Here is a 576716-nt window from a genome sequence, read left to right as displayed (position 1 = left end):
TTACACTTACATGTTCAGTAAACAATGCTAAGAATAGGGCAGAATAGATCATTTATGTGTATAAATATATATATATATATATATATATATATATATATAAATTTATATATATATATATATATATATATATATATAAATATATACACACACACACACACATGTATATATATATATTAGTGTGGCTCATGGGCAGAGCTTTTTCTATCTATAAGTAGTTGAAATGTTTAATTGCACATAGAATTTAAACCTTAGATTTTTTTTCCTGATTAAAAGTAACGTGGTATTATATATTTTTCTTCTTTCATATAAAGTTATATGATTAGTGGGGAGGGGTTGGGGAGAGTAGTCAGATGTGGATAACCGTTCCCCAAAGTTCAGAAACGTCTTGCCCACTGGACAACATTTAAAAGTCTATTGTGAAGACTTGCAGTTACAGTCTGGGGCCACTGCATGGCGCACTTCACCACACGTCGCCGGCAGTATGAAACCCTGTTGTCCCATGAGAAAAATTATAACGTGGCATGAGGTACTGCTGTCATGCTGAGTGGGGAAAAGCATGCAGTATTCATGAGGAGCTGCTTACCATCTTTTTTTTTCAATTATTACCAAACAACAAATTACATAATTGAAAGTGAACGAACATTGGTTTCAAAACATGGATGTCTTTAATATTGTAAACCTTTGAACTGAACTAGTCCCTCTCCAGAACACTCCTAAATGAAAAGTCCAGTGTTTTTCCTCTTTGTTTCAGTTTTCAGTGTATGAAATGTATGAAAGGCACAGCACAAAAAAACATTGCCTGCTGAAGGCTCCCACTGGGCATGGAATGAGACAGCAAAATAGCTTTTAAATACTTTAATAGAGCACTAATACAGTAACACAAAGATGTTCTTTATCTTGTGAGAGCTGCCGGCAGGTCCAGACTTTCACTCCTCACTCCTATAACGTAAGAATAACCCTTTGAATATAAAGAACAGAAGGTATGTATTGTAGTGTCGGCATAAAGGAAGATGTGGAAAGCATGCGGGCGAAGGCCCTTTTATTTTGAACAGGCAGAAGGAAATGCCTGGCCCAGCACTACCCGACCTGAAACCAGGAAAGGGGGTAACGCAGAAAGACATTACACACATGGAGAGTGGACAACTCACACATAAAGCCCACCCTCCACGGACACAGTTTAACAAACAACAACTGTTTGACAAGTAGCAGCTACTACAATACTCTGTTTTTAGCCGGGAGCGTGGTGCCTCCCAGGAGCCACTTTGCATGGCCACTCTCCCTAAACTCCTCACACAGTGCGGGGCCTGTGGTGGACGGCACAGTATTAACTCGACTGGGACTGTTTTACTGCTTCATGCTTGTTTGAATGTTGTGGATTGTGATGCGTTTTTAAGTAACATGGACACTTCCATAAAGACAGTAATGTTCCATCTCAAACATTAATAACTAAAAGTAATTTTAACATCCTTTGCCATGATCAAATGTGTATCTGTTTCTACATTACCACTACACCAATTTAATATAAAAATATTAACAGTAAGAAAAAATAATTATTTATCACTTATTTTTAAACATATTTTGCTATATAAATAAGATCACATGAAGTGACTTGATTAAGAGTAAATGACGGCATTGAAACTTTCAGAAGAGCCAAGTTCAATAGGTGGTAAGTTTTCAAATTCAACTTTAATTTGTTGTTTTCTTCATCCTTGACAGGGTCTGTCAAGCATAGCGTTTACCCCATCACACAAATTGGATAGAGAAAACAGCGTTTTTAAATGTTTTTTTCAGTATTTACAGAAACGTCATGCTGCTGAAAAACTGACATTAGGTCAATCCTTGATAACAAGGGAGCACAGCAGCCTGTTTTGCATGGAATATTCCACCCCATCACAAATCACTCTGTCAAGTTCAGTGTGACTATTTCTCAAGGTTTTTTGACACAAATTATGACTGAGTTACTGAGGTGGGAAAATCTGTTTTTTTTTTTTTAAATAAGAGCCATCTGTAATTGAAACTACAGGGGGGTTCTTGACATTCAGCATGACCATTCAGCACCAATCGTGGAATGACTCTTTTGTGCCTGTGGTTGTACACAAATATTTCGAACACGGTTGCAGTTTTACCACCAATGTAAGCCAATGGAAGGTAACATTTTGCACTGTAACTTACCTTTGATGCACACATTTCACAGAAAGAAAATACCAAAAGCATTTGAAAGCTGGTCAGAAAGTGTTTTCATGAAAAACGCTGGATTGTTCCAGTAAAGAGTTGAAAAAAAAAGAAGCTATGCAGCCGAAACAAAAAGGACACTTCAAAGCAGAGTCCTCAGGGTGGTTTTTGAGAGTCGTTCATGGGTAGTGAAGTCTTCAGCGCCTCTATATATCCTTTATATCCTTTGATCAGGCCCAGCTGAGGCCTTGAGACGAAGCCTTCCATTTCAAGTCATGAATTATTGCGTACATACCGACATTTTGCCTCATAGCCTTGCTGAATGCAGATTGCAATGCTTTGCTTCAGAATGCATCATCATTTTGCCCCTGGACTTATAGCTACTGCCAGGTAGGAGACCCCAGGCGTTTGGCATAAAGGTTTATGAAAGTGCTATTTTAGCTCATCATGTCACTCCCTGTTTACATCTCTCTCTCCCTCTCTCCTTCTCTCTATCTGTCTTTCTCTGTCTCTCTCTCTTTCCTCCTCTCTCACCATCTCTCCTGGTCTCCCCCTTACCTACCTATCATGAGCGATGCGCACCCCATCCATCTGAGTTTATTATAGCCGGCCCTCAATATGCACGGCTCATCTCAAATGAGACCCATCTATCTTGTGTCATTCGGTCCTCCCTCCTCTCAGAGTGAGGAAATAGAGATCAGTGAGACTCTGAATATTATATGAAATCTTCTATTATGCTTTGCCATGAACTTTTTTTTAGTGCACTGTATCAACTCTTTCTCGCCTGTGTAACTAGGACTTTATGGGCCCCAGTACGAAAACATTAATGCCCCGCCCCCATACGAAAATTACTTTCAATGAGTAAAGAAAGACAATGTGATTTGCATGTTAATTGAAGCGTTATTATATTATATGGCAAATATGCCTTCTCTGAAAGTTTTAACTTGCTTTTAAAGAGAGTAAGATATAGTATGTAAACATGAAATGTACTTTTAACTTCCCAATCCACACAGTCAATATTTAGAAACAAAACTGCAAAAACTGTTATTCACTGTTTACATATATCTACATATATTCAGCCTACAGCAGTTTAGCCCTACATATTAATACTGAAGTTATAAGGAGTGTTTCAGCCTAGACTGCTTTCTGAATGGGGAACAATACAGCACAGCCAATCAGAACAGAGGTCAGTTACATGTATCAGTCTTAAAGGCATAGTAAGAAGCAGCATGTTTTATTTTACAGGATAAAGAGAGGTTGGAAAATGTATTAAAAAAAAACATGTAAAGAAAAAGGCTCACACCATGAACAAATGAAAAAATTAAATAAAAAAAGTTTGATGTAGTATGTAGACATTGTTAAAGTTTCAAAAAATACCATAAACCAGCCAGTCCATACAGTCCAAGTGTGGAAACTATGCTGTCAAAACAGCCCATTTTGAATGAATTTACTTGTGATTGTGTATTTACATATATCCAGCTATTTAACTTACAGCTGTTGAGCCTCACCCATTTAAGTTGAAGTTTTAAGAGGTGTTTCAAACTGGACTTTGGTCAAGGGACATTATCAGAACAGATTATGTTCGGATTTCACTTGACAGCATGAAAAGCCACGTGTAAACACTTCCCGGATGCATTGTGAGCAGATTACAATCGGATCACTCAAACCACATCTGGAGATGGTCAGAGATGGATCTTGACTGTATTTAACACAGTATAAATGGAATGCCTTTTTTGTTATCCAGTCATATACAGTTATGTGAACGGAAATGCGTTTGCTGACTAGCAGGTGAGAGAATAAACAGTGAAACGAAGATGAAGGATACACAAGGCTGAAGTTAGCCCCAAATCCAAGGGCCTTTATGCACTTTAGGCTAATGAAAGCATCCATGCCAAGTTTGCCCACTTGGGGAAAAAGTCAAAACACAAACAATGTATGTGTTGAGGTGTTTTTTATGCAGGAAAAGTACACACTGGGGACGCATTTTTGTGAAAAGTGTAAGCGGAATCTGGCCAAAGTTGATCCAGATATGATCCGGACATAAAACACATGTTAATGCAAGGTGTATATGGGCTCAAAAAGTCATAATTAAACCTGAGGAAACTTGAAATACAAGAAAAATGTAGGATGTGGGAAAGTTAATCGTAGCTACCTATGAATCATGGATGTAAAGTTGCATAAGCAGCAATATGAAGGGTATAGTAATGATGTTTGAGGGCTGGGCTGCCACTGACCCCCTCTGCGCTATGCTCCGCCTTCACTGTGGGAAGTTTGCCATGCTTCCTCTGAAATATGTCATAAGAAATGCAGCTATTTACTGTGAGTCTACACTATTAAATATTCTACTACATGGGCTACGCCCAATATAACCCAACCAGAAGTCCCACAGAAAAGTCTGGGTCATTTCATTTAATTTTATTTGAATATACTTGTTTGCGCAAATCCTTCCATCCTTAAAATAAACTTCGTCTTGATCCTAAATCTAGAAGTTAAAGACCTACTCCTAATAAAGTCCTCCTTTTAGTGTGTACTGAGGGTTTGTTTTGCATAAAGAGCTGCTGTATTCCCCTGAATGCCTTGTGCTGACATGGTATTAAGTTCAGCAGACCATGCTAAAAAACCATTACCTTGCCCCTCATTGCTACCAGTGGGCCGCATAAATAGTAGCTGCTATAAAGTTTGAATACGTCGCAACAAACTCTCCAGAGAATGATTTGTGAGCCATGTGCATGGCATTAGCTCCAACATCCTAAAACAGTGTATTTTTAGTGTAGAGAACAGTTGGTCATAAGCCAGGCCTTGGTAGAACGGACCGCGCTGGGCCTCTTTTTCCACCCTTTGATGCGATGCCCTGTGACTGGTGAGGTGAAAAAAGCTCTTGGCACTGAGCTTGTAGGCATTAGTGCATGTGTTTCCCACAGACAGCCAGCGATGAATATTTCAACCAGCAGGAAGTCAGCACCCCGGCCACCGACTTTTTACTCTTTATTGGCTGTTTTGGTAAATGAAATCTCACCAAACTTTTGTCAGTAAACCACAGTAAGATAAGAATCTGTTCCAGATTTTGTTCCAGGAAAGAAATAACAGAAACTTTTAGTCTAAGCTAACACTGTAACGTCAATTTACTATCAAAAATCCTTTTTAGTCAAGGATTAAAATTAATCTGCATCCAAGAAACTGGCACAATCCATATAAATATGTAGATATAAACTTACACCTGCATTATAGCCCTATTGGCAGCTGCAGGTATAAGTCATTACTTTATATTGACATATGCATATTAAGCCTCATTCTCCAATATCTTCCTAAGTATTTTCTTAAATTTGTTTTTGAGAAAGGTCTTAAGAAAAAGCCAACATCACATGCATAATGTGTTCCTAAACCGCAGATTTGTTCCCACCTCTTGAGTGTGTGTAGATTCTGTTGATACCTTAGAACAAATCCCAATTTGAAAACAGTGGTGAATTAAAGAATCTTTGTAAAAACCACATAAGGGCCACATAAGGGAACGGTTAATATGGTTAAGAATGGTTAATGAATGAAGCCCAATATCATCAACTTTTTCAGAAAGTTTCTTTCCTTCTAGAAATAATGACTTCTTGTATCGCTGTCAGTACCTTAAAGATCAAATTTTAAATTAATATAAAATAATATACACCTCACTCACTTCTCCTGTGGTAGTTTTATTGCCATACAGATGTGAAAGTTTTCTCCAAAAAGTTCCTCTGATAAACTAATCCAATCTGAACAGAGTATACTGTTGTTGTCGGAAGAAAACCTTGTATCTCCTTGTATCTCCAACTTTACAGGAGAAGGAAAAAACATACCTTACTTTTAATGTAAGTCAATGGAACCAGACTTTTTTCCAAGTCATTTTGGGTCATTTCTTTTAGTCCATTCATCATGAAATGTAGATACAACGTAAGGGATAACAGGCATTTTCAAATTCTGTCAAAAACTGAAAACGTCAAAATTGGAAATACCAAGGTTTTCTTCCAACAACAGCGATATGTAAGTTTTGGAGACCTCTCTGGTGGAAATGTGTAATTGCACGCAATGTGCAGAAAAACATTTTGTAACATGGAATGTTTTTATGATGAATCTGACGATTACAAGCGCGTTGAAGGAGAATTCAAAGAGAACTCAGTCTAAGCTTGGTGAAGGAAGTGTCTTCTGAGAATGTAAATGTATTATCTACTATTGTCATCATATCTTCATTAGTATATTGTTGATTTTGCATCTGAGATCTAAACATCGAGCCAGACCTTCGTTTTGAGTCTCTGCCTGTGTTGTTACTATGTAAAAACATTTGACGTGGTCCTTCAAACCCAAGCGAAATCTGATCCCACCCCTCTGATTTTAAAATGATTATTTCAGTTTTTACAGGGCAACTCGCAGCAGTGCCATCACACCATATGTTAGCATGTACCTCACTCAGTACTTCTCTCATCTTGCTGCTTTAACAAACACCTGGCTGTAGCTAAACCTACAGCGGTTATCTGAGCAGTAAGTGTTAATCTGTGTAAACATTAAAGTAACATAATTAAACAAATAAACAATACACAGTGATTTTCAGGGTTGGAATAGCTACTGAAAAATTTGTAGTTAGCTACTTTGTAGCTACTTTCCCGAAATTTGTAGCTAGCTACTTTTCCAGAAAAAGTAGTCGCTACATTTTAGTTGCTTTTTGAAAAGTAGTGCACTACTTTTTAGCTACTTTCAAAGCGTGATTGTCAGAATGTTTGTGAATCTCCACCTGACACACCAAACAAGCCCAACTGACAGTGTGAACAAGACACTGCATTTAATCATGTGCCAGAAAGAAACATTCAAATGAAAAAAGCTGCAAATGTACAAAAAGATCACCAACAATCAAACTTACACAACGAAAGGTTTGATATCCAACAAAAATTTAGACTAAAGGCAAAGTCAATCATTCCAGGTTTTTCCTAACAAAAATCAACAAAAATAAATGAATACAAACCACACAACTTTGTGCAAAGCATTGTTAACTGTTGACATAAAACTGCTCCAATTCAAACATTTCAGCAAGATACAGACATGACAGAATCCTTCAATAAACTTCAGCAACACTTCAGCCTCGAAATTCTCATCAGTGACCCTGACTCTGTTCGGGGTGAGAATCAGGCCTGAATAATCTCTCCACTGCTGCAGAGCTGTTGTGGCTCCACAGCAGAACTAGATTTTAGGTAAAATACCATAATCCTCCTTTGCTGTAAAATCGTTATAACACACAGTTCTAACACAGTTTTCACAATAAATGGTCTTAAACCCTGAAGTTCATGTAGGACTGCTAATTCACCAACCTTTAATGCTGAAGACTGACGCGCAGACTGCTGGACACACAGCAATGCCGACAACGAAATGAAAGATTTAAGACGAACATCGATGATTTGGAGGTGAATGGACTTAATTGCATTTATAAGCACTCGGCTGGTTTCCTGATACGTTTAATCTGCAACAACTCGCAAAGCTGAAGTTGCTTCTTGTTCTCCTGTTTCTCTTTCGAATTCTCCCGTTCCACCTTAAATGGCGCAGCAGTACAAACTTGTAGGAGAGGCACCAGTCAAGGTGGAACGGGACAATTCGAACGAGAAGCAGGAGAACGAGAAGTGACTTCAGCCTCGTAAAAAGCCGAACATTGAGAGACATTTTACAAGAAACTCGTGGAAAAGTTTCCTGAGATACGAGAAAAGTGGCTACAGTTGAGCTAAAGCTTACAGCAGAGCAAAGCAAGTCTGAGTTTGTGTATATATTATATTTTTAGCCTGAAATAGCACATAAGCACATACAGCCATGATGGTAAAACGGATATAAAATGTGGCTCCCAAGCTGGTCTCGTTTTTGTTGAAAGGACAAAATGGCTCTTCTTAACATTTCGGTTGTGACCCTTGCGCTAAGCCTACTAGAAGGGGTGATCAGCGCGTGGGGCCAGCACGTGCCCATTTGCTTGAACTGTCCGCAGCTCAGTCATTACTGCACAGTCGCCACCAGCCCAGTTAATGACCTGTTCTGTGTTCTGTGGTTCACATTTCGTTCAAGTTTAGTTTCAAGTTTCAAGTTTATTTGTCATTTGCACAACATGTCAGGACATTTATGCATTGAAATGATGAGGCTCAGGTAATCACTCTACAGAGTGATTTTTTACTAAGTAAAAAAAAACAAAAAAAAAAAACAAACTGAAATATATTAAATATACACAAAATATAGACAAGATATACACAAAATATAGAGACAATATACATTTTAAAGTGACTTTGTTTTATTATTATTTAAAGTGAATTTTGTGCGGATCGCCTGAAGCCTGTAGCGAAAATGATTGCTATAGCTACACGAAAATTTGTAGGCGCTACAGCTATTAGCTACATTTCATAAAACTGTAGAGGCTACAGCTATAAGCTACAAAAATTTGTGGTTAACTACAAAAAGTAACACGCTACTTAGCTACTCTTAGATATCTATCTATCTATCTATCTATATATATAAACATGTATATATATATATATATATATATATAGAGAGAGAGAGAGAGAGAGAGAGAGAGATAGACAGATGATAGTGTGCTACATATTATACTTAAAGTTGATGATCACCTTCTTGGTTTCCAGACTAAGTAATGTACGTACAGTAGCAGGAAAAAGCCTGTATGATTTTGCATTATTTGACACCGGGTACTGGCTTAATTTATTCATTAGACAGCCTGATGCAGCAGGGCAATCTGAGACTGTGTTAATTGTCATTCATGGATAATGATCATGAGAAAAGGTCTGGCTTTACTGACCTTACTGTGTTTCTGTATAGATTTGTTGGTTCCATTACTTTCCCACTGTAATACTGCTATATTATGAGACTTATTGTTTTAATACTGTTTTATATTGTTTAATATTACAATATCTACGTTTTATGTTATGTAACTTAACAATAATTGGATTCATTGCACTCATTTAGACATTCACTTCAGTTGAAAACAGCTTACAGTAACTCTAAACTGCATCATCAGTGGCTACTGGCCTTCTTCAATGCTGTTGGTGTAAACTGGCCTTATTGTCCTATGGGCATTATGGGTCAGGTTGGTTGCTATGGAATCCAGGAAACGTGTTTTCCCACTCTTCTGCTTGTGATTGAATTGGTTGGGGTGTCATAGATGGGCGTGGCTTATGTGATTGAGAACCCCCTTAAGACTTGGTTGGTTATTGGAGATCATCAAGGTTCAGTGACGTTCACTGATGAAACTCTCTTCATCTCAGGAAATAAGAAACACAACCATTTCTATAACAGAGAACATTTGCTTTTACAAGTACACTCACGCTATATTACGCTTGACAAAGAACTGGAATCAGGCAAATGTTTGCTGATTGCAGCACAAAACCTCGTGATCTAAACCGTGATGTCTAGACAATGATTATTTGAGCAGGCCCTAAAAACAGAAAAATCAATAGAGATTCCAGGGACTCGTAATGGACCAATTACTGCTTGTAGATTTGTCAATGCTGTGTCTCAGAGGACAGATGCTAAAGGCCGCTTGCACGCATCTGTTGGTGCTCTTTTCATACTGATTCTCATGTTTGTCATGAACAGTAGAGCTTTAATCAGGCCTGAATTTTTTTTCTGAACCTGAATACAGTTTAAGCCCAAATACAGCCAAGAATGTTCTGTTCAAGCCCAAATACGGGCTGGGAATTTTCTGTCCAAGGTTAAATACACCCTGAAAATTTTCTGTCCGAACACGAACAGCCAGAGAATTTTCTGTCTGAGCCTAAATACAGTCCAAAAAATTTTTCTGTCCAAACCCAAATACAGCCCGAAGATTTTCTGTCTGAACACAAAGAACCTGAGAATTTTCTGTCCAAAATCCCAAATACAGCCCAAGAATTTTCTGTCCAATACCAATACAGCCTGAAAATTTACTGTCCAAACCCGAATACAGCCCAAGAATTTTCTGTCCAATCCCAAATACAGACCGAAAATTTTACATCCAAACTAAAATACAGCCCAAATGCAGGATAAAATCTATTAAAAGTGGGAGGTGGGCTGTTAGAAGCTAAATGAGTAATTTGAACCCGATCAGAGCCTGACACATATTTGACAAATTTGGCAAAAAAGAAAAAAGATGTTCAAACTGCACATAAGCAGTCAAAATTCTTGGACAAATATTTCAAGGTCTAATGGACAGTAACCTTGTGCTGCATTCAACCAGTGCTCAATTTTATATTCTTCTTTTTTGGAGTTATGGCAGCCCACTCCACGGAGCTTTACCACCACCTGAATGTCGGGAACATGTTCTCAACTCATTGAGTTCAGCATTATACGTCATATTAACATTGCTGCTCTCACTGTCAACAGCAACAAAGTGCCACTTCTCTACTTTTGCCTTCAGCACCTTGCATATACCTCTTTACCATGAATGAATTTTTAAAAATGTTTTATCTCAAAACTAACATAAAACAATGTCTCAGGTATCAGTCAGCATAGTTGTAACCATTTCATGCAATAACATTCTGTGATTTAGCTTTAAGTGGCATTAAACTCTTTAGACATCTGGTTCCACCACGACCCTAGCTGGACTAAGCGGTTAACGACGATGATGATGATGAAGATGACATCTGGTTCCTATCACCACCACTGTGAACAATTCTGATTGGAAAGTTTCTCTAGAACAGAACATTTCACACCAAACCACTCTGAATGAATCTGTTGCATCTTAACCATTTAATTATGCAGAAATTCAAGCATAATAATCAAGCATAACACAATCAACATGACCACCTCCTTGTTTCTATGCTCATTGTCCATTTTATCAGCTCCACTTACTATATAGGTGCACTTTGTAGTTCTACAATTACAGACTGTAGTCCATCTGTTTCTCTGCATACTTTGTTAGCCCCCTTTTACCCTGTTCTTCAGTGGTCAGGACCCCCATGGACCCTGACAGAGCAGGTACTATTTGGGTGGTGGATCATTCTCAGCACTGCAGTAACACTAATGTGGTGGTGGTGGTGGTGTGTTAGTGTGTGTTGCACTGGTCTGAGTGGATCAGACACAGCAGTGCTGCTGGAGTTTTTAAACACCTCAGTGTCACTGCTGGACTGAGAATAGTCCACCAACCAAAAATATCCAGCCAACAGCGTCCTGTGGGCAGTGTCCTGTGACCACTGATGAAGGACAATATGTTTATACTTTCCACCTGGGAAAAAACTTATTTAAAGCACACCATTGGGCTTTAAAACCACTGTCGTACCTTTGAGGACACATTTACATTGTTTGTACCTTGATGAACGAAAAATGTACCTGCACAGAACCTTTGTTTCTAGCAGTGATGATCAGTCATCTACAAACTTCTGGACATAATGTATGGTTAAAAAAATATTTGTTATTGACAATTTCTCAAAAGGAATCATCAGTGTAGGAAACCAATCAGCCCACACGTCTCAAACTACAGCAGTGTTGTTTTTCAACAAAAGCGTTCAGGAAACACAGCTTGTACAAACGTACATAGAACTCAGAGGAGCAGGTGAAGTCCCAACTTTATTAGGGGACGTTATGGAACATGTGAAAGTCAATGTAATATTCATTCTACAATGTCTGAATTAATGCCATTTGAATTCTTAGCAACTTCATTAGTCATTTGTGGCGAGGCGTTTCTCCATATTAGAGCCTTGATTACCTCCCATCCTTCATGAGCTTTGCTTTCCATCCTGGCTCAGGGATGAAAAATGTGTTAATATTGAAAGGCATAAATCAAAGCTCATTGGGCAGGTGCCCACCTCCAATCAGAAAAAAACCTGCAGCAGGTTCACTGGAGTGCAGAGAGAGATGCGCTGCAGTGGAAGACAGATGGACAGTTCGACAGGCAACTAGCTTCCTACCTGCATGCACTGTAAGAAATATGTTCTCAGTTCAACCTAAAACATTTACTGTTGGTTAATTACAGATTATATGTAATGTTTTGTGATATAATTACAAACAACACTTGTAATCAGAGAGCAATACCTAATATATTGCTGTTGTCGGAAGAAAACCTTGTATCTCCATTTTTGACGTTTTTCAGTTTTTGACATAATTTGAACATACCTGTTACCCTTTACATTGTATGTAAATTTCATGATGAATGGACTAAAAGAAATGACCCAAAATGACTTGGAAAAAAGTCTGGTTCCATTGACTTACATTAAAAGTATAGTATGTTTTTTCCTTCTTCTGTAAAGCTGACAACAGCGATATATATATAGCCACTTTATCAACTCCACTTACCATATAGGTGCACTTTGTAGTTCTACAATTACAGACTGTATAGTTCATCTGTTTCTCTGCATACTTTGTTAGCCCCCTTATATCTTTTTCTTAAATGGTCAGGACCCCCGTAGGACCGGAGCAGTTATTATTTGGGTGGTAGATCATTCTCAGCAATGCATTGACACTGACATGGTGGTGGTTTGATAGCGTGTGTTGTGCAGGTATGAGTGAATCAGACACAGCAATGCTGTAGCCCAGTGGTCACCAACCCTCTTCCTGGAGATGTACTTTCCTACAGGTTTCACGTCCAACCCAAATCTTACACACTTCCTTCAGCTAATCAAGGACTTCTGAAGGCAATAATCAGATGGATCAGGGTTGGGGCTAAAATCTGCAGGAAGGTATGTCTTCAGGAGCAAGGCTGATGCTCCTGTTGCTGTAGTTTATCAACCCTCCCATCTATCAGAGGAAATGGACCACCACACAACCACATATTATTTGTGGGATGTTTCATTTTCAGTGTCACACTTTAACTTTAGCAGCCGTTTTTATTGATAAAGCATTATTACCTGCCGCTAAAGAGATTCAGTGGTCGACTGCTTTTGCCTGCAAGACACATGTTGTTATTTTGAAAATGTGATGTGAAAATGTGAACTGAATGCTTTTCAGATGTCAGCATTGTCATCATTAGTTCTATTTTCCTTTAATATTGCTCTTTGACAAAGCTTAAAATTCAATTTCAGTTCAGAATTCAAACTCAGATGGCATGACACAGTTTTAAAATAATAATAACAATGTTCAAACTCAGATTTTTGCACACAAATTCAAATTTCTAATGGCATCTAACTATTTTCCATCAATCTGAATCTCACAAACCCTGCTCCATTTTGTACAGTGTATGTTTATGCAACAGTATTGTACATCTTTAGAGAAAAGACCAGAATAAATCTGAAGATCTTTTCCTCATAAAATCTCTTTGAAATATATTAAGATTTTGTTTTTTATGATCTCAGTACTTCTTTTTGCATTCATTTATGCACAGAGAAATCACCAGTGCTGGATGAACTGCTGCCGAGGTGCTCTGACTTTCTGACCCTGTATGAGGCTGAAGAATTTTATGCTTTTCTACAGTGAATATAAAAAGTCTCCACACCCTTATTGAAGTTGCAGGTTCTTGTAAAGCCAGAAATTAAGACAAATTGTGTCAGACATTTGTAATGTAATCTTCCAGCCAACACAATTCAAAAGAAGAACAAATAGACAAGTATTACGAAATTATTAGGAAAAATAATACCTGTTATGCATCATCAGATTAGTTATTTTTGAGGAGTACTGTAATTTTATTCAGGTGACATCGATAAATTAGTTTATTATTTCTAATTTACTGTTTTTAATTTAATGTGCATGTAAAATGCATAAGAAACCCACTATAGTGTCACTATGACACTATGACTGTGAGTCAACCTCTCATATCAGCTCCTTTGCAACTACAGGTCCACAGTAGAGAGCATCCTGACCAGCTGTGTCTGATACCGCAGCTCCACTGCTGCAGACTGGAAGGCCCTGCAAAAGGTGGTGAAAAAGCCCATCACATCGCTGCAGCTGCCCTCCCACCCGTACAGGACCTTTAAAATAAAAGATGTCTGAGGAAAGCCAGCAGTATCAGCTCAGACCCCACACACACCCCAGCCACTTCCTGTTCCACCTGCTGCCATCTGGGAGGAGATGTTAGAACATTCGAGCCAGAACCACCAGGTTCAAGAACAGGTTCTACCTTTGAGCTGTTAAACTGGTCACACCAACAGCGCCCACCAGATCATGAAAACAAACACAACTTATTACAGCAGTAAATCAATATAAAACACCTGCACTTAACAATTTTGTCCCTCTCTTCCTTGTGAAAAAAGTTCAAACTCCTTTAAATTGCCAGGTAGTCTCCTGTGCACAGTTGTATTTAGGTCATTCAGCAGTTTTCTATGGGACTGAAAACTATTATACTGTTGGAAAGTGAAATTTCTTTTGTCATCAGCTTTCTGACAGAGGCCAGCTGGTTTTGTGCCAAATTATTTTGATATTTCAAGTTAATTATAATAATGTCTATCTTCAGTAGAGCCCCTGCCCTAAAGCATGAAACTCCCACCACCATGCTTCACAGCAGCTATCGTGTTCTTAAGTTGATGAGCTGTGTCATTGTTGCAGCAGACATATCTTTACAATTTAGGCCAAAATCCTCAAACTTTGTCTGATCAGACAGGTAGGGGGGCTTAATGTTTTTTTGTATAGCGTACATGGACTTGGGTGGCCTTTTTTGTAAAAAAATGACTATGATTGTTCTGTTATACACCATAGCTCAGACATTTAGAATAAGGGGGGTTGTTGTGCAATGCAATGAGTGAGTAACTGCCAGAAATTCCTTCAGCCTCTTGTTAGCCTCCCTGATAAGTTTTCTTTTTTTGTCCTGTCATCAACTTTTTAGGATTTTCCTGGCCTTTGTCCCTGTGATTATGTTATTTTTCTGTGACTTTTTTTGTCCACCTATTAATGACAATTTTCCCAGTGCTCTACGGTACATCTAATGCTACTGATATTGACATTCATTTATCCCATTTTCCTGTCAATACCTTTTAACAACAAGATCCTCATTTTTTCTTTTTGTTTTTCTCTTGAGTTGTGTTGGTTAAAAGGTCACATTTAAGATGGAGAAATGTCTGACATGATTTATATCAATTTCTGGCTTTACATTCCAAAACCTTACCATTTCATGAAGACTTTTTTATATCCACTCCAATCCAGTTTCGATTTAGCCTTTGCGCTGCATTTATACACACTTGCCTTATGTTATGACTACTGCCATTGAATCACTGACTAAGTGTAATAAATTCACAGAATTAAACCAGTTACAAATTTACAAAAAAGGTCTGCGAAACTAGAGCACCTTTCTGAAGACTCTCCCAAGAGTGGGGCACATTGAGCTTAGCGCAGTCTCAGGGCAAGGGGTACCATGACCTGCAATGAGAAACAAATTTAATAAGCAAGCTTTAAGAGTCTTCCCTTTAAGGCCATTATTCAAAGGCGGGGGTACTATCAGCAGGGTTGATTACAGCACTGCAGGGTGTTCTCCAGAGGCCCCACACTCTTCTTCACTCATATTCCCCCTTTAAACATCCCATTCATCAATTACGGCCCGGTGTGGGAGCGGCTCCTGTTCTCAGTATGCAGCAACTGAGCAGCAGTTTCACTCTGCATAGATAAAACCTGGGATTCCGGCCTAGGATTTAGGTCACCAAGTGCTGAAAGATGGCTTGAAATGCTAATGAACCCATGCGTTCAGAGTATGCTGAAATAATATCAAATTAGTTAAGTAAATTAATTACAAACTTAATATAACTGACTATAATGGAACCGAGTGGATTCCTTTCCTCGCAAATAGGCCTAAAATATTATTACATGAAAATACACATAAAAGTACAAATTCATCGTTCATTCGTTCATAGTTGCACTTAAGTACATGGAACTGGGTAACCAGATCTGTTCATGAAGCAAACTGAACACAGTCACACAATGAGGAGAGAGAGAGAGAGAGAGAGAGAGAGAGAAAGAGAGAGAGAGAGAGAGAGCTGGTCATTGTCCTACGTCTTCATTAGTATGCTGGGTGCTTTGTCGCTATGATGGGTGGGTGACTTGGTTGGATGCACTTCTCTCTCCAATCCTGTCTCTGGTAAATGAGTGTAATTATTTTCAGAGCTGCGGGCGACTCATGCATGTTTTATCCCCCATCTGGACGGAGTGCACAGCACACGAACAGTGATAAAAGATGTTTCACGTCTCTACGTCACTGTGGATGTGTGGGAATGTGGATGTGGACAATGTTGTTTTTTTCCCACCCTTCAAGGACAGGATTGGCTATCAGCACCCCTCGTCCTGTGCTAGGATTGGCTGATAGTTCATACTTACTAGCAGTTGACCGGACAAATCCTACTGCAAGACAGCAAGATACTACCAGAGAATCTGTAATGAGGAGAGCTGACACTACAGTTACGTAGTCCAGGTTGGTCATACACTAGTGGGCTCTCCCTCAAGAATCCAAAATGAATGGAGACCCATGTAGCTTTTGTGCAAAACTGTAATTTGTAATTCCTTTTCCTGCAGACAAACTTTTTTTCTTTTTAACTCCAGCAATAGGACTGTTGTGTTTAGGTGCTCATCGGAATGTCATATATATTAGATGGTTAATTAGTAAATACTTCACCCTGTTCAGATGCTTGTTGAAAGAAACACCCACCACACAGAAAAAGAAAGCAATGAAGTCTGGGGAGTACATGTCCTGCTTCTTATTTGTTATATTAAAAAGCACAGGGAGTTTTGTTTTCATTTTGTCAACATTTTCACCAACTTTATCATTTTTTACTGGCAGAAAAGGTGAAAGTATGCGCTATACAGCACATCTGGTAAACTCATATAGAGGAGTACCCAAAGTGCAGCCTGGCGGCCAAAGTTGGTCCTTGAAGATATTTTTTTGTTTAGTTGTCATATTACATTTTGGCCCTGCAAGACAAAAAGTTTCAGCCCCCCTGTTCGTGTATAATCTAGAATTCAGAGTTTTCCACTTGTAAATGTGACTTTACTCAACCAATAGTGGGTTTTCCATCCACCAATTTTTAGCAAGCCTCATTTATTTAGAACTCACGCGGGTGTCTTTTTTAGCATTTTACTGTCATGTTTCTGGTGCAGTAGGAGGAATAGAAAGTAGCCAGGCTCTCCTACAAGCCAATCATAGCACAGTATGCAAATAAAGTGTGGACTACTAGCCAATAGACCTCTGAAATGGTGTTGTCATGCCCATATTAGGAGCTCTGGGTCTAAGCTAGTTTTCTTTATGGGAAAAATGGGAACGTTCTCTTTCACTATCGAAAGACTTACATTCATGCAATGTCATTTTAAATGCACAGCAGTGTTTGCTTACTAGTAGCATGTACGTAGCAATATTCATATTTTGACTGCTTAAGGACCTCGTAAGTCAGAGCATCCAATGAGAAATTTTGTAAAAGTCATTCATTTTCCAAATAAAGACAAAATGCTTTGGACTGGAGTTCCTAATATGGGCATAACATGAACTACAGAATGATAATGCAACTTAAACATTAAATGCATTAAACATTAGTAGAATTACACTTGCTAATGCTCCATCAAAGAGAGATTTATTTTAATATAATAATTTACCTATGAACTTAATCAATGAACTCTGAAGCTTTTATACCCTGACAGAGAGAGAAATGGAGAGTGATTTCTTTGTCTTGCTCGACTTAAACCTTGGATTTGGCTGTTGTTTTCCTCCATAGCAAGGGAGAAGCTTTTGTAACGAGCATGTGGCACTTTTTCCCTCATGGGCTCCATTTACCGCCACAAAAAGGCATTATACAGATGGCACAAACATGGCATGTTTGCATACCAAAAGTCTTTAAATGTCATCTGGGAGATATGGTGTCATATGTTGGCCCACATCTCGCCTGGCCAACAACGGAATATGCTGACTTGAAGGCGGACTCGATGTGCATACTAACTGACTGTGGAGGAAAGAAGAAGAGTATATGGGCATATATAACAACCAGGCTTTAATTGTGTGAATCAGTTTTCCTTTTTAATTGAGGGTTTCAGCACCATATGGTCTTTAGTGTCTTCTAGCTGTACAAGATCGTAGTTTTTACTAGTCAGGAGTAATTTGCTGTGTCTAAATGCGACCTTGCTAAAAATCATAGAAACCATGAAATGTTTTTTTTTGGCTCCTGTTGGTGTCCAATAGTTTTTAATTTTATTCTGTGTTTTCCTGATGAGTTGATATTGCAGTGTGAAGGACTGTAATGGTTAAATAGGTGTGGATACCAGATGCATTTGATAGTTTCCTAATGGGGTCTAAAGATGTCCTATGTCCTAAGGACTGATTCCAGATACATTTCCCAATGGGATCTAAAGGTGTCCTACCATGGTCTCTAATGGTATTAAGCCGATTCCCATAAGTAAGCAAAACCATCAGGTTTTAATCTTAATTGTTCTAATAGTCTCTTTTCAGCAGGGACGTATATTATATTATTATAAGATATTACATTATATTACACACTTGAGCCCTATTTGAGCTGGATTAGTTTTACCTGGTGAGGTGCTGTAATTTGAGTCATTGCCAAGGACCTGTAATGTCTGTTATTTTTACAAGTTTGCTAAGTAATACTTACACAATTCCAATTGCCTTTCATAGTTCACAGAACCTGGAGCTCCCTCGGTAACAGAAGTCCTGTTCAAATCGACATCACAAAAATGTAATAACAAAACCAGGTAATAGAAAATGACACCTACATTTTTTCTTTTTGTGTTACCTAAAGACAAAGCTAAATGCTAAAACCAAGCTCGACACAAATCTTTAATCCTCACGTTTAGGGCGTCACCCCACATTGAAATTACATATAAAGTCTCCTTTCTCATCCAGTGTCATGTTTTAGAGTTATTTTTGGCACCAAATTTTGTCCTCGTCAAATAAGTTGGCATACATATCACATATATGTCCATATATAACAAATTTTAGCTACTTGTATAGGGAAATCCATGTTTGCCAATATACATAATATATTTGAAATCCATATATTGCCATTTATTAAATTTCCATATGGAGAAATGCATCAGGTTGCAGTGATCTCTGGTTCTGCTACTGAAGTGAACACTTATGTCGATCCCACGCCCTTTTAAGTACTTATCTAGAAGATTTCATTTGAAGAAGCAAAGAAAAAGAATGGCCTTTAAAATGACGTTGGGGATTGTCTAAAGTGGAAAGGCAAGGCCAGAATGACAAGGGTTCGTTAAAAACAGTCTGATATATGTAAATGAGTTCTGTTCCGATTGGCTGCCTTGTATTGTGCCTTATTTAACAAGCAGTCCAGGCTGAAACACTCCTTATGACTTCATGAATGGGTGGGGCCAAATTGCTGTGAGCTGAATAGGTGGATATTTGTATTTATATATTTGTTTTTGTAAATGCATTGGTCTTCATGACAAGACATGACAAAAGCTAAAATTTCAAATTGGGCCAAATTTCTGGCTTAAATTCTATATATGGATTCTATATATGGAGCTGTACTGGGGAGTGAACTGGAACATTAACACTGTTAACATGCAACATTGAACTCTTTTATTCCAAAAAAGTGAGGAAAATTCCGTTTTCCATGATATGGGCTAGTGACCTTATTGAGGAAAGCAAAACCATTTGACTGAAGATGCAGCATTGTTCCATCCTACTAAACTACCATCCCTGCTCTCAGTTCAAATAGAGTATATGCAGGTTGGTCATGTTGCATACTGATCTGATGCAATATGCACTTTATCCTAAACCCCTACTAGTGTTTTTCATGCTTGACAAGAGAAAGTCAAACTCAAGTGTTATTGCTCTGAGACCAAATGCAAAATTGAATTATAAATTTGTTTTGGGGGGAGGACTGCATATGCCATGCATTATTCCAACACATTGGGAGTGTTCTCAGCCCAAAGTATGTCCGTCAAGCAGAGCCAGCTTTGAGCCTGTGGAATCTCCGATCAAGCATGGGGCGTTTAGATATGCGCCTTGTGTACAGAGAGCGTGTCGGCGGCTATATTTGCCTGATGTGAAATTAGAATACATTATATGTCATATCCCTCATTGCCTCTGTAAATTGGATTCTGGTGAATGGTGGCGTGGGGCTGCTGCCTCAGCCTCCCTTCTCCTCCATTTCTCTCCTTCTCCCTCACTCTCTTTCTCTCTCTCTCTCTCTTTGCAGCCATTTGCACGAGATGAAAGCGATCTGCAGCAAATTTGTGTATAATATATTATAATGACATGGCTTGAGGTGCTTCCATGACTTCCAGTGGCGGTCCCTGGAAATAAGCTAATACGGAATTCTGCTTGCCTGCGTAAAATAAAAGAGCTCAGAATGCGCCTGGAGTCGGTACAGTAAAGACACAGAATGGGAACCCGTATAGTGTGAGCACAAAGCAAGGTCATTCAGATTTACAGTGTGGGGCGAACACTGAGAAAAGCCCAGCTGTTCCGAACAATGACGCGCAGCTATTGTCAGCTTGTGCCTTTGAAATTGTCTCTTCATGAGAGCAGGGGAAAGACATTCTGATCTTTAATGCATGTTAATGTAACAAGATTTTATAAAACAAATAAGACCGTCTTTATTTGTTCATTTGTCATGAAATGTTCAAAAGGTTCTTTTGAGTGGTGCTACACAAGAACCATTTTTGCTTACAAAAAGAACCATGTTTGAAAAGAGATTTGTGAGTTTGAGGAGCTTTTTAATGGTACATGATGTAAGGGTACATGATGGGTTTTTCTAAAGATCCTTACATAAATCATTGCAACCCAAAGTAGTCCTTTTATAGCGCTGCACAAAGAACCCTTTTTGGAAGCTTTATTTTGAAGAAAAGCAGCACTATGTAACATTTGGGGATTTGAAGACCCCTCTGGTGGAAATGTGTAATTGCACACAATGTGCAGTGTCAGTTGTGCTTCGGACTCCCACAAGCAAATAATTCAGATAATTGTGAGTGTGTTGAAAGTGTATTCAAAGAGAATTCGGTCAAAACCTGCAAGTTTTTTTCTGAGGATGTAAATAAATTATCTACTTCTGTCATCATATCTTCATCAGTATTATGATGATTTTGAATTTGAGACCTAAACATCGAGCCGGGCCTTCTTTTTGATCCTGTGTGTGTGATGTGGTTTGAAAAACTCCTTTGAAATCCCTCCCGACACTTCTGACTTTTAAATTATTATATCAGGCTTTACAATTCGAATTGTAGCAGCGCACATACACACATATTTTAACATATTTTAACAGCGCAGGAACACCATATTTTATTTTTTTGCCTGATTCAGTAACGCTACTTTTCTTTCAGTTTGACAAAAAAAAAAACACAATGCTGCTTTAATAAAGCAAGTTCAAGGGTTCTTTAGTAAAGGCAATGGTTGTACAGGGTGATTCAAAAAGATACATCCAAATGATTTGTTTCACTTGTAAATCATTACAGAACAATGCAGTAAATTGTAAATGGTTTAAGTGAGCATAAAGTTCATTATGTAATTTTACAAGTGCTCAATGTGAACCTCCTCCAGCTGTACAGACAACATCAATGCGATGTTCATCCCATATTCGATTGAGCATGTTGGGTGTCACTGTACTCACGGCTCTTTCAATGTGATTTCGGAGATCATCCAGTGTTGTGGAACCAACAGCGAATGCTCTGAGCTGTTGGATGTTAACTGCCGATGAAAATCACGTTGCACAGTTGTGATGGATTTACTCTTATTGAAGTGGAGAATGCAAAACGCTTTCTGCTCAGGGGTCACCATCTCCTCGCAGACTGAAGGGAGCCATCTTCCAGTGACAGACAGAAACTCTCTGACTCCCTCTTTCAATTGGTATGTGATTGTTTCCTAGGCGCCTCACAGTTGTAAAAATATGGTGCTTTGAAATCGGATAAATCTTTTTGAATCACCCTGTATATAGAACAAAGACAACTCATAGAACCGTTTAAATGCTTACAAGGTTCTTTGTGTGTTTAAATGGTTCTTCTCTATGAACCTCTTGTTTATGGTTTTTTAAAGAACCTTTTAAAAATGGTTCTATATTGTACCAAATTAGGGTTCCAGTGAGTTATGAGGCACCAAAATAGTATTTTTATTTTTTGGTTTTTACTAGGGGTGTGATGGTACATGTCTTCGTCCCGAACCGTCACGGTACAGGTGTTATGGTTTAGCGCACGCATTTATACAGAGAATATACGGTATGTGTGAAGATGAACATAATGCATATCCAAATTTGAGATGCGTTACACATCTAGATTTTACTATTTTTTTTTTAAATATTGAGAGAGATTGATAAGTTCCTTTATGCAAGCAACCTACACGTCTTTGCTACAAATGAAAATGTAAACTTTGCTCCCAGCACCTACCATTTATGAACAATTCAGCCGAAAGCAACATGAGTGCAAATGTTACAACTTACCCCATAGGAGGGGTTAAATGTAATAGACTGATGGGCCAATTGTAACAGTTGGTAAAAGTAGATGCAAACACAATTAAGTCAACACAACTCTATGTTGTTTGGACCAGATGAACTTTCCACCTAAATATTGCTGTTGTCGGACCAAAACCTTGTATCTCCAAAATGATAACTTTACAGGAAAAGGAAAAAAAATACTTTACCAGACTTTTTTCCAAGTCATTTTGGGCTGTTTCTTTTGGCCCATTCATCATGAAATTTACCCAAAACGTAAGGGCAACAGACATTTTCAACTTATGTCAAAAACTGAAAAACAACAAAAATGGAGATGCAAGGTTTTCTTCCGACAGCAACGATATGTAAAAATACTGGTATTCAGGGGTCCCATGTTGCCTTGCTAATCCAGCATTGGCTATTTGCTCACTCACCATAGAAGCACTGATGCTAGTTTCAATGGCAAAGAAATGTTTGGTTGAACAGTTCTTCTACTAGAAATACAGCATATTGTAAAGTTTTTCAGAGGTATCCGAGGCTTAGTTGCTGGGCTATGAAGGACGAACTGGGTGAACCAGTTTGTTGCAGTGCCACCATGAGGCAGATCAGTGCATCTATAGTTAGTTAAAAATACCAAGGACATAAGGTGAAGCAGCTAAACATTCACAGCATAATGCAAAGACAAAGTGTATTTCGCACTTTGTCTTTAACCAAAAGCTCCACTCATAGTGTTAACGAGAGTCAGGAGTATTCCCAGTAGGCTAGTCGCATTTTGGTTGGTTACTGTGAGTTAACCACTTCAATGACCCACCGGCAGGCCCAAAATTTTATTACACACTTCTATAACCAAAGAATATCTCAACTAGTTTGCATTGAAGCCCCTGTAGTTACTGAATAATAAGCCATAGTATGTAATACGGCTGGGATTTTAAGAGGTTAATATATAAATCTCTTAAATATATAAATATATATCCACCTTAAATGATGAAGGTTACACTCAGACGACTCTGTAGGCACTAGTGTGTAACTGCTGCACTATTTAAGGTGGGATGGAAATTTGAGTAAGAAGCTAACATCAGCCTCGAGAGATTAGCGTATCTGATTCACAATGAAGATGTGAATGAAAAAGCTATTTAAGAAGGATGAGGACATATCCGAGCAGGTGGGAAGTGAAAAAATGCTGGCTTTGCTTACTTATCTAGCATTAGTTTGTAGCATGTTGACTGTCATGATTATACATTTAAGATAAAATTTTCACCAGTTTTCATTTTATTACTAGCTGGCCACCTCAGTTATCTCAGTGCAGTTCATGAATAATAGACAAGAGTAAGAAATAAAGAAGATAAAAATGTGTGTGTGGCTGGAGAAATACAGTTAGATTTTAAGGAGGGCTGGTCTGCATCATGTAACTCCCGGTCTGAAAAGAAGTCCCACTGCACAAAAGCCACCCCACTGTCACCCACCACTTTAGTTATACAATTTTTGGCTACAGGTCAGTGTGATAAAATTATGCTCACTTTAGAGTTTTTACTGTTTATGGTAGGTGAGTTAGCCAGCTTGCTAACTGCAATGTCAGCTCCCTGGCTAACCACAAGTCACCCCGCTGTCGCCAACAGTTTATTTATCTACATTTTTTGCTACAGAGCAGCATTTTACTATTGTGAGGATATCATTTTATTCACTTTTGCGTGGTCACTGTTTATGGTTAACGAGTTACCTAGCTTGCTAACTGCACCAGTGTGATTATTTTCATTGCTAATCTTCATTGCAAACTGTAAAATGCAGCTGGATATACATGCTTCAAACAGTGCTGTATTACTGGCACCAAGAGGGTGAATAAAATAATACAGTTGTGAATTCTGTGACTTATTCACGCTACTTTTATACTTGTTTGCAAAAGTTTCGGCACTCTGGGCAATTTACAAGCATTATTGGCTTTCTAAGTGAAAGTAAGTTAGCACAGAGAAAAGTCTTCTGCACATTTACATGCACAATTACTGCTTATTTGCTGACTTTAACATATTTGGAAAAAAATAAAACATAAAATGTGGCCTGATCAAGAGTTATGACAGGTATAAACTCAGCAAATCAATACAAATTAGAGAGCATGTGTTAACTTCACTTAGAAAATCAACAACATATGTCATTTGACTGGGGTTCTTCAAACCTTTGCATTCGACTGTATGGTACATACGGTGCGAGTCTTGAGAATCTGTCCATCTGTTGTCAAAATTCACAGGTGATGTTGCTATGGGAATATGAGAAGAAGTCCAGAAGCATGCTATGCAGTTTAACAACTTAAAATGTCCATGTTACATTTTACCTTACATTATGTTATCCCATGTAGATCAGATTTTGCCCTCTCCTACACATAAGTTAAATTTCTCATACAAAGCTTTTTAATTCAGGTTACCAGTGTCAATGTTTTGGTCAAAATGCATTATATCCATACAGTAAATCGCAATGCACCAGTGTTATGAAGGTCTTTCTCTTTGCCTGTCCATTCAGGTATTGTGGCCTGTTCGGCCTATTCACCAGCCACCACTCTTCTTTGTGCCATTTGAATAGAGCCTACAGTGATGTATTTCTCCCTTGGAGTGAACACGCTCTTGTTTTTGTAATGATAACCATCTCAACCATTTGTACCGCCCCGCTGAAAGTGACAGATTATTTGTGGCTCCTCTGGCAGGAGCCCAGCTCCTGCTTAATTGGCACCCGAGCTCCACTCCAGCACAAAGAGGCAGTGAGTGTATGGGGGTAACTGCAGCACTCCTGCTCACTGCCGACTGCCGACTGCTTACGGATTCAGGATCAGAGTCGGGTTTCATCACACATACACACACATGCGCACATAGACACACATCCACACACACACTGACACCGGCGGTTTCGCTGTCAGTCTGTTGGAAATGTGGCGTGTATGCAGTCTGCTTCATTGAGCTTATTTGGCAAGAGAGAAACACACACACAAGCACACACACACACACACACTTTATCAGCATTTGTGCCTGGGTCTCCATGGCAACTGTATAATGGATTTGCCCTAATTCAATCCCAGAAGCAATGCTTAAGCGTAAATGAAAAAAGGCAAAAAAAAAAACAAAAAAACTTGCGACTGAATTCTTTTCGAGTCACATGTCAGAAGGCGAGGTAATGCTACGATAGCAGAAAGAACACACACGGCCTGACAATACAAAAAAAATAAATAAAGAGAAGTGTGCCATCACTCTCTTCTGCCTGCTGTCTCTGGCACCTCTCTCTCTTTCTCTCTATCTCTCTCTCTCTCTCTCTCTTTCTCTCTCACTCTCCCCACCACCCCATTCCTTCACTTGCTCTTTCTCTCCACCTCTCTCTCTCCTCTCCACCCCTCCCCCTTTCTGTTTGTTCTCTCTCTCTCTTTCTCTCTGACATTCACAATGTGGGACCCCATTGGATTTCATTCCAACCTTTAGATTTGTGCTTTATTACGAACCCCCTCCTTGAAATAGAATGGGGATTATAGGCAGGGTCAGAAGCGTTTCAAAGTAATAAAGTCTGGAAAGAGAGAAGGCGCACAGAGAGAGAGAGAGAGGCAGAGGCTTGCGAGAGAGAGAGAGAGAGAGAGAGAGAGAGAGAGAGAGAGAAGACAAACAGAGACAGAGAGAGGGAGAGGACAGAGAGAAAGAAGAAAAAGGGAGAGGAGAGAAGGAGGGGGAAAGACAAAGAGGAGAGAGAGAAAAGAAAGAAAGATACAAAAGAGCAGAAAGGAAGAGAGAGAGGAAAAAGACAGGAATAGATGGAAGACAAGAGAGAGAGGAGGAGAAAGAAGAGTAAATAAATAACAAAAAGGAGAGAAAGAAAAAAGAGAGGATAGTGAAATGGAAAAGTGAAAAAAGATAGAGAGCACAATCTAAGAAAGAAAGAAAAAAGAATAGAGCAAAACAGGAGAAAGCTAGAGAGAAAAAGAGAAAGAAAAGGGAAACGAAGGAGAGATGAAGAAAGAGTGAGAAGAGAGAGCAGACAAAGAGACAGAGAGGGACAGGAAAGAGGTGGGGAAATGAAAGAGACAAAAGAGAAAGAAAAATGAAGAGAAGAAAGAAAGAAAGAGAAGGTGAGGAAAGGACAGAGAGGGAAAAGAAAAAAGAAAGGAAAGCAAAAAAGAGGAAAGAGAAAAGGAAAAAGCTGGAGGACAGGAAAGAAAGAAAGAAAGAAAGAAAGAAAGAAAGAAAGAAAGAAAGAAAGAAAGAAAGAAAAAGAGCAAAAAAACAAGAAAGAAAAAGAGAGAAAAAAGAAAGAAAGGCCAGGAGATAGAGAAAGAAATTAAAAGAAAGAAAGAAAGAAAGAAAGACAAAGGTAGAGATGAGAGGGAAAGAGAGAGAGAGAAAAAAAGGGAGAAGAGAAAGATAAAGAGTGGAAGGATAAGAGAAAGAAAGACAATTATAAAAGTATAAAAGGGAGGAAAAAGAAAGTCAGAAAGAGGAGAGGAGAGTGAGACGAGGAGAGAGAAAGCATAAAAAGCAAATTAAGAAAAAGAAAAATAAAAAAGATAGAAATGTGACAAAGAGAAGAAATAGAAGAAAAGAAGAGAGAAATAGAAGAGAGTGAAGAGGAAGAAGGATAAAAAAGCAAAATAAGAGAGAAAGACAAAGAGAAAAAGAAAAGAGAGAAAGAGATAAAAGGAAAAAGATATGAGAAAGAGAGAGAATCCTACATGAGATGAATTCTCCAGCAGAAGAATGTTGTCGGTGCAGCTTTAGTGAGACACAGTCGGTCAGTGGTCAGTGACAGAGGGACAGAGAGATGACGAGTACAGGCTTCTGACAAGCTCTTCTCTTCATTTAGTCTGCCTTAGTACTGACCTTCTACTGCAATCACTGTTCTTCACTGCTCAATGAGAGAAACACTGGTTTTTCAATGAACATAACGGCTCCACACTGTGGTGCTGTGCGCTGGCTTTAATGCGAGTAGATCCAAAGAAGAACGGGCTTTTATACTGTTATACATTTTTTTTGTCTTATGTCTTAAATATAAAAGCCTTATCTGGAAATGGAAAGCCAGGGGCCTCATTGCTTGACCTACAGTCCTGCATATCATTTTTGCAATAAAATCTCAGAAATGGTAACTTTATAGGAGAAGCAAGAAACGTTCTTATTTTACCATCTGTTAACGTAACAGAGAACATTAAAAGGTGTCCTTTTCAAAATTTCCATTGGGCCATTTGCCTTGAATTGTTCACACAATGTAATGGACAGCTGCTATTTACATAAAAACTGTAGAAATCTACTACAATTTGCCACAAGTCAGTTTGTGAAATTTCTGCCATGCTAGATCTGCCCCAGTCAACTGTAAGTGCTATTACTGTGAAATGAAAATGTCTAGGAGGTAGAAGCAGGTAGACGCAATCTCACTTACTGTCACATATAGCGCATTAAAATCTCCTATTCTCTGTTTCATAGCTCACCAAATATTTCCAAACTGCCTCTGGAAGCGACATTAGCACAAGATCTGCACCAGGGGCTTCATAAAATGGTTTTCCATGGCAAAACAGCTGCAAACAAACCTAAGATCACCATGCACAATGCCAAGTGTCTGGCTCTGGACAATTCAAGACTGGACCCTGAAGCAGTGGAAATGTGCTCTCGAGAGTGATGAATCACGCTTCACTATCTGGCAGTCTGATGGACGAATCTTGGTTTGGTGGATGCCAGGAGAACACTACGTATCGGAATACTCAGTGTCAACAAAAAAGGTTTGGTGGAGGAGGGATAATAGCCTGGGGCTGTTGTTCAGGTTTGGATTAGGCACGTCAGTTGCAGTGAAGGGTAATGGTAATGCTACAGTATACAAACTTTGTGGGAACAGTTTGGGGAAGGCCCTTTCCTGTTCCAGCATGACTGTGCTCCTGTGCACAAAGCAAGGTCCAGAAAGGCATGGTTGGGTGAGTTTGGTGTGGAGCCCTGACTTCAACCCCACTGATCACCTTTGAGATAAATGGGCATGTTGATTGTGATCCAGGCCTTCCCATCCAACATCAGTGTCTACCCTCACAATTGCTCTTTTGACTGGGCACAAATCCCCACAGACACACTCCAAACTTTTGTGGAAAGTCTTCTCAGAATAGAGGGGGCTGTTATAGCTCCAAAAATGTGGCAACTCCATATTAATGCCCATGGTTTGGGAAAGGGATGTCCAACAAGCTTATACACGTACGAAGGTCAAGTGTCCACATACTTGGCCATATAGTGTTCTTTTTTTGAAATCTGTAGGGCTGCATCTAGCGAATATTTTCATTTTTGAATAGTCTGTTGAATATTAGCTTGACTTTTCAAAATATTCTATTAGGCTGAGTAAAAGGCTGAAACCAGATTGTTAATTATTGTTAACTTGCTTTTATATCCCACCGACATAAATTCTGTTAATCTACTTTGCTTTTTTTATGCTCGTGTTGTTTAATAAAAGCTATTTACAATTCTACAAGCTAAAAAAATGAACCAAATCTGATAAGCAAATATTTGAATAGAGAGGCATGTTAAATGCTAATTCTGGCCAATCAGGTGACACTCAACAAGCTGCTGTCTGAAAAAGAGTATGTCCAAAAACTGCCTACTTTGACAGGTAAGAACAAACAATTGTCAAAACAGTGCTACACCAAAAACAGACCCATGCGAAATAAAGTGTTATGACCTTGCCACTACCTGCTTCAAACTAAACTGGGCCTAGTTTCCCAAAAGCATCTTAGCATTAAGATCATCTTAACTGGTGGAGAGAGCGCTCAGTGTGATGCTCGCTGTACCATTTAAGAATCTTCTTTGGACTAAGATGCTTTTGGGAAAGCCAGCCCTGATGGATAACCTTGGAAAACCTTTTTCAGTCTAGTATCTACCTCTTTCTGTAAGACTTATTGTGTCACAGAGTGCACAACAGGAAACTGCTTGCTCTGGTAACTAGCTAGAATTTATCTTGATAAACAAAATATTTTTATGTTATTCTGATAAAAACAGTTGTCAGGGAAATGAACAGCCAGTGAAAATATTACTGACAAAATTGACCACTTGTAAAATTATGATTGACACACCTCTTAGCCCCTAAACGTCCTTCCTCCCTCAAGCATAGGAAAAACTTACAGTTAAAACTGACAGATCTCCTCAAAACAACAATTCTTTGCTGCAAACAGATTTCCTAGTTGGTCTATCAAAAGTCAGAATGCTGTCGAGGGAAAACAAATGTACCATGCTCTTTTATAAATCATATTTATATTGAGCAGAGTGACTGGTTTGACTATTTATCCATTGGGATTTTCTTGCTGCTCTACCCCGCGACGCAAACACCGTATGTATGAAAGGCCAGAGCATGTGAGCTGTGTCAGTTATACTGCGACGTCACATTGCTCTGACAAAGTCCAGTGTTAGCTTTATCATTAGCTTATCTGAAGGGGTAGCTTCCTTCACTAAAACCTCCTCCTTATTAGACATGAAAACCTGTGGAGTGACTAAATGATTTCCATGGTTTGATTACTGTAAACATGTTTTCCAGAACCCTTTTAATGTTCTAGAATCCAATTTCCAGGTTTTCCAGAATCTATAAAATTCTGTTAGTTCAAGTGTTATGGAATCTACCATGTAGCCTCTACTGAAAGTTTGGCGAATGTAGCTATAACAACTATGCAGGGCATTCTCAAAATTCTGCAAAAGATCAGTGATAGTTGTGGTCAGACTGCCAGGGACCTAACAGAACAACTTAAATTTAATTTTTCAATGTTTCTTAGATAGGTTCTATACAAGTCTTTGGGTCATACATTGCTGCCACATGACTTGAGAGATGCGCAACTTTCACAAAGAATACTATCTTTAATGCATAGTATACACTATTTTCAATCTTCAATTCATTGGCGTGACAATTCTACCACATAGAACACTATTGCTCAGGAGAGACTTCAGCACGTGGGGTAATAAAACTAGAAATTTTCATAAGAAAGCCTCTCTTGATGGCACACGGAAGAGCTCATGGAAGACTGCATTGTGATATGTGGCAGCACGTTAAATTAAAGCAGTTTCGCTGTATCTGTTAATATCTCTGCAGCAGGACTTGAGCTTTTCAACATGGCGGCGCCAGGCACGGATACGCAGATGAAGGCAGCTGTCGTAGCGCAGAGCTTGAAGCCTGACATATTCCCACATCTGGTCCCTATGGACTGCCTGTGATCTGCCTGCATCTCACCCTCCCCCCAGGGCAAAACCGCTCTCACTCGAGACCATCTCATCACCCTCCTCCATGCCTGTCTCTCTCTCTCTCTCTCTCTCTCTCTTTCTCCCTGTCTCTCTCCTGCACTATTACCATCCTCCTGTCTTCCGACAAGACTTCACACCCCCACAAACGGCTTCATCTATTCACCTTTAGAGCTGAAATCCGACATGGAGAGGGGGAGAATGGTGTCATATTCTTGCAAGCACAACGTCACCTCAGCCAGAGGAATCTACTGCAGGATGAAAAGATCCCCCAGCACCTTCTTTAGCATGCCTTTTATCCTGCTAGCTTACATATGGCACTGAACTAAAGGAACCAAAAGATAGCTAGCATGGCTAACAATGGATTAAAGCTAACACTGCCTCATAGCATGATGTTATTCTAACTGCCAAGCCAGGCTCTCATTATTAGCCATATTTGCCCTTGTTAAATACAAGAAATAAATCGTAAAGATCTATGGGTGCAGATTTACTCTTCTTTTTGATTTGAGTGAAATTTTTACACAAAGTCAATGCAACAGAGATTCCTACTTCTTTTGACACTTTTGGAAGACAGCACTTTTAGCCACAGTAGCATTCTTTTACACTGTCTCTCATTAGGTCACATTATTAGCCACATTAGCTAGCAAGCTTTGGTTTCACTATGAAAACTCATCACCCATTCAAAGGTGCAGTGTGTAAGATTTAGTGGCATCTAGCAGTGAGGTTGCAGATTGCAACCAACTGAATGCCCTCCCTCTCCCCAACCATGTAGTAGTACCTACGGTGGCCATCAGGTCTTCTGCTGTCGTCTATCCTCATTTCTTCATGTTTTCACTTCTTTGATAATTAGGATTCACCCTCCCTTGCTTTTTCTTGAGCTAAATTAGAAGTATGATCCCCCATTTGGCAAGATTTGGGTTCTCAAATTTCTCAACACAAAATAGTTAGCCCGCATCAGCAGCAACTACTGATTCTTCTTCTTTCTACATCTTCCCACCAGTGCTATAGTGCCACCAAATTCAAACTGCTGCTTGAACGTAAAAATGTGAAAGGCACTTTCAAGAGCCAATGTTTGGTTAGTCCATTCTGGGCCTCTTTAGAAATGCACAACATGGCGGCCTCTGCTGGAGGAGGAGCCGCTCCCTATGCGGACATGAAGGACTCATTCAAAGCTAATGAAAACACAATGATTCAAAGTTATTAGTGATGATACACTAATGAAAACATGGTTTTTCATACTATATTTCATTTCTGCTAATAGATCCCCCTAAATCTTACATGCTACATGTACCTTAAAAGGCATGTTTAAACCTAAATAAAGAACATAACCATTGCTACAACTGCTCTAGTTGTGTCTGCAGAGGTGCTGCAGTAGTCTCTAGAGCAAGATTTTCTGGTTTAAAGACTAGGAAAACTCCCTATTGATGTATCTCAAAGGTGGGAGAGACGTCTGAAAAACTGCTTTGGAGTGGATTTTTGAAGAAGGGCATTTTGCAATGGGAAAAAGGCTGTTTTTTTGCTAGCTGGCAATTGTAGAAGGAAACCATAGCTAAGCCAAATGTCTTATTACAACTGTATAATTGTGGTAACTGCCTTCAAATAACTAGAATGGAGAGAATGGATTTCTCAAACAACAGAAATGACTTGTCAGATGAAGTGGGCAACAACCTACAAGCTAATTCTAGACATCTTACCTCAGTTTGGCTTCTTTTCTCTCTTCAAGGGTAAAAAATTTGGCTTCCATTTTGTGCTGTATGGGATACAATAAATGACCAAGGTTAAAGTTACACTAACACTTGTTTGGATGTATTTATCAGTGTATAGATCAGTGGCTAGGCTAGCAGTCAGGACACAGGGAATGGTTATATGACATAAATGCAAAATGCATGCTGGGTATTGTCGTGAGAGAACATTGATGAATGAAAACATGAAAAAGATACAGAATCTGGTATTCTGTCAAAACAGTGAGACCACAAATGACATATTAAACTCTAATTTTAGGCCAGAATTCCCCTTAACTTTAGACATTTCCTGGAAGCGAATGAAGGCGAGCTTGTCAACAAACAAGAGCAAGGAGTGATATGGTGCTAGAGAGAGAGCAAGGGAGCGAGTGCAGGAGTCTGCAGAGTGGAACAATGGTCCATTATGCAGCGGCAGCAAATGATCACCTCTGAGCGTGGACGAGGGGGCACCTGTCAGGCCGCCTGCTGACGGCTCCATCAGAGCCGCTGGGACCTGCTGGGGCTCCTCGGCTCGCCTCGGCCTCCTCCTCTGCATGTGTATGTGTGTGTGTGACAGCCCCACCGCTGGGGCCTGCCTTCCTGCTTATTATCAGGGATGATGGCTTGAGAAGAAGCCTGCTCCTTCTCCCTCCCCCACCGCCATCCATCTCCATGCTCCTCCAAACTAATGCTGGGATCCGTTCTTATTTCGCAATTCTTAGCCTATCAGCAGGACATGTTGTTTGTCTGTTTGCGCTGAGCTCAGTTTGCTGCCGCTTGAGAAGGAACTGCACATAGGACTGGCAGCACTGTGGCCACAATGGACGCGGAGAATAGCGGCTAAGAAATGATAGACATTTGAGGCAGAAAGCCATGACAACTGGTAGACTTTGCTGGCTAGGCCTTGCCCACATGACACCAAAGAAAACAGACAACTGACAGCAGAGCTTGGAGGAGGGAAGTAAAAACCATCAGGTGTACTAAAGCATACAGAAAGAGGAGGCCACTCATTACAGTATGTGAGGTACATATAGTGCTGACAAAGCACAGAGTGGTTTTAGAGGTGATTAGCATCAGTTAGAACAAGCTGCAGAAACCACACTAGCAAGCTAGCTTGGGCGAGCTAGTGCAATCTCTGAAAATAACATTCTGCACATTCAAAACGCTATATTGATTTGTTCCTTTTAAAGCCAAATGTTCAGACTTTTTCATTTTTCTGGTGGCTTGCTTTTGAATATAAGCGTCTGGCGTTTTTCCAGTTACTCATTTTCAGCAAACATTCACCAGCTGTTGGCTTGTCTAAGCTACACTTCCTTAAAAATTGTAATGAAAGTGACATTTGATTTGAGCATTACAGCCTGCTGTCTAAATGTAGCCAAAATAGCTTATTTCACATGAGCTTGCTCCCATTGCTTATTAGCAAAGCATTCGCTGATATTGTGCACAAAAGGGTCATTCCATGGAAAGAGTGCCATTTGAGTCAACAACATTCAATGCCTTGTATTAGAGACAGAAATCTGGTAGTAGGTGTTTGTCAAGCTTAACAATATAAATACATTAGGCCATGATTAGCTTAGAGTAATAGTGTAATCTTTTACTTGCAACTGGAAAAAGCATGTTTTTCTTTTTTAAAAATATGTTTAGGAATGCAGGCATTTTACTTGACCATATAGACAGTCACTGAAGTTCAACCTCAAATATTACAAAATAAAAGTTGTATTAACATCCACCATTTTCTATCTTGCTCAGGTGTATATCTGGTTCCACATTAACACCACATATATATTTAACATAAAAACACAAATTGTAAGTATTAAAACATTAAGTGACATGACTAGAACATACATCATTGAAGTCTTTAAAGGGGCTGATTTTAAAAGCTGGTCAATTTTGGTGAATTTTGTCCATCCTCCAAAGGTCTATCAAACAAAATGTCCAGACCATCATCCATAATAGACGGCGAAAAACATTTTTTAAAATTAAGTGTTTTATTTATAGAATATATTTACAAAAAATTTATGTAGGTAACTATTGAAAATCTGATGGTAGAATGTCTATGCTTGATAACAAGCAGCAAGTAGCCAGTTTAACCAGTTAATATTTCAACAGTTCTCATTGTTATTTTGTAAATAAATATATGTAAATCAACTAAGGTGGGAGAATCTGTTTTTGGGTAAGATGCATAATTGAAACTAAGAAAAACATATTTCTTGATATGAAAAAAAATCTAATTAACATGTCCATTTGACACTGATCTCATAGAATGGCTCATGCTAAAAGCTAACAAAAGCATAATCTGATATATGGCAATATATAGATTTTAAATATATAACATAGACATATGTGACATATTGTCTATTTTCAAATAGGAACATATGGGACATATATTTCAGCCATTTTTCAAACATACAAACACACGTGCAACACATTTAAAAAACATATCATAGCCCTCTCCCATCTGGACAAAAAGAGCACATGTGAGAATGCTGTTTGTGGATTACAGCTCAGCATTCAATACCATCGCCCCCTTAAGGCTCAACATTAAGCTTCGGGATCTGGGTCTGAACAGTTCTCTGTGCAGCTGGATCCTGAACTTCCTGACGGGCCGACACCTGGTGGTAAGGATGGGCAACATCACCTCCTCCTCACTGGCCCATAACACCAGAGCTCCTCAGGGCTGTGTGCTCAGCCCTCTTTTGTACTCTCTGTACACCCACGACTGTTCAGCCAGACACAGCTCCAAAGTCATCATCAAATTTGCAGATGATGCACCACGATTATGGGCCTGATCTCCAATGACAACGAGGAGGCCTACAGAGAGGAGGTCAGCTTCCTGACACACTGGTGCCAGGAGGACAACCTCTCTCTCAATGTTGACAAGACCAAGGAGCTCATAGTGGACTTCAGAAAGCAAGAGAAAGTGCACACGCCCATCACCATCAACTGTAGAGAGGGTCAGCAGCTTCAAGTTCCTCGGTGTTCACATCTCAGAGGAGCTGAAAAGCCAGTAGTGCTGGTGTATCGGTCTATAGGCCTGTCAGTACAACTTAGTCATCATCATGATGATCTCCATGGACAATCTACACCTCATCTCAACAGACTTACTCTGATCTTACTGCTCCTTTAATCCAGCAAATCTATACTTACACATATAGATTGACATGTACATCTTTCACCTATATCTTGTATAATCTGGAAGATTTCTATATCTATATTCTATTCCCTGTGTACCCTGCATCTCATTTATTTATCTACCCCAGACTCACTAACTGCACATATGGAAATGTGCACTACAGTACACATTATAGTTTTATTTCATTTAATAAGTTTTATTTCATAACTTATTACTGTACAACTGTACATTGGAAATAGTGTAATAGTAGAGTATATTGTGTATATATTTAGAGTGGGTGTTTATATATTTTTTTTCTTCTTATATATATTTTCTTGTATTTAAATTCTACAAGCGGGCTACACACCCAAGATTTTCCCTCACCTTGCACCTGTGTAAATGTGATGTGACAATAAATGTGATTTGATTTGATAGAATACATTATTCATACATGGATGGCATATATTACTCATATATATATATATATATATACTAGTTTCATTTTATATAATACATTTTTTAAGTTGAGTGTGTGCTTCTGGTGTATATTTTTTACTTTGTATTGGACATATATGTATGATCTATGCATCAGACATATGTATGGGACAGTATATGCATGATCCATATATTATGCATGTGTTCACCTGCCTATCAGACATATACCATGTCCAATATTTGGTACGTACACACAAATATATATACTACATATATGTACATATATTTTGAAATATATGCCTGACACTTTATGATACATGTGCATGTATGGCCGAGTTTTGTGTGGATACACTGTGCAGGTTTGTTGTGCTTGTTGTGCTTGTCGTGCTGCGTTCAGGTTGTGGGCAAAACCCTCCATCTTTTATTTAAATCTCAGGGTATTCCGAGCCCATGAACAGATGTTCTGCTAATTTGCAGCAATTAGCCTACTTCTCTTAATGTCTGCGTAGTGTTTTTCACAGTGTAAGCAGGCTTTCTCAGCAAGACTCTGCTAGGCTGGATGTGAGCTTTATATAGACAGTTGGAGGCTAATAGCTCACCTAACATGAAGGGTCATGCTGTAAAATCCCAATGAAAAAAAAACATCAAGCTGCAGAGCAGTGCTATCAATAAGAGATGTTTTAATCTTATAGTGCTAAGTGGCTAAATGCTAACCGTGTACTATTCTTTCTCACATAAAACAGGCCTGTCATGTGAATAGAATGGATTGCCATTGTGTCAGCCTAGTTTGTAGAGATAAATTGAGATGTGTGTGTGTGTGTGTGTGTGTGTGTATGTGTGTGTTTGTGTGTGCGTGTGTGGGCATACGCGCATGTGTGCTACGGTAAACATGCAGAGCTTGTCCCTAGATGACAGCACGCTAGCTGGCTGGCACACATACATACACATACACCTGCCCAGCTGCCTGTCACCGAACAGGTGGAGTGGAACAGAAGGCGTACATGCTTTCTGAAGCATTCCTTTCCTCACACCTCACCTATGCTTGGCAAGGAGATTCCGAGCAGGAAAAGCATTTGCAAAATAAGCAGCTGAGGAAAAAAAGAAACGCTCGAAAACGAGCTAAGAGGAGGTAACAGGGCTGACTCTGTTGTTTACAGTAATGATGGTGTAATAGCTGTTGCAGGCTGCGTAGCTGAGGTGATTTGGGGTGGGAGGCTGTTGTGAACAGCAGGAACGAAATGGCTTCCTGTTAGATGGAGGTGTTTTGATGTGTTCAGCTGCGTAAGTCTGAGGCAGGAGGCCTGTGCTGTGTTTTGGGTGGCTGTGAGGGTTTCTGGTGGATAAATGGTGTTTTCATTCTGTCTCTGTTGTGTCTGTTTTGTTTCTGCTGTCTGGGCTTCTTTAGAGTAGAACATATGTGTGCTGCGCTCACACCTGTTCGGCTCAGACTCATTGTGCATTGTCTGATTTTAAAAAGCATAAATGCAAAATACTAATCAGCTGCTCTAAATTAGGGCCTGACTGATACAAACATTTTATGATCAATTTTTAAGTGCTAAACTTCCAGATGAATGATGATATCAGTAGAATGGTTTAATTTTAATTAAACAGTGCTTTACTCACTGATATGACTGTCACTGTCACTGAATGGTCAAATATGATTGTCAGTTCTCAGTTGTCACATTTCACATTAAATAGCAGAAACATTCTTTTGTTTTTGACCTTTTGTTGTTTTTTTATGAATAGACTTTATGAAAGTATTGTTGTCATTTTGTAGTCGGTAAGTTGCTCCAATCAGGAATTACTAGTCTAAGCTAGTTGTTACTTTGGGAAAATGAACAACGTTTTCAAAAATCGCTGCTCTCGCACCCTGTGGTGAACAAAAATGTCCCAAGCCAGTGTTTTTCCTGTGTACATTTTTCCTCCAAATATCACTGGATCTTATGAACTATGCGGCCTTTAAGGAGTTGAAACACAGCTATTGCTTAATGCCAGCTAAATTGACATGAAACTGGCAACTTCACCAAAATACAGAGAAGAACTCTTAGTGCCTTCTAGGCCTGATGATTTCTGGGAACTTTATAATACATGTCTATAATTCTTAGTTCATTTTTATTCAAAAGAATCAGGCTTGTTTTTAAACGCAGCACGTATTACAGTACTACTCGTGTTTCATTGTTAAGTTTTGGATGGAAACACAAAGATTAAATTCTTGAAACATCCAGTGGTGTCATGCATCGCTCTAGCCATGACTTTCAGGACTCCAGTTCCCAGAACCCTCTGGGTAAATACGTGATGTCAAGGTCACCTGGTTACACCATCAGAGATCAGCCTCTCCTGACTATTGATGTTCTTCACCTGTTTTATCTATCATGTGACTAGATTCAGTTAGTTTATAAAGCTGGGATTTAGGCTAGGTTAGTTGTGAGGTATTGCTTCTTTCGTAGAGCTACTGAGCTCTTGTCTGTGTTCTGATCTACTTTTGTGTATCTGACCCATCGTTTATATTTTCGACTCTTCCTTTTGCCTGTGCCCTTTTTGGAATTTAGTTGCCTGGATTTATCATTGTCATGTTTGTACATTGTTAAATCATTTTGGTTTTGACCTTTGCCTTTTTTTCGACCTCGATTGTGGATTTTAGATAAACTAGTAAAGCATCTTTTTCAGATTTTAACCACACGCATCTGACTAAGTCTGACTTGTTACAAGTGGAATATTGACCAATCAGGAGTTGTTTTCCTCTGTGGAATCTAGGTATCTAGCTAAGGGAGATCTCCTTTAGGGACTTCAGGAGTTGAAGGGGACCAATTTTCTGAGAAAAACATTCACTCTAGGCCTTCTGGAAGTCACAGATACATCACTGACTGTGAAAACAAGTGGCAGCATCATCAATATGTTGTTAGAAATGGAAAACAGTGGTGGCAGCTCTATACTCTTTACTAAGTCACTGGGAACCTGCTACAAAGTAAAACATATGCAAATATATCTGTCTTTGCTGCTAGCTTAGCACTAACAAGCTACTAGAGTACCATAGGGAAGCTAGCAGAAGTTAACATTAATTTGAGTTCTTTCTTCATGTTTTGACCAAGTTTTTACATTTATATTCCAAATTCGAAGGCCTAGCTCTAACAGTCATGGTTTGCCACTGCCAAAATAACCCATACAGGCCAGCAAGCTTCGTCAGGGGGCTTTAGTAGTTTTAGGTTACAATTTGAGTTGCAGGTGTTGTTATGGAACAGAGTTTAATAGTAGATTTACTTTCATACAGGGTCCTTTCAGTGTCTTTTAGATTCCTTGTAGCATGGTTGTAGCAGTATTTGTATTTCAACTCCTTAGCGAGCTCATAATTCAAAGTATCCAGTGATATTTGGGAGGAGAATGTATGTAGGACAAATGTTTTAGCTTTGGAACATCTTGTTTACCACAGGGAGCAAGAGCAGTGATTTTGAAACACAGCATTTATTTTTCCCTTAGAGGAAAAGACCCAGAGCTAGACCTGGAGTTCCTCATTTGGACACAATATTATGCACTTCAGTGGTATATTAGCTCTTATTTATCTTATTTTTCATTCTTTCCCTTCATTAAAAAAGGTTTATAGAAGGTACATAGAGGATTTTTAGAAGGTTTCAACAGTTGGTGACTTGTTTAGCGGTCTCTATGTAGTGTACAATGTCTGTTCAACTTCTGTATGGGCTGGGTTATAGTCTGAGTTAATTCAGTGGTTTTAACTGATTACCAATGGCTGTAATTCTATGAATACCCTTTAACACACTTACTTTTGTGCCTGCTGTGTCCTATCATTTACAGTTTTCAGTGTCATTTAGAGAAGTGATTCAAAGGAAACATTGAACAATTGAGCATAACGTAAGACTACAGTATCACTCATGTCCATAATTACTTCCTCTGTCAAGGTATTTCGGTAATTTGGAGGTCAAGCGCATTAATTATATCTCCTTTAAATACAATAAAAAGTAATGGGAGCCCTCTGGTAAAATGCTGCTGAATTCATGATGCCTAAATGAAGTTATCACTTTTATTAATGTTCATCTATTCTTCTTCATCTATTATAAATCTTACAAGAGATCTATTTTACTGAGTGGTCAGGTTTCAGAGAATGGTCCGGCGTTATCGAGGGCAATTTTAAAATTAAATTGAAAGTCCCTCTCTTTGCGTTTTAATGAGCGCGGTGGACTGATACCTTAATCAGAGTTGTCGTGAGGAGCCCGGCCTTGTTAGGTAACTTAATAGATGGAGCCCATTCATCACTGAAGACTGTGGCAGAGGAGAAGAACGGCCCAGGCCTCAGCTCCGACGGTATTAATTACTATTTAATTATAAAACCTTGGCCCATAAATAAAAATAAAAGGGGGTATTCATGAGGCATTTATGGAAATCCACCAGGGATGGGAGAGAAGGGCATTTTCGTGAGATAGATAAATCACATGGTGTTGGACCAGTCTCTGTGGACTTAGCGAGGCTGGGAGTTTAGAGCATTTAAAGCAGCAAAAAATGGCTAGGCGAGCAAGAAGAGAAACACAATAGATCAGAAGATGAAGCAGGAAAAGACCAAACCATCCCAAATTGTGAAAAGCTTGCAGAACACATAATTAGCCTTGACAAAGTGGAAATAACAGTAGAATGCATATTCCAAACAATGATTTCTACTTGATACTTTCTCAAATACGTTCACTGATATCATTACAATTGCCTTTTACACATTTTACAAAGAGATTCTAAAATCAGTGTCTGTCAGTTAACATAAAATGCCTATTTTCACTCTGAAGACCTTTATAACCCTTTTTTTGTCTTGTATTTGAATTAGCTTATCTGTTACCGCTATCATCTTAATGTGACTTATTCTTGCAATTATCATATACTGCACTCACCAGCCACTTTATCAGGAATACATATTTTGTAGTTGCGCCTTGCTGGTGTAAAGTTAAGGTGCTTTTTCAAGAGGCAGTACCAACAACGGTAAAGGTGGTCAAAATCTTCTCCATTCAATGCTAGTTTCCATGCAAATGTTAATTTGTAAATCACAATGCATTTTCCTTACATACAGTGATGTATTTTTGAGTAAAACATGGTATCAGGCAGAGTCGCTGAGGAAGCTGAACATTTTGCACGATGTTTGGGGGTACGTGGGAGGGGGAGAGCATGATTTTGTTGGTTAATATTATTTTTCCCCTGCCCTCTAGTGCACAGTGATGTAATCAAAAATAGAGGATGTTTTAGAGGTGACTAGGCTTTGACCAAAGACGGCAGGAAAACAAGAATCCTGCTTATTATACAACAGTTAGTTCCGGCCACGCAAGCTGATTGGTTGAGAAGCATTCTACACGTGCTGTTATTTCGCTATAACATCACGGGTTTTTCACAAACACTGTATCACTCCGCTGAGACGCCGTTGCTAAGCAACGAGTTTGACAGCGGTAGGAGACGCTCAAACCATTTGAACGTTTTTACTTCTTACTTTGCCACAAACAGAAAATGGATACTTTTAAGATCACATTTGACCGACAGCCGATTTGGTCAGACTCTGAAGATGAGACGACACTAAATTCTCAAACTGTCATCACCAATGAGCAGCTTTTCAGTTGGCAGCTGTGACCGAAGAAACCTACACAACCTGGAATTAGCCAGAAATTAACCGAATACCATTCGCCAAACGTGTAGTCTGATCTTCAGAGTCTGACCAAATCGGACTGAGCCATAAAACCGCCGCAATAAAAACCAAAAAAGCTGCTCAGTGGTGATGACAGTTTCGGAATTTAGTGTAAGGAGCTGGAGAACGAACTGCCGGCTGTGCAGCGAGTGAGCGGAGCTCGTTACTGTGACGCAGCAACAAGCTGCTTGTCAGGGAACTATAATTTGGCGGAAGGAACTGCTAACATTAAAACATATTAAATGACACGTTCACGACCCAGTTTATTTATTTCTTACTTTATTTATTTAACTGTTGTATAAAAGCAATAGAACACTCGAGGTGGTGTGTTATCGCGTATAACGTCACAGCTGTGATGACCAAATCACAGCCATGATGTTATTTCACGATAACACACCACCTCGAGTGTTCTATTGCTCATATATGACCAGGAGCATCTGCTAATAAGGTTGACTGAAGATTTCAGGTTGCCTTTAACAGTAAACCTACACAACAGCAGCAACAATGGAGGAGCATTCTGATTTATTTTTCACTCTGCATTTGGTTTTATCATAGACAGTGATTCTGGCTAGCTAGGGTTTTTAGAAATGGGAGTTGTCTGACTTCAGTAATGCCATATAAAGATTTTGTCACTATTGGGTTTGACCAATCAGTGGTCTGCACTGTTTCTAACTCCACCCATACATCTTGGTTAGGTATGCTTAGTACCCCAGTAAGGCTGCATTCAGACGATGGAGCATTTTCCGTAAAACATTTGCGTCTGAACCGTAAGGAATTCGCCAGTTTTCAAAGCAGAAAAGGAGCAGAGTGGATCTTTATGGTCAGTATCATGGGCAGGAAGTTCAACAATGAATGGATAGACTAAAGAAACTACAACTTATTGCGTCTCCACCAGGCTTAATTCTTCCTAATGAGCACATGAAAACAATAGCAAACATTAGCAAGTGGCTTGAACACCACAGCTGGCTAAGAGAAACAGTATATTTCTACATTAAAATAAACTATTTACCAAGCTATGCTGGCGATGGTACTTATTGTACATTTCTTAAGGTTTTTTGGCAAATTTGGTGATAACAGTGTACAGGATGGTGCTAGTGAACTTATCTTTATGCTCAAGCTGAGTATTTTTGAAATCACAAACACAGGAACAACTGTCCTATTTTTCATAAGGCAGTACCGACCCTCTTTTTTGATTGGTTACCTCATGAAAAGTGACACATGATGAGCAAAACTTTTCCGCTGAATCAAATATTTTTAACTGGATCTGCAATCATCCACAGCGGATATAATGTTGTTTGGGATGGAATACATTTCGCCATCTAAATGCAGCCTAATAACGGTAACCAAATTCAGCCCAGCTACTCAGGTATGGCACCAGTCACTTGGCAGTGGAAATGAGGACAAAATGCATGATGACATATTTGTAACCGCACTACACTGCCCTGTGGTGCCAAAAGAGACCCATCTATTGATGTACAATTTGTGTTAACTACTTATTAGTCCTAGGTTCTTTCTGGGCCACAGCTTTGTGGACAGTATTTTCCCTTGTCAAATTGAAGACATGAAGGCCTTGCTAATTACCTGAGTTAAATCAGGCATGTTTAATGAGGCAGAATGCTAAACTCTGTGGAGCTGTGGCCCGGAAGTTTGACACCCCTGCTCTAGCCTTTCATCACTGGTCATTTTTTAACTACAGACTGCTCCTAACTGGATCATTTTGGTGGACCACTCTCAACCTAGCAATGACACTAGTGTGTGTACTATTATTATTAAGTGCATTCAAGTCCATTCCAACTTCTGGCAACCATAATGTTTCTCTGAAGTATCCTGTCTTCTGTTTGGATCTTGGCTTCTGTTGTTCGACTGTATCCATCCATCTTGTAACTGGTCGTCCTCTTCCTCTTTTACCTTCAATCTTAATACTCTTTTCCAAGAGTATGTCCTAAAAGACAGCTTTAGTTTGGTTATTTAGACTTTGTTGTCATTTGTTTGTCTTCTTTGCCAACAAATGTACTCTCAAAAATCATCACCAGCACCAAAGTTCAGTATCACTGTGCTGAGAATAGTCTTTAACCCAAATAATATCTGTTCAAGCGCAGTCTTATGATCAGAAACTCATCAGTCGTGCATGATACAGAAGAGCTACACTCTGCAATTGTACACTTTCAGTGCCCTCCACAAATGTTGGCACCCCTGGTAAATATTAGCAAAACATGCTGTAAAAAACATTTGTGCTTATCCTTTTGATCTTCAATTCAAAATATTATTGAATAAAATCTTATCAGGAAATAAAGATTTTTTTCTCAAATCTGTGTTTACCACAATGCTTGACACCCCTTCATTTAATACTCTGTGTAGCCTCCCTTTCCAAAGATAACAGCTCTGAGTTTTCTCCAATAATGCTTAATGAGACTAGAGAACACATGGCAAAGGATCTGAGACCATTACTCCATACAGAACCTCTTGTTGGTCCTTGAAAGCAGAGGCTTTCATATGGCAATCCCCCAAAACAACTTGTGGTTATACAGATGGTGTTTGATTGTAGTTTGGGAGATGTTCCGACCCCAAGACCTAACTAATGTCTCTGATTCCCCATCTGTGATCCTTGGAGATTCTTTTTCCACTTAAACCATCCTTCTCACTGAGCATGGGGTCAGTGTAGACATACACCCTTTCCTGGCAGATTCTTCACATCTCCAGTTGTTTTAAACTTCTGAATTATTGCCCTAATAATGGAAAAGGACAGTTTCAACTGTTTAGCTATTTTCTTGTAGCCATTTCCTGATTTGTGCCGCTCAGCAACCTTTTGTTGTACATCACTGTTGTTTTCTCTGGTCTTTCTCATAATGATAGATGACTGATGGAATTTGGCTTGTGTTTCATCTTATATATATGTTCCCCAGTGAAACAGGAAGTCATGACTGACCACTGAAGTGATTCTAATCACTCAAAACATAACTTAAACTTAAAAACATAAAATATGAATGGGAATATACTTCAGTCACATTATTTGTTATTTGTGGAGGGCGCTGTATATAGTGGACCTATAAGGTAGGTGGACCTCATTGGCTGGATGATCTCATGAAAAATACTGAGTAAAGAAATTAATCGTCCATGTTTAGTAATGACATTTATGAAAACTTTATTTGTCCCATGTGGCATTTTGAATCTCCTTTAAAGTCCAAATATGTGTGTTAGTCAGGGCGACCAGAGACTCTGAAAAGGCCTGACAGTCACTTCAAATCTTGGGAGCCCTGTTACTTCACATGAAAGACTGAGTGGGGCCTTTCATCTATAGGGAAAAGGTCATGAATGCCCTTGTGCACTGTATCAGATGCTGATAGATATTTTAGATGTAAGATAGACTTGCAAAGACCTTGTTTGAATCCCCAGGTTAACTGCCCATCTGTGGCCGCTTCATCTTTGAAGCTTGATGAAATTTACAAAGGGCCGAAATACCACTAGGCATACATTTAAAAAACAGTTTGTTCATTTCTCATGAGGGATTCGGGCCGTTGGTTCTTTATCGGGGCGGGGGAGAACAGAGATACACTCTTTTGGAAGAAGATTTGCCAACTGCTGTGAAATCCCTCTCGAGGAACTTGAGGAGGCTGACATTTTGCGATTGCAGGGTCAATGGGTAAGTTAATGAACTCAAAGGGCACCTGAGATTTATTTTCACAGATATGGATCCGCAGGAAGGTCGCGTTCACCATAAAACATTGGATTTGACTGTCCATTTCCTGATTCGATCATTCTCACCTGTTTTGTTTTCAATGTGTCCTCCATTTGTGGTGCTAAAACGTTTGTTTTTGTCAGTAAAAAAATTGTGTAACGTTGCACATGCTTGCTTATCATCTTTGGTGTGCGCGTCTGCGTGTACCCTAAGCGTGAATACATCAAATCCTTAATGCACACTTCGGCCTGTGCGACCAGCTTGATGCAGTAATTCATTCTGTAGTCCAGGCTCTGGGGAGGGGATGGGGATTATAGAGCCATATCTCTCAAGGACACTCTCTCAGGTGAGCTGCGCTCCGTCACTGCCTCCGCTGTCCAAGCCGTACAGTAAGCTCCAGAATGCTCCATTTAATCCCATGAAGCGTGGTGGAGCCCCCGCACGTCCTACGCCCCGCGAAAATCCTCAACACGGTATGCTTATATTAGTGCTTTGGCACACACATCCCAACTATTATTATTAGGCTCTCTGTTTTTGCTGACATCAGTTGAGCCGTTTCACAAAAGAACAAAAACATGAGTTTACATGTAAGAATCGTGGTCTAACAATAAAACCCAAAAAACTGCAAATGCATATGTGGTCGATGCAAATGACTTGTAAAAGGTGAAAAAAAAATTTATATGAAAAAAAAAACTCTGATACCTTATTGTTTGGTAGATTTTCTCGGATGTGCTTTTATTATGTTTACTGTGTTTCGGTGGGTGAGTGGGGGGCTTTGTTGAGCCAAGCAGTGAATCGAATCATCTAAAGAGGCGTGACAAGCGTGGTGTGTTGTGCCAATGGGATTTTGCATATGACTACATCGCTCGCAGCAAATCCATGCTTTTCATGAGTAAAAACCCTAGTTACAGGCTGTAGTGCTATGAATTCCAGATGACTGCCAGAAGGAGTGGATGCTACTTCTGCACCTGCGAGATCTTATACCAACAAAGTTACATAGTAACTTCACTGCAGCAAGACAAATATCCAGCTCACATGGGAGACATCCAGGATATTTCTTGTATGCTTTGAGTGACAGGTAACTCTGTAGGTGTTCAAAAGACCCAGTAGTAATGGAACATTGATGCTGATTTGTTAATGATGTGAAAATTATTTTATTTTGTTTCTCCTTACAATACATTATCCAGTTTACCTCTGTGTCATTGGCTGAAGATACTTGCAGGAGTGTTGCCCTCACAGTATAACTGCGTTTGTGTTAAAACCAAAGCCTGTGCATTATTAATAAAAATACCACTGATTGATGACACAGACCTGATCTCACATACTTACATATATAATATTGGGCCACCTGCTCTCTACTTCACAATTATGCAACATCAGTGTCTAATGTACTCAGCAATTAAACTTATTGAACTCACTGAGGCCTCAAATCATCCATGCTATGTGCGCTAATGCACCCCTTTACCATCATAGATGCTGGCTTTTGAACTGTGCATTGATAACAAGCCAAATGGTCCCTCTCCTCCTTAGCCTGGAGGACGTCATATTCATGTTTTCTAAAAAGAATTTCAGATTATGATTTGTTGGACCAGAGGACACTTCAGTTCATTTTAAAGGAGCTTGAGCCCAGAGAAGGCAGTGGCGTTTCTGGATCCTGTTTATATATGGTTTCCTCTTTGTGTTTAAGAGTTTTAATTAGTATTTGTATATGCAGCAATGAACTGTGTTCACAGACAGTGTTTTTCAGAAGTGTTATTGAGCTCATGCAGTGATTACTACTACAGAATCGTGTCTGTTTTTAAAGCAGTGCTGCCTCAGGGCCCAAAGATCACTGCCAGCCAACGGTTTTCATCCTTGTCCCTTATATACAAAGATTTCACTGGATTATCTGAATCTTTTCATGATATTATGTGCCGTAAATGATGAAATTGCATTCTGATACGTTTTGTCCTACATATGTTTATTCTCTGATTGTTGCTGGATCCTCTGAATTATGGGGTTGTTGATCAGTCGTAAATGTTGTGAGGTTGTTTCAACAACCTCACCACTTTTATTTCTATCTAGAATTGCATTAATTTTGGGGGCAAGATCTTGTATTGATGACTGGAGAGTCGAACCACTCTGTAAAGTCTTCTCCAGCACATCCCAAAGACTTTCAGTGGAGTTCAGGTCAGGACTCTGTGGTGACCAACTCATATGTGAATAATTTCTCTTGCTCCCTGAATCACTTTACAATTTGAGCTGACAAATCTTGGCATTGTTGTCCTTGAATATGCCTGTGCCATCAGGGAAGAAAAAATCCACTGATGGGATAACCTGGTCATTTGGTACATTCAGGTAGTCAACTGACTTCATTTTTTGCCACATGAGCCTAGACTTGACCCAGCAACCACAGATCATAACATTGCCTCCAGTGGCTTGTACAGTGGGGACTATGCGTGATGGGGGCATCGCTTCCCATCTTCCCCTGATGTGCCTGTTGCTCTGGAATAGGGTAAATCTGGACTCATTGTACCATATGACCTTTGTCTTTTGTTCCAGAGTCCAATGTTTATGCTCCCTAGCAAACTGAAGCCTTTTTCTGATTAACTAACAAGGGGAATCTTATGGCCACACAGCTGTTTAGGCCCAATTCATTGAGTTCTCGTTGCATTGTGTGTGTGTGGAAATGCTCTTGTTTTCACTATTAAACACAGCTGTGAGTTCTACTGTTGATTTTTTACGATTCAGCTTCGCCAAGCATTTAAGTGATTCACAATCACAGTCATTCAGATTTTTTTCTGACCATGTCTTCCATGAAGTTGACAGTTCACCACTATCCATTCAGGTTTTAATAATGCGGTGGACAGTTCTTAATCCAATTACAGTAGATCAGCAAAAGTTGTTTTCTTTGCTTGATGCAGGCCAATAATTTGACCCTTCTGAAACAGAGTAACATCCTTTCCAAAACCACAAGATGAGTCTTACAATATGCTTGTTTAAGGAATGAGAAGCTACTTACTGCATCAGTTAGGGTTAAAAGAATTTTTGCCAGCTGAAGCATATTAATCACTGCAGTAATGATCCAATCAGAGGTTCTTAAGTATTTGCTTATTTAAATCCAACTGACCACTTTTTTTCGGCCAGGCATTGCACAAATGTCACATACACTGTATTAAAGCTACAAACAAGCTAACACTGCTGAAAACTGAAATAAAAGTACATCTGATATTTAGCTTCAATACCATAATACAAAAACTCCAGCTACTCTGAGTACTGCCAAAGCAGCTAAACAACCACATTTTACACATGCTGGTTTACGTGGGGTATTTTGGTGAGGCTGCCAGTCTTATGATGTCAGTATGTTAGCTTGCATGTAGTGATACTCACATTTCAATATTTCTTTAATGACATTGTAATTCAGAGGATTTAGTGTCAGTTGGGGAAAATATACATACAGCAAAATATACTGATCTGGAACATTTTTGTTTTGCACAGAGAAATGATTTCCAGATAAGAATTTATTTTTCACTTAAAATCGTCTTAAAGCAGTTCCTTAACACAGACTGCAAAAAGACAGCATAACTTCTGAAGTCTTTTACTTTATAACAAGCATTTTATTTTGCTCCTCCTGACCACTGGAGGCAGTGCAAAGCATGGTGGATGAAAACCAGTAACAAAGTTATTTGGAATGGCTTTCAATTGGACTCTCTGTATGAGGAAAGGCCACATGGACTCAGTAGAATCTGGACAATGTGTAAAGCTGTGTGTAACTGCTGCACAGACAACAACCAATGTCAGCAATGTGTGCAGAGTGACAAGACCCCAATCTCAGTAGCGATTACAGGCTGCAGAAATGACCTAAATGACCCAGTGAGAAAGACTGTTTTGACAGAGGAGTCCTTATAATCCTACTGATGAAGCGAACAAATAATTGGTAATGCCTCACAGCCTGGACTGGGCATAACAGGAAAGCAGTTAGGATCTCAGTGTGACTAACTAGGTGAATGTCCCTCATGTGCCCTGAGATACCCCAATATCACAGGGCTTAGCCATGGTCTCATCTGTGTGTCTGCGCTCCATGCTCATACAATACAGGTTGCAGTTCTACCATGTGGGGAAACACCAGAGAGGCCATGAAGGGTATGGTCTTCAGGCTGTAACAACCCAGTTCTGCTATGGAACTGGGTTAACTCTTTAAAGACCTTGTAATTCACTGGATGAAATGTCCAAAATATGGCAAAATATGTTGGGTTTGCCACAGGGTGCTACAGCAGCAATTTCTGAAAACGCCATTTATTTTCCGCATACAGAAATCAGCTTAAACCTGGGGTTCCTAATATGGGCATGATGCCAACTACAGAATGACGGTACAACTCTGTTTGACACAACATCTGTTGTAGGCCTCTAATGAACATGAAACATTAGCTGACAATTACTTGTTTTATAAAATTTGCGATTGTACATCTTATTGTTAAGTACAAGTCTAAAGCTGCTAAACTGGCTAATTAGCTACCTTGCTCTTTTTTGCAGCTAACAAGAAATGAAACACTGCACTGTAGCAAGTGTCAGTTACACCAACCAAAGCTTTGTTTTTTTCTTGAGACTGTGAAAATGTGAGCAAAAAAACTTTTTCTCCAAGCTTACTTGTTTAAATTAACAAACATTCCCCCTAAATGTGTTATAGCACAGTTAAAAGTTAGAACTAGAAAAGTTAGAAAAAAAAGAATTTCTTTTATTTGCATTTATTTTGCTCAAGGTAACTACTTAAAAATGCATCCAGCTCACACTACGCTTATTGCAATACAATATGATTGAGAGAATCAGATGACTGTGGAAAATTATTGCAGTCAGATTGATTAATTGTGATAATCTCAAAGAATTGCGATCAGGCAATTATGTTATAGTTGCGACAGGCCTAGTCTGTTGTATTGTATTGTTGTATCATGACTATCATTACCTTTTAGCAAGTGTGCTACATTGGAGTTGACATATTGTCTTGTGGCTAGAGAGTTAGATGAGGACAACATAAAAACTTCTTTTGCTTCAAATATTGTACATTTACATTGCTGAGTGCTTCAATAATCTGAAATCGAACACATTTTCATCTTAATTTTTCATATTGTAAAACATATAGAGCAGCACAGAGTGAAGTAGGTAGCACTGTCTCCTCACAGCAAAAAGGGCCTGGGTTCAATTCCCTGGCCGGATGACCAGGGTCCTTTCTGTGTGGAGTTTGCATGTTCTCCCTATGTTTGTGTGGGTTTCCTCCCATAGTCGAAAGACATGCAGTCAGGCCAATTGGAGACACTAAATTGCCACTAGGTGTGTGTGTATCTGTGTGTTTGCCCTTTGATGGACTAGTGACATGTCAAGGGTTGACCTATCCCAGCCTGAGACCCAGTGACCCAGAAGGATCAGTGGCTTAGAAGATGAATGCATGAAAACTGTATCAAATTAAGACATCATTGTATCATATATGATTTATCAATTTTGTGTACCTTTACCGTTGTACCTCCCTGTTAGCTTCTTTGCTTAGGTGCAAAAGCTATGGGGAACCTAAGCTGTAGCTTCACTCAGTGTGGTTAGACATTGTAGTGGAGACATAGCTAGCGTAAGCTAAGTGGTTAGCTTCTGAGTTAGGGTACAGGAGCTAGTCAATACTGGTCATAGCTTCACAACAAATGGGTAGCTGTTGCGTTGCTCCATGAAGTTTGTTCTAAGTACAAGGTGGTGGCAAGTAGCCTCGATGAGACTCTAGTTTGGAAGAGTATCTAAAAGAGAGTCTAGTGTTGACATAGATAGAGCATCAGTTTTGGGGAAGTGGGGCCAAAGTTTTACCTAGTAACTTAGAAGTCCTTTGGTTTGCTGCTCCCCTGGATATATCTGAGGAAGATTCTGAGGCAATCAAATACACAGAGGCATGTAGTCTTCACAAGACCCTACAATGAAGGAGTGTCTAAGGGAGTTTCATCCTGCTGAGGTGGCACTTTAGGGGAGCAGAGCTGGGAAACCAGCTACACTGATTAGCTTCTGTGCTCAAGCACAATGGTGCCTTGAAGCAATGGATCTGTAGCTCCATGAAGCATAATTATATGTCTTAACTACCACTAGGGTGGAGAGGTGGTGGTTATCTAAGGTGTGGGAGTTGGTGGAAAACTAGCCTCAGACCTGTGAGATGTAGACAGATGTCACAGCCACATAGAACTATGACCATAGGAATTAGCTTCTGTATTAAGGGGGGCAGGGAGCAGGTGGGGTTTGCAAGGTGAATGTAGGTGTTGCAGCCTACTGCTATAGTAGCAGCTTCTAGGGATGTAACAATACAGAGTACTGTAATGTGTCAAATTACATCACAGCATATCATATAGACCTTTGAAGTTGTGCGTTGTTGTGTAGTCAGTTGAAGTAGATTTCTCTATGGAAGAAATGAATGCTGTTGTCGAAAGTCACTACTACTGCGCCCTATTATAAACAAAATTGATCCAAACCAGATGCATTTTGTAGTACATACATTTTTCACCAGATCATCACTGGATTTTCTGAATTATGAGGTTGTTTAGGAGTCAAAATAGGAATAATGCTACATGAAATTACACTCTTGTGCATTGAAATGACGTTACACAAAAGTAAGTAATATTAGTAAGTAATATTTGTATTTCGACTCCTTAAAGACCCCGTAATTCAGAGGATGCAGTGATCTTTGGAGGAAAAATGTCCAAAATATGGCCAGATATATTGGGTTGGCTGTAGGAGACAATAGCAGTGATTTTTGAGAACATTATTCAATTTCCACATTAGAGAAATCAGCTTAGACATGAAGTTCATAATATGGACATGATGCCAACTTTAGAACGGTGCCCAACTTCAGAGGTCAACAGCAAAAACAGGAGACAGCTTTTGTTTAAAATTTTGTACTTTTATAATGCTGAGTGCTTTAATAAACTAAAAGTGGACAGACTAAAAGTGTGGAACTGGATTGTATGCGCGTCTCTGTTTGGAAGCTGTTAGAAAGGGTAAGGCTACACCAGGGAGGTGATCCAACTTCTGGAACATCAACGTCATGCTAAAATCCATGCATAGTTAGGTGAGGGCCTACCTTAGATGATCCACACTGCACTTGTGGTTGCCATAGAGCTCTAATAACGATAGGCACAGCTGCAGTGGTGCGATAAACTTGGTGAAGCATAGAGAAGCTAAGTCTAGTTCTGCTAGGTGTAGTGAGTTGTTCTAGCTAACAGTAGCCAAAAGGTAGTTGTTAGCTTCTGAGCTAGAGCACTGAAGCTTCAAGAGGCCAACTATTCCTTACTAAAGCCCACTGTGATGTAGCAGCCACCACTATAACTGAGGCGTAGCGGTTAGCTCTGTGCTAATGACAAGGGGAACCAGTAGGTAAAAGCTCAACTAAAGTAGAAACTTTAGTAAAATTGTTTCCTCAAATACACACCTAGCTTTTGCTTGAGCTAATGGAGCTATTCCAAGAAGAAGCTGGTACCAGTGGTAGCTTTCCAAGCTGGTAGTGGATGGAGAGGGACACTAATCTGGTGAAAACAGTCTTCGCTTCTCAAGATTAACTGCCACTAGAATAATTTCAGAAGATAAAATGACTTAAAACAAGTAAAACTGTCTATGATTTTCTCAAAAACAGTTTCAAAATTAGACATATTACATGTTGACTGGACTTTATGATAAATTTGCAGTGTGGTGAGTGCAAACCTAGTTGAGCCACCACTCTTACAACCTGTGCAGGACAGGGTAGCATCTGAAGCTTCAACAGTGTTGCCAGGCTGTACAGGAATGGCTGTGTTTAATTTAATGATGTTATAAGCCTCAGTCTGTGCAGTAGAAGCATCCACTGTAGGGGTCTGGAGCAATGAAATAATACTATAAGGAGGTACTAAAAAAACAAACATTATTTTTACCATTAGTGCAATTATGTGGTCCTAGATTGGATACATATCTGATCTGTGGACAGGCAACATCAACATTTTTGATTAGGATGTATGCATGCGGGTCATTTCAGGACACAACTTCATTCATATTAATGACAGATTTGAGCTACCTACATAAATGTGAACCATCGAAGAGTCATGATTGAGCAATGAGGCTTGTAATGTGAATACTGCTTTAGTGCGACAAGGCACCGTTGTGTCTGTTTCCCCTGTTAAGTGTGCAATAGCAGTAGCTCAGTGATAAGATTCTGTCGCTGGGCTTTGCCTCTAACAGTCCAAGCATGACTTAACGGAGTGATTAGGTTTAAGGCCCGTAGATGGTGCAAGAAATAGATTACCGAGGAAGGACATTGATTTGCACAGGGGCTCAGGAAATGCTAAACCATGCATAATTAAAAAGGCAGATCAGAAAATCTAGAGAAAATGTGAGAGTTCACAAGGTTGCCTTGTAAGCCCTCCTATTGAAATGCTTTATTCAAAAAGAGCAAACAGTGACCACATGGTAAAATGTGAAGCTTATTGATCAGTCTGTTCTTACGTGGATGCCAAATTTAGCAATATGGCATTTTAGGGATCATTTTTCATGACCAACGTTCTGCGGTAATTTCAATTTTAAAATGCTGACCTATCCACAATGTTTCTCCCAGTTCTGTTATTGACTGTGAGCAGTGCATAACAAATGGAGCCAGGCCAATAGGTTTTGTGCTGTAGCGAGGTGTACCACATAAAGACTTCTATAATGCAGATACACTGTATGTCCAGTGTTTCTTCTTGAATCAAGGGTATTAACTGAGAATTGTCCCCACCTTTGCTGCAGTAACAACCCCTACTCTACTGGGAAGGCTTTATACTAGATATTGGAACATAGCTGTGTGGATTTGCCTGAATTCAACCACAAGAGCTTAGTGAGGTACTGATGTTGGACGATTAGTTTTGGATCACAAACGCCACTCCAACCCATCCCAAAGGTACTGAATGGAGATCCATCACTCCACATTCCAGTGCTGGGGGGTTTTATACCCTTCTATCTGATGCTTGGCATTGGGCTCATGTGCTGCTGCTCCAGAGCATCCCCCATGGAGATCACACAAGCTATGCATGTGCAATTGAACACTTGTGTCAGCAATGGGTGCACCTTAAAGTAGCTAAATTCACTAATTAGAAGGGGTGTCTACAAACCTTCAGCATTAAGCTAGAAAGGAGAACAGCAAAGCTCCCTCCCGCAGCCTCTAAGCAGCTTTAAAAAGGCTACTTAATTAATGATTACAGAAATTAATACCTCCATTAGCCCACCCCCTCTTGATTTTTTTTCATATTGCCTGTTAATCCCAATTTCAGCCCTGGCCTGAGCTTCCTGGTGGAAAAAAAAAATGTCCCAAGGCAAAAGCCACAAGTTTCTGTTGCCACTGGCTTAATTTTCGAAATGTTATGCCTAGACCTTACTCGAGGCATTTCGCTCAAACCAGATGTTTCCTCTCATCTTTGGTCGCTTTGGCAAAGCGAAATCTGGAACAAGCCCAGCCAACTAAGAGAAGCCCAGACGCTATAAAACCAGAGCTTTGGGTCACAGAATTTACTATGTGGCTCGGGGTGCCAGAGACTTGATCTAAAACCAAAAATGTGTGTCACTATAGAGGATAATATTTTTTCGATAGGCTCAGAGCTATTTAAAGGGCTTTGTGGCGTGAATACCAGCGCTGTGGGTTGTGGTGTACCTAACTGCAGTGGCTTCAGTTGCTCTTTGTTACGGCTCCTGTTTCTCCTATTAAACCTGAGAGAGGGCCCGTCCTGGGCCTGCAGTAATTGCAGGGCACTGGGGGCCTGGATGTCTCGTGATAAAAGATCAAAGTTCACCGGTGCCATGCACTAAAGGTCTGCACTAGCAGCACTTGTCAACAGGCAACTTTTACAACCTGAATTTCCTGCACTAGAGGAAGCACATAGTGCAGGGTCTGTTATGCCAAAGCAGATAGCATATCTTCTGTGGCCAGTGTAAACACTGGCCACTCCGGGACAGGGAAAGAGGCAGTTTTACCAACAGGGCAGGGTGGAAGCAGTGGAAGAGGAAGACATTGCATGGTACCAAAACCTTGCAAACTTTCTTCCGTTGTACTTTTCAATACCATTTTAAAATAACTCGTTAAATAGCTCTCCTTTAGAAAGTGTTTGCTTTATTTATTTATGCTTCAATAGAAATGGTCCAAACGTTTGTTCTTCTCAAGTCTCAACAAGTAAATATCAAAATTTCCAATATTTAGTGTGTCCACTGTTCACTTTACTACAGCTCACGTTCTTATCGGGAGACATACTTTCAGTTTTTCAAATAAATCTACAAATTTTCCACACTCCTCCAAAGTTCAGTCTTAGAAGTTGGTTGCATTTTCAGCTTCTCACAATCCAAATAATTCTAAACACAATCAGTGTTCAGGTCTGGACTCTGGGTTGGTCAGTCCATTGTTCTGAGAACACCAGCAGAAAAAAGTTTTTCATAATCATTATAGGTATAGAATGTTGGATACTGTTGAGCAGAGACCACTCTGCATTGTCCATAACCTTAATAAACACTATATATTAAAGTGAGAGAGGCTAAGTAGCTTATAGTTCACTCCAAATTCATGACAGGCAATGTCTCCTGCTGTACCATATCTGACTCAAGCTCTAAAGCACTACATATTCTAGCTGTAATGTAGAAATGTGTAATGTCTGTGTGCCCCTTTTCTTGTTTCGTGTTCAAGGCTTTGCAGAAGATTCAATTAAATGCTCAAACGCAAGCTTAAAAAAAGAGAAATTTCTCACTGTCACACTCGAGCGCTTGGCGATCTCTCCTCAAACCCCAGGCCTCCTGCTCTGCTGTTCTTTGGCAGGAGTAGACCTCACAGGCCTCGGCTGCTTTATGGGTATTATGGCTGAGGCTATTACAGTTTGTTCTTCCAAAAGTACTGAGGGACTGCTGGTCTGGGCAGAGTGCTCCATGTTGGATTGACTGTGACTCCGCGCTCTCAGGAGCAGGAGAGAAATTGTGGTTAGCGAGTGCCCATCTGTCCATTTCACTGACGAGGAGCACGAAAACTAACAAGAAAACACAGTAGGAACTGTTTCTGAGCAGTTTTTCATCAGGTTATTCTCCTATCATCACTGTCACGGGAAAACTTTGAGTCTCTGAAATGGCAACTTTAAGAATGTTTCTCCTTCTATAATGTTAATGTGAGTTCATGGAATGTTTTAGGCAATTTTGGACCATTTTTATTGGTCCATTCATAATGAAAAGACCTCTCAATGTAATCGCAGCTGCTGTTTTCATTGCTTTAATATGTGAAATTAGATCTAATCATGCCAAGACTCTTAAGTGCATGGTTATTTAACTGTGAGTGCATTTATATGCCCTACAATACTTCAATTACTGGAAAAAAAAAAAAGGTTATGGTAATAATTCAACTTAAGCATTTACACAAACAGTAATAACACACTTCATTTACATGGGATCTGTGCAAAAGTTGCAGATTTCTTGTGGGTTTTTTCTCCATAAACTACTTTTATTAGTGATGTACTCTGGTCATGACAAGTGCACAAAAAACTAAAAATGCAAGATTAATTGAACCATTAGGCAGAAATTTGTTTCCTTTGAAGCATTTAACAACCTTTACGCAACATATTCTTCCATGTTTGATGACTCTTGTGGTTTTGTTTATGTTTAGACTGTTGTGCCACTTGAAAGTCCCCTGAAATCTAGGTGTGTTAATCAAGTTTGGCTTGTCATAATTAAAATCTTACCCTGATTAATGAAACCGTATTGTGTTTTCATGATTTTTCAAATAGTCCTAATGTTATTGGACTATTAGTGTGGATGTAAACACACTGCGCCTCATTCACCAACCGTTCTTACGAAGAAATTTCTTATTAAAACCCACTTACGCAGTTTTGATGAAGATCCTGACATTAACCAATTTGTTATTTGGGATTTGTTTTTAGGTAAGACCAGAATCTACACACACTCTGCAGTTTAAGAACATGTCATGAATCTGACGAAGACTTTTTCTTAGGACCTTTCTTTTAAGAAAAAACTTAAGATGTTGGTGAATGAGGCCCACTGAGTTTAAACTCAGATTAAGCTCAATGATAAAACCCAGTAATAAATCAGAACACTATGCAGGTTCTTATCAGTGTGAGAACATGAAAATGAGGGTAAATTCCCACTTCTTCCTACAGTGTTTAACAGTCACCCAAGTTTCCTCTCTTGACACCTCAATAGAGTTTAAACCCTTGGCTTGTTAATGCCTGGAAGTTGGCCATCAAAAGAAACGTTGACCACAAGAGGTTCTTTTGGACAGGCTCAGCCTTTTTAAGTGCAGCCAAGCTTATCTTTACACTCCAAACATAAGGGGGCGGTGGGGGTGTCAATCTTCCACTGCAGCCATTTTTCCCCACTTCCTGTTTAGTTAGTTAAGGGTAGATGGGTGATTGTTGTCTAGCTTTGGCCGGTGGGGCCTCTGGGCTTCAACAGGCTTGTTAAATCTCCCATCAGACACTCAGCAGAGCTGCTGCAGTGCTGACCGTTCTCAGCCTGACCACCCCAGCCCTGCCAGTGTATGCTTTCTCTGCTGTAATGTGGAAGAGGAGGAGTTCAGTTGCTGATGAGAAGAATCATGTGTGCTAGATAAGGGAGAACACCAAAAATGTTCAGACTAGAGTCCAGAGGAACGAGATTAAGAAGACAGATAGGCAAAAAAAACAAGGAAAAATAGAAAAAGAAGGCATTAAAAAGGAAGAAAGAAAAAGAATGAAAAAAGGAAATTAGAGTAAAACAAAAGGGAGGAAAGAAAGGAAGAAAGAAAAAGACGCAATGAAGAAATAAAAGGGAAGTGATTGAAAAAGAAGGGATGAAAAAGGAAGAAAGAATGAAGAAAAAAGAGAAAGAAAAACAAAGAAAGAAGGAAAGGAGGATGAGCGAAAGGAAGAAAGCAAAAAGAAACAAATAAGAAATAAAAGGGGAAGTGAAAGAAAGAAAGAAACAAAGAAAGAAAAAGACAAACAGAAAAGGAAAAAGATGAGCAAAAGGAAGAAAGAAAAAAGAAGCAAAGAAGAAATCAATCAAATGGGAAGTGAAGGAAAAGGAAGGGATGAAAGAAAAACAGAAAGAAAGAACGGAAGATGAACAGATCAGAAATAAAAGGAAGGGATGCAAGAAAGGAAGAAAGCATGAAGGACAGAGAAATAAAAAGGAAGGAAAGTAAAGGAAAAAGGAGGGATGAACAAAGGGAGAAAGAAAAAGAAGCAAGGAAAAATGAAAAGGGAAGTGAAGGGAAAAGAAGAAAATGAAAATTAAGGAAATAAAAAAGGAAAAAGAAAGAAGGAGAAAAGAAAAAAATGGACAAAAGGGCAAATATATCTGGTATTTCTGCAATTTTTTTCACATTACTTGAGTTCTGTTTTCTAATGAGTGACTTTTTATGTGGCACATGTTTTTAAAAGATTACTTTGATGTAAATTTCACACACTCATTTTCTGTTCCACACTCTCTCAGTCTCTCTCTCTGCGCTATATAAAATCGGTATAGCTCTGGAGTTTGAGCAGTGGGTGAACACGCACCTGAAGAAAACCGTGGATGAAGTTTAACAGTATATCAGTCGCATTCACACCATGGATGGTGAACAGATCTTTCCCCTTGAGTGTGTTAAGCTCATCTGATGTGTGTGAGGCATTTCTGCAGTAGCAGCAGTAGCGAGAAGAACTTTAGCACAGCTGATCAGATGGTGACGCTGTTCTCTGCTATGTACCATCAGCAAATCGGGCTTCAATTTCTCGCCCGTGTAGGACCTCTGACTCTGTCTGGACTCTAGACTTTGTTTTAAATAGGAAAATAAAATTTATTGTTATAATTATGCAACTGTGCCCTGGAAGAGTGAATGCAGTGTACCTTTAAACCTCAGTGAAGGTAAACAACCAGACCTTAAGGACCATATGGTATCTTTGAGGGTTTTACATTTACATTGTAATGTGGGGGACATTTTTCTGACAGCATAAATGTTTTTCAAATGGTTATGGAAACAAACACCCTCAGAGCAAATGTTCCTCTCAAAAAACTAATTTTAATTAAAACAAAAAAAAATGTTGAATCATTAACAAGTTTATAAAACAGTGATTTAGTTACATAAATAAATTGATATCGGTGTATCAAATCTTAAATTCAACTTCATGAGCATGTTGACACGGGTGATGAAGTACAATCGTTTACCTTTTATAATAAATAAAATGGAGAACATGGTATTTCTGTTTCTAAACAAACAAACAAAAAAAGAGCTACAGACATACCTCTAAGGAAGGGAACAGGAGACACTCGACAACGCTTTGCACCAAAAAACATAGGAAAACTGCTTTTTAAAGCACAAGGTACAGAACCATCAGCTAGAAATAAAAAAAAAGACACTAAAAGTTGTAACCAAAGTTGGTTGGCTTTCATTTTAATGAACAAGGTTTGGTAAGTTAGAACTCCAGTTTGGTTATTTTAAAGCGTTAAGACAAGGCAAGAAAGAAGGCTGTTCTTGTTTGAGGAATTCTAGAGGAACGAAATCAAAATAATAATTAAAAAAAAAAAACGTAAAAAAAGGAAAGCGTTAAAAAAATGTCGAACAGTCAGACCTACACAGCAACTTTCTGTCCTGCACAAAGTCAAGATGTCAGCAGAATAGGCGTGTGTTATTGTGCATAAAAAACAAATACAAATGGAGCTTCTTCGTGACTCAATCGTCGTGGAAAGAGACGTGAATGTGGTCAGGCCGATATTACTGCGCACGCGAGTGTGTGTGTTTGCTCGGAACGTTAATTTACTAAAAGTTTCGGTTTCTGCTTGAATCTACATTTCTAGGCGCTTTTGAGGCACACGGGCCTGCGATTTGTTGCATTCCCCTATCTCTTAATGCTAAGGCTTGCTGCTCTGGTTTTTCGGAGTGACATCTAGCTGCTGCCCTGCAGACGAAGCCCCTGGCTGGGCAAATGCTCGGCTTGGGTAGAAATTAGCCCATTAGCTAGCGAGCTACTCAAGGTAGCTAGCAAGGTGAAGTGCTGGCAAACATTTGTTAATGCTAATAAACTGTTTCAGAGAAGGTACTCCGTAGTAAGCTAGCCACTTTCTATGGCTAGCTTGCTAACATGGTTGGGAGAGTGTGGCTACCCTTATCTTTTATCCTAAACCTTTCATTTTGAGGGAACAATTTACAGCAGCTAAGTGAAGGAAGTAACTAACCATAGCCATAACAGTACCTATTTTACTGTGTTAATGTGAATTACCTCACCATCACTTTAATCAACCCCAGAGTTAGCTAGCTAGCTGAAGTGCTGGTGAGGTAGTTCACAACACAGTTAGGTAAAAGTATGTTGGCACTAAAAACTATTTCAGAGGAGGTTTGCTCCAGGAACACAGTTACATAAAGCTGAATAACTTAAAATCACTCTTTCTGTGTTAGCTAGCTAGCTAGTGTGGTTGGGAGAGTGTCGCTAACCTTAGCTTTTCATCCTAAACCTTTCATTTTGAGGAAAGAATTTACAGTAGCTAACCTGGTTAGGGAAGTAACTAACCATAGCCCTAATCTTATCCATTTTACTCAGCATTAATGTGAATTACCTCACCAACACTTTAATCAACACCAGAGTTAGCTACCTAGCTAAAGTGCTGGTGAGGTAGTTCACAACACTGTTAGGTAAAAGTATGTTAGCACTAATAGAGTATTTCAGATTAGGTTTGCTCCAGGAACACAGTTATAAAGTTGAATAACTTAAAATCACCCTTTCTCTGTGTTAGCTAGCTAGCTAACGTGGTGGGGAGAGTGTCGCTAACCTTAGCCTTTCATTTTGTAGCTAACATAGTTGGGTAAGTAACTAACCATAGCCCTAACCTTATCCATTTTACCCAATGTTAATGAGATACCTCACCAACACTTTAGTTAAATAGCTAATTGGCTAAAATTCACACCAGCTGGGTCTTTTTCTGGCCAAACTGAGGCTTTGCTAGCCGATGGTTTGGTCTGTAGGGCGGCAACTGGATACTACTGTTTTTTCCGCTGCTCTATATTCACTGGTGCCCTGTACAGTTGGGTGTACACTGGATACATACATTTTGTATATACGTACAAAACACAAACCCCCGTTCGTGTATTTTTTTTTTTTTACCCCAATATAGCAGTTGGATCATGCAGTCGGATAAGGTGACTCTGCATAGGTACCCAGCGTACAAAAGTCCACTGTCCAATTCCAGCCCCCTGAAGCAAGGCGCACTTTTAGTCCCTCTGATATGTTTTTTTTTTTAAACCAAGGTACTGCAGCTTCAAGTATTTTGCATTACATAGAATATTCTTTTATAAATTAGTTAACGTATACATTTTTTTCAATATTCAGACATATACTATCATATATACAGTACAATAAAATGCTCTCATTCTTTTTTTCATGATCATTTTCTTTTTTTTTTTTCCTTTTTTTTCTTGAGAAATCCCTGAGAATGTATGTCGACAGTCGCTAAAGTTTCCACAAGCGCAAGCACAACGGGTTTTTTTTTTCTAGGTGTATCTGTGAGCATCTGTGTAATATGTGACATGCTTCTGGATGAACAGCACTGCAAAGCCACGTGATTAGCCTGGTACAAACAGAAGAGAAAGGAAAAAGAAAAAAAAATTACTACATGTCCCAAACTGGTTTTTAGTTGTTTTTCTTCGTATCCAACACTTCTTTAGTACACTGATAATGTGTGAATGGATTAGGAAGGAGTAAAGCTGGAGCCATACGAGGTACTTGTCACTTAGGATGGAGGTGCTCTGTTTGGTTTAAAGCCATTTTTCTTCTCTTTGAGGCTGTGAATGTTGACAGAGATATCTGGAGTGCTATGTGGGCTTTTGCCACTGGACAACATATACTCAGTGTAAACCAAAAAAAAATAATTTTTTTTTCTTTTTTCCCCTCTTATCGCTCTCACGCACTTCCATACAAATAAAGGGAAACACATAAAACTTCCACGACATGACAATTTTTTTTTCCTTTTTCGCGAACTAAATAAGTCTATACACATAATACCGGTGTGGCTCTTACTGTTTTTTTTGTTGTTTCATTTTCTGTTTTTTTCCCCTATTTTTTTTCCTCGTTGCTTTAATTTAGAAAGGATACAAAGGCAGACTCAAGTAAAAGGAGAAAAGAAGGAGATTTACGGCTTAACCGAACCTCTCTCGCACAAGCATCATCAGTTTCTTTTTGCCTTTGTATATCTGTTTTAGGTTGTCTATGAACTGTGTGAATTGGATGTGTCCGTCGTGCGCCATGAGGAACGTCTCTCGGGCTTTGCTCAGAAACTCGATGAACTCGCTGTAGTGGCGCGGGCTGATGTGAGTTAGCCGTGAGTGTGTGGTGTTGATGTACGCCCCAATTGTGGCATCCAGGAGCTGTCTTAGCGGGGCTTTGTCCAATGACATCAACTTCCCAGAGTTTCTGCGGCTGTGGAGTGCCACCATGCCAGGCGTGGTCAGCGTGCACCGCCGCAAAATGTCCGACAGCACGGTGGCACACTTCACGCTTTTGACCACTAGGGGGATGATGGCGGCCAGCTCGTTCTTGCCCAGCGAGTGGCTGAGCGCGCACGCCCAAAGCACGTCGTTGATAGCTGGGTGCGTGTCCTGGTTGTAGCTGAGGTTGAGGTGGGCCATGGCCAGGGTGGCCAGTTTGTAGGCCCGCATGGGGTAGCCACGGTGCTCCATGTAGCGTGCGATGGTGAACAGCTGCGTGTAGCTCATGCCCGTGGTGGCGGCATCCAGCACGATCTGGTAGGCCGTCTCGAAGGCGATGTGGTCCTTCTCGCAGAGTGTGAGGGCTGACAGGGCGCAGTTCTGTGGGTCCTTCATTGCACACTGCAGCGCCAATGTCCGCGCACTGTTGGCCAGGTTCTCCTGCTGGTGGCAGTCCAGGTGCAGCCGGACGATGGTGCTGTTTGACATGACTGTGGTAGCCACGATGCTGGTGGCCTCTGTGGGTGTGAAGAGGGTAAACCAGCTCTGCATGATGCTGTCCAGTGCGTAGACTCCTACAAAGAACCAGAATAGGAATTAGCCACCATGTCCAGACCAAGAGCAACAAACTGAAATTAGCAGTCGTCCAATCAAAAACTAGCTTTTAAAAGAATATTTCAGTAAAAAAACAAGCCAAGAATTGTTTGGTGTCCAAAGTATGCTTCTTTTGTTTTGCACAGGAGCTACAAGGCTAATGTAGCTAACCAGTAATAGAAGCTTACACCCCAATCACTGCTAAATCATCACACATTTCCCTCATACTGTATTGACCTGTTAAAATGAACGAAGTGTAGACAAAATTCAGGCTTCAGGAATTCTGCTAGTTCTGTTTTTAGCTATCTGTCCAGAGCTAACAGGACTGACACTAAGAAATGACACTAAGACGCTCTAACTTACCCACTTCTGTGGCACAAGTGACTAACCATCGTACCATCTCTCGTCTTCGCCAGTTCAGTGTTGAAAGCGTCATTCGCATAACCTTTTGGAGAAAGAGAGTGCGATATGATGGCAGTGACAAATGCAGGGGGAAAAACACCACAGAAAGAAAGGCATGGCATGACTAAGCAGAGGAGCCTTCGGTTGAGATTAGTGAGAGAGAGTGTTTACCTGAAGGCCCAGCTCCAGGGACACTTTCAGCAGAGTGATGTCAGGCAGGCTGTCCATGAGTGTGGCTATTTTAAAGGCATCCTGCGCTAGTTTAAAGATATGAGAGGACGAGTGTATGTTCTTCTGGATGGACTCTAATACTGTTTCCAACTTTCGAGCATCACCTAAAAGCAAAAGGGGACATAAATAAAATGTTTACCTCTCCAGGATGCTAATAAGGACTGAAAGGGTTGGGAAGGATTACAACGTGTTGTGGCAGGAGGACCAAACGATAGCATTTTCCAACAGAGAGTATCCATTACTGCAAATATTGTAGGTAGGCCTGTTCCAGTAACAGAATGTTCTTATTCAGATAACTGTGTGGAAACTGATCACAGATAAACTGTTCAGTTTTCCATGGCTTTGCTTTTTATTTGACAAAGATTAAGCTTCATCTCACATGCTATCCACTTCAGTGAGGGACACTCTCGAAATTACTGGGAAAAAAGTGTTGCTATAATTATTATTCTTATTAATTTTGTAAGCACATCTGCTGATTCTTCCTGAGGTGTTCAGAAGCATGAGCAAATGTACTTAGAGATATGACTACTACCTGTACTACAACTACTAATAGAAATCAAAGAAATGTAAGTATTTGTAAATGTAAGTAAAGAAAGACCAAAGAAATGTAAGTATTTTCTCAGTTAAAAAATCTGATAACCATTGTGTTATCTTAGCTTTAATGTTGTTTCAATATACAGGGTGATTCAAAAAAGATTCATCCAATTTCAAAGCGCCATATTTTTATAACCATGAGGCGCTAGGAACCAATCATATACCAATTAAAAGAGGGGTCACAGAGTTTCTGACAGTGAACCTCCAACAGCTCAGAGCATTCGTCAGTGGTACCAACAGTTCCTAGAAAAAGGTCAACAGCATCACCAGATTTCACGCTGAAATCAAAGTTGCTGAACTTTACCCTCCTCTGCTGTCACTGCAGACTGGCAGGGCTGCCTACAGAGCTCGACTAGTGGCCTGTTAATAAAGTAATGTTCTTTTTTATTTGAGGGTTGTCCCATTTCGTAGGAGAAGACTACCCCTTGTAACTCAGTTCCAAGAGGCAAAGTGACCCTCATAAAAAAAAGGGCAGGGGTAAAAGTAAGAAATGTGATTGGGCATTACTGTAGTAGTAGTAGTTTGTCATCATTACTTTTGCCATGAAAGTGTAACTTGTCAGTAAAAAAATTAACTCTGAATATTATTATCTGTAGTCACTTAGCTTAGCCTGACTGAAAGCTGAGAGAAAAAGTTTTTTCTGAGTCTCAAATCTGTTTTGCCTGATGTCTGTACCCTGACGCTGTGGTCTGAGGATGTCCTTGCACAGAGCGTCAAAATAGCACAGCTCAACAACTGTGTTTCTAGCCTTTCATCTATGTTAAGAATAAATGTGGTATTAATGTAGGACATCACCCAACATGTTTAAAAGCTCCACTGTGTTCCACCAGGGGGGGAATACTACCGTCTTGCATTGGTTTGCATGAAATCAATAATTAAATAAAGTGTTTTTTTATTTTTTATTTTTTAAATCAGCAATGAATCAGTTGTTGCCATCATGAGGGGCTGTCACAGGGTTGCTACCTCAGTTCTGTAAAATTCCTGGACACTCAATCAGTGGCTTGATCTTCTACATTCAGCAGACAGGTAGCTATGATCACAATGCAGTCCAAGATACATGTCAGTTCAGCTACACAACCTAATCTTCTCAGCTACTGCACGTGCTGCCTATCGCATAAACATTTCACCAACAGTGCACCTTTCCCAAACAACTGTTCCGAACTGAGGTTAATCTGAACTAATCAAACAAGAATCTCAAAAATAGCAACTTTGCAGGAGAAGGTAAGAACATACCTCTTACATTACTTTTCATGTAAGTACTTTTCATACATTACTTTTCATGTAAGTTAATGTAAATAGATTTTATTCCAAGCAATTCTGGAGCACGTGTATTGATCTATTCATCATGAAATATTCACACAATGTAAAGAGCAGATGCTGTGCTCAAATGATGTAGAAATATAATGCAGACGCTTTTTTCTAAACAGCGACGATATGAAAATGCTTGGATTCCAGAACATTTTGCCTCCAAGAAGATCTATTCACAGTGGAATTCAAACAGGCCCTGGCTATTTGAATTCCACTCTGATTTTAATTTCAAATCACTTGTCATTTCATCCTGTATGTAAGCAATGACCACTGACCATGTCCACTTTTCTTTCACTTTCTTTGACGTTTGAGGCGCCTCCTGCTGTTCAGATAGCAAGACACTAGACACACACACGCCTCTGCATAATCACCCAGTGAGTCAGCACTAGTGTCAAGCTACGGCAGCTGGTTTGATTATTCAGTGTGTACACACTGACACACACAAGAGTTAGGTCAAAGACACTGGGGTGATTTTAATCAGTGAGGGGTCAAGGTCTGCAGGAGATTTCAGGTTTATAGCTTTCAAAATAATTTCAAAAGTTACAATTACACCACCTTTCAAATTCTCATTTGCAATGACTGGGAAGCAAATTGCACTGTTTGTCATCTGGATTTGTAACTCAGTTTCGGAGGTAGCCAGAGACGGAAATTCAGTGGGGAAACCTGCGATTAAGAAAAGTGTCGTCTTCTGACAGTAATTGCAACTTAGGCTTGATTGATGGGTGTGCTGGCCAATGAGTTGTGTTCAGACAGTGTGGGAGGCATCTAACCTTTGGCTGCAGTGAGCATGGTGGAGGCCAGCTCACACTGTTGGGACTCGATGTGGCTGAGGGTGAACCATCGTGGGTAGCGGTTAGGAACAACGGATACTATATGGTGAGGCCGGGACATGTCACCGGAAGGAGCGGTGGATTCCAACACTGGTAATCTAAAGCAAAAAAACAAAACAAAATCAACAAAAACATCAAGTTACTCGCACAGAGGTGGCTTAAATTATCAGACACAAAATTTAGCTCCTCACACAAAGCTCCTCATACTAGGTTTTGAACAAAGAAAGGTCTAGAAGGTTATAATTCTCAGCATCAGTAATGATTTAGGGACTGTCCTAGGTCAACAGTACAAACCTCTAAGGGATATCTTTGCTTGTTCATACCAAGCTCATAATGCAGTGACTGTACACAAGCATGGTGATGCAGTGGTCTCATCAACTTTGTAGCCAGGGAGGATATCAGAACTCATCTCCCCAAGCTGGCTCGCTGGCTGATTAGACTTAATAAGCCCATCCTCTTTCCCTGTAAACACACTGGACTTCTTTAGGTATGAGGCCCTGAAGGCCAGGGTGGGGGAACAGCCTCTTCAGAACTGGTTTAATGAGCTCAAGTCTGAAATACATTTGAGTAAATCTTTGATTTCCTCTGTTACTTTTCAGTTTAGTTTTAAGATGAAGTCATTTGCAGCTATTTACATTATAGCTATAACGCTCTAAAATGCTCTCCCCCCCCCCACACAGCTAAGTGTTCTCAAACTTTTAGGCAATGTAGAAGACCGAAGACAGAATTATGATATTGACCAGTGGTAAACTTACCATCACTTTATACAAATGAAGTAAATTATGCATTTGTATATGTTGAATATTATTACTCACATACATGTATGTTTTTGTGGATCAAATAAGCAGATATGCTTTTGTCTATAAAATAGCCAAAACCAAGGCAGTAAAAGAACCAATCAGGTTCAAGTGCCCATATTGGGAGAGTTCCACACTTGGCTCTTGTCACCGTCTGAGGAAAATGCTGAACTTTTCACCTGCTCCAGAAAAATAGTGGCCCAGGCCCCTCGGCCCTGAAAGACCACGCTGTCCTTCTCCACGGTTATTACTGCGGATTTAAAACCCCGGCAAAACACGAGCCTGGAGGTGGCCTAGGGCACGGCTCTCGCACAAAGGGCCTGTCTCTTTAAGGAACCACTGCAGGGAGGCCGTTTGTTCGGACGCTCGCTGCATTTATCAAATATCGCTACAAGGGCAATAGGCGTAATTTGTTCTTGATCCACATCCAACTGGATATGTTCTGTTGCTTTAGGACCATGGTTAAGAGGATGTGTGGAGAACTCTCAAGTCCAAAATGAGAGTATGTTTTTCAGAGGCTTTTTTTATGCATGGATGTTTACATTTGACTGAAGCAGCCCAGATAGTGCCCTCTCCTTGGTAAATTGGCCATTAGTCGCAGGCTACTGCGCAGCTCCATATAAAAAACCTAGTTCTGAGACTCAAAAGGGTAAGGCTTTAAATACACTGGTCCCACGGGCTAAGAGGTTACAGTATGAAAATATAGCAAGGCCTGTACATTGTGCTATAAATCCTAATAAATTTGATTATGCTGTATATTTGGAACAGAGACAGACACAGGATTATCTGCATTGCACCCACAGAAGCACAGATGTATCACACCAAATGGTAAAGTATGCTGCTAATTTCCATCCAGGCTGCAAAAGGAAACATGGTATCTGGAGATCAGCACAGGTCTAAGCCAATTCAACAGAAAGCTGTTATTTGGACAGCAAGTTCTTTTTATAGAGCGAGTCGATACTGAGCCTAGGGCCGCAACCGTACCTAAATTTAGGTGGATCTTTGTTTGATTCAATTCACTTTGCACACTCATCCCCCGCTGCAAATCTGTGGTAAATATAATCCAATCACAATACAATATTGTTGGGGTTTGGTATTGGAGGTGTATTTGAGAGAGAAAACATCGAGTGACTGAATAACATCCACGGGGAATGAGGAAGCCGAGGAAAAGCAGCAAGCAGCCATTTTAGTTCGCACTTTATGATAATACCAGGATGGTGTTGATTGTTTCTTTTCATGTCTCTTCGACCCCTCGTAACTGTTGACAAATTTGCAGTAACAACTGAGCTGATGCTGAAAGGGGAATTTTATGTATCATTATTTTTTTTTTTAATTCCACATCATTACTTTATTGAGATGTAAAGTTAGTCAGAGGGGCTTGATGTGAAATGGTGCAGTGTAGACAAATTTACTGACTTACAAAGTATACATTTTGGGAACTGTTTTGCCTTACAACGCCCTGCATGTACATCTTAGATCAAAACATTATATCAAAACTACCGTAAAACAATGTCTAAGGCATCAGGCAGTAGATTCATAACCATTTCATGTAATAACAGGCATTAAACTTTTCAGACATCTGGTTCTTATCACAATCACTATGTACAATGCTGACTGGGTAGGTTTCTCCAGAATGGAGCACTTCACATCAAACCATTCTGAATGATTTTGCTTAAATCTAAATTATTTAAATTTTGGCTGATTCAGTGGTTTGTCTGGCAAATACTCCACTAATCACCAGCTTGTACTGTTGCTAGGACAGAAGGAACCAGACAAAAACTTCAGCAAACATCCACATAAACATGATTATGCACTATAAAACTTCACATATTTATTAGCAGTATTAATAAGAAGTATCGTTTCACTGCATATGAACATCAGGATGATGTAATCAGTCCATGTAGTGTTGCTGCATTTTCACACACCAACACGTACTAACACACTTCCAAACGGGAGTGTAAAATGAGACAGCGCCCAAATTAGACTTGACCCCACATAGTTATTCCCACTTTTTCTAAAACTAATTTTCAGTAGCAATGAATTATTTAGCAAGTTTTTTTTTTAGAAGGTGCTGTTTGATTAAACAATGTGACAGATCACTGCACCCACACGCAGACACTTCATGGTGGGGACAGAGTGAAAATAAGAGGTAGACAAAAGTTTGAGAGTGCATGCCGTTTTCTGTAAGTGTTGTGGACGTAAGGTTTTAGAAGTAGACCATAACTGATCAATCCCTTAAAAACCTGATTAAAATGCAGCTTCTTTGTGAATCAGCAGTGATCAAGCAGCAAAATGCATTACAATAAGATACATGGTTTGTTATTGTTATGTCCATTTCATTGTTTGGTTTGTCCTTTTTAAAAATTTCTCAATTGTCAAAATCAGTAGATTACTTCAGTAGGGAATCAGAAGGCCTAATGGGTTCTGTGAAATATTTGGTTCTTTTTCATTTAATATAAAATCATCAAATACATTACTGTAGTAATATTCTTATTCATTGTTATGTTTTGGTTGGAAACAAAGGGTTAAGTTCTTGAAATGCCCGATTGAGAATTATCAATCTTTTTTTTTCCTTCATGCTAGGCAAGTACATAAAGCAAAGCAAGCTCTCGTTTGTTAAGATTTTAGTAGCCAGCCTAAGGGGTCAGATTAAACACCAACGCATTTAGGAATTAACAGTGGAATCAATATTTTGATTTCAAATGGGTGGAACTTCACTCTATAATATTCATGTGAACTGCTTTTAGAATAGAACGACCTACAAGAAGCACCTTCCATAGAGGTGCTAGCAGAAATTAGCATTATCTAAGACCTATGTTTCAAACACAAGGCTCGTGGGCCAGATCAGGCCCGCGACACAGTCCTATCCGGCCCACAACATTTTCATTTTCTATTAATATTAACTTGTTTCACAATGCAATGCACTACAGTCCCCAGCATGCACTGCAACGTAATGTGCTCTAACTCTCCTACCCCAACAACAGTCTATGGGACACCGGTTACACCTCAGTTCTAACACAGTTACAGCACAAAGTCAATTAAAAATTTTATAAAAACATTTTTTTTCTCTGGCCCACAGATTTGTTGAGATTTTCTAACATGGCCCTTTCACTCGTTGAGTTTGACACCCCTGATTTAAGAGGTGTTCTTCCCCTTTGTTTTTTGACATTTATGGCCCACACTGAAAGCCCAGCTCCTAGCCATGGTTTGCCACTGGACTACCTTACTAATTTATTCGACAGGGACGGCCCTATTTAAGAGGAACAGTACTGTGCGTGTGTTTAGTGAAGGCACTCACCGCATTGCTCTCAGTGCAATTTTATATGCCAGTTCGGCATCATGAGGTAGGAGGGAGGTGAAGAGATACTTGGCAAACGTGTGCATTGGAACACTCTCTCTGTAGATGATTTCCCCCAAACCACTGTAGGGCCCACCTGTAGGGGGACAAAACAAACACACACAAAGACGCATTGAGTTGAGTATACACACACCCACTTACATACATACACAGTGTCTTTTTATAGTCCACTGAAGTATAGAAGCTGTCATCTGCATTTAATTACTACACACATTCAGTGTGCATTAAACAGTCACAGATTTGTGGGTTGAGTGTATTACGGACAAAATACTTATATTGCGATTCTATTGTATTCATATTGTAAAGTCTCATGTTTTGTTTTTCCTGTAGTCACACGGTCGTGAATGCAAGTCTCATGGGTTGTCATATTCCAAAAAATGTTGTGCAGTATTGTCACAGTAACAGCCAATACTGGGGTCTGCAACTGATTTAGACTGCACCACCCAGTGTTATTGGCCAATACAGCTCCCTACAATTAAAGACCAGATGACTGATATTGCATGCTGACATTAAAAAGGCTACCAAAACTAATTACGGTTTCAGAATCGTTACACCCCTACTTGACTGAAAAGAAATCGACCATAAAAATTTGTGATCTGTGCATCCCTAGTGTCAGAAGGTGCGTGTGAGAGAAAATTTGGGTCTGGTCTCCTGTTCTACCTCCAGACGAACTTGCACACCTCACTGGTATAACATGTGCAAGACATCAACATTACCTCCTCATTAAGGAAAAAAAAGAACCACACAGCCAACAACATCACTGCCTTTTCCCCCAAATCTGATTCAGACAGGCAGCAAAAAAAAAAAAAAGTCAACAAAAATTTGTTTTGGGAGAGAAAACGCATTCCCAGTTGTTCCATTTGGAGCAGAAACATGAAGCTGCCCTAAATGGACCGTACCGTTTCTGGGGTTGGTGTAGCATTGACGCTACTCTGCTTATGGCCCGCTTTACAGGCCCCCACTTCTCATCCTCAAACCAGATGCAACCACACGTCCACTTTCAAGTGCACCAGGGCCCTTTTTTCACACTTGCCTACAAAATAAACTGCCATGCCAGAAGCCTTATGTGAGGGCTTTGCTTGCTCTGTCATTAGATTATTTTCGACTGAGAGGGCTCAAACCACAGGCCACATCACACACGCACACACATCTGAACGCACCCATACACACACACACACACAGGCACTCACACTATAGGACATAATGGCTGCACATATAACGCCCCGATACACATAAACGCTGTATGGAAAATACAAAAGAGAAACAGTGTATGACATACCAGACACAAGCAACCAAGCTGAGACACAAATACTCTACTAAAAATACAAGCATGCACACAGCTGAGCATGGTAAGTGCATTACAGCGTGTCCTGGGCCCTGGCTCTCTGGGCCTCTCCCTCACTCATGCGTGTTTTCCTGTTTGCCTGTGCCCATGTGATGGCTCCTGGCGTGGGCCAAGAGGAGGGAGGGACGCAGCGGCCTCTTTATCAGTTTCCGTCATTCTTTCATAACAAGCCAGCGGTGCTCTGAGCCAGCCGGCCTGCAGTAGCCATTTTGCATTCTTTCCACGCCCGCTAGCAGCTCAGCAAACAGCCCTGCACGCTTTCGACTCTAGCAATGCTTTAGAACAGCTCAAAGAACAAGTGCATCATTGAGAACTGAGATGAAAAAAAACAATTCCTTAATAAACAAACAGTGTCATTTCTGTGGAATGAATTGGCAATATCGTGTAGCCTTGTCGGACTTGGAAATATGAAAGGTATTTGAATGATGAAGGAGGAGGGTGCTTTTACCCGTTCAGAAAAAGCTCCAGAGCCCCCGAGGCCTCGCAGGATTCCATCCTCTCACCCGCAGTTTTACAAAACAAAGCACTCAATCATGCCATGTTAAAGGAATGCTAACATTCCTATTGGAACTACAATACTGAGCAAATAAGGCTAGCTAAGGATTTTCTTGTGGACCAAAAAGCTTGGCCACGTAACCCTTTACCTCCTTAAAATGATAGTTCAGCAAAAAATCAAATTTGCACAATTTTCCTCTTCATCCCAAAGACAGATGATCAGCAAGGACAATGGTTTGCTTTTTAGTTTTGATACTTGAGCGACGGAGCTAATTAGCTAACAAGTAACGGAAGCATATACCCCAATTAGCAAGCAAACTGCACAGCGAAATCATCACACACTTGCCTTTTACAGATTCTGTAAAATGAGGGGAAATGTGTGAATGTTAACTGAACTGTTGCTTTAAATGGAAGCTTTCATTTTGCTAACCGTTACAAAACCTTTTTTGAGCTTTTCTCTCCATGTAATTTGACTAGCCAGCTAGCTCTCCCCATGACATGCTGTGAGGGTGAAGGCTAGCGCATGCTTCCTCCAAGACACGTGAAGCGCCACCACATCAGAGACAGAGGCCAATTATGCTCTCTTGGACTCCTGGCCACACATTGCTGTGGCATTACTGGGGATTAAACATGTGAAATATCCACTAATGTTTTTTTCAGTGTTGCATCTACCTTGTTCTTCAAAACTCATGAACAGTATGTTAAATGTATGTAAAATGAAAAAACAGAATGATGACTACCCTTCAGGTAAATCTCCCTTGCACTACACATGTTCTCGTTCAACACTAAGCAAACCTCTAGTGGCAACATCAAACTCACCCTCTAGCAGGAAGACAGCTTGCTTGCGGAAGATTTTGATGAGCGAGTCGTCCAGCTCCACCTCCTGCAGCTTGGCGATGAGGTGCTCCTCGTTGCGGCAGACCTTCTCCTGGGCGTACAGGCCGTCAGGCATGATCCTCTGCTGACCCAACCCCATCAGAGCCGTCTCCACCGCCAGGGCCAGGTAGGACTCGCCCTCCTCCAGAAAGCGCCGCGCCGAGGGAAACAGGTGCAGATCCGCATGCTTACTGGAGCTCATCGTGCCTGAGGGGGGGAGAAGTCAGGATGTTAATATAAGCATTAACTGGAGTAAAAGCGCTGACCTCATACTGCAAACTGATCGATGCTATTTATGGTAAACAGTGCAAAAGTTATCAACAATGTCTGAATTTAAAATGCACATTTTTCCTATCAGTATTTTCTATCAGAAACTATACTTGAACACTAAATTTTCAAAGCCAAAATAAATATTGTCCACTGATATTTTTAAAGCAAATGAATAACTGAAATATGTATAAGCATCTATAGCTGACATTTAACTACTAGAGAGACTGCTGATTGTGCCTTCAAACCTGTTTTTTAGCATATTATTCCACAAGAAGAATAGCCACTGGAAAATTGTGTGCAAGGACTGGTGGGCAATATGGCTAAAACATAATATTTAAAGAAAATTTCACATTACACAATATGTCACAATATTTATTTTCTCTGATATGTATAAAAGGCAAAAAAGAGCCAGTAGTGTCCCCTTAAAAATACTATCAAAAACTTTAAATAATAAAAAAGTACTGTGGAGCACTGATTGTAACCATGCAATTGGTCAGTGCTCTCAAAGTACTGATATTCATGATATGCTCAAAAAAAGCACAATGTGACAAATTAAGATGTAATTCATCATGATAACAATAAATATTGTCATATTGCACACACTGTGTGCAAGTATCATTTGTATAATCCAGAAAACTATCAAGAGGGATGAATAGTTTCAAAGGCACTGTATACAAACAGATCAAACCAAGACTTCCAGGAGACCAAGTCTGTTATGTCTGGCATAAACTAAATATAGCACTTTACAACAAGGACACATCATAATTCAAGCATATAGGTGGGAGAAGAAACTGGAATGTTTTCAGTTTGCCCCATCAGGACCTAAACTCCATTGAGATGATGTGGCAGGACCTGAAACAAGCAAACTTCAAAGCACTCACAGAGGCCTACTGCAGAGTTCAAACAGCTCTGTATGAAGAAGTGGGTCAGAAATCCACCATAGAGCTGGGAAACTGATCAATCACTACAGGAAGACACTAATAAAGTTAAAGACGGCAGTTACTTTGCTTTATGAGTAAGTATAACATTTTCTGTATTACGTTTAAGAGTCAGATTAATGGTCTAATAATATTCAATGTCAATTATGTAATGTATGTTGGTTCATTGCATGTGTTTTAGAAAGACTGGCTTAAACAGCTGAGCATCACTGGTTGCAAACAGCTACCTAACAAAAGCATAAGCCACAGTTTCTTATGATGCTCACTTTTTGGAGGTGCAACTTCAGTAATTAACAGTTGTTCTACAATCATTCGTAAAATGTGAGTGTTCCATCACCAGTTCACCTCCATGCTGAAACCTGCCTCGCAGGAGCTGGTGCCCGGCGTGGACGCATGGTAATGAGGCACTGGAGAGGATGGAGCTTTCCCTAATGAAGCAGCTCTCCTCTCTGCCAGGCCACTGGGCAAGGCACGCTCAATTACCCCTCTGAGCGAAAGGAAGCAATCCACTGGACTTGCAAATACACTGGAGCCGGGCAGGCTGGGCAGCGCACAGGTTACAAAATAACAAGAACAGCTGGAGAAAAGTATCTGAAATGCTGGGAGGGTGTTTTAAATGGGCTCATGGGGGGAGACAGGTAGAGAGAGAGAGAGAGAGAGAGAGAGAGAGAGAGAGAGAGAGAGAGAGAGAGAATGAGCAGAGACAGAGAAAGAGGAAGAGAACAAGCAAGCAGGAGAGAAGTAAGAAAAGAAAGTGAAAGAAACAAGAAGAGAAAGAGAGTGAGAGGAGAAAGAGTGTGAGAACACAAGACAGCATGAGAGAGTGCGAGAGACAGCAAATAGGATGAAGGAAAAGAAAGTAAGAGAAAGAGACAAAAAGAAAGCAAGCAGAAAGAAAGTGAGAGTAAGCAGGAGAGAGGCAGTGAAAGAAAGCAAGACAGAAAGAGGAAAAAGGAGAGGGAGAAAAGAGAAAAATGAGTAAGGTTGGTAGGTGAGAGAGATTAAAGAGAGAGATGAAAGAGACAGAGCAAGACAGCAAGCAGGAGGGTGATAGGAAAAGAAAGTAAGAACGTAAAAGAAAGAAAAAAGAAGAGAGAGAGGGAATGAAGAGATAAAGAGCAAGTAAGCCAAAAAGAGGCAAGAAAGGAAGAGGAGAGTGAGAAAGCAAGAGACCCAGAAGGTGAGTGACAGAGAGAAAGAAAAAAGAGAAAGGGGGAGAAGGGAAAAAAAAGTAAAAGACAAAAAAGGAGAGAGAGCCAAAAAAAGAAGACAGAAAGCGAGAATGTGCAAAAGGTAAGAGAGAGTAAGAGAGAAAGAGAGAAAGATGCTAAGCTGCAGCTCTTCACCCTCCACTGCTCTTCAGCTACATGGCCGTCAACTCCAGCGTTACCCTGAGCCTCTCTCAGAACGTCTTTGCCAGTTCAGCACCAAATCCACTCTTTTAATTGGCTGTGAAAGGCCGGCCTCGCGGGCTCCATGGAGACTCCGCCACTTCACTACTGTCATGACTGGCAAATGAGAGCAGAGGCTTCAGGCTGGCACTGAAATTAGGCATGAATCACCTGAGAGCCCTCCGCTAGGATCAGCTCCGCAGCAGAAGAGCAGGATGAGAGAGCAAATCCTTCTTAAACTACCCCACATTCACCCAGTACCAAACACACACATCATCAGATCAGCATGGGCTCCTCTCACAGCTCTGAGCTCCAGCGGGCATGATTACAACACTTTACGTACAGTTTATCCAGACTAAAAACTTTGGAGAGAGTTGTTTGAAGATGTAAACTGATGAATAAATCTGTTAACATGGAAAATTAATTTTGTACAGCTAAAAAATTGCTTTTATTTTATTTAATTTTATTATGAACTGACAACTGTTGCTATAAGTAAAGAAGTGAATCTGATTTCATAATGCATTTTCCCTCTGTAAAGTAAGTGAAACGTGGAATTAGTGGAGTGTTTTTTGCTTGATGACAGGTGGGGGTGGTGGGAGGTAGAGGAGAGACATATTATTGGATGATGTTTTAGAGATGAGCAGAAGTTATTACATTTTGATAATAAGTGATCAAAAATTGTACAAAAAATTCAAGAGTTATGGTGGGTGATAATTAAAATGTGTGTAATAGACACCTGAAGTGATGTAACAGAAAGACATTAATCCAAAGGGGATGGATCACTTGTGGGCTTCAGATGTAAGGTTTTATTTTCTCCTCTCACTCTCAAAGATAAATGCTTTCAGTACTGTTTATCTAATGGTGCCAGTTTTGGGGGTCTACCAGGCACAGTTGTTAGGAGTCCCGTTTTCTCTGTATCTTTAAATAATTTTTTTGCACTCAAGTTTTGAAAACTCCTGTTTTATTTCTCCACTTATTTTCCTTTGACTTTCCCCCTCATTATGCAAGTGGATTATCTAATATCTAATCTCCTCAGAAATGTCTCCAGATAAATGAACAGCTTGTACTTCATGATTGTTTAAGAAAAAAAAAACTGATTTCAAGTTTACTTTAATATTGCCGCTGACATGACTGAGCAGCTTGTATTAGGAACATTGTGTTGTTCAGGGTTCAAAATTTGGTGCAGCTGATCAGGTCAGGTCCAACTTGGGCAGATCTCGAGCTAAATTTGGTTTGGACCAACATTTTAAGCCTGTTCCTGTTCGTCCGGATCCTGTGGTCATATTACCGTTATCTTTACTGCGAGAATAAAGCGCTCTCAGACACAAGGTTCTAGATTATTCATTACCACCAATGCCAACTCATTTGGGGATAATTGCAAGCAGGATCATAATGTTTTAATGATGCCTCTTTGGACTCGGGCGGCTGACCCCGGGAGGGTTTAACATGCTAATCACGAACAAGGCACCCAGGCGTCACACACACACACATACACACACACACACACACACACCTTTAACACTTCCTCCCCCCTCCATACAACTAATAAACCAAGCTTCCACTTCAAAGCCAGGCGCAAAAAGACAGAACATTAACCAAACAATGCCTCAGGCTGAACAGCTAGATAAAGTGTAGAACAGTCTGGCTGTAAAGCCTTTACTAGTCCAGCAGACACACAGAGATGGGGTGGTATACAAGCTTTCCACTATGGAGGTGTGTGGTTATTATACATAGATATCTCTGTACATGTTTACTGTATTAGGTATTCTGATGATGCATCTGTAGTTTGTACAGTCACCAACTGTGAAGAAACTGACCAACTCCGATCTCTTTACAGAGGTGCTGATAGGAACCAGGAGCTGCAATATCTACAACACAAATGTACTCATTTTATTTACTAACTTACATGAGTCTTCTGAGTTTTAATATGGAACAATAATAATGGTAAAAATGGGGGGAAATTTACATGCTCCAAGTCACCTGGACAATCAGGTATAGCTAACATTTTATGCTTTTTGAATAGTATTCCTATTATCCAAATGCTAAAGCCAGTTAACATGCCCATCTCTACTTTTCACCAAACCCAGATTTACTTCAGAGGCCATGGAAACCCAGTAAAGCTTGACAGCCTTGTGCTCCATCCCATCTTGATCTGGGGCCTAGTGAGGACAGGAAGGGAGTGCTTGCACCCGTTGGACAATGCCAGCCAAGAAGTCGGCGAGGCCGAAGGCAGCAATAATGCGTAATTATGGTCCTGGGCACACGCTGATTGTGATACAGTCATCTCGCCAATCAAAGCTCATGAATAAGAGATGCAGAACAAAAAACATTAAAATTAAAAGGCATTAAAAATGTAGGAGGGAAGAATACAGTCACCAACTTCTATGCATGGATTAAAAGAGCCTCTTCAGTGTGGGTCACTCACACGCAGCAGTGTCTGAATGTGCACTGAACTGAAATACATGAGGGTTAATTGGAGGGGTGTCACTGACTGAGAGCGCAGACTACAGTCCTCCACTATAAAACCCTTATAAATAAATACTACAGTGGAATGACTCAGAAGTATGGGAGTTAAGCATGAATCTGTTATTATAACTTCTACAGGTTTAAGCCAGGACCAAGGTTTGTGATAAAGTAGCTGACAATCTTGACTGTCATTCAAAAGTTTAGATCACATTAGAATTATCAGAGTTATTGGATAATTAATAGAGAATATTAATTATTAGAGTCTCATGTCTCAGCAATCAAATAGGTTTCACAATGTGTGAACACTTGTGAACGTGTGTTTGTGTATCAGCTGTTCCTGAGAGAGTGTGTGTACCTGAGAAGTCCAGAAAGCCCCCCTGTGAGCTCTCCTCATCGCTCCGCCCCGTCTCCATCAGGGTGCTGAAGAGGGTCCCAATGGGGTCCAATGGGTGACCCACCCACCCCTCCAGATTAGTGATGGAGGTCATCCCTTTATGAAGCAGGTCTAAGAGAGAGAGAGAGAGAGAAAGAGAGAAAGAGAGAGAGAGAGAGAGAGAGAGAGAGAGAGAGAGAGAGAGAAAGAAAGAGGACAGAAGAGAGATAGAGAAATAGAGAGAGAAGAAAAAAAGAGAAAGAGCATGAGCAAAATTGAGAGAGAGGGAGAAAAGAGAGTGAGAGAGATATTGTTAACAGAGAGTACTACAGGGTCAGGAGTTCTTTCATTGTGCAGCATACAGACTCATGTGCTTTCAGGTCCAGTGCTGTCTGTACTCTTCTGATGTTACATGTCAAAGCTTCATTAAAGAATGTGCGCGTGTGAAAACGCAAGTCATAACTTAAGCTCTTCACTCTGGATGGGCAGCTGGAGAGAATTTTTCATATCTAGCACATGTGACCTTCTGCCAGACTTCTCTTTTGTACGAGAGGAGAATTGCAGACACCTGAGAGGCGCGAACGTGTGCGTTTCTGCAGCTCCTGTGTAAATCACTGCAACGGCACTTTACATTCAGGCCCAGGGCTGGCCACCGAGCCGCTTCATTTGAATGTGAATCGTGCTCGGGCACTAGTCCCACAACAGGTAGTCATTTACATTTAAATGCAGTTGACCCCAGCCATACTGGGCATGAGTGGACATTTAGCTTCAGAACAGAGTGAAGGGCTAAGTCTGCAATGGTGTTCTGCAAATAGGCACATTCACTCAAACACATACTTGTTTATATGTATCTACACACACAATCAAAAAGAATGACTGCTAACCCATTGCTGAGATCAGAGGGTATTTCTCAGCACATGTCTGCTGAGATCATGATATTACCAAGCTGTAAGTCTATCACTTGCTTCCTTGGAGTCATTACATCTTTTCAAACTGCTCATGTGAGTAGTCAGCTCAACACGCTTGGAGGAGAACACTTAACACTGCCAATTCTGTTACATCAGCTAACAGACGCCCACACTGGCTAGGCTAGCATCGTGCTGAGTGATGGGAGAGAAGGAGGGCCAGCCTACCCATCCACAGAGAGCGAGGCCAAATATGCTCTCATGGACACCCGGCTATGGACAGCTGTGGGATCTGCAGGGATCAAATTCGCGATCTCCTGATGACAGGGCCAATGCTAAGACCAGTGTTCACCTACTTTTATGTTAGTGGTTTTCTATTCCAGGTCTGCCCTGCGCAGTTTAGCGTAGAGGTCTTCAAAACTGGACCCTTAATCAAGTCTTGGATTTTGTAATCGCAAGTAGTTACCTGGACTGTTGATGCAACAGACTGGCCACCCAGTGTCACCCATCAGTGGTTTAAAAAAGGTCTAAAAAACTGGATTCAAGGTTCAGATTTGAAAACCTCTGGCTTTGTTGAATCAAATGTGTGTGACAAGAGTACAAACAAAATTCAAGCATCAAGCTGGCTGCTACTACTGTTTTTAGCTGTTGCCAATTTTTATAGAAACAGTATGTCACCGTGTCAGAAAGCACATAAGCAAGTGTACTAAACAAGAAGCAACAGAGACAAGCAAGTGATGATTTAGGTGTACAGTTTGCTCAATTCATATAGGCTTCCATCACTTATGAGCCTAGTAATTCTGAAGGAGTAATCCTTAGATGCCAAACATACCTGGCTGACTGCCTACATTTGGGGTATTTGGGGGAAAATCACTGAAATGAAACTACTGCTGTAAGCAATGCTAGCGATGAATCGATGAATCACAGCACGTGTCGACTCACCTTTCTTGTGGTTCCGGAAGAGCTCCAGCTGCTTCTGCTGCTGCCGGCGCAGGGTGTTAACAATGGCGATGGCCAGTCGCAGTGCCTCCCGCGGGTAACCGTGGGACCTCAGTGCATCCACCCTGGCGCAGGCTGTTGGGACGTGCTCTGTACAGGCACAAAAGCAAAACTTTCAACAAACTTCAATTAAAATGTTCCACATCCTCAAATACAACCAGAAAGCACAACCTTCATTGCTCAGAAAAGTCATCTGCGTTGGTGAGGGATTAATAAATAAATTTTCTTTTTTGTTCCTTTTCTGCTTTTTGTCTTACAGGGCCTGAAAAACACAATTCACTTCTCCTATTTTACCTTAACTTGTCCTCTTTTTTTGTTGATGCTATAGAAAACAGCAGACAAAGGAGCAAGTCAGCACAGATGTCTTTTTTTCCCTACTCGAGCCACTTACCGTGCCACAAGGGCCAACCGCGGGAGTCAAAGAGCGAATTTTCAGTGTTGTCATGGTAACAGTAGTTGGTATAGAGGTCGTCGCTGATAATGTGCTGCAAGTGGCTGTCCTGCCAGTGGAGATCGCACGCCTCGATGGCCCGCGTGAACACTGTCCGGTGTGGCCGGGTGCCTGAATCTGAGAAAGGGGGAGAAGGGAGGAGAGCAGAGGGATGAGTGTAAATGGAATGCCATGGTTGTTCTCAATAGGGCTAATCAGCCAACAAAAGCCTGTCTATGGAAAAAAGCAAAATGTGCTGATTGCGTAAAAGCAAAAGTGCTCTAGAATGCTCAGTAATGTTCATATAACCTGACAGATTGCAGTACACTACAAGAAGCAATGGGGGCAGTATGACTTCTATTGTTTTGCACCATAAAAGAAGAAAATGTTTATCGAACAGACAGATTTTGGAGTGATTAGGACCGGGAAAAGTGAGACGAAAACAGCAAAAAAGCAGTACAGTCTGATTAATCAATTAATTAATGAGCAATATGGTTTTATAAATCAAATAAATGGTAATGATATACTACTGTTTAAAAGTTTGAAATCATGTTTAAGATTAATAATTCATTATTTTATATACCATAACAACTACAGATACAATACAGACTGAAATACTCTATTATATACAATAGCAACTTTTACAGACATTTATCTGCCATCGTACTAGTTTTACATAAGTTATACAAATATATAAATGACAATACTGGCTCCCACAATGCTGATACTGCAGAAGGCTGAACGCAAACGAGCCTATAACCAATCACATTTTTTTTTTACTATGGTCTGTCAAGATCTTGACTAACCACAGTTCGAGATGAGTGTTTCTGTCGGTGTTCTGATGAATCAAGTTTTTCATGTAATGTAAAAAAAATGATTATTTTGGTCAAAATAATACAAACCACTAACCACAGCTGGTTGACAAAAATATCCTAAACAGAGTAACAGCGCCCTGTAATACCATTCATGTCACTATATCTATACCCCCGGCATAGGAACCATTCAAAAAACCCTTTAGAAAAGCACTGCCGTCGAAACATCATTTGTCTGTAATTACAGCACAGTAGCACTGAATATTTATAGCAAAATACCCAATAAAAAATTCTCAGCCCATATAGAAGCACCAGCTGATCAAATACTTTCAACAGAGCCTCTTCCATCAATTCTGCCCAGAGTTATGATTTGCAAAGTAAGGACGAAGGCCGGAGAGGAGAAGGGTCGTGAGTGGAGATGTCATTAGGTCCATTCCATTAGTTGCACAAAGCCCAATAAAAAGGGGAGCTGGGAGGCTGCAGGGTGGCACAGTTGATTAAAAGAGCGACTCCCCCCTCCACCACCCCAAACACATTCAGACTCACCTTGGTTGCCGTGTGCACCCTGAGGCAAAGCGTTGGTTAAATTGGGCAGCTCGTTGCCGTGGTTACCGTCCTCCCAGGGGCACACGTCCACGCCGTTCCACTTCTTGAGCTGCCGGAGCCAGGCAGCCTTCTGCTCGGCCTTGCAGTGAGGATTCAGCACGATGCACATCCACAAGGCACCTGGGGAACGGAGCAGAGGAGAGGCGTGGTTAAACACACTGGTATGATGAGAGAGAGAGAGAGAGAAACAGAGAGAGGGAGGAGTGGTGGTGGAGAACTTTCTCCACCCCACACTATGGTCTTCCCACAGTGCAGTTAGCATAATGCTAACACAACAGAATATTATATATGTTAGCTTCACACTTAATTGTATATCATTCAACTATGTAAGCAAGTATAATTGTCAACTTGACGTGGTTTGAGGCAAGTATGTGATGATTTTGCATAGGGCTAATTGTTGTACATTACCTTTCACTACTTATTAGCCTTGTAGCTCCAGCGCAAAACTAAAGAAGCAAACTCTGAAGACACCAAACATGTCTCAGCTGATCAGCTACATTTGAAGTAAGAGGAAAATCATGTAGGTTCTAATCATGCGCAGGCAAGAGAACCTCTTCCTTCAGAACTGTTCTTCCTGCAATAAACGACCCTCAAATGCATCAGTAATACTGTGTAATTGTCCAGATCACATTGCAATACAAGGTCTTCTTCGTCTTTGCACATTCATACGTTTTATACCTCTAATAATTATATCTACCATATCTACATTACCCTTGGAAAATTTGGAATAAATGTTTTCAATAATATAAAACTAATTGTGTTATGGATACATTCATAAGAGGATTCTATTAGGATATGTGTATATATTAGCCTTACAAGGAAATGCATGATATGGTCATGAGAATGTCTGGGGACAACAGTGCAAAATTTTAAGCTAAAAGTGGGTGAGACCATAGACTTATTAGGGTGGGATTTGCCACCAGTATGAAAAGTGTTCTATAAATAAAGATTAGTATTATTATTATTATTATTATTATTATTATTATTGTTAGTTGGGGTGATAGTGTGCTCTTCAACACTGACAAGCCTGTTGTTAACCCACGGATATAAAGTCAGTTAACATGGCTGAAATCCCCCCCCAAAAACCACCAGTTAAGCAAAAAAAAAAAAATAAAAGAAACGTGTTTTCTTGTTATGAGAACACTTCTGGACCCGTGGGACTAATATTCCATAGGTTTAAACACAAAAGGTAGGAAGAAATTTTTTGATGATGAATAGAGCTGTAGATGATTCCATAATGATTGAGAAAGCTGTAGAGCAGAGGTGGGCAATCCTTGTCCTGAAGATCTACCACGCTGCAGAATCTAGCTTCAACCCTAATCTAACACATCTGATCCAGATAATGAAGGCAATCTAGGAGTGTCTGGATATTAGAACTAGGCATTTAACTCTCCACAGTGTTATATCTCCAGGACCAGGATTGGAAACCCCTGCTGTAGAGAATTAAAACCGAATTTACAATTAAATTTATATAATTTTTAAAAAGTAGTGACTAAATCACAATGATCAAATAGCTACTCATAGTAACTTGAATGTGACAAGAAACAACCATGAACAGATGAAGTGTCTTATTTATTAACAATATTTTCTTCCATAGCAACAACTTGTTCTAATAAAACAGCAGTTTACATTTGAATGTCTACCTTAGAATGTCAATCTACACTGCAAAAGCTACCACTGAATAATAATGTTTCATATTGAACCTCAGTTAATACTCTTGCACATATGTGACACACATGCACTCAAGAAAAAATTCCCTGTACGTTTAACAAACCTAGCATAATAGAGCTTATCAGAAGCTTTATCAGGCCACCGACCTCCACGCTAAGAAACAATGAAAATGTGCTGCATTTCCATATGCTTACTCTAAATCATAACTGATGTTCCATTCTCGATCTGATTGTTGGAAGAAAAAAAAGCAAGCCTCATACGATGCCCAAGCACGAGGCTAGACAAGTCCTGTTAAGGCTCCCAGACGAGAAGCTGCAAACACCCCGTCCAAAGCTTCATTACTTTAGACAGACAAACAAAGAAATAGGTCAGCTGACTGCTCGAATAAGTCTGGTCACCTTTCACAGGGACAAATGGCCTAGGAGGGGCACGTACCTTTATACAGCTAATGCTAAAGCTGAAGCTAAAGCATTAAAGCTAAATACCCCTTGCCGTTCCCGGTTTGTTCCGATGCTAAACATGCAAATCTATGCTGTGCTAATTTCCCGTCCTGGCATAATTGGCGCCAGTCTTTTGTGTGTATTCTCTGAAGGGTCCCGAGGCCTGACAAACAGTGATTGATTCTTTTAAAAGGGGTCAATTAGAGACAATGGTGGTAGGAGTCTGCGTTCTGCTGAAGCACAGCCAAAATGAACAACGCCTTTGAAAATTCATATGGACTTCATGCATTAATGTACTGTCACAGTTATATCAAAACCTCCCCCCCCTCCGTTTTATGTTTACAGCATTTGAAAATGGCAGCTGCCCTTTACATTTCGCGGACATTTTATGATGACTGGACCAATAAAAACAGCCAAAAATCATTTACTATAAAATCTAGTTACATTAACTTACATTAAAAGAGGCCATATCGTAGATAAGTCAGGTATTTTTCAGGTATTTTTTAAACTTATGTTTGTGGTTTTATGTAGCAAAAAGTCACAATTCTATTGACATGACCATTTATAACCTCCCTTTATTGCTTCGAATTAAACACGCTGTTGAATTAACAGCTTTAACATCGCAGAAACAATGAATTCACACCAGGTTGTTTTTGCAGCTTAGTTTAGACTGTATGGACTGGGATGGGGGGACGGGGTTTAACAGTGTTTCTATACGTCAAAAAAATTTCAAGAAATGGAGGAAAATTCTGTTTCCCATGATATGGGCACTTTAAATGCAGTATTATCGTTCTCCCGTGAATACACTGTTTCAGAGAAATACGGTTTTGTTACATTTGGCTATTTTGTCCCTTCTTAGTCCAGACGGCCTACTGCAATTCAACACTTTTACTAGCGCTTCCCAAAAACTCTCTTGTGGAACTCTGAAGGTACATCCTACTGACACATACAAACCAAAAATGACAGAAAGCTCTCAGCGAACACTAGATCGATAATGCCTTTCTCTCTCTCAGGGCAAAAACTGCTACCGTCTCCCTGGCTGGCAGTATCAGGCCTTCATGTGAGCTCTAAGTCATCCCGCTGGCTGCATTAGGCTGTGATGTATGGGCTCCGGTGAGAGGCCCGTGCCATACGGCTGGTGTATGATGGTTTAATCACTCCCTGAGCGAACCACAATAACATATTGAGAATACCTGCAGTGTACAGACAGAAGTGGGGGGGTGGGGGGTGTGGTGGAGAGAAATATATGATGGCAGAGGAACAATTAGAGAGAGCAAAAAAAATGAGCAAAGGCAGACAAAGGATGAAAGAGCGAGAAAAGGAAGAAAAGAGGCGAGAGATTGAAGGCGAGAGGCAGAGAGTGAAGTGAGGAAATGTGGAAGAAAGGATGAGATGAGAAGAGAGGGGGAGGGGAAAGGAACACGAGGAGAGAAGCTGGGAGAGCCTTTGTTTGGGCATCAATGACAACAGAAGGAAGTGCGTGAAGAGAGGGTACAAATCTGCATGACGAAAGCCCGGAAGATGGCTGACCAATTTAAAACTGATCTCTGGCCATGCCTTCAGCCACGCCCAGGCCAGGTTAATGCCAAATTTTCACCGATAAGCATGGGTGTCATGTCTATAGACATCAAGTGAAGGGACAATTACAATGTTGAATGTAGATTTCTTGGCAAAAAAATGGCAAAATATTAGGCTTAACAACAAATCATAAAGTAACTTAATATAGGATAGCTTTTTGCCTTTATTTCTATAAATGTTGAAGTTTTGCGTGTAAATTTGCAGACAACCTTTTAAAGAAGGAGGAGTCGGTACTTTTCCCACTCAGCATTGACGACTTCAAACAGTTGAAAAACACTGCTGAGCTAGTTTGTGTTTAATGTAAGACCAATATACAGTTTCTTTAAATCTGGAGTCTGACCAGTTCAAAATCATCAATAAAAACCATTATATTTTGGGCTTGGCCCTTATTTTTGCCCAGGAGTGTATTCAAAATGCATACAAACATGCAGCAGAAGATCATCAGCACAGAACAGGCCTACAACTCCTCAAGTGCTTTTAGGCCGCATTTAAAAGACATGTTGGTATGCCTCAAAAAACAGTGGAACAGCGGACAGTGGGCAGAGATTGACGTAACTACGATAACACTATGGCTTTTTGCTGCTTTTTTCATAAAATGAAAAGAAAAGACAAAAAACCACATGAGATTTATCCAAACCAATCTCTTCCATACTATAACTTTAGCTCTGGATGTAAGGTAAGGTCTCCTTCACTCCATTTAACATCAACATGACTAACTGAAGCCTTAAACAACATGTCTGCTATTGGCTGACACATGGGTACGCTCCATCACCAACCTGTTTTCAAGCATAAATTTCACACACCGTCATGCCTTGGTGTGGTCGACAGTCAAATGACTTCAAAATTTTATTCACTGCAATCAATAGCCAGATTTATGTTTTTGACAGATGCCAAGAAGTCCTTGTGAACGCAGCCTCACACTGGCCATCCAAACTTACACTTGCCTTTTTTGTATTTTACCAACATGTCCTGAAGGCAGCCAACAGCTAGTGGAGAAAGCGATATGATTTGCTGTACTTGCCAGAACACTGCCTATTTCCTAGCTATTGCTGACCTGCACACAGAGACATTGCCCTGTTCTATGACATTTCAGACACCACGTTTAGTGAGCGAGGTATAGCCATGAATTGTGATTGGTTGGCACATATGTAATTTTAATAGTATTGAAGAACATCTACCATTTTTTAACAGATACCACATTTGTAGTTATGGCTGAAGCAGATTCAATAAACTGAAATGAAAACTTACTGAGTAGAGATACAACTTCTTAGAGTTTTCTTTGGCCCCCTTCAGGGGCCCCCAGTTCGCAAACCACTGCGATAAGGAGAGTACGAGGAGAGCATGTCCAGGAAAACTCAGATAAATGCCAGCTAATGTGTTCACAAGCCCTAGTAATGCGATGAGACATTCATTTATTACTGAGGCTTTTACAAATGCACCCAACTCCTACCACTGTACTGTAGTTATGTATTCTCTGTGAATGTCATTATAGTGATTATTGGTGATTTCTTTTTTCCTCTTGTTTATCACCACATATATCGTCATCAAGGTGTTTGACTAAAGTATTTATCGCAACCCCAGCTCTAGAAAACGTCGGCAAAGCACAACAAGCCGCTTGAGCAGAAGCTATTTTTCTGCTAGACCGCTAGACGTGGCTCGGTTGCTGGTAAACCCTCAATAATCAGAGGATCCTATTGTTCCACTGTTCGCCATTCACGAAACGCTGAGGCGAGGGAGCGCAGGCAGCCACAGCAGCTGTAATTCATTATGACAAAGATCAAGATAAGCCTGCATGCTGGGGGAAGGTAGCGAGGAGAATACTAAACATGGTGCCGTATCCTAATGGAGCATCTACTGTGCCTTTACCTTCCCATTGTCTTGCTGTACGACGTGTTCGGCTGTGGGGCGGATAATGTAAAGGATTAGAGCCTGCTGGTGTAATTATGTCAGTAGAGAGAAGTCATGGCCTAATTTTTTTTTCGCCCCCTCCTTCGCCTTTTTCCCTCAGACGCAAACTAGATGAAAAGGAGTCGATTTCACCACAAAGGCCCCCATGCCCAGATTAATTAAAACAATATTGGGCTTCACTGTATAAATTAATCCACACATGCGCAAAACACATGTAGGCATGCACACCCATACACACACATACACACTTACGCACACTTCCTCTGCCCCATAGCTGCTCTTTTCACAGGCCTGATCTGAGCCTTCACTTCCCATCTCATCATTTCCATCAACCTGCTCATTCAGCACAAAGACTCTCTTTCAATCTCCATGTCTCTCATAATAGGGGGTGAACAATATATCCTTTGGTTAATAACATTGTCCAATACTGAAGTTCCACTGACTGCTTTGGCCAAAAAGATGCCTTTTGCTTCGAAACAATGTAGAATTTAAAAGGTTAGCTAAATTAACCGACCATATAAAACTACACTGGTTGATATTCAATTTTTTAGCTCCTTAAAATAGCTATTGTATCTGTGAGTGTTTTCATATAATTTGGGCTCTAACACACGTACAGCAAGCCCAAAACCCACAGCATCCTTCGCTGTGCCCACCGAGCCCTGTCTGAGGCAAAGATGCCTTTGTTCCCCTCAACAAAAGGGGCCCTCTCACGGCAGAGAGAGAGCAAGAGAGAAGAGGCTGTATGACTGCATAAATCTATGCTGTAACCTCACCTCCCCCTCCTCCTCTTTCTCCTCCAGCTCCTCATCCCCCCCGTAGTTCCTACCTGACCGCTGGTGTCACATTAAGTGTCCGGGATTTAATGAAACGGTCTTAGCATTATCGCTCCTGTCAGGAGCTGGAGGAGGTGGAGGGAAGGGCTGAGGGACGGAAGGAGACAGAGACAGAGAGAGGGGCAGCCTTCATAACGAAGGCCTCTCCAATTACGGACCTGACAGGCCTAGTGATTCATCAGAGAGAGCCAGATAGAGGAAAGAGAGAGAGAAAAAGAGGTTGTGGTTGAGATGTGGCCCGCCTCACTCTTTTCTTGCTCTTTAATGGGGTAGAGCCGCTCTTTTACTGAGAGAAAGAACGCTCCTCCATACAAAATGGCTGCCACAGAGACACACCTGAGTTGAAGAGAGAAGCCTCCACTGCAAGGGTCTCAGAATACCGGCCCTCAGTACAGGCTGCTTCAAAAGGCCCATCATGTACTTACCATTCCTTAAATCCAGCTCACAAATAATTTCTCTCATTTTTCTGAGGCTAAATGTTGACATCAGATGGGTAAATGTGCTTCACCCATCACACACAGTGGCTGCTCACCCAACATAAGCTATTTAAAATCAGCTTTAACTGATGCTGACTGTGTTAAATGCAAAAATAGAGTGCTGCATGCAAGAGGAAGCATTCAAACAAAAAGCTGACTGTTACGTAGATGAAACTAAATTATTATTGTAATGTAAATATGACTCTGGATTCATTCATGACAGCATTATTAAGAAGTGAATGGAATTATTTAAAGAACCCACTGAAAATGCAGATAGCTTGTTTTGCCAACACTTTGCTTGCAACAACTTTACTTGCATTCAGCAGGAATGATGCTCTAATAATAAAAGTCTCATATAATACTACTGTTAAATAAAAGGCAAACACTAAAATGTTTACAGAACACTATGCATAGACGACTACTACTACTGAATAATAAACATTATTAACAACAACAACAACAACAACAACAACAACATTACTACTGCTGCTGTTACTACAGTAGTGGTTGTGGTAGGTATGGTTTGTGGTGACAGAATTGCTAATAAACACTTTATGAGTTTATGCATAACTGAAGGGTTAACATGTTAGTCATGCAGCATGGTTTGATATGACAAGTTAGAATTATTCACAGCGGTGGTGATAGGAACTAGACATCTGAAGAGTTTCATGCATAGAAGCTCACTCACATGAAGTTATTAACCACAAAATAGCAATGAATATGTTGTCTGATGACTGAGACAATGTTTTAAGACACTTTTGAGACATGATTTTGGCCTAAAAAGTATTTTTGAAATGCATTCATGGCACAGAGGTACCTGCAGGGTATTGTAAGGCAAAATAATACACTGGTCATTTTGGATAGCACATAAAATGGCTATGTTTGCACTGTAGACACTGCAACCCCTGGATCCCATCATCAGCACTTTTCAGATTCATTATGATTTGAATTGGATGAAAAGCTACTGTTGTGCACAAAATCTTGTGTTAACCAAACAGAAGTTAACTATGTTGGATATGCTTATTTTCCATGATCTTCAATGCTTTAAGGGCAGATGTTAATTCGAGTGCCTTCCTTAGTGCATATCCCATGTAGAGGCCACTTAAACAGCCCACTTCCCTTGTGACTGAGGGGCCTCTCTTCCCCTTCTTGTTAGCGGCCCCCTGACAAACACAATCAAACGTGGAAGTGCCTGCTACACTCAGACTCCCCAAACTCCCCCGGTCTCCACTACCTTGCAAAAATTCACATAGCGCGTTCAAAAGGACAAAGGGTAGTGTCCAGCTTCAGGCTTCAGTTCAACCCAGCATTACTTAATGCAATAGTTCAGAGAAGAATCTAATTTACACAATCTTCCCTTCATAACTAACATAGTCGAATAACCAAGACATATTGGGTGTTTGAAGCTATGAGACTAATGTAGCTAACAAGTAATATACTGTACAAGACACTGATAAATACAGTATAGAGAAAATTCAGGCTTCAACATGACTGCTACTGCAACTTTAGCTGTATAATGCACTTCTGTCTACTTTTATAGATAACAGCTTGTCATAAAGGTGTCAAACCACATGAGCGTGTCTATTTCAGATAACTTGACAACCTGCAACCTGACATGGTGTATGATGAATTAGCATAGCGCTTGTGCAATACTACTTGTGCTCATAAGCTTACTTGTTAGCTACATTAGCCTCATAACTCCAGCAGAAAACTGGAAACAAACACATTTTGGCTGACTGACTATGCTTGGATAAGGGGACAATTGTGTAAATTTGATTTTGCACCGAACTATGGCTTTAAGCTTTCCTGGAGTTGTTTCATTCTCAGGCCAGCCCCGAATCTCTCTCCTTGCACCCAGGGACCTAGACCCGCTCTATTGTGCCGGCCGGCCTGGGTGCCAAGGCAAAATTGACGAAACATCACAGGGCTTTGAGCATTGGCAGGCTCGAAGCCGTGGCAAGCCAGTCACAATTAAAATGATTACACAGCCATCCAATTTGCACTGCTTTCGTTCCAATAACGCAGCTTCAAACACACTGGGCATTTTTTTCCTTGCACAATTCGGCCAGTGAACCATAACGATATAATACCCCCAAAAATCATTCACTGACCCGCCCTTAAAGTTTGTCCTGCGGTACTGGTCTGGAACAACAAGGATCAGCGTTTCACAGGCTTCTACAAAAGGGTGTTGTACTAGACTGCAACTCCAGCTTTTGAACTTACATCACAATATTTTAGCCAGAAAGCCCTTGGGGGGCCTTAAGTGGGAAAAGAATATGCAATATTGATCAAGAGCAAATGCTGCAAATGTGCAAACTGGCAGCGGAAGAGTCTTCTAAATGGCGGTCCTTGGAGATGCAGGTGGGCTTAGCATGAGGCTCACACATTCTGAATGCAGTGCAATTTGAATAGACTCTACACAAGCTCACCCAGCCTACATAACCGAAATGAGGCCTACTGTTTAGTTACGCAAACCACTTCACAAACTAGTTGAAATGATGCGTACTGCTAGCAAAAGGAGGATATTAGGTATAAATACGATGATCATACAACTAGCAAAGCTGCATCTAGCTTGTAACTGACCTGCTAACCACAGTTAGCCATTTACATAACTAGCAATCCATAATGAAGTTAGATGGAGAAAATAGTATTCCTTTTTTAGCAGCCTTTCCGGCAGCCATATAGGCCATTTACTGTTGCATTCCGTGTTGTTGTAAAGAGGCTATATGCCTTACGCAAATACATACTGACATCCTTCAATCCGATCATTGATACATACTGTTAGTATTCATTGTAAGTTAACTGTATCGTTAAACAAACATTACTAACACATTTGTTTCTAGTGTCATCCCAAAGAGAACGCAGTCCCTTTTCAAGCCTGGATGCTCTCTTGACTCTGTTTCTCATTACTAGAGACATTTTCCTTGCCACTGTTGTCCTTGGCTTGCATATTATGGGCTTGAATCTGTTTGGGAATTTACCCAACAGTTGAAATATCAGCCCAGTACACTGTGCAGAGAGAGGATGCTGTACTCACCCAGTTCGTCCCAGAGCTGACGGTATTTGTCTGTCATGGTGGTGCCCTGCTGCCTCCACAGAGCAAGCCGCGGGTCAGCCATGAACTGCTCTGTGATCAATGTCAGCATGCGTGCCCCATTCGAGTCCCGCATCTTTAGCATCTCCCGAACCTGCAGAATGCGCACACAGAGACACATACAAAGTAGGAGAAATTAGCACATAGGCCTGGGAAAGGACTAACAGCAGCTGTGACTTTACAATATTCACTAACATCCAAACATTTGGAATCGCTTATGTTTAGGGATGCACTGAAATTTCAGTGCATCCCTAAACAAATAGTCAAAAAAGAGAAGAGGAGAAAAACAGGGCAGAAATTTGCAGAAGATAAAAACAGACATGCAATGAAGCGTCAACATCTATGACTTTACAATTTTAAACGGTTATGAAAATGAAAAATAGAAATAAATGACACTGTTTGTACTCTTCATTCTCCTGCACTGGTTAACACAGACACAGTCAGACAATTTGAGCAGCAGCAGATTAACAGTGAAAATATCTGCCAATTTGAACCATTTCGCAGTTTCTACAAGGTTCATTAGACAACAATACATAATCTCTGTTCACGTAAAGTATCAAGAAAACCCAACAACTTTTCCATTATAGGTTTGATCCCACTTGAAAACATGACATTCTGCTTTATACACAGAATAATATAACAAAAGAGAAGCCAAAAGGAACATTTCTGCTAGCACTAGCAATTTTTAAAATGATTAAAAAATTAATAAAATAACTAAAAATAAAAATCAATTTTTGCCTTGGAAGACAAAACAGTTCTCTGATGATTCTGTGGCAAATACAGTAGTCTACATACTGTAATAAGTTTACTATGTTTATTTTATCTAAACTGTGAGCTTTTTCCAGTTTCGGCTTTTTTTTTTCGGCCAAGTGCGTTCTGAATCTCATTTTTGACTCCATTTCAGTGCATCACTACTTATGATCAATTTTATTATTCGGCTCAATAACAACTTAAACAAATGACTTTTTTTAATCTTACTCAAAAGTTACTTACAGAGCTAAATTATCATGGAATAGAGCTAATTTGTGATTATTCATCACAAATTATTTGAGACCAGTATGATATCAGAATCATTTAGCATATGTATCTGGAATAATACTGATTATGTTATTAAAAAATACTGGTGTAACTAGGATCATATTGGCCCAGTAAAGACTCTTATTGTAGCCATCCAACCTTGGAGAAAAGGAGGTTGAGCTGCTTCCCCGAGCCGTGGTAGCCCCCCTGGGACAGAAAGAGTTTGACCTGCTCCTGGACCTGCTCCTCGTCCAGATGCCAGCAGTTCTCATCGTCCACGCTGGCCCCTGCCGTGGGGTCTGGTGCCCCTAATACACACAACAAATACAATCAGTCAAATGCCTTAAAGTACACAAAGGAAGTGCAGCACAAACCAGTTAAAGTGATGAAGCACATGTTCTTAGGCATGAAAGCATTATGGTGATGCATAAAAGAGGATAAAAGCTGGTGTACCAACACAAGGCCCAGATAAGCGAAACCAGAGAAAAGCAAATGGCCAACATATTTTGTCAGCATGTTGCCAAATAATACAATCAGTACTAATCCAGTCCAGACAGCATATGAGGCTCTTAGATCGGGGAGGTCTGTTTGGGTTTGAAAAGAGCAAAAAGAGCCCAATGCTTTGCATGTGTGTGGACGAGGAGGAAGCCCCCAACCCCAAACAAAAGAAAGGTCTGATGATTTAAACGCTTACAGTCAAGTTATAAAGATTTACGAAGCACCACATCAAATCAACTTCCTGCATTCCAGCCGTGAACCCGCACAGCCCTGCCTTGATGAAAGCACTTCCTTTTTTTTCACTCCAAAATGTGCCAGTTAACCGGCTCTTTTTTTTCCATAATTGGAACATCCGCTTTAGATTTCCCCTTTCCCGACAAAAGTGAAATATAATACGGCCATTGTGCCTCATGCAGACACGACAAGAGAAGCAAGAGTCCCCCACCCCCCCACCCCCACTCTGAGCTTTATGTCAAGCTTGCCAGGGATGAACCAATCCACTATAAGGGGGGACCCTGCTGGAAATGGGGCTATAAAGCTGAGGATGCCATTGGAGTGAGGGAATAAAAACCTCTAGTGAAAAGATTTTAGCCAATGTGTTTATAGGAAAGTGGGTTTGGAGTAAATGAATAAATAAAGGCTCTTTTGGAGTGGACAAACATGTGGAACACTCTGATGAATACGGGCATCTTTGGCAAGGACAATTATGTAGTTTCAGAGTTTTGAAGCTTGGGTGATTTTTCAGTTTATTTTTTTCCCCAGTTATTTATGAATAGCAGGACAGCTCTGGTAGTCTCCAAGGATGATCTGATGATCTGAGAGCACGTATGAATGTACTGAATTAGGGCTCAGCTGTATGGGTGGTCACCTTATCGTTATTGTGATTAATGCAAAATACTTTTCTGAGCATATTGTAAATGTTAGTAGGCAAAGAGCACTGATCAAATGCATGTTTTCACTACAAAGAGAGCATAATTAGGTCAATTTAGTCCAGCACAGTATGTGAATACAAATCATTGCATTCATATTGTTTAATTGTATTTTTTTTTGTCTGTTCCAAACCGTAGAAAAACAAAATATTGTGATGCAGATAATGTATTGTGAATATGTATTCAAGTATTAAAATGTCATAATTTTTGCCATATTGCCCACCCTTACTTAACTGATATAAAATAATTGTCATAATGGTGATTTTAAGAACCTAAAAATAATGGATAACAGATAACCCAACATTAGAGACGAAGTATTAGTACAGACGAGTATTGGTATCAGGCCGACATCAGCAGAAAATACTGGATTAGATATCAGGAGAAAAAAATAAATCTGATCCAATTTTGTAACAAATCTATCCTGAAATAGCACTCACTCACACTTAAAATAAAAATAGCTCATTTTAAAGTGTAGTTTTTTAAAGAAAAAAAATAGCGAATCAGATGAGTATCAGCAAGGTTTCGATATCAGGAAAGAAAGAGTGATATCATCCCATCTCTACCCGATGTAAACTTTATATGGCAAATTAGAAACTTCTCAGAACCTTAATAATCAGCCATTTTTAATCATTCGAACCACGTATGAGCCCCTGTTTTGCATTTGTCTTCCCTCACCATGTACTTGGTTGATCTCGGAGTTCTGTGACAGGATTTCGTCAGCCAGTTTCTGGGCTGTTGGCAGCACCTCTGTGTGGTGGACGGTGATGAGGTACTGTACGAACTTCTGCAGCTGGTCGCGGTTCATTTGGAAGAGTGTCTCTGATATGGGCAGGTGCAGTTTGACCTGTTCGGGCCGCCGTACACGGTACAAAGAGAGTGCCACCACATGGGCACAGTAGAAGATGTCCTTGTTGCCACAGCCGCACGTCACCGAAGTGATCTTGCAGCGGTCGAAGCTGATGGCCACACTACACACCACCTCTGGCTCAGATGGCGTGGCCGGTTCTGTTACTGTCCCGCTGAGATGAAAGCCTGAGAAAGAGAGAGAGAGAGAAAGTGAGAGAGTTAAAATGAGGAAGAACACATACCATGTGCCTCAACTTGGGCAACACCTGGACTGCAGAACGGGGCGGCCAGGGCTCGACCTATTTTTTTTTTTTAAGGATCAACAACTTTCACTAGCCAATCACTGTATTATATCAAGAGTTATATCGAACACATATTCTTGGTATGATTGAGAGACAGTTTGATGAATCATGCTAAATGAAATACTTGTTATATCAGTATTCATTCTTCTATTAATATTTGGCAGTCTAGTGGGTAAGCCTGCAACCTTAAGGTTGCGGGTTCAAACCCCAGGTCTGACTGGGTAAACCTGGTTGTGCCTTTGGGCAAGGCACTTTACCTCCACAGCCTCAGGCAGTGCTGCTCTGCTGGTAATGCTGTGCTGAACCGCACTAACAAGGATTTGATGCCTGTAAAATGATGTTCTGGCCAGCCCTACCAATTTTTAAATTAAAAATAGTCAGTTTTTACTCTTTGTTTGCAATATTGTAACATTGCTGTTTTGCTTGGTGAGTTGGCCTTTCTGAGAGTTTAAAACTGAGGTGGTCTCTTAGTACAAATGGTAGTTTGTTGCGGTTCTAGTACATCAGCTGACTTTTTACAGTACCCTACATCCCGTTTCATTTCCCGGAACGAACACGCTACTCACGCTAAAAGCGGCGAGCGCAGTACGCAAGTATTCTATTTGAGACACAGCGACAAACTCCATAACAAGAATCCAGACAGCTTGAGAAAGAGAGGAAGAGGAAGTGGAGGCTTCAATCCCCTGTTGGCTAAGAGATGTATGTGACTGCGTGTGTGTGTGCATGAGTGAAACAGGAGTGAGACTCAACAGGGGGAAGGGAAGGGGTGGAGGCAGGGCTGCCGTGTGACTGGCGTGTGCCACTACAAAGGCAGAGTTGAATAATGCAGCTGCTCATTTAAATAGTGTTTGATGTGCCCATGCTTGCGGGCCAAGAGAGGCGGAGAAATCATACGTTGATTAGGAAGTAAAGTAGACACTAATGAGTCACTCCCAGCCAGCCACTCGGAGGGGGCGAGCGAGCAAGAGCAAGAGAGAGAATATAAGTAAGAGAGCGAGAGCGAGAATGAGAGCGAGAGAGAGAGAGAGAGAGGAGAGAGAGAGAGAGAGAGAGAGAGAGAGAGACACATAGACAGCGTGTGACTCCGCATATCCCGCTTTATTTACAAACCCAGCTGCTCTGACAGAAGTCAGTGTACGTGCCAAACGAAAAAAAAAAGCCAAACACTAGCGTGAGGTGAATACTGTTATATGATAGTGTGATCAACATAGTCGTATAGAGTTGGGCAGAACACATTGTCCTAAATCTTCTGTATTGTATTCAGTTACAATACACAAGTAACTTATTCAGCATACAATTAGAATGCAGCTAGAACACAAGGAGGCCGATTTGCAGCAGGTTTTCTTCTTCTGTTTCTGGCAGAAACAGAACACACACACACACACACACACACACACACACACGTAAGAGTTAAATAAAGCTAAGGCGGAGACAATAAGTATGTATATACAGCACATTTGAAAACAAGAAATACTACATAAAATCAAAAGTAATAATTTACTACATGCGTTTGAAGCCCAACTGCTTATACATTTTTAATGTCAATGTACTTCAAACATAACAGGTCTGAATAATTTTGGACTATTTCTGTTTCTCCAATACATACAAAATATCCACACAATGTGAAGAGCAGCACTTTCAGTGGTATTAAAAAAAATAACGGAACAAAATGAAAAGTTATGAGATATTGACATGACAGTGAGGCTGCAACCATCAGGTAGAAACCTAGGTAAGAAACACGGTGAGTGATAATACAGCAGCCAGTGTTTCTTTGTGTCCTTTTTCTCTCATATCTTCAAGATCGGTCAAGATCCCTCAGGGACGGGTCAGCAAAATACTGCTCCCTGGAGTCCTATGGTGTGGTCACCTGAGGGCTACTGCCACTGTAGCACAACAAACCAGCCACACACACCCACACCAATCCACACTGACCTTATATCTATTTCACAGGTGCTTTGCCTTTCGCTCGTCTCCTTTTCTCCTCCATTTTGTTCTTGCCTTTAAGGCACAAAGGCCTTCTCACCTTTTAATTCTCCTCAGCTCTCGCAGCAGCAGCAGCACTGGAACTCCGGTAGGTAAAGGGCTGCATATTTCACTTTTTCATTTCTCTCCCCCCTCTCTATGTGCTGACCTTGCACTAGCCACCTATATCCACTGCAAGACCAAAAATATTTGATCGCTCAAGAAAAGCCTGTGCTTGTAGGCAGGCAGGGGAGAAAAAGAGCCAGAGGCTGTTTTGTATACAGAAAAGAAAAGGAGTGTGAAGCTGTCTCCACACACCACAGCAGAACAGTCACACAGCGCTTTCATCCACATGTATGGATTCGGCAGAAACATTTAACATTAAACAGTGTTTGTACAGGCCATATGAGGAGACATGGAGCTTCGCGCTCATTTGTGTGAACTATGAACAAGAAATCTAACAGGACTAAGCTAGCCTAGCTTAAGACTGTGGTGCCTGGATGCTGAAAATAACCTCAGAGAGTAAACGAAGAGCTCAAATCATCATACAAGTCTAACTGTGAGGCAGCCAGCATTGTGCGTAGCGTATAAACAGGATATTTGTGGCTGTTGAATCATTTGAACCTATTCTGGCGCTGGTGAGGCAAAGTTGCACTGCACTTGAATGCTAATCACAGCTAGCTAAAGCTAATAAATAAAGCTAACAAGGAGGCACCTACTGATTTTTTCAAACCGAACTAAACTCACTAAAGGTTTGACAAGCTAGCCTAAGGAATAGAGATAAAACACTGATTTAGTGAAGTATTCATCCACTTTCTCCTGTAAAAGTCAGTTATGTCGAGTCAGATTTATACGCTTGTCTAAAAATCTACTTTGATGATTTCTTGAGATCTAATTTATTCTGTTCAGACTGAATTTCAACTGGTTTAATCTTATCACTTCACAAATTTGAAAAAACAAATCAGAATTGTCTGCAACGTGAACACAGCCACTGACTATTCTTGGGCTTGGCTTGCTCGTGGTTTATACGCCTGTGGTACGCATTAGTAGACTTGCCCATAGACAAGCTACTTGGTGTTATGCTTGGCTCATCAAGTGGACCACGCTCAACACCACGGTTATAGTCAGGCTCCCGGATCCGTCTAGACCGCAGTGAGTGGGAATCCTTAACGCAGGCTAGCATCCACCCTTCTGCAATCCGCCCCTATTCATTCATGAAGGAAAACAAAGGAAGCAATTCGGCACGTATCACTCAGCAAATCAACTAATTATGCAGCCGGTCTCAAGGTGCCCACTTAACGATTCCGTTCAAATCGCCAGATAGGCCTACACAAAACATTTTAACTCCGAGCCAAAGTACTGAGCAGCGAGCTTCGTAATCAAAATTATTTTGCGCTGAAACGCTCCCCGAGGAGGGAGAAGGTAATAATGAAAGTAAAGTGTAGATTTAAAGGCCAATATAAATAAACGCTGGAGAGAATTCACTATTCATCAAAGCCCTAAATGAGTCAACACCAGCTCACGGTTCCAACGTCGCAAGCACGCGAGGAAGCCTACACGAAGCTTGTGCTCACATACATATACTATCAGTCACACTCATATGCACATTCACACATACGGACTCACACTCACATACACACACGCACACACACACACACACACACACACACACGGTAAATGATTTTCCTTGGCATGACGAGCCACGCGAGGAGCTCTGGGAGACTGGGAGCTGTTTAATGAGCAGGCTGCTGGGGGAGCGCGAGTATTCTCCCGAGTGTTTGCATCTCACACGGAGCGGCGGCTCCCGGACAGTTCATCAGCCCCGAGCCATCTGCTAGCTCGGGTTAAAGACGGTGCTTCCCTCCCTGCTACTCTCCGACAGACTAGTAAATAATTAGCCTAGCTGCACCTCCACCCGGCTCTGCTCTCTGTGAAAGACTGCACACCTACTGCTGTGCTTGGAAGAATTATTTGCATGCACCTCACTTCGTTCAACGCCCCCCCCCACCCCAGATTACACCAATAAAAGAAGTCTATCCAGACATCTAGGCTCTTTTCTCAGCCCAAAAGGGTCTATTTTGTACTGAATAAAGATAGAACTGCTGTTTTCTTTACAATTTTGTTTTGAAGTAAGAATTACACTAATGCTAGCTTGGTTGTATTTATTAGCCTAAAGACTGGTGGTTGACACTACAGGAATTCCCAGTGGTGCGATGCATGCTGCACCGCTACGCTATAGAATTTGCATAACACGACAAATAACATACTAAACTATGTATTCTTGACCCAACAAAGCTAACACAACAGGGTAAAGGGCAGCTACATCATCCCCGTTAGTGGGCATGGATCCTCTGAGATTGTTAAGTAGTCAAAATACAAATATTGCTACATACAAGCTATAACCAAGCTAACAGTCCTGTGCATTCATACGACTTTTCATAAAGTTCCAGCTCCTACTACTGCCAAAACAACTTAACCAACACAAGTTTGCTGGTCTGGAGGACTTTGGTGAGGCTGCCAGCCCTAAAACGTCAGTTAAATGTGCAGCAGTATTAGCTTTCATGTAGCAACATTAATATTTTGACTCTTAATGACCTCATAAAATGGACATATCCATTTTTGGAGCTTTGGAACATTTACGACAGGGTGTGATAACGGTGATTTCTGAAAATGACATTCATTTTTTCCCCCCATAGAGAAAAAAACCATCTTAGATCTGGAGTTCCTAATATGGGCACGACACGGTCTACAGAAATTCAACACAAATTCAGAGGTCTATAGTCAAAGACCGCAGCCATTATAATTTGCTACAGCTATCTGGGCCTCCATTTCAAAATGCCGTCCCCTTACGTTTCAGGAGCAGAAAGATTATAGTTGCAGACATTTATCACTTTATATGACTTATAATTATCGTATATCATGACTTCATAAGCTGCGGACGGCAGATAATAATGCACAGGCCGATGGATCTCTCCATGACGTAAGAGTCCTAAGCTAGCATCCGCGTCACTTCCTAAGGGGGGAATGTACTGTCTAGCTAAAGCTAACTTGCAGTTAATGGAATGGCTGGGGCAACGAGACAATTAGTATGACTTTAATTAACACGTTTTCTTGATGGTCAGTTTTATTAAAGCACTTAGGTAATGCCCAGCGGAGCTCATAGGCTTCATATGGGCGTAGCAAGCCAATCTGCAGTTAATATTCATTGTGGGCTTTCATCACACCAGGCAAAGATGTAATAACATGCTAGCGATGTGGTGATTGTAGATGTTACACTGAGATTAGATGGGGGTATTTCTCCTCAGCTGTTTGAGAAGGTATTCTTCACCCAACAAAGATAACATTGGGTAAAGCAGGTCAAATAAGCTAATAACACGCTAGTCATGTGGTGATGGTAGATAGTAGTTACTGTACACTGAGATTAGACAGGGTAGCTCTCCTCGGCTGTTTAAAGGGACACTACAAACAACATGAAAAATTGGTGCAGCAGTAGTCTCTACAGTGAGATTTTCCAGTTAAATGACTACGAAAACTGCCTTCAGATATTGTATCTTGAAGGTGGGAGGAACTTTTGAAAAACTACAGCTGCTCTAGGGTGGACTTTTGGGAGCAGGATGCTGTTTGTTTTGTTGGATGGTGAATGCAGAACAAAAGGAGATATCTAACGTTACTGCCAGTGACTTATTTCAGCTGCGACTGTGGTAACCGCCTTCAAATAGTCATTACAATAAAGAAACTGGATTATCCCAATAGCAGAAATGACTCTCCGATGAGCAGGACAACAAAATACTAAAAGCTAAAGTTAGCAAGGTAGCTACCTGGCTATCTAGACTGGCTCTTTTTCTCAGCCAAAAGGATCTATTTTGTACTAAAATAAAAAAAATGTAGAAAATGCTGTTTTCTTTACAATATTGTTCTACAGGTGAAGTAAGAATTACACTAATGCTAGCTTGGTTGTATTTATTAGCCTAAAGGTTGGTGGTTGACACTACAGGGACTCCCAGTGTTATGATGTATGCTGAGGGATGCATTGCTGCGCTATAGAATTTGGCATAACATGACAAATAACATACTAGACTAGGTATTCTTGACCCAACAAAGCGAAACACCAGGGTAAAGGGCAGCTAAAAGTACTATTTAAACTTACAATCACATACTGGTATAGCACGCCAAAAAAGCTCATAATGATGTTGTGACAGTAAATGTTACTTATAATGAGATTAGACATCTTTACCCAAAAATGCTAACATTGTTAATAATGAATGAAACTGTGTTGAGAGCAGTTAGGATAAAGCAAATGATTTAATGTTAACTCGTTACTAGCTATCAGAGTTCGTGAGGTAAAGTATTCCTAACCAGCCAAGTTCCACACCAAGGTTGGGATACAAACCTGTGATGAGGTGTGGAAGGGAAGGACTGGCTACGGTTTAAGCTTAGTCCCTGCTTTTACAGCAAGAAGCCAGGGGTGCCGAGTTGAGGAGATTGATAACACCTCATTTCCTGGCTGACAGCAGAGCGTGTCATTCTCACACACGCTGACAAAGAAAATGAAGAAGAATGACCGCGGGAGCCTTTTTCTGCTGATAAAAACTGGCCCCGAAAAAACACGCAGACAGGCTCGTGTTCTGAGAGATGGACAACTCCGAGTGCTTTCCAAAATGCCTGCCATAAATCCTCCCCTGTTGAACACCGAAGTCAGCCCCCTCTTTTCCCACCTCAGTCATCAGAAGACAGACCTGTAACCTTTCTCACTCACAACTGCCCTTTTCAAAACATTACCATTTCAAAAATGTCCAATTAGCTCTGACCTACGCATTGACCCAAAAGACAGATCTGCAGCAGGGGGGCTTTGTAAATGGCAACGAGGCTACAAAACAATGCTGCATGACTGCATGCAAAGAAATGATGCAGGTTCTGACTGCGACCTACTGTTAAGTATTTTATTAAAATATTAAAGAAATGAAATAAATAGGGTCTCATATTTCCACAAGTATGTAGGCCTCATACAAAGCCAGCCAGAGTCATTCCCAGTGAAGAATCAACCTGCAAGTTTTTTTAAAATGGATCACACAAGTCCAAAAATCTGATTGGAAAAAAGTGTGTACTTCGGAAAATGTGACCAATTTATAATCAAACCATCTCGGCAGTAGCTTATCCAAGACTCCTTGCTTACAGTGTGATACAGCCCAACATTCAATATGTATGTATAGCAGAAAGTTTGCTACTTACAAATGTTTGTTGCTTTTTTCCTCCTGGCAATCATATTTATATGTGAATTAATCAATTATATGAAATTTTAAGCCTGTAAAAAGTGTGCCGTACACATTTCTTTTTAGTTAGACCTACAGCTGCAATGGGAGGGAAGCAAGCAGCAAAAACAGATAGAAGAGAGAGGATAGACAGTGTGAAGTTGAGACCCAGAACTACTACAATTATGTTAAATGGGCCACTAGTGAACTATTGATGGAATGAACACATTTGGACCATTTCGACTGGTCCATTCATCATGAAATGTAAAGGGCAGATGGTGTAAAAAGAAAAATTATCCATCTGTCCATATATCTAACTATCTACCCATCTAATCCATCTATCTTGAAGTACAGAGACAGTTTATTTATTATTTTGTGCTAGACTGATCCGAGTTTAAATAGAGATGCCGGGGGAGGGTAGGGGTCTGCAGCCATTTCGTGCTGCCAGTTCTCATAGGAATACCCACAATGCATTGCACGATATTGCTAATATAAACAAGCAAGTGGCCTCCATTATGCCAGGAGCTAGATATCAGGGAGAGGGAGTGTTTGCTTTGGGGACGATGTCAGTGATTTGAAGCCCAGGGCCCACAGAGCTTAATGATGCGAGACATGTTGTGGTGTTTACCTTTTTGGACCAGAGCAGAACATAAAACACCGCCGTCCCCTTTTCCACACTGCCACCAAGCCAGTTACTGAAAGTAATTTTAATGCACTAAAAAAAATCCCTGCGGATTTTACTAGTGACAATTTGCGAATGTTATCCAGCTTCCAATGATCTTTGTTTACCAGACTTTGCTCTGGCGTCTCATGGCATTAAAAAGTGAAAATAGCAAGTTTTTTGTTGCTCATCCACGCTTGAAACTGCAGAAGAAAGGGAAATATTTTGCCATTTTGCCTGCCCCCACCTTGCATGCTACCCATGATTAGAGGACACCAGTGTTTGACCTTCAGGATCTCATGTGCAAGTTATTAAACGATGACATTTCATCCTGTCCAAGGCTTTAAGGTTATTCTCCTGAGTGTTTCCAAAGAGGCTGGAGCAGTTTGAAAAAGCAACCAATTTTAGCACAGGCCCTCAGTTTGTGTTGTCCTAGAAATCAAGCGGCCCGTACTAAAACTCACGCTCGGCTGACGCTGGTTCTACATAAACCGGTTTGTTTTCTTCTTAAGACCACCCAAACACAAGGGAGCAGATCAAAAGCATTTTTCAGCCACAGCAGTTCTCCCCTCGAAAATGGACGACGGAATGATTACTAGCATGCTCCTTGGGGCTCACCGCTTTAGCCAAGAAACAAAACGCTCAAAATGTCAACATGAAAGCAAATACCAGTAACCAAATATAGATAGTCGCCCACAATACAATAACAGACAAACTGAAAGGGAAAAATGTTTGGGTTTTTTCCCCCCTTCTTCTTTTCTCCTATCTACACATAATTAGCCACATAAGTTCTCAAATCAAATGGTTCATCACAAGCATTTGAAAGATTAAATGACGGATGAATTTGCTATCCCTGGGCTCACTGCTAAATGCGTTCTGCATAACGTGATTACTTTCATATGCGTTTCTTCATAAAGGTATCTCAAACTGAGATACTTTAGTAAATTCAATTCCCCATACCCAAATACTTGTCTAATCAAGTTAGGAAATTCCTAGCAAACAGCGTATAATTGACTTGTTTTGAACAGGCTTTGGAACAAACCCAAGTCAAAAACATGCTCTCGGTTTTGTCAAGTCCTGCCATCGTCTCCTCATTTCAAGGAGAACTAAACCTCAATGTCAGGTACATGTTCAAGTCTTCATGTTTGCAGCCCTTTAACTTCAGACAAAGGCATCATGCAGATTTCATTTTTGCATGCGGGCCACTCGCATACCTCTATATGAAACACAAAGCTAGCTACCCCAAACAGCTGATAAAGCAGGCCATTGCATGATCTGCGTAATACCATGCCACACACCAGTCAAAATGCATAATAGGCTGCCCCTCTAACTTAGCTCCGTGCTGTGGATTAGGCTAAGTGTGTGGTGCCTCTGAAAGGCAGCAGAGCAGCGGATAGGCCCTGATAATACCCAGAGAATGGCTCTGGCTCTTCAGGCTGGAATTACATCTGACTGTGCTCTCAGCCAATGAAAGAAAACACTGCAAGGGGAGCGCCACTGCCAACAGGCGCTGTGTTTAGGCCCGTTTAATAGCAGCCATTTCGTTAAACTCGATATGGCTCCAATCAAGCTCAGTCGGATTGGGCACACCAGCACGCACATACTTGATCTTAAGCTACATTGTGTGTTTCATCCAACCCTTTCGATACATAAGCTATTACAGATAAGCCTTATAGCATCAATCCCTCTTTGATGGGACAGTTACTTATGGCTTTTTTCTCTGCCAGTATGTCAATAGATCAGATAGAGTCTAGATTCAGTCCAAAGTATGTGTGTGGTCCCATCAGCAAACAGCGTGCCACAGGGCTGGCGCTCAGTAGGCCTAGAAAAGCACAGCTGTGGCCCAGGCGTGTTTTCCCAACAGTCAGCCGCTGCGTTGGACGCTGCCGACCAAACAGCCAGAGTCCCCTCCTCCACCTCTACTTCCACCTCTGGCCTCCAAAGTCGTTTTCCTTGCCGGATCACTTTCCCATAACAAATGAGGGGAAGAGGAGGAGCAAAGGAAGAGGCCATCACAGCCACTACTCCAGAGCGTAGGAGCACTTGGGCCCCTGGCTAACCCCTCCCACGTAGGCACACACGTGCACATACACACTCAGAAAAAAACAGACGTACACCTGTTTCCTGGGGTGGTCTCTGAGGTCACACAATACGAGGCTCAGTGTGGGCGGGTTGCATTTGGGCCTTGATTCACGTTACCGGACGAAACAGGAAACCTTAAGAACACATGAGCGAGAAAGCTCGAGCCGGGTTTTTACGGCCGGTCCACGCCTGCAGCCCATAGGCTTCTGGGAGCCTCTTCAGGCTGAGGCTTACTGTATGAGTGTGTGGAATGGTTTCAATCCCACATGCAATTGTATGGGGAACAGGATGAGGACAGCCACTTCCTGCCTAAAGCAGCAGTGTTTCTCCATGCCGGATCTTAACAAGGCTCTGAACAAAAGGCCAAGTGCAACTAACTCTTTGAATCTTAGGCTTATCATTTGGTTATTAATTTTAAGTAAGGACAAAGTGCTGAAAAAACAGCTGAAAGTTTTGACCAAAAAAACAAAAGTTGAAATAGGCCTACAATGAACTAGCAAATTCTAAGACTTTTCCAATGGTATGAAAGGTAATGAAGATGAGAAGTAGTGATTAAAACGCTCCCTTTCTCCCTTTTACTATGTGCTGGACAGCACAGACGTGTTCAAACAGTTTGAGCAGCAGCAGATGAACACAAACACACTGGCGTTGTGGAACTACTTCACAGTTTCTATGAGGGATGTTGGACAAACAATTCAAAATCTCTATTTATGCCAAGTATCAGGAGGGGATACAACACCCAGGAACCTGTACACCACAGGCTGGACAACACTTCAAAACAACACCCGCTCCATGCACAGAATACAGCTAAACAAAAGAAGCAGAAAGGAAGGAGTTTCAGTTTCGATTTTCAATTTTTGATTTTGACCAAAAAATTTCCTGAATGGCCAACTAAACAAACCTTTTATGCTAGCCACAGCACTAAACATATCCTACACGTCTTTAGCCAGAACCCTGGCCCACTTCATCAGGGTGGGAAAGAAAAAAAAAAAAACACAGCACTGACATTTCAGACTGTGGCGTAGGGAGGCGGAAAAGTACTATCTGGGACACACTTCGAGCCCAGACGGCTGCCTTTTTGGGTTCTCCATGAGTGATAGTCATGCTGTTGCTAATGTTAGCGTTAGCTACGGGTCACAGAGAGAGCCAAAACTGCTGCCGGGAGATATGCTAGAGCGCTACAGGACAGACCTGCTTTTTTAGAGGATGTATGTGGGGGGGACATAGCTTTCATGAGTTATGTATACACACCCCTGTATGTTGGTTGAGGCTAGCACTGCACTTTTGGGGAAGAACGAAGGCTCTCAAGCCGAAAGCTCTGTGGAGAGACCGCCGTTCCTCAGCCTCCAGCCAGTCAGTCCACGTCCCAGGAGAAGAGGGGTGCGGTGGAGAGAAAGAGAGAGAGAGAGAAGCCTGGGTTGGGTGGGCCGGGGTGGATGTGGTTCTTTGCTTGGGACCCCTCCCTGCACACCGAGAGCCCTGACTGTAAGGGGGAAAATGGCGTTTAAAAATAGGAAGCAGCCACAGTTCGAGCTGTAGTATGCCCGCCAAAAGCTTCGACTTCAAAAGGGAGATGCAACATGAGGTCAGGGGAGGTAAGCCTGTGATTTGTAGGGAAATTAATGTACTGGTTCGCTGGATCAGCCTTTTCTCTTGAACTCACTGACTTGGTCTCACACGAGAGGGCAGTATGTCAGAGGTCTAGTAAATATCCAGTATAGCTCAATTTCAAAAAGATCCAGATTTAGACACACAGCCAGCCCAATCCTGCACTGTAATGAACCATTTTGGTTTCATGTGCAGTTACTCACATAAGCACGTGATGGTCAGGGTTAAGGGGTGGAGCTGGGGCAGAAGTCAGAAAAACGCAATGTACTGCATTTAGTGATTTACTCTTTCCTTATAAAATGCCGCTTCTAGCTGCACCGTATCCCTGTTGCTGGAACAAGAATTGCATCTGAACTGTCAATCAGATTTACTAGTTAGCTACTGTTTCAATATAAACAGGTAGAAAGCTCTGGCACTTCCCCTTTTAAAAAGTTAATTAGAAAGTGTGGTGCTTCTAGCTCAAAACAACAACAAAAAATAGCTTTCTGTTTAGGTTTTGATCATTCTGATCTATATAATCATACAGTTCAATGTGCTCCGCAACCATCACCGAAGCCCTCTCTTCCTTTAGATCTGACTGATCAGCACAGAAAAATAACTAAAATAATAAAAACACTTATAAGGTAACCTACTTTACTGCTTCAACTCAGGTCACCTGGAGCGCTCTGCACAAAACAGAGCCACGGAGGGTGAGTAAAACGAGAGGCACCCAGCCCAAACCATGTGCAAACGATATCTCTCCCATTTAAAACAACAGAAAAAGTGCCTCAGCCCACAAAGCACGCATCCTGCCTGAACCCTCATTAGGCCTATTTTAAAGAAGCTATTTCAGACCACCTGAGAACATACGTCTGCATATTTTGATGCACAATTATTGTTCATTTGCTGAATTTAACATATTGGGAAAACAAATCAAATCATAAAAGTGGCCTGGGCAAAAATCTGGCTTTTTTTTTTTTTAATTTTATGTTTTATTGTTATGTTAAACATTTAAGTTGTGCATTAAACTTTGCAGATGTCATAGTTAAATTCTGTTCCCTGTTATTTTCACTTGGAAAAGCATGTAATTGGACCGGGGATGTATACGACCACACGTACAATATGTGCCATCGCTGTTTATGTACCATCAGCACGGAAAACAGCAGCGCAATATACAGCATTATGCATACACACTACTTTCACTTCTTCTTTAGACGGCTTGCTCAGTTAATATGCCTGGAATTCACACCCAGACTAACTGACTGGAAAACCTGACTAATAACGCACAAAGGAGGAACGGAGAAATAGAGAGAGAGAGAGAGAGCGAGAGAGACACAGAGACACACACAGAGAGAGAGAGAGAGAGAGAGAGAGAGAGAGAGAGAGCGAGAGCGCGCGCGCGCGAGAGAGAGAGAGAGAGCGCGAGAGAGCTCCTCCCTTCCCCCTTATGCTCTGTAGTCAGCTGACGCTGTGGCCACAAGGGAAGCGTTCCACACACTGGCAGCTATCCACTGCCGCTTGCAGAGACACAGAAAAACACACACACACACACACTGCCTCCTCCCCCTCAGCTGCCTGAATCGTGCACACATCAACAAATATCAACAAATGCCGTTCCCCTGTATGGCCCAACCCCGACTGTGCATGGCCCTGGGCTGAACTGCTCAGCTGACGTCATGGCAACAGAAGGGGAGGGAAGGGGAGAAGCAGACTGGGGCGGGACAAGGAGAGAGGGGGCGGGGTGGTGTGGAGAGAGAGAGAGAGAGAGAGAGGAGAGAGAGAGAGAGAGAGAGAGAGAGAGAGAGAGAGAGAGAGAGAGAGAGAGAGAGAGAGAGAGAGAGAGAGAGAGAGAGAATTCCTAAACAGTAGACAAACCCACTGGTGGGAAGCTTAGAAAGCCCTCAGCTGTGGAGAAGAAAAAGCAAAGGCTTGGCCGCACGCCAGACGTCTGAGCTCAGCATTTTGTAATGCACTTCCTTTTTTGCTTAACAGCTTGCATAATACAGCCGGCCGCCGCAGCCATCAACCTTTAACTCTTCACGTCCCAGCCAATTTTTATGTGCACAGTGGGAGGAATGCCCATAACGCGGGAAGGAAAATGAATAAAGGCCAACATAGCAACTGCTGTATCTGAACAGTAGGATTAAAACAAAAATCAAAAAGAAATCAGGACTGACCTCTTCCGAAAGTTTCTTCGCTATCAAGATCATGAGCAGAGGTCGCTTTGAGATACAAACAAAGGCACACGAGCAAGTTGTTGCCCAGCCCAGTTCTACGACAATCCCTGATAGACATCAGTACTTCAAAACCGATACTTCTAGAGCAGCCCATGAGGAAAAATGGCTTTGTCAGTCTAACGCCTGCAGACAGGGCCTTTGATGGTGTGGGCCCTCACGTGTAATCTCAGTTGACACAACTCTAGCATCCCACACCGTTTCGGAATTAGTGTCAAAACCCTCCATCACCCAGCTGCATCTCTGCAGTGGCAGACACACTCATCCCCATCAAACCTGTTTACACCAACATCAAACAGAAATGCGACCAGACAAGACACTTTCACCAAACGAGAACAGGAGGAGATTTCAATGTCGTTCAAAGCCAAAGGGTTTAAGTAATTTGGTTAAAGAACCACCTCGACCAACCATGCTAATGTGTTGGACAACAAATAGACAGCAGATAGGACACTGAGCATGATGTCTGCATATTTATCATCATTCATTGTTAAGCGGTGTTAGCATTTTTGACTGTACTACTATTTTAATTCAGAGGGTACAATAAGTAACCCTCCAAATGTCAAGGCATTTCACCATTTTTTTGTTCATTTGTGTAGCAAAACATGGTCACATGGTCATTTAGCCCTGAAAGACTGCATAATCTGCTTCTCAAGGGCGAGAAAAGGATGGTGAGCAACACATTTGAAAAGGTGAACCATCACTGCCTATCCAGCAAATAAGATTTAAATGCCACCCCAAAGGAAGAATGATCCCAAGCCAGTAAATTACACTAGGCTGCCCTATTTTCCTGATAGTGGAGTTTTCTTACATGAAAATCTACATGTATCTCTATTTCTATAGAGACAAGGGAATGAGACTGCAGTGTAGGCTGTTGAATACCATATTTATGTGAAGATGGAAAGTCTATAGATGCTCTTGTTTAAGAATCACTTCACAGTGGTACAAGAATAAAACATGTGGCAAGCAGTGGTCACATTGTGCCACAACAATTGTGTTTGAAGATGGTTCCAACGTAAGAAAGTTTTGCATGATTATACTAACCAAAAGCGTTCCCGTATCCCGGTGGCTGAACTGAAGGATGCTTTCGCTGCATCTACATAAGCCCAAGAGAGTAAACCTGCAAAGCCTCCAAGGCGCCATATGGAGCTTCGCCTTAAGACCCATTCACGCCAGCAGAAGCGGATGATTCTGAAACCGCTGTACCCAGACCTGGCATTTATTGCAAGCCTTTGAACAATAGCACCCCCTCTATACTGCCATCTCACCCCCAAGCCAATTCTGGCTCCCCTCCCAGCCCTGTTATTGTGCTACACTGAATGTACAGGGTTAGGTGTGCACTGTAAGGTGGGTGTAAGCTTGGCCTCACAATGGAGAACCCAATCACTTCTTTAGACACACAAGCAAGCCCCTGGAGCAAACTGGAGAAGGGAAGGGAAGGCAAGAGAAGGAGGGGGGTACACAGAAGGTAATTATGAATGGTAGAGGGACTCTCAAGTAAAGATGTGACAACAATAGGCACCTCCAGCTCCTCTCTCCAGGCAGGAACCAACAAAGAAATGCTCTGAGCCTCCATAGCTGTCTAGCCAATAACAGTGGAGAGGAGAAACTCTCTGCAGATGACAACAATGAGAGGAGGAGCGGCTCGGGGGGAGGGAGGAACCACCAGGCAAGCAAGCGCACACATTGCAAATTAGGTCAATGAGGATTTCCCCCCCCAAACTAGGTCAATTGAAGCCCATCGCAAGTTACCTCCAACTGCACAGCAAAGTGAGAGGAGATGAAAAAAAGGGAAGGGGGTTGTACACATCTTGCACTTTTCAAGGCACTAATTAACCATCTTCCCTTGCGTGTATAATACAGTGAGGAGACTCTCCGAACGTGCAGATGGAGCAGTGTGTGGCGACAGACAGAGCGAAGCAATCCTCAGAACAATCAAAGCCGTTTTACTGCCCAGTTTCTCCAAGCACGCAAAGAGACCTCCGGTGACACTATGAGTCTAATTGTCACCATTATGGCTCTTCTAAGCCCTGCCAAGAATGATCTGAGGCCTGTGGCCAGCTCCTCAATACAGAGATACATTTAAAAAAATAAATTAATTAAAAAAAATAAAACCGCTCCATCTGTCCATGGAAATAACTGTCCTTTTGGCATTTCGGAAGAGCAGGCCCTTGGCCTGAGTCAAAGAAGGGGGACAATCTCCTTGCTGTTGGCCAGTTAACTGCTTTGCTGTTTTGTTGGCCTGATGTGTCAGGTGACAGTCCAAAGCTTAAACTTTATGTGACACTGCACAGCCAAGGGCTCCAGGAGAGTGCCCCAAACTTCAAACTTAATAGAGGGAGAAGGTCAAAGAGGCTTGCTCGTTAAAAACAATGAAATAAGTGCACGACTAGCTGATTTGTAATTTTGTTTTTGTGTTTTGTTCTGTGTTTTAATCTCTCCAACTGGGACCTGCATCTGACATGGCATTACAAATAATATGAGAAATTATATAGAAAATGTAACACCTGTCTTATGCCAAACTACATGTGAAAATATATCTAGCATATGATCCAAACTACAGGTCAAGAAGCATGTAGCAATGATGTAACTACTGTGCAATCAGTGATGCCCATTGCACAAAAGGGTCTGCAACCCATTACTCACAGCCAGACGTAATTTTTTTTTTACACCTCAATGGTTAGCTTCAACACTCAACAGCACTGATGAATATTTGCCTCCCTGTTATTCATAAGGACTCTTCAAAACCTGCAACATAAATCCATTCTTATATGAATGCATCATAAAAGACCAAAATTATTCCCTTCAAATTATATATTAAAATATTTATTTTATCAACATATATATTTTGCAAAGCAAGGATTCCCAGGAATCTACGTAACCCACTAGTTTGGCCCACAGAGTCTCAGTCAGCTGTATGATACATAATTACTGCACTCTAAATAGGTAGCTGAACATAAACATTAAGGTTAACTTTAGAAGGTAGTGGGTGGACTGGTATGCCATAAAAGCATCAACATGTTTAAGACATGACTATAGTGAGTAAACAAGCAAATGACACTGTCACTTTAAATTAAAGTAATTTTCATATGGCGGTTGCATTCATTTTCCTTGCATTGGGGCCCATAAGATTCTAGTCACAGCAGTGGTAGGCACATAGAGCGATTAGTTTACATGAGTGTAATGGCCTTTAGGGGAGTGCCGCTCGGCCACTTTTGACCAGCTGTATGACGTTACCGATTAACAACCTCTCTTTATAGCAAGTAATTCCACCCGCAACCAAGTATCACTGTAATTGGGTATCTACCTCAACCATGGCCAGAAATGTATGAGTCTTAACATCTGATCTTGGTTAAGAAGTGGAGTGCATTTCATCTGATGGGTATCCAGAGATCAGAACCGTGACTGTAAAAGTCTGGGGGACCTGAGACTTTCTCGGAAAAGAAAAGGATTAGCTGACTAGGTCTCCATTCCGGTAAGTGCGGCCATATATGAGGGCTGGATTCTCTCACACACACACACACACACACACACACACACACACACACACACACACACACGACCACAAGCAGGACATGACATCACCCAGTCATTCAAAATCAAGCCATTCATTACAGTCAAAACTTCATTTTTCAACAGAGATGCCCTTTAACAGATCTTCTAGAAAAGGATGTTTCAGCTGTTTCCAAGAGCGAAAAAAACCCACTTTTACCCTTACATTGACAACTCAGAGAAGATTATGACTGAACACAACCCCCTACACGCCCTAGAAGAGTTTTTCTTTTTTACGAACTGTTACTACTCCAAACACTGGATGCAGTTCGCATTTCCACTTCAAAACGAGCCATCTCAATTTTGATGTGACTGAAACATCATGGGAGGTGCAGTCATCCTTGCGCTTCTGCCTTTAATGCCACTTTTCTCTAGCAAAGCGCTCTGAATAATGGATTACAGTTTGTGGCTGTTACCCAGTCGCTTTTAATAAACGGCTGAGCACGACAGATTTTTAACCTTTTGTGATGACGGCTCACTTTATTCTCTTTAAACACTGCTGACAGAAAATGATTCCAAGGCCTCAAAGGAACCTGCCTTGTGGAACTTGTGCACATCCCCCTCCTCCGTCTAAACAACCCTGCAGAAAAAGGGTTGCACTCAAAACAAAGTTCCATAAATTATCTACACAGTATGATCATTTTTTCCCCTTCCTTTTTTGCCGGATATTGGTTTTAGCCACTATGAAACTTCTCCATTGTCCTGTGCCCATCCGACAGCGACAGCTAAAGGGGCTAAAAGGCACCAGCCATTCATCAGCCAGGGGACAGCTGGCTAGTTCACAGTCATGATGCCTTGGACACAAGGCTCAGGCACAATCCAAACACGCCGAACACAGTCAGCCTTTTCAGCGCCCTCACCTTTAAATTCCCAGAATTCTTCCCGAGAGAAGAGGCCACAATGGGAACACGGAGTGACCCTCCCTGCACTATGGCAACATGCATTCATTTCCGGCTCCCAAAAAGGGAGGAGACACCCAAGCATGTCAATAACTAGAAGCATCTGAACATGGTGAGCTTAGTGGTGACCAATTTCAAAATGTTACAGCTGATAATATTGTACAGTATGGTGTGTACTCTTTTATATTTGAAAACTGAAATACTGATTTTATTGAAATATTAAAGTCCCTGAAAATAAACGTGTTGAGTAAATCGTTTCTCTAAGAATCAAAATCACATGTTGTGAGGCCAGAGGTTTGTACCCCTGAAACTTGCCTGGGGATCATGTGAAATGGCCAAAGCAGGGGAGAGTACAGGGAGAGAGAAGCTTTATACTGATGCATCAGCAGATCTAGGCAGAGGCCAAGGCTCAGACAGTGATCTATATACGGGAACAGCGCACTGGGCCAGGCCTTCTCTCCTGATGCAGTCATATTTAGCCTCTCTCCTGACGATAGAGAAGCAAAAAAAGGGCCAAAACTGTGCTTCCTACCTCCCCCTTCTGGCCTGGTAGTGGAGGGTTGGGGGGGGTGGGGGCGATGGAGTCAGCAGTTGGCCCGGGACCTCGTTCCATTCTGTTATCAGGAGAGCGGGCTGCTGGTGCCGGCGCTATCACTGCTCCCAAATCTGCTGACGTACCGCAGAGTTTATCAGAGGTACAAGTGGTCATCTTACAGTTAAAGGCGAATCTGATTGGGTGCAGCCATACGATACCAGGCACACACACATACACACACAGAAGCATGTCAACAAACAGGGAGCCCGGCTCCAAGTTCTCACCAAGGCCCCGGACAATGCCTCCAAAGAACTGGGGGGGAGAAACAGACACTCAACCCCTGAATTTCAAAAGGCTCTTTTCCTCTCTGTTAGATTCTCAAGGACACAAGCTTAGAGGGGAGACTTGACAAGTAGTACTTGAGTTTTTTGGACCAAGCTGAGACAGACAACTGAAAGAGAGGAAGGGGATTGGTGGAAGGAGCAGAGGAGCACACGATGCATTAGAGCCATTCCATTGAATGTGAAAGAACACCTAACAGGCTTTAGAAAACACAATTCACACAAGCGCACAACAATCTGTAACCCTAATATGTCTCGTTCGATTTTGCACGCAAGTCCACAAATTAATATGAGCAAAGCAAAAGCCATCTCAAACGGCTGATCCACGGAAAAGCTGATTTTGCCAAACAGATTTACAGTGTGTCAGGAAGGTAAAGGCACTTAGGGTGGGGGGGCATTAAAGAAATAAGCAAGAAGACAATCTCATTCAAGCGACTGGCTGGGGGTGGGAGGGTAATTAAAAATAGGCTCAAGCAAGGAAGCCACATAACATGCTGCAAGCAGCCATCGATCAACCTCAAGGCATATGGCTTTCAGCTTTGTGCGGCTTAAAAGAAACCCGAGTGCCAATGTCTGTCTTTCAAAAAGGAAAACATACTCAACCGAGCGGGACTGGTCGGCCATTTTTTTCTTCTAGGCGGCTGAAAGGCTCGTGAAGCCAGTGAGCCACACTTGAGGCTTGGCAGGGCTCTATGTTTGAGCGCTGGAGTTTTCTTGCCCCCTCCCCTTTCCACCATCATCTTTCCCAACCTCCGCAATCCAAGCCGTTTGGTTCAGCAGCCCAGAGCTGCAGGGCCAAAACGTACACAAATAAAAATGAGCAAACAGCAAAGGCAAAGCCCGCTAGTTCCCACCACCGTGATTAAGAAGAGAAATGGCACTCACACAAAAGATCCATTCTATCGTCTTTGCTGCACTGAGACAATAACCAGTGTCACCACTAAATCCAAAAAAGAGGGCAGGGAGGAATGTACGCTCAGGTTTTTGTCTTGAATATCTGGCAGAGGCAGAATGAGTCTAAGAAGAATCCATGATAAACATGGGAAAAGCACTTGAAGAAAAAAAAATATATATTAAAGGTGTTAAAAAGGGTTTTTTGTAAAGATGCCATAGAAGAACCAAGGCTGGTTCCCTACAGAATCTTTTGAAAGATAGTTAAAGAACCACTGTAAAAGTTCTCCATGTAATGTAAAGGTTTTTATAGTCTTTCATTGAACAGTATATCCAAGCCAAAAACCACTTAGGAGCCTCTAATCGGAAGACTGAGCGTTCTCAGCAAAAGAGACAAAGAGAGAGAGCAGAGTTCTCTCCCACCATCCTCAACAGGCAGTTTTCCATCAGAACTCAGCACTGGGACGTTTTAGGCGCTCCCAGAGTGCTTTGGTTTGTGGGGAGAAAAAAGCCTCGTTGTGCATGTGAACGCTGTGTGCTTCCAGCTGTTCCTGCCTTCCGAACTGCAGAAACAGAGGCTGTGGCCAAGGCCCCCCAGTCGTCCCTAATGACTGACAGGGCAAGGCTTCTCACAGGCCTCCCGGGCTCAGGTTTTGTCAGCTGTTCTCATGGCCAGCTGCAGGGGCAAACCACGGAGAGCGCCGAGAAACACAGGAACATAAGGACACGAGAGGAGCTGACTTTTAGCCTGTGCTAAGCAGACTTTTTTTGCTCTTCTTAACTCTTGTCCTTATCACACACTCCTCCATTTCTTCGTTTTGGTCCTCTCTGGCCAAATGGTGGGTAACATTGACCCAAAAAAGGAGTTGTTAGGTTTTGTATTGATACAAAATCAATAACCACTGTCACATGACATGGCAAAATTTATTGCCGTCAGTCAAGCCCTTTTCCTCTCCATGGTGCCCAATGAACCGAGTCAAGGCTTTGGATCCTTTGCTGACTTTTATGTCTTCATCTTTACATTGCACAGCTAGTGAGAAACATAGCTTGATTAAGCTCCACTCAATTCCACTTAAAAACTCTACCAGATGTAGAATTCACTATGGAGAACACAGCATGAGCAGCTCTAGTAGGCTGAATACACTGGACAGGCAGAAAGACCTTCCGAGAAGGACTGAGCATGTCTTGCACCGCTTATAGGCTTTGCACAGTGCAAGATTACAAAGACAAACACTTAACGGGTTAATCAATGCAGGGAATGGGGGTTGGTAGTGCTCTAAGGAACTGTGCGATCGGAGAGCATGAAAGAAGTAAGAGAAAAGCGTGCAAAATGTATGCATCCTTATCTGCAGCCAAGTCCATGCTCTGAATTTTAAAGTGGAATGTCAAAAAGGATGGGCCGAGAGGCGAGAGACCGGGCAAGTGCAAGAGACCAAGCGAGAGAGGTTTTGATCAGAGAAAGAGCGAGTAAGCTCATTATCACGATCTCATTACTCATGCACTCAGCAACAGGCAAACATCAGCAGCAGCAGAAGTCCCTTAAATTTTCCAGAAGAGCTCGGGTGATAAAGGGGTTAAGATCGTCTGGAAGGTCGAGTCAGAGCCCTCGGAGGGTTTTCAGAGCAGATCCTCCAGTGAGAGAACGGAGGCAAGCCCTCTGCCCTCGGCCCCTGCTGATCAGAGATCAGAGGGAAAGGGCCTCCCGACTCCCGCACTCTGGGATTAAGAGGCAGAACTAAGACCATATGAATATTAATATACTCGCACTAGCCAGGCACTAGCATTGGGAAATTTGAGAAGGGGAGGGCTGCTGGCTTCCCATGGACCACTGCCCGAGCTCTTCAGACACATTCGTATGCTCACAATAACAGAAGTGAAACACACACACACACACACACACACACACACTCACACACACACTCACACACACACTCACACAGAAACCCACCCAGATTACACAACGGTGGAGAGAGGAGGCCACGCGTGTAATGTACTTTGATTCTAATGAAGCACCAGTGCATGAACATAACAGGCAGAAATCGTAGCCTACCCCTCGCAATCCTCTGTACCCTGCAAACCAATGTAAACATACAAAAAAAACGGCATAAAAATGAAAAAACATATCTAAAATTGTATTACAAATACATTAATACTTTATAAAAGGTTCTGTAATGCAATGGGATTTATATGGGGTAAGATATGTGAAAGTCCTAATGATGCATGAGGACAATGGAATCATATCAGTATGGGCAGATATTTGCCTAATCAAGTTAGTTTCTATCAGGCACGTTTATTTGTCTGATATTTCAAAACTAACATTTAGTTATGTATTTACAGTACTCTGGGAAAACAATGTATAGACGAAGCTAGGCTACTGTGTTAAAATTTCTATTTTATTCCTTTTACTGTTATAACTGTACAAATAAGTAGCAATTTCAGGGTCCCAATTTAAACATTTTATAAATGCTTGTATTAACATCGGCAGATGAAAAATATCAGATACAGACACTGGCCCTCAATTTCCTTGTCGGTATATCCTCATTAACGCAAGACTCCACCGATTTTTCAAATTCTGCATAATTCTGTCATTGAGATGTATACAAAGTCATTCACAGTGGTTTGATGTGAAGTGGTGCTTTGTAGAGAAACCTGCCAGTCAGAATTCGCTACTATGGAAGTAACAGAAACCAGGCTGACCCTACGATGCAAATATAGCCATTCTGTTCACTATTTAAAATGACCAGTGAACCTATAAGTTTTATATGTAAATGTTGATAATGGTAAAATATAGGTAAATCTGAAAGAATAAGTTTTCTTAGGGGACTATTTTTCCTTACAATGCCCTGCATGTACCTCTCTGCCATGAGTGAATATATTTTAAGCTAAAAGCTTATCTGAAAATGATTGTACAACAATGTCTCAGGCATCAAGCAGCACATTTGCCAAAGATATCATATTATAACTTTCAGTATTGTAGATTATGGAACCATTAAATGCTTTGGAAGTCTGGTTCCTATCACCACAGATGTTAACAATTTGGTATGTGAACATTTTTTAATAAGGAATGAGCATTTGACATCTTTTTGAATTACACTGTTTACATCTTAGTTATTTTATTATGCAGACATTGTGAAATGCAAATTACCACAGGTAACCTGCTGTATATATAATGCGGCACTCATAGCAGTGGAAAACGCAAGAAAGCTATAAAATGCATACAGCAGCCAAAAACAGGCACTGTTGACTAATACTAGATTTTGGTTATTATTTTACAATGAAGTAACAAAACAGGGCAGCTTTGTGTTTAGCTAAGAAGGAATTTTGCTACAAAATTATTGCTGTCAGACGTATGAAAACAATAGACAGTACAGATTTGTACTGGATTATAATCACAGATTTTGACAGCAATCACTTAAATTACTGTACCTCTTCACATAGAACTTATCCAACTCAAACAGGGCTGAAGAAGGTCAGTGCAGAGGAGTGAAGGTGCTAGCTGCTATTGTAAAGCTGTTGAAGGGGCTGGTCAGCAGTCATACCAGGGATTGTAAAGTCATTAGCTTCATCAGCTCCACCTGCAGCGACAAACACTTGCTAGAGGGTGGACCGACAGCCTTGGCCAGGGCAGGGGCCATGAAAGCCTGGCAATGTTTTCACGGGAGACATGAGCTCGACCCCCGACCTCTGAACTCCCAACAGGTGCACCCAGACTGCATAAACAGGCCAAGAAAAAAAGATCAATCCCCAGTGAATAGAAGGAAGTTACACTCCATCACCTGGAGGCCTCTGGAGAATTCCCCCAAGAAAGCCACGTCAAACAAGCCCTGCTCACAGAGGACACTGAGTGCTATAGCAGAGGCTACCATCAACCCAGCTGCAGTTCCTGCCAAAGGAAATAGATCTATCTAAGTGGTTCTACACAGACTGAAGAATTATTACTCTGTCTACATCAGTGATTGGCTACATATGCTGCATCCACATCAGGCTAGGGATGAAGGCAAGAAATAATAAGCAATATACCACCCTTATGTTGTGCATGAGAGGCCCATGGTGCACATATGCTCTCACTTGGGCTAATCAAAGCAGGCCATTTCTGAGCTGCTTGGAGAGGTTAATGACCAAAGGCTGAGCACGACTGCAAGGCCCAGAGCAGTGAAGATGCATTTCTGTCTGAGGGAAGTGGCTGGTGGCTTTGTTCCATTTGGAATGGCCCCTTTTGCATAGCGGGACTGGGCCCAACATGCAGCTGGAGCCATTGGTGGGAATGGCATGAGACACACAGCTCCGCCAAGCCCTCATTGTGCCTGCTGAAACATGGCGCGATGGCATCGGGACGGCGCAGAGAGGCCGCAGCCTGCCAGGCTCCAGGGCTGCTCCTTTTAGAGCTGTGGCGGAGCGCATGAAATGCTGCTCACCTCCTCGGTTTACGATCAAAAATACCGTCTAACGTGAAACTCGAGACAACAGCCGGCCCCTGCAACCGCGACACAAAGGGGAGGGGGGGGAATGGTGCCAAGTCCCGCCTCACTTGCACCCCCCACACCCCCCACCCATTCAGCCAGAGTAAGCGAGCCAGCCAGCCATGTGCACGTCAGACCTGATTCCCAGTGCGGAGTCACACGTGGTCGCTTCCCAAACCTCCAGAGGAAGACAAAGAAGAGCTGCTCTCAGACAGGCTGGGCACGGTCACAGGGGCCCTAGCACCATAATCGATATCAGCTGTATAGGAGTACCGAGAAATATTGAGAGACGTGTTACTAAATATGCATTCAAGAGTAAGAAACGTCTATAAAAAACAGCTTCCTTGCATACAGAGCCTAGGGCATCAATTGGAGCGCAAACACAAACAAATCCATCATTCCCCGCGACGTGCCAGAGAGACAGCTAGAGCCTGGCAAGATCCTCCAGGGCCTCGGCCCCCTCTATGCCGAACACCCCTCCCTTGCACCTCCATCTCTCTCCTGCCTGTGGCCCTGCATATAGAGCATACACCAGATGGGGCACAAGAGCTGTTGACTGGTCATCCTCCTTATACGCACATTGTAATTTCAAGCAACATGGGTCGAGAGGAATTCATAGAGGACAAAGGGATTTGGATGAGGATTTCACAGATCAGATTTTAGCAAATAGAGTTGGGAGAAGAGTGATTTCAAAGAGAGGCCAAAAATCAAGTTCACACAACTTTCCACTACATCCCAAAAGTAGTTGATCAGCCAAGACATGTTTGGTGCCAAATTTTGCTACGAGGCTAAAACTGCTAACAACCATTAAAGTCAATGGTCACCCAAATCTCCCCTATAACGCTTAACCAAATTTTTTCAGTCTGCTTAAACTGCATCCAGGTTTTCATTAGGGTCGCACAGATTTGTCAATGTGGTTTAGAGTACAGTATGACTTACTGATAACTATAAAAATAAACAAAAGCTGTTGTTCCAAATTGTGAATTCCCTTCAGCATCCAATTCCCCTTCACTTTGACGCATGTTATGCAGACTTTTGGATGCTAGATTATATTTGTTTGTCTTCTAAAAAGGTCAAAAGTTTTTTATAATAAGAAACAACAGAAATCAGGAACTTAATCAATAGTGTCCTTGGGCCAGCGTGACATGCATGCACATGAATTCAGCACAACACCTGTTGTCTAAAATAGCTGCCTGCTGTGTTTAGCTACAAAACGAAGCTTTGAAAAATGTGTACATCAGATTTTCTATGGTCTGTTTTAGGGTTAGTTTCTTTACATGTATCTAATATTCTAAGATACTATTCTAAGATGATAAGCAGTCTATCGTGATATCATTAACATGTATCATCATGTTGTCAAAAGCACAGATGGTAGCTACTACATTTTTTTCCTCATATGCTTGGGTATCCCCTTTCCCCATCCATGATTTGGTTAAATCCTCACCGCAGTCAACATGTCATAATCCAGTATCATTTTATACTCTGGTCTCATCATACACAAGGAGGTGCTGATCCTTCAGCAATGTGAACGCCACCTACACCTCCTGGCAGCTATCCATGCATGTGTGCAAGTAAGGCCACGGCTGGCACAGCTGTGGCCCACTGAAGAACTTTTTAAAAGCCTGTCAAAGTCACAGTACACTTACTGCGCTAGGCTGCCATGCCAGTGTGGCTGCACGAGGCTTGACCGCAGACCAATTTTCTCCTAACCCAAAACATATTACTTCTGTGTCTGAGCGCAAAGGAGAGCTGCTTATTGGCCTGCTCCAAAAGAGCTCTTCCTGTGTGCCCTTTAAAGGAAACGTGGAACTGGGTGATATTTTTTTTCCGGCTCCTTCCATTCTTATCCAGACAAACTTGTTTTAGGGGCCACTCGAAACTGCCTTCTGAGTACACAGCTGACTCAGCAGCTGATTTCTGTAGGAAGCTGTTAGTGGTTACGCTCAGAACACGTGAGCACAAAAAGCATATTCTGTTACGTGACTAATTCAGAGACAAAAAGCAGAGCCATAACTGATTTCAGGGTGTGGCTCACACAATCACTCTGTTTACCGTCAAAGTTGTAACGGAACATACCTCCACCTGCCATTCAGTAATCAGGAAAATATGTAGACTGCTCATCATTAATGCCATTTATTTGTCCTTTTAAATCACAAGCTATACTGAGGCAAAGGAAAAAAATAATAAAATCTGGCTTTCCTTTTATTTTCTCCCTGCATTTAATTTACAAACTGCAAACCCTTCATTTTGTCGCAGGCGATTTGTCATGCTGCATTGCATATCCAATTCCTATTCATTTCTTGCAGTGTAAGTGTCTATGCTGGGAGACTTTTTTCCCCCTCCACAGCTTACAGATAGAATTATGATCACTATTATAGCTCACTGTTAGCGCCCTTCCCTCGTTCCTTGGCGATGTCGATACCGCTGCTCTCTGCACACTAAATTAATCACCGCGACCCATTCTCACAGCGCTAAATATGTCATTTATGGCATATTCTTCCTTTGGATGGGGCTCTGTGGAGGAAGGCAGGGCCATCCATTTGTCTTGCTTATGCCTCCATAAATCTTGATCAGTTTTGGGCTTCGCTGGCGAATTGACAAGCTCAGCCTCTTCCGCTCTCCCGTTCCAAGCAAATAAAAATGATAAAGGCCTGTCAATAGTTTACATACTCTGTCTCCGCAAGCAAATCAAAACCGCTGCAGCACCGCAGGACATCACCCCCTCCTCAATTTGCCTGGCCCACACCCCAATTTAAAACCCAACAGAAAAAATATAAACACAATATGTGGTTACCATCTGCAACCTACTGTTCTTATGCTCAAAGACAGGAACCTTAAAAACACAAATATAAAAAGGCTGATGATGGTAAAATAGTGGTTAACATGAAAAAAAGTTATAAGCAGAAATTAGAGCATTACAACCCCTGTATGTACCGCTCCATCATGAACAAACTTCGTAACACAAGTTACTTGGTTACATGTTACAATTAAAAAGGAACTCCAACAATTTCTCAAAACTTCTGCATACTTTTACAGTTCAGATGTACACAAAGTCATTCAGAGTGGACTGATGTGAAATGCTCCATTCTATGGAAACCAGACGTCTAAAGAGGAAGTTTGAAACATCAGTGGAATGAATAGTCATGAGGCTATAGGTTTTGGTAAATGTGTTCAATACTCCAAATAAGAATTACGTACAAGGCTGTAAACAAAGATGTTTACTATGATTCACTGTTAATGAATGCCCACATAAAGGTGTGTGTGCACATGTGTGCATGTTTGAGTAAAGGAGGGGGGGCAGGATTAATGCTATGTGCCCTCGCTCCCTATCCGTTGCCATCAATAGCCCAGCTCAGCACTTCCTGCCACTACCAAACATTCATTCAGGGTAGATCGCACACATTCATCTGTGCGTTTAGAGCCGTGGCCTCTGTGCCTTATTATCCTCTTTGAACCTGTTTCTCTTCAGGCTCTTCTGGTTCTCGTGCTGCCCTGCGATTCATTTTTCATCCGGGCGGTTTCGAAGGGCGAGACTGAGGCTGGAGGCAGACAGAACAATGCAGTGGCAGGGAATGAGGGAAGGTGCGACGAGAGCGCGGGCCTGTGTGAGCATGTGGCGGCCCTGGAGGGGGGGAGCGCGCCTTTGTTTATTTTAACCCTTAGAAGTGGCATTCGTTGCTTGTGTTACCAAAAGCAGTCACTTTTTTATATTAATTTTCTTATTGAAACAATCTTTCAATCAATACAATATTTTTATTTATTAGTAGAATAGAAGTTTTCATTATAATTTTAATTTGTTGTGCCTAGTCCTATTCTGCATAAAGAAATAAAACATAATACAGAAGATATAAACTGAATGTAACCAATTCACTGTATAACTAAAAAGAATCAACTTGTATGTTTATTAATGAGTTAATTAAATACATATTACAATTAAAATGAAATGTCACTAATTTTCACTACTTCTGCATGACACAGTCATTCAGAGTGGTTTGATGTGAAATGCTCCATTCTAGAAACATACGCAGTCATTAAATGAGATGGTTATGAAAACTGCCTCACGTCTGAAGCACTGTTTTGTGATAGTTTAGTGACAAAGTTTTGCCCTAAAATGTATTATAATCAGTTTTTTTAATCCATTCATGGTGGAGAGATACATACCTAAGGCCAAATATCTATATTTTTATATATATATTTTTTTGAATTTACCACTAGTTAATTCAATGTGTAACTTGAAAGAATGATTAACTTATACTACAGAACTATTAAGATGTTAATCAAACATATAGCAAATTACAATAGCTCTCAACCTCTCAGGTCGAAAGCAGGCTGTTCCAAAGAGTCAGTCTTACAAAGGTTGAAGCGATATTTGAGTCAAAGTTCACAGGCCCAGGTCCTTCATAGCTCATTAGTGCTGAGATAGAGGAAGTAAATGGAACACACGGGTGGGCGGGCGGCTGTGGACCTTGTGAAACACTATCCGGCACGTGAGTCCCAGAAGGGGGAGCTAGAGCAGGAAGTGGCGGATAAGCGGTGACCCGGGTTTGCTTTTGAAAAGCCATCGTCAGGAGTCAGAGAGAAGCACAGCTGCTGCCGCTGCTGCGTGGCCTGGTGAACTGCGCTCAAAAACGACAGAAGGAAAAAAATAAATAAAGAAATAAAAAAATTAAAAAAAGAGAAAAAGGAAATAACCCCCCTCGAGTCTGCTTTCAACAACTAGCAAGCAGCATCAAACATGCACGCACTCATACAATCTCCTCCTTTTCCTCATTCAGAGCTGGCTGTTCCGACACTGGTGGACCACATGGGGATGTTTTGGGGCCTCTCCATGTAATGACTATTTGCCCCATAAAGGCCTTCGATGCAAGTCAGAACCTGATGCGCACCGCACACCCAGCAATGCAGGGGCCTCCGAGAATGAGATTTGAAGAACTTCAGCCATGTGCAAATCGTCTGCTACGGCGAACGCAACCACTCGAGATAACGCAACCACTCGAGATGCTTTCCCTTCTCTGCTAGTTTCACAACCTCTTCAAAGAAACAGAGACATCAGAGAAGTGCAGCGCACCAATCAAACTGAGGCCTAATCCGAAGATCCTCGTGAGCAATACTTAGCCATTAATGTGAACTTAAAGGTCTCATTCATCACCACACAGTTTCCAGGTCTCTGCTGCGGTCCAGATAATGAAGACGGATCGGGGTCTTAGCGTACCAGGGACGGAATAAATAACCTGGCCGCCGCTCCTCCTTAAAGCGATAGTTTGGCCCAAAATAAAATGTACACTATTTTATGCTGACAAGTAAGCAGATTTAGTCCATTTTTACAGATAACCTTTAATATGTTGTTGTTTATAAAATGTGGATACAGATTTCGTGAATGTTTATTAGGGTTGCAACCAGTCCATGATTGTCCTAGATCGTCCTGGATTTTGGTTGTCTGTCCAGGAAAAAAAAATTATTCCATTTCTGGACACAGCATGTCCCAGAATCCAAGCATTTTCATGTGTTAGCATTTCTAATTTAAGTCTATACTGCTTCTTTTCCTCAAACCAGCTGTAAGCAAAGAATAGGTTTGAGCAGAAGATATTACTCTAAACATAGGGACAGCTGTTTCAGAAAGTCTTCACACAATCAATGAATGATAAATATGTAAAAAAACAAATAAGCAAACAAAGTTAAACTCACTGCTCAAGTGTCCAAGAATTTTAGAGGGCTGAGGTAGCAATTTCATACTTAAACAAGTCTTCTTGAGAATACTACACAACTTGATGCAGTTTAAGGCATTATTTAGACCTGCAGTTTGCAGGATCCTAACTGGTGGCTATAAGCTTTCATTACTTATTTGCTACATTAGTTGCATTTACATAAACTTTACAATGCACTACATTTGGGGCGATTGGAAATTGTATAAATTCCATTTTTTTGGCCAAAGCATTGCTTTACATCTTGTTGTTCTCAACATACGGACCAGGAAGGGGTATGACGAAGTTTCTGCGTTCTGCCACACTGATTTAGGGCCTGTTCCCCTGTCGGACGGGATGGCGTTGTGCGTCACCACGCGTCAGGGTGTCCACCCAAAACACGGCGGCACTGCCAGCATCTTGCTGTAGTCTGGATTAGGGACAAGGCTGGCAATATGGCCTTTAAGGTAATTCCCTGCCTTTGGGACCGCAGCTTCGGGCCCAGGATAACAGGGCTGCCTCGTTCCAGCCTTTTTATAGGGTCCGGTACCGTATGGACCTGCCGAGAGGCCTGATGTTCGCCGCTTAGCCAGGCCAGGATAACAGGGAGGCGGTTAAAGTGTGTAATGGAAAAATAAGAGCAGTGTGTCCTCACTGAGGAAAGGTAAGCCTGCTTTTCCCTGCCCACCCCCTTTCCCCACAAGCTCCCCCTCCACACCCCCCTTACCCTCGATGAAGGTTAATGGCACAGGGAGACAAGGCTGAATACCGATCAGGGGAAGATGGATGAAGAGCTGGAGGAAAACAATCCCGCAGGTCCGGAGTCTAGAGATTAACTAAATATTAACTAACAAAAAAAACCCATACAGCTGCTGCCCCTTAAAGCAATTACAGGCGCTCCCATCCCTCCCTTCATCAAATATCTCCCCATGAAACAAAAAAGAAAACCCCCTAATAATATCTGAGTTGCCCCCTCCTCCTGTTTAATAGCAAATGAATGTAAGGGAAGAAGAACAACCCCCTTCCCTTTAAAGAGGGACTGCACAGTATTTTAAAACTAGAACAGCCAGAGCCAGAAAATACAAATTTGTCTCCTGAGTGGAAGCAGACCGAAGTTGCATGCCTTGGAGAGACAGACAATGACCTGGAAAATACCTAAGCAGGACTCTGAGATTTCCAAAAGCATCAGTCTGAGAGAAAAATCATGTTAACTTGTTTCCTACAAACCAAAAATCACTTGCTTACCAAACCATTAAATGCAAAAATGAAGTTTAACACTTTCCTCTCGAGCCTCAGTCAGAAAGCTTACCATTTTTGAAAAATTGAAACTCATATTTAAATCAAACTACTTCCAAAATGAACAACTATTTCCCTGCTCTCAAGAGTCAAGCAGCCTGGTCTTAGGCTGAAGCAAAACATGGATTATACACTTCTTAGGTTTGCCGCAGCTTCACGGCTCACAACAGCTCCAATAAAAATTGATTACGTGAGACAGATATACATTGAATTTCCATTTGCATTTCAAATACTGCTGATAAAAAAGACGAGGATCAGAGAAATGGAAAGGGGGGGGGGGCTAAGCATCAAACATTTCTTCCAGTAAGCAACATGCTCTGCTTGCTGCCCTGGATCTCTGCAATTCTCGAACTCACTGATCCAGAGAGAAATCTAACGCAAACCTATGATGTGGTTACATTTTTGTACAGCCAAGCATGAACCCAATCGGAACCAGCGTTCTGGCTGCTCAACATCTCCGTCCACAGGTCCAAAAAAACAGAAGTCTCAAAAAGGCAACAGCCTTGCCTGGTGCCTTTCAGCAAAGAAAAACGTCTTTGTTTTACAACCAGAGACTCACCCAGTGCCGACAATGTGAAAGATGTAGGTGTTCCACGTCTAGACTTACACTGAGATGCATTCTTTAACATGCAAGATAAAAGACTTGCGTAACCTCTCCATATGTAAAATTATTCATCACTTTACGCAAGGTTCCAAGGCGTTCTTGGGAAGTGAAGGCATACCATTATATCTGACACCACCATATGGACAGACGGAAAGCATTACGAGTGGATTCCATATGCATCTTCAACCTAAGAACAAAGGAGTTTACTGACTTGCCTGAGCTAAAGCCTGTTTATGGCGCATGTAGAAACCAAAGAGCCAAAATCTAACCCTCACATGCTGCATGACCTCTCAAAAGAAAGCATTTTTTTTCCTTCTTTCTATCAAATTCTGGATCCTTTTGAGAAGTACTTGAGAGCCATCAACCATTAGAGTTTGACAGAGCTGGATCTAAATCTACGTGAGACCTGTTTTAGGCCAAGATGGCCCAAAGCTATCCCATCAAAGGCAGGCATGCCACTCTCCTAGCTCGTCAGGGTACTGGATGCCTCTCAAGTATTTGGACGTCAGGAGGCTGATTGTGTTCCAGTCAATCAGTGCGCTCATCTAATCTTCCATTTCAGCTATACAAATGCAGTGCTGCCTGTAACATAACACTCGCCTCAACTCATGCGCGGATCAGCTCCTGGGTCACGTCCAAGACAAATAAATGAATAAATAAAATAAGGAAATAAACAGAAGTGGATGTCTATTAAAGAACAACACTAGATCTGATCGCCATTACAGAATCGTGCAGAAAGGAGCCACTCAAAAAGAAAATACGCACCGGCCTCTAGACTTACTTGACACGAGGTCAAAGTCCTCGAACTGAAGCACTGGTGGAAATTACCATACTGCTGAATATTACTGTTCTGGAGAGAAAGGGCAAGCAGAAGTTGCTCCTGTACGCCACGAGGCATATCCATGGTTTAATGAACTGCTGGTTTATGGCTGTACCAAAGAGTGCCGTTAGTTAAATCCAGTGGGTTATACTGGCGAAATCACAATAGCAGCATTTCAAGGCAAAGCTGGTTCACTGCAAAGAGGAAAATGTGGTTCTCTTGATCACAGAGCCCTCCTCTGCATTTCAGATCTTTTAATCTAAGGCTATATCCATCATTCATTAATCAGCCAAGAGAGATTTCAGCATTTCTTAAACAACTTGCAAACTCTTGCTAATATTTACTGAATCAACGCAATGATGCCTGGTTTCTGGGTTGTTCCTCTAGAGACTAAAGAGAGATAGATCACAAGGCACATTAATCAGTAGTTTACAATATTTTTTTCTTTTAAAGACGCAAAAACTCTTAAGGGAAACGGGGTAAAGTGATGATATTAAAAGGAATGGTTCTCTTAGTAATGCATATGTCACTAACAATGGATGAAAGCAAATGGGCACCAATTAGCATTCTGATTATAATATGGTGGCTAGTGGCTCAAGCTGAATGAGCATGTACAGTTGAAGTTTCCTGAGGACCCTTATCATAATAAAAGAGTCTGATGTAGAATAGTACCATTGTTACTTTCAGAACTTCCCAGTGAATACAATCCATTCATGGAAACTAAGCTCCAAAAACAGCCTGATTTCAATTTATTAATGTTTTGTGATATCGTGAAAAACAAATTTTACATATATCTGCCTACCCAGTATACATCAGAAGAGTTTCACAAAACAGAGCAGCTATACATACTTCACTGTAATGGTTAAAGAGAGGTTGGAAAATGGTCATGTAAAAAATGAATGTTTTGGTACATACAACCAAATAAACGTTGTCAATAAAATACAAGCAGTATGCAGGATGGGGGACCTTAAAGAAAAGAAAAAAAAACTTAACCTAAACTATTATCTCAAACATATTTGCATCACCATCCAGTGGCAATTTATAGAAATAGGCTACAATTCTAAGTCCTTAGTAGTTATAAGTGAGGTAACAAACGCAAAAACATTGCTGGACTATTTTCCCCAAATCCTTACCATCCATTTAGACTAAAACCCAGAAAATGATATGGAAGAGTGAGGAGTCCCTCAGTCCAGTTAATACTTATGCCTCTACTGCAGGGAAAATACAGAGATCCACTGAGCAATTTAGAACCAACATTCCAAGGCATGGTGTAACTCTGGCGTCTTACTGTCAACCTGACTGCTGCTCCAAAATTCAAACTTTTCCCCTCTAACTATTAGACATAATGCAAAACATGATGCCAATGATCATTAAAAAGTCACCTAAATCCTAGGGTTTTTTATTTTTTGTCCAAAACATCAAACTTCATGTGACCTTGCTAGATTTCACAAGCCAAAAACAGACTCAGAAACAAAACAAAAAGCCATATACTGTCTATCCAAGTACCTCCAAAGTGACTTCCAAGTGAAAAGCCTTCATACCAGCTGGGCCTCAGCAGTGCTTCTTTCCAAACAGCAGCATCTTCATGCAAGATTTAAGTTCCACATCTTAAATTCTGCACTTCCACGTACAAAATGCTAGAAATGTCAATTGCCAGCCAGCACCCCCACCCGCTCAAACACAAACACACTTTGTACGTGGAAAGCTTCATCGCTCTGTGAAATGTGTACATGCCCATGTGCTCACGCATACAATCACCCAACCTCATCCTTGAATAGGTCAAACATGTCTGGCTGACTTCCTCACCTTATACTAAATTAATTAAAAAGTCATCTTACATTGTATGAAAGGATTTATGTGGTGAATTTTCAATCAGAACTAAAATAAAACAATGTATGAATTATTTTGACATTTAACTTTCAAACTAATATTCATTTCTGGCTTACAGCATTAATGTTGGTTAAATTTATTTAAAATCTCTTTAAAATTCCTAAAATTTTCAATCCATAGCATAACTCATACATGCAACTACATGATTAGGGTGCCATGTGACAGCTAGTTTTAAACATACAAGCATAGGTAAAGGACATTTTAAATAAAGGTAAAAATGTACTACAACCTGTGTATATTTCAGACAACAAAAAATCAAACATGAATGAAACTCCTCGACAGCAGGTAGAAAACAGCATTTTTACCAGTCCCAGCTCATTTGTCTACTACCCATTTTACCTGATATCCAAATTATAGACAAAGTAAATTATTTATTAAAAAATACGTTACGTAAACCAACAAAATGACCTTAATATCATCATGCCATTAACATGGATGCTAGTCAATCACCCTGTATTTTCTATCCATTTGCAAACCAGTTACTCATTTAAGACAACAGCAAAGGTGCAGTGTAAAAAATTGGATATTGTTCCTAAGATAGGCTGACATTTTTTGTTCATGTATGTTAGGTTAAATGCTGAAAAATAATTAAAAATAAAAGGTGAAATTTTTAAGTTACGAGCTTAAATGGAACCCCAACTGCGCAATCTTAATCACCATTATTGTATATAGATCATTAATTACAATTTCGATATCTCTGCTTCTTTATGCAATGGGATTTTGTTATCAATTCATGTAGAAGTCTTTTTTCACAATTCGTTCTAAGAACACAGTATAAATTATTTAATAATATAATCTTAACCAGACTGAAAACATTCCCAGCAAAAAGGCAAGTTACTTAATCGGATAAGCATTGCATGTCTTTTGCCTTCATAAACGAGTAACAGATGGAAAGATACAATACATTGGGTGATAGTGGGACGGCGCTGGAAAAGCCAGCTGAACTTGACCTCGGTGACCTTTGGGCTAGAGTGTGACCGTCTGTCTGCATGATCAATATGCTGACGTAAACAATAACAGGCAGAAATGTGCACCAATGTCAAAGGCACCCTCCTTGCTGCTTTGAATACAGCAACTGCAATCAGGGGGGAAACTGTGGCCTGGAGCCTGCATCACATTATTCTTTTGTTTGTGTCGCTGACTGACTCTACATGTTCCGTGGCCTCCTGATTCTTTGCTGTTTTTACACAGCAAACCTTTTTGAGCACTAGGCTACAGGTCCACTACAGTACCGATCCCTGAAAGAGCGATATTCAACACATTCATGCGCACAAAGATCTTCCACACTTTTCATCAAAACTAACCATTCTGCGTCCTTGCGACAGGCCCGTCTGCCACACCTGCGAGATTAAAAATGTGCTGTGAGCACCAGAGGTGGAGGAGGAGGGGGGGTTCTCCTGTGCCCTTGGGATGTAAATATAAACCATCATGGCCACCTGCCAGAGCAATAGCGAAGCCATGCTATTTACAGAGGAATATACATATGGCTTTTCCAGCCCCGGCCTACGCCGTTTTCTTCCTCCTCCTGCTTTCAAACGACAAAAACCAATAGATTCCTGTCCCGCGTTCGGCCTCCTGCACCATGCTCTGGGTCTGCTAGGAGCGGCCCCTCGGCCCAGCCCGTGTCGGAAGAAAGATTGCATCTTTTATTTATCACTCCTTGGCTTTATTTTTTGCAGCACATTCCAGACCGAGATGCAATCAGCCAAGAAACCCTCCCTGTGTGTGCACTCTTGCCATTTCCCATCGCTAGAATGCAGAATGAGGAGTGTGCGTGCATGTACACACACACACACATATAAAAGGGATAAGTTCTCCTCACTGGCATCAAAAGCAGAGAAAATCTACATGTAGTCTGATGGAAAACAGGACAGCGCTTGATCTTCAAGATAGCAATCCTGTTCAAGAGCGTCCGGGCAGCTTCCACAGGGGAGGAGGCCGCTGCTAAAAGACACATGGGCTCAAACTCACGCGTTATTGTGAGCAGACACCCATTTTGGCTCAGGACTAAGGGCACAAAGCCCAGATGAGGCGCCGCCAATCCAGCAGCCTATGGAGGAGGAGGGTGGGGGTGGTGGGGTGGAATGGTCATGCAGAAAATTGCGTTTGCAGACCGCATTACAATTCAAATTAACCATACAGGGTAACGAGATTAACATCTTGAAATGCTTCCAAAAAGGTGGACCTTCGACGAGAAGGCGCTAGAAGCTGGTGCCACCAATTCTGAACAAAGATGAAGTTTGAATGCACCAGGTAGACCAAAATATAGATGCAGAAGGCTTTTCTGCCCTGCTATCCTCCAAACAAGTCCACCATCCCTTCACATTCACAGCACCAAGCAGCAGCCAGAGTCAATCAGCTGGAAACTGGTGCAAGCCAAGGTCCATTTAAAACAAACACGAGGAGAGAAAAAAAGAGAAAAAGGAGAAGAAAATGAGGCACTGCAGCTTTAAATCGCCATTCCTCCCACCCCTTTCCAAATCTCTTCTATTTAACTAGCAGTGAAAAGAAATAAAAAGGCGCTTTTGTTTGCCTTCCTTTTTTCGGTGGGTGACAGAAAGCTGAAAAGACACAAATGAACATGAAAATGGGAACAAAGTGCCAATTTCAATGGGGGGGATGCCTGACGGCTATTTGATATGCGCCCTGGCCAAACACAAACCAAAAGGGAGCTTCTCGAACAAAAAAGCCCAAAAAAACGGCGAAGCCAGTTCTGGTTTCGTACGAAAAACGTTTCTCCCACCGAATATTAGACACCGTACACCTCGACGACGTTAGAGGAAAAACGGGCATGGAAACACAGGCTTGACATTTCGCTGACATTAGCCCGTCCTCGAAGCAGTTCGAGCACACTTAGCTAGCTCGACTTGGTTCGCCAGCAGCCTCCCCCCATCGCCTTTCACTTGGAAAAAATAAACACAGCAGACGAGCCTCGTCGCCTCGTCGTTCAAACTATCAGAGGGGAAAATAAAACCACGGAGTTTCTCTGTTGAGGCTGAGCAAACGACACCGTTTCGACAAAGCACTAAAAATGTCGACAGAAATGTTTTCTTTTCGACGCCGAATAGCGAGGCTGGGGTAAAACGGGTAGCTATCTCCACTTCCGTGGTGGTTTTTTTTGGTGAGTAGGAGCAAAAATATGCAGTCGGCATAGCTAAAAAGAGCTTAACGTAGCGACCGTTTTCTCAAAAAAGAGGACAGAATGTATTTATGTCTGCTCCCACAAGCTGGACAAGACAGTGACTGTCCGACTGGACTAAACGCGAACAAAACGGCGAGTTGCAGCGCGGTGTTGCGTTAAAGCCTGAGGGAGATTTAAAGCCCGTCGAGCCCCTTTTAGCCGTTGTCATTCCTTTCTTTGTTCGTTGTAAACTCGCTCGGTTTACTTCGTTTCTCTCCCCGTGTCTGCTCTTAAACTTCGACCGGGAGTTGAATATAGCTCGCTGGAGAGGAGTCGGACGATGAATAAACGTTATTACTGATTTTTGTCTCTCCGTTCCACTCACCGACTTGCAGCACGTTGTCCACGCAGCCGCTCTCCAGCAGCGCTATGCCCCGTCGGAAGGGCAGCCGGGTCTCGTCGCTGCCCTCGGCGGCGGTGGCCGCGCTCTCCTCCGCGCCCGTATTGAACGATGAATACATGCAGATCTCGCGCTCGCTCCGCGGAAACGACCAGTACACGATCCGCCGCTGCACGGGCTCCGGGATGCGCTCGAAGCGCTCCTCCACCCGCTGGAACGGCCACTTCTCGGCCACTCGTCTCGCCGCAATGTCCAACAGTGACTCCGGACTGTGCGTCCTGCTCGGTCCCCCTTGGCCGGAGCCCGAGGCTCCACCGGCGCCCCCGCCGCATACTGTCCCGCCGGGCCGCTGCCCCTGCCTGCACGCCGTGCCGTACCCGGGTCGGCAGCAGAGCCGTTTAGCTGGGGGCTGCTGAACGCGCTCCGCCATGATCGCACCGCTTTAACGGCGAGAGCGGAAGTCGCCGTGCCATATAAACGCTAGCGATGTCCGACTCGCGAACGAATCGTTCTTTGGAACCGGTTCTTTTTCGAACCGATTCACAAGTCAAAACTGGATTGAACTTTTTGTATCATCATCTCCTCTGAGTTTATATCCGCCTTGGGATATAAACACTGAGGAGGTTCAAGAACTCTAATAACATTCATTATGTTCATTATGTTCATCATTAACACTATGAAAAACATCCGTTTGAATTACATTTGAATTACACTCTCTGTAGGCTGTAGCTGGCGTCCTCTTTCTTTTTGCAATTAACAGTATAAACTGTATGTGTTTTTTGTATATTGCTTGGACAATTACGTTACGTGTAGTTTTGTACATTTTGTACATGTATGCTGTGTGTCGTTTTGTACATTTTGTATGTGTATGTATAGTTTTGCACGTTACCTCCATGAACGAAAATAAAATGTTTGAATTGCATGTTCGATTCATTTAAACGGACAGTTCAAAGGAATCGGTTCAGTAACTTGAATCGAACTTCCCATCGCTGGAGGGAATAAGGGAAGGGAAAATGCGTTACGCTCGCGCTGATTGTTCGCCGTGTATGGGCATCTCGGCCTTATTTGGTCAAAGAGGCGGAGCCTCTGAGCGGCGTCGAGCGTTCGGAGTGGAGGAATAAAGGGAAGGGGCGGGGCTTTGAGCTCCGCAGCCACGCAAAAAGGAGTGAAGGGCGGAATTCTCAGACGCTTCCAAAACATGCTAGTTTCAACACAAAGTCAGACCGCTTACTTTTCCTTTGCAGACGATATTTGAATGAATGGGCGGTCACAGACCTCTAAGGACGGTGTCTCAGCGGAACTGTACACAATAACACAGTAACGTCAGAAACATGTGCTGCGTCCCAAATCTACGCTATGTAGGCTAGTACGCTAAAACAGAATCTGTATCAGTAACAGCAGAACAATGCTGTAAAATATCTTTTTAAAATCCAACCTGTGGACACTATTTCACCCCATAATTCACGTGTTCTGAAGGGTACGGCTTTCTCAGGTGGTCAGTAAAAGTGCAAAATGTACTTAAATACCAAAACTAAAATTTAAATTATTACTTTCAATTATTATTGCTTTTGTATAATATTATTTTGATGAACAAGCTCTATTAAGAAGACTTGTATGCCTGCAGACATGAAAAACTTGTTCCCTAAAAGAACTTGTTCTTCAAAATAATACTACTCCTAAAATAATAGTACGGTCGCTCATGGTTTATTACTTTTATAAAATTGGCAGCCAACATAAAATATGACAAAATACACAATTTTCCGAAAATAATTTAAGTTGTTATTAATAATAATCAACATAAACAAGTATTCTGCCAAGAAATGTAGTTCTTTTAGAGTACGGTATTGTTGCCAAGCAACCACAGACTGCTGAATGAGGAGAAGGTTCGGTCGCACATCGCTGTACACTGCGGTCATTTCATGAATTTTTAAAGTAATTTTGTCAAATTACCACCACGAGTCTTATTTAGCATCAGTCCAGCGGCGCGCCACTTCTCGTGCTGGGGCTGAATCTCAAATGTCTCCCTGCCGCCATATATAAAGTTAGGCATTTAAACAGTGGATCCTACATCCAATATCCAAAATATAGCTAAGAAACAGTCATTTGGGACTCAGCCACATCCATACTCGATAAATGATGCACTATTTGGCTGTAGATTTAGCGTATAAAGTTTCATAGATAGCACACTATTTAGGGAGTACGGAGCCGTTTGGGATTCAGCCTGGTGTTGACGCTACTTTTGACGGAAACATGGTCATTTGAAGCGTGTAAGCCGTTCAGGTGATATGTTTAGACTTTCATACAGTTGTACAGTTAATTATATCGTAAGTACTGTAATTCAAGTCTGTGATATTAATGATGGAGTTGTTTAGGCTGTTGGCTATCTTTTAGCCTGTTAGCTAGCGGACCAGACGTTCTAGTTAATAACATAAGTCACCAGCCCCTCAGTTTAAACAAAAAACGGGTTCTTACTTCATCAGTATACTCCGTGGTCCATGCGAGCGTGGTCCTAACAGCACAAGGGCTTTTCCGTGCCGTGGCGCAGTAATACACAGTTCAGTTGTTGTGAAGCGGTCATAAGTGCGCATATATCGTGGGTTTTACAACGGCTTCGAACGCGGCTCAGCCAATCAGATTTTAGGACCGGAACTATCCGTTTGATGAAACACATTTTAACGTTCATCCTTTGTGACTGTTACTGAGATGCAGGGCTTTACCAATGCAGAAAAAACTTCAAATACTTTTGACCCCTCTGTTGCCTTTCCATCTGGACAAAATGGACACACACCTTTATCTGTGAATTGTAAGTTCTGGTTGTGGGTGACACTATTATAAAGATATGCCACAAGGCTATCCTGGATTTGCTTATCTTATAGGCTACATGGCTTACATTACTGCAAATACTCTGTATCTTTTATTTGTTCTGTGTTCTATCTGTTCTGTTTCAGAGAATGTTCTCAGTCGGAAAAGGCCTGAGTGTATGACAAGCAATAAGTCATCATTTCTCATGATTTCTTTCTGCTGTATGTCATCTCATGATTTCTTTCTTGCTGTAAGTCAACACAATACTTACAAAATGGATAGTTAGGTCCAAAATCTGATTGTCCGAGCTGTTGTAAAATGCTCGGTATACAGACACCTATGAGGCCTCACAACAAAGTCACTACAAACCATTGTGCTGTGAATGGACAGTTATTGGGCCACTGATAGATGAAGTAAGTCTAGTTTAAACTGAGGAGCTAACAACTACTGGGCTAAAATATAGCAGACTAAACAGGCTAAATGATAGCTAACAGGCTAAACCACCTCTCCATTAATATTCAGTGCTAGGGTTTGAACTTAAGTATTTACTTAATGATTCTTTGTAAAACTGCAATATAAAAAGCAAATAGTGTGTTTGAATGTCATACATGCCTCAGATGTCTGTGTTTTTGGAAGATCTGCTTTAAGTAGTATTAAACTGAGTGTGATGTTTATAAAGAAACTGCAATATATAAAGATGACAAAGTTCTTCTCCTCCTTGTTGCTCTACACAAACTACATTTCTTGGCGGAAGAATTATTCATTGTGATTATCAGTAATTATAACTTAAATTATTTATTGAAAACTTTTGTGTTTTATCATAAATTATGTTGTCGATTTTACCACAAGTAAGGGGGCTTAGGCACACTGCTTAGCATCGTACCTAAGAAGTCCCCTTACCTGTGATAAAGTAACAGTAATGCATGGTTTCCAATGGCTTACTGCATTATTTTACTGTCTTACCTTTAAACATGCAAGGAATGGAGCTAAAAAAAAAGTCCTGTTGTAACTGTGTCTGCAGTGTAAGGGTTCTCCCAGCAGATCTAACAGCCCCCAGAGCCCAACGTCTCAATGCCAAACATCAGCTAGAGGGGTATAAAGCCCCCCAGCATTGGGCTTTGGAGCAGTGATGCTGTGTTCTCAGGTGAGATGGAGCTCCGTTCAACCTTTGGGATAAGTTGGAGTGATCCAGAACTAATCATCCAACAACAGTGGCTGACCTCACTTATGCTCTTGTGGCTGAATGCAATCAAATCCTCACAGTGATGTTCCAACAACTGCAGCAAAAGGAGAACAAACCCCTTAATGATACCCTTGATTTCAGAAGAAACATTGGATGATCAGGCATTTACAGCCTTTATACAGACATATATGGTTGAGTCCTGGACTACAATGTATAATCTTCCTTCAGCGTGCTGTGTATATATATGATACACAGTACATAATATGTAATAATGCAGATTTGTTGATTGATTAGCTCAAAGAACACTCCTTTATTGAGCTATTGTAACCACTCCTTATCTTTCATCAGTGAACTGATTCACAGCATGGTATTTACAGTAAAGAACAGGTATAATATTGTAATACTGAAACCACATAATGAGGCCACACCTTCTCAGAATGATTACGCTTTCAGAGCACTGACGAGCCAGATAATCTCTGCCTTTTGATTCCTGATTAGAATTCTTCTACTTCATCCACCAAAGAAGGAGACATTAAGATATCTGCAAGACAAAAGCAGGAAAGTGAATGCATTACCTACTGTAAACCACCTAAAGACAGAACGCTAATTTCACATGAAGTTTCGCTGGTGATAAAAAGGATGTGTAGCCTCAGGGTAAACTACATTGATTGAGAAATGTGATGTAACTAATTGTAACTCATTTGCAGGGGTGCTGTAATCTCTGAGTGATCATCATCATCATCCGCTTATAAACCGCTTATCCTTCTGGGTCGCGGTGGGGTGCTGGAGCCTATCCCAGCTGTCATTGGGCAGAAGGCAGGATACACCCTGGACAGGTCGCCAGTCCATCGCAGGGCAGACAGACAGACATACACAGTCACACACTCACTCACACCTAGGGGCAATTTAGCACGTCCAATTGGCCTGACTGCATGTTTTTGGACTGTGGGAGGAAACTGGAGTACCCGGAGGAAACCCACGCAGACACGGGGAGAACATGCAAACTCCACACAGAAACGACCCTGGTCACCCGGCCGGGAATCGAACCCAGGCCCTTCTTGCTGTGAGGCGACAGCGCTGCCCACTGTGCCACCGTGCCGCCATTCTGAGTGATCAATGAAATGAAATACAGATCAGTATTCATGCCCCTTTCTGCAGATACACTTTTTAAAAAATGGAATGTAAAATTATGTCAGGTGTTTCCATGCAACTCAGTACTGCTCGCCCGTCCATGGCCAACAGTCAGTAGCTACTTTTAATGTAGACCTTGTCAAACTCGCTGTCTGAAAATAAAATGTGTACGCATGGGCATGCATATAGCCAATCAGAAAGCAACTGAGAGGGGAGTCCAGAAACCCCTAATTAACCTCTTAGACCCCCTGAATTTTTCACCTCTGACAGTATAACGCTTGTAGCTAATGCTCAGGTATACTGCACATTGTGATCCGCATATCAGGTGTGCATATATTAAAAGAATTAACATGGAATTCATACAGTAAATATATCAGGAGCTAAGAATCCTATCTGCACTTTGGTCTTAGACATGTACAAATGTGGAGGGTTTTGTGGAGTTTGAGTAGCATTGTTATAGAGTGAGTAATAACACGTGTAAAATTCAACCCTGGATGGCGCCCCCTCTCTAATTAGAATGATTTATGAAAGAATCCTTACAGGCTCGGCCAAAACAAATCTGTTTGATCTGACAACATTTTGGCACCACGTTAATGACAGCTGGCAAAACAGGGAGTCAGGAGGGTTACTCTCGCCCCAGTCTACTCTCTCTCTTTGCTCTAATCTGCTCCACACACACACGCATGTACACACAGGTGTTCTGTTTGGGGACTGCATGTAACTCTCCTGATTCAGAGTTTTGATTGGCTGATTCTTCACTTGTTTTGATGGGACAGGATGAGAAAAGAGACACATTCTCACCCCTCCCCTGAGAACCAATAATTATTAGAAGGAATACAATAGAACCTTTTTGAAAAGGGTTCTTATGTAGCATCAAAGAGTTCTTCTATTGTGACAACACTCTCAAAAAAAGGTGTTTTGTTTAGTAAAGAAAATGGTTCTGTATAGAGAAAGAACCCTTTGCATGATTAAAGGTTCTTTGCATCATGAAATTGTTCTTCAGATTGACAGAGAATGTGCCATAAATGGTTCTATATAGACCCTTTTTGAAAAGGGTTCTATATAGCACCAAAAAGGGTTCTTCTATTCTTCTATATGATGTCAAGCCTGTAACAACAGAAGAATCCTCACCCTTTAATAATTCAAAGGGTTCTTTGAGTGTTCATGGTTCCATATAGAACCAATTTCTTTATTAAAGAACACTTGAGGAACCATCTTTTTTATGTGTGAAGCTTAACATCGTAAAAATAGAAGAACGCTTTTTGGTGCTAGATAAAATCCTTTTCTATATAGAACCTTTTTCAAAAAGACCAATAGAACAGCCAATAGAATAGCTTAGAGTACACTGTGTATGTCTTGTCTGCTAGAGACTCGTCTAGTGTTACGGACTACATTTCCCAGGATAACTTGGGGGATCATGTGACGGCAGACTTCCCTATTGAATCGGAGTCTCTTATGGACTCCGATTCCAGGACATGTACATGGATGGCGCCCCCTCCGATTTATTACTACCCAGCAGCCAAGTGGAAATCATGTGATCAGTGATGATCTGCCTCGCACCTATCAGCGCTCACAGTCACCCGAATTCTGAATGCTTTCACCTGTGTTTGTATCATGTGACTAATTTAGTGTAGTATATTAGCCCGGGCTTTAGCTTAGGATCTTTGCGAGGTATTGTTTTTTCCCCTGAACTTACTGAGTGTTTTCTCTGTTTTGCCATACTCTGTTTTGACCCCAATCTTGTTATTTTTTGACTACGTTTTTGCCTGTACCTTTTGTACCTTTGCTTGTTTCTTGGATTTGTGATTTTGACCTTTTTGCCTGCCTTTTTGACCTGTTTGCCTGTGGTGATGATCACCTTAATGATCATCAATCGTCTTTTGGTTTTGACCCACGCTAGTATTTCGACTACGACTCTGCCTAGTGTTAATAAAGCCTGTGTTTTCACTTTTATCCGTATGTGTCTGAATTTCGCTGGCTGGTTACAGAATACCTCAACTATCATGCAGATGGTGGATTCTGAAGCTTTTCAGAAAGCTTTATCGGAACAAGGGCAGCTACTGGGCAGACACCAGCGCATGTTATCCAGAGTAACACAATCTCTGGAATCCCTTGCACAACAACAAGCTGAACAGCGGGCTCAGTTAGCCCAACTGGTGGCTAGCGTGAAGGGACTGACCGGGCAGCTCCAAGCTTTGAACTTCATGGAAGCCACCACTGCCACCGATTTCCAAACTGCTGCAGAGGACAGTACTCGAAACATTTATCTGGTTAGTAAACCCGATAAGTTCTCCAGGGGCCCTGAGAAATTCAGGGTTTTTTTTGTTACAATGTTCAGTGTATTTTGACAACTCGCCTGCCTGCACAGATCAAGCCGAAATATCATTCATAGTATCACGATTAGCTGATAAAGCTTTAGAATGGGCTGCTGCTAGCTGGGGTCACATACACCGTCTTTCTTATGCACAATTTGTGAAAGGATTTAAGACAGTGTTCAATCAGCCTTATGAGGGTAAAATTAATGGGGAACTTTTATCCAAGTTATGTCAAGGCAATCGCTCAGTGGTAGATTACTCTTTAGAATTCCGGACATTAGCGGCTAGTAGTGGATGGAACAAGGCCGCTCTTTTGGTGATTTTCAGACAAGGACTTAATCCAGAAATATTGACTGAATTAGCCAGCAAGGCGCCGACCCCTGGAAAGCACGTGGAGTATTCTCCATGTGCTAATGTGGTGAGTGTTCCGACAAAGAGGTTGGTTTCAAAATCAGTTTTGTTGCCTGTCACTATTTACTGTCATCCACACTCTCTTGTGATTTCAGCCCTGATCGATTCTGGAGCCGAAGAGAACTTCATCCATGCCAACCTGGTGGAACAACTACAGATCCCTGTTCAGAAGCTCCCGACAGTATTGAAAGTGTTATTCCTCCTGAGTACATCGACTTGAAAGAGGTGTTTAATAAACAAAAGGCCACTGAACTGCCCCCACATAGAGACTATGATTGTTCCATTGAACTAGCTGAAGACCCAGTTTTTCCCAAGGCCCGTGTCTATCCCTTAACCCAAGAAGAACAAGAAGCCCTAGATATTTACATTAAAGAAGCCCTACAGCAGGGGTTCATACGACCTTCCACTTCCCCGATCGCTTCCAGTTTCTTCTTTATTAAAAAGGATGGTGGTCTATGCCCTTGCATAGACTATAGAGCCCTTAACCAGATCTTGAAACCTTACCCTTATCCACTTCCGTTAGTCCCTGTAGCCTTAGAGAACTTACAAGGCGCTAAGTATTTCACTAAATTAGACTTGCGTAGTGTTTATAACCTCATTAGAATTAAACAAGAAGATGAGTGGAAGATGGCTTTTGTGACCACCAGGGGGTACTATGAGTATCAGGTAATGCCCTTTGGGCTCTCTATCGCCCCCTCAGTCTTCCAAGTTTTCATAAATGACATCTTGAGAGATATGCTTGGACAATATGTGATCGCATACCTAAACAATATTTTGGTATACTCTCCCAATCTAGACCTCCACGTTAAACATGTCAGATCCGTACTCCAGTGTTTACTTGACCACAACCTGTTCCTAAAAGGAGAGAAGTGAGTTCCATCTTCAGACAGTAGCCTTCCTAGGTTACATCATAAGCCCACAAGGTGTTACCATGGATGACCACAAGGTGGAAGCAGTAGTGCAATGGCCTCAGCCCATGTCAGTAAAAGAACTACACAGATTTCTAGGGTTTGCTAATTTCTATCATCGCTTCATAAGGAACTTTAGTGGTATTGCAGCTCCCCTGACTTCTCTGCTCAAGGGCTCCCCCAAGAGAATCACATGGTCCATGCAAGCAGAGGCAGCCTTTCAGCAACTCAAAGAGGCCTTCACCACAGCCCCATCTTACACCATCCTGATCCTAACCAGCCATTTGTAGTCGAAGTTGACGCCTCCGAATCTCGAGTCGGGGCCGTCCTATCCCAGAGAACCGGAACCCCCCAAAAACTCTATCCCATTGTGTTTTACTCCCACAAACTGTCCCCTGCAGAAAGAAATTATGGGATAGGAGATTGAGATTATTAGCAGTAAAGCTAGCTTTGGAGGAGTGGAGGCATTGGCTAGAAGGGGCCAAATTTCCATTCACGGTTTTGACCGATCATAAAAACCTGGAGTATCTGCGCACAGCTAAGAGACTTAACTCACATCAAGCCCGATGGTCGCTGTTCTTTTCATGCTTTCGTTTCAGCATCACTTATAGGTCCGGATCCCGGAACACTAAGGCAGATGCGCTCTCTAGGGTTTTTCGAGACGAGATCAACCCCAATGAATCTACAACCCCAGAACACATTCTGCCCCCTGAAGTGAACATCTCCTCCATATGTTGGGAGGTGGACGAATAAATTGAAAGGGCCTTACAGACCATCCCAATACCTATCCAATGTCCTCTGCAGAAACTGTATGTCCCCATGCCTTTCTGTACTCAGTTAGTCACTTGGGCTCATTCCTCATTAGCATCAGGCCACCCTGGTGAAACTAGGACTCATAAACAGGCCCTAGTCCCATATTGCTGTAGACTTTGTAACAGATTTGCCCCTATCACAGGACTTTAATACAATACTCACAGTAGTGGACAGGTTTTCTTGGGGGCGTATGATTTGTGCCCTTCGCATCCGTTCCCTGTGCCTTCCAGACAGCACAAGCTCTGTTCCAGCATGTCTTTCGGGTATTTGGAATACCTGAGGATATAGTGTCAGCTTTCTTTGAACACTTAGGAGTTTCTATCAGCTTGACATCAGGTTATCACCCTCAGTCTAACGGACAGTGTGAATGAGTCAACCAAAACTAGGAAAGTTTTTAAGGATATTCTGTCATGAGAACCCGTCTGACTGGGCTAAGTATCTGGTCTGGGCTGAATTGGCCCAAAATTCCCTGACGAGCTCTACCACTGGAATGACCCTTTTCCAGTGCATCCTTGGATATCAGCCACCTCTAGCACCTTGGACAGGTGTACAGACAGATGTTCCTGCGGTGGACGAGTGGATGAACAGAAGCGAACAGGTGTGGGAAGAGACACACCGACGGATCAAAACTGCTCTCCAGCGCCACAAGGACCAGGCTGATCATCATAGGGGTCCAACACCCATCTATCAACCTGGGGATCGGGTGTGGCTAGCCACGAGGGATTTCCGCAACACAGAGGGAAGTTGTCATAAACTCCAGCCCAAATATACTGGGCCTTTCAAAGTGATTAAGAGAATTAATGATGTTACATATAGACTAGACTTACCCCCACGTTTCCGGGTATCTCGCTCTTTTCCTGTCTCACTTCTCAAACCTGTCATTTCAGGACCTTTGGACGAGGTTATGCCGGACGTCACCCAGCCTCCACCGGAGGAGATAGATGGGGCTCCGGTCTACGCTGTTCGTTGGTTGCTGGACTCCAGAAGACGCTGCGGGCTTCTGCAATATCTGGTGGACTGGGAGGGGTATGGCCCAGAGGAGCAATGTTGGGTGTCGGCGAAGAATGTGCTGGATCCGGCACTCATAGCGGATTTCCATAGCCAACACCTGGAGAAGCTGGCTCCTCACACTAGGGGCTGCCCCCGTGGCCGGTTGACCAGTTCCCTTCCGGCCCGCCTGCGACATTCTCAGGAAATGGATTCCTCGGTCCAGCGCCTCGGCAGTTCGGGTGCAGCCCCTGTTCGCGGATCTGGTGATGGGCGTAGGGGTCGTTCCGGTCGCCTCGTTCTGAGGTCCGCCCGGACTCTTTGGGGGGGGTACTGTCATGCCTGCTAGAGACTTGTCTAGTGTTACGGACTACATTTCCCAGGATAACTTGGGAGATCATTTGACGGCAGACTTCCCTATTGAATCGGAGTCCCTTATGGACTCCACTACCCAGCAGCCAAGTGGAAATCATGTGATCAGTGATGATCTGCCTCGCACCTATCAGCGCTCACGGTCACCCGAATTCTGAATGCTTTCACCTGTGTTTGTATCATGTGACTAATTTAGTGTAGCATATGAGCCCGGGCTTTAGCTTAGGATCTTTGCGAAGTATTATTTCTTTCCTGAACTTGAGCGTTTTCTCTGTTTTGCCATACTGTTTTGACCCCGATCTTGTTATTTTTTGACTACGTTTTTGCCTGCTCCTTTTGTACCTTTGCTTGTTTCTTGGATTTGTGATCTTGTGATCTTGACCTTTTTGCCTCCTTTTTGACTCTGCCTTTTGTCTTGCCCTCTGGACTTGTTTGCCTGTACCTTAGTGATCATCAATCGTTTTTTGGTTTTGACCCACGCTAGTATTTCGACTACGACTCTGCCTAGTGTTAATAATATCTGCAAGCATCTGAAATTCGCTGGCTGGTTACAGTAGCCACGTTTACATGCATCCTAATAATCCGATAATAATCCGACTAATAGCTCAATCGGAATAGAATACGTCCATGTAAACACCTCAGTCGGAATAGTCTAGTCCGATTGAGGACATTTGGAATACAATTTCTATCCGATTGAACGAGGTGGGTAAACCTCTAAATAATCCGTTAAATAGAAGAATAATAGCCATGTAAACGCATGAATCCGATTACATTCCAATCGGAACGTGTAAGTACGTTCTGCACATGTGCGCCGCGTCAAAGTTTATACCGTTCAACATGGCGGAGCAGAAACTGGTCTGCAGAAGAGACGAAGTTTAAAGACGGTGGTGTGACGGACGTCCGGTTTATGTGTCTCAGAACATGACGTCTTCCTCTCGCCGCTTCCTTTATAAGCACATGTGAAGCACCTTTTTTTGAGTCTGACATCATTTTAAAGCAATTAAAAACACAAGCACACCAACTGGAAACTCATCTCACATGGACTGGACCTCACGTGATGTTCGCTGTCATGGTAACGTTTACTCTAAGCGCTACTCCACGCATGCGCGTCATTTTGCATCGGATTACTTGTAGTGCGTATGTAAACGAAGATTTTCCATCAAATTGTTGAATAGAGTGTTCATATAAACACCTCAGTCTGAATCTGTAATCGGATTGTATTCAATCGGATTGGCAAAAATCTTTGCATGTAAACATAGCCAGTGTAGCTTAGAGTAGCCCTGTGTTGAGAACAAAGGAACTGTGTCAAGTTGTGTTTCATTTCTGCAGTATACACCAGCTGCTGAAAAAGGCATTGAGCAGATTTTGCTCTTACATGACTGTGAGGATTCAAACAGGATTACTTATGCTGGGACAGCCAAATATAGTTATTCAGTCCAGAATTATTAATGTCATGATGAGTTTACATTATGATTGTAGATTAACAATGACAAACTGAGTATTCCATATTTTTCAGTGGAGCAGTGGTAGAAAATGGCATCGTATTGCAGTCAGCCAAATGTTCCTTTAAGTATTACATTTTTCCAACATTTGCCAACAGCCAGAGTGGTATAACAGTTGCTGAAGGCTGGTAGATGACGGTCAGCCGTACCTGTTCACATACAGCAAAACTCAAACCTCAGTGAATATTAACCCGAGCATGTGTTTAGGATAAAATAGAGGCAAACACTATCGCAACGCACACATTCAGGAAGGCCACTGATGTTCCAGTAATGCTGTCACCATGGCAACGTTAACATGGCTGCATGCTGCTGTTGGTTGTGTACCATTGCTGTTTACAGCAATTCAGGTGTGTAGCAAGGAACAGTGTTTTTTTTTTAATGATAACATGGAAATGCAGCATCATATTTGCAAAAAGTAGACATTGCTGCTTCACATTGGATTAAGCAAAGATCTTATTCAGTACCTCTGCAGGTAAATATAAACCAGCTCTATCAGGGCCTTTACTTTCAGTTTCCTTTTTTTGTTCGACCACATTGACATTAAAAACAAAGCATTTATTTAACCTAGACATGGTGTAAAGGAATTCCTCTTAAATAGTGCTTCAGTCTGAGTGTGCTTAAAGACAGTAGCTCAGTGTAACTACAATTCCCACGGTATTCTCACACAAACACACAACAGTGATTTTACCACCGGCTGAGCCTGCGTGATACAGCACAAGCCGACTGACATCACCATCGTCCTGTCCTGCTGGGCTGGGCACACACAGGGCCTATTTGAAACTCTGTGTTATTGTTTCATTTTGCCCCGCAGACAGAAATATGGTGAGTCTGTAATGACAGAATCTATTCTCTCTGCATTAGTGCCACTGCGCAGGAGAGGACACACACATACACAGCTTTGTACATACATATATATACAGTTGTATGCATTTCACGCCTGTTCAAATCACATGTCTTGTTGATTTTCTAAGTGAAAATAAGTCAACACACTATACAGAGAGCACATTTTGGTGGACAATATCTGTTTTTTTGCTGCATTTAATATATTTTTTTCATTTCGCAAAAAATGTGAGAGAATGTTTTAAATCAATATCAGCTATTTGGCCAGGGGCTCCCAAACGTTTGCATGTGACTGTGTATACACACATGCAATCAGGTTTGTATGTAACGGATTATGTATGTAATATGGGAATTCAGAATACAAAAGATTTTGTATATATCTAAGCTACTTTTTAAAAAGGAAGCACAGAATACAGTTACTTTTTATGTTTTAGGAGAATACTTTCATAATACTTACCCACTGAATTAAAAAAATATATATGTCATCTTTAAAAGAAACGCCATCAATGCTTGTTTTATTAACTATTTTAAAATCAGCACATGGCATGTAGCAAACACGCTCATGAGATGAACTCTAAAAAGGAGCTCAGTTAAGGGCTACTTTACACACGCTGAAGTTCCCACTTAAGTCTGAGTAGACTGATAAACCAATGTGATGAGTCAGTTATTAATCTCAATGTTAATAAACTCCTTTGAGAGATGATCAAACTGATAATCTCCTCATTAGTGGTTAGGTTAAGCATCAGTGTTATACTGGACTCCTGCTTGGGAGATTGTGGACTGAAGCTGGTGATGACAGAGAAAGGAACAAAGTTCATTTCAGAACTTAATTTAAATGATAAGCCAATTTTCCATGAAACATTAAGAGAAAAATGACATGAAGTTGTCGGGACAAAACAATATATCTCCAAAACGGCAACTTTACAGGAGAAAGAAAAAACATACTCTACTTTTAATGTAAGTTAATGAAACCAAACTTCTTTCCATGTCATTTTGGGTCATTTCTCTTGGTCCATTCCAGGACAATGGCTACCTTTAAATTATGTCAAAAACTGAAAAACGATATGTGTTTTTCTTCCACCAGGAGTGATAAGATAATTCACTTGCATGAGGAAGGGGAAAGTCAAAAGAAGAAAAGTGAAAACACGTTTTCTCCAAAAACTGGAGTTCAAAAAATTATTAAAAGAAATAGAGAAAATGGGACTCCTAACAACCATCTGTCAGCCCTGTAGACCACCAAGTACTTAGAGCTGTGAAAGAGAGAAGAAAATCAATCTCACTCTTGCTTCAGATCTAAAAAATGCACAGGAGTTTCTGTCCATCCTTCCACTGCGAGTCTGAACAGATGTGTCACTGTCAAGAAGACCTGAGAAAAGGAAATAGACAAAAAAATCAAACAAAGAAGCTGCTGGTTTTCTCAAAACACTGGACTGACCACCCCAGAGTCCAGACCTCAGCATCACTAAACGAGTGATTACTTTGATCATGAGAAGCAGAAAATGTGACCAACTTCTGAGACTGAACTTTGGAGGTGAGTAAAAAAGTCCCTGCAGGTTTCTTTGACAAAACTGAAAGAAAGTCTCCTGAAAAGAACAGAAGCTGTAATGAAGGCAAAGTGTGGACACAGTAAATACTGAAAAGTTGGATATTATACTTATAAATAACCAACTTGTACTTATTGGCTGCTTTGACTAGAAATAAAATAAATGAAGGGTGGGTGGTCTCCAACATTTGCACAACTGTACACACATGAAGACACAAACACCCCAATGCACCCCACAAACACATGCACATGCGCACACTGACGCACTTCTCCTCTTTGCCTTTTCCCAAAGCAATACATATTTAATGAGAAATTAATGTTTGCTACATTTGAACAGACACATGTTCTTGATCATACATACATCTATGTAGAGCACACTTAATTAGCACATGCATTAGCATAATGATGATGTGAAAATAATCATATAGTCCTTATTAGTTCGTTTGAAACATCACATTACTGTAAAAGCAGCAAAACATTCTTGCCAACTTTGCATCCCTATTCATTCCTCAGGCCTTTTTTCTGCCTTTTTCCCCATAACAGCAGCATCATTTCTAATATTTCACCCACATTTCAGTGGCAAACTGAAACTGTCTGCATATTTAAATTCCCCAACACCTGGCCTGCTCCAGTTCTGCAGGGGAAGCTCTTTCTACCTGCCCCATTGTCCTAATTGCTGCACAGGCTTGAATAGCTTCTTTATCAGGCTCTCTGCCGTTTCCTACACTGCTTTCTCCCCACACCCGCGCTGAAAAATCTATTTAGCCCCAGTCATTTCTTTCTTTCTTATCCCCCCCTCTTTCTTTCCGCTTGCTGGAGACAGCCACGGCGAGAGATAACTAACGACACTTCTGCTCGCACCTAGGGATCCTTTTTTTTTTATACCGGCCTCATTTGCATTCCGATTAGTATGCATGAAAATTTTCTCACTGAACTTTAATACCCTAACTGCTGCATAATACACTTTAATGAGCATAAAAGTGAGCCTGACAATTAAAACTCACATTAATCACTAAACGCTACAGTCAAGGCGGGCAGAAAGAGATAGAGGGAGGGGGGAGAGTAAGAGGGGGAGGGATGTGTTAGAGGCTGTTGGGGGGAGGGATGGGACGGGACAGGGCGAGAATGAAAAGGAAAACGAAAGGGGGTGTAATGCTTCAGCACTGTGGCACCTGAACAGCAGCAATCTGGGCTGCTTCCCTGGGCAGACAGGGATGACTAATCGAGACTGGCCAGCCAGAGAGCTGCTCCATCAGCCTGAATGGTCAGGTGACCATCAGAAAATGAACATCCACAGGGGCCTCAGCCGGAGGACTGCACTGATACATAAATATTTATCCGCCTCGCCTCGATTATGCAGAGGCAGGGCTGGATGGGCCCTCATTTCATCCCACCTCTTATCTCAGTTTTTCCCTCTTCTTGCCCTACTCCTGTTTTTTTTCTCTGCCTTACATGAATGTAATAAAGGTGTGCAAGTAGCCTACATGCATGCAGGTATTATGGTGGTCCTTCAAGGGTTCTTTTGTAAAGGGAATGGTTCTGTTTAGAACCATGAGTTCTGAATAGAATCCTTTCATGCATAAATGGTGCTTTGCTTGGTGAAATGGTTGCTCTGATTGGTGGAGAGTGTGTTGTATATGGTACACCGAACCTTTTTGACAATGGTTACAAGCTTGACTTGTTATGTAGTACTGCTGATGGAAAAGTCATCAGAAGGAAACCTTTCCAAAAGTCAACATATTAAGTATAGAAAACAACATTTAGATAAGCCATGGATATTTTGAAGACAAGTGCTGTGGACCAATGAAGTAAAAAATTAACCCTTTTGCCAGAATCACCAAAGGCATGTTTGGAGAAAAAGAGCAACAGTTTTTAATGAAAGAAACATCTTACGAACTGTTAGGAAAGGGGGGGTTGACATCCAGTAGCACAGGAAACATTGCACAGGTAGATGAACTGACAAGAACGGGTTCCATTAAATACTAGCAAATTCTGAAAGCGAACATGCCAACCTAAAGATGAAAAGATGCTGGCTTTTACAACAGATCAGTTATCAAAAACATACCTCAAAATCCCCCAACACTTCAGAAACACATGATGAAACTTTTGGAATGGCCCCCACAGTCCCCTGATTTGAACATCATTGAACATCTGTGGGAAGATCTTAGACATGTTGTGCATGCAAGACAACCCAAGAATATCATAGAACTAGAAGCAAGGAAGAGTGGGTGAAAATTCTAGAGAGACTCCTAGCTGGCTACAAAAAATGTTTGCAAGCTGTGTGCCTGTGAATCCTTTGCTATTTATTTATTTCTAAGTTAATCAAGGATATAATAACAGTGCATTAACATTTGAAGAAAATTTGCAATTGTCATTTGCAGCAGAGGTTGTATTTACTTTATTTCACTTCAACAAAATACATAATTTGGCCAAGTGTACTCAAACTTTTGCATACAACTATATGAACAGTGCTAGCTAAAACAACACATTCTACAGTGTCTGAAAACACCTGATAAATTCTCATGGCAGGCCACTTCATTGAAACTGAAAAATAACAAATTACAAGCTATTAAAGATGATGTCATGGACCAGGACCTGACTTCTCAAACAGAGTTAGTATGTTGATCTGGGATCACTTTATGTCTTTTACATATCTGCTTAAACTCATGTGTTCTTACCCCAAGATGCTGGCTTGTAACCCACTCACTCATGTTTAGTAGGTTAAAGATTTGGCACAGTGAGGAGTTATTAGAGTTCAAGCAACTTTTGTGCACATCATTGAAAGGGAAAAAACTGGCATTGATTTACTCAAGCCCTGTGTTCTGATTCCAGAAATGAAAGGCCCCCTTTAATCCCTTGATGATATTAGCTAATGTTAGCTTACCCTAATACTAGAGCATACTGCTAACAGCAGCTTGGCTTTTAGTTAAAGCCAACATGAATTTATATCATAGCCCATTTTCCTTCCATACCATGCTGGGTTTATGAGTGAAACACAATATAAGGAAGGGTCTCCAAGCAAGCTGAGCATTTTCATCATAAGACATTTTTGAAGCAAGCAAAAATCATTATATTTTGATGGAAGATTACACGAAGACAAGAACTTTGATGTTTAAATGATACAATGAATCATGTTCAATATGCCCAGCGACTATGGATGTGCATTCTGACTCATTTTGATATTCAAATATCCATAAGTGTTCATGAACAGATATCTGCTTAACTGCAGGGAAGGAAAAACAACGGCAATAGCCAATAACAATGTAGGGCTGCAGTGTAGGCCTACCTTTTTTGGCGACAGCACTGGTGTTGCACACAACGTTTTATTTTTCAAAACAGCCGAGGGACATCGGTAGGTTTTTGTGTTCTACACAAGGTATTTTCTCCTCAGTGGACAATCATGTTCTCTGTAAGAGAAATATATTTTCTTTGCTTCTGGAATTAGCTAACATCAGCTACAATAGCTAGCCTAGTTAGTGACACAGCTGCGCTATCTCTGCCTTCTCAGCCACGTTCCTAACAACATGTTCTTGACAACATGTCCTTGGCAATGTACTCATGTTCAGTCACTCATGTTGGAGTAGCAAAGCATAACATAAAATATTTGCTTGCAAATACATCCAAAACCGTTACTTTCACTGAATTGTAAGCCTATATATTTTCTGTCCTCCCACAATGAAATGTAACAGATACCCGATTAGTGATTTCAGCATTCAAATACCAACACCTTTAATGATTAAACGAGTACAGAAGTATCTTGTGCAAATTTTGATTTCAGGTTCACTTTAAACTGCTATTGCAACAATCTATTTTTTTTAACTTACCGCACTTCACGCTTCCTTCAGCAAGTGAGCACTTACAACTTTCCACTTTGGGGGGGAGGTCCTTCAGTGCCATGGCCCCCAAACTCTGGAATTCTCTTCCTCAATCCCTCCAGGACTGCTCTTCTTTCTCCTCCTTCAAATCTGACTTAAGGACTTTTCTCTTTAATGAGCATTTTTCTTCCTTCTCCACTGCTTAGTTTTTTTGTTTTTGTTTTTTTTGTTTGTTTGTTTGCCCATGCTATGTGAAGCGACCTTGGGTTTGTGAAAGGCACTATATAAATGTAACTTATAAATGTAACTTATTATTATTATTATTATTATTATTATTATTACGCTGCATGTGTTTGATGTAGATGCAAAGTTCAGGAGGATGGGTTGGAGGTCAACAAGACATAGAAATGGAATTTGGACGGCACAGTCTCACAAAAGCATGTATGTCTGCAGTTACAAATCAAATGTGAAGTAAAAGGTCTGTAGTGTACCATTCGCAGGGTATATTCAATGCCACAACTGTTTACTGATATGGAAATGTTCACTCGATCCAAGTAATGATACTTCAGCTAGGATGTGGAGATGACCACGGGCAAAAAAGCAGCAGGGCTGCTATGTAAGAGTGGTTCTTTGCACCAGTGACACCATGTGTCCTTGTTCTCTTTGTTGTGCGAAGACGTCCTAGAGTGAGCTTTTCCTTTCGGCCTGTTACAGCGGGGAGGCAGAATTCATCTCACATTCCGATGAATGAATTGTTAATTCGAAGAGACAAAGGCATATCTTCACACACTTGCGTTTTTCACACCCCTCTGCTTTCATTTCAGACACTCAAATTTGTTGCACTTGAGTCGAGCGTGCCCATTTGCACCTGCAGACTGTGTGCTCGGTGCATTCAGGCGTGTGGTTGTACATGTATGCACGTACACACACACACACACACACAGGTTCATTCGCATATGCACTTATGCATGCAGGCAGAGGAGGAGGGAAGGCCCCTACCACATTTTTCCAGAATAAATCCACAAACCAGTGAGCTCCTCTCTCTCTTTCTCATACCCTATAAAACCTGCTCCTTTGCCTCTTGCCCTCCTCCCTCCTCTGCTCAACGTACTGTATGCGGACACTGTACGCAGACACACTCTGTTCGCGCTAGGGCCGCTGGGGTTGCTGTGCGTCTGAGCCAATGTTTGTGTGCACGCGAGGCGAGGCTGAAATGTTTAAAACATAAAGTCCATGCACAATTTATAATGATGCGCCGCTGCTTTGACAGCGCATGGCTTATTAGCCTCTGGACCCTCAGGCCTTGCTCTCAGGATGCTCAGCTGTAATGGACAAATCTGCTGCACAGATTTATGTATGTAAATGCAGAGGCTGACGGGGCGGGGTGGGGGCGGAGGTGGGTCACCTCCCGTCCCAACGGCTCATGCAAATCCTAGGATAAAGAAGGACAAAGGAGGGTCAAATATCTGAAGAAATGCTTGAGTCATCCGGCACGGGCTACGGCAATTGAAACAGAAGCTTCGCCATAGACTGTGGGCGAAGTGGCGGACAAAGACCAGCCATGTTTTTTTTTTTTTTTAAGCACTGCCTTCATTTTGCCTGAATTTCCACTAATGCTTTTACTGACAATCACGGATCCAGCTAATTGTGGACAATCAGAGTGCACTGAACTGTCACCTCCGATTCCCAGTGCTCGCGTTAAAAGCCAGCAATTGAGCAAATGACAAACGTTCCGATCCCCAGCCATGAAAGGTAAGGCTCGAGATCATTATCTTGAATTAATTAACGAATCGAAATGTTCAGTGAGCATGAACGCCTTTCATTATCTGTCATGAGGATTCGCCTCTCCAATGGTTACGAAGATTGAAAAGCGGTAGGGCCACAAAAGCTCTATTTTTAAGGAGAGCTCAAAATATAGCTCAGCTGAAATAATCTACAGATGTCCAAATAAAAGAACACCTCCGCTCCAGTAAACATTGGTTTCCTCCTTGCTGTGGAAAAAAGCTCCACAGAAGGATCCGGCAGCATGCATGTGTAAGAAGAAGAAGGCAGGTGGAATCTCCTTTTATGGCAAATATAATGAATATGGTTATTCTGACAGCCTGTTCACACCCAGCCTCCCACAAACCATGGCAAATTCACACCCCACGCCCTCAACCTCAGCCCTACCATTGCTCCGACATCATAACCAACCAGCACCTAAAAGATCGATCCTATAATGGAATAAAGGACGGGGGTTGGGTAACAGAGAAACCTATGGAAAATGGCCAACGGCTGCCTTGCCCCACCCATGAACGGCTGCGTTACAGTAGAATTGATGATGTGGCCACAAACTGGAAGGGACGTGCAGCATGAAGGACAATGGTAGAGTTGGGAGGAGGGGGGGAAAGACTGGAGGTGTGTGGAGAGTTAGCGTAGGCCTGTCTGGTTGGGTGAATGGTAATGAAATCCTACCAGGAGATGGAGCAGGCTTAGAGAGGACAGTGCTTCTCCAGCTTATGAGCAATGCCCTTCAGCTTTCTACAGAGGATAAAGCAGGACAAGGCTGTGGTGACTGGAAGAGGAGCTTTGCTTTGGACTGTGGATAAAATCATGGACAAAGACTGCTAGCACTACCTGAAAGGTCAACCACTGCTCATAAGATCGGTCTTCCCTTTATGCGCAATGTCCTTCAGCCATCTTCTAGTGTTGTTGAACACAGGGACCCAGTTACATTGACCTGAATAAACACACAGACAGTAGTTACCAAATTTTTCCATTGCAGTTTTTAAACTGTACTCGTCTTCGAAACAGACGTATCATGTTTCTTCTAAAAACGACAAATTTGAATCTTACTTATTTACTCACCATTTGTTGTCATGCTTGGCTGGACTGCTGAGACTGAAATAAGAGCTTTGCTTTGGGCAGTTGACAAAATTATAGACGAAGATGGCTAGCACTACATTCGTTTTTGCCTGAAAGGCCAAGGAGTTCTTCATCTTGGGCAACATCCTTCAGCCATGTTCTAGTGCTGTAGTCTCGTAGGACCAGATGTAATCTAGTAATAAGAACATCTGAGGACAACCATGAGAAATTTGGATGGGAATGTAGACTTATAAGGGTGGGACCAACTTGAGTTTGAAATTTGCAATACCTTGAGAATGTAGAGCGCAAAGTAGGTGGCGATGGTTGGCTTGCCAACATTGTCCAATGGACAGCAAGCCTTTGTTAGCTTGTGGATGTAACATAAGCTAGCATGGCTGTGAAGTCCTAAGAGAACTCCAGTGAGGAATGTAAATGCATGGTGCATGTTCAGAGAACACATCACACATTGGTTACCATGTTTTGCTTGTGTTAACGATTGTACTCCATATTTTAGGGCATGGACTAGAGGAATTTGGCAGCAGTTTATTAGACATTATGTTAAGTTGTTAGAGGCAGATTTTGCCACAATCCAGCACCAAAAGTACAACAAATTGTCTCCAGACATGTGTTCTCATTATAAGATCATGTCTAGCCCCATGAGACTACTGGAGTTGTCGAAAATAAAGGCTCAGTTACATCAGCCACAATACACACCAATGAGACCACATGTTCCAGTTTTTTTTTACATAGTTGATCCTAAACTGCATTCTTCCCTGAACAGTCTTAATTTCGAATGCTACGTTCACCATTTGCTGTCATGTTTCTTTTTATTCTTCTGCCCCAAGACAATGAAGATACTTAAGTTCAGCATTTGAACAGGAGCTTTGCTGTGGACAAAATTATAGATGAAGATGGCTTAAACTACTTTCATTTTGCTTGAACAGCCAACCAGTTCTTTTCTCTTTCTTGAGCATCATACTTCAGCCATCTTCTAGTGCTGTTGACAGTAGGCTTATATCGGCCTGAATACACCCCAACGAGGCCTACCAAAGTCTTCCATTGCAGCTTTTATATAATTGATAATAAACTGTACTCTTTGAAGCTTTTACTACACAGATAAACTACACACTTTTCCTGAACAGTCCTCAGTTTGAATGGAACGTCAATAAAGTCTTACTTCTTGGTTCTCCATCTCCTAAAAAAAGTTAATGAACGGTCCTAATTCTAATGTCAAATTAATTGCAAGTAAAATCATACTGCATTTTCCTTTCATACTGTGACATATGTTCAAGTGAAACATGGTATCACTAGCTAGTGTTGAGGGAGGGTTTTTGCTTGATGACATGTGGGGGTGGTGAGAGAAGGAGGTAATACATGATATAATTGGTTAATAATAGTTTTCACCACCTGCAGAACCACAGTGATGTAATCAAAAATCAGAACTCTTTTTACTGGTTGGCAGTGGTCATTACATTTTGATGGAAGATTACAGGAAAGCATGAATTTTATCTTTTAAATGAAATGATATAGTGAACCACACTTAATATAACCAGGTACATGAAATAACAAAGTAAGAAAGGTACATTTTTATTTCAGGTCAACACTGAATATTTTGAAGAAATACTTGAGTCATTCATCAAGGGATAACTATAGACAAAGATGACTGGGTTTTCAAGCACTTTGTTTATTCGGCTGAAAGGCCATCCAGTGCTTCTCCAAGATATGAGCAAAGCTCTTCAGCCTTCTTCTAGTGCTGTTGAGTGTGAAGGTTCAGGGACCCAGTTACATTGACCTGCTATACTGGCTGGCGCTGGCCTCTAAATGCTCGTGAGGCGTGGCCATGCTGATGCCCATGCTAGGAGGCTTGTAGGAGGGGCTTAAATGTTGTTTATGTTGTTGTTCATCAGGTAAAGGTATGTGGTATGTGTTTTTTTGTGTTTTTTGTGTTATTTTGTGAGTCTTTTGTGTTGGGGGTTGGTCACCGTGAGGGCAAATCCTGTGACTAGTGGTGACCCCCCCCCCACAAGTTCAGTGCTTTGCCTTTCTGCCGCAGTGTTTAATAAAGAGTGCTTCTTGTGGTGGAATCATGGCCTCCCTTGTGTCTTACTCTACACTGATGCTACAATGTTAAACTTGACTTTTCTCCTGAACAGTCCACAATTTCAATGGAACATCAATTAAGTGTTACTTCTTAGTTCTTCTAAAAAAACAGGCAATTTTGATTTTTTCTCCAGTCATCTTATTGGGATCTGGCTCATCTGGAGCACCCACACTCATAGCCTTTTTTGGATTTGTCTTAATTGACAGCTTTATAAAGACAGACTAAGTCTGTGTGCGCACCATCTCTAATAAGATTGAGGGGGATACAGATGCAGGCACCTGCGCTTTCCTCCCAATTTTCTTAGTGATAAGTGTTATGGGAAGGTGGTTGTCATGGTGACGACCGCTCTATCTTTAGGCAGATAACATTTAGGAACGATTACCTCCATGGTGCTTGAAATCCACATTGAAGAATAACTTCATCCAGAGAGAGTGATAGAAAAGAGTCTTAGGATGAGGTCATCGTATTGCTTTATCCATATGAGGTTAAGCAGACGGTACAGTGCGTGATATCCTTAGCAACAGAACTGAGTGAGAACATGTCATGGGCCTTCTACTGCGATGCCAGAAATGCAGTCACCTGTAATTTTAAAAATGGCCTATATGGATATTAGGGCAAATAATTCAAATAATTAATTGTAATTAATGAACGCAAAGAGCTTCACCATTCAAATATTTTTATTGGGTGAAATCAGATGATTTACAAAGGTTCAACACAGTTTCCAATTTTCTTCACGGATGTCCAGTAAGAGCAGCTTATTCCTTTATTGCTGCTTTTGTTAGTTTGTTGCTGGTTCTTTTATTTATAGGTCTTCAGGAGCATTCTCCAGTGTAGTTGGCCAAATTACTGATATTTACTGATATACTTCAGACTCAGGGTACTTCAGTAATAAATAAATTCACATATGTACTAGCTGGAAATTACTTTAATCAAAAGAGTGCTCAATCCCCATAGTTAGTCGTATCCAATTCCACCTGCTAGCTAAGTCTGCTCAGCGCTAGAAGAGCCACCACATTTTTTACAAACTGCCACAAACACAACATTATTGGACTGCTCAACGCACTTGGAGGAGAATGTTAACTGCCAATTCTGTTGCTGAGTGATGGGGAGGAGGGCCATCCTACCCACCCAGAAAGCGAGGCTAATTGTGCTCCTAGCCATGAACAGCAACCTGCCAATTAGGGCTGCCCCGAATACGAGTTTTTTGGGCTCTGGAGCTTCAGCAGTAATCAACAGCGAATATTTAAAGCTTTGCCTCCTGTGTTGAAAGCACATCCGCAGTTTCATTCCCTTTAAAATCTGAATCTCCAGGCTACCTGTTTTCCTCGCATAGTGCTGCAGCGCTCATAGCGTGTCTTTGCTCTGTCTCCCAGGCCCACTAGCCTCTCTTAGCAGTGGGCTAGGGGGTAATAGTACAGTGCATGCATTGTTTAAGCAGCGCTTCACGAAGGTGGTCTAACCTGAGTTAGTTCAGTTTTTCTACAGAGAAGAAATGTTTTTGTTTGGCGGCTTTAGGTTTATTCATACACGGACGTTTATGTCAAAGGGCCTGAATATGGCTGGAGTGGTGAGTAGAGCAAAGGCCTGTGTTTTTAGCTGTTAGTGCAGGAGAGGTTGTGTTTCTTCTTGCCATATTTGGTGCTGTTTTTAGCGAATTAAAAATAAAGCTGTCTTATGGACCAGAAACTCAAGGCACCTACGTTTTTGCGAAGAACCAGTAACATTATGATAACTTTGTAGGGGGCGTTGGCTTCATTTTTACTACCCAACGAACAAATCTCTGAACAGTCCAACATTCAGTTCCAGCTCTACTCCCTATGATAGGGCCAAAGCTGGATATTTGTAAGTGGTGGACTACTCTCAACCCAGCAGTGAAAACACTATTGTACCTAATACACTTATACTAGTACCACACACACTACCATGCCACTACCATGTCAGTATCAAGTGCAGATGCTTCCAAACAGGTGTGCTGCATGACGCAATTTAACAGTTAGCAGTCTACTATGAGCTGTGATATGTATAAAAATGCTGAGCAGGCCAAGTTGACCTTGATGTTGAATCAAGATGGCAAAAGAAAAGATCTGAGACCCTGTCATGTGTCTTCAGTATCAGGATTATATCTGGATGAGGTCACATAAAAAAGGAAGTGTAAATGCACCCAAGACTCATTTAAAACAGATACAAATCTGATGGCCCAAAATCACTTCAGGAGTTGGTCTGAAATGCATTTTGGCCACATAGTATAGCACTGTAAACACATCAGTCTCACCAAGACACATTCAGCAACTTAAACCCCTTTCAGTATAACCGAAACCCCTCCCAGTACAAGCAAAACCCCTCCCAGTACAATCAAAACTTTTCCCGGTACAACCGAAACTCCTCCCCATGCAGAACGTCACTGGACACATGATCCATGAGGAAGATAATGACGGAGGACAAACATGGTTGGGGACTAGATGAAACGAAATGCTTAACAGCAATATGGACAGACACTACTTTGCCAAACAAACTGCAGACGAAGAGGCTGAACAGATAAACAACTGGTAATTATTTGCCGCATAACAAGCAGATTTGCATATTCTGTCCCACACAGCAATCGTACTTCAGTCTGACTAACCAGAGGCGCATTTGACTATCAAGTGTAAATGCAGATAGCTAAAATCTGATCAGGATACAATCCAGATATTAGTCATATAAAGTTACCAGGTGTAACTTTAACGGGGTCTAAGGCTATGTTCACACAGCAGGTTAAAGTGGCCCAAATCTGATTTTCTCACCAAGTCTGATTTTTTTGGTGGGCTGTTCACCATATGTTTTGAATGTAACCTGTATGTGACATTAGTCTGAACAGAGCACGTTCCTAAACTGACCCACATCCGCAAAAAAACAATGCTTAACGTAGCATGCTCACCCAGAGGTAAACAATCAAAACAGAGTCAACAGTAACAGCTGCTCCTGGTGGTTTCAGTTTCACCTTCGTCTGCATCATGGGAGCTAATAATAATTTCCAATGGCTGACAGCTGTGTTTATCGCTCAAAATGTGTTTGAGCTCGCTGGAAAAAGGGCACGTTATTCAGCCACAGACACTTCTTTGGTCCGCATCCTTCGTTTCTTTAAACTTAGCTTTTAGACTTGTAACTTTTTTTGACACTGCAGCCTCGCTGTCCTACGGCCCCGTTCAGCATTTCTTTCTAAATCTCTTCGAACACAGACTGGTTTGGATAAGTTTCTTCTAATTTTTGTACAGAAATATCATCCCAAATGTTTACAAGATCTCAACAGCACAAAATTATGACGAATGTAGAGAGGGATTGACATAAAAGTCGCATGAATTCCAATCTGGCTGTTCAGACTGAGTCTTTCAGTACCACATATGAAAGTGTCTCGAATTGGAATTGAAAATGTCAGATTTCATGCGCTTTTTGCTGTTCACACTGCAACACAGATAACACATCTGTGTCACATATGAAGAAAAACAATTGGGCCACTTTTAGCCGCTGCGTGAACGAAGCCAAGTGGGTGCATTATTGGAACATGGATGACAGGAACTTCAGCCACAAAGACCGCTAAACTGGCTAGTGTATCAAAAAGAAGAGTGACTCAAGTGACATCTGCATTTAGATCTGTGCCAAAGACATCAGTAAACATGGCCGGAAATTGTGGTTGAAAGCACACATGTGGCACTCGTGCATCAGCGTGACATGTAAGAAGAAACAGAGGAGCAGCTGAGAATGTCAGTGCAGGACATGATCAGACTATTAGCAACAACAGTCAGTTCACAACCACATTATAGATTATGAGAGTTCAGTGGTGCTAAACCATCAGCAGAGGTCTACACAGATGTGGGAAAAAGTGATATGGTCAGATGAATCATCATTTACCATATTCTCCAGGAGAACAGTACAGGCCTGAATGCTGGACTGTTACAGCGAGGGGTGCAGTGGCTCTGATATTCTATAGGGGGCATTTTTCTTACATGGTTTGGGTCCACTTGTCACCTTAGAGTGAATGGTCACTGCAAATCAATATAAACGTATTCTGACTGATTAGATTTATCCTATAATGAAACATTTACATCCTGTTGGAAGTGGCCTCTTCCAGTATGACAACACCTCTATCCACAGGGCACAAGGGGTCACTGAATGGTTTGATGACATTGAAGCTGATTCACAATCACCAGATGAACGCACATGGTAAATATTGGTCCAACGTGTCAGACAGCACTCACTAAGACCATCATCAAAACACCAATTTAGGGAATATCTTTGGGATAATGGTGTTTCATTCCTTCTGTACAGTTCCAAAGACATCCAGAATCAATGCTAATATGGGTAACACTTTATTTAGAGTGGTCCTTTGTAGATGATTAATAAATTAACAGATTATCAGTAACACATTGACAAAATTTCAGTGAAGTAGCAGTAATGCAGCATCTGAAAACACTGAAGTAAATATCTTGTAGATGTTCTGTTGACACATTACTGACATTAAGTAGATGTATTGTTAATATGTTACTTCCATTACACAAAACCTAACCTTTCGCAACCTTACCCAAACCCTAACCCTCACCCTGGCCCTAATCCTAACCCTCACCTTAACCTCAACCCAAAACCTAACCCTAACCCCAAATGTTTTTAACATGTTACTGAGAGTGTTTGTTTCATCTCAAAAGACCATTTAAAATAAAGTGACCCTAAAGTGTACTGAAGGTGTTCTGGTGGCTTATGATAGCTCAACGTCTTAGTAAGAATTCTTTTGTTGTTCTTGTATTTTACCTTCCGTCTCTATATATAGTGGGCCTATTGAGTTGTATGCAAGAGTTGCATTTGCCCTGGTCATATTACATAATTTGTCGATTTTCTAAATGAAAGCAAGTGCACATCTTTACAGAGAACACACCTTTAATGCACCGTTACTGTGTATTTGCTGAATTTAACATATTGGGGGAAAAGTAAGACATAAAATGTGGCCTGTGCAAAAGTTATGGCACAGTTTAAGTTATGTTCTCTCTCTTTTCAGTATGAGAGAAATTGTGCACATACATTTGCAAAACAGTGTCATATTAAGTGTGTTTCCTGTAGAGGATGTATACACTTATCAACACGACAGCTTGTGAAAGTACAAGGCTGGTGTTTCCGATAAAGAGACTATGCACCTCGATTAAGCATACGTCTAGACCAAATGGATTTTTAATGGCAAAAGGCAATTGCAGTATAGTCCAAGACTATGCTTAATCTGTGTCCATGTCCTGTTCTGACTCCTACACCATTAGAAATAAAGGTTCTGTGCAGGTGCGTTTTATTTTCATCAAGGTGCAAACAATGTAAATGTGCCTTAAAGGTACAACAGTGGATTTAAGTTCCAAAACCTTAAATACGGTTTTCCAGGTGAAAAGTACGTATTTGTACCTTTTCATAACTTAATGTTTTAAAACAGAACAATGAAATAAAATCCTGGAGACAAGATGGAGTGTCTGGAGTCAATACAATTTAGAAAATATAATTTAAATGGATTATGGTACAATTATGTTCCCAGACTAAAAGTGCTGAGATGTACCCTTGAGGGTACCACCCCAGTGACAAGAGGGGAACTGCCCCAGTAGCAGTTTAGTACCTTTTTTTCTCAAAGTGTAAGTATAGGCTGAAGTTTAGTATTGTCAGATGTATAACTGGGGTGGGCATGTTGTGGAAATCTGAAATAATACAACTGCACAGAAGAGAACAATACAGTGTAGAAGAAGCCAAAATTGTCTAAACAGCAAACAACTTTGGAAACATCTTTTAAGTGTCAGACACTGACAGCAACTAATCCAGAGAGAATTTGGACAGTGTGGCCTCATAGAACATGAGCAACACTGTGTTTCTCACTTTTTCTAAACTGCTAAAAAGCATATAAACACAATCCAAGCTTTCGAGCACGATCACTGTCAGACGAATAAGTGAATTTTCACTCGGAGAATGTTTTGAGACATGAATGTATAATGCTGTGGGCCTCCGTCCGCTTTGAATAATTGAAACGGTTGTATTGTGTTAGGGTGTATTAAAGCCGTGTTGCATTAAAAATGTTCTATTTCATTTAGGAGATTTTTTTTCTCTTATTAAAGTGTCGGGGAAATAATTGAAAGGATTGTGCGCTTATAAATATTTGATCTCCTCCTACTCACATCCACAATGGGAACCGAGGCATTTACACCCAAAAAAGTGTTACATTGTTATGTGTTTTTTTTTTTTTTCTCAGTCAGTTGAATAATTAAGACAGAAATGTTTGGGCCTGTAAAAAAAATTTCAGACAAACTAATTTAAAATGAAATAAAGGCTCAGGTCTATGAGGACATTAGATATTTATCGCCACTTATTCATTATTAACACACAATGCCCTCATGATAATTGATAGATAAAAAGAGCTTTTCAAGAGTCTATGCAGTACCAGATGTTCAGGGAGAAAAAAAAAGTATTTCTCTATTATTCCCCATTATGATTCCCACTTGAGATTCCTATTTTGTAACGTTCATACTGAACTCCTTACCTACTATTTTTTAAATTTCTAACATCCGGTTTATGTCTGACACATTCAGTAGTCCGCAAGGCCTTGGTCATTAGCTTACATCATGGATCTTTGCTCTGTCTGATCTGCAAAATAAATCTAAAAAAAAAAGAGTTGAGTTTGAGAATTGGGTTGAATTAAGGCACTCATGAGAGAAATAGCCAAATTTGAAACCACTTACACTGGTGCACAGTAGGGTACTGAAATGTAGTATTTTTATGGTACCGATTGAATGACTTCAAAACTACAGAGTACGGAAATATTCCGTCATTCAATAGCAAATTACAATATCTAAGTAGTCAGTTTTCTCAGCGTCCATCTGCCAATGAGTATGCTTGTTCTACAATCTACAGCAAGACCAGTTCTAGCATTTTGGGGGCTCTAAGCAGGATTCCAGGATTTTGCTTATTAGCTAAAGCTGGCTGTAATCTACATTCGGGACAGACTGTCAAAATTACATTACATATGTAATAACAATAATAGAAATTCATTTATAAGCACCATTTAAATGTCTGGTCATATGACCTTCAGGTCATATCTTGAAATCATTAACTAGAATGTGTGTGTGTGTGTGTGTGTGTGTATATATAAATATATATATATATATATATATATATATATATATATATATATATATGTATATATATACATATATATATATGTATATATATATATGTATATATATATATATATAAACCCAGAGTTTTGGGCCTGCAATGCTAAAAGCCCTACCTACAATAGTACGTAACCTGGAAAGTGGGACAGAAAGCAGGTGGATGGACCAGAGGACCAAATCAGAGGACCAGAGGGAGTGTGAAAGTGAACACATCTGAAGAAGAGCAGAAAGATAAGGCGGTGCCAGAATGTGCAGTCTTAAAAACCAAAGGAAGTATATGGAAGTGGACAGGGAGTCGGTGTAAACATTTGAGAGTGGACGTTTTATGTTCCCATTGTGCCATGTATAAGAACCCTAGCAGCTGAGCTCTGGACAGGCTGCAACTTCTTCAGACCATCTCAGCTACAGAGTGGAAAAGAGAACAACATAACCAGGCAGTGTTCTTAGATGAAAATATACTGTTTTAGTTACAAAATCTGAGAAAGCCAGGGTGGATTGTCAAATTGTGTATAGAGTGTATAGAGATGCAATTAGCATGGTATCGTTATTTAATTTTGAAAAATTCTTAGCCATCCATGTCAGCCAAACAACTGATCAAAGCAGCAGGTGGAAGTCTGTCAGAGGGTTTAGTGTATATATAGATTTGTGTATCATCTGCATAGAAACAGAACTGGAGACCATGCTGTCTAATGATCTTGTCAAGCTGAAGCATATATATAATAAAAAGTAAAGGGCCAAGAACTGAGCCCTGGGGAACACCATGAGAGAGATGGGTCAGACCGAAACCTGCCAATAGAGAAAAATTGCTGTCTGCAGTAAAAGATGATCTAAACCATATAAGTAATGTGTCAGCAATGCCAGTTAAGTTCTGAATATTGTGACACACCATGTTAAATGCAGCAGTAAGGTTCAAAAGAATAAGTATGTTCACTCATACCAGCTCAACGCACACTTTGTGCAATATTAAAAAAGTTTGAACACCACTGGTCAAATGGCGTTTTGTTGATTTTCTGAGTGAAAATAAGTTAACAACCCTCTACAGAGAACACACTTAACTATGGCATTTTTCTGCAAAATTTTGGTGCACAATTTATCTTTACATGCTGAGTTGAACACATTGAAAAAAAATAAAACGTAAAATATAAAATGTGCCATAACGTTTGCATGTTTCATTTTTTCCAATATATTAAATTCAGCAATAATTGTGCATTAAAATGTGCAGAATTGTGTTCTTTGTGGAGGATGTGTTACTTATTTTAACTTAGAAAATCAACAAGCAATCAACGAGCAAATGTCTCTGGAAAGACAACTGTTGTTGCTCTGGTTACTTGATGCCAGCGCAGTATGTGCAGAATTCAAATCAGCCTTTCCACTTTACCAAGCGCTCAGGAAATGACCGTGCGGTCAGTCCTGCACCCCATAAGGTGATATGGCACAAAGACAAACAGACCAGTGTGAGTAAAACGTGTGTTGAAGGCCTAAAGTCTCCTTCCCTTTCTCTTTCCTCTGTCAGTGCAGGAGGTGAGGGCAGGGTGATGTAGGGTGGAGGAGAAAGAGAGAAAAGGAGGTGCAGAGGGGCGGGTGGGACCTCAGCTCACTTTTTCTTCTTTTTCTTTTTTCTTCCCTCCCTCTGTCTGCCTGTCAGGCCGTCCTTCCCTGCAGGCGTCCACACTTGATGGCCTTTATGAAAATATCATAAATTCAATCAGGGCCTGCAAATTTCATGAGCCGTCCATCTTCCTCCTGAATTTCTTAACGGGGTGTCAAAACAATCTGCCCCGTGACGTCTGACAGTCCGCACAGCGAGGAGCCAAATGGCTGGAAATATTCGGGCCGTCTCTCTCTCACTCTCTCTCTCTGCCTAATCCATCCCCCTCCCTCCCGTCTCCCGCTCTTCCACTCAAAAATCTGAATTTCATATCACTGAAATATGAAGGTAGAGAGTCAGACAATATGAAGGCCCCACGACTCTGAAATACTGAAGATTCATTGCATATCAGGCAAAATTGCAAGCCACCACCCTATAAACGGTGCTGGACATCTCAGTTCTAATATCAGCATTTCTTTTTAAAATTCGACCTCACCTTTTTTACCTTGTTAGTTTATGTCACTGATCATATTAAGCACGATTCATCATATCATTTAATTTAAAAGACCACCAGTCTTTGTTTTCCCATAAACTCCGGCCAAAAAGGAATATCTTTTTCTCAGCTATAAGGCGTCTTCTGACTTTTGATTACATCACCGTGCACCTGCGGGCGGGGAAAATAATATTTACCAATAATATCATGTTTTATGTCCCCTTCCTATCACCCCCACCTATCATTGAGAATAAACGCTCAGCTAGCTCTGAGACCTTCCCAGTTTCACTCAGTTTTCTGAATGAAAACTGATGTTGGTAGATAAAACCACAAAAATGTTATAGGTGGAACACGGAAAAAATAAAGTACAAGACAGATGTAGGATACAGGCCCTTTAAGGCTATAACTAAGCTAGTTTAAACTAGGAGTGAAAGAAAGCAAAATTGCAATATTTTCAGTTTAAAATTGTACTAATACACAGAGGCTGAAGTTTTATTATTTAATTATAATTATTTTGAATGTGTATTAAGCCTACTGTTAGACTAACAGATTACCAAAATGCATCTCTGTCTCACTGGGCTAAAAAATCAAAAGAAACCCATCAGAGAGATAAAAATATTAGGTGTAGCTTAATCAACTATTTAGTACAGTCTTTAAAAGTCAAAGACAAATTTCCAGAAATGGATAATACATTTCCATTATATTATATTCTAAAAAACCACAGTGGATGACAGAAGAAGTCCCTGGTGAAGAAAAACTCCTTTACAATAGTCAGCCAGTTTAAGAACATCCTCCTGGAGTGTATTTGTGTCAAAGTCAACAATCAAAGAAAGACTCCACCAAAGTAAATAGAGATTGTATACCACTATATTGGTGTTTTTTGGTACCACTGGTATTTGCCAAAAAAACATCTAAAAAAAAAAAAGCCTGTGCAGAATGATGGGAAGAGAGAAGTATGGAAAAGCAAAAAACTATGCATGATCCAAAGCATACTACCTCATTACTGAAGCATGGTGGAGGTAGTGTTATATCATAGAAAACAAAAATGGGGGGCTATGCATGAAAACGGTTGCAATTTCTACATCATTTACCTGATTTGGATGAAAATAACCTCAAATTAAAGATGAAAGTCTTTTTCGGCATCCAAATACTTACAGACTTTACTGTCAGTAAATAAAAGGATAAAATTTTGTTGAATGTTGACTTGTCTACTTCGAAATTGTATTTTGCTTCAATAAAAGACTGAACTGAGATGAGACAAATGCAAACTTCATTCACCAAAAAGTTTTCTTTTGGAGGAATAATTTAAATAAATCGCAATATATCACAATAAATCACAATACTTAGCATATAATAGCCTATCAATTCTTTAACTATCATAATAGAATGTTGTTAATAGTATGTTGATAATATTGTATCATAGCCTGTAGCGATTTGCACCCTTTTAGCGACTGCTTTCTAGTTTTTCTCTTTTCTACTCTGTCATAGCAAACTTTGAAATTTATCTAAAATATCAACTGATAATTTGTTCATTTTCATAAAAACGAAATAACAGTTAATAAATTAATTTTTGATCAGATTCATGAGGTGCATGAGGAGTGTAAGCTGTAGACGCTAAATAACTGCATGCACATTCTTGCGGACCACTGCTCTACATGATGTCAGATTCTCATTGTGAAGATGCATCCATCATGTTAATGGTTCATCACAGCCTCTCAACCGCAGAGTCAAATGAGGAATATTTGACTTAGACGGTCTAAGTCAGAGTATTAATGCAATCAGAAATCACTTCACGCTCTTAGGCCTCTCTGGATGGGACAGAATCTCTTTTCATTCGTGCTCGCTCCACTGGCTGAGAGCGGGCCTGAGTGATTTGGGCAATATGTCTCGAGGGGAAAAGTCAGGAGGAGAGTCCTTTGTGACTAAATACATTTTTTCTGCTGCTCCCCCAAATGAACCCATTAATATTTTAGATTAATGCAAATAACCACAAATGAAGGATAATTGCCTAAAATCAAAATTCAATTAATGTTTAACACAGGCAAATCTCCCTCGTACAATGGGATCGGAAAGTTTGTGGCCTCGTGGGACAATTTTAATACTGCTGAACTGATGGAGTATCACAAGCCCCCAGTGAACTTATGAACTTTACAAAATCGTGCAGGCAGCAAGAGAACCAAAAAAGCTTGCAAAGGAAGGCCTGTAATTTAAAGGAAGGATGCGTATTAGAGGAACAAGATGATGACGACAAAGAAGATAAAGTCAAAGCAGCTTCCACTGCATATTTACTTTACTGGCCTACTGAGAGATCACCTACATGGTCAGTTTCATTGTGGACCCTGAACACAGACCTCTGAACTAATTCCCTATTCGGTTTAGTGCCCACATAAGGAACTCTGGGTCTAAGCTGGGAAAAACTGAATGGCGTTTTTGAAAAACTGCCACTATTGCAGCTTGTAGTAAGCAGTGTTCCAAAGCTGATACCTTTTGTCCTACATTTTCCCCAGAATGTCATTGGATTCTCTCTTAACTGAGGACATTTAGGAGCTGCAAGCCAAATAATGCTACATACATATTAATAGCAAGCTAACACTTGTGCACTGAAATAATGCATGATAAGTCTAGTCTGGTACTTCAACTTTATTCTGAAACAACACCAGCTACTCAAACTGAAGGCCACTACTGCCAAATTAACTTAGCCACTGCATGTGACAAAGCTAGCTGGTTTGTATGGGGTATTAGGCAGTTCAGTGTGCTGCAGTGTTAGCTTGCATGTAGAAATACTCACATTTAACAATCTTGTAATTCAGAGGATACCCTGACATTTGGGGTGTGATATCTGTTTGATGTAGTGTGAGTTCCTGGGGCGAGTTCCTAATATGGGCCGATTACAGAATGACGACAGAACTTCAGAGGTCTATAGTAAAAAAGAATAAAATGCATAATTTTCATAAGAGTCATGAAATTATTTAAATATAAATGTACAATTTTTAGAAATCACATAAGTTTTGCATCTTTTCCAAGAGTACCAGTAGTTCTGAAGGGCCTTGCACATCTTGCATCATTATACATCATCAGACAGGATGTTTGGTTGTCCTGATTTCAGGCCATGAGGCCTAACCAGTCAGCAGAGGTGATCTAAGATCAGGGACTACTTTTTAGCTGCAGAGACGCTCATTATTATCTAAAAATCAGCAATGAGCCACAAACATCAGGTGCAATGAGGGCTGTTCTTTATATGGAGCTCTATAAAAAGGGTCTGATTTTTTCCTGGTGATTTAGGTGAAATCCTAAAATTGCACATTTCTAAGCCATAAAGACACTATGTAATTATAAAAGTGTTGCAAATCCTGCATTCTGGTGTCATAATTAACTATCAAAAAATATATATATATTTAACCCCTTAAATGACCAGGGCCCACTGGCAGCCCTAAAGTTTTATTACACACTTCTGTAACCTATGAACAACTTAGCCAGTTTGCACTGAAGTCCCTGTTTACTGAATAATAAGCCCTAGTATGTAATAAGCCTAGATTTTAAGGAGTTAAAACCTCAGGGAGTGTTATAATGTGAATAGATTCATATTATTTGCCTTTGTTATGTGTTTACTTATATAGCAATTACATTAGAAATGAATAATATTAATACTTCTATTGTTATAGAAGTATTAATATTATATTATAGAAGTACAGCTCTGTGCGAGATGAGTAAACACCTGCATGTGGCTTAAGTAGTTTGAGAGTTTTGAAGATGTATTTACAGAAAAGATTTGGGTGACTACTGACTTCCAGTATTTATTAGCACTGTTAGTGCCATAGCTTCATCGCTAAACTAAAGAAGCAAAATTTGGACACCAGACATCATCTTGTCTTGGCTGATTGACTACATCTAAACTAAGTGGAGCACTGAGTAAATCTGATTTTTCATCAAATTATTCCTTTAACTACAAATCCAGCCACACTGAATGCAGTAAAAGTGTCATTTTGTATCACCCTTGACACCCAGTATGAAATGTAAGGCCTAACAGTAACTGTTGGTGACTCAAAGCTCATTTTGGTCAGAGCAAAAGGCCACTTTCATACTCTCAAATGTTCTTTCTTATAAACCACTGTATGACAAGGATGGGATAAACAATTTAATAAAAGCGGGATTGATTTAATGTCTATTGTCTGCCTTGGTTTTCTTACAATTATGGCTGTCCTGGCTCTCAGACAAACACTGAACTTCCCTAATTTTACCCCTGGGATAACTGGCGGCTGAGGAAGCACCAATCTGGACTCTGTTTTTCACCGATATTCCCTTTCAGATTTTAGGCTTGGACTTGAATGCAGTGACACTAAAGCCATCTGTTGTTGTGTTAAAAACAAACTGGTCGTCCTTTTCCCTGGCGCTTGACAATGAGAGGAGAGACAGAATGGAGAAAGAGAAAAAAAGACTTGAATAGATTCGAGTGAACAGCCAGACACACGTAGCCGAGTCTAATCATAATGTGCTGAAATCTGAATTTAATATTTATGTAGGTCTACAACAACCGCATTTCAGGCAGAACAAACTAAAATACTAAATATTGTGTGGAAAAAAATAATTAAAACATACTGAAAAAAGCACTTAGTCTTAAGAATCAGACGCGATCAATTTTTGCCAGCAGTCTGAATGTTTCCCATGTTTTCCTCGTATTTTTGTTCCCACCCGTTATCGGGAAACCTCAGCCCATTTCGCTTGTAGTTCCTCCTCACGAGCACTCTGTCGATTTGCATACGGACTGCTGGAGAGTGTGTGATACTAGCCAATCCTAGCGCGATATGCAAAGTGCGGGCCACTTATGTTTACTAACTACTAGCCAATCCTAGCGCGATATGCAAATCTGCGGCCTGTTTGTGGGTGTGAACCAGTAGCCAATCCTGGCACAGAAGGCGGGGTTTGTCGGAAAACGGGTAGCATTAAAAAATAACGCCAGTTTTCTGGGAAGCTGTGAATTAGACTTACCTTGTTCCTCTGAACAAAGATAAACAGCGCCCCTACTGGTGGAGTAGTTTTATAGGCAACTTCAGTGGGATCTTTTACTGATAACACTGGAGCAGGCATGTGGATTGGGGACTATAAACTGGCGTGTCTAAATATTATAAATGTATTACTTCAACCAGTATTTGCAATTGTGCAGTCAGAATGTGGAGTACTAGAAAAGTTGACCCCCCCTGTGTTCAGGATCTGACAAGCCCTGTAGAATTACAGGTAATATATATGAATGGGAATACATTTTGGATATGTGGATATATTATGTTCCTAAGAATTCATAGGGGCATCAATAATTCTTTTTTTTTTTAAGATTAGATTTCATTCACACTGCAGATAGGATGAAACAATCAACAAATTCAGTGATGGTCTACTGGCTTGACAGGTCTCACTTTGGCACTGCAAAAGACGCTTCTTCAAGGGTTCTTTAGTAAAAAATATCGGTTCCATATAGAACCATGAACACTCAAAAAACTCTTTGCAAGATTAAAGGGTTCTTTGCATCATGAAAGGGTTCCTCAGATTGATAGAGAATGTGCTGTAGATGGTTTTACATAGAACCTTTTCGAAAATGGTTCTATATAGCACCAAAAAGGGTTCCACTATTGTTACCAAAGAATACTTTTTTGATATTATATAGAACCTTTTTTGCTAAGAGTGTAGTTTAGGAATATCTGAGACATAATGCACGTGCTAAGGGACTGTCTAGACTCAATCCTGGTCCTGGAGATTCACCTTCCTGCAGAGTTTAGTTCCAACCTTTATCCAGTAAGCTGCCCTGCCCCTTACTTAACTCTACTACATCTGATCCAGCCAATCAGGGATGAGGTTGATTAGCTGGAGCAGGTGTGGCAGATTGTGGTGGAAACTGGACTCTGGAGTAAGGTAGTTCTCCAGGAGTTGGAGACCACTCATCTAGACATATGATTTTGAGGTCAGGTAATGGATGTAACTTCTACTCAAACCAAAGTCCAGCATGCTTTGAACTTTGCTCTTCTGTAACTAAACGATATGTTTGAATGTCACAACGAAATGTCCAAATGAAAGAGAAAGTCGTAAAACTTTGATCAGTTAGAATGACAACAGTTAAAATCAGCACTGGCTGCCACATCACAAACTCTCAATCAGGCAATGGTTACAACCTCCTCTTGATATTGTCCATCTTAGTCTAGTTCTTTCTATAGCTAGCGTGAATCAAGTAAAAGCTACTACAGATGTGGAGAGAGGCAATAATTGCTGTTAACCTAACCTATGTTCAAGTTTAATCTGATTCTGTGTACCTCAGCCAGTGTAAGAGAGAGAAAAGAGAGTGCAGGATGAAACAAGCCTTAGCTATTCTTGCATTGTACTGTAAAGCTGTTACAACCTATATGGAAAATTCACTTACCGGTAAATAACATTCTAATCCTGAGTAGGACCCCACTTTACTCTCAGAACAGCCTGAATTTTTCATGGCATGGATTCAACAAAGTGCTAGAAACATTCCTTAGAGAGTCTAGTTCATGTTGACATGATTACATCATTACATCATGTAATTGCTGCAGATTTGTTGGCTGCACATTCATGCTGCAAATTTCTCAGTCTACCACATCCCAGGTGCTCTGCTGGATTCATATTTGGTTTGAAACTAGTTTGAGATTACTTGTGACAAGGCGCATTATTATGCTTGACATAGCTATTAGAAGATGGTAAATTGTGGCCATAAAGGGATTCACATGGTCACCAACAATACTCGCAGGCTGTGACATTCAAATATTGCTTGATTGGTATTAGGGCAGGGGTTTCTAATCCCATTCCTTGGTGACACAAAATTCTGTACATTTTTGTGCTTTGTCTCACCCTGCACCTGATTCAATGAATTAACTAATTAACAAGCTTTAGAGCCATGAAAATACCAAAACGTGCCGAGCATAGAGTTGCCAGGACAGGGTTTGGGAACTCCTGCATTAGGGGGCCCAACACGTCCCACCTTCCCCACACCATTACTACACAACCACCGTCTTAAACTGTTGACACAAGGCAGTTGACCCAACCTGCCATTTGTCGATCATGGTTTCATGTTGTTTATACTGAATTCTGACCCTACCATCTGCAAGTTGCAACAGAAATCATGATTCATCACCCCATTATGTTTCAACTGTCCAGTTTTGGTGAGCCTCACCCACTTCAGATTCCTGTTCTCGGCTGACAGGAGTGAAACCCAATGTGGTCTTCTGCTGTTGTAGCCCATCCACCTTAAGGTGTGATGTGCATTCAGAGATGCTTTTCTTATCACTGAACTTGTAGACAGTGGTTATTTAAGTCACTGCAGCATTCTCCTCTGACCTCTGTGCAAACTCTAGAGACTGTTTTGCGTGACTGTTCCAGGAGATCAGCAGTTTGTGAATTACTTAAACCACCTTGTCTGGCACCCACAACTATGGTCAATTAGATCACATATAGATCACATTATTACCACACTTTGATGTTTGATCTGAACATTAACTGAAGTTATTGACCCATGTATGCATGATTTTATGATGTATATGATGTAATTGGATATCATTGATGATAAAAGAAACAGAGCTACATTGACTGAATGTTACCCTACACTAGCTAAGTTAGCTGTAGCCCTGAAAGTTTTACAAAGTTTTGATTCCTGTCTACAGCCAGGAAACAGGATCAGAAAAAGGCAACAAATAATATTAAATAATATGTACACATCATGTTTTATTGACTTTTACTATTAAAACAGTGGGCCTTTAATAGAAGCTCGGCTACAGTAGAGTAAATTCCTCACTGTCACACAGTGTGTGTATTTTCCATACAGGTTAAGTGTGTTGGTGGAAATTCTAATACTACATGGGTTTTTAAAGGCATCTATAGCTGAACTCCAGAGTAACTCAGCTGTAATGAGGGACAATGCCCAATTGTTAAATATGCAAAGCTCATGAGCACAGGTTTTGTAGGGGGGTGTGATTTAATCAATAATCGTGATTTTTTTTAACTAGAAAATATTGTGCTAATTATTTTAACATATGCTCAGGCCTACTATGCTGTATGATTGGCTGCTTGGAAAACTGCATTACTGAGCAAGTGTACAGTGTGCTAATAAAGTGGCAGATGGATTTAAAAACATTGAATTATACAAAAAAGAAACATTAATTCATTACCATGTTGTCAAACTTTGGACAGGACACACCAGACTCAAGGTCTCATCTTTTCTACCATTGAAATTACCTCCAAATTCCATTCACTTCTGTAATTTGCCACAAAGTAACCTGATTCTCAAACATGATTCATGTTCATGTACAAAACTAAATAAAACCTGAGGAAAATAATAGTAATGCTGTGAATGAACTGCATTCTGAAATTGCACTTCACCGCTGTAGCCCGTTCTCTACAGTGTACGCACTGCTCTCTTATTCTCTCCTTCTTTCTTTGTCCTCAGGACCTCGGTGTGATCTATCAGGATGTACTGCCCTGTCGATGAGGTCACCTCTTTACGTCTGCCGTCTCCTTCGACCATGAGACCTTCTGGCCTCCATCCCAGCCGAGGCACATTCAACTCTTTGTTGGCGAGAGAATCCATTCTCCAGCGCCCTTGAACGTCCTGTGTTTAGGGACATCACATTCTCATCGTGATAGAAAAATACTCCTTTTTCAACAGGAACACTCTTTAGATTTCTCTTCTTCAGTCACATCTTCAACACTGATGCCTATTTTGCTTGTCCTGTCGGGTAAACTGTTAAATTATTGACTATAAATGGAACGGAACGTTTCTGCTCCTTCACATAGCACAGCTGACTGCTATCTTACACATGTGAAAGCTCAGTGCCATGCTCAGTGTTCTTTAAGGACTTTCCATAAGATTTTGAAGTGCGTCTTTTATTTGTGCCCATTCAGACAAAAGAGCATTTGTGAGGTCGGGCAATGATGTTGGACAAGAAGGCCTGGCTGGCGATCAATGTTCCAATTAAGTGAGGTTGAGGTCAGGGCTCTGTGCAGGCCACAGGGTTTCCTCCACAACAAATTCGTCAAACCATGTCTTCATGGACCACAGGGGCACAGTCTTGATGAACCAGGAAAGAGCCTTTATCCAAATTGTTTCCACAAACCAGTATGCTATAGCATTAACATTACGTTTCACTAGAACGAGCCCAAACGTTTAAAACAGCCCCAGACCATTATCCCTCCTCCACCAAACTTTACATTTGGCACCATGCATTTTAGGTAGTGTTTTTCTGGCTACCGCCAAACCCAGATTCATGTATCAGACTGCCAGACAGTGAAGCGTCACAATATTCCAGCCAACACTTGGCACTGCGCAGAGTGACCTTAGGCTTGTGTGCAGCTGCTTGGCCATTTCATGCAGTGTGGTCTACCGCTTCATGGCTGAGCTGTTGTTGTTGATGGATGTTTTCATTTCACAACAATAGCACTTACAGTTCACTGGGGCAGATGTAGCAGGGCAAAAAAAAAGATGTGCTTGATTTTATACAACTGTTAGTAAGGGGCGTGGCTGAAACACCTGAACTCAGTAATTGGGAGGGTTGTCCACATACTTTTGGCCATAGAAAGTGAAATTGTCTAAGCATCTAGTTGGTCAGTGTATTTCTATAACCCAGGCATTATCCAGCATACCTTTGCTGTCGGGGCAAAATCTTGTATCTTCAAAATAGGAACTTTACAGGAGAAGGAAAAAGCGTTCCTCACTTTGAATGGGGGTTAAGTGAACAAGACCATTTTCCAAGCAATTTTAGACCATTTCTATTGGCCCGTTCTTCGTGATATTTTAATTCACTGAAAAGGGTGTCTGACATTTTCAAATTCTGTTATTGTAATATTATATTGAACTGTGCAAAGGTGTGTTCTCTGTGAAAGTTACGTACTTATTTTTCACTTAGAAAATCAACAAGCCTGGTCATTTGGCCAGGAGCACCCAAACATTTTCATACAACTGTACGAACTACGAACTACGAGACCTAGATAACTAATGCCATCATTCTACATAGCAACATAAAGAACAGTGCCATGTCCTATTCCTATAATTAGCATGTTTTAGTATACCAGACTGTGATAGGTTCATTTGTGAAGTGCAAAACTAAGCTTTTTCGCTTTTTTTTCGGATGTGCTGAGAAAGCCTTTGTTTTCACTGGAAAAATATCTTTAAAATCATTATCCTCACAACCGTTCATAAGAAGAAATATTTTCTTAAACCCACTTATGCTGTTTTCACGAAGATTCTGATATTCACCAATGTGTTCTTTTTTGGGATTTGTTCTTAGGTAAGAACAGAACCTACACACACTCTAGAGCAAAAAGGTGAGAACAGTTCTGCGCTTTAAGAACACATCATGAATCTGACGTAGACTATTTCTTAGCACCTTTCTCAAGAACAAATTTAAGAAAAAACTTGGTGAATGACATAGGTGAATGAGGCCCAGTGAGAATTTGACGATCAGAATGTTTTTTTTCTGTACTGTGACATATTTCTGAGTAAAATGTGATATCAGGGAGGCTCTCTGAGCTAGTTTAGTGTTTCACTTGATGATAGGTGGTGGGAGGGGGAGGAGAAGCCTATTATTGGTTCATATTATTTTTACCTATGTGACATTTTACAGATGACGAATTTGCTTAATATGACCAGGAACATGAAGTAACAAGGTAAAACAATATTTGATTTCAGGTTAACTTTAAAATTGGGTGGAAATCAACAAAAGTCTATGGCTTATTTACACATTTCACTGGTGGCTTCAGTAGTGCACTCTCTGTTGGTCCAGTATCTATATCTGCGGATGCAGCATGTTTCTTTAGAAGATTCTGCGATTGTACCCAGGGCCATTTTTAGCTATTAGCATTCGCTTAGGACCCCCAAGCCACTAGGCAGCTCAGTGAGATTTTTTTTAATGAAACTGCAATGAAACGGCCCCCAAATGTTCAGAAACAGCCCTGATTATACCAACTATAAAACCACCAGCAGAGTCATGGCTATATAGGATCACTGAGGCCGAGAATCTCTGGCCTTCCCAACTGTAATGTCCTAAACCCCCACAAGGGGGAAGCATTGCTCTGCCAGCACAAAAAAATCCCTTTGTCTGAGAGAACTCCACCCACTGGAAGCACTCTGAGGGTGGGGACCTGCAAGGTATAGTTAAGCTCACAATACAAATGACAAGTGAAAAATGCATGTTCAATAAAGACGCCTTTTGTGTGGCTTTAGAGGTGTGTGCTCATGAATAGGTTTCAGCCATTTTTAGAGTGCCTTCTTGAGGACTCACAGGAAAGATGATGATGAAAACATACCAAAACCAGCTTTGCTTTGATCACCCAAACCACTGCCTGAGATCAAAACTTGCTAAGTTAACTCCAAATCTGAGCAGTAAAACAGGTCATATACACTCCTGTACTCTAATCTTACTTCTATACTCATTGTCCATTTTATCAGCTCCACTTACCATATCATTCACTTTGTAGTTCTATAACTACAGACTGTAGTCCATCTGTTTCTGTGCGTAATTTGTTATCCCACCCTTTACCCATTTGCCAATTATCAAGGCCCCCACAGGACCACCACAGAGCACATATTAATTGGGTGGTGGATCATTCTCAGCACTGCTGTGACACTGATGTGGTGGTGCTGTGTTAGTGTGTGTTTTGCAGAGAAACAGATGGACTACAGTCTGTGATTGTAGAACTACGAAGTGCACCTATATAGTAAGTGGAGCTGATAAAATGGACAATGGGTGTAGAAACAAGGTAGATGTTCCTAATGAAGTGCTCAGTGAGTGTCAGTCACCTTTTTAGAGGCTGATTTTCTTTGTACTTTGTAGAGCATCAGGTTTCTTGCGTGAGAGAAGTGAGCTTGCCTCAGATTGTGATTGCAGTATTGAATTTCTGTTTTCCTCCAAAATAAATCCCCCATTCAGACCAGAGGCTTCTTAGGAAACTGGAAACTTTTTCTGATAGATTGTGTCAGGGCCGCTAAAATTTGTGAAATAAACTAAAGCGGAGGACTCACAGCAGCAGAGTCAGTAGGCACTAACTGAATGGTTTTCCTTATTTTTACTGTGTTCCACATTTTAGAATAATACTTAAGATATATACTATGAAATAACACAGTACTATGCAAAAGTTTAAGCACCCCTGGGAAAATGCCATATTTTGTTGATTTTTGAAGTGAAAAGATAGAAGCACAGCCTCTGCAAAAACTTTTTTTTTTTCCTGCAAATGTTAATTCACAGTTAGTTTATATTTTATTAATTTAAAAAACACATGAAAAAAAAATGCAAGAAATTCTAATAGGCCAGTAGTTGTTGACTCCCTGTGATGAAGCTAGAGGCTCCAGCTCATCACCAACATGACACACATGTGCAACGTATGTTCACATAAATGTACTTACCTCTTGATGTGGTCTGTTGAGACTCCTAGGGGAACTGCCATCATCCTCTTTTATCCAGGTTGTAAGGGCCCACGACCATACGGGGAGAGGGGGTGATCCCGTCGTCAGCAACCCTGAAAAGGAAGAACATTGTCCGTGTTAGCCATGTAAAAGTATACTTACCTGTAGAATGTGTACAGATCTGATGACATGTCAGTTTTAAACATGGTGGGGAGTAGTTACCTTAATATTGTTCTATGTGTACTGAGTACTTACCCTTCGTGTTAAAAGGTTTAACCCTGGGCAGGGTTAGAGGTATAAATACACAGGGAGGTCAGCCTAGCAGGGGAGTTTCATTATTTGAAACAAGAGTTTGGAAGGAAGTCTCTTCAGTTTCGTGACCTCAAGACAAAAAAAGTTCCTCTGCTGAGGTTGAGCCAGGGCAGAGCGTGTGGACCAAGCTAAGTACTTGTTCTATGAAAGAACTCGTTTACTTTTCGTTTTCATCCAGTTTTTCTTTTTTCTGTTTGTAATTCACTTAATAAACGTTGACGTATTTGCACTGACCTTTGGAGTCACAGTCCATAATTTTGGTAGACCCAGGACTCCTGACCGACCACTCAACCAGGCGTGAATCCGAGAATATCCCACGTCGCACTCCCCCTTTGGCATATCACAGCTTGCAGACACTTTTGTAGCCCGCTAGGAGTCTTTCTGTCCTTGTTTTAGGAACTGTATTTTGTTTTGAATACATTTTATTGTGTGTTATATACGGTTTATGGTAGTTTCCCTACTCAAACACACACACACACACTAAACCTGCCATTTAACAGAGAAGTTGACTCCGGTGTATTTGACCAATTACATCATAACTGTGCTGGACACTGACCCCCAGGACCGGCCTAATAGAGCTTTATAATATGGTGTAATATGGGAGGTTCCAAGCTTTACAGCACAGTAAGAAGATAGAGTGTGAGTGAGTGGGAGAGGTAGAGTGAGAAAGAGAAGTAAGTGAGTTAGAGAGAGACAAAAGAGAGAGAGGGGGGAGAGAGAGAGAGAGAGAGAGAGAGAGAGAGAGAGAGAGAGAGAGAGAGAAAAGGGTGCTTGTTTCCTGCATATCAAGGACGTGTTGTCTGTATCGGTTTGTAGTCATAGAGGCGGCACAGAGAGATCAGGACAACACACACAAACACACGCGCACACAGTGATGATGGTGTTCTGGGAGAGGAAGAAAGGATGCAGGGCAATTACACAAGTCAAGTGGGAATACATACTGGAAATAAATAAAAAAATAAAATGTGCTCTAACTTTTGCAAAGGCATTATTTTTCCCCCCAATATGTTACATTTAGCAAATACACAGTGATTGTGCATTAAAATGTTCTCTGTGGAGGATGTGCTAACTTTTACTTAATGTTACCTAAGGCACCCCCTGGCCATCCACACTTGTGCATACGACTGTACCTTTCTGACCTTCCTGAGTGTATTATGGACATGTGAGCATAATTAGGCCTGGTTCATTAGATTTAGTGCAGCTCAAACACTGAATAAAAATCACTGTAAAGTAATCCTGCTTAGCTGAAAACGTCCTCTTTTAAATGTTCAAAGCTTTACAAAAGTATTTACAGAAATGGACACTAATAACATGATAATATTATTATAATGATAAAATAGTAATACAATTACATAATATTCATAAAAGTTGCACAAATGTGCAAACTTTTACAATCACTTCAGAGTGATAGTACAATAAAAAGTCTGAATGGATGAAATGCTTATCATTAAAGCTGCAGTGTAAGCTGTATATTCAACCAGCTGAATGAAAACACAAACAACTATACAGGCACAGTACATTTCTCCTACATGTAGCTATGAAATATAATCATTTACTGGAGGTTGTTATGACCAAAATGAGTTCAAATACAATGTTATACAATGGTAATAGTTAGTAAATTCCCTGTTTAAATATATTGACGCTGCCCAAAGACAAACAATTATCTCTAAAATTGCAAGTTTACAAGATAATAATAATAATAATATTATTATTATTATTATTATTGACATTATATTTCATTTATACAGCACACTTTCATGACAGCATCAACTCAAGGCACTTTACAGAAAATAATACAAAATTTATTTATAAAAATACATCTAATAAAAAGGCTTAAGATTGTTAAGACAAAATGTTCTTTACTTTTAATTTAAGTTACTGTAAAAAGATTTTCTTCAAATCATTTTGGAGCATTTCTGTTGGTCCAATCATCATGACATTTTCACTTGACGTTAAGGGCAGCTGCTGTGTTCAAGTGGTGTAGAAAAATGCAAATCAGAAAAAATAGATAGTTGTTTTTTATTTTTTTTGGACAGTGACGATATACAGACATGCTAAGCTGATTAAATGGTTAAGAGTCGATGACCTGTCGCTTATCAAATTCATATAAATTCTTCAAAACAGCATAAAAACATCCATTTTGCCATAGTTTTAAAGTCTGTGTCAATTTAGTAAACCTTTTAAAAAATGCTGAGATTTTAGCAGCTTTACTACAACATATACTCAATATAAAGCACACTCATAAAAATGATGCAATAGGAAATGTCTTAGCATGCGAGGTATATCAGCCCTAAATCTTCTAAAAACACCCAATCACACATCACGCTTATATAAAAGCACTCATACATCATTCAACCCTCACTTGTGCGTTGAGACAAATAGCTTTTTAACTACAGAATAAGAAACATACAGACAGATAAACTGACTAAACATGTGCGCATGTTATCATCTGCTGAATGAAGATGTCTAATAAAGATGTGGATACTCCTGAGGGAATGAGTGGCTCTAGGGAGGCTGACTCCAGATGTGATGCCTTTGTATCTTTGTATCTTTCCCTGTCACATGTTTACATCTCAATACAAAGTTGTTTTTGTGTTTTTTGGAAAGAATGGACGATACATTGATGACTCACGTTAAGCAGCCTATATGTAAGAATGGACTGCATGCTATGGACAAAATACCATATTGCGGGTACATTACTATGTATTGCTTTTACAATTTGACCAGGAATATATTAAAATTACACTGAACCACTGATGTGATGTGGTTAAGGATTGGCTATTAATGGCTGATGATGTTTAACGTTTAAACAACGTTAAACAAGTGTTTCAGAAACATTCAGCTTTGCTGTTGTAATCATGATATACATAATGTATCTGCTTGTGTACACACTCGACTCCTCCAGGCGAATGTTTGAGAACTGTACTGAAGGTCTTGTGCAGGTCAGTTGCCGTGTCAGTCTGACCAGCATTTCAACTCTGGTTTGTTTTAGCACTGTTTAACCCCTTAAAGTTTGAATTACTTGTCAATTCCCACTGCAGGGATGTAGATTATCGCCCATAACCAAAATTGAATGTTTTTAATGTAGAATACTTTGTTTAAGAATATATTTCTCCTGTGAGGGTTGTGGTATGTTCCTTAAGAAGGACGGTGTGACATTAGATAAGGACTTGCTTATGCGCATCTCCAACCTTTCCTACCACACATGCTGGCAGCCTGCACTGTAAACTTAAATTAGTTGACTATGCTATGACACAAACAATAACATTTTGCAAAAATAATTATATATAAATAAATAAAAATAAGAGTTAATTAACAGAAACCAACAGTGCTGGGAAGCTTCTTGGGCACAAGACTCTGTAGGACCAATTAACTGATCTTAACTTTACATTAGTGACTTAAAATTATACAAGACATACTATGTATTACTAGACTTGTACTAGTAATTTTAACAAAGCAAACCAAATAATTAAGCAATTATTATGTTTTACAGTGTGTGGTGCAGGACTTGGAACTGGGTATTTCTATCAGCATATAACTGGTAAGGGACCGTTTGGGAACATTTAGAGTTTAAGCCTGCTTATGTTCTTTAGACTTTTGTCTTACTTAAGCCTTTGCGTGTGAGGTTATGTGTGTAAACGTGTGTAAATCTTTTGAGGTCATTTTCCTCAGTTTTTTATCCATTTTCTTAATTATGTTTCCTTTTTCATGTCCCTGTAATGATGAAAAACATTTTTCTTATAAAATGTTATTATCTATTTTACTTTTAAAACCTTTTTTCAGTTTTTAGAATATATCAGGGCTTATGTATGGGTTTTGGAATTGTGAATCAGAGTATGGAATCACCTCTTGGATTCCCATTAAGTGGAATCTGAATCAGAGTCAGTCCCAACATGTCTGGAATTGAACAGTCCTAGCAATATCGGGTAACAAATGATATACTGTCCAACTGTCATATAAGAGGGTCCATGCAAAGAGGCTTGAATCTGATGCCACGTCACTGTTGTTTCTGTAGGAGAAGAATAAATGACTCCAATGGGTTTCTAATATTCAGACTTTTGAACTGCTGTAATTGTCATATACTTCAATAGAGGCCTTTCAGGATTCGTCTCACAGATATATACGGCTACATGTGGTATCTCTCTAGACATCATTATAGACTGCAATAACATAGTGAATATACTAGGAGAGATAGCTGAAACCGGTCACAGTGGAGGCCCATGGCTGTCCAGCTGTCCTGCTATACTCATCTTAACCATGCAGCTACTGTACAGGCCTTCTAAGCTCTGTGGTGTTGTGGATGTATGAGAACCGTTCTTAGCTTGGTCATGGGAAACTCTGTCCTGCACATTAAATGTTGTATGTGACTGACCCTTCTGTATGTGCTGTGATGCTGTGGGATTATAGCAAAAAGAGTCCTTTTGACCATAACTGAACATCTGAGGATCAACCTGTTGATCTTCCCATGGCTGTGAAATGCTCGGGTCCACTGGATGTTGACTTTGTGACATGGGATTTTCTTTACTGCTTTGAAAAACATTTGATAAGCCAAAATCTGTGAATTGAGATCTCCGTGAAGAACGTAGATTCAAGGTATTTGTGGATTCAGGCTGAGGATGAAATGGAAGTTGGAAACTAACAGTGGCAGGACTAGAACCACAGCTGATGCCCTCACCCAGACTTCTTGAGTGCAGTGGATCCAGAAACCCATGAGAGTCATTCATGCTTCTCCTATTCAATGTACTTTGGTCTTCAAACCTGTAAGCACCTGGTTTTGAATTTGTGAACCTGCCTGAACATCTGAACGTTTGATGGACCTTCATGGGTTTTTCAGGCAACATACAGGTTTGATGCAGCTCCATAGGGTCACTTTGAGAAACACCTGAAGTTGCGTCTTTCCACTTTTCTGTTTCCTGATGTTTGGTCTGCTTATAGCCGTTCATATTGGTCTCTTTCAACAAAGCCTCTTCTACATACGAGAAAACATCATTAGCCAGAATGTCATTCAGTTGAGTAGGTTCATCTCCTTTTTCTAGATGTATCCCCAATAAGGCATCCTCCCATTCCTTCAGCTGCATCTGGTCCACCTCCAGCTTCTTCAGAGCTCCCTCTGCACTTTCCTTCCCCAGGATCTTTTCTAGGGACTTCAGCATGGAGTCCTGATTAAAGCTGGGCTCCAGAGAGTCCATCCTCCAGCCATCAGTAGGGACACTGAGAAGGGCATGACTGTCCATGAAGGCCTGGTCCAGAGGGCAGTGGATTTCCGGCTCTGGTGGATGGATGTAGACAGAATGGTCCTGTCTGAGTAAGGAACCCAGCAATGAGTCAGGGTCCAGGTCCTTCTGTTGCGCAGATCTCCTCCTCTTTGTGGATCTGGGTAAACTGTTCTGCATTTCTGGCACCTCCAAACTTTCATACAGGACGGCCTCTCCTGCAAAGCTGAAGGGAAGCTGCAGTCGTCTTTGACGTAGATGCTCCTCACCTTCTTCATTTCTGGACAGATGGGACAATTCATTAAAATATGCTTATGGCACTGATAATGGCACATGGATTCTTTCAAATTTTAATGACCACTCACGTTAAGGGTTTCTGCCGAGCTATTATGAACTCAGGCTTCTCTCCCTGGAACACCACTCTGGCATTGGCCTGAACCCAGACCCACACTCCGTTCTTAGTCAGGAGCCTGAAGACGGTGAATCCACTTTCTCCAGTCTTTATCACTAACAGAAAGAAACAGAATATCAGTTTCTTCAGTGCCCTGTACAACAGTAAGGAGGCATACATTGACTTGCAAACGAATGCGCACATTTTCATTTTTAAGTTATTATTAAAAAAGGCACTATACTTCTTAGGTGATTGTCTGCACAGTGCATCATATCAGCAGCGTGAATGAACTGGTAGCCAGACCTTCTCGTGCACAATTCCATTTCTGTATAGCCCAAAACCATCTTCCCCCTTAGAGCAGAAATACAGAAGACGATTAAAACATTGCAAAAAGCCTTTCTTAAAATGAAATACGACATGTTAAAAGTCAAAAATAAACTTTCACAAGCACAGGTATCATCACTGGGTTCCACCTGGTGGTGGAAGTTTAATCTTAGTCACGAGTTCTTAATCCGGGGGTCGCAAACACCTTAGGGGCTCTGGGGGGTAGCAAGAGTGGAGCCTTATATATATACTTTATAAAACACAGAGAAAAATAGAGACAAGTGGCTTGTGGCTGGCGAAAAAGCCAGAGAAGTGATCAAGTGGCATAGCTGTCACAGTGATCACAGGGATCAGATGTTAAAAGTGTAAACAGGGCTATGAACTTATTACACTTACTGTCTCGATTCAATACACTTACTGTTTTTTTGCAGTCAACATTCTTTTGCTCTCTACAATGAGGCAACGATAAAAAAACAAAGCAAACACATCTTGATAATCAACACAAAACACTCAAAAGTTCTTTCTTATGTTATACCTGGTGTCTATGCTCAGTGGTGCAAAGTCCAGCCTGTGTTTGGTCTGGAAGATGAGGGTCTTGGTCCTGATCTGTAGAATGCCTGGAGGCTGAACAGGGCTGGCGATTGCAAACAGAGCGAGTTGTGAATGAGCTGACGAGCTTCTCTCCACATTGTGGTCTTCTCCATGAAGATATTTCAGCCTCCCCTGAAAATTCAGGGCCTGCATACAAGAAAATGAGCTGAAATAGATAACTGGCTTATGGGGAAATCCTTCTGCAAAAGTCTTAGGCACCTAAGAAGAGTTTTTAAAAATCAAACAAACAATAATGCAGTAAAAAGCAAGATTTTCTTTTTTTCAGAGCTTAGGTTTGGGGCCAAATTTTCCCACAATATCCCCGGCCAAATCCAACACATTTAATTCAGCAAAGCACTGATCGGCTAAAACAGGTCCTGAATGATAACTACAAATAACACTGGGCTGCCACAAGTAGAGGTTTGGAGATGATTATGCAAATAAACACATAAAATCACTACTTATTGGAAAACTAACATGATGTTTGATGTAAATAAACATTGTTGAACTTTCAAAACGTACAGTCCACATTGTGTTCATTGTTTTTGTAATGTCACCAAAACCAGCACATTTACATATTTCCACCTATTTCGCCTACGGCGGTTTAGCCCTGCCTATTCATGCAAATCTAACTTTATCAGATATCTAAAACTTTTGAACAATATTTTGTTACTGTTTATATGATCGGTCAAGAAATGTTTTGGATGTTTTCTTCTATAGTTTTCTGCACTGGAATTATGAGTGTGCTGCATCACAATATCAAACACTTACCCCAAACAACATTGTTAAATAATCTCTTTCGTGGGTGTTTTGGACCATTCTGCAGAATTTGTGTAAACTGCAATCTCACAGTAAATTAAGCAAAAAAAAGTAAACAATTAAACATTCACTTAAGATTAACTGAGATATTAATAAACTAAATATATAGAAAATCATCACTTATGGGGTACTTTCTGTTGGGAGGTTGCCCAAACTCTAACCCTTAAATTTTAACTTAGATAATACTTAAATATAGATTTATAATTTTGAAAAAAAAATGCTGTCCTAAGTTTTCATGTCACTACCGAAACCATTTTATTCCATAGGTGGAGCCTTATTTTAGCCACACTCTCGCATTTTAGAGCAGGAAGTGAGACTGCATCCCTGTCCCTCATAGCCACATGGTCTGAAAATCAGTGTGTAACTTTAAGAATTGTCCCTACTCAACAATTTTTTTTGTGGTTTAATGAAAAATATTATGATTGTATGTGTACAACAAATCTGTGTTTTGCTAGTCATGTACTGGCTAGCATCTTTGAGTTCTGCTCAAAATAAACTAAAATTGTCATTACTAAAACAGTCACTACTGAGACATTTGGTAAACAATAGGCCAGTTGTGTCCAATCTTATCCAAAAAGGGCCAGCTTGGCTGCAGGTTTTCATTCCAAACAAGCACTTGATCAGCTGTTTGAAGACCAAGACCTACTGATTAAACAGTTGAAATCAGTTGTGCTCCTGCCTGTTTGGAATGAAAACCTTCAGCCACACCGGCCCTTTACAGATATGATTCGATACCACTGCGACAGGCCATTCACAAGTCACAAAACCACTGACGGTAAACAAATGCTTGTGTTTTAACGCAGTATGTATGTGCTTAATGGAACAGAGCAGCATCAGAGTGATCCTGGATCAAGAACGAATACAGACGCTCTGATCTTTCTGAACAGCCTCTCCTCGTCCCGGACACAATTGCACCACTCAGCTCCCCCTACACACCGCTTACCGCTCCAGTATGGGTCCCAAAGTGAGTGAGTGTCCCAAAGAGCTGATATAAGGCTAAATGTAAGCTCAACCGGACAACAAACAACCGATTCGACATTAGGTTTTACCAGGAAGCCTGAAGAGTTATCCAAAAGACACCGAAAGCGACAGCAGAAGTTCCTCTCCAGGAAAGCTGAGTTTTCTGGGGGAAGATGCTGAGGACTGTAACTCTGCACTGCAAAGAAAAAATCAGATTGTGTTTAACTGTTCAGTGCATTGCACAACATGACAGAAGGTGTCAATAGAGTCAAGTATGCTGTTGAAAGCATACTGTAGCTCCTACCATCTCCAGTACTCTTTGGGTTGAAGGCAAAGTGCAGCTGGCATCGGAACATAGCGCGGTCATCAATGTGGATCAGCTCATAAATGCTTTGTTGAACAAGGTCTGACTGTGTGAAGAGACCGAGAGGAGCTGGTCAGTCAGCAGGTTAAAGGTCTCATTTGCATACTGTGGCCTTCCGTATTGCAAAGACCAATATCGCAATAACAGTTAACAATAACACATTGTGAAGCCTTATTCTGCTTAAAAACCTACCTGGTGGAAACCCAAGCAGTCTTGTATAGTTGGAGAGGTGTAGAAGATGCAGCCCTCAGTGTTCACCACCAGCACAAAACCATTGAGAGCCTGTGAGGGAAAAGACACAACACAGCCATTTTGATCACTGAGAGCCAGGGCCGTCTGCGTGGACGGATCTCAAAATAGGATTTGTATTGTCTGTTCAAGGAGCGCTGGATGAAGGTCATCAGCTACCTGCAGCAAAAGATCCCCTTCGGAGAAGCTGACCCCATCTATTGAAGTTGCTGTCCTTCCATTGTTATCACAGAATAACGCTTTCCCATCACTGCTCCTCAAAGTTCCTAGTACAAACAAAATCACATCATCTTCAACAAAACATCTGGCTCATTGTTGCTCATTCACTTTAAAAAGAGAAAATGAAACAATGACTTTGAATCAATAAAACTCTATAATATGGACCCAAAGTAGCTCTAGACTGCACATTCATTTTGAAATTAATCGTGGACTAGTGCAGTATTCTGCAGCCCAGGTCTCCACAATAAGGACAGAATATCACGATGCGATTACTTCTATTGCTACTTAATGCAACTGATCATAACAGAGTGGTGAAACCCAAAGTTATTTGGGTCAGGTCCATCATTTTCCTATTAAACAATTCAATAAATACATGAAATATCACATTATACTACAAAACTTTGCAAAAACATTCTTCATATCCGCTGCATCAGAATAAAATTAAGTTATTTATGCCTAAAAACGTCAGGTGGTGTGACCGACCCAGCCATATACATACATAAAGTAAACCTTAAAAGAAATTGATCATAAAAAAAATCAAAACAAAATAGTATGATTACAAAACATTACAACACATTACATAGTAACCACATTGCGATCACAAAGCATTGAGTAATGAACATTACGATTCCGAAACACTTCACAGTTCTGGGTTAGCAGGGTTAGCACAATAAGTAATTTTGAAAAATTGTTAAACTGGGACCAAATCGTAGGTAAATATTGATATTTTCCTCATTTAAATACACAGGGTTTTTTTTACAGTAAGTCCAAAGCATTTTTCCCCCTTTTATACAATGGATCCATTTTTCTTCGTCTTTGTCTTCTTTGTGAGAGTGTTTGATAAAGAAAACATATCAGAGTGAAATTTTCAGTGCATTAAAAATATAATCTGCATTTTCATGCATTAAAATCAACTTGGTGTAAAAAGACCTCACTTGAAACTAACATTAGGATTGAAAACTACTGCCTCTGATGCTGATGCAGGGGGTTCTCACCCCTCTCCTTTCACCCCACATTGCTCACTAGCAGCTCAACAGAGTCACAACATTTTACACACAAAGAGCCAACAGTGTCACGGTTAATTTGAGGAAAATATTTTATTTGCTTATATTAATTAAAAACATCAAAGCTAATTTCCATTCTGCTGGTATAAAGGCCACTAGGGGGCCTGCAGAAAGAACAAAATAAAAAATTCATAATTTAACTGTGTTGTTAGGTATTCATTTCTTCTTGTAGGTCAGTAGAGAGTGCCTAAACAAGTGTTTTAAAAACAGCTTATTTTAAAGCTTGATACTTTTTTAAGAAAAAAAAAATAAAGGAATTGGTATCAACTGATACCCAAGGTTTCAGTATCCCTGTCAGTACTGGATAAAACGTTGTACTGTGCCATCTCTACAGCAACAACAGTTACTCTTCTGAGCTGACAGCATCCACTTCTGAGATACAGTTTAGCCTCATGAGTACCCGTGTTCAGCTCTGGCTTATGAAATACTGTCTAGACTTCTGTAGGCGAGGCTTCAGGGACAGAGAAATCTCAGCACATAACACTCCCTTTGGATGTCAGGTGACGTAGCTCTCCCTGATGAAAACAATGGGCCAGACATAAACAAGACCTGAAAATAACAGCCCAACAGACGACACAAAAAGAACTCCAAGGTGGCTGACCTGAACAAATTTCTGTCTGAAAGCTTCGCTAAAATATATAATTATTTTGCTCGATACCTGGACAGTGAGCTTCATACAGTAGCTGAAGAATTTACCACAAAGGCACCCTTACTGAAATTCAAATCTGAGCTGAAACTGATGTTAACACTTCAGTAGATGAGGTTAGCCTTGCTTAAAGACTGCTAACTGTGACCCTTACCAAAAAAAAAAAAGCTCAGTGTACCTTATAGAGCTTCATGGGTAATTACCATAAGATAACACTGTCTTTCACTTTTCATCGTGGGTAATGGAACAGGTTCTTGCTGGCTATGGAATAACACATTTGTACAGGTATGGAGAAACTATTCTTGAAGGGGATTTCCACTGAGTTTTCAAAATTTCTGCATATTTCAACTGTAAACCGTCATTCAGAATGTTCAGAATGTGGCCTGGCATTGTCATGCAGAAATAAGCAGCGGTGTCCCTGAAAAAGATGGCAATAATATGTTGCTTCAAAATGGGTTCAGTGTTAATGGTGCTTTCACAGAAATTCATGTTACACACTAAAACCCCACCACAACAAAACAGTATCTGGCTTTTGAACTTTATGCTGGTAACAATCTGGATGGCTCTTTTCCTCTTTGCCCCTGAGAACACGGCTTCCATTATTCCGATAAATAATCTGAAATGTTGCCCTGTCAGACCACAGTACCCATTTACACTGTGCACCAGCCCATTTCAGATGAGTTACAGCCTGAGAAGAATCTGAGGGGTTGAAGGTCATGAGCATTCAGTTGTGGTTTCTGGCCTTTTCCTTCACATGCAGAGATTTCTCTGGATTTCCTGAATGTTTTGATGTTGTTATGTGCTGTAGTGGGTGAAATACCTAAAATCCTTGTAATCGCACATTAAGGAATGTTATTTTTAAACTGCTGGATTTTTTGCTTATGCGTTTTTGGTAAAGTGGAGACCCTCAACACATCCTTGCTTCTAAAGGACCAGGCCTTTCATAGATGCTCCTTTTATATCCAAGCATGACTGCGTCACTCTCAGTTTGGACCTGGGCCTGTTGCACTACGTTTTTGGGAAACCCTACTGTTATTGAAGTCAACCTTCATTTTTATCCACTAGCATCTGACTAATTTGTGGAGTGTTACAGAATAGTAAATAGAAAATCATTCAGCAGTGTACAGAAAACATGGCCTAAAGGAACACCAATTATTAGGTATGAATGTTAATGTAATTATAGAATGTGTAGACTTTAAAAAAACTAAAAAGCTAAGAGAGATTCACATTGTCCATGTTTCATTTGTAGGTTCTGCATTCTTTCTGTGAGGTGATCTGCCAGCGAGGCCTAGGGTCTTCATTGTTGTCTAAAACTGGCTAAAGGTTGTGTGTTTACCTGTTGAAAATCATTGATCAATACACAGATAGACAAACAAACAAATAAAATCTCCTTCACACAAATTTTGGTAGACACAGACCTCCTTTACAGAAAAGGTCTGGGTTAAGCCCCTAATGTCATTAGATCGTAGCAATGCCCTTGGACAGGATACCTGCACACTCTCACATATTCGCATACTCAAACTTACCTCCCCATTCAAATCTTTTCTAGAGAAAAATAGGCTTCCTGAAAATAATGAGCAAATTAGCCAACCTGTCTGACAGGTTTTCCCTGAAGGAGAAGGAACTAGAGGCCCTATCCATTTCACACTGTTGGCTCTGCGCTAATGCTGAGCTCCATCAGTGAACTTCCGCCTTCACTATGCATTCCAGCACAGAGGGATTTACCCTCTGGAGACGCAGAGGAGCCAATAAACAAATAGCTTTTAAGATACAGCTTAAATTCAAGGCCTACAAGAGGAACGTGTTTCCTGGCATCAAAAACGTCCAGAGAGCTAAACCAGCAGCGGAACTTAAAGTTACATAATGACATGCAACTTTATGCAACTGGTTTGAAGGGCAGAACTTGTGATTCTATGTCAACTTTCTGATGGACTTAATAAGGTTGCTTACTACAAAAAATACATAATAAAAAATACAGAATAACAAGCAGAACAACAAGCAGCTTTCACATAAGTATCAAAAGAGCCAATTACTACAATGAGGTGATTACCAAAGAGCCAGTGACTTTCACCTGTCATTGGCAGTTACTCTCCAGTTCATCTCAATCGGTTAGCACAAAAAAGGAATGAAAAGTTTGATGTTGTCAAGAACAAGACACTTGGAGGACCATTTTTAAAAAATGTCTGCATAATTCAATCATTGAGATGTAAACAAAGTCATTTAGAACGGTTTAGTATGAAATTGTTAATACACATCTGATCTATCAGTGAGCTGCCTATACAGCAGAGTTGGCATAGTTTTCTCAGAATGTTTCCAACTTGTAAGGAACAGAGTAATGTATATGTAGCACCACTGATGGGATGAAATAGTGTGCTGTTTAAAAACCTACCAACTGTGATTTCTTTACAGTGGTGGTGTTAAGAATGTTTGCAACCCAAATATGGCCACGTTCTATCTAAAATGACCAGGTAACTTATACGTGTCAAATACATTTTTATATGTAATGTTGATAATAAAATAGAAGTTAATCTAATAAAAGTTTTCTTTCAGGACTATTTTGCTGCACAGCATCCTGCTTGTGCTTCTCCTCCATAAATGTAATGTAACTTTCTCAAAACTACTGTAAAATTTTGCAGGCATCAAGCAATGTATACTTAACCATTTCATGTGATAACTTTCTCTGAGGCAGCTTTTAAAGGCATTAAATGCTTGGGACGTCTGGTTCCTATCACCAGCACTGTGAACAATTCTGAATGTACGTTTTTTACAGAATGGAGCATTTCACACCAAATTTCTCTGAATGGCTTTGTTTACGTCTTAAACATTAAATTCTACAAAAAGTTTGAAAAGAAAAATGGTGGAATTTTCCTTTAAGGTTTGGGATAGAATTAGCAAAATCTATTACAATTTAAAGTTCAGTGGCATTTAATATATATTTAATAAAGGTTATTTAAAGACAAGGTGAGCATCTACATGCAGTGGGCACGAACAAGCAGAAACGTCATTGCTGCCTAACTAGAGCTTCTCATTTATCTGTCTTATAAAATTCGATGACAGAATGCTGCCTACTTAAACAGCTGCCTATGCAGTAGTGGCTACTAAGTGACCTCACTAGGTATTAAACTAGGTATAAACTAGGTATCAGGACACATTAATAGTATAACATCCATATTGGACTCTAAATTTTTTTTTATTTATTTAACTGTTTCATGTACTGCACAGCACTACATCAAATTGAAAAGAGATTCTCATGGATTCTTAACATCATCGAACTTAAAATCTCCCAACAACAAACCATTAGTATTATTTAGTTAGTATTATTCGGACAGGATTAGTCTTAAATGGTGTTATTTTCACTGGTGTTTCTCTGTGATTTAGGCCCATCCAAATCTGCCTTGTTAGTCATTTTTATGGACTGTATGCTCCCCTCATCAGTAAGGATACTGGATACCCGCTATAAAACAAACCGTAGAAATGACTCCAGGTAATATTAATCCCATGTGACTTATCATGTTGGTAAATATTCCGTAAGAAGTTTTGATTTATTTGTATTCTCTGTGGCCCAAATCATGGTGATATGCATTGTCCTCCTCAAGCGTATGACCTTAGATGTTTAAACATATAAAATGACAAAAAGAAGTTTGATTTTATGCAGTGAGCTAATGACACATTACGTTCACTTACGACAGCTAGGTAGACGGTTAAGGTGAACGTAATTATGAAATTAAATTAAACGTTTGGACGTGTTTCTACCTGTGAGCAGCCTAGCATATTGCACATAGAACATTTTTTGGTGTGACTGTGTAAATTGTGTAGCCTCTCCCACCTCTGTTATTTACAGTGCCACAAATATTGGCACCCCTGGTAAACGTGAGCAAAAGAAGGATGTAAAAAACATTCCTTTGAACTTTCATTTCATTGATTTTGTGGTGTGCTTTGGATCATTGTCCAGCTGAAAGATCCACCCGGTTTAAGCTTCCTGGCTGAGGCACTCAGGTCTTGATTTATTTCTGCTGGTACTTGATGCAGTCTGTGATACCATGTATCTGAATAAATTGTCCAGGGCCTTTGGAAGAAAAACAGCCCCACAGTATCACACATCCACCACCATACTACACAGAGGGGATGAGGTACTTTTCTGCATGGCTATCTTTGTGTCCACACCAAACTCGCCTCTGGTGTTTGCCAAAAACCTCTGTATTCACTCTGTATTTTAGTCTCATATGACCATAGAACACAGTCTCACTGAAAGTTCTAGTGATGTTTGACAAACTGTAGGTGCTTGAGTTTGCTGGGCCCGACAGCAAAGGTTTTCTTCTGGTAACCCCCTCATACAACTTGTGGTTATATAGGTGGTGTTTGGTTGTAGTTTGGGAAGACGTTCTGAGCCCAAGACCTAACTAATTTCTGCAGTTCCCCATCTGTGATCCTTGGAGATTCTTTGTCCACTCAAACCATCCTCCTCACTATGAGTTGGGGTCAGTGTAGACATACGTCCTCTTTCCGGCAGATTCTTAACATCTTTTTTTTTAAACTGAGAGTGGAAATGGGCATTTTCAACTGTTTTGGTATTTTCTAGTAACCATTTCCTGATTTGTGCACCTCAACAACCTTTTGTCATACATCATTGCTATTTTCTCTATAAACATATCGCAAATAGACTGGATATTGTACACCCTGGTACACATTTAGGCACTGCTTTCACTCTAAATGTTTTTTTTTCAGGTCAAGTGGGACAGAAATTTAAAACGAGCCAGCTTCTCCTGTTAAAGAGCAAATAATGTTATTTCTGTTGCAACTTTGGCTAATAGTAAGTAATGAAAATATGCTAGTGTGGTGCACCTCTAAATTTTTACACTTTTGATTCTTTATTCATTTAAAGCTGCACTATGTACGATTTGGGGATTTGGAGACCTCTCTGGTGTAAAAACGTAATTGCACACAACATGCAGAAGCATATTCAAAGAGAAACTTGGTGAAGGATGTGTTTTCCAATGATATAAATGAAATATCTATTACTGCCATCATATTTTCATTAGTATAATGTTAATTTGCATTTGAGGGCTAAACATCAAGCCAGACCTTCTTTTTAAGCCTGTGTGTGAGACGTTACTACGTAGAAACGTATGATGTGAAAAAACTCCTGTGAGATCTGAAAAAATCCCTCTGACTATTAAATGACTATTTCAGGCGTTACAAGGTGATGCATACTTTTTTCTTCTCCTGACTCAGTAATGAAACTTTGTTAAATTCTTCAAATATTTTGCATAGTGCAGCTTTAAAACTAAAATGATGTTGCCAGTGCCCACTGGCAGAATTAGCAGAAAGGTATAATCCATTTGTTTTAAACATGGTGTTGAATACTAGGCTATGCAGCATTTTCCCGTCTCACTTTCCAGTCAGGACACGTTAAACGAGGTCATATTTAAATAATATTTTTAGTCATTTGATTTATTTTGCATTTGAAGAGTTCTATATTGATAAAAAAAAATAAAAATTCAACAATAACAAAAAACACTGGGTGTTCAGACAATAAGAAGTGTTTAAATTTTTTTGCCTTCTATTGTTTTGGTATCGAGCACTGTGATACTACACTACTACATAATACTGGTATCAGTATTAAAGTCAAAATTCTGGTATTTGTTACAATCCTATTATACACATTGAGTTACTTAATTGATGCTTTTGACAAATCAGATAATTTCTCCACAGCAGAGCCTCTCCTCATGAGAAAGACAGCAGCCAGAGTGGCAAAAGTAGAACCAATGATATTATGAACTTCATTAAGCTCATGACTGCAGAGCGACCACCAACTAATACAACATTACTCCACAATTCTTTTCAACTTACCTTGGAGAAACTTCTTGACTTTAAGGTAACCCACACTGAGACGGAGGATGGACAGCTTGTCTAAGCGTCCTCTCACATCCTCGGAGAAGGGCAACAGTGCCGTCAGCTTGTCCAGCTCCCCATTTAGCCGATTCCGGTGGCGCTTAGAGGGGGTTGACTTTGCATCATCATGGTTCACAGCATTAAGTCTGCAACAAAAGGAATTGAACCAGAGGTCAACAATTACAGCCTTGGAAGGCCAAACACATTTTGATGATTTTCCTGCTCAAACTTCCCTGATTCAATATTTTAGGGCTCAGCTTCGCAAAAGCATTTAGCAGTAAGATCATCTCAAACGGCAGGAGGGAAAGTTCAATGTGATGCTCGCTCCACAACGTAAGATTCATCTTTGTCCTAGGATGCTTTCTGGAAACCCAACTCAGTTAATTAGCAGGTTTAGTAGGTTTGAGCAGAGAGATCATCAGAGATTTGACAATACCCCCTTTTTTTGATGGGTATCGGCTGATACTTATCTGATATTTTGTTCTTGAACTAGTAAGCCATAAAATGAACTAATGATTTTTAATTTAAGTACTTCACTTTAGATTAACATCCAATTACTCACTCTTATATCCTACAGAAAAGAGTACCTCGCTAACAACATAGCATCACATAATGTGACTGATTGGTATTGAGATTTTTCTGCTGATATCAACCCACTATCGAGACACTTTGATAAATGATCTACCATCTCTAGAAGTCACCAAACTGTGCAGGAGCTCAGCTTGCCAGGACCAGAACTCAATGCTTCTTAGTGACACTAATAGATCAGTGGCTTTCAGGTTAAATGTCTAAAAAAGCAATCTTGGTATGGCTTATGGCCTGTACAACACCTAGATTTTCCAAGGACAATAAGCTCATCAGTAAAGGACGAATACTAAGTGGATGGTCTTTCATCTGGTGAATTAAGAGGACTTATATTAGCTTAAAGCAATATTCCTAATATGACTTTTACCAGAAACTGTACTCACATATCACAGCCCATAGTCACATTTAAGCCGGGGTGGGCAACGTAATAATATTCTATCTTATTGTTACAAATTAAATATGTCAATAGTTTTTTCTAGGCCTATTGTGGATACTGTCAGTATTGAACACTGAACAACTGCAAGTTTCATTACAATAAGAGTCCCATGTAATTGTATGTGGTGCATTGCAGTACGTGATCTGTTACACATCAAATCTGGTAGTGTTTTTGTAGCACCACTGGCGCATTCTGTCAGTTTTTACTTATCAAACATCAGAAAAACTGAATATTGTGGTACTTTTCATAAGTAGTGAAACTGTCTTTAAGTATCTTGATATTGTATTTTGCTATATCTAAGCAATGTGTCTTATTGTTTGTGGTGAAAAGGGTCTTTATAAATGCGTTAAATTACAACCCAGACAGAATAACTTTTCTGAAGCAGGTTTGAACATGTCTCTGTAAAGGGGGGAGAGAGAGAGAGAGAGAGGGAGGGAGAAACAGAGAGACAGAGAGAGAGAGAGAGAGAGAGAGAGAGAGAGAGAGAGAGAGAGAGAGAGAGAGAGAGAGAGAGAGAGGGGAGAGAGAGAGAGAATTTCTTCTAGTCATTAAACATTTATATGACAGATTTACTGCTTAAAATGTCAAAAATGTAGCCCAACCTATCTGATGGAAATAGCCTATCATCTTTATGTTAGCTACACACTTAAATAGATGGTTCTTCAAGGGTTCTTTTGTAAAGGGAATGGTTCTATTTCATGCTGTTGTCTATATAGCACCAAAAATGGTTCTTCTATTGCTATGATGTTGAACTTGTAATGGTTCTAAATTTTATGTAACGTTGATAATGGCAAAATAGTGGCAACCCTTTTTACTGCTATCTTGAACCATTTTCAAAAAGGTTCTATTTATAACCATATGCAACACATTCTCCATCAATCTGAGGAACCATTTCACCATGCAAAGAACCATTCAAGCATGAGACGGTTCTATATAGACCTCAAGGTTCTAAACAGAGCCCTTCCCTTTCCTAAAGAACCCTTGTAGAACCATCTTTTTGAAGTGTGTGTTATTAGAGAGATATTTAACCATAATACTCTGCAGGCTGCTCTACTATCCACTTGCCACTTTCTCCTCATGCTGTATGATAGAAAAACACGAAAATGAATAGACACTTTAGCATTGGATATTTTAGCACATTGGATTTGTGTCAAAAACTGCAAAATTTCAAGGACATTAAGAAGGCGGTTTTCAGTTCTGGCAACTTTAGCTTGTCTACTAAACCACACATTAAATATCAGGTGTAAATGACATACATTTTTTGAACGGGTCTCTTTCTTTTCTTCACCGCATACACCCCTCCATTCCCCACCATGACTGACTGACTGACTGTTTCTCCTGCTGGGCTGTTTGAAAAGCGACGTCCACCGAAGCCGGTAAGTTAGGTCGTCCAAAACGTGTTAAGGCACATCCGAGTGTCCTTTGCAGGTCACGTTGGTTTTCATCGTTGGAACAAATCCTTTATCACAGGGACGTTTTCAAGTGCAGTCTTTTTCTGCGAAGCGCGCGCTGTTATTCTTCAGTCAGCGTCTTTGTAAGAGCTTTGTGAGCAGCACCTGATGAAGAAATTGCTAAACGCATCTGGATAGTCCAGGCGAAAGCGAGCATCATCGCTGAGTCGACATAATTGCAAAGATGAGAGCGTATAAGAAAATACGTGGAGTATTCTTATGTTCCTCGCCTGCCTGCGTAGCTTTATTATCGCAGTTGAAGGAAGTTTCACTGGAGCTGAAAGTTGAGTGAGCAGCGGCCTCTAGCGGACGAAATGCGCAGTTACAGTCCGTTATGTTTACCTGTTGCTAAAGTTACAGTTTTATCAGAGGGCGGATTAGCCTAAACCATACTCGCATAAAAGTACTATACAATTCAGTTAAATTAAGTATTACATTAAATAACGACACATGTACAAATAAAATACCTAAAAACAGCTCGAGTAAAAAAAAATACCAGGTCTAAGGACAAGTGAATTCCCTTTAGGACTGCAGTGGAACCTCTTTTAGTCAGTCTATGAGATGAGTGCCTTTGAGTCCACAGCATTCGATACAATGTTTAAAGGAGAAGTCCACCGACTTTTCAAAATTTTCTGCACAATCCAGTTGTTGAGATGTAAACAAAGTAATTCTGAATGGTTTGATATGAAATACTATTATAGAGAAACTTATTGACTCTAATTTCTTTACAGTGGTGATGACAGAAACCAGCGGCCACAATGTCTACAATACAAATTTAGCCATTTTTACTATCCATAATTACCACTGAACCTACACAGTTTTATATGTAATGCTGATGATGGTAAAATAGTGGCAAATCTGAAAAATAGGTTTTCTTTGGGGACTATTTTGCCTTTTAACTCCCTGCATGTGCTGCACTGCCATGAATGGCTTTTACAAATATGCTTTAGACCAAAAGCTTGTCTCTGGCATCTGGCAGCGTATTCATAAGCATTTTTGTGTAAGAACGTGTGAAGCTTTTAGAGGCATTAAATGCCTTAGACGTCTGGTTCTGATTTATTTATGAAGAGATTTTTAAAAATCATTGGAATTCCACTTCTTTTTGGGTTTTTAGCAATATGGGCATTTTTACACACCTGTAGAGACAGTCAGGGAGTTAAAGTTAAGTTCCATCTCAAATATTAATAAATAAAAATCGCTTTAACATCAGATCTTTGCCATGCTCAGATGTGTATCTGTTTCTACATTATGCAAAAGTTTGGACACTCCCTGTCAGATGACGTTTTGTTGATTTTCTAAGATGAAGATAAGTTAACACATCCTCTACAGGGAACAAACTTAAATATGACACTTCTCTTTAAATGTTAACACACAATTTGCTGAGTTTAACAAATTGAAAAAAAAAGAAAACATAGAATATAGTATGTGCCATAACTTTTGCACAGGCCACATTTTATATTTTTTCCCTGATATGTTAAATTCAGCAAATAAATTGTGCATTAAAATGTGCAGAAGATCTCTGTAGAGGATGTGTTAACTTACTTACACTTAGAAAGTCGTTTAACCAAGGGCGCCCTTTTGCATGCAACTGTTTTAAGACATTAAGAAATAATTGTTTGTATAAAATATTATACTATCACATTAAGTGACTTGATGCAGAGTAAGTGACATCATTTAAGCTTTAACAGAAGTCAAATTAAAGAACTGTTAAGTTCTTATAAATTGTTATTTTCTCTTTCCTTAACCGGGTGTGTCAAGCATAACATCTACCCCGTCGCACAAAAATTGGATAAAGAAACAGTTTTCTTATGAAATGTTTGCAATATTCACAGAAATGTCATGTAATTCACTGTTCAAAAACTGACATTAAAGTAACTGACATTAACTGACATTAATTTATTAAGGTATAACCTTAATAAAAAGGAGCATGGCAGCCATTTGAATGAAATATTTTACCCCAACATAAGCCCGTTCGTCACAAGTTCAGTATGACAGGGTATGACAAATAAACAATTGTTATTTGACAAGAATTAGAGCAGGGCAATACAACACTATTTATTGTTATTTTAGTTTTTGATGGTATTTTTAAAACCTGGGCTAACTTTTTTCTATTCTAACTTAACTAAAACTAAATAAAGATTAAAAATATTTTGACATATCGTGTATCATAGAAAACGTCTTGAAGTATCGTGATATGACATTTTGCCTCTTATATGAATAAAATGGTTACTGAGGTGGGAAAGTCTGATTTTTTTGGCACAGTATGTAATCAAAACTACAGAAGACTTGAAAACGCAGAGTAGCGTGAACATTTGGCACAGTTTGCTTAGAATGACTCAGGAATGGATTTTTGTTAAGCAGTTTTCTTCTCATTTTAGGATTTTTTTTTTTTTGGGACTTCAAAATCCTTCATAATCTTACTTAAGTACATGGACCTGAGTAATGGAACTAGTCACTGCACCTCTGGGCTTAATCCAGCAATCTGTTTCACAGTGGATTGTTGTTTATAGTGAAGGCCTAATGTACATTTACAGACTGTTTATAGCTCTGGGAAAACTTTCAATAAAACATATTCAAATGACAACATAGTCTACTTGAAAATTACTGATTTGGTAGCATGTCTAACGCCTCTAATTATAACTTGGTGATGTTGTTGTACAAGCCCATTATAAGAATGCCTGCTTTGCTTGGAATGTCCGTTCACTTGCAGAAATGTAGTCCAGCCAGCACTCTGTAACAAATTCAGAGGCCTCTGGCTTATAACCCGCATCCAAAATGTATGGAGAGAATCAACTAATTATACTGTTGTTTTTCTACAATGTGGTAATTATTTATTTTGTTTTGTTTATCTTTTTTATTTTTTTCCTTATTATCTGTTACTTTTAATGTTTCCTATGTTACTTTTCCACTTTTGTGTCTTTCCATGTTCATGATGCCTTCTGTTGTGTTGAAATATTGAAAATAAAATATTAAAAAAGAGAAAAGTTCAAATGTTAGTTCCATCACACTGCCCAGTTACTGAAACGGTATGGTGTATTTTGTGTGTGTATTTCACACTTATGTAATCTATGTGTGTTAAATCAGAGAGAATACACACCTACAGTACTGTGCAAGAGTCAGAGAACATCCTTCATTCATTCAGTCAAAACACCCATTAACCCATTAAGAAGCCTCAACAACAAAATATATCACTTTTTTCTGTTTTTACTGTGTCCACCTTTCACCTTGATTACAGCTTCTGTTATTTTCAGGAGTCTTGCTTTCAGTTTTTCAGAGAAATCTGCAGGGATTTTTCCACACCTCCAAAGCTCAGTCTTAGAAGTTGGTTGCATTTTCTGCTTATCAGAATCCAAGTAATCTCAAACACATTCAGTGAAATTGAGGTCTGGACTCTGGGGTGGTCTGTCCATTGTTCTTGTCTTTCTTTGTTTTTGTCTTTCCTTTTCTCAGTAAGGGCTTCTTGACAGCTACACATCCTTTCAGACTCATAGTGTTGAGTTGTGGAAGGTTGGACAGAAACGTGGACTTTTTTAGATCTGAAGCAAGAGTGGGGCTTGATTTTCTCCTGTTTATCTGATAGTGACAGATTTGGTGGTCTATCAGGTCTGCACTGTTGTTAGGAGTCCCATCTTCTGTGTATCTTATTCTGAACTCTGGTTTTAGAAACTCCTCAGTGGATTGCCTCAGATCTAACGTCCTCAGAAATATCTCCTGAAAAAGAAACAACTGGTGCTTAATGGCTGTGTTGACTGGAAATTAAATAACTGTAGGGCGGTCTCTGACTTTTGCACAGAACCATATGTATGTGAGTTTTGAGGGGGCAGGAGGCCGATAGTTCTGAAAAAATGTGTGTGTGCATGCATTCACTTGAGTACTGGTGTGGACAGGGCTGGTCTGGTTGTGCCTGCTGTACCGGTCTTCATACCTCACTCATATCTCACTCTCGGAGAGTCTCCACTCTGTGCTCTTTGGTTACTGCCACTCTTTGTACGTGTTGTAATGGCAACATGCAAACATCTAAGTAAACACAATGCCGTCTTTTCAAACTGAAATCAGGGCTCATCTTTGTCTTGATTACATCACCAGTCGGGCTTCATACATAACTAGGATTACCACTACCATTTTTAGGACACACAATGTAAATGGTACAACGTAGTCCTTAAGGTCCAGTTGTGCAGATTAAATGAGATTGTTCAAATAGAGATAAATTAAAAAATAGCCTGGAGTCAAGACTGGGTCTGTAGAATCAATATAACCTAAAAATATACCTGCAATGGAATCTGGTTCATTTCTTTTCCTTAAAGTGAAGAAACTGAAGACATACCATTAAGGTTACTGCCACAGTGAGTGTTTGTACCAGGAAATGTACAGTTCAGTATCTTTCATTTTCTGAGAGTGAGTGTCCAGAAAGCCACCCCCAAACTTCTCAGATTTGTCTAAATTTCTGCATAATTCAGTAGGTGAGATGTAAACAAAGTCATTTAGAATGGCTAGATGTGAAGCGGTTCATTGTAGAGAAACTTAGACTCTAAGTCTAAGTAGTCTTTATGGTGGTGGTGATAGGAACCAGGGGTCGCCATGTCTACAGCACAAACATAAACATTTTATTTACTATACAAAACCACCAGTGAACCTACACAGGTCTTATGAGTTTTAATATATACTGTTGATAATGGTGAAATAGTGCTAAATCTGGGACTATTTTGCCCTGCAGCATCCTGCATGTATCCCTCCACCATGGGTAGTTTTTTTAAAAATACATTTTAGTACAAAACCTTCTCAAAACTGTTGTAAAATAATGTCTCAGGCCCCAGACAGTGTTTTTGTAACCATTTCATGTAATTTCATTCCCCGAGGAAGCTTTTAAGGTGGACGTCTGATTCCTATCAGCACCACTGTGAACAATGCTGTCTTGGCAAATTTCTCTAGAAGAGATTATCTTATCTTGAAAAAGGAAACACATTTTTTAGATTTATCACTAGTTTACAATTATCAACATTATGTAAAACCTCAGAAGACACCTGTAGGTTCACTGGTGGCTTTGGATGGTAAATAAAATAACTGTGTTTGCGACATAGACATCGTGACCCCTGGTTCCTATCAATTTCAGCTGATAAGTTTCTTTACAATGCACCGTTTCACATCAGACAACTCTGAAAGAGTGTCTCGAAGATAAATTGCACAGAAATGTTGAGAAAAATGGTGGAATTCCCTTTTTAATGTTAACTGTTGCATTTAATTAAATGTCTTTAACAGACACCCATTTGTTTTGAAGAAATTGGTTATCATTTAATGACATTTCATTGTTTTGCTGTATAGTGCTCACTGCAAACATAATATTGCCATCAAAATGACAGTTAATCTAATTGCAGAGTGTCATAACTTGCAGAGAGTGGTTTAATTATCTAAAAATCGGCACAGCATTAAACCAATTAAGCAGAGGTGAAGTAATGTTCATTTTTGTTGTGCTGATCATGGTAAAGGTAGAGCCATAGGCCTATGAATTATGTTCAATTATATTATGTCTCTATTTTAATACTACAGAATGGGTAAAACAATGGCAGTAATTTAAAAAAATTGAAACCGCCTTTCCCCCCGTATCTGTGGTGCTCTGCAGTAGGCCACAGTAGATACCTTGCACTTTAGATGAAACTTAGACACCCCCACCACCACCATTAATGTGACCAACAACTCCACTCTGTATCATAATGCATCTTTGTACAAATGTTCATATCTATTTTATAATATACTGTAAATAACAGCTGATTTTATGTTTCCTCAGGCGCTTCGCATATGTACATATTCACATATTCATGTCTTGGATCTTTATATCTGTTTATTCTATTTTTTTATTTTATTTGATTGTAATTTATTTTCTCTTAGATATTGTTATTTTCTTTTGAATATTTGAAGGGTTTTGTTGCAAAACATGTTATAGGCAACTTTCAAAACTTTTTTTCAGGCTGTGTTGTTGAGAGTGGGCTTAAAACGTACAAGAAATATCATATAATAATATGATATCATAATATGCTGTATTATGATTAATCCCATATTTATTAAAGAAATACTTTTTTCCATTATTCATCAGCTGTTATTCTTTTCAAACTCATTATATACAAATTTGTTACAAATGCATATACAAATACATCACTCTGCATATAGTCTAGTCTGTTTAGTATTGTCATACATGTGTGCATGCACCAAGTCCTCGAAAGTGTGAAATAAGGTGATCCTGTTTCAAAAGGATCAGGATTTAATGCACTGATATGCTAGTGAAAGTGAAAATAATAGGTTAGGCCATTGCCCAGGTGGCCCCCTGACAGTTCATGATCCAGGGGGAGTTGAAACCAGTGCAAACAGTATACTGCAGTCACAGTAAAATACTTTTCTAGCTGAGATTGCTAACACTGCAAAATAGACCGCAAGCTTAATCACGAAGGTAACAGTAACTAGTCACATTTCCTCAATTTCACCTACATGAGTACAAAAATGATGACTTTGCTCTCTGCAGCTGTTAAGTGCACTGTATTTGCTATTCGAAAGTATAGAGGTAATACACACATTGGATGAAACATGTTAATTAACTTCAGTTTAGGTGTGAATGGAGTGAAACTCATTGGGTCAAATCAGAGTAGGAATTGGCTGTAATCCATGGATGGTTTCTCCATCATTCCACAGTCAAGAAGCACAATCACTATCCTCACAATCATTCAGTACCAACATTCTCTTGAATGGTCCAAAAATATGAGTTTTAACCTCAGATAATCCCTCAGCAGAAACCACACTTACAAGTAAAAGATCTATCACACTATGGGACACTTTAGGATTTATACAGTGCTGTATAATAATCAAAAAGTACAAGAACTTTCAAACAACACTATTATTATCATATGCTCCAAGTGGTAAAAGAAGAAGATTACACTGGAATATTCCAGTTCATACTTCCGCTCAGATACCTCTGTCTTTGTCATCACCCCAGACACAAAGTCGAATGGGGGCCAAACGTCACAGTGCAATGCAGGGAATCTGGCACCATCCTTACAGAACTAGATGGACCGGTTCCTTTGAGTACCTGGAACACCAACACCCAGCTTTCTACAAGTATGTGAGAATTCTTTGTCAGATAACAACAACAAAAAAGGAGAAAAGCTTGTCAAATGTTTCATTTAAGTACACGGAAATAAATAAATGCATTTAGTTACTTTCTACCTTTGTGTTTAGGCTACCAGTCTAACTTCACTATTAATAGAGCGGCACAGTGACCAATGAAATTCATACATTTATTAAGTAAAGCAGACATTGCTAAGTTGCTCATTCATGTAATTTGATAAACCTGTAAATCAACGTGTTGGATTTTCATTTGATTTTTGCTTAAATCCACCATGATATTATATATGAAGTATTTTATAGTATATTCTAATGCGAGCACTGTCAAAGATACTTTGTTTTACAAAGCAGGCTGATGGCTATCAAGAAATGTTCTACATTTTCAAAGCTATACCCGTGTCTACAGTTAGTTATTCAAACATGTTTACAGAAGGTCTGACCATAGATGGAATACTTTTCTGAGGATGTGTCCGGAATGTTACCGGAGTGTTAGTAATTGCCTATGCACATTGGTATCTTGCTGATCCGAGAAAAAGAAAAAAAAACAAAAAAACAACAACAGCGGAAGTGTTAGTCATTACAAAGGTATCTATGTGTAGATTCTCTGCTGTTTCAGTACAAGGAGTTCAGATGGCAAGAATGCCACCACGGATCATGTACTTGAACCTGGAGAGCTGCATAAGGCTTCATTAGAAAATGGAACAGACCATATTACATATTATTTCCCCTTCTAATTATTTCCAGAATTTAACATAAGATATTTAAGTCTGTAGTGATTGGTTTTTCCACTGGTACTGGGACCGATAAAGTTTTTGTTAACATCAGTATCACAAAAAAATGGCCTAAGGAAACATTTTACTGCTTTAACAGAACTGATTTAAATGCTTATCTTCCTAGCTCTAAACTTAAATGTCTCAAAACAGAGACACTGGAAACTAAAACAGTGCACTGTCAAATTTAATATCCATTTAGAATTTAGACTTATGTTACATAAACATGTTTATTTGAAACTGGGCCAAAGAACCCAAAGTCAAATGCAAACTGAATGAATATACCCTTCTGGGAATTATGCATTAGTCAGGCATTATTGTATTTTCTTTGGGGAAGTATCAGGCTAGTGCATGAAGATGGATTGAATAACTCAATGGCTGCACAGGTTGCACCTGAAACATGTTTATTAGCTTCAGTTTAGATGTAATTGGAGTGAAACCCATTAGGTGGGATCGGAGTGGAAATGGGGTCTAATCCATGGATCAGTTTCTCCATCATTCAACAGTCAAGATTTTAGTTTTACTGTCTTTCTTGGTTCACGGCCATTATCCCCACACCCATGAGTATCAATGTTTTCTAGAACGTTGTAAAACTGTGAGCTGTAACAGTAGCAAATCCCTCAGCAGAACCTACGCTTACAATAAAAGATGGTAAGAAGGTTCTGTGTATAATACTTCCATAATATCTATAATGCTTTCACCTTTGTGTAATATTCCTGTTGTTCTGTTTTGCAGTAATACATTGGTAGTACAGTTTGCTAAATATACTATTGTCACTGGCCATGTTTACTATATAATTCTTACAGAAATTTTTAGAAATTACTGTTGTATTACTATTAATCTGCTTTATAAGGTGGCCTCCTAAAGAACTGTGCCATACTTCAAAATGTATTTTAGTTCATTGTGTTAGGAAACAAAGTGTCAAACCAAGTGGCACTTTTCTTAAACAGACCATTTCAAGTCTGTAATTTCTTTTTGGCAAAGTATTCTTTAAAAAAGGCAGCTGGTGTGTTTCATGTTCATTTCTTTGAGCAGTTTCTTTGCAGACTTCTGCAGGTTTGCGTCCGGAATGCCTTCGTACACTTCTGAGCTCATGATCCCATCAATGAACACAAGCTCAACAAAACCACTGTAAGAAAACAGGCCCAGACTTTGACGTTTCCACCTTAGTACCCTTTGCACAGTCTGGTAGGAATTCTTCTCCAGGCCTTGTCCACACCAAGATTCAGCTATCAGCCTGAACATGTGCTAAAAGTGGTTTTCTGAAAAAATATTAAAAACCATTAAAAGTGTTGTTTCTGGTGGTGTCCAATAGCCAAAAATGGTATTTTGTGTTTTCCTGATGGGTTGATATCACAGTGTAAATGATTTTATTGGTTTACCAGATGTTCTGGGACCTATTCTATATGCATTTAATGCTTTCTTGATGGAATCTGAATGTGTCTTACAGGAAAGTAGTTGTGTCTAAAGCCAGTCCATTTAACTACATTATAAAGCAAAACCTTCAGGTTTCAACAAGGAAGGAATGTCATTAAAGTTTAGCAAAGGTTAAATGGTTAGGGCTCTCTCACTTTCAGTGAAGTTCTGCTTATTTTCTACACCTACAGCCTATGAAAATGAATGACAAATGTATTTTTACCTAAATATGTTATAACATCCAACGCTAGCTAAAGCAATAGCTACAAATTAGCCATTTTATTGCTACAAGAAATTTTCACCTCAAAACACAACACAACTATCAACCATTCTTCTTCTTCTTCTTACTGTTATTATATCGAGTTTAAGGCATATCATTCTACTGTTTAGTTTAATTTAAACCACTCGCAAATATGTTTTAATTCCGGCCTATAGTGCTACAGCACATCTTCACATAGCTGAGGGAGTTTCGGTTGAAGTTTCTTCAGCTACGCCCTTGTGAGGCTGTGGGTGGAGTCCTGCGCTCAGGTGCCAATAAGTAGACTGAGCAAATTTCAGCTCAGCAAGAAGGTGAAGAGAGTGCGAGTTCAGCAAGGCGGGCGCTGGTGAGCCGTCCAGGTTTGTTGGGTCTTGATCTTTAAAGCTGGTTTTTCCTCCTCATATTTTACGTTTATCGCATTCCTTTGCTGTTGAGAGGCTAATAGTGTTCATTACGCTAGCCTAACTCGGACAGACTGAGATTTGTGTTACTTCTTAGTAGAAAGACACTTGAAAATGAGGCTGAATTTGGGTTCTTATTCGCTAACGTTAGCTTCTTGTTCGAATTTTCCCGTTCCACCTTAAGTAGTGCAGCAGTTACATGTAAGTGAATGAAGCCTAGTAAGAAGGTGGCTTCAGCTTCGCTGCTTGGTAGGAATTCAAGCAGCGAGTTTGTCTAGGGTAAATTTATCCAGAAGTTTGGAGTTTTTGGGGTGTTATGTGATGTCCACAGACGTTTTTCCAGGTTTTAATAAATGAACTCTTCCTTCATTCAAGTCCTCTGTGGTGGCAGGTGTGACGGAACAGGTAGTTAGATAAGTCTTGTGTAAACTAGGTGTAGTTCTGTAATCTGTATCTGGGTGGATTTTCAAATACTTTCGCAACGTTGTTGTGCCGGTTGTATGTCTTCCGTGCTCCGTCGTTCTTTTAGTTGTAGGCTGTGTGTGGACAGACCTGTGGTTTGGGCACTTTTATGGAACTAAAGCCCTCGTTTTCAGTCATAGTTTTGCTTATAGGCTGTAATAATAACAGAATTTGTGAAATTTCTTGGATTTTGAGATGGTTCTTGGAAATTACAGTGTGGGCTTTGTGGTTTGGTGTCAAGTTTGCTTCTGTTGGGACTGGTCTGACGTGAAGTTGAATGTCCAGTTCTTTCACAGACCTTCTTTGTGTACTAAATTAAGTTTCTTCTGTTTTCAGGAGGAAATAAACACAGTTAGAAAATGGCCTTTAACACACTGACCTCAAGTGCTGCCTTGCTTTACGATGAGTGGATGAATAAAGCAGGTGAGTTAAATCATTTTTTATATTTTCGTGTAGGGATGGGTAACATGGGATGAGGGGGAGGATATAACATCATGATACCAAAAGACATTTTCATGATCTATAAGGATCACAATATTTAGTTTATCTGTTTTCAGTGGTGCCACATTAAACTATCAAACTATGAATACAGTGACTTGTATGGATTACATTGCATTAAATCTAATTAAACAGGACTAATTATACATAATAATTCATCATAATGATAAATATGGTAATATAATTGCCTACCCTTATTTTGGTGTCTGCTAAGGGCTTCTTCAATAAGAATGTGTTTCATGGTGACTTTTCTTTTTCTTCTTCCTTCCCCTTGTACATAGACCCACGAGTTGAGGACTGGCCCCTAATGTCCTCCCCGTTTCCTCAAACGGTGATCATCCTGTCCTACATCTACTTCGTCTCAACGCTGGGGCCCCGTCTAATGGAAAACCGCAAACCCTTTGACCTGAAGCGGCCCATGATCATCTACAACTTCAGCATAGTTGCGTTCTCTCTCTACATGATTTACGAGGTAAGGAACCTGTGTGTTTTGTTCTAAACTTATGATGTGCTAGATGTTCCAGGCTCTGATTTTTGGAACAACAATGTGGTGAATTTGTCACTGAGAGAAGGGGTTGGATGTGTGTTGCTCCTTTTAATTTACTTAATTAGAATTACAATGAAGACTAGAGTTACGTTGCTTGATATTTGATGGTCCTGGTCATGCCTCAGTGTACTACAGCCTTAGGGCCACCAACTCTTTTCTGCTCTCAGTTATGACCTAGGCCTGAAGTAGATGGTCATGACTGTAATCCTGTCTGACTGCAAGAATCAGTAGTCAATAATGTATGAAGTTGTAATTGCTTGCTTTTCATTGTGACCAAAACTATGTGGGTGGGGTAAGAACATGAGCTCTTGAGGCATCAAGACAGCAAAGGTGTGGAAGGGTGTGTACCATTAAGCTGATGTAAACCAAAATGGCTTTATTTTTTTCCTCTCCAGTTTCTCATGTCTGGCTGGGCCAATGGATACTCATACAGGTGTGATATTGTGGACTACTCCAGCTCTCCTCAGGCTATGAGGGTAAGACTATGACAGGATTCTGATAGTTATGGATATATTTATCTACTTGATTCCTTGTGTAACACCATTTATGGTTTCCATTATAGATGGCATGGACCTGCTGGCTGTACTACTTCTCCAAGTTCATTGAGATGTTGGATACTGTAAGTACTGGGTTTGTCTAGTGAGTGCTTGTTTCAGAAGCATTGTTTGCATTATAAGGGTGTGGTGGTCTTTCTTAACATGAGTCTCCCTTATCTTGATAGATTTTCTTTGTCTTGAGGAAAAAGAACAGCCAAGTGACTTTTCTCCATGTGTACCATCACTCCATTATGCCCTTCACCTGGTGGTTTGGGGTCAAGTTTGCTGCAGGTAAATTAATAAGAAACAGTATGTGTATATCTTATAATTACCTTTTACACTTTTTAGAGAATCTAACTGGAACATCCTGTCTTACCAGGTGGTCTAGGAACCTTCCATGCTCTGCTGAACTGCTGTGTCCATGTCGTCATGTACTCCTACTATGCCCTCTCTGCTATGGGACCAGCCTATCAGAAGTACCTCTGGTGGAAGAAGTACATGACCACCATTCAGCTGGTAAGCAGTGTTGCCCCCCCCTTTACTTTTGCATAGGCATGGCACATGTAGCATATCAAGATACTGACGGACATCTTTTGTTTTTTAGATTCAGTTCGTGATGGTAACCGTCCACATTGGTCAGTTCTTCTTCATGAAGGACTGTCCTTACCAGTTCCCTGTGTTCTTGTACATCATTGGCCTCTACGGACTGATCTTCCTGGTTCTCTTCCTTAACTTCTACTACCAGGCGTACACCAAGGGAAAGAGGCTGCCCAAAATCTTTCAGAATGGAATGTGCCATCAGAATGGCGTGCACAAGAAGACTGAGTAAGAACTCCGTGGTCACCTAAAAGTGAAGATCCTGCAGCTTTTAAGTTGGGCTATTTCTTTAATCATTTCAGAGAATTTCACCCACCATGTTTTATGTTAAAACTTTGTGGAATGCCACCTTATCACTGGATGTATATTGCCAAACTAGCACATTTGTGGTTTTTTCACTGACAATGGTCTGGTTTGTACGGTCTTCACTTGGGTTCTGAAATGTTTATGGGGTGTACAATATTTGTTCTAATATCCCCTGTCTTGTACATAGTTATTTAAATCCCAGCATTTGGATTTTGAACCTGCTGCTGGTTGAAATGAAAACATGGGTTGTGAGAGCAGAGGTATCAGAGGTTTTTAATGCTATTGGTCTCTGAAGGGGCAGTGAAGGTTGTTTTTAAATGTAGGCAGACAAAAAAGGCCTGAAGCCCTTTCCCCAAGAAGAGCATGACTGACTACCTGATTAGCTCGAGTCCTTGCGTTTGAGTGACAAAAGTGATAGCTGGGGTTCTTTTTGAGCCTTGTCTTATTTTTCAATGTTTAATGTAAGTTTATTATGTAATCTAAGTTTTTGTTTTCTTTCTTTTTAAACAAAAAATCTGACTGAGGCATGTTAAGTTCTTCAAAGAACCAAACTTGCCAATGAATTGAATGATGGTGGCCTCTGGGGTTGCATCTTCCCTAGTCATGTTACCTTTTGTACTATAAAGTGTTTTGCATTTGTATACATTGCTCTATTTATATGTATTTTTTGTGAAATGGAAAAACTGTACCTTTTTACTGAACAAAATAAATTGTCCACATTTCCCTGAGTTTATCGACGTTTTGCCACTGAATTTAGAGAGCTGTCCCGGAAGTTTCCAGCACCACATTTGGTTTGGTGGCGTAGCTTGATCATGTGACTTCATTGCCCAATCGCGTCGCTCCAAAGAAAGTGCCCACTTTCAAAACTAACCAGTTTGCTGTGAGAGTAAATGGCATCGGATAAGCAGCGACGTAACGAGCGAGGTTAGATATGTAAGCTAGCTGTATAAGGTGGTTGGAATTTAAAATGAACCCTTTCATTTCGATATGACAAGACTAGGCTGTTAAAACTGTTATAGGAGAAGAATGGATGGAAATATGATCGGCCCGGGTCCCTACAGGGCAACAAAGTTGGTAAGTTTGCCAAGTAGAGCTGGCTAACGACAACTAGCTCGCCACACCGAGAAAATATGTCAGAGCTTCAAGCTTGTTTGTGCCCAGCTAGCAGCGAAATTTCGTTTTGTTTTAGCAGAGTACTTGATTCAAGCAGTACTTTTTATATGATTTATTTTAAGCCACGATAAAGGTGGCTAACGCTAGCAGCGTTAATATTAGTTTAACAATGAGAATATTTAATAATAAGAATCATAAAGCTACTTCTGTGCTGTGCTAAAAACACACATTGAACCCTGCTGTTAACTGCTTGGTGAAATGCTAACAGTGACCGCTCATATATCGATACGAAACTAACTCATTGTGTGCATACCTTAATGTTTAAACGGTGACACATAACGCTAGTGTACGTAACTTTACAGCAAATGCACGCGCTAGTGACGACAGCAAGACTGATTTTGATCCTGATTTTGATCAGATAACTAACCTACGTTGTTCACTCTGGAGCATTAAAGAGGAATTCCATGTTCACTACTGCATATTTCAGTCGTTGAAGTAAACACTGGTTAGATGTAGAGAAACTTGGTGATTGAGGTTTTCTTTACAGTCTTGCTGAGGGGAACTGGGTGATGTCTATAACGCAAATATAGCGATTTTATTTGCTGTCCAAACAGACGAGTGAACCTACACGTTTTTCTGAGTCTTTATATATAGTGTTGAAAATGGTGAGATGGGAATCTAAAAATAAGTTTTCTTGGAGTATTATTCTGCCTTACGACGTATTAACTCTTGCTGTGTATTTTAAAAATGTTTTAGGCCGAAATGTTATCTCAAAATTAACGGGCCATCAGGCAGCGTATTCATTATCATTTCATGCGAGAGCATTCTGGGAAGTAGCTTTGAGTGGCATTGAATTCTTCACACGTCTGGTTCCTATCACCACCACTGTGAACAATTCTGACTCTGTAAGTTTCTCTAGAACGGAGCATTTCACATCAAACCACTCTGAATGACGTTGGTTTCATATTAACATGTGAACTTTGCAAAAATCAGTGGATTTTCCCTTTAACATCAATGAGAACACATGGACTCAAGCCTACTTTAGCTAGTGGTTAAAGGGGAACGCTGATTTTTCAACATTTCTGCATAACTAAATGGTTAACGTGTCAACAAAGTCATTCAGAGTAGTTTGGTGTGAAATGCTTCATTTTAGTCAAACTTACAGAGTCAGAATTATTCACAGTGGTGGTGATGCAAACCAGACGTCTGAAGAGTTCAACGCCTCTAAAAGCTCACAGAAAGTTACATGAAGTGGGTATAAATACACTGCCTGATGTCTGATATATTGTTTTACAATAGTTTTGTGATGAAGTTTTTTGGTCTAAAACATATTTTAATCCATTTACTTTAATCAATTAATGGTGGAAGGATACATGAAGGGTGTTCTAAGGCAAAATAGTCCCCAAAGAAAACTTTTTTCCCCCAGATTGACCACTGTTTTACCATCGTCAGCTTTGTATATAAATACTCAAAAGACACATGTAGGTTCACTGGTGGTTTTGGATAGTAAATAAAATGGCTATATTTGTGTTGTAGCCACCGTGACCTCTGGTTCCTATCAACACCACTGTAAAGAAATATGAGTCTGTAAGTTTCTCTATAATTAACAACTTCGAATCAAACCACTCTAGATTACTTTGTTTACATCTCAACCTCTAAATTGTGCGAATATTTAAAAAAATCTGCCGTTTTGTAAGGCCGGAGTAGACAGACATAAAAATTTGCAGTGTACACTCCATTGAGTCTTATGGCCACAAAAGTGGAAAAATGTGTATACACATTGTCTACTTTAATTGAAGTAGGTGACAAATCCTGCTTTGTGGCAGCATTCTCCTGGGTGTCAGTAGATAATTCTTCAAAAATTGAGCAACTTTTTGGAATGATTGCTATCAGTACTTTTTCTTCTTTTTTTTTCAGTGGAATGAAACGGTCAAGCTTTTTCGTGGAGGAATGCCGCTACGAAGACACTGGGCACATTTTCGGAGTTATGATAACAGTTTCACAGGATCTGAAGGCATTGATTATCTGCATGAACTACTAAAGCGGAACCAGAATTTTGGGCCCGAGGTGACCCGTTATCAGTCTCTCCAGTTGCTGAGGAAGTTTCTTAAGAACCATGTTATTGAAGATGTTAAAGGACGTTTTGGTAATGAGGACTTTGATGACAATGGACGTTTGTACAGGTGTGGTGATGTAATTTTAACTGCTTATTTATTAATGATGTATGTTCACTTCTGTAATGATTGAAGAGCTGTATAACGAACAAAATAATGTCCTTTTTTGTCTATTCAGATTTCCACCACAGTCACCTCTCAAGCCCCTTCCTCAGCGCGTGCCTATATCACAGAGAAATTTCATTCCCCCAATCCCACGGTGGGATGACTGTGAGGAGATGCAAGGGCCCAACAAGATACCCATGAAACCTCTTGTTTTGGTGAGGGATATAAAAATGCATGAAACTCAGATGTTATGTGAGAAAAATGTATTTTCTCTACAGGACGTTATGAGTTTTTGTTCTCGTTAGAATTCAGAGTCGTGGAACAAAAGGCATAGTATTGCTATAGGGGAAGTGCCAGAATGCAAACTGATTCGGAGAAAAGAGATCACACCAAAGCATGTGGACCAGATATGGAAGTCGATGACATTAACCCAGTAAGTGTTCGATCAGAACATGCCAGTACATGTATTTTATTGATATGTTCATAGTGTGTCTTATGTTTTTCTCGTGATTAACTTTGTTCTCGGTTAGCTTACAGAGTGTTTTGGGGCTCCAGTCTTTAGATGGGGTTCTCGATGCCAAACTCTTGAGCCCAAAACACGTTGTTCATAATGTATTCAGTGTCAACAAACAAGGCATTGTCATTCTGAAGAACAAGTCAGGTGAGTAAGCTGCTGACCCCATATTAATCTGAACTAGAATATGAATGTGTTCGTGGTATCCATAATGGTTTCATATTGGTGGCATCTCTTCTATTTTACAGAGGATTTACCCCACTGGGTATTATCTGCAATGAAATGCCTGGCAAACTGTGAGTCTGAAAATATCATATTTTTGCAATTACTAATGTGTGTATATATAATTTCTAGTTAAAATAACTATTGCTTATGCTCTTTCAGGGCCAAATGGAAATGACAGCAAGCAGCCCATGTATCCTGGATTTGAGCGAGATGTCTTTAGAACAGTTGCAGAACATTTTCAGAAATTAAAAGAGCCGCTGTTGACATTCCATCTGTATGAAATCTTTGTCAGCATCTTGGGTAAGAAACAGAATACAAGGAAGCTCTTACCAACAGTGATGGTAAAGGGAAGGGTTTGGATGTGCTGTAATTTTAGCCAACTTATTTGCACAGTACTTTAAAAATGGTAAAATTTACTTCATGAAGAAAACATAATACTGCAGTACTTCTGTTTATGTGAAGAGCTTGTGTCAGCATTTGCAAAATGACAAGATTAAGTATGAAATAAGGACATTGTATTGACAGGTGGGCCCTTAAGCTAAAGTGATGGACATTTTGTTCTAGTTATATAATATTAATGGACATTTTGTTCTAGTTATATAATATTAATGGACATTTTGTTCTAGTTATAATATTAATCACCAAATCATCATTCCCAAATAATGGAACCTATCAGGCAGTGGCCTACTTAAAGGCAAAAATTATATGGTTAATGTTAAGTTGTAGCAATAGTTTGGCAAAAAAAATCTAATTTTCATGATTTTTCCACTTACCTCAAATGCAATCGATCAGCCAAGACATGTGGTGTCCACATTTTGCTTGTTTAGTTTAGAGCTGGAGCTGGAACTGCTAGGCTAACATTGCTAACACACATTGGAACTCAATAGCCATGCCAACCATTTCCATAAACGCCAAAAATTTCCAAAACTTCTCTCAACTCCCCCAAACTGCATCCAGGGTTTTTTTCAGGTCACACTGACAAGTTGATGTGGTTTAGAATAATGTAAGACTTGTGTGAAGTTTAAAAAGAAAGAAAGAAACAAAAAAAAAACGATATGCAACTTAACTCTCTTGCAGTAAGCAAGCCTTAGGTATTACTGCCAACGCCATATACCTGCATAATGACATTTTGGGGTAACAGGAAAATCGTGTAAATTTGATTTTTTGCCAAATTGTTCTTTTAAATGGAACAGATGTCTGTGACTGTAGTCTAACGGCACTAATGCATGTATAAGTTCTATATTAGTTGTTATAAGTTCTGATGTAGGTGGCCTTCCAGTAAAAGTGTTACCAATATTTTTGTTTCAAAAATAAAATTTGACACGAATGTTATTATTTCTTAGTTTCTTAACCATACTTAAAGAAAACTGGGCTGTGTAGTGTTGCTGAACATGCACTATTTAACACTGGTTTGCAAACACATTTTTTCTTCAATCCTTCCCTCTCCTCAGGACTTCTTCCAAGAGAGCAGATTGCGGTCGAAGCGCTGCAGGTGTGCTGCCTCCTCCTGCCGCCAGCCAACCGTCGCAAGCTGCAGCTGCTAATGCGCCTGATGGCTAAAGCCTGCCATAACCATGCTCTCCCTCCACTCAATGATGCCATAGGAACTCGCACCCTTGTACCTCATTTTCGTATTTCTTTATAGTTAAAGTTGAAGTATTTGTGTATTGTCTGTTTATTTTCCAAATTCCGGAGGTACTTGTTGATTAATTTCGACTTATTTGCAGTTTTAATAGAACTGTTCCTTTTCATGCTCTTGTTTTTCTTTTCTTTTTTTCCGCTTTTTGGCAGATGGTCCAGACCTTCTCCCGCTGCATTTTATGTTCTGCAGATGAAGTGGATTTGGATGAGCTGTTGGCTACCAAGCTGGTCAACTTCATGTTGGACAACCATGAGAGTGTCCTGAAGGTCCCTGCTGAACTGCATAGATCTGTGGAAGAACATTTGTCCCATCTGCGAAGGGCTCAGGTTAGCCACATGCACAGGCACATGCGCACATATTAAGACTATTCTAAACTAGTGCATATTCTAAAGTATTGCGGCACCATTTAGATAAAATATTGTATTGTGATTCTGTTGCTGCATATTGCAATAGTGATATGCCCCAAAATATTTCAAAAACACAATTGTAAACCCTTTGATGTGGCAAAGCTTCACAATCTTTTATGAAAATTACGTTTCTTTGGATCATATGGATGCCTCGTTTCATCAAAAAAACCCACTAAACACTCAAGTAACATAGTGATTGGTTAAGATGCTCACAGCACACTATAACTGTGTCTGTGATTGCACACAGAGCTTGTTCACATATCTCACGCTGCAATATCAGTAGTGCACAAGGTAGTATAAGTTCATTAGTTCCTTATCCCTTCATAAGATCTAGACGGTCTATAATGCAGCTTCCCGTCTTCTCACTAAAACAGCTTTTACATGTTGGTATTAAAAACTCGTTGTTCCATGCTGGTACACACCCAATGGCAGCATGCCGCCATGCAAACGTTGGCATGGTGACAGCGTCACAGGCAGAATGGATGATTTATCAGAGGAGAGCTTTGGCAGTGTTGATTGTTTACTTAAAAAAGAAAAAGCAGGAGGATGCATTGGAGACATCTGATTCCACCACCGCAGACAATGGCAAAAGTTGGGAAAATTTAACTCCTGACAATGTTCCGCTGCCCTCTGCTGCTTTCGCTCTGTTAAAACAACTGATAATACTGCCGGCCATGTAAATTCAGCATAAAACCTGGTCCTGGCATCAGATTACACCTATTCCCCAAAACCTCCACTGGTTCCTTGTAAAGTATTGCATACACTTTAAAGTTGTTTTGCTCACATAAAAACCCTCGATAATCTTGCTCCTCCTTTGGCTGCATTCAGACGGCGGAGCATATTCTGCAAATATGCGCAGAATGTGCAACCTGTGAGAATTCTACCCGTGAGATGTTTTGCAAAGCAGTGAAGCAGATATTTATGGGCGGTGCTATGGGTGGAATGTTTAATATCACGTCACACGAAATAAAAAGCGTTGGCTGAAGCGATGAGCTGCATTTTTGTCTACTTGTACTTTTTGTAAGTGTACTTTTTCGCCATGTTTTGGTTTCGCACATGCATGGAAACAGTGTTTTAGGTCATTGTAAAGGAGCTTTTGGAAAATGCTCTCCATGCTGGAGACTTGCTGTTTTCTGTGTTTTCATGTGGATGGATGTTTCTGAAAACAGTGACATCACACGCATACTTCTATTTTACAGTTGGCAGACATTCTTTATGGCCCTGCATGTCTGACATGACTAATAACTGGGCTTCTTTTTCTTTTGCGACCATGCAAACTAATTAATTTGTCTTTGCCTTATCTTCAGAGGAAAAAATTATTTGAAAAACAATGCAAAGTTCTTGTAGAATCAAACCCTACATAACAGCATCTGGACTACAATGTAGGATTTGTTCATGCATTGTTCCATTATTGTTTCTGCCCCTCTAACACGGAGTAGTATTAGCGTTTCTGAGGGCATTGCAGAAAGCATCTTGTGACAATCTTGATAAAAGAAGATAGCGTAGATGTTTTATGTTTAAAAGAGGATTGTGCAAAAGGAGGAATAATCCTTGTGTGTTATTGGTAGACCACTGGCGGCACCTTTTTCTTTTCTTTTAGTTTATTTGAACTCTATTGATCGCATCAGCCTGCTCACATTGTCTTGTTTTTAACAGATAAAGTATGCAGGTGCAGACACAGACTCAGCAGTGGACTCCCCACTGCACGCTTACTGCAGGCAAATCAGCAGGGAGGAGTTTGAGGAGCAGAGGGTTACAGCCTCGCAGAGAGCTATTGTGGAACTACTGGAAGGCATTATTCAAGACAAGTTGATGTCAGCAAAGGACAAGAAGAAGAAGTTAAAACAGGTGAGATGGTGATTTGCAAGTGTGGCCTTTTGGAGCCTATGACATGCTGCACATGTGTTTCACTAAATTACATTATTATCATGATTATTTTAAATATTACATATTTAATACATATTATTAGAGTTATTAAATTACATTAATTAACTGTTGACATAAAACCAAATTTTAAAATCCAAAACATGATTGGATTTGAAGCGAAGCTTCATTTGCCACAGTGAAGAAGCTCAGATGATGATGATGATGATAATGATGATAATCATAATAAGAATAATAATAATACACACACACATATGTTTTCTAAGCCGCTTATCCGTCTGGGTCGCGGGGAGAGCTGGAGCTTATCCCAGCAGTCATTGGGCGGAAGGCAGGAAACACCCTGGACAGGTCGCCAGTCCAGCGCAGGGCAAACAGACAGACATATACATTCACACACACACTCACACCTAGGGGCAATTTAGCATGCCCAATTGGCCTGACTGAATGTCTTTGGACTGTGGGAGGAAACCCACACAGACACAGGGAGAACATGCAAACTCCACACAGAAAGGAACCTGGTCACCCGGCCAAGAATCAAACCCAGGCCCCTCTTGCTGTGAGGCGACAGTGCTACCCACTGCCCATAATAATAATAATAATTGAAGGTGTAAGGATAGAAACACACACACACACACATATACACATATCTTCTAAGCCGCTTATCCTTCCAAGTCACGGGGGGAGCCTAAGGATAGAAACATTAGCTATCTATTAATTATAAAAAACCTTGAGGATGAGGCTGCACCCATTACAAAATATCATTCAGGCCGCTGGTTTATGACTGTAATCAGAAATGTGGAATGTTTTTCCTGCACTAGTTTCTTATTTTGTCATTATGTTACATGATGTTAAACAAGAACCACTTTAATACTCTTGGTTTAGCTTGGCTATATTTTAATCTTCAATCTTTTTCTGCCTCAGTTCCAGAGATCCTATCCTGACATCTACCGTAAACGCTTTCCTACACCTGAGAGCGAAGCCGCAGTGCTTCCAGAGAGGCCTCAGCGGCTCAAACCCCAGCTGATGTTCCTAACACTAAAGAAGCCTCTGCAACCCTTCCAGAGGAGCTGGAGTTTTCGCGCTTGAAAATATGGTTGGTTCTTCATGAAGACGCCAAGTGTTGTAAGAAACTGTCTGCAGGCTTAAAAGAGCTGATATGATTTTCAGCCTGTTGTTTTTAAAATGTAATGGTTTGTTTCAGGCATGTGACATAAAAACCTGCTGCAGGTGTTGACCACCTACTTGCTGGTTTGTTTATTTGTCATCCCTTTTTTCCTGATAACCTTACTTTCAGTAAAATCCAGTAAGTGTTACAAGCTGGACATTAAGACAAAATTCAGTTGATTAGCATCTGAGTACTGAAGCTCCTGGCTAATACTGGCATGTTCCATTTTTGGAATAGACTTGGGGGGAAAAGGACACTGGATTTGAAATTCATTCATTTGACACAACGTAGTGTGATCATACTTTCTGTCTCAGTGAAAAGCCTTATATGTCTGTGTTTTTCAGACAACATAATATTAAACTTCAGTTCAAATACTTGAATCCTGCATAAAAGTATAAACTCACCAGCCTTTTTATTAGACACCCTTGCCTTGTAGCTCCACTTTGTACAGTTAGTAAATGTAGCCCATCTGTTAAAACAGTTTGTAAGTCATCCCCTAACCTTTCATTAGTGGTTAGTTTCTGACCACAGAGCCGCTCTTGGCTGGATATTTTTTGGGTGGTGGACCACTCTCAACCCTGTAGTTGATGTAGTCTGAGTTGTACATTTGGAAATTGGATCTTCAAGGTAGGTGGGCTTCAAAGTGGCCAGTGAACAAGGTTGGTGTTTCTAATAAAGGATAAAGTGAGTGGTGAGCGTATACTTACCTGTATACTAGTTAAGTTTTGGGGAAAACCCATCATTTCATTAGAAATTCTATTTATAAACACTAAAGCTGTATCAGTAAGAAATCATTTTATACTGCAAGGTCTGTTTATATTTACGACGTTATTATTTAGAAATTGATCCTTTGTTCTCAATTCATTGAGTTTTGGAGCATTTAAGAATCTTTTCGTGTTGATCTGGTTGTAGATTTTTTCAGATTAAATGGTACAGTGTTATTTTTTTGGTTACTCAAACAGTATCAGTAATGCTTTTTAGAATGATTTGTTTTTAGATGTTTGCCAGACAAAGAGGCTACAACATCATACTGCACTCAAAACATGTCAGTGACATCTGTAAGGTCTGTTAATGTCATAATACATAAAGCTTACAGGTTAAGGCTAGATAGGATTTATCTGCATATTGCAAACACGCCTACTTCATTTCAGGCGAAGATTTGATGTGAAATTGCATTGTAAACTAGGGGTGGGCAATATGACAATGTTTATCATTAATATGGTAAATTGTGTCATTACATCACTATGCTTTTTCTGAGGATATGGTGGATATCATCAGTACTTCAATAACAATGACTATTTTTTGCAGTGCAGTTCAATTAAAAATCACTGTGCTGAAGTTTGTAAATTTGGCTTTATTTGTTCGTTTTTTGTCTTCCAACTTATCCAACCTCAGAAAAACTAAATAACTTGTATTGTGACAATCTTGAAGTATTGAAATATTATATTTTGCCACATCACCCACCTCTATTCTATTCTATAATGAGGTAAAGAAAGATTTCAAATTGCCCTTAAAGTCAAGTTTAAGATTTTTAAATTTTGTTTATTTGAGGTGATAAATAACATGTCTCACTGTGTATATGTTTGTCTTCGTGATACATAGAAATGCTGGAGTTACTGTTACTGTCTAGAATGCTGCACGTGATCATTGCTGGAATTATGTGAAAATACATATTGAAAAGAATTTCGTATGAAAGTGTGTCATTTATTTTAACGGCAAAGTTTTTATTATTTTTCAAAACAAAAAAAGGATCTCTATTGAAACTATATTCTACTGTATCTATGAAACCATATTGAATTTTTTTTTATATTTAAACCTGGACATAAAGAGTTTTAAAATTTTAAAAAATGTTACTTATGGCAGTTAAAATAAAGACATGTTTAAAACTCTCCACTATTCCAGGATTTTGTACAAAAAGGTCACATAGTTGTGTTTTGTCTCATTCCTTCCTTTGAAATGTTCCTTCAGACTTTCAAAGATTATACCTTTTCACTTAGTTTGTTATGCTGTAAAACTTTGTATTAAATTGGACTGCAATTTAATGGAACGCAAATTAGAAGCATTTTCACCAGTGGTCTCAGACTTTTGGACCCCACTGTCTATAACAATACACTATGATCTGTGCTGGAATTACAGTATAATCAGTTCTCAGTTTAATCTGTCATAAATGTCAGATTTAATCTGTTAAATGTCAGCTATTAAATTGACCTAGTGATGTCCAGCATCCTGAATTATTCACACATAATCAAACTTTTCACACTGTGGATTGGAACAAAGATCACAGAATAGTTCACTATTTATCACCTAGATAATCATAATACTGTGATGCATTTGGGAAATGCAAGAGCAAATTTGTTTTCATGGTATTTCTAATTTTCAAGTGTTTTAAGCACAACTTTCCATCATAAATAGCACACACAGATCAGAGAAGATGCCTCAGCTGTTATCTTTAATGAGTAGCTTGACCTTTTCCAATCTAATATCTTGCAAGTTAACTGCTAACTGTGTTTGCTGCACTCGTACAAATAACTCCAGCATACTCCATGCCCTCCCACCACGAGTTCCTGTGAACCACCATGCTACTGACGTAAGAAACGTCATTACTGACTCCAGCAGGGGCCTTGTTCGTTATCCTTTGAAAGGTGGCAGGAACATTTTTCATCTGGAAAGGAGAACTGTGCCGTGATATAATGAATTATGAGTCATAAAGACTGAAATTTTCTTTTTTTTTGGTTTGACAGTGGCACCTGCAACAAGTTTAGGTCTGCATGTTTGGTCTGTGCAGTGTGACACCCTAGACTTCTGCTAGCATGCTATCTCCATATGCTCTGATAGCATTCTGGCAATGTTACTACTATGTTCAGTACTATGACAGTTCAAATCAAAGTGCGTCATTGTGAGAGACACTAGTGCTGTTTCGATTCTGGAAATTCTGGAGTCGACTTTCATTCCAGTTGATGGGAACTGATGTAGTTGATCCCAAGAGCAGTTTCCACAAAATAGTTTTCTTAATTTTTGATTCCGAAACCTGAATTTCCTGTGAAATTATGAGTAAGACTCATATGAACAAAGGCCAAAAATCACTAGGAGAATTTCAACATTTTGGTTATGGTTGGCAAATCCGAATGGCTCTGCGACAGTTTTGTATTACAGTGTTTTCAGGTTACTGCTTTAGACAAGCAGTCAAATCTGCCCCTTGTGCGTGTGTGGATGCTATTGCACACATTACAAAGCTGAATGTTTCTGTGAATCTTCTGTTTTTACCATAGATATACAAACATTTTGGTTATTATCCACTTTTTCAACCATATTTAATATATATACAATTTTTTGCTAGAACAGGCAAACTCGAATGTCACTATGTGAAATAGAATCAGAAGTTTGTAATTGACTCCCAGTCCTAATTGACATCTTCTGATTGCAATATAAAGGCAATACCCAGACTGCATAGGAAACATTAGTCTTTGTAGAACTTTGCTTTATGTGCGTTGTGTCAGTTACACTTACAGTATATGCACATCAAATCATTTGATTTAGCGTGAACATTTGGGGCATTTTTTTTTTTACCACAGGTAGATTGTTGCTGGTGCATCATGATGTGGCTGTTTTACATGCTGACATTTTGAAAAGTGACAAAGATGCTCCTCCAACTCCCTGTGCTGAATTTTTCAACTGGGCACAAATGAAATGAAGCCATTAGTGTTTTAGCAAGTTTATATGCTGCAACATGGCTGAGATGTGGAGGTTATTTGGACCGACTGCTAGTCATACACTATGGGCCAGTTTCCTGGACAGCCTAGTCATTGATTATATTTTCCTTTCAATGGAAAACCTCATAAATCCTGTGTAGTCCAAGCTTATATCTTAAGGCTTAAACCCTTCCTGGGAAACCGGGCCTACATATCTTAAAGTTTGTATATATCTGCTCATAATTTTTCTTCTAATTCGTTTTAATATTGAGTGTGTTTACGTACACTTACTAATCCAATGTCTCATGTCTGTCCAATGTCCAAAATCAGATTTTGTCAATAATTAGTTCAATGTGTTTACCTGCTTTTGGGTAATCAGATAATGGGAAGACTCAGGTCTACAGGAGTAAGGTAGTAATCAGATTTCTGCTTTGCAACCCGCCACTCATAGAATGAGACATGGCATGAATGCAACGTCAAATGTCATGCTGTGGGTTTTTTTATAAACATCAACACTTTAGTGGAAAATATTTATATACATCATCTAGAAGATGAAGAATATTCAAATCCTTCATGTTATCAAGCATGTAGTTGGTTTCAGCATCACTCCAAAAGTGTTTTGTTGCTATCTTGTGGTGTTGTGTTCAATGCTGTTTGCTGTTTCCAAACTGAGAAAAACAAAAGAAATCAGAGTAAGGGTATACATGTGCTGAAAATCTCAATTACTGAGCTAAAGCCTGGGAAGACTTTACATTAGATGTTGGAACATTGCTGTGAGAATTTGATTGCATTGCCATTAGAGCATTAGTGAGGTCAGGTATTGATGTTGGATGTTTAGTTCTACATCGCAAATGGTACTCCGGCTCATTCCAGTTCCGCTGCTCCACAGCCCAATGCTGGGGGACTTTATGCCCCTCTAGCCAGGACCTGACATTCAGTATAATGACCTTAGGCTTGTGCAGCTGTTACAGAGCGTCCTGTTCTATTGGTCAGTACTTTTCTATTGAACTTGATATGAGCTTTGTGAGCACCTGAAATGAGCTGAATTCTCTAATTAGAACTGTCTCTCCATCCTTCCATTTCCTTTACTACATGATTAAACAATATCCTGGCCTTTGTGCAGCCTGTACAGTTTAGCCTACATATTTTCATGCGTAATCTTGTGTTCATTTGCATGCTGTTAATGTGTAACTTGTTCATTTGCATGCAGACCTACTTTATAATTCTCTTTTGTTAAGCCCATTGTACAGTTCAGGGATAGACATTTAAATGATAAATAAATGAAGTGATGGACACCTATAATATTGCATGCATTTGCATGCATGACAGTCAACTTTGTCTCAATGTTCTACTACTTTAATGTTCCCAACTAGATGGCTGTCTAGGGGTGTTTTTCATGATGCAAAGCGACAATCGCCCATCATTGTATACCGTGGTCATTCCACAAACTTTTACATTTTTTGTCATATAATAATTTTTTTAAAAAAAAATATAATTTAGCAGTGTTTAATGCAAACATTCACCAAGAATTGTTCGGTCACCAAATTACCACCACAACACCACTGTGCATTTCTGCTAGCGTCTCAGTGTTGTTTCCTGCATTGTGTTAGCCTCAAGCTACTGGTGCCACATACATTCCCTTTCTGGGTTTAATACTAGATCTCACCAAAAACACAGGATTTGAAGCATGTAAGACATTCGAGTAACAAATTCTTTACTTTTTATTTTGTAGTTTTACAGTGAATTACTCAGTAAATACTGAATATTGATGGAGGAGCTGTTTAGCCTGCTATATTTCAGCCTAGTTGCTCAGATAATAAGCTGTCTGACCTTAAACTGGGTTCTTACTTCATCTAATACACTTGGTGGTCCATGCAAGCAGCATGACAGTCTATTTACAGCACGATGTATCCAAAAGTGTACCCAGACACCCTTCTAATTAGTGAATTTAGTTAAGGTGCACCCACTGTTGACACAGGCATTCAATTGCACACACACAGCTTGTAGAAAACAGTTAGAAAAGCATAATTAATAGAATGGGATGCTCTGGAGAAGCCACACATAATTCTAAGGTCCCCTTAGAGGAGTATAAAAGCACCCCTGCACCGGGCTGTGGAGCAATGGACCCAAGTTCTCTGGAGTTGATGGAGCACCATCCAATACCTCTGGGATGAGTTGGGGTGGTGTTTTTGATCCAGAACTAATCATCCAATGTCACTACCTGACCTCACTAATGCTCTTGTGCCTGAATGCAGTTAAATCCTCGGAGCAGTATTCCAACGTCAAGTTTAAAGCCTTCCCAGAAGAGTAGAAGCCGTTACTGCAGCAAAGTTTCAGAAATGTACATAAACTGCTACTTATGTAGACTAGACATTGAGACATAGCTGTTGATTTTTACTGATCTGTACAAAATGGCCTTCTGTCTAAAAGTGGTCAAAACCACTCAAGCTTGGCTATACCTCTGTGCATGCAGTTTGGCCACAATGACCTTCAGCTCTCATTCAGTAAAAGCTATAGACTCCTGATGCAAAACTTTTATACACAGAGGAATTATCTCCAACAGGACATTCAGGAAGGGCATTAACTCTGGCTGAAACGTTCATTGCCTCTGACATTTCAAGGGCCATAGCATGGATAGAGTTGCCATTTAAACACTTTCTGTTCTGAAGAGCGGGGCAGCAGGGCTTTTATATGTCTTGGCTCCTTAGAGTAATGGCAAAAGATCTCCCCTAGAAGCAAAAGTCCTCTAAACAGTCTCCCACATGGGGATGTATAGACAGGCAACTTCAAATCACCTTGCAAACTTACAAACCCAATTCCAAAAAAATCGGGTCAGTAGCTAAAATGCAAATAAAAACAGAAAACTATAATTTAGTAGTAATACTGACTTGTATTTGAACAAAAACAGTTACAAACACAAAATATTTAATGTTTAAGTTTTTTTTACGCTCGTTCTTTAATTGATGCCTGCAACACATTCCAAAAAGGTTTAGACGGGGCAAATTAGGACTAGGAATGCAGTAAAATGTTCATTAAACATCTTAATCAGCTAATGCAAGCATGCTTGGATATAAAAGGAGTATCCAGGAAAGGCAGAGTACTTGAGCAAGGATGGGTGAAGGCTTTCCACTTTGCCAAAAATTTATCAGTAAAAATCCATCAGTTTAAGAATGATGCTCATCAGTGAGCAATTGCAAGGATTTTAGGTATTTCACCTAATACAGTGCATAATAACATCAACAGATAAAACATAAAGGGCAAGGCTGAAAAGCACAACTGAATGCCCATGACTCCTCAGACAGCTCTACATTAAAAACAGGCATGCTTCTGTGATGGAAATCACCACATGACCTCAGGAATACTTTGATAAACAGTTGTCAATGAACACTATTCGTCGCTGCATCCACATATGCAAGTTAAGACTGTACTATGCGTAGTGAAAGTCATATGTCAACAATAACCAGAAACACCGCCGACTTCTGTGGGCGAAAGCTCATCTGAAATGGACCGATGCACGGTGGAAAGGTGTATTGTGGTCTGACGAGTGAACATTTCAAATTGTTTATTTAAATAATGGATGTCGTGTTCAAAAGCCAGAGTCTGTCACGGTATTGAGGGAAATTAGTGGGTAACTTGCACATCTTTGAAGGCACCATTAACACTGAACACATTTTGGGGCAGCATATGTTGCTTTCTAGACAGTGTCATTTTGAGGGACGCCCATGCTTGTTTCAACATGACAACACCAACCCATATTCTATCATTTTGTAATGAGCAATTTTTTTACAAGAACGGTGACGTTTATAAGGTAAAGCATAAAATATTGTGTTTTTGTACCATTATCAATTTAATACAGATAAAACTGAATTTAATAATCACTGCTTTCTGTTTTTATCAGGATTTCATCTACCTTTTTGGAATTGGGTTTGTATTTTACTAGTCTGTATGACTAGACTTTAAGACTTCTAAGCTGCTCTTTTCCATCTCTAATTGATCATTTCAAAGGAATCTACTTACTTGTGTGCACTCTTTCAATCTGCCCCAACTGCTGTTTATTATCTTCAGATCAACACAATAAACTGGCACTGGCTGTTTAGTAGCCTATACCTCATACATGCCTCTCCATTTTTAATTTATTGATACACCATTATCCTCTATCAATGCAGATGTAGCAAACTCTGTGTGTAACTAGAATCTTATTGGCCCCAGTACAGAAGCAATTAAAGGGGCATTCTGGCCTAAAACAAAAGATTAATATGTTATTGTCATGTTATGCTGCATTATGTATCACAGTGTTTCATCCCTTGGCCTCATTGGTTTAAAAGAATTCACAATTTTGTATTGCTTTTATGTGCATCAGTGTTCTCTCACTATTATACCCAGCATGCATTTTGCAAAAACATCATACAAGCATTGGGAACTTCTAGACTTCTTGTCTGGCCACTGATTTTTAGGATAGTAATAGAACCAAGATAGAATTAGTGCAAAACTCAGGAAAGGGGTTGAGATAGCCAGCTATTTCGGTAGTTACACCACTGATGGTATCTATCAGCAAAAATCTCAATATTATAGTCAATATGGCCCTTCTGTGTCATACATCTCCCGTTTCATTCAATGACATGACAGCAACTTTCTGAGCTCACTATGGTTTAGGACATTTACAGGCACGCAAGCTGTTGTCCAGCAGGTGTGTAAATGACCTCTCACCCACCAGAGGGCAGTGTGTAACCATTGTCAATTATTAACCTGGCTGGATACAAAGCCAGGCATGCAAACATTATTCAACTTGGCATAGTTTGTACACTGTAAGCCTACATTCGTGCACTGCTTCAGATCACACTGTGACATTGAAAAAAGGTGTACAGCTAACCAAATGATGGTTTTAACGTGCTCCAATGCCTTCTACTTCTGGTAAGTACACCAAGTCTATACTTTGTAATTTGCATGATTACAGCTTTCTCGGTACTAAATAATGTCAGGATTTTTGTTGAATGTGCTTCCTCTCTTCCTACTCTCTTGCATATGGTCACTATCTCTTATTACTATATCTTATGGTCAGTATCTCTTATTACTACTATTACTACTGTTTAATAGCCTACTACGACATGATGTTCCATGCCATTCATATATTCAAGCATTCAGGCCTGGCCGGTATAATGTAGAGAAGAGTTTGCCCTCTCCTCTCTTTGATTTGTATACAGCTATGTTGCAGATTAGATCAGCAGGATATGACCACCTCTAGCCCATTACGCATATTCAGACGCATGCATGCATGCAGGTCTGAAGAGTAATTACATCTCTTTTAGTGTGCTGGTTCGAGGAAATGAATAACCCTCAAAGCTGAAATTAGATTTTGAAAGTCACGTGGCTCTCCTGCTCAGCATGATGCAATTACATCTCCTCACAGACTTTTGTTGAACAGGTGGAGAATGTGTTAGACCTTCATCAGCTATTTAGCAAGGGGAAGGCCTCTAGCGCTCAAGAAATGACAGAAACTACAGGCCTCATCTGCTCCCTTTATGACTCCTGCTTCTTTCTTTCGCCAAAGAGACATGACCGCTAGGGATGAACTGATATTGAAGTAGCTACGTTGGATCCTGATGCTTCTCTTTTGAGGACCAATCCTTATATAAAAATATCGATACCAAATGGAAACCCTCAGGGCCGTTTAGGCCTTCAGAGAAGACCTACTTGTTTCTAGGAGCTAGAAAAATACACGTCTGTAGTTTTAAGCCATTTGTGTTAAATAGAGTAATCAAGCTTGCTGCGTTTAAACTCTAATCAGGTTTCAGCCAGCTGTTAGAAATTAATGTACACAAAAAAGACTTGCAAAAAATGCTAAATGCTACATGCATGGTAACATATGTCTCTTACAAAATTCAAATAAAATATGTAATGTGCTTTACAAGCTTCAGATGTCAATGTTTAATCTGGAAACGTCAAGAAACGTTCTCATGCACCAATGTTAGCTTAGCAGTGACTTACTGTTCGAAATCTCATGGGGTGTTAGCATAAATTAGCATTAGCTTAGAGGTGTTTTAATTCCATTTTTTTACCCAAACTAAATGCCTCTAATGGTAGCAGTTCACTATTGTTAACTAGTAAGAAAGTTCAGTTTATTTGCTGTAATTAAATTCCTTGTGTATTTGGTGCTGAAAACAGAGAAAGGGGCAAACTGAAGCAAATAAGTGTGTGGGATAGAAACACATTCATTATGCCAGTATACAGTGACAGGTCAACTATTATCTTGTTTTAATCATTTAACGGTTTAATACTTTCTTGAAATACCTGTTATTTCTTGAGGAGCACAATATTATGAGGTTGATGAACAGGCACATATAGGCTTACACTGGACCGTTAAGACTAATGCATGTCTTTAAAATATATGTTTACAGATGCTTGCATTCACCATTTTTTTACTAATGACACCCACTTAAAATGGGATTCCATTCATTTATATATATATATATATATATATATATATATATATATATACATATATATATATATATAAACCATGAATAAAATGGTTATATTCCACTGTAGATACTGCAGAAATCTGAGTTAGTAAGTTTCTCTACAATTTCACATCAAACCAAAAATGATTGGGTAGCTGTTACTTAATTGTTTGAGCATGCGAAGCTTAGGCTATTTAGTTCATTGGAACTGTTATACTCAGTTCTTTTGTATGGACTTTTATTGTGAAGGCCAGGGCTAGGAACTGCCAGAACTGTGTGTTGTTGTAGCAAGCTAGACAGCCTAGCCAGCTAACAGTAGAAGCCAAGAGCTAGCCTGTTTTTCCCCTTTCTGTTTTTTGAGTTAAGTCAAGTTCAAGTTAAGCTGAGTTATGGAAAACCTCAAGTCATCCAGCTTCTAATGAGAACCCACCATATCACAGTATCGAAAAAAAAAAAAACTGCAGTATCGCCCATCCTTAGTCACTCACCATCATGCTTAAGGGTTTTGACCTTTGAAAAAAAGGCATGCCTTCCCTCATTAGCCATGTAAGTAGCGTAATTATTAGGTTAGTGTTAAGTGGGGGAGCTGGACGTGAGCAGTGAATGACCGGAGGTGGGCAGCCCAGTGATGGGAGCTGCTTATACTGTGTATAAGAGTCTATTAATTGATAGACTATTTTTAAGCGGGCAGATGAGGAAAGAGGATGGAGGAAAGGCGTAGCAGACTTTGATTCCCAGACCTGCGGTGGTGGTTGTGATGTTTGTTTTTTTTCTTGTAAGTGAACTGCTGACGTCTTCAGCACTACCACTGTGTGTGGGCTATTTGGCCAGAGCCCGGTGGCCTATGGACACTGATGATGGCTGCAAGATTTGATGCATGAAGTTTGAACACTTTGCTGTGATGAAAATTCTTTTTATGCATGGTATAAAATCAGAGTGTGTATTAGTCACTATCCACTTGTGATGTTAAGTACCTCTTTGGTTGTGGGTAGAACTCTAGCCTGTGCCATTCTGAATTATAATTTTATTTAGAATCCCCACGCTTTTTGTTCGCTGAAATAAAACTGTATGGAAATGAAAGCGTAATAATAAACCCACTTTGCATTCCTGAATGCTACAGCTAAGAATGAGAGTAAACTGATTATACCATAATTAGGTAATTTAAGCCATTTCATCATTGACACATGCATTAATTTTCCATGCTCACTGCAAATTTATACCTAGCCAGTGAATTGCATGTCAATGAAAACAGGGAAGCCAAAGCAGATGGCTTGTGGAGCTAGGTGTTAGATTGTAACGAACCTCAGGCTCGCCATATTAGCATAGACAGCACTGACAGGGTAGCATCAGCTGCCACTACCTTTGTTTTAACTGTATATGGGCCATTGTTTGATGACTGACGAGAGGAAAGTTTAATTTTAGCCCAAGAATCAAACCCAGCAGGATTTAAGAGGCAATGACTAGTACAGCTGTTCCGCTATTGAACAGTCCCCACTCACTAGACACATTTACATTTTACTTTCTCACGTCATCATCCACGCTCAAGGCTATTTTAGTTGCGTGATTACACATTCACCACACACTGTGAATCTATAAGGGCTATCAGTCTATCCAGAAAAATCAGCCCTTCTGCTTCTACCCACGCTCTCTCACCCATACACCTTTCAAAATACAACATAAGGCAAGATACAAAAGGGAAATGAAAAAAAAATGAAAGAATATTCCCCTTATGTGAAGAATAGATTTCTTCCTTCGGGTCCAAAGAGCAGGCTCAGTCTAGTAGTGTGCTCATATAAAAATGACATCAACTACAGGAGACAGAGAACATACAGGTGGCATTCTGGGTCCACTTTTGTTATGGTCAAGGCCATATTAACCCAGTTGGATTAAAAGGCTGCAACACAGAGCCCCAGCCTAATGGAATTACAGTAAAAGGAATTGGAAAATATGCTTGGAGATAGAGGTGGACTTTTGTCAGACTCATTCAGAGTGGTTTGATGTGAAAGTGCATCGTAGAGAAACTTTACGGCTCGTATTTCTTTACAGTGGTGGTGATAGAAACCAGGGATGGTGATGTCAACGATGCAAATATAGCCATTTTATTTACTTTGCAAAACCACCAGTGTCTTCTCGTGCCTACACTGAGTGTTTACACACAATGTTGGTAGTAACAGAATATAGGTAAACCTGAAAATATTTTCTTAAGGGACTATTTGGGGACTACTTTCCTCACAACACCCTGCTTACACCTCTCCACCATAATTGGATTTTTAAAATAAAAAAAAAAACATAAACAATGTCTCAGGGAACATATTTGTAACAATTTAATGTGACAACTTTATGGGAGGTATTGACACCCTTTAAGCGTCTGGTTCCTTTCACCACTGCTGTAAACAATTCTGACTCCGCAAGTTTAAATATGCAGAAAAAAGGCCTGATAAACAATCAATATGCAGATGTATTTGGACATCTGTGCCATACTTAAGGTCATGCATTAAGGTCATATTGTTCGGAAGTGTCAAATCAAGCGACACTTATTTTAAACAGACCATTCCAAGAATGTAATTTTCTTTTGGGCAAAGTGTTCTTTCAAAATTTGGCTAGCCTTTGCACACTTCTGAGTTCATACTTTCATCAGTAAACACAAGCTCACCATCACCACTGTGGGAAAAAACAGCCCAGACTGATATTTTGACCTCTGTGTTTTGCAGAACCCTTATTGTGGTCTGCTTAGAATTCTCCAGGCTTTCTCCACACAAAGAGTCTACTGTCAACCCAATGTTGCACTAGAGGTGTTTTTGTTAAACATTATATGAAATAACCTAAAGAAATAAAGTTTTCCAATAATTAAATGGTTACAGTGTCCAAAAAAGTTTGGGGCCACTATACATCAATGTACGTCTTCTGGATGTCAGCATTTATGGCCCTGGTTATGACCATTATTCTGGCTCCACTTTTGTTACGTTTTGTTGGTACAGTAGCTACTGGTTGATCCACCAAAAATGTCAGCATTGTAAATTAAAAAAAAATAACTACCAGGAAACTAATTGTCACATTGCATGTGATGCCTGAATACTACTCATTTCTTTTACTTTGAGCAGAGCCTATTTTTCACAGCTCTTGACATATTCCTGCATTTCAGGAGAGGTAATTGGACAACTGGCCTCTTTCTTCTTCATTTCTATGCAAATGCCACACCTGGAGACAACTGTAGACCTTTTGTCAGCTTGCTTTGCATGAATTAATAATCCAACAACACACAGTTGGCCAGGAAACAACCAACAAGCCGATTATACAATTACTTGTGGTCCCCTGAAATTGAGCTGTGATTTCTGCGTAGTTCACTCAATTCAGAAGTATTAATCTCCAATAAAAGCTGACGTTCTGCAGTGTAACCTAGAAAATGTTAAAAAGTTAAGTCTGTTCTGCTGGAGTACAGAGACAAAACAACATCATGTTACTGCCCAGTTACTTATGGCTTGCACAGTATAGGCTATCCTTAACTCCTCCACATCACCATTCTAGCCAGCAGCATTTAAAATATTATTTTGTCATGTTATGTAGCATTTTGTGGAGTAGTATTGCATCCCTCAGCCTCACCAGTTAGACGCAATTCACTATTTTGTGTCCTTTTTGCATATTAGTCAATCAGTGTTCTCTCACTACAATACCCAGCATGCATTGCGCAAATACATCACATAATCATTGATAAGCCACCAATGGCAAAAAACAAATGTACTGATGTAGAGACAAATCAATACAGTCGTGATATTCTGCTTTCTAGCAGTAACATTAGCTATCTTAAAAACATTTCCAACAGCCTGCCCGTGTCCCAGAATGCATGTACTTTTTCAAAAGTTCCTCCCACCTTCAAGATACCTCATCAGTAGGAGGTCTTCTTAATCTTTAGACTGCAAAATCTCATTCTCGCAGCTATTGTTGCACTGCTGTACCCTCTCAGAAAAAAGGTACAGCAGTTCCCTCAAGCCTACATCTCAGTACCTTTAGTCAGGGAACATAAGTGTACCTTTATCCATCGAAATTACATTTTCTAAGCTGTATTGACTCCACACACCCTGCCTTGTCTACAGGCTTTTTATTTCATTGTTCTGTTTTAAAACATTAGGTTATGAAAAGATGCAAATATGTAATTTTCACCTGGAAAAACGTATTTAAGAGACACAACTGGACCTTACAACCACTGTTGTACTTTTGAGGGTACATTTACATTGTTTGTACCTTGATAAACAAAAATGTACCTGCACAGAACCTTTGTTTCTAACAATGTAGAAGATGGGTAGGCATGTTTACAACAAATGTAGCAATGGTTACATTTTTAATTTTGGTCAGCGCCCACTTCAGGTTGTCCAGATGGGTAGGCCTACCTAGTTACCACTTAGTCAGTTAGGCATGTTGTAGGCCTGTAATTGTTATATTTTTTGTAGGCTACACTGCAGAGTATTTTCTTTTTTTTAAAAAAAAAAAGAGAAAAAAAAGAGTCTCACTGCATGTCATCTGTAATTCTCAATGTGCAAAGTCGTACATGTCTAAATACTAAATACTCTTTTTTTCCCTTTGAGCAGAACCTGTTTTGATGCAAACCATGGTATGTTTATTCTTCATTTTTAAGCAAATGCCACACTGGAGTCAACTGTAGACCTTTTGTTAGTTCTCTTTGCATGAACTAATAATCCAACACCATGCAACTGGCCAAGAAACAACCAAGCAGCCAGTCCTCTAATTACGTGTGGTCCCCTGAAATGAAAGTGTGGTTTTATATAAGTCGCCCAATAAATAAAATGTATAAGCTGTGAGTAATAATCTTGAATTAAAACTGTTGTTCTGCACTTCAACCTCATAGTCAAAGTGTCAAGTCAGATCTAATGTGGTAGAGTACAGTGACATAACACCATGCTGCTGTCCAGTTACTTATGGCCTGCACTGTAAACCTTGCTGGTAAAAAGTGCTGTCATGCCAACTTGCCTATGATTTATATGGAGTTAGTTTTGTGCCAAAATGTTTGAGAGAAGATCCTGATGTTTGAGAGGAATGTTCCGGTTTGAGAGGACAGCGGCGCTCTGAGCGCGCAGCTAATGAACTTGAACGCACTTGTCAGCACGAAGTGCGCAGGTAAACGCCTTCGGATTTGCCCAACAAAACACACTGGTTTCATTCAAAACTGGAAAACCTGCTCAATCATGCTCTTCACCTTCAAAACTCCCACGTGCGCGCAAATCATTTCTGCTCTCAGCTCCGCAGCGCGCGCTCAACATCTGCTCGCTGTAAAATGTCTGAATGTTTGTGACAAACCTCCAGCCAATCAGAGCTGCCGAGGGGCGGTTCCTGTCAGCGCACCAATCATGGCACCTTTTCTTAAGCAGCTTTATGCCAATTGGTCAAGGTACGCTCGTGGCTGTGGTATTGAGGCGGCTAGTGTGCTTGTAGTCTCGACATTAGCTAGATGGTTTCTAGCTTTCTTGTAGCAAATGAATAGAAACGATTTATCAGTAATACTCATCATAAATAATAACGTATTAATCTAACTAACATTGGTAGCTCGGCCATTTGTTCCCTACCAGAGGCTTAACTTTAGCTAACTTAAAATAGCTTAACATTAGTCAACTAAGCTGACGTTAGCAAGGTTTCTTTGACTGTAGCTCAGTGTCTAACTGTGTTCTACTGAACTCTCCTATAGTGCTTGTCTTCATAGGCTCATCTTGTTAATCCTGTATCTTTATCTTCTGTAGTGGCGTCATCAAAATACAATACTGATGCCGTGCAGTTTTACATCCTGTGACCAGGATGTGTTTCATCTTAATTGTAAATCAAATTTCTCTACATTAGTAGTGACATTTACACACTTTCTGCACTTGAAGGCATTCTGGCCTAATACTAGCATTTAATATATTATTTGTTATGTAGCATTCTGTGGAGCAGCATTGCATCCCCCAGCCTCATCAGTTAGACACAGTTTACTATTTTGAACACTTTTGGTGTTTTTATCCATCACTGTTCTCCAAAATACCCAGCATGCATTGTGCAAATCCATCAAACAAACATTGGGCATCCACCCCCCCACCCCCACCCCTTTAATAAACACAGACATGATGTTTGGCTTCCTAGCAGTAACATTAGTATTAACATTGTCTGGCTTCCTTCTGAACATGTCAAAAACATTTCAAACAGCCTGGCCTCATGTTAGCGCCCCAAAGTTAACTTTTTGTTCACGTTTAGCTCCTAATTGTTGCTTTTTGCTTTTGATGTCAATCTACTCTGTTGGCTCAGTACCTGAACAGCTTTGTTGTTGTCCACACATCTCAATTTTTATGCTTTTAGCTTCTAGAACAAAAAGGATCCAAAAAGAGGAGTAGGTCGGTTCTATGCTAACAGACGCTGGATACTGAGTCAATATCTTAATAGGGTATTTTGATTGTATTTGTGTATAATAAAAGACTGTTATACCAGGGCACAGTCCAGAGTTTAACTCTGGGCTAACTGGGTTAGCTAGCTAGCTGGCTAAGTTAGCTAAACTTTAAGCAGCTTCGTAGGTACATGCAACGATTTTTCTCTTTTTTGTTGTCTTGACAGAAGCAAGGAAGCCAGTTAGCTACAACCAACAGGGTGGTGAGTAAAAGTGCAAATTAGCTTACCTAGATAAATGTTATATATTTTTTAACATCATTTTGCCACTTTGCTTGTGCATTGTAAGTGGTAAATCAGCGCAACATGTACGCTAGTTAGCTATCTAGTTATCTATCCATCAATCTATCTATCTAGCTACAGGGGCTAATGTTAGCTAACTGGTAGACTGAGTCAGTGGGGAATAGCTGAAACAGGTGAGTTAAATCCTTCAGCTTACTCTTTTTTGTCATTTGTTAAAGCTAACTAACGTCAATTAATTTAATTTACCTAACGTTACACGTTTTGAAACTATGCCAGGGCTAGACTTGCTATTCACTGCTATAGAGAACAGACGCCCCACCTCTGTGTAGATCTATGGAAGACTAAACAGAACACAAATATGGAATTTGTTTAGCAAAAACGGAAATAATGGTTAGACTTTTCTCCTCCATTATACCGTTGACTGAAGTTGCAGCTGGCATAAATATCTTTTTGAGGTACAGAAAATTGTGGCTCAGTTGTTGTTTGTGGCTTAAATGTGCCCAAAATGTTGTGTTTTTATGACATTAGACCAGACACACTTATATAACCATCAGTATTCCTGTTACAGCCACCAATTAGTAAATTGATGGCAAATATGTTTTTAGTGTTTGGAAATTCACTTACAAAACAATTCAGTACATTAGATTTAGTTAATCCATCATTCTCTACTGACTTTAACTAAAAATATAATCTCTAAAACAAATATATGAAACTTTGTTGGACTGTACTCAGCCTTCTCGTGTAACTAAATGGAAACAGCTTCTTGCTAGGTTAGCTAATAGTAAGAGACCCTCTTTCTCTAAAGGGTACATGGTATGGAGAATAGTATGTAAATTCTAAATCAGGGGTGTCAAACTCAACCACTAAAAAGGGCCATGTTAAAAAATGTCAACAAATCCGTGGGTCAGAGAACAGTTGTATTTTTATTTCATTTTTAAATAACATCTTGCTTTAAACTGAACTGGCCATTGTTTAATCAAAATATGGCAAAATGTCAACAGTAAAATAAAGGCACTTGTAGTAGACCTTGAAATATTACATTGCAAATGTAATATGCAGTATATAAATGCATACTGCAAATATTACAAAAAAAAATATCCCCAGGAAGTTGGTCGTTTAAACCTACTTGCTTACTTGAACTAGACACCTGGTATCATTTCTTTGCTGCAAGTTCATTCATTATGGTGTTTATATTGGTTGAACTACAGCTGAAATGCAGCTAATATGTTTGGTGATGACTAGTATGGTAGAATTTAGGTGTGACCGATGTCCCATTGAATGTTGCTGGGGGAGAGGGATGTTTCAGTGCATGCTGGGGATTGTAGTGCAAGGCATTGTGAAATGGGCTAATATTAATAGAGAAATAAAATATTTTTGTTGGCTGGATAGGATTGTGTGACGGGCCTTGTGTTTGACGCAGATGACACCTAGATGACACCTAGATGTTAAAGTTTTAAAAAAGTACATAAGAAGGTTCTTCATGGGTTCTTTACTAAAGGCAGTGGTTCTATATAGAACCATTTCATGCTTAAGTGTTCTTTGCATTGTGAAATTGTTCTACAGATTGATGGAGAATGTGTTGTATTTGGTTCTGTATGGAACCTTTATTAAAATGGTTCTATATAGGACCAAAGACGGTTCTTCTATTGTTACAAGCTTGACATCATCACAATAGCAGGAACCTTTTTGGTGCTATATAGAACCATATACATCACATCCTCCATCTATTTGTTTTACTATTTCACCATGCAAAGAACTTTATAAGCATGCAAATGGTTCTTTGAGTGTTCATGGTTCTATATAGAAGAGATTAAGCTACTTAAGTATGTAGTTGGTGTTAATAAGGAGTTTGTCCTCCCTTTGCTGCAGTAACAGCCTCTACCCTTCTGGGAAGGCTTTATACTAGACATTGGAAAATTGCTGTGAGGAATTGACTGCATTTAGGCACAAGATCATTAGTGAGGTCAGGTATGGTATTGGATGATTAGTTCTGGATCACAAACACTACTTCAGCTCATCCCAAAGGCAGGGATAGACATTGACTATTGCCCGGACCCCCCTGCCGACCTGGTCTGCCTGGTGTCATAAGTGCTGTTCCACTGGCTGAAATTTGCAAACAACATTCTATGACATAAAGTCTTAAATAAAATAAGATATTAAATAAGCTGGTGTTACACAGATAGGATATCACTGCAGATGCTAAACAGTACCCGATACCTACACATAACCTAGATCACTTGACAGCAGGGCAGACGAGATTATCAGTTCACTGCAATGACAGTGTCTTTATTAATAATTAAGGGTTTTCAAAGAAAAACTTTACAGTGTCTTTGGTATTGAAGCATGATGGGTAATAACTGTAAGTACAATGTATATCCAATAAACATTTTTCTATTTTTTGGCCACAAATTCTTAATTTTGGTTGGTTCTTATATCTGTCCACTCCTGCCAAAGGCTTTGCCTGGTGCCCCATCACTCCAGAGAAGGCAATTTCATGGCTCCACAGCCTAGTGCTAGGTGGGCTTTATACCCTCTAGCCGACGCTTGGTATTGGGCAAGGTGAACTTAGGCTCATGTGTGGCTGCTCCACCGCGTCCTATTCTATTGGCAGTGCTTTTCTATAGAAATGATACAAGCTGTGAATGGCTGTGTCAGCAATAAGTGTCTCTTAAAAGAGCAGAATCTGCTAATTAGAAGTGTGGATACTTTAAGATATATAACATATATGTTGCTTTGCATTAATGTGCCCTTTATGTAACAGTGCACATGAGAAAAGGTAAGGTGCAGAAAATACCCTACATTATGGGCATGGCTCTGTTTGCCTTTTCTGTGTGGGTGACAGTTTTGCCAGACCTGTTTAAAAGTCTGACAGATTGTTATAAGAGATTTATTCCTGCACACATAAAACACTTTAAGTGTATATGTTGCGAGGCTTTTTAAAGGCCTATATCCTACATTTTTCTGTTACCTATAGCACAACTATAGGTTTATGGACCAAAAACAGTCATAATTTTATTTTTACATGCACATTTTCCAACCTCTGTTTTTTCCTGATTCCTTATTGTGAGGTAAACCGTATGTTTTTGTTACTGTGCTTTTAACACTGATATGTGTAAATTCCTTTTGTTATGATTGGCTGTCCTGTATTGTGTTTCATTTAAAAAAGTGGTCTGGCCTAAAACACTCCTTATGACTTTACTGTAAATGGGTGGGGCTAAACTGCTGTGCATATCTGTAAATCACAGAAACAGTGAGTTCACAACAAGCTGTAGTATATTTTCCATAGTGTTCACATAGTACATTACATCACTTTCCTTTCAACAAAGCAAAGAAAATTGGATTTTATGTAAAATGGGCCATTTAAAGGGTCTGTATCTATTTTTCTTATATTTTAGTTTTTTCCCTTACAACATTTGTGTGTTTTACAATTATAATTTTCTACATGACCTCTTTTTACCCTTAGAATTAAACAGGCTGTTTTGGTTATTGCACCTTGAAGATTGAGATATGTAAACAAGCTGTTTTCTCATTGGCTGCCCTACATTAAAATTCCATAGTAACCTCAACTTGATTGAACAGGGCTGATCTAAAGACTGAATAAGCAGATGTATGTAAATGTGATGGTTTTAATGGCATCACAAAAACAGAATGAGCCATTTTGCAGCTTAGTGTTGGTTTATGGACTGTACAGACTGGGGAGTGAATGGTACATTTTGAAATTGTATTTACATACTACGTCAAACTCTTTCATTACAAAACAGTGAGGAAAATAAGGTGATATGAAGTGGGCCCTTTAAGACTCTGCAGATTGATTGGCATTGTGTTATTGTTAGTAATGTTTTTGCATGGAATTCAGTTTCGGTAATGCAGGAATTGTTATTGAATGTCTTTTGACAAAGTTATTTTGCTATGTGTTAGTCTGCTTTTCCTCTCTGCTGTTCTCAACTGGAGTTTTCACTGCTTTGGAAGATTTACATATCTTTGAATATATGGAGATAGATATTCAAACTTGCAGCACCACAAAGAGTTCATGCAAGTTGAGGCTCAGTAAAAAGAGATAGGTTGCCATACAGAGCTTAGTACTTTGGATAATGTCGTAAAGCTGATGGTGTAAAGTTACCCGAAAAGTAGTGCTTCCCTCTTTTATCTCTAACTGGCTCGTGCTTCACTTATAGTCTGAAAACAAACGCTAAGGCCGATCTTGAAGCCTGACAAGCCAAGTTAAAACCCGGTAAGGTGTGGTGCTGCTGTAATTACACAAACAATGGAGTGAATAAGCAGCGTGGGGGATTAGAGCTGATTAAAGCCTGAATGAGCTGTGTGGTGTACAGTGTTTGTGGTACACTGCACAGGCTCTGCTCCTGTAGTTAGTCAAAGCCAGCTCTGCTGGTTTGAAGCGGGGGTGGTGACACATTATTGGCTGGGCTGCTTGGAAGCTCAGCCTCATCTTTTTAAGTGAGTGTATAAGAGCGTACAGCTTTGAGTTACCAGGATTTTTGTGGGCATGTCCTCACCGTTGGAATAATAGGGCAGATTGTTTAGCCGCCTTTTGTTCACGAAAGGTTATGTATTTCTTCATTGTTCGTGGGAAGTTTGCAGTCGTAAGTCAGCTAAGGAAGACAGGTGAGTTTCTTTGGTCTCCATGTTTCAGTGAGTGTTTAGGTGACATGCTGTTGCTTTGTAGCATGTAAGGAGGTTTAGATGATAGTTGTTTAAGGATCATGTTTCTTTGTGGTCTCAGTGCACAGTAAGTTGTTTAGTATTCTTTTTGTGATGACACTTGTGGGAGTCTCTCAGACCAGAATACAGGTTAGATTACTTAGATATTTTCTTGTGAGCGTTTTTCCTTCAATGAAAACTTTCATTGACAAAATGCATATTTGGCTTTAAACTGCAGTCAAAGCTTAACTTTTAAGTTAAGGCTTTGTACTTATACTGTGCCTTGCAAGTATATCTGACCTTCTCGGCGAAAGACTCTTAGATTTGTGAGCATTATTTGGCTCCTTACATGTAGAGGAGGATGCAGTGGTAAGATGCAACATTACCGACAGCGCCATCCACAGATTTTTGTAGGGCTGTAGAAGATATTTCTAAAAAAAGGTACTGTAAAGTACATGAAAATGGCAAAATCGTATGCCATTTTGTGTCCTGATGAAAGCATCACCATGTGCTGATAAAAGATTTTGTGCTTCTCTAAATATTATTTCTCTAAAGATTATTTTTGCCCGGAAATTATTGTGTTGTGGGATGCACACTGATTACTTCTAACTGTGAAAGTGCAACTCTTTCTTTGAATTTGCATTAGCCATACATCGCTACTTTATGTTTTTACTGAAGAAAGTATTTTCAGGATTTGTCATTGAAATAGTTGTCTGTGAGAACAGAATTTTGGCTTGGAGGGGCCCTTTAACGGTACATTTAAAGCTGGACAATGTAGGACTAAACTATGGTGATAGTGCAGCGCTGCCTGAAAAAGTAATTTAAATGTCAGAGGTGTCAGGTCGGGCTTTGTAGGAGTTTTTCGGACCACGTTGTATGTCCTTACATTTTAATGTCACAAACACGTCCGGCTCGATGTTTAGGTCTCAGATGCAAAATCACTATTATACTGAAGATAAGATGACAAAATGTTCTTCCACACGTTGTGTGCAGATCTCCAAATCCTCAAGTCTTATATAGTGTAACTATTTTTAAATATCTAAAATAGTTTCCGATAAAATAAAAACCCATTTATTTTGATTGTATATCAGAAGTCATATTGTGATTCTCATGCCCATATTAGGAATTTGGATCTAAGCTTATTTCTGCAAGGGGCAACCTTCCCAAATTGCCTACACAAGACAGCAAGGTTTATCACATGTGAAAATTAAATCTATTTAGACTTGGAGTTTTTAATATGGGCATAACTGTGACTTCAGAATGGAATAAGAAACTTCAGAGGTCTATTGTGTTGCCACTTTAGGCAAAGCAAACAGTGTTAGGGAGCACAAGTTAGCATAATTAACTCTTTCAAAATGTCATTTGAGTACAGGTGGTTGCTTTAAGATTTAAAGTGCTTTAAGCACAGCTTCCACTAAAATTTCGTCATAATATAGCAGTGAAATGGTGAATTGTCTGTATTACACTGTTACTGTAATTCAGTATTTTTAGTCAATACACAATATGAAATATCTTCTCTTCACTGTACTCTGGTGCTGTTTGTTTATTTAATGTGAGCTTGCATCTGAAAGACAGTATAGTCTGCATAAATGTGTTTGTACAGTCCAGTGAAAGCATGTCCCATAGAAGCCGTCTGAAGCTGGGCTTCAAATCAAGCTAATGGCAGATTCAAATATACAGTGTTTTAGAGGAGCAAAGATCAACATTTACTGGAAACCGGGCTTTTACAATGTCATTTTGGGTCCCACCCGGATGTTTGCCATTACTGGGTGTCAGTAAGGATATTGTTAGTGCTTCTTTCAAATGAAAAAGTTCTCAGTGTTTATTGGCCTGAAGACTTTGACAAATCTAAATTTTGCCCCACCTAGAAGCTCGGCTTCTGTGTGTGATGATTGGTGGAGCTCTCAAAGAAGCTGGAACAGTATGGACACTGTAACGTGCATGACTGACATGGACTTGAACTTGAACTAGTCAGGCTCAGTGCTGTTACTGTATAAGAGTAATTTGAAAACATTTCTGGTTCGATATAACACACAGGTTTTATTCCAGGTCGTTTTCCATCGGCATTTGGAAAATACTATGAATAAAGTGTAAATGTAGAGTTCTGGTGGTTTTCTTCCATTTCCTAAGTCTACTTTTAACAGTAAAGCTTTGCACAACTACTTTTTGAAGCAGCAGAGCTGACACTGCTAACGTTGTCAACTTTATTTTAGAAGATAACTAGCTTTTCAATAAAATAAAATACATTTGTCTGAAGATAAATTTCTAAATTGATGTTAATATGCTAGTGCAGTGTGCCTCTACAGGTTTTAAATTATTAGAAATTGAGAATCTGCCAAAAAAACAAGAGGAAAACTGGTGTTAGATTTATCTAGACTGATGAACGAACAGAGCTATAGACTGATAAAGCTCTATAACATCAGGAATTAATTTATAAAATATTAATATCCCAAATGCCTTGTAATAGATACTTACTTTAAATTGTATCATAATTTCTTATTGTTTCTTATTTCTTATTCACAAAAATACTTGTATTGAGTGAAACATAAAAAAATACCTTTTGGTTCAGATGGAAGGCAACATTTTTGTGATATTTACATCTACATATACAAATCTGCTGGTTATTATTGCATGTAAAGTATCATTGACTTGATGTCAGTGATTCCAGAGTTTTAAATGGTAGTTTATGAGCACTCAGTTTTTTGCCTTTAGAATATCACCATCTGTGCTTCCTTTGTGTCAGAAAGCATCAGCCAGCACTGCGTTTAAAATACAAAAACAGAGGCCTTGAACTGACTAGTGAAAAAGCACCTGTACATCGTTTGATCAAATTGTATATCTTGTAAGATGAAGACAACAATTCTTACCTTCCTCTACTGTCTTTTTAATGAGAGCTAAGGATGGGTGAATACCTAATGCTCACTTTAATGAGAAGATTAAACTTACATATCTGTAAAAAAAGTCAAAATGAGGCATTGGGATGGAACTATTCCAATTTTTATGAGTGCAGGAAGTTGTTCCTGTATACCAATAGTAGAATGTTACATTGGCGTAGCAATCTCTTAAAATGGACCTAAATGCACCTTAATCAAACTCTGAAGGTTATGCTTCAGATGTTTGTCAGAATCTGGCCTGGACTGGCTCAAGTGTCTATTTCTCTTTGTTTATTGGAAGGCTTACAAAGCCTCTTCTGCATACTGGACAGACAGGGAGTAATTTCCAGGAGTAAGAGTTTACATTTTGAAGATGCAAGACCAGCTTGAATGGCTCGGATGGAAGGCAAAAAGAAAAAAAAGCGTAAAAAGAAAAATATGAAAAGAAAGATGTGTCAGTTCAGTCCAGAACCCTCAAAATTCAGTTCACAATAGGAAGGTCTCAAATGTGCTTTGCCATGGTCCAAAGAGTGTCAGTGGATTTACAGATTCAGATTTATGCCAGTTCATCCCCAGCCTTAAAACATACCAGAGTTGCGGTTGTTTTTTAAAGATGACATCATGTGTCTAAAAGATGAAGTCATGTTGGATTTTTGGTTTAATATTCATCATCATCACTTTGTTTAAGAAGGGTGTTTACCCTGTACCAGTAAGGCACTGCTCACATCTGGCATTAGAATATTTCCTTGATGATCCCAGTATAGTGTGAATTGGGTCCAGTGTGCCTTGGAGACACATAGTTCATAGTCAGTAAAGGGTGGAATGGTCAAAAATATGGTATAATTAAAATGTATGAATATGGAACACTAATTGTGTGGCAGCAGTACACTGCATCAAATCATGCAGATATGGCCCATCATTAGGTAATGTTTACATAAAGCATCCCAAGTATCTCCAAAATAGTAACTTTACAGGAGGAGGATACATATATATATATATATATATATTTTCACAGAAAATTAGCTTTTACACAGTTTTCCATTCCACCTTAAATGGATCAGCAGTTACATGCTGGACCTACTGCACCTGTGCGGTAACTGCTGCAACGTTTAAGGTGGAATGGGAAATGGGAATAAGAAGCCAACTTCAGCTTTGTTGAATTTCTCAAGTTATTTGTCCCATATGTGCATCTCATACACTTGTCTTGCTGACCGCCAGACAAAATATTAGAGAAATTCATGCTTCAATACCAGCTCGTGCTCATTTTTGTCATTCTGGTATATGGTTCTGACAAAACTCATACCTGAGGAAGAATTTCAACCGATACACCTGACTACTACTGCGTAGTGAGTGCCGAATCAACTGCATCATCACAGCTGAGACAACAGCAGCTGCTTTGCATAGCTTCTTTCTTTATCTCTTCTGCCTTTTGTCTATAAGTCCATGCAATATAAACATTTATAACAATCTTGTAGATGTGCAGCAAGGATATGTGGGATATTTATTATAAATGTACCCAATAATCTTTTCCCCAGTCACAAAGTCACAAGTGATTAACGGAGATGCGTTTGTGTAAATGCTGGGTTAATGCTGGGTGCAAATGGCTTTATGCCTCACTGTCCACTTATGATCAGATAACTTGAGACAGATGTTAACACCAGGTTTGAATAGAGCCTGATGGATGAGCAACTGGAATGCATAATAAGCCTTTGTGATTCGAAAGCTTTCCTTCTATCTTTGCATTGTGCTATCTCACTGTCACCTCTTTTGGAGTGTGCCATTTCATCTTTATGGTTTTCAGATTAGAGTGAGTTGAACTTCTTCATGAACGGTTAACGTCCTCTGCTGCTAGTCTACATCCTGAAATATTGAGTTAGATTGCAAGTGGATTTAAACAAATAAAATACAGGACAGTATTTAAGTCCTGAGGACCTCAAAAGGCCAGACAGGCCTTATGCCTCTAGAAGGAAAGGCTGTGGAAGCACAGATCTCTCAGCTTTTCATTGGAGATTGCGTAAAGGCTTACTAAATGCAAGAAGCAGAGAAGGTCAATGCATATGAATTATGTATCTGTGGTTTTTGCTTTCATTATGCTGGTTGTTTATATTTGCCAAACTCTTCTATTATGAACGTCATGCCAAATCTTAGAGCAGCGGTCTCAAACTCAAATTTCCTGGGGGCCTCTACCTTCTCCAAGAGGGGCCAGCTGAAAAAAGGTACAGGAAAAGAAAAGTTACTCTGTTAATTTTTCCTTATAACGCTCTGCATCTACCTGCATTTAAAAAAAATATTTCATAAAACAATATTTAGGACATCAGGCAGCGTATGTAAAACCATCTTATGTAATATCTTTCTGTGAGGTAGCTTTTAGAGGCATTAAACTCTTCAGATTTGTGGTTCCTATCACCACCACTGTGAACAATTCTGACTTGGTGAGTTTCTCTACTACACATATTCTGTGATGTGCTACTGTGCTACTGTACTTGTACTGATGAAATGTTAGTACAGTTTTGCTTAAGACCACGCTTATACCCTGGTAAAACAACCAGACCCTCTTAAGAGGATAGATTAGGACTGAATCTCTCATGCTAAATTATAGGTTTATTTTATCTGTCTGCACATATGGACACCTTACTGTACATATTGCACATCTGGACACTACACCTAGTCACTTTATTTCAGTACCAATATATTCACATATTTATTCAGTATTGTCATTATATTCTGTTATCTGTGCCTCCTTGTACATTCATTATGGCACTGCCTTTTTTATCTCAGGATAGATCAATTGCATATTTTTTGTATATTTTTAGTTGTATATATGCCTGTAGTTTTTTTGTATATATTCTTCTTTTCATATTGTATCACCCTTATTATTATAACTGTCCTGTGTTGTGCGAGTGCTACTGGCTGCTAATTTTCCTTTGGGATCAATAAAGTATCTATCTATCTACCTACCTACCTACCTACCTACCTACCAACCTACCAACCTACCTACCTTTATATTAGTTTCCCCAAAGTACACATCATTAAGAGCTGCACTGACAGAACAGATTAGACTACTTTGCTGGGATTGAATCCTGCTCTCCCACATGGGGGACAAGTATTTTAACCACTTGGCTAAGCCTTTAGTTAAAAACACAAACGTACACAGCGCAAAACTACTCAAAAACAAAAACTACTCTAAAACTAATCCTGAACTACAAGCCTGTAAAAATGCATCAAACATTAAGATTGTTCTCACACCCAGTATTGTGTTTTAAATGTGCGAGGCAGTAATGGCTACTGTCACAGTAAACAAAAAATAAATAAGTAAATAAAATTATTATAAAAAATATTTAAAATAAAATATTTATTTATTTGGTTTTGTAGCTTTTATAGAAAATGCTACTGAGGTAATGCTGGCTGTGTCTCAGCCTTTTAGTGCACAAAAAATGTACTTGCAGTTCTGATGTAAGCAGCTGTTATTCACAATTGCACAATACTGAACGGTGCTTTGTGATTTTTTTTTTATTTTGCTATTTACTTGAAGTACAGGTTAGTTAGATTTCGATTTACACATCAAAATAAAAGTTTGTACTTGCCTCATCCAATCAGAAGCACACTATTTTAATAGTAGCTTATCATGTCATCAACATGATATTCGACAGCTTTTTTGAACATTTTATGTCAATATCGTACAGCCCTACCTGTAATCTTGCCATTTCTCTTTATTTTTCAGTAGATATTCAAATACTTTTCCATTAGTCTTGGTCATTTTATTGTATACATTGACTTTGTGCTTTTTAAAAGTGTAAAGGACAGTAAAATTTTAATCTGTAATGATTTAATCTGTAGTATACATCGCACCAAATTGTGTGCAACGTTATAGTTAGCAGTCTTTCTTTCTCTCAGACGTGCCTACTCTCAAACACAGATAATCACTGCTAGCAGAGGAGGACATACATTCAGGAGAGTAGAAGGTGACCTACAGAGCAGTGACTTCACTAGTTTCCCCCACTCCCGTAGTCTCTGGAATTGCTTGTCAAAGGTGTTGGCTTTACACTGACTTTGGCTGTGGAATTTGTCTGGTTTGATACAGTCTCTAACCTCCAAGAGTACAACTGTGTTCAAGCTTATGCAGTAGATTTTAGATTCACAGTTTCCAAGAGAAAGTGTTGCTTCTCATATACAATACATCACTTTTTGCTCATTTGTTTTATTATTATTTTTAATTTAGTCTGTTAGACTGCTGATAAAGCCAGAGCACTGTGATCAAGAAGATAGGCAGGATTGTTGGTGCTGACAGCCTGCTCAAACCTCCACAGATCCTCTTAGAAAGTTTCATATATCAGCAATCTATGGGCAAATCTGCAGTTTATCTTTAAATGGCCAGCTAACCTGAACCTTGGTGTACACTTGGAAGTAAAGATATAATCCATTTATCCTGACTTTGTGGAAAGATAGCATTTGTTTTAGTTAAAAGTCCACTTCTAGTCCAGGATTCAGAAGCTGGCTGAGGTTATTACAGCCTGCTTTACTTTGAAAATGATTAATATGTTTACTGTTTTGTTTAAAAGAACTTGTATGGCTGTTTATCTCAAAGGGGCTGTATATTGTTTTATTTTTACTCCCAAAGTTCAGATGATGTTTTGTAGGTTTGTGGACCAAACCCTAGTTGTTATTGTTACTGTGCCTTTAATACTGATATATATAAATGAACTCTGTTCTGATTGGCTGACCTGTGTTGTGCCTCATGGAAAGCAGTCCAGGCTTATAACTTTATTGTGACTGGGCAGGGCTAAATTGATCTAGGCTCAGTAGGTGGAAATACCGTATGTAGTTGTGTTGGTTTTTGTGACACCAGAAAAACAATAAATTCAAAATGGGATGTTTTTGGAGCCTATTTTTTCCATAGGCGAACCTAGTTTCAGATTTTGGCTCATGAAGAGAAAATGTCCAATTGTGGTATGATTCCGATTCTGTTATATTCTGAATGTATTCACATGAATATAACATTTAACTTATCTTTTAGAGAGAGGAGAATCTCAAGCTCCACTCTTACTTCAGATGTGAATAAATCTACAAATGTTTCTTTCCATACTTCTGCTGTGAGAAGACAACTCAATGCTGTGAGTCTGTCAAGAAGCCCTTACTGAGAAAATAAAAAGAGACAAAAAAGAAGAAAATTTGCAAATAAAACAAAGATGCTCCTGGTGTTATCAGAGCCCATGCCAGAATTTAGACCTCCACAAAACTGATTGTGTTTGGGATTACCTGGATGATGAAAAGCAAAAAATGCAACCAACTTCTAAGACTGAACTTTAAAGGTATGGAAAAACATCCCTGCAGATTTCTTTGACAAAACTTAAAAAGCAAGTCTCCTGGAATTCTGTGAAATTTTTTGTTAAATATATGTTTTCTGCTTTTTTGTGACCCTGAAAAATGAATAACTTGTACTTCATGGACAGTTTGACTGGAAATTAAATAAATTAATCTATTATAGGTTCTGGGTGTACCTGGGAAGTGAAGGCTAGCTGCAGTTTTTTAGCTGAAATCATTATTCCTGCTGCAGCTGGATACTATGGCATACTGGAGTTTACTTCATGATTGTTAGAGCTGTTTTTGCCCCTAGCTTTTTGCAGATCTGACAGCTGTAACGATGTTGGCCTAGAATGGCCTTACACACTAGACCCATCTGCCTGGAAGCACGCTAAAGCTATAAAAGAGGTATGCTTGTAATGTGATAATGACAGAGGGTGTTGCTGCAGAACAAAGGAAAGAGGGATGGAGCAAGGAAGCATGATGGGGAGAAACTGTGATATGAAGCAGAGTGATCAGGGAAATGAAAAGGGATTTTTTTTTTTTAGAATGTGTTATGAAATGAGCAGATTTGTTTAAATTGATTCACTGGCTCCTGTTCCTGTTCGGTTTGCCATATTATCTTATGGGTTATTTTTTTCTAAAACATTTAGTGTTACAATTCAAAGACACACCAGTTTCCATATGAATAGCATGTATTATGGTTTTGAGCCACAGCAGTGTAGCTGCTTTGAACACAGCTTGGTGCTTCAAAGAGAGATAGACTGATGATAATTTGACTAGACTAATGAACACTGTCTAGTTTAATCAATTAGATTGAGCACACACTGCAAGCTCTTGACTGTGTAACATTTTTCCATGAGATCATTCTTCATGTCAGTCAGCTGTAGTGTCATACTGGATTCAAAGTAGAAACACTATTCTTATCATTTGTTGAATGACATGAAAAGCAATTAAAAGTACTATGGTGATATTTATGCACAGTGTTTACAATTTTTCCCCTCTGCCACGAGAAAGGAAAATTCCACTAATGTTTGAAAAAATTCTGCATAATTGTTAAGAGGTAAACATGGTCATTCAGAGTGGTTTGATGTGAAATGCAGCATTCTAGACAAACTTAGTGAATCAAAATTGTTTGCAACAGTGGTGATAGGAACCAGACGTCTGACATTTTTAATGCCTCTGAATGCTGCCTCACTGCTCAGGGTCATTATGAATATGCCAATGCCTAATGCATGAGACAATAGTTTTAAGATGAGGTTTTTGTCTAAAACCTATCTTTTAAGACACGTTCATGGAGGTGTAAAGCTAATTAGTCTCCAAAGAAAACTTTACAGATTTACCACTGTTTTATATTATCAACATTATATGTAAAACTACCCCTAATTTCTGTTACCACCACTGTAAAGAACTTTTCTCTGCAGCGTAAGATTTCTGGTCAAACCACTCTAAAAGACTTAGTTAACTTAGTTGAATCATACAGAAATTTTGCCTGTAAATATTTTTTTAGTCTCCGTTTAATGCTTCATCTTTTTGAACTCTGCAACATGTAGCACTGCTTAATAACTCGGTTTGAGGAATGCACCGTGTGCCCAATTTTCCCACGTGATCAAGCAGATGCTGCATTGGCTGGTGTATTTGGCTGGAAAAGAGATGGATCCTGGCATCCTTCCATCCCAATTAGAAAAGCACACTGCAATCTGTAGGAATCCCAGTGATGGAAGGCACTTGGCAAATGTTTGATTCATTCACATGAAAGCAGTTCTTTCCAAGTATTACCTAAACCCGTTAAACCCCAAGGGTCTGTATGCAGGCCCACAACTAAGTTTCTCACTCTCATAACTGCATAACTTTGGTATTTATTTCATAGTAGTTAGTGAATAATAAGCTTAGGGTTTAAGGGGTTGTCTCAGTGTTATTTTTATTTTGGTGGCCATAGGCATTTCGAAACAAGAAATGCTGTTAGATTTTACAAATAAATTGGGGGTCCTCAACCTTTGTTGGTTTATGACCCTTATCGCATATTTGCATCGCATTTGTAATCTAAATTTGTTTGTTTTACTTGAGTCATCGCAGTCGTGGGCCAAAGCACTGAAGCAGGAATCATTATTGCTTTGCCTTAAGGGTAATGGAACAAAATCCTATGTATGAGATCATAACTCTGCAAGCCCTGCAATGACATTCACTGTAATTTTATGACAATGCAGACTGCTCGCTCACTCTCTAGTGCACATTAAAGATACTTGTGGAAGGAATCTGGGCCATGGTTTGTTAGAATCTAGCCCCTCATTAGCCTGCTCCGGTTATATTTTACATTACCTACTTTTATTATTTTACTGCATGTGTCCAACCAGTCAGAATTAGACGCTGAAATTATTACCATATTCATGGTAAATCCTCTTTTCCAACCAAGGCAACTTTATTGGACCACTCATTGGACCACTTTGTACTAACATCTTATATTTACCTGTGTCTGTTTCACAGTTTCCTTTTTCTTGTGACAGCAGCCTGAAAGGCATTCATTATAGGCTTTACAAGGACAGGGCCATGTGCCTCAGTGATGAATGATGATGTCAGGCAGCACTTTCATGTAAGCCTGGCTGTGAGAAAACCCTGTTGCTTTGGCTTCCTCATATATCTTGACATTGCATTGTGAGCTCTAGCAGCTTCTGTTGTAATTTCAGCCTGCCGTTTCATTTTCAGCTTAATATTCCAGCCTGAAGCCACAGGTTTGAGTTATTGCACATTATTAGCATCAGCTCCCAGAATCATCAGTGGCCTTTCTGAAGAGATTTAGAGAGCCTTTTCTTAGCTTAGGGTCCCCTTTAAAGTGTGGGCTGCGTGAGCTTTCGAGAAGACGCTACTAGCTCATCACTTTAGAAAAGATCCATGGTGAGTCACAAATTGGTGTGGCGAACCTTCAATCTTAAGTATGTCATTATCGCCATTAACTGTGGCAGTCAGAAAAAAAACACTGGACTTGTCATCTTTGCAGATTTTTGACACTTTCCAACCCCGCCTACACGAATGTGAAGTTACATCATAAGCTCTGTTCCAATCCTAAACATCCGTCACTATGACTTAAGTGACATGTCATGACGTTAAACGAGTCGTTGTTTTCCACTTTGCTTTTCTCATCACACCCAAGGTTTTCTTGTCATGAAAGACTATTACAATAATTTTTCTTCTGTTGGAAACCTTTCGTAGTCTCATCCCATTGCAAATATTCAGTGTTGCTTGTGAATTTAACTTCATATAGGACTATATTTAGATTTGTGTACTTTGTGGGTGCGTGATCAGGATTGGGCAGGACATGGAATTGGCCAATATATGCTCAACACGTGAGTGGCACCCAAACATTAGATTATTATTTTGGCAGTTCTGTGTTATGATTTTATGATGTAAATAGTATGAACCAGATTTGTTTTGATTAAAACAAACCAATTGCTTTCTTACTGTGATTCATTAGAATAAGTGACTCCAGTGGCATAACTGGGATCTTAAGAGCCCCAGGTGCAAAAAAACAATAAGAAAATGGACAACATAACTTTTTTCTTTGCTCTGTCTTTGTTATGTCTCAAACAAATGCTCTAAAGGCATGCTGCTCCACACACTAGCATCTAACGTGAACCTTAATGTGCATATTAGACTAAATATTTAAAATTTTTAAATAATAAATAATGAATGTATTAGATTGCAGGTTGTGAATGAAACCATGAAATGTATTATGAATAATAGGGAAATAATTAGACACAAGGGCTGTCTGTGTAGTGTTGATGGAAGCTAACTGGTGAGGTATGTTGTAAAAAAAATTGTGTGTGCAATTCGAGGAGCAATTTGAGGGGCCCAGTAATGATTTTGAGTGGCCAATTGCCCCCCTGCTTCCCAATAAATTACTCCACTGCCTGGCGGGCACAAAGTAATCAAACTGAGATCCGTTAAGGAGGTCAGTCTCGGTCCACTTCCAAGCGGTCCACTTCCTGGTGCAGTTTGATAAGTAAGGTCCAAAGACCATATGGACTAAAAACAAAATCAACCATCATCTCCTCTCTGCACATGTACCACTGGATACAGCAATTGTATTTCGTATTAATGCAGATTTTCAGCGTTTTACAAAAGCAATATCCACTCAAGGCAGGGTGTTAGAGTGATTTTGTCCTGCTTCCTGTCATGGGAAAACCACAGTAACACATGATGTCTCATAGCTTATTGCTAGACATGACTAGACAGATAAAAGAAGACATTCAGAAAATGTAAGATGTGTGTAAAAGCTTAGTTAGGCCACAGAACAGTAGGTTTCAGAAAGCCTGTTGAATATTATCCCAGTTGTCGTTGCTAAATGTGTCATAAAACCTGCCTTTTTACCATGTGACATTCATTCACATATTTTGGTTTGATATCAAATATGTCAGTCTGAACAGTAACAAAACCAGAACTAAAACACAACAATCTATCATTTAAAGCCTGGGTCTGGACCAAGGGAACCAAACTGCAGATTCATATGTATCTGGTATTAAAACCAGTGTAACTATTAAAGGCCTATGTTGCCAAAAAGCAAATAGGAGTTTGCTAAGACACTGCTGAATCTCTCTTCTCATTGCAAGTTATAATTTGCCTGCGTGTGGCTGTCACAGGGCTTTGTGTCTCAATCTGGTGGAGAGAATGCCACAGGATAGGATTAGATTCTCAATAAGGAGCTGAGGATATGCAGCTTGGCAGGCCTAACTCAAGTATTCTCTACTGTCTGTTGGCCTTGGATCGTGTCTGCTGGAGTGAAAATCTTTTTGAGCTTTTTGTGGGCTTCTTCATTGAAAAAAATCACATAAGACATGCTGTTTTGGAGTGTTTGTGTGTTTGTTTGTGTGTGTGTGTGTGTGTGTGTGTGTGTGTGTGTACAGACTATTCTACCAAATTAGCTGTCCTACAGTAAAAACTATGTAAAAAAACAGTTAAGTATTCAGACTTTAGATGTTTATAAGGATTATGAGGACATGTTAATTAGTGCCTAATGCAGATTTTAACATCTTTAACAGGTCTCTGCTTTTTGATGTGCCACTCTTTTCTTTGTTTTTCAGCACATTAAACTTTTAAGACACTGCAATCTGGAACAGTCTTCATGATGAAAAAGAATGATTGCACTACGGAGGACAGACAAGAGAGCGTGAGTGAATTTCTTTATTTTTGTCTTGATTTATGTATAAAGCTAAGAGTTAAGAGTATTTTGTCTGTTACAAAAAAATGTCAGGACCCATATTACCTGGCACTCTTGTCCAACATATGTAGATTTTGAACACAGTCACCTCTCCTCTCCACTTGTCTGCCAAAAGTGAATAGCAGTTTGTTAGCAGACCTGACTTTGTATCTTTAAAGCTATATTGTATGATCATTGCATGGTTCATAGAAATGACCTTCACTGATGCACATTGTGCAAGAAAGCACTGAATGCTATCTGTTTCTTATGCTCTTGTACCAAGCCGACTGTTCACCGTTGATGAGTCGGCCATTGTTGAGTGTCTGTGACCAACCATCGTCTGTGGTATCCACAGCATGTCTTGCACTAAAGTTTGTAGTCAGTGCAACAGAATATTTTGTCTTTGCACCAAGTAATGCAGGTCTAGTCTAGCTGAAGACCGGCTAGACTAGACCATAACCTCCTAGTCAGCTGAGTTCTTTGAATTCTTTTTAAGTTCTCAACAGAAGATGTGATAATGAGGTGATGGAAGGTGGTCATCAGTTGGCCTTGGTTGACGCTAATTCTTTGGTGTGTCAAGATCTTGCTCACCTGGAGTCTAGGTTTTAAATAGAAAGTGGAAATTATCTCCAAATATACTGTTAGTCTGTTGCTTTATGTGCCCAGTTATTCATTTGCATTTAGGCCAAAATACAATTAAATAAACTATGAAAATGAATAAAAATCTTCTACAAAAAACTTTTATGACCACCATCAACTGAGTTGCTAGTTAAACATTTAGTGCTGCATGTTCATATGGGTCTGCCAGGCTTGAAACGGTTGCCAGATCACATTTTTAATTAAATTATTTTTTTTTATTTGATGGTGAATGCCTTTGGTTCAGCCCAACACCCAAAGAACACCTGGGATTCGTCAGGATGCTTACAGCACACAATTAAGCAATGAAACATACAATGATTGGTTACAGCCTCATTTGCATATTGCACATTTCTGCAATATTGGTAATGGTAAAGCCAACGTCACAGTAACAATTAAGCAATGTTATATTGTGCCGCCCTATAAAGAACTGTAATTAATGATAGTCAGTAAATATAGTATGACGGACTGTAGTCCTGACTTGACCAGAATTTTCATTGTTATTAATAAAACTGTTAGTATTTGTTTTAAGTGATAAGGGCATTTATAATAATTATGTTATAAATAATTTATAACCCTATTTGCTGACCTTAAAAAAATGGATCTTGTATGTTCATAAAACAAATCTTTATTTTATTGCCTTGGAATAGTTCTGTAAATGTCAAGGCCAAGAGTTCACTTAAAATGACCAGGAATTTATGTGATGCCTGTTTGTAGGAGAAGAATAAAAGAGGTAGCCACATTGTTCTAATAGCTGTACAAATGATTACGCAAATAGAAGCCGATAGAGCCAAAGGATAGAAGATCAAAGCATCAATATTCGCCCGTATAACCTTAATCCAGCCCAGTAAATTACACAAATGGAAGACCAAATGAAAATTAGGTACTGTGCCCTCCTGATATTTTGCCTTTAGTAAAGATAAAATGGTTTCTTTGTTATTTATTGGCTTGATCTTACACTGAAAAATGAAACATATCAGTGAGATAAACTTTGTTGTTTATAAAAACATTTTTTCAGAGTTTAATCTTAATGTTGATTAAAGATAAATTAGTAATCATCTTAGCAACCATTAGAGCCATTTGTAGCATTAGTATCTCATTTTCACTCTACATCCTTCCTATTTACACGTAGCAGCTAAACAGGTGTTGCTGTAGTTTTGAGACAAAAGGTCATTTTCTGCCTGACAAATATACAAATGCTTGCTGCTGATGCTTGTTTCACACAAACATACTCAATTTCTAGGAACCAATAGTTTAATAGAATTTTTCTTCTCTTCCCAATCCAAAAACCGGTTACTTTCCACTATGTATTTATGTTATTATGTCCATATATATACAACCCCAATTCCAAAAAAAGTTGGGACACTGTGTAAAATGTAAATAAATGTAAATAAAAACAGAATGCAATGAACCCATATTTTATTCACAGTAGAACATAGAACACATATCAGATATTGAAAGTAAGACATTTTGGCATTTCATAAAACATATTAACTCATTTAGAACTTGATGGCAGCAACGCATCTCAAAAAAGTTGGGACAGGGCCGTGTCTACCATTGTGTACCATCCCCTCTTCTATAAACAACAGTCTGTAAACGTCTGGGAAGTGAGGAGACCAATTGCTGAAGTTTTGGGAGAGGAATGTTGTCCCATTCTTGTCTGATGTAGGATTCTAGCTGCTCAACAGTCCTGGGTCTTTTGTTCCGGATTTTTCATTTCATGATGTGCCAAAGGTTTTCTGTAGGTGAAAGTTCTGGACTGCAGGCAGGCAAGTTCAGCACCCGGACTGTTCTTCTGCAAAGCCATGCTGTTGTGGTGGATGCAGTATGTGGTTTAGCGTTGTCTTGCTAAAATATGCCCTGAAATATATTCCCTGAAAGAGATGCTATCTGGATGGCAGAATATGTTGTTCTAAAACCTCTATATACTGTTCAGCATTGATAGTGCCTTCACAGATGTGCAAGAAACCCATACCATGTGCACTAATGCAACCCTATACCATTAGTTCCAAAAAGAATATAAAATTTTGATTCATCAGAACACAGGACACTTTTCCACTTCCCCTCAGTCCATTTTAAATGAGCTTTGGCCCAGAGAAGACACTGGCGTTTCTGGATCGTGTTGACATATGGCATCTTCTTTGCATGATACAGCTTTAACTTGCGTGTTTACAAACAATGATTTCTGAAAGTGTTCATTAGCCCATGCAGTGATATCCACTACAGAATCATATCTGTTTTTAATGCAGTGCCGCCTGAGGGCCCGAAGATCACAGCCAGACAATATTAGTTTTTGGCTTTGTCCCTTGCATGCAGGGATTTCTCCAGATTCTCTGAATCTTTTAATGATATTATGTGCAGTAGATGATGAAAAGCAAAAGTTATTTTTTATTTAACGTTGAGAAACATTATTCCTGAATTGTTGCACTATTTTATCGTACAGTCTCATACAAAGTGGTGAACCACTCCCCATCTTTACATCTGAAAGCCTCTCTGGGATGCTCTTTTTATACCCAATCATGTTACTGACCTGATGCCGATTAACCACCAGGTGTGTTTCTTAGCATTACACAACTCTTCCAGCCTTTGTTGCCCCGTCCCAACTTTTTTGAGATGCGTTGCTGCCATCAAGTTCTAAATGAGTTAATGTTTTTCATGAAATGGTAAAATGTCTCACTTTCAACATCTGATATGTGTTCTATGTTCTATTGTGAATAAAATATGGTTCTATAAGATTTGCAAATCATTACATTCAATTTTTATTTACATTTATTTACATTTTACACAGTGTCCCAACTTTTTTTAGAATTGGGGTTGTATACATATATGTACACACCACATACTCTGTTTTCCACATTTGGGATTTAGGATTAGAGTTATGATCAGGATGGCTAACAGCTCGATCTTATGTTGTCAGAGTGCAAAATTGCAAATAATGAAAATGTGATCAAACTGGTATCTCTTGGAGAGGGTGTAGTTTTAGTTTCATCATTAGGGGGTTACAGTGAAGAGGAAGACAGTGAAGAACAGAATATCCTCTCACAAAATGACACGTCTCCTTTATTCTTTTTCTGCTTAATAGCTCGCACAGTAAAAAAAACCAGATATTTGTAAGCATTATGTTATGATATACATCTAAATCAAATTCATTAATTGAGATAGTAATAAGGTAAATATATACAAAATTACAATTTATAGGGTAACTTATATAATATAATATAATATGAATATAATACTTACTTTCTGTTTTTTCAATGTTGTTTTTGTTGTTTTTTAAAAGATCAATTTTATTTCTTTTAAAATGAAGTTGAAAGATTTAATAAAGTGAAGATTCTCAATTTATTTATCTAAAAAAAAATATATAATCCAAAAATGCTGTCCCATGTTTTCATGTCACTGCCAAACCACAAATAGTTTTGGTCTATAAGCTTATTTTAGCCACACCCCTGCATTTTAGAGCAGAAAGTAAGACTGCATCCCTGCAATTAATTAACCTATGTTTTTTATATTTTAATAAAAAAATATTATGATTTTATGCATGTACAACTGTTCAAAGCCAGAACTGTCATTACTAAAACATTTGGCAAAGTTAGAGTATTTTTATGATTGTTCTGGTAGCGGCAAAATGGAATCTACAATCATTTGTTTTAAAAAAAAAAACATAATTGAGGTATTGGGTCACTTGAAGCAAAAAGATTTTAAAATAAAACAGTCAGGTAGAATTGTTCATATCTTTGCGGGTCTTGTTTCTTGTGACCTAGCATGACTTAGAGAGACAAAAACTGAATTGTGAAAAGTGGTAGGGAGAGGACTCCCACCCTCCCCAGTCTGAACTATTACTGTGTCTGGTCTTCTGTTTGTTTTGGTTTTATGATATTTAAGTGGAAAAAACGTAAAGTCTCATTCCAAACAAGGAGGATGTCACCTCATTCTCCTTGTTTAATCAGCTGGTTTTCAAACAGTTGATCATGCAATTAATGCGGCTATTATGTTGCATCTATATAATAGGTAATATTACTATCAGCTGGGATCACAAATGAAATTTCCCTTTGTTTGTTTGTCAAATATTCAAATCAGGGGCGCACCAAAAGAGGGGTTGGTGGGTCGCTCGACCCATACCTACCCCAAAAAACAAAAACCAAAACATGTCCCCCAAAAAATATATTTAAACCATGCTGTACCTTTCACATAAGTGCACAGGCAGAGTTATAATTATATAATTTTGTGGATGAAATAGCCTAACCCATTATAACTCTTATAACTCAATTAAATTTTTTAATAAAGGTAACTTTTGTCATCAAGATAGCAAAAGCGAATGAAGTTATTAATCACAGGATTCAGGCTGCATCCTTTGTAGCTGCAGTCTGCTGAGGAGACTTATTCTTGAACTAGCAGCAAATGATGTGGCCTATCAAGGATTTATAACTGCAGCAGCTGGTCATAATTGCTGGCTTGCATGCTGTGCAGTTTTACTTTAATTAATTTAATCTTTGTTTTGGGCTCAGCTACAGCTCCAATCACCCCCTTGTTATTCGTCATCTTTGCTCCAGTATTTACCTTTTACCTTACATACTTATAGCTGCACTATATAAGATTTGGGGATATGGAGACCTCTCTGGTGGAAATATGTAATTGCATGCAAAGTGCAGAAGTAAAGTTTGTAAGATTAGTTTTACTTCAGACAACACTTCTTTCAATTTTGACAAAAAGTCTTACACAGTGCACCTTTAAACTAATGCGAGCCAAACTGATATGCAGATAACCTTCAAAAGTAATGCTATAGCTGGTCGTCCATAACCTAATAATCGACTAAAGGAAACTTATTTCTAATATCCTACAATGAGACAGTCCTGTGAAAACACTGTATTGCAGAAGGCACTGCAATTTATCCAGTGTAATTCAGTGTGAAGTGTTTGTAGTCTAGCAATTTTGTTTTGTCTAGCAGGCTGGCTGCACCCCTGCAAACATATTTGGGATTTGAGAACCCTATTTTTCTAGATACATATAAAAGACGTTACATCCATAACCACAGTGAAAGTCAAGTAAATATCAAGCATCCCCAAAAGCTTAAAATGTCAGAAATCAGTGATGCTTAACCTGCAGGTTGCAAGAAAAGAAACGTACATGGGCCAATTCTGACATACTTATGAGAATGAGTCTTCCAGGGTCCCAAATAGAGCAGACTGTTAGCTGATGTAATACAATTGGCAGTGTTCTCTTCCAAGTGCGCTAAGCTCCCCAGGGAAGTTGTATTAGGAGTGGTTTAAAAAGACGTGGTTGCCAGCTTCAGGCATCTCGGAGGAAATGAATCTCCATAATGAAAAGTGTTGCTTTGTGATATCTTGATATCATGATATAGTGATGCATTATTACACCTTTAGCATTAGTGTTATTTATCTTGTAAAGTATACATATCACTTGTTTGCAAATATTCCCATACATTTTAAATTCCCATACATCATAACTGTATATATGTGATAACTCTTGGTCAGGAATGTACTGGGAGCCATAGTAGATAGCTTTTAACATTCAAACAGACGTTTTGTACATCTAAATGTGCATTTTTCCATTGTATTCAATGAATTTTATAATTTTGAATTCTAAAAAGACATGAACTCAAAAATAATCTACCAATTTTTCTACACTGTTAGAAAAAAGGTTCTGTGCAGGTATATTTTTTGTTCATTAAGGGACAAACAATGTAAATGTACTTTAAAGGTACAACAGTGGTTTTAAGGTCCAATTGTGTACCTTAAATTAGTTTTTTACCAGGTGAAAAGAACACATTTGTACCTTTCTATAACCTAATGTTTTAAAAGAGAACAATAAACTAAAAAGTCTGGAGACTAGATGTGGAGTCAGTACCACTTAGAAAATATAATTTCAGTGGATTATGGTACAATTATGTTCCCTGACTAAAGGTACTGAGATGTACCCTTGAGGGGTACTGCCCCAGTGACAGTTTCATACCGTTATTTCAGAGAGTTCAGGAATCTGCTTTTTGTCTATGCTGTTAAAAAAAACATAGACAAACAAGAGCATAAATAAATTGTTAAGCTGTTTGTTTAATTAAACTATGCTGTTTGTATTTTGAATGTATGTTTAGTGGGTCCATGCTCAGCGTACATAGCTGTAGAGCTGTAGAGCTCGATGTGACAGAGGGCGCAAGTTCAACACACACAGCTCACTCTTACCACGCTCGCTCACTGTGCACTCTCTGGTGACCTGTCAGACCACATTAGAATCTCTGATGTCCAGCAGTGTAGTTTCAAATCAATGTTTGTAATGCCAGTAAATGAGGGCACATAGCACCACCAGCAAAGGCTATGAATATATTAGCATAGGACCGCCTTGAAATGCTTTTGTAATCATGCGACTGAAATTTTACCATTTTGGGGAAAATGGGGGAAGAGCTTTCTGCAGCATGCTCAAGACGCTTTGTTTGTGACAGTGGTTTTTCAAGGGCAGAAAGTGGCGTAAGCAAAGAGCAGTTGTGACTCTTTAGCAGTCTTGATGTTTCTTTTGCATGCTTGATTGCACCATTTCTGCTAACTTTCTATATACAGCTCATTTTTCTAAAAGTATTCAGCATTAGAGCAGTGTGCCATTGCTTTTTCTAATCAGCTGTTTTCTCGCACGTCTCTGTTAAAAGGCCCAGTGCATTTCTGTTTAATTAAAAGGGCACTGCCTATTTTTGCAGGCAAAGTGTGACCGCTTTGATGGCGTAGGAGATAAGTTTTTGCATAATGATGAAGCTGTGTGATGATGATGTCAGTTTGATGCTTACGTGCTCATGTTCACACACTTGATAATGAGAAAACTCTTCGGAAATGCTTTGTTCTTTCAGCTTTTTGCAGCATTATTGTTGAATTTTGGCCCATTCCTCTTGGCAAACCGTCTTCAATTCCCCAGTGTTACGAAGGATCCTCCATAGATATCAATGGGATTCAAGTCAGGAGAAGGCTGGTCCTTGCAAACACTTCAGTTTTTAAACCAGTCTTTAGTTATTTTAGCTGTATTTTTGAGGTCATTTTTGTTGAAACATTCTTGGTCTAATTCTTCTGGCCGATGAGATTAAATTCTCCTCTAACGTATCCTGGTACATCGCTACATTCATGTTTCCTTTTGTTGACGTATATCATGATGCTCCCACCTCTGTACTTCACTGGGTGTCAGGTGTTCTTGAGATCAGTTCTTGGGAAGTGTTCTGTTTTTGTTTCGTCTAACCACAGTACGTTGTTCCAAAAGAGTTCTCATTTGTCAGAATGCTTATATGCAACTTTTAGACGTGCATCTCTATGCAAGCAGTTTCAACTTCTAATACTATTTTTCAGTTTAGAATGGATTTTGCAAAGAAATTCAATTTACACATGTGCAAATGACATTTTACTTGTGAAAATTCACTTCTTTCAAGTAAAATCTGAATTTTTCCTCATTGACATTTAATTATTATTAGTGCAGTTTCAGTTTTCACATGTGCAAATTGAAGTCCTAATATAAAGAAAAATAGCAAATAAAAGCTGAATCAGTAATTAGAATTTCAGCATGTCGATTTAAATTTAATTGTGTGGGGAAAAAATGACCACATTAAACTTGAATTCATGATAGTAAAAATTGTTACTGCAATTATAATAAACTGGGAAAAGGTTTGAGTTCTGACTAATGAAAAATGAAATATTACATGCTAAAAGATAATTCCTAGGATTAAAATTTTGATGTTGTGCCATAATTCAATTTTTATATGCATATACATCATTTTGTCTAGTATCAACAACTTTTTCTGATAAAGAAACATTGTTTTTTAAATAAAAGTTAACAGCATCTTAACCAAACAATTTATTTTCATTTGTCAGCACTTCATTCCTTAAAATATGTAGCTCTGTTTCTGATTTTGATTTTCTTTGTTTCTTTGTTTCGTTTCTTTCATTGTATCCGTTTTGGCAGCCAAGCGGAACTTCATTCGGCATGAGTCTTTAATATGTATGACTTTATTTACATGTTGATTTGGATTGGCTCTTGCCACAGGTGAAAATAACATAGCATTAAAAACACACTGGTGCACTAATCACTGCCATAGTGACTTTATGAATAAGTATCATATACCCTCACATTTTGCGTAGCCTATTGCCGTATATCTGTGTAAATAGAAAGTGGATATAAGCACATTTAAGTACATCTAATAACAAAAACAAAAGTTGTTGAATACTTGTTTCCCCTCACTTCCCCTCACTTATTTCCCCTCACTTTGTTTGCATTGACATTGTGACCCCTGGTTCCACCTCTGTAAATAAAAAATAAATCAGAGTCAGTAAATTTCACTGCAGTGCAACATTTCATATCAGATCACTCTGAATGACTTTGTTTACATCTTATTGGATCTTCTGAATTATACAGAAGTTTTGGAAAAATTCTTTTGAAGTTTAAAAGCATAGTTCTGATAAATAACCACCAGAGAATGTTGGAAAAGTATTTTTAAATATTTACAGTTCATCGATTCTGTTTTCTATGTAGATTTTACCTAAACATCAAAATGATTTTGTAATATTAAATTCATATTTAACCTATTCCATAGCTCGTTGGAGTGATTCCATTATGCTAGATTTCTTCTCTGTAGTCCTGACAGGACTAATCTTAATGCTGTCACTATTATTTTGACAGACTTATGCTCCCTTTGGCTGTCACAAGCATTGCTTTGTCACCGCTGTAGAGCATTAGGCTGCGGCTTTGACGGCTGCCTGGATGAGATGTTTTTTGGAGGCTACTGAGGCTACTGCAATAATGGGCTTATGCCGGCCAGTTGCAGCAGGCTTCTGCTGAAATGCCACACAGCTGCTTCGCCTTGTCAGAGAAGGGCAGGCTCAGCACAGTGGCTCTCACTATGTTTCCTTCATCCACTCCCAGCACCATCAGCATTAAACACTCACTTCCTCAATCCTTTTTTATGACCCTGTGCCTAATTGTGTTTAGTTTAGGAAAATACAGCATCTTAAATCGCTTTATATAATAAGTGATGGAAGTGGGCTAAGAATGAGTGATATGACCAGAGGACCGTTTTAGAGTTGCAATTTAGATTGTTTTTTTTTATTTACTTGATTAAAAGAAAACTGTTATTTGGTTATTTAGTGATTCATAGTAAGTTTTAATAATCGATAGATTATTCGACTATCAAATTAGTCGTTTGTTGCAGCCCTAATCTGAATGTTTAGCTCTTTGAAACACATACTGCTCTCAGTTGCAACATTTCCATATTTCTTTGGCCCCAATTAAAAACAAGCCTTTATAAGGATGTATGTTTCAGTTACTTGGAACAGGTTTTCTCATTTTAACAGACCAATACTCCTGCCTGCCCTCTCCCCAAGGATAAACAAAGCTCTGCTCGTACTGTTTCATAGCTGAGAGAGAAGATGAGCGTGACCTACTTAAGAGTGCCCATAAATTCAACTTAGCTGAGTCTGCCACTTAGAATGACCTAGCTCAAAGCAACAATAAACACCAACAGTGCAGCAGGTGCAGCAGTGCTTTCATTTCGCTCACTTCAATTATGGATCATCTCTTATTCATACGCTTGCGTAGAGGTTTGTAATTCAAAAGCAAATTACGTGTGTGAACGAGTACGTGAAAAGAATCTTGGCTAAAAATTGATTATAAAAAAAATGGACCTTAAGGAAATGCTGCCACATTTATCAGTTGACTCCGGGCGATCTTACTTGTCAGCTGTAGCTAACAAAGCCTCAAGAGATGGGCTTTAATATATAGCTACAGTAATATCTGTACAAAGCAGCACAGGCTGTCACCAGTACATGCTCTGACAGCAGGTATTGAGGTGTTTTGTAAAGGAAGCTGATTTATTTCACACTAACGCAGGAAAGAGATTTCTAAACCCAGTAATTGGTTTGCTAAATCGATACGCGAAGCTATTATGTCAGTGTGTTATGTCGCACAGAGCATTGTAAAACAAAGGTAGGCCGTCATATTTACCCAATGAACAGTGTGCATTACTAATCAATAGGGTTTTAAAGAACAAAAGGTAAATAAGGCTGTCAAACAATCAAAATAATTAATTACGTTTACTCAAATTTGACCCAATTTATTTGTTGAATTTAACATATTGGTGGAAAAAAACGATATATTAAAAATATATGAAAAAAATATGGCACATTTTATATTTTATGTATTTTGTAAGATGTATTTTATTTTTTTCAATATGTTACATTCAGCAGATAAAAAAGTTGAGCACTAACATTAATGTAAGTATGTTTTCTGTAGAGGATGTGTTCACTTATTTTCACTTAGAATCATCAACTCATGTAGTTTGACAGGTGATGTTCAAAGTCATTGACAAGACTTTTTGTGTCCAAGTCCATTATTTTCCCAAAACATAATTTAATAAATACATGACCTATCAAATTACTGAGCAGTACCTCTTTCATGTGAAACAATTTTTAGTGCATGTAAAATTCATTTTAGTTTCTTTTTGCCTCCAAAATTAAAAAATGTCAGGTGGTGCAACCATCCATCCATATATGTTGATTAAGAAAACTATAAAAAACATTAATTTACTTCATAAAATTCTAAATAAAATAGTTTGGCATGATTTTATGTTTGAGAACTTTACAATAAAAAACATGTTGCCAAATAAGGCCTCTTCTTTACTCAAGTACTCAACTCACTGAAGAACTTTTTTTCTGCAAGCTTCACAGCCAAAAATAAAAAAAAAAAACTTGTATTTTGACATGCTTTTATGAGAGTGTCTAGGTATTGCATCATAAAGAATATCCCAACTGACTTTCATGGTACAATGTCAAGGTCAGTAGCCCTTTTTTGAAAAATTGTAATTTTTGAGTCCTGGCTAGAATTGTTCAGTTTTCCAAGTCAGTTGGCAAACTTGCACTTGCTGAGGTACATAGAGCCCATCATGAAACAAAACAGAGGGAAAACAAACACACAGAGCACAACAAAACAAAACCCAAAGGAAGACAAATTAATCGACAGTGCAAGACAAAAGGACTGAGCAAACACAGGGATATAAATACATTGAGGGGAAACAAGAAACACCTGGTGCTAATGAGAGGTATACGTCTGCAGTCATTGGTTCCAATGCAATGTGATTGTGCAATGCTCTATGGACTACTATGGATTGTTGAAGAACCAAACTATGAAAGAACAATGTTAAGTGAATTGTTAAAATTAATAGTGTATCATATTATCATATCACACCTTACTAAAGCATTAACTTTGATAGCCCTACTAAAAGCAACAAAACACAGGATATAAGGATATGGTATGTTACTTTGCTTTGCTCAGATGGGTATAAGGGAGAAGGTTTTTTCAAGATGAGATGAACACACTTGTGGGAAACATAATTGTTGTGCGTTATGTTTCAATGGCATTTCTTATTTGAAAATGGACAAACATTTGTAAACATTCATGAAATTATATCTGCCTGGCACTGCATGTCTAAAATCTGGTTGTTAAGTAAAAAATATGTGGCCAAAGTCATCCAGTTATTGTTACATTCTTGCCCCCCCCCTTTTGTGTTATTTAAAAACTTTTGAAACGGTATAGTGTCTGCTAAACATAGTAATTTTACATATCTGTAGGTCAGTGTGAGAGTAACTGTCTAAAATGCTTATTGGTTTTAACAGCATTTTTAGTTTCTATCCGCTTTGTGTTCAGTCAAGATTATTTAAAAAGAGAAGACGTCACCAGATTAAATGCTGAGGGGATTTGACAAAAAAACATCTGAATAAGCCTGTAGAGTTCTGGAACAACGAGACAAAGATCATTTGGTACCAGAACGATGGGAAGAGAATAGAGAAGAACATACCACTTCACCTGTCAAGCATGGTAGAAGTAGTGTTATGGTGTGGACATGTATGGCTGCCAATGGAACTGGCTTCTTTCTATTTTTTGATGATGTGAATGCTGACAAAAGCAGCAGGATGGATTCTGAAGTGTAGGGCTTTATCATCTGCTCATAAAGCCAAATACTTCAAAGCTGACTGGGACAGTGCTTTTTTATGGTGCAAATGGACAATGACCCGAAGCATACTGTGATAGCGACCCAAGACTTTTTAAAGGCAAAGAGGTGGAATGTTCTGCAATGGCCAAGTCAGTCACTTGACCTCAATCTAATCGAGCATACATTTCACTTACTGAAGGCAGAGCATCACTATGGAAGAAACCTGGTATCTGGTAGTGTCTGTGGGCTTCAGACTTTAGGCAGTCATTGACTACAAGGGGTTTACAACAAAGTATTAAAAATGACAGTTTAATTTATGACTGTTGGTTTGTCCATTTACTTTTGAGTCCCTAAAAATGTGAGATGTGAATGCAGTTATGTAATGCACCTTCACTGACCACAGCAGAATATTAACCTACACAAGCTCAGTGGATTTTACTCCAGTCTCAAATGTAGTCTGCATCCTCACTAATGTTGTTTCCATGTGTGAGCTTTTACATGGAGTGTGAACCTTTAGTGGCTTTGTTTGAGATCCTCCAGTATTACACATCAGGCAGTGTGCATAAAGTGCATAAAGCTCTTTTTTCTCTTTTTTCATATTCCCATCCATCCTTTCTTACAACTGACAAGACATATTGCAGATAATATTGTAAATTTACAGTGCAATAATGCTTATAATAATACATTTTCTTTCTTCACGCTTGAACATTTATTACATCATTCATTACAACTCCCAGAGCTTAACTCCCAGAACAATATATCTCTTTTGCAGAAAAAAGCAGCTCTAAAATTCTGTTCGCTTGCAGCCTGAAAACAAACAAGAAGAGCAAATTGTGACACCTGAAGATATAGAGCCAAGTGTAATTTGACTGGATTTTAATGGAGCAACTTTTCAAGCAAGATGAGAAGCTGCAAAACCATGAGGCTTATGTATCCCTAATATAGTAATCGTCTAATGGCTTTAAACTAAGAAAAAAACAGTGCTGTTTACTTCCTTATGATACATAATGGTTGGAGTTTGTAGAAATGCGGTGTTATTGAGATCTCCCAGATGAACCTATGTTCTTTTAAGAAGTGTATCTGTTTTCCTGGCTTTGTTCATTTACTCCTCTAATTAGGTCATGATTTCGGAAATGCTGTACCAGTGCTTACTTCATGTAATTAAAATGTAAATTTGTTCTTTATGGCGCTACTTGAGGGCCACATTAAACTAATGGCTGCTTTTATATTCTTCTGATGTTAAAGTCATTTCAAATATTTCAAATATTCCACAGATTTAGGCTTAGTCATTGCCTTAAACATGTCTGTAACTGACACTGTTATGAAAGCACTTGTTAGTCATCCGTTGGGTACGAAATCTTTGCTATGTGTACCATCACTGCTGAACACACATGGTGAGTGAGCCTGACTCTATGAGCGTTTTTTTAATGAGTTTTGAGTCCCCATCCCAGGCCTGAATTAAGCTTCGTTGAATCATTTCATATGGGAAACACAGTGTCAGAGGAACATCAATGTCTTAAAAATTACTGAGAAAACTATTTATTTACTATTCATTTATTTTTCCTCAGTTTGCTCCCCATTTGTGTCACATCTAGTGCCCCCATCACATGTTACTACCAAGCTGGAAGTCTAGCATAGGCTTCTTCTGAGACTCTTGAAAGTAGTCACCACATCTTTTTGAACTGCTGCTAAAATAATGTCAGCTCAACACACTTAGAGAGAAACGCTAACTGCCAATTGTGTTATGTCTGCTCACAGTGGCTAGCATTGTGCTGAGTGGTTGGGGGTAGAGGCCGGACCATGCTACCCACCTAGAGAGAGCGAGGTGCTCTCTAGGACTTCCGGCCACGGTTGCTATGGATTCGCTGGGGATTGAACTCATGATCTTGCCATGACAGGGCAAATGTTAGAACAGAGAGTAACAGAGTAAATGTAAGTATAGTCGGACCTCAAAGATTACAAATAAGCCACATTTTATTTCTGGCACCTGGGGCCAGACAGGGACTCTGGAACAGGGTAATGCCATAGATGAAAACATATGACTTTATGTCTTTCTATATGCACTGTATGTCTAAAAGTATTCAGATGCACCTTCTAATTATTAAAATCTGTTTTAAGGTGAACCCATCGCTGATACAGATGTTCAACTGTGCACACACATCTTGTAAAATGTCCATAGAAAAGCATTGCCAATAGAACAGGAAGGTCTGGAGCTCTTGCACAGGATCCTAGCTAAGCGCCGGCTAGAAGGGTATAAAGTCGCCCAGCATTGGGCTGTGGAGCAGTGGAACTGTGTTCTCTGCAGTGATGGAGCTCCATCCAATAACTTTAGGATGAGTTGGAGTGGATCCAGTACTAATCATCCAACATCAGTACTTGACTTCACTAATACTCTTGTGGCTGAATGCAATCAAATCCTCACAGCAATGTTCCAACATCGTGTTTAATTTCATTACTTTACACAGAGTGCTATATTTTTCTGTTTCTTCTATTTGATGAAAATATGCAGATAAGCTAACAGCTACATTGGTCTACATACAGCACCAGCAGTAAGAACATCATGTGCGTAATACATCAGTCACTGCTCGGATAAACTAACAGATAAACTAACAGATAAACTAACAGATAAACTAACAGCTACATTGTGAGGTCTAAAAAGAGCACAATGTGGGTGGATGCATAGAAAACGGGGGAGATTTTGAAAACGCAGCTGATAGCGAAATACCTGAGAAAGTCATCGTGGTCGGTTTTGCATGGATTTTGTCCTCCTTATAGAATTTGCATTTGTATCTCAAAAGTCTGTTGATGAGGAGCTTCATTTAACAGTAGAAACAGTCAAAGCAACTACATGGAGGTATGAGCCCCAAAGACACGCCAAAAGATATTTACCATCAAAATAACATTATTTAAAATCTGAACATTAGATGTACGTATGTGAGACAGCACAGTATCATGATGTGGCTGCAATATGAGCTTGCAGTCCATGTCATTGTTCGTAAATTCAGTGTTTTATCAGGAGTAGATTCACATTCCTCTGTAATGTTTTGGATGGAAAAACTTTATTTATCAACATGGCAATCTCTTCATCATTAACCTTTCTTTGTCTCTTTTGTTGAGCTTGTTAATGGCTCCACTGTTTCACTGCACTATCCAAACCCTGCGCCTCACTGGAGTGCAGCTACTAGGTGTCCTGTGTGCAATTTGTCGTCCTCTGCATAGCCTTAGGCTGGCTTTACATGGTGAAACCTTCATGCAAATTAAAAACAATAAAAGTCACACGCAACACATTCAGGTTCATAACGTCTCAGTCTCTCATTCTGTAATAATTTTCAGATTTTGGATCACAAATTAATCTGAGCACTATGTGAAATGAGTGAAGCGAGAAGAAAATTATTAGCTAAGCCATGTAAATCATGAAAACAGTAGGCTAAAGAACAATAAACGCTGTCACAAGCAGCTGTTTAAACAGCTGTTACCATTAGTTGGCTAGTTAATGCAGATGGTTGAGAAACTCACACTTGTTACGACTCATGAAACTGACAAAATGAAAAACTACCAACCTTGAGTTATTGAGGGGAGGGATCTCCTTTTCAACGGTCCGATCTTCATCTTCAGTTTTGTTTTCTTGTCCAGCGATCTCGTGAAAGTTGTATGTTATGCCATTTTCATTGGTTGCTTCATGAAACTTCGTGTGTGTTTTTGTGAGTTTTGCAAATGAGTTGCAGGATGTGTTACAATGTGCAACTCAAATGCAATTTAGTTTTATGTAGGTTTTGACCAAGCCAAAGTTACATGAAAGTTTCACTGTGTGAAGCCAGCCTTAGTAAATCAAACAGTAATTTTTGCCACATGGTGAACACATATTGCGCCCGGATGAAGGCATGTTTTGCGCTGTACCTGCACTCGTACGTAGATCTAGCCCACAGTGTCTTCACCTAATCATAGAATAGCAGACTGTTTGTGCTTGCGTCACCTGTGCTGTCTGTGTCACTCTTGTTCTATTTCAAGAAACTGAGATCATTCACTGATTGAAACTTCTATTAATATCGTCTGTTTCATTGACATGACATAGTCATGCACATCATCACCTGTGGCACTCAGACGTGGTGAGCATCCTGTATCTGTGTCTTTGTGAATAAGGACAAGACTCTCTCTGCACATTCTGTTCTAGCCATCTGTTGTGCCCTTTATACAACAGGTTCATCCAGTTTCCTCTGAGTCTGAAATACCTTAAAGGGCCATTTGTATATTTGCATAAGTTGTTGCCAGTACCTTCTTGATGCACAACATTTGTATAGTTTCTTATTACATACCCTGCATTGATAGAGGCATTAATTCCTCACCAAATCAGGATTTCTTAGTGTCTCAGATGTCGTTGCCTATGTGTGAGTGCAGTTGCGAGTGTGATGGGATAATTGAACTGTATTAATATTGAGGTTGTTTACTCTGTGGACTGTGGAGTAATACATGGAACTGCAAATATTACATGGAACCCCTAGGCAGTTGTGTTTCTTATGCATCCAATTTTGTGTGCGAGGTGCGCTGAAATGACAGCCTGCTGAAAATACTTAAACAGACATGTGGCTACTACATATTAAGGTTTTGGTATTTCCTTAAAGTATGAAAAAAAGCTGTATTGAAAAATTAATGGTTAAAAGCAAGAATTTTGTCTTTTAAATGAGATGAGACCATGAATCATGTTTGGTATGACCAGACACATGAACTAACAAGGTAAAAAAATGTATGCTTTGATGTCAGATTGACTTTAAACACCTTTGAATGCTAAAGAGCAGAGATGAGCTTTGAGCTGAGATTTAAGAGCTGATGTGGAAGGGGTGAATTTAATGCTGTGCTCTTGGCACTGCAAAGGCTCCTCTGAGCTTTAACTGAGACAGCCTTGAACAGCCAAGAGCGATTGATTGGCAGTATTGAGTGATCTTGAGCCAGAGTTAAAGGAGAGTAGGTCAGCGATATAAGCAATGGCCAGGCCATCAAGAGGTTTGAAATCAATTAATAGAATGGATTTAAATGGATCTGGAATTAAGCGTATGAGGAGCCAGTGGAGAGAGGCTAGAACCAGGGTAATGTGTTCCATCTTTTTCGTCTACATCTGGGTTCTCAGTGTTGAGGGAACCTGCACAGTCATGTGTGTTTTTACATTCAGAGTAGTTTTATACTAAAAAGTTTTGGTGTCTTCAAAAGTTAAATAACTTAATTAATTGAGCTGCGCGGTGGGGCAGCAGGTAGCGCTCTTGCCTCACAGCAAAATGAAGTGGGGTTGATTTCCCTGCCGGGCGACCAGGGTCCTCTCTGTGTGCAGTTTGCATGTTCTCCCTGTGTCTGTGTGGGTTTTCTCCGAGTGTTCCGGTGTGTTTGTTATTTACTGTCCAGTGAATGCTGGGATAGGCTCCAGCACACCCCTTGACCCAGGAGGATAAGTGATAGATAGATAATCTGTGTGTGTGTATGTGTGTATGCAATAGAATAAGAATGCTGCATTGTAATTTTGTAAGAATTTAACTGTTACATGTCAGAGTCTTCTGTAAAGTAGCATTAAGAATGCTTTGAACACTCCACATGTCTGATGTTTGAACACCACCACTACAAACAATTCTGACTTTCTGCTTTTCAGACCACTCTGAAAAACCTTTTTACGCAGAAATTAGGAAAGATCATTGACATTTCCCATTAAAGCTGCCCAGCTAAAATGTATTCATGTAGATGGTGCTGTATCTCAGAGCCATTTAGTTGGAGGCTTTTTTTTATAAAATATCTAATAGTTCATTTTCTTTTCAGTAGGTCATTTTTAGGCCATTAACTGGAACATGATGACTGAAAATCAACATATTGTGCAGTCCTAATTTGTCAAATGTAGATGCTGAAATTAGTAATGTCCCCAGTATCAGGTCATTATGTTTGGGTAAAATGTTTGGTTTGTTTTGTTCTGCACAGAATGCACTGTAGAAAAAAAACTTTTACAGAAACCTGTTTCCAATATACAGCCCCCCATGTGGCTCTCGCTCTTGCCTAATCAAAGATTCCGTTCTGTCATGTTGTAAGTGTTTGTATAATACTGTACCGGTTCATTCAAGCCACAGCCAACCCACCGTGCTTCCTTCTCTAATTTCCTTTCCTGTGTATCCACATGGCCACATTTTATGTTCCCTGGGTCTGCGAGTGTGCTTTGACTATAAATGACCCCCTTAGTGCATTATGTCGGGGACTCTGCTTTCAGCATGTCCCCAAGCTTTCACAGGATGACTCAGGCTAATCATATAAATAATGAATTGTGCATTAGAGCCTCGTTGCAAAACGAAAAACAGCAAAAGTAAGAGATACAATAGCAAAATGATGGACATTTTTGGTGTGTTTATTTTGCATCTGTATACAATGAATGCAACACATAATGAGATATAACACAACGCATAATTACCCCATTAGGGAGCATGGGTGGTGGAATATTTTCTGTCTAAAATCATTTTTGTAGATATCGTCACTGGTGTAACTGACAGCTTTAGATTTTCAAATTAGCAGTGCCGTGATTTTCTGTTGCGTCATTAGTTTAGAGTTTATTTTGATTGACTGTTTACCAAAATGAAATAGCAGCTTGGGAGCTGCTTGGCGCAGCAGTTCAGTTCCTCTGCTTTTCCACGTGGCATTTCCACATCTCTCTGCAGCATTAAACCACCCCTGTGGGAAAAAGTCTAAGTGAAGTGCTTCACAAACATCAGTGTCCCTCATGGCACAAGTTCTAGAAGAGTAAACACACAGTAGGCCAAGTAAATCCACACATTAAGTTGGGGCCGTAGGCTTGAGGTTTTTCAAATATAAAAATGTATATCTCTGCACATACTCTATCTTCTCTACCACCTGAGTTTCACTTTGTCAGTAGATTGGACTCGATTGCAAAAAGAGACCACCCCTCATTTATTTAACTTCAATCAAAACAGCTTGGAAGGCGAAGATCAACGGAAAATAGGGAAAAAAATAGGAGAATTCCAAATCTGGAGTCTGAAGAGAGGATCAAAAGATACAGAGAAAACTGGACTTATGGAACTATGCAAGTTCTGGTGTACCACCAAACCTGTCACCAAATCTGAAAACATCCATAGGTGTTTCTGTCCATCCTTTCACTGTGTGAAGGCAACTCAACACTATGAGTCTGAAAGGATGTGTAGCTGTCAAGAAGCTGTTACTGAGAAAAGGAAACAGACAAAAAGAAAAAAAATGCAAATCAAGCAGAGAAGCTGCTGGTGTTCTCAGAGCAAGAGTCCAGACCTCAACATCACTGAATGTGTTTGGGATTACTTGGATTGTGAGAAGCATGGAAGCAACTTCTAAGACTGAACTTTGGAGGTGTGAAAAATATTCCTGTAGGTTTCTTCAAAAAACTGAAAGCAAGTCTTTTGAAAAAAAAATGGAAGCTGTAATAAAGACAAATGGTGGACATAATAAATACTGAAGAATTGGATTTAGTTGTGAAGGGTTCTGTGTTGTCTGTTAAATATGTTTTTTTTTCCCCTAACTTTTACACAGTACTGAATGTGGACTAGGGCTGTCACAATGACTCAATTAAAATTACTCAATTAAAAAAAATATAAATAAAATGTACCTTCTTGATGAAGACGTAGAGTAGTTGACAGTGATGATGCATATTTTAAATTCTCAGACTGGTCTCTTACAGTAAGAGCTTTGTGGACATACTTTTTTGCTACATAATGTGTGTAAAATGTATCTTAAGTAGTTAAGTCCATGACTATTGTTTGCCCTTTAAAAAGCAATCCCAGATTACTCTATTAGTCATCAGAATAGTTGCTGATAGTGACAGCTGTATTGTGGACTATTTGCAGCTGCACTGCCATTCAAATAGTTTGAATCAATGTTTTCAAAAATATAATACATTTAGTTGCAGGTATGTGTATGAAGAACTAATTACAGTGTATTGTTTATTATTGAATAACTTCTTGATGTTTAAAAGTTAAAATGAGAAACGCCTGCTTCAGTACCAAAAACACTACTTTCATTTTTTTCATTATACCAATCAAAACAGGCAGTGACACAAAGAGATCCTTGTTTTTTCCTGATATAGTCATTCTTGTAAGTCATCATTGCTATCCAATTCTTTGTTACTCTCAGCAGTGACACGGATTTTAAATCAATATTTTAACAACCCAGCCGTTGTGACAGGGTACGAAGAAAGGCTCAGAATTCTAGAAGGTCTAGAAGTTGTCACTTGCTGTCATGTTAACTTTCACAGTGGTAACGTTAACACTAGTTGGCGAGATGCAGTTAGCTCTGTGCCTGACCAAACAGGCTCTGGATCTCATGTGGGAGAATGAAAAGTAATGATTAATACTGAATATTTGTGAATGTGTGCATAATTACCTGACTGGTTTGTTAAATTAAAAAATGCAAAACAAATTCATGGCATATTGCCACTTAGGTCACAGACTCTGCTTTTGTAGTGGCCAAAATGTGAAATGCTGTGGCCGGTAATAGGCAGTGTCTACCTCTGGTGTACTCGCATGTTCCATACATAATGACAGTGAGCGCATTTACATGTACTCAATAATACAATCATAATCGGATTTCTGCAGTTCTCTGATTATTCAAATGGCCATGTAAACAGCATACTCCGATCTAGAAATCCGATTAAGAAATCCTACATGCTTGATGAAATGAGGGATTTAAATATTCTTTATTTTCTCGATGATCTATGTTCATGTTGTTAGGTAAAGTGGCGCAATGTTTTTTTTTTAAACAACCGTGGCATGAAGTTTGAGTTTGCGTTACGTCACGTCTTCTTCTGTGAGTTTATTGACTTGTTGCAAAGCAGAAATGCGAATACTGTCTGACTGTAGACACAAAGTATTCACATTATCAGGTTACTCAAGTGCAAATAAACACGTTGATCGGATTACTTACAAAATCTAATTTTCTGCAGTTATCAGATTATTAAGTGCATGCAAACACACTCAGTGTCTTAAAAATTACACAAGCATTTATTTGTAAGCATTGCTGGATCCCATATGTTTGTGGTGCGTCAGTAAAGCTACACTGTGTTGCTGTAGGCAGTGCAAGACTGCAGTGATAAGTTGATGCCAATTTGATAATGATAATTAGCTTTTCATTGCAGAGTAAAAATATAGTTTGAACATTTAAACATTTCTCTTTGTGAACGTGGTAATGGGACAGTTGGATTAGTACAATGAAATTAAAATCCTGCTTCTTGTCTCTTGAGTTTTTTTTCTGTCATAAAGGAAAATTATTGATTTAAACTGGGAATTGAGCCGAACCATCAAGCTTTTCCCTTTGATCATACTTTTATTATTAACTGTCAAACATGATGAGACTCATATCTCTTAGTCCATTATAAATTAATTACAGCCTACATGTAACCTGGATCCTGTTTAAGCACCCATAAATATGACCAGCATTTTTATCTCTCTTTGATTGACAGTAATTAAACCTTATTTTCAGCACTCTGTCATTGTTTGCCTGGTCAAACTCCACCTCCCTCTGTATCTTACACACTGTCGTCTGCCTTGTTTGTCTCTAGCTCCACTGCCGCTTTGTCTTCTCTTCACCCTGTCTCCTCCTTAGTTCTGCCTTCCCAATCAGTGTTCCCCAGTCATGTTTAGTTAGTCTTTGTATATATAGCCCTTGTGATTCCTTGTCTCTTGTCAGGGGTCTCTCCCATGAAACAGGGCTTTTTCTTAGCCAGCCAGCTAACCCTGGATTTTCTGTCTCAATGGTGGATCACTTTTTACCAGGCTATAACACTGTAGCAACTAACCCTAACCCTAACCCTAACTTTGTGACTTTTGGGTCGTAAACAGCTCTTAGACCAATCGGGGTGAGCTTTGGACCAATCAGGGACAGACTTGTAATGTAGATGGACCCCTCTGGTCCTATTTCATGACCTTTGTGGCATCAGTCATGTAAAAAAAAGTATCGCTTTTCAGCAGATAAAACAAATCATACTACATACGTCAAGAATGTAAAGCGTTTTATAGTCCGCTGGGGAATCATACAGCCCGTTATATTGTTGAACGATGAAAACTGCATTCACATGCTTTGACTGCCATAAAAACAGAGGAGAGACATCATGGTGAGGCGTGCACCAAACATTTTATGCAAGTAGCAAAGCAGTGGAACATTGAAAGTGGAACGTGAAAATATTTATTTAAGGGACATTTTTATTACATTTAAATTTCTATAAAGCATATTTTGTCCACTCTTCTTAATATATCCTCATTGCACTTCAAGTCCTTCATTGGAGTAAAATTTCAACACATCAAAAACTAAAATAAATTTGTGATTAATTTCGATTAACTACACAAAGTCATGTGATTAATTGCGATTGCATTTTTAAATCGCTTGACAGCCACACTTCCTATGTATTTAATCATGTGTTACTACAAACAGAGACCAGAATTGTACCAGGCTATTACCTCCTCTGTGGTTCTTTATGGATTTGAAAGCAGGACCAAAGAATATTGATGCCTTTGAACTGTGGTGCTGATGAAGAGAGAATCTTGGACAGCAAAGAAAACAAACAAATGGGTCCTTGACCCAAATCAAGCCTCACCGCTCACTTGAATCCAAGATTATCAAATGAAAGCTGTTTTATTTTGGACTTATTCTGAGAAGAACCTGTTTATAGGAAAAGACAGTTATGCTTGGAACAGTTGAAGGTAAAAGAGGGAAAGGAACCAGCAACAAGATGGGTGGATATGATCAGAGGAATCATTAACCAGCCATTCAGAAGCCCGTTCAGACCCAAACAGACAGGATATTCTGGAGAAACACTATCCGTATGGTAGTCGGAATTGACTTAACTGCACATAATAATAATAGTAACAATAATAATAATAATGATAATAATAATAATAATAATAATAATAATGGCTAATCTAAACCTGTTCTAACCAAAAAAGTTGTTAACCACAAATGTAACAAAGTTAACGGTGATTTCATTTATGAGTGTGTCAGTTACATACAAATAACAATAATATTAAGCCTTTTTATTTTCAGGTTTAATTTATGTCTTTATGTCTTCTTTGAGTGCAAGTGATGTATTTTTCCTGTACAGTAATCTAGACTGTCACGTAAATATATATAAAAACAGATGGTCTCAACTGCTGCCTGCATCGATTTTTACCTAGCCTCTTTGTTAATGCTGTATATCTATGATTTAGATATGTTTTTGTGGCTTTTTGCTCCGGTAGGTTGCACTACAGCCTACCAGACCGTTTTATCCGCTCTGTCAGGACAATATCAGGGAACTGAAGTGTGTTATGACTGACAGAGGAAATCATAATTGCTGGAAAAAAGGATTAAACACGTGAAAAACGAAGCAAGCTAGACTTGAATAACCTCTTTAAGATATAGCCATTTCTTCTGATTGTATTTCAATAAGGTTTAAGCTAGTTTAATGACCGTGAAGCACCTCTAACACTGTGAATTTGCACAGATCAGGGTACCTGAGCTACGAATCTTTTCTCCTTCAATAGTAAAAATATTTTTCAATACTCATCTGTTAAGTAAACGTTAAGTAAGAGAAGATATTCTAGCCAGGACACCTTTGCTACTTATGTGTAGCAAACTTTATGCTGCTTTTGCTGCTCGCTCTCCCACTGTCTCCTTTAATCTCTCTCACTCTTACTCTCCCCTTCCCCTGACCCAAGCTGTGTTCATGTAGCAGTCAAAATCAAAGCACATTCTTTTTACACTGTTTTTTCATTTTACATGCTGTGACACACTAAGTCATCCCAGACTCTGTGGTTGTCTGTGTTTTGTCAAAGGTGTCTGATGTTTCTCGAGAAACCCCAGAAGCGGAGGCCGGTCCTGCTTCTGGCACGGAGTCCATTCAGGTCCGTAGGCTGTCCTCCAGAAACCTACAGCTGCCCCCGCTGGCCTTCCGACAGGCCGATCAGAATGACTGGGATCGCAAAGAGACAGAGCAGATCCCCCGACCCACCACTCTGGCGCTCCGCATCCCACCACTCATCGCCATCACCTCAGCCGACACCAGCAGGTGAGCACAATGAATCACGTTACAGCTTGTAGATGCTTACTGTGAAGTTTGTCGTAGTAGACAGCTGGTGTGCTTGAGATATGATGGTGCTTAGTCTGTAAAATTATACCCCACAGATTAGTAATAAATCACTTAACTGAGATGTAAAACATTACAGTGGGATTGCAATGTATTACACATATTTTAAGCATAAAGGTTCAAACACTATAACAGCTATGCAGGCACGTGCATAAATGGGCTCAAGGGGGGCTTGAGCCCCTGCCCCTTTGCCCTCAGTGTCCTCTTGGTTGGTGTGTATGAGAAATGTATTTTATATTGCCTCCGGCATTCTTCAAGATCAGTTTCAGTGAGATGAGGCTCAGCCTCACCCTGGGAATAGAGCTGGTGTGTTGATTTAGGTTTTGTGAGATTTATCGCTCTTGGACACCCCTTCTGGTGCGGTAACAACTGCCTGTGGTTCTCCTCAGTAAGGCCCACCCGTTGCGCATCACAACAGCGTTGGAAAAACCCACCAATAAAATGCTGATAATGTCTGTAAGAAAGCATCCCATCCTATAATATGGTTATTTTGAATTGGCAATAAGGGGTGATCATAACTTGCTATACTACGTTTTCATTATAGTAAAAACACTGACTTTTACGAGACTCTGTGGAGCTTTTAAATAGAGTTGTGACTAAATACTACATAACGAGTGAATAATGCAATCTATAATGTCACGGCTTTAGTCGTTGATAACAGAGGTTCAGATCCACGCATAGATTCACATTAGTGCTTTTGGCTGCCTTTGGAAGAACTCTATGGTTGGTTTTATCTGAAACATGATTACACTGTCTATAAGAGTGACTACAGTGTACAGTAAATTAAATTTTAATGAATTAAGTTTAATTCATGTTCATATTGCCCTTTTTTCCTCATTGAGCTTCTGCCCCCAAAATGTCTGTGTGTGGGCCTGTAACCATAAAAGAAACAAGCATAAAAAAATACATACTGCTAGTGGTGTAACAATACGCACATTTTAAGATAGGACGTATTGCTGTATATGCATCGTAATTCTACAGTTTAGATACAGAATTAGAAAAGAAATGCTAAAATTATTTTATTATTTACTCATAAAGACAACAGTGCGTGTTAAAGAGATAACAGGCCAAAAGTCATTTTATTTTATTATATTTTTATTAGAAAACATAAAATAATTTAAAAAAAGTAAAAAGTATAAGATATATGTATAGTATATGTTCCACATGTGTGTTTGGCATGCACATATGCTATTATAGCTCTGAGCTATACAAGTTCATTTACAATCAGCTTTTACCTTTTGGCTGAAATGAGTATGAAAGGGAATTTTCTAATCTGGCTCAGTCGCTTACATAGTGCGGAATCCAGGACTCTCTACAGTTGAATACTGGTGCAAATTAGAAGCTATAAACATCCCTGTAGTTGTTTCGCCCATTCAGAATCAGCACTTGGCAGCTGCTTGTATCCTCACTGAAGTTAACTTCTTATTTGCCAGCTTCTTATACAAATTTTCCTTTGGCGCCGGAGTGTAACTGCTGTACTGTTTGTGGTGGAATGAAAAATTTTAAAAGAAAATAAGCTGACTTCAGCACCCAAGGTGGGCTAACTATATATATTTTTTTTTCAGTTTTGAGAGCTACTCAGCATATTTATATAACATGCAATTTATAGCATTAAATGCTATCTAACGATTCACAACATGAATCCCAAAAATGAATATTAACATAAATATCATGGCTCTCTTACATACGACCACATTTTTGTATGTGTAAATCTAAACATTTCAAGCTCATATGAATCTCAAGCTCATTTTTCATAGTGATTTAGGCTGAGAGGTAATGTAGCCAGTGGCTAAAGGTAAGTATAATGAATGCAGCAAAATGCATTCCATCATGTATTTACAAAGATTTTTCTAAAACAATACTAATTTCAACTGTTTGTTTGAAGGAAAAAAGTGATTCTCATACTTTTTCCAATTAACAGTATTACAATAACTGTGTACAATTACTTTCTTTTTAAAAAGTTGCGAGAGAAGTAATGATATAGTGATATACTGATATAGTCTCCCTCAAAGCACACACCAGGACAACTCATTTTACCTAGTTATAGTCTGAAAAGAAAACAGTAGTAGGGCTAGTGATCTTTTCATATTTATTTAAAGCAACACTGTCGGGTTGATGTTACACATCATACGTTTTTATTCACGGATTAACATCAAAAGAGGGTCCTTCTCACTGTTTAGGCCTCAAAACAGCAAAATCAGTATTCTACTGATGTGATGAAGATATAATGACAATAGTTCACATGTTTAAAAGAAACGTTCGTCAGCAAGTTTTGACTGAGTTTTCTTTAAATACTCTTTGAACGTGCTCACAGTCATCAGATTCATTCACTTGGGGAAGGGGACTGGCAGCAGGAGTTCAGTGTCCTTCAGAGACAGTGTGGAGGGCTGGGTGTACTGCAGATTCTACATCACCAACTGTAATAATTAATAGTAACAAATTATATTTTCAGTTTGTGAGCTAATGTAAACTTATTATCACTTTTATGAAGTTGTCTTCTTTTCAAATAGTATTAAGTGGAAATTGACCAAGTAAGCAATCAGGTAGATCACTATGTTTGTTGTTTTGTTGTTCAGTCTGTTGTCCTTGCTTTCCTTGTGTACCCCGAGCTGTGGAGCAGTTGAACAATTGAACAGAGTTTTTAAGGACACATGGTTCATGTGGTTAAATAATGCCCATCCTAATTGGAAGGGGGCAGATGAATAAGAATTTCTGCCTTTGCATGGGTTTTTAAAATTACATTTGCTTTTACATTGTAAAAAATGGCTCATCAGATCTACCTAAAAAATACTTCACGTGGTAACAAACAACTGAACTAGTTTTATTCATACATACATACATACATACATACATCATCTAAACCGCTTATCCTTCTGGGTCGCGGTGGGGTGCTGGAGCCTATCCCAGCTGTCATTGGGCGGAAGAGGATAGGATTGGGCAGGATACACCCTGGACAGGTCGCCAGTCCATTGCAGGGTAGTTTTATTCAACCTACATAAATACTTTGAATGACTTAACTCTTCAATCAGTGTAATTTTTTGAGTTGAATAAAACTAGTTCAATTGTTTGTTACCACATGGAGTAATTTTTTTAGGTAGATCTGACGAGCCATTTTTTACAGTGTATGTTTGCTCAGATTGTATATGTTTAATAATATATGAGGATTAATCACTTTAAATATTTCTTATGTGTGCAACGCTAGTGCATATCTTCTATTTTTCACAGTCAGCATGGCTATTATATCAATATTCCAATGTTGATAATGACGTGTCGACATTACAGAGTTCTAAACAGATGATAATATTTTGACTGGGGCTAAAAGCTCAAAATAATTTCTTTTAATTGTACTAAACCACGGTGCTATGTGTAATTAAAGTGAAAAGAAGAATGAAATCTTAATTCTGAGTTCTATTTATTTAAGAATTATATCTGTTTAAAGTATAGGACACCAGCTGTTTGGAATTTTGCCATAATAGCACACCATTGGAAGTGCAGAGACCACCTTTTCATTTAATAGATTTCCAGTCAAAATAGCCCTTATGTAGAAGTTATTCATTTTTCAGCATCAGGAAAACAAGCAGGGAACATATTTAACAGAAAATTACACATAAGCCTCCAACTGTATCAAATCTATCAGTATTTAGTGTTCCACTCTTTACCTTTGTGCACCTCCTGTCACTTTAACTCTTCCATTCTTCCAATCTTAAAACCAATCAGTTACAGCTGCCAATAAAAGCTGTTCTCAGAGATCTTACTGACATTATGGTCTCCTTTAAACAGACAGTAACATTCACACAAGCAACTACCCAAACACACCTTAGCTGCCTTCAAATTTCTATCTCTTGTGCGTATAAATTGCTAAAGGAGATGTTTCTGAAGAGATTAGATGCAAAATAGTCCACTTGCAAAAGGACGCAGAAAGTCCAAAAGTACAGTTTAAAAAAAGAGAAAATGGGACTCCTAAAGACCGTGCGAGCCTGGCAGACCACCAAAATTGTCATCATCAGACATACAATGTTTAAAGCCTTCATCTTTGAGAGATATGACAAAAATCAAGCTCCATTCTTGCTTCAGATCTGAAATCAGATTTCTGTCCAGCCTTCCACTGTGAGAAAACTCAGCACTATTGTTCTGAAAGGATGTGTAGCTGTCAAGAAGCTCATATGGAGATAAAGAAACAGATTTGCAAATCAAGCAAAGAAGCTGATGATGTTCTCAGAACAGTAAACTGACCACCCCAGAGTGCAGACCTCAACATCATTCAATGTGTTTTGTGTGGATTTTTTTTAATCCTTGAAGATTTCTTTGAAAAACTCAACACTATGGGTCTGAAGGGATGTGTAGCTGTCAAGAAGCCGTGACTGAGAAAAGGAAAGAAAATTGCACTAGAGCATGGAATTCAATAGACCTCAGTCAAGTATTTTCAAATATCTTATTGGCATGACCAATTTTCTAAAAACTACTTTGACATGTAGCTTATTTAGCACTACATCAAGAATATTATCAAATACCTTAGCACCTCCATTAAAGGCTGAAGTGTTCCCACTGAAGCTTGAAGCCTCACAGTAGTAACGACAGAAGTAATACCAAAACTGTCATCTTATTTAAACTGGATACAATGGAGCAAATCACTTTAATCAGGCTTTCTGTGGAGAATTCACTTTGAACACAATCTCTAACAGTTAAGATGATCATAATAGTATGATGCTTTTGGGAAACTGAGGCCTGATAGCTTGATTAAGCTTTAATTGCTTTGAAAAACTGAGAGCCATATTCCATCATTTTTTTTCCATTACTGCATCTTCATTGTAAAACATTACAATCCTGAACAAATACACATACAAGCATGAATACACACACACACTGTCTGTCTTTCTTTCTTTCTTGCTCTCGCCATTTTTCTCTTTTGTTGAATGTGCTCTTTTACACAGCAAAAATGAAAAAAATCGGAGGCTGCCTGCTGCTCACAATCAATGTCCTCCTGCAGCTATTCTCTGAAAAGCTGCTTTATACCCGCCCTAAAATGTATTTTTAGGCTGGTCTGCCATATTCTGTTTTAGCAGTCTAGCTCTAACAGCTGATTAGAGGGTTCAATCAAGCCATATTGGCTGACAGACTGCTGCCTTCCATTAAAGTTCAAATGTCCACCGAGGCTTTTTACTGTATTGAGCTGGTTTTTAACGAAGTATGAGATAATCAAGAAATGACTTTTGTTATTTTGAACCACAAATAGCAGTGTGTTTCTGGGTTATATACCAGCATACTCTGGATGTAGCTTTCATCACAATATGCTTGATAACATGAGGAGCTCTGTACTTAAAGGCACTCAGAATTGAAACACTGCTTTTGGATCAGTTCAGTTTTCTAGGCACTACCATGAGTAACTTACCAGAAACACTTGTCATGCAAGTATACTTTGTAAATGTACAATTACTGACTGTAGACCATCTGTTGCACAGTGGAAAGAGTATGTGTGTATATATATATATATATATATATATATATATATATATATATATATGTGTAAGATATTATTGAGGTGATATTATTATTATTATTGAGCATTCTCATCTCAGCAGTGACAAGTTTGAGTTAATCAACCTCTAGCCCTTCATCAGTGGATAGTTTCTGAATATCTGAATGTTTTTTTGTTACCAGACTGTTTTCTATCTCACTATATTAGTAATCATGCTTCTTTCAGCATATTTTTTGAAAGAAAAAAAATGATCTGCCAATAAAATGAGATAAATCCACTTGATAATATGACTTAAGGCAAGACACGTCAGCCAGAAATAGCAATTTTGGTCCTGTCAATCACTTTTCAGATGTTTGGGTAAATTACATTTATAACATCTCTCGTCTTAAGCTGTAATCATAAAAATGTCAAAACACAACAGCAGCATATTTATTTCAGCATGTTTAATGAGTTCAGTCCACTCATGCCCAACTTCAGTGCAGGCTTAGTTCTGCCCACAGCACAAACACATATCATGTATCGCTGAAAAGCTTGTTTCCGATCAAATCTAATTACAATAGACAAAAAATGTATATATCATTTTAATAAGGACAGCATTTACCCCAAATGCTCTGTGTTCAGTTCTGAGGCTCATTCTTAAATTCATCTAAAGACTTCTCTCAACATTCAAGATCTCAGCTTCTAGAATATCTGCTTTCATGAAATTTCACATGTTTATTCTCTCTAGGAGGGATTAGGCCAGAATGATATCTAAAAATAATTAGCACAATATTGTCTTATTAAAAAATTGATATTATCAGTAATGTGCCACCACCCAGCCCCCCCCAACCACCAAGCCTGCTGGCTCAAGCAAATACATGCAGTCCGTTGAAGCTTTGACCTACTTTCTATTCTATTTTTAGTGTATGTGCATTTTTTTAACATGAACTGTTTTAGTGTAAATCTTTAATAATACTGCATATTAAATAAATGTTACTGCAAACATGCATTTATGAGCTTCTTCTGGTGCAGGTTCATGGCAACGTCTTGTGATGGCGTGCTAATAGCGCTCCTTGTTGGAGAAATTGACTGCAAGTGATTTCCAAAGCCACATCCATGTGCATTCTACAGTAAAAACAAGACATTTACGGCAGAGTTTTCATAATTCAACTAACCACCGCGAAACTGTACATAAAGTACTGCAAATTTTACTTAGTAACTCACATGTAGCAGAGACAGTGGGGGATTTACTTTATTGTAGCTTTTTTAAAAGCCCCATTATAACTCAATGTTTTACTATTAAAAGTGAACAAAACTTGATGTGCACATATTGTTCAATATTATTTATTACCTTTTTTTAAGAAAACTAGAACTTTTTCCTCCAGGTTAGAGCTGGCTTGGTTGTTTTAGTGCAGCGACTCACTTTGAGGCAAACTGAAGTTCCAAAGCACAACTGCATTTGTTTTTGATTCCATTCACTCAATCTAAATCTAAATTTCCTAATGTATTGCTGTACTACAAAATGGCACATTGATGCTGCTAGATGCTCAAACTTTAGTCAGTCAAGCATGACACTCCCTCAGATGATTGTGCATGAGGAAGAAAAGCTAATTTTGCATTTTACCATGCACGTCCCATAAATTGCACATTTAGGCTTGTGTGCCGGTTTTGTACAAAACACACAGGCAGAATGCATTTGATACAGATCAAACTAAAAAGATAAATACCAAGTTGTAGATGATGTATCTTTTCTTAGGAAGTCCAGTAAGAAGAGCATTATAGCCATCAGGTCTACTTGTATTAAAAACATGAATATGTTTCTCTGCGTCACTCTGAGACAGATAAGGCCAAACTTTAAATGATAAAACCTACTTTACTGACTGTGTTTACATGCGGGATAAAACAGGGCTCAGAGTCTTAAGATTACACCCAGGTTTCATACTTCAGGTTTGGTATATGAAGCAGAAGAGCCTAGCTTCTCATGAAGCATTTTTCTCTATATTTTACTACCTGGGGTCAGTATTTCAATTTCTGAGAAATATCTGACACACAGCTTTTGTAAGCCTGTCAACACAGTCTTGATTTTTAGAGGGAATGGAAATGTGTAATTGTGTGTCATCAGCATAGCTATAAATATATAGCTGTGGGGGGCTGTCATAGGTTGGGCGGGGGCAATCATGGGCTGGAGGTTAGGTAACCAGCCTTGTGACGGGAAGGTTGCCGGCTTGATCCCCTGAGCCGACAGTATGTGACTGAAGTGCCCTTGGGCAAGGCACCCATCCCCCAACTGGCTCCGTGGATAGGTCTACCTACTGGTTTGGGCAAGTGTGCTCACTGCCCTCTAGTGTGTGTGCGTTCACTAAAGTATCTGTGTTGTTTCACTGCACGGTTGGGTCAAAATGCAGAGCTGAAATTTTTGGGACTCATAAGGGTCACTTATTATTTTTATTGATATCATGTTTTCTAGTGACATTACCTATAGGAGGCATGTACAAAGTGGAAGTGGCTGGTAGGTGTTTATGGTAAGTGTAGTTATGTAGTTAAAATGCCTAGTGAGTGTAGGTACAGTGTGGCTGTTCATGATAAACAGGCAACTCAGTGGAAAGGAAAAATCTGTTTTACCTTAGATTAGCACTGTGTATTTTGTCAGTAAGCCAAAAACAAAGTTGTATAACTGGTGTATAACATGAATAGATGGACAAGACTTTCAAAAAAAATAAAGTTGTTGATGCTTCTGTTCAACTTTAATAATGCCAAAAAAGGAATATTAAGGCAGGAACTTGTCAAAGCAAAGTGGATGGAGAACTTTTCCTCTGCTTCAGCCTCTTAGTACAGTGTATAACTTAGTCTTCTTGAATCTTTCTAAACTGAAGGCAAGATGAGATTAGTGATGCTTCCAGGGTGGTCTTCCAGCATACTTCATCTGGAATGCTTCTAAACTTGGCTTATTTATTGTTGGTTCAGAAGGGGAGCTTAACTCTTACTGAATACTTCAAGAGTGATGACACATTTATCTTGGGCTGACTTCGCTGACTTCATCAAAGCTGTGGCTAATTCTGGCCCACTGGTTCCCCGGCTGGTGAAAACTCTTGCCGGGGCTTTGGGCTGCTTTCAGTATCAATATTGCTGATCCCAGCCCTTCCATTTTGGCATAGCATTATATAATCAATCCAGTCAATCAGTGTCATTACAGCTGACCTTTAGTACCTGTCTTACCCCTTTACTTCAGCCCGGCATAACAAAATAACAATGATCAATACCCTGCTCTCCACTCATTATGCTAGATTATGTAGGGGAGGTAACTGTGGCTTCTCTCTTTATCTTTTAGCTCAGACTGTCCCCTCCTCCTGCACAGTGCCACAATCATAACACATCATTCTTACAAATGTGACAGTGTCTTGGGGGGTCTTGGAAAGATGGGCTATGTTGTAGGTGATGAGCTTGGTCTGGCTGGACAGTGAATTGAGGGGCTTGCTGACCAACAAGAGCTGAAAAATCAAAATGGCAATAGCTTCTTTTTGCTCTGTTATTCAATGCTCAGGACCACCACAGAGCAGCTATTTTTTGGATGGTGGATCATTCTCGGCACTGCAGTAACACAGACGTGGTGCTGGCATGTTAGTGTGTGTTGTGCTGGTACGAGTGGATCAGACACAGCAGTGCTGCTCTGTTTTTAAACACCTCATTGTCTCTGCTGGACTGAAAATAGTCCATTAACCAAAAATATCCAGCCCACAGCATCCTGTGGGCAATGTCCTGCGATCATTGATGAAGGACTAGATGATGACCAACCCAGACTGTGGAGCAACAGAAGAGCTACTGTCTCTGACTTTACATCTATAAGATGGGCGAACAAAATAGGTGTGTCTCCTAGAGTGGACAGTGAGTGACCACAGTGTTTAAAAATTCCAGCAGCATTTCTGTGTCCGATCCACTCGTACCAGCGCAACACACGCTAACACACCACCACCACATCAGTGTCACTGCACTGCTGAGAATGATCCATTATCCAAACAATACCTGCTCTGTGGTAGTCCTGACTATTGGAGAACAGGGTGAAAGGGCGGTAACAAGGTATGCAGAAAAACAGTCTGTAATTGCAGAGCTACAAAGTGCACCTGAATGTTTAGTGGCGCTGAGAAAATGGACAAAATGTGTAGATACAAGCTGGTGTAATTAATGAAGTGGCCAGTAAGTGCATGTACGCAGAGCAGTATTGCTGTCTCTGCATGGCTCTGCTTACAAGAAGGCCGGCGATTTGCATATTGCGCCAGGATTGGCTATTAGTTTACGTTTACAATCAGTCTGCTTATTTGCATGTTGCCCTGGGATTGGCTACATGTTCGTGCTTGCTGATTTGACGGACTGCTTGTGAGTAGGAACTCCTAGCCAGTTCTCGCGCGCGAGGTGAGCTACTAATGACCAATCGTAGAGCAGGAGGCGGAGTTTGTCCGAATACGGGTGGGAAACAAACAACGCGTCCTGCACTGGCGGCAGCTCCGGCCAAAATGCGAGCGCTCCTCAACGTTCACACAGCACCGGGAGCCGCCTCGCCCACTTGAGCACACCTACCGGCTCGGAGCGGAGAAGCACAACGAGTGAAAAAGCGAGCGGGGGCTGCTCTCCCACACAGAGAGACACCAGAAAGCCCAAAAAAGCGAGCCAAAATGGACCGAACCTACGCCGTGGATACAGGTCACCGACCTGGTCTCAAGAAATCGCGGATGTCTTGGCCGTCCTCTTTTCAGGGATTCAGACGGTAAGGGGACGGGTTATCGTTCACATCGAGAGGGATGGGGTGTGAGGGGCTTCGTCGAGTGCACTTTGTTTGGCGGTCGAAGGTGGGCTTACTGCTGCGTCTTTGACTATAAGGAACCATATCGTGAAGTTTAAAGTCTACTGCTGGCAGTTGTTGGAGTAACATATAATACTATTACTTTATAATCCGTCCTTTAGCTTTTAAGCTTGGGACATTTTAATAGGATGACAGGCTTTAATACGCAGTGCTCTGTACGTTATATCGTTTATAGATGAAGTACCGATGTTGAAGATGAGTAGAAGGATGAATAAGCGTCATTTCTCAGATAATGGGCATCCACAAGGACGTTTCCTCTGGTCAAGCTTAGAAAGTTAACGCTAGCTTTATTTCTGGAAGCTCAGAAGCGCAATTTCAGGTCCTTTTGCATTGAAGTTGCCCAGTGCGGAAGAGTAGGCTGTGTAGGTTTACTCTCCAGGCTTCTCATGAATGTTTCATCAGCGCATGCTAGTGTGTTCTTCTGTCTTCCAGAGCTGCTCGTTTTGAAAGGGAATATGGTGTTGGAGGGAAATGTGGGTGCATCCTCAGTGATCTTGTGCAGTCCGTGGCTTGTCGCAGTTCCATGGGATTTGGCAGGAGTGAACCGCGCGGTCACTGGTCAGAAGTAGATCAAGCAGAACTAATCTACTTTAAAGGTGCAAAAAGTAGCGCTTAGATCGCATGTCCTGTTATTGTCCGCTAGTCAGATGGATGTGTAGTGTGCCTTATCACTACATCAGAATATGATGTAAGCTCCCTTGTTGAACCTGTCACTGGAGAGGGATTGGAAAGCTGGCATTGTGTGGAGCGTCATGAGATTTCACTTAACTGTGGAACACTGCGTTCCTACTGCAGTGCTTTTGATTTTCAGAGGACATTATACATTGTTGTACCCAGGGGAATAAACTATGTATGTCTGTAGAATGGAACATACGAGATTGACATGAGCTCGTGAGCTGGTGGTTTGAGCAGTTTTATAGGAAAAACTGTTAGTCTTATCAACAAATGTGTATTTTATTTGTAAACAACGATGCAGGGCTGGGCAATATGACAATATTTATTGTAATTGTGATAAATTCCCTGACAATATGTTACGCTTTTCTGACCATATTGCAGATATCATCAGTACTTAAACAACACTCCCAGCTGCCTGTTTAACTACAAGGAGAGTCCTGATTAATTGAATTTAGTGTATAAAACGTTGAATATAAATTGTTGTTTTTATAGTTATTGACAGGTTTTTTAAATGTGGCACTGCTTTGTCAGTGGTAACTTATTGAATGTTGGGGCAAAAAAAAAAAACACCATAAATGTATTTTTAAAATATGTTTTAAGCTCAAAGATGTTTCATAAAACAATGTCTAAGGCACCAGCCAGCATATTTGTAACCATTTCATGTAATAACTTCCTTTAAGGAAGCTTTTACAGGCATTAAATTCTTCAGATGTCTGGTTCCTACCACCATCACTGTAAACAGTTCTGACTTGGTTAATTTCTCTAGAGTGGAGAATATCACTTTCTTTACATCTTAAAGTTTGTATTATGCAGAAATTTGGAAACATAGCAGGAATTCCTGATTGAAAACTTTTGTATTAATCATGCAAAGTGGCAAATTTTCTGTTGATCATAAATCAGGGCTTGTTTTTCCACCTTGAGTTGTCCTCAATGAGACAAAGCTTGCTGCTTGGACACATAATTAATGTGCCAGGGTGTCGCTGTCTCACTGATACTCGGCCTTCACTCATTTCAATGCATGGATGGCATTCTGGTGAAGTGTTTCTCCTGAGAATCTCTTGTTTATCTATATTAATGACTCCTGCATAGATCAATTACCAATTAGACCGAAGACAGTTACTGATTCCCATGTGTACTGTTAAAAAGACCCCAAATAAATCAAATAAAACAGAGCAGAGCCAAGCTATGGTCAGTCTCCCACTGATAACACACTGTCCAGTTTTCATGTTTCTGAGTAAGATGTCTTAGTTGCTGTAAATTACTCTAGGGGACAGACGGTTGTGACAGTGTTATGATTTATATTTTGAGTGGAGTCCTCAGAGGTGTTTTTGAGCTACAGATAGCTGCTTTCGTGCAGAGAATGATATTAAATTTTCTGCAAGTAGCCTGTCAGTGTGGTAGCTGGGCTGCAGAGATCTAACTTCTGCATGTAAAATAATTAGATTTCACTAAAATCTTGGCCATTCTGGCATCCTCCGCTACAAATCAAAAAAGGCTAGCTTTAGCCAAGAAGTCATACGCCCTTGATCTATTATTTTCAACTGCACACTAAAAAACACATGTTCTTAATCTGTTCATCACATGTCCAGATTAGTTATTGCTCACTGTAGCTATTCCTTTATTTATGTATCTGTAGTACCAGTCAAAAGTTTAGACACCTACTCATGAAGGGTTCCTCTTATTGCTTTTTTTCTGTTCTCCACATTTTGGAATAATACTGGATATATGAAATAACGTACGGAATTATGCAGTGACCAGTAAAGTGTTAAAAAATCCTATTTTAGATTCTTCAGAGTAGGCCCCCTTTGCCTTGATGCAGCTTTGCACTCTCTTGGAATTTTCTCAAGCAGCTTCAACTTATACATACCTTCATATTAATTTTAAAAATATATATTTTTAAAATTTGAAATTTGTTTTAATAGCGTTGAGTTGTCTTCTCACAGTGGATAGAGTTATCTTCTTAAAGTGGACAGAAATAACTGGATTTTTTCAGATATATAGCAAGAGTGAAGCGTTTTCTCTCTCAAAGATGAAAGCTTTAACTGTTTTTTATCTGATGGGGCAGTTTTGGTGGTCTACCAGGCCTTACACGGTTGTTGGGGTCCCATTTTCTCGATATCTTTTAAACATTTTTGAGCTCCAGTTTTGGTAACTCCTGTTTTTTCACTCATTTTCCTTTGAATTCCTTTGAACCTCGCAAGTGGATTATCCTTAAACACTTGTACTTATTGTCCATTTTGACTGGAAATTGAATAAATAAAGGACTTTTGCACAGTACTGTGTAATATTCTAAGAAGATTTTCAAGCATTTAAGCATGAGCCTGTAGATAAGTTTTATAATTATGAAAAACATCATATATATCCAGACTTTTTACTAGTACTGTATGCATGTCCAACCTGCACTGCCACATGACATGTCCAGTTACAGGAAAGTGATCTGTAGTATGGAAGTTATAATGAATTACATTTTTATTTGCTGTGATGGCTGTGGTTTCTCAAGCTCTATGCCATACACACACCTTCTTGGGTGTCTTCTGGAATGAAGCCAGTGAGTTTACATAAGATTTCCAGCAGTACCATCAGATCATGTCTGAGATCAATGATTCTCACAGACATGTGGAGCAAGAATAGTTTTGCACTAGCCAGAGTGCTAAGGTCAGGCATTTTATTGCTCCAAGGAGCATTTCAGTGAAGCATCATGCTTTACTGCTTAAAATAACAAATTACAGTTACACTACTGAATCCACATTTGCAAAACATAAACATTCCTTCTGACCTGTAAAAATGCTTGGTTATTCAGTGGGCAGTCAGCCAAAACTGGACAGAGTAATGGATAAAAAATGCACGTTAATAATAACGTGATAAATTTGAATTTAGTGGATAAATGAAAACTTTTTAGCTGCTGTCTTGTTGTATTATTGTATTATTTTATTATAGCATTATGTTAGCATTCTTGTGTAGTCTGTTGGTTGTGCTTGTAGCTTTCTTGTTACAAGTTATCTGTACAGGCAAAGCAATATTTCATAAGATTAAAATGTTTGTTTTGGAAATAAATTCAAAGATAGTCCTCCTATTTACCTGTTTTGTATTTGTCTTGTCAACTAACAACTAACTGATAGTTGTTCAGGTCAGGATGGCAGCTTATTACCTTGTACATTGCTTGATTTCAAGTAGGTTATCGCAACTATAAGATAGGAAAGTGCACATCAATACCATCAATAGAACTCATGATTTGACTGATGTGGAAAACACAGAACACGAAACTGAGACTTAACAGTGGATTTCAGATGCAAACCCAGAAATGCATGGCACTTGGAGATTTAAAGGAGATTGTTACTAGTATTACATTTCTACACATATTAAAGATTTGATGTAATTTGTTGTAATTTGTTTTTCTAGTTGAAGTTTTATTCTTCTGATTAAGTGAACGCTTCTCATTTCAGCAAACAGCTGTTGGCAGCAGCATTGTATGTACTCTGCATTTGTTACTTGTGTAGGAGATGTTTTAACATTAACTTCATGCTGTCCCAAACTGAAAAAGAAACTGACTAAAAAAATGCTAAATCCTGCTGGTGTGGGTTCATATAGTTTTTCAAGTATTGGAGTAGTTGAAGTGCTTCATTGTGGAGCACCATTATCATGCTAAACGTAAGCAAGAAGGGAGTGTGAGTTAAAAATTGACTGAACCAGTTTCAGTAAAAAGAATCCCAAGTGCCATTTCTCTATTGTTTGTGTTATTGTACTTTTTTAAACACACTTTCTTACAGTAAAAATTGGAATAAATCCAAATAAAGAAACAAATGGAGGAAAATAAAATATAATTTGGGGGGAAAATAGTGATTTATAGTGCACTCTATGAAAGTTCGTCACTTTCATTTCAACTGCTCTTCTTCTGGATGGATTGGATTTCTGACACCAGGAATGTATTTCTACTAAAGTAGTTCTGTAAATATGCATCGACCCTTTCCATACATTTTTAGTACTCGCTGATACAGATTCCGATACCATAATGAGCAACCTATTTAGAATTAAGTAGTTATAGTGTAAATGGGTGCAATGTAACTCAGCAGTTAAATCATTAAAGTCTAGCTGATTTTAAATGATGTGCATTTACTGACTATGCTTACATTAATCACTTTGAATTGAGTAGTGGAGAAAAGCAGGTTTTGTCCCATGTCAGAAAAGCGCTTCTTTAAGTAAAGTACGTTTCATAGTTTTGATACCATGCTCCTCATCTGTCTCTTTCAACAGCGGTCTCTGTAGCACAGTCTAGTAGGAATCACATCCAAGGCTAATGCATCTAAAGAGTTCACTTGTGGAGTTTAATGTCTTGTTGGAGTCTTTTGATTGGCTGGTTCAGCCGTAGTTGAATGTCCTCTTAAGCCAGACATACACTGTGCAGTTTTAGAAATCCTGTTCTTTGGTGACTCACACTGTACATTTGAATAGACCATCATTTATGGACAAAGGCCACGATTTATAGGCTTGCACAGAGAAAATGCTCAGTCTGATTGACATGCTAAATGAAATGCAGCCTCTAAAAGACAGCTCTGTCTGTGAACAGTTATCAACAAAGCTGTTTTATTAAAAAACACATGCTGCGCATCCAAGTATCAAGTTAAAACTGGGTAGCTTTGCTGACTTGTGCCGCACTGTGCACTGAAACTAAAGCGGACAGTGATGTACACAGAAAGACAGTTTGGTCTCTTACAGTCTGTTTTATAAAGACAATTTAAAAAAATCACAATATTAAAGGTTATGCTTCTCATTTTTATTCAGTCAAAAAAAGCAAAGGCAACATATACGGACAAATGTGCAGTTTTTCACCTCCGTTTTGCTAGCCTACTTGACTACACCTGTATTGGGAGAAGTGGTTGTAATTGAGTTTGTTTAAAAACGGGCTAAAATCGCAGTATATTCCTGACGGGAATATGCCAAGGCAGAATGTCTAAAGTGATGAATGACTTCACATCCAACTGCCACAGCCTCAGAAACACTTCTCTGTGTGAACAGACTCTTGTTCACTGCCAGCTTTGTTCATCAGCGTGGCAGCGTACACTAGGCTTACATCTCATGGTATCAGGTGGTGTGACATTCTGGTATTGGTGCCTTTTCATGAGAACGAGTATGAGTAAATGAGCACTGTATCGGGCTGACACCAGTGTATCCCTTCACTGCATCCCTACTTATAACTTTGTGCCACTGTGATGTCTGGATGAGCTACAGGTTCTTTACAGAGGGAGTGGAGGTAATTGGTTGGGAGAAGGAAGGATGTAAATCCTACATGTTAAAGAAAACTACTAACTTTCCATTTCTGAAATGAGAAAGCTAATTCCATGGCAGTACATCAGGCTATAATATTGACATATTTTGTTTCACATCTTTGGCATTTTGGAAGAACATTGATAAGGGTATCTGTGACAGTGTCAGCAGTAGAATTCTGCATTATGACCAGTATTATCAGTATTCCTTAGGGCTTTTAAAAAGTGTCTTTACAGTCACACCGCATTAGTTCAGGGAGTGATGTTACTTGATTCTGCCTCAGTGAGATGCCCAATTAAAAAGAGCAACAGCCAGCGTAGAAGATAGCTTTGTAGGCTTTATTGTCCTCATCCAGTTTGTGTAGGTCAGAGTCAATCACTCTGACAATGTTTGTAATGAGGAGCCCAAGTGAAGCTCAGAGAAAAAGGCACCTCCTGTTTAATCTCAGTGTGCTCTGAGTGTCTGTAGCAGGCTCATAATAGCATGCAGAAGCTTTTGTTCAAGTGGGAGTTACTTGATGCTTCACAGTATTAAAGCTTCTTCAGTTTGAGTGCTACACCCCTCTGAAGTGTTAATAGTAATCACGAGTGTGCTCGAATGAGACCCTCTCAGAATGCAAGTCATCAGGAACGTGCTGTTATTCTTCTGTGAAATCCCACTGCTCATGTGATTCCATTCAATTTAATTAAGTGATACCACATTTTGGGTGTTTTTACTAAGGAAACTTGACAAAATGCATACAAGTAAAATACAAATACTAATACAGACACATCCATATTTTGATATGCTCTTTGTTATAATTTTCACATAAAAAACTGAATGAATTTGAAAAAAATGCATTTTTCAACCGAGAGCTGCTACTTGCCTTCAAGAAGCATCACAACAAAACAACAATTCAATATGGTTTTACATCACTAATTTTTATGATCAACCTCAGCTGAACTGAGCCTTGAAGCTAGAAATAAGCATGCTTGTCATTTTCTTGTTGGGGCTTCACACACATAGTGTAGACGTTAGCCTTTGTATCACACACTACTAATAATTTATTTGTAAAAAAAATATTTTAATGCTTCAAATATTTTGTCATTGTGGGCTATGGAAATGGAAATCGTCAGTGAAATTTTTTTCTGTTCAACTGTAAAAATTGTTAAGCAATACCGGAAACATTTCAAAAACCTACAACCCAATTTCCAAAAAAGTTGGGATGCTGTTCAAAATGTTAATAAAAACAAAATGCAATGATGTGCAACTCATGTAAACCCTATATTTTATTGAAAATAGTACAAATACAACATATCAAATGTTGAAACTGAGAAACGTCATTGTTTTTTGAAAAATATTTGCCCATTTTGAATTTGATGCCAACAACATGTTCCAAAAAAGTTGGGACAGGGGCAACAAAAGGCTGCTAAAGTTGTGTAATGGTAAAAAAAACACCTGGTGGTTAATTGGCAACAGGTCAGTGACATGATTGGGTATAAAAAAGCATCCCAGAGAGGCTGAGTCTTTCAGAGGTAAAGATGAGGAGGGGTTCACCACTCTGTGAAAGACTGCGTGAGCCAATAGTGCAACAGTTCAAGAATAACGTTTCTCAACATAAAACAGCAAAGAACTTTTGCTTTTCATCATCTACAGTGCATAGTATCGTTAAAAGACTCAGAATCTGGAGAAATCTCTGTATGCAAGGGACAAGGCCAAAAACCAGTATTTGCTGGCCATGATCTTTGGGCCCTCAGGCGGCATTAGAAACAGACATGATTCTGTAGTGGAAATCACTGCATGAGCTCAGGAAGACTTCTGAAAACCACTGTCTATGAAAACAGTTCGTCGCTGCATCCAAAAAAGCAAGTTAAAACTCTAAAACGCAAAGAAGAAACCACATATAAACAGGATCCAGGAATGCTACCACCTACTCTGAGCTCATTTAAAATGGACTAAGGGGAAGTGGAAAAGTGTTCTGTGGTCCAACAAATCTCTGTTTGGAAATGATGGACACTGTCCTCTGGGATAAAGACCACTCAGCTTGTTATCAGTGCACAGTTCAAAAGCCAGTATTCTTGATGGTATAGAGGAGCATTAGTGCACATGGCATGGGTGACATGCACATCTGTGAAAGCGCCATTAATGCTGAATTACATATACATGTTTTGGCAACATATGCTGCCATCCAGATGACATCTTTTTCAGGGAAGGCCTTGATTATTTCAGCAAGACAATGTTAAACCACGTTCTGCATGTATTTCAACAGCATTGCTCCGTATTAGAAGAGTCCGGGTGTTAAACTTGCCTGTCTGCAGTCCAGACCTGTCACCACTGAAAACATTTGGCACATTATGAAATGAGAAATATGACAAATGAGCCCCAGAACTGTTGAGGAGGAAAACATTTCACTTTCAAAAACGCAGCAATTGGTCTCCTCAGTTCCCAAGCGCTTACGGAGTGTTGTTAAAAGAAGAGATGATGAAGCACAGTGGTGAACATGCCCCGGTCCCAACTTTTTTGGAAGGTATTGTTGGCATCAAAACAAAAAAAATTCTCAGTTTCAATTTTCCTTTAAAAATATGGTTTACATGATTTGCATATCATTGTATTCTATTTTTATTTACATTCTTCCCAACTTTTTTGGAAATGCGGGTTGTATATTGGAAATGTTTTTTTTGTTTGTTTTCAGGAAAAAATAACGCATTTAAGCATAAATTTAGTGTCGTGTCAGATCTTCTGTAGCTGGACTAAGGAGGAGATAAGAACATTTCTAAAAAGAATGCTGCCACTTTTCAGCACCTACAGAGAGAGATGTCCAGAAAAGCTATGGCCTTTCTATATAGAAGGTGTATCAAACTGCTCTAAAAAATCTAATAAAATAAGCTAAATATCCTTATTAGGAGGCCTTGATTAAGTCAGAGAAGCCAAAAGTGCATAAGTTAAATACCTGTAACTAGCATACATAAAATTAGAGCTGGAAACTCTTTTTTTCCAGTGACATCTTGCTCCTCATCACTATTTTATACACTTTTTCATTTTATTGCTTGCAGTTTGCATAGAAAGTTCATGAAAACATGTATTCAGTCATTAACAACCTTGGACTTGCATTGAACATACAGTGATCGTACCATGATAGTGTAAAACTATCTAAACATTTTACTGACAACAACAAAATAATTACAAATGTTTTAATTTTATTTTGATATAATAGACAAGAAAGATTTACTTGTGCCGTCATTTGTAAAACAGCTAATTTTAAATCTCACAAAGTAGCTAACTTACCTACCATGTTTACTAACGTTATCTTCATTCATTCATTCCAGAGCAGCAAACAAACTAAACCAAAAGCAGGCAGTTTATGAATGTATTATCTGGTTAAAACATTGAGGGGGAGCATAATTGTGCACTTCTGCACATGCACAATTACTTGAATTTGCTGAAAAATGTAATGGCACATTTTATGTACTATGTTTTATTTTCTTTTATGTGTTACAATTATTTTCACTAAAAATTCAGCAAAACATTTAATTTGTCCAGGGCTGTTCCAACATTGCAAACATCTGTACATGAACATTGGCCTGAAACTTGGATGTGACTTTGGTACCATTTTTTTCATGGTGCTTTGGTTCTAACGGCTACTAGCAAGATTTGAATGTAATCAGTACTGGTGTTACAGTTTAATACCCGATTCTTATTTAAAAAGAACTTAACATGATAACTGCATTATTATTTGATTAAAGTGTCTACGTAGACGATACACTTTAAAACTATGACACAGTCGAGCAGCACAGGCCTTGTGATTGACCAGCTGATTGTGACTGATGTACTGGCTGGTGTACAGAATTAATTTGAAGCTGTGAAAATGCGGAGCTGCATGTGGGTGTGGGAGGCTGTTGGGGTAAAGTGCTGTTGAAAGCAAACCTGAAGAGAGGTGTAGAGACTGAGTACTCCTTAATATCACACTGTTGATATCAGAATACAGGATTTGTTGAAGTAACATGTTGCACACTGTATTCTGACGCAACATTGGAAAACATATAATTGCTGAGTTACTGGAAAGGGTGATTATTTCATGTTTTTTTGTGTGTAAAAGTCCTATTAACAAAGATTCTTCTCACTTAATGTGTTAACTTATTTTAACTTAAAAAACATTACCTGTACATTATATGCTACATTATTTTATATGTAATGATTAACTTCATATTGTCTATTAAGTAAATCATATAATGCTAAACATCCCCATCTAATATGTTTGTGGTTTCAAGAAATTGATTAGGTAGTTCATTTTAAAATGAATAGTTACAGATTGTGGTATTATCCATGTACTAGAATATTTATTAACCATTAATGTGTTTTAATACAAATTATTATTGTATCCCCTTGAAACAACACAGACATTACTGTACAGAAATTTCAGCTCTCTATTTGCCATATGTTTTAAGAGAAACAGCTGTTATTGGATTAACTTTGCAGCCTCCAAACTGACAGATTATTAATGTTCTTTTTTAGTGGAACTTCTAATAGAGAGCCTGAAGCATTTGGCATGACTGTTTTTGGCACATTCTTGACATTTGTTTTTTTTCCCCAATAGAATGACTTCTATTCCCCCAGAAATGTCATTTCACATATTAATGTAATTAACTACGCAATTATGGACGTTTTGGGATGCCCCAGTTTTCCTTGGCATGCCTTCGCATGTGTAATTAGTTCAAATTTGCAATACTCCTGAAAGAGAAACCTCCTCACTTCCAGTTGGGGACATCTGGGTCTAAAGATTAGCTCTGTTGTCGCTGTCAATGATCCGATTCATTAGGGCACCTGTTCACTTAGTATTCGCTGTCTGTGCTCCCGCTTCAGGGCATGATATTAGTTGTCACCCCAGAAGAGCTTTTGGAAAAATCGTCATTTAGCATTGTTATAGTTGAGAATATAAAAGTAGATTGATAGATGGTTGAGCTGATTTGTGACCTGCAGCGCCGCTCTGTCTCTATACCCCAGCATGTGATTCCACCCAGGGCTCTGGGGAAACATGTTTTAGAGAGTTGTCAAGTTAGATTGAGTGCTCTGCCACTCCTAGAGCCTCGGAGCTCATCAAAGATTAAAGAGGCGCTCTGTCTGCTTCGATAGAGTGGAATGCGTAAAACAGGAGGTTGACCACGCTGTGGTAGTTCCTGCAATACATGTCGTCATGACTTCCTGGACTTGGTAGAATTTCTCTGTGGAATTAACTGAAGCGAGCCTGATTGGTTGTATGAACTGTGCAAATGAAGATGGTAGTAAATCATCTCATTCCTTCTCTGGGGTCTTTTGATTAGTTACAGGTCTCCTAATCACAAACTTATAACACTGTGTTAACTGTTTGGTAATTGAACCCACACATGAGATTAGTGCACTGGGAGACAGCAACGTGTTAGGTTCAAAATTGGTGTACAAACCTAAACGCTAGCTTATGCACCATGTAGATGAAAAAATCAAAAAGTGTTTCTGTTTCTCATATGTATGCATATCAAGTAGGATCGTATTCCATAAAGTTTCAATGGACAGTTTTGTGTGCATATAAAATGAAATTTTCAGTAGTTCCAAAGGCGTGATTTTGGAAACTTCCTTGAACAATGGCAGCAGTCTTAACAGTTATAGCAGGGGTCGGCGACATGTGGCTCTTTTACTGACCTGTTGCGGCTCCACAGCAGAATTCGATTTTTTGGTAAAAATAAAGTAATCCTTTTTACAGTAAAACAAAGTTCTACTGTTCGTTCTAACATTCTGTCATTCTTCAGTTTTAACAACAAATGGTCTTAAATGCTTGAGCTAATGTATAACTGCTAACCCTGAAGGTTGCCACGCAGACTGCTGGTCACATAGCAATGCAGACAACAATCTTGCCTAGCTAGTAGCTAACAAACGGCAAAGAGAAAGATCGAATATCGCTCATGGATCAAAATGAATTTGCATTCAAAAGCGCTCAGCTGGTTTCCTGATATGTTTAATCTGCAGTGAGACTGTCAAACACTAAGTCATGAGGCTGAAGTCAGCTTCTCATTCGCCAGCTTCTTGTTTGAATTTTCTCGTTCCACCTTAAATGGTGCAGCAGTTGCATTCTGGCACCTCAGGCGCCATTTAAGGTGGAACGGGAAAAAAAGAACAACAACCTGGTGAATGAGAAGCTGACTTCAGCTTCGTAAAAAGTCAAACATTGAAAGACATTTTACAAAAAACTATTCTACTTTTGTGGAAAAAATTCCTGCCGGAGATGTGAGAAAAGCGGCTATAGAGCAAAGTAAGTCTGCGTTTTCGTTAATATTATATTTTTTAGACTATACAAGGACATTAGCTAACACATATTACGACAATTTTTTTCAGCCAAGATGATAAAAAGTTTCAATAAAATGGACATAAAATGTTCTGGCTTCCAAGTTTGATTTTTGTTGAAAGGACAAAATGGCTCTTCTTAACATTTGGGTTGCCGACCATTGACTTAAAGGAAAGAGAAAGAATTTTTTCTAATCTACGGAATATCACTATTGCACTCAAATTCGATTATTTGAATTTTAATAAGTAATGCATGATTATTACCTAACTACACTGAAAGATTCATAAAACTATGCATGTTGCTTTGTTCACAGTGATTGAGCTGTGAAAGAACTGTCGAATGTTTGCAAAATTGTTTGGTTTAGTCAGTCAGCATGGTCATAATTTTTGTCTACCAGCACTGTGAAGTCTTCATCCCCTGCATGTAAAGAAATGTGAAGGCTGCTCTAGAACAGAGGTTTTCATCCAAAAATACTGCACAAATAAACTGTGTTCAATGTGTAAAAGCCTTTAGGCTTCATATGCCTGAGAATAGAAAATGTGGAACTACCACCCTTTTTAAAAACAGATTTGAAGAAAACAAATTATGCCGTCAAATGCAGGCTAAACAAATATGCATCTAAACCTATTGAACAGAGCCAGACCTCCTTTTACAACTTTCATTTGTACATCCTGTCATCCAGCAATTGGTAGCTGCCAAACTGTACCAGCTAACTCATTGTGAGTTAGAAAATGTTCGGTTACTTTTTAGTGTTTATTGTGTTGCATTATATTATAGAATCAAGCAAAACTGACAGACTGCATTGATTTTTATATCATATTTGATTGCATGTTAAATTATCTAGCTGGTTATATCCAGAGGGCCTCGGAAGCTTTTGTGGTCAGTTGTGTGGGCCGTGAGTTAGAAAAGGTTGGGAACCTCTGCTCTAGAGTGTTTCAGGGTGATTTGAGAGGGTGAAGTTCACAGCTAAAATAGCCTGACAACTCCTGCTGTAACTCGTAGACAAATGCAAATGCAAATGCATTTTAATCAGTATTTTGGAATGACTTCCACTGTTTCTGACACGCATTGTTGAAAGCCATATGTGCAAGGATTGCACGGGGCAAACATCATGTAACACTGTACACCTTATTAAATGAAGCGATCATCATCAGCCAGTGTAGTTCTGTCATATGAATAATGAGAGAAAGAAAACACATCAATCAAACATGTCATGAGTATTACAAAAACAGCAAGGTCTATTAATGGGTTCAATAGTACAGCAGTAAGTTTTGTATGTTGATGTTTATTTGAGCTCAGGCTGTGTCAGGGTGTGTCCCACCTATAACTGTTACTTAGCAAATAAAGTCACCAAAGTTGCCAAACTAACATAATATTTTTAATGTCAGTCGCTATTTTAGAATGATCGCTTCATAGAAAGTTCACCAATGTAACTCTGAAGCTATAATGCTAGCATTATGTGCATGCTAGCAGTTAGAAAATGATATCCTATTTTTACCCTTTTGAGAGAAAATCTAAAATTAGCTTGACTCTACCCAGACTTTTGGATAAATCTTGACATATTTGTGAGTGTGTGTGTGTGTGAGTAGGAATTGTTTAAGATTCTGAGTCTGTCATTATGTTAATATAGACCGAGCTACAGAGCTAGCTGAATCTGTCTTAATGGATTCATTCAAGACATACCAGTAGATACAGCATGTGAGGATTAAGAAACAAATTGCATCATCAAACAGATCCACCATGAAAGGTAAAGTTTTCCGCTCTCAGGATGCTGATTACATAGGATAGTGTAGTGGATAACTGCACCCTACTCAGGCTGGAACCCAACTGCTCTACTGTTTGAGTGTAACGTAACTTGATTTACTTCAACATTTAAACATCTTACGTACTTTTCTTCTTCTTAATCTTAGTGGTATTATACCTACTACTGCTATTCCTGCTAATACTGCTAATAATAGTAGTAATAATAATAACAACTTTATAATAATGACATATTGCCAATGGCAGTCCAGCAAAACTTGGCTTGCGTAGTCCGGCATTACGAATGCATTTTGTCTGCATTTTGAAAAACGAAATATGGTGAAGTGTTGTGATATTATATTTAATATATTGCCCACCACTAATGTATGTTGTGCCTTCTTGTGTTACAAAGTTTTCTGAAGCACAGGCTTTACATCCATCAACATAACAAAATGCCTCTTATCCTCACTTGTAATATGTGCAACAGAAATTAAGATGTGAGAAAAATAAGCGTGACCTGTAAAATAGGCCATGATTCTGGTCACATCTTTTATCCTTCTCTCATGCCCCACTGTTTGCCCTTCCAGACATTACAGTTATAATTTAATCTCACATCATTATCTTCCTAATGGCTTTGCCACTCATCATTGGAGGAGTGGAGCACATTTTGAATTCCCCTCCCTTTCTCCCCCCTCCTTTAATCAAATTAGAATGACACTTGAGATGGCATTAGAATCACTCAAATTATTTCTGGAATAAGAGTAATTGTAACACAATCATAAATCAAGGAACTGCTGTATTTCCGAGCGACAAACAAGGAGGGTATTGTAGAGCCAAAACAAGTTTAGGCACAAAAGTCTACCTCACAATCCTGTGACCTGCTCACTAGGATGGAACAATGTTGGGGAGGTTATACGAAGGCTCATTTATATTGATAGAAATAGAGTTGGCTTAATAGGCTGTAATAATAGTACAGCCAGAATGGTACCGCATGATGATGGCACATATTTCATTAGTAGTGTTTGTCTCCTTCAGACTCATTCCACCTCAAAGCTCTCCCACACAAGCATATGGCTGGCACAACTGTTCCTCTTTACCAGTACCTCATAGTAGAGGTTGCACCGGTCGTCAGTTTTTATGGCCTATTCCGATTTCTTCATAGCCAGATTGATTTTTTTTTGGGCCTATTTTTATTATCTTTTTTTTAAAACTCAGAGCTCACACTGTGTGTGCTAAGTGAACACATAAAACACACTAGTATCAGTATTTTTATTAGCCAAAGTTGCAACATTAATAACATTAGTTGCTCTTTAGCAGGCCAAACTGCCATTTTAAATTCTTAAATGAAACAGTGGTATATTTCAGTAACACAAATCAAATAAATAGCTACATCAAAAGTAAGAGACAACTGTCTATTAAGCACAATAAGTCATGTGTAAGGTGTAGAAGCTGCATTCAAAGACAGTATGAGTGCACTTGCTCGCAACACAGAGCGACCAAAATCAAAATAAGAAATAGTTTGATTGCTGATTCCTTTTTTTCTGGTAAAAATTGGCCAATTCTGATTTTGGCCACTTCTGGTTGGACTGTTCACTCTTAGCCAAAATGTTCTATATAGTACTGAAAAAGTGCTTTGACTCAAAACAATAGGTAAACCCTTTTTGGTGTTAAATAGGCTTATTTAAAGAACCAAATATAACTAGTATGCATTCAGTGGTTCTTAGAGAGTTCATGGTTCTATAAAACACCATTGCGTTTACTACAGAACCCTCGAGAAACCAATGATTTTGAAGAGTATGGCTGGAATAGCCTCTTACGTGATTAAAGGTGATGATGGTTGGGTTGTTTTTCAGCTTCTGTAATTGATGATTACATTTTGGTGGATTGGTTAGCGCAAGGAAATCTGAACTGCTTATGGCCAAAGCATCATCCTCTCCAGGGATCCTCCTAAGCACTCTTGTGTTGTAGCTGAACTGGAGACTGCAGAAAAATCTCCCCTATTAAAATCACTTTATCTGCAGTGACTTCAACTCAGCAGAGACCAAATTATGATTTTTTTTGTGTAAAATATGAGCTTTGTGCTGCAAGATATGCTGCTTCCACAGGGCGTAGAACAAAGCAGCGAAATTGCTCTTGGAAACCATTATACATTATACTGCTAATGCAGTGACATTATATTCTCTGACAGCTATTATTTCCATGTAATAGTCAGACCTGATAAAAACAGAATGCGTACAATCTTAGAAGTCGCCTGGGACTATTTTAGTGCTTCATGAATGTGAGCAATCAAGCTAATAGGTAAATAACTCTTTATGTTCTTACAGTGTGACCGAGAAAGTGATTTAGGCAAATTGTTTTTATGCTTGCAGTTGTACAAGACCATTCTCTGCCCTGTATTGCTCTGTATACGCTCTCTGGGAGGCAAAGTTTATGCTGTATCCTATTTGGAAGACATCCATTTCACAAGAAGTCAGCAAAATTGTTTTAAAAAACTGAAAAGTGGAAAACAATATGCCTATAACTAAGCACATAGAACATGTAACTTGTCATCTTTGTTATCTGTGAAATGATGATAGTAATTAGGCATTTTTTTTGTTTAAATAATATTTTTATAGTATACAGATACATCTTTTTTTACACCACTTTTTGACATTTTGTAAGCCCTGTCAGGGCGAGTGGCATGTGAGATTAGTTAATGCATAAAAGACACGCAGCGTTCCCATTTTTTCACATGGATGCTTTTAGAGTCTGGATCTCATGAGAGGTAGTGTTCGTGGCAAGTGCATGTTTACCAAATTCTTTTAAAAGATTCTTTTCTGTCTCGTTTGCCTCATTAAGAACATAATTACATTCCTTGGGATAAACACTGCTCTACTTGGCTCTGCGAATTCAGTTCCCAGCATATTCACCATTTTTGCAATTCAACATTATGACTTTTGGTTATGCCAAATGCACAGCAGTGCCTTTTGAATAATGTATTAGCAGGCACAATAAAACGTGAAGAGGATTGTGTATTTTCTTATTCTGTTGTGGATCCCCATAGTTGTCAGCATGTGGAATTCCCTCTGGAACTCTTAAACACCTTCTCCTAGATTCTTACAGTTAGTGATGAACACATATGACTAAGATGTGTTTTTCAAATGGTGCACAGTCTGACAAGTATATCAACTCTGTAGTATTTTTTTTCACAGCCCTTTTGTGATGAATTGTGTTGAAATTGGTGATTTTAATTTTGTTAAGTATAGTCTTTCAGGTAGTCTGATCAAACGAGAACCGCTCTAATTATGATTATGTTTATTTGTAGCAAACCCCCTTACCTAAAAGTAAGCATTAGGAATACACCCATCTGTTACACTTGTTAAATGGATCAGGTATTGGTTAATAGTAGACGGTATGGCAAAAAAGTTTTAGCACAGTATAATTAAGATCTTTGTTGGTTTCAGTATCACGACATAGTGTATTTCTGTATATTCTTGAGTAAACTTATTTTTGCAGGTCAACTGTGGCGTATTTTAACCCTTACCTTTATTAAGAACTATATTGAACAACTGAAGTAAATCCAAGATATTTTATTATACAAAATAGTAAAAACAGAACTGAACAATACAAAGACAAATGTCAGTATTGCCTTCTTACCCTAATGAGATAAAGGAACATGTTTTTAAACGTGTTAAGTGTTCAATCCGTCATGTGCATGCGCACTAGTAGATGGACTTTAACTAAAGTAAGCAACATATTGGTGGCTTGGGTTGACAAACAACAGCACAACTATGCATTGCAAAATCTGTAATGCCAGTATTTTGAGAGGAGGAAATGGTAGTGGGAACAGGTAGGCAATGTGGCAAAATATATTTTTATGGATAATTATGGATGCAATAGTACAGTGGGCCCATGGTTTGGTATCTATGTTGGTTTTTGGGCAATGGTTGCAGTATATTTTCAGTATCTTCATGTTTTAAAAAATAATAAAAACATTACCCTTTAAACAGTGAGCTCTTAATTTTGCCTACGCTCTCAGAAATAAAGGTATGAAACTGTCACTGCAGCAGTACCCCTCTTGTCACTGGGATGGGACCCTCAAGGGTATATCTCAGTACGTTTAGTCAAGGGAACATAATTGTACCATAATCCGTTGAAATGATATTTTCTAAGATGTCTTGACTCCACACATTAGGTTATGAAAAGGTACAAATACAAACCTCCTGGCAAAATGTATTTAAGGTACATAATTGGACCTTAAAACTACTGTTATACTTTTAAGGGAACATTTACATTGTTTTTCCCTTGATGAATGAAAAATGTACCTGTGCAGTACTTTTATTTCTAACAGTGTATAGACAATTAAAACATTCCATTCAGAAAAATAGCAGCATGGCTGACTAGGTCTGGTTTCTGTCTCTGCTATTCAAAATCAATGGGAGAAAAACATTGTATATATATAGAGAGAGATGTGTGTGTATGTATATGTATATATATATATAATATCAAATGCTTAAAAAGTGTAATAACCATCTATTGAGTAGTTAGCTGAGAGATACTTGTGGATGTGTCAGTATCAGAAGAGAAAAAGTGGTATCAGTGCATCCCTGTGTATCAGCCAGAAATGACACTTTAACTCACATCCCATATACTTTCTTAGTAATAGTCACTGCAAGATTGTTTTGTTCAGTGGCCTACTACATCATACACTTCATTTATTTCTTATGCATTTTCTTCTCTTTGTTAGTTCAGAAATGATGTGATGTGTATACCTTCATGCAGCCTTACACATAGAATTATTCCCAGCAGTTCGACACAGTGAGTTATAGAGATTTTAAATTGAAGAAGGAAATAAGAACACTAGCCTCAGATATGCACTCAGTATTGACTCAAAACACTTAAGCAGTTTTTGCTGTTATATGCACCAATAACAGTTGTTGTTCATTTTACATGATCATTTTTCAGGATTACAGGAGTTGTTTTTGTTAGTGTGCTTAAAAGACAGATACATGTAAATGAGCTCTGTTCTGAATGGCCTCTCACTGCTGTGTCTCATTCAAAAAGCAGTCTAGGCTAAAACACTTTTTATAACTTCAAACTGCTACAGGCTGAATAGGTGAATATACAACCCAATTTCCAAAAAAGTTGGGACGCTGTGAAAAATGTAAATAAAAAAAAAAAAAACAATGATATGCAAATAATTTAAACCCTATATTTCATTGAAAATGCTTCAAAGACAACATATCAAATGTTGAAACTGAGAAATTGTATTGGTTTTTGTCAAATATATGCCCATATTGAATTTGATGCCAGCAACACGTTCCAGAAAAGTTGGGTACCGGGGCAACAAAAGGCTGGTAAAGTTGTGCAATGCTTAAAAAAACACCTGGTGGTTAATTGGTCACAAGTCAGTAACATGATTGGGAATAAAATGAGGATCCCAGAGAGGCTGAGTCTTTCAGAAGTAAAGATGAGGAGGGGTCCACTCTGTGAAAGACTGCATGAGCAAATAACATTTTTCAACATAAAATAGCCGATAATAAAAGAACTTTTATAGCAAAACTTTTGCTTTTCATCATCTACAGTACATAATAACATTAAAAGATTCAGAGAATCTGGAGAAATCTCTGTATGCAAGGGACAAGGCCAAAAACCAGTATTTGCTATTGATCTTTGATCAAAAAACAGTATTTGCCATGATCTTTGGGCCCTCAGATGGCACTGCATTAAAAACAGACATGATTCTGTAGTGGAAATCACTGCATGGGCTCACAAACGCTTCTGAAAAACACTGTCTATGAAAACAGTTTGTCGCTGCATCCACAAATGCTAATTAAAACTCTTAAATGCAAAGAAGAAAGCATATATAAACAGGATCCAGGAATGCTACCACCTTCTCTGGGCCAGAGCTCATTTAAAATGGACTGAGGGGAAGTGGAAAAGTGTTCTGTGGTCCACCAAATCAACATTTGAAATTCTTTTTGGAAATCATGGAAACTGTGTCCTCCGGCCTAAAGACCACTCAGCTTGTTATCAGTGCACAGTTCAAAAGCCAGTATTCTTGATGGTATAGAGGTGCATTAGTGCACAAGGTGTGGGTGACATGCACATCTGTGAAGGCACCATTAATGCTGAACGATATATACATGTTTTGGCAACACATGCTGCCATCCAAATGATGACTTTCTCAGGGAAGGCCTTGATTACTTCAGCAAGACAATGTTAAACCACATTCTGCATGTATTACAGCAGCATTGCTCCATATTAGAAGAGCTCAGGCGCTAAACTTGCCTGCCTGCAGTCCAGACCTGTCACCACTGAAAACATTAGGCACATTATAAAATGAAAAATACAACAAAGGAGACCCTGCACTGTTGAGCAGCTGAAATCCTATGTTAGGCAAAAATGGGAAAACATTTCACTTTCAAAACTACAGCAATTGGTCTCCTCAGTTCCCAGATGCTTACAGAGTGTTATTGAAAGAAGAGGTGATGAAACACAGTAGTAAACATGCCCCCGTCCCAACTTTTTTGGAACATGTTGTTGGCATCAAACTCAAAATGGGCATATATAGTTTTTAAAAAACAATACAATTTCTCAGTTTCAACATTTGATATGTTGTCTTTGTAGTATTTTCCTTTAAAAAATATGGTTTACTGTAACCAGCATTCATAAAATTAGAGATGGAAACTTTTTTTTTTAGTTTTCCATGATATGGGCTTTTTAAATTGTAGGGGATGTAAATTTTGAGGCTTATGTTAGAGGGCTGGCACTGCAGGCATTGAAAAAATTTTATGTTTGAGAACTTTCATTTATTTAAATAATTAGCTCTGAAAAGTCAATACACATAAAATATTTAAAATAGCGTCAAATATTTAATCAAATCTTGACCATAGAATTAAAAAAATGTATAGAGTTTAAAATATGTGTATCATTACACCCCTTACCTTAAGCTTACATTACATTAGAGAAAATGTTTAAGGGGTTCAGTTCACCTTGTTATTTTACTCTGCTCAACACTGCTACACACTTGTATTGTTTTTCACTGGGTTTGGATATGTCCATGCTTGTGGCCTACATTTGCCTGCATAGTTTTTACCGCAGAATGCAACACTCCATGTATCACTCTTATGTAACACACCAGTCTTTTCTGCACTAACTTCACTCTGCTTAGACATAGACAGAAACAGTACCAGTGCCATGCTCCTGCAGGAAGACAAACATGGCATAGACCTTTAGCGTGTCCAATCAAACGATTGTGTAAATATGCAACATGGGCATCCCCCATCAAAGGATTACCTTTTTCGTTGCTGAAGCTTTGTCACGAGGGAAAAGGAACAGCAAATATGTGCTCTGCATGTTGGTTTGTGTCTAAAGCATTAACGTGCCTAAAATGTGTTGGTGGGGGTTATTAGAGATGATTGCTACTCTGACAGTCAAGCAGCTTGAAAGCTTAAATGTTTATTTACTGTCTAGCACTTAAGCTCTAACAATTCAGTGCATCATGAAATCTCAGATTTCTTCTTTCAAGCTATTTACACAGAAGAGGAATAATATATATATATATATATATATATATATATATATATATATATATATATAAGAATCCTAGGACATCATGGGTGTGATCAGTGAAAATGTCTGATAAGAGGTTTACTCTAGAGGCATTCAGGTTTCTGAATCTTTCAACAAATATATAGGTATAGTGATCCTAAAGGCTGATTTATACATGGGTAAAATGTGAGCTCTGCATCGTGTGAATCTGCAGAGCTGTGCGTTAAGCAAACGCTGATTAGCTATGTGGTAGTGTTGAGTGCGAGACACAAGCAGTATTCAGTCCAATTCAGAACTAGCACAATCAAATGAAGCAGTTCAAGGATTGGCTGGCAGAAAAGGTACGCTGGTCACGCCGCAAATAAGATACGAGCAGGATATCTATGAGAAGGTCTTTTGCTTCTCACAAAATGGGCAACCTGTTACATTGTGCAGGATGTTTTCCAGTTTGGAAAAGTGAAAGGAGAACAGAGAGTTTCTCTACCTCAGAAGATTAAATTTGAACTGTTCCACTCACAGTTTGGACCCCCGTAATCCAGTTTGAGCTGATTTTGGAGATGCTGCTCTACATGTGAAAAAAAGACAAAACAAACAGGCAGAATGGCTTGAAGTTCAAATAAGACCTCATTTGCTCCTTATAAAATGAGCAAATTGTGACATTGGGCTACTTTCCATTTTGGAAAAGTGAAAGTAGTATGAAGAGCTTTATTGTTTCGTTCAGCAACTGAAACTTTGAGTGCTTCCACACGGATTGTAACTCAGATGTTTGTGGCCCCATTTGAGTCCCGTTTGAGCTGCTTTTGGAGATTCTCATCCTATTAGTGTTTGTAAAAAAGTTCTCTTTGCTGGAACACAGCTGCTCCGTCATCTTGGTTGTCATTATGCCAGTGCTAGAAGCGACCATGATTGGTTGCTGAGTTCGTGTCATTGGCAGAAGATCACAAAAATGAGACAGAGGGCGAATAAAATAATGTTGCATTTTGCCAATCCAAAAAATTGCGTTTGGTTTGCAATATATCATCAGTTATACAGTTCAAATCTGAATAAATTGCATGAATATATCATGCTCAGAGTGTAAAGGCCTTAAGAGGTTGGTATATCTTGGAGGCATGACAACGTTAATGAATCATCTCAGATATGTAACTGTAGCAATGTTTATCCGAGTACCACTAGGCTCTGATGAGGGAGACACTAAAACCAGGGAGCACTGCTGGCGTTGGGGGTGAGTTCACTCTAGCCAGTGACCCTTTAGACCATGAACCGAGAGCCGCATTACGCAGAGTGGAAGCAATACGAGATACGAGTGTTCGAGCGCACGTTTGTAAACACAAGTTCGGATTTGAAGCCTATAAAATACTCTGCGTGCCAGCCCTAATCACCGCTATACACTTTTAATTAGGCCTGGGCGATAGGGCAATGTAACCCAATGACGATTGTAAAAGGTGATAATCACTGTGTAGGGAGGGAGGGAGAGAGAGAGAGAGAGGTTAAGAAGCTGCCTGTTAGTTCTCTCTGCTACTGTAATGCTAGCTTTACCTACAGCACAGCTCTGCACCCTATACATATTTTACTTTATGTTAAGTTTAGCTTGAGAGGCTGGAACCGAAAAAAAAATGCTGATGTGCTACATCCATTAAAACAACAGCTCTATTTTGCCATGATAACAAGTTACTTTCATTTGTTTTCTCAAGATCTCGAGTTATTTATATTATCATCGTGACGTAAATGTTGTTTACTCAAGATCTTAAGATATTTATTATCACAACATAACGGATGTTATCTTGATAAAACAATGCTTAGGTCGTGATAATAATATAAATAACTCGAGCGGTCAAGAAAACAACATTTGTTTTGCTGTGATAAAGTTATAAATATCATGAGATCTCGGTGATGGTTGAGTGAGCCAGTAATGGAGTAGGTTGTGTGTTTGGCGTGCTCTGCTAAAATTCGATAGAAAATTATATATTCGGCTCCTTTGGCTCAGCAAAACGTATAGGATATATTCCTAAATTTATTATTTTTCATTTTTCATTCGTCTCTTTTGATATTGACGCGTACATGGCCAAGAATTTGCGTCAATACACGTACACGGGGAAGAGCATCGCTAACAGCCTTAGCGACTCGCCGCCGTCAGCTCAGTAACCCGACATGGCGGACACGAAAGCCGAGATTCTAAAAGCGGGTATTTCCACACTTCTCAGGTCAGAGCTACAATCTTCTCTTGCTGCCGAATTCGATGGTGTGAAGGCCGAACTGCAAGCAGTAAAGACAGAAGTTGTTAACAACATTGCATTACTTCGCTCTGACTTGGATGTGATGAAGGGGACTGTAACAGAAATGGAACGCGGGCTTTCTGCATGCTCGGACGAGGTGACATCTCTCCTAGCCTCGGTACGCAAGCTCGAGGCGGAGGTGGCTAATCTGCAGGAAAAATGCGTCGACATGGAGGGGAGAATGAGGAGATCAGACATTCGTATACTGAATGTGGCAGAGGGACAGGGCTCGTGTTCTCCGACCGCTGTCTCAAAGCTGCTAAAAGAAGCTCTGCACATGGATAAAGAGGTGTTGGTTGATAGGTCACACCGAGGTCTTCAACCGCGGCGGCCTGGCGGGAAATGGCTAAACTGCACTACTACCAAGATTGCATCGAAATTCTTCGCCGTGCCAGAGAATCAGGACCCTTGCAATTTAGAGGAGCTACAATCCTCATTGTCCCGGACTATCCCCCCAGTGTGATGCGCGCCAGAGCCGCTTTCAACGACGTTAAGAAACTACTCCGTGGACGAGACGGCATTCGCTACGGCATTCTCCATCCAGCCAGGCTCCGCGTCACGCACAACGGAATAGAAAAGGACTTTCGGGATCCAGCGGAGGCAATGGCTTATGTGAAGGCGAATGTTTTGTAAGGTGGATGAACACAACAGGTTTGGTGTAGGGTTACTTCACTAGAGAGACACATTTAATGTAATGTTTCTTAGAACAGTCGTGATGTAAAACAAGCACAGCTAGAGCCGATTTATTCTCTAATAACCTTCAGTTGTGTTATCTAGAAAGAACAAATGTTTATAATTTAGATTGCTTACTTTATTGTATGTACTCTGCCCCGGTGTCTACTCTGGACAAAAAATAGCTTCTTTGTTTTTTGTATCCAAGTTTTGCTAAAGGTGCAGCTCAATTTAAGATGTATAGCAGAGCCGCCTGTTAGTCTTGGCCTCGCCAGTACAAGCACTGAATGTGTGGATATTTTCTTATGGGGTCGTTGGGTCACCCTGTTCCTCTAGGTGACAAAGGTAGGGTTTTTGCTGCACCAGAAGTTAATTTAGTTTTTTTTTGTTTGGTTTTTTTTTATTTTTTTCTTATCTATGTCACATTTATGTACAAAGACACACAACTGTGGTACTTAAATGTATTCTAATATCTTTTATTACTTTAAATGGCAAAAGCACAGCCGCAGTCATATCTCTCATTCCTAAAAAAGATAAAAATTCTTTAGAGTGTGGCTCTTACCGCCCCATTTTACTCTTAAATGTGGATAGCAAGATACTTGCTAAGATGTTGGCTGGCCGACTAGAGACTGTATAATATTTGATGATCAAACAGGATTTATTAAAAAACGATGCTCCTTTTTTAACATACGTCGGCTTCTCAATATCCTCTACGATCCCACTCCATCTGATATTCCGGAGATAGTAATATCACTTGATGCAGAGAAAGCATTTGATCGGGTGGAGTGGGATTATTTTTTTTATACATTAAAACGATACGGATTTGGCCCAAAGTTCATTAGTTGGATCAAAGTTCTCTACTCACTTCCTTTAGCAGCAGTCTGTACAAATAATAATCTATCCCCTTTTTCCGTTACATCGTGGAACTAGACAGGGCTGCCCCTTATCACCACTTTTATTTGCCAAAATGATTGAACCACTAGCAACAGTGTTGCGTGATGAGACCTCTATTATGGTTATACAGAGGGGGAGCTCAGAACATAGGGTATCTCTATACGCTCCTAGGACATGCTCCTATATTTATCTGATCCCCTTGTTAGTCTGCCTAAACTACTTAATTTATTGGAGACTTTTAGTGTAATATCTGGCTATAAAGTTAATTTGGAAAAAGTGAGCTTGTACCCATTAATACAGCTTCTCAGAAAATTACTCCTTCCCATTTAAGATACACAGAAAAATTCAAATACTTAGGGGTCTGGATTACACAAGTTTAAAAACCTTTATGAAGCTAATTTTCCCCCACTTATAGCGTGTCTCAGGAAAGACCTTGAACGTTGGAATTTACTTCCTTTATCTTTAGGGGGTAGAGTTAATACCATTAAAATGATTGTATTGCCTAGATTTTTATACTTGTTTCAATGTCTCCCCATTTTTCTGACAAAATCATTTTTTATTTATTTAAACAAATTGATATCTGGTGTTCTCTGGAGTAATAAAAACCCCCGAATACGCAAAGATGCATTACAACGACATCGTCAGCATGATGGACTATCCTTGCCAAACTTTCAGTATTATTATTGGGCCTCTAACATTAGGGCTTTGCTCTACTGGATTATTGTTCCTAATGATCAGATTATTCCCAAGTGGTTATCAATGGAAAGTGCATCCTGTAGCCATACCTCACTGCACGCGCTACTCTGCTCAAGGATGCCTCTGTCGGAGCCCGTGTCTACTTACTCCTTCAATCCAATTGTGAAACATTCCTTTAAGATTTGGTCACAGTTTAGGAGGGCTTTTTCACTTAATGAATTTTGTATTTACAGCCCAATAATGAAAAATAATATGTTTATCCCCTCTGTTGCCGACAGTGCCTTCAAATGACATGCAGATATCAATGGAGATGTGGCAAGATGTTTTGGATGGAATACACTCCTCTTCAATCTGTTTAAGGCACACCATCATTCAGTTTAAAATAGTCCATCGTCTACATTGGTCCAAGGATAGGCTGGCTAGATTTACTCCAAGTGTTGATCCTTTGTGTGACAGGTGTAAAATAGAACCAGCCACTCTCTCTCATAGTTTTGGTCCTGTCCAAAATTAATTATATTCTGGCAGTCAGTATTTGCTTTTCTCTCAAGTGTCTTTAAGAGATCATTGATGCCATCTCCTATTACGGCAGTATTCGGAGTGACTTTACAGGAGTCTCACATAGATAACTCTGCCAAAAGGGCGATTGCTTTTGCCACTCTCTTAGCCAGGCGGCTTATTCTACTGAAGTGGAAGGATGAGTTCCACCCACCTGGATTAGGGATTTGATGCATTACGTGAGTCTAGAAAAAATTTGTTACTCTGTGACTGGTTGTGATTATAAATTCTATAAGACCTGGCAACCTGTCTTGACATATGTAGAAAACATGAACTCGATCGATATTTCACATTTTTGAAATCTCCCTTTGAAAAAATGTATTTATTTATTTGTTTGTTTATTTCCTTGACTTTAATCAGTGTCACTTTTTTCACTGTATTATATAATTCCTTGTTTTTACATGTGTGTATGTATGTTTATATGTGTATATATGAGTGTATACTGGTTGAATGACCCTTTATGGTGGTTCTTTTTTTTAATATGTTTATTTTTTTTTATTGTCTAAAAACAATAAAAAGACCTTGGTTAAAAAAAGTATCATGAGATCTTGAGAAAACAAATGAAAATAACTTATCACAGAAAACAGTATAAAAAAGCAAATTTATGTCCCTTTAGGGCTTCTGTAATTTGGGTACTTGTGCAGAAACACTAACAAATATCTGAAGCCTTCAACAATGCTATTTAAGTCAGCCTTAATTTTTACGTTTGAACATAGCCAGAGTATTTTGCTCAAAGAATACCTTAATATATGTTGTCATAATCAGTTATTATTGTTTCAGGCTATTTCATTTCAAAATCACAGTTTAGTTACTACCTTCAGACTGTTGTATCATAATGCACTGATGCAGTTTTCCGCCCCTGTGATAGATGGATTGTAGCGCTACAAAAATAAATTATACTAACCTGAGGCTTAGAGAACGCGTTCACTGTTCCTCTTTGCATCTCAACGAGGAATTAGCCTCAACTCACCTTGAGTGGTTTCTGCTCGGTTTTCGGGGGGTGCTATTAATCACGTTATAAGAGAAGAGAAGTCCATTAAGTCTAGCCTTGATAAAAACTCCTCTTTGCTGGTAAATCTCTCTGTGTGTGGGAAGCAGGATTAGCCATTAGGCTGCTGCTTGAAATCACTGCTCTTGTGAGTTGTAGGTGTTTGCAGTGGTGATGTACTATGGAGACTATGCAGATTAGTGGACAGTCATCTGTCTTTTTGCAGAGGCTCGGTTTGCTTCATGCAAACAGTATCCCGTAGAGATGAAGCGGCACTGCAGTTTCGTCTTGAATTTTTAATTATCACTTATTTCAGTCTGATCCGGTCCTGCTCAAACCTGACCTGATTTTTTTTGCATCAGTACCTCATGTGCTTGACTCGTAATTGAAAATGCAGATGCAGAGCCCATATCTTATTTAAGCAGCTTTGCAGTGAAGGACACTGTGTATCATCTTTGTGATGGATGTTACCCAGGCATTTTCCTTTCACACTCTTACTGTGACTTCAAACAGCTTCCAATACCCAGGATATAGAGCAGAATTCGGAATTCCTTCAGGTAGAAATCTTAAGCAACCTTCTCCGAGATTCTTGCAGTTAACGGTGAAAAGGTGTCAGTAACACATTTTTCCAAGGGGAGTGGTCTACAAAGACTTAACCTCCATGGTATTTTTTTCTAGTTCTTGCATTATTATGCACTTTCCTTTGAATTGTGCTGACATTAGTGCAGTTATTTCATTTGCATTGTGTAAAGTGTTGCATTAACCTGATCTGCTAATGCTGAACACTCACGTGAGTAATTCATAGTAACATTTTTTTAGGAAGTTGCCTTCGATGATAAATTACTCATTAGTTGTTAATTAGGAACTAGAAATGGCACGATACCACTTTTTCTTTTTCCGATAACAATATTGAAACCTTAAATATCAGACAATACTGATACCAATCTAATATTTGTTAAAAATGAGCCATTTTTAAAAGAAGGTAACTGAAGCTCTTCAGTTATGATGATCATACTTAAACTACTCAAAACTCACAGCTACAGTACCTACAGCTGCTTGATTCGAAAAAAATTTTAGTCCATTCTGATTCCACTTGATGCAAATTGAAGGAGACAGTTCCAGGAGTCAGTTGTACCAAATAATTTTCTCGGTTCTTGATTCCAAAGTCAAGACATAGGGAAAGAGTACTTAACTACGTTTGCCATTTGTTCTTCAGGACACAAGATATCAGTTTATTTAAATGTCCCTGTTGACCTATATAGCATGGCAGTTTAGATAGCAAATTTAACTTAATGCTTATGCTTAACATACACAAATCACAATCAGAGTAATAAAAATAAATCGTACTTGATCTCTGCTTCTAATTTGAATTTGACCAAATCAACGAATGAGGTCACTGATGCCCGGCCAAAAAATGTTCTGTGATCCATGTGCCAAAATGAAATGCATGACTTTGCTATTTGCTTTTGTTGCTAGTCTGCCCTTATCAGCCGCAGCTCATTCGGTAAGAGCGATAGGAGTGCCTTTCAAGTGTCATATGGTGCAGACCATCATAAAAAATGCATTCCCCACCAGCAGCAAACTGCAGCGGGGATCCCGTAAAAGCAGGCCACCTCTGTGCAGAATCGAGTCCAAAGTTCTGAAGTCAACTGTCCATTCCCAAATGCCTGGAATCAGAGAATCAGCTCCTTTTTGCTATCAACTCCCAGCCCTACTAGCCCTACCAGCACCCTACAGGAAGAAATACACTGTGAACAATCACATCACACAGTATAAGTGAGGGCTATTTTAAACTAGGTTTATTACAAGATTTTTCCCTCCTGATATCCAGTTCAACATTTTCTGCTGATATCGCCCCATGACTGATACGTGGTGCCATCTCTATTAGCAACTTGGAACACAGTGTAAATACTGAGAACCATTAAAAACAATTGTGTGATATTAAAATTGAGTGTTCTATCAAACATGCCAAATTTGAGTGAAAAAAGATGTATAAGAAATATAATAAAACACGGTTTGAAAATCTCTTATCAGTCCTATTTGAGCGATGTGGGCGTGGCCTAATTTTCTGCTAATATTCTGATGAGCACTAGCGATTGACAGTACTCAGTCCAACACTCTCAGGTTGCTGTGCCTTGGAAGCAAAGCTAAACATGACAGATGAAGATGAGTGAATTGGGCTTTACATATGCAGGTCGTGTTAAAGACTACTCCTACGGTATCTACGGCTCACAAAAAATAGCATCTTTTGAATGTTCTTATTCACTTTATTTGCTGGATGTACATTGAGATAATGCTGATGTGGCCATTTGCCCAAACAAACAGACAAAGGAATGCTTTTGCTAGCTGAGTCATGCTTGCTAGGTTAGCTTTTGTTCATCATTAGCTTTTTCTCAGTAAGTTTTCCAGACTGAACTGGCCGTAAGAGAATGTGGGGGAACACACAGTTTTGTTATGTCTGCTAACAGCCGCCAAGGATGGCTGCAACATGACTGGGAATCAAACTTGCGGTTTCGTGATAATAAGGCCAACACTTAGATGGTTGCACCACTCGGGAGGTGACAATTGTTTAAGATGTGAGGGTGGGAGGAGCTGTATCAGCCTTGTGATTGGTCAGGATACTGTGTACATATGCAAGATTAGGACCGCCCAGTTTACATTGAGAAAGGGGAATTTTTGAAAAATACGTTGGCAACTTGATGGACATTGGAAAGTTATTCACAGGACACACTTTGTGTACATGTGTATTGTGTGCCCACAAGAGCAATATTAACCTGCTTAGAAAAAAAAAACATGGATTTGGGCTCGCTTGGGTTTGAAGTAATGTCAAGGATGTTATAATCAAGCACCTACAGTTGTCTTTGGGGCCACATTTGCCAAACAGTTAGTGGAAGTTACCAGACATGCCTAATTCTTATCTTTCTGCTTGAAAAACACTGCCTGATGTCATTTTCCCTATATATACTTTTGTCACCTGTCAGAGACTGACGTGATCGGAAACTGAATGACTAATTGTAAGATGCTGTCCATTTTCCTGAGGAGCTCAGATAAGGAGGAAGTTACTCCTATCTACACCTGGAAGAATCATTGCTTCTTAAATGAAAATGGCTGGTTTATAATGCCCTTTTTTGGGGTCAAGTGTAGACATAACCATAACTGAAGATGCAAAGCATCAGAAGCATTTGTAGAGATAAGTAGAGGGCCATTTGCTGCCAAGCATAATTACTCGATTTTTGTTTTTTTATTATAGTAGGGCATTATTTTCTGTTATCTCACCAGAGTTTCATATGACATGATTTTTATTAATGCTAAAGTTTGATTTTCAAACGATAGGAATGATTTTATATTAGTACCTATTTTGTTTCTTATTCTGTTGTTTTTTTTGTTTTGTTTTTTTTACATTTAGAGAGTACATGGCTGCATGATAGTGGAGTAATTCACTTTGTAGCTTAGCCTTATTGCTCCTTGGTGGCAAGCAGAATTACATGTATGTTCTCCTTCACTGAACTGGAACGGCTGACTGGGCTCTACTAGACACCGTGCTCTCTTTGAGCTATTCCTGTCCCTATTCCTGTGCCACAGCTGCGGAGTCCGAATGTCAAATATACTGACTGTTAATGAGTCACACAGACTCAGTGTCCATGAAAATGTGCTCTCCTACATGCGAGAACCTCTTCGGAACATGCACAGAAAACATACAAGGTGCAGAATGTGTGCATGGAAAAGAAAAGTGGTGCTAGTATGGCATACCAGCACCGAGATTTGTCATTATCCCACTGTTGTTCCCTATTCAGAGCCGTTACACACTGCCCACGTTATTATATGGCGTAACAGTGCCTAAGTCAATTATGGAATCAAATTAAGTGCTGTGAAGTCCTACATTTCTCAGAAGCAACCGTGTGACCTTTCTGAATTCACTCAGGCATCTGATAAATGTCTTCTAAGGTCACAACATTTGATGAATCATAGCTTTAATTTGACAAAGAGCTTTTTTCCTCCTGCCAGTACGTTTTAAATTATTCATTTTGTCACATTTAAATGGAAAGGCAATTAGAATAAAAAGCATGCATTTTTTCAGGTGAAATGCAGTGTTCTCTGTGAGATATGATTATGATGTACGTATAGCCCACTAAAATGCTCTTTAACAACATTTTAGAGTGTGCTTCAACTGAGTTTTCTTTATTGCTCAGTTATTGAAACACATTGATGTCAGCAATGAACCGAGCTGAGCTAAAACTTAACTGAACCCTCTTAAATGTGCAACATTTGAAGGTAAGAAATCTGACATACACTGCACAGTGCAGTAGTAAATGGACGGTGTTGTTTGACTCACATTAGATGTGAAATAAACCATGAACTAGAAAAGAGAAGTCCATTGAGGTAGAAGTGCAGAATGTCTGCTTTAATTGTAGAGTATTAACCTCTGTGTCATGTAAGCCAGATTGCCATTTTTATGCACAGTCCCCCTATTTCAGAAGACCATAGGTTTTCTGCAGACCTTGAGCAGTTGGTGGCTCTGATATATGATTATCGAATTTCAGTAATTTTATCGTATTAAAAGAATTACTTTGATACCACTGAGTTTTGAAGTGGTCAGTCTTATCTGCATGAGTAAACTGATGAACATGCCTGTTTCAATCTCTAAACTGGTAATTGATTGTCTCACATGGCCAGATATGATCTTGTAATGAGGAAATTTTGGGATAAATTTGGGTGGGAATGTAAAATTACTAGGGTAGGAACACACTGAGGGCGAAGTTTCTAAATCAATAAAAGTAGGGGGCAATGGTACGCTTGTCAACATTGTCCGTCAGACAGCAAGCCTGTTGTTAGCTCATGGATGTAATGTAAGTTAGCATGGGTGAAAAGTCCCCCAAAATCTCCAGGTAAGCATGTTAAGCATGTTAAAGTTGAGCTCACATTTTTCATGTTGTGTTGGCAAAATGGCAGGTTTACTGAAGAATATGACTCCACCTTGTTACTCCAAATAATTATGAGTTGTTTTACTACGTCTTTTATCAGCTTTACAGCTAGAACCTGTTAGACTGTCTTATTGTTTTTACACAAAATAATTACACAGCACCTTGGTGACTGTACTCCACACTTACTCAGTTAATATCTAGAACCTGTTGGGCATTTCAAAGTAGTTTGTTACAGTCATGCCAACAAAAATAATTATCTGGTACTTTGGAGTTTGTATCTTACACTTATCTGTTTAATACCTAGAATGTAAGGGACTGTAAAAGAAAGCATCACCAAGTTTTGTACAAAATATTGCATTTAATATTTGCAAATATTTTGTACAAAATATTTCATTTTCTACAAAAATGTGAAATTTCCTTCATGTAAAACTGATTTTTTAGATATGATATGTGTTTCAAAGTAGTATATTGTTTGTAACCCTGTGTATTTATTTATTTTAAAAAGTCAATATTTTATTGAAAAGAAATATTCCTAAATCAAAGACAAAGTGTTGTATCAAAACATTCTGAACAATATCCAGCACTTTCTGTGATCCATGGACAATATCCTCCTTGAAGATACATGTAATCTGTCCGTTTTTAGTTCCTGTTCATTTCAGGAGCCTTTTGGCTTCAGTTTTAACCTCCTTAAATTAAAGTGCATGATCATTGAGGTTCATGTTGGGTGAATGATTTTGCCCACAAGGAGAGTTTCTGTAGTAGCAAGGTTATTGTCTAGTTGCAAGGTGAAGTGCTATCCACCTAGTTTTGAGACAGTTGTTTGGAGCAGTTACGATGCTTCAGAATCTGTCCTGCTGCTGCTTTCTTTGGCTCTCATATCACAAATCATCAGTAAAGACAAGATCCTGCTCCGCTGGCTGCCACACATTCCCATGTTGCTATATTTCACATATGAGCTTTGAATCATGAGTTTCTTTTTTGCCACACTTTCTTCATTCACTCTGGAAAAGGTTGTTCTTCCTTTCATCTTTCTATAAGACATTGCCCCAGAAAAATTACAGTTTTTATAAGCATTTTAGCGAAGTGTAAGCTGGCTTTATGTTCTGGAGACTTAGGTGATGTTTACATCTTATGGCGAGTCCTACAAGGTGATGCTGGTGTATTATTCTCTTTACAATAGTCTCACACCTCTACGCCTGCATCCTGAATAGTGTTTTTGATCTTTACCAGAGTTTTTCTACATGCTGGAAAGGCAGAAGGAAGGAAAGTTGAGAAGAAGAAGGAATCTGAATTGTGTTGTTGCAACAGTAGCTCATGCTCAAAACAGCTAGCAAAAGGTAACAAAAGCTGATTCTAGATGTGTTATTTTCATCTAGAGTTTGTTGACTCTTAACATGAGACAAACACCTGAGTAGTCATTTGTCCAATTACTGATAATCCCCCGAAATGAGAAGACTAGGTGAAGGTGAGCAATACGGCAGTAATATAACATTAAAATACTTCATTTATTACGATACTTAGTTTATTGATTTACATGCATTACTATGCAGTCAGAGACTGTTCTACACACATTTTATTTTCAATCAGAACTATCAAGAACAAGTTATTCAGGGCTTATTTTTGAGGAGAGCAGATATAAGACAGTCCACGTGCGTAAGCAAGGGTGAAATCCAAAAAAGTAAGTAAAAAACAGGAGTTCCAAAAATGAAAATCGAGAACATGGGACTCAATTGTGCAAGACCTGTTAGATCTCCAAAACTGTCACCATCAGATAAACAGTACTTTATCAAACAGCCTTTATCAAGCTCCACTCTTGCTTCAGATCTGAAAAAAACAGGGGTTTCTGTCCGTCTTTCCACTGTAAAAAGACACCTAAACGCTGTGGGTCTGAATGGATGTGTAGCTGTCAAGAAGCTATTACTGAGTATAGACAAAAAAGAAGAATGTTTGTAAATCAAACAGAAGCTGCTGGTGTTCTCAGAAAAATGGATTGGCCACCCCAGAGTCCAGACCTCAGCATCACTGAATGTGTATGGGATTACTTGGATCGTGAGAAGCAGAAAATTCAACCAACTTCTAAGACTGAACTTTGGAGGTGTAGAAAAATATTCCTGCAGATTTCTATGAAAATCCGAAAGCAAGGCTCCTGACAAAAAAGAATGGAAGCTGTAATAAAGACAAAGAGTAGAGACATTAAATACTGAAAATGTGATGCTGTATTCAGTTGTAGGCTTCTTTTTAATATCTAAATATGTATTTTATGCGGACTCAAACAAATAATTTGGCCATTGGCACAGTACTGTATGACATTTAGTTTTTATTAGGTCTGAGAACAAGTTGCTGTGTACAAAATGCAGGGCCAAAGTAGTATCACATTACTGAGTGCAATTTGTTTATCCAGCATTTAAAAAAATATTTAAGAATAAGAGGAAAATCAAACAGTTGATTCTATCCGAATCTATCTTTTTGTGGCACGTGCCATTGTTCAGTGCTCTAGAAGTGCCGATGATACCATTGATGTATTCCGAAAAGCGTATTGTGATGTAATTTATCACAACAGCAAAGACATATTGCCCAGCTGTAGGACAGAGTATAGAAAGCGCTGCGATTTCTATTTGGTTCACCCAATATTTACTTCAATATTTTTTAATTAAAACTAAGATTCTGCACTTTTACCCTCCTATTCATTTCATTTCAATTCAATGTGCTGGACTATAGAACCAAAACAACAGTCTTACTTACAGTCTTCATTGAATAAACAGAGGCTTAGATAAATGAGCATTGCACTGTGCCAGAGTAATCAAAAGCATCCAGCTAGAAAATAAAGTCTGGGTAAGTGATGAAGATCATTAAGATGGATAGTCACATTCCAGAGCTCAGTAGTTAATGAGACACTGAAGTCCTCAGAACGTTTTGGCGTGCACCTCAGCTATAGGAAAGGGACGTTTTGTTTTAGTTTCAGATGAGCAGTTTGTGTTTTTTTGCTATCCCCACATCACAAAGCTCTTGCCTAGAGGAGATGAAAAGTGTGTGAAAGGTTTCATATGAAATTGAATTTGGTGACAGAGGAGTGATGGAGATCCGTTTAAGTGATGCAAACCCTCCATCAGTCAGAACAGGGAACAGAAGAGGACAAAACGGCGGATGCTGGAGTGCCAGCTAAATGACATCAATATTAAATGATTCCTCCTCACCAGCCATCTGTACTTTCTCTTGGACTTTTTTTGGGGTCACATGCACTTTGGCTTGCGCTGTGCGCTAGTCCTGAGGGACTCCCGGAATGTCAGCTCAGTCCCAGGCACGGAAATGAGGATTTTAATAGGAAGGTCAGTCTTAGCACAGTACTTTGGATAAACACTTTTGATCTTGCAATTCTTATTTAAGTTTGGGCAGCCTCTGTCCACTAACTGCAAGTTTCTGTGCTAGCACATTGAAGATCATGCTGGAATGTTTATTAAATCCTTTGATAGGCTACCAATGAATTATAAAAAAGAGTGGCAGATGAGCTTCAGGCTGTATACATTGTGATCTTGTGGACAGGCAATGCAGTTGACTTTGTGGATGTGGTGTATATCTTGTCCTGGGATTTCAGAAGAATATACAATACACAGTACATGTGTGGTATGTTTTCGGGAAGATTCTATAGTTTAACGTGAATTTCAAAGATGGTTGATACAAAATGGTTGTAAAGTAAATTCAGCTTAAACACAATGCGTCATGAACCTGTTGTCGGCATAAACAGCTTGATGCAGTTTGCCCTTAATGGGTTAAACAGATAGTAGTTTGAGTTAAGCTTTGCTGACATGATTCTCAGTTATTTCTTGAATTTAAATAAACAGCAGAAGTCTTAAGTAATTTTAATTTGAACTACAGACCGCACCTTTCAACAAATGATCATAGTATGATGATAGACTGTTGACCGCAGGAGGAGGAGAGAACTTGGGCTGGAGTTCTGGGTGGCTTCTGCTTTAAGCTAAAATGCTGGATTCCCACCTTTTAATGAACAGAGACAGGATGGAGAAACTTGATATAGACGTGAAAATTTATAAGCGAGATAGGCAGGAAGAGGAACCTCAGATGTTCCTTCTCTCAAACTTTAGGTACCTCATAGCTTTATAAATATTGTAGCACTGGAGGTGGAGCTTCCCAGCATTCTTACATTTGTAGACACTTGCTCTTTCAACACTTGAAATCAGGGTACAAAAATCAAATTTCCATGATTTTCTTCTTAGTCCAAATGCAGTCGATCAGCCAAGACATGTTTGGTGCCAAAATTTTGCTGGAGCTCCAAGGCTAATGTTGCCAAACACTGAAAGTAAATAGTCACCCAAAACATTTTCCACAAATACATGTCTAAAACTTTTCTCAAACTGCAGGTCAAGTAGGTGTGGTTTAGAAAACAATATTATTCTATAAAAATGAAAATTCTCTGTGTAGCTAAAGAAGGGGCAGCCAATTAGGGTACCCAGAATCACTTCTTTTCTGAGCACGATTTCCACACAAGACAACCAAATATCAGCCTGAAGGGAATTCACAACATTGAGGCACTGTAGGGTAATGTAGGGACAGAAGCTAAGCGAGTTTACTCAGAACATCAGTACAATGTCCAATTACAAATTTGAGGACCACATTTTCCTCATGAATGAGCCTCAGCCAGATATGTTTGGACCTGAGTATACAAATGAAGAAATGCATCAGTTGGATGCAACAGTGACTCCCCAGACCCACCTCTTAGCTCTAAGCTGGATGGTGCAGCAGTTACACTGGGGTGCCTCAGGTGCCAGAATATAGCTGTCGAATAGTAAGCCAATTTCAACCTAAGCTGCATATGGCCTGACAGTGCACAATGAAGATGGAGACAGGGGAAACCCCGCTTACCTCATATTCACTTTTTGAGATGTCGTCTGTAAGAATATACTTGGTACAGCTGTAAATTGTAGAATATCCCACTAGAGACCTTCCTTGTAATCATTAAAAATGATCCCAACATATGCAAATATTTTGCTTGGTAACTTTACTGATTGTCTCTGTTTCTAGTTTGTGGGTTGTTGCCAAAAGCCACAGGTTATTTTGTGTCTACATCAGTAAGAAATTGGTGGTATCGTACCAGACGTAGATTTCTTTGTTCTGTTTTTGCAAAATGGAGCACAACAACTCATTTTCATAGGTTTATTTTTATTCAACATACAACTTTTGACTCACTTACAGTAAGTAAGCTTTAGGTATCACTATGCTAATGCAAACACGCCTCTGCTCTCCAGCCTCCCAGAGATTGAAGGCACAGTAAGCAAAAAGCAGGACGTTATGCAGATGATAATGTAGCATTTTAGCTAAAATGTGGTCTAAATGTCCGTGACATTTTACAAAATTCTTTTTTTCCAAAGAAGTTTACATAGCTTATTGATGTGGTTTGAAGCAAATATATAAAGATTTTTTTACATATTTGAGGTAACAGTTTTGGTGACTTTTTACTTTCAGTGCTTATTAGCACTGTTAGCTCCAGTTCTAAACTAAATAAGCAAACTTTGGACACCAGACCTACCTTACCTGATCAACTGCATGTGGAGTAAGTAGAAAATTATCGAAATCTAAATTTCTATTTTGATTTTTTAGCTGAACTATTCTTTTAATATGGAGTTTGGGGCAAAAATGTCGTATTGTGAAACAGACACAATGTTTGTGTACAATGCATACATTTTTTGTCCAACATTTCACATACTTCACAACACTAAATCAAACAGGCCTGTTTTTACTGAAACATGCAGTTGGTTAATGTTCTTTAAGTACTGACAATGTCCAAGATATGCTCACAGACAACAGATTTTATATGCTCACAGATACATTTTTCATGATAACAATAAAATATGATATCGCCCACGTCTGGGTACCTCTATATTCATTTCCTCACTAAAACTTTCTGATGAGCAGATGTCCTTGCAGAATTCAAGGAACTTGCTACAGAGATCTTTTAGCTGCCTCTGAATGTAAATATGAGCCACATTAAAAATGTAGGTTGCAGCATTTGGTTTAAAATTGTAGAACAGGAAGCAGAAATCCCACATGTTCACTGCCCACTTTGGGACTGGATCTTGCAGTCATGATATAATTGGTCAGTGGTTTGGGAGCTATTTGATATTGAATTGCTTAATAAAAATGCTTAATGGGTAAATGTACCACATATCATCAAAGAGACCTTTGCTCTTTATGGTTATTTGAACAGTCATGGCGCTAATGTGTCTGGCTCCCTAAATCTGTGATTTGATAAGCTAAATGAATTTCCTGCATCACTGAAGCGAAACCTCAGACCACCTTTTTTCCTGTATAATGGATCTTGGTGAATCAACTACTGTAAGAAATCAAGAAAAACATAGATGTTGTTGTTGCTTCAGAATATGAAGGTCAGCTCCAGGGAGAAGAGAGCTATGAAGTGTATGGTAATGAGTATGACGTCTAGGTTTTCCCCAGCACTCTAATTGTATAGAACACAAGGAATGTTACAAAGAGGTTTTCTCAGTGCAGCAGGTAGACAAGCAGACCTCTATGTGTTCAGTGCCCTTGGGGCTCAATTACTCTGGCAGTTTCTGTGCATTGGCCAGAATATGCTATGGTAAATTCAGATGCTTGTCTGGTGAAATGTGCACATTAGCAAACAGAATAGCGCACATCTGTCTCTGTAAAAGAGTCATTATTGGTGATGCCAAACTAGGTGGGCGATATGTTTTTTTTAATTATTGTGATAATTAAAAATAATCACACCACCATACGCTCTTGTGGACATGTGGGTATTCATAGTATTCGATTACATCATTAAGAATGCCCCATCGCCATTTTGGTAGGCTAGTTGTAACTGACTATGCTCTGAAAGAGCTTGTTGTAGAAGTGTTTAATAAAATCCTGGCCATGTAAAGGGTTAACTGCATCCCAGTAGTTACTGAATAATAAGCCTTAGTATGTATTAAGCCTGGGAATTTAAGGGGTTAAACAAGCATGTGTGGAGCAGTCTAAAGTTTCTCCAACAGGGGGTGCTAAGTTGCATTTGTGTGTGCCAATTAAAGAAAAGAAACAACCATGAATGCACACGTTTGCAGTAACAACTTTTAGAACAAGAGGTGAATTTTTTTTTTTGTTATTCTTACTTAGTATTATATTATTTAATATGTGATTTTCAGTAAAGGATTTGTGTTAAATCAGGTCTATAATCTACATTTTGATATACAAATACTGATATTAAGATGCATCACAAATCATTTTATAGTTGCATATTGACTACCTGAATCGCAAATCTGCAGAGTGTGTACAGAATAAAGAAAAGCTTTTTGGTTTCAAAGGTCCCAAACCTTAACCTTCTAAAATCAATCTAAGTTTGATTTATGCCAAACTGTTTTAAATGTACTATACAATGCAGCTGTCCTACTAATACTAAGCTGCTCAGTGATTATATAGTCTTTTCTGAATCAGCATTTTAACCACAGAAACAGAGAAAACAATTAAGAATGTTTTAGTGGAATAAAGACTGATTTATTTTTCACCATGCTGTCTTTCCCCAGTATTATGAGTGCAGTGTTTCCTCTGTACAGTCTTAGAGAAATCTGCACCCCCCCAGCAATGTTCCTCCCTCAGCAGAGATTGTGTGGGTAGGCTATATAATTTCTTCATCTCTGAGTAAGTGCCGTTGCCAGCTCTCAGTGTTACCTCATAAGAAAATCACATCCAAATGTCTTGGCAGTCTTTTCGCCATAGATCCTTCATCTGCTCTTTATGAGAAGTCTAGCTTGAGCCATTCTATAGTTCAACAGCAAGCTCTCTCAATTGGTGCTTACTTAGAATAAAGGCTCCAGTGATGCTTTTCATTTGATACATCTCTCCACATTCTGCTTTATTCATGTTCTGGTAGTCCCTGTGTGAGCCATTCTGTGAATTCAAGCATTTTTTCCCCATAAATATTTCCGTAGATCTGTGCCTGTCGTTTTTGAGCTCAGCTGGGCTCTGTAAATCTTGTACAGTGGTATAATGGCATGACATCCTTCATTTTCGGCTTGTTCAGCAGTAGATCTCTTGAGGCCTCATGTAAATGTCTCTCATCATCTCAGCTGCTCTAAAATGCAGATTCTCAATGCCAACCCTCCACACAGACATTTATATGGTAGTTTGATGAGCTCTAATGTTAACCATTACCACACTGGTTTCTTATTTGCAAATTATTTTGTATTATTTTGTGCTCCTCTGTGACAGTTTCATAGTACACAGTTCAGACACAGTATATTAGGTTTCAAGGGCATGTGGAGCTCTACAGAAGATAATGGAGGATACGTTTTGAAGCTCACACCATTGAAAGGCTTTTTTGCCATAGTCAGCAATTTGTACGGAAACTCACAGATGAGCTTTTTTTTGAGTGTACTCTGTTCTAAGGATGCACCAATATCACTTTGTTCCTCATAATACCAATACTGATACATGATCCTCAAGTGCCTGCTGACTCTGATAACCACTCCTATTAGATTCCTATAAATCCTGATACTTATACAGTTGCACTTTTTAAGTATTTCATTTTGGTCTGTGTCACAAATAAAACATTCTTAGTGTGAACGAATGCCATTTACTTGTTGGCAGTAATAGTGACGTGAGTAATCTGGAAAGTCGCTAGAACTTTCTAGAAAAAAGTCGCTAGAAAAGTGGATCCCACTTTTAAAGAAATAAATGGCCAAATATTTCTTTCCCCGTGGGAGGATCTTAACTTGCTTAGCTTGCATTAGTGTAAAGCATATTGACTGTCATGATTATGCCACATTTAAGATAAAACTTTTGCCAGTTTTCATTTTGTAATTAATGAGAGTAAAAAATGAAGAAGATGAAAATGCAAAGATTTTAGAAAAGGCTATTTTGTGCGATGGCAGAGCTGCGTTTGTGTGCATGTGTGTTTAGCAGAAGCAATACAGTTATATATATATATATATATATATATATATATATATACTCACTGAGTTCATTATTAGGTACACCAACTTTGTATCTACGCTCTTCTTATCAGCTCCACTGCCTGTCTTTCTGTTTCTTTGCATAATTTGTTCCATCTTTACCTCATTTATCAATAGTCAGAACCCCCACAGGACCACCACAGAGCAGGCATTATTTGGGTAGTGGATCATTCTTAGCACTACAGTGTGTGTGTTAGTGTGTGTTGCGCTGGTATGACTGAATCAGACACAGCAGTGCAGGAGTGTATCTCGGAGATGTGTTGTGAAACCTGTGGAGGTGGTCAGGGTCACTAATTTGTAGTGTTAACACTAAAGCATCCCAATGTGTGACCGACAGCAACAAAGGGCCACCTAATCGGCTATGTTGCCTCTTTCTTCGTTTCTTTCTTCAAATGGACTTGCAGGACATTTTTTGTCTGGAAACAAACATAGTGAGAGACTGACATAGCAAATGTGCATGTCACCTGCCCTCCAGTCACAAAATAAGATCACAGCTGGTCACTGGAAATGCATTTGAGGCACATGGAAATGCCAGGTGCAAACAGCAATACGTCTTGCTGTCCACCTGTAATTGGATTACTTGAGGTGGATGTTAATATCAGTTATGAACAAGGCCAATATCATGGTACATTTCCTGTTCTGTATCTCTTCTAACAGTTCCAAGTGGATTTTACCATTTAATACAGTGTGTATAAGAAAAGAATGCACAAGGTGTTATTCTGGAATTTTCCTGTCCTACTTGGATAATAACATCACTATACAAAGTTTAGGGAGTCACTTGACATATTTCTGCTGTTTATCATGACTTAATTAGCAAAGAACAGACCCAAACATAAGGACCTACATTATCAAGTACACCTTTGTTTTTCTGTGTTCAGTATATTCCAGATTGTTGGCTTTTGTTGTATCCAATTACGGTCAAACTGGTCAAATATAAATGTCTCATGACCTCTTCTGTTACTGTTTACACATCATAGCTGATGCTACACATTTGTTTATATCTGACATCCACAAGCACAAAGGAACTCCTGTAGGTAGAAAAATATCTTGGATGCAGTCTCATTAACACATTGGCATGCTCCTATGGTGTTGTATTCACAAAGAATCTATTCTCACATGTTCTTCATCCACACATTTGACACAATATGGTGCTAATTGGGACATGTGTCTTTTCCATTTGGTCTCTTCACCCATGGAGTTTGCAAGAAAAACACGACCGCCTTCTTTGTGGTTGATGAATCGACATGACATTTAGCCTGGATTTTTTTAGAAAGAGCCATTACCGTTTTCGAATCAAATAGATGGTCTAGGGTGACGTATGTTGGTAAATGTATGTCTCACAGGGATCATTAAAAGAAAGTTAAATTAAAATCTTCCTTGTAGCCCCATTTAACTTTTGGATAAATTGGTCACAGTGAGAGATGAAATGGCAGCCGGCCTTATTCTACTGAGCTACAGTGACATATGTTGGTTAATAATGGCCATTTAATGTTTGTAACCAATTTGTAACTTACATCGATCATTAAATGGAAATGAAATGTACAGTCTGTTGCAGTATGTGATTAAATGGCAATTAGCGTTAGTCGAGATGTGTCAAGATTTTAATACAGGTGATTGATTTTCAAGGAAGTTGAAAGGAAATTGTAGTAAATCCTTGGACTCTGAAAAATGTGAGCCATTATCTGATTCTTGGTTGAGCACTCTGTGAGCCCCCACTAACTTTCTGATGTGTTTGAGAAAGTCATCCCTACTTGGCACACATTGTGTTGCCTGAGCCAACACTCCATTTAAATGTAAGCTCCAGCTAATATCTATACTTTAACACAATTCAAACTCCATTCAAACATTCCTCTCTTACCCACTGTCCTTTAGTGCTGTGGCAGAGCCCGTAAGACATTTTATTAGGCTAGCCTAAACGTCACTTTTTCAAGCATGCATGTTAATTGTCATTTTGCTTCACCATCTCTGGCACCACTGGAGGCATCCGTTAACCATAGTCTTTTTAAAGTGTCCTCCATACTAGGACTGCCGCTATTGATTATATTATAGTAATCTGCAGATTGCTTCGATAATTAATCAGTCAGTCAGGTTTTTTTTTAGAAAAGAGCGAGATAAAAAGATCTATTGAACAATAACAAATCATTTCCCTTTATTTCCCTGGGATTTATTCATTTCCTGATTGAGCACATAATACAGTTGGTATGAATTCAGGCTATTTGGAAAGTACAGGGTTATTAAAATAGATCATGGCTCATCTCTGCATATATATAATAGTATAATAGTTTTATTAGAGCATTATATGAAATGGAGTGTTACGTAAATGTAAATGATTAGTCCTACATGGTAGTGCTGTACTTAAGACTACTAGAACCGAGCCAGAGTCAAGACCAAGACTTTGTGTAGTCAAGTCTGAGTCAAGACTGAGACCTGATTAGGATGTTTTTCAGAATATAAAAATTACAAAAGAAGAAGATGGGGGGTGAAATTTGTTCGTAGTTCATTGTATATTCATTGTCATTCATTATACATTACATATATTATAAAATATGTTATTTTATAATATATTTTGTAAAATATAACATTACATACTGTATAACCTAACTAACTAGTCCCACTTTGCATTGTTACTTATGGAAGCAAGTGATGGTATGATTATTCTTTGTCCTTTCTTCTCTTTAATTCTGAAGGTTTTGTTGGTGTTCAGTAATAATGGAATAAATGTTCAGTTTCCAGTTATCTCAGATGGAGGCATTGAACCTTACCTCAAAACCGAGACAAGTGTGAGTCACAATAATGTCCAAGACCGTTAATTTATGCTCTGTGACATGACTACATGATAATATCAAATTCAATTTTTGAACTTGTAACTTACTAGGATGGGTTAATTTGTGTAGTCTTGGTCAGATGTAAACAACGATCGCATTACGTTAGCTTTAGGAAGTGACTATTGCAGATGTGAACGCTTTACTACCAAATTAGGATGTTGTACTCTTCAAATCGCCTGGATTCACAGTAAATTTGATGTGTGCTTTATTGGAAATGAATGAAATATGATGTATGGCTTAAAGTTGCATGCTTAACTGGTAGCATTTAGGACTATATCTGAAAACATGCTTATTATGCCTGTAATATTCAAATATATTCTGCCTTCATAAAAAGCCAAGAGATTTTTTTTAGATACTATGGATTAAATATAGTGTGTTTTTGTGTCTGATGAGCAGGAGGCATGAGTGAGGGAGGAATGCTGCTTTCTCAGACGAGGTAAAGCTCAAGCTAACAGTTGTGACATCACATGGTAAAAGGGGACTCGTCTTCTACACAAGATATTTTCTACTCTGTTAATTATGTGCCAATATGTTGACTTTTTGAGAAATCACTGGAAGCCAGTAGTGTTTTATATGGGAAATATTTTGTATTTGCAAATGCAAAACATCCAACATGTGAAAACTAGTGTTCTAAGTGGCTGTGTTGGAGAGCAAGGTGTTTCAGTTTGTCTGCTTCTGTGCATTATAAAATCAGGTAAAAATTGATTTTTGTAAAAAAAATGTTGGTACGTCTGGTATATTGCATCATTCTCTTATGTTGTACTGTAATGCTTGTATTGTGATATGTACTAGTTTTTGATACCCTCTTTTTAATTACAACCCCAAAATGAATGTGAGGTACTGCACTGTACAAAATAAAATTTAGCTAGTTTTATTAAACTTATTAAAATACCTTAATTAAAACAATGATAAATTCAGCATAGGTTGGTTTGGGTTGAACAAACAAACAATTTTTTTCTGTGAAAGTGGGTGAATTTACTGACTGTATTGGACTACAGAATAATCAAGGAGCACTAATGTTAATAACATGCGTATGAAATGTTATTTAGACAGCCAATCAGCAGTTTAGATTTTGGAACATGTGCGCTTATTGGCTCACTGATGCTAAGACTGGCTATGTGGATATTGAAATTTGGTGCTGAATAACATGGAATTTTTTGGTTCTCTGCAGTATTGAAGCAATTCAATCTGTATCATAAAAGTATTGAAATTCGATACCCCGTCCCGCTGTCATTTCAGAGCTGCTGTTTTACTCAATGTGTGCACGGTGAAGCTTTTTTTTCAGTGCATACTGTTTATGTGATGCAAGACGTTTCATCATCATGCCTGCTCATTTTGCCTATAGCTGGTAACAGCCTGGAAATATTGCGAGTACCCCACTGATTGCAAAATAAAATTCAGCATAGTTAAATTAATCCAGGCTGTTGTAACTTTATTAGGTCGGAAAATGTGAGAACCTTTAACAAGCTTGTAGCCTAAGGTTAGAATCTTGCCTAAAATGATGTAGTTCTCCACCAATGACTTTGACTTTGACTGGTGAATGGCAAAAATCAAAAGACATGATGCCTATAGACGTGCTTTGCCAATCAGAGGGAAAGAAGACTGTTTCAGAAGTGAGACGTCTCAGATGCAAGTTAAATATAGTTCTGAATTCCGTTGCCTCACCACTTGTTTGTGCATCTGAGCTGTGACCAGAGAATCTGGTTAATTGAGTCAGAGCCGGAAGAAAAGGTGGACAGTAGCTGGAAGGCGGCATGCTACGTGGCAGTCTGTTCGCCGGCTTCTACTCTCAGGGGAGGGCAGTGCAGGCAGAGGGCATGCTGAGAGGAAGTCAATGTCTCCAGCTGCAGCAGCGCTATCCTCTCAGCCTAATAAAGGCCCGGGGTGCTCTTTTCTCCAAGCTGAAGGTCAGCCACTGCATCCCCAGGATTCAACTGACACTATGAAGCTGCCTTCGCTGAAGAGAGAGAGAGGAAGAGAGAGAGAGTTAAGTAGATGCTCATGGTCACTCTGTCACAATTGCTACTATGTCTGAACTGCACCCAATGCAGAATAGAAGTAGTGTGGAACAGAATGGAAAACATGTTGCTGATTTTTTAGTGTGGAGACATTACACAGAAAATTAGATGGCAGACTTTTGTCAGTATTTAGTGTGTCCATCTTTTGCATTTATTACAGCTTCCATTCTTTAAGGAGATTTTCAAAGAAATCTGCAGGAATATTTTTAAACACCTCAAAGTTCAGCCTTTGAAGTAGGTTGCAGTTGGTCTGCTCACAATCTAAGTAATCCCAAACACATTCAGTTTTGTTGAGGTCTGGACTCTGGGGTGGTCAGTCAGTTGTTCTAAGAACGCCATCAGCTTCTTTGATTAGGAGATTCTTTTTATTTTTGTCTATTTCCTCTTCCCCACAATGGCTTCTTGTCAGCTACACATCCTTTCAGACCCATCGCATTGAGTTCTCCTCTCTCTCAAACATGAAAGCTTTAAGTACTGTTCATCTGATGATGGCAGTTTTGGTGGTCTACCTGGTCTTGCACAGCTGTTATTCTCTACGTCTGTATTATTTTTAACTCATTTTCCTTTCACTCTCCACTTTCTTTATGCAAGTGGATTGTCTTATAACTGAATTAATTTTTCAGGCTGTTTTGATTGGAAATTCAGTAAGTGAAGGGTGGTCTCTGATTTTTCACAGTACTGTACTTCACCCTTGATGAAACAGATCAGTCAGTGATTCACAACATTAAGTCTGTTTTGAATGTGTACACATGCTCGCTTAGCAACTATCGCAGTGCATCCAGCAATAAAGGCAGCAAAGTGTTTCTTATATATAGTGATGGAAAACACAATAGCGCACAGAAAGCTCAGATTCCATGTGTAGGTTCCTATGACTTGCGAGGATGGAATTTCAGAGTTGAGAGATAAAAAAGCGAATTTCATACATAAATATGGAAATGCATGCCATTTGGAGATTTTGGGGAGATTATTTCAACAATTCTGAACATATTGAAAGTTTTCTGTAGTTTGTATTTATACTATTCTGATAATGTTCTCACATTCATTGTTTTAGTTAACATAAGAGTAATGACGCCTATGTCATTTAAGATGCGCTCCATCTTTAATTCAGTCCCTAGAGACACTTTGGACTGTTTGAGAGTGGTCAGGCATTACAATGCAAAAAAGTAATCTCACTCTTTTTCTGTCACCTTAACTTTACTGTGATCCATACATGGCACGGTAAAGCATTTAGAGTAGACATAAGTGTGAATATTTGAGTCTAAACTCAACTTCGTGCTAACGTAACACTGAAAGCTCTGGAAACACTGAAAAGAGGCGTCTCTCCAGGAGGAAGTAGCATTACGTCAGCATTGGACATTTCTTCTCACAGCTAACTCTAACACTAGGTAGGAGAGTGACAACAATCTGGAGAACTTACTTTTGTCAGTATGTTTTTGTTCTCACAGTCTCTTATTTCAGATGCATTTTTGTTCAGCGTAGCAAAAGGCAGGCATCATCAGAGGGCCGTAACACTCGCTGACTGATTTGCATAATGTGATGTTGCATTGCACTTTAGTCTGTACATTACGCACGCCTATAGCAGATTTAAACCAGAGTGATGCTGCAGAGATGAAACTGATGTTATTTTGACAGTTGAAAAGCATTAAAATATCTTCAGTACTGAACAAGATAAAGGTTTTCCTCTTTCAAACAAGAATAGACATACATACATACATACATACATCATCTAAACCGCTTATCCTTCTGGGTCGCGGTGGGGTGCTGGAGCCTATCCCAGCTGTTTTTGGGCGGAAGGCAGGATACACCCTGGACAGGTCGCCAGTCCATCGCAGGGCAAGAATAGACAGAATCACTTATTTGATTTCACCACTGGTGCTTTTTTGCCTTTCTTCAGTCTCACTGAAGTATTATTTCTGTGTCTCATGTCAGTAAACAGTTGTCATAATGCAATAGAAGCAACATTGAACATACTCTGCGTTCATGTACTTTTGTAGGGTGTATTTCAGGTTTTATATTTTTTACATGCCCAGAATGAAACTGCAGCTGACTTAAAACATTCATCAGAGCATGTGCATTCATCAGATCCTGCTGGTGTAAGATGATGCTGATTTTATAAAATAAAAGATATATATATATATCCAGGGGGTCCAGATGTCTGAGACTTTACTGATAATGCTTCTATTTTTCATTCTTTTTTTAAATGAATACAATGTTTTTTGAGTAAAAGTAAAATCTTTGAAATTTCAACATGAATTTTAGAATTTCTTCATATTTGCTATCCCCCCCCTTTTGCTTTAATGACAGCATGCACTCGAGCTGGCCTGGACTCCATAGTTTTGTGTAAAAGCCTCTGATGAGTAGATCAAATACCATCTAAGACTCGTCTGAACAAGTGTTTAACATAGTCAGTGTTACAATTTTGCTTAAATATGAGTAGTTAATTTGAGTAGTTTTTTTGTTTCTATTTTTTGAAAAAAACAAAACTGTTTTAAAGTAGATTTCATAGAACCCTACACATGCTGTTGCGTTTACAGTGGCCAAAGTGGACATGCAGGTTTCCCAACTACTCTGGGGCAAATTGTAATGAGCTAAAGAGGACAAAGACAAAGAAAAATGTATTGCAGGGGACACGTTAGGTAAGATAGGGTTAAGCAAGGACCAAACAGATTAGACTGTGGGGCCAAGTCACTGCAGTGTGATCCAGCCTGCATGTGCCTTAAAAATTCAAATAGATACTTATAATGAGATAAGTACTTTTAAATATTAACTTTGTTATTTTCACTGTGTAGGCTTTGATTTGGATATCACTTCCATGCATGAACTGTGTGACATGGCATGGCACTATTCCGTGTGCAGTAGTGCAAGTGAATCTGACCCTTGCATTAATATTCCAGAGAGAGATTTTAAAGTGATGTGCTATGAAACAAATGAGGAAATATTTTTAATGGGTTATCAGGCTATATTCATATGGAACATGCTGCACATAGGCAGTTTCATGATTATAAATCAGTTAACCTCATGAAAAAAACATGCTCACTTTATCGCAGTTGTAGTAAAGACAGGCCATTCCTAACTCAAAATACTGATTGCCTTCATAACAGTTCCTCCAATTTCTTATGACATCAAGGGTGTTAATAGGAAGTTTGTCCTCCATGTTGCTGCAGCAACAGTCTCTACTCTTCTGAGACAGCTTTACACTAGTTGTTGGAACATTCCTGTGAGAATTTGATTGCTTTCACCCACAAGAGTATTAGTGAAGTCAGGTACTGAAGTTGGTTATTTAGTTCTGGATCATAAATGCCACTCTAACTTAACCCAGAGGTATTGGATGGAGCTCCATTATTCCATAGAACGCAGTACCACTGCTCCACTGCTCTGTGGTGGGGGGGGTTTTATGCCTTTCTAGCCAACGCCTAGTATTGAGCATTGTGACCTTAGGCTCATGTACTTCAAAGTGTCCCATTCTATTGACTCTGCTTTTGTATGGAGATGATACAAGCTGTGGTGAGCAATGGTTGCAGTTTGGTTAAAGGTTAAATATTCATTTAAATCTTCCTCATTTTACTTAAGTATTCAAATACAATCTAAGTCTGATGCCACAAACAAAAGGTTTTAGAGAGTGTTATTCTTGTTATATCTTATTTGCCTATTAGTAATCAAAAAATAAAACACTACTTTCAGTGTGGTAGTGTGAATCTGCATCTATAAAACATTTCCCTCGGCAGCGTTTAGAAAAGGATCAAGTGAATAGTCTTCCACTGACAAACTATTAAGCTTCCTTGTGAAATGTTGTCAGTGTTAATGAAGCTTAAGCCTCTGTGAGCACTACCTGGTAGTAAACATGGGAGTCCTTCACGGCTGACAGTGTCTCAGTTAATAATGGGCTTTGTGAAGACCTTTACTGAGCTATATTTCATTTTTGATGCACTATTAAAACGGGAAACGATGGCCATTTAGAATGAGGCATGATGAGTTGCTGTCACAGAGCGTTTTTCTCCGGTCTTCAGGATGGCTGTGGAACGATTTGAAGACTTAATTTTGGATGGCTTGTATTTATATTAGGTGCACCGATAAACTGTTCATTATCATTGTGATATGCCTGGATACAATACAGATATCTGAGAAGCTGGTACCTTGCAAATAACCCTCAAATCAGTTACTCTTATTCCTGACCATTCACACATGTTCACTGGGTGTTTAGATAAATCACAACGTTCACATGACAGTGTAAATAACTTTGGTCAAAGATAATGGATGCTAATCTTTAATGAGGGTTCACCAGTGTGGTTTCAAAACCAGTTCCAAAAAATTTGAGACAGTAGGTAAAATGCAAATAAAAGAGAAAGGAATGACTTATAACTTATGTCTATCTAGCTATGCTTGTGTTACAACAGCATGGCTGTATAATCAGAGAGTGCAGGTACTAGACTGGCCTGAACTGAGCTTTGTGAAGACCTTTTCATGAGCTATATTTCATTTTTGATGCACTATTAAAATAGTAAACCGTAGCCATTTAGAATGATACATGGTCAGTTGCTGCAACTAAGCATTCTTCATGATGTCCCTGTAAAGATTTGAAGACTTTGTTTTAGATCACTCATATTTATATTAGGCGTGCACAATAAATCGTATTGGGTAACACTTCTGACCTCCACGCTGCAAACTGAGTTTGAGCCCCCACCCAGACGAGCACTGGTATGCTATACAAGTAAGAGTCCTTGGGTAAGACACCTAACACTACCTTAGCCTAACTTTGTAAAATGATCAACTTGTAAGACACACTGTTTAAGAGCGTCTGCCAAATGCCATAAATGTAAATGTCTCCTATTGAAAACGTGTCTTATTAAGCTCAAAATAGCAAACACAAGACAACGAAGGCCCTGTACAGTTACACAGCAACAGAAGAATGACAATGAATTACTCTTTCAAAACTAGATCAGTTGGTGTCTTCAGTCCCCAAACGTTTATTACATACTGTCAAAGGGAAAGGTGATGTAATACAGTAGTAACCATGCTCCTGTCCCAGCTTCTTTTATGTGTTGCACTCAATGAATTTGGAATGAGCGTCTATTTACAAACAACAGTGAAGTTCATAAAGTAAAACATGAAATATTGTGTTGGAATTGGGGTGGTATATTGCAAGGCATCACAGTAGCAACATGTAGCAGTATAATCACAATGGTATTCTGACTATATCGTGCAGCCCTACTGTATTTTCTCAAAGAAATTATATTTGTCTGTGGTGTGACCTTTCAACCTTGCTTCCTGAAACCAAGCAGATGTCTTTTATGAATAGAATCCATAGAAGTTACATCAGGAGTATTCCCTACCCGTGTGGTCTTTTTATTACTGCAATATGAATTCTACTGTACTGTGTGTTTTTTGATGTAGAACTTAAATGTTAAATAAATTAAATAAATAACTTAACATTTTAAACTTGGCCTCATACCATATGCTCAGAAGAAGATTAGTTTGCTGTGAGTGTAGATGATGTACCCAAAATACAAAAGAAAGAAATATACAGTACAGCCTAGCGGTGAGCAATATGATGATTTTTTTTTATTGTCATTGTGATACCTGTGTATGTTACAATATGCTTTTCTGAGCATATTGTGGTTATCATCAGTACTAAAAGAACACCTGTTAACTACATGATTCATTATAAAGTGACCATAATTAGGTCTGTTTAATTGGATTTTGTGCAGTGCAGTTTGAAAACCATTGAATGAAAAAGCATTCTAGTTGTATATTTTATTATTATTATTAATTTTATTATTATTATTATTATTATTATTATTATTATTATGGTGCAGCACTACAGGTCCATTTTTGTCTGTTCCAAATTAAATCTCAGAAAAACGAAATATTGTGATGCATATCATGTATAGTGGAAATGTCTTAAAGAATCGTGATGTGTTTTTGCCACATTGCCCCAGGACAGCCTGACAGTTATTGTGTGCTATCCAGTGTACAATACGTTTAGCATCACCCAGTGTGCATGTTGCTTGACGATGTACACAGCACTGCGCAAAAGTCAGACACCATCATTAATTTATTTAATTTCCAGTGAAAAAACACTTAAGGTTTTTATTTTATAACATCAGGAAAAAAAGGTGGAGAACATATTTCGCAGAAAATTACACAGAAGCTACAACTACAAGTTTTTCAAACAAATCTGCAGGGATATTTTTCCACACCTCCAAAGTTCAGTCTTAGAAGTTGTTTGCATTTTCTGCTTCTCACAATCCAAGTAATCCCAACACATTCAGTGATGTCGAGGTCTGGATTCTGCAGTGGCCAAACCATTTTACTGAGAACATCAGCAGATTCTTTGTTTGAAGGATGGATCTCAAAACTCTAACTCCCAGTCTAATTCCTGTCCTGGCTCCCTCAGCTTGTCCACTCCATGGTCCATGTGTTTATGGGGGGGCTTGCCATATTGAGGGCTATGTCTTAGTAATTAGTAGGGAGTGCAAGTGGACTGTAAAAATCCCCCAACAGTGAGCAGGCGTTGATGCAGACTTACCGATAACACCTCACCCAACTGCAGCGTGTTTAGCAGAATGGATGAAATGATAAATATTAATTTCATCTTGCAATTTAGCCAAATGTGTTATTTTTATGCACATTGGACATTTGTCTTATAGTCTTTTGACAAAATCATAGAAAAGCAATTATATTTCTCCCCGGCTTTAGGTAAGTTGTGTCGATGCAGGCATCAGTTTAAAAATGAAAGTCTGATATATTTTATTGTATGTTAATTGTTTTCTCTGTATGCTGGAGCTCTTTTATTCAATTGTAAGCTCTTATCTTTGCCTCTTGTAAATGCTGAAAGTGCTAACGCAGCAAATGATGACAATACGGCTAAACGTGCAAAGCACTTTTCGGTAGCCATGGCAACGGCAGCTTCCTCCTGCAGCGTGGCAAGGACGTCTCAAAGTTTGCCCATGTACTGAAACCCTCTCCTTCATTAGAAGTGCCCTCCACAGCTGAGAGTGCAACTTCATATGGAGTGACACTCCCTAATGGAGTGTTCGTGTTGAGTGACCGGTTTGGAAAAGGCGTAATTGATGCTGCCTCGATTCCTCTGTCCTACGTCCTCCAGCCTGTGACCCAGAAATCCAATGATTTCCAGTATCTATAAGGGCGTATTAGTTTTTTAAATTGAAAAGCGAGGATAGAGGAGACTTTCAGAGAGAGGAATTGCAAGTGCATCCTGTGTGAAAGTCTTTGTTTGTAGCACTTGTATGTCTGTGGTCCCATTACACACTGGGTGGCACTAAACGTATTAGACATTATTCATCAAAGATGCATACAAGTCTGATCGTAAAATAAGCACACACAGATTTTGCAGAGCTTTGTTATTCATCAGTTTCATCATTGGCAGGTATGTACGAGCAAACTCACGTCTGTGTAAATATGAGTGTAATAATTTAACAGCCTAAAAAATGCTTGGTGGTTAAATAATCAAGAATATGATGTTGAGTTGTAAATAGTGAAAGTTTGTATTGTACGTATTGAAATCGAGCATGACTGAACTGTGAGTATGTAAAGAGAGAGGTGTATCAGCCTCAAAATCAAGCTTATTATATATATATATATATATATATATATATATATATATATATATATATATATGATGACCTGCAACATCTACCTGGTCTAATCTAGACCTTTTTCAACAACCACCATAGACTGAACACACACCTCTTTATCATCACTGCCCACTTGCACTTTAAATTAAATTCTTTAATTATCTGAATGTAGCTAAAAGATCTCAGTCTTTCTGTAGTTTACAGTTGACAATGTTTTCACTAGCTCCTTCACCACTCACATGCTGCTTTGCTAAGTTTGTGTGTGTGTATGTGTGTGTGTGTGTGTGTTAGGAGTGGACAAAATGGTATTTTATCACTATCATGATACGTGATGTCACAGTTTGCTTTTCTGAGCATACTGTGGATATCATAAGTACCTAAGGAACTGACTAACTACATGTTTCAGTACAAAGTGAGCATAATTAGGCCTGTTTAATTGGATTTAGTGCAGTGCATTTAGCAAAATATCTAACAAATTGTAGTAATAGGTTTATTATTATTAATAAGATTTATATATGTGACACTATAGGTTCTAAGTGATCTGTTCCGATCTCTGAAAAACTACAAATTGCAATACATCTTGAAATATCGTGATATAATATTTTTACCCATTTCACCCAGCCCCTGTCTGGAGTATATTCTAAATGACATTTACTCACAATGTGTAAGTTGTAGAATGACAATCACTTGAACAACTAATATAATATTGCACATTAAACATAAGCATTTTTTGAATTGTGCCACAGTGGATGCTTTTAAACATTAACTTGGTCTGGTTGATAGAACTTTGTCTCCATCCTCCTTAGGGGGAGGAGATGTGTATATCTGTCTCTACAGATGTCCCCCGATAAACGAATGCAATCTGAATAGGGCTAATCATGTTTGGCCTCGAATCTTTACCTCGCATCCTCAGAGGAAGGAGCTAAGATGCAGGGAAAGTAAACAACAATGACCACGCACACACACACACACACACATCTTCTAAGCCGCTTCTCCTTCTGGGTCACGCAACTATGACCAATTAACCCTTTTTAAAATTAGCCATGAAATACATTGATGGTATATATTTTGATGGGAACATGTTTGATTTACAAACCCAGAAACAAACTGTATTTGTGTCTTCATAGGTAAGCAAGCAAGTCAGCGTTTATTAAAGTATTTTTATTGTGTTTACATGCTTCACATTTTTGGTATTTTAGCATGGCTGCCTTTGTGGAGAGGTGTGAACAGGTTTCACAGCAGGGGTTTCTTACCCATTCCCTTTCAACCCTCAGTGCTCACTAGCAGCTCAACACAGAGTCATAACATATGACATATGACATATACACATAGAGAGCCATGATAAAAGGCTTACGAAAATATAGTTTATCTGATTTTATTAACTACAAATATCTGATATTCGATTTACAGCCTGCGGGGAGAATGGTCACTAGGGGGCCTGCAGAAAGAGGCTGTTGCAGGAAAGTGTACTGTAATGACACAGAAATTCTCTGTTTTTCTGGATCTTTTTGCTTGATTAATTTGTTTGAAGGACCTTTAGGCCTGTGTCACACGTCTAAACTTAATTTGTCAAGTGGCGCCTTGGTGGCTTATTTATGGTAAGAGAGTCATTATGATGAATTGAAATTATTGAAAGATAGCGTGTTGTTTGCCACACTGCAGTGTTGAAAAAGGTTAAACTTCCAACACATTGTGCAGTTCTACTCCGAATATGCTATGAGTGGTTTTTGCTCCCATTGCAGGAAATTCAGCTAGCTGAGAAAATGCTGATCAGTCACGTGTCTAAATGTAAAAATTGCAGCCATTAACTAAATCACCATTTTCCACTGAAGGTTTTGAAGGTGAGCTATTTTGGAAGCTGCATCACAGAGAACTTCATCCTCTTTAGGATTAGGCTCTTTAGGACAGGCTGGCTTTCACTGTGGACGATGGCTGGAAATTGGACTCAGTGATCTTTTACTGTACATTTACTGCAGTTTCCCTTGAAAGCATGTGACCATGTACATCACAGTTAAATATACTATTTGAAATGGAAATGTTCTCATACGTTTTTGCCGAGGCACAGTCTAAATGTACACTCTTGTGTAGATGCCGACCACAAAAGCTTCTTGCATCATTGTATTTAATAATTATGAATAATTTGCTGTGGCTTTTATGTCTTCTGAGATTCAATCAGTCCCCTTTCAAATAAGCAACCCATTGCTTTCGAATGCACAGCAATTTCTGGAATCTAGGATGTGAGTCATCCACATCAATAGCTCTTTACAGATAAATAGAACTGGTCGCTGGCTCTAGCAGTATTTTAATGCGTTACCCCACCGAACAGTGACTGCATCGATTTTTGCTTTTAAAAAAGAATGCTATTGATTTTTGTATTTTAAAAGGAAGATTTCTATGGATTTAGGGTTTAGGTAGGCTTAAGAGGATGGTAAATATTTAGAGCATCTACATATCTCAACTATATAGAGATTATATGTATACCGATTTATTTTGAAGAAAAACATCTGTATGTATGGCAGATATACACCGATCAGGCATAACATTATGACCACCTCCTTGTTTCTACGCTCATTGTTCATTTTAACAGCTCCACTTACTATATAGGAGCACTTTGTAGTTCTACAATTACAGACTGTAGTCCATCTGTTTCTCTGCATATTTTGTTAGCCCCCTTTTACCCTCTTCAGTGGTCAGGACCCCCATGGACCCTCACAGAGCAGGTACTATTTGGGTGGTGGATCATTCTCAGCACTGCAGTAACACTGATGTGGTGGTGGTGTGTTAGTGTGTGTTGTGCTGGTACGAGTGGATCAGACACAGCAGTGCTGCTGGAGTAGTACCTGCTCTGTGAGGGTCCATGGGGGTCCTGACCCCTGAAGAACAGGGTAAAAGGGGGCTAACAAAGTATGCAGAGAAACAGATTCTACAGTCTGTAACTGTAGAACTACAAAGTGCACCTATATAGTAAGTGGAGCTGATAAAATGGACAATGAGCGTAGAAACAAAGAGGTGGTCATAATGTTATGCCTGATGGGTGTACTATGTAATTGAGTCCACAGTTAACTGTAAAAACTGTACAATTTTGGTTTATAGTGGACTGAAAAACTGACCTGATCAGCAAACTGTAAGCCTTGCACTGGACTGGAACCCCTCCAACCCCCCCAAAAGCTTTATCCAGCCCTGAAATTTTGGTCTGTGGTTGCATCCAGTTTGAGAATGTTCTGTCCAAATCTGACCCAAGTCTAGCAAAATTTTGTCCTCACTCTACCTAGGGGTGTCCAAAGTCTGGCCCCAGGGCTGAATGTGGTCTATAGACAGATTTTAATTGGCCTGTGGCCTCTGTTTTAGTTTAGTTTTTAGTGTGTAATAAGTGACCCGCCCACCATTACGTTGCATTTTTTCCTTTTGCCTGATGGTGGCAGCAGTAGTGTCACAAAATTACAGTATAATACACCGAATACAACAAAGTTAGCTAAAGTTTAAGAGCCTTTCTTTTGACTAGACCACCAGCTTAATTTACTGAGTGATGGTTAGTCAAGACTATAGCCATAAAGCACAAAATTAACACTGAGAACCTGTGATTTTGGTGAGATCGAAATTTGAATTTTTGTCGAAAGCCACAGCAAACCTGTGTGCCTCACATGTCAAAAGACTTGATTTTATTATCAATAGACATAAAACAACGTATGAATGCTGCAGTAAATATTCAGGGGAGGAGAGAACAGAGAAACTAAAGCAGCTGCATTTATGCTGTTTAATCTGCTCATTTAAGAAGGTGATTTCTGAAAGCTGTTGCTGCCTTTACTTGTTATGTAAAGAAGATTGTCTAACAAAACTGAAAATGTATTGATTTTAGTTTTGTAGGTCTCACAAATAGAGCTAACAAGTAAACACTTGAATAGAAATGTACTTAATGCATTAGGCATGTTTCACTGTTCCTGTTAAACAATTTAGTTGTTTCTTATAAGCACTTACCAATCCAAATTGCTCTGAGCAATCCAGCACTAAAATAAGACTTGTGCATCTTTTATACAGTGATAGGAAATGTGGTAGCACATAGAAATCTCTGATTCTGTGCGCTGATATTTGTGAATAATATTTTGGCCTTCAGGTATTTTGACATGATATGATCTGGCCCTCTTTGAAAAAAGTTTGGATACCCTTGCCCTACCTGGGCAAATTTTTTCCCATCACAAATCTTGAGTCCTGAACTGACCCTAGTACAGCAAATTTCTGTCTGAAACTGACCTGAACCAACCCATCATCACCCAAAGAGCTGAATAAAATGTAATGTTTCTAATGATAGCATCAGTTAAAGTACAATGCCGTCACAATGATAGCCGTCATTATAAAAATAAAATAAGATAATAAAATATTGAGCTGTCCAAAGTTTAGTTCAGATGTATTCATCTAGCAGTACTTTTGAACAACATCACAAACATTTTTAGTCTTGATAAACCTCCCATAATGCTCTATTCTCTTAAAGTGTGATGCTGATGTAGCAGCCTTTACCTGCTTAATACTAAAACTATTCACATAGAACTCATTACATATAACATGTAACATACAACATGTAAAATATTTTGCAAACCTAATATGTCCGTTTGGCCACACCAATCTACTTACCTGAATTGATTTATTGTATTATTTCCTGCACATCCATTTTCTCAACACGTGGGCCAAATTCTTTCAATGACATGAGTAAGTGACTCGAGCATGCCTGATTAAAAACTGTTTAAGGTAAAACACTTAGGAGTAATAAAGTAAGGAGTAAAACTAAAGCAGAGGGAAATACATGTAAATCTGTTAAAAGTGGGAGGTGGGCTGTGAGAAATCGATTGTGAAATTCGTACCAGACCCAAGCCTAGAATAATGTCTGAACCCAACCGAACCCAAATATGAGCAGTCGGGTCCCATAGAGTTCGGACAAATATTTCAGTGCATTTCAATCTGTAGAATTTCAAGCTTGCACAACTTTGAGTCCGGTGTGATTCTGTTGTCAGCGTTAATCAAAACACACCAGACACAAAGTCTCCAGTTACTCTACCGGATGTGTCAGTTGAGCTGTTGCATCAGGTATTGCTCTGTTACATAAGTGTATATGAAGGTGGGCATTCATTCTTGATGGTATTGTGTGCTCTATTGGCCATGAAGGGCACTGCAGCTCAGTATGTTGCTGCTGAATATGAGCTTAAATTGGAACTCCACTGATTTTTCAACATGGCAACATTGGTGTGATGAGAAATGGTGCACTGTAGAGAAACTTTGTGTCTCACATTTCTTCAGCAATGGCGATTGGAACCAGAGTTTGCAATTCGGAACCTTTTCATTTTATATCCTTGTAGTAGTTTTAAACCCTTCAGATGCTTTCTGAGCATTTCTCATCGAACCACTTCACATCTTAACCATTGAGTTATGCATGTGTTATTTTTTTATTTTCTCTTTGGTTGTTAATGCCTATTATCATACGGTATATGAATGTCTGACTACATCATCTCAGGACTGTACAAAATGATTTTGTCATTTCCCTTGAGTTTATGGAGGTAGTTTTGGTTTCAGACACTAGGTGGAGACACAGACCTGCTTTCTTTACGTAAATGATCTTTGTCAATTCATTACTCTTGTCCTGATGGAATGAATTCAAACTGAGCCATAAACCTCCCCTTGCCTATTTGTGCCTAAAGCTCAATGAAGTATAAACCAGCATCTCTTCTTCAAATTCCTTTCTGGCTGTGACGGGTCTTTTGAAGCAGGACGGTTGGAAGTAGCACAGCATTTGCCATCTTAGGTCAGTTCATTATGGCATGATTGTTGTCTGGATGTGGAATAAGCTCATAGACCACTAAATGTGTAAAAGTGTTGTCATTCTGTAGTTGGCTTCATGCCCATGTCAAGAATTTGGGTTTATACTGATTTTCTCCATGACAAAAATGATTGAATTTTTTTTATATGTATGTGTTTCATCTGAATGTCACTCGTTACTCTGAATTATAAGGTCATTAAACAGTCAACGTATAAATTTTGCTACACTGCCATGCACTGGATTGACATCATAAGACTGGCAACCCCGTCAAAGTAGCTCACCCAATCCAGCCAGCTTTGTGATGTGTGGTAGGTAAAAAAAAAAAAATTTATCCCCAATTTAGTCTTGCCCAGTTCCATTAGTTAGGTCCCTCCCAATCACTCGATACCAGTGCTAGGAGGGTGAATGCTTTCACATGCTGTGAATGGTATCATAAAATTTATTTATTTACTTCTTTACCTGAAGCTCGCATTTTGCAGGCTAAATGAACACACTGACATGTAGCATACTCCAGATGTACAGGTGTGTACGCATTTCAGATGAAGCTTTCAGAGGTGCGTACATTTTAGTAGAGAAAACTGTTTTGTTGACCTTTTTCAAGGTGGCCAAAAACAAAGTCTTGCCTGTTTTGAAGGCCCCTCAGTTGAGCTATATTTTTTCTTCAATAACATTGATGGAATATATTTTGATGGAAATTTTTGATTTAAAAAACACTGAAGCAAACTGGATTTTTGTCTTTGGAGGTGAGCAAGTCTACATTTATAAAAGTGCTTTTCATTATGTATAAATGCAATATTTTTGTTGTGGAGTTGCACTTGTGCTGTCCTTTTTATCTCGACCCTACCATATTTGTGGAGAGATGTGAATTGTTTTCACAGTGGGGGGACTCACTGCTTCCCTTTCCACCCTTCATTGCTCGCTAGCAGCTCAACACAGACGTTTCAAGCGCAGAAAGCTAACAGTGCCCTAGTTAATCTAATAACAGTTGCTGTGAAAAAATATTTGAACTCATTATATTAATTAAAAATAAGTTGATGTCCAATTCTGCTAGTTCAGTGACCATCATGGGGCCTCCAGAAATGGATTAACAACCAGTTCAGCAGGTTGCTAACTGGCTAACAGCCTCTTCCTCCACTAGTATTCAAGTTGGAATATTTGCAGAAGGATTCACTGTGTATACATAAAAAGTAAAGAGTATGGTACATCTTACAAACTTGAAATGCGTAAATTATCTTTACACTAGCAGAAATGACTGCAGTCAATAAGGATTGCTATGGAACAGTGTTTCTTGGCATGAATGGCACAATGTAAAATAGTTATTCGTTAGGTAGATAGTTGAATATGATTCGTTTAAAAAGAGTACAAAAACTATGAAACATATTTGAACACAAAAGAGGCTGAAATGATATCTCTAGTTCTTTTTATAAAAGTAGGTACTTAGCTGACTCCTAATGTATATGTCATAAAATTGCAGCACAAATCAGCTGAAATGATTTCAGTAAATTGGCCAAAAATAGGGCTGATTCCATTTCATCAAGGTACAACAGAAACGGACCCTCAAAAGTACAACGGTGGTTTTAAGGTCCAACTGTGTTACCAGCCCAGTTCAGTACCTTTTTTCTTAGTGGGGACTACTGATATTTGAGTGTGAATAGGATTCAAAATAAGAAAAGTTAGCACAGTTCTGAAGGTGTAGAATTCATGGAATTCTTGACCTTCAGCAAAACAATGAAATACTAAGTTGTTAAGACATCTAGCATTGCACATGTATTGAAATAATCTCCATTACACAACCCTGGAGCCAGCATTTGATGGCACACTACGTAGTTAATCATGTTTAACCCCTGGCATTGTCTGGCCTGGCTTTGTGGAGCGGCACTCTTTGCAAATATCACTGGGTGGATTTATTTTAATGCATCAAAGTCATCTAGGAAGGTCAAACATCAGCATATTCCCCTCTATACAGTAATATATACATTTTTAATTATCTTAACCTGGTAGCAGAGTGTATGCAACCTCCTGCATAGAGCTGTATATTGCTCTGCATTTAGATGGAACCTATTTCATGATGTCTTACCACAGGACTGTGTAGTTAGACTTTTGTTTGTTTAATTTCCAGTCAAAGCCTCTAAGTAACATGCAAACTGAGGCAGAGTGGATAGACTGAGGGAGCAGGAGCTGGAATTAAGAGCTACCCATATCAAGCAATACCTGTTTTTCTGTTCCTCTCTGCTATCTTATGAGTACACATGATATGTTGAGCACAACCCCATGTGCAAACGTTGCATGACAACATATGCAGTACTGTGCAAACGTCAGAATCCAGCAGTTATTATTGAATTTCCAAAGCAGCAGTTAAGTTGTTCAGTTTTCAAAAAAGAAGAAATGATATATTTAACAGAGGATTACATTGATGAAGCCTCAAAAACTAAATATAATATCAACAATTTCAGTATGTAGTGTATCCAGCTTTTGCTTTTATTACAGATTCTGTTCTTTTTCAGGCAACTTACTTTCAGTTTTTCAAAGAAATCAGCAGGGTTTTTATTCACACCTTCAAAGTTTGGTCTTAGAAGTTGGTTGCATTTTCTGCTTCTCATGATTGGAGTCTTCCCAAACACATTCAATGACGTTGAGATCTGGACTCTGAGGTTCATTATTTGATTTGCAGATTTCTTAATTTTATTGTCTATTTCTGTTTCTCAGCATTTCAGACCATTTGTACTGTTTTTATGATGACAGTTTTGGTGGTCTACTGGGTCTTGTATGATTATTAGATATTCTGTTTTTTCATGTTTTACCTTTGACCTTCCCCTTCTTGTATCTAATCTTTAAAAATAAAGAACTTGTACTTAAAGGCAGTTTTGACTTCAGATTACATAACCGAAGGGTGGTCTCTGACTTTTGCGCAGTGCTGCATACTGTGGGGCTGTTTATATATGTCGTAGTAAGACGTGTGAAGGTATGTTTAATGTGGACGTTACCATGAACATTAAAGTTGTGTTGATTTATGGTCTGTGGTAGCTGCACTTTCCAATGCAGAGTTTAAGTAACGTCACGGTGAATAAATCTGAATACTGCTTTGCATTTTGATAGAACATTTTCTATTTTTAACACTAGGGCTGTATTCCAGGTCTGTCACTCCTGAAGCAACTAATCAGGGTCTTAGGACGGCACTGATTAACGATACGAAGTGTGTTCAAGTGTGCTGGAACTAAGCTCTGCAAGAAGGAAGGATTTCTAGGAGGAGAGTTGGTCACTTCTCTGTTCTGACTTACTGTGAATGTCTTCAGTCTGTTAAGCTATAACTTCAACTACATAGGAAATGAAATATGCCTCCTCATTGTTTTGTTTGGCAGCTTCAACAGAGAGACATTAAACAATAATGTGTTTACTTCTACATTACTGTTATTTAATTAAGTAACATTAGCAGCTATGGCAGTCTGCTTTGCTCTCAGCTTTTAAACCTTTTAAAAAGTTGGAAGAAATAATGAAATTACTGGGAAATTTAATTTGGATTGTGAAAGAAATGGAAAAGAAGCTAGACAGCTTCGTAAAGTACTTCAGTTCTTAGAAGGAGAACTCATCAAAACAATTTTACAGTTTGCAGCTTTCATAGTAGCACTTAAGTCTTTTTGGACAGTTTCAGTAATTCATATACAGGCCAGAGTGGTTAAACATTAAACATGGAAAACAAATTCACTAGAAGGTCCAGGTGTGTTTGAGGAGATCAAAAGCCTTAGAGCGCTATAAAGTAGCTGGTCAAAACCTGTTCAAAGTGGTCAGAAAATTCTGCAGAAGGATTTCTGGGAAGGTGCCTAGTACACATGATGAAGGCACACCTGATGCCTAGTGGACACTGCACGACTTTCAAAGTCGCAGAATCACTTGCAACCTGTTGTTTGTTGATGATCGCAGACGAGGCTCACATAGTACACAGTCTTTCCACTGAAGAGTTTGGCGACAAACCTGGCCTGATGAGAAAATCCACCATTTTTCCACCAGATTCACCATTTTTTTTTAGAGATTTTTTTTACAATGTGGGTTGTCTCGCCAACACATCTTCAACAAAGCTGTGTTCCCCAGTGGTGTCCATGGCTGGTCCAAAACTGCATATTACTGTACTAAATAGCATGTCAAAATAGTTTATCACCAATACTAGTACATTTAGCAATAAAGTATGTGTAATACAAGTTGGAGAGACATACTGAGAGAAAGCTAACGACAAACAAAAGCTGACCTAGCAAGCATGACTGAGCTAGTAAGAACATTCATTCATCCAGTCAACTAGCCACACCAGCATTCCCTGGGTGCACATCAAAGTAAAGTGAATGAGCCTTACCTTTTTAAGCCTTTACCATGTAAAATCTGGGTAATGTTTTTAGTTAAATTCAGTCACAGCAAGGCTTTGCTCACGATGTTCTGCTCATCAGACAGTTCTCAAGTAGGTCTAATGAGTGATTACAAGCCATGTTTTATTATATTTCTGCCTTGTTTTTTGTTCCATCCAGACTTCCCTGGATGTTTAATATAACACTCAGTTTTAATATCATACATATATTTTGAATAATTTACACCATGTTCCCTGGGACTTAAACAGCTTCTGTCATAATGACAAGTTTGCTGAAATGTTCTCATCTCTGCTATAGCACTAGCTATCTTCTTTGGAACCTAACGATATCTGTTTAAATAGTGTTATACTTTCCCAGCTCAAACGCATGTTGTATTGATAAATAAATATTTTAATACAACATCTGCTAATAATGACATGAATTAGTAGCAGTTATTAGATTTAAGATATCAGGACATTCAGGATCTCTCGTAATCTTAAAATCTGGAGAGTTTATTAAAAAAAAAACTTGGTTAATTTGTAGTCGGGGGCTGCAGTGTTTGTTTGCGGTCCGGGTTGTAATGCTGTCCCACAGTGTCGGTTACCAATATTCTGTTGATGTTAAAATGCTGTGCTGCTGTGCAAATAAGCTTATCTGTTATGTCCATCTATTATGTTCAGTTTGTGGAACAAACTGGCTGACTGTTTATTTTATTCATTCTTGGGCATCTCTGTTTTCTGTTTGCTGTGGTTATTCGTTGTAGTTCAAAGAGGGTTGGACGGAACTGATAAATGAGATGCAGTGATGAAAGTTTCCCTCTCAGCCCTTCGGTACACAAGCGGAAGCCTTCGTCTGCTGCCGGGAGAGCCTGGTTTACTCAATAGCCAGCGTAATAAGCCCTTAGTGTTGTTGTTCCCCCTGATTCCCTCTAGCCCCCTCCTCTCCCTTTTACACACAGCCCACTCTCCTGCCCAAAGTCCCCTCCCTCCCCTTCCACACAGCTCACACTCACCCTAGCACTCCAGTTCTTGTGCCGGTAGTAGAGCTGTGGATTCATGCTGAAAGCGAGATGCTGACAAGAAGAAACAAGGAGTGCCAGACTGACTTCACGAGAGGCTACAGATAAGGCAGTGCTGGGCGCTTGCCCTGCCTCCTTTACAGCTACAGGACACTCCCAGTTTGGTGTTGCCGTGGAGTTTAGAGGTAGTCGCCGGCTTGTTCAGGCATCTTTGTCTTGGTGTTCTGTGGTGTTTTTGACCACCAAAAAGCCAAAGACATCTGGTCTCCCTGATGGCTCAACCAGGAGGTAACCAGGACACCCTGGCAGTCCCCGCCAAGCAGCTCCACCACGGGGACCATGTGGGACTGAACGAAGACTTGGTGCGGATACTGAGGGAGAACTTGCTTCAGCAGGAGCGTCCCAGGCGTCCGCGGGGAAGGAAGTCACCATCCTCCATGTCTCCGCGATTGTCCCCCACCACCCTGTCCCCACGCAACTCGCCCCGGCTACTGCGCCGCATGCTCCTCAACAATAACATCCACAAACAGCGGCGCTTCACTGTGGCCCACACTTGGTAAGGAATTCACGCCATTGGTTCTCTTGCCGTCCTAGATTCAGCCGTTTGTCCAGATGGAGCCCCGTTTGTGCTGCTGCTTTGCTGGCCCGTCTGTCTCCCTTTGCCTTAAGGCTGTTTTGACGTGATCATTTGTCAGTAAGCAGAGACCTTTCACATTCCACTGTATTGATTAAAGACTGAGATGTCTGTTACCGCTAAACATGTTAATCTAAATATGTGCAAACCAGTGCTTTGCTGCCACCTTTCATCTTCCCCATTTTGATCACCATAGTTACCACTATCATTCATCTCACAATAGGTGCTGTCTCACTCAGGGTGTGTGACAAAGTAGTGATTATTGATTCTTCCATGAGAGCACACATGATTGATTTCTAATTTGGAGCAAGTGCTCATTCTGTCACTTTTTTCTTGCGTTTGTGTTTTGGTTAACATGATGGGAAGGAAATAACTTGGATACCAGGCTACTGACTGCCTGCTTCAGCTTTGCTTTAATGTGTGGGGGGGCAGGGTAATGTAAATTTACAGCAGGATGTCTGTGATGTTTGTCATATGCAAAACTTTGGGTGCATCTGGTCAGATGACGTTTTTTTTTTTTATTAATTAAGTGAAAATAAGTTAACATATCCTCTACAGAGAAGACACTTCTTCACATTTTTAAAACACAATTGCTGTTTATTTGCTAAATCTTCCCCAGTGGCCAGTGCAAAAGTTATGGCATATTTTATGCTGTATGTTTTATTTTTTTGTGACATATTAAATCAAAATTGAAATTGTGCATTAAATTTGACACCATATTTATTTTTTTTACCCTGTAAAGGATGTGTTAACCTTTTTTTCACTTAAAAAATACACAAAACATGTCATTTGTCATTAAGTGAGAGTATTTTTTTTTTTTCGTATGACAGTAAATAACAGAAATGGGAACAGTTACTTTAATTTACACATTGCTGTCTTGCCAAAAAAGTTCCATACGGAATACAGTAAGCTGATCACAAGTAGAAAACATGGCCAAACATTTACTTTAATCATAATTTCATTTGCCCTAAGTCTGTCTACTGTGAATGCAACAACTTGGAAAATTACAGCCAACAGTCAGACTTTTTCTGTCATTTTACGGGTTCTAATGTTCGGAGTTCAGACAGTGCATATTGGCTTGATTTGGGCTACAGAGAATATAAGTAAAAGTTGAGGGTTAAGAAAAGCCTTTAAAACTAATTTTCCATGAGATATTTATATATATGGCAAGTCTTACAGTTTGTATATAGTCGTATGCAAAAGGTTGACAGCCTCTGGTAAAATTACATGTTCATTTTCTGAGTGACATAAAGTACATAACCTTGACAGAGAACAAACTTTTTATGCATAATCACTGCTTGTTTGCTGAATTTAACATATTGGAAAAAAAATAAAACATAAAACATGGCCTGTGCAAAGGTTTTAGTTTAAATTTTTTGCATTATGTTCCCAGTAGAGGAGGTTGTGTTACTTGATACAAAACATGTAATTTCACTGGGGATGTTCAAACTTCTTCATGGGACTGGAACCTGGAGTTATTTCTGTGGTTCATTTTATAGAAGGTAAAATCTGCATAATCGCTGTAGATGTAAGAGCACACAGTCCGCAAAAATGACAGACAGGATGGATTCAGATGAGACTGAACTAACGGTGATACTCTGGTAATAACTGCATTACTCTACCTCCCCTCGTAAAACTAATCCCATCCAAAACTGTTTAAGACACAACATCACTTCTTTTGTTATTGGGTTTGTTGGCTATATTTTCTCAACCTTATCAATTTCTAGACTCTGCTTGCAGAATGCTAGTTATCAAGCTAGTAGGTAAACAACTGTAGCATGTAAACATTTTCTGGTGAATATGTTAAATGTATAAATGCATTCAAAATTCACACGGTAATCCAGGGATGTGATGATATTCATATTGGTTTTTGTACTTCTAGTTCTACAAAACTACTTTGGAACTTAAAACGGATAGAGTTCTGTGCTCTGTGGAAACCTATGAAAGGAAAAAATAGAGAAAAACACTGGAATTCCCTCTGAGTATGGATGTTTTAAGTCATTGTAATCCAGTAGTGTCATTTTTGGCCATATCGTGTCATTGGAATACTATTAAATGGCGGCACCCAACAACCAAGGAAACTTAGAGACTCCCAAACAGGTTTCTGTCAGTTGCTCTGTGGACAAACATGAATATCATCAGGCTTGGCTACATACAGCGCATTATTGGTTGTGCATAAATTAGAGTTTGGCAAATTCAAGCATGCAGCTGACTTCTTTCTTTCTCTTACTTATTCTGATTTTTTTAATCAGTAAATTGTTGATATAGTTTGCACACTTTTATTGGTGTTATCCTGTAGATTGGTGGCACTGCAGTAGGAATAAGTATGTGGAGCCATACAGTGCATTCGCTGTGTATGTTTTGTTGTTTTCTCTGAAGACCTGCTGTTTTAATCAGTGCCGTCTCTGGAATCCCAGAATTACCTCCACAAGGACATTTGGCAATCTCAGCTGATGTCTGCCTGTTTTGTATTGTCGCTGTTGTAAGAAAACCTTTTATCTCAGTGCTGTTGCACATTTCTGGGTGAAATGTAGTATTAGAGAGGATATCTGAGCTAGTCGAGCATTTTTGTTCAGTGATGGGAGGAGGAAATGAAATGACATTATGTTATTGGTGAATGTCATTTTTTTCCAGTCCACAGATGCATGGTAAAGTAGCCAAAAATCAGAAGTTAATTTAGTGGCAGGCAAAAGTATGCATTTTGATGGAGAAACGAAAATTTGAAATGATATGGTATAATGAATCGTGCTTAATTTGTCCAAAGGCGTGAAGTAACGGTGTAAGAAAAAAATGATTTCAGGTTGAATTTAACATCTACTAATGTGACTTCACAGGTTGGCTTTTCATAATTTGTATTGGTTGAATATTGGTTGAATTGTCATGAAATATTCACACAAAAGGGCAGAATATGTTTTCAAGTGCTGTAAAAATAAAATAAAAAACGAGATTGACATCAGTGATATTCAAGTGAGGTCCCTTTATTTTTCTCTGCTTTGCCTCAGTCAGCCATGTGGTTTATCAGCTGTGGAAAACTCAGTAATGTGCTACCTGTGTTCACTCATTTATTTTACACTTGGCATAGCTGACCTTTTCATTATATCTGCTGTGTAATGAGGAGCTGATTCTAGACCTGTAATGAGCAACCTCACTGTAAATAAGGAGGCCTAAACTGGCTCATAACTCAAATTTGCTCTTAAGCAGATGGAGCGTGACTGGAGATGAGTGTTATGTTCCTTTTGTTAGCTTGTAGGAAGTTGTTGTTTGATATGTAGATGAAACCTCTGCAGCAAAAGTATCCTCAGCGGTGTGCTGTAAAAGAGAAGCATATGGAGGCTCTCGTTTAAAGGAGAAACAGAGCTGCAGTTTGCGCAGTGCAAAAGAATGAAAGAAAGACTTTGTTCTTTCTCAACGATACAGCTGTTTGTGCCTCATGCTGTTGAGCAGAAGATCACAGAATCAGTCATATTTTCCCTTTCACTTGCCGAGACCCTTTGAAACTGTAATGCTTCTTTTTCCCAACCTGGGCAAGATAGCGTTTGATGTTAAGCTCTGAAGATGGTACAGTGTGAAAGGGGCTTTTGAGGGTCTATTTCTCCTGGCTAAGAGGGGAAAAAATGTTCTATCACAGGTCTCCCAGTCACTATATATTAGAGGTCTGCATTCCCGACTTTTTAAGGTTCTGTTTCATCCGCTCCCCAGTGCACCTGTTTCACTCAAATGCACTTCACTAACCTTCATACTTGTCTCACTGAAATACACTTCAGTGCTTAGATGACAGCTGGCATCACTGATGAGCTCAAATTAGGCTTCTTACTTAACTCAGATTCACAGAGCGTATCTTACAGGTACAGAGTGTGGCTTTTGAGTATTTCAATATAAATCAGACGTTAACATCCTTTTTGAGTGATCAGACTTTTAGTGAATTACTAGATATTATGAAAAATAGTGTGTTGAATTTACTTGATTATAATGTGCACATCAGTTTCATATCAATATTTTCTTTTTACATTAACTCAGTTGATGTCAAAAGCAAGTATCTGCATGCCATACAGTAGCTTTCCGGTTTATTGGGTCACACCTACCTCGGGCCTACACTCATTGGTCACTACCAGGTTGGTGTCCCTGCTGAGAACCCCAGTATCTGGCCAGCATTGATCCTGTGGTGGTCCATTTCCATTGATGGAGGCTGCAAAGGGTGGCTGATAAATTGTGCAGCAACAGATGGGCTCCTGTCAGTAATTGCACACTGACACAGGGCACCTTCAGTACTCAGCAAAAGTCATAAACCACTTCGCATCTATTTGATTCCTAGTCAAAATGGCAATTAAGGATTTTGTATCAGGAAAAATACAGACAATATGACTAAAGAAAAACTAAATGTAATGTCAAATTTCTACTTTCAGGACACTTGCTTTCAGTTTGTGGTGTTCTTTGTCTCTGCTTTTCTCAGTAATAGTATTTGCCAGCTACACATCCTCTCAGACTCATGGAGTTGAGTTGTCTGCTCACAGTGGAAGAATGAACATGAAGGCATCTGTGAATTTTTTCAGATTTGAAGCAAGATTGGAGCTTGATTTTCTCCTCTCTCTTACAGATGAAAGCTTAAAGCACTGTTTATCTGATTATAACAGTTTTGGTGGTCTACCTGGTCTTGAATGGGTGTGAGGAGCCCCTTTTTATATGTTTTGTAATCATTTCTTGAACTACAATTTTGGAAAACTCCTGTTTTTTTTCTGTTTTCCTATACCTTTCCTCTTCCTTATGCAAGTGGATTATTTTATGTCCAATCAGAAAAAAGATTAACTTAATGGTACTTTATTTTCATTATAGCCATTTTCACTGGAAAATCAGTAAATAAAGGGTAGTCTCTGACTTTTATACAGTGCTGTATGTGAAAAGAGCACCAGATAAAATGACTAACAAATTTTCGTATAAGGTCAGTGTACCTGATGAACTGGCAACACTTTTGACTCAAGTAAATGTTTTGTAACATCGCCGGTATTAATGCACGAGCAACAGGTTGTAGAATTTAGTGCAAGTTGTGGATAAAGGTGGCTTGGCCTGTCTAAGTAAACAGCAGTAATGAGAAACAAACAGTGCTGCCAGCTGGTGGGAGAGGCTCGCTGCCACTGTTTGACAACTGCCCACTGATCTTATCTGTCCTGACCTGTCATAAAATCCTCTATCGCTGTCCTTGGCACTGCATTATCCAGCTTTACTGTGTTTCAATAATGCCTCTCTCCATTAAAACCTATTGAACAATGATTGTGATGATATTCGTGTGTGTGTATTGCTACAGTTAGGGCATATTTTGCGCATCAAACCTTAGAGAAACATATCTGTGCTTGGGTAAGCCATTTGGTTGGCTTAGCCTGGGTGACTCAGGCCTGGACTGAGACAGACTTGACACATGGTGTGTAGTCATCGCATGAGACAGCTGGTGCTTTCTGTGTTTGTGCCATCCAGCTTGTGAATTTGCGCTTCAAAACAACGCTTTAAAAAACTAATTCTATTTGTCACTAATCACTAACAAGCCAATTGTTATCATTACTAGTCTAACGAAGCTCTGATCATGTGTGGATCATTCTATTGAATTGGTTCAAAGTCAGAGTTAAAAACACATTTTGGACTTTAGACTAAAAGCTTTTTGTGTGAGTGATCCTATACCTTCTTTATTTTTTTTATTAAAATTAATGACGTAGCATTCCATTTTGTCACTACCAAAACACAGCGTGATTCAAAAAGATTATTTGATTTCAAAATGATTTGTTTCACTTGTAAATCATTACAGAACAATGCAGTAAATTGTAAATGGTTTAAGTGAGCATAAAGTTCATTATGTAATTTTACAAGTGCTCAATGTGAACCTCCTCCAGCTGTACAGACAACATCAATGCGATAGTCAAATTCATCCCATATTCGATTGAGCATGTTGGGTGTCACTGTACTCACGGCTCTTTCAATGTGATTTCGGAGATCATTCAGTGTTGTGGAACCAACGGCGAATGCTCTGAGCTGTTGGATGTTAACTGCCGATGAAAATCACGTTGCACAGTTGTGATGGATTTACTCTTATTGAAGTGGAGAACGCTAAACGCTTTCTGCTCAGGGGTCGCCATCTCCTCGCAGACTGAAAGGAGCCATCTTCCAGTGACAGACAGAAACTCTCTGACTCCCTTTTTCAATTGGTATGTGATTGTTTCCTAGCCGCCTCACGGTTGCAAAATTATGGTGCTTTGAAATCAGACAAATCTTTTTGAATCACCCTGTAGTAGAGCTGGGCGATATGGCCAAAAATGTTATCATGATAAACAAAATTCATATCGTTCGATATCGATACATATCGTGATAAATGTCGAATCATTATTTCTTTCAAGTTTGAAGGCTGATTTTTGCTCCTGGGTGGTTAATTGCTGTTTTAAACTATCCTTTATGGTCGGAAGACGACAAACACTCGGCAAACAGTGGAACATTTCACAAATCTGTCATGGGAGAGTAGAAGAAAGTGTCTGGTGAGCTGTTTTTACCAGCTGGAAAAGCATGGCTATTTTGTAATAGTCATAATTTAAGAAAGAAAACATTATTTTTAGCTGGTGACGAGCGCTCGGCTACCCCATTACAAATGACAGCGCAGTATTCAGACACCAGCCAGCGACGACTGGATTTCTCTATTCAATTGTAGTAGTTTAAGTGGTGAACCGCAAAATATCAACACCAGACAAACAGAGTCGTCCTTTTAGGTACGTTTAAACTGAAAGCGGTGCTTTTGAGTCTTGTTTGATCTACAGTATCATCAGTTCTCCGTGCTGTGTGAGTGACGGAGCGCTGCTTCAAGTTAACCACCTGCTAAAAACAGCTGGCCTGGTAAGACAGCGCTCTCCTGCTTTCCAATGCCTCACAGCTTCCTCAGTTTACTTTCGTTTAAATCAGGGCTGTAACTAACATGAACTCACTTCTTTCTTTCACTTTCGTTGCTTGGGAATGCACCAGTACTAACATATGACTGTTTGGTGCTGTAACAGCGCTTTAGTTGAGAGGAGCAGGCGCGATTTAACGCTGCTAAAGCTGGTTAGGATGTACGGAAAGAGGTGAGTTCACTGTAGGTCAGTATAGTTATGCCACTTATCTCGTCACTCACACTCGGTCACAGGAGAACAGATCGCCTGTCGCTCCACTCAAACAGGGAATGTATAACTTCGTGTTTCAGCCGTTGCTAAAGACTCATCTACTCGTGGCCCCCTCCCTCTCTAAATCATGTCGGAAAACTCGGAAGTGCGCCCTCTCCTGGCGACAGCAGAGTAGTGTCGCTTTCCTTGCAGTAGAAAATGCCACCAAGGCTTTCGCTGAACGTGGAGAATGGTGTATTATATTGAACATTTATCGAAAGGGTCGTATCGCTCTACTGAGGAAAAGTTATATCGCGATAATTATCGTTATCGTTTTATCGCCCAGCCCTACCCTGTAGTCATAAGACTACCAAAACTTTACCAAATGTCTCAGTAGTGACTGTTTTGGTAATGACAATTGTAGCGAATTTTGAGCAAAATTCAAAAACGCAAGCCAGTACATGAGTAGCAAACACAGGTCTGAACAGTTGCTGGCATGCATGCAACCGAAGCCATAAATTTACCAGTCTTTTATACAGCGCTTGTAAACGTCTTTGTTAGGTACAATTTCTTGAACGAACTATAAACTTACTCTAGCTATACGCGCATTTACACATATTTCATTTTTAAAAACTCTAGCTAGGCTGCTGTGTCTGATGCACTTGTGCTAGTGCAACACACTGTGATACCATGTTGATACCATGTTGGTGTCACTGATGTGCATATGATGTGCATATGATCAGTGGTGGTCCTATGATGGTCCTTTCCAGTGATGGATAGGTTAGAGCGTGCAGCAACAGATCAGTACAGTCAGTAACTGTAAACGAGGGGTCACTAACCCTTCTCAACCCTCCCACTCGAGTGGTTGGTGCTGCTGTAAACCTACAAAGTATACCTAGATAGCAGCTAATAAAATGGCCAGTGACGGTAGGCAGGGTTGAGAGAGTTACTTTAAAAATGTACAACCCCATTTCCAAAAAAGTTGGGACGCTGTGCAAAATGTAAATAAAAACAAAATGCAATGATGTGCAAATCATTTAAACCATGTATTTCATTGAAAATAGTGCAAAGACAACATATCAAATGTTGAAACTGAGAAAGTTTTTTTGATAAATATAAATATATGTCCATTTTGGGCAACAAAAGGCTGGTAAAGTTGTGTAAACTGGTGGTTGAATGGCAACAGGTCAGTAACATGATCTGGTATGAAAATGCATCCCAGAGAGGCTGAGTCTTTCAGAAGTAAAGATGAGGAGGGGTTCACCACTCTGTGAAAGACTGCACGATCAAATAGTGCAATAATTTGCAAGAATAATGTTTCTCAATATAAAATAGCAAATCTCTGTATGCAAGGGACAAGGCCAAAAACCAGTATTTGCTGGCGAAGATCTTTGGGCCCTCAGGTGGCACTGCATTAAAAACAGGCATGATTCTGTAGTGGAAATCACTACATGGGCTCAGAAACACTTCTGAAAAACAGTGTCTGTGAACACAGTTCGTCGCTTCATCCACAAATGCAAGTTAAAACTCTAAAAAGCAAAGATGAAAGCATATTAAAAACAGGATCCAGGAATACCTCCACCTTCTCTGGACCAGAGCTCATTTAAAATGGACCGAGGCGACGTGGAAAAGTGTTCTGTAGTCCAACAAATCAACATATAAAATTCTTTTTGGAAATGATGGACACTGTGTCCTCCGGGCTAAAGACCACTCAGCTTGTTATCAGTGCACAGTTCAAATGCCAGTATTCTTGATGGTATAGAGGTGCATTAGTGCACCTGGTATGGGTGACGTGCGCATCTGTGAAGCACCATTAATGCTGAACGGTATATGCATGTTTTGGCAACATATGCTGCCATCCAGACAACGTCTTTTTCAGGGAAGTATTTGCTTATTTCAGCAAGACAATGCCAAACCACATTTTGCATGTGTTACAACATCATTGCTCCATATTAAAAGAGTCTGGGTGCTAAATTGGCCTGCCTGCAGTCTAGACCTGTCACCCACTGAAAACATTTGGCACATTATGAAATGAAAAATATGACAAATGAGCCCCCAAACTGTTGAGCAGCTGAAATCCTATATCAAACTAGAATGGAAAACATTTCACTTTCAAAACTACAGCAGTGTCTCCTCAGTTCCCAAATGCTTACAGAGTGTTGTTGAAAGAAGAGGTGATGAAACACAGTAGTAAAAATGCCCCCGTCACAACTTTTTTGGAACGTGTTGTTGGCATCAAGTTCAAAATGTGCATATATTTTTCAAAAAAAACTATAAAATTTCTCAGTTTTAACATTTGATATGTTGTCTTGTACGATTTTCAATTAAATATAGGGTTTAAATGATTTGCACATCTTTGCATTTTGTTTTTATTTACATTTTGCACAGTGTCCCAACTTTTTAGGAAATGGAGTTGTATTTCAATACAGATTACTGATTACCTGTTAACAATTATAAGCTGTATCCTATTTCAAAGGATTCATTTTCATTACTTTGTCTTGCTTGTTTTTTTAAAGTCATATAATAAGTTAATGACAAATGAAGATCAGTTTCAGCACTTAACACACGGTAAACTGAAAAAAAGTCAGGGAAATACAGTTGTCTGTGGTTTATGTGTGCTATGTGTGTGTCCATTTAAAAAAAGCAGCTAAAGCTGCACTATTTTTTGTGTAATTGAAAGAAGTAGCAGTGACCTTTATTTCATATCCTATCGTGACACTGTTACATGTATTTCATACTACGCAATGTACATATACCCGACTCTGAGTGTAGGCACAAGGTAGGGGCACCTAATACACTGGTAATGTAGTGCATTTTGCCATAGCTCATAGCTGCTGGCAAATGTTGGTTATGGGTGGAATTGCTGTCGTCCGTTTCTGAGTTCTAATAACAGCTTGTTCGAATGCATGTTTTCGCTGCCCCCCTGAAGTCGCCAGTAAATCATGTTGACAGGTCTTTCTGAATTGCTTGATGCTCTCTGTAGCCTAGTTACTGGGACACAGAATGACTTTCCCTCTGCTGTTGCAAGTGATAAGAGAGGATAGAGAGAACAAAATAATTGTGGTGGATTTTAAAATTAACATATGTATTATATTGTATTTTGCAGATGTGGTGGAAATAAATATTACTAACACATATTATATCACAATAAATTATTATTAACACATTATATCACAATACTTTAAGACATTTTCAGTATACGCAGTATGCATCATGATTGAAATTTAATATTTTTGGAACAGACAAAATACAATCTGTTTTTCTACATATAAAAGCTATAATAATAATAATAATAATAATAATAATAATAATAAACCTACAACTACAGTGCTCTTCAGTGTTTTACAAACAGTACTGCACTATATGTAATTAAACAGACCTTATTATGCTCACTTTGCAATATAATACGTAGTTAGTGTGGTACTGACAGTATCCACGATATGCTTAGAAAGGCGTATTGTGACATAATGTATCATGATAGTGATAAAATATCATGATGTTGCCCACCCCTACTTGGAATACTGTTTTTAAGAATTTGGTGAATTGAAATGTTTTATCTCACAATACCAAAAATTTTAAGATTGTGACATAAGAAGCTTAACAAGACATTAGGGTATCATTTTACACAAATTAATACATTGTGGCCACAAATCTCTATTATGAGGCCACAAATTACTACAACCCCATTTCCAAAAAAAGTTAGGGCGCTGTGCAGAATTGCAATGATATGCAAATCATATAAACCGTATTTTTAAAGGAAAATACTAGAAAGACAAAATATCAAGGCCACAATTTACTATGTTGAGGCAATAAATTACTATACTGAAACCACAAATCACTATATTGAGGTTACAAATTAGTATTTTGAGGCCACAAGCAAAAATGTTTATTCGTATTTGTATATTTATTTGTTTTAGCCTTTATAGCCTTTATAGAAAAGGTGTTTAGGTAAAGCTTGCATGCTTGCAGTTCTGATCTAAGCAGCTGTTATTTTTATTTTTATTTTGCAGCATAATGAATGGTGCTTCTGTAATTTTGTATTTTGCTATTTGCTTAAAATAGAGGTTCACACCAGTCAGGTGCACAAAATTTTAATCATAAATTATCGCTTCTCATTTCGTCATTGTGACGATAGTCTAATAACTTTATTGAACATCGCATTGAATATCAATATCGTACAGTCCTAAGTGTTATGTAGCAGGTTCAAAGTAAAATGTTACCGACATTAGCTTAATTCCCGGAGATGCATCTTAAATAACAAACGAGGAGTCTTTTTTGTTTGTGGATCTTATTAAAAGCAGGCAGATAATAAAACGGAGGAATTAATGGACTAATGCAGTTGGGGCTGCTGTAGAGGTAGGCTAAGGGAGTGATACAGAGACAGCATGCCAGGAGGGGGATCTTATCTTTTTTAAATAGCCAGGAGGGAGTGTGAAAGGTTCTCTTTTGTTGCATCACGCTTGAGACAGGTTCATTTCAATATGAAAGTGGCCAGCTGCAGCCAGCGCAATATTCCATCTCCCGCCTCACAAGCGGCCTGAATGGAGCCCTCCCTTCAGTATGCATCACATCATTCATCAATCTCTCAGGTGCTCTCTCAATAGTCTGCCTCATTAAGATTCTGCATGCTCAGTCTGCTTACGTATGGGCAGGGTTTATTTGCTATTACCTTGGCTTTAATGTGCGTCTTGAGAAATGCTACCATTGTCGTCTTTTTTTTCCCCCCAAGCCAGTTGCAGATGACATCTTAGCGACATTTAATTCCAAGGCAACGGGTTTTCCAGGAAACCCTTGTAGCTGTGGTCTTTTTGCTTGAGGTTCTAATAGCTCAGCCCACTAGGTGCAGTTTAATGGCCTGTCCTCGGCCCGCTGGAGGGGGCGTTCGTGAATTGATCAGGCTTAGAAAGGCAGAAATGTCATCAGTGCTGTGCTCAAAAACACTGAATTGGAGCAATGGGGATTAGAGGGAACGTTGTTTATAGGTAAGTAAGCGCACTTTCTTAGTACTGTTTCCTAACTGTAAAGTGCCCACAGTGGGAAGTCCTTGCTTCTTTTGAACTAGGGCTACACAATATTGACCAGAGCTAGTATTGTGATTATACTATTAAATATTATGAATATTATAAATGGATCATTTCAGACCATCTAATATATTGCAAGCCATTTACCTTGCAATAAACAGAGAGGGGAAACAAATGTTGTTTTTATTTAATATATGTTCGTTGCATATATCCACTTTAAATATACACCCAATGTCTGTTGACTTTGTACTTCTAGATATAACAAAAAAGTAAGTCTTTGTAAGCATAAACAATGATATATTTAACAAACACAAAATTAATGTAAGCGGATTACTTCCCATTACTTTTGGATTACTTGTTGTTTCATATAATTAAAGAGTAACTACACCCCAAGACCTTTTTTTTTCGTTAACAGCTGAAATGCACTGCTCTGTAATAATAAAATACACCAGCTGTGCTTAAAATGTGAACACATCTTTCCAAACTGTAAAAATATCATTTTTATCGTGGTCAGTTCCGCCTCTGCAGCGCCCCTCTGGTTCAACTCTGCCAAAGTACCAAGACACGTCACAGTTTGCAAGTCAGTCAAACAATGTTACCGCCCCCCATGACGCCTTAGTCGCGCCGCTCTCATAAATATGAAAGCATAAGAGTCTAGAGAGAGGAGGTAATCACACTCACATGCTAAGCTAAATACCCCCAGAACCACCTCACAAGGCTGCGATATGCCAGCTGTCTGTACCAACTGTAAATAACTCAATTAATCTAAGCTTAGTTTGTAATAAAGATGTTGGACCGGTTATGTGAGGATTCTTGCGAGTCTCCATAAAGCTGCCGGTGTTGCATCCGATTAACATTTTCACACACACTCACTGAACAGAGATAATCGGCAAGCAACACTGGAACTACTAATAGTGAAACGTTTCAGGAAAGGTTAAGGTTAAATGGCCATTGTTAATGACTGTGTCAACCTTTCGTCCATACAGCCTTTCTCAAACTTTTTCCTGCGTTCCGTAGTTCCAGTGCTGCTTGCCGTTGATTTCTATTCAGTGAGTTCGCGCCACTGAGCATTCTATTTATAAAGGGGACAGTGAATTTTGAATGGGAACTTTTTCAGTTTGAATAACACTGCTCAGTGCCATGAACAGCTTGCGGAACATAAGGATTTAGGGCCACTGCAGCAAACCCTGACTGACCGGTGATGCAGTCTGCGACCTTGATGTCAAACTGAATAAAACTTGGACAGTGTTCAGAGAAATCCACTTTATTCATTCGGAATTCAGTGCATCTAAGAAATCAGGACTCGGGTTATATCGACCTGTTGTTTTTGAGAATGTTCTGCCGTTCGGACCCCTCTCCCGCTCACTGTTAATCATTTTCTGGCACCATGTTAACCCTTTGGTGGCTTGAGTCAGTGGCTCATAGTGTTAAGGCTCAAGACGCACTGCCTGATCAGAAACACCTTCCCTCGTTGAAGATGGGGATGGTAGTGGAGAAATATCATCAGCCTCTTAAGACCTCTCAGCTGCAAAAGTGCCGTTTGATTCTGTCACTCTTCATATTTTCTGGTAGCTAACGTATGCTAGCTCTAAAAACACAGTAGTCCAGCCCACCCAGTTTGCCTCGCAGCCCCACCTCCAAATCCATAGTTCACTGCAGTGCCCCTTCTCAGTGTGCCCCTCCCGTTTTTGAGTATTTTTCAAAGTTTAGCCAGCGGTGGAGTTTCCTGAAAAGTAGTGGGGTGTAGTTACTCTTTAGATAAAGTAATCAACAAGACTTTTTCCGTCAAGGAAATGTTATTTTTCCAATTTGTTTTATGAAGCAGAATTATACATTGTAGGTGATTAATTGTCCACTCTGTATGTTTGATATTTGTACCTCAATTTGAAAATCGGGTATTGTAGAACTACAGAAAAGATGGGGACATAAGAAGCTGATAAAAAGCTTATAGCCAGAGAGTCTGTGGAAAATAAGTAAAAAGAGTTTCTTCCAGTTTGCTGTTGTGTACCAATGCGTTATGAAGATGCAGAGAAAGCGCCTGATTCAGATATCTTTGGAAGAACTCTGCAGATCTTAGTTCTGCCAATGAACATTAAATACTTAATAAGATTTCTACAGATATAGGCTGAATAAAAGACCACAAACTGTGCTGAGAAGAGGATTCTTCAAAAAATCTCAACTGGCAGCAGGATCCCCTCCCTGCTTCTTTTTACTAGAACTGTAAAGGATTACAATAACTTTTTTTTATATCCTAATTACATAATGCGCTACATGTATTCCATTACTAATTAGCCCTGCAATTAATTAAAGCCAGTAATGATTAACAAACAATTATTGTGTAGGCCTAACCTAAACTTATTTCTTGTTTTGTGCCATTTCATCCAAACATTCCCAGGTTGCATTCAACTTGATGGAAACCTGGTTCACTCTGAGCCTTTTTCATTTATTCCATTGCTTTAGTCACCACCGCATGGTGTCTTTCAGGCATGTTCAGTGTAGTTGAATCAGAGAGAATCAAGTTTGCCTAGAGACAGCTCTGGATTAGCCTACCAATTTATTTCAAAGACTGTTGCCTCGCCTCACAGGGAGTGAAAGACTGGTGGCTGGCGTATTGGTGCAGGAGACTGTGCCAATATGATAATTTCAACCTTCCAGTAGTCCGAGTGGCCTGTTCCATGTGACTGAACATGATGTGATGATGTAAGTGACAGGGCCGAGCGCTGCCCAATTGTATAGTCCGCTGTGATGTCAATCAGTAACCAGTCCAAAAAGTAATACATATTTTTACTGTGAGCATCAGCAAAATTAACTGAAAATACTGTTTTGTGATTAGTATAAGTAGCTCTCTTGCCTTTAACCATGTTCCCAGGGCTCATGGCATAATTTATAGCTGCTTTCAATGTATTTTAATGAGCAAACATGCCATTTTACTGCTATACCATTAAAGGCATCAACCTGAATGTCAAACCCTGCGCCCATGGATAGTATACACAGGGATTGTCCTGTTAAAAGCCAAAGAGCACACACACTGTAATTGCATATGTGCATGTTGTGTAAACGTTTGACAGAGAAACCTGGCTTCATTTATGCTAAGCCAAACATTACTTTGGAAAGCAATACTCTGAGCACATGGTGAACCGCTTCAGCTAAGAAATAAAAGCTTTTAACCCCTTAAAATCCCAGGCTTACTACATACTAGGGCTTATTATTCAGTAACTACAGTAACTTCAGTGCAAATCGAGCTATTAGGTTAAAGAAATGTGTAATAAAACTTTGCTCCTGCCTGTTGGGCTTTCCAAAAGTGGAATGATATCCTCAGAAAGAGTTCTTTACTTAGCATGAGTTAATCTGTTTCTCAGGGCCATGTGTATACATATATATATATATATATATATATATATATATATATATATATGTATGTATGTATATAAATGTATACACACTATATGATGAAAAGTATGTGGACACTCCCTAATTATTGAGTTCAGGTGTGTCTGCCACACCCATTTCTAACAGGTGTATAAAATCAAACAAATAGCCATACAATCTCTATAGACAATCACTGGCAGTACAATGGGTTGTGGTGAAGAGCTCAGTGACTTTAAATGTCATAGTGTGCCACGTCATCCCTGGACTCAAGACGTCACTGGACTCTGGAGCAGTGGAAACATGCTCTCTGGTGTGATGAATCACGCTTCACTATCTGGCAGTCTGATGGACGACTCGTGGTTTGGCAGATGCCAGAAGAACACTACCTGTCTGCCTCACAAATGCCCTTCTGACTGAATGGGCACTAATTCTCACAGACACACAGCAGAATTCTGTGGAAAGCCTTCCCAGAAGAGTGGAGGCTGTTATAGCTGCAAAGTGTCCAAAAAGCTCATATAGGTGTAATGCTCAGGTGTCCACATACCTTTTGCCATTTAGTGCATATATAATGTGAAAAAAGTCAGAGACCACCCCTTTATTTAACAGACGCTTCAACAACTAACATTTTTTAGTATTAAGTGGGTCCATCCTTTGCCTTAAACTACAGCATTCATTTTTTTGCTTTTAGTATTTCAAAGAAATCTGCAGTCTTAGAAGTTGGTTACATTTTCTGCTTCTCATTCAATAATGTTGAGGTTTGGACTCTGGGGTGGTCAGTCTGTTGTCCTGAGAACACCAGCAGCTTTGATTGATTTGCAGATTTTCTTCTTTTTCATCTATTTTCATTTCTCAGTAGTTGCATCTTGACAGCTGCACATCCTTTTCACAAACCCTTCTTCTCACAGTGGAAGGAGGGACAGAAACACTCGTGGATTTTTTCGAATCTGAAGCAAAGTGGAATTTGATTTTCTCCTGTCTCCAGTCTTGGAGACTCCTGTTTTATCACTTCTTTTCCTATGAAATTATCCATCCTCGTGCAAGAAATCAGCAATTCACAGAAATTTCTCCTGAAAGAGTCTGTCTAAGAATCAAACATCTGAGGAGTTGGTTTGAGTGAGGCAGGTTCAGCTTGTGAGGTTTTAGCTTAAAACTCAGTGTAATTATGTGTGACAGTTTTTAGCTTGTAACCACTAGAGGGACTCAGTCCATAGCAACAGCAGGGATGGTTTCACTTCTGCGTTCAGTGCCATGTTGATGATATTCTGTTGACATCTCACATCCTTTGGGTTTACTTACAGTGGGTTACTGATCTTTAATACAGTCTCATGTTAGTAGTGTGATCACTGGCATTAGTTAATAATTATCAGACATGATCAGCACTCTGTGTCTTGTGTCATTATATCATTATGTCAGCCTTGTGGTAGTTAACCTAGAGCTCATTCTGTCCTGAAGTGTTTTTCAGCTAAAAGCAATGATCATTGTGTAACTTTGTTGTGCACTGACCACGATAAGACAAAGGCTTGACTTATTATGCATGTGCCCGCTAATTTTGTCCCATCCAAGAGAAAAGTTATTAGGACATGAAAGTGAATTTGTATGCATCAGTGAGAGGTGAAGTCATGCGTGGGCTTGCTCTCTGGCTAAAGAGCCCTGCTAAAAGCAGATCGGGTGGGGAGGCTGTTATTAAAAATTAGGTCTGAAAGAATTGAATTGGGACATGAGCAAAACTACCCATTTACACTCACTGATGTAAACTGCCTACAAATGTAATATTGGTGACAAGATATTCCTAATAGCAGAGATAGCATGGAACCATTTTTCTTTTAAGTATGAGTGCCAGTACTGAATTGGCTGATGGGCTGATACTGTACTGTACTGTGCCTTGAAATGAGCTATTCATAGTTAATCACTTTGTTTAAGATGGCCACCTAAAATTATCATGCTCACACTGCTCAAACACTCTACTGCCCTACAAGAAGAAATGCGCAGCCAACAACATGAAATAATACATAAATTAGACCATTTAAAATAAAGCAAATTGTTATTTATATATTATACTTAGTTAGCATCTAGTTTCTTATGTTACCATTAGACTCAGCCCAAAGCATGAAAAAGAGCCTCAGGCCATGCAGTGCGCATAGAAGTCTTAGTCTTGAGTCTAGCCAGTCATCACGGAAGCCTGTAAAGCTCCTGACGAGCAGTTCTTGTGCTGAAGTTGCTTCTTAGAGGCACTTTGCAACTCAGCAGTATTGCAGCTGAAGACAGTTGATTTTTGTATGGTACATACTTCAAGACTGACCCATCTCGCTCTGTGTGGCCCACCACTTCACAGCTGCTCCTAGACGTTTCCACTTTATAATAGCAGCACTTACAGCTGACCAGGGCAGCTCTAACAGGTAAGAAAATGGACAAACTGACTGACAAACGCTGAACATCTTTGAGCTCTTCAGTGTGACCCATTTTCCTGCCAGTTTTTGTCTGTGAAGATTGCATGGCTGTATATTGCATGACTTAGTTTTATGCGCCTTTTAATAATAAGTGTGGCTGGACTATCCAGTTAATACTAATTAGTAGGAGTGTCCACATATCTTATCTTCATAAGCTCTAAATTGGTAATTATAGAACAGACAGTTTTAGTTTTAAAAACGAGTCTGAGTTTAATTTTAAAATAGTCATTGTACACAACTGGCTGCTTACATGAATTATATTATATATTAAGGTGCCAAGGTTTATTTGTCTTGCAAAAGCAGAAGGCCACTTGAGGCTGTTACAGTGTTTTTACTCTGCTTGGCATCATGCAAAACCATGTTAATGCAAGGAGTCTCATGGCTTATTGCTCTAATAAAACAATAAATAAATAAAACCAACAAGCCCAGATAGAACAGAGAACAGCATGATTCATAAAGTTCAGTGGAATGTTTATCACAGTTATTGTATGTCAGAAAATCCAACCCAATTAGTTGTGACCTTTTACTCATATGATTTGTTAACATCTTTTGGTTCGATTTTAAAACATTAGTGTGAACACTAAGCAAGCCAGAACTAAAATGCAACAATGAATCATTTTCTGCTTTGGTCGAATGGACGAAGGGAACCAAACCACAAATATAAACACACCTTTAGTTATTAGTTATTGTGTTGAGGTCCAGAAGTCAGTGCATCTTTAGAAGAATGCGTTGTATGAATAAAATTGAATATAATGGACTTATGATTCTGCAGTGCAAACATTTCAGTAGTCCCTTGTGAGTTTTGACTAACTGCACATTTATTTGGCATGCCCTCATAACCAGTCTTAACTCACGCTGTGCTGTGTAGTAGCCTAAATAAACAGGAAACAGACTTAATTGGTGTGATTCAGATTCTGTTCAAAAGGCATAAAAGATGTGCTGCAGAAAGTTAAACAGAAGTCTTGTTTTTTGCTTTCAAATTTGTGTTTATTTATTTATGACAATTTATTGTTGTTGCTCGCTCTGCATACTGGGTCCATGCTGTTCATGCAAAATGAGTAGTAGTATGAGCATTATTCAGTGACTTTGTCATAGCGGAATGACGTCCAGTGTTTGGCCTTGTTTCTATGTGGGTAACTGTTTGCGTTTACATGCATTGTTAGCAATGTTGTGTTTCCAGGATACTAGAGCAACAATATGTTTACATTTTGACACATATTACAAGGAATGTTTTGTCATAAACAACAATTCCTGGAGACAAGCAGACACTTGCTAGCATAAGTCTTGTCAGCTGTGAATTAGAAATGAGAAATACCACATATTATTGTACTTTGGATGAGTACCTTAGTAATTGCAGTCAAGAAATTAGACTAACTGAACTTTATATAATGCTTAAAGCTATTCTGGGTCAAAAGCGTCCTCACTGAGCTCAAATGAAGACCTGATTGTAGTGTATTCAGTTTTATTAGACACGTTCGGAATAGACTCTTCATTAAGTTTCAAAAGATGTGCTACTGGAAGAGTTTGGCATGAGGTTTATGGTTGGAATAATGTGGGAAGCATAAATGGAATTTATGTTGCGTAGCGTAGCTTTGATCACGGTTGTAAATAGCATTTGGACAAACCCATCTCCCATTGCTTTTGCTCTATAAAGTTATAATGGGTTTTTTAACTATCTACATACTGACGTAAGTAGGAACCAGTACACACCAAACACCATCTGGCAGGTTGAAAGAAAACAGCAGAGCATGACAGATGTTGTAGTTTGAAATACTGAAAGTATGCTGCTTTTTAATAGCACTTTAATAGCCCTGAACCCTTTATGAGATACTGCATGAAATCATGTGCTTAACACAGATCAGTAATTTGTTTGTCTACCCATCAATTTTATATACACTTATATAGATTACATAATTACATTGAGTATAATGTGTACATGTGTATACGTGCAGTTTTAAGACCTGGTTTGCAACACCCGGTAGACCAATAAAACTGTCACCAGTTTTGATAAACATTTGAATAAACAATACCTAAAGCTTTCATCTTTAAGAGACAGCAGAAAATAAAGCTTTACTCTTGTTTCAGACCTGAAAAAGGTGTCCACAGGTGTTTCTGTCCATCCTTCCGCTGTGAGAAGACTTCTCAGATTCTGAAAGGATGTATAGCAGTCAAAAAGCCATTACTAAGAAATTGAAATAGAGAAAACAAAGAAAATTTGCAAATCAACTAAAGAAGCTGCTGGTGTTCTCAGAACATTGGAGTGTCCAGACCTCAACATCACTGAGTGTGTTTGGGATTACTTGGATTGTGAGAAGCAAAAAAATATTATTCTAAGACTGAATTTTAGAGGTGTGGATACCCCTGCAGATTTCTCTAAAAAACTGAAGGAAAGTCTGCCAGAAATAATTTAAATTGTAACCCTGACCCTGATTCCAAAAATGGTGGGATGTTGTGCAAAATGTAAATAAAAACAAAATGCAATTATGTGCAGGTCATTGAAACCATATATTTTATTGAAAATAGCATATCAGATGTTGAAACTAAGAAATTTTGTTTTTTGAAACATATATATCCATTTTGGATTTGATGCCAGCAAAAAGTTTTAAAAAGTTGGGACAGGGTCAACAAAAGACGTTGTGTTTACATTGTGGAAAAAAACACCTTGTGGAACATCTCACAACTAATTATGTTAATTGGCAACAAGTCAGTAACATGATTGGGTTTAAAAAGAGCATCCCAGAGAGGCTGAGTCTTTCAGAAGTAAACATGGGGACGGATTCACCACTGCACGAACAAATAGTGCAACAATTAAAGAATAATGTTTCTTAGTGTGAAATGGCAAAGAACTTGGGGATTTCATCGTCTGTGGTGCATTATATCATTGAAAGAACCAGAATTGGCTGTCCGTGATCTTCGGGCCCTTGGGCAGCACTGCATTAAAAACAGACATGATTCTGTACTGGAAATCACTGCCTGGGCTCAGGAACACTTATGAAAACCAATGAACACAGATGCTGTATCCACAAATGCAAGTTAAAACTCTACCATGCAAATAAGAAACCATATATAAACAGGATCCAGGAACGCTGCCGCCTTCTCTGGGCCCAAGCTTATTTAAGATGCACTGAAGTGTCCTGCGGTCAAATTTAAAATTCTTTTTGGAAATCATGGATGCTGTGTCCTCCAAGCTAAAGAGGAGAGGGACCATCTGGCTTGTTATCAGCACACAGTTCAAAAGCTAGCATCCGTGATGGTCTGGGGGCGCGTTAGTGCACGTGACATGGGTGGCTCGCACATCTGTGAAGGCACCATTAATGCTGAACGATATATACACTTTTTGGAGTAACATATGCTGCCACCCAGATGAGGGAAGGTGTTGCATAATTTAGCACTACAATGCCAAAGCACATTCTGCACGTATTACAACAGCATGGCTCTGTAGCAAAAGAACCCAGGTGCTAAACTGGCCTGCCTGCAATGGAGATCTGTCACACACTGAAAACATTTGCATGCATTATGAAATGGCAAAATACAACAATGAAGAATTTGTACCTAATTGTTATTTTGACTGCAAATTAAATAAGTGAAGGGTTGCTCTCTGACCTTTGCACAGTAGCATAGATGAACAATTACAAACTTTAGCCCATCTGTGGTCATGTGTAGTTGATAGCCGTCTTCTACTCCTTTCATCATTAGTCACTGAACCACTGTTGCCCTCATATTACTTTTAATGTTATTATGCATATAGGCATCCAACAAAGAAGCTGCTGATGTTCTCAGAACAATGGACTGGCCACCCCAGAGACCAGACCGTGACGTATTTGAGTGTGTTTGGATCGTGAGAAGCAGAAAATGCTGCCAGCTTCTACGACTGAACTTTGGAAAAACATCCTTACAGATTTCTTTTGATGGGTGTGTTTTTTAATGAAATCTTGCAGTTTAATTTTTCACAGCTGGAGAATAAACTTTGGTGTTGAAACATGGGCTTAGAAAGACTGATGTTATCTGGTTTTTTAGAGCCGTATCATCATATCAGCACTTGGCTGGTTTGGCTCCTGCGGAAAGAAGTGGTCTGCTGTGCTTGGCGCTTTTCTCACATCCCAGCATTTCAGCCCATTACGGTCTTCGCAGATCACCCTGGACAGATTATTGCACGCTTAGTGTGAAAATCAGATTTTCTTAATTGGCTCTGGCAGAGCATGAAAAGGCCATTAAAGCGCACCATTCCGTGTCTCTAAAGTCATTTGAATGGGTTCCCACAGCCCTTTGTTTCAACGCTGTTATCACGCAGGGAGGGGTTACAATCCCCTGGGGTGGTGTTGAGCAGAGGGGCAGGTGAAGGAGGGATGAAGGGAGGAGGAGAAAGGGGCTGCCGAAGATGGCTGGTGTGTGCTGACGCAGGCAGAGCGCAGTGATGACGTGGGGAGAGAGAGGGACTTACACATGGCTGAGCCACAGGGTTTTGCCTTCAAACGTTTGCACCACATGCTACATCTGCTTCCACTTTAATCCTCTCCCCCAACCAATGGTGACAAGAGGCAGAGAGATGCCAGCGTTATCACTCAGCCTCATGTCATTCTGCAAATACACATTTCTGTAAAAGGGAATTCTGCTGATTTTTCAAAGGTCCTGTTTAATTAAGTCATTAAAACGTCATTAAAGTCAATCAGAGTGATTTGACTTTAAGTTTTCCATTCAAGAGAGACTACAGTCAGAGCTGTTCACAGTAGAGGTGGTAGGAACTAAATGCCTGAAGAGTTAAATACCTCCAAAAGCCACCTCAAAGGAAGCTGTTACACAAAATGATTGCGGATACGCTGCCTGTGCAAAAAATCATTATTTTGTGATAGTTTTGAGAAAATTCTAGTCTAAATTTTTTTTTTAAGCAGAGAGGTTTGCGCAGGCCATTATAAGACAATGAAAATGTAGAAGTTAAAACATTATTTGTAATTTTAAATGGTAAATAAAATGGCTATACTTACATTGCAACTCCTGGTTCTCATCACCACCACTGTAAAGAAATCTGAGTCGATTTGTTTCTCTACGATGAACCATTTCCCATCAAACCACTGCAAATAAAAATATTCTTGACTGAAACTGAAAGTGAAATTCAGGGCACTCTCAGCTAGCAGTTGAGAGCTAGTGGACTAATTTCATTTTAAACAGTTTGCTAACTAATCTTAAATATTATTATGACAATATAATACTTCATGGTTTCCCAGAGCTTCTAAAGCAGGACCTCTATGCTATATCGACAGAAAACACCTTTCTTTCTTAATATGTAAAGTACATGGACATGACTCTGTCTAGCACTCTGAAGTTTCTCTGGCACGGGGCTCGACATTTGCTTTAGTGTTTGTCATTTAGAGAAGAAACAGCCATAAACAGAAGAATCTAACAAACACATTTGCAGCAACAACTTTAAAAACCGAGGGTGAAAAAAAATATTTCCTAATGATATTGAGTTACTCAGCATTATTTATATGATTTCTATTAAAGAATTTCATTAAATCAGTTATTACAAAATGCATGTAGGCTATAGACCATATTGAACACAGCTTCAGAGGACCATTTTTTTGTGTTTCACTGTTGGTTTGCTGCTTCTCAAACTGTTTGAATGTGTCTGTACTGACTGACAGGAGAGCGAAGGGAACCAACAGTGGTTTTAATCACAATTTCTCATTTTCATTATCGTTCAAATTATGAATTATGTTGTCGTTCATTATAGGTCTATTTGATCTACAGTGGTCTTTTTTTCTTGCAGCCAAAATTCGAAAGTGCAAATTCAACCATTTTTGGTCAACAATTTTCAGTGCATCCTTACTATAAATTCCTTTTTTTTTAACACCTCGTCGATTGAATTGTGCTGTAAAATCTATTTTGTATTGATGTTATTGGTATTTATTGTAATATTAGTGTTTTTCATAATATGAACACTTACTGCCTAAGCTTTTTAAGTATACTTTAATTTTTTCAGGTGCCTAAAACATTTGTACAGTGTTGCATATTTTCTGCTTTTTTCCTGATGCTAAAAACTGCATACTTAATGGCCATTTTGACTGGAAATTAAATAAACAAAATCTGTTGTCATGTGTAGTTTGACAGCCACCCTCTATTCCTTTCATCATTGGCCAGTTTCTGACCATAGGACCACTGTTGAACAGATATTCCTTTTAATTATAATTTATTGTGTATATGGGCATTCAGCAAAGAAGCTGCTGTTGTTCTCAAAACAGTTAACTTCTAGCACTGAACTTTGGAGGTGTGGAAGAACATCACCACAGATCTTTTTGAAAAACCTCAGTGGAATACTTCTTTTAAAATGTCTGGCCTGACAAGCCATTTCATTCCTCTACACTTCTGTCAACACTTAACTAAGAGTTTATTTTATAATACTGTGAATTATCTTCTGTGGAATCGTTGGCAGTTGTCTGATCTGGCTTGACTTCTTACAGATCAACTGCCTAAGGGGGAATTTAAATCAAAGCTCAGGTTGATGCTTTTTGTTTAGCTTAAGGACAGTGGTAAGTCCTCAAAGGCCTTTTTATAGTAGATCAGAAGCTAAGAGGAGATGAGCGAAGTTAACACAGCAGAGCAGGTCTGGAAACAGGGAGGAATTCCTTGAGGAGCCGTCAGTAAGATGGATAACGGCAGCTTTGTTGCATGACTGGCAGATCCAGGTTGCCTTGTGCGTGTGCGCTGAGATCAGTGTGTGTATGTGTTTAGATTTACAGGCAGACCCCAAAGAACATCCTCACACACATCACTGATCTCAGCACACTCTCACACACACACACACACACAGCTGTCACAAACGCACCAGGGTCTTTAACTCTCAGGAGCCTCTGTGCTCATCCATCAGGTAGAACCCCCTTAAGCATTGACGCCAAAGATTTCATAGATCAGCCCTCCCAGGTCCCCCATGGTGTACACGCTCTGAAAAGCCTCTTCTTACACTTTGTTTAATTATTTCTCACTGGTAACACATTGAACAAGTGCAGCAATTCTAGATTATGGAAAGTTTTTGTGCATGCAAGTTTTTTGGTGGAGAGTTTCATACTGGTTTTTTAGGCCATATTTAACATTGAAACAATAGGATGCTGTTTGACTGACCCAAACAACATTTTACAGTTGGTGTTTCTGAACAATTAATGCTCATTCTCACTCTTAAAAGCAATCATGCTTACATTTTATAATGACCAGAACAACCTAAAAATGGCAACAGATGTACTGTAATGTTTTGTCAAATAAAGAGACATAACGACACAATGTTTGCTTACCTAGTCAACACTGATGATATGGAAGTAAGTTGAAGATATCTTTAAAGTTTTTTGTGTTTTTATTGTCAGTTTAACTGGTTTACTAGATGTATAGTTGCTAAAGCCATTGCTAACATACTAGTCCACATCCACATTCACAAATTAGATTAGTTTAGAAATGTCAAACTTAGTTGGTTCCCACCCTAATAACATGCCCACCCACATTTAGCCCAAAATTTCTTCTCCAGACATTCTTCTTACGAGATCACATCTAGCCCTGGAACACTATGGCCTTCTGCTGTACCTTGGTCATGGTGTAGTGCTGAGTCCGTCCATGCTGCTGTAGCCATCCTAATGGTTATTGGTTCCATTGTCATCTGCGGGAGGTCGCAGATTAATTAGAAAAATGAAGAGACACTCATGAGACGCAGTGTAGACCCTTAAAACTTACTAAAAGTTTCAGAAAACGTACATTCAACTTTGAGGAACATTATAAAAATATGCTAAGCAGGCTAACGTTGTTGCTTTAAAAGCTCTTTTTTGGGACCATCTGAGTACACAAGCTACCCTTTATATTGTGTGAAAACTTCATTACAAATGGAATAGAAACGGTCCAAACTTACTTGGAAAATAATAAGAATGCTTTTTTTCTTCTCGTGCAATTTTGGAGATTTGGTTACAACATCAATGAAGCAGCACAAGCAGTAAACGAAAAGGAGATCTGCTAACTGGGCAGTTTTAATGGTTGAAGTCTGTCTGTTGGCTAAGTGAATGCTTATTAGTCTCACATGGCCATAATGCTCAAATCAGATTTTGAAGTGAAAGAAAAAACAGTGGTTGGAGCTGCTGCTTGTGCACAAGAGAGACCAGAACGGATTAATCTTCTGTTAAGAATCTAAGGTGAAATACAATCCAGACCATTGACGTCAGCACACCTTATCTTTTACGCCTGTTCTGTCTCTTTGCATCAGCTTGAAATTCATGCCTTTCTCAGACTTGTACGTGTCACTGCTGTTACAGTAATAAAATATGCATAGCTATGTATGTTTGCATATCTTGAAAGTTAACTGTCCTTTTTATGCCCTCTAAGCATTTTATAGCTGTGGGAGCAAAACAATCAAGCCTGGGCACCCTGATGTTTCATGCAAATTAAGCCAAAACTGGGAGAAAGAAAGAGAAGTTGCTGTTTTGGGGATAGGAGGTTTTTTATCGCAATGGCGCTGACATGCTTTGTAATTTGGCAGCGTTTGTGCAGTCTGTCTTTGTAACAAAGTGGAGCCTGAGGCGGCAGGCTGCAAGTGCGAGTAAGCTTTAATGGGCCATTTCCTCAGAGCAATGTCATCGCAGGCAGTTAGATTCAAAACAGAAAAGCAGACAGAGTGGTATGGGGCATATTCACAATCATAAAGTGGGCGACAGGCAATAAGGTCAGAACATGAAGCAAAAAAACTGAAAATTAGGAATAACACCAGAGAAAACAGCTTTATAGTGCCAAGGAACTCAAGCAAGACTTTGCCAAGAAAATGCAGAAGCGCACAGCTTGTTTGCAGATGAACTAGACACAGGTGCAGGAGATTGTGGGGTTTGGCAGGGTGGAGAAGGAGCTGGCATGGAACAGTGCAGAGCAATCTGAAACAGTATGCAAAGATTATTGTGATAAACTATGTTATTGTGAGGCACGTTCAAGTTATGAAGTACCACATGTGAGCATTACGCAGCCTTATCGTACAGATTGGTAAAATTCATGGTATCGTATATAGGGATGTTCATGGTTAACAGATCAAATGTTGACCAACAATTAAGAAATGTTTGCTTTTGGTTAAAAAGTCAATGTAATTTCTTATTAACAACTGATGTTGGTGTTTAAACAGTCAAGGTTTTCATTCAGCTTGAGACGCATGACTCCATCGCTGCTGGAGTCGATGGAGTCGACTCCTTGATTCTACTTCATTTTAATAGTTAGTGCTGTAGCCATTGATAAAGATATACAGCAGAGATTGTGACTCTTTTAAATGTTGTGTTGCTTCTGTTTAGTGTTGCCTTAAGCTATAGCACAACTGTGATTGTTTGGTAACGATTAACCTCTTCAAGCGTTCTTTAGTAAAGGCAATACTTAAATCTTGCTTAAATGGTTATATTTATATATCACCAAAGGTCCTTGTATTATGGTGTCAAGCCTGTAACAATAGAAGAACCCTTTTTGGTGCTATATAGAACCGTAAACACATTCTTCATCAAGAACCATAAAAGAACCATTTCACCATGCAAAGAATCATTCAGGCATGAAATAGTTCTTCGTAGAAGTGATGATTCTAGCTGCAAGCTACCAAATTTATGTTGCTTGTTTAAGCTATGCAACTTTAAGCTAGGGATGAGGTAAATTTGATATTCAAGTATCCACAAGGTTAATGAATAGATATACGGTTAACTGCAGTGAAGGAAAAAAACATGAAAAACACCCCAAAAAAGGCACTTTGACCGAAATAAACGTAAGGCTAGAGCTGGAGGCTTACTCTTTTAGATGATATTACTGTTTAAAAAAAATCAGTAAGAGCCAAGGAAAAATTAATAGCTTTTGTGTTGCAAGAAACAGAGGCTGCCTCTTTAGATGCCAGCTAAAACTACAGCGGATTCGTATAACAGTAGTAATGAGGACTCGTCAAATAATACAAGGTATTTTCTCCTCAGTTTGTCAGAGAAGCCACACTGCATATGCCTTTTCAGTCACGTCCTTAACACACTCATGTTTATGCTGTTGTATTTGGGGTTGCAGATGTTTGAAAAAAAATTTCATTGACTTGTTCATTTCTGTTTTTCTCTGTCTTCATTTGCTGAAACATAACAAGTACTGACTAGGGATTTCAGTATTCGAATGCTCGAGTATGCATGCATATCCTTACTTCAAGACAGTTGCAGTCAGGCCATATATGTTTGTTAATTGGGTTAATCATTATGTCGTAATGTATGTAAGCAGACTACATAATAATTCTGTCATGTCTGTTATGGTAGGCTGCATTTTTTCATTCAAGAAAGCCTCAAGCCTGGTTTATATTAAACATAGTGCTGTGTTTGATGTTTTCATGGGCCTTGTCTGTGATTTTAGGTTTGTTGAGTAATCACTGAATAATAAGAGTTGGATGTCAGTCAAAACAAATTGCAAAATTCACCAAAATGCACAACCCTAGTCTTATAGCTTTCTTTGTTCTAAAAAGGAAGCATTAAGATTAATCAATGCCACAACAATTTAATTTGTAGATGAGTCAATAACCAAATAATCATTAACAGCAGGGCTACACAGATGCCAAAAAGGACATTTTGGAGTGATCCCATTGAAGAACCTTTTCTGGCTCCCCAAAGAACATTTCAATTGATGTTTCTTTACAGGATCATTTTTGTAAATGAGATGTGCAAGTGTGAAGAACCTTTAAAGAACCTCCAAAAAAAACTGCAATGCTTTAACAACATTCAGTGCTTTTCCTAGATTCATAAATCCAAGCCAAGAATCATGAGGCCCAACACACATTCTTCATAGCAAAGGATTTTCGCACTAACCTCAAATGCTGGCTTTTTTCAAAGTCCAGTTACTATAGCCAGACAGCAGAAGTAATCTCATTACTAAAACAATATAGTTCACTGGAAGAAAGTGTCTGTTCCTAGAAAGCTGTAAAAATCACTGGCGAACAAGGATGTCTGTGGTCCTTTTAATTAGATTTTACTCACGTCCAGCACAAAGTGAGTTTCATAAGATTTTATGTCATTACATAATACGAATGGCAACTTATGCAGGGAAATGGTAGGTTGAAAGACAAATCTGTCAGTTTGGGTGAAATTATACAACTTCATCCTAATTCACATCAGGACAAAGCTGGCAAGCACATGCTGTCAAAGACCATATCCAACGAAATGTGTGATTTGATTAGCAAAAGCTTTGCCCAGCACCCGTTCCAAACCTTTGATGTTCACATGTGCCTTTCACTGTATCAAAGCAGCTTTTGTAAATTGACTAAGAACACATGGGAAGGAATAATTAATTCCAGCGCTCCCCTGCACCAGGTTCTGACATCAAGGGTACCTTTTCCGTAAGCTCAGTGAGTTTCCAGTCCATCCTTAACGCTAAATCTCTTACTGTGCCACCTGCCATACATTATTTAGAAGGCGCATCTTTTGTGCTTTTTCTGGAATGCACCACTCAAGTGTGAATGTGACAGCAATAAAAGGACAGTGTTTGCAGAGGAGATGGTGAGCTTTTTAACTACAGGTGGTTGACTTTGATGATTTGATTTGAGAGCAACACAGAGATTAAGGATGCATTTGAAAATGACAGAATTTTGTCATAGCAGATAATTGTTCATGTATCAGTGATAGCATAGTTGTAGTTTGAGCTTTTAAATAAATAGACAACATAAGCGTCAAAACTACTACCATAATTTTTTTTTAATTAATATTACATTTTTCTACATGAATTTGGCAATTTGGGACTTAGAAATAGCGGAGTAACATTGGAGCATATCAAAAAATGTCTTTTGGAACTATGTTAATAGTTATTGGTTAGGTCATAAAAACTTCAGTAATAATTTACGAGCAGTTATAACATAATAAAATGGGCAAGAGTGAGCAGTTATATCTTATGAATATGAACATGTGATAAATATGTGACAGGTTTAATGCTGACTGATGATGGAGGCAAAGTAAGATCAGTAAACATCAAAATCTAAGGTTTCACTGTATAAATGAATATGGGTTCACTATAAGGCAAACAAAAGGTAACTGTTGCTCATTTTATTTTTGTGTGTTGTAAATGCTCTTTAATGCTTTTAAGGTCTTTAAGAAGTGATTAATAACCATTAATGAACTAATTTTAAACCATTCATGAACGATTTATAAAAGTAGTCTTATTTTAAAGTGGTACTCATTAAAAATGTGGTCTATCCCAAACCCTGAAAAACTGCTTCAGACCATTATCTCTCCTCCACCAAACTTTACTATTGGCACCAGATCTGTCCATCAGACTGCCAGATAGTGAAGCCAGTCCAGCCAATGCTTGGCATTGCATATAGTGATTCTAGGTTTGTGTGCAACTGCTCAGCCATAGAAACTCCTTTTATGAAGCTCTCGATGGACAGTTCTTGTGCTGATGTTGCTTGCAGAGGCAGTTTGGAACTCTGTTGTGAGTGATGCATCAGATTTTTACATGCATCGGATTTTTGCTTCAGCTCTCCGCGGCCCCCTCTGTGAGTATGTGTGGTCTACCGCTTTGAGGCTGAGCTGTGGTTGCTTCTGCTTTATGCCTCCTTTCCACAACAATACCATTGGTGAAGAGGTAGAGGCTAATTTGTGTTTTAACTGTACAGAGCATGTGTTTCTAATAAAGTGGCCAGTGAATGTATGCACGGCTCTGTATTTATTCTGGGAAGCTCCCACTCCCATAGCATCAATTATTCCTATTACATATCCTGCCAGTTACTTCATTTGGGGTTGTATATGTGAATTTTGGATGAACTGCCTAGTGCTGATAGTAACACTTTTATAAATAGACCCATCTGAGGAGTGAAGTGTGGAGCAGAGTAGAGTTAGAGCTCCTCATTAGAGCATGCTGAGTGAAAATTTGTGTGTTTCTTTCTCTTTTTTTCTCTTTTTTGAAGACGCTTCTGTAGCGAGTCACCTCCGTACGACGGGGAGTCTGAGAGGGTGCAGAGTTCACGCACTCCTCTCTCTAATGCAGCACATTAGTGTGAGCCATTTCAGACTGATTCTGTATTCACAACTGCTAATGAGGGGTCTTTTCAGCTGAGAGCTCTGCACCTGCCTGAGTGACTGTTACTGCATGAAGAAATGACGCCATCACTGAGTTTGTGTCACTCATGTTCTTCTCTCCTTTTCTCTGTTTTAGGTAAGCAACTCTGATGTGTTGGAATGGTGTCTGTACTGGTGAAGTATGGCTTTATTTCTTGCTGAGGGAAGGGCGAGGAGTTCTGTTTAGTAGGGTCATTCCATTGTATGTATCTCTGTTTCCATATAAACATTACATAGTCATATGCAAAAGTTTGAACACCCCAGTTAAATGACATGTTTTGTTGATTTTCTAAGTGACAAGTTAACACATCCTCCTCAGTAAACAGCTAAATATGGCATTTTTCTGATCATTTTAGTGCCCAATTTTATAACACCTGGAAAAAATAAAACATAAAATTTGATAAATACATGAAATTTGCCATAACTTTTGCACAGGCCGCATTTTACAAGTTTTCCCCCAGTATGTTAAATTCGGAAGATAAACAGTATTAAATTTTGCAGAAGTGCACTGTATCTGTTTTTTTTAATGACTGAGTTACATGTGCCTTAATAAACAGTATAATTTGAAATATTAGCCATTTACATAGTGACATATGAATCAGTTATTGTTTGAACTATAGAAACCTAGTCATTAATTATAGTTTGTTATTGTTTATTTGCTGTATTTAACTTACTGGAAAAAACGCAAAATATGACCTGTGCAAAAGTTATGGCACACTTTATATTTTATATTTTATGTTAAACTCAAAAAAATATATATCATATTTAAAATATTAATAATATGAAAAATATATAGAACCGGTGCATTAAAGTTAGAAGAATATGTAAGTGTGTTCCATGTAGAGTATTTGTTAACTTGATTTCACTTAGAAAGCCAACATAACATATAATATGACCAAGAGTGTTCAAACTTTGGCATATGATTGTAATATTTTCACCTTGTTGCACAAAACAGATACATAAAACAGTTTTTCAAATTTTTTTTACTTTATTCACAGAAAAGTCGTATTATTAACTGTTGAAAAACTGATGTTAGGGAGTTTAATCTTGAAAACAGGCAGCACTGCAGATAGTTTAGCCTGAAATATTTCACCGCATTCCATCACATTCCCCTTTGTCACAAATTCATTGGATAGGGCTAAAATACTCATTGTTATTTTGCACCAAACTATTTTAAAAATTGTAAAGATAATTTGGGAAAATCTGATTTTCGGTAAGAACAATATGTAATTGAAATTATGCAGGACGGTGACTTATTCCTGAGATGAATAAAATTCAAATTAGCATGTTCATTTGGCACTAATCTCATGGAATGACTCAGCAGTGTCCCCTTTCCTTCTCTTTCATTTACATTTGCATACAACTGTACATTTACAGCATTTGGCAGAAGCTCTTATCCAGAGTGACTTACAGTATGGTTATTTTACATAGGTAGGTGAAGGCAGTCTTGCCTATTGGTATAGTAGAGGGTGCTTGCCCAGGTGGTGAAAGCCTATATTGATTAAAGGAAAATTCCACAGATATCGTAAAATTCACGGTTAAACCATTGAAATGTAAACAAATTCATTCATAGTGATTTGATTTGAAATCCTCCATTCTAAAGAAACCCACTAGAATTGTTCAGCCATCAGGAAACCCATCAGAATTGTTCACAATGGTGATGATAGGAACCAGATGTCTGAAGAGTTTCCTGATGGCTGATATCTTTTTTACTATATATTTTAGGTAAAGTTTTGGCCTAAAATGTATTTTTTAAAACTCATGTATGGCAGCAAGTTACATAGAGGGTGTCATAGGCTGAAATAGTCCCCCTGTTTTTGTTTTTATTTACATTTTTACCATTATCAACATTACATATAAAACTCAGAAGACACATGTAGGTTCACTGGTTGTTTTGGAAAGTAAACAAAATGGCTATATTTGAGTTATAGACATTGTGGTGTCTGTCACCACCACTGTAAAGAAATCTGAGTCAGTAAGTATGCAACATTTCAAATCAAACCACTGTGAACGACTTTGTTCACATCTCACTGAATATGCAGACGTTTTGAAACTTAGTGGAATGCAAAGCGGTTTTCTTTGTATTATTTGAGTCAAACTAAGTTTGACGCGACTTGAAGTATAAAGTACAGTACTGCAAAAGTCGATGGCCACCCTTTAGTTTATTGAATCCGTCAGTTCAGTCAGAACCAGTGGTGGACAGTAACTAAGTAAATGTATTTCGTTACTGTACTTAAGTAGTTTTTTGTGCATCTGTACTTTACTGAAGTATTTCCATTTTGGGTGACTTTTTACTTTCACTCCACTACATTTCAAAGTCAAATATCTTACTTTTTACATTATGTGAAATCTGTCGTTCCTTTTGGTTTATGTGTGTATAAAAACATAACATGTCAAAACGAAAGAAGCGCGAAGCAAGAACACCAATCAGGGTACAGTGCGCACTTTGTTTTGAGCTTGTTTTGAGCTGTTGGACATTCCTACCCAGCGCAAGCATACAGTTCAACGTCAGTGCAGCAGCGTAGAATTTTGGGAGAGTCTATTCAACATAAATGATGGAACTAACCTAACTTTGTGTTAATAAACCACAATATAGAAATATGTACACAAATAGTTGCAAATAAATCTTAAACTGAAACTTTGCTTGTTTGCAAAAAGCTATATCATAGCCACTTTGTTCTACCTAATGGAAATTGTTTGCTGTCAGTGTTTTGTGCTTATGATAATTTTAATAGACATCAGCGTCAGACTAATTAATGACATTCTATTAAAAGATTGGTTTACCAAGAGTGACACTGGAGTATTTTCACCTAAAATGAGTTAATGAAGCAAGAGTCTTGTTACAAAAATGATAATAGGACATTAGAGTCATAATTAATCTTTTAGTACTTTTATTTTCGATACTTAAGTACTTTTGAAGGCAAATACTTTTGTACTTTTACTCAAGTGGAGGTCTAAAGGGAGGACTTTTACTTTTACTGGAGTAATATTTTACCTTGGGTATCTCTACTTTAACTCAAGTACATGATTTTTGTACTTCGTCCACCACTGGTCAGAACAGCTATTTAGTAGAAGTTATTTATTTTTCAGCACTAGGAAAACAACAGAAAACATGTATTTAACAGAAAATCAACAGAAGCCTCAACATCTACATGTAATATCACATTTTTCAGTATTTAGTGTGTCCAGTCTTTTGTCTTTATTACAGTGCTGATTCCTATCAAAGTTAATAATTAGTTAAAATATTTATTTGTATTGTTTTATCTTTGCTGCATATCATGCAAATATGGACAAAACAGGCGTGTATGAACTCAGTATGTTCGAGGTCTGAGCCTAGAGCTCATTTTATTTAGTTTTTTATCATTAATTAGTTCATTCCCATCTTGAAACTTCTCTCTGTGGTGCTGTTTAGATAGAGAAAAGGAGCCACTAGCTGTTCTACAGTGGATTGCGTAACACTGCATAATCTTCTGCTCTACCAGCACACCGCACGTTCACAAGCAGTGTCATTAATATGAATAATAACTGCTTTGTTTTGTGTAGTGGCCTTTCCTGCGTTTAAACTGCAGCCTGAATTGCTTTACAGAAGTAACATACAACAGCTAGAACAAAGATTGACATGCGACTTTAAATTAGTTCTGTGAAATTGAATGCTGCAGGGAGGAGTTTAGCTCAAAGCTGTTTGTAAAATGTGTTGTGAAATGTACCTCAGGAATATCAGCAGTGCTTTTACAGAGACTGGCTGGTATTGATTTGTGAATGCATGTCTTGGGGCTGTGTTTTTAAAACACTGGAGTTAGCAGCGAACAAGAACCTATTTTCTGTTCCGTCTCATTTCAGGGGCTGTTGCAGTGTTTAATTAATGTTCTTATTAACATTGCTAAGAAGTGAGATGCCTGTTTGGTGTTATGATGGAAGATAAAGATGTGCTTTGATATTTTTAAAAGTGATAGAAGTGTGGGATCACAAAAAAAACTCTTACCAAGGTTTTTACACTTTTGCAGTTTCATATTATTTCATCTTATTTAAATCCAAGGGATTTTAGCTAAAAGCAACTTCCTTTATATTATTTGATGTTTAATGTAGTCTGTGGTGCAATGCTCCACAAAAGTCCAAATTCAGTCTCTAATATATTTCATTTCAGTGAAATCCACCATTAAGTACTAATTATTCATTTTTCAGTATCCAGTGCAGAAACAGAAAATGACTAAGAAGTTTCAACAACTAGATAATTTCACATTTTTCAGTATTTAGTGTGTTCACCCATAGCCTTTATTGTAGCCACCGTTTTTTTTGGCAGACCTGTTTTCTTTTTTTTTTTTTTTAAAGAAATCTACAGGGATATTTTTCCGCACCTCCAAGGTCAGTCTTAGAAGTTGGTTACGTGTTCTGCTTCTCACAATTGAAGTAATCCCAATCACAGATTTAGACTTATCAGTCCATAATACTTTCTCAGATGTGCAGTTTTAGTGTTCTAGTACAGATTTCCTTCTTCGTTTGTCTGTTTCTGCTTCTTGACAGTTACACATCCTGTCAGCCCTAGAGCGTTGAGTTGTCTTCTCACAGTGGAAGAATGTAGAGAAGAACTTGTGGATTTTTTTCACATCTGAAACAAGAGTGGAGCTTGATTTTCTTCTCTCTCTCTCAAAGATGAAAGCTTTAAGTACTGTTTACTTGACAGAGGCAGTTTTGGTGGTCTACTATAACTCGTACGGTTATGAGAAGTCCCAATTTTTAAAACTCCAGTTTAGATGCTCATGAGAAAGAAATCTGCAAGCTAGCTAAGATGTGTACATTGGTGGGGAAATGTAAAGGTTGTTTATGTTAAAATTAATTGCTATATTTATGAACTGGAATGCACTTTTGTGGTACATCCAAGTGGCTAAAATGTGTGATTTGTGAGAATGTTGGATTAAAAATGAGAATATTACATTGACATTGCACTATGATAGTGTGTTTAAACACAGCTGCTGAACAGCTGCAGTCAGTGCTTTGAAAAGTGTTTCATTGTTCTCTGAAGAATTGCCCACCATACACACGTACATTTCAAGTTCCTAACAAAAATCGGGGTTACTTTTCCATGAGGCGGAGCAGTTGCATTGTAATCACTCAGATTCAGCATGTATGCATTTGCTCTATTTCGAGCTCCATTAATATTCCCCTAATGTGACGTTATATGGATGAGTCATTTCGTGTAATTGGGGGGGCCATGGCCTAATTTTGGAGGGAGACCTGTTAATATTAATGAAGATCTCCATCAAGCAAACCCCTCCCTCGCTCCTGGCCTTGCCCTCATCTCTCACGCTGTCTAATCTCGCTCTAAGCTGCTTGCTGTTTTTGGGAATGTGTCTTGACGGCGTAGTGCCTGCTCGAAATCACGTAGTTTGTGTGTGGGAACGGGACTTCTTTAACTACAAGGAGGAACTTCTTCCACGGTCCGTATTTTCAAAACCATTCCCACGGAGCAGACACAACCACAGCAAAAAATGTGCTAGTTCCTCCACCCACACTCAAGTGGTAAGTGTTCCTAAATAAACATGCAGAGGACTGCTTTAAGCAAAAATCTTTTCCAGGCTTGTGCATCTTTGAAGATAACAGAGTGCTCAGTCGTTCTTTACCCACTGAAGCTGAAATCTGCTTCATTCCCATAATTCTGCTTCATTCGGTGCTGCACAGCAATCAGCTTCTGTCACTGATTATTGCCGTATGCTTAAGTTCATTTTCTAAGTGAAAATAACTGAATACATCATCTACAGAAAATCATGTAAATATTGCATTTTTACTAATTTTAGCGCACACTTTTTATTTGTTTGCAGAGTTCATCATATTGTAAAGAAATAAAACATGAAATACAATTTTTCTTGACTTTTGACAGGCCACATTTTATGTTTTATGTTTATTTTTGTAAATTTGTAAATTTGTAATATGTAAAATTTTGCGAAAAAAATGGCATTTTGCATTTAAATGTGCAAAAGCAGGTTCTCTGTAGAGGATGCATTTACTTAGAAAATCAACAAAACATGTAATTTGACCCAGGTCACCAAAACTTTTGTATATAATGTAGTTTATTTACCCAGTTTTCCCCTTCCCTTAAATGTAGCTGATCAGTCAAGATCATGTTTGGTGGTCGAAGTTTGCACTGGTGCTAATCTAGCAAATAATGGAAGCTAAACCCTACCAACTAGCAGGGTGCAAACTGCATACTTAAAGTTAACCTGAAATCAGAATTTTACCCTTTCAATCTTGTTAGTTTGTGTCCCTGGAAATGTTAACCCTGTACTGCACGTATTATGAGAGCAATTAAAAAAAAAATCTATTAACTTTTCTTGCATAAAATGGTCCTTGATTAATTTTTTCGGACCCGATTATTAAATTCAAGAACAATGAAAAAAAAAGTGTGTGCAGGAGTACTTTTGGAGTATGTTGTTATCACCATGTGAAAATGGTCAGCTTTTCAGGTTTAAAAACTAGGAGAAGCCCCAGCTAACGTTACTGCTAGGAAGTTGGATATCTTATTGCAGCCATTTAATTGGGGTAACTGCCTTCAAATCATCACTGGAATGGGGAGAATGAATAACTCAAGCAACAGAAATGACTTGTCAGAGGAAGAGGACAAGCTTAAAGTTAGCAGGGCAGCTAACTGGCTATTTAGATGACTTACCTCAGTTTATCTATCTTTCTCTGGCTGAAAGCTTATACAGCATGTCTCTGCTATGTATTTTGTACTGAATTTAAGGTAGCATCCTTGATTTCTTTACAGTTTGCGTTGCTGGACATGCCAGTGATACAGGTTCTGCATATTTCTAGTAGTCCTCTAGTTTGACATGCCACATAATGTAAATGTACATAATGTTGTAAATTCATTATTGGAAAAACATTTTTTGGGAAAAAACGGTGAAATAGAAGGCATCTTGCGTATTTAGCATATGGACATATTCAGAGAAATAAGAAAGGTGGTCCTTTTGCTCACAGACTCCAGTCTCTTGCTTGTGCTGCCTAGTACACTACCCAGTCCCTCAGGTTCATCCACATGTAAAATGTGCTCTGCCAGCATTCATCAGTTGAATTGTATCTGTGAATAAATAAAAAAAATCGATCTTGATTGATGACCGAGGTAAGAGTTACACTAATGCTACCTTGTTGGATATTATTGGCCTTTAGATCAATAGCTTGGCTAGCAGTCAGGACTGGTTGACACCACAGGGATTTCCAGTGATTCTATGACGCATTTGTGATTTGTGCAGTTTGTGCGGGGTACTGTGGCAGAACGGAAACATAAGGACGATCTTTTCTTCTCTTCACTGTGCTGCGCTACAGAATAACATGATGAGTAACACAAGAAATAACCAACCAGCTCTAGGCTGGAATGCTACTTTAGGTGTCACTGTCTAAACAAAACCATGTATCTTTTTTTCGTTTTTCATTTTTCTTTCTTTCTTTTTTTTTTTGAATTTTAATAATTTGAAAATGCCAGCTGCCTTTGCATTGTGTCAAAATGTCATGATGCACTGTCCAGGTCCAAGAGTAAAATCTTGTTACATTAACAGGCATTGAAAGTTAAAAGTGTTTTTTTTTTCTTTTTCTTTTAAAGTTACTGTTCTGGAGATATGAGGCCTTATTCTCCAAAAAATTGCAAAGCACATTTCATGGCTAAACAAGAGCCATCTTGAAACCTAAATTTTGTTTTTGCTTTTTAATTTTGTGAATTTCTTCACTGTGGACTACAGAATATGACATAAGCAGAGCAGCACTTCTCTGTAAAGTGTGTTATGGGCTGTAAACGAGCAGGTGGAAGTCTGCCATTTCCGGGCTGTGACTGTAAGGCATACCGTGTGGGTTGGCTCTGAATGATTGATGAGGACAGAGTGCTGCTTTCCTTTCGTGGTGATGGAGGGACGGTAAAGAGGGCCAAAGCTTTGGGTGAGCATGTCAGTCCAGCCGCTCTGCAACTCACCTCATGTCCCTGACCCAGTGTTACCCAGTGACCTGCACCCCAAGAATCAGAGAAAACTATGCAATGTTTGAATTGTCACACTGTGGTCTGTGCATGTTCTACATCTGTTACACTGTACCTGCAATGTCTCTCAGAAAACACTGCTCATAGTGTTCTTACAACATATGGCTTGTTACTGTCTTACATAACATAATTTCCTGTTGACATCAGATGTTTTTCCTGTTTTGGATTTGTTGTGGTTCGCATGTGCTGTTTGTTCAAGTGTCAGGTGGTCATTAATGACAGTGTTGTCCAAGCTGTTGCTCTATCACAGCTTACCAGACTGAAGCTACAATGCAAATGTGACTGTGCTGAGTTGTAAAATTGTTTTCATGTTAGTTTTTGCTGTCATGGTAGCAGCAAGCGTTGCACATATAGATCCCAAGAATGCCATACCAGCAGTGAAGTAAGGAGGTGAGAGCATCGTGATGTGGGGCTGCCTCTCTGCAAATGATACTGAAGGCTTTACACATTACCGAAGGAAACATGAATGGAGCAATGTTCGGGACATATTAGAGGAGAATTTTATCTCCTCCGCAAAGAAAATGAATCCGGGAGGAGATGGATGTTTCAACAAGACAACAATCCCAAACATACAGCCAAAATAACTGAAGTGTGCTTGAATCACGTAGGAAATTTATGGAGGATTTTAAAACTGTCCATCAGAGGAACTCTTGTAACCTTGGGGAATTGAAGATGGTTTGCCAAAAGAAATGGGCCAAAAACTGAACCACAATGATGCAAAAAGCCAATTATTTATTTAACATAGACAGTTTGAAGCCTTAATTGCCAATAATGCAATAAAATGCCACTATTATCACATGTTAATTAGGATTTGTAATCATGCATAATGTAAGCACTTATTATTGATTAGAGTTACAATAAAACTGATGTGTGATTTATATTCCTAATCATGAGAGATCAGAGAGAAGAGCAGACTAAACGGCACAAATAACCATTTTTAACTCAGTCTTAAGTGGTTAACCAGTCTTTGGCTGGTTTGAGTCATACTAGGAAGAAAATCTTGTGCTAAAAATGTAAGAACATTTTTGCCACAAGCTCACCAAGGGTGAAACTGACTGTGTGGATAAGAAAAGATCTTAACAAGCTGACAAACTAACAAATAGAACTTAAAGTACCCATGTACTTTTCTCGTAGATAAGTGGTTCAGATATTCACTCAAGGAGGCTGGCAGATTTTAGCCTGCAGTTATGTAATAAAATCTCAGGACAAGACGGCTTTAGTTAGACAAGGATGTCTTGTTAAAGGAAGATGTTACTTTGGAAACAATTTGTTGAATTGTTGGTTGTGATGCTTCCTGTCACTCAGTAGGAAGCCTTATCTAAACTTTGCTACATACATGCCCGTATAGACAGAAAGTATATTATTTAGGAAATGGCATTAGAGCTAGGTGTGTATATAAATATATATATATATATATATATATATACACACACACACACACACACACACATATATATATATATATATATATATATATGTTCAACTGCAACTATGTTGCTTCGGCCTTGCTTGGAATGACTGTGCTGCTGATGATGCCCTGCAGGCAAAACTTAAGTGCCAAGCTTCAGTTTTTTAGGAGATTGACACAAATAGTCATGCAGTATCTCCTTGTATTTTGCACCATCCATCCGTCCTTCACTTTTAACAAGACGCGCTGTCTCTACTGAGGAAAAGCATCCCTGCAACATAATGTTGCCACCCCCGTGATTCACTGTTAAGATGGTGTATGTTGAGGATTGGGCAGCATTAGGCTTTTTTTGGCAAAAAAGCTAAATTTTTGTCTTATCTGACCACAAAGTCTTATCCCACATTTTAGCTGGGTGCCTGTGATGCTTTGTGGAAAGCTTCCTTCCTTTGTGGTGCACCTTCACTCCAGTCTCTGTCATTGAACTGTGTAGCTCCTTCAAAGTGATTGTTGGCTTCTCTGTGGCTTCCCTCACAAGTGCCTTGGTGATATGATGCCTCTTCCATTTCCTTACAGTTAATCCAACAGTGTTCACTGGGATGTTTTTTACATTTTGTATCTTGTACATGTCTATAACTATCTGTGATTTCCTATGCTTTTTGGTCTTTTTGGCTTTTTATTCAATACTGAAGAAGAAAATAAATTAAAAATAGTTTTATATTACTTCCATTTATTTCTCTACTTTTATTTTCCACTCATCACCTTTTAATTACGTATCTCTTAATAACTTATTTCCCATTTTTGTCACCCTTTATGATTCTAATTGGGCATGTCTGTTTAGACAACATCTGAAACATCATCTGCATTAAACATTACTGTGTTTCTGATTGGCGAGAAGATGTTAGTCTGGAGCTTACGATTGTATTATTGAATTTCTAGTTCAGTATGGCATTTTACTGCACTGTACCTTATCACTGAAACGTTCACCTTTCATGAGACATTCTGTTTTCCAACATATTGCCTAACATCATCTTTACTGGGCTGACATTAGCCATTCAGGCCTGGGTGCTTTGCATCAAGGCATGGCTGGAGTTCTTTGAAGACTCTAAGATATGAGAGTTTTGGTTTGTTTAACATGTTGTGACTCCATATGTGTTATTTCATAGTTTTGGCATCTTCACTATTATCCTAAAATGTGGAAAATCGTTAAAATAAAAAAAAAACAAAACATTTGACTGGCGAATCTCCTTTATTTTTAGTTGGCTCAGCGGAAAAGATTCAGTGTGTTTGTTTACATTTGCCGATTTCCAAATGAGGAGTACTTGACATGTTTACCAGTGGGTTCTGGTAAAAGCTTGATCTATGAGGCCTGACTCATACTGTGATTATGTTAAGACCAACTAGTTGTGCACTAGGGAGCCATTTGCCAAACCCATGTGAATCCCTGTTTTGAGTCAGTCCCTCTTTTTACAGTCACACCCTGTGTGTCTGTGATTTACTAGAAAAAAAGGTTATAACAGAGAGATGTTGTGCTGTACTCCGCTCCTAGGTATTTTGCCTCGGAGAGGAGATCTGTTCAGACAGATGTGTTTTTAAATGGTCTTCACCCTGGAAGGATGTTAGCCTTAAGAAAAGCCTCCACACACTTAAGAGAATAAAGCCTACTCAAGCTTTAATAAACATGCCTGCCTCTGAAGACTCTTAAAGCTGCATTTGGGAATTTGGGCACAGCTACCGCAGGATTAGCTGAGAGTTAATTCACAGAAAGCACTGCAAACCAACACTGATTTTTAGTAGCTGCAGTCTTGCAGGATTTCTGTTTGAACGTTGTTCTGCTAAACCAAACTGAACTTTGTTGGCTTCAGATTCAGAAAGACTGTTGAACTACAATATATACAAAAGTATCCAAACACACCTTCTAGTTCTTGAGTTCAGCTACCTGAAAAGGCACTCAAGGCTGACACAGGCATTCAGCTACAAAATCTCAATAGAATGGGAAACTCTGGAGCAATGACACATGAGCGTGTGCACAGGTCGCCATGCCCAATGCAAAGCGTTGGCTATAGGGTGAAATAGCCCGCCAGCACTGGGCTGTGGAAGCAGTGGAAGTGTGTTCCCTGGAGTGATGGAATACCTGTGGTATAGGTTAGAGTGGCGTTTGGCATAGGTGCCATAATACAGAAAATCTTAATTTAGGAAACCTATCTTACAACATCTTATCACAAGTTAGTAAATCCTAAACTGCTCAGTTGAAGTCAATAATCACCTGTTACATCCGTTACCAAGAAACCAACTATATGCACACAGCTGAAATGTAACACATAATCAGAATTTAAAAAAAGGAAGGTAGTTAGCTAAAGAGCTGCTGTTGTGAAATAAATGTCAAAACATAAAAAATATTTATTAATCAGTGATATTTTTTGATAGAATTTATACAATAGTGCATAATATTAACAACAACAACAACAATAATAATAATAATAATAGTAATACTAGTACAAATAAAAGTGATTAACTATAATTACAGGTCCTTATAAACAGCAGCTTAATTATCATATAATAGTTTTTAATGACTGTTAGTAATATATACTAGTTACATGTTCATTAAAAAGTGCATATGTAACTATATGTAAAAGTAGTACGATTTACATTTTACTTCGTGACATACAGATAACCAGTAAGTTTTTGAGTTGTATATATCTAATAATTAATTATAGTTTGTTAATAATGTTTTAGTTATTTATTAATCTCAAAAATAAAAAATTTGAAATAACAAACATATAAAACATTACATAATGATTGTGAATAAATGATCTACATCCTGTTTTAAATGATTATGTAGGTATTTACTGTTTTACTGCTTTGTGATGTATGAACTTTTCCTTATGATAAGTTAATCAATATCATAATAATTAATTGGGCCCCTATTATAAAGTAAAGCAACTTTGTGAGGTATATAAAGACATTTTGTATTACTTCTTACATATAATAATGATACATCTGGTAAACGTTTACAGTACATTTTGGTAGCCCTTATTAATCTACAAACAACAGTTATGTGATTCTTTACAATCATTAACAAATTATAAGATAATAATTAAGTTGCTGTTTATAGAGACAACAAAGCAACAATAAGAATAATAACAATAGTAAAGGTATTTCCAATCAGTTATTAAATAAACATGTTTTTAGCTTGTCTTATTCTTATGGAAAATGCAAATATTCATGATAACGTTCTGTAGAATATTCGGAAATGAAAATGTTTGATAGTTGCCATCTTTACCTTTGATTTTGGAATAAATGTTGGATTAGCCAGACTCTACAAACATCTGGACTTATAGTGCATTTTCTAGAACTCCTCTCTCCTGTTTTGCCACTCTTGACTTTTCACTCGCTTCTGCAGTTTGGATTTTTACCTAAAAAGATCTCAGATGCTGATGCCTTAGTAGAAGGTGCCTTTAATTCGTGATGGGCTCATTAGTGCTAGTAGAAAGGTTCTGGGAGGGCGAGGAATGCACTGGGATGCTCTTAATTGCGGCAAGTTCTCTCAAAAGTTCATGGCCACAAAGCTGGAAGCTCTAGGTGGCAGCACAAATGGGTTGTCAGTCAGGGTGGAAATCCATGATGCATGATAATGAGTCATTGAGAAGCGATCAGCGTACGCAAATGTCGCCTACTGCGCTGGCACGCAGACCTGCTCCTCTGACGTCATCAGGTGAAGCCGGGGCCTCTGTGGTCTTTTGGGTTTTCTGCACGCATTAAGCATGCATGTCATGGCATGTAACTACACGCAGGAGGCCTGTTTGCCGTTCCAGGGATGGTGTTACCTTCTGGCTGACTGCACTGTCTCTGACGCAAAGTCAAGTATAGGTAAGTGCATAGGGAACATGAGAACCTGTGGGGAGGAAAAGGGTGTAGGATGTAGAAAAGGGCTACATTTGGTGAACTTTGCGTCAGCATTGAAAATGTATTTTTCATAATGCAGTGGAGTATTTTTATAGCAGTGCTTTCAATGATATTCTAATCCGTGCTCATTTGAGGACTCTATTTAACAACTGGCTTGAAAACTAGCAGAATCTAAGCTTTGTCCATTGATTATTCATGCTAGGACACAGGAGCAGTATAACCTATAGACTAGTTTAATAATGCATACATACTACTGTAAGAAGAATCTGATCTGTGAGTCAGAGTCTCTAGTCTCTACCGTGCGAGTTGAGTCTCGAGTCTTTAGTAGAGAATTGTGGTTTAGTCTTTTATTAGCTGCAGGCATTGTATTATACAAAAGCAAACCCCTAGCGAAGTTTTGCACTGGGCAGATTTCTTATCATCTGATAATTTGAAGAGTTTCTCTGTTCTTGTAGCTTCAGTGGCTACATGGAAAGTGATGCAGCTTATTGCGCTCTGAGGATCCTGGCATGAATTAAACGAAGTTAGCTATTGCCCAGGGTAAAATAGCCCTCCCAAAGCAGAGAAAACAGAGGAAACATTAATCCATTAATTCACATACATTATTATCAACCCACTTTTTTACCTTTTCTATTTTTGTAGTTTCCACACCTAATAGTTTAGCCTACAAATATGGTGGCCTAAAAGGGGATGATGTTTTCAAATACTAAATAGAGAAACAAATACCAATGTAATGAGTGAATACTTGAGTATTTAGATTATTCAGGACAGCCTGATCACGCTTCTTTTTAAGGTCCCCTTGTAGCTTATCTACCAGCTATCTGGTATTAGGGTGATTATTAGGGCCAGGTTTGTTGTTTTGGGAGCAATACCACCACTTTTGGTCCCCTAAAGAAACTTTCAGCTGAGACGTTTCCTTCTAAACATTCCTTAGGGTCCCAAAAGTGGTTCTTCTATCTCATCTCTCCAAAGAACCCTTTTGAGTAGCTGTATTTTTAAGGATGTAGGAATAAGGGAAAATTCATGTTGAATTTAAAAGATGTTTATTAGAATCTCAGTTCAAGTAATGTCAATTCATTGATGAAGTATCTAAGAACATTTACAGTAACTATCAAAATGTTACCTTATTTAATTTATGGGCTGTAAGAAGATGTGCACAGGCCACAGCGAGTGAGAATAATGAAACCATGAACTCTCAAGCCTAATTCCAAACTCCTTAGGTTACAATATTAATGCTCAAAATCCAGGCCCAATTACATTTGCTTGGAGGCCCGAATGCACCGTCAAATAGGATCAAACAGCTAAAAAGGAAAATGTCCTAAGAAACTGAACAGTGATGGTTACATTGATTAGAAGCCACATTTATCCTGTGGTAAATACCATAAATGCTCTCTGACCTACTATGCACTAAATAGTACGTCTTTTCTCCTGAGCAGTTGGATGCTAACAGTGATCATTATGTTAAGGTTTGTTTAACTGTGACAATGTTACTCACTATTTGTGTGAGCTGCGATGAGTCGTTTTCGACAGGCCTGCACACTCAGTGGCACATACCGCACTCACGAACACATCCAGCCTTTTAATTCACTGAGAACTCGGATCTGAAGCAGAAAGTCCAGTTGGACCTGATTTTGACAGATGGCGACGGCCTTCGCCTGCAGTTGCGCACAAATGTATCTGTAATTGCTCCATCTGTTGTCGGAATGGGGTAATGAAGCCTTTCGTCTATTCTGATCATTCATTTCCACTTGCTGTTTCTGCCTCGTTCTTCTCCCACTCGTTTCTCTTTAATGAAATCTCTTTAATGGGATGTATAGTGTCGTGGTCATGGCTTTCTAAAAAGTTCTGTCTTCTTTAGCGGCGTGCAGTGAGCAGTAACTATTGCATAACACTCTCAGACTTCATCCAATGAACAATTAGGTACACATTAGATACAAAGAGAGTTAGTTGTTAATGAGTATAAATAAAGTTAAATACTGCTACCCATTCATTTACCTCTACAGTGTTTCCCTTAGAAAATTCTTGTTAGAGTTTAGCTTGTTTTGGGGCAACAAACTAAGCCTGTGCAATAGAATGATGTAATCAGATATTAGCAATGATTGACAGGTAACCCAATAACAGTGCTTCAAAGCTGATAATTGCAGGGTTTAGGAAAGGGAACTGATCGAAAGCTAGAAAGCACTAATTATTTTTAACAGCTTGCTACATATTATTAAATAAAACATATGATATGTTTTATTCACTTTTACTGTTTTGGATAATAATATAAACAGTAAAAGTGAATAAAACTAGTACACACAGTATTATGCAAATTTAAAAAGCTGTAAGCCTACAGCGGAGTAAATTTTAAATGCCTCTGCTGGAGTATGTGGAAAATTCTAAGCATTTTCTTTTAAGCTTTAAGATTAAAATATAATTCTCCATAATTTCCTGCATAACTGTAGCGTCTCGGTGGTTCAGATGAGTTGTAGAAAAGATTTTAAAGTTTCTCACAGGCATGTTTAGCTGAATTCAAGAGCCCCTCTGTAATAATGTTGCAAAATGCCTTGTTTTTGCACATGGATGCGGGTTTGGAACTCACTTACTCACATAAGTTTAGCAGTCTGAAGTATCTCCACAAGAGGGCACACAATCACTTTTGTGGAGCAGGATAATCAAGCAATCTCATTTTTTTTAACAAGATAATATGGTGATGATTATTCTTAGATATCACCTAGGCCTACTGCAAATTGAAATATAACGCATGTACCGTTGTAATTTTGGACCCGATAATATGACACTAATATAGTATGGACGTAATTTGCACTGTTTTAGCCTCTAGCATGCTGCTTGTTGCACGCAGAAAAGATTAGACTCAAAATGTGAAATTGCGCTGTAGTGCTTGAGCCTAAAATGATTTTTAAGACCACTACACACTGGATGTGCCACACCACAGCAAGCTGCATCACAAAATGAAAAAGCATTGTTTGTAATGAAGGACTCTGAGCCTGTTTAGTTTCACAATGTGCCATTTTGCCATTACTACATTAAATTATATTTCTACAAATCCATTTTGAGACCACAAAAAGCCACGGATGATAATATGTGGCTTGAAATTTACAAAGAGAAAAGCAATTCCAGTCTTTCAGATAAACAAACAAGTGCTAATGATATATTACCTCAGCTAAGGTTACTAGCCTAGTCTTTTTTCATTTCAATAAATTTAAGTAAAATAAAAGTAGAGCGAAAAAATAAACTTGATCCTGAACTCCCAATGCAGTCCATTCTGTGTAGTATAGCAGCATTTTGTACTATATATATATATATATATATATATATATATATATATATATATATATATATATAGCCAGTCTCAACATCTGCAGAATATGTACAGGCACAACGAGAAAGTAACCAGTCAAACACTGTGGACAGCTATTCTCTGCAGGGTGCCTTCCTTTTTTTTTGAGGAAAGGAAGCAGAGTGGATGGATTAGTGGGTGGGTGATCAAGATTACAGGGTGGCCTGTCCACTAATTCCCATGGTAGGGAAGAACACTGCTGTAGTGCAGAACATGGTATATAAGAGCCTTTGCCTTCACCGCAAGTTTGCTCTTTAGGCTGGTCCAGTCCATGCTTGCGCCTGCTGTGGTGCATTCATTCTCATGTCACAGTGGTCCACACAGTGGTCAGTGTAAAGCTCAGTGAGAGACTGCTATTGGGATTTGATCGCTCAGCAGGAGCCAAGATGTGACCTCTATCCCTGCTTCACTGTGTACCTGAACCAGCAGCATTTGACATTTCCCATTTCAGCCAGCCAGAACAGCCTGTGACAGCAACAACACGCATACACACACACACACACACACACACACACACACACACACACACACACACTCACACAAATGAAACCCACATGCACAGACTACTGTGCTGGCTGCACCTCTCCATTATATAACTCTTTCACAACTGCGATTTTATTTATATATAGTTTGTATTCATTTTCTCATACCCAAACTTTATAATTCCATTTATCTTTAAATTCCAGTTGCAGTTTATATTAAGCGAAAAAAGTTTGATTAAAGAAACAAAATGTAATGATGAGAATTTACTTACATTTACATTAGTAACGTAAAACAATTAGCGCTGCACGATATGGACATAAAGTGCAAAGTTCATTAATGCTGTTGGATATGATGATGACGATATGAGAAGATAAAAATAGTGTCTAAAATAGTGTAAAATAGTTGTGCAGTGAGTACTGACTTTTTTTGGCTATGTAAACAGAAATCTAACTTCTCAGAAATTTAACTTACATACAAACTTACAAAATTACGATATTCACTATTTTGCTAAATAAAAATAATAAAAGTTCCTTTCCAGAATGCTTTTTATCCATGTGTAAGTATTTTGGATATAACACATTTAAAAAAAATAGGTTATGTTTAATAAAAGAACTCTAATAAAGGTGATATTAATCATAGTATATCTCTGTGTAAAGCCCACTGCCAACATGAAAATTCATGAAAGTGGTTTACCATTTGTTTTGGAATTAAACATCAAATATTATAATGCATTTCTGATCATTTGTTTGGCGACACCATGCAGCGATTACAGAGTAAAGAGTTTACACAGTAAAATTTTTTTGTGTTTTTCTCAGAAATATGCTATAGTTAGACAAGCATTTGGTGTGTGTGTTTGTTCAGGGCTAGGGTATTTTATCAGCAAGGTTGCTTGCAGTCAGGGGTGCAGTGATAGGGAGGCCATACTGAAGCCATGCAGGGCCCATTGCAGGAGGAGATAGAGCCCTGTGGGCCTTCAGGAGGAAATGCTCTCCTTGTTATCTCGGCCCCTTACGCACCAGAGGAGACAGTGTGTGAAGGGCAAGAGCAACCAATAACATCTTCCCCAACTGAATTTCTGACCAGGGTCGTATACAGTGCCGTGTCACTGAGAGTGCACTGGCCCTGCCACATTATGCTAATGTAACAGCTCAAATGTCAGGACACAGTATGGGGTGTTACTCAGAGCGTGCAGGCATTCTTTTTCTTTGTCAAATTTCTGGATGTCCAGTCAGTACGTATATTAGCACAAGGCACTGTTTAAAGTCAGGCTTCATAAGTTGACATGTGGGTATAGTTTCTTTTGTATAATGTATGTATTTGAAATTGTAGATCCTTTGTATAGAACCTGCACTTCGTTTTAGTCCAGTCACGATCACGAAATTTTAACCGATGATTAATTGCTGTGCAAATAATTGCAAGCGACAGATTAGAAATCTTGCTTTCTAGCTGATGATATTTAGTAGCTCCCAGCTGAAGACAGACACAGCTCAAACTCAAATAATCAAGCATTACTCACCTGCCAGCTAAATGTTTTACAGCACCAGTCAGAAGTTACAACTTTTGACTCATGACATCTCAGTAAATATGTTTTGTGCTTTTGATTATTTGCATGTATTTGCCATAGTGATAAAAACGCACCACGCATTCTCGTTCTGTTTGTTATGACTTAAATGTATGATTGTTGAAATCTGTGGCCTTTAGCATTGCTATGTTATACCATTGCTTTATGTACCATTGATTTTATTTCTGGACTTGACAGTGTAAACAAAATTATTATTATTATTACAATAGTTGAAATGAAATGACTTTAAATAAGTGATAATGAATTGATGTAGGCTATAAATAGAGTCCTCTGACAAGTTTTTCTCATGCATGTTCAGATTTCTCATTGATTACACACATTGGAACACAAGCATTCAAGCATCCCAACAATAAAGATTATTTATTTTTTTTCTTCCCACGTTTCTGTCATATTAGGATGTCCTTAGCATTTGACATATTTACACTTTGATGGTCTTTCCATAATTCAGTCAAAGCATCATGGGATGCGTGGATAAGGTGGATTTGTCCAGATGTTTGTAGACACCCTTTGTAATTACTGATCTTGGTACTTTAAGGTACACCCATTGCGGACACAAATGTTCATTTCTATACACACAGCTTGTATAATCTCTATAGAAAAGCACTGACAGTAGAGCAGGGTGCTCTGGAACAGCTACACATGAGCCTAAGGTCATCATGCCCAATGCCAAATGTCGACTGGAGGGGTTTGGTCTGTGCAGCAGTGGGACTGTGTTCTCTGTGGAGTGATGGAGTACCATCCAGTATCTGTGTAATGACTTGGAGTGGGGTCTGTGATCCAGAACTAATCACCCAACATCAGTACCTGACCTCACTAGTGCTCTTGAGGCTCAATGCAATCAGATCCTCACAGCAATGTTCCAGCGTCTAGTGTAAAGCCTTCTCAGAAGAGTAGAAGCAGTTAATGCAGCAAAAGGAGAAACAAACTCCCTGTTAACACCTCTGATTTCAGATGAAACATTGGTTGAGCAGGTGTCTACAAACTTTTAATGATAGTAATCATAGTAAACATTTTATTATAGAGCACTTTTAACAAAGCAGCTCAAAGTGCTTTACAATCAAACTGTAAAACTCAGTAATAAAAACCAAAATACAATAAAAATAGAAAAAGAACAGAATGAAGAAAAAGAAAATTAAATTGATGAGAAATAAAATAAGATTAAATGACAAGGGCAATAAAATAGATTACAACAGTATTTTAAATTAGACTAGATTAGATAACATGTTTTCAAATGCTTCTTAAAAATATGACTTGACTGCCTAATTGTAAGGGGTATTTCTGTTTCTGGAGTTTACACAGGGAAAATTTGGAATGGGCCAGAATCTGCTGATCTAAAATCACCTGTTGGAACATAGAGAGGCAGACATTCAGTGAGGTGCTAAGCCATTTAGAGCTTTAAAATCAATAAATTAACTGCCAAAGCAGTTCTTTCAAAACAAGCTCTCTTTTCTGCCTTTGTTAGGATCTGTGCTGCTGCATTTTGTACTAGTAGTAGAAGATGGATCGTTTTTTTTTTTAAACCAGTAAAAAGAGCATTACAGTAATCAATTCTGCTTGTGACAAATGCATGGACAAGTTTCTCTGCATCGCAGGGGGATAGAAGAAGGTCTGACTTCAGCAGTAGTTTTTGAACTTCCTGTTAGTTGGCTTATACCTTATTTGCTTACCCTCTTCAACTACTTATTAGTAATTCATAAATCTTAAAATGCATTTTTCACTAACTACTACAGGTTATACAGTAACTGCTGTGTGGGTAATATATAATTATGTAGTTAAGAGTGTGACAATGAAGTGTGGGCCCACATACAGGCCCTTCCATGACTAGATCTTTGATTAAACTCTTGAGTCAGTGTTAAATTCTGATACATGTAACCTCCCACCCCTTTTCTTTAAAATGAGGCTGCAGGATCCCCAGCTGAATCCCCTTTTGCCACAGCAGCCTCAGGAGAAGCGGCCTGCGTTGCGCTTCTCTTTTTACTGTAAGCAAGACAGTAGTGTTCTCATAGCACAAATAGCACCAAACCACTTGTGGCCACACAGATTCTGGCATATGCTCCTATGCTGGAAGGCCTCAATGCATTCCTGTAACAGTGCATTCATAGAAATTCCCTAATGAAGCTCTCATTTGTCAGCAGGGTTTTCAGAGGTGATACTGAAAAGACATCATGGATTTTTGGATCAAACTTTTATGTCTTCTGATATTGTTGATACAATCAGAGATTTTGGGTTTGTTTTAAATGGATGCATTGTGGAGTTATCTTTTGGGATTTTGCTTAAGACTAACTTTCATTTCTGAGAACAGTCTTAAAGCTGAAGAGGGGTGAGGGAACCCAGGAGAGACAGACGTCCCACTCACTGTCTCTCAGAAGTCAGTAATGCTGTTTCTCATACACAAGAACTTCAGCCTTTTTTTGCATTCCATACAGATCCCAAAACTGAAAATGTAATTACTTCCTGCAATAACAATTCAGCCAACTTTCCACAATCCCCACTGTCGTACTGTACCGCTTTCATGGGCCAAAACAGCCAATTATGGATACTGTGTGTAAAGTTTATAGGATATTCCCTTAATCCAGATCTTGTTGAGTCTTAAACCATCCTACAAGCTACAACAAACATAATGAACGCTTTTTCATGGTGGCTGTTAATTTTCCCTTGAAATGCTGTAGTGGTTCTCCCTGTGCAACCCTTGAGCTTTAAAACCGAGAACAAACAACCAAAGCAGAACTGCTCAGTTATGTTACAGACCTTATGGCTCTTCCAAGGCTCGCGTCTTGGCCGTTGAATAAGACGCTGGCTATGGCTCTATGGAGAGAGCTGGCGCTTCCAAACGCATTGAATCAGCATTGCTCTGCAGGCTGCTCTGAGCATGGTTGCTGTGTTCACAGTGATCTAAATTGACTCTAGGCATCAGGCGCTCGCTTGACTGCAGCAAACCCAATGTGACATTTATGCCCAGCGCCAAACAACACAAAGCTTTTAATAAGTAAACATGGACCCATTGGTACACATGGGAGATAAGGCCACTCAAAAACAAGAAGCTCCAACACTTAAAGGGGAACCATCATGTTTGGATGTTTTTTAGTCTGCCACAGGAAGTCTGTAATGTTTATGACCAGTTTGCGTGGGTTAAGAGATCTCAGTATCAGTGACAGAACTGGAAGTGGCTAATCGATTTATGCACTGCAGTTACTCCAGAAAAGAACAGAAAACATATTAAAACATTTTTCTATTTACCCTAAGTCTATCTTGCTGATTTTCATAAGCTTGGGAATTCACAGCCAACAGTCAACATCATTACATAAAATTAAACTTGTTTTAATGTTCTGAGATGAACACGAGGTAGGACAGTACATATCGGCTTGATTTTAGCTACAAAGGACACGAGTAAACACTTCTTTGAGTATCTTCATGCTTAATAAACTTCTTTTCCAGAGAATCTAAAAGTGTTTTTACTAACATGTCGATTCGCATAGGATAATATAACCTAGGGTTAATTCTGTGTTTTGTTTTTTTTTTAATAGAATGCAAAAGATGCCAGAACCTTTACTGGTGTTGGAGTGCAAACGCAGTCCGTGAAAATGACATGGTGTATTTAGACGAGACGATCACTGAGAAATGCCAGTAAAATGACATTACTAAACCTCCTCTTATGTAAGAAGTTTTGTCTAAATGGTACGTAATCGCAAATATGTTTATTAATTCCACAGACAACGTAGCTAATTGCTGAAAATTTCACATTCACTGCAGGTTTAGCATTTTTTACTTGCGTAAAAGGTTTAAGGTCGTGTTATACCTCATACCTCATGAACTCCTGTTCATCTAGAGTTCTGAATACACTAAGTGTAACAATAACTTGATTCAAGTGCAATGTACAAGTGTGAAAAGTGGTATTTCCCAGTTTCTGACACCACTCAATGCAACATATTTATCAAGTCCCAGTTTGTCAGTGTGGACTGTTTCCTTCTATCTTCTAACTACTCAAGAACCTCATAGAGAAAAAAAATTAAATGTGTGTTGTTCTGTTTTGTGTGTGGATCAGTCTTCTTTGTTGGTGATGTTTAGAATGATTGACATAAATTTAAAATGGCTGTAGTAGATTGTTCATGGCCTAACATCATCTATTATAGTGTGTAGAAGTCTTTGAGTGACAGACATGAGTAGCTAAGCTTGTGCTGAATGGAGGGCTGTATAATATTTGATATTACTTCAAAAATTGACAGCATGATGCGTAAAACACAAGCAGAAATACTGCAGACTTGAAAGTGTTAACAAACACAATATGTGATGCTTTGTTTTTGGTAGTTGAGCCAAACTTATTCTTTCACTGCAGCCAAAGGATTTGATATAATACCATCTAAAGCTGCTCTCCTTAGTCGCAATAGCCTCAGGTCAGAGAACAGGCTTTATGACGCATGACTCTGTCTGCTTATATTAACCAAACTCTCAGTGAACATCATTTACATTTTGTCACAAGGATGTATTTGATTTATGATTTTTGCACTAATGTTTGGTTTCATTCAGTCATGCATATAAACCTGCAAAACTGCAATCAGTTGCATTGTTTTAAGGATGAATTTGGGAATAATTTGTTAGTTGTCTCCTTATTCAAAGAAAAATGAATAAAGAAGAATCAAGCAGCTGACAACCGACCTAATTCTTTGATACAGGCTTCACTGCAAAGTTGTCTGTTTACACTTTTCTCTTTGTCCTAAAATGGCAGGAGGCAGGCATGTCAGGGCTCCCTGAGGGTCTGTTGGTTATGTCATTGCTGAAGAGGCTTGCTTAAAATGTTAATTTTCTTCTGATGGAAATTGGTATAATATTCAGGGAGTGGGGAGTTGGTGTGTGTCCCTATTATGCCTGTTTCTATATATGTGGCAGGGCTGTCCTTCGTTTCTTTTTAAGGCATTCGTTGTTAGGGCTTTGGCCTGTATGTTATAATCTTTTGCCTTTTTGCTCAGGTCCAGTTTTCTCATTTCTGCTCACATTCATGATTGTAAGTTACCTGTATCTGTCAATATTGTGAACTCATCCCTGCCCTGAAAGGACCTACAAGCACACATTTTGACATGCTGCTGACAGTAGATGATGACAGCCGTGATGTGCACACGCACAGTGAAGTATGATGTAAAAAAAAAAAAACAGACATATGAATTTTGTCTAGACAGCATCATTATGATCACATGGTCACATATTGGATATTTGTGATCTAGAACCACTTGTGAAAGTGACTCAAATCCGATTTGAAAACACCAGGTTTGTTCACGTGAGTCTGAAAAAAAGGATCTGTGTCACATTTCACATTTGACCAAAAAATGAATTTGTGCCAACTCTGTAATGTGAACATTACAGCCTTTGTCTTTGTTCTTAACACAACTGGCAGTGGCAGAAACAGGCGTTTCCAGCTGTTAAGCTCCACGGCCTTATTTAGTGCTCCGTTACGTTGGCTGGCCAGAGCCTCCCTTGTGGGGGCCCTTGACGCTCGCACTCAGACATCCAGTCACACAGACTCTCGCAGACACACACACACATGCACACACACACACCCACTGCAGCCGAGAGCTGGTTCTGCAGCACAGCTCAACAGAGTGAGTGAGTGAGTGACTGAGTGAGTGGAGTTGAGTTAGCAGGAAAACCTGGATTACTATCTGATCAGCTCAGAGCGAGTGAGGTAAGGGGGAAGCACTTCAGGTTTGCAAAGAGTGAGCAGGGTAGGAGGAGGTGAAGGAGTGGGAGTGACTGTGCATGCTGTGTTGCATTAGCACGTGCTAAGAGGTAAGGCTTCTCCCAACACCCTGGCTGCAGTTGAGCCACCCGGACGTCCCGAGGGTGAAGACAGCTGGCAGGGCAAGGCGATGCAGGCAGACCTGAGATGACACGCGGTACTCCTTTCTTCTTCAGAACTTCTTTTCTTCCGTCCTGCTGCTCACTGCTGTCTCTCCGTCTTCCCTAAGGCTGCTCCTCCCGTCCTTCGGCAAACAGGGCTGAATTAATCAGGGGTGTCTGCACTAAGAGGATCAATAGCTTGCACTGTGCTGTACACGATTGGAGCCGGCAGGCACTCTTTACTCCTGAAGTGTGTTCACTGTGCGCTTCTGGGCTCTGAGGTGTCCCACCGGTAGGTCCTGTCCAATTATTTTTCTCCATGGCATTCAGGAGGATGGCAGGACAGCAGAAAAGGGGCGACTTTGTGCCACTCCGGGCTTGCTGGAGACAGAGGCATGCGACTCTCTCTCTGAAATGAACCCTTCCCCCTGGATGACTTGGGGAGAGAGAAAGAAAGAGAGAGGGAGGGAGAGACAGCGCCTTCTCCCCCTGTGGAAGACAATAATATGACTTCACGATGAGGATGTGCCAGAATGAATTTGACATCTTAGCCGGGAGAATTCCGCGAAAAAGGCAGGAAAGTGACAGCTCCTACGCCACTCTTTGCTTTCTGTTTCTCCTCTACTACTACAGAACAGCTCTCCCAAGGGTGCCCTGACTGTTTTTTCCTTTTTCCAGCTTCCCTTTTTTCCTTTAATGTTGGATGAGCCTTACATTCTTTAGCATTGACATGCTCATTTTGTTGCCTTAAAACTGTACTATGGGCTTTTTTCAGAACTTTGACATGGAGTAGTGTATCACAGAGGACAATGTACTCTGTATGTTTGCTTACAGTCTCTATGTCTTTGAGAAGCCTTGAAAGGACTTACGAGGAAGTATGTAAGGTGTGGAAGTAATGGCATTCTCCAGACCCTGTGTAAGGGCTATTTATTTACGAAAGAAAAGCCACGCAAACCACACCTTTGCTTAAATGAAGACTGGCCGCACTTACACAGGAAGGGACCAAAAAATGATGCAAGTCAATAATTTCCCATTCAGGAGGCATTCCTGGATATGGTGAGTGCTATTCTGTATTACTCAATCACTATGAAAAAAGTGTGTTTGTGTTTTGGATCATAACATCATGATATCCCCTGTGTCAGGTCAATCTTATTTATAGACCCGGCTTATACACAGATGAGCTCTGAGATTTGTATTAATCCTGAAACAGACGTCCGCTTCATGAAAGCATGGTCAGAGCAAAGGCTCGCTGGCTACATTTAGTTGGAAGAGGGTAGATGAGGTTGAGACCTATATGTCGCTTTCTATCCCAGCTGGCAGGCCTCCACCACAGGCCCATGGCTTTGTCAGCTCAATGCGCTTCAGAGCTTCTGGAGCTTGAAGGTCTACCGACTGTCGTTTTTCATTAAATTGGGGTGAAATATACAGAACGGTGACAGAATGAGACAGTGTATGCATTTCTTATCATTATAAAAGCTGTATTGTTAAAATATACTGAAGATGCTCAAAAAAGCACTAAAACACAGGCATTAGTAGACCCTTAAACTTCACGTTACAATTTAAATAAATATGAAATTATCACCAGTGCTAGTGCTAACTGTTTAGGTTAATTATGTAAACAGACAGTGGACATACTTTTCAGGGAAATTTGAAACAGCATGAATATCATTGGGTTTATATTGCAGCATCATTAAAATCAGTAGCTGTCCTATCCCCACCCCTACAAATGATGATTAGTTGATGGTGATAATGAAATTGACTACAAGGTACTGAATGCACCGTGATGATGCCTAACAACATTCCTATTCAGGTATCGTCTAATTCACACTCAAGTAAATCGTCACTGTTGTCTGGCTTTTGCTCATAGTGTGGTCCACATTGTGCTTATGTTGTAGGGGTCTGTGGTCAGTGTCTGATCATCACACAATGGAAATCTGAATTCACTGGGGCTTAGGTATTCCCAGCTTCACAGACAGGCCCTGCCTCATGCAAATCCTCACATTCTTGCTCCTGCCACACTTCTTCCTTCATGTTGTGAATTGCACTGTTTGTGGTGACTGATGGTCTGGCTGGTTGAGGGTGTGGCACTGTTTGTTCTGAGGTTTTGCAAGACCACTTGCTCAGAAATGCTTTTAACACCTGAGTATAAGCACAAGGGGCTTGTGCTGTCACTTTACTGTTGAAGCCACGTTAAAGGAAACGGAGCAACTATGACTCAAGCATGACAGGAGTAGTTGTTGGTTTTCTTGTCTTTCTTTCTCTTCCTCTTTGACGTAACTTAAACAGGACTGACAGGCTGGAAGCAGGACGAATGCGACAAACCCAGCAGGGCCATGCAATTACAAGATGAACGTAACATGCAGAATGCAGTTCAGCCAGGCAACATTTCACACACGTTGGCTAATCTGTTAGTTGGACTGTGTTTGGCTTCTTTGAAGCTGTCTAGACAAATATAGGTGTCATAAAGTGAGGGAGGCACACCAGAGCTACCCACCTGACACATGACCTTAAACAAAGCTCCACTCGGTGTGGTAGTCATACATTTCCGCCCATACCTAAAGCTCTTTTCAAGTGTTTGTGGAGAAAACAGACAAGTCGTCTTTTAAAGGCACATTTTTCTTTCAGATGAATGAGTCACAAATTTTTTCCTGTCATATGAGCTCAAGGCACAGCTGTTTGTAGTGGACGTATATAATATGGAAAGAATGCACAATTAGTAGGAGGTTAACAGAAGGTTAACCATGCTTTGTCAATGATTTCATAGTACACTGTTGGCAATCCTTACTGTATATGGGGCTCAGGCATTGGGAGAGTGGGTATGTGACTTTGACTGAAGCTGCTATTAGCGTAGCCACTATTTGCACAGTGCAGGGTGGAGTTTTACCTCCCTTCAAATGGGCACATCCACATCCTGCTGCACTGATGTTGTGTGCCATAGCCTGCGGACACGGCTCTCATCTTTACCCTGTTCCTCCAGGCTAAGAGGACGGGATCAAATAACTCCATTGCGTCAATATGGGTCTGAAGTTTCATGTGAAAACGGTGCATTATTGCCCGTTCAACAGGTTGGAAAACAGTATTTTTCTAGTTATGATTTGCCTGAAACAGAATCAGCTTTGTTCAAATATAATTTGCTTGAGTTACCTATAAATTACATTTAACTAGATTTTGTGTCCTAGATAGTCAAGATTTGCTATCTGTTAACTTCTAAACCGAATAAGTTGCCCTTCATTAAAAGGTTAAAATCAGCCGAATGATACGCACCATAAATTGGATTTCTCAGGAGCAGCCCAGGAACAGTCTGATTCCCTCAAATTCTTATCAGTATATGAAAACCAAAATGACAGTGAAAACAAGCCACTTCACTGTTTGCAAAACAGACATTTCACTTCAGACCAGTTTTATCAAATGGCGCTGTTCAGAGCCGAGACGAGCACATGATACATGGCATTTTCTGAGACAACAACGCTTCTTTTTTCAATTGCTATGTTCTTCCTAGCTTGCAGGTGATCAAACAATATCAAACACGTTCCATATCTGCATAGAACCGATCAACCCATCTACATATTTTACTAAAAATATGCATTTATTTTGAACATCAAAAGGTGTCTGAGGTCAAGATATTAGTCAAACAGTGGACAGCAAAGAATTTTAAAGGGATTCTATCACTGAACAATTGAGAACACATGGCAGTCCCGCGCACAGCACGATCCAAATATCCTCGGCCTTTCATCTTACGATGACAGTACACAAATAGATCAGTATAATCCTCATGCAGTCTCTTACAGTATTTGACAATGCGTCTCTCATTTCAGAATCAAAATACACGTCTCTTGTAGTCTAAAACCTCACCGAGGTCCTGTTCCTTTGTGTTTGAAGTGTAATTATGTAAATATTTCTATCTGTACATCAGAGGAAAGTTGCATCCAAGCAGGAAACTGACTGCGGATAGTGAAAAGTAGGCCCAGTAAAAGTGAGGTGAATCTGACCATTCCATACCATATCCACAGAAACAGTGGACTAGTACTCTCATTTTTGATCCCCTCTTTCACCCTCTAATACATTCTTTACCTGCTCTAATACGTTGACCAATATGACCAAGCTTGTTCCTTTAACTTGTGTTGTTAAAATATATATAGTAAACTAAAGATCACCTGATGGACTAAAAAATTTACTTTTTTGATGAATCGACTGTTAGCAGTTAGTATAATCGTAATGCGAATTTTTTATTCTCCTGCTGCTTTAGCAATAAGAAACAGAGCCTGATGGTCTCACCCTTTTATGTGTACTTTTACCTTTTTTGCTACATTCTGTTTTTTATTTACAATAAAAACACAATGTAGTGTAAAAATCTTCCTCATTTGTAGAAATCTAAAAGAACATAGTTTCCAGATTTCTCCTCGATGCCCGCCTGCCGTCACATGAATTTGTTCAATTCCATCGCTAGCACATCTGATTTAACGTAATGAAGCTTTGATCGAGCCAAACCAGTTGCTGAATGATAACTACAAATAATCCTGAGCTTCCTTGAAGACATGTTTGGAAATTGTTAAACATTGACATCACTACTCTTTGTATTCATGTTGTTTGTGCTTATTGTAATATTAGTGTCTTTTGGTAAAAATGCTTATTGCCTTGATGATTTTACTTTTTATAGGATTCATTGTTTTCCAAATACTTTAAATACTAGATTAGTTGTCATAATAATGGTAGATTATGTTATTGATAGTAACTGCCTTTGGTTTTCTCCAATTCCTTCTGTGCACAGTATTGAATAGCTGCTAATTGACCCAATCAATGACTGCAACAAAGAGGAAAATTCTAGGAAAATAAGAATTGGTTAGCACATAGTGTACAGTGGACTCTGCATTACTAACACACTGGCATAAAGGAGCGGGGGGTTAATGGTCAATACATCCTTACATTCAAGCTGTTGTCTGATTGGGAAGCAGTGTAGGAGGTACTTCCATGTATGATATATTTATCGTCAGTGTTCGTTACAAACAAAATGAAGCCCTGTGCTGTGACTCCTGAGGCATTAGGCTGCTATCCAAAACACAGCATGTAAAAACTAGTGTTGAGAGTAAGCCTGAAGGGAACCAAAACAGGTGTGTGTGTGTGTGTGTGTGTGTGTGTGTGTGTATATGTATAGTTTCAAAACAGGGCTACATTAGCATACCAGTCTGATGAGAGAAGACACTAAGCTTTTGAGGACTATATGGTTCTTCAGTGAAAACTCAATATCTTGTTACATATTCTATATCTTATTATATTGATCATTCTACCGACTTGGTTCAGAGTTGAAAACACATTTTGGATTTTTTAACTGACTGCTTTGACCTTATTTATATCTTAATTATGTTTACTTCATTAAAACCAATAGTTGAACATTCTATTTTGTCACTACCAAAATGATGAAATTTTACTAAATGTTTTGATAGTGACTGTTTTAGTAGTGATAGCTCTAGTAGTGATAGTGATAGCTACTAGCATAGCTCAAAACCTCTAGCCAGTACATGACCAGAAAAAACACAGCTTTGAACAGTTGTACACACATAAAATCATAATGTTTTTCATTAAACACAAAGAAGTTTAATTGCAGAAAATATGTCATTCGGTATTTTTTACTGTGGCGCCACGGTTTTTAACTAATTCAGTAGAATGGTCCATATATAGAAGTTAAAGTAAAGTAAAATTAAATGCTATGAAGTGAAATGCTATAAAAATGCCAGGCATCTTTTCCTTTAATTTGTTCAATTTCCTTTAATTTTGTTCAATACTTTTGGAGATACAAGGTTTTTTTTCCAACATTATCAGATGATAGTTTAGTTATAATAAATCAGTTGATATTTTTACATTGTTTTTATTGATACATTTACCCCTTCTCTTTCTCTCTGTGTGGTTGTCTCTTTTGCTTTTCCTCACTGATTATTGGAAAAGCATAGCTTAAAAGACATAAACATATCAGGCTGTTAAGTCTATTGTCAAACCACAGCTGTTCTGGGGTCATCTTAGAAGCTTGGTGTCCCCTTGCTAATTACAGCCATGGTTGCAGTTGTCATTGCTGTTAAAGCATGGTGTAATTACTCGTTGAAAGGAGTTGAGAAATTCTGTCCAAAGTTCTAGTGGAGGTATTTTCATTCGATTCTACATTTCTTTGTAATAAAGAAGGAAACATTTTATTATTATTATTAGTCAAATTCAATAAAACATTTTTTGGTGTGTACAGTCTCGTTCTGCATTAAGAAAAGAAACATTTCTTTGATTCTTAACATGTTTTTGTCTTCACTGCTTAATAGAAGAAGTGGAAAGTGCAGACTTGAAGCTGATTATACAAAAAGTAAATGTAATTCATTGAATAAGTCACTATGTAATTAAATATGTCCTTATTTTTTAGTAGTGTAGCATTTTTTTAGTAGTATAGCAAAGCTAAGGTCATAACCAGACTTGTGAGGGTCAATATAATATCTTAATATCTTGTTTAAGTTTTCATTTTAATCACTTAAGTATAGATTTCTATCACTTTTAATCACTTAAGACCTAGGTTAAATTTACAGTCTGCTAGTCTCTCATTTCAGCAAGTTAATGGCGTGTGAGTCGTTCCTCAGCTGTAGTCCCCTGTGCTTGGTTCTCATCAGAGAGTGTGGCTGTTCAGATAGCAAATCATTCCCAACTCCAGTGAGTGGCAGCTTTATGCTCCACCCACACGGCCCCCTTCTCAGGTCCTGCTCCAGCTGTGCTCCGTCTCGTCACGACCAGTTCCTTATCTTACAGGGAGAAGCATGTGAGAAATGGACATGACGGTCTGTGCTCTCACTAAATGACTCTGTATGGCTTCTGTCTGAAGCATCTTAGCTACAGTTGGAATTCAGTGATACTGTCAGTTTTATGTGTTATTACATTAATTGTGAATGGACAAAGCTTGTACAATCTAGAGATGGTCATGATGCTGGTACATATCTTTAAAGCAGATATATTTTTGTTATGCACTACTAACCTAGTGCAAAGTGGTGTCTGCATTTTGTGTTTGATTTTTTCCAATATAATAAATTCAGCAGATAAACTGTGCATAAAAGGTGCAGGAGAATGTTCTCTGTAGAGGATGTGTTCACTTCTTTTCACTTAGAAAATCAACATGAAGTATAAAATTGACCGGGTGTGCCTAAACTTTTGCATACAACTGTATATCAGCAGGCATGAGTAGGCAGGCTGCAGTGCTGTTCAGTTACATCAACTCCTCTCATTCATTTTCCTAATGGCAGGTCAATGCAGCTGTTGTAGAAAAGGCATGTGTTCTATTATTTCTATGCATAGTGAAAAAATGGACCATATTCTAGATTTCATGTTGATATTTTTAGTTGCAAATATAAGGCTTACAACAAATGTGTTTTCTCTCATCTTGTGTGCATGTGAGTTGTTCTCTCTCAGGGACAGAGTGTTTATATTAGCTAATTCCTCGTGTCTGTGTTGACATGAAATTTGGCAAGTCTGGTGGTTTAAAGCAATAATCCACTAGAAGCCTTGTGTTTCAGTGATTTTAGAGTAACAACAATTTTATTTACATAGCACTTCACAACTGGAACAGCTCAAAGTGATTTGCAACCCTGAAAATAATGTAAAACAATTGAAGCAAATTGTGTGGGGAAATAAAATAAATTAAAAACTCCACTTGTTAAATGATAGTAAAACAAATAAAAATAAATAAACACTAGAAACAGCTGAAATAAACTAAAAAAAGATCAAATAAATAACTAAGATAAGCGATGTAGTTCAGTGATAGAAGGCTATGCATGCCTAGGAACTGTAAAACATTATACCATGAACAGCTCAGTGATTTAGACTTCAGACTTCTTTATGTCATTTAAATCATTTGTAGGCATACAGTAAAATAAAATGTTGTGTCTGCATGGCTAAGGTAACATGCAAAACATGACCTTCAATAACTTGGCACATTCAGTTCATGTATGTGTTTTTATACGTGTATGTCAGATATTTTAGGGTGACCTAAAATATGGCCAGTCAGTCTATTTTATGAAATCAGTTTTGTAATGCATTGTACTGATTCTACTAATAGTCACATGTCAAGTGCCTGATTCACATTTAGTAACCACAACAAAATTGCTGTCCCTATTTGTTATGAATATAATAATTCAGTCAGTGGTTTAGTTAGAAATTGGAATCCCAGGTGGTTGTTAAGGGTCTGCACACTTAAAAATGAAGTTTCTTAAGGGGTTCTTTAGTAAAGGCAATGGTTCTATTAGAACCAAGTGTTCTATATAGAACAATTTTCATGCATGTTGTTCAGGTTGATGGAGAATGTACTGTAGATGGTTCTCTATAGAACCTTATTGAAAGGGGTTTGAGATAGCACCAAACAGGGATCTGCTAAGGGGCAAAGCACGCAAAGGGTTCTTTGAGTGTTCATGGTTCTATATAGAATTATTTTCTTTACTAAAAAACCCTTGAAGAACCATAATTTTTAGGTGTGTACTCTACTGAGGGCATAATATATACAGTTATAAAGACAATATAAAGTGTAAGCCAGTTAAAGAGAGTCTGTTTGCAGAAATGTGATGTTCAACTGGCAGCTTTGTCATCTGGTTGCGTTTTGTGTGCACAGATTTCAACACTAACAACCAGACTTTTTCAAGGAGTCATTATGAAGCCACATTCATGTGTCTGCCGAAGCTCTGTGCTTTTTATGCTTGTACAACAACATTGCTGTTCCTGCTGTAATTTCTTCACTCAGCTGTAGTGACAGCCGCAAACTATATGCTGTCCCAGAACGCCTCTGAGACATTTAATGGGGCAAAACAACAACTTAAAAAGTAAGAATACATCACTTCTATAAAAACAGTAACAAACGACTCTTCCGTTCCCAAACCAAATATCTCAGCCATAATCTTAAAACACAGTGGTCGTGTGAAAAACAAGGTGGTTTCACTTAAGACAGCTTTCTGATAAATCCCCCACCATTCCTAATTTCATTCATATTAGCTACAGACAGTGAGCAAAACTGCTGTTTTTCAGGCAGTGACTACAGTAACTGCATTTGCTTGTGCATTTTGAGGGTAAATGCCACCACCATGAGCAGATCCCATTATATTCATAGTTCCCCATTCAGATCAAGGAGGGTCTGTCCTCCTCAAAATAGCTGGCTGTTTATGTGACCAATCTGACATTACAGAGGGAAGATTTCTCTCAACACATACTCCGTCATGCGTTTGTTGTTCACTCACAGAATATACAGACTGTTACTTATTTTAGGCCATGTGAACTAGAAATGCTGAAAGATTATACTATACTATAATATTTCAGTCATTTCAGCTCACCTTTCCTCTAATATCAAATACAGTCATAGCATCTTTCATAGCATATTTCTGCCAAGGTTGCAGAGTCATGGTGATTGTGTTTTATCCATTGTATCCTGTGAATAAAAGTCCTTATGATATAAATAGCTTTGGACCATAGTTAATGACCATGTGTACAATTGTATGTGTACAGGAGTCATTCATTTATTTACTTTCCAGTCAAAACAGCCATTAAGTACAAGTTATTCATTTTTCACTGTCAGGAAAAAAACAGAAAATATTTAATTTAATAGAAAATTACACAAAAACCTCAACATCTAAATAAAATTGACATTTTCTCAGTATTTAGTGAATCCACATTTGCCTTTATTACAGTTTAAATTCTTTTAAGGAGACTTGCTTTAAGAACTCTGCAAGGATATTTTTGCACCAAGCATGATTTATTTGTACAGATTATTTGCATGACAGCAAATGAATTAGATCATAACTGATTGTATTTTGGTGTGTTATTTTGCACACCAAACGTGATTTTTCAGATGACGTAAGAGCAACATTATTTTATTGTCCCCTCCATTACATTTTTGCAAACTTTCGCCAGTGATATGAACTCACTGACCAATCACTGTCACCTCTGCTGTTGGCACGCCGACAACCAAGATGAAAAATTGATTGTGTACCAGCAAATGGAGAATGGTGGAATTTTATCCTGTCTCTCAAAGATGACACTTTCAGCACTGTTTATTTGATGGTGGCAGTTTTGGTGGTCTACCAGGTCTTGCATGATTGCTGGGGTCCCATTTTCTTTTGGAACTCTAATTTTGGAAACTTGGAACCAGCTCATATCTAATCTCCTGAAAAATTAATAACTTGTATTTAATGGTTGTTTTGACTCAGAATTAAGTAAATGAAGGTGGTCTCTGACTTTTGCGCAGTACTGTATGTATGGTATATAGACGTATGCTGTTATCTTGTGATCTCACTATAACGACGACCTCACAAAACCCTAGCAACCACCAGAGATACTTTACAAACCAGTTTACAACATTATAGCAACCACCTGGGATACAATAGCTATCACATGACAACTTCCTTTGATACCATAGCAACCATACAGTAACAATCTATCAACCCCAGTATACCACAGCAATCACCTAGCAACACCAAAGCAACTACCTGGGATACTGTAGCAACCAGCTAGCCACACCCTAGCAACGATGCAGGATGCCACAACAACTACATAGCAACACCTAGTAACCACCTAGAATACCATAGCAACCATTTAGCAACACTCTATCAACTGCCCACCAACACCCTAGCTACTATCTTGGATACCTTAGCAGGCACCTTGCAACCACCTGGAATACTGTAGCAACCACATGACAACACCTTAGCAACCCTACAGTAGCTGGCCTACAGTAGCTGAATTCCACAAATAAGTTGGTTCATTTGCACCTTTTTTAAATGAACTCCAGTACAATATGTTCAGCACTTCACAGCGTACAGAAATTGTTTTTAGCTGTGTCAATTTTATTTATTTTCTTTCTTAATTGCATCACGCCATTCACATCTTTGGATGTCTAGAACTTACATGACCCGCATTTTCCTCAACCTCAAAGATGCACTTTTCCAGTGTGGGCCACTGAAAATGTACAGCCGTCAACCCTAGTCCTTACAAAGCCACTGAACCACACAAAGTTGTTATTTCCAAAACAAGTTTCCAGACTGATTCCAGTTGAGATTGGTCAGAGGCCTTAACACAGGTTGTGCTGTGGCTTGTGTTCGGCCTGCGTGCGTCACCGCTGGCCTTTGGATAGTTTTACAGTTTGGGTTTAGGGTGGGAGTGCAGAGAGGAGAGGAGGGTGCTGTGGTTGGTGCTGCCACATCACTGCAGTGGCGCAGTGCCGTCCTGCATCTTATCCAGCTCGCTGCACTGCACTCCGCCACCCCGGAATGGGATCGAAGTCCATGGTGTAGGCTCTTATTTAATTATACTCAGAGTGCAGACGCAACCTGAATCAGCAAATCCTAAAGCCTGGGTCCATCCATGTGGCTCAGGGTGTTTGGAGGCACTGCGTTTCAATGCATTACTGATTAAAAGTGCCAGGATGGACAGTCTCATAGATCAAACACAGTGTACTAATAGCTGACTAAGAAGATAACCAGCAAAAAATGTGTGCCCTTTTTCCACAGTATTCTCCCACTTATAGTTGTGGCCCATTCCCACCTGCTCCAAGCCTCTTTTCTCATGACTACCAGGCTGGGAGGGTGTGGCTGCGAGGATGAGGGACACAAGACAAACATATAGATATCAGTGTTTAGTGTATCCACCCTTTGTTGGTAGTACAACTTCCATTTTTTTCAGAAGAGTTTCAGTTTTTTAAAGAAATCTGCAGAGATATTTTCCACACCTCCAAAGTTCAGTCCTAGAAGTTGGTTGCATTTTCTACTTCCCAGTAATCACAAACACATTTAATGAAGGGCTCTGGGGTGGCCAGTCCATTGTTCTAAGAAGAGTTCATTTCTTTACAATCAAATGTTTTCCAGAGGGAATTGTGTTGATGCGTTGAAATCTGTTTGCAGCGTTCATAATGCCTTCAATCAAAAGTAAACCAAATACAGATGTTGATATACATCCCCAACCTTGCACAGATCTGCTGCTATGCTTGGCTGACGGTTGTAGACATGGATTGAAAAGTCTTTCAATGATATATACATCAGTGAAAGTGGTGTATACCAGAATACGTGAGTGAAGTGGATCGGCCCAGAGCTCCAGGTTTTCTGTTTCCTGCTTCTTACTCACACATCAGAGAAAACCCGCTCCATGTCCATTCCGTATGATTCATTCTTATGATCAAATTATATATTTTGTGGCCAGTGACAAACTAGTAAACATTCTGTGCTACTCAGGCTTTTCTTGGTAGATGTAGACTTAAAATGATGGCCCTATCACAAGCCAGAAAACTGAAAACGGAAAAAAGGGTAGACAAATGTACAGGCTTTTAACACTGTCTTCTTTATCATTCGTGCAACAAAATGAACAACACGACACTAATTGTGTGTAATATCCATAGAACTTTTTTGTGTTTGGTAAGAATTACCAGTATGTACACTCCTGGACAGAAAAATGGGCCAAACCGTTTTTCCTGACGGTTTTGGCCTGGTCCAGAACCCTATAGGGAATATTTCATCTCACATTAAACACAAACTATCTCAACAATGTTTTTTAACTGTTTGAAGCCGTCAGTGTTGAGTGGAAAAATACTGACTCTTCTTTCGTAAAAGGTTGTCTGAAAATGTACACACAAAACTTCAAATTCTTCATTAATAGAAATCCAAGGGAAATGCCATCCCGTATTAAGTTACTTTATCTATTTGTTTAATGATTTGTTGTTAAGACCATTAAAAGCTTAATGTTTTGCCATTTTGCCACCCCGCAATCTGGGACAAATCACATCGCTCTACTTCCACTCCACACTATTCACATACTCTGGCCTCATACTGCCTTCTGTTTCTTCCAAAGATGTCAAATTTAGACTCATCACCTTAGAAAACTTTACTGCAAACTTCAGATGTCCAGTTTTGGAGTTGTAGTGGAAGTGTTCTTCTTTTTTGTCTTTCTTTTAACAATGAATGTTAGAAGTGTTTCAAATGTTATCCATTTAACATGGAATGGGAAATTTGAACAAAATGCAGGAGAGGCCAGCTTTAGCCAAATTAAGACGTGAAACAATGTTTAGTGGCGTTTTTGCCTAGCCTGCAGGGCAAGGTTTATAAAGCAACATTGACATAGGTTTAACTATTTATTGTGCAGTTTTATTTTTACTATTTTACATAAAATATTTCAGATTGATTTTGGTTGGTAATGATGGTTCCTATTTAAAAATAATAATAAGCCACTGTTAGCATGTTTTATCTGAAAAAATATGTATAAAGTATTTTCCCTGCTTAAACAGATCTGATTGAATTCAGCAGCTACTGTAACTAGCCAGCCCTTAATAAATAGGGTATGAGGACAGGGGTAGGAGAAATGGTTGTGCTGCAGCCTTCTAGGACTGGAGTCTGACACCCTGACACGGACTGTTCAGCCAGCCGGAAATATCCTCCCTATCCCTGCATTGCAGCCTAGCGAGGAGGATTTCTCTTCTCCTCCCTAGAAAATACTCTTGTTTTTGCTGTGCCAAGCAACTTTTTCTGGGAATACATTCAGTTCATTTAACAGGAGATTTCAATTGCAGATGCCCTTTCCTTTTATGTCTCTGAAGGACATTTTAGTCCTAGCTGTGCTCAGTTATGGCCTTTATTACAAACTTTTTCCATGAAATCCAACTGAATTTCTGTTGTTTCCAGTCCCAGATAATACCGTAAAATAACATAAAACTTTATAAAAAATGTATAAAGATGTTGGAGAATTGGAGAGTGCTTTCATGTTAAGATGTTAAATAGAGGAGAGTGGGGCACAACCTAACATGTTGTTTTGCCTAATAATCGTAAAAGTATTTGAGCAGGATTTGCAAGCAACCCACACATCTCGGCTACACATGAATACATACATTTTGTTTGCAGCACGTACTGTTTCTGAACAGTTCAGCCAAAAGTGGCAGCAGTGCTTAACCTCAAGAGGCGTTGCTGGAAAGTCTGGTAAATCAATGCAAAACACAGACGAGCTTTCCAGACAAGCTTTTCCAACCTGAATACATACAAATATGTATTCATGAAAATACAGTATGATTAGAAAGAGTTTTGAAAAGAGTTTGTGAAATGCAGTGAACTTATTTTTGATCATAAAGTAGGAGAGCAAATATTGGCATGATAAATTTGAAATATATTTACATCTGGAGTATGTTATTGATGAAAGTATGCATTAAAAATGCCTAAAAATGTAATGTTTTGAATTTATATGGGGGATATGGATTTCTCTCATTGCCTACTTTGGGAGGCTTAGTTAATACTAACCCTGTTGTGTTGAAGCTGTACTTTATCCTGGCTGGCTTTTATTGTGAGTTGCTTATATACTTCACATTGGTGTTATATTAAAGCAACTAAGAGGATCATATAGGTTTGTAATAAATCATATAGGTTTGTATGTGCTGCGCCAAGCATTTCTACACTGCTCAAGTCTTCTGTTCAGGTGGGTGTAATTGTGCAAGCTGCGACGCAAATTCAGTTTTGGTGTTTATGGTAATTGTAGTCCATTAGGTAGTACGAACATGAGAAAGCAAATCCAGATCGCAGTCATGCGAACTGTGAGGCAGGTTACGTTCTATTAGGTAATCAGAACGTTTGTAAACAAAGGTACTTGCGATGTACAAAATGCCTAGATGTTTAGTTTGATACTATAATGCCATACATAAAGCCAGCAATAATTCTATGATTTTGTAGTTTGCCTGAAGAAAAAGTCATCCCAAAAGACTGAATTTAAGAGATGAAGCATCCTCTTCTACGCTTACTGCCTTTGCTGTCTATGCCATTTTAGTCTGTTTTTAATAATAATACACTGATTGAAAATCACATATTAAATATCAGTGAGCTTTACGTTCAGGTAATAAAACTCTCCGTTTCAAAACATATGATCCCAAACATTTGTGCATCACTGCTGGTGTGGGTTTCTTAAGTGCTGATAGTGCTAATAGCTTGATGAAGTTCTGTACATTTCACAAAATGAACATTAAACTACAAACCTTTTACATGCTGCTTCTGTATTTTTTTCACAGTTAAAATGACACTTGATTCCATTTATTGAGATTTATACTTTTTAGAGGCATTTATGTCATTTTAATCTCAATGCTAAAAAAAATTAATGTATTTTACAACACTTGAAATTTTGTGCTACATGCTCAACATTTTCTTGTACAGCCCTGACTAAAGTACGAGTCTAAAGTGGGCAAATTGACCAATTAGCTATCTTGCTCCCTAGCTGTCGATACTTTGTAGCTTCCAACTGCTGACAGAAACAGCTTGAGCTCAAATAAACAAAAATTACTCACTGCTGCCCTCAGGTGGTATGGCACCAGTTAGCACATTGGAATTTTGCTGTTTCTATAAGACCATTTCTCAATAAATGTGTTTTACACACCTTTTTATTTACATTTGCATCAACCAAATTAATGTAACACATTTCATTTTTGTGGCATAAACAAATGATTGTGAAAATTAACAACTGTGGAGAGTGACTGTGGTCAGCTTAAGTAAATGTGATCAGCTCACATACTTATGGTCAGGTGGTTATGTAAGTATTGTGCTAGTCCTATTGAGAACAAGTCCAGTTGCCTCTGTTTAGCCTGACTTGTAAACTTCATGTATCATAACTATATCTCATAGTCTTGGCTGCTCTCAGTGCTTCTTCCTCGTGCTCTTAGGGAGTTCTTCCTGCCGCTACAGCCCGTGACTGGGGGTCTAAACCTGTAAATCTGTAAATCTGCTTTGGGAGAATGTCTGCTGTAGGAAGCACCCTACATATAAAACTGAAATGAATTTTGAAGTTTGGAAGGATTCTAAATAAAGATGAACTTAGAAAGAACATGTACAGACTCCTTGCTCAGGCATGTCGTAAACCCCGAAGACAAGCTGCAGTGATCTCATAGCTGCCACGATACTCTCTCCCACACGTATGAAGGACACGGGCATGTTTACTGGCTCTATGACGTACATGTGTGCCGCGCTGGAAGGGATCCTCGCAGACTTAGCACTGAGTCAGGGGCATCCCTTGCGATATCCCATGTGGGATCCTCGTGGACTGACACCTTCCTTTCTTTCACCCATCCAAGCTCAGGTCAGTGATGTCACAGGGGAGGGTTTGATCGGATTAGGGTTAGATGCCCTTCCTCCTGCCAAAAATGTCTAAATCCGTTACCTCAGCCATGTGCAGGGGTTCTCACACTAAGGATGTTCACGCCACTCTGCTGTAATCGGGCCACTCCTTGCACAGCAAGTAATGCGCGGATTAGTCACTACATCGCTGACGGAAACTCCCTCCCGGGCTTTCGTGCCACGACAGCGCTCAAATCCACAATGCAAATGAGGTTGCAATCCTCAAGTAGAATCCAGTGGATGTACTCTGTAGTGGTCTTGAATCTTGAATCTTGAAATAGTATCCTGGCTAAATATAGTCTTTGTATTATTGCATTACGCAATGAAGAATTGACCTGGATTTCTAATAGTTTTGAGAGTTAGATGCTTATGTATTACTATTTTAAACAGAAACATATCATATGACCAGGGACCATATTACAGAGGCATCCTAATTATGAAATCTTTGATGAAATGTTGAAATATTTTTAGTCACCATGACATTTTAGTTAGGATTGAATTCAGGACAGTAGGTATTACAGCACAACAATTCCTATATATATATATATATATATATATATGTGTGTGTGTGTGTGTGTGTGTGTGTGTGTGTGGCAGATGTTGGTTAAAGCACATTTTAACAATCTGCGTTGCATGAATGAGCAAAACTATTATTTGAAAAAAACGATTCAATTAAAAAAACAAAATGCCTAAAAATACAGTCTGTGTCTCAGATTGCTGCAGTTATTGTGTTTTCTTTGAAATTTACCTAAATTACAATGAATTATGTCCGTCCAAGTATGAAGAACCTTTTTAAAGTTCCACATAATGGAAATTTTTAAACCAGTTAAATGTATTTTTTTCCATAAACTATACATCCAAGCCAAGAACTATTTAGGAACCTGTATTTTTTAAAAGTGTAGGGTGTTCCCATGGTCTCTAATTCAGGATCATCAAAAGAGCAAACGGGCCTGTAATATGATGAGGCACTGAGTCTGTTTACATTTTATCTAAAGGCCTTTGGCTTATTATTACCTCTTTTTGTCCTCGGAATGAGGCCATTGTTTCTCTACGGGTTCAGCACACTTCATTAGTGAGAGAAGCTGAGCCCCTTGGGGAACTGTGCAAAATTTTCCATCTGGGAATGTTGTTTTAAGAATGCATATTCCCAGATGCAGATGGGGTCACAGGAAATGATGGTGGTAGCTGGGGTGTCTCCTGCCCTGGGTTTAGCCTGGCAAGAGCTGGCTCTGTTGGGCTCTAGATCCAAAGGTCACCCAGTGGTTTCTTCTCACTACCACAGCTTCTGGAGTTTTCCACAAGCAATAGTACCTCTGAAGGTGGCACAATCTTGCTAATTTTAGACTTTGATTACAGTCTTGGAAACTGAGAAGAACTTGAGTGATAAGGGTAGTTCAGAACCACAGTACAGCCTGTGAAAGCTAAGCATAGCCTTCTGACCTTTGTGAGGTCACTTTGCCTGTTTTCAGCCGATGCATTGTGCGGGGACATGTTTCCCTTGACAGCACCTACTTATTAGCAGTGACAGAAGGCGTTTGATTGCAGCCATAGTTTATTTTTCTGCATTTTGTGTGACGCAGAAGGAGATATTTATGGTGGTGAGGTGACTTAACCTTTTGTTCTCATTGAGCCTTTCATCCAGGTCCAGGTGCCAGTTATCACCAGACCTGCTGAAGAAGATGTCTATGCCCTCTTGTTGAGACCTCATCTTGTTTGAACAAAGAACATTCGCTTTAAATGTTCATGTTTTCTCCAAAAATAGCCTGACGTGCGTGCTCTGTTATTCACTGTTTCTGGATGGAAAAACTTCAGAAGTGAGCTTGGTTTGAAATCATATTGCCAACGAGGGAAATCTTCTAAATGAGACGACACTATAAATAGTCTGTTGAATTGCCAAATCAGAGAGCTGCTCCTTTTCCACGTGACAATCCATTAAAGCCTCAGGGAACCTACATTTGTGTTTTCTTTCTATCCATGTTAATGTACAAAGTTTGTGTTGTGAATAAATGACCAATAAATGGCCAATGCATTATTCCAACATTTTCTTCTCTTAGTGTAAACTGGGCGGTCCTGGTCTGGGGTAGTGCATACGTAAGCAGTGTCTTCACCAATCATAAGGACTTCTTTAACGCTGGAAAGTTCCCATTCTTTTAAGCCGTTATTAACTAGTTGTCCATGTTGTTCAGATGACAATACAGTGCTGTGAAAAAGTATTTACCCCTTCCCAGGTTCTTCTATTTTTGCGTATTTGTCACACTTAAATGTTTCAGATCATCAGACTACTTTTAATATTAGATAAAGATAACCCAAGTAAACACAATTGTTGTTTTTAAATGATTATTTCATTTTAAAATGCTGTTACAAAATGCTAGATGCTACTAAATCATCCAGTTAACCAAATTCAATTGATAATTGTGTTCACTTTTCACTAACCACACCCAGGCATGATTGCTGCCAGACCTGTTGAATCTAAACATTGCTTAAATAAAACCTATCTGGTAATGTGAAGCAGGCTAGAAGGTCTCTAACTGCAGCACATGATGCCATGTTCTAAAGAGATTCAAATACAGATGCAAAACACAGTCATTGGAATCAACCAGGAAAGGGTTACAAAGCTATTGCTAAGGCTCTGGGACTTTACGAACCACAGTGAGAACCATTTATCACAAATGAAGAAAACTTGGGACAGTGGTGAATCTTCCCAGGAGAGGCTAGTTCATGACCTAAAGCGCAGTTGGGTAATGCAAGTCTACCTCTGAATGGCTCAAAAGAAACAAAATTAAGGTTTCGCTATGGCTTAGTCAAAATCCTGACTGAAATTCATCCACAGCGAAGATGATCTCAACTTACCGCAAACTGATTGCAGTTGTTACTGCCAAGGGTGGCACAACCAGTAATTAGGTCTAGGGGGCTATTTACTTTTTTCACATAGGTGATATAGATTTTGAATAAATCTTTATCTTCAGTAAATAAAATGACCATTAAAAGCTGCATTTTGTGTTTACTTGTGTTGTCTTTATCATGTAATAAAATTAGTTGTATGATCTGGCACATTTAGATGTGACGAATGAACAAAAATAGAAGAAATCAGGTAAGGGGCAAATACTGTGTGTAATTTGCATAAAGTTGAAGATAGCTTAATTTTTTTTTGCTGTGCTGTGAGTCAGAGCCAGTTTAAGCTCTGGCCACTTCCAGTTTCTCTCTGCTTTAGAACAAGATTTGCTGTGTGCAAAGCCATTAGTACCATTATTGTTATTTTCTGTATTTTCTCTTATTGCTGATATTATTAAAGCTATTGACAATAATTTTGATTATTTAACTGCAGATCAGGCATTTTATATGCTGTTAAAATATTACACTAAAATTTACATGCTTACCTACCAGTCATGAGTTTGCTTGTACATATACAGCGAAGATGAAACTGATGGATAACAAAACTATCAGTGCAATTTTCATGTGCACATATGATCAGATTTGACCGTATGCCAGATTTTCTTCAAATTTTATGGGGTGTTGGATGGTATAACACCAGATTTTAGCATCTTACAAACATTTTACACTAAGGCTATAATGACAGGAAAGACTGCTGAATTTACTATTGATGGAGAAGATGTGGAAATGGCGAACAGCTTTTGCCTGCTTAAATATTGTTAACAACAAAATATTCAGTAGTCAAGAAATATGACACAGATTGTCTTTTGGCAGAACAAGGATAAAGGAGCTTCAAAAGATCTTAAAATGCAATGATTTGTCTCTACAGGCCAAGATCGATCAGAATTCTCCAGGTTATGGTTTTTTATGAATGTAAAGCTGGACAATAAGCGGGCCAAGAAAAATATAGATGCCTTTAAATTTTGGTGTTGGTGAAGACTTTTGAGAACACTCTGGATGGCAAAGAAAACAAATGAATGGATCCTCAAACAAATCAAGCCTCACCTTTCACTCAAAGCCCAAATAACCAAACTGAAGCTCTTATTTTGGACGTATTCTGAGAAGAACGCGTTCATTGGAAAAGACCGTTATGCTTGGAACAGTTGAAGGTAAAAGAGAAAGAGGAACTAGCAACAAGATGGATGGATACTGTCAGAGGAATCATGAACCAGCCATTCAGAAGCCTAAAGACCCTAACAGAACACAGGATATTCTGTGGAAACACTATCTAATAAATAATAATAATAATAATAATACACACATTTTTACTATTTTTCTGTGTTCCCTGGCACTTGATGATAAACAGTAGCCTTCAAACAGCAAAGCAACACAAGAAGCTTTGAGCTTTGTGAGCGCTCAGTCAGAGGGCATGATGGAAGATGTAGCAGCAGAGTGGGTGAGTGTGACTGCAGTCTCCTGCGGTGGTGATCATTACAGCAAGACAGAGTGACACAGAGGCCTTGAGGCTCAGGCTGGCACAGCTTATACCGCCCATCAAGGTGCTTCCAGATGATCAGCTCACATGGCAGTCACTAATTAAACCTGCAGCTGGAGGGGAATATATCCCTCCCATTAGAGGGCACAGCGAGCCCACCTCCAGCACATCTGTGGGATGGATGGCGGCATCTTTTCCGCTCACTGCTATTGTAATGAGCAGTGTTTAGGTAAGTGGCGAGACAAAGTGACAGCCTTTAGTGACAAATTAAGCATCTCAGACTGGAGGACTACGGAAGACATAATGAGGGACCGGATTGCACACTAATTCCCTCTCCCTCTTGTTTATTCAAGTGACTTGTTCTTTTTCTCTTTCAGTGACAGAATCATGTGCCTTCTGAAGAGCATTAGCAAATTCCCTGGGAATTCATACGGTTATGATTTTTCACATTTGTTTCAGCAAATATACAACTCTGTGCCTGGGAGTATACAACTCCTTTGGAGCGTACCCTACAACAGCGGTGATTAACCCTAACCAGTATTGGTTATGTTAGTGAAAATAACCTAAAGTATGGCATTAGTTGAAAGTTTAAAATCTGCTCTAGCAGGTTTTCTGTCCTTGTTTCAATGAGATATGGTTGACAATGAATAATAAATTACGTGTTTGTTATTGCTGGTGATATCTCTGACTTCTGTGGGTCAATGCACCCCTCACCTTCTCATTGGTCTTGACCCTGAGGGCCTTACCTTGCTCACCTGTTTCTCTTCACCCAATAGTGTTTAATGGAGGTTGATTTCTGAGTTATGGTAAAGATTATCTGCAGTACTCACTGTTCCCTGTCTAGAACCGTTTAGAAAGGAATTTTGGTGCATCGCTTCTTAATCAGCCTAAATAGGATTTTTAGTAATGTAATTGGATTGCCTTATTGTAGTCTGAACACCTCACAGTTATGACAGATGGAAAACGTTAAAGGTTAGTAAGCTTATTAAGTTAAAAGCACATATCATGTGATGGTGACACCAGTGGTGTAATGCTTTTGTTAACGTGTCTCAGGAAGCAGAGCTTATTTTGAGACAGTAAGTGTACCTGCCTAACCATGCGGTTGGTTGTTTTAGCTGCCGACTGCGTGAAATCAGAAAAGACTGCATAATTGGAGTAGGGGTCTTCCTTATTAGGTTGTTTAGACTGCAGTACAGCAAGCTTGAAAGAGGGAACCGAGAAGACAATAAGCATTCCAGCATTAAACATGATCCTGACAAAACATTCCATCGCTGCCTCCCAAGCCTCTTGGGTCAACAGATATTAGCCTCTTGGTTTTTCAGAAAGAGCTAAGCTTGTGTGCTGATCTTTTGGCACATCCAGACTCTAAAATAATAAAAACACAGTATAGGTCTTCCTTGATTTAGGTCTCACTGAAGTGTCTTGAATTGCACGTCTGTGTTTCTTGAATTGCTGTTCGTCCCCCGTCTGCTTTGTTCACATTTCTTTGGTGCTAAGCAGATGGGAAATTTCATGTGATGTAGGGCTTCACTGTTAATCATACTTTTATCATCACAATATGACTTACCTTGATAAATGCATCGCTGAGGACTGCAATTAAAGAACAGGTGGGATTATTAAAATTGTTGTAGCATTAGAAGCCATGTCTAACATTAGAGCTTGTCTGAATAGGGTGTCAAATCCCACACTCCTGCGTACAGGACAAGTGACTTAACCACTTAGCTATACAGCTGCTTTTCTAATGGTGAACGCTTTGCTCATCAGAGTTATATCTTTGCTAATAGTAAACCAGGGACTGTACAGCCCGCCAGACCACCCTCATCCTACAACCAGGCATCATTGTTTGTATATCTAAAAAAAAAAGTCATTTTTCAGTTTAGTCATTTTACTTTTTTTCAAGTTGGGTTCCAGTATTGGTCACGTTAGTGAAAATAACCCAGATCTGGTATCAATTGAAAGTTTAGGATCTGTTTTCTGTCCTTGAGAAATAATATAAGATGATGTATTTGTTATAGGTGGTGATATCTCTTAACCTTGATATCGCTTGACTTGATATGTATTGACTTCTGTGGGTCTTCGCACATCTTACCTACTCATTTGGTACTGATTGTGAGGGATCTTACCTTGATAAACCCTTTTTTACTAGTAAACCCTTTGCTAATTGACATAAACCCTTTGCTAATAGTGAATATTTTGCAACACTTTGCAGTTTACTTTGATAGTAAATTTTTCAGCACTTTGCTAATAGTAAATCCTTTGTTAATAGTAAACTCTTTGCTACTCAAGGTAAACCCTTTGCTAATAGTAAACCCTTTGCTAATTGACATAAAGCCTTTGCTAATAGTGAACATTTTGCAACACTTTGCTAATAGTGAACATTTCACTAATTGAGGTAACGCCTTTGCTGATAGCAAACCATTTGCTAATCAAGGTAAGCCCTTTGCTAATTAAAGTAAACCTTCTGCTAATAATAAACATTTATCTAATCAAGGTAAACCCTTTGCTAATGGTAAATCCTTAGCTAATCAAGGTAAACTCTTTGCTAATACTAAACCCTTTGCTTATTGTTTGTTCTGCATGTCAGGGGATTCATCAAACACAGTTCCCAGATGTTCACATTTCTTTAGACCAAACTACTCTATTCTGCCTACTGTCATAGTGCAGGAGTGAACTTTTTCTACTGTTTGGCTACATTGCATCTAATGGGCCAATTTCTACAACTTGTAAACGTCTATGAATAAACAGATGTTTAATTAATTTCATTATTTTGTTCCATGATAGATTAAGCTACAGGGCGCCCCATTTTAGTGTGTACTCTGTAATCACTCTGGCTTTACAGAAAAATGACAAACGCATACCAGGGATGTGGCAGTTTGCCTGTTTAGTGTGAACAAAGGTTATATTTAATATTCTGGAAAAGATGGTGTTGCAGTTTCTTAGGTCAAGACCAAATAGGAAATTTGCAGATGTGTTATATTAATAAGTGACCTTAATAGGCCAACTTCAATTATAAAGCAGCTTCTTTCGGAGGGAAATAATAATATGGCTGATGTGGTGGCAAGAAAGGCAAATGAATGGGCTCTGGATTGAGCAAGACATTAAAAACTATATAATGCTAATTATATGTACCACAAAACGTGAGATCATCTGTGAAAAAACTGAACCTAAAATAGATCTTGCCTGTAGGACAGTGGTTCTGAACATTTGAGCAAATCCAAAGATCACACGAAATGTAGAGGTTTGTTCTGCACTGACCAAAGCAAAGCACAGTGGTAAGTCTGAATCAAATGCTACTGCAGGACTTAGAGGGGGCAGTATACACAAGTAAGCCCCCCAGCTACACTAAAGCAGTTTTCTACTGGAAATAACCTTTTCTCTGGTAGAGGGGGCAGATACTGAAAACAGAAATGAACACATTTTGGGGCATGAACTTACTTCCTCACACCATTGTACCATACATTGCAGTGTTTTTTATGGCAGCTGACTGAATTACACTATATGGACAAAAGTATTGGGACACCTACACATTACACTTACAGGAGCTTTTGTGACATCTCATTCTAAATCCATAGGCATTAATATGGGGTTGGTTCCCAATTTGCAGCTATAATAGCTTCTAGGAACAAGATTTTGGAGAGTGTCTGTGGGAATTTTTGCCCTTTCATCCAGAAGAGCATTTGTGAGGTCAGGCACTGATGTTGGACGAGAGGGCCTGGTTCACAATTTCGGTTCTATTTCATCCCGAAGGTGTTTGATGGGGTTGAAGTCAGGGTTCTGTGTGCGCCAGTCAAGTTCTTCCACACCAAACTCACCCAGCCATGCCTTTATGGACCTTGCTTTGTGCACTGGGTCACAGTCATGGTGGAACAGAAAAGGTTCTTCCCCAAACTGTTCCCACAAAGTTGGAAGCACAGAATTGTCCAAAATGTCTTGGTATGCTGAAGCATTAAGATTTCCCTTCACTGGAACTAAGAGGCCTAGGCCAACCCCTGAAAAACAACCCTATAGCATTATCCCTCATCCACCAAACTTTACCGCTAGCACAGTCACGCAGGTTAAGTTCTCCTGGTATTTGCTAAACCCAGGCTTGTACATCAGACTGCCTGATAGAGAAATGTGATTGATCATTCCACAGAATGTTTCCACTGCTCCAGAGTCCAGTGGTGGTCGTGCTTTACACCACTCCATCTGACACTTGGCATTGTGCTTGGTGATGTAAGGCTTGCATGCTGCTGCTAGGCCATGAAAACTTTGTAGCTGAGTTGCTGTGGGTCCTAAATGCTTACACTGTTCTGTTATACCACTCATAGTTGTTTGTGGAATATCTAGGAGGGAAGAAATGCCGCGAACTGACTTGTTGCAACAATGACATCCTATTACAGTATCATGCTTGAATTCAGTGAACTCTTTAGAACGACCTGTTCTTTCGCAAATGTTTGTAAAGGCATACTTCATGGCTAGGTGCTTGATTTTATACACCCGTGGCAGTGATGCTGAATAAAACACCTGAATTTGATGATTAAGAGGTGTGTCCCAATACTTAAAGTGTACTTAAAGTGTATTTAACTAGTTGTAGGAGAAGTGAGCCAGCACAGGTTGCCAGTACAAATCTCAGGCCTACACTCTTAAAAAAATATGGTTCTTTAGTAAAGGCAGTTGTTCTGTTTAGAATTATTTAATGCTTAAATGGTTCTGTGCATACTGAAATGGTTCTTCAGATTGATAGAGAATGTATTATATATGGCTCTGTATAGAACTTTTTTGGAAATGGTTCGATATAGAACCAAATACAACACATTCTCCATCAGTCTGAATAACTATTTTACCATGCAAAGAACCATTTAAGCATGAAATGGATCTATATAGAGCTCATGGTTCTAAATAAAATCATTGCCTTTACTAAAGAACCCCTGAAGAACCATTATTTTTTAAGATTTTATACCTGCTTGTGCTCTTGAACAAGGCACTGAACCCCCAAGCGGCCCCAGATGGTGCTGCGCTGCTGGCACTGCTGGTGCTGCAGGCTGGGCATAGTTAGGCAGCAAAATGACAGCTTTTTCTTGTAGGATCAATAAAGCACATAATGTAATTATATAAATGATTTCTCGCTCTGAGCTCATTGAAGCAAGCAGAGAAATGCTGTGGAAAGTGCAGATTCTAAGCATTCAATCAGTACCACATTTAGCAGAAGAGAAGATATCAAGCCATGTTATGATTTGACTTTGATAAAATGTTATTGTGCGTTTAGTGCTATTTTTGTGTAGAAAACCAGTCTTTACATTTTTTCATAGATTACTATAACTAACTGTATATTGATTTCTTGGATGTGGGGGAGAGTGGACTGCAACCTTACATGCGGTAAAGTGTAACATTGGTTATATTTCTTACAGCATTTTCATCTACAAATTTTGACAGCCATCAGACAGATATTACTTGAGGTTATCAGTGAAGACTGTTTTTGAACCATGAAAGTGAAACATAGGCGTTTTTAGTTACAGGTTACAGAATTACACTTGATTATTTTAATCACCTTCTTGATGGCTGGAACGTAGCACATAAGCAGCTCACAGTGAGAGCTCCACAGGTGGAGTTAGTTTCAGTGAAGCATTACAACTAAGTCTCCTCATGTAAACAATGAGAGAAGTCCATTTAACCCTTTATGTAAATTCAGTTCATATTTTTGGAGATTTATGCACATATTCATGAATAATTTGCTATAGATGTAAATAAAATGTTGATTTGGCTTAATGATGTTTGCTGTTCTACTTTGTGGTAAATTTTTTTTTTTTACAATAATACATAAAACAGCCTAATCATACTTATTTTCATGTATATATTTCATATATTTATTTAGGTTGGAAACATTGTCTCAACAAATTGAACTGTATGAAATTAATTGTTTGCGTCAGTCTTTTTAGCAACTGTTACAAATTCCCATAGCCCTGCTATGGGGTAGGTTGTAATGTACACTCATGCCACCTTTGCCACAAGTGATAGGTGCTGGAAACAAAATGTGGATATTTGTGTTTGATTGTGTCCTGCTCTCCCCTAATGATAATTACTCTGGACTTGTAATTCAGCTCAATGGGAACAGAACACGTCCATGTAAAGACCTCAATCAGAATAGACTGATCAAATTGGGCCGTTCGGCCAATTGAATGAGGTGGTAATCCTGTAAATAATCCTGTAAATAATCTGTTCAAGGCTGAGGACAATTTTTTGTCCTGGGATATTACTAGAAAATTTGTTCTTGTGCAAGAAATTGACACATTACAGAGTTTGGGTGGTTTATGTACCAGTCCTAATAGTCCTAATGATTTTTACATAACCATGTTCCAACCGCTTATTATCCATTTAAACAAAACAGACTATTTTTGCTGTGCCTTTAAGACTGATGCATGTATATGAGCTCTTTTCTGATTGGCTGCTCTGTATCATGCCTCATTCAAAAGGCCAAGCTGAAACACTGCTTATAAGCTCCGTGTGAGTTGGCGGGGCTAAACTGCTGTGGGCTGATTAGGTGAGAAGGGTCTGGCTGCAGACCTGCACTCTCAGCCTACATGCGCCGCCAGCCTATTGATGACGCCAGTGCACGCTCTGCCATGACAGTGTTTTTGTCGGTTTTATGAGGAAAAACAGCGAACCATGTACTGTTGGGCAACAAGAGTTACACTGAATGTATATCAACGTTGCCATACTGATAGTAAAGTAATTAAACGATAAATATGAATGTTGGGTTCATTCGCAGAAAAAACAAAAAGGCTACTGAAACTCATGAAAGCCATGCTGAGACGATTAGAATCGGTTATCAAAAACTGTAATATTGAGTAAAATAGGACTTATTAAGGATTCTAGGAGGTTGTGACAACATACAGTCAATGTGGTACTGATTACTTTTGCTGTCTCGTCAGCGTTGTCACAACCTCCTAGAAAGTTGTCAGACAATGCTGTCTTAACTTTCTGAGGAATGACATTTCAATGTTGTGACAATGTAGAGAGCACCAAGCAGACAACGCTGTGGGCACCAAAACAGTACGTTGTCACAACGTAGCTGTGTTTGCAGGGCCGTTAGGAATAAAACCTGATAGTTTTGCTTCCTAATGGGAATTGGCTTGATGGTTGCCATTAGAGACCATTAGGAAACAATCAAATTTATCTGGAATCAGTCCCAAAACACCTGATTAAACGACCAGAATCCTTTACACTGTGATATCAACTCATCAGGAAAATACAGAATACCACTAGCAACTACTGAAAACCACCAGGGACAAACAAACACTTTTAATGGGTTCTATGATTTTATTCAACAGATAGGTACATTAATTGTAACTCTCTAGCTGTGTTTTGGACAAAAAATGGATTAAGTGATGATATCGCAGAGCAGCAGCAGCCAAAAGTTAACGTGCCGTTGGGCTGTTTCTGCTATTGTGGCTGAGAGTGCACGTGCACATGATGTCACTGGGGCTGAGAGTGCATCTGGCTGAGAGTGCATGTCTGCAGCCAGACTCTGTTGGAATAGGGGGATATATGAACATTTGGTTTTTCATGACATCACAGAAACAGTGGATTCAAAACGGGCTGTTGATGCAGCTTGATTTTCATATATGGACAGGATGAACTGAGGGGTGAAGTAGTTTTCCTTGGGATCTTTCACATGTGAATGCATTGTTCCACACTAAATTTCTGATAACTCCATAATGGAGAGCTCTCTCTGTGCTCTACAGTTTTGCTTTGCCATTAGCGGGTAACCAAACCTGGGCGCGTTTTTTTCCACCTTTACATCAACCGCCATGGAAACCTATTTTCTGTTCTGAAGTCTGGGACAAGCTGTTTTTTTTTCCTCACAGGAGGGCGGGCAGAAGAATGCAAGCTCCATGGCAACGTGATGGGGCACAGGTGGTGTGGCATGTCAACGGGCTAAATAAAAGGCAGCAGGAGAGGCGATTGCACCGCTGGCCTGTAGCCCTCACTGTAGACATCAAATTAGAGTAATCAATAGTGAGGGCAACACAGACAGATTCCTTTTGTCTCCCACTTCCTCAATCTCCATCCATCTTTTAATATTCCTCAGTGTCATCTGGACGGGTGGAGGATGTTACAGTGGTGCAGTGAACGACGTGGTCTGTCTTGCCATTTTTTTCCGTTAGGCCATCGTTTGCGTTCTGCATGGCAGAAGGTCAGTGAGCAGTGTCCTGGGAAAGGCCGGTCTCCCTGCCTGAGGGCTTTAAAGTTTGAGTCTCCTAAAAATACCCCACTTTTAATTGTTCCCTCTCCTCAGAATGTCTTGTCGTCCACGTTTCGTGCAGGGGAAAGTTTGCAGTCGTAAAAATGTCACCGTCTAATTTTAGCACTTGCGAGCTTTTCAGATGCTCGTCAAGTGACCACAATGTCAAAAAGTTTGACGTCTTAATGCAGAGTTCATGAGATTACAAGTTAATGTGGCTTTTGTCAGTGACTTTGCCCTGGAACAGCTTTATTATTTTTTTTCTAGTTTGCCATTTTTCTCCTCATTCCTTCTAAAACAACAAAAACATACATAACATGCTACTTAATTAATCTATGTTGCATCAGCATAAAAACAGTCAAGCTGGCAGTTTTGAAAAGGTTTGACAACCGTAGCAGATCACATTTCACACCTAGCAAATCATTTTTCACAGTAATGCAAATAAAATTGTGCGTTTCATCTTGGGCTGTGTCAAATGAAATGCTTTGCTCATGCTCGGAAACAGTCATGAGAACAAATGAGATCATGCTGTCCTCTTGTGGAAGCAGAGGGGACAGCACTAAGAATGATGAGAGCAGTGAGTTGTGCTTTTCCTATGACAGCTATTTTTACAAGCATAATTGGGATCATTTTAGCGATTGAGAACATTATACTTTAATTTTAATCTATTTGCCATTGATTAGATTTGGCACAAGACCCGGTCATCTGATCATTGGCAGCTTACCCTTGGGGGGCTTATTCCCCCAGTGTACTCTACATTTGTTGCAGCATAGTGTATCAGCCACCCTCTATTCCATCCATTAATGGAATGGGGCCACCACTGACCAGAAATTATTTTGGTGGGGGTCCATTCTGAACAGCACAGTGACACCAACATTGTTGCCTGGCAATGTGTGTATTGCAGGTATGTGCGTATCAGGCACAGCAGCATTGTTGAGGGTTTACAGCTCTGTGCATTGTATACTGTCCTTTTAAATGTGCACTAATAGGTAACATTCCCTTCCTCACCCTTGCGCTTCTCTGATTGGTTACCATGGCCAGCAGGGTGGACCTATCATGACACTGTTTTCCTCCGCTGGCAAACAGCAACAGCTTTGTGACCAGTAGTTTGCATGAAGCACACAGCAACAAGGCCGCACCTGTAGCTGGATGTCATCTGCTGCTTTTGGAACTCTGCAGAGCTGATGAAAAATGCATTTTTTAAAACACCATTTAGACCGCTCAGCTCAGACTAGCTGGGAAACTACGTTCTTGTGTTATATGCATGCAAATGTGGCTATGCTGCTACACACAGAGTTCACTGTTGACATTTTCATAGGCATGAGCTTTCTTCAAATTGAACTGCTCTTCACCTTTCGCTGATTTGACACTTGGTAGACTCGAATGTGCCGTATCAGCAGATGCCTGGTTTTAAAGCACTATCAGCAGTTTGTTAAGATTGCATAATGGTAGAAACTGAGATTCATACAAAAAAACATTCTGACTTTTCACAGCATTTTCTAGAGCCTAAATCAAGCCTGAAATGTTTGTCCAAACCCGAATACAGCCTGAGAACCTGAGTCGACCTGAAACACATCATTATATTTTGAGTCAGAAACTTACCAGAGTATTACAACATTCTGTAAACATAGCCTTAATTAGAGCGTGGATAAATAAAATATAAAAACAACCAAAATAGTATGCTATTCTAAAATAATCAATACTCCAAAATTCAGCTTTAATTCTACTTTAACAAATCTAATTGTCAAATAATGCTGTTTAAGAGTATCTCACACGATTTTTAGTCGTAATAAGCTTTCCATCCTGTGCTGTTTTCACACTGTGCTGTGCTGATATAGCGAGAGTAACCTTCACCTGTTTAATCCTGAAAGTCTATTTCTGCACACAGAACATGCTACATAGAACATATTGATCATATAAAATATTTTTAGCCAAACAAATTAAATGTCCTTTTGGCTGCACTACAATGTCCTCTGGCGAGTCATTTCAGTGTTTGTTATGTTTTCTTGTGAGTGTTTGCCTCATGAACCCCGGTGCTGAGTTTCAATCATTTTTTGAATGTAGTTAATAATAAAGTAAGGAGAAAAAATAAAGCAGGGAAATGCAGGTAAAATCTGTTAAAAGTCTGAAGTGGGCTGTGAGTACCCAAACGTGAAATTTGAACTCAACGCATATTTAAGATATGATGCCCAAATCTGACGAAACCCGTCGTTAGCAGTCGGTCCTGCCAGGTTTAGACAAATATTTCAATCTCTAACACTTTCCAGTATAGTATACCAACCTTACACCTGTTCGACTGGCTGTGAGCTTCTAAACAGTCCCCATCCAAATCAATCGCCCTTTTTACCTCATGAATGCCTCTAAGCCAGATGGGATTAGCGAAAAGCTATCTTGTTACCCAGTTGGTCATGTGAATTAGTCATCTTTTTTTTCAGTTTTGTTGCACGATGAATAGTCAGGAGAAGCAGTTTCACGATTCCCACAAACATCTGCCATGGCTCCTGTTGGATCCCTGTTTTCATTAGCATTGCATTGCTAGCACCAAATATGCTTTCATGAATCTAAGCAGTACATTTGGTCTGTAAGGCACCTAATTTTTTTGAGCAAATAATGATAGTATATAGTATGTGCTTATAATATTTTTGACCTAGATCTGTCCACTGAAGAAGCTAAGCTAGCATATAGTATCTGACAGAACTAGCTCCGCAAGAGTCACCAGGTGTGGAACTGAAAGAACTGGTCTGGTTTACTTTGACACTTTGCAACAGCTTTCACTGCTCATTAGCATGTAAAGACTGGTATATCATCTGGACCTGGTGCTGACTATTCATGCCCAGTATTTGTGTGAGCGAGGATGCAAGGTGTCACGTTGCCCTGGCGTCAGTGACCCTGTGGCTGGTACTTAAATAGCGGGTGAAGCTGGTGACGTGAAGTTGAAGATGAGTCTGCCAGCTAGTACTGAGCTTCTCTCTATGGAGATGGTGTCCAGAAGCCGATACATCTCCACCAGCGGCTCGCCATTTGCCACCCATAAACCCATCGACATCAAAGTCAGGAGGAGATGGTAAGATTTGGACATTGTTGGTTATGTTTGTTTTTATCTGGTTCTCTGCTGGAGGAACTGTACGTACAGACCTGTAAGTACCACATAACAAAGCTGTGTTTGGGTTTGCAGGTTATGTACAGTACGGACCACCCTTCATTTATTTACTTTACAGCCATCAAGTACAAGCTATTTGGTTTTCAGTGTAAGAAAAAAAAACTGAAAAACATAGAAAAAAAAAAATTACACAGAAACCTCAACATCTAAGTATAATGTCAGATATTTCAGTATTTAATGTGTCCACCTTTAGCCTTTATTACAGCTTCCATTCTTTTTAGGAGACTCCTTTTAGTTTTTCAGAGAAGTCTGCAGGGATGTTTTTCAACACCTCCAAAGTTCAGTCTTAGAAGTTGGTTGCACTTTCTGCTTCCCACAATGCAAATAATCGCAAACATGTTTAGTGATGTTAACTTCTGGACTCTGAGGTGGACAGTTCAGTGGGCCTCATTCACCAATATGTTCCTAAAATTTTTCTTGAATGTATTCTTGAGAAAGGTCCTTAGAAAAAGTCCACGTCAGATTCATGATGTGTTCTTCAACCACAGAATTGTTCACACCTTTGTGCTCTTGAGTGTGTGTAGATTCTGTTCTTACCTAAGAACAAATCCCACATAAGAATGTCAGAATTTTCATGAAAACTGCAAAAGTGGGAAAAGAAATTTCTTTTTAAGAACGGTTAGTAAATGAGGCCCAATGTTCTGAGAAGACCAGCAGCTTCTTTGCAAATTTCCCTCTTCTCAGTAAGAGCTTCTTTACATCTACACATCCTTTCAGGAGTTGTCTTCTCACAGTGGAAGGATGGACAGAAACACCAGGATTTTTTAGATCTGAAACAAGAGTGCAGCTTTATTTTCTTCCATTTTTTTCTGTATCTTTTAATACTTTTTTCACTCCCGTTTTTTGGAAACTCTTGTTTTTTCACTTAATTTCCCTTGACTTTCCTCTTCCTTGTGCAAGCTGATTATCTTGTATCTAATCTCTTCAGAAATATTGCCTGAAAAATGAGTCATTTGTACGTAACTAGCAGTTCGACTGGAATTAAATCAGTGAAGGGTGGTGTTTGACTTTTGCGCATTGTTGTAAATTCTAACCTAAATACTGTGTTTTGCTGTAGAGCAAGACATCAGGGCTGCATCTAGACATATGGTCTTAGTCCAGTAGCTCAGACTCAGTGCACTGAATGCAGGAATGGAATTGTTTTACCTCATCAGCTAATCACATTGGCTTTAATGGATGTAAAGCAAAGGAAAGAACCATGTAAGGCTAGAGAAAATAATGGAATCATCAGATAAAAGGGGCTCATTTAGTTAACGTATTAAATAAAGACATTATAAACACATGCTTTTCTTACTCACTTGAGAACAAATCATGTGTAAAGATGATTCTTGAAATAAATATAAATAAAAACGGTATTAAACTGCCATGCTGTCTTGATAGATAGACAGCAACAGATTTCTGAAAGAACACCATGAAAGACGCCAGTGATTAGTTAAACTTTCTGTGTAATTGAGTAGTTGAGATATAAACTCATTCTTAGTTTTTTTTTTCCAATATTTAGGTTTTTCTTTGGTGTCTGTTTTGTCTTACAATATCCTTTATGTACTTCACCACCAAGAATAGGTAAAAAAAAATATATATATATATATACATTTTAGGGTAGTAGGCTTATGAGATTGTGTGCAGTATACTATTGTATGATTGTGCCTCCTTGCCTGAACACTTGACAATAGTATTGTGGGCAGTATTCGCAAGCAAGCGAGAGGCGCTTTCCTGCTTTGCTGTGCCACTTTCCTGCTCCATTAGCACACCATCTCAGCGCACCATATGTGTTTCAATAGTGAAAATTCTTGATGTTAGACACTGACCTTCAGATTTTTGGACACATTTACTTCTAAACAATGGGATCTAACTGCTTAACATGTGACCATGTGGGACAAGGATGTAGTAAAATAAGGCCCCGTCTACAGACTAAAACTCTGTTTCGGTAGTGACGTGAAAACATGGGATTTGCGCAACACTTTTAAAATATAGATTTTTATTTAAAAATGAAACTCATGATAAGTCTAAACTTTTCAACTTCACTGTAAAAGAAAATTTAAAAAGGATTATTTTCACAAGTTAAAATTCAGAGGTTATGGTTTAGGACAGACACCAGCAGAAAATAAACCCCGTAAATGATGATTATATATATTTAGCTTATTACTGTCTCAGTTAATGCCATGGATTTAAATATACCATAACATAATCATTGTAAATATGGAAAGTCTGAATACTTAATTGTTTTTTAAACATCTTTTTACTGTGTGATTGTGGTTATACAAAGATGTATACTTAGATGTTTTATTACAACTATCCATGTGGTCTGAGAGGTCAGAATAAACTGGGAAGGCCTGGCAGCAAACGTTTGCAAAAAACCTTGCAAATGCCATGCGTAATCTCAATGCTCCGTTGTGTTCACTGCAAAGCAGCTTAAGATTGGCAGGTTTGCTGTATCAGCTTCTTTTATCAGAGGCTGCCTGAGAACGACACAAACATATGCTGAATAGCCAACATTTAGGCGGAAACTCACTTCCTTACATGTTAAAGCTCACGTAGCCATGTGTCTAGTTTGGTTTTGCGTCTTTGGTCATTAATGTGCATTTATATTTTGTGGCTCTGGGTGGTCATACGTCATCATAGTCTTGACGCTCCGGTCATGGTTTATCAGGGCAGTTAGTGGTGGTGAATGTAGGTGAAAGGCCTTGAGCTGGAGGGTTTAGCTCCCTGCACAAGAGGAGAGACCAGAGGGCTTAACCAAGCTCTCATGGGTCTCTGGTCACAACCGGTTCACTTAGTGATCTATGCAAGCCCCATCACAAGGTATTACGCTAGCTGCCCCCCTCCCGCAGCGCAACTTAACGTCTTAGGAAAAACACCAGGCTTAGAACACGGACCATTTAGCCACAGAGGAAATGCATGCAGTCAGATCAGACGCAAGCAGCAGCCTGGCATTTGTCGTGCTAAGAGGCATGTGGGAAAGAAGATATAACCCTCAGGGTGCTTTCTCACCTCACAGAGCCCTTTGAGTCTCCTGACTTCAGATCTAATGCTCTGCCCGCTTACATGCCTCCCTGTAGAGGCTGAACTTTACTTAAGGTGACCTCAGTTTGAATCTCTATGAGGCTGCCTGTGTCGAGTCTAAGGCTTTACATGGTAAAACTTTAATGCAACTAGTTTCATGCAACTTGACAGTTTGACAGTTACACAAAGCAATTAAAAAAAAAAATTGCACACAACACATTGGAGTATTACACTTGTTGGCCACATTAGTAGCTTTTATTTTTAAATACATCATAATATCATTGCACACATAAAGGCAGCAGGGACATTTTATCTACATTTGCATATTTGCAGAGTTTTTACCCTCTTTGTATATTTTTCCTGCTATTCTCTTACTACACCTATCTATTTATCTATCGATGTTTTGTTCTTTTCATATATTTTCGTTTTAAGTCTGTTCTGTGTGTCTGAAGCATTTGAAAATTATTGTTAAAGTTCTGGTTCCGGTTGTGTTCTGGTTGTGTTTGATGTCTTGCTCATCCTGTCCCAAAAGCACTGTAAGTTCGCAGAGGTACCTCCTCTTCTTTAATCATTTTCATCCTTTGGATTGCAATATGAATCTCAGTTCACCGTTTTCATCGTGTAAAGCCAGTCTAAGGATGGACATAGTTGTTTGAATACACAAATATCCAGGAATATAGTTATAGTTCTATTTTACAAATACTCCAAATAATTTTACAAATACTCCAAATAAGACATGCTGATGTGCAAATTTTGCTTCTTTAGTTTAGTACTAAGGCAACAATGCAAACAACAAACACTGGAAGTCAGTCTCAAATCTTTTTAATAAATACCTCCTCAAAGCTTCTTTTAACCTGCTCAAACCACATCTAGGTGTTCATAAAGGTCACACAGACTTGTCACTGTGGTTTAGGACACAGTATGATGCCAGTATGATAGAAGTGAACAAAGCTTTCCAATGTATCTGAGAACCTCATGCTCCCTGTTACGGACATCATGCAGGCATAGAAACACTCGATTGCAGTAATAATTTCTGGTGTTTCTGTTTATTAACATATATTTTGTCTTGAAAATTCAAGACAAAAAGTTCTCTGTGAATAGAAACAACAGAAATCCTGAACCTCATCTGTATCCATATTCTTGCACAACATGCGCCTGAGGAGGAGTCAGAATTTGGCGGATCTGCTGTCTGCTGCTGAATTCAGCGACGCAGTAAAGTTTTGTTAATTGTTTTAGCTCACGGTGAGTCTTATTGTGTCCTAAGCCACATCAACAAGTCTGCATGACCTTATTGAAGACCTGGTTGGCTTGAGCCGGTGGAGAGATGTTTTGGGAATGTATGTGCGATAAAGATTTGGGTGACGAATGTCTTGTAGTCAAGGCATCGTAGCTCCAGTACTAAAATAAAGTAAAGAAGCAAAATATGAGCACCCATAATCTTTTGCCTGATTGATTACATTTAGGGTAAGTGGGAATTTTTTTTTTTTTGCACATTCAAACCAATCGAAACATTCTTTTAAGATTACTAATTGAATAAGTTTGTGGTTATGCATTCACGTGTCATTCATTTAAAAAGCAGAATAGCAAAAAGTGCTAAATTGCCCATCACCGGTCAAAGGCTTTTGGGGAACATTAGCTGTGGTTAGCAGGAATGAAAGTGGTTTTGTTCATCTCTCTGCATGTGCGAGTGCAAGGAAGGATAGAGAGACTGACTCAGTGGCAGTGGAGGGGAGGGATAGGGAGGCCCTGAGCTGAGAGAAGCCCAAGGCTAAACTCCGTGTCCCCAAGGCCTAATAAGATTAAGGGGAGAAAAGCAGCGTGGGTAAATGGAGGCCAGAGGGAGTGGAGTGGGCCGTTGCTCTATGCAAAAGGGGGTGGGGAGGGCAAAGCACAGCACAGTCCAGGAAGCAGCCGGTACAGTACGAGGCTCAAACTCGGCTTCTGTCACAGGAAATAAACAGCCCCAGTGGCCATGGATTGGCAAAGGGACTCCACAGGCAACTTTATTGCCCCGAGCCACGTTGTATCCAAAGGCATGAAGAGAAAGCGCCTGCTCCGATCCTACAGGTAGTGTACACTCCTTGCAGCACGCTGCTATCGGTTCATGTGCTTGTGCTTGACTTGCTCTACCTTACATTGAGCGAGAAAGGCAGCTTGTGGCTTTCTCAAGTCAGTTTGTTGGGTGCATTAGCCGTTAACGTCTTAGTGTAATTTGCTCAGCATCTGAGTGGAATTTGGTAAAATTCGGAGTACATGGAAGTAATGCCCCCAGATTGGACACTCAGTTCACCTCTCTAAGCTCTCAGTGGCTGGATGAGGTGGGCTCAGTAGTAAAGAAAATGTACTCTCTGTTTCTTTCTCTCTCCCTTATCCTTTTTTTTTTACTTTTCCACACAGCTATTATAAGAGCAATGTGGCTATTTGTAGCTACTCTCAGTCAGGACACCCTTATGTCACCGCATTGTATTAGCAAGTAGACAGGTGATGTAAGGGCACTGATCAGCTGCATGGACACAGACCCCTTTGACCGAGTCATTTAAGGTTCTTTTAACAGTTGTCTGTTTGTGGAAAGCGAATGTGTTGCATTAGTATCGAAGCACTCAGCATGCTGACAGAAATGGAGAAGTGTTACAGAAGCTGGAGGAGATGTTAGAGCATTTAGTTAGAATTCAGTTTAAGCTCCTGTTTATTTATTTATATTTGTTCGTTCATTATTTCATCCAAAATAAGAAAAAATATAATTACATTTTTTTTACATTTACAATTTACTGTGCTATGGATAGCCAAGGCACAATATAGACACGTTTTAGCCTAGCCTGTGCTAAGTAGTCTTGAAAAATGTTGCAATGCATTGTTCATTTTGAAAGAGGATGTTGCAGTAGGCTCACGCTGGGCAATGCTCAGTGTCAAGCGCTATCAACCAAGTCTCAACCAAACCTCAACTCTCACACCACATTAGAAGTGCAGAAAAGAAACCCCTTACAACATGACTATGAACGACTATGAACATGCAGGGCATAGCAGTAATCACTCTGCATGAACATAGTGTCCACTTACAAAGTTAAAATGTTTGGTATCACTGTTAAAAAGTTTTGAATCAGTGCTTTTAATAATATAAAACCAAATTGACCCTGTTCACACCAATGTGACTGTATCTGGATTGTAACCTTCTAAGATTTAACCAAGCATTCACTCTGGGGCTGTGCATTCTGACTTAATGTGATATTGGAGTATCCATAAAAGGTAATGAACATATATCTGCTTAACCAAAGGGAGGGAAAAAGCAACAGCAAAAAGGGAAAAAACAGACCGAAATTAGATGATAGCATTGAAGGTTAAAATTTGAAATATTTTGTTATTAGAAATTAGGGGATATTTTGATAAGTGTTCGTGTCAGCTGAGTGACAAAAGCTGCCCCTTCAGATGAGCTAATACGCTGATGCTAACCGGAACGATGTTGGATACAGATGGAGACTCTGCACAAGGTCTTTTCTCCTCAGTAGATGATGCACCAACATGTCTGTTTGTCAAAGAAATACTTTGTCACTGCTAAAAAATCAGCTAGAGTAGTTAGAACACTGACGCTGCCTTTTCCATCACGTCCTTAACAGTATATACTTGGTAACACGCTCATGTTGAGGCACTTGTGTTTCATAGTAACAAAGTATAATATCCTTCCTCGCAAAACTGTCACTTTTATGCTGAAGTAATAAGGAGAGTTTCAACCTAGACTGCTATGTGAATGAGGCACATTGCAGGGCAGCCAATAAGAACAGAGATTACTTGTATACATCAATCTTAGAGCTGCAATAACAAAAACAGCCTGTTTAATTTTACGGAAGAAGGGGGGGTTGGGTAATTGTCGTGTAAAACTGAATTATGTCTGTTTTTGGTACATAAAAGCACACATTATAAGTAGACTTTAGAAGCGGAAATAAAAGACAAAGATTTGAGGATGTGAGCCCTATAATATGACAAGATTCCAAACTTTTGAACCAAGTTCTGTATGTGTGTCTAGCATACAATCTGTTCTTTGGCAGTGTCTTCACAGTGCTAGTGGTTTAAGCACTGCCCAATACATAGAGAATCCAGGAAAAACAATCACAATCCAGCTGTTTCTGTCCTTAACACTAGAGGGCCTCCTAGCTTCACTTAACAGGCTCATGCTTTCATATAAGTATGGCAGTCTGAGTATTTCAGAAGAAGCATAAGATGCTCTGGTTTCTTATTTCTGTATTACGATGCCTACAATCTATAAAGGCATTTTGAATATACAGCAGTGCCTGCCAGAATATGTTGTGAAATCAGCATTGCCTAATGTTTTGCTAACCAGCTGGTGTCGCATTTAGCGTGAATGTGCTCAAAGTGTCAGAGGTCGCGTGTCCTGAAGCTACAGCACATACAGTGCAAGCACTGTGGCATCAGCAGCTCTTCGTTTGTCATGTGACAATGGGACGCAACCCCCCTCCTTTCTCTGCCCCCTCCTCCTGTCCGCAAGAAAAGATAAAAATGGTTCACGCTTCACAACAACCCATGAGGCACTTATGCCCAAGTAGCATGAAATCTTCTTTGGAAATTGGCCGTCTTCAGGATTTCAGTGCAAACGGTCTTTGTTGTGTGTAAGTTTAGCTCTCATAGTTGTGCTGTTGACTGCAAATCATCCAGCCAGGGTCTGCATATCTCTATACCTGTATCTGGGTCGTTCTGCCATTGCATTGGTGAATGGGCTATGAAATTTGATGTGTAATTGAAGTGTAAAACTTAGTCTGTTATATTGAACAGCGTTAGTAAACACCACTGACAAAATGACTCAAATCTGAGCTTTTCTAAAGTGTAGTCCACTGCCACTTTAGCTTCAGGGTCCCGTTGTACGTAATACTTCAATTCAAATACTGCGTTCATGTCATTATTTTATTTCAGTTTTAAAATGGCTTTCATTAGTTACACCACTGACCCACATAAAGCTGTCAGTAGTAAAACCAAATTTATCAGAAATATTAAGAGAGATTTCAGTAATGGAGAAAGAGTTAGTCTTTCTTCCTTTTACAAATCCGTACAAGAAGTATTTCAGAAAGACCTTCCTGTTTTTTGTCAAATGCTATTTTGTTTCTGTAACACCACTGACAGAAAACTGAATACATGATTTATTATAAAAATAAAAGTCTCTTCATAGTTTTTACAAATCATTTTAACACAGGATAGCCAATATATTTTTACAATTTAAACTGAGAAAGAAAATCATCAAAATTGTTGTTTTACATGAAGATAATACTTCAGCATATGTGAAGTCACTGGTGTAACATGCTGGTTTCCATGCTCAACATGACCAAAATTCACTAAAATAAAAAATTAAAAGGAAGAATAATTACAATTTACTACTTTATTTATTACTCTTGTTTGGAGTTCATTCTCTTGGCCTCGAAGTTGTGGGACACTGTTTGCCTCTCTACAATAGCAGAATGGCTCATCTGTATGTAATTTTTAAAAATATCACATCATCATATTACATCATAATTTTTTGTCTTTCTTTAATACATGCTTTTTGTGTCAGTGGCTGCTTATTTACCTAATTACAGTTTGAGATGACTACTTATAAACAGATGTTTACTGATGTTTATTATCACCTAGATACCTGATAGGTCTGCTGATTGTTCCAGTTTGGGACAGCATTGTCCACTGCCATTTTCCCTCCTGATACCTCCCTCCACACCAGCTTATGCCATCCCTTTGAAACAGTATCCGCGCTTCCATATATGTAACAGCAGAACAGCTGGTCCCACTCTTGGTGTGTTTTGGAAGTGCTCTGCTATCAATAGCCACTGCTCAAACATTGCAGCCGTGACGGCTAATGCCATGGTTGTTTGTCTCTCCTTTTCCTTTTGAGTGATGACTCTCCACTGCAGCTCTTTGTAAAAGACAATGTTACATGGCAACTCCTAAGCATGAAGATTTCCAACCTGTTGATTGTTTTTTTAATGAGTAACTTTAATTTATAGTTTGGTGTTTGTATCAGCAAAAAAAAATGTTAGTCTTCACATGGTATTACAGGTTAACCTTGGGGTTTACTGCTGGGGAACAAGGATAAATATCATTAGATATTGAAAACATCAACATGTCTTGTATTTTCATGACTGTTCACTATCATATTGAGTAATTAGTTTTCATTTCATTCTTGTCTGTAGAGTCAGGTCTTGTGATCTGTATCAGTAGCCGGGTTTCCATCCACTTATTTTTCTGTGCATTTTGACATATTGAAGAAAAAAGACTTTGCCAGCATTTTCATAAAAGTTCATATGCTTGCTTGGGGTGGATTTACAGATAAAATGAAATGCGATGAGTTATGATGGAAAATACTTGGCAAATAAACAATGTTAAAGAAAACTGAACAAAGTCAGATGCCTGATCAATTCATCCTGTTTTCGTCTGTCAGTAGCTATGAAACATGACACAAAATAGCAGGCAAAAGTGAACGGACGATGAAATGTAAACGTTTCTTTATCTAACATACCTGGCATTATTAGACAGAAACTGACCTAAGATTCCCGCCACCAGAGGTGGGTAGTAACTGTACATGTACTTAAGTAAAATGTTAATGTATTTATATTCTGCATATCTTAAAATCACAATACTTTTATTCATACTCAAATGTATTAGTGATTAAAGGAATCTGCTTTGTACATTTTAGCCATTCATACTTAGTTACGGATTCTTTTTTGTGTTTAATTTCATTAGGTTTTGTTGGTGACATCATCTGCACTGCTGTGTGATTGGTCACAGCTCTGACTTTGAAGCTTTAGCATTATCCTTTAGAGTAAAAGATTCTGAAGAAGAATAGAGTATTACAAACTTCATTACTCATGCCGATGGAAACTAGATGTACTAAGAAGTTCCACTGTAGTTCTGTAGGTTACTGAGTACTTAAGCCGTTTTTTGACCCAGTACTTTGTACATCTACTCAAATTGTTTTGAGAAGGTACTTTTATTTTTATTTGAGTCATTGTTTTACTCAAGTATTAATACTTTTACTTGAGTATAGGTTTAGGCTACTCTACCCGCCTTTGCCTGCTGGTGACATTTTCTGAGCCTTTATTTTGCCAGTGTCATGCTCTTAGAATGTCAAATTTAGCCCTAAGACAAGTAGTCAACAAATTGGCAATGAGAAGCTGCTTAACATTAGAGATTTCTCTGTAGACCCACTCCGTATTTCTCAGAAGTGTTTTTATGAACGTATTTTATGAGTGTATTTATTTTAAAATTCTCCGGCTGTTTTCAAACTAGCTAGAACTAAAAAAAATAATTGGTGCATGGTTTTTATTGTATAAATTCCACAAATGCATGAAAAGTTCCTCTGTTTTTGGGTATTCACTCTGTTTTGTTTGTCAGATTTTTTTTTTGTTTTTTGGAAAAACTGTAATGAGGTCAAAGATTTCACCTTTATACAGTTGATGTGCAGATGGCTCTTGAAATTTGAACTTGATCTCTGTATACTCAATAGCTTTGGCCTTTGAAACCTCTCATGTTTCTCTTCAGTCTTTGACTCTGTGTCTTTAGATAAGGCATCACATCTCTTCCTCACTAATTTCTTTAATTAGTCTGCTTCTCTGCTGGCTCTGGAAGTGGCTCAGTAATACGGGATAATGAAGGGCAGGTTAGAATGCAGTGTATGTGAGCGGGGGGGAGTTGTTGATGGCTCCAGCCCGAGGCCAGCCAAAGCTCGGATAAGGGTCGAAGAGTTTTGAGTGGGGGCTATTGCTGAAAGCCTCTGACGTTACTAGCTGCCTTTTACATCTCCTAGTTCTTGTTATTAGATCAGATACGGTCTGCTGGACAGTGCGGCACACAGTCCTGTCTGTGGGCCTGTGAAGGAATTCTATTGTATTCTTTTGTATCAAAAGTAATAGTATTTCCTGTTTCTCAGACGTTCTGGGTTTGACAGTCATGTCCTGGTGAATAGGGGAACTGATTTTGCCATTTCGCACCATTTTGTGGTGTCTCACCATCCTGTGGTTTCTCTTGAGAAACTACATACATACATACATACATCATCTAAACCGCTTATCCTTCTGGGTCCCGGTGAGGTGCTGGAGCCTATCCCAGCTGTCATTGGGCGGAAGGCAGGATACACCCTGGACAGGTCACCAGTCCATCGCAGGGCAGACAGACAGACATACACAGTCACACACTCACACCTAGGGGCAATTTAGCATGTCCAATTAGCCTGACTGCATGTTTTTGGACTGTGGGAGGAAACCGGAGTACCCAGAGGAAACCCACACAGACACGGGGAGAACAGGCAAACTCCACACAGAAATGACCCTGGTTGCCCAGCCGGGAATCGAACCCAGGCCACTCTTGTTGTGAGGCGACAGCGCTACCCACCGCGCCACCGTGCCGCCCTCTTAAGAAACTAGGAAACCTTTATACTTAATTCAAGACTCAATGTCGCCAAAATTCTATAAATCAGGCTGTTTCTTACTAATACATTTGAAGTTGTTGCCTTTTGGTGAAATTTGTCATTTTGAATGATGTATATGCCATTTGCATTGTGTAGATTTACATTTTCTCCCCCAAACACAGTACACAAAATTCACAAAAAAAAAATCAAATGATGGGCAAAAAAATGTTACTAGGTACAGATTATCACTGCAGCCACGGCAAGCAGCTTCAATTTAGTTTTCATCTGAAATGTATGCAGAATATGTTGATTTCTTTGGACTGTAACTGCTTTGAGAGCTAAACAGCTGTCTACAAATTACATTACAAGTGGCAATCACCGGGGTCCAAACACTGAACACTTTATGAAGCGAGTATAGGCCAGTATTTTTTATAATTGTTGAAGAGCGGTCTCAAAAGAAGGTGTCTGACTTTTGACTTTGTTATGGCAACAGCAGATTTTTAAGAAATAAGTAAAGAAACAAATTTTTGGACAAGATTTGTGTTAGCATAATTGTTGAAGTCAATGAACAAAATTACTCCACAGTAGTTACCACTGTTTATTATTCTTAGAGTGCACCACAGTTATCATGTTAAAATCTCTAAGATGTTCTGGGCTGATATAGGGGTTGGTTTGTGAGTAAGAGAATTGATACGGGGTTGGTTTCTGAGTAAGAAAAAACATTTGCAGAATTTGAAAATAAGCAATATTATCACATACTAACAAAAAAATACCTGCTTATTCATCAAGTACCTACATTTTAATAGATTTCTTTTTAAAAGTTGAATCGATTAATTATGACAGCTCTAGCATGCACGTGAGTGAGGATGGGCATGTCTGTGAGCTCTCCATGCATCTCTGTGAAGCAGGCTATGATGTTGTCACCAGCTGCAGTCCACCCACAACCCCCCCTTCACTTTTGTCTACTCCCTAAAGCCTCTCTGGCTTGAGATACAGCACAAAAACACACATACATACAGACATACACACACACACACACACACACACAAACGTTGCCCCCTAGGACACCCCCCCTCCTCCCAGGCCACTGTTACCCAGAGAGAGAGCGACAGAAGAGAGGAGGAGAGAGAGAGTGGAAACACGAGACCACAGCCAGCGCTTACTCAGCCCACAAAGAGAGTCAGAGAGAGATAGAGAGCATGAGGAAGAAGTGAGGTAGAAAGAGCAAGAGAGTGTTTGGACGCAGAGGCGGATTAAGGGCAAGCAGCGAGAGTATGCCCAGAGTGGAGGAGTAGGAACCAGCAAAACGGAAAAGGTGGAGAGAGAGCATCAGGACGCGTGTAACCATGAGCATTGTCATGAAACCCCGTTCACGCTCCACCAGCTCTCTTAGGAATACAGAGGGCATCTGGTAAAGTTTCCTCTCTCTTCCATTCCTCTCTCCCTTTTTTTTCCCCTTAAACAGTAAATTTCCCTTAATTTCCCCTTAAATTCAGGATTTCTATATAATTCAGTTGATGAGATGTAAACAAAGTCAGAGTGGTTTGATGCTAAATGGTGGATTGTAGAGAAACTTACTCAGATTTCTGCCAAACCTGCAGGTCTTCTAAGTGTTTATATGTAATGTTAATAATGGTAACATTGTGCTATATTAAAAAAGAAAGTTTTCTTTGGGGACTTCTTTGCCTTGCAGCACCTGAATATACAGTCGTATACAATTTTTGAACACTTGTAGTCAAGTTAACATATTTTGTCAATTTTGTAAGTGACATGGGGATCTTTATTCAAATATGAGTACAAAATTAGAGTTGAGCCTATCGGAAAGACATAAAATATAAAATGTGCCATATGTTTTATTGTACTTTCAGCAAATAAACCATAACTGTGCATTAAATTATGCAGAAATGTGTTCTCTTTAGAGGATGTGAACCTATTTTCTTACTAGGAAGTAAGACAACTAGTTACATTTACATTTAATTTACATTCTGTATCAACAGCTTTGAGTCTGCTCTTCTGACTTTGGTTTAGATGTCAAGAAATGACAAAAATGTGGCAAAAATGTAACTACAAGCAATTCAGATCATAATAAAGCACAGTGTTCTACTCACAACCACAAATACAGTATCTATTGAAAGTTTAAATAATGGCAATAACTGCTGCTTCTGAGGGGTAACTGGGGTAACGCTTTACCGTCTCTTCTGTCAGCAAACAGAGACTAAATGAATGTAAGCAGCAACTGCTACTCTCTTATAAGCTGTATGGCTGTAATGCCTATTGTGATGAACAAAGACGTTCAATTAACCCCTTGCAGTCTGCAAGCTTGAAATTCAATTTTTGATTTTAGGACTTATTAATCATGTAACTAATGAAACTAATTAGTAATTTATGTAGCTATAAGAGTAATTGAAGTCTGGGCCAACATATCAGTTCCTGAGGATTTAAAGAGCAGCACCAACAACCTTCCATTCTCAACTCTCCTTCATGCCGCTAGGCTAATGGTGACTGATCATCATAATTTAATCATCGATGGGTCAGCTGCAGAATTGCAGTGTCTAAAAGACCATAACAATAGCTAGGCTAGCAAGGATTGATCTAGCGTCTAGCACAGTGGCTGACAGCGACAGCTGTGCTAGTGGCCAAACCAGGATCATCTGTTCACACATCCAAAACGAATAACTTTAGCTCACTAAAAATGTGACAATGGGGTCAGAAGTGATATTGTAATGAGAACACATCTGGGGACAGCTTGTTATTGGATTGTGGCACTAACAAGGGTACGACCCTCTAAAATTCTCATCCAGATTCCTCTAGAACTGCTCTTTTAATGTCTGGAATGCAATTGATAGCATGAGGAAAACAAGCTAGCTGGCAAAAAGAACTGTTTTCCCTTGCAAAAGGTAATGTTTATGTTTATCTGCAAGCTTAATTGAAGTTTTTTGGGGGAGTTTTCAGCCATACTAACTTATGTGACATCCACCACTAACGACAAGCTTGTTGTCTGTTTGACAGTGTTGACGATCGCACCAAAGCTGCCAACTTTGAGCTCCACCTTTACAAGGTGTTGGAATTGCTTTTGTTCCCAACCTAATAAGTCTATGTTCTCATCCACATTTAGCCCCAAATTTCTCATGGGTGTTCTCGTTGTGAGATCATCTGGGCTTGAAACTAGCACTAGTTAAGTTATAAATAACACTAGCTACGTTAGCAGTATAGTGTAATAGCAGTATGATCTAGCTAGGTAGCTGGTTAAGCTAGCTAGCTACAATCATGATCTAGAAGAACTAAACTAGAATCCAACCAACATTAGCAAGCTAATTTTACCTAATGAAAATATGATGGCTAAAACAATGACAGTGGCATACTTACATCACTGAGTGTGACGTAAAACCTCCAACTTCTTTAAAGATCAACGCTGAAAACTTTTGTCTGCAGTTATAAATGATAAAAACAGTGTGATAAAATACCAGCTAATGATTTTAGCTAGCAACCCAGCGAGATAATATTTCCATGCTATTAGTGACAAAGCTAAGGTTAGTGTTTAGTGTAATGTTTTAAGATAGCTAAGTTAATGCTAATGCTATTCTTTTGTTACATGTTTGTGTAATTTCATTAGTGTTGCTTGTTAAGGGGTTAATGAGGACAGTCTGAAGTAAGCTATCGAGCTGGAGGACTTGTGCCGGCTGGTCTGTTATTGGCTGCTTTGCTGCCCCACAAACGCTTGCTTATGAGGAGCTTATTCCGAAACAGATGCTGCTGCATGCTTCAGCACCCTCTCATTCTCACATGTGTTTGCTGCTCATGGCCTCGACCCGGAGCAGCCATGTGCGTGAGGAGCCGTGCAGGCGCGTAATGTCAAATTAGAACGCGTCATGACCGTTCCGTTCGGCTCCCCAGACGCTCTTTCTCTTTCTCTCTTGTCTTGCCATGCAGTGATCTATCTGGGGACGACCTCTGCCAAAAATGGGCCAAGGGCGCCCCTCTCGCTCTCTTCCTCTGGCTCCCTCTGGCTCCCCTCCTGCCTCTCCCTTTCTGTCTCTTCCTCTCCACACGTCTTCGGCGCCTTTATAAATAAACCCTTTTGTCATCCGTGTGCCAGTAGCTGAGGGCCTGGGCCACCCGCAGGGCAATTAGAACGGCCCCTGCAGAGCCAGAGGCCCCTACAGTGCGTCAGCCTCGCACCTCTAACCCCAGATGGGCTCTCTGCTGGGCGGTACCTGCCCGGACGCCTCCAAACTTAGCCTGCTCCTTCGTGCTGGAGAGGCACGGTGGGTCTTGTGAGGAGTTCACATGACAGGCCTTTTGATGGAGGTCACGTGTGACATTAAGCCCTGGGCATGACGTCTGATGAGGCAGATCAGATGTGTCAGTTCTCGCCTGTCAGACGAAGGAATCTTTGTGTGTTAGTGTGTGTGTATGTGTATGTGAGTGCTTGTTTTTATATATTTTAAAGAAAAAATGTCTTGATTTACTAGGAAAGCCAGGTGAAAAACAGAGTATACATGATTACATGGTTTTGGGTTAGGTTTAGGGTTTTATATATATATATATATATATATATATATATATATATACACATCAGTTGGGAGCCCTCAAGGCCTTCTAGGGTTAGGGAAGGCCTAATAAGTTCTGCAAAATAATAAAATACATGTTTGGAATTTTTAGTTCATCATGTTGTATAATGCATATAAACTCTGCATGTATTGTGGTAATACCTTATTTCATTGTTAAGTTTTGGTTGTAAACAAAAGGGTTAAATTCTTGAAACACCTAACGGAAAATTGTCCAATCAATTTTTTTTTTTTTTACCGTAGTATCTAAGTAGATACAGCTAAGTGAGCTCTCCAATTAATTAGAACTTCAGCAGCTGAACTGGAGACCTAAATGTGAAATGCTGTGAGAATGGTAAACCAAAAAAGGGGGTTGTGAAATATTTTAACACCAAAAAAGGGTTGCCGTACGCTTACATCATAAGCTGCACTGGCTATAAAACAATGCCGCATTTCCGCTGTTTACATTCTCTCCTCTGTCTAGCTGCCCTGCAGGACGTATCATGATACATTATGGCAAAGAGTATTGAGTAAAGCTCAGGTGTCCACATGCAGTCAGGGTTTTGCATCCTTATGCAAAATGTTGACCGTTGACCAAGTGCCCTTGCACATACAGTATAGCCTAGAAGTGGCTGGGATTTTTATTGATTGTTCTAGAGTGGTCATTATTTATTGATTACTTATAAAAATTAATCGATTAAAGTCAATGAGTCAATAGTTAGTAATTTCCTTATTTTGATGATGCATTGTGTAATTTTACTATTGATCTCTTTTTTACAGCTTTTTTTCGGTGTGGTATTACTAATCTGAATTCAGAACCATCTGTACCCACATGTAAAATACATGTAAAAGTAGGTGGGGTAGGCTGGAGGTGTAGTGGTGACATGACTTCCCACATGATGCTAGGGATAGCAGTATATGCAAAGAACTGTAGGAACAGTGAGGAGCTTCAAGCTCTGATTTCGCTTTTACTCGGCCTTTGATTTTTTGTAAATAGTCCCTGACGACTGGCTAGATAGTGTTTTAAAAATGATAGTTGTCTCAAGTGATGAGGTGTGACAATTGCATCTGACCAGTCAGTGGTCTGCACCTTTTCTAGTTCTAGCCATGCGTCCAAGTTCAATACCCCCCAGCAAAAAGGGTAACCATATTCAGCGCAGGTATTCAGGTATGGTACAGTTCACTTAGCAGAATATGTGATCAAGGATTTGTGCAGTGCTGTATGGGCAAACCTATTTATGTGCATTCGTTTTAATTAAGTTTTTAAAAATATTCCTGGTTTATCTTTTCCAGTAAAGTATTTCACAATCTTATAAAAGCTCTGCATAGTTTGTTATTGTACAGTTAAATTCAGTTTTACTATTTGGCTATTTCAAAGCTCTGATAACTTAATTAACCTTAGATTGCATGACTAGTAATGTAATGGGTAGTGACATGCCTAGATAATATAAGGAAATAAACAGATATAGACAGCCTGGCAAATCTATATGCAAGTTTGAGTAGCAGCTTATTTGACCTCATCTGCACTTTTTTGGCAAACACAGTAGATGAACAGCACACGTTGATGGTCCAAGTACCTGCAAAATAACAGATTGTATTTGTCCACAAGCACAATTTTAACACTCAGTATTGAACATGTCTCTCATTTGTTACATGTCTTCAGACAACCATGAATTACTCTCTCACTGCGTTTAAATTCATTCGTGTGTCTGGCCCTACACTCTTTTCTTTTCTTTTCTACAGTGAGCTGGCTATTTCCAGCAGCATCCAAGCTGTGCGTTAAGAATGATGGCGTCGAACGTGGCGCCATTTGGAGCTAGACAGAGACTGATGGCTCGGTTCTTGGCTGACCTACGGAGTGAGGAGTTTGAAGGGAAAGCTGCTTGGCTTGTAACTCTATAGCTGAGCATTTGTGCCTAAGTCTCCACAAGGGAGTGTCTCAATAAAGAGCAATTCAACACATCCCAGGCCTGCACATAAAAGGGCCTGGCACTTTATAGCCACCAGCAGGATTTTGGCCAGAGCTTGCCTTTGTCTCCAGCTTGATAAAGTCAAGCTGAGTGGCATTCAGCTACAGAGTGTGGTATTAGGTAGGGGATTTGGAACTTGGAAAAGTTCACACGATTGTGCGGTGCACAAACATTAATTTTTAGGACCTGTTCTGATGTCGATTTCTTTATGGCCGAATCAGCTTAAGGCTGAGTCCGTTTTTCGGTCATGTTTTTTAGCCAGAGTGATATTTGCACTTAATTATTCAAGAATTGTATAGTGATCTACAACCTTCTACCACACATAGAGATGAAGAAAGCCACAGTCACTTGTCATTTGATGCCATTTTTAGCTTAAAATGACATGTGAAGCTTGTAACAGACGTACAAAGAACATATTCTTTTTTTACATTCAGTTTTGCCGTGATTCTTGGAAAGGACTGAATTTAATGCCTGTTTCTCATTATTACTGAACCATAGCCATTTAGCAGTCCTACAACCATAGCCATTTAGCAGTTTAACACCCACTACCTTGCATAGCTACTCTATAACAAAATGGCAAGAGGCAGTTTTGGGGAAATGGGGCTTAGTCTGTCTAGGCTGGTTTGAGTATAGTTGAATGAATGGCTCTTTTCCTCCCTGTTTTCCTTGATTTTATCTGATCTCAAGCTCAAGCTCAGCTTTTATCTGATCTAAAGCTCATCAACTCGAGATCTACATGGATCTACATGACTATAATATCAAAGATCAGGACAAAATCGATGAAAGCAAACACAGCTCTAGGTAACCAGCACATACAAAGCACCATAGTGAGAATGCAGATTAAAATCAAGCTTAAGCTCATTTATACTCTAATCGTATAGAATTAATGGAATAAAACCTTCAGTATAATTTAGTGGATTTATTACACTTGGAATCAGCTAACTAACCATTCACAAATGCCTCATAGGCACCAGAATTTAACTGGTGCACCATTTAAGATGGAACAGAAAATTGGAATGAGAAGCTGGCAAAAAAGAAACACACACAAGCCACAGCTTTGTGGTGAGCTATGCAGTTCAGGCTATGACACCACTACCAATCAACAAACTTCTTTCTTCTTTACTTCTCAAAACGCATTGTTTTCCAGCTAGAAAGCAGGTGATGTTAGTTATGCTGTGACTGGGCTAGCAACAGTAGCTGAGCTGTCAGACACCAGATAGCAAGACGATAGTGGGTTGCTGTTGGCCTGCTAATGGCAACATTGGCGACCCACTGGCTTTTTGCACAGTGTTTTCCAGATAGACCGCTGATGGTTAAGCAGAGTATTGAACAAAATGCCACTTTTAATTGCTTTTTTTCTGCTCACAGTCTAATTTACTTTTTTTCCTTCGTTTTCTTTAGTTATTCTTTATAAATTAGTTAAATAAATAATTTTAACAGCAATATCATAAGTAAAGCTGGTTGTCCAGTACAGTGTCAGCAACAGCAACAACATTTTCAATAAAATCATTTCATAATAGGTCTAGTGTTTTTTTTGTCCCCTCTGTAGTTTGTAATATTTGTCATAGTTTAGGTTCCAAATTAGTAGACTACATGCCTTTAAAATCTGTTTGATGAGATTAAAAACTAGCTCGACTTTATACATGGGACAGTAATCTGTGTGGTCTGAGAGTGAACCAGCAGTGGCATGCAGTCAGTGGGGTGCTGATCTTATCAAGCCGGTGGACCGATATATGCTTGCTCTCTGAGACGATTAGCATGTATTTATGTGTTTTTCTTAAAGGCCTTAGATTGACTGCCTGTTCACTGTAAACTTTATTTGTAAAGCCATGCATAATCTAATATGAATTGTTGTGGAGGTTAATATCATACAATACAGCAATAGTGTCATTAGTTTCCTAACTAGCTAGACAAGCAGTGTTTAAAGCTACCTACAGTGGAATATACCAGTGACTTAGTGAAGCGTACCAAAACCAAGTGAAATACACCAGTGACTGAGAGAAATACACCAGTAACTGAGTTAGGACTGTATGAATTGCCTTCGGTTAGATATACCAGTAGCTGAGTGAATAACGTTAAGAGTGAAAAACAGCAGTAAGTGACACAAATCTGCAGTGGGCGAGTTAAATACGGCAGCAACTGAGTGAAGTCTACCAGTGTCTGAGGGAAATGAACATTTGTAAACTGTACATGGGCTTCGAGTGACTTAACAATTCTGAACGACTTAAAAGAACAGCACTTAAGCCTCACTCCAGCTAGGTGTGAATGGAAAAGAAGGTAACATTAGCATTAACATTATTACTCCTCTCGTTGTTTGGGAGTTTGCAATGGCATTGTTTTGGAATTGGTTAAGAAACCCTACCTTTTCATTTGATTCAATTTTAAGCATGCCAGGCCTGGAAAAATGTAATAATACGGCAGTCTCTTTAAACTCTCACAATGTATGTGAGTATTTGCGGCATGTAAACAAAGAACGAACCCTATCAATATGGTGGAACAATTCATAAGCCAAAGGTCCATTCCCAAGCCCAAAAACTTGTATGTTTGAAAAGATCAAGCAGATGAGATGGAGCACAGGAATGCTATGTAGCTGTAAGTAGCGCTCCACTTATAGTTTTTAACAGAAGTGCTCAGGAAGTCTGTAGTGACACATTTGACACAGACCAGACTATGCAGTTAGAATTGTTGTCTAAGAGGAGTTCACCATTTAAAAAGCACATTTTGAATGCAGGGAGTTTTTAACTTCAAGGCTTCACTAAACTTGGCTGCAGTCCATACCTTAAATAGCAGTAAGAGAAAAATGCCTCTCTGGATTATAAAATTTGCGTCAAGGTATACCTCGGTCTGTCACTAAGCGGACTGCTGTTAGCCTTTTTAGGTGAGGAATCTGTGAGCAGATGTGTTTTCTGTGATGAGAGATTGCAACTTGTCAGCGTCTGAACACTCGAGAGCACCTTGTACATCTTTCTTGGCTCACATGTTCTTCTGGAAAATATCCTAAGTCAGAAGGTTAGGATGGTTTACGTGTGTGTGTGTGTGTGTGGTGTGTGTGTGTGTGTGTGTTAAGGTCTTTGCAGAGACCAACTGTCAGCAGGTTAATACACCATTTCATGTTGTGGGGCCCCCATAAAGAACAATGCTTTGTTACAAAAAAAGTTATTTTTTTTATCAAGTAAAAGAGTCAGTAAATTGCTTTGGGTTATATATGTGTGTGTGTGTGTGTGTGTGTGTGTGTATGTGTGTGTGTGTGTGTCTGGGTGGGTCAAAATACCCTTGTCTATTTTCTTTTTCAGAGTTTGAAAGTTTGATTTTCTTTCAAAGATGCAAGTTTTAGGTGCTGTTAATCTGATAGTGACAGTTTGGTGGTTTACCAGGTTTTGCATGGTTGTTAGGTGTCCCATTATCTCATTTTTTGAACTTAGTTTTGGAAATTCCTTTCTTTTAATGTTTTCCCTATGCAAGTGGATAATTTTATTTCTAACCTCCTCCAAAATATCTCAGTTAGCCATTTTAGATGCACATGTGAAAGAAGATTGGGGGTAGCTAAGATGTATTTTGGTAGTTGCTTGTGTGAATGTATCATTCACACAATGTATTTTGGGGATCATAGTGTCAGTGAGATCTTTGTGAACAGCTTTTGTGTTTCAGCTGCAACTCTTTGTTTTTTTAACGCTTGAAGGATGCAAAGTTAAAGTGGCAGTAGAGTGCACAAAAATAAAGAGTGGACAAGAGGACTGTAGTTTTTTTTTTCCCAGAGTTTTTCAGGTCTTATCTCATACTAAAGATAGTGTTGTAATTCTCATAGTTCTGCTTTTCTGTTTGAAAATTCTTCAGCCTCTTGTTCTCAAACCAAACAGCGATCTCTAATTGTTGCACTGGGGATTTGTCCATTTTTAGTTTTGCCACAAAGCGATGGGGGAAATTCTTCCTTGAGTTAGATCTCTGACCAGTGATATCACAAAGGCTTTGTCCATGCAGTAGATTTCCATAGATTTAGCTTCCAGGTAGTGTCATAAGGGATTGGAGTATAATGGATAAAATGTGGTCATGCTTTAGGTCTCTTGAGGATTTGAAGTCATCAAGAAGAGAAGCCCAGTTTTCTGGTCATCTTATTTTGACAGTGCTATGGGCATTAGTAGCTTTAGGCTAAGATTTAACCAAGGCAATCTCCTGTATTATTAACCTGGCCTTGCTTATTCTGGTTTACAGTGCTGACCTCAGATCAGTTCAGTTTAGTACATTTATTATAATATTAAAGTGTTTCATTTTGGAGATTTTGACCCTTTACGAAAAGCTATCCATTGGCTTCATTGGCTTATCGTTCGAATAAAAGTGAGCAGCTAATGACTACTGAATGATACATTATTCGCCATCTTGTCGTATTAACATTTTGTATTGTTTTATATAAAATATTAGCTTATACAGTGTGGATTTAAATATTATATACTGTTTACCCAAATGCATTTTTATTCAGTATTTCAAATAGGTCTGTCACAGTCATGAAATTTTAGCTGATGATTAATTGCCATGTAAGTAATTGCAATTAACAATTTAATTGTCTTTTTTCTATTACAAACCTTTGAACAGTATTTCAAAACTTTTGAATGGTGGTGAATTAAAACTTGCAACCATTTCAATTCTGATAAATTCTTAAGAAGTCATAACATCACCTGGGGTGGAATTTCAACTGATAGTAATAAATCCATGGAACTATCGTCTGATTCACTGGCCAACCATTGTGTCGGTCAAGCCCTATTTTCAAAGCCTCGGGTGTTTCTCCTCCTGTCTACTCAACCGATTGCATCAGTCTCTAATTGGCCATATCTTTCTCTCTGTTTTTCTCTATGCAGCTTCGACGTGGACAATGGCACGTCGTCAGGAAGGAGCCCCCTGGACCCCATGACGAGCCCGGGCTCAGGCCTCATCCTCCAGGCCAACTTCGTCCACAGCCAGAGGAGGGAATCCTTCCTCTACCGCTCCGACAGTGACTATGATCTGTCGCCCAAATCCATGTCCCGCAACTCCTCCATCGCCAGCGACATGTGAGTACCATGCGGCGAAAGAGAGGCAAACTCAGTTTCCCATGAGCCTCTGCTGCAGACTCCTGTTAGACCGTGTCTCCTAAAGGGACTGTTTATCCTCTCCCTCATCTCATTTAGCACAACAACTAGGTATTTCCTGTATGCTTAAATACTTCTTCCTGTGGACTAATATGCACTCTTAGTTTGTAGTCTTTGCGCCCATAAATCATTCATGCCTATTTCATAATCCATGTACAGATAACAATCACCACTGTAGGAATTTAAGTAGAAACAGAAACTGGAATTAAGTGAGATTACAATCATTAAAAGTAGTCTTGGGATGCTCTCTGAATTCTGTTTATCATGTATTTGTTCATATCCACCAGAAAAGTTATAACAACCAGAAATAACTACCAGGTTTACTAACAGAAGCTCAAAACTATCCCAGTAGTTTAACATCAAACTGAGTTTTGAGTTTAAACCTTAAATAAGGCAAGTGAAAGTACTCAAACATTAGTGTCTCTTTCCTCCGTGCAGTTTAGTATTTAGTGTATTGTTCAGGTTAGTATTTTGGGTAATACTTTACTTGAATAAAATATTTAAAAAGTGGCATTTTGTAAATATCAGGAATTATAAGCTATAGGCCAATATTTAAAGATCAAGTATCAGTACTGAAAGGAAAAATTGTATCAGTGCATTCCTGTTTTTCATGATTAATCATGAAATCTCCATCCTTTTTCACAGATATTAAGTTACCAAGAGACAACATTTTTGACAGAACTCAATATTTAAGTTTTCTAAAGAACATGTCTTTCAGAATGTGTGTTTTTGGATGGTTCATCTCTGGTTTCTCATGATGTGTGTGCATTTAGATTAGTGTCCTAACATTGTTTTTGAAGTAAAGTAGGCAGTTAGGGGTAAGTTTTCTAGTTTTCCATTGCTCATTTGGACCCAAATTATTGATTGATAAGTTATAGCTGAAATTAATATGGCAAAGTTTCATAATACATTAACCAATTAAATTATTTAAAAAAATGAAAGAGGTGTCCTAAGGCTACTTTTGAGCATTCTCGCTTACCAAAAACAGATTTCATTTTAAGTACTGCAGACTGCAAAATAAAGTCACCCTTGAGAAAAGTCTCATAAAAGTTATCTGAGGCCATTACTTTAAAAATCCTACTTGCTTTAATGTTTCAAATAGTTTCCCATGGAAAGAAAACTTGACTTTTATTCTCGCCTTTGACCTCTGAGCAAAGATTGCTCATCTGGTTTTTCGATTTTAATAAAGCAGTGGAAAAAAGAAAATCAACCAAATCGAGCCCTGCTGATACAATGAAGAAGAGTGATGGGTTGAATTTACTTGATTTAGATGTGTACATCTATTACACTGACACAGATTTGTGTTGCAGTTTACTTACTTTTGGAGACAGTTGTGTTGATGTAATATATCTTATGATACACATTTAAACCATGCAGATTCAGTGCATAAATTTTAGTGGACTGCAGCGCAGAGTAATTATAATGTAGAGGCTGAAATGAATGGGGCTTTATAGAGGCACGCTGTAGCTGTGTAGCGCTGACATACAGCTATAGCTTGGAGGGACTGTTCCATTAGAATGATTCATGCCATTCTGCACTGTGTGTGTGTGTGTGTGTGTTCTCTTGTAAGGACATGAGTAAGCTGGTGTCTGCCCCCTAGCCCAAAGAACCATACATGAACTGTCACATGACTCTCTCTGTGTTTACGTCCTTCTGTGTTGTGCTCACAAACACACTCACACTCTCACACACACCCGCACACGACGACACACACGAGAAGGTGGGCCTTTCACTCGTTTTTTTTTTTTATAGCACATCCTTAGGGGCTTTTCTCTCTGTCTATATACTGTCAGAGACGTCACAGACAAATGACCCGCTGTGTTCTCTACTACTGAAGGGGTCTTAAGGACAACCACTTCATTGACATGTTTTCATTTTTCTTGCAAAAACACCCTTAGCAAATATTCACCTTAGCAGACAAGAAGTCACTAATGATACTTTGTCTGTTGGTTGCGTTTAAGGTCGCTCTTGTCACATGTGGGGGCATGTACATGATCCACCTTCTGACAAGAAACTAAAAATATGTACAATAGATGTATTACTGTTTTTTAATACTATTTTCCAATTTACGTGACTGAATTCTCATTATTGCAACACAATAACTGTCCTCCATTGATTTGGAGGAGTGCATCTCTCTCAAGTTACCAAATAAAATGTGAGTATTTTGAGCTGATGTGTGCTATTTTGAATGAAATTTAAGACGGCTTGTATAGGGTAGGTATCCTATATGTTAACAGCGAGGGTTTTTTCTTTATTTTTTTCCCGCAACAAGGTCGGCCCTTCTCGTGTTTGCTCGTCGTTTCCGTTTACCAGTCCAGCTGTGCCTCTCCCATGCTGACAGTAAGCCAATGAATCTGTAGCGGTTTGTTGACCTCGTCCTTAAAAAAGGAAAAGCAAAATTGACAATGCACAAGCAAACGGATCTGCAAAGTATGTTCAAGCTATACAAAGTGTCTGTCACCTGTATGTGTGTGTGTGTATGTGTGTGTCTGACTGAATTGTGTCCTTATCGATAGGAATAACCACCTGCAGAGGCCGGGCCTGGTCTCTCGGCGCTCTGAGCCTGTTATTAGTGGAAAGTAAGTCGCTGGCGCTGGCTCGCTCTCCCAGCAGCAAAGGAATGCTCTGCTTGATCTGCATCGGCTTGCTTCACTTCTTAGACATTGAGCATCATGGTCTCTCACATGCATCGAGAATCCCTTCCTCCCCCCTCTCACCTTTTTAATGCACAGAATGGCTACTGAATCAGCCTGGCCCATTCACGCTAGCCTGAAACTGTCTCAAAGTGTTCCTGCCATTGCGGAGTGTGGTAACACTCGAAGCTTCTGGGCATTAAAACCTTCGTGTTTTGGACTGGAATGGGGCAGGTCATGAGGGAAATCGCATGGAGGAGACAGTTTGTGTGAGCGTGCGATCAAGCCTGGAATTCTCGCTCATAGCATGAAAGTTTGTGCGTTTTTCGATCTGTGTTTGTTCACGTGTGTGCGTGTATGCGTCACTATTCATCTTTGCATTGACCTCGCATTGCATGTGACACCCCCGGCTGTAGTGGTAGAGAAATCCACAAATCCCCCATTGACTCCCAATCCACCATGACTGTTCCTGATTGGTTAACATTGGATACTATGGATGTGCACGAGTAGTCGAGTACTCGGTTAATTGTTGAAGACACCAGTATTCACACTGAACTCATTACATTTCATCATGGGAAGATGGAGGAAATATGCAGACCAAAAATAGGCCCTTTTTACATTTTCAAGTTTTTGTCTGCTGGCAGTACTCATCGCCAGGTTAAGCCACTCCCGCTAAAACAACAATAATAACAGCAAAGCTTTTGCAGCTTTCCCAAGTGTTTGAGCTAGAGGCAAAAACAACCTTAACTCAGTTCTGATGACTTCTCAGCTGGCAACGAGCCAAGGAAAAATATGGGTTTGTGCAACTTGGAGGGATGAATAAATAAACTTTGTGTCAGAATTTCACCGCTGCTGACTAACATTACACTGAAGGCAGTTCATGCTTTAAAGTCCTTGCTGTTCCCAGCCGCTTTCAGTGGGACAGATTTCATGTCTCCTTTCAAAAGCTTTCGGCATTTGAGAGAGCAAGTGCTCGGTGTTATGCACATGTTTGTTCACTGCAGCCAGTGTTTGTCGGGAACATCTACAACGGTGCTACTCACCTTGATTACGAGGCTCACCCCCTGCCAGTGTTTGTGCGTGTTTACTTGCCAACTGGTTTCTTGTTAGCAAGCTGTTTTAACATCTCCAGATAATTTAACTAATCTAGCTTTTTGGTTATAGTTATTTTCACATGTCCATTGTTTTATATAGGCGTTAGCTGACGTTATCATACTTCAATAGTTGTCAAGGAATTCTTCCACAAAGAATTTATATCCTTTCTTTCGGTCCAGACTCCCTTGTTTTGTGTTTGGTGTTCTCTAACCACTCTGGACACATGTGGATACCTTTCAGTGGTGAGCTGAAGTGATAAAAACAGCAGTAGTTCTGAGGGTATTAATTGTCCGTAATGCTATAGCAGAACTTATTTAATCCGTCATTTACATATTTCCGTTCCTTGGGAAAAGGACCCATTTAGAGAAAAATGAATGTTTTGCTAGCATTTGTGAGAAACTATATTATGTTATGTTATATTCTGTACTCTGAAATGCAAGTGCCTTTACTGGAGTGCAGTGTCAAGGATGCATTGTTAAGAACATGGCAGAGAAGGCATAGATAGCGTGGCTTTTATCGCTAAATAGTCTAGACCGTTAGCTAGGTCTGGAAACAGTTAAAGTACATTTCTCAGACTAACATATTAGCACATCATTCACTGAAGAAGATGAAGAATACGTAAAAGATGAGGAGTCTCCATCAGCATCCACTGTTATCAGTTAGTTGTAGTTTTAGGTCATTAACTAGTCTGATACAGCATCCATTTTGCTACTTATCCAACATGAAAATCTACAATAAAAGATGTTTTGATGCCTTTACATGATGCTACACGTTTGTGCAACACTAGTGCTGCTATCTAAAAAGTAAGCCACAGCTCATTTCTCCATGGTTATTCGGATATCCATTCACGAGCTTGTGAATGTCAAAATTAGTCTGAGCCTACATCCTTACTGGATATTAGGTCCTGTTGTAGATTCATGATTAGGAGACATTGAAGTTAAAAACAATAGTTTGGAAACTACGCAATCTGAGTCCAAATGTGGTCAGTCAACCAGGACAAAAAGCTCAGTGTCCGAAGTTTATTTCTTTAGTTTTGTAATGGAGCTGATGCAGGCCAAAAGTAATGGGCACTCGCATTGTGTAAAAGTCACAAAAGTACAGAGAAAATTCAGGCTTCAAGATGGCTGCTACTGTTTTTAGCTATACAACATACTTTTGTCCATTTTTATAGAGAGCAGTATTGGGACGCAACCGACATATTGGTATCCTGTAATCATTGATATATTGTTAATATAAATTTAAATATTGAGATATGATCAGCCTATGGTTTTATTAGTAAAGGTGACAAAGCACCTCTGTTTTTTGGTGGCAACATTGCTGGTATTCAGAGTCGTAATCTCCAAATGATAGGGTGATCTGGGGAACCTGGGATTTGACTACAAAACACTATTATAGTTATTTTAACAAAAACATGTAAAATGTATCTAAACCTGACCTTTAACATGAGACTAGACAAACTAGATTTTAGATTATGTGTAGCTCCACCTTCAGCGGTACAATATATCTGGCACTGTCAGGACAAAACCTCATATCACCAAAATGGTAACTTTTCAGTCCTAGGCACCTAAGCACATTGTTTAAAACCATTTGTCTTGGCAAGTGTTTTTTACTTGTAATCGTCTGTATAAATGAAATAAGAATAAAAGCAAATGAACATAAATACTGTAAAAAGTTATTGTTTTCAGTTAATATCTTGTGAGCTAGTTTAAAGAACATAGTTTGGTTCCAGATTTCTACGTGATGCCCCCAGCCATCACGTAGATTAGCTAAATTCTATCACTTGCACACTTGATTTAACATAATGAAGTACTGATTAACCCAAAAAGATGTTGTCTAAAAAACATAGGAGAGTTTGGAAATTGTTAAACATACTGACACACATAAAATCACTACTTATTGCATTAGCCATTTGCATTTAATCAATATTAGAGCAAATAGACACCTTCTGCCCAGATAAATAGCTTTTTTATTGTAATTTTTAGGTACCTAAAACCTTTGCACAGGACTGTATATGTTAAGACTGTGAGTTCACTTCTATGTTAAGAAGTGTGACAATTGAGAACTGACAGATGTGTCTGTTGGTAAAGCACTGTTACTTCCTGTAAGATTGGTATCATATTGCCCACAAATGTTCTTATTGGTTGGGCCTTAACTGTCATATGCTGTCATAAACCACATAAAAATGTCTGTTTAAGGTCACTTAACAGCAACATAGCTTGAAGCAAATCTATGATGATTTCGACATGCGATTTTTAAAATGCCTCCAGCATCACACTGCAGTACATAAACTTTCACTACTTGATAGCTACATTAGTGTTGTATCTCCACTGCAGAACCAAAAACTTTTAACACAAAACCTGTTTTTGCTGATTGATTACATTTGGAATAAGAGAACATCTGTGTAGAACTATGACTTTAATCATTTCCAGTATTCCTGTAGAATGCAGTTGCCACTGTCAGTACAGCAGTGAATTCACTGGAAGTGTAGTGACACTTCTCCAACAGTAGATGGGGCCATATAACACCTCAAATCACATAGTGTACACTATGAATGAAGACGCCTTTGCTCGCTACTATGCAGGCCTACAAGATATGAATTAACTGCAGCGCTGTATTTAACTAAGCCTTAAGCTGCGTAAGCCCTGACGAGATATATAGCTGAAGTGCGCTGATGGATGAGGTTGCAGTCAAGTGTGAGCTTCCTTCCCTTCTCTTTAGCCTGCCTCTGCAGGTTCAGTGTCGTTCTGGCTGTAACTCTGCACCAGGGTATGCATAATGCATCTCCCCCACGGGACAGCAAACGCACGCTTTTCATTTAATCCCGTCAGATAGACCTCTCCTCCTCAGGAACAGCAGGAAATATCAATTCCCCCAGTACCTGCCTGTGAAAAATTTAATTTACAGTTTCCCCCATCACCCCAAAGTTTGCTTCCTCAGTTTTGTAATGAAGTTACAAGTCTATTGTAGCTACCAAGTAATAGTTGTTTATAGCCATCAGTTAGAATCATGTTCACTGCATTTCTAAACCATAATCTCAGATCTGTGTACGTGGTTTTTGACATTGTACGACTGTATTACATCAGGGCTGCAACTATTAAATAGATTTATTTTTCAATGTTCTACCAAATATTATCTGGAATATTCAAATATTTTATAATGATAAAAAAGCTCTTTACATGTTTCGCTTTAATGATTAATTGAAAAAACTAAAAGCAATGTTTTTTTGTTTTTTTTTAGCTTTTTTTAGGTTTGTGTAGTACCCTACTTCATAAATTATATTCATTCATTCATTTTTTCTGTTTTTCTTTTTACATTTTTGTATTTATACTTATATAATTATGTTCAGAGAAATTAGCATAACATGCTGTTCTGGGGCAACACTGGCTAGGTTGCTACGCTCTTTTAACTTGATGTGCAACGCAGGAGGGCAGCAGAAACAGCCTCCTTTTCATTAACATTCTTGTTAACTCTTGTTAAGAGTGACTGAGTGACTATATTTTTATTTTTAACCCCTTAAATGGCCAGGGCCCAGCAGCAAGCCAAAAGTTTTAATACACACTTTTATAACCTAAGAATAGCTCTGCTAGTTTGCATTGTAGTCTGTGTAGTCACTAAATAATAAGCCTTAGTATGTTATAAACCTGGGATTATTTTATGGGGTTAAATTATGCAAACACTGCTTTCTACCGAAACACATGCAAAATTTATGGAGACAGTTTTCACACTGTCGTCTATTCTTGGAAGTAGATGTAGCTAAACATGTGCCAAGAAATAACACATAACAATCAGTAGGAAACTTACTTGAACAGCACGAGTGATTAAAACCGATATTGTTGCCTTGAATTAGACTAGTAGACCAGTTTTTATCCAGGGGCGTGACTTTTAGGCTGAGGCCTTCAGTTCGGGCCATAATTGTCAAAGAAGAGGAAAAAACTCCTCTATAATAGTGATAATTTCTGCTGGAATCGCAGTTTGGGGAAATTATAAATCAAAACGTATTTGGTCGATTATACTGTCAATTCCTAATTATATTTATTTTCCATTGGGCATTGAAAGAATTTAAAACAAAACATAATAAATAATAATTATTTAAAATACAAATGAACTCAAAATGCAGACATTTTACAGAAATCATTAGGCCCTGAGGTTTTATTTTTATCTATACAAATTGACAGAAGTGAAACAATAGTGGCAGCAATTCTGAAGCCTAACATTTGTCTGTGCTTTTAAAACATATTTTTTTCACTTCATCTTTCAACTACATTTGGAGTAAATTGTGTAAACTTGATTTTCCTCAAGAGTATTCCATTAATTGGTTTAGAGCGAGGTGTAGTTGTGGCTGGTAGTTGTGTATAAACCTATGCTGCGTTTATACTACTGTATTTGTCTGAATTTTGTTCATAAGTAACTATATTGGCATGGGCCATGACTGTTCATATGTAAGTGGTCTGAGTGTTTTAATGGGGCTCAGAAGCTGGTGGCCATCACCTGAGCCCCGCTGAAAGCCCTGGCAGCCTCTGTCTTTGCGCATGGGGCAAAGCACTGATAAATGGCCCACTTGCAGTACTTAGCTTAGCTCGCTGCTCTCTGGAACATAGTCAGCAGCAGCCCCCAGGCCGTGAACACACACACGCATACACAGCACGTCAGCTAGGTGAAGTTCACACAGAGTTCATCGTCGACAGGATGCTCTGATCTGCCCTCCTTTTCCGCAAGTCTCTCACTGTTGTTGTTCTACACATACAGATGTGATGCAGCAATTCAAGATTTCACAGATTAGAACACTTAACACTGCTCATGCTCCTGCTTTTGAAACTTATGTTTTGTTACTTTTTATTAGTTAAGAAGGAACATATACATGCAAAGTTTAGGAACAGCTTCATAAATCTGTGTATTAGAGGGCCATTCCCTCTTTCATGTTTTTGCTCATCGATGTACTCTCACTACACTACTCAGCATGCATTGTACATATGCATCATTCAGCCATTGGGAACTCTTGTGGTGTCAACCAGTCTTCACTGCTAGCATAGCCACTGATCTACAGACAAATAATACAAGCTAGCATTAGCATTTCGAACAGCCCACCCTCAAAAATCCACCCCAGAGAAGTTGTAGTTTTTCAAAAGCTCCTTCTACGTTCAACATGTGTCCTAAGAAGTTTTAGTAGTCTTTAACCTAGAAATTTTCACTCTAGGGAGCACTCTGGCACTGCCGTAGGATGGAAGTAGGCATGTTTAGAACAACAGTTCCTTTAGGCATTCATCATGCTCTACCATTTTATTGACAAAATTACAGGCTTTTTGCAGATTTTGCTCAAAATATAATGACCAGTCTCAAAAAACAACTTCGGATTTTTGATTACATCAATGTGCACCGGCAGGTGGGGAATATAATATCAACCAATATTATCATGTTTTACTTCTACCCTCCCACCACCCCTCACCTGTCACTGAGAGAAAACACTCAGCTAGCTCAGCGATACCTGATACTGTGCTTCACTTCAAAAATACATCGAGATAAGTTATGGTTTTCTGATTCACATTGCTGTTAATATGTTAATGCACGCTGACAAAGAAAACGCATTTTAAAATAATTTGAAAAGTTGGACGTCCCCAAACTTTTGACGTGCAGCTGATCACTCGACATAAGTAGTGTTTTTGCTGTGATTATTGTTAGCCGGCGTTGGATTGTTCATACACGATTAAGCAGTGGCCTTGAGCTATGTTTAGAGTAGTTTATTTGTGACACATTCCGTAGCCGCGGAGCATGGTAGGAGCGCGTGATACGCTGCACGCTCCTTCTGACGACCTTTTCCCTCTGCAGCGCGCGAAGACACGGTGCTGAGTGAATCAGTCACACACGCGCATAGAGAGCCAGGCACACTTGACTAGGTCAAATTGCACGACTCGTAGTGAGCTCTGCACTGTCTACACTGCACACTGACAGCAGACGCCGGCCATGCGCATCATAAGCCGTTTCTTCAGTGAGCCCAATGACCTACGGAGAGGGTAGGCTATGACCAGTTGCCTTTAGGGCTGTCCAGATACCCACTGCTTCATGCTAAATCCCAGCTGAACGCCCCACCCCCCCGCACCTCTTCCTCTGCTCCCTCCACTAACAACAGCTGCTGACCGGCTGCTCCCCTCCTCTATAGTCGTGCTGATGACCGGCTCGGCTCACGGCACGACCCACCTCCAGTGCATGCTTCCTGACTTGAGTTGTTCATTACAAACGTTGGGCTTTATAAAAGCTATAGATTCCTATATTAATGTGAGAACCCTGTTGGAGAATGCAGATGTTGTTACTGAACCCGAGAGGGAAGACTTGTAACATATGGAAGGGCTGTAGGGCCGCACAATGTATTGTTTGTTAATGGTTATTGCGATATTTGCCTTAGCAATGCTGATAACGCAGAAGGCTGCAGTATGCAAAGTTCTCTAACCAGTCACGTTTTTACTGTGTTCTGTAACCATCTTGGCTAGGGGTTGGGATGCACCATTATGGGAATCATGGGCTGGTGCCAATATCCGATATTTTTCATGTACTTCTCCCAATTCTTTTATACGTTGTAACCTTCATTTCTCTTGGGATAACATAATACAATAATTACAGTGCAATAATTAACATCAAATATCATTTTTTTATTGAATTGATTGTCACTGTGCATCCCTAATCTTGACCAATCACAGTTATGGATGAGTGTTTGTGTGGGTGTCCTAATAAAGTAAAGGTTTCACATAAAATATTTTGGTGAATATAATGCAGGCCAATTATTTATTCATGTCACATTATTGACTCACTAGGTGTTGTAGTCACAATATGTAGCAGTGTAATTGCAACACTAATATTTTGCCTTTATCGTGCAGCCCTAACAGCGGTTTTAACTCAGCTTTTTTTTGTGGACTGCTGGAACACGTGCTGTAGACTTTCGTTTTGAAACTCGATCTTTTATATGTCTTTGTCTTGCACTGTTTGACAAGTAGTTGCAGTTGTGTTTTCACATTTCACATATTGCATAAAAGATTAAGTTGAAAACGTTTTGGAGAAAGACAAGGATGTAAAGTTTGGTTTATGTACACATTTTGTATGAATGTCATATTTGAAATGCATTTCAGCACTGTATGTTTAGGTACTTACAAACCAGAAATAAGTCCAGATCAAACGGCAGGCGAGGCGAGAAGGACACGGTGAAGAAAGAGGGGATGACGTGGTAGAAGAATGAAGGGGCAGAAGGCGTCAGGGAATATGTTGTTCTTTGTGGACTTGTTAGCAGATGGATTTAGCCCTGACCTTTGCGGGTGTAAACCTGTCCGGCATGGGTCCGTGTTAGGAACGCTCTGAGCTGTGCCAGGACGGAGGGCCACTGAAGCAACACGTTCGGAGTAACCCTGTTAAAGTACACGGTGCTCCCTGTGATCAACATATCCTTTAATTTACAGTCTGTCTACAAGCAAAAGGCACCTTACTGCAGTTGTAGGGGTGTAGAAATGCACTGATGCACTGATCTGAAGGTGGTGATTCATTGCATTGATCTGGGAGTGTTAGAATCCAATGTAATTGATCATAGTGATATTAAAGTATGTGCTCATTGGCCTGTTGGGACTATTTTCAGGCAAGTAGTGTATTGTTTTTATTGTCTGTATTTAATATTGTGTATACAGTACTGTGCAAATGTCAGAGACCACACACCAGTTTTTAAATTTCCAGTCAAAATGGCCATTAAGTACAAATGATTCATTCCAGAGATATTTAAAATATATGAAAAGATAACAGATACAGAGAAAATGGGATTCCTACCAACCATGCAGGATCTGGTAAACCACCAAAACTGTCACCATTGAATAAACAGTGCGTAAAGCTTTCATCTTTGAGACACAAGAGAAAATCAAACTTCAATACGGCTTCAGTTTTGAACAAATCCACAGGTGTTTCTGTCCATCCTTCCACTGTTAGAAGGCAACTCAACGCTATGGGTCTGAAAGTATGTGTAGCTGTCAAGATGCTGTTACTGAGAAAAGGAAATTTGTAAATTAAATGAAGAAGCTGCTGGTGTTCTCAGAACAATGAGCTGACCACCCCGGAGTCCAGACCTCAGCATCACTGAACGTGCTTGGGATTACTTGGATCGTGAGATCTTGAGAACTTTTGGAAGTGTGGAAAACTATCCCTGCAGATTTCTTCGAAAGTATGGAAGCATGGAAGCTGTAATGAAGGCAAACTGTAGGCACTTTCTGCCTTTTCCTAATGTCAGAAAATGAATAATGTAATGGTTTAATGACCATTTTGACTGGAAACTGTGGTTCCTTCAGTCACTTGTGTGCATTCAGTGTATTTTCTAAATCGTGATTTCATGATGGATTACGTTGTTTCCTTAAGAACTGCAGTCTAATTAAATCGTGGTCATGCCTCTACTGCCATGAAATGACAATATTGATGATGGCAGTATTGATGGCTATCACTGAAACAGCTTCAGCTTAAGTGCAAATGAATGCCTTTGTTCATCCATCCAGTGATGGACCTGCCTCCACATCCTACTAGTTAACATTCACCAGCATTCAAAGCATTAACGTTCTGAAATGCCTGACCAGCGTGCCATGCCCCCTTCTCACCTTTGCTGCCCTTGTCACACAGACAAACCATATCACGACCCCCTCGGAAAAGTCAAAACTGATTTCACGTTTCTTCTCCCTTTGTGTGGTCTGATTTCTTGTCCACATAGTGGACAATCTCCTCTTGCCCTTTTTTACGATATGGTTCTTTTGTGGAGACAAAATGCATGCCACATTTCAAACATGTAGCTATAGTGCACATGTGAGGAACATCATTACGCTCCTCACAGCATAGCATAACAGAGCTGAAACTGTGCCTGTCCGCCTCAACTGCTGATTCACTGCATGTGTCCACTCTCTTCCAGTCATGGGGACGACCTGATTGTCACGCCGTTTGCCCAGGTTAGTGCCAATAGCTGCTTCAGAACTATTTCCAGCATTGCATCAGCAATAACAAAGCAGATGATGTAATGTTTGTAGCTTCACTTAGCTGTAGCACACTGTAAGTGTTGTGTTTCATATTGAGAACCAATTTGCTATTTATAACCTTGGAATTCCAGGAATTCTACCAAATTTCTGATTTTTTGAGAAACTACTGCCTTGTTTAATGAAACTTTTTTGGAATTGTTGCTTTTATTCTATAATAAACTGGTCCACAACCTGCATTTGAATGGTAGAAGCACAATTATCAGAGCAATAATTAATACATACATAATTAATAAATGAGATAATATGGTTTTGGACCATTTAGAGTTTAGATAAACCAATTTAATGAAGGACAATTAAATTGAAATTGATCTTACATGTTTACATCCCATAGAATAAATATTTCCACCCCCAGTTTATGGTTTCTGATTTTTTTTATTTCTTGTTTTCTAGGTACTGGCCAGTTTGAGAACAGTAAGAAACAACTTTGCGGCATTAACCAACTTGCAGCAAGACAGAACCTCAAATAAGTGAGTGCAGTTGCAAAACTCTGCTGAAATACATGCTGCACCATCATACTTAGCCCATCTATAAGTATGAATAGGTGAAGGAACTGCACTGAACTGCACGAGCTTCTGCTAGTTTATAGTACAGATATCATTTGTGTTTACTGTATTTGGTAACAAAACGTATTTGGTATATCAAACCTCTTATCCTCTCATATTGTGGTCATTTTGCAGACGGTCCCCAATGTGTAACCAACCACCTCTCACAAAAGCCTCCTTCACAGGTGAGACCCTTTCTGCTTTTTTCTGCTTTTGTATAAACACTGGTGATGTTCTTTGTGTGAATATGACTAGATATTTATTCTGTGAGTTACAGCTGATGTAGAAAGACTGCCATTTTAGTTCTCTTTTGTTTAGAGGATGAACTGTATATACCTCTTTAAACATCTTCTTTTCTTCTTTAACTTTCTCTGTTTCAAATGCATAAATCTTACAAACATCACTACATGAGACCACTTCACAAACATTTTCAGACTCTGAATTTCTACAAATGGAAGTGGCTAAAGGGGATCTAATACTAATGGACAGTTTTCTGGGTCCCTTTTGTGAGAGGTCATGTGATCTGTATCTCTTTTCTCTGGGGCACCCTGTCATTCCAACTTTACACCCTTAGAGAGAGACAGAGAGCCTGTCTTCTCAATTTCTCAAACAAATGAGATTACCTTCTGGTCATCACTGAGCATAGCCACATCACTGTACATCACTCGTGCTTATCATTATTTTATAAAAAAATGCTTTACAGATTTTCTTAAATAACAAAATCTAAGGTGTTTAGTACAGTTGTATGCAAATTCACGTCATGTTGATTTTCTATGTAAAAAAAAAAATAAGTTAACACATCTTCTAATATTAGAACATGTTTTAGCATATTAGAGCTAAAACATTCAATAGAAAGAGTGCCATAATGTTTACACAGGCCATATTTTATTTTTTTTTCCAATATGTCAAAAACACAAATAAACAGTAATTGTGCTTTAAAATGTACAGAAGTGTGTTCTCTGTAGAGAATGTGTACTTATTTTTAAAATCAACAAACAGACATTATTACAACTCCCGACAGCAAACCATATCTGCCATGACATGTTTATGGCATGGTTATGTCAGTGTTGTGTAGAAGTTCCCCATCTGGCCCTGGGTCACTGATATACTGTTATACCGCCATACTTGTACCGAAAACCCTGTAATCTGCAAAAAAGTTAATAAATCTCCCTGAACAACTTTATAAATGAGTTTCTGTGGGTGCTGTTGGTAATTTTAATAACTTCAATGATGGTAAATGATGGTAAAACTTCAACTTCAATTGTAAATGATTTCAGTCATAACTACTGCAGGCTGATCATATCGCAGTTGCAATATATAGCAACATATTCGCAATATGGCATTTTGTTCATATTTTGAAGCTGTAATGTACACAGCGATGCTATCTCACTTTCCTCCTCAGCCAAAGACAGGTTATCAGCGTGCTAAAACGTATGTCAGCATCTCGCCACGACTCACGAGACGAGCCTGTCAGTCAAAGACGATCTCTGCTTCCTTCTTCCCTCTCAAACAGCCACTGTCTGAAAAGATAACATAGCCTGTCCACATGTACCATTTCTTTCCTGTTGCTGAGCTGAGTGTTCTTGAAAATTCATGCAAAACTACAAAAGCCTGCCTTGATAAGGACCTCTGCTGCTCAGCAGCCGGTCGCCCTTGTGTCATATTTCACATTTAGCAAATCTAACCACAGCCGTCTGAAAAATGGTGCCGTTCACACCCGTTCACCCCCCATCGCTCAATCTCTGCTCAGCATTTCTCACTGGCACCTGCCAATAATCATTGATTGGTTTTATTATAGACCATGCCATAAATAGCGCCTGCTAAAAATAGCAAGGTTTTTTGCCCCCTTGCTTTCTAACCGGACCTGGTTGCCTGGCAACACAGCGTTGGGAATGGCGGCCCGCAATAAGCATCTGGTGAGATCTGGGGACGGCAGGGAAAGGGAGAGAAGAGGGGAAGGGCGAGAGATTAGACTCGGGAGGATGACGTCATCAGCGTCCTCCAGGGACATGGAGAAGCCGGTTTCAGACGTGGCACTTTAGGCGTTAGGTGTGAGCTCTGTCCTGGTATTTATTGATATGTCTGCCACCCATTGTGCTGTGGGAGGGTATGAGGACATGCCATCCACCCAGTGCTCTGGATACCAACCCAGTTAAATGAAAAATGAAATATTCACAATGTTCCTCATCAACCAAAACATGTTTGGTGTCTGTTTTGCACTTGGAGGTACAAGGATGATATAGCTAACACGCTTATACCAGTTAGCATTGTGTTTCTTGAAACGGCCAATGGAAATTGTCCAATTAGAGTTTTTTATTTTTTTATTTTTTATTGTTTGGACATGGGATCTAGGTAGATACAACCAGGCGAGTTTTCCTATTGGTTAGGCCTTTAGAAGCTGTCCTGAAGGCTTCTTGTTTTGATTTACAAAGGGTGGGACTAATTTCCTGAGAAGAAATGTTAGTCCAGGCCTTCTGGTAGTTCTAGACATATCACTGACTGCAAAACGAGCCAAAGTCTAACCAGGTTTCAGTCAGTTGTTAGAAATGGATAACAGTAATGACAGCTCTGTGTCAGGGCTCAGTAATGGCAGCTCTGTGTCAGGGCTCTTTACTGAGTCATTGTAACACTGTGACATACATTGTAAAATATATGTGATATGTATTTTACAAGCTTCAGAGAAAACATAGAACACACTACTAGAATCCCATAGGGGCCTAGCAGGAATGAGCATTATCACTAGTAGTCACAGTTCATCACTGGCTTATGGCACTGTATGCAAAGTGGAAGTATGAAACTAAAAATATACTTGGGTGAAAGTCAAAAAGTACATTTAAAAATGCTGAAATATCTTAAAATAAAACGCAAAAAGATTCAGAATTTTTTTATAATTGAAGTAAACTTAATAACTTTAGGGTACCACTTTAGAATAAAGTGTTTATGAATGGTTTAAAATAAATGTATTATTATCATTTTGTTGATGCTTATTAATTAGTTCATAAACACCTTAAAATCAGTAATAAGCAGTTACAATAAATAAAAAGAGGAAAAAGGACCCGTTGTCTGCGAAATAGTGAGCCCACTTTCACTTATACTTAACTTTAGATCTTTCTGGTTATTTATCTTTATCTTCTCCATCAGCCAACATTTAACCCATCAGCTTCATCAGATATGTAGAGTCTTCAGATATAACAGGTCACATTTGCCCCATTTATTAATGTGTTATAAATGTTTATTAATGAGTTTAAAAGTGTTAATTACCTAATAATATTCATTAATGAAAAAAAATTAAACCATTTATCAACCTTTATAAGAATAGCCTTGCTCTAAAGTGAGACCAATTACAAAATAATACTTAAGGATAGTAATAAAGTACTTATGTATGGCTCATTTGTCTGTATGACATAGTCTTGTCTATACAAAATGGACAAAAGTAGATAACATAGAATTTTGCTTGAATTTTGATTAATTTTACTTATTATTTTTGTCCACTTTTATAGATCAGTTGTATAGGTAATAGTATATCTTACCATGTTAGAAAACGCATGAAGATCTTTTTGAGGTTTGAGGCAGTTGGAATGATGTAGGCATGCAGTTTGGTGTACATAAGCTTCCAGAATACTACTTTAGCATTGTAGCAAAGAAGCAAATGTTTGGACCCCAAACATGTCTTCGCTGATCAGCAACATTTAGGGTAAGAGGAAAACTTGAAAATGGGATTTTTGGCTTCTAAAAGCAGCTATATATGTGGATGATGGTGCTCCTGTTCCAGATATTATTCTCTCTCTCTGACAGTCCGGTCCAGAGTTTAGGTGCAGCCCGGCCCTGTGCTCAGCCGGAGCAGCCTCTGAGGGGCTGGCCTCTGGTGTCGCACTAAACACGAGAAGAATGCCATTGACGTCAGAGGAGATGTTGTCAGCAAGGACAGCGGACCCCTGCTCTTGAAATCTCCCCTGAGCGATTGCACAGCCTTTTGAAAAGGGGTGGGGGGGTAGGGGGGGGGTAAAAAGAGGCAGAGAGGAGGAGAGAAAGTGACACATAATGTGTCTTTGTCTTTTTTGTACATTTCTCTCTCTTATTCCTGGTATAGCAATCCCTCCATGTCCAAATTCACAGTGTGTCAAAGGGTTGCTGGAAAACAATAGCACCCAGTCCCATAGCGGTCATGCATGTACGCACACTCGACCTGTTGAATGATTTACTCTTGTATTTTAACACAATACCATTTGACTCATGTGTCAAAGCGAGCGCTGAAAGAAGCTACTTTTACAAACGTTTGCTTTGTTTACAATGCAGGTGTCAGCCGCACAATGCGTACTGTACATCTGCACAGCAGGCTGTGACGTAGGTTTGAAAACGTCCCGAACGTCTGCAGCACCGCCTGTCATAATCCAGGATTATTACAAAAAACAGAAAGCAAAGAAAAAAAGGTGCCAGGCCTGAATGGGTCCACCACAGCATCATTTCCTAACGATGATTTCTCTAATCTGAAAGGATTTGCTCGCTTATAATCTGCGAGCGCATCTCTGGGAACAAATAATTCTGCGATTCTGATTCGCAGGCTCCGCGGAGCGGCCTAAAGTAAACATCCTCAGCCCCTTTCACTCTGTCCTGCTGGGACATGACGGAGCAAAGCTGTCAGAACTGATCTGTAGCTTTACCGAAAATGACTTGTTCATTAGGCCTGCGTGAAGAAATCTCGTCAACAGCAATTTGACAATTATCTCTTCATGTAAAAGGGGAATTCCACTGATTTTTCAGTTATTCCAAAAACAAAGTGAGAGTGGTTTGATGTGAAATGTTCCATTCTGGATCTTTACGGAATCAGAATTCTTTACAGTGGTGGTGATAGAACCCAGGGATCACGATGTCTACAAAAAAAGACACATTTTGACTTCCAAAACAACCAGTGAAGCTACACGTCTTCTAACTTTTAGATGCAATGCTAATCATGGTAAAACATGGAAATCTGAAAAATATACATATTCTTTGGGGACTTTTTTGCCTCACAGCGCCCTCCTTGTTCCTCTTTGCCATGAATGGACTTTAAAGAAAGCTGTTGTAAAACTTCTAAGGTATCACTCTGCATAGCCGTAACCATTTCATGTCATGGTCTTTAGACGCATTAAATGCTTTGCAGAAAAATGTGGCATGTGCAAAAGTTATGGCACAGTTTAGATTGATGTCATTTATTTGATAAAACTAAACAGTAAAATAAATGAAACAAACAATAAAATAAATAGAAATTGTGCACTTATTTTCATGAATGTCATGTTTGCATTTGTTCTGTGTAGAAGATGTGTTAATCTATTTTTATGTAGAAAATAAACAAAACATATTAATTGAATGAATGGTTTCCAAAGTTTGCAATTGAATGTATATATGATATATACGCTCATTGGTTGGAACATGCGGCCACTTTTGGTCTCACTGGATGTCAGCGATGAAAAAGCAGGGTTTGGTTTCCAAAGTAAACTCATGGAGAGTTATAGGCTTGTTTTGTGCCCTGAAGTGGCCTGAGAAATTTAAATCAAAGTGTTTTGTTAATTTTTAAAATTTATTTAATTCATTTTTTCATTCTTGTTTCTCACTTGATATACACCCAAAGCACGTAGCTTAACTCGAGGCATGACACATTCATTTACCGGTCACGTATCAACAATATGATTGGTTGCCGCTCAGCTCATTTGCAAGAATTTCTCCGGAACCAGAGAAAGCAAGATATACATTAGCGGTTGCAGTATCAGTTACTTGTGTCAAGCTTTTTTGTCGTCTCTTGCCACATTACAGGACTTCATCATTATAAAGTGATTTGTATGATGTAAATTGTCCATCCAACTCAAATGGAAAAACAAACTTTCCATATCGTTCACTGGGACATCATTGTGTAGGTCACACGTACGCTGCTCAAAGTTTCAGCACCCTCATCTTAAAATCCTTCCCTCTTCCCACATTATGACTTAAACCCACATTTGGGAATTCAGGATTCTAAAAAAGCCATTACTAAGTTTGATTGAAAGCTATGCTATGATATTCAAGTAGTCCCATAGCCTTCTTATCTCATAATGTGATAACAGTATTTGTGTAACACATCAGCCAGTTCAATATTAATGCAATCAGTTGGTACAATCGGTTTTATTGCCCAGCATATTCATTAACGTTCCTGAATGGACACAGAATATGTTCCTACCACTAAAGCACTGCTTCCATGAGGGTGCCATGGCCTAAAACAGGGGTGCTCAATCCTGGTCCTGGAGGTCTACCACCTTACAGAGTTTAGCTCCAAGTTTAATCTAACAAACCTGAAACAGGCAATGAAGGCCTTCTGAATATTAGAACCAGGTGTGCTGGATCTGAACTCTTCAGAGTGGTGGATCTCCAAGTCCAGGATTGTGCACCTCTGGCATAGAAGCTTTCTCATGAAGTGTTGGAAACACAGTGGTGATGCACAGAATTTGTGCTTCATTCTCAAATGAATAACGTATGTTAAATCAACAAAGTTTTGTTTTTCAATGTACTTACATTTGGCATTGTTGTGATATATATTTTTATAATGTTACATTGTAAAATATTGTAAATTTTTCCATCATTTGAATCAAGTAAATTCACTACATTGTCTTTTTTAGTGCAACAAATGTATATAAAGCAAGGCCATGCAGTCATAACTAGACTCTGGGGTCATGCTTCCATTATTAAGCAGATTTGTAACACAGAGAAGGCTCCTTTTCTGCTGACAGCTGAGCTCCAGTCCATGAAATCCGCCCCGGATTTTCTCCCTCTCCCTGCGTCGTGCTCTCTAGTTCTTTTAGGTTTGTGGTTTCACAGGAAGCCGCTTATGTTTGTGTAAAGCAATGCTTTCCTAAGTCATGTTGCTGTAGCTGAGGTGCCGCTAGGCTCACCACCACACCATTTGCTGTTTTTTTTCTGGGGGGGTGATTTTTTTTTTGGTGTATAATATCCGCTTGGATATCTGGAGAGAAGCTCATCTGTATGCTGCCACTGCTTCATATGGGGGGTGTGGGTCTTTGGCTGGGGGGGCTGGCTGGAGACTGGGGAGGGTAGGAGGTGCATGGAGGAGGAGGAGGGGGCTCTGCTGCTTTTGTTGAAGCAGAAGCGCATGGCTGGAAAGGTGAGAGCCATACCTTCACTGAAGTTCTGATGGAGCACTGCTGGAGCCTGGCCATAATCCTGCACCGGGACATGGATTTGCTACGCCAGGCAGGGACACATCTGGCTTGGGATAAGTAAGAGAGGATTCTAAACGGATTTTGCGTGCGCATGCTTGTGTTTTCGTGTAGTTAGAGCATGGCGCTCCATCGCTCTGTAGACCAGGAGCCCTATGCTGCTGGACCTTCACCAGCGTAACTCCCTTTTTTTGCCCTTTCCTCTGAACACTCCTGCACTCCTGTGGACTTAAAGCCAGGAGTTTTGTTTTTTTTTCCCTCTCCCAGGGCCAGGAGCAGCATCATCATTTGATCCTTCAGCCCTTTCTATTCCTCATAGGGGAGTTTTCTATTCCCAGCTATGAAGAGTCACCCATGTGTGCACTCTGGACACCCTGACATGGCTGTGTACGACGAGGAGGATGCGCACGAAGCCTCGGCTAGCCCCATCAAACGCCTCAAAACTGACCACCCCCTCCCCTGTCTCCCCCCAGAGGAGGCCTACCAGAAGCTGGCCACTGAGACGCTGGAGGAGCTGGACTGGTGCCTGGACCAGCTGGAGACCCTACAGACCAGGCACTCCGTCAGCGAGATGGCCTCCAACAAGGTAAGCCAGTCTTTGGGCTTCTGCTTGTTTAAGGGCCTGTGCCGTCTACATACACTGGGTCTTCCCTGTATTTTCATTCAAGGTGCAATATTAATGTGAATTGCATTGAATGCGGCATGTTGTGGCCAAACATTAGGACAGGTTCCTACATATTACACATGTTGATGTAAACGGAGAATAAGCTTGATTCTGTTTCAGATTTTAGTCCCAACTTTAAGTCTTTAAACTTCCATGCCTTTCATGGTCCCTTGTATCCACATACACAAGGTCTCCCTGTGTTTGTACTGATGGATGTAAGTTGTGTTGAGTGTGGTGTTAAGACAAAAAAATGTATATTTACGATTAAGCTTGATTTTGATTCTATTGTCCTTCTGCCTGATGTTTATGTGATGGTACTATAGCTCTAAACCTCTAAGCTTTCACCCCTTCATAGTCCATTCCATCCACATGCATCGGGACATCCCTAGAAAACTGGTCCACATAAGACTTTTCAGGAACAGCACTAGTCATCGGTGTAAAAAATGGTACATTCTGGATACTGTAGAGTTAACGTTATTACCGCCGGCCAGGGCATGGCAGGTAAATTCTGCGTCTTAGCAGTGGTGGACCACTGGCTGGCTGAGACTTATAAGACAGACCCAAGATGGCCACTCCAGGGATGCGGTGTCAGGCAAATGTATACAAACCACATGTTACATGCAGGAGGTGAGTCAGGATTGCTTAAGACTCTCCATCACACAGCCTGCTCCAATACAGCCCCAGGGGTCTTCCACAGCATCTGAGATGATGCTGTCCCCCCAACAGCCCTGCTTCTCTTCTTGTAAACGTGCTGCCGTCTGAGATTAGGTGATTGGAATGCTGTGTGAGTAACGGCTGGCCATCTCACCAACATGTGGTCGTCTGTGTGTGTGTCTGCATCGGCATTTTTTTGGTGATCTAATTTGATCCTTTAGTCAGACTGAAGCATTGTCACTGGCACAATTTGCATTATTTACCTACTCTTGTGATAGTGGCTTCTGTAGAAGTCAGATTGCAGCGAACTGCATGGTGCTGGCTGGATGTTTATTTTGCATCGTCACTTTGCGTGACTTGCTGGTTTGTCTTTGGTGTTACTGGAGGTGAATGTTGGGTTGTGCTTAGAGCTGTGATGCCACAGGTGTCTAGTTTTGTTTATTGGGGCTAGCACAGGATAGCAAGATCCTCAAAACAGGGTGCGAGAGAGAGAGAGAAAGAGAGAGAGAGAAGAAGCGTCATATCCTGGACTGAAGGTCATACATCACTCTCCACTTTATTTCCACACAGGTCATCTCATAGTGACAAATGCGTTAGGGCAGTATCAGCGTTTTATTCCATCAAAGAAAGTGCTACCAAAGGGGGTCACTACAACATCAAAGTTGACCTCACTCATTAGTTTTTACTCTTTATCCTCCGAACTGGTCATGGAATCATCAGTTAGGTGGAAGCTAACCTGTCCTGTGGAATGAGGAGCTGTTAGCTTACTAACAATGCTGTAACTATAATTTGAACTTGAATTATTTATCCAAACCTGATGAGACCTGGCTGCTTAGGTCAAGTCTGGTTGTCATTTCCCAAATATATAGTTCAAGTTCACATCCAGGTTCTCATAGCCCACTTCCTACTTTTTGCATTTCCCTGCATTTCCCTCTACTTCAGTTTTTTTACCTTACTTTATTCTTCACTACATTCACTACCTTAAATATTTTTTAACCAGCTATGCAAAATAGAGTTTTAAAATGAAGTATTAATTTTAATATTTAATATTAAACAGGTGTCTCACTATATCACCACCGCACAGTGTGAGAACAGCACATTATGGAAAGTTTAAAATTTCAGATGTCGTTCAAAAGCATTATTTGATGGATAAATTCTTAAGCAGAATTTAAACTTGTTTTGGACAGCTGGGTTTTTTTGTATCGTTTTATGTTTCATTTATCTGTGATATAGAGACGGCTATTATTGCCGCCACATGGTAATGGGCATAATTCTTTAACGTTTATTCTGCACTTTGGGTGACGGTGGATCGGTTCAGATAGAATTTTTATTTGTTTTGGACTCAAAACATGATGATGTGGTTCAGATTGGGTTTGGAGAGAAATTTGAACTCACACAAAAACAAGGGGCTGATGTTCTCTGATAGATCTCATCAAGAGTACGCTTAAAAAACACTTGTAAAACACATGATATGCTCTCATTCTGCTGATCATATCATATCAAATCTCTAGCACAGGTCAGCATTTCTCTGCACCCTTTTATCTCGCCATCCTTCGTCATCACTCAGCCGACTTGCGGTTGTGCACCAATAACACAATGATAGAACACTGCAGCCGCACCGGCCTTATCCAAAAATGCAGACTGTATTTACTCAATTATGTAACGCAGCTTTTAACACAATTACCCTTCACTGACGAACAGAAAGAATTGAGCGCTTTCTAGGAACCGATAAGCTGGGTTACGTCCCAAATGCTGTGCTTCTATCTGGAAACGCTAATAATGTCATGAAAGCGTCATTGTCTGTCACAGACACAGGCGACCCATTCAGTCCTGAGGCCCTGAGGCTCGTGGCCTCTGGTGCCAGCATGCATACAGAAAGACTCCAGCCATGTCCACCATTATCACACACAGCATGTGGACAGCTCTTATCAATGAAGTACCGTTTAATTACACTTCCTTTACTTTAAGCATCCGCACTGTAGATGTCCCACATGTGTTACAGGTATTAGCTGTTTACCCGCTGTTCTGCTACAGTGTGGCCTAAATGTGGGGTCATTTGGATTGAGGCTGATGTATTGACTGAGGACAACATATGTAGAGCATTTGGGAAACTGTGGGATTAATAAGAGAGACTACAAAATGTCAAAAGACATGATGAGGCCCAGGGGATGTTTAATAGCGACTGTAAGAGACCAGCTGAGCAGAACTAATCTGGAGCATCATTTACTGCTATTAAGTAGATACTAACTAAGGCTTTTGCACGTGTTATGGATATCACAGCTGTTTCCAGTAACCCCCTTTTTATATACAGATGTATGGAAAAGTTTGGCTGCACCTGATAAAACATAAATATAATCCATTACAGAGAACAAACCTCTTTACCTTTTTAAGGCACAAACACTGTTTATTTCCTGAATTTGACACAATGGAAAAAAAGCAAAACATAAAATAGGGCCTCTGCAAAAGTTATAGCATGTTTTGTTGTTTGCATTTATAACTTAGCAAATAAATAGAAGCTGAGCACAAAAAATTGCAGACAAATGCCGTATTTAAGTTTGTTCTCTGTTTGTTCCCTAAATGTGATCTACCAACAAAGCACAATTTTAGGGTCATTCAAACTTTTGCATATGACTGTAGATACAGTATTGTGCAAAAGTCTTCAGCAGTCAAAATTATTTAAAGCGATTCATTTTGGCAGTGAGTGTTCTTTGCATGTAGAACAATAGATCACATTAGAATAAATACAAACAAACATAAACACAGTAAAATGTAACAAGACTTGCTTGTTTTTGCAAAAGTTATTAATATCTAGGTCCAAATTACAGTTAGAAGAGTGCAGATTTGGTCCCTGTCTTCTTGCTGCACTCCAGCCATTTCATGGGTTTGTTAAATTCCATCAGCAGGACAGCTGATTTAATTTAATCAAGGATTTATTGACTGAACTAGGTGCTGGATGGTAACAGTAAATGCTGGGCGTCTTGTGGAGACATTTGGTAATGGTTAAACTAACACACTGACAGACAGAAAATAAATATATTGGTTTTGTTTATTTATTTAGTTTATTTATATTACAAAATTAGTGGGTTTTTAAACAAATAAATGCTGACTGCTCAACAGACATATCATTTTCTCAGTTGGCTTTTGCACAGTATTGTATGTTCTCTCGTATTACTTCCTTCACATATTTGACGCAGTCAGCAGTCTGCGTTATAACATTGGTCTCTGGTTTATCTCGCAGATCTTCTCTTCTGTATGTTTGTAATGTCTCTGTTTATTCTTGCTTATAAACTTGTACCATAACTCCACTATCCAGTGTGGCTCAGTAAAGGATGGATTTTCCTTTCGAGTCTTGGTTCCTCAGGCTGTTAGGGAGTTTTCCTGCTGCAGCCGTCCTCGGTTTGTTCCCTATAAGCTGGTCCTGCATTTCTCTAAAACTGCTTTGTGACTGTTTCTTGTACAGCACGCTATCTAAATGTAATTGAATTGAAGTACTGCCAGTTTATAAAGTAAATGTACACATTGTTCAAAAGTTTGGAGTCAGTATAAAATAAACTTCATTAGGCTGGACATAAATGTATAAAATGATCCTAATATACTAGTCCTTGGTGTCTTGACAGGTTTTAAATCATTTTTAGGAAACTGAGAGTCTGAAATTTTTTATTTTTTTTTAGATGATTCCAGACTGTTAGCCAGAGTTATAGAAAACTGTATAACATCAAGAATGAAGTTACAATTAAATTAATATTCAGAATGCCTAATGAATAAAACAAAAGTATATGACAGTTTAGAATATTTAACCCTTTTTTTCACAGTAGCAATAGAATGCCATCTCCACCTGGTTTAGAGAACGTCTCTCAGTTGAGCTATGCATTTTTTGTCTTCAGTAATATTGATGGAATATGTTTTCATGAAATTGTTTAGAACTATATCTAACTGTATATGCTGTCCGTTTTGTCTCAGTATGGCTGTCTTTGTGGAGAGGTGTAAATTGTTTTCATAGCAGGGGGCTCACTCTTCCCATTTCACCCCCCATTGCTCCCTTGCAGCTCAACACAGAGTCAAAACATTTCACACACAGAGATAACAGTGTTGTAGTTAATCTGATGACAGAGTTGTAATTCTGGGAAATTATTAGTATTAGTTAAATTCCCCTTAGGGACCTTTAAAAAGAGGCTACATCAACATTGTAACAAGTTATTGTTGTGTATAAAGTAATAAAAAATGATTAACAAGACAACTGATTCCTAACTTTTGAATAGTAGTGTATGTTGTATCTATACTCATTGGCCATTTTATAATACTACCATGTAGGTGCATTTTGTAGTTTGACACTTACTGACTGTAGCCCTTCTGTCGCTGCACAATTCATCATTATAATGCACAAGCTTAGGACCAGATATTATTTGGGTGGTGGATCATTCTCAGCATCGCAGTGATAGCTGTAGGTCTGCGTTTGACCAATCAGCTGCGCTCCTGCTACACGGCCCCTCTTCTCCCCTGCCTGTTTCATGTTTGTCATTAAAGCGAGCATGCTCTAAAAGCGCCAGACCACCGTGCTGCATGCTGATAAATGGAATACCAGCACACACGCATGGCAACAAACACGCCTTTTCTGTCACTGAGCAGACAAGCGGGCCCAAGCAGGATCCCACATGCTCCAGGTCGCCATGGAAACACAACAAATGGAGCCCCGCAGTGGTCTGAGGGGGGGACAGAAAGAGAGAGAGACACACACAAAAAAAAGTGTATCTGATATATACCAGAAGGTCAGTGAGGTTTGCTCAAACCTTAGGCTTATACCATTCTGTTCAGTGCTTTTAATCGTAGGAACATTTATTCGGGTACATCCATGAGGCTGTTGGTGGTTTCACACATTTATAACACCAGCGCCGAGTGTTCGACCATGTGGTGATTCAGTGGATGCATGACTCAGAGGTGAGACGTGTGTAGACCACTGGAAGAGGATTACCCTCAACACTCAGTCCTCTGATTCAACCCTCATCAGTGCTGTAGGGCCTCCGCTAGTACGCCTGTGCCAGTAAAGATGCCTGATAACATCTCAGGCCATGTCCTCACCTTATAGCTCTTCTCACACATACCAGCTTAATTGTAAAAGCATCTGACGTTTTGAATGAAATACAGTTGCGATATGTGCCCACTTAAATTGTTCAATTTGCTTTTTCACCAAGCTGGATCCCTCTGCCCAACGCTCGTGGGCGTTTCCATGGCATTTCTTAATTTATTACACCAAAGCTTACAGTAACAAAGGATGTAGACTTATGTTTTCATGCTTTTATATCACTCGTCCACAATGTTAGCTTACTCTGTTGCACTAGCAAGCTTGCTGTCTTTGCATGGTAACCTGCGAGCTGTGTATATAAAAAAAATATGTTTTTATGTATTAATAATTTCTTATAAAAGAATTCAGGAAGGATTGTGCAGCAGCAGCTGGGTTAGCAGCAGTCTATGACTCTAAACCTAAAAGTGTGCCTATATAGCCTTAGGATAAAACAGCCAGTAAGTGTAGAGAAGAGTAACTGTCTGGGCTTATCCTAATATTTTTGACTGAAACTTAACTATCATCATGTAATCTGTGTGCAAAAAGCAAAGCAAAGCAAAGCTTTTTCCAGAGTTCGATGTGGGGGATTTTACTGTTTAAGGGGAATTCAACAACAAAGTCATTCAGAGTGATTTGATATGAAATAATGGATTGTACAGAAACTTACTGACTCACCTTTCTTTGTAATAGTGGTAATAGGAGGGTCAGATGTCTACAGTGCAAATGCAGGCATTTTAAATCACCTATATGTAGTGAACCTACATGTGTTCTGGACATTTTATATGTAATACTGATAAAGGTAAAATAATGGGACTATATTGCCTTACGTCACCCTAGTACCTTTCCTCTGTGAATGCCTTTTAAAAAAATATATTTTAACCTTAAAATCATTGTAAAACAGTACTTCATGCTTTGGGCTGCAAGTTCACAAACATTTAACATCATAACTTTCCGTAAGGTAAATTTTAGAGGAGTTGAATGCTTTAGATGTCTGGTTCCTAGCACCACTGCTGTGATCAATTGTGACTTTGATATGTGGCGAGTTTCTCTAGAATGGATCATTTCACATCAGATCACTCTGAATGACTTTATTTACATCTTAACCTTAAAATGGTTAAGAACTCTGGGGTCCCCTGCACATGTGCTGTGGTGCAGCAGCCACTGCCACGCACACTACTACACTTCAGAGCTTCAACCACAAGATGGAAACACCAAGCATTGGAACGCTCAAAGAGGCTGCCGATGGCTTTAATCAAAGCCACCAAAGCTCCAGATGAACCCAAACCAGAGGCTCAGCCTCAGCTGCCTCCAGAGAACTCATACCAACACTGCCCTTCCCAGAAAAGCACTGAGGCCCAATGCCCTCCCAAACTAGCTCCAGCAGAACAAACACTATGTTCTCTTCCTTTGTTTCATCTTGACTTTCTGACGTAGTTTAAGGTCAGAGCTTGCAGGCTATTGGGAAAAGATGGGGTACAATGGTTCCATCTATACCAAATATTTGGGAACATTGGACATAATAGAAGTGAAGTGGAAGTGATGTCATAGCTTGTGGTCTTGAAAGCATAAGGACAAAATGAGACACTTACTTACAGTTAGGGGCGGAGTTAACGGGTGGCCAGGAACATGGCCACTAGGGATGTGCACAGGTACTGGGTTAACAAGTCAAGGTGTCTGCATTCAATAAATACACAGCCTAACAATTCAGCGATTTTGTGTTTTAACACGACTGTAAAATATGACAGTTCTGCTTGTATTTGTGAGTGTTTACACCGACTGACCACTTCCTTAGGTACACCTCCTTGTATCTACATTTACATTTACAGCATTTAGCAGACACTCATATCTACAGCAACTTACAAAAGCCCGTATCCACACTCTTGGTCCAATCTGAAGTTCACTTACTATATAGGCGCAACAGACTGTAGTCCATTTGTTTCCTTGCATACTTTGTTAGCACCCTTCACCCTGTTCTTCAATGGTAAGGACCCTCATAGGATCACCACAGAGCTTTTATTATTTGGGTGGTGGATCATTCTCAGCAATGCAGTGACACTAACGTGGTGGTAGCGTGTTAGCGTGTGTTGCACAAGTAGATCAGACACAGCAGTGCTGCCTTTTTCCTTTTCCTTTTAGTTTTTAGAGATTATTAGTGCTAACTAATTATTAGAGATCATCAGTATTGGTAATATTATAGAAGACTACAATTGACATTGTACTGTATTGCACTGTAGGACCCTAGATTAGATTAACCAAAATTACAATACACTGCATTAGATCATATTATTTATTACTTTCGTTATTTATGTTATGCTCTGGTGTCATCCTTGGGGTGGAAGGGATTTTTTATGTCAGCTAGTTTGAAATAAATCAGCCAGTCTCCTTAAAAGAATCCTCTAGATATAATAGATTTAGCTTTACCCCGCCCTTTTATAAGTTATGAACATAGGCTTACATGTGTGTATCAGTGTTATCACAATGTTTCACAGCAGCTCAGCCAATCAGATTTTAAACTCAGAACTATCTGTTTATCTCTTTTAAAATTAAAGTTGAAATACTAGTGTGGTTACAATATTCACATAGAAATGGCCTGATTGTTCATTGCTAGTGTCCTTTAGTAACAAAACTACACAAAAATGATGAAAGTGAGGTTTGGGGTTGGGTAGTAGTTGGATTTTTCATCTGCCATCAATCTGCAACCATTTTCTTTTAATAGGTATTTTAAATGCCATTTCCCCATATTTTTTTCTAGCGTGCAGTTTGCTACAATACAACAGAATGCTAGATGACCTCTTGATTTTTCGTGGAATGACTTTCTGATGTTTCACACTAGTTTTGTATTTAAGTGGTCCTCCACTACACCTGGAGAAAAACTGCCCAGCAACTGCATCCTCATTCGCAGAAGCGTAGCTCTGATGCTGATGGTCATTCGATGTCAGGCCCTGTTGTTTTTCGACTCTTCTCACTCACACCTCTCAATGATTGATGTTCAATATTTATGTACTTCCATGGTCTCGCTGTCTATCTCTTCTTTCAAACGTATCATGCTTCTTCACTTTGCATAAATGGCGTAGAGTGACGCAGAAGGTAACAGAAGAGGCCTGTTATTCTTCCCAGGTAAGCAGCGGCCGCGCTATACCATGCAAGGCAGCAGGCTCATATTCAAATAGGTGAAAGGTGGCACAATAAAGCTGGCCGTCGGGCACAGGCTTAATAAGGGGCCCTGTTTCATTCGTCGGTTTCATTTGTTTTTCAAATAAGGTCATCTGAGTTGACCACATAAAAGGCCCAAGGCCAGGTTCGATGAATTCCAGGTGGGAGTTGTTATCTCCATATGAATGCTGCTGTGTTGTGTCTGATGCTCCGCTTTCATAACGCTGGCCCCTGTTGGTGAATAAGAGGAAGTGTTATCAAAGTCGCCCGCCCTTAATTCAGCTTCTATTTGAGAGTGGAATTTCATCTGCAATTTAGATTAGTTCCAAGATCAACAGAAGTGTGAGGTTAGAATAGAGCAGATGCAAACATCATTTTTGTATTGTACAGGTTATTCTGGTTAGGTGTATAGATATCTCAGTTTAATGTGAAGGATATGGGAGAGACTAGTCTGTATGTCAGTACATCAATGGTACATGAATGCAGTTTTTGGCCATCTTTAATGTGTGCCGTAAGAGTTTGTGCTGGCAGAAAACACTATATAACATTACAGTATATACGAATAAACATTAATATCATGAAAAGTAAGAATTTCTCTAAGGTTACTGATATTTTACGTGCAGGATAGAAGAACACAGGTTTGGTCCCTCCTCTATTCGATGTAGCTCCAAATTTCACCACAAGCACACCTGATTTAACTTGAAAATTAAGTATTGATTAGCTGATTATTGATTGGATGGAGAGGAGAGACTTGGAAATGAGTAAGCTACCACACTGAAAGACATCGTCACAATTTATTAATGTTTACATGTATGTATTCTAATATTTTTCAGGCAATTTAAGGCTCACTGCCTAGATAAATAACCTTGAATGTACTTTTCACTGGTGGCCTGCTATGTTAGGTCTCAATCAGTTTATAATTGAGCTCATAAAATTGTCCAGTGCTATGTTTGAAGGGTTAATCAACATCAGCAAAAATCTTACCAGGAAAGTGCAGATTGTGATGCTTTTAATTATTAAGTGTCCACCCTTTGCCTTTATTGCAGCCCTTCCTTTTTTCTCAGGAGACTACTTAAATTAATCTTAAATCTTAAATTATATTTTTCCACACCTCGTTGCATTTTCTGCTTCTCATGATCCAGGCAATTCCCCTTAGACCCATGAGTCCATAAAACCTTACTCCACATCTCCAGTGTCCAGTTCCAGTGTTGTAGTTCATATTTGCTGTTTTGTCTGTTTCCTTTTCTTAGTAAGGGTTTCTTGACAGCTATGCATCCTTTCAGAACCATAGCGATGAGGACAGAAACACCTGTGGATTTTTTTCAAATCTGAGGCTTGGAGCTTGATTTTCTCTCAAAGATAAAACCTTCAAATGCTGTTACTCTTTAACACAAGCAACATCCAACATGACAACTCATAATAATCAGTCAGTAAATCACTGTTTAACTGAAACTGTTGGAGTTTGATGTTTGATGGTCTGTTTAATGTTCGACCATATTAAAGTATATCGGCTGATATGATTGGTTATCGGAATGTTTACCTCCTTAATATCATTTCTGGTAACAACATTTTGATATTGGCTGGACTTTTACCTAATCTGAGTAATGGCACTGGTATATGTATGTAAGAGCTAGAAGGTGGGCTGGAACAGAACGAGAACAGCAGTCCCCAAGGCCTTCACACCCCCTACCCCCACCCTCATCAGCAGACGGTAGGCATGCCTCGACCACCCCATCCCTCTCTCGTCCGGCTGTAATCAGCGCTGATTGGCCGCCTGGTGGGCTTGGGCTGCATGGATTACGAGCGCCGGCCCTTATTTGGAATGTGTTGACAGGACTGCTCCTTTTCCAGAAGCACACCATCCTCCCTTACTGCCATTTTTCTCAGCGAACAGGCAGAGAACATGCATCCCACAGACCCAGACAGCATCTCTCTGAAGCCTCCGTCTGATCTCCAGTCAGCTGACATTGCTTCGTGCCCATCCTTTTTGGGCTGAGAAAATGAGCAAATGCAGATTTGTGATCACACCGTCTGACGGATAGACCAGTTTTGATTGTTATTTTTTTTCTTCGTATGTGTCTGAGCTGGTTGCTTCTGCGAAAATGCCTGAAGCTAATTATTTACGTTCCGTCTCTTGGGGATATATAAAGGTATGGCGTCCTGGTTCTGCTCAGGATCTGTATTATCTTCTGTCTTCTACAGGGCTGCGGTCACGACTTCAGATGTAGGATGTCTAAGAGCTATATTTTGCTTCTGAGAGGAGAAACCAGCCTCTGAGATGTTGACCCAGTTGATGCTGTTTAAACAATGGACTATTCTATCACAGTGTGTTTGTTGGCTTCAGGGGTTTGTCAGAGGATGCTTTGCGGTATTTGATATGCAAAGGTATGAAAATGAGAGGAAATGAATAATTGGAAGTGCTGGCCAAACAGGACAGAGAAATGTGTGAAATTCTTGCTGTGTGAAAGCCGTCTGACCTTTATCACGGACGTTGGAGATGATTATTGCGTGAATCCCTACATAAAGAGATTCTGATCTTCAGCTGCTTGATTTCTAGGGCTTCAGTCATAATGGGCTTCTTTCTTTGTTGGCCTGAAAAATTTGTGTGCTGTCAGGTGACAGAACATTTTGGCACTGCTAATATCAAAAGCATTGATTTTCTGTGCTCTAATATCTCTCTGACCACAGCTGACCCTCTAATGACTAGGCTACATAGCATGGCAGTTCTTTCTCTATATATGTTGGTGGTTTTAGAAAGGCATACAGACATGTAGACAGATAGCAATTAAGAATAAACTATGTTTTGTTCATTATTTATTGTGGAATTGTTAAATTGTCAGTTCTGTTTATTATGTCTGCTAATGTTATAAATTGCATATATTTTAAGTAAAATGTGTGTGTGTGTGTGTGTATATATATATGTGTGTGTGTGTGTATATATATATATATATATATATATATATATATATATATATATACACACACACACACACACACACACACACACACACATATTCACTGCAACCTTTGCTCAGCTATATATATATATATATATATATATATATATATATATATTTTACTGCTGCTGTCACAACAAAACCTTGTATCTTTAAAAAGGTAACTTTACAGGAGAAGGAAAAATATTCTCAACATTTAATGAAAGTAAATGGAGAAGTATTTTTTCCAGGTCATTTTGGACCATCTATATTGGTTCGTTCGTCATGAATTTTTGAAACAACATAAAGGGCAACTGCCTTTTTCAAAAAATGAAAAACATCAAAAATGGAGATAAAGGATACAGTTCCCGACAGCAACGATATGTACAAATTGCAGTGATAAATACAAATTGTGCACCAAAAATTAAAGTGTGTTCTCTGCAGAGGAGGCATTGTTTCAGAAATCAACAAAACATGCAATTTGATGGGGGAAGGTTTCAAATTTTTGCATATAATTGTGTATTAGTTTAACAGAAAATGGCACAGAAGCCTCAACAACTAAATATAAAATCAGATTTTTCAGTATTTGGGGTGTCCACCTTTGCCTTTATTACACCTTCCATTCTTGTCTGGAGGTTTTGGTTTTTCAAAGAAAACTACAGGGATTTTTTTCCACACCTCTGAAAGTTCAGCCTTAGACGTTGGTTGCATTTTTTGCTTCTCACAATCCAATAATCCCAATTACAAATTTACACTAATAAGTGTATAAAACCTCATTCCACGTCTGAGATGTCCCGCTGCTGTTCTTGTTTTTTTGGTATATTGCATATATTTTGGTCTTTTACTTTTCTCAGTAATGGCTTTTTTACAGTTACACATCTTTTTAGATCTATATCGTTGAGATGTCCTCACACAGTGGAAATCCCAGTTTTTTCAGATGTGAAGTAAGAGTGGAGCTTGATTTTCTCCTCTCTCTCAAAGATCAAAGCTTTAAGTACTGTTTAACAGCTGTTGATACTTTTGGTGATCCACCAGGTCTTGCTCAGATGTTAGGCCCCAGTTTGTCTATAACTTTTAATAATAGTTTGGACTTCAGTTTTAGAAACGCTTGTGTTTTCACTTATTTTCCTTCAACTTTTTTCTTTCTTATGCAAGTAAGAAATCTTTCATGTAGTCTTCTCAGAAATATCTCCTGAAAAATGTATAGCTTGTACTCAATAGCTGTTTTGACTGAAAATTGAATATAAACATATTTTGACCTTTAAAAACTATAGGAATACAAGTATTATTATTATTATTATTATTATTATTGTTGTTGTTGTTGTTGTTATTGCTGCTGTTGTTGTTGATAATAATAATAATTCAATATAGTTAATTACAGTAATTCATAATTTAGTAAGATTTTCTAGTAATTAGTAATTAGTGGTGGTGTTTTTTTGATTAAAGGGGATATATCAAAGCGTCTTAAGGGTGTGGCAGGCCCTGTACAATTTCATTTTGTGCTTCTGGTGTCACTCATTTATGCTGCTTGTCAGTGTCTGCAAACCTGATGCTGCCCCCCTGCACCCCCACCCCCCCCACCTCCATGTTTACACTCTAGTTCAAGAGGATGCTGAACCGGGAGCTGACCCACCTGTCTGAGATGAGCCGCTCCGGGAACCAAGTCTCCGAGTTCATCTCCAACACCTTCTTAGGTAATCACACCCATCAAAGCTCATCAAGTACAAAGTAGTACACTGTAGTACAAGGGACATCCATGTGTTAAAAAATAGTCCTCACCCAAGAGGCCGACTGGTTCATCTACCGCATGAATCTAGTGAGCGATTATGTTGGAGAGTACTTCATTGGTGCACTGATTGCGCTGCCCTCTTTGCTCCTGCTCCACAGACAAGCAGCATGACGTGGAGATGCCCTCCCCTCACACCCAGAAAGAGAAGGAGAAGAAGAAAAAGCCCATGTCTCAAATAAGTGGCGTGAAGAAGTTAATGCACAGTACCAGCCTCACCAATTCTAACATCCCTCGCTTCGGGGTCAAGACGGATACAGAGGAGTCCTTAGCCAAGGTGAGCCGGGGAAAAGAAGACGATTCATTAGTTTTGGAGTGCTTCTTCAACCGCTTGTACTCTTTGAGCTACAGACTGGGGCTTCAACTGCTTTAATTGAATTCTGATTGAATCTGATTATAGGCTGTGGCACACCTTGTATGAAGGTCATTGTTCTGTCACAAAACATATTGATCCAGTAGATGGAACAATGTACAATACTCTAAAAGACAAACAGTAAAAACACTTTTTGTTTGACTTTTATTTTAAGTTTTATGTTTGTTTTTTACACGTAACTTTATGTTTCATCACAGGAACTGGAAGACATAAACAAATGGGGCCTTAACGTTTTCAAAGTCACAGAATTTTCGGGGAACAGGCCTTTAACGGTGATGATGTACACAATATTTCAGGTGAGATTTGGCCTGAAAGTCACCCACAGTTCTTCATTTGAAGACGATCCGTGCCTTTATAAGCTGTCCTTCCCTGTAAAACTTAAGATGATTGCTACTGTCTTTCTTCTTCCAGGAAAGAGACTTGCTCAAGACGTTTAAAATTCCATTAGACACTTTTATAACCTACCTGATGACCTTAGAAGACCATTACCATGGAGATGTGGCGTATCACAACAACATTCATGCTGCTGATGTCACCCAGTCCACACACGTGCTGCTCTCCACGCCTGCTTTAGAGGTGAGGCCATTTTCATACCTTTACAGAGGAAGTTGTCTAGATCTGTGTTCTTCATGTATCTGTATGTATTCTGGATCAGAGTGATTATGTGGGAGATTATTGCTCATATTGTCAGGAACTCATTTCACACTGTAGCTTTTATTCCTCCGTCTGCTGTTTTTAGCATTAGTGGTTTATATAGGGAGATGTGGGCACAGCCGTGTTTCTAATTTTTTCGGTCTGCACGTGTCATCTATTCACAGGCCGTTTTCACAGACCTCGAAATTCTCGCTGCCATTTTTGCTAGTGCAATTCACGACGTCGATCACCCGGGGGTCTCCAACCAGTTCCTCATTAACACCAGTGAGTATTTTTCTTCATGTCAGGGATGCAAATAGGTTCCTTCCCACGCCCTCCTTTGTTTTATTGAGAAGAAGCTATGTGTTTCCCAGTGGGCGTATATGTTTTCACGGCTCAGCTTTATCACACCTCACATGTTCCCACTCCTCACCTAGCAAGCTGTACTTCACTTTTAGAACAAGTGTAAGACACACAGAGAGACTGGAACGGTACAAAAAGGTCTCTGGTAAAGGCCCACTCCATCCGGCTTCCGGTTCATCACAGTAGGTGTTTACAACTGGGATAGCTGTGTTGCTTCACTGATCACCCACAGACATTATTGGACACCTCAGAAATTCCAAAATTTATGAATTAAAGCAGATGCTAACTTGAAAGACTCCACTTTCCAGTATGACGGTACTGTGTAAGAGGCACTTTATTTATTTGATTTTGTGTCAAAATGGCTATTCTGTACAGGTTATTAATTTTTTCAGGAGATATTTCTGAGGAGATTAGATGTAACATAATCCATTAACTTAAAAGGAAAATAAGTGAAAAAACAGGAGTTTCCAAAACTGGAGTTTAAAAAGTGATGAAAATATACAGAGACAATGGGGCTCCTCCCCATATGCAAACCTGGTAGACCACCAAAACAGCCCCTCAGATAAACGGTATTTAAAGCTTTCATCTTTGAGAAAGAGAAGAAGATAAAGCTCCACATGTGAAAGAATCCACATGTGTTTCTGTCCATCCTTCCACTGAGACACGACAGGTCAATGCTGAGCCTGAAAAGATTTGCAAATCAAACTAAGAAGCCAGAACAATGCACTGGCCACTGCAGAGCCCAGACCTCAATATTAATAAATGTGTTTGAAATAACTTCAGAATCAGAAAATGAAACCAAATGTCTAAGATAGAACTTTGGAAGTGTCGCTGCAGATTTCTGTGAAAAAAGCAAGTCTCTGAAAAAGAATGGAAGCTGTAATAACAGCATTGGGGGACACAGTAAATACTGAAAAATTTTGTATTATATCTAGTGTTGGAGATTTTCTTAATATATGTATAGATAATAGACATTTTATATCTTTAGTTATTTTCTGCTTTTTTTCCTAAACTGAAAAAATAAACAAATTGGACTTAAATGGCTGTTTTGGATGGACATTAAATAAATTAAGGGTGGTCTCTGACTTTTGCACAGTATTGTATTCCGTAACCCAAAAAAGCCCAAAGCCAAATATGTAGGACAGGGATACTCCAGGACTAAGGTTTAGAGAAATGTTTCCATTATAATATACATACAACATGAAGCTTTCAAAGGAATGTCATACATATTACTTTATCTTGCATACTGCTCTGGCTAAAATTTTATTTTCATTTTTGACAAAAGCCAAAATCATGAGTAACCCAAAAGTAACCCAAAAGTAACCCACAAGTCAGAACCTGTAAATCTATTAACAGCATAGTAAATATTGCATACATACTGTAATACATAATCACATGTATTACTGAGTGCTGTGCTGGACTGTTGTTGATTCGGGGCAAGGCAACTTCAGAGCTAGGGTTTACAACCACTGCCCCAGGGCTTCTTATGTGCCATCATACAGAGACACAGCTCTCGTAAGAGAAACAAAGGACTCTCTATTGTGTGTAAGACTCTGTAACACTGTAGGTGCGTCCAGACACAAACATGACCACATCTGCTCCCAAAGCCGAGTGACCTCCCGCCGAGGATTTACCCCAGCTTACATAACAGCAGTATGACATAAGCAACGGTGCCTGAGTATATGACAGATAAATGAGTGGGAGACTGCATGTCTGAGTGTGAGAGGCAGAGGTGGTGCATGGAGCAGATTCCCCAACCCCCCCCTGCACCACATCCTCTAATCTCTCCCCAACAGTGACGAAGCTCTGACGCAGCTGTTTACCATGCACCAAACAGCAGGGGGGATCGCGCAAGAGAGTCCAGTCTACTAACGTCTGCTCATATACAGTGATGTATGTGCCACTGGACTAGCGTAAGGCCTTGATGGTGTATGTGTTTGTGTGTGCGCAGACTCAGAGTTGGCTCTCATGTACAATGACTCATCGGTGCTGGAGAACCATCACCTGGCAGTGGGCTTCAAGCTGCTCCAGGAAGAGAACTGTGACATCTTCCAGAACCTGACCAAAAAACAGAGACAATCCCTACGGAAGATGGTTATCGACATCGTAAGTGGAGCCGACCAAATGCAGATGAACAAGGCCTCAAATTCTGCTCTAAAAATAGTTTAGACCTAAGGGTTTATTTTGTTTTATTTTATTTTACCCAGTTTTCTCTCCCTGTACACAAGATTGAGGGGCATTGTGGCTCTTTTCAGTGAGTCATATCAGTTGGCTTAGCTCACCAATGAGAGCTGACTCTTTCTGTTGCCACTTTTTTCAAACTCAGAAATCTAAAGGTAGCGGTATTATGACCTGTCGTTGTGTAACATCTTCCTCTACTTCCTGATTTACAAAATAACAATTTATTGCCATATGTTTATTATGACTAATAGGCAGAGACATCCAGGAAAAGGAAATCTGGTGTTTGTATAATTTACTTTTAATGAAAGTAAAGAACATTCATTCCTCATGAGTGCTGTTGTAGAAATTATGTACAAAAATAAAAGTGTAAAAATTTGCACTACACAATAATATCATATAATAAGCAGCTAATTGGTTGATGCTGGTTAGACTACACACAGGTGATAGTCTAGCTGACATCTCACTATTCTTCATGTCAGATATGGAAATGTTTCACTGGATATACTCACGAAAGTAGGTCAAAAGATCTAATAATTTGACTTGGAAAAAAAAGAAAATACTCAACACGAGTCCCAAGGTTAACCTGAAAGAGCCAGCTCAAAGAACAGCACATCACGGTTGTGCTGTACAGTAGCTACTAGCCTGGGAGGCTAACTGTTGTTTGTGTGTTTTCTGTGTTAGGTATTGGCCACTGATATGTCTAAACACATGAACCTACTGGCTGACCTGAAAACGATGGTTGAGACAAAGAAAGTGACCAGTTCTGGAGTCCTGCTCTTGGATAACTATTCAGACAGGATACAAGTAAGCACTGCTCACATGAACAGTTTTGAACTCTTCAGCATAGTCAAAACTACCAAATAACATGGAATTACTACAATCAGAAATATTAGCTGTCTACCAAAGAAGCTGTTTGGACTAAATGTAACTCACATCTCAGCTGATCGCTCAGAATTACATTTTCATTTTTTGTTTTCCAAATTAATCCATATGGGCATCGATTTTACTATTTATAGAAATATAGATTCCAAGCATTTATGCATAAAGATCAGATATGACGGCTACTGTATATGTTGGTGTTCTCCACACAGTTCAGTGACACATGAACAAGGTTCCTATGGTTCAGTCACGAGTCAGGAAAAATACTCACAGATACTCATATCTATTTTTGTCTTGCTGGTGTTTGATGCACATTGTGAATTGTGAGTATAGCGAATGTGTGTTTTGTATAACTCAGGTGCTACAGAACATGGTCCACTGTGCGGACCTCAGTAACCCAACCAAGCCCCTGCAGCTCTATCGGCAGTGGACAGACCGCATCATGGAGGAGTTCTTTAGCCAAGGTGACAGAGAGAGGGAGCGGGGCATGGAGATCAGCCCCATGTGTGACAAGCACAATGCCTCGGTGGAGAAGTCCCAGGTATACAAACTCACCTCACATTCGTCTGCCTGGGGGGTATTCAGGATATGAAATTAGCCTGATGACTTAAGTCCAGTAGGAGAGATAGTGGACATCCCTGATTGATAATCCTCTCCTTTGTCTGAGGTTCTAAAAAAAAAATCCTGCTTTGTAAATAGACAGAATGAAGTCAAGACAGTTTTATTTGTACCCCGTTTTACAGATATTGTGACAAAGCAGCTTTACAGAAATCCCAAAAACACCTTTTCTTGCTTAATTATTCATTTCGAAAATAAGAAATTACTGCAACTGGTGCTCCAGAATTTGGGGGACTGAATAATACAATAGAACTAATATCAGAGCACCCTGATGTTAGATGGTTGTTTAGTCATTCCTGAGTTTGGCTTAAATAAAAAAAATTAAATGATGCTCTTTGTACTAGCAGAATTGTGAAGAATGCAATGTGAATGTAATTTAGGCTATGTTCACATTAGCAGGCTGAAGTTGAAATCCAATTTTTTGCCTTAATGTGACACTGATGTTTTCAGAGTTATGTGGACATGCAAAAAATCAGATCTAAGCCACTTTCGTATGTGGTCCTAGAATGGATACATATCTGATTAGTGGCCATGCGACCTGAGAGAACGGTCAGATTGGAATTCATGTGGTGTTTTTTTTACTGCTCATGTGGTGTCATTCAGTGTTAATGTGGCAGCAGCGCTGGTGCTGGTAGCAAAGCATGCATCTGACCCTTTTCACCTTCGTCCCGCTCTAATAAAGAGCTGTTTAGAGCAAATTCGCAAAGAAGGTTCATTCTGCTGGTTAGTTGATGCACATGGTGTATTCACGTGATGTTATTAATTCGAAAAGGAAAAGGAAAAGGTTCACATTAATGACAGGTTTCTGACCTGACCTGAGTCACTGACCTATGCAAATGTGAACCATCAAGTTATAAAGACTGAATTACAGCAAAAAATTGTGCAGTGAGGCTTGTAATGTGAACAAAGAAATGACAATTTTTTTGTATGTATACTTGTAGTGTCAGAATTTCTCTGAGCTCTGTCTCCTCTGTGCTGTAGGTGGGGTTCATAGACTACATCGTACACCCTCTGTGGGAGACGTGGGCTGACCTGGTCCACCCGGACGCCCAGGACATCCTGGACACCCTGGAGGACAACAGGGAGTGGTACCAGAGCACCATCCCGCAGAGCCCGTCCCCTGCCCCGGAGCAGGCTGAGGAGGGCGGGCGACCTGGCGGCGGAGCCGAGAAATTCCAGTTCGAGCTCACACTGGAGGAGGACGGAGAGTCAGACACTGAGAAAGACAGCGGCAGCCAGGCCGAGGAGGAAGAGGAGGAGGAGGAAGAGGACAACAGCTGCAGTGACTCTAAAACCCTCTGCACGCAGGACTCTGAGTCCACAGAGATCCCGCTGGACGAGCAGCCGGAGGGAGAGGAGGGTGAGGAGGAGGAGCGCGCCGGAGAGGAAGCCTCAACCGAACCCAGCATGGCTGAGGAGGAAGAAGAGGAGGAGGAGGAGGAGGAGGAGGAGGAAGAAGAGCAGCCTGCCGGAACGTAGCAGTGATGCTATTCGTCTTGGCGAATATTAATAACGGACAGCGAAGATTTAGTTCCAAAGCGCACCTTGCACTCCTCAAACCTTGGCCGCTCCCCTCTCCTTTTGCGGAGATGGGTAGACACAGAGACTCTGATAGATGGTCCTTATTTTGCACTCAGGAATAACATTTAGTCCTTTTTCTCCCTTTCTTCACTCCTTTTTTCCCCCCAAGGTCCTTGGCCCCCTTAGCTCTGTGAGCCCCCTGCGCATGGTTGAACACTGCTGGAGCTAAAACCACTGTGCTTTCGTCCCCATTACCTCCTCCTCTGCATCGACAGCAAGAGAGTTCCGGAAAAGTTCAGGCCAGATGGTACGAAGCAAATGAGCTTAACAAGACTGCATCAGCCATGGCCATCAGGGGGTAATGGGAAATTCATTGGAATGCATTCTTTGGCTTTCAAAGAGACCCTTTTTTCTACATTTTAAGTCTTCCTGAAAACCTGACTGAAAAAAAACACGCAGCTTAGTGCTGTCATGGCCTCTAATTCTTTTTGTATGGCATATAAAATGGAGATTTTTACATAGATGTTACTTTTCTTACAGAAACACCAACAGCAAAGAAATCTTTTCAAGACATCTTCTTGCGAAGAGTAACTTGCAAGTATGCTTTCATGATGGTCATTCAATTAATTTTTTGTTTTTTTGCATTTGCGTGCGTTACGCCCGACTCTGGCTAGTTCACAATGTCGTTCAACACTGCTGTGTCCATTTTGTTAATCGCACAAGTACTCTTCAGTTTTGTTGATGTTATTGTCTTTCTGTTGAGATACTGTTTTTTTGAAACACTTACCTCCAGTGAGCCTCTTAATACAGTACGAATACAGTTTCACCTACAGAATGCCTCACAACGACACTACCATTTCTGTATGTTCAGTGAATGGCAGTCGCTTAAGTAGCATTATTTATGCATGGCCTCGTTGCTTTGATTGCTTGTCGATTATTTGAAGAAGTTGGCAAACCTCATTTTAACCTCTGTTTTTTTTAGAACCTAATCTCTGTCTGCAGCACCTGTGGCATGTAGTTGATTCCCATGGACTTTATTTCCCATGAACTTTATTTAAAACAGATCAGAAAACCTGTTGACTAATATAAGAACCCAGTGTGCAAGTGCTTCAGCATCTGCCCATTGGCTTCTATTATAAGTGTGTTTTTATTAGAAGTCAACAAGTATTTTTAACAACCACAGGGAAACATGTTGACATGATTGTCTGTGGTAACTGTGAGCTACAGAAGCTGCAGATACACGTCAGGTTGTAAAACACGGTATTCCTGTAATGTATCCTCATCATATGAAACTTTTCTTACATGCTACCAGGCAAGGCCTTTCTCAGATCAGTCCATTTTCACATCAAACACTGTTTCCACTCACTCACACTAAGACTTTCTACCCTGTGGTCAAAATGACAGGATCCTGTTCTCTGTTTATCTGACACACAGTCGTCTTTACAATACACTTTGAAGTAGTTTTGCATGTTTCAGGTTACTTTACATTTCAGAATTCGGATGCTACGAGCCTTCAAAGTGAGCAGTGCTTCTTGCATGCCTTTTCTTCTTTTCCCTTCAGTGGATCTCTTATAAAAGCTGCGTACATTTGAACATACGTACTTCAGTAATACTCTCCACTGTTTTGTTCACATATACTGTCTAGATTGAATTGAATTGAATAATATCTCAGATCATAAGTTGCGTGCCCCAGATATTCCACAATGGAGCATGTTGTGCAACGTCTTTATAGATACAGTTATGTAAACTGCTTAAACGAATATGATTTCAATGCAGCGTTTGCGGTACGTTGAGAGACAGTTCGCTCGGTCTGGTAGACGGCTTTCTTAGGGCTAGACATAGACAAACATCCAGCTACCGATCTCGCTTTTCATGCCAAAACCGCACTCCCTCACTGGACTTGCACTATAGGACTCGCAGCACTTAGCCAAGTGGCTTTTCATTTTGGATTATTTATACATGTATATGGTTTTATTTATTGGTTTATACGTTTTATGTTGCTGTATATATTAAGCGTTACTGTAGAACACAAACTGTAGCATAGGCGGCATGTTACTTGCAAGTTACTGTTTTTTTTTAAGATAAATATGTACATAGATCAAACATTTTTAAAAGCGTAGGAAAAACTGCTTCACAGAAACTTGAATCTGGCTTTTAAAGTAGTGATGATTTTGTTAGACCTTTTTATTATTATTATTATTATTATTATTATTATTATTATTTAAGTTTGTGCCATGTTTTTTTTTTCTTCTTCTTTTTTCCTCACCAAATGACCTTACCTGTTCTGCTATTCTGGATTTTGTTTGTCTCTGTTTACAGACATGTATTTATTATGATGTATATATTGTAATGTTTGATGTAAATGATAACCAGTTCTTACTCTATCATCCCTAATGGCGATGGTGTTGCTGTATTTGGTAAACTCTTGTTGAGAGAATGTTTATTATGGATATTATACAATGTAAAAAAAGGATATTCTGTAAAAAAAAAGAAAAAAGAAAAAAATGGAAAAACAGTCACCTTTGAGCTTGTTTATGGAGAACCAGGGGAAAGCCAAACAATATGAAAAGACACCACTGGTGTTTGGCCCCAGGGCTGTGCCTTAACTTAAATCAGTGTCTTTTTATTTGTTTGTCCGTCCGTCTGTCCATGTCCCTTCTCCCTCTTTCTGTATTAGACAGTAGTTGTGTACACTGGGAAAGTTCGACCCATTTTGCTGCCTGATTATCAGGACATAATAAGTGCTACATTGTGAAGCTAAAGCTTAGAACATATTTGAGTATGCTGCTGCTGCAGTTTCTGAATGAGAGCAAACTGTCGGCTGCATGGGTTCGACTGCCACACGCAGTGCAGCTGAATGCAATAGTCCTACACGTCAAGTCCACACAGGAGAACAGTTGGCCTATAGGTGCTTGCTGGCTGAATATATCAACTAACTTCTTATGTTCATGCTGTTCCAGAATTTGTTCAGGTACCATCTGCTACCTTTGTCTCATCCAGCCTTGTAGATGTGCTTGTGCACTAAACAAAAAATATATATACTTAGAGTTTGTATGTTAAGAGAGCCTATTTTCTGACACGCATACTGTAGATTTTAGCAGCCCTGGACCAAAGCCAATGGTGGCTATTATTATTATTATTATTATTATTATTATTAATACTACTTGTATTTTTTCAGTGTCATTAAAGGGATACGTAAACAGATACTTCAAGATTTGATTCATTAGGTTACATCTTTCAATGACAAACTTTTTACAGTTCTTTCACTGAATACTTTGTCTCTTACAGTCTTTTGACGGTACTGTAGGTCCTGCTCCAATCAGTCTAAACGCTATAAAATTTCAAGACAGAAAGAAAAAAAACATTTTATATGCAACAGATAAAATAAAAGCATGGGTTGATTCTGCTTTTGTGTCACACGTGTGCTTTTGTAGAAATAATGCTGAGCCATAGCCCGTCGATATTTTACATTTAAGACCCTTGTGGTCTTCCAAAGGTAAGTCTTATTGGATCATCACCCCACGACGTTAAACACTGAGCCTCATCCAGTGGGAAGCTGCGTCACACTCACACTGCCATCTTGTGGTAGCTGGGCAACCAAGTCACCAACACAGAAGATTCATTTATACAGTAGAATATGTAACAATACCTAGAATAATTAGTTCTTAAATGTAAAAAACAATACATTATGCAAATACATGAAAATGGTAAGATTGTAACATATTTTATGTTTCATTAATATGATCCAAATTCATAATGCAGTCTTTAAAAGCTAGCTCTACTGGATTTGCACTGGCAACAACATGAAACATACAATTTAAAACAAACTGCCCTCAGGTTTTATTAGGCCTGCCAGTAAGATGACCGTAGAAATGGTGGTCAATACTAGGGTGGTATTAAAAGCGAAATAGAGATAGCCATAAGAGACAGAAATGTGTTACTTATTCAACATAAAGCAGTTACCATAGAGCGCTGCCTATGTTAAAGGGGAACTCCACAGATTTCTGAAAACATCTATCACAGTGGTTTGATGTGAAAACATCCCCTGTAGACAAACTCACTAACACACTTTAACATTACAGACACTAACTTACAATGTGAAAACATCAAACGTACTAACTTGGATTTCTTTACAATGGTGGTCATAGGAACCGGGGGTGTTGTGTAGAACACAAAGTATAGCCATTTTATTTAGTTAAGAAAAAACGCCAGTGAACCTTCACATCTTCAGTTTTTAACATGAAACGTTGACAGTATGGGTAAATCTTTTTTTGGACTGACTTTGCACATCCTGCACGTGCCTCTCCACTAACAGATTTCTCAAGCATTGGGCAGTGTGGTCATGTAATAGCTTTCTGCTAGGGAGCTTTTAGAGGCATTGAACTCTTCGGATGTCTGATTCTTATCACCACTGCTGTAAACAATTCTGACTCGGTAGGTTTCTCTAGCCTGGCACATTTCACACCAAATAACTGAATGTGTACTTCCTAACCCTTAATGCTGAAATTTTGGAAAACTGATGTAATTCACCTTTTGATCAAAAGGAAATTCAGAGAAAGCCAATGCTGCCATCTCGTGGCCACATTATAAATCATCCCAACTCAGTATGTTGAGGTCCGTTATTGAATGCTTTTACAGCAGGTTTAGATTTCTTTGTGTGTGTTCTAACAGTTACATGATGCTAAGCAGATGTATAATCCAGTGTGATTACAGGGCTCCGTGTTTTAATGTTACATTCACTATAGAATATAGATTCAGCTCTTTATGTGTAAAAAAAGAAAAAAGGGAAAAACGCTTGTTCAGCTGCAAAATATATGCTTCGTCATGCTAGTGAAACTATGAAACAGCCAGCAGGGGTCAGTATTCTCACACGTTCTCAATAACAGGACACGTACAAGGAAGCAAAAGAAAAACCAATATTGATTGAAAATACACACATTTACCAGATGGTCCAAAAGGCTGGACTAATTAATTATAATGATAGTAATTAATGCTACTAATTAAGGCTTCAGTATCAATACAGTTGGTATGTTTATTGGTATTTTCAATAGCAATTATAACACCTTTGTCATACATTCGTCACATACAAACAAAACAACCAGTTCGACGGTAACTCCTACATACAGTACAACAAAATATAATGAGCCGCTGTGCAATGACGTATCAACTCTATCATGTGGATTATACCTATAGTTTAGGGGTGGGATCAACGTGTACCATACAACAGAATTCAACTGACGATATTCATGTATAGAATCTACTTCTGGGTTGTTTCATAGAGAAAAATGAATTTCCTACTATTATCCTATTATTTTATGATTTGCTTACCAAAGTGATGGCATTGTAGGTTACATTAAAACAGACTGTGACTGCATGGCTATTAGTACAAAAAAGTCTAATTTCTAATTTCCCTAAATACAACAATGTGGGCATTAATGAAGCTGAAGTTTCGTTATAACTACTGAGGTTTGATCATTCTAGTGGAGGGCTCATGTGGCTAATGTATGAATGTCATGGAAGGTCCATAATCAGTAGTCTAAGGTCTTATAACGGAGTAATCTCAGTACAGTGATACACTTTCCATGCACCAGCTCTCTAACAGATTCATACTCACACACACATACCAAACCTGGAGAGAATTTACAGGCAAAAAGCTTGTTTTTAATCTCGTTCAAACACACACAAAGACAGTCACACATACAGCACTGTGGAAAGTCAGAGACCATCCTATTCTATTTAATTTCCTGTTGAAACAGCCATTAAGTACAATGTACTAATTTTCAGTAGATGTTTCTGAGAAGATTGGATATGAAATAATCTACTTGACAAAGTAAAACTGTATATCTGGTGCGTTACGTGTGTTGTCAAGAAGGAGAGATGGTCAAGAAACAGCCAAAAAGGAGAAGATCTGAAGAACAAAGAGTGAGAAAGAAGTTCTTAGTTCAGGAAAGGGTGTTTTAGCCTCAGGTGCTGTAGCATAACTGCTGCATCATTTAAGGTGGAATGGGAAAATTCTAACTAGAAGCTGGCGAAAAGAAGCTGACTTCAGCGTCACTGAGAGCTGAAAGGGATGAAAAGGGATGGGGAGGTCATTCTGTTTCTGCTTGACAGGTGGGCAATGTTAAGATATTTTTGCTGTTTCACAGAACCAATAGGTCAGTGCTATTTTATTCGCTAATGTTTGTGATAGCTAATCCCAACTGGTTAGCTTCACAGCAGCAACTGTAGTGACTGTCTGCTAACCCACATCCTAGCAAAAGTTGCATTATTTGCTATGTGGTTGTTCGCTCTAATGTTATGTCATGGTATTTGTCCGTACAACATTTGTGAAGGGTTTTATGGCTACAAAGATCTAAAAAAACTTTTGCTAGTCCAGTGTTGTGTGCCTTGGCAGTGCGTGTCCATAAATTTGGGGGGTGGGGCTTTTGAAGGAGCACTGAAGGGAGTCAAAAATGACACTGGCTGTTTCAACTGAAATGAATGAAGGCTGGTCTCTGACTTTTACACAGTACTGTACATACTTGCCACACAGTACTAAAGTCTTATTTGTAGCACAAAGAATTAACACATCATCATCAACACAACAGGAGGATTTTTAAACATTGGGTGGAATGTGCAAAAAACAGCATTGCCCATTTACAGGATAAATGTCTACTAATACACACTCAGTAGTAAACTTGCTACTGACTTACACCAACCTCTCATTCACTTACAGCACGATCTGTTTCTCTCACACACCCACACACATACAGTTCATACAGCCTTAATATACATCTACAGTATATACAAGACAGGGTTTCAAAATATTGCACTTATTGGCCCATTGCAGCCCACATACTGTAGGATGCAGAAATAAAATGACTATATAGATACAGTTTTCTAAATATAGATGTCTCACAATTTCATGCAAGTGTAATGCTAAATGTAGTAGCTGCAGAAAACTTTCATTTTTCACCCGTTTTCTACACTGATTACACATCAGTGATGCGTAAGGATCATTTGGCATTACACACACTGGCCTATTCACCTCTGACACAATAAATATGACTGCATTTATTTTTGCTTATGTCAAAATAACTACCTACTATTTTAGAGCTCTTTTCACATAATACACTCACAATACCACAGAACATGTGATCAAAACCACATTCAACACATTTTTCTTTTAAGGGCTACATTTTATTATTAGAATTAAATTCTATGCAGGGAATCAGTCTATCGGTGCTCCGGACGAATGTGTGTGTTCTTTCTTAGCAACTGGTTGGACAAGCTTTACAGAATGTTTTGATCGAAAGAAAAATTGTACACACTTAAAAAAGATGGCTCTTCGAGGGTTCTTTAGTAAAGAAATTGGTTCTGTACAGAACCATGAACACTCAAGGAACCCTTTGCATGATTAATGGGTTCTTTGCATCATGAAAGGGTTCTTCAGATTGATGGAGAATGTGTTGCATATGGTTCCACCTGGCACCAAAAAGGGTTTTTCTACTGTTACAAGCTTTTTTTCTTTACTAAAGAATCCTAGAAGGACCAGCATACGACTTCAAAAAAAATTAAAACATACTTTTTCAAAAGGACAACTACAAGGTTTGTTTAGAGACTCTATAACAAAGTGCAGTCATGTTTTTTGGTAGTACTGCAGTAAATCATGTTTTTGATTTAGAATCTAGAACAACCAAAAACATTACTGTAATTCACTGTTAGCTTAGTGCTAACATACTACTAAAATCATATAAGGGCACAAGAAGACATTAGCATTGTTGATGGGGTGGGTTTGTTCCTTGTTTTTGACATTTATGGCTTTAAGTGAAGTTCTGGCTCTAATAGTTGCGGTTTGCCACTGAAAACAGTGACGCTTACATCTTCTACAAAAAATGATTTCATGCTTCAAAAACTTTATCACTTGTAATTTGCAGAGAACGTCAATGGAAACGAAGCTACTGAGTTTCCAGTTTAAGATGTTACGCTACCGCAATGCTCTTGTAGCTCACTAAAACTATGCAGGTTGGAAACAAGAACAAATTTGCCACAATGCTAACATTAGCTTGATTACACGACAAGAAATACTACATCTGCTCACCTGGGTCACCTGCCACATCATACAAAATACATATCTTTTGCCTTTTAAATTCAGGTATTTGCACAAAAACTGAGTTGTTTGCTACAAAAGATTTTTTCCCCAACATTCCGTAAAGCTTGTCCAACCTCTCAACAGTGGCCACAAAAGAGCGCATTTACAGGGGGAGCATGGATGACAATTGCAGTATCATGGCTGGCAATCACAGAAAACAGTTAACCGAATGGGGACAGAGAGCTCTGCTTGCAGACAGGTGCCTAGCAGTGGTGATTCACAATAGGAAGCATAAACAAGCTTGTTATTTATAATCCAAGAAGTCATATCAGGTTTTCCCGTTGAAATATTGATGGACTGACTCACGCTGCAGAAATAGCTGTCTGGGACCTTTCCTTGAGTATTGCGGCGTTCTCTTGCCCCAGACAGCTCACTCGTGCTTCACTTTCAGTAAGAAAACAGGGAACATCTAAACATCATAAAAGCCTCTATTAGGCTAGACTGAGGTACCAATTGAGGCGGGAGATGCTAAAACGCTCTGCTTTTACCACAAAGTACCTTTTTTGCCAGCAGAGATAAAGAAGCCACAGTGATAAACACAAAGAGAAAGGACAGGGAACACTGCGGCCACTAACATGCACTCATTTTATATATCAAATATCAAACAAGCCTGACATTTGAAGCTTTTCTTCCGACTCTGAACCTTCTGAGCAGGTTTACATTAAATACATAGATAAATAAATAAGTTAAATCACGTAAAAAGTCTTTGATGATTTCTCTGAAAAACTACTAATAATAGAAACATTTGTTAATATAGTGTGTGTCCCTGTATGGCTCACTCAATATCTCCGAATCCAAACTACTGAGGTATATACAATTATATATTTCAGATATTTCTAAATGACTTGAGATGTGCGCACACCACCAACCCCCACACAGATCAGTGTGTTGAAAAGCTAACAAAATAAGCAGCTGGAACCAGAAAAAAAATCCATAAATCCACATTTAAGAGGAAATGAATTGCTCCTGCTTTGAAAGAGCTACATCTACGTCTTTTCTTGAACAGGCCTAAGACCAGCAAACTGACCATAAGCTCAAATTAACTCTAAATATCTGATACATGCATGTTGGAGAAATTTGAACCAGTCGTGTTACAGCGCAAGACCACAGTGACTTTGATCCACTCTAAAGAGAAGAAAAAGAAAATGAATGTGAAAATAAAAAGAACCAGGCACTGCACATCAGAGAGTCAGATATGGGTGTGGTACAGAGGTGCCGGAGCAGATCATATGCTGTAAGAAGAGCCTAACCCTGGCCATCTAGAGCTATCATTTTTTCATATGTACAGAGCTCACAAAATAAAAGCTTTTTGGCTTTTTCGAAGCCGTTTTATCTTTTCTCAAACAAAAAAGAAAAGCAGTCAGATTCCAACGCAAGACAATATTTGGGCAGGGGCGGAGCTTAAGAGGATCACATGACTCAGGACATGCCTTCCATGGCTAATAAGAACAGGCTTCTTCCGGCACCGGTCACCCACAAGGTTAAAGGTTAAATGCCTCAACTTAAGGAGCTGAGTATTCCACAAACAGACACGCACGCGCTGGACTAGGACGCACTAGGCAGAACACTAACAGGCGCAGTTGGGTTGCTGTATGGGCGGCGGGTTGTCCGTTAGTCTGGCGTTGCCCTGGGTTCCCGTGGTAACAGCAGGATCAGTCTCTAAACTCTCAGACATCTTGTCACAGATAATATCGACCAGACGCTCGAAGGTTTGCTTCACGTTGATGTTGTCCTTTGCACTGGTCTCAAAGAACTCGAAACCTTGAAGACACAAAAACAAAAAAGGTACAGTTGATGTACAGTTTGATGTGTCAATGGCCAACAGAAAACCGAAACTAAACGTTGGACCACATTACAAATTACAATTTGCTGATTTTCTAAATGAGGTTAACACAGCCTCAACAGAGAACAAACATTAATATGGCATTTTTTATGAAAATTCTTGTGCATAAATTCCATTTACTTTCTGAGTTTAACATACTGGACAAAAATTCAACATAACATATAAAATGGGCCATACCTTTTGCACAAGCAAAATTTGATGGTTTATTTCTTTGCCCAATATGTTAAATCCAATTAACAGTAATTGTGCATTAAGTATGTTCTCTGTAAAGGATGTGTTAAATTATTTTCAATAAAACATGTAATTTAAACAAGGATACCAAAAGTTTAGCATATGACTGTATAATATTAAGATATTATTTTTAGATATTCTGTCTCCTGTTCACATATAGCCTTTTACATTTTCCACTAGCTTGCCTTCTCCGTAGTAGCATAGTATAAGTATATAAAAATCAAGCACATAGACGTGCAATCTTTATAGACAAATACTGGCAGCAGAATGTGTCGTGCTGAAGAGCTCAGGGACTTTAAATGTGGTGCTGTCATAGGATGCCATCATTGCCACAAGTCAGTTGGTGAAATTTCTGTCCTGCTAGATCTGCCCTGGTTTACTGTAAGTGGTATTATTGTGAAAAGGAAACAATTAGAAGCAACAACAGCTCAGCCACAAAGTGGTAGACCACAAAAACTGACAGAGTGGGCCTGCCGAGTGCTAAAGCCCACAGTGTGTAAAAATCTCTGTTGCATTGTTCTAAACTACTCTGGAAGCCACATCCGCACAATAACTGTTTGTCAGATGCTTCATAAAATTTGTTTCTTTGGCCGAGCAGCTGCACACCAGCCTAAGATCACCAGACGCAGTGCAAAGCGTTGGCTTTAGTGGTGTAAAGCACGCCGCCACTGAACTCTGGAGCAGCATGATAAACCACACTTCACTGTCTGGCAGTCTGATGGACAAATCTGGGTTTGGTGAATGCCAGGAAAACACTACCACCTGGAATGCATAGTGCCAGCAGTAAAGTTTGGTGGAGGAGGGATGTTTTTCAGGGTTTAGGCAAGGCCCCTTAGTTCCTGAGAAGTTTAATGTTACTACTACAGCATACAAACTCATTTTAGACAAATACATGCTTCCAACTTTGTGTCAACAGTTTAGGGAAGGCCCTTTCCTCTGCACAAAAGGAGGTCCATAAATAGTTTGGTGTGTAGAAACGCAAGTGGCCTGCACAAAGTCCTGACTTTAACCATAGAACACCTTCAGAATGAACTGGAATGTCAATTGAGAGGCAGGACTTGCTGTCCAACATCTGTGCCTGACTGACCAAATGTTCTTCGGACTGAATGGACACAAATTTCCAGGGACACACTCAAAAATCTTGTGGAAAGCCTTGCCTTGTTATAGACTCAAATGGAGTGCTGATACCTATGGTCTTGGAATGGGATGTCCAACAAGGTCATATAAGTGTGATGGGCAGGGGTCCACATACTTTTGGCGATGTAGTGTGTGTGTGTGTGTGTGTGTGTGTGTGTGTGAGAGTATATATATATATATATATATATATATATATATATATATATATATATATATATATATATATATATATATATACACACACACACAATCCAATCCATTATACAATCCATATGTACAATCCATTAAATTCCAAAAGATTTTGGGATGCTGTGTAAAATGTAAATAAATGTAAATAAAAACAGAACACAATGACCCATATTTTATTCACAATAGAACATAAAACACATATCAGATGTTTAAAGTGAGACATTTTACCATTTCATAAAAAATATTAACTCATTCAGAACTTGATGGCAGCAACGCATCTCAAAAAAGTTGGGACAGGGCCGTGTCTACCACTGTGTAGCATCAACTCTTCTTTTAACAACAGTCTGTAAACATCTGGGAAGTGAGGAGACCAGTTGCTGTAGTTTTGGGAGAGGAATGTTGTCCCATTCTTGTCTGATGTAGGATTCTAGCTGCTCAACAGTCCTGGGTCTTTTTTGGTGGATTTTTCATTTCATGATGCGCCAAATGTTTTCTATTGGTGAAAGGTCTGGACCTCTGGCAGGTCAGTACAGCACGCAGACTCTTTTTCTCCGAAGCCATGCTGTTGTGATGGATGCAGTATGTGGTTTAGAATTGTCTTGCTGAAATATGCAAGGCCTTCCCTGAAAGAGACGTTGTCTGGATGGGAGAATATGTTGTTTTAAAACCTCCATATACGGTTCAGCATAGTATTCAAGTATTCAAGTGCCTTTCCAGATGTGTAAGCTGCCCACACCATGTTTTACATGAAATGGAAAAATGTCTCACTTTCAACATCCGATATGTGTTCTATGTTCTATTGTGAATAAAATATGGGTCTATGAGATTTGCAAATCATTGCATTCTGCTTTTATTTACATTTTACACAGCATCCCAACTATTTTGGAATAGTATATATATATATATATACATACACATACACACACACATATAAAAATAATCAAACCCATTCTTTTTCTGTTTTGAACACATTGCTGTTTTCTGTAGAACTGAGATTTGCTATCTTTTAATTATGTACCGTCACTCGCTGTTGAGACACAGCAGGAGACGGTCATTAATACAGCCACTGTAATAAAAAAGATTACGTGACCGAAACAGATGAATTTCAGTCTCAATCTGTTGCACATATATCAGCAAAAAACACAAAACGAGATGTTAAACAAGACACTAGAAATTGTAAAACTGAATGAATTTTGGTGCCATAAGTGGACTTCGGGAACAAAAAACAAGATACGAAAAAATTTATAAAATGGGGCCATCAAGGCAGTCGTTCAATTATCTGGTTAACTCGATAAAACAACTGTATTACATCAATACTAGGGATGCAGGATATATGCAGAAGACCATATTGCAATTACATGGCTAAATATTACAATTGCCTTGCAGTATATTAAAGACCCATCAGTCAACGTCTGATGACACGATTAAAGATTGGCTCTCACCATTTTTTATCAAAGTTATTTATGTTTTCTGCATTATGTGAATGCCTTGATTCATCAAAAACTCACTGAAACACATCTGAAACATCTGAGATTGGTCAGAGTGCTCATAGCACACAACATAAAAACTCTACTACTACAAATGTACACATCATATTAATGATTAACAAATGACATATTGGACAGTTTTACCATATATTTAGATTAGACTGTGAGTTCCCTTTCTAAAGAAAGTTTTTTTTTGTTGTTTTCCCCACACCAATGGCCTAGGCTATGAGAGGTGTGGTTTGCAAGTGGTTAGTGTCATCTAATTAGATGTGTTTAATTATCGCATGAGCTGTGAGCTCAAACAGCACACTCCATATGCTCTAATTTATTCACAGTGAAGGTATGCTACATTAACCAAAGGCATTTTTACTGTCTAACTTGATTTTCTATGGTGTACACTTTAGGGGCTGATACACTCCAATTATATGTTTCATCATCTTCTTGTCCACGGAAGAAATCTTGTACACTTACATGCCAAATCAGGAAATGCATTGCTACAACTGTATATTGCTTCCGATTCATTAAACTCCAGTGCACTGGGAATAGAGTACGTCAGGTACTCTAGGTCAGGGAGTTACAGCTGATTGGCCCAGAGCGGCCCTGACGACTAGTTCCCTGTGTCAGATGGACGCAGCTGATTGGTGCCCTGGAGAAAGAAGCACAGCTGCAGCAGAGGGAATGGACTTACCCAGCTGTTCAGCCAGCAGCCTGCCACTCTCCACAGACACAACCCTCTCCTCCTCCATATCGCACTTATTGCCGGCCAGGATGACTTGCGCATTGTCCCAGGAGTACGTCTTTATCTGGGTCGACCTGGATTCGAAAACAACAGTGTCTGCGTGTGAAATTCTACTCTCACTACATTATGCATCAGAACCTAAATAATGATGCCAAACACTGTAAGATTTGTGCAGGAGACACAATCTAAGGACCTTATGCTGTTATTGGGCTCAATACACATGCACCGACAGAATATAATGCACACAGCTTCCTCGACTCTTGCTTTAAAAAGGCTGTTCGCTCCAATAATCGGTGCCATAGCAACAGCGGAGCTGGCAGAGAGCAGACAGCTGGTGTGGGTGTGATGGGAGCCCAGCCCCTTCACCACAAAGCATACAGTAAACCCAGCCTTTACTCACATACAGCAGGTCAGACTGACACAGGTTTTTGTTCAGGGTTTGACTGATATGATCCCGATACCAATTTTAAGGGACAAAAAATGTCTGGTAATATTGGCTGATATTATTTAATATTGTATATTAATATTGTATTTATTGCATACACGCCCCCACTGGCAACAGTAAAATAATTTTATTAATTTTAGCACACAGACCCAGAACTACCATGTTTTCTTTCACTATATAAAATACACAAGAGGGTTCCTTTCTTGTTAGATGTGTTATACTACGCACAATGCCAAGTGTTTTTGGCTGGAGAGGTGTTAAGTGTTGTAAAGTTTGGTGGAGGAGGGATAACGGTCTAGGGCAGTTTTTCAGGGTTTGGGCTCCCTTAGTTCCAGTGAAGAGTAATGTTAATGCTACATTTTAGACAATTATATGCTTGCAACTTTGTGGCAACAGCTTGGGGAAGACCTTTTCCTGTTCCAGCATGACTGTGCCGCTGTGCACAAAACAAGGTCCATAAAGACATGCTTTGACAAGTTTTGTGTGGAGGAACTCCAGTGGCCTGCAGCAGTCATAACCTTAACGAGATGGCTAAATTGGTTAACATTATTACCTTAGCTTATGTATATAACATTGCTCCACTGGTCTACTTGCTAACGGCTAACAAGATACGTTTCCAAGTATTAAACCAGGGGACAAGGGTGATGTTACATCAGCATTTATGTTGTGGAGATGCAAAAGGCAGAGGCTAACAGACATGGGGTGAGAATAGCTATAATAGCTAACAGCTGGAACAGCTAATAGTGCAACTTAAAAAATACACTCTTTTTCATTAATTATGCTCTTTAACCTTACTTCACTTCTGTCACGTAGTGTTCACACACAATCATGAGCTGTTATATAGTTCTGAATACTAGGGCAAAAATGGATGTTTTTAGTAATTTATATGTCATCTTTGTCCAAAAGTAAAATGCCTTTACAGAAGAAGGCAAAAACCTTCTTTACTTTCAATGTAAGTTAATGTAAAAAGCTTTTTTTCCAAGTATTTCTTTAGCATTTTTGTTGGTCCAGTCACCATGATCCAGAATCCAGCTGCAGTGTGCTTTACTCTAGCCGACGCTTTGCATTGCGCATAGTGATCTTAGGCTTGTGTGTAGCTGGCTTGACCATGGAAACCCTCTTTATGATACATGTGACAAACAGATCTTGTGATGATATTGCTTCCAGAGGTTTGGACGATGACAATAAAAAAAAGCCGAACATCTACAACTTTGTAGATGTTGTCACTATCAAACCTGCCCCCTAGTTCTGTTTAGCCTCTTAAATATTCAACCCAAAGTCCTTGGTAAAATTGTTACAAATCAAAAACTGGCACATTTTATCTTAAAAAACAAAATATCTAACGATCTAAAAATAAATGACAATACTTAAAATAAGAAGGGTGGCCTTCAGAACGAGTATTGGGGTACTCCTCTAGAAGGCCACCCTTAAAAACAATAATATTTACTTTTCAAAACCTGTAAAATGCTGTTCTGGCCAGCCGTAAGGCTCCTCCTCTGATTATAGACAGCTGGGACTGGTCTGGGAAGGAGCTAGGACACTTTAAATCTGAGCCTCTTTGAGTTAGTGGGAGCGAGAACTTTGGAGAGAGAACTTTGACTGGAGAGCAATAGTCTGCAAAGGAGCCCCTATAGGCTCTATTTTCAGTTTTGTTTTTTTTTCCCCCAAAAAAAGCTCTGCTTTGCACCCGTATTTGGCCTCCATGTGCATGTTTTCATTAGGCCCTCCTTAGCTCCCCAGCCAGTATGGCTCGGCCCCTCCTCAGGCCGATGCCACAACCCATTAAATCCTTAGCGAATGGTTTTCCTCAAATTAAAGTGTGTTTTTTTTAACACTGAAGCCACTGCCGCTTCACTGGCAGGACTTTCATCAATACGAGTTAGGGACTGGTGGAACCTTAATATAGGCCAATATTATTTGCCTACTGATATATCATTCGGGCCCTACTTTTCACAGGCACTCTTTCAGCATGTACTTGACTGTTTCAGTGAGGTGGGTGACCACCATTTGGCCAAAAGCAGCCAGTGAACTGTACATGTCCTCAAACTCGAAGCGCATGCTTTAAGCTAAATTCTGCCTTTCTGCATATACACAGGTCACCGATTCCTTTGTTTTGCCTTCTTACTCTGTCAGCCATAGCTAACTTTCTTTGCCCTTTCTATAAGAAAGGCCAGTGTAACACATTAGCATTCATACAGAGCAAATACCTACAACTTATTATTATATTAGAACTTTATGTTTTATTAATTCCCCAGAGCCCTGCTGCTGCGCTAGGTCACCTTGCCCCAGTCTGGGTCAGCTATTCTGCCTCCCTCTCTGTCTCTGTCCACTTCCTCAGTGTATTGTCAGACCTCTCATTAGCCTCTCTGCTGCCTAATTAAATCAACTTCTGCACCCCAAGCTCAGCTAAACTCCCCACCGGGTGGATCAATAAACTTTCGTCCGCCTCAGTACAGAATGAGGTGTCTGACTGGGACTGACCTGGTCCAACTGGGTGCAGAACCTACTTTCTTGCTGCCTGGTTCGCAGTTCCTGATCCTTAGGGAAATTCAAGAATCAATTCCATTAAATATTAACAGCCCAGCTGCCCTTCAAAACCCTTTACCTCCTGTCTTTTTCCCTTCAATTTGGTTAAATGTCATATCCGTCAGCAATAAAAGGTGTCCCATCACAAAAGACAGGCACACACATTCACTCAGCTTCCACTCTGCTGATCTTAACTGAATGTTCAATCTTGTGTGAGCGCTAATTTCTTATCTTTATGGATCTGTTACAACATTAATTAATTAAACTGTCCCTTACCTACACAGATTCAGAGCTAATTTACAGCTTTCACCGCTTTTAAAAGTTTTGTTTTCCCTGCTGTAATAGAAGTAATACTCATTTTGGTCTTTCTTAGCGCTGTGTCACTCCTGACATTTGTACTAAAAAAAAGGTTTGCTCTCAGTGGACGATGACTCATTTACCTCCAATAAAAACAGCGCTTTTTCCCAGCAATGACACTAACATACACACACGCACAGTCTGTTACAGAAAAATATCCCCTACTGTTAAAAAAAAAAACACGGATTCCCATTGATTAGTTGGCGGGCACGAGAGCGTGGACGTTGGTGGGAGATGTGGTGTTTGGGGAATTTGTACCATCTTCTCCTACGCTGTTCTAAGACTTGATCTGACACCCACTCACCAATCCTGAACGGCTCCAAACGACTCCTCGTTGGTGATGTCATACATGAGGATGAAACCCATGGCACCGCGGTAGTAGGCAGTCGTAATGGTCCTGTAACGCTCCTGTCCTGCTGTATCCTGCACACACAAAGTATTTCAAACAAAATATGAAGTTTAGTTACTTCTGAGTATGTATGGTAATAAGTAGAACTTAATACAACTGACAGCAGTGCTTTGGATTCTAAAATAAGAATATCAGTCATAACAACACAAATCATATAAACACAATATACCAATACTACCAATTTCTAACCCAACTAGTCTTTAAATCCAAATATTAATACGATACAATTTATATATATATAAATATGCCAGACAGCCTTCCTCTTTGAATTTTTTGTGCCATGTCCAAATCTGCTTTCCAGTCGGTGCTTTTTTATTGAATTTTCTCGAAAACGCACACTGCACACTTTTGTTTGACTGTGTTTGAGCATATTCTAACACACAAAATGCCTTTTCATTTCTAGTGAACGCCATTCTTCAACCTGAAAAAAAATATTAAAAATTAAACTTGGTTAGTGTGGCATGCGCCCGCCCCCTGGGCCCCGACGATGACGGCCGCGAGAGCCGGCAGGAAGGCGGGGCCCGAACTCACAGCGGCAACGAACCTTGGCGAGGACAGCAGGGAGAGAGCCGTGAGAGGGGGCGGAGCGCAAAGACCGAGCTACGCCGACGAACAAAAGAGGGAAGATAGTTTAAAGCTTTGAAGTTGCCTTTAATATCACCTAATTTCTTATTTCAGACCAAGACATTATTATAACTATTTTTTCACTTTTTCTTTCACTCCACTACATTTAAAAGTCACATATCTTATTTTTTACTCCACTACATTGCGTGAAATCTGTCGTTCCTTTTGGCTTATGTGTACATGCTTATATGCTTAGGTCTCTTTGGCAGGTAAAGCAGAACGGAGTTCATGCAAACACTGACTGACCATCACACACAAAGCATCAGTGAACTGACAGAACATGTTCCTCCTGACTTTGTGGGTAAATACATGAACACAATATAGAAATATGTGCAGTTATGACTGGCATGTGTCTTTTTATGAGTTTATACAAACACCGTTTCCACCTAGACTTTGCTTGTTCACAAAAAGTGATTTCATAGCCACTTGGTTCCTAATGGAACTGTTTGCCTTCAGTGTTTTGTGCTTATGATAATTTTAGGTCTCCGGTCTGCAGTATTCTCCTTCTCACAACATCTAGATTACACGTTACCGTTTGGCTGCTTCTGCTTAGCGACATCATCACTTAATCCATTTTCGCCCATTACACAGCTGGAGGATTACATTTAATGTACCTCCCTGTTAAAAAAAGGCATAGAACAAAGTGTCTGTCGGTTCCTGGTGGTTTTCAGTAGTCTAATGGTGTTCTGGGTTGATATCACAGTGTAAAGGATTCAAATCATTTAATTAGGTGTTCTGGGACTGATTCCATATAAGTTACAGTTGTCTGTTTCCTAAAGTTCTCTAACGGCAACCATCAAGCCAATTCCCGTTAGGAAGGAAAACCCTCAGGTTTTATTCCTAACGGTTCTAATCGTCTTCAGCATGGCTTTCATGGATTTCAGCAGCCTGTTTGTTTTTCTGCGAATGAACCCGACATTGTTTTATCGTCGTGGTTTTCTTTTGAAAGTTTCCATATTTAATTACCTTATTATCACTATGAGAATGTTAATATACATTCAGTGTAACTCTTGTTGTCCATCAGTTCGTGATTCGCTATTTTTCCTCATAAAACCAACAAAAACTCTGTTGTGTCAGAGAGGCGCTGGTGGGCTGACGTTGTTAACAGGCTGGCGGTGCATGTCTGCAGACAGACCCTTAGACTGGCTAATGCAAAAAATGACGGACAGCTCGTTCTAATTTGCGGTTGGCTAATGCAAAATGTGATTGACGGCCAAGAGCAGTTATTTAATTGGTTGATGCAAAAAATGATTGACAGACTCCCGCCCCCAGTTACCTCCCCTTTAGGGCTCCGGTCTGCAGCACTCCCCTTCTCGACGAACGCGGGTCACGCGAGTGACGTCGTGAGGAGGAGGACGATGGTGCCAGCCATGAGAGGCACCAAGGCGAGGAGCGAGTCCCGAGCTCCGCCGCCCGGGCCCCGCCCCCTGTGCCGCAGCGAGGCCGCTTCAGGATACCTTATGTTTGACCCGGGTGGCCGCGCTGCAAACTGGGGGCGGTGACGGGGAGGCGGAGCAGCGAGCTCTCGTTCCCTCTCGGCTCAGGTGAGCGCCTTTTTAAAGAGCTGAGAGGGAACAGCGTAAGAGAGAGAGAGGGACGAGCAGCAGCCGGGAACTGAAGAGCTGAAAAGCTTGAGTAAAAAGACTGAAAAGTCTAGTTAGTTGAAAGCCACTGAAAAGTGGCCGGCTTAGCAGAGCTTTGGTTTGGTTGAGTTTGTATTTATTTGGTGTGATTAAAGAAATATGGCTGCTGCAACACTGAATCCTGCCTCCAGCGTCCTCCTTGAGCCCGGAGTAGCACATGCCATGCTACAGTTAGTTTTTACACATTTTGTTAAAATTTGAGGGAGAATTGGCTATGTTATTAGACTACGAAATGATGTCAATTTTTGGGACACCCCATATATAACTTTGTATTTATGTTTTTCAATTTTTTTTTGTAAGGGCTTTTTGATTTCTTTTTAAATGAAGCAGAAAGATCGATTTATCATGAGTTTAATTTTTAAAAACTTCATTCAAAAAATGAGAGTTGTGAGTATGAATAACCTCCTTAAAATGTAAAGACACTTCATATATTTTAAAGGTCTCACTCTAAGCAAAAAGGGCTAAATAGCTTTATATAGTATTAAAACAGGTCTGCAACTTACGGTACAATACTCTACATAACAGTACAAAAGTTGTACCCTTTTTAGTGCTATATAGACCATTCTACTGAACTACCATCCCACAATAAAAAATATTTGAAAAACAAATCACATATTCAGACCTTGTATATTTAAAAGGATTAGATGCACAGTTATATTCATATAAGCACACATATGCAGTACTGTGCAAAAGTCTACTTAGAAAATCATATGTAAACTTATCTGGACAGTAAGTAATTTCTTCAAACAATTCATTAGAATATATACAAATAAACAATATATTTTGATTTTATGTCTGCCATTGTTTTAGCTTAACCATTTCCACATCTCTCCTCAAAGAAAACTAGTATTCAGCTAATCAATCAGTCACTAAATTAAAACAGGTGTGCTGGCTGTACAGTGAGTGTAAATCAGACGGCTAGAGTACAGTGAGACGTTAGGAACCAAACTTACTGCCAAGACAGATAAACAGTAGTTTAAACAGTTTTCATGGTTGCCTAAGACATTTGCACAGTAATGCAAATATGCAGCACCATGCTTTGCTGCCACTTCAGATCCAGTTATGTTATCCACCTGACAAAAGTAAAAGAGCGCCTGCTTTTGAGTCAAAGTGACTGAGAAGCAAATCGGAGAATGTACTGTCTGTATTGACTTCTCTGAAGAAAATTCAACAGGGCTGGGCAGAAAACCAGAAATCCTTGCAGAGTTACCATGGAGATTGGGCATAGCAACAGGAAGTACAAATGCAACTGGATGAGAAGAGGTGGGGGGACGAGGGAGATGTGGGTGGTTAAATTACTGACCTTGGGATACGGCCAGAACACATACATTAATACAGCACCCACTTAGCAATAGCATCAGCAAATGTGTACCACAGAAACAAGTGTAACTGGTAAGGTATGAATGGGTTAGGGTCTTCTTCCAATTTTAATAACATAAAATGGGCCCTTAGCCCAATCACATGACTGTTCAGTTACAAAAAATGCTAGCAATTAATGAAAGCTAGAAGAGGTCAATTAGTTTTACGCAAATGAGACTGGGCTAACTGGTTCATACGTCAGTCTTAAAAGTGAAGTTCACACTTCACTCTTAACAATATCAAAAAGAGTTCTTACGAGAGATGCTGTCAGGCTCCCAGATGAACATTTTCATGGATGGTTCTTTGGAGAACCATTTTTGTAAATGAGATGTGTGAGTATGAAGAATCATCTTAAAATGTAAAGACCCTTCATATACTGTGAAAGTCCCACTCTAAGCAAAAAGGGCTAAAGAGTTCTATATATTATCAAAATGTGTCTGTGACAATACAATACACTACAAAACAGTACAAAAGTTGTACCCTTATGGTGCTCTATGGATCATTCTATATAACTAATAAAAATATTTAAAAAACACAAACATTCAGATCTTATCTATTTAAAAGGATTATGTTATGATCTAAGTAAACCCAAGGCATGAACTGAGACAGTAATAAGTTGAATATACAAAATCAACCATTTCTAAGGTATTTTCTGTTGGGAGGTGGCTGTTCCAAACGCTAACCCATAAATTTCAACTTGTGAAAACAATAACAAAAAGCTATTTTTTTAAAATAAGATCTTTTTGCTTTCTTCTAAAGTGAAGCACAAAACTAACAAAAAAAATGTTTCATGTTTTCACGTCACTACCGAAACACAAAGAGTTTTAGTCCATATGTGGAGCCTTATTTGAGCCACACCCCTGCATTTTAGATTAGGAAGTAAGACTGTATCACTGTCCCTCATGACCACATGGTGAGCAGTTAGATCCTATTGTTTTGAAGTAAATGTGTCCCAAAGTCTGAAAATCAGTTTGTAGCATTAAGAATGTTTCTGTCTTTTAATGAAATATTATACAATTTTATGCGTTATAACTTTTCTAAGCTGTGCTTCATAGTCATGTAGAATCATCCACATAAATGGATTTCTGAGAATAATAAATATAACTCAATTAGACAAAGAAGGGGAAAGTCAAAGAATAAGGAAGGGAAATATCAAAAGAAAAAAAGTGAAAAAACAGGAGTTTCCAAAACTGAACTTCAAAAGCATATTCAAAGAAAATTAGACTCCTCACAATCATGCTAGCTCTGGAAGACCACCAAGCCGGCCATTTATAGTTTTCATCTTTGAGAGAGAGAGGAGAAATTCAAGCTCCACTCTTGCTTCAAATTAAAAAAAAAAAAATACAAATGTTTCTGTCCATACTTCCGCTGAAAGAAGACCACTCAACACTATGGATCTGAAAGGATGTGTAGCTGTCAAGAAACCCTTACTGAGAAAAGGAAATGGATAAATAAAAAAGAAAATAGCAAATCAGACAAATAAGCTGCTGGTGTTCTCAGAACAATGAACTGACCACCCCAGACCTCAACATCACTGAATGTGTTTGGGATTACTTGGATCACAAAAAGGAGAAAATGCAAACTGCCAAGAGATTTATTTGAAAACTCTGAATAGAAGAATGGTATCTGCAATAAAACAAAGTGTGGGCACACTAAGTACAAAAACAAATAAAATGGCTTGTGTGTAATTTTCTGTTAAATATGATTTCCATTGAAAAATGAATAACTTGTACCTACTGGCCAGTGTGATGAAGAGTGGTCTCTCACAGTATTGTATAACCACTGTCTTTGTTAAGGAATCTCTGAATAACCCCTTTTTAATAGCATAACCACTGAAGGCAATTAAAAGCTCTTCCTAGACATTCCTCTTCCATACATACGAATCAAGCCCCATTTAGGAACCTTTTTTTTTTTTTTTAAGAGTGTACTTTTCATCACTGTTAGCTACGTTAGCATTTTTAGGTGACATATTCTTTTAATACCTTTTTTTACAGCCTCACCGCTTACTGAAGCTAAAACTACAAGGACACCTGCTGTCAGGTCCTTATTGCCTCTGCTTTCTGCTTGACGAAAATCCTCTTAATTTACTGCCTTGGAAATTTACTGCAGAAGTCACAGAATGCCTCCTACGGTCAAAAAAACAGACTATTTCACTGCAACCATAATGTTTTACTGAGTATCCCAGTCATTAAATAGAGAAGATTCTGTTTAAAGAAAAAAATAAATAACAAAATCCACAGTCGGCTGACAGCACATCAGCAAAAGTGCTTGAAATCAGCTTTCCTGTGCCACCAGACTACTAACACTGCCCTCTAGTGTGCAATGGACCATGACAAAGTGGCAATTTTCCCTCCCATCGCTAAGCCACAGTGGAGCTCAGCCTGCGGAGGAAGGCCTCCTTATCTGACACTGGCAGCTCGGACAGGCCACACATTCTCTAAGCATACACACACGTACGTGCTGAAGCCAGCACACACACAGAGGGAACACGTGCTCTCACACACACAGACACACACAAAATACACTTGCCCTCCAGACACACACACACATGCACTACCTGGCCCGGGATCCATTAGGAGTATTCATTCACGATTCTTTATCTCCTGACAATTACGACTCAAGCATCATGCGTTTTTTACGACTCTGTGAAAGGATGTTGTTTGCACACAGATGCTGGAGTGGACAGCTCTAATTACTGCAAACAGAGCTGCTGATAAGGCTGTGTAAGAGCCTCCTCTTCCCCTCTCTCTGCAGGTACCAGCCAGCCTAGTAAACCGCTCAGGAGGCAGCACAAAGCTGCTTCGATACCATCACTTCCATAAAGAACAAACCTATTGCTTTGCCGTATCCAGAGCCTTGTTTTTTTTTTTTTTACTTTTGTAATAAGGCTGATGCCGACATGCTGAACGTGTGAGGAGCAGATGGGTTCCTCTAGAGCATTAGCTCTGGGCAAGGATCTATTGGGATCTGGTCAAAGCATGACTTCAATGATAAATAATGATGGTATGCTGCATATCAGTGGCTGATATTATTCGCAAAAACAAATGGAAAAATGCAATTATTATTATTGGCATGATAAGTAGTAACTAGGGATGCATCAATATCATTTTTCAGACCGAGTATGAATACATATATTTTACTACTCGCCAATACCAAGTCTGATAGCATACTGAGTACTTAGTATAAATTAGCTGTTAGTGTAAAGGAGTGCTCTGCACCTTAAGAGTTAAATCATTAAAATCTAGCTGATACGACATGATGTAAACTAGCTAGCTTTGCTGCATTAGTTACCTTTGATCGAGCAGCGCTGCAGTGAAGAGCTGGAACAAAAAGCACTTCTGCACAGTTACAAGAAAAGTACATTTCATAGTTTTGATCCCTGATCTGTGTCTTTCAACAACAGTCTCTGTAGCGCAGTGACAGCAGGAATCACTGCCAAAGCTAATGCATCCAAGAAGCTCACTTGTGGTTTTACTTTCTTGACTCGCACTGTACGTTCAAATATTCCATTGTCTACGAACAAAGCCCACCATTTTTATACTCACTCTGTACGAAAGCGCTCCGTCTGTGCTACATGAAACTAACACTGTGCACCAAAGCTAAAAGCCAGACATGGATGTACACAGTAGGACAATCAGTCTCTCCACATTTGTTTTATAAAACAAATAACCATATAAACGTTTCTACTTTTCTATTCTATTTAGTCAAACAGAGCAAAGCAGCATAAAGGAACTTTTGTAGCAAATGTCAACTTCTCTGTTTTGTTAGCCTGCATGTCTCCACCCGTATTGGGGAAGCAGTTGTCATTGTGTGTTAAAAAAACAGTCTAAAATCACACAAATGCCAAGGTGGACTGTCCTTAACTGGCAGGTTGAGTTGTATGTTCATTAGTGCGGTAGTGTGGACTCGGCCTACGTCACACGATATCAGAATGTTGGTATCGGTGATTTTTGAATATGAGTGCATACATGAGCGCAGTATCAGCTCAATACCCTATACCAGTACTGGTATCAATGCATCCCTAGTAAAACATAGCACCCCATTTTAGCTTGTGCACACATATACTCGTGTATAGTTATGCTCTGATGCTGCAGTGTGAAAATGACAGAGATGTCAATGTTTTTCTACAGGAAAACAGATTTGCAGTGTGCAACAAACGCTCAACTGAGGTGAAGTAAGAGCTTTCAATACCACCAGTCTGACTAGTATATTCAGTCTAAAGCAATGATCACCGAACCTCCTCCTGGAGATCTACTTTCCTTTAGAGTTTTAGTTCTAACCTGCATCTAACATGATACCCACCTCACCTAACACTAATACATCTGATCCAGCCAATTAAAGACTTCTGAGGAAGTCGATAGGCTGGAGTAGGCGTAGCAGATTGCGGTTCGAACTAGACTTTACAGTAGCATTCAAAAGCTTGGAATAGGTTTCAAGCTATTTGTAAGAAGGTGTAGAAATTTTCTAGGATGAACAGAGCTGTAGATGATTCCATAATAACTGAGAAAGCTGTATAGCTTTATAGCTATAATGGAAAAATTGCTATCCAGAATGGCTCATAATTTTAAAGAAGCAGTCACCAAATATCGCTGATCAAATAGGTATTCACGTTTATTTTAGATCAACAAATTACTATAATTGGATTATTTAAGATAATTATTTCATAACATTTACGTTTTTTACTGTCATAACTTACATATTGTGTCAAGTTATTATTATTATCAACTATTAAACTGACAAGTTTAATACACGCATTTGAACAGCAGTGTGGATCTCCAGGGGCAGTTAGCATCTTTAGAATTTTAGTCTGCCTTACTCACTTCATAAATCAATTAAAGCAGGTTGTTTTAAAATTGAAAGTAAAATATTTTATTTTTGGTATCAGTATCGTCCATAACAAGATGTTATTTTTATCAGCCCTGAAATTCCTTACCATTGCATCTCTAGTGATAACACAGCTTCATCTGCTTAGTACGTGCTCCAAGAAAATGCTTCAATGACTTTCAGAGGGTATTTAAATAAATATATGTGGCTCTGAGTAAGCGATGATTCAGTAAGGCACAGGGCTGGATTACTGGGCAAGAACGAGATTTCTTGTTAGAGCTGCAATGCTGTAATTGCAATCACTACAGAAGCCATTCTGAGGGGAAACTGTTACTCATTTAATTTATTAGTGAATGTGTAGGTTTCTAAATTATTGTCCAGCGTTTCAAGGTCCAAGAAGTACAACAATAGAGTCATGAACCAGTAGAACTAGCTATATTAAGCAGCTTATATGATTATGTAAGGATTTTTGTTTTATTTTGAAGTAATTTAGAACAAATCTACACAAAGACGGCAGTAAAAACAGGAATTAAACAAAGACTGATCTGGGTAAAACCAGTAAAAGCATGGAACAGACAAAACATCAAACTGTGACTGCAACATGTGTTGCTAATTATTAACAAAAAAAAAACAAAAAAAAAACAAGTGCATCTGCATCCGGCAGATGGTTAGATTCAACCAATATTACAAACCAACATATATCAATGTATGTATTGAACTGTAAAAGAGCTGAACATTTAGGCAAGGAGGGTCACTGTGATAAAATATCTGCATTTTATTCATTTTACTTCATTTATAACTACAGAAATAAATGTTCTATTTATCTGTAATCCTGGTTTATGTGGATTTATTCCCAATATTATAAGTTTATAAATCAGTATCAGCAGATACGGCACTGTGCAAAAGTCTTATGCACTTAAGCATATTGTTTAAAACTATTTATCCTGGCAATAAGTGTGTTTTTACCAGTAACATAAATAATATTTCACCAGATATCATTAGAATAAATGAGAATAAACATAAATACAGTAAAAAGCAACAAGAAGTAGTTGATATTCTGTGAGCTAATTTGAAGTGCAAAGTCTGGTCACAGATCTTTCCTGGACACCCCCAGAAATTGCATGGATTTTTTAAATTCCTCCACCAGCACACTTGATGTGACTTAATTAAGCACTGATTAGCCAAACCAGGTGTTGGATGTTAACTACAAACAATACTGGGCTGCCAAGAGGAGAGGTTTGGAAATGGTTTAACGAAAACACTGACATATGTAAAAGAACTGCTTTTTGTATTAATGTTATCTGTATTTATTGCAATCCTAGTGTTTTTCCCAGCAACTAAACACTTACTGCCCAGAAAACGTACTTTTTAAATATAATTTCCTCAGGTTTCTAAAAATTTAGAACAGAACTGTATGTTCTCAAAACATATTGTATATTGGCACCTGTGCACAATTCACATGTTGGTGAATCCCTAAGTGGCTAAGTGGGCTAACTAGAAAACCCCAGTTGTTCAACAAGGACATTTCTGTCATTAAACTACTGCACTGAATTGACAGATTAATGAAAACATGATCATGCAAAACACAAATGTATGCAAAAGTGGAAAGGTATATAAAGTTCTGAAACAACATGGAAACGTTATTCTAACTTCCAAATGCTATTACATCCACAGAACATAGCTCATGTTGGTCAGCAAGCTCACAAAAAAAGAAGAAATTATTATGAACGTGCATTCGAATACTGCAACATTCTACGACAGCCACACTGAGGCCAGTCCCATTACATCGATTAACAAATGATGTATGTTTAGTCCTAATATCTCTTTTACAAAGTCAATGACTGACCGATCTCTACAGTTCACTCAAGACTGCAGAGTCCAAAGGCAATGAATGACCTAGACCTAACAAGTCCTAATCGCTCATGTCAGTGTGACCAGTCTGGTATGTTCTCTTGTCCTTAACCTAATGTTATTCTTCACTCAGACACGAACAGAGCTGCTCCTGACAGAGTGCAGTCTGGCAGCAACAATGCCTGGTTGCCCACAGTGGGACCAACACACAGTCCTTCTGATGCTGTGGAGTCTCTCGAAAGCCACCTGAAGACACTTGCTGTTTATTCATTTCTTTATTTATTTGATATTGACATTTGTGCTTCTATGAGTCACTGAAAGGCTGTACTTGAAAACGCCTGGTAATAATAATTGAGCCTCTTCAATAAAAGACTCAAATAACTGGGCACACTCTCCAAAGGCCAGGTTCAAAAGAGTGCCAGACTCAAACTGTGGCCTTTGTATGAATGACAAATGACAAGTAATACTGTGTAGTGAAAACAATGCAAAAAATACAATAAAAACACAGTGCTCATGAAAATGGCCCACTTGAAAACAGTGCTTTTTACTTTATAGGGAATAAACCATCATTAATTATTATTTAATAATCATTATTTAACAATGTCAAGGCAATCTGTGAATTCTTTTGGTTTCAGAATTGTTGGGGGGGAGGAAGAAGGATGCGTTATTCATTTCCTATATGGCTGTAAGGCAATGTGGTAATTAAGGTAAAAGCTGTGTTAGTTAATGCACGGCCCTTAGTTTGATAGGGCAATCAGCCTGCACTCCATCCGCGAGATTCATGCACCCAGTGCCGGCCTGAGCCTTCAGCTCAGCCCCCCCAAGCGGCTTTATTGATCCCTTCCGTGTGCAGACCGACCCTTTATCCTTTCATGGGGCCGATAAATTTCTGTCTGACAACGTAAGTGCTCATCATTTTGACAGGCTGAAACCTCCCTAGCCTCTGTGCCCTAGTCAAGGCATTCCAAGCAGACCTGGGAAGAGAGAAAGGCTGCACAACATGGACATAACACCTCACTGCAATTATACAGCTGCATACTGCAATTCCGATTTGCCTCATTAAAACAATACTGATCCATTAATGCAAGAATTGGTCAGGATCCTCATAGCGCACAGTAAAACATTTAGTGATTGGATAGAGGGCGTACTTAATTTATTGACTGTTTTAACAATTTACTGAGTAATCAATAGAGAGTTTTAAAATGAAGCCAAACAATAAAGATGGACTTGACAATAAAATACTAACTTTTCAAAGATTCCAAAATATCTTCATAAGCAAATGAGAAAAAAAGACGCCTTTAAAAAGGGCTGAATCAGCTTCAGTGCATGAAATCAAGTGCACTCCATTTACACATCACTGACATAAAACGCCTTAATTCATGCAGATATTCTAGCTGGGAGCCAATAAAACGACAGTATTCAGGGGATTGTGAGTCAATGGCTGTGCTCACAGGCAAAGTTTGTGGTCAAGCAGTGCATTGTGCACTGCTCCCCCTACTGACCAAAGATTATAATGTTAAAATTCAACTAGAAAGTGTAAAATGTGAAATAAACCAAACTTCTTAGCGGTTTAAGACAGCAGAATGATGTGTATTGTGATTATTTTTCTTAAATAACATATTTAATGCTAATTTACTGCTGTGTATGAGATTCTTCGGCACTATCTGCGTTTGGTATTTTTGGTCCAAAAAAAGAAAAAAAAAAAGAAAAAAGGACAGTGTAATATATATTTATACACAGAATATGGAACAGTTGCAGAGTTTGTTTATACTGATGTACATGTAAAATATGTGCATTAAGTTTTGTACTGGACTACAATTTGCATTAATGATTAGTAATATTGTTCTTTTCATTTTAATATTGGTATTATAGATGATATTGATAATCGTTTTGGTTAGTTAATTGCAAATCAAACACGTTTTTCAGGTTGTTAAACTATTATGCTGAAATTTACAAATACGCCAAAGTTAATGTTAACTTGGTGTTTGACCAATGCTATTGATTTAAAAATGTCAATTTTATTTTATTTCATTTCATTTTTAATAAACAGGCGATTGGTTCTCCTGCCATGCAACTAAAACTACTGGTGTTCTAACCCCAGCCATGGCATTTATGTTCATTTTAACTTGATTTGTGCCTCGAGTGTACTCAGCCAATCAAATTTCAGAATCGGTACTATCAGTTTTATAATATACATGATGGGTCACATTCTTGACTGATATAATCAACAATAACTTCAAGACTTTTTACTTAGAAAATATTGTGCTAATTATTATTATTTTTAGATATTGCCCATGTCACGCGTCAACACGTGTCAGAAGACAACTTGGACTTCACTCCCCAGAACCCTCAGGAGGATCACGTGACTACGCAACTTCCCTCCGACTCGGACAACTCAGCGGACCGCATTACCCACAATGCTGTGGGGAATCACATGACCTCTGAAGAGCTCACACGCTCCTATCAGAGGTCGCACTCACCCGAATACTACTTGTTTGCACCTGTGTTTACAGTCATATGTTAGATTAGCTTTTAAGCCCGGGCTTTAGTTTAGCTCTTTGCGAGGTATTGCTTCTTCACGAACATACTGAGCGGTTTTTCTGAGTGTTATTTGCTGTACGTTTTTGACCATTGTTTCGTTATTTGACTTTGCCTTTTGCCTTTGCCCTTTTGTACTGTTGCCTGTCTTTGCTGATCTGTGTTTTTGGACTGTGTTTTTGCCTTACCCTTTTTGACTTTGTCTGCTCGGTGATATGATCACCGCTTTGTTTTTGGTTTGTCTTTTGGATTTGACCCACACCTGCTTTTTGACCACTCATCTGCCTAGCCCTATTAAAACACCTTTTGCCCTTTTAATCCGCGAGCGTCTGGTTTCTGACGAACCGTTACAGCCCAGGCCTAATGGAGATGTGGGGTTTTTTTCACAGCAATATGCAACATCATGCAAACTGCCAATCACTGCTCATTCATTGAGGTCTATTTTATACTGATGATTTTTTAAATCAACTAGTCAAGTTTAACTGAGTTAGTTGTGACAACTCTAGTAACAAGCCTTAGTGATATCACTACTGCAAAGGCCAATACTGTGATACTGATTAACAAGTGATATATTGTACAGCCCTAGAAGACAGCACAGAAAAAATGAAACTCATTTAGTCTAAAGGCAGCAGCTTTCTGACAACATCATGCAAACAGCAAACCAGGGAACTTCATGTAAACTAAATCATTATGCAGTAAGATTCAGAGTGATTCAGAAAAAAGAGAAACGGTAAAACAAGAGTAACACTTACACCTCAATACTCATAAAGAAGCCATATGCTACACTATTTGCGCAGAGAATAACCTGTGAAATATAAATGAATAAGATAAATGAACACAACCTTTTGTGAATCACTCCAGTGCAAGGCGCTAAGAGGGGAAAAATGGAGTAGCACCATGGACAGCTCTTCAGACTAATGAATATGGAACAAAAAAGAGCACAGCCATCTTACCACATCATATCTATGAAAAAACAGAGTTTGCTGAACAAAAAGCAAACAGCAGATGAAGAGCTGAGACTATGATCTCCAAGAGAAAAAGATACAGACGAAGCAAATGAGCACAGGCAGTTGGCAAAAAGGTACAATGTGATGGATGTTGATTGTTGTGTTATTAGGCATTAACACCAAATCACAGCAAGGTAAAAGTACCTAAAATAAAGACTGCATCCAACAGCACTATTTTTCAGGCGCTTTTAGTGTATATCAGCAGGCTTGTACATCAGAGACACAGTGTCTACAGCAGAAATAGAATAGCATCTCTCTAGACTTCCAAAGCTATCTCTTTACATTCTGTGCTTTGTACCAGGAATGGGTTTGTACAGTGTGCATCTATGTAGTACACTCTTTTGATTCGCTAATGAACATTTTCTATGAATAATTCTTTAAAGAATCATTTTTGTAAGTAAGATGTATGAGTGTGAAGAATCTTGTTAAAATTAAAAAAAAAAAACCTCCACATGATGTAAAGGGTCAACTTCAATTAAAGGACAGGTTCCTAAAACCATACATCCAAGTCAAAAACAATGTAGGAACTTTTATTTACGTTTATTTATGTATTGTTTGTTCTTCTTGCTCAATCTTCTCCCCGTCATAGCCAGTTCCATCTGCTATACAGGTCTCACCACATGATGTTACCAAGATGGGAGGGTGAAGGCTAGGACTACACATACCGTGCATCTTTTCAAAGCAATGCTGATGTAACGTCACTGGACAGCTGTGCTTGGAAGAGAACACCAACACTGCCAATTCTGTTACGTCATCTATAATAATGATAATCACGCTTTCTTTACTCCCAATCACCGATGACTAAGGCATCACTGGGGGTCTTTTTTTTAGGAGTGCAGGCTGACAAGGATCGAGGTCTAGTGTATTAATTTGTGCTGAATATATGGAGAGATGGCACAATATAATTTTCTGTTAATATGGGCACGACACACCAGTGACACTCATATACATTTGTATGCAGGGTTCTCAGCAAAACATTGCCCAGAGTATCACACTCCCTCCAACATCTTCTTCCCACAGTGCATGCTGGTGCCATCACTTCCCCAGGTAAGTGCCATACATGTACCTAACCATGTAATGTAAAATAAACCAGGACTCATGGGCCTAGATGACTTCATTCCATTGCTCCATGGTCCAGTAATTTTAAAATTCTGTGAACTGTGCCACAGTAGCCTTTCTGTCGGCTTGGACCTTTGTGCATTAATGAGCCTTGGGCACGCAACACCCTGTCACCGGTTCATGGTTTGTCCCTCCTTGGCCCCCTGGTGATAGGCACCACTGCTGACCAGGAACACCCCAGAAGGCTTGTTGTTTCAGAGAGCCTTCAACCCAGTTTGTTTAGCCTCAGTGAGTTACTGCCTAATATATATCAGACCTTGACATGTGCTGCTGTTACAAGATAATCAGTGCTTATTTGTGTAATATGTGAGAGTTCATAACGTAGCTTATCAGTGTATTTCAACCCCATTAATAAAAACACATTTGATGCAGTTTTAGAGCACTTAAAACCACATCAAGGGCAAGATCAAAAAGTAATCAGTAGAACTGAAACCAGCTCAAATGGTAAAGTGTGAACAGATCCTTGGCCTTTATGGGAAACTAAAAAACAGAAACACCTACACATACACATTTACACAAACATAAGCCCAACAGCTATATAAACTGGCACTCGGAAGCTGGCCCCAGTTTCCAGAAGAGCCTTTAGCATCAAATCTGTGCCCAGACTCTTTTATTCAGTGAAAAGACCTCTCCAATCTCCAATCCAGCAGAGCAGCCAATCAAATGGCTGACTTTACAGGGAAAATTACGGGACAACAAAATAAATAAATAAAAGACCAGATTGGAATTTAACTGAATGAAAGGACAAAGAAATGACAGAGAAAAAACGCCAAGCTCAGCTGTTTCCCCTTTCCGCTCTCCTTTGCTCTACCTCGAAGATTTCTCCCAACAGGCACTGTGGTTGAACGAGGCAGGATAAAAATAGCTCAAGATGAATAGTCATGCCGTTGGTTGTGGCGGAGCGTCAAGCCACAAAGCACAAGGCTGGTGAATTAATTTTTTTAGGGGTGTGGGGACAAGAAATGTCTCGAGAATGGTTGGGATGTGGGATGCTGACAAATAGCAATCCTGTCCTCAACAATATCATGACACCATCAAAAATAGAGGACAAACAAGAATGTATATAACCAAGCTACAATGGAAAGTACTGTGTAAGTGTGTTGTGTGGTGTCAGACCATGAGTTGACATTAACGGTCATGTTGTATTATATAAGGCATTTATGGGATATATACAAGAGGAGGTGATATGTAAACTGGCACATTTACAGCATTTAACAGCACAACAAGAAGCACTGAGGAGGAGAAGATATGTAGATGGTGTGCTACATAAGAAATGCCCTTAAAGAGGAATTTCACTGATTTTTAAACATCGCTGCATAAGTCAGGGTTGGGCAGTGTTTATAGGGGGCATAAAATGTTGTAAATGACACAAAAGCATTTATGTCACTTCTGTTTTGTTTCATCTTGTATTATTGCAAAATCAAAAAAGGTTGGTTACATGGTCAACAAATCAGTGAACGCAGGGCAGGATTTTCAAGCAATCATTCTATAAATCATTTAATAAATGTCAAACCATCTATCTAACACCTGATAAATGTTAAATATTGCTGCCAGCTGAAAGAGGTGCTGGTTAGCATTAGCTTAGCTACTCATCACAGAGCATGTTCTAAAGCACAGATGCACAAGTTTAAATATAATGATTTAAATCTGAGGGTGTGAAATCGAGCAACTGGCGCTGACAGAGAGGTGAAATTAAACCTGTGCCATGGTGTTTGGATTTGCAGCCTGATCTGCTAACTTAATGTCAACTTAGCGAGCAGGCTAAAGACCCAAACAGTCCCACAAACCACAGTATGGGCTTGATTCTGATTAACTGGTACTCTGCTGAAACAAGTGTACATGATAAAAAATGTGTCTGAGAGAGCAAAAGTTGAGTGTTGGAGTGACAAAAAAACTGAAGTCGAACTTGTTCAGTGGTGTGTGGGACTGTAGAAATTTGACACATTGTCATTTTTAATGACATACCTTATTATCAATACACCGCCCTACCAACAATGCATGATTTCACATCAAACCACTGAATAACTTGAGTTTAACCAAGGTTTTAAACAAAAACGTGGCAAATTTCTGTTCATCGGCTGTTTTAACCAAGTCATTCAGTGATTTGATGTGAAATTATGTGTGTGTTTGATGTGTGCATTGTAGAGAACCTTAGACGTCTTCTCAACAGTGGTGACAGAAACCAGAGGTTGTGGTGTCTACAACACAATTATAGCCATTTCTATCGGAACTGACCAGTAAACCTACATATGTCTTCTGAGTTTTTATTTATTATTTATTATTATTATTATCATGCATATGTTCATAATGGTAAAATAGGGGTACATCTGAAATATAATATAAATGTAATATAACAATGCTTATTTGCACAACTGTACGAATGTTAATTTTTACAAATGTTCATATCATTCTGTGCTATGCTGTATATAATATTTATATTATTATTATATTATTTTTGCATGTAATGATTCTCCACCATGAATGTTTGTTCAAAAATAAGGTTTTGGCCAAAACCACATCTCAGAACTACTGTAAAACAATGTCTCTGGCATCAGGTACTGTATACATAGCCATTTCATGTAGTAGCTTTCTGTGAGTTAGCTTTCAGAAGCATTAAACGCTTCAGATGCCTGGTTCCTATCACCACCACTGTGAACAATTCTGACTTGGCAAGTTTCTCTAGAATGAAACATTTCTTGTTAAATCAAAAACAGAATTCAACTTCAAAAAGCAACAGTGGTAACAGCACATCCTATGAAAATTAATAAATAGGTTGCACACCGGAAACCAGTATGCATTTCTATTTCATGTCTTCCTCTCTCAAGGAAAATGTACTGGTAAAAAGTAGGGGCATCACGATCACTCAGTTAATTCTAATTATTCGATTTGCACAAAAATCATTACTCACGCATTTTTGGCTACATAGCTAGTGTTTTCAGATTTTTCTTAAAAATCTTTCCAGTAACATATTTTGAAGTCTGTGAAAAGACGCATGGTTTGTTACTGTTAAGTCATTTTTTATTTTGTTAATAAAAAAAATAAACTGTAAAGTCCTCGATAACAAATCTAATCAAAAGTGACAAAAGTGCCCAAGAAAGTGATATTTGTGCTTGTTGTTTATAGCATGTAGTTACATAACACTTAAAATTTTAACTTTTATTCGTTGTGTGGAAGCTGCAAGCCAGACTTATCTCCCAGTCAGTGATGAACATACAGTCTGAAGCAGTGATAATTAGACACTCTGGGGTGGTGCTACAGTTAAAAGGCTTGCCGTTAAATGCCAGGCTTAGACAGATGTCCTGTGAATGGAGCCCCATTAAAAGTGACTGACGCCCATTTTTCCACGACGAGAAACGAAGCCACACGTAGCAAACGTGGGCAATGCGGCTCGACGGACCAGCGTCCCCAAACGTAGAGCATGAATCAAGCCTGACGCACGCTCAGCTCGCTGCAACAAAAGACGCCGAGCAGCTGTTCCTCTCAGATGGGAGGCTGCAGTACATCTGCTTCAAACGATGAGAGATAAGACGGGCTCATAAATACACTGTACATGAGGCTACTATACCACTTTAACCACCCACTAAGACTGACTCACAGTTACACAGTGGACTTTTTGACACCTTTATACTTATACAAACAACTAATTCATATTTTACCCAGCACTGTGCAATAATACAAGTATTGTACAAGTACATACAAGTATTTGGAGCTCTATGAGGAATAACTGTAATAATTTCTTTTCCAGAACCTATATTATAAAACTACAAAATATAGCCTATATACTACATAGTAAAACGTACACAGGGTGTGGGAATAAGCAAAACCACACACTATTATGATACGTTGGGTGAAAGAAATCATTACATCGAGTCTCTAGTGCAGATACATTATTATTTAATTATTAACATTTTACATGTGTATTAAGCCCATTAATAGTCCAACTGATCACCATAATCCACTATAAATCGCTCTTGATAAGAGAGCCTTGCTAAAATCTAATTGTAGAAAAACTTAGTTTACGTTGCTCCAAAAATTTTCATGCCGGTTTGAATATGGTGTTAGTTTAATTGATTTAGAGGAAGCAGTTTGAGTTAAATAAACCAATTCAAGGAGCTAAAATTTACATTCAAAACAACAAACCGCAATATCACTATATGATATATCGCAATACTTAGCTTTAGGAATATGCATTCTGACCGGTTTGTCAGATATTCAGTGAATTGTTGGGAAGAAAAAAGCTTTTCCTCTGATATTAATCTAGTTACTCAATAGAATTAGTTACTGGAATATTCCAAGCTGTATCAGTTACTGCTAATTAAACATATGTAACTAAACTAAAAACTAAATGCAATAAATGCATCATCAAATATCAATGGCGTGATCTTTAAAACAACAATTGTTGGCTAGTAAAGATATGATTCTGACATCATCGTGCATCCCTAGTTAATCTATATGTTTATAATTATATCACTTACTTTTAAGTATTGCTTAATATTGTATTATTTCAGCTAAAAAACATCAGGGACAGGCTTAAACAAAGTGCCACGTTTTTGTTTTTTATTTTATTGTTACAGCTCTACACATTTAGAAGCTGCTTTCTTAACACCCTTGTTTGTAAAGGTCATAATGACTTCTGTGGCAGAAGTCAGGATTGCTGAAAAGGGAACAAATGGGTAATCAATGATTTTAAAAGCCTCAAGGAGGGCCTTGGCTTGATTAAAATCGTTCTGGACACTCAGTCAGTCAGTCACACATAACTCTACAAATAATATTACAGGCAAGCCACTTCCCGGAATCAATCTGGTGAGTCCAGCTCAGCTCTGACTGTAACCCTGTGCAGTGAAACCTCTGCTTTTGCACTTGCTCCGGGCTACTTTCCATATGTATTAGCCAGGCTGGTGGGACAGACACCATAGTAGGTCTGCAATATCACCTCGGACTCTGAAACAGGCATTTCAAATGAAGAGAGGCACGTCATAAATCAAGGCCCACTCTACATTTTGGAGATACGTTTCATTTGAATGTACAAAAGCATCAGTGAGGCTTTTAACTTCTATGTAATGTTTCAGTACAACAAATTAGAAAATATAAACTGAAACACCACTATCAGGCTGATAAACAGTATGCTAACCTGACCTTTAATGAACATTTAGCCTATTTCAGTCACATTCAGGGACCACCTGGTTTATGTGTTGAAGCCATTTCAATTCAGAATAACTGATTTGTTTAGGCCAGGTCAGACAGGGATGGTTTTTATGATTTTCACTGGACAAACTATACTGATATGTGATTCTGCATTCTACTCTATGAAAGCTACATCAGTGATATTGCAAAGACAGCCATAGTTAGTCATGTTTAAAAAGTATGCAGGCTAGGCCAAGAGAAGCACCCGTGTGATGCCATATGGATGCACTGTACACTTGGAAGTGCTATGTATGATTCACCATGGCGTTTGTGTTTGCCAACACACACTTAAATAACCTTCTTATCAACGACTTAATAATCAACCATGACGATTTCAACTTCTGCAGATCTCTGTTCTTTGTTATATATCGTGGCACATTCAGATGACTTAAAGTTACATGCCAGTCATGAAACAACAGCTGAATATCATCTGGGATTAAGCTTGAACCGCAGTCTCGTCCAGCTAGAACATTTAGCAGGAACTTGAAAAGCACTTTTGCAGGTGCTCTCAAAGGTTTTTCATATACAGATTGAGGCAGACAAAATAAGCAAAAACAGACAAGAAAATGTCTCACCATCATGAAGGACATACAGTCCTTCTCAAAAACACCACTCACCCAAATCTGCAGCTTGATCCTCTTGTCATTCTTGTACACGGTTTTGACTTTGAAATCGATGCCCACCGTGCTGACGAACGCTGATGTGAAGGAGTCGTCAGCGTATCGGAAGAGAAACGACGTTTTCCCCACGCTGCTGTTCCCGATGATCAGCAGTTTGAACATGTAATCAAAGTTCTGGTCTGAGCCCTCTTTCTGAGCCGCAGCCATCTGCGCCAAGGAAAAGACAATAAAAGAGGCACTTTCAATACATGGTTTAGCATTTCAAATGAGGATTACATGTGCACCATTTCATTTGCATCTAATATTAATGGGCTCCAGTTCATAGCAGTTAGTGAATGCACTCTGCAGCCTATCCATTGCCATCACAGCAATGATGACATAACATCAATATAGACTGAAGACCCAAGATGCAATGGTTAGTTAGCTAACTAAAGCCTAAACTCCAGGCTATTCAAGAACAAATGCGTGACAGAAAATCTTGCCTCAGGAAATAACATAAGATTCGGTCATTTATTCCTTCTAAAACGACTCATACGAGTACTTCTTTGTAGCATTACCATTTATGAGAGAATCCTTAAAAATGCGGAGAATGCAACTTCTGACAACAAGCTATTAAATGTGTTACACATATGCAGCTACTACATGTACTATTTACTAAACGAGATAAGTATTAATTATCGATTTTTTTTATTGACAGATCGAAATAGTACACACCTGGGCTATATCACAGATCAAATTTTAGCATTAATTCAAGACGTTACTTTAAACGACTGAAAAAATATTGCATCACGTCGAAAACGACGTTATATGTGCCTTTACCTCACAGCCATTAAAGCGCTGACGGGGAATATTCCCCCACCCCCCACTCACAGACGGGTGTTTTCTATCAACATTTAACACTGTCCGGACATTTCATTTTTATTTCCATTTCCCCACGACGTATAAGTCTCGTACACTGAGTAAATACTGACTAAATAATACATAGCGACATGGACGCCACCGTTGTACAAAATTATCAGTTATGCTATCTCTATTCTAAAACGTAAAGGTACGTCAGAACCGACCGTTTTTTCACCGTTACGACTGTCTATTCTGACTAAATGAGAGTCAAATAAATGTGAAAAATACATAAACACACTAACCTGCATGGACCCGTCCTGCCTCATGCTACGAACCCCAGTTTTTTGGCACTAATAGCTTTACTAAACCCAGTGATGCTCCGGCTCCTCCGCGCCCTCTGTGGAGCAGCAGCTCCGTCCTCCTCTTTCAAAGCCATGGCGCCACGTGACCGAGCGCGTTTACTGTCAGATCATACGTCACCGAACACATGCTGGGATTTGTAGTTTTTCAGGACTACAAATCTTCAGGCTTAAAGCCGTCATTCCGATTTCCGATTTGTTTTACAGTTCAAAGTACGACATGAACATTGTCAACAAAATAGCTGACGACTGGCAGCATTCTTGATTCATCTTGTTTTAGTTTTAAGGACACCGGATCGCCTGTGTCAGGCTGTTTTTTATTATTTGACAGTCATGAATATGAAGCGATGAACCCGCCGATATGTAAACAAATATTCCGCTATTGCTTGTCTTCTCCAGTTCCGTTGCTTTGTGACCTGTCAGCCGCATTAAATCAATCTGCCAAATCCATCTGCCGAGACCGACTTCTCTACAGATTCTCATTTAACAGCGTAGCCAACTAAGGTAAAATCAGAGAAGTAGAAGTAGAGTTTCTACACTATACTAGAACACTACTCCTACATGTAATAGTAACGCTTAGCTTTATGTCCATTTTTGCTTTAAGATAACGCTTACAAGGCTGGAGTTGGCTTCACATTTTCCGTTCCTCCTTAAATGGTGCGCAGTTATACATTCTGGAGTCTGTAGACGCAAGAACGTGAGCTGCTGCAGCACTTAAGGTAGGACGGCGGAAATACGAGAAAGAGAAGTTCAAGGTCGCCTTAGGAAGTTTCAGTTTGCAGTTTGTCCTGGGCATGTTTAAAGGAACGATGGCTTTAATGGGTTGGTGAAGTGTGGACTTAACATATGCTACATACACGTGAGAAGGTACAGACGTTACCTTAAATAACCCTCTGTGCAAAATGCCGTTACAGCTGCTGTTGTGCGCCCTCTGCTGGCCAGTTGGATTTGTAGTGAATAAGAAATCACGCTTTTTTAGCCATTTTACACAAGAACGTTTACTCTCATATTAGTACTGTACTGCTCATTATCTTAAACTTAAAAGTCTTTATTCGTTGGAGATTTTAGGAGTTAGTATTTATTGAGTTGTGGAGATCTTTTGCTTATTGTGAATGGAGATCCAGTGTCTACTTTCAATACATGTAAAAGTAGAGTTTTTTTTTTTTTTTTTTTGACAAAGATTGACTTTTTAGGCTTAACTTCTAGAGCAGGCTTCCAGTTTTTCTCAAGATCTTTGACATTAACTTGTTTGAAGCATAGTTTTGTTTCTCCCCTATGGTGACTTGAATTTGAAGTTTTTTTTTTCCTGACCAGAAAAAGATGAGTTCCCCATTTGAGTCTTGGTTCTCTCAAGGTTTCTTCCTCTTGTTCTTAGGGAGTTTTTCCTTGCTGCTCTCACCCTTGACTTGCTCATTTGGGGCTTGGATCCAGTATTTCTGTTCAGCTGCTTTGAATAAAATAGTACATAAAGAAATCTTGGTTTTGGATTATGTGTTAAAAGGGCATTCTGGCCTAAAACTAACATTTAATGTTGTCATGTTATGCAGTGTTCAGCAATGCATCTCTCAGCCTTATTAGATTGACAGAATTCACCACTGTCTTCCATCAGTGTTTTCTCATTACAGTACCCAGCATGCATTGCGCAAATACATGATAAAGCCATTGAAAATCCCTTCCACAGTGACAAAGAAATACATTATTGTGGAGGCTAATAAATATAGACATGGTATTTGCCTTCCTAGCAGTAACTTTCTCTATTTAGCTTCCTGGTAAGGGAAAAAAAGCAGTCTGCCCTCATACATCCACCCTGGAGCGCTTGTAGTTTTTCAAAAGTTCCTACCCCCTTTTAACTATGTCTTAAGAAGGGGGATTACTTCGTTTTTAACCAGAAAATCTCAGTTTGGGGCTAATGTAGTAGCACTGTAGTATGTAAGTAAACTTATTTACAACAAATGTAGCAATGGTTCAGTTTTTTATTTTGGCCAAAGTGCCCCTTTAAGATGTCTTAGATTTAGTTTATTTGCTAATATTATGACATTATATTATGACATTGATATTTACGGGCCGATGACCAATTTCCACACTGTGTAGACAATGAAGTACAACCCCATTTCCAAAAAAGTTGGCACGCTGTGCAGAATGTAAATAAAAATAGGATGCAATGATATGCAAATCATGTAAACCATATTTTTGAAGGAAAGTACTACAAAGACAACAAATGTTGTTTTTTGAAAAATATATGCCCATTTTGAATTTGATGCCAGCAACACATTCCAAAAAAGTTGGGACAGGGGCATGTTTACCACTGTGTTTCATCACCTCTTCCTTTAACAACACATTTGGGAACTGAGGAGACCAATTGCTGTAGTTTTGAAGTGAAATGTTTTCACATTCTTGTTTGATACATGATTTCATCTGCTCAACAGTTCAAGGTCTCCTTTGTCGTATGTTTCATTTTATAATGCACCAAATGTTATCAGTGGGTGACAGGCCTGGGCTGCAGGCAGGTCAGTTTAGCATGTGGACTCCTTTAATATGGAGCCATGCTGCTGTAATACATGCAGAATGTGGTTTGGTATTGTCTTGCTGAAATAAGTAAGGCTTTCCCTGAAAAAGACGTCATCTGGATGGCAGCATATGTTGCCAAAACCTGTATATACCATTCAGCATTAATGGAACCTTCACAGATCCCACAGATCACGTCACCCATGCCATGTGCACTAATGTCCCCCTGTACCATCATGAATACTGGCTTTTGAACTGTGCAATGATAATAAGCTGAGTGGTCTTTAGCCCGGAGGACACAGTGTCCATGATTTCCAAAAAAAATTCAAACGTTGATTTGTTAGACCACAGAGAGAGTCTTTTAATGATATTATGTACCGTAGATGATGAAAAACAAAAGTTCTCTGCTGTTTTATATTGAGAAACATTATTCTTGAATTGTTGCACTATTTGATCCTGCAGTCTTTTACAGAGTGGTGAACCCCTCCTCATCTTTACCTCTGAAAGACTCAGCCTCTCTGCTCTTTTTATACCCAATCATGTTACTGACCTGTTGCCAATTAACCACCAGGTGTTTTTTTTACCATTACACAACTTTACCAGCCTTTTGTTTCCCGCGTCCCAACCTTTTTGGAACGTGTTGTTGGTATCAAATTCAAAATATGCAAATATTTTTCAATAAACAATACGATTTCTCAGTTTCAACATTTGATATGTTGTCTTTATGCTATTTTCAATAAATACAGGGTTTAAATGATATGCACATCATTGCATTTTGTTTTTATTTACATTTTGCACAGTGTCCCAACTTTTTTGGAAATGGGGTTATAGTATTCTATTCTGTACTATTCTATAAGTATTTTAAACTTGCCTTGTCTGAAACATTAATCTGTTTTTTTGTGTGTGTGTGTGTGTGTGTGTGTGTGTGTATGTGCGCTAGCACAGGCTTGCAGTTATCTTCAATAAACAGTGGGAACCCAGCCTGTACTCTTTCAGACTCCATGTATTAATCTGCAGCTGGTATGGAGGACTCTATCGAGGTCATTCTCCAGGACCAGAACTCCAAAGTACTTCACCGTTACCAGGACAACCAGATCCTCACCTTGGTGACGGGAGCTGTCTTCTCTGGCGTGTACGGGCTCTGGGCCATGTTTTGCATGCCTGGACTAAAAGTGCCTTTGCGGCTAAAGGTGCCCTTCTTGCCCTCCACAAACGTGCAGACCAAGAATGTGATGAAGATGCTGGATGGACGGCAAGGCCAGCTGGCTGACCTGGGCTCAGGAGATGGAAGACTGGTGTGTCTCAGACCAAGTACTCCCATACTGTACTTTTAATGCAATTAAAAAATACAGACCTCTAGTTTCTATAATCGCCACTGTGAAGAGTTCTGACTCAATAAGTTTCTCTTAAAATTCACATCAGACCACTATGAATGACTGTTTACTTCTTAACAACTGAATGGTTTGACAAATGTATAGAATTCCCCTTTTAATACGTGGATGATGTTCTTGAAGCACCGAAAAATAGTGTGGAACATCAAACAGTCCTTGTGTTTCAATGTAAGACTATGCACTGTAATATAATGTTTTTCTTATTCTCACAGTATAGTTTTTTAAAACTCTGCTGGCTTTTCCCCTTCTGTTACATATGGCAGCCTGCAGGCTATAGAGTGCAAAGGGCCTGTCCCAGAAGGCACACTAAGCCTTGTGGCCCTCCTCAAAATTCACACTTCACTGATGTCAACAAAGTACGTATGTAGAGGGCAAGAGAATAGAGTGCTATGCTAAAACTTTAGCATAGACTCGTCACACGGGCTATGGACCTTTGAAGTCATGCGTCATTCTGTCATGTGTGTCATGTCAATATTAGGAAACCCCGGTCTAAGCTGATTTTCTCTATGACAAAAATCAAGTTTTCGAAAATGCTGTCACATCCCATGGTTAAAAAAAGCTGATAAGCGTTGTCCTATTTACATTTTTTTCTTGTTCATCACTGAATCTTTTGAATTATGAGGTCGTTATCAGTCAAAATACAAATAATGCTACATACATGCTACAAGAAAGCTAACAATCCTGCACACTGAAATGACGTTGCATGAACGCAACTCTTGTATTAAACTGCAACACTATTATATACCAACACCAGCTACTCAAACTCAGACTACTCCTAAAGCAATTTAACTACTACATTTTACAAAGCTGGCTGGTTTGTGTGGAGTATTTTATGTTGAGGTTGCCAGTCTCCCGACAAGAGTTTTTATCATGTATTCATATAACAGCGGAGCAGATGCAATCAAACCTGTACTGTGGTGTTTGGATCTGTAGGCCCTTAGATAAGCTAGCTAAATAGGCTGAAAGAGTCAGTTAGCATTAGCCTAGCTGGGAGGCTACAGAACATGTCTAATTTTGGCTTGCTGTCCTTCTAACACCAACCGCACGACTTCTCTTCCTCAGATTTGAGTCATTACCACACTTGCGTCATTGTAGCTTCTGTCAAACTTGAATGTGTTGTGAGGTGAGAAGAGCGAGTAGGCTGATTCTAACTAGCACCTCTTTCCTAGTTATCATTGCAGTTGAACATTTAGCAATTGTTTTCCAAGTAATCAGGGAAAAGCTATGTCATTGCATGCTACCACCAAATGGTTCTGTGGCTAAACAATATTTCAGGGTTCCATGTCCAACACAGTGTCTGTGTAGAAATGCCACTAGAACGGTTACTCTCCCTGTGCAGAACCATATGACCCTACAGTGGGAAAGAAGCCTGTTTTGGAATACCTACTTTTTTTCACTTGACATAAAAAAGTCTTAGGCCAACATATTGCCATATCTCTGCCAGAATCACCCAGATCTGTTTTAAAACATGGGCCAAATAAGCATGCTCTAATGTGGACCACTTTTGCAATTTGCCAGTGCTAACAGTAGGCCAGCGGTGCCATATGTTTGCCAGAAGTGGGCCACATCAGCATGCTGTCAGGGTAGTGCTTGATTTGAGATACCACCTTTGGACACTAGACAGTGAGATACACATCGTATAGTGAATGAATATAGTGCATAGTGCCTAAATTGGGACACAGGATAGAACCCACTTTAGTCACTTAGCAAAATCAATGAATAAATCAGAATGACAGTCATTTCAGCAAAATCTTTCGGTTGTAGGTATTTGCAGCATGCAGCGCAGGATTTCAGTGCACAGGATTTGAGATCAATTCCATGCTGTTAGCCTACTCCAGAGGCAGAGCGTGGTGGAGGGGTCTTCCGCACAGTAAAGCCACCTTTGTTAACCAGGATTTTTGGAAGGTATTCATGATGTCTATAGATTTTAAACTTGGTTAGATTCAGTGTTTGGCTTTTCTATGTAATGCTTTTATTACTGTAGGCTCTGTCTTTATGCAGACTGACCTGTCGAAATACACAAACGTGATTGCATTCCTGGCACCCACTGTGGTAAGTTCCTCCTAGAGAGCACTATTAGCTGAATATTTTTATTGTTTAGTCCACATGGGGGCACGACAGACCAGTGTTTAGAATTTAGAGCATTGCCTCTATAACTGTATTTTATATATATGTATGATTTAAAAAAAAGGAACAAAAGACACAATACAGGCCCAGTTTTTTACAATCATGGGAGTGTTGACATAAAAATCAAAAATCACATTTACACAATTTTTATCATTTGTACAATGGAATGTACCGCTGTTGCACTTGATCAGCCAAGACATATTTGTTGCCTGAAGTTTACTTTTTTAGTTTTTGCACTGGAGCTATGAGGCAAATGTAGCTAACAAGTACTGGAAAGGTTAGGTTAGGTTAGCACAGTGCAATCTGCATGCTTAAATTATTATTGCTACTACTATAATTAGCTATGCATACAGTTATTTTTTGTCCATTTATAAACATCACAAGTCTATTTCAGACAACTTGACACAGTAAATGATTTAGACATGCAGTTTGCACAATGATAACCTATAACTTTAGCTTTCCATTGGCCTTTACATTACCATTTCATTGGCCCTGTAGCTCCACTATAAAACTTATGTAACTTCTGACACCCCAACATGTCTTAACTGATGATCTACACTTGTATGGTAAGGAGGGAATGGTGTAAAATAGGTGTTTGGCCAAGCTATCGCTTTAATGTCATGTTGACTGTCAGAGACAGTGCTCAGGGTGTATAATGATGACCTTTGTGCTTCACCGCTGTAGGAAAACCAGAGCCTAGCACAGCAGTCTTGTTGCATGTCACAGTCCATACACCATGTTGCATTTTGTCTCGTCAGATGCAGGATCTGGAGGAGAAGTTGCTGAAGGAGCTTCATGGGGATGCCCGTGTTGTAGTGTGCCGCTTTCCCTTTCCACGTTGGCCCCACAGCTGTACTACAGGCGCTGGATTGGACCAAGTCTGGGCTTATGATGTCTACACAGCACGACACAGAGCCAACACTTCCTCTCTGAAACCTCAGGGCTAAATTGGACATTGCTTAACAAATGTGTTGCTTGACACTTAAGTGTGTTCACCCACTAGTGCAAAAAGAGTCTGATTCTCATGCAAGCTTATAACCTGATGTAACTCTCAGTCCCATGAGGTGAGGATTTTTTTTTGTGGTTGTTATTAATATGTATCTTTTTAAACTACTCGTAAACGTTATTTAATAGAAAAGTATGAAGGATACAGTTAGATCCACTTGAGCACTTGCAAGTAAATGTAATACATGAGCTTGCTTGATGTATTAGCCATTCAGTTGTCTTGCATTGTAAGGGTCGTAATTGGCATAAATGTTGTTGATGTCCAATGAACTGTATGATAGGTAAACTCCTTCTGCAGTGCTCATCCTCATGGAGGCCCTATGAATCTTTTGGATTTGAGGCTTCACATTTTCATAGTCAGGTTCAGAGTCTTCATCAGTTTGGTCGTCATCTTGAGATTCATACTCATGTTCAGAGTCTCTGCCATGTTGAGATTCATAACTATGTTCAGAATCTTGATCATGTTGGTGGCCACCTTCTGATTCATAGTCATGCTCGGAGTATCGATTGTTTTCATCTCGAGGTTTGGGAAACGAAGACTGGAAAACAACTGTTCTCCTTCTGCGCCTCCAACACAAAACAATCAATCCAACACCTAGGCCGAACAGTACAGCTGCTACTACTGGTCCACCAAATGTGAAAATCTGTGTTATATTGTTTGAGTCGGTGGTGTTCTTTGACATGGCTGATGATCTGTGGCCTGTTGGCTTTGACAGCTGATGACCAAATTGAGATAGAAGAGAATAAATACATACATTTGTGAAATGTGTATTCTTGCTTTTTATTGCTTTTTGAGTTTAGACAAACTATGAAAGCTGTCACTCTCTGGAAGCTAAAACGAACCTCGAAACGGCAGAATGTTTTGCGATGATTTAAGTTGTCAAGTTATTTAATTTGCAGTCTTTCACTCAAAAATCATACCATCTTAATATGTTCCAAAAATCTTAAACATTGTTGCCTGACATCTGAACATCCACATTAAACAGTTTCAGTTCTTTCTCAACATGGACCAGTATGTGAAAGAATTAACTGCACAACAAAAAAAGAGCTTTACCTCTCTGTAGTCTCCGTGAGTGCAGGAAGTAGAGTGGTGTAAAATTGGCCTTGCGTGTGACATTTGAGTGTGTGGTATGAGTGCAGCCACATGTCAATGCTTGGGTTCCTTGATTACTGTGAAGACATTGTAACCAAGGGACCCTCCTCAGGACTGTTACTGCTTTTACTGCAGTCAGAGTAAGAGTTTGGCTGTTTGTTAAAAGTTTGAGATCATTTAGTAGAGATCTATAAAATTATTTCCACTGTTTATGTAGCGTATAGTAGAGGTCAATAATTGTTTTCCATGATGTTTGGAGAATATGTGCTTCTGTTGCTGCTTTATATTATATATGGGTCATTTTTATAAAAATACCATTAATATCTGAGTATCATAATTATGTAGATAAACAATAGAGTAAATAAATTGGAGTGCTTTATGGTACAATTGGTATGGGATTTTTGCATTGTTTTTGGCATTTTTTTACAATGATAATTTGGTCATTTAAGTTTCTAAAAATAAATTTAATATCAATGACCCCTGCTAGAAAAAACAGCATAGACCAGCATTGCTGTGTATTGTTTTGGATGCTTGTGTGCTGGTCAACCAGCATCACTATGCTGGTGTGTCCAGCTAAACCAGTACCATACCAGCTCTAGACCAGTATGAATTGGGCTTTTTTTTCCATTCAGGGTTACTTTAAATGATTCCACCAGGCATCATTTTTTTATGTATATCAAAAACGAAAACAGTGACTTTCAATCTTTTTAGTTATTTTTTCATTTTGGGTCGTGTTTAGTGAGAATAACCTCTTCAGAGCCAGTGGCTAGCGTGAGGACAGTTGTTAGAGTAAAGTACCACAAGGCACCACGAGGGTGCGCCGACGCGCTTTCAAATCGTTAGCAAACTGAGGCTCTTCAGAACCGCTGTTCTAAAACATGGCCACGGTTTTGTTACATAGAAGCATTAAAACGTTAAAACGTTGCTTTCATATAGAACATCCTGGAACTAGTCACATTTTCCAGTACCTTCTGTCCTGTAACGACACAGGCTGCTGTGTTCATGTTGCAGTTCGTCAGCTTTCTACACGTCTCAGCCTACTCTGAATACATTACCACTCTGAGCCAGCGTGGTTACACACAACCCCGCAGCCTTAAAGGAGAATTCCCCCGAATCTTTGAAAAATTCTGCATAATTTTATCATTAAAATGTAAACAAAGTCACTCAGATTGATTTGCTGTTAAATGCTCGGTTCTAGAGAAACAGAATTGTTACAGGAACCAGATGTCATTGGATAGGAATCTATGATATTGTTTTACAACATTTTTGAGGTGAGGTTTTGCCCTGAAATACATCTTTTAAAAGACACTGTAGACATGATGGAGGGCATTATACGGCAAAATAGTCCCCAAATAAAAAACATACTGTCCAAATGTACTACTGTGTTAGCATCATTAACGTTACATAGAAAAATTCAGGTTCACTGGTGGTTTTGGATAGTAAACAAAATGTCTATATTTGTGTTGTAGACATTGTGACCCCTGGTTCCTATCATCCCTGCTGTAAAGAAATTCTGCATTGGTAAGTCTCTCTGTACTGTGCCATTTCACATCAAAACACAAAATGACTGTGTTTAGATCTCAAATACTGAAATATGCAGATATTTTGAAAAATTGGTGGAATTCCCCTATGCACAGCAAGCACATACATATTTTGCAATAGAATGAATATAAATAATAGAACTTGGACTTCCAAAGTGAGTGCTAACTGAATGTTTTTATACATTTACAAAAATATGACAAATGAGATAAAAGAGTGAAATAAGCCTCAGAGCATAACAGTTTTCTTGTATTTTTTTATGTGAATACTTTTATACATCTTTGTTTCTTCCACCTATGTCCTGATGAGGTGAACATTTGTATACTAGCTACATAACTAAACTCTAAATACATGCACATTGTAAGTTATGCAAGACTGAAGTATTAAAGCATGAAATTAGTGAAAAATACTGTTCCCTGACATTTAATATTTAATTTAATATTTAAAGCAAACATAAACATAGTAACAATTAAAACTGTGCTGGTGTCTATTCAACCATGTGTGAAACGTGCATGTATGATCCATATATGTTCAATATTTGACTTGCGTACACAACAAATATGTACATATATTTTGAAGTATACGCTTGACCCTTTATGATGAGTCCATAGATGCCCACATATCTGATTTTCGTATGAGATTAACAGCATGACGTACGAATTCTTGACAGAAGGTGCAGCTAAAACTGTGTTTGGGAATTTTACTTTTACCTCATTTGTAAGAGGAATGTATTATGAAGAATCTTCAAATGAACTTCTCTGACGTTGTTAGGGATGCCGAATTTGTGTGGTAAAAGTATGAAATGTGCTCCTTATTGTTTTATTGCCACAGTTTGAACGCTAACCAACACCTTTGACTAAAAACTGGGAGAAGTCATTTGCATTCCGCTCGTGCAGAGACGTGACGTAGCGAGGGAAAATAAAGGGGCAGGGCTTCGTCTATAAGACTCGGAGCGCACCACTTTTCCCTCAGAAAGGAGGTTTGAGGAAGACCGAGCGGTTATGGATATACTCAGGACTATCGCCCATCAGCCTGGAAATAACAGCAAAATGTGTGAACACACGCACAGCAGACCTTCTGAGGCGAGACGTGGGAAACTGGAGGACAGTTCACATGCAACACAGGAGATGTCACGTATCATATCGGACTCCACAACTGGGAAATGTTACTGTAGGGGAAAAGTTCTTGGCAAGGTATGTTAAGAGGAGTTAGACATGCTAGCACCTCTGTAATATACATGTACACCTGGGGCTAGGAAAGGAAGGAAACGCCTTTTGGAACTATTTTTCCAGCTTAGTTCACTATGGAATCAAGTGCTTTAGTCACTGTGTTTTATTGTGATGGGGACACTCTCACAGATCTTGACCTGTTGTCTTTGTGGAAGCCCCTCATAGCCTAAAGCCTATGCTTGGTTTCTGTTCACAGGGTGGTTTTGCCAAATGCTATGAATTTACTGATCTGGGCTCAGGCAAAGTCTATGCTGTGAAAATTATTCCACACACGCGTGTCTCCAAACCTCACCAAAGGGAAAAGGTATGATTTATTTCCCTCCTGCTTACTCACTCCCTCACTCTCTCCCTCCCTCACTCCCTAACTCAGAATACTGAATTGTCTTTGAATTGTTTTACAGATTGACAGAGAAATTGAATTGCACAGAACCCTTCACCACAAACACATCGTCCAGTTCTACCACCATTTTGAAGACAAAGACAACATCTACATCCTTCTTGAGTACTGCAGTAGACGAGTGAGTTTTATCAAAATGGACAGTGTCTTGTACTCAGATACTCTGCTGCAGATGATCTTTGACTCTGTGCTCTATGACTAATAGTCTGTATTTTTTTTTCCCCCTCTCCAGTCACTGGCACACATTCTGAAAGCCCGCAAGGTGCTCACAGAACCTGAGGTTAGGTACTACCTAAGACAGATTGTGTCAGGACTCAAGTACCTCCACGAGCAGGAAATCCTCCACAGAGACCTTAAATTAGGTAGAAAACCAATTCAAAACCAGTTATTGATTTGCTACCAATAATTTCACCACTTTTTTTTTCCTACATGTAATCTCAAGAACATAATTTGTAACCACTAGTTCTGGTCTTCACAGGAAACTTCTTCATTAATGAGGCGATGGAGCTGAAAATAGGGGACTTTGGTCTGGCAGCTAAGCTAGAACCGGTCGAAAACCGGAGAAGAACAATATGTGGGACCCCTAACTACCTATCTCCCTGAAGTCCTCAACAAGCAAGGGCATGGCTGTGAATCGGACGTTTGGGCGCTTGGCTGTGTCATGTGAGTTACAGTAGCTAAACTGCTGGAAGTTGAAGGGAAAGCACATGAACTTGTCCTTGACATGAATTGTCCTTGATTGACTCTACAGGTACACCATGCTGTTGGGCAGGCCTCCGTTTGAAACCACCAATCTTAAGGAGACCTATCGGTGCATACGGGAAGCACGTTACTCCATGCCCTCCACGCTGTCGCCGCAGGCCAAGCACCTCATTAGCAGCATGCTGGCCAAAAGCCCGGAGGACAGGCCAAGGCTAGACGACATCCTCCGCCATGACTTCTTCAGCCAGGTATGTGTGATCGCCCCTTATGGATGACGGACAAAATGGCATATAGATTTTGTAGGGGTGGGTGATATGAATTTGAGTTTCTATTGCAAAATGTTTTATATAATACGGGACAGGTTACACTGTTGTACACTTTTATTCTGGTATATCTCTCACTTCTAGCTTTGTAGTCATCTTGTGTTCTGTCTTATTTCAGGGTTTCACTCCAGACAGGCTGTCTTCCAGCTGCTGCCACACAGCCCCTGACCTCCAGCACACAAGCCCTGCCAAGAGCTTCTTCAAGAAGGCTGCGGCAGCTCTGTTTGGTGGCAAGAAGGATAAAGCAAAGTACTTTGAAACACTAAGTAAGTACTTCTACTTCTTGAATAATGGCTGTGCATTGCAACCATTTTTCCACAGTTGTGTGTTCAACCTATGAGTAAATTTAGGTTTAATATCCCTGTTCTTTTCTTTGTCCTTTGCAGATAAACTAACAAAAGAGGAAGAGGACATCCATAGACTGCGACATGACTTTAGGAAGGCCTCAATCAGCAATCAGCCTTGCAGACAAGCTCCTGAGGTTAGTTGCAGCCCCTTACTATTATTGTAGTGTTTCCTACACAATCCCAAAGGACATTCCTTCACCCCTCTGAACTGTGACCTAACCCTGTCTGTGTCATAACAGGACAGCAAACCACCAGTCGCACCTACCGGAAAGCCAGCTGTCCCTGCCAAGGACGGGGGCAACAAGCAGCAGATCCGTGACACCATCCGCATGATTGTGCGTGGCACACTGGGGAGCTGCAGCAGCAGTAGTCGAATGTATGTGTCTCGCTTGAGCTTGTAGTTTCTTGTTTTCTTCATCTGCTTCATCTTGTTGCTGTTTTATTTGTGAGCCAGACGTTAATGGATGCTGTAATGTGGTGGGTAATGGGTTTCTGTGCTTTGTTTTGATGGCAGGCCTGGAGGACAGCACAATGGGTACTGTAGCAGACACTGTTGCTAGAGTACTCCGAGGCTGCCTGGAGAATATGCCAGAAGGTATGCAATTACTCCTAGCAGATACAGAAGCATTTCATGCTGTTTGAACAGCTCATGTATTTTTGATATCATCCCAAAAGTAAAGATTTAATCTATTTAATGCTGATGTTTGGTGTTTACTTTTTCTTTTTTGTGCTCATAGCTAATGACATTCCAAAAGAGAGCCTGAGCTGTAGCTTCCAGTGGGTGACTAAGTGGGTGGACTATTCCAACAAGTACGGCTTTGGCTACCAGCTATCTGACCACACAGTTGGCGTTCTTTTCAACAATGGCACCCATATGAGCCTGCTGTCTGATAAGAAGTAAGTAGCCCAGGAATTCAAGCATTCAACTGTTAATTCAAGGAGTTTGTAACGCCCTTGTCATTTCCTCAATTGCATTAAACACCATCTGTTTTGTTAATCAGCTGGAGATGATGCTCAGAGACTAACACACCTTCTGTCCTTGCAGGACTGTGCATTACTATGCAGAACTGGGCCAGTGCACGGTTTTCTCTACCAGTGAGGCCCCAGAGCAGTTTGTCGGCCAGGTCACCATCCTGAAATACTTCGCACATTACATGGAAGAAAATCTTATGGATGTAAGTGTCTTCACATGGTCCAAAATTAGTCTCCACATATACATGCATATATCTCAACATAAAGAATTGTCTTGCTTTCTCTTAATGACCGTGCTTTTCTTTATCCCTAGGGTGGTGATTTGCCCAATGTGATGGACATCAGCAAACCCAGGCTGTATCTCTTGCAATGGCTCAAGTCAGACCGGGCACTCATGATGCTCTTCAACGATGGCACTTTTCAGGTAGAGCGCTACACATTATAGTCCAGAGATCTTCAAATCTGGACTTTTGAAATCCCTGGATTTTGTAATCACGGGTTGTTAACTGTTGACCACCTACTGTGACAAAAGTATTGCAAAATCCAGGCATAGAAACTAGATTCTGGTTCAGATTTGGTGAACTTTGGCTGTAGGCTATGCAAAGGGTCATCAATTCAAATAAGTGGAGCCCATCGGGGCTGGAATTGATGACCCTTAGTCTTTGATTGTGCAGAGTTATTCCTTAGGTTTTCTGGTTGCTAATGATTTCTCTTTGGCCTTGACAGGTGAACTTCTACCATGACCACACCAAGATCATCCTGTGCAGCCAGAGTGAGGAGTATCTTCTGACTTACATTAACGAGGAGCGTGTGTCCACCACATTACGCCTCAGCACGCTACTTCGCTCTGGCTGCTCTTCAGATTTGCGCAGCCGAATGGAGTATGCCCTCAACATGCTGCTGCAGAGATGCAACTGAACATGAATGACTGCAGACTGAAGGCTTAATTTATGGGCTTGTTGACTGACTTCACTGACCTCCATTGACCACCATTCACTGGAACTTCAGTTAGGGCTATCAACCTACATGAGTGTGGTGATGGAATTGAGGTACAAACACTGGTCCTCTCTCAAAGGAACCAACAGACTATGACCTGTGGACTTGTGAAAAGATCAAGAGAGCTGGGCTGGAACCAGAAGAGACCATTCAATGGACTTGAAGTATAAATAGCATATTAGTGTTTCTTTATATAAATATAATGGAGCAATCTTGCTTTGCTGAAGCTTAACTGGGATTTTGGACGTGGAATCGGCTTCAGCGGGGCAGGGTAATGTGTAGCTCTCTGTAGAGCAGACCACTGCAAAACTGTGAATACATTCCACAACATGAAGTGGGCTCCACGGTGATGTATCCTAGAACCAGTGCCATAGTTCTGTCCCCCATAATCACTGTTTGGTGCAAGGATAAGGATCCGGGCCCCTTCTTTAATGTTGATTGGAGAGACATACTACGCTAGTGTGCCATGGATGTAACTTATTTGACAGGAACCCAGTATTTATTTATTTAATAAAGATAACCTTGAAATGACAAGTTGTTTTTGAATGGTTCTTTCAACTGAATTCATTGAAATTTCCCAATGTTTTGAATTTGAAGTTCTAACAGCTGTATAGATGTATGATCCTTAGAGCGACAACAGCAGATGTATTCTAGTGTATTCAACCAGAACAAACACAATAGTTTCTGCACTAAAACAGAATCATGGGCATATTTTTCTGCTGCTGCCCCTTCTGTCTTTTACAGCTTAATGCCAGCCATTGCAGCTGACACAGATAAATCTCTAGAGGCCTGGGGTAGTAGCTGCATAAACACAAGCAAGGAGCAAACAGGGAGATAAAGGAGTCTGCCATTCTTGACCATATTTTTGAGAAAAGCGAAAATTGCCTTGTCTTTGTGTGGATTAGGCTTAAGCACTAAGATGTGTTTGCACTATATTAAGACTGGGAGAAAACATTTTTGCCCCACTTTTCCTACTTCATCATGTAATAGTTTAAGCTGAGTCATAATCACGAAAATATCTGTCTAAATAGCGTTCCCTCCCTCCATTTCTCTGACAAATGAGGCTATACTTTTTCCAGGCACACCTTTTATCCTTTAGATAGCAATCACATTTATTGTGTGAGATAACTTACTGAGGCAGCAGTAAAAGCACAAGGGATACTGAAGTGGCGTGCATTTGATGAAAAGATTGAATCAGTTCTATTTTGGGCACAAGCTGTCTTGCATTATGTTTGCCTGCTCAATCAAACGTCTACTTTATGTGAACTTCAGTAACCTAGCGGCCCCTCCCTACACATGAGTACAGAAAATGTGTTTAACAGAGGTTTGCACAGAAGCTTCATCAAATTTTTAGTATTTAATGTGCTCACCATTTGCCTTTATCACAACTTCCACTCTTTTCTGGAGAATTCTGCAGGAATATTTTAGCACAACTCCATAGTTTTAAAAGTTGGTTGCCCTTTCTGCTTCTCACAATCCAAGTAATCTTGAACGCATTCATTGATGAAAGAGTCTGGCCTTCTATATGGCCAGCCCATTGTTTTGAAACCAGTGTTGCTATGCTGAAGCTTAAGTGGGATGTTGGCCATGGTATGTGCTTCAGCGGGGCAGGGTGATGTGTAGCTCTCTGTAGAGCAGGCTGCTGTAGAACTGTCAAATACGTTCCACAACATGAAGTGGGTTCCACAGTGATGTATAATCACTGTTTGGTGAAATAATATAATTTTTTGTCCTTTCGTTCAAAGAAGAAATCTAAAGGAATATTTTTCCACACCTCCAAAGTTCAGTCTTAGACAGTCCAGTTCAGTCTGCTTCCCACGATCTAAGCAATCTCAAAAGCATTCAGTGATGTTCAATGATGCATTCAAGGTCTGGACTCTGGGGTGGCCAGTCCACTGTTCTTAGAACACCAGTAGCTTGTATGTTTGATTTGACAATTTCCTTTTTTTGTTCTATTTCCTTTTGCTTTTGTCAGTAAGGGCTTCTTGACTGCTTCATTTCCTTTTAGATCCGTAGTGTTGAGTTGTCTTCTCACAGTGGAAGGATGGCCAGAAACATTATCTGATGGTGACAGTTTGGGTGGTCTACCAGGCCTTGTAGGTGGTTGTTAGGAGTCTTACTTTCTTTGTGTCTTTTAATCACTCTTTTGAACTCTCATTTTGGAATCTCCTTTTTTTGCAGTAGATTATTTTATATCTAATCTCCTCAGTAAAATCTCCTTCAAAGTGGATAACTTGTACTTAATGGCCATTTTGACTTGAAATAAAAAAAAATGAAGGGGGGATGCTGACATTTGCACAGTACTGTAAGTCATGGCCTTGGTCATCAACAAACAAAAAACAGATCAACAATGAAAATAATGCATAAGTAGGTTCAATGGTCAGTTTGCTAGCACATCTAGTGACTTACAGAGCATAAATAGGCTAAAATCTGATATATATATATATATATATATATATATATATATATATATATAGAAACAAGAAGGTTACATTATGTCACTTGGTTACCATGTCAACATTTCAGAACGCTTCGGAAATGTTCTCCCTGGCAGTGTCTATCCAACTGGCATCTTCTCTTTTGGCTTTGAGGAAGAAAGTTTTTGGAAGCAGAACAAAAAGTTTGGTCTGTAAGCCACAGTCCAACAGAATAGCCCTACAGTTGGCACACTGGAGTTCCTACTCACGCCATCTGGTGCTAAGAAATGTAGGCCGTTTCGTCTCAGATGAGTCAAGGCTGGATTACTTAATAGGCTGAATTAACGAAATAGGACTTTGGCCGTTATATAATGCTTCTGTCTCCTCAGATGGCAGAATTCATGAAAGCATGAAAAGGACAACAATCTCCCTGATCTTTGAAAGGGATACTGTACTATATGAGCACAAGTATGCCAAAAAGGTTTTTTGCATCAAATCAAAAACTGCAAACCAAAGATCTAGCTTTCCAATTTGCCAACTGCAGAGCACTTACTTTATCTTAGAAATGCAATTTTTAAATTTGTTCCAGTTCACTGGATTGGTACTCAAACCAAAGAACCCCACAAAAGAAAACACTTATGTTTCATCGCTGATGGTAAGAATGCTTGTGTGCATTCATATAATGACATTCAATTCCAAGTCATTTCGACGTGACTGAGAAAGCTTTACACTGAGAATGAAGTTATACTGAAACTAACAGCCACAATACATTATATATATTTTATTGCTATTAAATCTCAGGCTGATAACCTTTTAAGGAATTACTATGAATTTATAATTACAGTGTTAGAAATTAAGGTTCTGTGCAGGTAAATTTTTCGCTCACCAAGGTACAAACAATGTAAATGTATCTTCAAAGGTACAACAGTGGTTTGGTTTCAAAGTCTAATTGTGTACCTTAAAGTTTTTCCCAGGTAAAAAATACATATTTGTACCTTTTCATGACCTAATGTTTTAAAACAGAACAATAAACTAAAAAGCCTGAAGATGAGACGGGGTGTGTGGAGTTAATACAATTTAGAAAATATAATTTCATTGGATTATGGTACAATTATGTTCCCTGACTAAAGGTACTGAGATGTACGCTTGAAGGTACCACCCCAGTGACAGTTTGTACCTTTTTTCTGAGAGTGTACAGCATATCATTCATCACTGCTTGTCAAGAAAAAGCCACGTAACCTTTTGCTTTAGCCAAATAACAAAATAACATGAAATACTATAAAATAAAGCAAGCTTGAAGTATTTCAGTCAAAAACTATATGTAATTGTTGAATAACATACATTGTTAACAGTAGCGTAGATCTAAATGACAGTTTCACAATGATTCAGCAAAGTTAACCGACTCTTAATTGAGCACCGACTTCTTTGCAGACAGGTTGGTCTACATGACAGAAATTGCTTTTAATCACCTTCCTAACAGTTCACAATGACACTGGCAATGTTTTTCAAGAATGTTCTGTCTTTTTTCAATGGTTTAGAATAACAGTGATTGTATTCTTCTTGATGGACGTTTCAGTATAAATAGGAACACTGCAAGAAGCTCTGAAGACAAAAGTTCACCCAACCCTTAATATAGGAACAATCAACAATAACTAAATGCGATACTAACTGTAGGAGCTGAGAACTGAATAAGCGCCAGATTGCTGTCTAAAAGTTCCTGTTTTTATGACGTTTCAGGAAGAAGCTAGGTCAAACAAAGGCTGCTCGAAAATCACAGTGACCCATCCATGCACTTTGTTACATGATGACGTAGTAGGCAATGGAATCAGTTTTAAACCTGCCTTCCATGCAAGCAAGCTTGCACTAAGTGCTGAAGAAAACTGCTGGCTTAAATTTAATCAGAGATGTTCCTGGGCATTGTTTTCTGTTAACCATTCTAGATGCCATATTCGGATACTAAAAGCTACTTAATTTGCTACATCATGGAGAAAATATATATAGTCTGCAATTCAGTGAAATGCTGTTATATTTTACAAGGCCTATAAGTGCACCAGTTTATGTGTTATAAGTAGCTATATGTACACATTAAGTATGTATTTTGCTACAACAAAGCACAAGTGCCTTAGTGTTGCCAATGACACTATTGAGGATGTGACTGAGAAGATGCTAAGAAGCTAACGGCTAGGCCAGGGGTCGGCAACATGCGGCTCTTTTACTGCCCCGTTGCGGCTCCACAGCAGAATTAGATTTTTAGGTAAAAATAAAATAATTATCCTTTTCAGTAAAATAAAGCTCTGCTGATCGTTCTAACACAGTTTAAACAATAATTGGTCTTAAACACTGGAGTTAATGCAGTCCATCATTGCTAATTCACCAACCTTTAATCCTGAAGGTTGGCGTGCAGACTATTGATCACCACAGCAACACAGACAAGAATCTCATCTAGCTAGTAGCTAATGAAAAGGCTAAGAGAGGGATTTAAGACGAACATCAATAATTCAAGATGAATGGACTTATTTGTGTTTATAAACACTCAGCTGGTTTCCTGATATGTTTAACCTGTAATGAGAAACTGTCAAACACTAAAAACGTCGTGAGGCTGAAGTCAGCTTCATGTTTGAATTCTCCTGTTCCACCTTAAATGGTAAAGCAGTTATATTCTGGCGCCATTTAAAGTGGAATGGGAAAATTCGAACAAGAAGCTGGCAAATGTGAAGCTGACTTCAGCCTCGTAAAAAGTTGAACATTGAGAGACATTTTACAAGAAACGTTTCCTGCCAGAGATGTGAGAAAAGCAACTACAGCTGAGCTAAAGCTCAAAGCAAAGCTATGTAAGTCTGCTTTTTTGTTTATATTATATTTCTAGTCTTTACTAGTACATTAGCACATACTGAGACATATTTACAGTGAAGAAGATAAATGGACATAAAATGTTGTGGCTCCCGAGGACAAAATGGCTCTTTTTAACATTTGGGATGCCGACCCCTGAGCTAGGCTAACTACTCTAGCTGACATTAGTTTCGAACTAAAAACAATGAAAAGTAAGGGTGGATCTAAGCTCATCTATGCTGGTTTATGGTTGACCAGCATACCAGCATCCAAAACACAACATATTGCTGCAGTCATTTTTCAGTTTTTGACATATTTTGAAAGTAAGTGTTACCCTTTACAGTGTGTGTAAATTTTATGATGAATGGACCAAAAGAAACAACCCAAAATGACATGGAAAAAAGTCTGGTTTTATTGACTTACATTAAAAGTAAAGTATGTTCTTCGTTCTCTTGTAAAGTTACCATTTCGGAGATTTGAGGTTTTGTTGCGACAGCAGTGATATGCTGCTTTTCTTGGTGACCAGTTGTGCTGGTCTATGCTGGTGTTTCTAGCCCAGACATGCATATTAATACCATATTTCACTTGAAGTCCAAAGCTGACTGACTAGACTAGATTTGTATTTTGTGGATGCATTAATAAGCAATGTCCAATGGTCATGGTTACTGCTGTAGTTTATCTTCACATGGTCATTTTTAGTGCTGGGAGCTCCAAGCTGACAAAAAGCATGTCAGAATTGATGGGGAAGCTTCAATGTGTTAAAAATCACATCCTTTTTGAAAAGTTGTCTGCAGTGATGAATGTGCTAACACAGGAAACGCCACTCTCGGTTCTATAATATAAATCTAATAAATAATCCCACCGCCAACCAATCAAAACATGTGAAGCTGATATGATGGACAGGACAAATGAGAAGTAAAAAAAAGAGTGAGGAGGAACTGATGGCAGTTGTTTGCAGGCCTTTTGTAAGTTTTGTTATTTGTATATGAAAACATTCACTTAATCAATAACTGCAAAAGCTGCACTGTGATTGTGGACTCACGCTGAGCCATTTCCTAAACTCAATGTAGTAATCATTTTCTGCCGGTTTGATATTAGTTCTTTCTTTTGGGTCCTTGGGTCAAAACATTCAAGGAGCTCTGGTTTACTGTATTGAATCCCATAATAACAGCATAACAATCCTACAAATAGCGCTGTAGTTGGCAAATGCACCGACAAGCAATCTACACGAATCAATAAAATGAACAGCGAGAACTGTATTAGAGCTGCATTCGGTCTTCAGTTAGCGTTCAGTGTTTCACAACTGTAAACACTATTTACTGGTTAGTGGAAAAGCATACATACAAAATACATTACAAAAAATACACGGTGCAAATACGCTATTTAACAGTGAACTTTTTCATGCTTGGCAGTGTATGTTATGAATAGATAACACAATAAAACTTTAATTTTTCATCTAATCACTAATATATCCCAAATAAGGTGCTTGTAAAGTTAGTCGAAACTGAGCAGCTACTGGAACCAGAGCAAAGTATGCAAAGTCAGCTAGTAATGTTATGAATGGCCCAAATAAAAAAAGTGAATCATGGGATTTGTATTTTACAAGCATAATCTGTTAGTTACACTCATAAACTCCCCACATTTACAGAGGTACAGAGGCAAACATAGTGGGTGGATAAGTCTATGGCCAAACCACAGCTGTTCTGAGATCAACTGAGAGCCAGTCACTACTGACTGGATGTTCTAATTGCTATTTCCACATTCAAATCATAAAACCCTTCCGAAAGTACTGCAGACCTCTTGCTAATTATGACCTAACAAACCAAAGGCTCAGGGCAATGGCGGATAGCAACAATTGCTAATGTTATGGAAGATACTTTTACCCATTTTTATAGATAATATGTCATGCAGTGTCAGAAGCCACATAGGTAAGTCTACTTGATATCACTTAACAACTTGAGGAAAGTTTGAAAAAAGTTTGTGATGGTGGAGGCACGTAGGCTTAATGCTAATTGTTGGATTACAACTTGTTAGACACATTAGCCTTATAGCCTTAAGTGCAAAACAAAAGAAGCAGACGTCAGACCACAATCATGTCTTCTGGTAAGGATTAAACTGTGCAAATTTCATTTTTCACCAGTCGATTCCTTAAATAATGCCTTGTAAGAAGACACCTAGGGGTTTGCTGCATGTGCTACATCAGCTCAGCTCTGTACAGAAAAAAGATGGGTATTTAAAAATAGCTACTGAGATGAGCTATCAGCTAAGATTTCAAAATAAAGTGTCACAGCAGGTCACCTTTGATAGAATTGCTAGAAAACAATCCTATCATATGCACAGAAAAGGAGATGGCGTACCACAGCCCAACAGCATTGTTTCCTTTCTTATAGCTGCTTTCTAAACTTAACAAAGTAAAAAGGTAATGTACGTCACTTTCGGCCTATGGAAACTGTTACAGGAGTTCAGGTACTGTGCTCTTTAGGAGAGGTCAGGCACATTGTGACTCTAATGATGTTTACCAGTACTCTGGTACAAGGTCTTCTGCTTCTTTTACAGCTGCTGTGTAATGTGAGAATGCACCAGATGTACCAAGGGCTAATGTTGGTAGAAGCAGGCTTTGAGGTTACTCCTCTGAATCCGTTATCTTTATACTGTTCATAAGGCCGCACGTATAATTGCTGGAATTTTTCTTTCCAAAATAATAACTTAGCAGATGAGGGCAAAAATGTTCTTAACTTTTAATGTAAGTTAATGTAAAGAGGTTTTATTCCAAGTCATTTTGGGGCATTACTATTGGGCCATTCATCATGGAATTTCCTTACAACCCCTGAGTTCAAATATCCTATATTTTGGTAACAATTTGTTTTAGGTGGTAACTTGGTAAATGTCCATATTAAGCCTTGTCCAGCCACTAATTACCAATTAAATGGCTACTCATGACAACTTTATTAAGCAATAACTAAGGTAAATGAAACATTTTTCCAGTGTATTTTCAGTAGTGTATTATATATTTTATATATAATATAGATGAAGGTGATATTTTAACAAGTGGCTCTTAAAATTAAATTTATATTTTTGTCATCCTTCATATAATTGAAATAAACAGAAATGCAATTTTCTTATGTTGTCAAGTTGAAATCAGGTGATCAGGTGCTAAAGATTAGAACACCATCATCATCATGTCTACATCAAAACAGTTCTCTAAAGCCTTCCAAAAGAAGGTTGTAGAAGGCTGTGAGTCTGGGAAAGGGTTTTAAGGTTTGCAAAATATTGGAAATCAATCATTCCACTGTCCATCAAATCACCTACAAGTGGAGAAGGTTTAAAACCACTGCCAGATGATTTAAAACCCAGCAAATTTGACCTGAGAGGAGACTGTAAGACGCTAAAAAAAGTCTTTAAGAACCTTTAAGAACACCTACCTGGGAAGGCTTTGCTGTCAACAAGGCAAGACTAAAGTGTGCTAATAAATATTTGGGCAAGGACCAGGACGTCTGGAACAATGTGCTATGGACAGACCAGTCAAAGATAGAATTGTTTGACCACAGTACCAAAAGCCATGTTTAGCAAAAACCAAAGACAAGAATTGATCAGAAGAACCTCATACCAACTGTAAAGCACGATGGTGGAAATGTTATGGTTTGGGGTTGATTTCTTCCCTTAAGGCTTGAGCAACTTGCAATAATAGAATCATTTATTAATTCTCTTTCATACCAGTGAGAGCTTGATTAGAATGTGAGGCCATCTGTCACAAGGTTGAAGCTGAAGAAGTAAACCTTCCAGCAGGATAATGATCCCAAACATACCAGTAAATCCACCAAGGAGTGGTTCAGAATGAAGAAATGGAGGATGGTGGTATGGACTATTCAGGGCCTAGATCTGAGCACCATTGAAATGCTGTGAGATTCAAAACAGTTTTGTTGCATCTGTATGACACAATTTGACCTACTTGCTATGTTTTTCTCCAAATATGACTATAAGTCCTTTTCTTATATTACCTTTTCTAATATAGTCATTTATGACTATGGTTAAAAGTTATCAGCAGCTTAAAGTGACCATTGTTGTTATGCAGCACGATAAAGGTGATCAGTCAGAATAAATTTCCATCTAAGGTGACAAGTAGAGCCAAACCATGCAAGAAAAATGCCTCCCACAGCATAAGAGCCACCAGATCCCTTCACTACAGTCCCAATTTCATATCTTCTTTTTACCCCTGTTGTTTGTTTTTGAGTGTTACAAGGGGTAGTGGTTGAAATTTTCCCTGACAAAATGGGACAGCCCCTAAATAAAAAAGAACATTTCTTCATTAACAGGCTACTAGCGTTGCTCTGTAGGCGACACTGCAAGTTTGTAGTGATAGCAGAGGAGGGTAAAGCTGAAGTCAGCTATTTGCTAGCTTCTTGTTTGAATTTTCCCATTCCACCTTAAATGGTGCAGCAGTTCTGACAACTCCAGGCCCCAGGATGTAACTGCAGCACCATTAAAGGTGGAATGGATAACTAAGCTAGCTAGCTACCAGGACATCAGCATACTACTAGTGACTTTTCTATGCTTATTATTAACCATAATACATTGAAACGACGTTAAACTAAGACAATACAATGGTTATCGTATTTTTTTTTAATACTTACATTTGTGGGTTTCTTTGGTTGCTTGCGCAGCTGGCTTAACAATTTTTCTTTTTTCTCTTAACACTGTTTGGAGTGTGCCTCTGAAAAAACTCGGTTTGGGGGGCCACGTACCCTAACATTTCTCCCTACCCATCCATCTCAATAAAAATCAGGACACGCTACCCCTAGGCATGAATGCGCTTAACAAAAGGGTAAGGGCTAAGTGGTAGGGGCGAGGGGTGAAATGGGATTGGGCCTAAGTGTCCAGCATTCAAGCCTTTAATTGGTGTATGCAGCACACTTGTGGAGAATTTGGTGAAAGATGACTCATCTGACCATACTACTTTTTTCCACATTTCTGTAGACCAGTGCTGATACCACTGAATTCTAAAATGGGCGTTCGTCTTTCTAATGAGGATTACTGCACTGCAGCCCTACTATAACATTTCTTTCTCCATAGATGTGAACAGACTGTTCTTGACGACGTTCTGCATTGACAACGTCCTGCATTGACATTCTCATTCACCTGAGCCTGTTGAGCAGTCATTAATGCAATGATTATGAACCCTCTTTCAAAGTCACAAAGATCCAAAATCAGGCCTGAGGGCTTGCTCAGCATTTTTACGCACACACAGAGCACTCTAGGATGTTAATAGTGTAATTATATTGTGCAGTACAATCCGCCTGGAAACATCTGCACTCGTTATGTTTCTCCACTCATTTATTCACGTTTTTCCTTTAATGCGTGACCCATCGGTATGTTAAGATTCAGTTTGAACAGAATGTTAAGGAATGTAAGTAAATGCATGTAAAACAGGGTTCTTGCATATAAATTAGGTTGATCAGGAGGATATGACCTTTCCATGCAAGTATCAAGAGCTAGAAAACACCATCTGAAGATAGTGAATCACTTATGCTTACATAATGGGCATCTGCCATTCACTCGAATGTCCATCACAGCACTGTCCAGAGTCCAAGCGTCCTACATTAGTGCATGCATCACACATTTGCCCCAGTTTCCTGCTTCTCTTTGCTTACTGTGTTCCAGTGTGTTGTCTGTCCAAAACAACGTGTGTGGCTTTATAAGAAACATATTTTGTGGTTACATCATTAGCGCTGCTGTTAATGGCTAAAGTTGCCATACAAACAGCACTGGTAAAGCAGCTTTCACTGCATTTGCAAAGACTTCAGTATATCATTGTTTTGATTATCACAAAAAGAAACTTAGCAAGAAATAGTTTGCAATTGCATTTTAGAAGCAATTTCATGATACAAATTTAATTAAAAAGGCCCATGGAAAACTAAATTTACCTCACTTTTTGAAATAAAAGAGCAGCATGTAATATGTGACCATTGTTAAAATGTCAATATGCACCATCCACTGCTCAGTCCATATAGAAACTAAGTCTGTTTTGAATTTATTGTTTTTGCAATGTCATGAAAACCAATGCCCAGTTTTTCACATTGAATGTAAAAGTGTTTCAGTCAGTGCTCCTTTATTATTATTATTGATCCCTTAAATGGCCAGGACACACCAGCATGTCCAAAGGTTTACTACACACTTCTATAACCTAAGAAAAAGTTTGCATTGAAGTCATTGAAGTCAGCATGGACTTCTTATTGAATGAGGCAGCCAGTCAGAACTAGTCATTTATACATAGCTGTCTTAAAGGCACAGTAAGTTAAAAGAGAGAAGCTGGGACATGATCGTGTGAAAATGAAATACTGTTTATGGCACATGAACCTATACAAATGTTTTTAGTGGACTTCAGGGAGAAAAATAAAATACAAGGTGCCTTTAACCCAATAGATAAACAAGTTATGAAGTCAGCCTGAGATCATTGAATAGTGGCCTGCGGGCCCCAACACCCTCCTCCAATTAAAATTACCAGCATCTGTTGATATGTATAAGCACGTATACGGGACATTCTTGTATAAATATAGAAAAGAATGTCTTTTCCTCTACAAGATAGCAGGCATGGTGCAGAGCATGTTAAAGAGGCAACATGTACCATGCTCGATAGCAGCAGCAACTGTTTCATTGCAGACCAGACACCTTGGCTTGGCTAAGAAGCTCAGAACAATAATAAAAACATACTTTTGAGCCATTATTTCATTCTCATCAATTTTGTTCATTTTTACCACTGCAAAGATAATATTAATATCTGCTAGCTCCTCTATGGGATTTGCAGTGTCAATGCCAAGCTAACTGTGGTGTATATTCACTGTTCCACCGGGCTTAATGCCATTTGTGGTGACCCTACCTGATACACAGACATCTGGAATGTATAAGAGGCATTTAAGTAACATATTCTTCACCTTTTGTGATGCAGTTTTACTGAGTATCCTTCGGTAAATCTTTTAGCCTGGTGTAGGTTCATGCTATTTTCTTCTTTTTCAATGATGCACACAAAAATAACTACAGCCAGTGAGCTGTTTCATGTGTATATATTGAATTTAAATTGTTGAGCCGCTTGTTTTGAATGATTTAATTTAAACACCGAGACAAATTCAGTTCAATATAGGCTTTATGGATATGCAGACATAATCTGACTGGCAAAAGACTCATTCTTATGTTTGTGATGTGATTGGGTGACAGTGTCAAGGCTTAAGAATATGTGTAAGGCAGTGTGTCTGATAAAGTGTATGTTTGTGCGTGTGTTGGAGGGGTACATTTGGCCCCAGATCAGAACTATTTGATGAAACCTGCTGTAGCTTACATGCAAACAATTGCAAGATTGAACTTATCATTGTAGAAATTTACTGTAAGCACTGTTTCCTTGTATTTTTTTTCCTTTCTTTCTCAATACTATTACATTGCAAAATGCCAGAATAATGACTGGTGTTTTCATGCTTAAGCTGCCGGTAGCAGAATTGCAGTTGTCTAGGACTGGAGGCTTGCGCTGAGCTCTGTGTTGCATTTTTGTGGCCCCATGACTAGTTCATTCATGCCGTCTGGCATACCACGGAACGTCAACACACAGCCGGTTTCCTCAGAACACGACCGCACCCGTGCATTCCTCCACACACCTGCATATTTTTTCACACGGCTTCTCCCTCCCACACACCACAGTATTCCACACTGTTGGCCTACACAATTGCAATTGACACAATACACCATACTAAACAGTCATTTAATAAATTAGACACTTCCATTACAGTCACTTCAACTGAGTATTATAGATACTGAGGAAGAGCTTCATCTCCAGTGCAAGATCAAAGCTATTTCTGTTTCATGCAAGCATCATGCTGAATTAACTCCTTAAGTCTTTAATGAAAAAGCTAAAAGCAGCTCTTTCTGCATTTTAATCAACTCTTCTCATTTAATAACATGATTTCTCTATGCTTTTGTCACATTAACTTAGATACATAAAGAACATGGTAAATAAATGCTTAGGAATCGATGGCTACTAGAGCTAGGCCTTCAGTTTAAGCCACACATATGAAATGTAAAAAACACCTCTATGATAATGCTAATTTCAGCTAGCACCCCTAATAGAATTCTAATGGTATTTTAGCACTAAGGTATTTTTAACACTGGTGCATATAAAACATTTAAACATGGGCATTTGATGTTTGTGAAAGACACTGCATACATTTTATTTGATCATGTAACAAACATTAACATATTACCTTGTTTATAGTAATTATACAGTGACTCTTGTGTTCATACTGGCAGTTACATGACGCAGAACGGCCCTCCAAACTGTATCCTCCCGCTACACATGTGCACCAGCGCCATATGCAGAAGTACATTTTAAATACATTTTACATTGCTTGTAAAAAAAGGTGGGAAGGGCTCCCGAGTGGCGCAACCGTCTAAGCGTTGGCCCTATCATCAGGAGATCGCGAGTTCGATCCCTGGTGATGCTACAGCCATCCGTAGCCGGGAGTCCAAGAGAGCACAATTGGCCTCGCTCTCTCTGGGTGGGTAGGATGGCCCCTCCTTCTGCCCCCCATCACCCAACGCGATGCTAGTCAGCGCAGGCGTCTGTTAGCTGACGTAACAGATCTGGCGGTTGGCGCTTTCCTCCGAGCGCGTTCGGCTGTCCAATGACGTTGCGTGAGCGGCAGTTCGAAAAGAAGCGGTGGCTGGCTTCACAGG

General features: G+C 39.3%; 8 protein-coding genes across 22 annotated transcripts; 5 read left to right on the top strand and 3 right to left on the bottom strand.

The window, feature by feature from the left end:
* Nucleotides 1-59775: 59775 nt before the first annotated feature.
* On the bottom strand, nt 59776-134975 carry zswim6 (zinc finger, SWIM-type containing 6). Of its 2 annotated transcripts, none has more exons than XM_036594259.1 (14): nt 134531-134975; nt 95811-96167; nt 93868-94016; nt 92635-92785; nt 82632-82811; nt 81235-81411; nt 80787-80933; nt 78922-79071; nt 73445-73708; nt 70726-70861; nt 66571-66728; nt 63839-64002; nt 63629-63710; nt 59776-63246 (listed from the first exon to the last, which is right to left on the bottom strand). In XM_036594259.1, the coding sequence occupies exons 1-14, from the start codon at nt 134973-134975 to the stop codon at nt 62384-62386; spliced, it is 3423 nt and encodes a 1140-aa protein (XP_036450152.1). In that variant the 3' UTR covers nt 59776-62383. The 2 variants fall into 2 exon arrangements, with proteins under 2 accessions (XP_036450152.1, XP_036450153.1); XM_036594260.1 differs by lacking the exon at nt 134531-134975 and adding an exon at nt 110002-110660.
* A 49131-nt stretch (nt 134976-184106) lies between these two features.
* Nucleotides 184107-199516, bottom strand: LOC118824949 (aryl hydrocarbon receptor-like). Its single transcript, XM_036595438.1, has 10 exons — nt 199072-199516; nt 196753-196940; nt 189133-189239; nt 188917-189006; nt 188665-188770; nt 188450-188556; nt 186526-186728; nt 185908-186017; nt 185641-185782; nt 184107-185555 (listed from the first exon to the last, which is right to left on the bottom strand). Exons 1-10 carry the CDS (start codon nt 199128-199130, stop codon nt 184268-184270), a joined length of 2400 nt encoding a protein of 799 aa, XP_036451331.1. The 5' UTR covers nt 199131-199516; the 3' UTR covers nt 184107-184267.
* A 9601-nt stretch (nt 199517-209117) lies between these two features.
* elovl7b (ELOVL fatty acid elongase 7b) lies at nt 209118-212361 on the top strand. The gene is made up of 8 exons (XM_036595288.1): nt 209118-209177; nt 210018-210104; nt 210461-210651; nt 211122-211202; nt 211289-211345; nt 211448-211553; nt 211642-211778; nt 211867-212361. Exons 2-8 carry the CDS (start codon nt 210041-210043, stop codon nt 212089-212091), a joined length of 861 nt encoding a protein of 286 aa, XP_036451181.1. The 5' UTR covers nt 209118-209177; nt 210018-210040; the 3' UTR covers nt 212092-212361.
* Nucleotides 212362-213113: 752 nt separating this feature from the next.
* Nucleotides 213114-222938, top strand: depdc1b (DEP domain containing 1B). The gene is made up of 11 exons (XM_036595287.1): nt 213114-213239; nt 215196-215461; nt 215571-215712; nt 215803-215930; nt 216028-216158; nt 216260-216307; nt 216396-216536; nt 217688-217854; nt 218028-218204; nt 219942-220133; nt 221091-222938. The coding sequence occupies exons 1-11, from the start codon at nt 213192-213194 to the stop codon at nt 221253-221255; spliced, it is 1605 nt and encodes a 534-aa protein (XP_036451180.1). The 5' UTR covers nt 213114-213191; the 3' UTR covers nt 221256-222938.
* A 19510-nt stretch (nt 222939-242448) lies between these two features.
* On the top strand, nt 242449-511157 carry LOC118824256 (cAMP-specific 3',5'-cyclic phosphodiesterase 4D-like). 10 transcript variants are annotated; one of them, XM_036594261.1, is made up of 18 exons: nt 242449-242767; nt 256053-256138; nt 280574-280806; nt 467086-467277; nt 469872-469934; nt 479998-480034; nt 480512-480588; nt 480799-480848; nt 488321-488433; nt 501914-502007; nt 502201-502376; nt 502670-502768; nt 502884-503048; nt 503291-503390; nt 505420-505574; nt 506331-506453; nt 506887-507069; nt 508128-511157. In XM_036594261.1, the coding sequence occupies exons 2-18, from the start codon at nt 256094-256096 to the stop codon at nt 508623-508625; spliced, it is 2403 nt and encodes an 800-aa protein (XP_036450154.1). In that variant the 5' UTR covers nt 242449-242767; nt 256053-256093; the 3' UTR covers nt 508626-511157. The 10 variants fall into 10 exon arrangements, with proteins under 10 accessions (XP_036450154.1, XP_036450157.1, XP_036450160.1 ...); XM_036594264.1 differs by lacking the exons at nt 242449-242767; nt 256053-256138; nt 280574-280806 and adding an exon at nt 290893-291098; XM_036594265.1 differs by lacking the exons at nt 242449-242767; nt 256053-256138; nt 280574-280806 and adding an exon at nt 412172-413508.
* A 5786-nt stretch (nt 511158-516943) lies between these two features.
* LOC118824294 (ras-related protein Rab-3C-like) lies at nt 516944-548265 on the bottom strand. The gene is made up of 5 exons (XM_036594337.1): nt 548073-548265; nt 546928-547137; nt 526057-526175; nt 522374-522498; nt 516944-518559 (listed from the first exon to the last, which is right to left on the bottom strand). Exons 1-5 carry the CDS (start codon nt 548094-548096, stop codon nt 518366-518368), a joined length of 672 nt encoding a protein of 223 aa, XP_036450230.1. The 5' UTR covers nt 548097-548265; the 3' UTR covers nt 516944-518365.
* An 83-nt stretch (nt 548266-548348) lies between these two features.
* Nucleotides 548349-555922, top strand: LOC118824295 (ATP synthase subunit C lysine N-methyltransferase-like). Of its 5 annotated transcripts, none has more exons than XM_036594339.1 (6): nt 548349-548633; nt 548734-548848; nt 551580-551929; nt 553790-553930; nt 554027-554077; nt 554911-555922. In XM_036594339.1, exons 3-6 carry the CDS (start codon nt 551657-551659, stop codon nt 555097-555099), a joined length of 654 nt encoding a protein of 217 aa, XP_036450232.1. In that variant the 5' UTR covers nt 548349-548633; nt 548734-548848; nt 551580-551656; the 3' UTR covers nt 555100-555922. The 5 variants fall into 5 exon arrangements, with proteins under 5 accessions (XP_036450232.1, XP_036450233.1, XP_036450231.1 ...); XM_036594340.1 differs by having other exon boundaries at nt 551575-551929; XM_036594338.1 differs by lacking the exon at nt 548734-548848.
* A 2807-nt stretch (nt 555923-558729) lies between these two features.
* On the top strand, nt 558730-563289 carry plk2a (polo-like kinase 2a (Drosophila)). The gene is given in 16 exon segments (XM_036594343.1): nt 558730-558982; nt 559215-559322; nt 559420-559536; nt 559648-559777; nt 559894-560012; nt 560014-560078; nt 560167-560365; nt 560559-560706; nt 560827-560921; nt 561027-561156; nt 561189-561194; nt 561302-561382; nt 561525-561684; nt 561833-561962; nt 562073-562183; nt 562486-563289. Coding segments are annotated over 16 exon segments (1983 nt in total). The 5' UTR covers nt 558730-558790; the 3' UTR covers nt 562678-563289.
* The last annotated feature ends 13427 nt before the right edge of the window (nt 563290-576716 follow it).

The sequence above is a fragment of the Colossoma macropomum genome, unplaced genomic scaffold (assembly GCF_904425465.1).
Source record: "Colossoma macropomum unplaced genomic scaffold, Colossoma_macropomum, whole genome shotgun sequence".
Classification (NCBI taxonomy): Eukaryota; Metazoa; Chordata; class Actinopteri; order Characiformes; family Serrasalmidae; genus Colossoma; species Colossoma macropomum.
Note: the sequence above shows the minus strand (reverse complement) of the source record. Positions and strands in the feature narration are given on the sequence as shown.

Bases quoted from the DNA above. Each gene is read 5' to 3' on its own strand.
- depdc1b (XM_036595287.1), top strand. From the start codon at position 213,192: ATGGATGGAAATATGATCGGCCCGGGTCCCTACAGGGCAACAAAGTTG. The intron at 217,855-218,027 runs GTACCTCATTTT...GCTTTTTGGCAG, and splicing joins CCATAGGAACTCGCACCCTT to ATGGTCCAGACCTTCTCCCG. The intron at 218,205-219,941 runs GTTAGCCACATG...TGTTTTTAACAG, and splicing joins CCCATCTGCGAAGGGCTCAG to ATAAAGTATGCAGGTGCAGA.
- LOC118824295 (XM_036594338.1), top strand. From the start codon at position 551,657: ATGGAGGACTCTATCGAGGTCATTCTCCAGGACCAGAACTCCAAAGTA. The intron at 553,931-554,026 runs GTATTCATGATG...GTCTTTATGCAG, and splicing joins TTAACCAGGATTTTTGGAAG to ACTGACCTGTCGAAATACAC. The intron at 554,078-554,910 runs GTAAGTTCCTCC...TTGTCTCGTCAG, and splicing joins CATTCCTGGCACCCACTGTG to ATGCAGGATCTGGAGGAGAA.
- LOC118824294 (XM_036594337.1), bottom strand. From the start codon at position 548,096: ATGAGGCAGGACGGGTCCATGCAG. The intron at 547,138-548,072 runs GTTAGTGTGTTT...TCCTTGGCGCAG, and splicing joins GGCAGGACGGGTCCATGCAG to ATGGCTGCGGCTCAGAAAGA. The intron at 526,176-546,927 runs GTGAGTGGTGTT...TTGTGTGTGCAG, and splicing joins GGATCAAGCTGCAGATTTGG to GATACAGCAGGACAGGAGCG.
- elovl7b (XM_036595288.1), top strand. From the start codon at position 210,041: ATGGCCTTTAACACACTGACCTCAAGTGCTGCCTTGCTTTACGATGAG. The intron at 211,203-211,288 runs GTAAGACTATGA...TTTCCATTATAG, and splicing joins GCTCTCCTCAGGCTATGAGG to ATGGCATGGACCTGCTGGCT. The intron at 211,554-211,641 runs GTAAATTAATAA...CTGTCTTACCAG, and splicing joins TGGGGTCAAGTTTGCTGCAG to GTGGTCTAGGAACCTTCCAT.
- LOC118824256 (XM_036594261.1), top strand. From the start codon at position 256,094: ATGATGAAAAAGAATGATTGCACTACGGAGGACAGACAAGAGAGC. The intron at 469,935-479,997 runs GTAAGTCGCTGG...ACTCTCTTCCAG, and splicing joins GAGCCTGTTATTAGTGGAAA to TCATGGGGACGACCTGATTG. The intron at 503,049-503,290 runs GTGAGGCCATTT...ATCTATTCACAG, and splicing joins TCTCCACGCCTGCTTTAGAG to GCCGTTTTCACAGACCTCGA.
- LOC118824949 (XM_036595438.1), bottom strand. From the start codon at position 199,130: ATGGTGGGGAATGGAGGGGTGTATGCGGTGAAGAAAAGAAAGAGACCC. The intron at 188,771-188,916 runs GTAGGTTTTTAA...CTCTTCACACAG, and splicing joins ACTGCTTGGGTTTCCACCAG to TCAGACCTTGTTCAACAAAG. The intron at 188,557-188,664 runs GTAGGAGCTACA...TTTTCTTTGCAG, and splicing joins CCCAAAGAGTACTGGAGATG to TGCAGAGTTACAGTCCTCAG.
- zswim6 (XM_036594259.1), bottom strand. From the start codon at position 134,975: ATGGCGGAGCGCGTTCAGCAGCCCCCAGCTAAACGGCTCTGCTGCCGA. The intron at 70,862-73,444 runs GTGAGTTTGATG...GTCCCCCTACAG, and splicing joins AGCTGTCTTCCTGCTAGAGG to GTGGGCCCTACAGTGGTTTG. The intron at 66,729-70,725 runs GTGAGTGCCTTC...TTTTTGCTTTAG, and splicing joins ATTGCACTGAGAGCAATGCG to ATTACCAGTGTTGGAATCCA.